Raw genomic sequence first — 576,716 nt, 5'->3', positions numbered from 1 at the left:
GCAGACTGGGCCACCGAGGACACAGAAGAATAGCACGGCTGCAGGGACTTATCCCTTGCACGCTTCCCGTGAGATTCACATTCCCAACTGTCCAGAATTCTACATACGTAATGTAGCTTATAGACATTTGCCCATCCACTCATTACTCGCGCACGCTTTGGCGATTCCCGTAACAGTTTGGGTAACCTGTGCGCATTCGCACAGACGAAGGTGAATGGCTGGGTAGCCTTTAACTATATATGTGAAGACAGTAACTGTCTCGAATGAACAGAATACTGTTGATGACCGTGCAGCTTTTCCCTGGAATAAATGATGACTAACTGAAACCCTCAGCTGCCGACAGATGTTGTTGATATACCTCGATGTGGACAGTTGAAAATGTGTGCCCCGACCGGGGTTCGAACCCGGGATCTCCTGCTTACATGGCAGACGCTCTATCCATTTTTTTAAGTCGCATGAGAGGAGCAACAAAAACGCGCATTTCCGGTACCGGGAATCGAACCCGGGCCTCCTGGGTGAGAGCCAGGTATCCTAGCCACTTTTTTTTTAGTTGTTTTGGTCTCCTTCCTCCCCTTCAACCCGTCCTTTATGCTCGCTAAGTGTTGCTTTCTCGGCCCGGCTTCTCCGCCTTCTTCTGAACGACAAACGAAGTATGCCCCTTCTGTTGCATGCGATTTTGCCGGCCGGAGTGGCCGTGCGGTTCTAGGCGCTACAGTTTGGAACCGAGCAACCGCTACGGTCGCAGGTTCGAATCCTGCCTCGGGCATGGATGTGTGTGATGTCCTTAGGTTAGTTAGGTTTAATTAGTTCTAAGTTCTAGGCGACTGATGACCTCAGAAGTTAAGTCGCATAGTGCTCAGAGCCATTTGAACCATTTGAACCCGTCTGTTACCTTTGTTTGCAACATGGCTTGAATAAAAATAAATGCAAATTCCATTGAGAAGGCAGGCACATAATTGTTATGGAAATGTAACCGGATATGTAAATTTCGTTCTCCGTGCGTGGAAAAACGGAAAGAAGCAAACTCATTATTGCTGATAAGTAAATTTCTCTTCTTCAGAAAGGTAATGAATTAAAGTAGGCTTCTGCTGCTTGATTTTACACATAAATGACATAAATATGTCTTCCTGCGAAAAGTAGGAGTGAAAGAAAGAAACTAAATAAAGGGTAGATACCAGTTTCATCACTGTGTCGTATACTTCCCTCAAAACAAAGTAATATATACATATAGGCTTAACTGGATTATATTTATGATCTTCTCTGATTACTTGCTGTTGGATATCCTCCTCGCTACGTGAAGTGCAACCTCGTACCACAAAGCATTCGTCTAATATACAAAATGCTTCGGTGGATAATGTAAATTACGCAGTTCTATTGGTTACAGTATTGTTTTAGTTGAAAAATTTGCGTAGTTTACATTGTATTTTTTAGTACACATCAACTTTTGGTTCTCAGTTGTAAGGTATACCCAGAAGTCCTCCCTATTGCTTGAGTCTTTTGGTAGCTTGTAATGCATCGTTTGGCCTTTCAACCAGTTGATTGCGTTTCCTTTTGTTTTAGGGTAAGGTATACTATCAGGGTTTAAAAATTCAGCAGGCGTAACGGCGTTGGGCGTAGTTCTGCTGACGCTCGCTATCTTTTGTCTTATGTAGAGCCATATGTCTTTCACCTTGTCACACAACAATCTATGCTCTTCGGTATCTGGTATATTACATAATGTACACAGCGGTGACTCGGCCAAACGAATAGAGTGCAGTTTAGAGTTCGTCGTAATTTTCCTGTTTACAGCATAGTACCAGGTCGATCTAACATACGTTGGCAGGTTCCGGCAGTGAATATTTTGCCAATTTCTTTCCCAGTTATAACAAGGACACTTTTGTTCTACGTCGTTTCTGGGTTTGTCTTTCATCAAGTTATTGTAAAGTTCTTTCACTTTCATGATGTCTTCTTCAGGGATCCTTGCCTGTATGTAGCTGTATTCCACTAAAAAGTATTTCAAGTGGTATAGTCCGTTGGGTATGTGTTGGACATTTATAGGTGCACTGATGTCAGCAGGAGCTATTTCATTTGACAAATGTGCATCAATGGTGCCACGTGGTTCCTTCCATTGTTTGTATGTGGTTGAAAGGTATAAGGCTTGCGCTTTTTGCTGATATCGGTGAGATTTAACCCACCGCATTTCGTAGGGAGCATCAGAATGTCATATTTGACTTTGAAAATACGACCGCGGCTGACAAAACGTCCTAGTGCAGATGCGATACTTTCCGACAAAGGCGCAGGTGGTGGCAGAACTTGTGATACGTAATTAACTTTGGATGTGATATATACATTTGCCACTATTACTTTCTAAAGTTCATCGAGGTTCCTAATACTATGTGCTTGTACAGAGGCGCGTATGCTGTTAAGTAATTTTCGATAATTCGCAGCAATAGTGTGCTTGATATTTCTTTTAAAATCTATGCCGAGACATTTCATGGTTACAAGCTCGCGTAACAGACCCTGCGTTTGCGTCCCAATTCTACGGCCGACTTTGTTCTATTTAGTTTTGCACCAGATGCCTGTTCATATTTTGTTACTATTTGTAGTGCGCTCTCTACTTCAGTGCCATTCACGACTAGCAAGCCAACATCATCAGCGTACGCCTTGCACACGATCTTTTCTCCATGTATTTGTAGCCCTTGTAGATGTTTCATAAGGGAGGCAAGCAGGGGCTCGATGGCGATGGCGAAGAGTGCCATTGACATTGGACACTCTTGCCTAATGGAGCTGGTGACGTCAATCGGGCAGCTAATGTTCCCATTGACGACAAATCTGGCTGAGTTGTTTGTTAATGTATTTCTTACTACTGCAATGAATCTAGGAGGAAAGCCCATTGCGCCCATGGTCCGAAGGAGAAAACGATGATTTACCCTGTCGAATGCTTTATCAAAGTCGAATGAGATGAGTGCACATTTTATTTTGCAGACGTCAGCCGTTGAGATTAGGTCCCTGTAATCACAAAGGGTCTGGAGAATTCTCCTATCTTTGCCCACACTTGTTTGATAAGAGCCAGTGTCGCTGGTCATTGTGGTTTTCAGCCTGCTAGAGAGGATGCGGCCAAAGATTTTGTAATCGCTGTTTAAAAGCGTAATTGGCCTCAGATCGCTTACAGTTTTCGTGTTGGTGGTTTTTGGCACTAACACTACGAGCCCCTCACGAAATTCTTTCGGGATGTCATTTTCAGGGTTTAGCAGTTCGTTGCATATGAGAGTTAATTTAGCTTTTACGAGGTCACTAAATTTGCGATAAAATTCCGCCGGAATTCCGTCTGCCCCTGGAGAGTTATTTTTCATGCTTCCATATATAGCTTCTTCGACATCTTCTTCAGTCACTTCCGAGACGTTTGTGCTTCCGCGTGGCATACTTTGCCCTGGAGGTTGATCGTTAACTCGTCTTGAAGCTGTTCGTCAACTGGTTGACTAGACATTAAGGATTCAAAATGCTGTACGATTGCCTCTTTAATCTCTCTTTGCTTCGTCTTTTGAGTAATTTATGAAAAACCTCTGTATTTTAGGTTTGGCATGTTTCAACCAACAGTCAGGGCCAGAGTTGTACGAGCTAAATTTGCTTTCACACTCTCTCCATAACGTGTAAAATGCCTCCTGACAAGCTTGGTCTTCCAGATGTGACACGTTGAGCTTCCATGTGCCTCTACCTCGGTAGGTCCATTGTTTTGTCAGATTGATTGTGCATATGTACGCAGCATGATCCGAGAAAACGGTAGGCCATATTTCGGACTGCAAAATGTGGTGTTTCAAATTATGAGTTACATATATCCTGTCTAGACGCCTCGCCGAGTGACTTGTGGTGTGGGTGAAGCCAATGGCGGCACCGTGCATATGCTCCCATGAGTCTATTAGTCTTAGGTCATTAACGATACGTTCCAGGTCAGTACACTTGTTGAAATTGGGAGTTTGGTCTTTGGCATGCAAAACACAGTTAAAATCTCCTCCCAGGATAAGGTGTTCGTATCGAGTTCCAAATAGTGGGACAACTTCTTCTTTAAAGAACTCCATTCTGCGGTGCCTGTTGCTGGATCCTGAAGGGGCATATACGTTAATGACTCGTATGTTGTTTATTATGGCCGCTATGCCTTTACTGTTTGGTAGTTTTACCACATCTTGGACTACTATGCCCTCCTTTGCGAGCAGAGCTGTGCCCATTTCCGTTCCATGCCCTGGGTTTATAATGGCGTTGAAGCCAGGTACGTTACCGAGCTCAATGTCTGTCACTTCTTGTAAAAGGATAATGTCACTTTCAGAAGCATATATAAAATCTTTTAAGTTCTGTAATTTAAAGGATCTATGAATCTTACTAAGGTTTACTGTAGCGATCTTGTACGCTTGTATGTCAGACGTTGGTCGTTCTACTTGATCAAACTTTAAACAACATTCTTCCGTTTTGTCTCGCAAGCTTCAGCTTTAAAACTCATTTTAATAATATTCACCGGTAGCAAATGTTTCAGTCGTGTGTCCTTGGTCTTTAGACAGTTCGTTCACGGAGATGTCTTCGGTGAAGAAATCAGCCACCTTTGGGGCTGGAGTACAGTCTGTTTTAGTTTCTGAAACTTCTGTCATTTCTTCACCCGCATTATTATGATCGCTTTCGTCTGCCCAGCTGGTTGACGTTGTCGTCGTAGGTTGGACGAGTGAATCTTCAGGAGAGTGACTCGCTTCTTGAGGGTGGCTGGATGCAGTCTTTGTCAGCTTTCCTTGGACGTCCCGTTTTTCCAGCGCAGGAGGGGAACGCTCCTCAGAAACTGGTGTCGCTTTCGTGTTGCCAGCCATCTGTTGGTTTAAGCTACCACCCATTTCCTTTACTTTTTGTCGGAGTGTAAGAGCTGTCTCCTCTGCACCTTTGCGCGCCAGCCGGCGTTTCTTACTTTTTTTGGGAGAATTGCCTCTCGACGGACTTTCTTCAGTATCCAAGTTAGTTTCGCTTTCCTGCAAGGTGTGTCGGTCTTTAACTTCCGGCGGATCTGCTGCCTTAACAGTTGCAGGTGCCTGTTTCGGTGGAACTTCAACTGTTTTCGTAGGTTGGTGGGACTCTTGTAGGTCCTCAGCTATGACGATACTGACATCCATAGGAATTTCAGTGTCTGGAGAATTGATATTTGCACACGATTCAGGGGCTGAGGAAGCAGTTGGCCGTTCGCGTGCCACGGCGGCGTAAGTTCCAGGCAGTGTTGTCATCGCAGGTGGCCTGTCGGCCTCGCCGGCCGGGAGCTGTGCGACGCGCCGCTGTATACATTCTGCGCGAGCGTGCCCAGGCTTTTTACAGGCGGCACAGGTTCGCGGTTGGTCGTCATAAATTACAATCCCTCTATATCCGCAGACATTGATTTACGACGGGATGTGCTTTTGTAACTCTACTCGAAGCTGCCGTACTCCATTTAGTACTGGGAATTTATGCGCGCTTGACCATTTCTCGGCAAAGTTGCTGAGCACTTTCCCGAAGGGTGAAATTACGGCATTAATTTGCTCTGTTGAAATCTCAAAAGGCAACTCGAAGATTCGAACTGTGCGAATGCCAAAACCAGCATGTGAAACGGTGACTTCACCAACGTTTCCATCTGAGTTCTTAAATTTCATGACACCTCTGGAAGACTCAACTATTTTCTCGCACAACTCGGAACTACGCATTTTAACAAACACGACACAAGCTACAATCGACAGGTGGATCCCGATTATACCATTAAAGGAGAGCTTCACATCTTCTTCTAACCAATTCTCTACTTCAAACGACTTAGGTCTGGCATATCGAGAATCAAAGGTAAGTTTCAACGTATCTTTTCGACTTGGTTGAGCCATCACTGTATACTACTCATTACTTCTCGAAGTGTTCGATAAACAGAGCTTTAAGCTGCAGCAAGCGCAAGACTTACCACGTGGAAGCACAGATGGCGCAGCGCACACAACACTACGTCCTACCTCCACGCCATCCTCCGGCGAACTTCCATCTGAGCCACTGAGGACACAGACGAAGAGCGCGGCTGCGGGGACTTATCCCTCGCACGCTTCCCGTTCGACTCACATTCCCAACTGTCCACAATTCTACATACGTAATGTACACTCGACAGCAAAAAAAGTGGGTCACCCCTGAATTCCAACGTGTAGACTGCACCTGAATGTATGCAACCAACGTAGCATATCTCTGTTGCACATAGTCGCAACCCTCCACACTACAGTCGTTGTAAGATACACAATGGGTACCACTAGAGACTACTAGAGAACACCGGTCTTTATGACAGTCCGTCCAGATGTAAAGTAGCACCACGATAGTACAGAAGAGATCAGACAGTCCGTAACGTTTGTAAACTAAACTTAATTACAATAAGCGACATTTCAAATGTTATGGGACAACTAGTTTTGTCACATAAACCGTTCAGTAATCCTTAGGCACCATTAAATATTTGAGACAGTATATGGATTTATAAAGTTGTATGGCAATTGGAAACAAGTTCTTTACTGTCTAAAAGGTTTATCCAACACATGCTGAACGTGATTCAACGTTCAATGGGGAGTGGTTTCGCATCAACTCTATGTAATACTAAGCAGTTAAAAGAAAACGTGATTAACGGTGGCAATCCCAACATTAACAGCGAATCTCAAGTAATATCATTGTTCACATTACTCATCAACAGTTACTTGTACACGAAGTTGTACTTTAAATGACATGACGAACGTCTTCGTTCTGGATCCGGATGCAAACCCAGAACGTAAAGCCATTGTTAACCAAGCAAAGCTTTGTGCCTTATCGAGACTCGATCACTAGGCAGAAAGAGACGTGAAATATTGACGTTTGCACCGGTATCAGTTATCAATTCTCAACTTGAACGTAAATTACGATAATGTTTGTATGAAAGCAGGAACCCTAACGTGACAATTACCTTCTTGGTAATTAACCTCGAAAGACGTTGTATAGTGTTGCACTGGCAAGGAATAAAGGATGCACATGTTTAAATTTGAAACGCCATCATGTAATGCTGGGGACAGGAATGCGAACCCAGCACCTAATCGGATTGTTGAATAAGTACGTAAAATCAGAATGTAGATATCACAGTTTGTCACCAGTAGTGAGGTTGGAACCTTAAATGACGACTGAACTTTTATTGCCTGACCGGTATTCGAACCCGGCGCCTACCGTCGTCGTTGTCTAACCAGGAACAGACGAGAAATGTACAATGTTGCGAGATGTGCACACGTTTAACTAGAAATAATGTGACGAAAACGTCTATGCTGACTGAGAGTCGAACGCCGCACACATGGTTATGAAGACACGTTAATAATCAACTTCATATTCAGTAGTAGCTAGGAGTAGCATGTTCAGTTGCAAACCTTAAGGCCTTACTCATCCCTAGTAACGTGTTGCCTAATATCTGCGATATCATGATGTTAATTTACAAGTGGATTGACTGCCGTAAAGAGCAATGTTCTCTAGTAGTCCTGTATCATTGAGATGTAAATGAAGTGCCTCAGCAGAAACTAATTTCCGTCGTGCAGCACGTATTGTTTCAAAGACACTGCGTACATGTTATAAGTGCACAAAGCGTGTATTATATACTAAGTATATATTTGGAGAAGCTGCCACCAAACCTGTTTACTTTTACATTCCGCTTAGTTGTCGTGGTTGAATACAGGTTTTCTTAAGGCTACATCTAATGCACAGCGCTTACAAGAAAGTATAGTTTCCTGCGTCGTGCTATTGCTAGCTAGCTGAAATATTTTGTGATAGCTATGTTTAAAATGAATGTATTTTTGAAAGTATTGTTCGTCAAATATTTGAATAAATCGTCAACTGTAGGTGTGCCTGCACATGTTATAGCATAATAGCTGTAGCTGCGTCAGTTTGTACTGCAGACTTGGGTAGGTTAGGTTTAACTTTTGATCCTTCAAGGGGTGATCGTGGCCTTGCGGCCCGGGTCTGTACTGGCCACGGGTCGCCAGCTACGGGCCAGCCAGGCTCGCCGAGGCGAGACGCAAGTGAGCCAGCTGGCGGTGGCGTTGGTGGGCCAACAGCCCGGGTCGAGCCAGCACGGCTGCGCCGCATTCCTCTGCCTCTGCCGCTCCGTTTGACGCAAATATGTTTACCTCCTCTCCTGGAATCAGTATAAGAGCGGCAAGCAGAAATACACATCAGGCTGTCTGCTGTAATGGGTCACTGGGAGAGGTCTATTCGAGGTAGAGTCCAAAAATGGTTCAAATGGCTCTGAGCACTATGGAACTTAACATCTGAGGCGGTTCCAGACTGAAGCGCCTAGAACCGCTCGGCCACTCCGGCCGGCCGAGGTAGAGTCGTCGCTCTCATTGAGGAAGGAGGATGTTCCATCAGAGAAGCTGGCAGACGGTATGGCGTACCACATACCACTTGTAACACTGCGCTTTTGGGCACACGATACTTTTTAAAGCCTGTACTGTAGTAAGTTGACGGGGTTCACCTTATAAGAAAGGATATTGGTATATATGTTGACCGCGTGTACCTCAATGGATGCAAAATCAGACTTACACCCACTCAGTAACAACAATGATACGTCAAGCGGGTCTGATGTGCTACTACACGTTAGGATGGACAAGAAACAACACAGCACATGCTACCAATTTGTTAATAATAAGGTCGCCAGCCTAATTACGCATTAACTGAGTTTCTTCCCTGTACAAGTTGAGGTACGTTCATACAAAACAACATGTAATAACACTGCATAACACGGTAAATTTTAGAACCAGAAAATCTACTGAACTAACAATTTCACTTTCTGCACTAATATGGACAAGCCATAAATACATAACAATACACTATAATGTTTGCTACAAACTTCGTACTGCTTATTGATCTGATTAAAATCGGGCATAGGCTACCCTAGAAATAGTACTTTCGAAACACACATACAATGTCAATTTTGAAAAAGGTAAAATACTGATAAATTTAGGTTTTATATTGACTTTAACTTTGCTGGTCAAATCAGTTCAGTACACTTCAGAATTCAAATGAATAGAAAAGAAAAGTTGGGGGGGAACCTGAAACTGTTATGATCACTGTATTGAAAACTATTAATCATTGAAATCTTTAAGCACTCAAGATTTCCAATATATGAGTTACTACTCTTCTTAGTTTATTTCCTGCTCATTTAATTACCATTATATCTGCCTCAAAATAATTAAACTTCATTACTAAACCAATTTCAACATTATCTTCCAACTTTGCCAGGCCTATATTATTCGTACATTATTTCATTAACAACAAAGTTCATTAAACATCATTCTAACATAGCTAGGTCTGCAGGTAATTATTATTAACATAAATTTTAATTCTTATCTCGGGACACTCGGATTGCACAACATGTGGAAAGGACCTTGTCTAGGTTAGTTGTGACGATAATTAACTGATAGGACAGTTCTGGTAAAATTTAAGTTGTTATTGAACAGTATGGAACAAAAGTAACACTGGTCCACACGAATACAGTACTAAAAGTTTCAACCTGTTTGTATCGATGTGGCGGTTGGCGGGCGGCGAGATGGCGAGGCACCGAGCACACATACATTCACAGCTATGGCTCTTGATGTATCGGCACTTTACTTCTTCTTAGCGTCTCAATACTTTTCCATTTAGTGCCTATGGAATATAGCCATGCTGTATAGTCGTCGGAAACGGCACATCCGAGGTTCAATGAAATCACGTTTTCCAGGAGAGCCTCCTCGATCCAGAACGTGTTTCTCAGACCGATGCCCAACTCCGACTACTACTGCTGAGCCCGTGTGCATTTTCCCGCGCTCGCCTGCCATCCACCTTTTACCGCTCCCCTGCAGACAGGTTATTCACCAAAGGTTTTGCTTTCTACATATCCGAATACATTGCCTACGTATGGACCAGGCGCACAATTACAACTTTAACATCTTACAACAGTTTCAACATTTCTTACATTTCCATTTTGTTATAATATTGCTTGCAATTTGACATAAACATTAATATTCACATGGAAAATTGTTTACAGTTTCTTTAACATAATGACATGAAAAGAAAAAAGAAATGAAATCAGAACATCGCTTACACAAATTTATCGAAAATCGGAAGAAAAAATTATTATATGTACAGTAGTACAGCGTTGTTGTTGTTACACACTGCAGCGAGATGGTGGAGGATCTGCCTTGAAAGAGGCACCACCGACAGGGCTCCTGGCTCAGGCAGGAAGAGAGTGATCTCACAGCAGGAAGACAGAGACCTAGTGTCTAGGAGCAGAGAAAATCCCATTCTGAACGCGAAGTAGTTGTGACTGGAGACCAACACGATTCGCCGAAGGCTGAGGGACGCTGGACTGCATGCACGACGATCCGCCGTGAAACAAGAGCTCAGCGAAGGCAACGTTTTACACCGGCTAGCATTTGCGGAGCTCCATCTGAGGGCGTCGTGGGACAACGTCATTTTCACTGATGAGAAGGTGTTTTCCACCAATAACGACGGTCCACGAATCGTTTACAGGCCGCAAGGGACTCGCCATCGACGCGAATATGTAACCACGACGAGAAGAAGTGGCCGGCTGTCTGTTACCTGCTGGGGTTGGAATTCTGCGAGAGGGACGGGAATTCTTCACGGGATAGAAGGAACTCTGGACAGCGCGCAGTAAGCCCACATATTGGAAAATGTGATGCTTCCGTCAGTGCGACTGCTGTACGCAGAAGGGGACTTCACATTAGAAGACCATTCTCCCATTTACAAGTCTGCATTTGTTCAGCAGCGGCTCTCCACGATTGGTGTCAACGTCATGGACAGGCCGCCACGGGCGGCTGATATGAACTCCATGGAAAACATGGGAGCTGAGGTCGCCAGAACATTAACAGAGAACTGGCCACGAAACCAACCAACTACTGCGTACGCTCTTTGGGACTGCGTCCTGGAAGCCTGGGAGGAAGTTGCTTCTTCAGGCTGTTACGTCCGACGGCTTATACATTCTATGCCAAGACGCATGATAGAAGTACAAAATAATGAAGGATTCTGGATAAAATATTAGAGTTCTTAAAATGTTTTGTTATGTCTTCTTTTTCGCCATTTTTCCTCATTGTGAGCTAGTGGAAGATCACGTGGAAACAGAAAAGATACAATATGGATTAGCTTTCCTTTGAGTTGCCCTTTTAATTCAAGTGGGTTTACTTTGAATATACAGTTAGTTAAGTATTCTGTTTTGATTTCATTTACACCCTGTCTACATACTTACAAACTAATCAGCGTAGATGGGTTAAATGGTTCAAATGGCTCTGAGCACTATGGGACTCAACTGCTGAGGTCATTAGTCCCCTAGAACTTAGAACTAGTTAAACCTAACTAACCTAAGGACATCACAAACATGCATGCCCGAGGCAGGATTCGAACCTGCGACCGTAGCGGTCTTGCGGTTCCAGACTGCATCGTCTTTAACCGCACGGCCACTTCGGCCGGCTCAGCGTAGATGGACTCTGTCACACTAGTTTTGTTATTTCAAATACGTCTCTCTCTTCCCCTCCATCCATGAATACACCCTCCGTCCTCCACACAATACGCCAACGATTTCATATTATGTTTACTCGCCGCGCGGGATTAGCCGGGCGGTCTCAGGCGCTGCAAAAAAATGGTTCAAATGGCTCTGAGCACTATGGGACTTAACTTCTGAGGTCATCAGTGCCCTAGAACGTAGAACTACTTAAACCCAACCAACCTAAGCACATCACACACATCAATGCTCGAGGCAGGATTCGAACCTGCGACCGTAGCGGTCGCGCGGTTCCGGACTATAGCGCCTAGAACCGCTCGACCACTCCGGCCGGCTAAGGCGCTGCAGTCATGGACTGTGAGGGTGGTTCCGGCGGAGGCTCGAGACCTCCCTCGGGCATGGGTGTGTATGTTTGTCCTTAGGATAATTTAGGTTACGTAGTGTGTAAGATTAGGGACTGATGACCTTAGCAGTTAAGTCCCATAAGATTTCACATACTTTTGAACATTTATGTTTACTCGTTGTTAATATCTCTTCTATTCTCTCTCACTCTCTCTCTCTCCCTGACACTATCGCCGCAAGTGCCCTTCTATTACACTCCCCCAAAACTTTGTAAACAAATCTAGCGGATTCCAATAGCGCTACATTTTCTCTTTTAATAGCTGCTGTCTTTACTATATGTCATTCCTCTCACCAACTAAGAAACCGTATTCTTTGATCTCCCCTTCCCCATAACCCGTTCTTCGTTCTGCGAACAGTCCTTTACTATCTTTCAGCCTTAAGATAAAACGAACTGTGGCACACATCTAAGTAAGGCAGAGATTCTGTCACCAGCAAGTCGTCGTAAACTAGAAAACGTATTTCATTTAATGAACCAATGGCCATGCAAGTTCACAAGGCTCTTACTTTATTTGAAACTGAGACGTTGAAAATTGTGGTACTGGACTGGGATTTGAATTCGATTTCACTGTGTCCCCGAAGATTGCAAACTCTTCTAGGCGTTCTCGAAAGGCACCTATCTGGTATCCAATCTTGATCAGCACAAAATATTCATTATTTCATTTCAAGCCCTACATGTGCACTCCGAACTACTGGTGAAAAATAGTTGCATTTTCAACGTCTCTTCGTGCGTTGCCAGCAGCAACGTGTTCGTTTCAAATCCCAGCCATATGATGAGCTTTTTATCACAACATTACAAGATCAAACGTTTCCTTACATCTTTTCAAGTTTAAACACTCCTCTCCATCCTACTCGTGAAAACGGATTTGGGTTTGACGTTGTGTTCGTTGTGATCACCTACGACGACATGTTGTGGGTTCAACTTCTAGCCAGCGGAGTATTTTCCATCACATCATTGAAAGTACAAACATGCCATTTCTAGCTATTATTGGAAAAGAATTTGATAGTTAAAGTTTCTTCATGACCACATGTGCGGGGTTTTAATTCCATTCAGCACAGAACTTTTCGTCGCCTGATGTCTAGCTAAACATGCGCCCATCTCGCTACTGGTGAACCAACAATAGCTATTTATCGTCTGTTCCTGGCTCGAAGACGACGGTGCTAGATGCTGGGATCGAATCTCAGTCAGGCAAAAACTATTCTATCGTCAATTAAGGTTCCAGCATTTCGCTATTGGTGAAAACATTTGATATTTAACTTCTGATTTTATGTACAGTCGTGCTCAAAAGTATCCGAACGACCTGAATTGCATTTCACCTGATTCCCATTCGACTTACATAACGCAGCTGTCTAGCGGGTCCTCTAATCGCTCCTTGGTACAGTCGTTTGACTATTGAAAATGGTTCCAACAAATCACCACTAGAAAACACTGCTCTTTATCGCAATAACTCAAGATGTAAAGTAATACCACGATACTACAAATATCATGGAACACCTCATCACAGATAAGGCTGTCCTTAAGACTTGTAAGCTCACATTTATTGCAATAATGTTAGCACTCTCATTATTACGTCAGATAGGTAATGCACGTAGTAAGTTCGTCGTATTCATGATTTCCTCTTCAAAGTAACATACCATACTTGTTATTTAACACAAAATGTCATTAGAAATAAAATGACACGACGAACCGCCTCGTTCTGTATATGTATTCAAACCCAGGTCATGCAGGCTAGGCCGCGGTGGCCGTGCGGTTCTAGGCACTTCAGTCCGGAACCACGCGACTGCTACGGTCGCAGGTTCGAATCCTGCCTCGGGCATGGATGTGTGTGATGTCCTTAGGTTAGTTAGGTTTAAGTAGTTCTTGGTTCTATGGGACTGATGACCTCAGATGTTGAGTCCCATAGTGCTCAGAGCCATTTGAACCAATCATGCAGGCTAAGATTTCGTGGCTGACGGAAATTAACAGTCATTCCTGACTAGGCATAAAGAGAGTGATATAACTCATTTTTGAACAGTATCAGCTAACAAATATCAACTTCAAATTACATTTTTAACGGACGCAAATTCCTACCCAGCATCTATTATCCATGTTAACGAACTACGAGAGATGTTAAATGTTGCTACTTCACAAGTAACTTACTTGAAATGCAGTGAGGTAAGGCTTTGTGTTGGGCAGGGATTCGAACCCAGAACCTAATCGGATTGTTATCGAAGCACAATCAACTTGGACATATCGGATTTTCTCGGCAGTAGCTAGATGTATTAAATGAAATGACGAGACGAAATATTAATTTTTCCTTCACAGGACTCCAACAGGCACGTATCGCTGTTATATTATAGAGAAAAGGAATGTTAAGCACGGGTTTGTTACACCAGCAGCGACATGTGAGAATGTTTGAACTAGAAATAATAAGACGAAGTGTTCAGTGCTGACTGACAATCGAACCCCAAACATATCGTTGTTGACTTCACACAAAGAGACGTCAGCTACCGAATTTTTCTCCACCAGCAGCTCGGAATAACACCCTTGAACTTCCAGTGATCTCGCAAATAGTTCCGTGTCTCACTGGGAGTCAAAAACGTCAGATATCGTTAGTGTTGACAACGAATGAAATTGCATTAAAAATAAAAATTATTATCCACCAGCAGATAGCTGTTCTCATGCTAGATCTTGATAATACATAGTGAAACGTTTAGCTGAGCCAGGATTCCAACCCATTCATACGCAATATGTGGAGATGTTGTGGAATCTGCAGTTTTGAACAAACAACAAGTTGTAGTCGAGCTGTATTGTCACGAATGGATCAAATTCCGCGTTAAGGGCGGTCTGAGCTGCATTCCCAATTCAAAACCAATTTTATCGACATACAGAAGCTCAAATAAAAGACGGAATAAGTGTCCTGTGACCATAAACAGGGTTTGTTTCGTCACTAGAAATAAAGAACTAGCATAAGAAAGGTTACTGGTGATAGAGTTTCTACATGTCGCCACTCGTTACTTTGTTGTGGTTCCACCTAACGTCTACTTGGTAGAGAAGGAATATCATCTTTAATGTGATTTTCAGACCACAATGCCATTATACCTTCTTCACTTGGCGTAGCCAGAAGACAATAGAATCTGCCTCTCCGTATCAAAAAACATCGGCAGAAGTTGGAATCGAACTGAGACCATCATCATATGAAACTAGCATCAGTCCTACAGAACACCAAACCCTCTGCTTTACCACTCATTTCTGTATCATAACACCGTTGCGGCACAAAAGATGAGAATTCTGACACACAGGCTCCCTGTAGTCGTTTGCAGGATGTTTAGTACATTCATTTACTTGGTTGACCGAATCGCCTTGAACTAGCTGCCTTGGATTCCCAGTGCATACATTCGACTGAATTTTGTAATCTCCGAAATATAATAGCGTAACTCTCACCTACACACAGACCGAGCGAGGTGGCGCAGTGGTTAGACACTGGACTCGTATTCGGGAGGACGACGGTTCAATCCCGCGTCCGGCCATCCTGATTTAGGTTTTCTGTGATTTCCCTAAATCACTCCAGGCAAATGCCGGGATGGTTCCTCTGAAAGGGCATGGCCGACTTCCTTCCCTAATCCGATGAGACCGATGACCACGCTGTCTTGTCTCCTTCCCCAAACAACCAACCAACCTACACAGAACTGCCAACAGTGTAGGATGCAGAAATTTAAATAGGAAGTGTTCCTTTCCATTTGAGCTACTCTATTGCGCTATCTGTTTGTTGTAACCATTGTGCAGTGCAAAAGAAATGCTGTAACTGTCTGTCACTCAGAAGTCTAGATCCGGCCATATGCATTACCTCATAGCACTGTGGGACGCCGAAGTTCTGGAGGAACTGTTGTTCACTTCCAGAGGTGCTTTAGCTACGTCACAGTTAGTAGTGTACGGTAAGCGTCGCGCCCTGTTGATAACACGTCGCGTGTTCTACTACATTCGCTATTACATTTTTTTAAACGCAATTCTGCTCCCTGCTGAAGTTTACAATTTAATGGAACTTTGAACTCTTCACTTCTCAACCCAAAATAGTCGCATGTGGAAAAAAGGCTAACTTCTGCGTCATTTTGTTCTTTTCTGGTTTAATAGACTGCCTGGCAGCAGATGCACTCGAAGCTTATGTGTTATGTATGGGGAGAGCACATCGTGCCAAAGTAGTCAGAAAAGTATTCTCTACATTAGCTGTCGTCTGGTAGCGGCATTTTATTCTTCTTCAAACCTTGTTTGACAGCTTTAACTCAGAACAAGTTTTCTACGTGCTGTAATCAATAAACTGCACATGCATTGTCAGACTGTTATAGATAGCATCAGAGAATTCGCATATATCGTTGATGATTAATTTCTCTCTCATGTTTAGTATTGTTTTAACAACACTAAAAGAAACCTAACGAAAACTGTGCACTGTATTGTAAGAAATAAAACTACCCACGATAGCCTTACGACGAAAGTCTGTTTTAACAAAACTGAGTATCTGTACACAAGCGTGCCTCTATCTGCACGAATTAGTAAAACACTACTCACGTAGATTTCGATTGGGTCTGTGTTGAAATGGTATGCTGTGTCATACTCATTTAAAGTTCAAATTTGTGTACACGTGTTACGAGAACAATGATATTACTGGTGATTTGCTGTTAATGTTGAGATTTACTTAGAGTGCTTGTTGCCGTTAATTGAGTTTTTCTACTAGTTCGTCCAATATCCAGTTTCCAGAGCCACTCGCCGTTGAGCGATCTTCAGCACGTGGATGGAAAACACTTTAGAGAGCGAAAAACTTTCTTCCAATTGCCGTACAGCTTTGTAACTCCATATATTGTCTCAAGTATTTAATTTTGACTAAGGATTACTGTACGATATATGTAAAATAACCCGTTTTCTCAGAACTTTTGGAATGTCACTTGTTGTGATTAAGGTTAGTTTTTGAGTGAAGTGGGGTGTCTCATCGCTAAGAATGTGTTTTCTAATATGTTTTATATGACGATATTAGTTGACGCTTAGACTGACTGCCATAAAGACCTTTGGTCTCTTAGTAGTCTCTAGCGGTACCCAATGTGTGTAGTCAAACGACTGTACCCCACGGGGTTTTGGTGTTTAGAGGACCTACAACACAGCTACATTATGTTGGTTGTATTCGGCAGTGACCCACTTTTTTTGCTGTCAAGTGTACCTTATAGACATTTGCCCATCCACTCATTACTCGCGCACGCTTTGGCGATTCCCGTAGGAGTTTGGGCAACCTGTGCGCATTCGCACAGACGAAGGTCAATGGCTGGGTAGCCTTTAACTATATATGTGAAGACAGTAACTGTTCTAGAAAGAACAGAATACTGTTGATGACCTGTGTGAATGCGCACAGGTTGCCCAAACTCTTACGGGAATCGCCAAAGTGTGCGCGAGTAATGAGTGGATGGGCAAATGTCTATAAGGTACATTACGTATGTAGAATTGTGGACAGTTGGGAATGTGAGTCTCACGGGAAGCGTGCAAGGGATAAGTTCCTGCAGTCGCGCTATTCATCTGTGTCCTCGGTGGCTCAGATGGATGTGTTTACTTCGTCGCTGCCGGCGGCGGTCTCTGTGCATGGTGAGTGCGCGCTTGCAGCGTTAACACTAACCTCAGTAATGAATACTCGAACGCAATCATGAATCAACCAGAACGGAAAGACACTCTTAAATTGACATTCGACCCGAAGTTTGCTAGACCAAAATCCTTTGAGGTAGAATTATTTGTTAGAGATGATATGAAATTAACGCTTGACGATTTAATTGGCATACACTTATCGTTCGTTAGTAGTACGGTCTACTTAAAATTGGTGACGCCTGAAAGATGCGAGCAAATTGTTGAATCTTGTGGTGGATCTCGTAAGCTCAAACATTCAGACAGAAACGTTGGCGACGTACAAATAACGCAGGCAGGCCTGGGGTTGCGAACCATTAGAATATTTGAATTGCCTTTCGAAGTAACTGCCGAGCAGATTAACGGCAAACTACGGGAATATGGTTCGGTAGTAAGCAACGTTGCTGAGGAATGGTCAGGTCAACATGTATTCCCAGTATTAAACGGTGTGCGGCAAGTGAAAATCGAGTTGCTGAAGCATATTCCATCTTACATCATTATAAGTGGATACCGGGCATAGTAATTTATGACGGGCAACCACGGACATGCTCGGGATGTGGATCTACAGCACACGTCCGTGCACAGTGTATTCAAAGGCGCGTAGCGCAGATCCCGACTGGCGAGCGTGAGCAGCCTGGCCCAAGTTCTACGTTGCCGTGTAAACACCGCTCCAGAGCTCAGCGTAGATTTCACCCTAGATGCGTATACTGACCACAAAGAGGAGAACATACCAATGGAGACGAGTAATATACCGGAAACCCGCGGAGCTTCCTTACAGGAAGTTAAGGAGGGAAATAAGGAGACGCAGGGTGGCAGCGAGGTTAGTGTTGTCTCCGGACAGCCACAAGCAGCGGAAGTTTTTCCTGTTGTGGGTTGGCAGGGGAGCCAACACCGGGTTACAAGAGGAAGCCGAAAGGCACGCGTTTCAGCTCACGCAGGCTGGCGTGAGGTCTGGAACAGGACAAGAAAATTAGAATTTAGAAAAAAACGGACGTAGCTGGTGGAATACTTAACTTTAATCCATAAATGATGAACGTCGCTCTTGACGGTACATTATTCATAATATCAATAGTAACTGTTAATGGCGCCTTGCTAGGTCGTAGCAAATGACGTAGCTGAAGGCTATGCTAACTATCGTCTCGGCAAATGAGAGCGTATTTTGTCAGTGAACCATCGCTAGCAAAGTCGGTTGTACAACTGGGGCGAGTGCTAGGAAGTCTCTGTAGACCTGCCGTGTGGCGGCGCTCGGTCTGCAATCACTGACAGTGGTGACACGCGGGTCCGACGTATACTAACGGACCGCGGCCGATTTAAAGGCTACCATCTAGCAAGTGTGGTGTCTGGCGGTGACACCACATTTCCCATGGACGAAGACTGTGCCACTCAAGAGAACACTGCTCAAAACTCCAAGTGCCCTTCCCCGAAAAAGCAGAAGAAAAGAAGAATCGCGCAACAGGATGCTGACACAAAAGCGGTACTGCTGCGCGAGAAGGCCAATCAGGTGCGTCAGAAGCTGATCGAGGTGACGTCTCAGGTTTCCATTGCAACTCTCCAGACGTCCAAAACGTCCCGTACTGACGACTCAGAGGCTGACTCCGACAACAGACCCACCCCATCACAGACGAAGATGATGTCAGTAGATACAGAAGGTACAGGTGACCACCTGCCAGATAGCAGTGCAGATCCGCGTGAAGCTCACCATCCGCGTAACTGGGCGGACGACGTCGAATAATGCTCTCACGACAACGATATGACCGAAGTACAGAGACAACACCGAGAAACAGTGTCAGAAGTCCGGGAAACGGAATCATAAGGGCAACGGAAGACTGAAACTGCTGTTAAGGCGGTGGATGCCGACCCCGACTTCTTTTAATTGATGCCCCTCCGTCATCACTAAGGGAGCGGCTCAACGTCACGCATACCTCTGCCATCATGCCACCTTTACAGGCATACCGTGTTGCCACGGTCAACATCAACAAGATCAGCAGCACGTCAAACCTGAAGAATCTTACGGACTTCTTATATGCAGCTGATATCGACATTGCGCTGTTGCAAGAGGTCGCCGATATTGATATGGAACGTATCACAGGTTACAATGCGGTCATCAATCCGGGACATGGCAGTGAACTCGGAACCGCACTTCTGACGAAAGAAGGCATCACCGTAGCCAATGTCGACAGACTGCCAAACAGCAGAGGTATCGCGGGGACGATCCACAACCCCAGATTCATAAATGTTTACGCCCCTTCTGGAACGGGAAATAAGCGTCAGAGATCGGAGTTTTTTAAGAAGGAGATCGTGCCACTTTTTACAACCCGCACAGGCCAAGTAATATTTGCTGCTGATATCAACTGTGTACTAAAACCAAAAGACCAAACGCCAAATTTTAACACTTTCATAGAACTTCTGGACATTGTTAGAGACTTAAACTTACTCGACACGCCTGGTTTTACTTACGTCACCAGCCATTCTGCCAGCCGCATTGACAGAATTTATGCAACTTCCAATTTACGGCACAATATTTTGCAAGTGGAGAGATGGCCACTTATATTCTCTGACCATGTAGCATGTATATGTACCATAAATATGGAAAAACAGGGTACGTATAGAGCAAGAGGCCCATGGAAACTGAATGTTACCCATTTATCAGATCCAGGGTGCCACGCCGTCGTCCAACACACATGGGTAGATTGTGAAAGGAAATTTCCACTGTAAAATTCGGCTTTCTGGTGGTGGATCAAATGTGCAAAGGCAGCTCTAATAAAAGCCATGAAATGTTACTCTCGCGAGAAATGCGCCTGGCAGAGGACCACAGTAGAATTCTATTTTCAGTGCCTACGCGGCCTTTATAAAGACGATAATACAGTAGTGGACAATCACACGCAGATTAAAAGAATCAAGGCGACACTCCTAACACTGACGCGAAAACAATCTGAAGGCTGTAAAGTGAGAACATGTCTGCAAAATGCAGTGCGGGAGGAGACCACTTACATGTACCACGCTATACAAGAGCAAAAAAGAAGAAAGAAAAATACTGACGGCGCTAAAAACTGCAGACGGTCGCCTTCTCAATACACAAACTGATATTCAAGAAGAAATTTATAAACATTTTACGGCAGCGCAGGCAGTCCTTACGGAAAGGGCGAGGGGGAGGCTTGGTCCGGAACAAGCGGAAGAACTCGCCTCAGACATAATCGAGGATGAAGTAACAGACACCATTCTCCGAAGCTCAGTAAATGAATCGCCTGGTCCTGACGGATTACCCGCCGAGTTTTATCGCACGTTTAGGCAACATTTAACTAGTAAGATGACTCTGGTTTGTAATGACATTATGAACATTCGCAATGACAGCCTGAAAGATTTTTGTAAAGGGATAGTGGTGCTAGTTCCAAAAACTCCAGGAGGCAAAACTGTTGAGAATCTCCGGCCATTAACATTACTTAACACTGACTATTTAAATTTTCGCATGTGTCATTATGCAACGATTAAATTCGGTCATTACCAGCGTTACCGGCGACTACCAAACGTGTGTCGGAACAAATAGAAATATTTTCCACACTTTAAATGCATATAGAGATCTGATAGCGATTGCCGAAGCCTGTGACATCCCAAGTGCTCTCGTGTCCCACGACTTTGAAAAGGCCTTTGACAGGGTGAACCACTCCTATCTCGTACGAACCATGGACGCCATGCATTTTCCTCAGAAAATCTCCGATACTGTTAAAACCCTCCTGATGAATGGTACGTAGCAAATCAATGTAAAAGGACGCTTAAGCAGGCCGATCAGTATCGCAAGTTCGGTACGACAACGCTGCCCAATGTCGATGGCATTGTTTGCCATAGCACTGGAGCCATTCTTGTACTCCATGACGCAAGACCTTCCAGGACTGCTCATTCATGGTCAGAAGATTATTTGCCAGGCATACGCACATGGTGTCAGTTTTGTAGTAACGAAAGACGAGGACTTAGAGAAAGCTTTCCACACTGTAACAACGTATGAAGCTGCATCGGGGGCAAAACTCAACCGTCACAAGTCAGGCTTAATGCACATTGGACGCGGATTAGAACTCGGTGCTGCTGAAAGAATCAGAAGCTTGGAAACGATCACCTGCCTCGGGATTGAATACACAAGCAATATCCGCCGCACGGCTGCCTTGAACTATAGAAAACGGCTGGCAAAAATGCGCGCTGGCATACGACAACATAGCCTGCGAACTCTAAATGCCATTCAAAGAGTGTCTTTAGTTAATACCTACATAATTTCCAAAGTAAATTACGTTGCCCAAGTACTGCCATTACCAAAGACTATGGCACAACAAATGTTAGCAGCGCTTGGCCACTTTGTTACCAGGGGTCAGATATTTAAAGTAAAGTATGAAACCCTCACCCTCCCAGTTTGGAAGGGAGTCCTCAATTTGACAGATGTCTATCTCAAAGCAAAAGCCTTGTATGTTAGTCAAACATACAAAAAGTGGCACAGATCACCTAACACACTGACGGCTCACATTTTGAATGAAATAGTGCCTCCCAATCTGGACCCACCTGTAGATGTAAAACACATTCTGAACTCTCTCTGTCACTTAAGGTATTTCATCCTAGAAATTAGCTACATACAAATAAGAATTCCAGAGGCAGACCGACACAAAGTGAAAGCAATTTACGCCACAATGACGGAAAGTAAACCACGCAATATGGTGGAGGAGAAATGTAAAGGTTATAACTGGAAACAAGTCTGGGAGAACATGCACGACCCGCATCTTTCATCTACAGTGCGCTCAGCTTGGTACATGGCAGTCAATAGGAAATTCCCGACCAATTCGAGGTTACTCAAGAGTCACCTGGCTGAAACACCGAATTGTATAAGATGTCACTTAGTCGACACAGACGAGCATAGATTTACTTGCGACGCTGTATAGGACATATGGTCCCTCTGCACACAGAAACTCGCAAGCATAATGCGAACATCACCAAGAACGATAACACCGACACGCCTACTCAACCCTGACGAAGCTCCCTATCCCAATACAAAACGACGTGCAGTCAATTGACTAAAGGGCCACACGGTATACTGCATCCTATCCGAGAAAGAGAAGAGTAAAGAAGAATATTGGATACTTTTAACAATGGAGCACCAGACACTGATACGAACGACGGAATATAGAGAAAACTATGCTTGTTTTTTATTACGAACGTTGACATAGAGTCACTATATTGCAAGAATCTTTACGTTATCACTTCTTTTAATCTCTTTACTAGTTTTTTTTTCATATCATTTGCCATACTAATGGGGAGACATTATTATTCTTTAATTTCCTTTATGTTAGAAAACCAAAAAGGTTCCCTGGTAGGATGTCATGGACACTTTGGTGGCCGGGGCTTCGGAATTCAGAGAAGCTGAAACAGAAATAACACTTGAAAGATGGACGAAAAAACGAATGTTCGACAACGGAATACATTAGCAATAGCTATTCACCGAGAAGACAAACTCTGAAGCCACCAGTCTGCTGAAATTCCATGCGTACACCTATGGAGAGTCAGGGGTACCAGTCAAGAAGTATTTTCATTTCCGTCTAATGAGAAGTCATTTAGTTAATTATAATTACAGCTACTGAAGCTAGCCGATGAAGGCAATTTCGGTGAGTGCAAGTGACGGGCTATAAGGGGAGGATGGAGGCCTGACAAAAAAAAAAAAAAAAAAAAAAAAAAGATGGATAGAGCGTCTGCCATGTAAGCAGGAGATCCCGGGTTCGAGTCTCGGTCGGGGCACACATTTTCAACTGTCCACATCGAGGTATATCAACAACATCTGTCGGCAGCTGAGGGTTTCAGTTAGTCATCATTTATTCCAGGGAAATGCTGCACGGTCATCAACAGTATTCTGTTCTTTCAAGAACAGTTACTGTCTTCACATATATGGTGATAAAAGCGGATAGCAAACACTAACATCACATTTTATTGTTTCTTGTCGTAATCGGTTTCGAACTATTGTTCATTCGCTGTATTATAGGCGAACTATTAATCAGATTTAGGCTCTTTTTTCCCTAAGATACGGCTACACACCAGCCTTTTGATGCATTTAGACTATCTGACTATAAGGTTTCTACATTATAAAAAGTTACATTATTTGTTACATTTACAACACAGAGCGTCTTCAGATGCCTGTGAGTAGGAGGTGTATAAGAAAAATAAAGAGATTGGTATTTTATCTACCAAATGTTTTATTTTATTTATTTATTTTTCAAAGAACAATGTTGTTGTGAGTTTCAAGGCTTTCCCGACGGATCTGTTGCAATTAATCTTCTCGTGTCTGCAGCTGGATGACATTGTGTGGATATAATTGTTCGACATCTTGAGGTGGTGGTAGCTGCTGTTGTCACTGCTACAAGGCGCGGATGATGATACGTACGTGGCGGCGTCGAAAATTGTCAGGCCAGCAGCAGGGAATACGCGTTCTCCGGGGAGATATACGGAGGAAAGCGGCGCTCATAGTGCACCCTGCCAGGAGCCGCATAAGCTTTTCCCGCGCGCGCTGAGGGAAATGACTGTGCAGCCCGACGCTCCTGTGGTTAAAAGCTGAATGAATTCTCAGCAGGGCGATGCGTCGCGCCACACGTCACGAAACGGACGTTCTCGTTTCATATGTTTTCATTTAATGGCAGCCAGTGCTGGATTCATAGCGGGGTTTAATTTACCGCCTGCATCCCTACTTATAAGATTGTCTCCAGTACGGATAAGTATGGCCTCCTTCAAAAAAACAGTCCCAGAACGATAACGCTGAGGATAAAACTTCAGTCTAATTGCCAAACAGGCGACGACCCATGTCCATCAAATGTTCCGCAACCGCGAGTTTATTAGGTTGGCCCAGGCGGTTATGACGACGGTGTTCAACTCAACCTTCTTGCACGGTGTGGCGTCTGTTCAACATAAGATTTCCCACATTGCATCGGGTCGTATATACGACACGTTTCCTAAGGCCCAGATCGTCCTTGGGCGAACAAAACAAAGACCTCAATTTTGCTCGTGTCTCTTGAGGTTTCGTTCTGTTCTTGAAAACAAGTTGCAAAAATACGGCAAGAATACCTTTGCGATGGATGCCTCCCCATCTTCATTTACGCCACTGCTTTGAACTTACTTCGAATGGAATGCGTGGACTATTTCTCGATCAGAATATCCGTTCCGTCTGAACACCGTTCTCTTGCGTTGTAGCTCACCAGGCAGACTGTCGGTGTCTGAGTCCATATGTGCTCCATGTCTGGTACCGAGCGCCGCGGATTTCGAATCCGCGCCAGACGGTATGGAACGCCATGACGATTAGAGGTCTCTGCAGCAGTCGCGCCGTAAGCCGTAGCTGTGCACGCTCCAGGCCCCCACTCTAACGCGAGAGCACCACGGTGGAGCACGTGATCCCAGCAGACAATAGTTACATACTCTGTCGGGTATTTAGGCGGCTGTCTCTCATTCAGCTAGGCAGTCTGGTATTCGCGTTGAGTCGGTTGATATCTTGCTTACAGACACCTTGTTTATGTTGCGTGTGCTTACTTCCCGTTTATGAGCGGACGTTACTTTGATTTCATGAGGTTATCTCTTGTGACGCCGTTGTTTAATGCTTTGTTGTTGATCTTGGTGTCTTGCTCGGTTGTCTATCGTCGTGCTTGTTCTTCCGTTCCCATTCTCCCATCTTGTTTGTTCGCGGGCCGCTCCCGTTTGGTCCCGCCGCGTTTTCGTTAGCGGTAACAATGCGACCATTCCTGTCGGAGTTTCAACACCATGTATCAAACATCTGTGTTGTGCACGACGATGAGAGCTTGTGGGCAGAAAATACAGCTCTGTGTCAGTCTGTTTGCGGAAGACACTATGTCTCAGTGTACTGTCGACTTTTCTTCAAACAATGACATCCAAGTATGGCAGGCTGCCTTATTTTTCGCTTCCATGGTCAATTGTATATTCGGGTAGGCCGAGAAAAAATGCTCGAGAAACATGGGTAATGTGTCTATGCCGTGGGACTGCACGACAAATGCAGTAGCTACCTACCCAAGTCCCGTCAAAAAAGTTTTGTATCAGTGCAGCAGAGAGAAAGTCTCTGCGGCACGAGAACACACAAATACCTCGTCATTTTACCTGCCGACAAGGGGAATGCCACCGTCCTTCTCTCACAAGCTGAATACAACAGCAAGATAGAGGCGCTGCTAGACGATCCTTCTTATAGAAAGCTAAGGAAGAAGCTACTGAGAGATTCAGAGAAAAATGTTAGATCTTCTCGAGATGAGTTCTATTCAAAGTCATTAAGTGCCTGCGTCAACAGACTGCATTTCGCCTAAGACCGTATGGCCTACCGGAGATACACAAGGATAGGATCCCTCTAAACCGAGTAGTATGCAATATAGGAGCTCTAGCATATACCCCCACTAAACATCTTACATCGCTGTTGGAACCTCTCGTAGGCAAGTGTGACCCTCATAACCGGAATTCAGAGGTTTTAATAAGAACGCCTGAAGACGCGTAAGCTACAACCGTAGGATCTTATAGTTAGCTTCAAAGTTGTATTTTTACTCACGAAAGTACCTCTACAGGCTCATTACAGCTTATTAGCAGCAAGTTAGAGAAAGAAATTGTGGCACTCTTAAAACATGTGCTTACCTCAACTTATTTCTCATTCTTTAACAAGTATGTTGAACATGTGGTCGATGTTGCCTTGGGAAGTCCTATGTCTCCTATGGTGGCCAACTATTTTATGGAAGACAGCGAGAAAAAAGCACTGCAGTCGGAGAGTCTGCAAGCTTTCTGCTTCAGGCTGTATGTATTTTATACATTTGTGGTGTGGCCCCATAGAATTGACACATTATCAATATTCTTCCAGCATTTGAAGTCGCTCTGTGTGAATATACAGTTTTCACCATGGAAGTGGAAAGGATGGTATCTTACTTCGCGGATATCATGGTTAGAAGAAAAGTCGATGCTAAACTAGGACATTGTATCAGTAGTGGGATAACGTTAGTTCTGTTCCAGTCTGAAAAGTTGCCATATTTATACGAAATTTTAGCTGTACTTGGGTGGGCCTCCACCCCCTCTCCAAGGAGGGTACATGTTGCAAGATCGCATTATTGATGTTGCCACCCCACTCCTCCTTCGCTCACTCCCCTTGCATATCCCACTTTACCCTCCTCTTCCCCACTTCCCTAGCATCACTCTCACATGTGAATTGATTGGTAAAAGGCTCAGTCTGTGCTGAGCTACTGGGGAGGAAGGACGTAAAATACTGACTTGGGAATAATATTTATTTGTGTATATGTGCATTACCCTGCTGAAATAATTTCCTAAATTTTGATGGAGAAACCAAATTGACAATTACCATACAGTCTTGGTGCTTGAAATTCAAATAAATACGACTGTTTGAAATTTTTAGGAGAAAGACTCAGTCTATGCTGAGTAGATGAAAAGTAGAGACGTAAGCTATTAATTTATTTTTGGTGGAAAATGTGTTCAACTGACAAGATGTTTGTGTTGGACAGAAAGCAGTTTACCTGTAGCATAGAGCCTCCTACATGAGGAACGGAAGGAGATGAGACGAGCGCAGGGGGAATACTTCTGAGCAAATAATAGTGATGCAGCAGTATCGGCTAAGGATAAATTTCGTAACTCATAGAGACTACTGCCTGTGCTCTATCTTTGTGTTTTTTGAAATGGCAAGTCAATCTACAGCGCAGGAGACAATTTCGCTCTATTCCACTATCACAGACTGAAGGAACCAGATGTGCTTGCCTTGGTGTATAGGATTCAACTGAGGACGCTTGAGCCGGCCGGAGTGGCCGACCGGTTCTAGGCGCTACAGTCTGGAACCGCGCGACCGCTACGGTCGCAGGTTCGAATCCTGCCTCGGGCGTGGACGTGTGTGATGACCTTAGGTTAGTTTGGTTTAAGTAGTTCTAAGTTCTAGGGGACTGATGACCTCATAAGTTGAGTTCCATAGTGCTCAGAAACTTTCTTTTTTTTTTTTTTTTTTTTTGAGGACGCTTGAGACGTGTTTTGCTTCCCTTTTGGATTGCGTGTGTGTTTATGTTCAATTTCGTGTTCCATAATCCACAATATCAATCTCCCGAATTTAGTGGGGAGCCCTCCTACAGCCACTGCCAAAAGAATTCATTCCAGTCGATCTACAAGTGTATAGCTGCTGAGGAACTTGTACACAAATACAAAGTAAGAAGGGATGGGCAGCGAAGTATCACTGAAGTGCAGGAAGGTCAATAAAGACTACCACAACCGACGGAAAATGCTTCACTGCTCTAATTGCAAATCGAAATTGTCGTGAAGAAACCACCACCCATAAACGACAAATCACAGTGCAATACACACACACTGGGAAAAGTGAATAATCGTTGTAATAACACAACTACTGTAAAAATATAACCCAACAGATCTTGCCAGGAGAGGGTGACGGCACATGTCTTCATCTTGATGTGTGGATACAATCTAAGCATCTTAGAATTAGTCTTACCTCTTATCCCCCACTCCCTTCACTCCAACACACCTACCCACAAATAACTGTAGGTACGAAGAGCAATTTTCCACCTTGCTTCTAAACCGTCGTTGATGGTACACAAAGACTGCATCCGCAGGTAGTAATATAGTGCCTCCGGTCTGCAGAAATTAGTCACAAATATACAAAAGATTGAAGAATGGGACACTTCCTGTAAGGAGTTAAATGTATTCCTTGGAAATACTGAGCCCCATAGAACAAAAGCGTAGTACCTGAGCATCTACCACAGATGAAGAACTAAACTGTCTACATCAGTGTTGTTTCAAATGTTCTGCAAGTGCCAGCACTGTCTGACAGTGTTCCTCGACTGCGGGAAATCAGTCTTATATAGGAAAAACATTGACATTATACAATTGTCTGAAGGCTGCCTGGTAGAGGTTTCAGACGCTCCACTGCTCCAAACAAAAGCTATGTGTGTGTGTACTCGTATAATGTGGAAGGATGAGATTCCTGCTGTACAGATGGTGTTGAAATAGACAGTGGAGGAATTTTACACAGGTCACTCGCTCCTCATGGAGTGACGCAGTGTGTGTCTGCCTCAAGTGTTGCCATTCTTAACAACTCAAGTGCTGTAATTTCAGATTTATTTTAAGACAGTAACTGAATAAACACAAACACCATTGAATAAACATAAACACCCATTTTCTGCATCATGTATTACCATCAAGTATTTTCCACGTGTGATTCTTATCTTTCTACAACGAATATTGCGCCAACAGAACCCACGTGATGTCGTGTAAGGAATGTAGTCTTACGCTTACGAAACTAATACTGTAATTCAAATAGAGCAAATAAAGGAAGTAGTACTAAAATCAATGAAATCTAGAGCCAGATAGATGCGAACTCATGTGCTACGAATATATGGCTGCTACCATGAATATTGAACCGAGAACATTGAATTTTGAGTTGAATATACTAAGAACTATATACTTAACACCATCCAACAGTCCTTAATCATACATTCAGCTAGCAAGTTCCACACACTATTGTGAGTAGAAGGCTTCACTCATAACAAAATGCTGGTAGGACCAGACAATAATATAACCAATATTGAGCAAACAGTCCATGATGGGTAGTCATATCTTAAGAGGAGATAGACATAGCCCTCTTATAAGTGAGCAACTATTAAGACAAAAAGAAACAAAATGGTAATGACTATACAAATTCGAATCCCGATACTGCTTAAATTTTGATTAACAATCAGCGTTAATGGCCAAAGACTTCCGGCGTAATAAGTCACCCTCATTCTGCAAACGGCCTTGCCAAAGAGGGCGGAGGAGCGGATAGAGCATCAGGGCACTCTCTTGTCCCAGGAGTGGGATACTGCCCCTAGAGGCGGAAGAAGCAGTTATGATCAACGGCATGCGGATGCAGAAGTCAATGGGAACCACTGCATTGAAGACACGTAATGTATATCCAGAGGATATGTGGCCTGTGACTGAAAAAGTGTCGAGACTATCTATCCAATGGCAAAAGATTCCGGAATAATCTTCCATTAGGATCTCCAGAAGGGGACTACTAAGGGGGAGGTGACCATGTGAAAAAGATTGAATAATCAACGAAAGGATAATGTTCCACAGGGCGGGGCGTGGAATGTCAGAAGGCTCAATGTGGTAGGGCAACTATGAATTTTGAAAAGGTAAATGAAAGGCTGAATCTATATATAGTAGGAGTCAGTCAAGTGAAATGGAAAGAACACAAAAATTTGTGGTCAGATGAGTATAGAGTAATATCGACAACAGCAGAAAATCGTATAAAAGGACTAGGGTTCGTTACGAATAGGAAGGTAGGTCAGAGAGTGCGATACTGTGAACAGTCAGTAATAGGGTTGTTGTTATCAGAAGCGACAGCAAACCAACACCGACAACGATAGTTTAGGTATACACTGAAAGCCTCTATGAGGGGGAAGATTTGTCTGATGTGACAGAATGAGAAACAGGAATCGATTTAGAAGAGCTAGGGGGTCCTGTATTAGAATCAAAATTTAAGAGAACTTACGAGACTTAAGATCAAATAAGGCATGAGGGATAGATAACATTCCATCAGAGTTTCTAAAATCGTTGCGGGGGGGGGGGGGGGGGGGGAGTTGCAACAAAACAGCTGTTCACGTTGGAGTGTAGAATGTATGAGTCTGGGAACGTACCATCTGAGTTTCGGAAAATTATCATCCAGACAAATCCGACGACTGCGAAAGCTGACAAATGCGAGAATTATCTCCAATCAGCTTAATAGCCCATGAACCCTAGTTGCTGACAACAATAATATTCAGAAAAATGGAAATGAGAGTTGTAGATGTGCTAGGAGGGATCAGTTTGGCTTTAGAAAAGGTAAAGGCACCAGAGGTGCGGTTGATAATGGAAGCGAGGCTAAAGAAATATCAAGACACATACGTAGGATTTGTCGATCTGGAAAAAGCATTCAGCAATCTAAAATGTTGCAAGGTGTTCGAAATACTGCGAAAAATAGGGGTTAGCTATAGTGAGAGATGGATAAGAGCCAAGAGAGAATGGTAAGAGTGGACGACCAAGAACGAAGTGCTCGGATTTAAAAGGTTGTAAGACAGGATGTAGCCTTTCGGCCCTGCTATTCTATCTGTACATCAAAGAAGCAATGATGGAAATAAAAGAAAGTTTCAGGAGTGGAAATAAAATTCAGGGTGAACGCATATGGATGGTACGATTCGCTGATGACATTGCTTTCCTGAGTGAAAGTGAAGGAGAATTAAATGATCTTCTGAACAGTATCAACAACCTCATGAGTATAGAATATATGTTGAGAATAAATCAAAGAAAGACACAAGCAATATGAAGTAGCAGAAATGAGAACAGTGAAACCATAACATTAGGATTGATGGTCATGAAGTTAAGGAAATCTGCTACCTAGTTCGTAAAATAACCAGTGACAGAGCAAGGAGGACATCAAAAGCAGACTAGAATTGGCAAAAACGGCATTCCTGGCCAAGAGAAGTCTACTTGTATCAAACATACGCCTTAATTTAAGGAAGAAATTTCTGAAAATGTACGTCTGGATTACAGCATTGTATGGTTGTGAAACATGGACTGTGGGAAAACCGGAACAGAAGAGAATCGAAGCATTTGAGATGTGGTGCCACAGACGAATGTTGAAAATTAGATGGACAGGTAAGGTAAATAATGATCTTCTGCGCAGAATCGCAGAGAAAATAATGTGTGGAAACCACTGATAAGGAGAAGGGATGCTATGACATCCGTTAAGATATGAGGGAATGACTTCCATGGCACTAGACCAAGCTATAGAGGGCAAAACTGTAGAGGGAGACAGTGATTGGAATACATCTATCAAATAATTGAGGACGTAGGTTGTCAGTGCTTCTCTGAGATGAAGAGGTTGGCACAGGAGAGGAATTCGTGGCGGGCCACGTCAAACCAGTGAGAAGACTGATGACCCAAAAAAAAGTTACAGTATGAGTACATCACAAACTTAGTTCTACAGGAAGACGAAAACCTGTAACAACATCGCCAGAACAGTGCATCCGTCTTGACACTGATGTGTGGATACAGACTAAGTAGCCTAGAATCTTTCTTATCTTCCATCCTCCGTTCTTCTCCTCATGCCTTTTCTAATCTGTCCCTGATGGTATACAAAGAGGTCCATAACTGCACATGCTCTACTTTGGTCGGTGTTGCTTCCTGTCTGCAGCAGAATTTTCCTGTTGGTGGTGTTTCTGCTTTCCCCAGTCTGTTCTAACCCTCACTGATGGTACACAAATACGTCCATCTGCTGTGCTTTTGTCATTGTGGGGTTGACGAAGATGTAGTGATGCAGACCTTCAGAAATATATTTCTAGAGAATGGCGACCCCTGGAACAATAGAAGTATTTCACTATGCATCACGGATGGAACAAAGACCACTCTCTCCATAAGAAGTAGAAGAAGAACAGCTACAGCACCCTATGTTTCTCGCCTATGTCTTCTTGCGGGAAGAGGCTTCTCCAGGGACTGCGGCCGCCAGAGAGTCGGGTACCATGACCAGCGCCCTTTGAGGTCGCTGCAGACGTTCACTATTCAGTACGCTGGGGTCAACCACCCAGCTGTGCGCGGCCACTTCCAGTAGCCTGTTGTAGCCCGCACGCTTTCCTAGCCTCCATGCACTCAAAATTACTGCCTGTGAAAACCTTATAAATGAATTGTCAAACCTGTGGGTATTACATACTTTACAGACGCACAAAAATCAATACAATACAGCAGCTTTCATGCTATTTACTCCATTGTTGGAAAATAATATAGTTTTTTCCACCCAGCGGTGTCAATCGCACATTTAGAGGAATGGAGTTACATGCATACACCTAGGCGACCATGTAAGTACCCTCATTCCTCAGTTTTACGTATTTTACATCAATTTACGCAATTTTAGCGGGGTTTCTCGTAGTTTCGACGCATTTTATCAAATTATTCGATAGCCAAACAACTGCTGTCGACCGCTTGTAACACCAACAAAATGTCTGATCACGTCCATCTGGTGACACTATCAACGAATTAATTTTCAACATGCTTCTCAATTTCTGTTTCTTGGCTAAACCACTCTCTACATTGAATAAAATGTTCTCGGGTTTCCAACCGCGTCATTTCGATGTTATCAATGCTATCGCCGCGAGACTCTGCATTCATATACTCTCTACATAATGTTGCAATTGTTATACACATGTGAACATTTCGAAAACCCTGTTAGGCTGCCTACATCATACACACCTATACCGTTTCTTAGTGTGGGAAATAGCCAACTGTAGAGAGGAGGTGCAAAAACTACGTCCCTTAGCCGAAACAAATTCTAAATTCGGTAAATATGTATTACTATTGGCCTTCTCTCCCATTGTGGATGGGAGTCTCAAAGTATTCTCGTATTCTTAGAATAAAATCTGATATTGAAATATCTCACCCGCACCTTTGATTATTAACACCTCAACGAGCGAATCATATCCGTAACAGTATTCTGCCCTCTATTTCGAAACGAGTCACTCATTCGTAAACCTGTCAGCTAAGGATCCAGAACCAAACTTTAAATTGTCACTCTACACACCTTTTAACTGTTCCTCATTGAACTAATAAATCCCACATAAAGTTCAGAATGGATTCAATCCAGCTTATGTTCCTAGGCAGCGTCCAAAAGGTGAATCCACCTCAAATAAGTCTGAGAAGATTGTTCAGGATGGATCGAGTATGTTGTACTTCTGGGAACATTGTTGTGCTGGATCCAACAATTGGTAATATTTATTTGGGGGCGTATTCACTCATGCAAAAGCCAGGGTAGTGGTTGAAGTGGATCCATCTGCACAACAATTCTCAAGCAACATTTCATATGAATCCAGTCAACTGTATAGTCTGTACGTTAGATCCTCCTACTTCAGTTTCAATGCTACCACCACATGCGACACATTCAGTGTCGCTGAAGTGATGGAGAGTGGGTGTGGGGCCCCACCTGGAAACCCAGTACAAGAAACAGCGTAATTTCGTTGTGTTTACACCAGAGTAACGTCAGCCCTCTAACGCCAAACAGCGATCCATGTACATGTGTATTATCAATGGATTGTAGATAGCCTGGCTGGTTTCGGCACATGTACCAGAGTTGAATGGTATAAACAGAAATAGCAGCAATAAGTATATACTTATGGAAAATCGAGGCAGCAGCATCAGCCAGAGAATTCCGCTATGTACACAGGTCAAATCCCTGTTGCAACACCCTACGTGTTGGAGTGTGAATCAGGTTAACATGCAGAACTGTTTCCATACTTTGTGTTTGCATCAACAGCACCAGTACATGAGTCTGCAGACACGCTCTCTCTTGTATCGGCGTAAGACTTCGAGTTTCAACTCTATCCTTCACATGCAGCACTCTTCGTGCCTCATATAGCTGCCAAACGAGGGTTACTACGCTTTCGACTATCTAGTTCGATTACATTAATTCTTGTCCCATCTGAAATGCATGCATGTTGATTACGAGAAAGAGGGAAAATCTCATAATTTTTCAGTAGGTAGACGAACATTGCCCATATCAAATTAAGCCACACCTGGTTATGTTACAAGTATGAGTATGCCATACCGTTAAAAATGTGGAAGAAACGACATAAACTCAGCAAAATAACGAAAATTTACGGAAAATGTGGGAAAATTCAGGGAGAATGAGTAGTTACTTACAAGTCTGCTTAGGGCAGAAAAATTCTTTTTACGTGGGTGCGTGTGTATGACAGCAAGAGACATAAGAGAGAACGTCGATATGGAGGCACTGGAAACCAGGGACACAGTAACTGATCATGGACAGCGATAAGACAGATGTAACAGTTTGACGTGGATCACCACCAAATGTAGCGTAATAAATTTATATATGTCGGATCACAAGTCCAGGTGTGACCCTAAAGTTATCAGCAACCGCCTTATAGATTTTTGTAGAATGTTCAGATATGTGACTTTACACCCTCCTTAACTAAAGAGCATTGAATTACCATCTTGGGTACTACAATATACAACTACAGAATGGGTAGGGTGTTTAACCCTGTGCAAGACTGTTTAAGAGTTTTAAACTCTAAAAAGTATATACAGTGTCCAGACATGTGGCTAGGATAAGCTTCACGTCCTATTTAGCTAACGAGCTTTGTATTACCAGCTTGGGGACTGCAGTATATTCCAAAACTACTGAATGGATCGTGTGTTTGACCCTACACAAATCTGTTTCATAGTTTCAAACTCTAACAAACAATATTTAAATTGTGTTTCTCTACACTCCCTTTCAATTATAATTATGTGCTGTCAACTCACAAATACCTTACAGAACAATTGCTGCACGGTTTTAACAACATTCTTCAGAATGTCTACTGAGATAACAGGCGTAAATGCCAGTTGACTGCTGTCGTGGATGCGTTTCTACATGTCAAAACCATCTGCCTCTAAATTGACATGGATCTGCGTTTTAGAGGATGATAGAAAGTAGAGTAATCGGTTGAGAGGCGTTGAAATGAACTAGATTGATGATGCATTCTAGAAAGAGGGAGATGTTGTGGCAGGTCATTTATCACACATTTAACCATTTTTTTCCAAATTTTCTCTCAGGCTGTATCAGTTGTATGGTATAACCCGCATTCGACTTGTATACGACTGCGTGTTTTGGGTTAACAGCAAACCTCTCCATACCACAGTAAGCAGAGAACTTCCAACGCACGGGTGATGAATCATGTCGACCTAACCAGTGTAGAACCTATTTTGCACCCTCCTCTAGATGAATAAAGATGAATGTGAATTACCCATCAAGTTCCCAGTTTCATAACTGCAGTGATTGTAAGTCAGTGGCAGGGTTTTGTGTGGTTTTGAAAACACTGTGTGTACATTTGCTTGACAAATGGCGTGTGTGGAACAGACTGTATTCTGTTCACAAGGTTAGTGCAGCATAGCATGTAATTATATATGTCAAAACCGCTCCTATACATTTGTCTGTTTCCCCACAACACGTCACACTTTCATAGGTTTTCCATTGCTGACGATCATTTTATAGGGCTAATGCGAGCACAGTATAATTTATGAACCATAACTGGACGTGAGCAGTGGGAGCTGTACACCTCCAGAAACATAAGTAGTGCGTGGATCGTGATGACACTGTGTTTCTTCTTTTCTTTGGTGTAGTAACTAGTAGTTTTATCATATTATAGTTTGTCCCATAGCCATTGGAACAGAAAACGCGCAGGAACAATGTATATCAGGTGTTAGAAATACATTTCCTGCATTGGAGTATTAACAGCAGTGCATTCCACAACTAATATAGCGGAAACCACACTGATTTAACATTTCAGCATGTGTATGTGCAGAACTGTGTAGCCTTAGGAGTGTGCATTTATGTTCTACAATCATTGCTCTCCTTACAATACCCTTAGGTATGGACGTAGTTTTTGCACCTCCTCTCCAATGCTAGCTATTTCCCACACTAAGAAACAGCTTTTGCGTGGTGTGATGTAGACAGTGTAACAGGGTTTGCTATGTGAAACCATGTATACAGCAGTCACAAAGTAATGGAGGAGATGGTTTAGCAATGATACTGCAAATGAGAACCCTGTTCCAATGCCATTGGCTGACAGTATCAAGAGATCGATGCGACGAGATTTATTTTTGACGTGACAGGTCGTCGACAGCAGTAGTTTTGGAACTCGAGAAATTGCTGTAGAAGGAGCTGAAATTGTGCAAAACCTGTGTAAATTATGAAAATTGACGATAAATAGGTAAAACTGAGGAAAATACGTGAAAAACTGGGTGGAGTGTAGGTATTTACCTGCTCGCGTCGATGTATGAAAATCATTCCATTCTTCCATCCGTATGACTGACTCTGTCGAATGTAAAAATGACTGAATAGATAGCATGAAAGCCGCTCTTTTCTATTGATATTTATGCATCTGAAATGTATGTAATACGGTACCTACAGACACTAATTTTGTGATCTCAAAGGCTAGGAGAACGCACAGGCTATAGAAAACTGCTGGAAGCCCATCCCATCCCATCTCATGTACACCAAAAACTTCACAGCAGGATAGCTAGCGGAGACAATGAGACGCGGAGCCACTGGGTAGGCTGTTGGTAAAAGCCGCCCCTTGTCCCTGCTTTTAACAACAACCGTTCTGGAAGCCTTTCTACAGGAACACATCCAGAGATGGAAGATAAATATCCAGAGAAACCCAACTCAAAACATGGGTGACTCACTGTAGCCACCTGTGTTAAAACTCCCGTGAAAGAAAAAGGTGTTTATCTCAGTATTAGTAGTAAAAGTTAAACTCGGCCGTATGAAAGAAACAACGCCTGTGATGGGCTACAAAAACTCTAGTAGCTGGAGTCACAACACGTGTGAATGCTCTGATGAGCCAGAAGGAAAAAGCGTGGCCCCAAGCTTCGATATAGGCAAATGGCAGGCACAATAATTAGGCTAGCTTCTTCTGTTGCAGTAAATCGTCGGGTGTTTGAGCAAGCCGACTCGCGCTGTGCTGAGACGATTGCAAGAGTCATTACGTGAACACTTGTTCACATGACTTTCTTAACTCCTAAGGAGTTAAACTGCAAGGTCTCCTAATATAGAGAATTACATTGAGTGCTGACAGTTAACACTTGCAAGGGATTTGAAGGCAATTCAGTATGTGCTATTCTAGCCAAATAGCATGTGCCATGCCGATTAATTTAGGTAGCGAATAAATAGAACTGTTTGCCTCACTGAAGATGTAGGAAATGTATCTGACTAGCGTCCAAGAGTCAAGAGAGATTTAGAATAGATTCTCTGGTTCACAGCTCACGCCAACAGCAGCCACTGCCGCCGCCAATGCAAGGTAATCACACGCACTCACGCTAAGCCCGCAATTGATATTCAATTGACACTCAGAACTCCGGTTGTCTCCGTCTCTCCTAATTTTTGTACTTTCAACAATGACCTGCAGTTAAACATATTCGTGATTGTCAGGCATAATTGAAGCAAAAACGCGAGATATTTGTTTTAATGAAAATAACTGATCAGCCCCTGTAGAGTGCATTATACACTTAAGACATGGAAGTGTTTTAACTATGTTCTTCTTTTTGATTTCTCTTTATCGCCCTCCCCCCCCCCCCCCCTCCCAATTCAGTTTTGGGTATTTTTATTGTGCATTTTAGTGTAATTTATATCTCTGGTCCCAACTGTATTTAATTTGTTTGTATTTTTATCGATCCCCAGAGATAGTCATCAACCATTTTACGATGAAAGAACCTTATAATAGCTACGAATTTCGCTTCACAGTTGTGAACACCCAGTGTCAATATTTTACTATCCGGCACGTAATTTTGCTAACATTGCTATGACATGAAGCAAAAATAAACCTTAATAACGAAAATCTAATATTTTCATTTTCCTGCGAACAGATCACATACATTACTTTTTGTTTGCGATAAAGTTTCCTCAGGCAGTGTAGTGGAACCGACATGGAGATCATTGCCTGATTACATCACTGTTCATACTGCTGCACTCTTTGCATGCATGATATGGTATCTTCCTACCCTTCAGGCCACAGGTTCAACACGAAATTCCTAAAACATTCGAAGAGCGTCCTTGTGCAGTTGTGGTAGGAAGATGGAGCAGAACCAGTCTCACACAGGATAGAAGTTGTATAATTTCAATGTTTTATCTAAATTAGACGTATCTGATGCAAGTGAGGACCACTTTCAGACAGTGCCAGCACATCCAGAAGATTGAGAACACACCCTGTTTTCACCATTCAGTCCCTCGTACGTGACGGATATTCCGAAATATCACTAAGGTTCCAGGGGGGTCAGTCTTTCTGAGAAATACATTTAACACCTTTCAGGAACACTTCTTTTCGTGAATCTTTTGTGCATCTGTGAGTGACTGCCGCAGGGAGGAAACAATATATCACTAACTGCAGAAGGAACTCTTTGTGTGCCATCAGCGATAGGTTAAAACAGGCCTAGAGAACTGTTAATCATACCTACAGGAGGGAGAGAGATAGACAGAGAGAGAGAGAGAGAACTGGTGAAATTTGGAGGTGATGTAAGCCTTGTTCTAAGCTGCTTGGATTGTATCCACACATCGAGGTAAACACATGAGGAGCTGCCGCCACTCTTTCCTGGAGGTGACTACTCCGGCTGGCATTTGCAGTATTTGTGTTATTAGAATGATTTTTCTCAATTCCCAGTGCATGTACTGTGATGTGTTGGTAAATGTGCCAACACCTTGTAGATAGAGGCGGCCGAAACGCACGCTATCTAACGCAGACGGGCGTGAATTCTGGAACAGGATAAGTAGTGAATTCTAATAAGAAAAGTATGCAGCTCCTCGAATACTTATCTTTTATTCTTTGATGTGAATACAGCATTATTGATGAGACATTTCATACGATAGCTGTCAAACTATGTAAGGCTAATGGCGCCTTGCTAGGTCGTAGCCATGGACTTAGCTGAAGGCTATTCTAACGGTCTCTCGGCAAATGAGAGAAAGGCTTCGTCAGTGTAGTCGCTAGCAAAGTCGTCGTACAACTGGGGCGAGAGCTATTCCGTATCTCGAGACCTGCCTTGTGGTGGCGTTCGGTCTGCGATCTCACAGTGGCGACACGCGGGTCCGACATGTACTAAATGGACCGCGGCCGATTTAAGCTACCACCTAGCAAGTGTGGTGTCTGGCGGTGACACCACATACTGTATTACGATCTGTTGATTATGAGTGTTGTTTTTTCCACGACGATTTAGATATGCAATCTGAGCAGTTATGCATTCCCCCCCTGTTTTGATAGCCTTTATTCTCCTTCCTACACTTCAGGGATCGTTTTTTGCCCAATCCCTTCTTACTTTGTATCAGTGTACAAGTTCCTCACCAGCTATTTCTCTTGTAGATCGGCAGGAGGCAACTCTTCCTACACTCTAGTGATAGTTTGCTGTTCTGACCCTTCTCACCATGTATCTGTGATAAGTTTCCAAGCAGCTATAAACTTGCAAATCGGTAGCAGGCAATTCTTCTGGCAGCAGCCTTAAGACAGTTCTGCTCCCATTGTATAAGTCTTGTGGACTAGGGCACACATTAAGGTGAACGTATGCACACACATGATCGGAAAGGGGAACGAAACCCATTTGAAGCATCGTCAGTCGAATTCCATACACCAAGACAAGTACTTCTAGTTCATTCCATTCGAGGTAGTGGAACAGGACGAAGTTGTGCCCTGCAGTGAGGAATGCTAGGCCGTCTCAAAAAACACGAACAGTTCCAGAACGAGGAGTAGTCTCTAAGAGTTTTGAAATGCACCCTCAGTCCATTCTGCTGCTTCACCACTACTTGCTGAAAAGTATTCCTCCTACGTTTCTCCATTACCACCTCCTTCCATTCCTTGTACAGGAGGGTATGGACGTAGTCCTCAGCTGTATGTTGACGATTCTACTTCTTCTTCTTCATCTTCTGCTTCTTCTTCTCTTCAGGTATCAGTCGAAATTGCCTGTTATAGTACCTAACGTTGCTGGGATCTTCCACTGTCTCTTCTTCCTTGGCACATATTTTGTAGCCTTTAAGGGGAGTCTGTCACTCTATATGCATTCTATTTGTTCGTTCCACCTCCATATGCTCTTCTGTTTTATCACTGAAAGTAAAAGTTTAGAGTTGATCTCTAATAATTTTATTCCTTAGTCTGTCTTATAGTCTGAAACCTTTAACTCGTCTCAGGAATTTCATTTCTTGTACCTGAATACGGCTTTCTGGCTAACTACTTGAGGAGCCACCATCACATAATGCAAGGTCTCTGTGGTTACTGGTGTCAGAGGGGTACCTTCTTCAGGTTAGAATCAAGTTCCATTCACCTTATTTTGAAAGACGTCACTATAACAGAAGAGCCCCACAAGAATGCACAGAAAAGTAAGTTTGTCCTAGTCCACTAAAATATTAGAGGATTGAGTAATAACGTAGACGAGCTTCTTGGCTGCTTGCAGAATTTAAAGGGAAAGATAGAGACCCTGTGCCTGTCTGAGCACCAGACAGGGTTAGATAAGTTACATATAAAAGATTACAGTCTAGCAGCCTAGCAGCCTACTCGTGCAGAAAGGAGGAGTTGTTGCCTAAATTAAGACATAACACAAGTTCGAAAGCATTAACACAAGTAGATTTTTTAGTGATGAACACATAGGAATTTGTGGTTGTGAATTAATACTGAAAACAATTCACTTTTAATTGTAACAATATGTAGATCCTCAAAGGGATATTTTTGAATTATTTATGAGGAACCTGGAGACATTACTATGCTGTCTGTCAGACATCAGCAAGCAGTTAATTGTCTGAGGTGACTTCAGTGTAGATTTTCTAAGGGATTCTGATAGGAAAAATGATCTGGAAACCTTATTTGGATCCTACAATTTGCTCTCAGTAGTAAACTTTCCAACACTGGTGGATAAAGACAGTAGGTCCCTAACTGATAATCATTTCTTTGATGAGGCACAATTCAAGAAAATAACTGTTTATGCAGTAACAGTTGCTCTCTCTCTCTCTGATCAGCAGTTAGTCATGATAAGTGACATAGTGCCTTACAGTGTGGATACACCTCAGTGAAAGTCAGTTACAATCATTAATGAATACAAGGCAAATGTATTAGAGTGGTTTGCAAGAAACAACCTTGAATGAAATTTATAAAGAACCAAATTCCAATATAAAATTTAATCTAATCCGTGATAAATTGATATCAATTCGAAAATAGCTTTCCGAATAAGGTAATCAGAAGGGACATTTAACAGCCATGTAAAAAATAAGTGGATCACTAAGTGGACCAAGTCCCTTGTGAAAGGGAAAGGGATATGTATGTTTCGGCAAGAACAAGTAGAGATATGGTAGTACTTGTGCACTAGAAAAACTACTCAAAATTGCTAAGAAACATTATTAAAAAAGCAAGAAACATGCATATAATGTCAGAAATCTGTTTGTCCGACAACAGAGTGAAGGCAGTAGGGAATATAGTGAAGCAAGAGACAGGAAAACCAACCACAGAAGAGGATGACATTACTACTGAATTGAATGGAAGGGTTATAAATGACAAGTCACAGGTATCAAATGTATTTAACAATCATTTCTTAAACACAGTAGAAAGCATAGGAACCAACAGTTCAAGAGAAAGATCACAGCAATTTGTTGAAGTAACACTCATAAAATTACATCATAAGAATTTACCACCAACTTATACTTCTGAAATTAAGAGGGTCATAAATTCTCTCAAAAGTAAAACCTCTTCTGGTTCTGAGGGTTTCCAATAGAGTACTAAACATTTGTTCCCCTATAATAAGTCTGGTATTGTTCAAAATATGTAGTACATCATTGACTCAAGGCATTTTTTTCCAGAGAGACTAAAATGTGCCATTGTTAATCCGATCTTTAAGCAAGATGATAAGAGAGATGTCAGTAATTAGATGCCTATTTCACTGCTGACATCATTTTCCAAAATATTTGAGAAGGTGATGCATTCTAGAATAATATCTCACCTTTGCTACACTAATACCCTCAACAAATCACAGTTGTGTTTCAGAAGCGTTGTTCTACAGAGAAAGCCATTTACATGTTCACACAACAGATATTAGAAGCATGAAGTAACAAAACACCACCAGTAGGTATTTTCTGTGACTTATCCAAGGTATCTGATTATGTGAAGCATATTACACTCAGATAAACAGAAGTTTTATGGGGCTGATGGTATAGCAAGCCATTATATCATGTCATATCTAACCAAAAGAGAGCAGAATGTTGTACTTAGTAGTAATTTAACCAACAGAATCCAGGGACATAATTCTGACTGGGAAGAAATCGCATATGGAATTCCCCAAGGTTTAGTCTTGGATCCACTAGTGTTTGTCATATATGTAAATGATCTACTATCTAATGTACAAGAAGCAGAATTAGTTCTTATTGCATATGACACCAGTATTGCAATCACTCCCAGTATACACACAGAAGTAAAAAAAAAGGTCAACAAGGTTCTAAAACTATCATTGACTGATTTTCTGCGAATGTCTCACCCTGAATTTCACAAAGACAGATCATATTCAGTTCAGCACCTCTAGGGGTACTGCAGCAGTGATAAGTGTAACACATGGTGATGAAATAATAAACAGGGCGAAATCTTCAAAATTATTAGATGTCCATATCGATAAGAATTTAAATTGGAAACAATAAATTGGGGAACTCCTAAAACAACTTACTTAAGCCACATTTGCATTTAGAATCATAGAAAATTTTGAGGAGAGAGAAATAAATAAGTTGACATATTTTGCTTATTTTCATTCAGTAATGTCATATGGAATAATGTTCTGGGGTAATTCATCTTTAAGAAAGAAGATCTTCATAGCCCAAAAACGTGCTGTAAGAATAATATGTGGTGCTCACCTGTGAGCATTTTGGGCATCCTGACTACTGCTTCACAGTATATTTATGTTCTCATGAAGTTTGTTGTAAATAATCCACTACGTTTCAAAAAGAACAATGAGATACATAATTACAATACTGGGAGGAAAAATGACATTCATTACTCTACATTAAGATTGTCTTTAGCACAGAGTGGGGGTGCACAACACTGCAACAAAAATTTTTGACAACTTACCCAGTGATATAAAATGTCTGACAGAGAGCAAGGTAAAATCTGAAAATAAATTGAAAAGGTTTCTCATTGACAACTCCTTCTATTCCGTAGAACAGTTTCTGTGTTTGTAATGTGTATAAGGTGGCGAGTAGGAACTGCTAGCGCAATCTGTATATCTTGTTTTCATTTTGGCTATAAAAATTAGATGGTGATGTTTAGAGTACAAATAGACGCACAAATTAATTTGAAATATGAATGCAAAATTATAAACGCTTTGATCTTGTTGGTTACTAATTTGTTTTGTTATTTTCTTCCATTTTTCACAAAGATCTATTCTGGAAATTAGTAGAAAATGATGTGATCCCATATCTTGTCCTCCAGAAACTCTTGTATCCCTTACTTGATCCACTAGCTTACCATTTACTAAAATGTAGTCCATTATTGACCTATAACCTCTACTGGGCCAAGTATACTTACACATATATGTCTTTCCTTAAAACTTTTATAATTTTTAATTATTGTAAGTGGCAAAATCTCTCATTATATTTCCATTTTCATTACATACTAGTTCTCCAAATGACCCTATTAAGTTTGATACTGGACTATTTCCTATTCTGGCATTGAAATGACCCATCTCAGTAATCTGACCAGTATCACTATATTTATCCAGAGTCTTCTGTAGTTCATCATAGAAGGTTCTAGACCCATCCTTTTGTTTTCTTCTAGGAGGATCTGGATTTTCTTTTATGGTATCTCCTTAGCCAATCTGTTCTGGTTATTTAAAAAAGCCAGAAAACGCATCTTTCATCCTGTCCCATTAACTACATAACATACAGCCACTGTACACTATGCACTGGGCACAGGTCACGTGATTCATGTCTCCTAGGATGTTGGAGGAGGTTTGCTGAATTCTTCAAGGTCTGATGCATTTGTCAAATTTCAGTGGTCGTTTCTCAGAGTTCTGATCCTCAGCAAATATTCACAGTCTTACCAGACTGTGAGATCCTTTGCCATTCTTTCATCATCACAGATAGAACAGGAAAAGGGAAATGAAAAATACACTCAGGTCTCAAATCCTAATACTGTAGGGTTAGAAAAAAGAAGAGTTGGTGCAGAGAGGCTGACAGAAAAGAAAGTGCACAAGAGGCCTGACACAATGACGTAATGCCAGCGTTAACTAAGGGCACATGTGGTTGCCACCCATATACTCCCAAGAAGGGAGCCCCCTATGGCTACTACACTTCATCTGAAATCACGCCAGTTGACCAGTCTGGCATATCGTTGCTCCCACCTGCATAGCTCATTGGATCATTGAGGCCGTTAACACATTTATTAAATTCCTCTCTCACCAATACCAACATCTCATCAGCTGAACACATTTCCCATAAAAAAAAAAAAAATCTTACATTCTTCCTCTCCAGCCCTCATCACAGATTAAGTCTTTTTCCCACCAATGTTAAACAGCTATTTATGTGAATGTCAAGCACCAAGACTGTATGGTAATTCGGGTTACCTTCAATTCAGAAGGCTGTTGCACTCTGCGACTGTTATACTGACATGTAAATAATAGATTTCAGCTATAAGTTGCCCTTTTTAAATTTTGTTGGCAGATCTAGATTTCAGCTAGAAACTAGCCATTTTAAATGCACTATTCAATGAACTGTGGATGAAACCCGACCAACAGGGGTTACATACATTGATCAAAAATGATAGTGCATTGAGAATGACTAGTTTCTAGCTGAAATCTAGATCTGCCAATAAAATTTAAAAATGATGAGTGATAGCTGAAATCTATTATTTACAATTGTATGGTAATTGTCAGTTCTGTTTTCCCCCCAAAATTTAGGAAATTATTCCATGAGGATAGTATGTATATAAATAAATAAACACTATTAACAAGACAGTGCCTTTTGTCCTTCCTCTCCAGCATCTCAGAACAGACTCAGTCTTTTTCCCACTAATTCATAAGTGAGGGAGAGGAGGGGAAGTGGGGTAGAAAAGGGAAAGTGGGCGAGGTAAGGAGAAAAGGGGGAAGGAGTAGTTAGGTTGGTAACATTAACAATTCGATCTTGCCACATCTATCACCCATGGAAAGGCGGTGGGTGGATGACTCGAATAAATTTGGCAAGAATGCAGACTACACCAGAATGAACAATATCCCACTACTGACACTATTGCAGTGTAGCATTCACATTACTTCTAATCATGATATCCACGAAGTAAGATGGCGTATTTTTCAACTTCTGTGATGAACTGTATATTCAGTGTGGAGCGACTTCAAATGCTGGAGAAACATGGATAATGTGTCTCTTCTGTGGGGCCACAACTTAAATATATAGTCCAATTACAGCCCGAAGCAGAAATTTAGAGGCTTTCGGACTGCAGTATTTTTTCCTCACAATCCTCGATATAATAGTTGGCCCCTGTGGGAGACAGAGGACTTCCAACGGCGACACCGTCCATGTGTTGCAAATACCGGTTAACGAATAAGAAATAAGTTGAGGCAAGCACGTGTTTTGACAATGCCATGTCTTTCTCAAACTTGCTGCTCATAAGCTCTAATGAGTCCTGCGGAGGTACTTTCGTGAATAAATATACAATGTCAAAGCTAACCAAAAGATCCCTTGGCTGTAGCTTAAGCGTCTTCAGGCGTCCTGTTAATTCCTCTGAATTCTGGATACGAGGGCCACATTTATCTACGAGGAGTCAGAAGAGCAATGATTTTTATCAAGGAAACAAGCAGGGGCTCCAATACTGCTCACTGTTAGGTAAAGAGGGGACCTATCATTGTGTATCTTCGGTAGGCCATATAGTCTTAGGTGAAACGTAGCCCGTTGGAGCAGGCTCTTAATGGTTTTAGCCGGATTACAGCTTCTCCAGAGAAGATCTACAGTTTATCTGAATGATGCCAGTCGGTTCCTCCTTAGCTTTCAATAAGCAGGATCGTCGATCAGCACCTCTATCTTGCTACTGTTTTCAGCTCGTGAGAGAAAGACGGTGGCATTCCCTTGTCAGCCGGTAAAATAAATAGGTCTTTGCTCCGGCGTCGCAGAGAGTTACTTTCTGCTGAATTGATATAAAACATTTTTGGCGGGGCTCGAGTATGAAACTGCTGGGTTTGGCGTGCAGTTCCACGGCATAAACACATTACCCATGTTTCTCGAACATTTGTTGTCGATCCATCCGAATATACAGTTCAGCATGGAAACGAAAAAGATAGCAGCTTACAATATCTGGATACCATAGGTAGAAGAAAAGTCGACGGTACACTGAGACGTAGTGTCATGTAAACTCATACAGAGTTACATTTGCTGCCCATAAGCTGTCAGCGTCCTGCACAACGCAGTAGTGTCTTAGGCTGTTTGATACATAGAGCATAAAAAGATACCGACAGTCTGCTTGGTGAGCTGCAACACTAGAGAACGTTATTCAGACGGAACGGATATTCTGATCGAGAAATACTCCAAGCATTCCATTTGAAGCAAGTTCAAACCAGGGACGTAAATTAACATGCGGAGTCACCCAATACAATGGCGTTCTTGCCATATTCTGGCTCCAAGTCTTCAAGAACAAAAAGAATCCTCAAGAGACACAGCATGTGTGTTTCTTGGCCACCAGCAAAATTGATGAATTTGTTGTTCTTGGTCAAAGACTATCTAGGCCTCAGGAAACGTGTATATACGACGCCATGCCACTGTGGGAAATCTTATATTGGACAGACATGCTGAACAGTGCAAGAAGGTTGAGTTGAACACCATCGTTATACACGCCTGGGTCATCCTGATAAACCAGCTGTTGCGGAGCATTGGATGGACATGGAGAATCGTATGTTTAGAGACGAACTGCAGTTTTACCCTCAGCGTCATCATTCTGGGACTCCTTTTATTTAAGGAGGCCATACGTATCCGTACGGCGGACAATCTCATCAGCGGGGATGCAGGTAGTAAGTTAAGCGCTCCCGGGAATCAGCACTGACTGCCATTAATTCAAAACAGATGAAACAATAACTTCCGCTTAATGACGCGGCGCAGTGCACTTCTGAGAATTAATTCAGCTTTTAACCATAGGAGCGTCTGCTAGCAAAGTTATCGCCCACGGTGCATTCGCGAAAAGCCTTTGTACGGCTCGCGGCAGGGGCCACTTTCAGCGTCGCTTTCCTCCACCTTCGAGGGTCTCCCAGAGCACGCGTATTGCCTGTTCCTTGCTTGATATATTTCGAAGTCGCTATGCCCCTGTCATCAGTCGCGCCTTGTAGCAGTGACAACTGCAGCTACCACCACTCGATGTCAGGCAGTTGCATCGACGAAATATTGTGGGATTTGCGCAATATGATCCAGCAGAAAACCCGAAAATTGTTTCAGCAATGATGTCCTCTTTAAAACAGTTCCCTTTGGCAGCTATAAAGGGATGCGTCTTTGTTCCCAGTCTTGGTAGCAGCGCTGAAAGGCCTCACCTCGTAGGGCCTTTAACGTGTAGGTCATATTCTTTTGAACGTTCTACAGTCCCAAAATGACACCTTTTTAAGATGAACGCTAGGAATTTCTCATGTACTATGTATGCAATTGATATGTTGACAGAAACATTTTTAAACCACGAGTCTTCAAAACTCTGAAAGATAATTACTTTATTTTGTTTCAAAGTCTACATCGTAGTACCGACTGCTATCCATGTCCGAACCATCTGACTGTCAATTTAGGGTGATTGGTTCAAGGATTTTATCTATCTTCAACTCCCTCTCAAAGTCTTATTTCTGAAACATTTCACCGTGCCGCACACAGTACGCCCATGTTGAGGAGGGATGCTATCTACTGCTTCATGCGCAAGCGTTTCAGTGTCTCTTATCTTGAATGTTTTGTTTTTTCCCTCACATAACTTGCAACCTGTGCGCAAATTAAATCTGTCGGGTTATACTGACAGTGATATGTGTGTAAACGTAAAACTGTGTGACCACATTCACGTGCAAGAAAGGCAAACTGCTACATTCTGTTGCGTGACGTTTGTAGATTAACGAGCTGCAGGTGAGCAGCACGTGTCTGGCTTTTATTGTCCGGAATATTTTTTTCAGGCAGAGCGCAACGTCCCCTTTATTGCTGCTCCTTGCTCATACTTAGTCATTTCGCTGTAACAGCTGAATAACTGGCATGGTAATTACTATGACCGACTTCGAATAAGGTATCGCAAGCATTATTCAGCGAACCACGTCTTGAAAATGATGGCGTACATTTCCGATTGATAGTCACTACTGTTTCTCTTCCACCTAAATTCAAGTTTACTATCAGGAACCAAATCAAAAGAAGAGCCAGCATGCAGAGTAAGTATCCGAGAACCTTTTTCTATGAAAACTTTAAAACCGTCGTTACCATCACTCATTTTCCAGCGTTTATTTGTGGAATGATTCCGATTCGCCTATTTTTCATCAAGGTAATACACTGAGGAACTACCTCCTTCTCTTGTACCATGCGTCTGTATAAGGGACGTGGACCGTGCAGTTTCTATGTCACTTCTTTCAATCGAAAACTCTCTTCTTAACATATCTGAAACCAATCTCTTAAAATTCTTTGCATTGACGAAGCCCTAGCCTTGAAGCCAATTTGCTCAGACATAATTGTAGCAAGTTTTTATGATGTTGAGTATTCCCTTCTTGCATACATTTCAAGGACGGAGTGCTGTAAAATATCGTTCTCAAAATCACATATTTGTATTACAGAATTCTTGGGATTTCGATGCTTTCCAGGCGACACGAGAACAAATCTTCCTGAAGTTTCTACAGCTTTGACACTGTTTTCTACTATTGTCTTAGAGTTCGGCAGTTCGTTCTTGAATCTTCAAAATGTCATAAATAGAAATATTGTGTTCATACTCAAATTTGAAAAAGTTAAAAATGCGGGACGTAAACCTCCTCGACTGCTTGTGAAGCAGCTGGATATACGTGTACGTCTACATCTACGTGATTAACCTACAATTCTCAATTAAGTGCCTGGCAGAGCGTTCACCGAACCACCTTCAAGCTACTTCCCTACCATTCCACTTTGGAGCTGCGTCCAGAAGACACTAACACATTAATCTTTCCCTGCGAGTTCTAATTTCTCTTATTTTATCATAGTGATCATTCCTCCCTTTGTAGGTGAGAGGCAACAAAGTATTTTCGGAATTTGAGGAGAAAGTTGGCGATTCAGATTTCATGAGAAGATCCTGCCACAACGAAAAACGCCTTTGTTTTGATGATTACCACACCAATTCGCATTTCATATCTGTGGCAGTCTCTCCCCTAATTGGCGATTCTACAAAACGGGCTGTCCTCCTTTGAGCTTTTTCGATCAGCCCTATCTGCTGTTGATCCCACACCGAACAGCAATACTCAAGATGAGGGCGGAAAAGCATAGTATAAGTAATACCTTTCCTACACCTATTGCATTTTTTAGGTGTTCTATCAATAAATTGTGGGCTTTGATTTGCTTTCCACACAACGTTATCCAATTGGTCGTTGCAATTTAAGTTATTCTTTATTGTAATCCCTAAGTATTTAGTTGAATTTATAGCGTTTAGGTTTGTGTGTTTTGTTCCGTAAACCGAAATTTAGCGGATTCCTCGAAGTACTCATGTGATGATTCAGACTTTTCGTTATTTAGAGTCAAATGCCACTTTTCTCACAAACAGATGTCTTGTCTAATTCGTTTTGTAATTTGTTTAAATCATCTGATGACTTTGTAAGACGGTAAATCACAGCATCATCTCCGAACAATCTAAGAGGGCTACTCAGATTGTCTCCTAAACCGTTTATTAAATGAGGAACAGAGGAATGCCCATAACACTTCTTTACAAACGCCAGATATCACTTCTCCTTTACTCGGTGATTTTCTGTTGATTATTACATACTGTGATCTTTCTGACAGGAATGCATGAATCCAGTCTCACAACTAAGACGATACTCCACAAGTTCGCAATTTAATTAAACATGAGTATCTTTACCCTCGTTGCCATTACCTGACATTCATTTGAAAATTAGACTAAAACGTTGACAAATACTCATTCACTGCTGTTCTGCTACAAGAAAGTGACATCGACGTATGAATGAATAGTTCGGTCGCTCTGTGGATGAAACTGCATTGCCGCGAAATAAGGCAACAGCGCCGCATGCGGCAGCCGCTCGGAAAGAGAATGAATCTTATTGGCTGTTAGCGGTTAGTGGTGGGGTATGCGCAGAACGCCTTCCTTTATTACGTGAACTGTATGTAGAGCTACATGTGAACATAAGGTTACTCCACGTTGACTGTCTCAGACGAACAGTTAGCTAAAAAGCTAGACAATATTCGTGATACATGCCAGCTCTGAGTTGCGGTGAGTTATTAATCCGTAAGGTCTCTTCGATAAGCACCATTACTGCAGGAAGCATCACGTCCACTGCAGTCCAATAACATGAGCGGGTTTCACAGACCGTCTGAGGGTATTATAACCTCCCCCCCCCCCCTTCTCTCTCTCTCTCTCTGTCTTTCTCTCTTTCTACCTTTCTCTCTCTCTCTGTCTCCCTCCCTCCTTCTCTCTCTCTCTCTCTGTGTGTGAGTGTGGCACAAGACCAGGTTGCCAGAGGTCCGCACTCCCGCTTGCATGTATGATCCATTACACCAGCTACAGTGCTACCGTCCTCGATGGAAACCTGGCAGCTAATTTAGCGCACAGTGGGTGTTGTTGTAGGATGACACAAAGAGTCGAAAATCTAACCTACATTAATTAAACTTTAAGAACAGTAGATATGGTCATCATTAGATGAGAATTGCAATGTGGCGCTACGTTTCTCGAAAAAATGGTAACTATTGAAAAATAAATTTAAAACAAAAAATGGGTACAGTTATGAAGGGGACATCTTTTTGTCGGAGTAGACGATTAAATTGCAACTCTGACAGGCGAATTAACTTGTGTCAGTCTGACCGACTCCACTCAGAATGCCGACAACATCTAAAATACACTCCCGGAAATGGAAAAAAGAACACATTGACACCGGTGTGTCAGACCCACCATACTTGCTCCGGACACTGCGAGAGGGCTGTACAAGCAATGATCACACGCACGGCACAGCGGACACACCAGGAACCGCGGTGTTGGCCGTCGAATGGCGTTGTGCACCGCCGCCGTCAGTGTCAGCCAGTTTGCCGTGGCATACGGAGCTCCATCGCAGTCTTTAACACTGGTAGCATGCCGCGACAGCGTGGACGTGAACCGTATGTGCAGTTGACGGACTTTGAGCGAGGGCGTATGGTGGGCATGCGGGAGGCCGGGTGGACGTACCGCCGAATTGCTCAACACGTGGGGCGTGAGGTCTCCACAGTACATCGATGTTGTCGCCAGTGGTCGGCGGAAGGTGCACGTGCCCGTCGACCTGGGACCGGACCGCAGCGACGCACGGATGCACGCCAAGACCGTAGGACCCTACGCAGTGCCGTAGGGGACCGCACCGCCACTTCCCAGCAAATTAGGGACACTGTTGCTCCTGGGGTATTGGCGAGGACCATTCGCAACCGTCTCCATGAAGCTGGGCTACGGTCCCGCACACCGTTAGGCCGTCGTCCGCTCACGCCCCAACATCGTGCAGCCCGCCTCCAGTGGTGTCGCGACAGGCGTGAATGGAGGGACGAATGGAGACGTGTCGTCTTCAGCGATGAGAGTCGCTTCTGCCTTGGTGCCAATGATGGTCGTATGCGTGTTTGGCGCCGTGCAGGTGAGCGCCACAATCAGGACTGCATACGACCGAGGCACACAGGGCCAACACCCGGCATCATGGTGTGGGGAGCGATCTCCTACACTGGCCGTACACCACTGGTGATCGTCGAGGGGACACTGAATAGTGCACGGTACATCCAAACCGTCATCGAACCCATCGTTCTACCATTCCTAGACCGGCAAGGGAACTTGCTGTTCCAACAGGACAATGCACGTCCGCATGTATCCCGTGCCACCCAATGTGGTCTAGAAGGTGTACGTCAACTACCCTGGCCAGCAAGATCTCCGGATCTGTCCCCCATTGGCCATGTTTGGGACTGGATGAAGCGTCGTCTCACGCGGTCTGCACGTCCAGCACGAACGCTGGTCCAACTGAGGCGCCAGGTGGAAATGGCATGGCAAGCCGTTCCACAGGACTACATCCAGCATCTCTACGATCGTCTCCATGGGAGAATAGCAGCCTGCATTGCTGCGAAATGTGGATATACACTGTACTAGTGCCGACATTGTGCATGCTCTGTTGCCTGTGTCTATGTGCCTGTGGTTCTGTCAGTGTGATCATGTGATGTATCTGACCCCAGGAATGTGTCAATAAAGTTTCCCCTTCCTGGGACAATGAATTCACGGTGTTCTTATTTCAATTTCCAGGAGTGTAGTTGTCAGTGGAAATAACGCCAACTACACACACAACCTCACAAACACTTGCACAAAGACGTGAACCATACTCAACAGTAACCAACCACGCACGATGTCAAATCGGGAGTCGATGCACACACACACAGCCGACTCATATACGATCGGCGATTCAAAACACGTCTTCCGGCAGGACGACTGACCGACGATCCTCCAAGACCGTGGCCCAGCTCAGGTGATGTGTGGCGGCAATGGTCGGGCGAGCCATGTCGACGCAGAGCTCACTGCCCAACCCCACTGCACTAGTGCCGCATTGCAACTCCCCGACTGGCAGTTCCGGACTGCGATCCAGACGCGTTCCAACTGACTGGCAGCGCAAACTCTCCACCCGAACTCGCTTACGACAGACAACGACGGGGAAGTAATAGCAGTCGAGCAGAGATACTACTTGAGGGGAAATATTGATATGCGCTGCTAGCGCCGCTCACGGTCAGGCAAAGCAGCAATTCAGTGACAGTGGTAATTTAAAAAACGTAGTGAGGTGGAAGTACGTTAAAAACAGGCAGTGAAATACATGATGGCGGGAACATGAGCCACGCACGGCTCAATGATCACACTGGGTTCTGCAAACTTAAAGACGATCTAGGTAAAATAATATAACATTTTAACTACTGTATAGGAAAGAATGAAAGTATGTCGTCATGTTGCCAGAGTCTCCCAAACGTGCACACAAACTTGGACGTCAGATGACGTGAGTTCATGCTGCCTATAACGCCAAATAAGGCTGTCCCCACGACACGAGGCAGTTTAAGGAAGGAGAAAAGACAGTGCCTGTCAGGCGAGAAGATTCGTAGAACTGTAGTGGTGTTCTACATTACAACATGGCACGGAAACACGGGTCAGAATCATCGGAAAACTGGGCAAAGGGCGAAGTGTGACGAGGAGTTTCGTAGTCCTCAGAGTACTGTTTGACGTGCATGGGATGGGTCCCGAACCACTTGCATCGCTGCCACAAGTATAAGAGTTTGTCGACCTCGGTCAACTGAAGCAAAAGAGGACCACTACATTATGCAACAAGCAAGAAAGGGACCGACGTCTGACAATAGACGCAATTGGAGCCACATTCAACCGTACAGCAGGACACGCTCTCTCACAGTGGCACGGCGACTGCAAGGGGGAGTTCCACAACGATACCCATGCACATGCGGCGCCGTTGACGATGGTGTCAAGAGCCAGGTCACCAACGGGGGCTGGGTCACATGCTCCTCAGTCTGAGTAGCGACTGTGGACGTACTCGTAATGTGCCCAGAAACATTGTCGAACATGATCATTTTGGCAGTCCAGGCTAACACCTAGTGTGGGGAACCTCGATACTGAACACGATAGATTCACTGGTCAACGTTATAGGGACACGTTACATCAGCCAGATTTGTGCCTTTACGGATGACAATTTGCAACGAATCGAAAAGCGCTAGTGGAAGAGCTGTCGGAACGAGAGGAAATTCGGTAAATCGATTGACTTGCCCGTCCCCCTGACTTAAATCCTATCGCACACGTGTGAGATGCGCTGGGGACCGGTGCTGCAACATATCCACATGCACGAATGACCATTCAGCATATGTTAACCGTGCTAGTGGAGGAATGTAACACTCTACTACAAGAGCTCATTACCAACCTGAGCAAGGGAGCACGTTGCAGAGCATGTACTGCTGTCTATGGTGATCAAATACCATGTTAAGATCATCATCAATCGTGGCGACGTCAGTGTAATTATTGTCGTTGGATAAGAGCATAATTTCTGTTCGTCTCATTACGTATTCTTTTTCAATTACCTTCTTTACTAGCCTGTAATAGTTCTTTCTATGCGTGGTCGACCTCGGTCAACTGAAGCAAAAGAGGACCACCACATTGTGTAACAAGCAAGAAAGGGACCGACGTCTGACAATAGACGCAATTGCAGCCACATTCAACCGTACAGCAGGACACGCTCTCTCACAGTGGCACGGCGACCGCAAGGGGGAGTTCCACTACGAGATCCATCCACATGCGGCACCGTTGACGATAGATTCACTGGTCAACGTTATAGGGACACGTTACATCAGCCAGATTTGTGCCTTTACGGATGACAATTTGCAATTACCTTCTTTACTAGCCTGTAGTAGTTCTTTCTATGCGTGGTCCACGTTTCGTCGAGCAATGTTACTTGCCAGTGACACATCCTGCGTGAGCCGTGTGGCTCGATCAGCGATATTTCCGCCACCGGTATGGGTCATCTTTCCGGGCCGATCGGGGAGCGAGGGTTAAGCTGTAGCAAGTAGCGAGGTTTTTTGCTTTTGGACGCCTAGCCGTAACATCGTTTGGGAAGTCTGGTGGACAGTACAGGCGCTGTGCGAGGCAGCAGGAAGAGCACATCTAAAAGGGGCTGTTTAGCCGGGTGACGGCGCCGTAGCAAACATCGCCGGCGTGGAAGCAGTCATGTTACTGGGAAGCCGTTGGTGTATTTCGCTTCCTGCGTGTCTCCTGGAACCGGGATCTGCGGCGGGCTTCGTCGAACAAGCAAGTGGGTAAGGACCTTGCTTGTGCTGTAAATTGTAGCCGGAATCGACTACTGGGTTCAGTGCTGTTGACTTCATTTTCTTGGCCTGCTGGTGCTACTCCTACTGAGTCTGTCCTCGAATGTGTTAATTTCAACTTGCTTAGTACGCAAGGTTCTAGTGAAAGCTGCATATGATGTGATGATTAAAATTCACTAGGGCCTGGAGTGCTGATACATTCTGTTTGTAGATTGCTACTGTCAGTGTTAACCACCAATGAAAACAGGTTGGCTGGTCCTTGTCTAAGTGCGCCTGGTTATTATATTTATGTCACACAACGGAGTTAAGCTGGCCAATTGCAATAGATATACATGGATAAAATTTCCCCGGATATATTTTGCTGTGAACTGCAATAACATGACTGTTACGTTTCTATCTGATGTGATAGTTTGTCTTAAAGACACGTGTCTAATTCTAAATGAGTAGCTTCATAAATTCTTTCAAGTTACTGAGAGGCCAGTTGTTATTGTGTGTTTAAATAGTTTGAAACTGATTCGATTAATGAAAGTACAAGAATTCCTTCAGTGACACTATGTGGATATGGTAATTAATTCTGATTTAATCACAAGTGTGGCTATAATTGTCCTTACGCATATAAGATAATAGATTTGTACTGCTTAGCTGATGTTCATTAATAGGTTGATTAATTCTACAGATGATGTGCTGTAATGAATTATTGTGTTTCAGGTAACTTAGGGCAGATGTCAGTCTGTTGTAGCTCATTTGTTGTTGCCTGTACTCTGAATTACATTGGCAATACCAATCACTGCAGAAACGAAAGACTACATTTCCTCGTTAAATTTTACTATCTTGTTCTTCAGGTTGATCATAGTTTCTGAGTAAATAATTTTTAACTCATTTCACTAAATGTGCCACAAGTGCCGTGGTTTGCCAATGTTTAAAGTTTGAAGTAACTTGTTTAGACCAAAATGGTAATTTTAAAAATGTGTTGATGGTTTTATTTGTTATTTGTCTTGTTTAAATGTGCCAAATAACTGTTCAGTGCAGCTGTCGACGGTGATTGCCTGATGTGTCACTTGATCCAGTCCTACCACTCCACAGCCATTTGCGCTGAGCTTGTGTCGCTGTGTAAATGTTGATTTCCATGCTGTGCTGACACATCAGTGCGAATGTTACTTTCGTGCTTAAGTTTTACAAACCACTCTATTTACATCTAATACGATCATTCCCGCGAAGTTCAGAACAAAATTACATCTTCTTCACGTACCTATATAGTACTAAGCAAGACGTAATTGTGCGATACTTTCATAGAGAAAGCAGTCACCAGAAATGAACGTGTATTCCTCCTCAGGTAACAAGTTTGCAGCGGAAGCGATGCGTTTCATACTGTATGTCCATCCTCAGGAGAGGCGGCGCGCGATATTGGCGGCTGCAGCACAGCAGGTGTCGGCTGTTTGATGTGGCAGGCTCTGCGATGGGCCGCCTGGGACTGCGAGGCGGGGGTCAGAAATTGCTGGCGGCTGATTGCGCCGGCAATCGAGCCAACTGCGCCCCTGACAGTCCGTCTGAAATATTGGTCACGCGGGAACACACCGCCTACGAACTCGCGCGCGAAACAACCTGCAAATTAAAAGCACTTTCGGAAAATTAGAGCCCGTAAAATAAATACTGAAAACCGCGAAACTGTAAAATTAAAACGCCTATACTCGGCAATTAGCCCTTCTTTCATTTGAAAGACTTCCAAATTTTATCCACTTCACCTGTCCGTGGTCGTAAAAAATTGTATGCCTTAATTAAAGATAGCAGTACCGCTAATGAAGTGATGGAACACTTCACAGTTTAAAAATTATTACAGTAAAATGTAATTATATTTCGCATTTCCGGAGCCTAGTTTATTTTCCCTGCAGTTTAATTTGACTTTATGTCACCAGTATTGAGTATCAAAAATCATATATTCAAGTTTCATATACTTTTACCTCAATGTCGTATCAATACTTGAAAGCAAAAGCCCTATTCCTCGTAAACCGATCGTCCTCTAGTTGTGCCAGCGAGCTGCCGTAGTCTCCGTCGCTCCAGCCTAAAAGCAGCTTCAGTACTATTTATTGTTCTCATAGTTGATTATTACTCGCTGTTTTCTCGCTCGTTAGAAAATTCGGCATGAGACATTAATAAGTAGCCGGTTACAGAGAGAGAACTCACTCCCAAACTACATGCGCCGATAAGAAAATTCCGACCGTTAGCCTACGACACATGCTGCATCTATTCTCCCACAGTTGAACGATTCTGTCGCTTTCAAAATATCCTATTGATAATGAAGAGGTTAGTAAATGAAAGCCTTTCTACGCCATAGTTATTGTTCGCCACTTTATATTCATGTAACACATCTCTACTTGTTTTAATTGCACTCATTCTACGATTGGGGGTTATTCGTTTATCGCGAGCTTGTGTGAGTTTACCATTGCCGATTCATTACTGTACGATCACCTTTTCATTACGTAACAATTCCCACGTAAGCAAGTTTCATACACACACACACACACACACACACACACACACACACTCGCACACGCACACGCACACATACACACATACGAGAGCGGGCACCCCCGCTCGTGACCTATTCGCGTTTTTCTCGACTCAAAACTGGACTGACAGAGATATTCGCGTTTTAGCTCTGGTACGACTTTAAAAATTCTTTCCAAATGTTTGACATTTGTACACTCGGGATGTGCACTGCAAACATGCTTCTATTGACAATATTCTGCAATATCACAACACTAATTCACTTTTTTAAGCACGACGCGCGGAGCAAGAGCTCCCAGGACCTGCCCTGCAGGTTTGCTCACGCCCGAGTGACTCACTTCGTTGTGACAGACGATCTCCCTTTCTAGAGCTATGGAGCACTCCCGCCAGTGATGCTGCTGCACTGTAGTGAATAAGCATGAGGGTAAATCCGATCCTTCAAGTACAGAATCCAGAACTATTAACAGTACCCTCGAAAACCGCGTCATACAGCGCGAATAAAAAAAGAAAACTCGAGAACGGTTCAGCTCCGCGGGGTAGCCGTGCGGTCTCAGGCGTCTTGCATGGTTCGCGTGGCTCACCCCGTCGGAGTTTCGAGTCCTCCCTCGGGCATGGATATGTGTGTTGTCTTTGACGTAAGTTAGTTTAAGTTAGATTAAGTAGTGCATAAGCCTAGGGACCGATGACCTCAGCAGTTTGGTCCCATAGTTCTAACAACAAATTTCCAGTTTCCGTGAACGGTTCATCATTTCCGTTTCAAGATATCGAAACGAGATTTTTGGGTAATAATAGCACGCAGAGGACACTTAATTTTGTTTAATATGTAATACTCTAAGCTCCGGAACCAGCTAAAGTACTGAAACACCTATAATTTTTTAATGAAATGGTGTATTTTTATAGGCATTAAAAAGCTCTTGACAATACGAGTTATTAGCTAGATATGCTGGTGCTGACACTTTTGTCAAAAATATTTAAGAAGCGCACTGTAATTGAAAGGCAAAACGACCCGGTCCCTTATGGATGTACTGTAAACACAGCTGAGTGGCGTTACGGGCTTGCCTTCGCAGTTGCATCAAACATACCGACTCTTCCACTGACAAAAACGTACATGTGTAGCTTTAGCGTATGTGAGTCTCCCTGAATCACATAGGGATGGAGCCTTTTCCAAGAACCTGATTTGCCATAGTGTACACCGAAGTAGTCGCTTCTGGCCACCTTTCCTGTCAACGTTAGCGAAAAGTTTCAACGACATCATCAACGAGCGTTATGTTACTGTCGTCGTCTTTTAAAAAGCTTTCAATGCCTTTAAATGTATAGCGTTCCATTAAAAAACTGTACTTGCTTCAATATATTGATAGTATGGAAGACCGGGGTTCGTTGGCAAAGATTTTGGCAGATTTTGGTTTTCGATGTTTCTATTTCTTTTTGGAATACTTGGAGTCTTGACTAAAAAATTATGTATGATCCATTAATTCAATACGTATTTGGATCACCCCAAAATCATTTCTGCAGAAAGCTTGTAAGTATGCCAACTAGCCCTAGATGCGGGGTTAGCATTCTGGCCATCTTCCCTATCAACGTTAGTGAGAAGTTTCGACGACATCATCATAACTCAGGGACACTCAGAAAGAAATAGTTAGGTAGAGCACAGAAGTTTTCGAGGAAAAATACATTATTTTATGAAAATTTGAACTAACTTCCTTTTCAAAGCATAAATTCTTCAAAAACGTAAATTTATTGCGAAAAAATAACGCTTTGCAAAGAAATTAAATCTGATTACATGTATAAACAACATTATGAACTTAATTATACGAGCCAGCAATGAATTCTCCAAGAAAAATAAATTCTGCTTATTATTATACACCTATACTTACTAAAACAGAATAATGTCTTAAATAAACCACGAATGTAGAAGTTGGGCGAATGTTTATTTGAAGAATTGGGCTCAAATTCCACGCAGTTTCATTTTGGTCGAGTCAGACTAAATCACCCTTGTCTAGACGTCCCCACTTTTCCCTCTTTTGACAATGGTGGACATGTGAATCTCGTTGTCTTCTGTTTCGGCAATCTTCCCAGGCGGGCATGGTACTTCAAAACGAAGTCTTTTACATGGCATTCAAGGTGATCAAGAGGCCCATGAGATTATGGGAGATTCGTTTTCCATCTTCTTCAATGTGACTTTTTGGCATCTGTTTGGGAACTCTCGAATGGCAATCGTCAACGTCCTCTTGGCAGGAGACTGATAGAGAAAGCTCTTCGCCATGGAGAAATTCTTCAGTCTCTCAACTATTATTGAGGATGGCTAACGGGTCGTTACTGAAGGGAAAGCTAACATCTGACGCGCCTTCATCAGAATCCGTAGAAGATAAGTCAGATCGACTAGGGAGTTTTTTCTACTTCGAATTATCAAACAGCCCTCTCGCCCTTCTTGACTGTACATGGTTTTTTCTTCTTATGTGCCCCTTCAGCCGCGATTGTGTCTTTGACGGCACTGCCTGTATGTAGAGCAATAAACCTTCTTTATCGGACACGTGGGGATTGCTGTCATGGCTTGGTACCGGGCAGGGGGCGAAGTTGTCCTGAAGTGAGGGATATGTATTCATTTTTACCGAAAGTGTTTATTTCTTAATGAACAGTAATGGAGGGTTCATATTGGGATATCAAAAACGTAATAGATACCACGCAGCCCCAAAACAAAGATTATGACGAAAGCATGCAAGCACAGTTAATCACTCTTTCCTAAACGGTGAAACAGGGTCATTCCTTCGATGACGTAACCAACCGGACTGAAGTTTCGATGCATGGTGCAACCTGGTGTACACTCCCAACAATTAACTCCAAATCACCACGGTGACAGGAAATAGAAACTGTGTGCCAACTAGCTCCTTATGCCAACTTGCCAACTAACCCTTGTCTCCACTATTACAGTTACAACAAAGTTACGTGTCCTCTGCGTACGTCGAGAACCTCGTTGTGATCTATGAATTCTTCACCAGATAAAACGGGTGCAACTTGTAGGTAATTCGCCCTACAAATTTTTTATTTGTTGTGGTTTATAATCTCAGACTATTCTGAGGACAAGCTGGTAGTGAACGTCCCCTTGAAGCCTTCAATGCTGGGCCAGGAAACAGATTGATTGGCCAGGTAATAAGTGGTCAAACCATATAGTAAAAAGAGATTATGTTGTTGAACACCTGTCTTTTCCGATTAATTTGGAGTACATCAGTATTACGTTCCAATCAAAGGTAGAGGTGCATCATCTCAGGAACTTTCACAGAATCCACTAATTTCAAATAATCGTCTTCCTAGGTGGGAGGTAGTTTAACAGGTGAGCATTTCACAGAACTCCCATCAAGCTGTACACAATGCGCTGACGTGTCTATAAGTATCATATCTTAGAGGTTACAACTGCCTCCTTAATCAGCACTTAATTTAAGGCGTTTTGCTACTTTCTGTTTCACACTGGGGCACTCGACTGCTCACTGCATATAATTCAAACAGTCAACGAAACATAATTTCCTCGTACACAAGCGCTCATAGCAGCTTAGCGTATTTTACAACATACATAACTAAGAATATAACATCTACGCGTCACTAGTGTACAAGGAAGCTTAGTCCACTTGCGATTAATTTAGTATGATTATCGTGTATATATATCACTACATTTTTCTGCATGATTTAAATAAAGACGTTCATTACTCATCAAGAGCTCTATCTTCCCCTAAACTGCACGACAACATCATGGTGTCCTATACTATAAACCATTGCTGAACTCCATGGAGAGCTTACCTGGCAACTGGCGACGTTAGTTCTTGCTATGCTTCTAGGTCACATTCTCTGATTTAGTAGCCCTTCTGCAGTCCGCATTCCCATACCATGCGAGAGCAGCATATTGTCGGTCTACGTTAAATCCGCAGAGGATCTCCACACTACTAAATCTAAATCTGTTCATAAATGAATTAATTTTCCACATGTTTAATCCTCTGTTGTCGATCTTGGACTCACAACTTTTTTCCTGTTTTGACAAAGCACCCAAAATACACACCGTTTGCATATAACTACAATGAAACACACTATTACGACTCAAGAAACATTTTCTTTATGTGCCAGGGACATATACTCGTGCTATAAATGAAAGACGAAAAAAATTATTCAGTCTTACAATATATTCCAAAATAAGCATTAAATTTGTGGGGAGACGGTTGCATTATTAATGAAGGGGCTACAATAAACTCGTTACCCAGCTACACCGGGAGCTGAGAGACAATGTTAGTTCTGTGGTTGTTTATGAGATAAGCAGTCAAAGGAGGGAAGATGACAAGAATGTGTATCTGATAATCAGACGTGGAACAGAGTCAGTGAGTGCGATGTTGGTGTTGTCCACCCACGCGTGAGGATAGCGCGAGTCTGGAATGTGATTAGAGATGTTAAGGTAGGAGAGGGTACGCTACACGAAGGACGAAGCTGGATTTATACCTGGAGAGGCATAAATCAGAAAGACCACTGTGAAATGGTACAGTGCTCAAATGAGCTTGTCGTTTATGTGTAGGAGATAGGAACTGTTTTCGGCAAAGGACTGGAGTGTATGTAGCTTCCTGTTGAAGGCATTGATCTCCAAAGAAAACCTATAATTCGTGTGGATCAGTGGCGTGGCGCAAGTCTTTCAAATGGACGGCACTTTGGCGACTTAGTGTCCCTAATCTGCCCCTGTTTTAAGACAGGAGAAAGGGGACCTAAAGTATAGCGCGGAATCCGAACCACATGCCGTTTCGCGGTTGAGAAGTGGAAAGAGAGAATCTATGAGATAGTAAGGGGGTTACTGAGACTTAAGAAAGTTTAGGAACTGAGCTAGAATATGAATCCTAGTAGTGCTGGGTATTACTCTAATAAAGTAGCTCCTGATATACGTTAAATAAAATAGGCTCAATCTCATTTAATATTGATGTGTCCTTATAACTACTTAATCTTTCCTATGTATAAAGTATTTTCGGGAATTTTGTATTGCTGGTGCATTCGAATATGTTCATTTATATTTGTGTTTGAACTGAGCGAGAGGCTCGTTGTTTTATTTCGATTTTTTGTTCCTAGTATTCCGGCGTTAATATCGCTTAAGTTTGCCAATCATTTAAACGGATGCTTAGCCGTCGAGAAATGATCAGGCAGACTTGCCTGATGCGTCACAGTTAATGAATTACGCTTGTCTCACGAGGTCAGCATTTTATAGCGAGGCTGGCGACCCAATTAATACCAGTTATCGGTTGTGGGACAGTTGGTATTATAGGCAGCTGAGAGTAACTAACGTTGTTCAGTCAGATCGGTAAAGGCGTTGCACGTCACATGTCAATCTTCTTTTCAATTGCCTTCCTATATTTCTGTCTTGCAATCGGCAGCTTACGACTTTTACAGTTAAATAATTTGAAAAAGAAGTTGTTTGTCTCTGCATTGTCTTAGGATGTGCTGCCAACGGCACCAAAGTGCTTTTCTCATATAATATAAAAAATAGTTATTGAGATATGAATCAAACAGCACAATGTGAATGTAGGTGAAGTAATGCTAATGATGTTCCTCTACTACATTTTCTAAAGTTCAATAATCAGATTACATTCTGCTTTAACACATCCTGAATACAGAGTGGGTTAATCTCGTCAGTGGAGTTAAGTCGATTTGAATAGCTCAGATCCAAAATACAGTGCCTAGTAAACTCACTATCTAATTAAAGTAATAGGTAACTAAACTAAAAACTATACTATACTCCTTCCGAACAAGTCTCGGAAGACCCTAACGATATTTCCTAACCGCCGTGTCATCATCAACCTTCAGGTGTCACTGGATGCGAATATGGAGGGGGGTGCGGTCAGCACACCACTCTCTCGACCGGTGTCAGTTTTCGTGACTGGAACCGCTACTTCTCAGTCAAGTAGCTCCACAATTGACCTCATAACGGCTGAGTGCACCCAGCTTGCTAACAGCGCTCTGCAGACCGAACGGTCACCCATCCAAGTGCTAGCCAAGCCCGACAGTATTTATTACATTTCAAAATTATTCACAGTTAGGTTGGATACTAAATAAAAAGTATTACAAGTCCAATAGCCACACGATGGAATGATTTTGGCGTTCAGCACTGAAATGTTGTAGAGTCCCCTCTAAACGGAAAGAGTTAGAGTTCGACTCGGTACACGAAAAATGCAGAGTCTACCCAACTCCTGGCGGAATGAATGAGAGTGCTGCCCACAGCAGATTTTCGAAATTTCCACTAATTTACCGTTGACAGAAGTCTCTGTTATGTATATCTGGTTTGTTTATTAGACTTATGGAAAACGCTAGAAACCAAAAAGATGTAGGCTCTACTTTTATAAGGCCCTGACAGCACTCACAGGCAGCATCGCAATATTGCAGGACGAGGACAGGAACAGCGGGGCAGCTGGAACGACAGACCGTTAGCGCGGTGCCTTGGGGCGCAGGCTGGCGGCTGCATTGCGCCGCTGGGCGGGTTGCGGACCCGCACGGGGCGTAACTCGGCGGCGGCTGCTCCGACGCGCCGCGACCGCAGCCTGAAGGCGGACAGGCGGACCGCCGCCCCAATGAGACCATTCCAGCGGCCGTCGGTTAGGCGCGCGGCGGCAGCGGCAGCGGCAGCCGAGCCAGAGGCGCAGCCGGAGCCAGATAACCGCCTCTGCGGCCGACCCAATTCCGGCGCGCAGATTGCCGTCTTCGGTCGGCAGCGTCTGCGGCGGCCGCGTCCTCCTCCGAGGTGGCCACGTAATAAGGACACCGGCAGCAGCGCCGATGCCGACGCCGCCCTGCGGACATCGATCGCGCTTCGGGCAGGCCTGCCGCAGTCTGCGCTAATTACTGGCGCGTGGCCCCAGCTGCCAGTCGCGGCGTGACACCTCTCAGTCCGACGCAGTCTCTGGTGACGGTACCAGAGGAACCGCACGGTTGCCGTGAATTTAGTGTTCGTCCACACTGCAATTTTTCCGTACTTTGTGATCGTCTCAAATGTAAACATTCAGCTTCACCAAATAAGTACGGCGTACCACTTTGCAACAGCCATTTCAGAAGACTGAAAGAATCGATTCTACAATATGGTCCAGAAGTCCTGTCACCCATCTTCTTCTTTTTTTTTTTTTTTTTTTTTTTTTTTTTTTTGTAGATATATCCTATTTGTCTTTTCTCTTTCTTCAGAGAAAGACGGAAGACATGAGAAGTAGTAGATTGAGAGCACCGAGAGACTCAACATTATAACTCCAGATCACGAAGCAGATGAAGCTATCTGTTACCTAGGCATCAAAATAATTCATGAGAAACGGAGCAAGGAGGACATTAAAAGCAAACTAGCAGTGGAGAAAAGGGCATTGCTGCCCAAGATTAATCTGCTAGTGTCACACAAAGATCTTAATTTGAGGGAGCAACTTCTGGAACGTGAATTTTGGAACAGAACATTGAATGACGGTGAGACATGGACTGTGGGAAAACCGAAACAGAAGAGAATCGAAGCGTTTGAGATGTGGCGCTACAGAAGAATGTTGAAAATTAGGTGGAGTGATATGCTAAGGAATGAGTGGTTTTTCCGTGGAATCCGCAAGGAAAGGAATACATGGAAAAAACTTACAAGAAGATCACCAGTGGTGTACGGCCAGTGTAGGAGATCGCTCCCCACACCATGATGCCGGGTGTTGGCCCTGTGTGCCTTGGTCGTATGCAGTCCTGATTGTGGCGCTCACCTGCACGGCGCCAAACACGCATACGACCATCATTGGCACCAAGGCAGAAGCGACTCTCATCGCTGAAGGCGACACGTCTCCATTCGTCCCTCCATTCACGCCTGTCGCGACACCACTGGAGGCGGGCTGCACGATGTTGGGGCGTGAGCGGAAGACGGCCTAACGGTGTGCGGGACCGTAGCCCAGCTTCATGGAGACGGTTGCGAATGGTCCTCGCCGATACCCCAGGAGCAACAGTGTCCCTAATTTGCTGGGAAGTGGCGGTGCGGTCCCCTACGGCACTGCGCAGGATCCTACGGTCTTGGCGTGCATCCGTGCGTCGCTGCGGTCCGGTCCCAGGTCGACGGGCACGTGCACCTTCCGCCGACCACTGGCGACAACATCGATGTACTGTGGAGACCTCACGCCCCACGTGTTGAGCAATTCGGCGGTACGTCCACCCGGCCTCCCGCATGCCCACTATACGCCCTCGCTCAAAGTCCGTCAACTGCACATACGGTTCACGTCCACGCTGTCGCGGCATGCTACCAGTGTTAAAGACTGCGATGGAGCTCCGTATGCCACGGCAAACTGGCTGACACTGACGGCGGCGGTGCACAAATGCTGCGCAGCTAGCGCCATTCGACGGCCAACACCGCGGTTCCTGGTGTGTCCGCTGTGCCGTGCGTGTGATCATTGCTTGTACAGCCCTCTCGCAGTGTCCGGAGCACGTATGGTGGGTCTGACACACCGGTGTCAATGTGTTCTTTTTTCCATTTCCAGGTGTGTATATGTACGTCACAAGAGAATGCTAAATAAACTGTCCCGTTGTTCACGATTTCATGCCTACCAGGGTCCACTGAAACTACAGAAAGACGAATGTGGTGCCATTTTTAAGTTATTGCCATTTACTACTACGCTACATATGCTCCTTATCACACAAAACTATTTTACAAATGAATATAATGATACTATTAGCACTCACCCGGCGTTGTAAACAGAAATGTAGTTTGCCGGCCGCTTGGTGCGCTGCTGCCGCAGTGAGCAACAAAAACGAGACGTAGTGTCAGAACTGTTATGTCAGACTGTGGAACCACTTTGTTGTATGTCTGTTTCAATCTCTCTCTCTCTCTCTCTCTCTCCTCTCTTTCTGTCTACCCAGTTGTTAAGACCCCTCTTTCTCAGGAACGGGTAGAGAAATTAAACTGAAATTTGCGATAGATACTACGATCTACAGACCATTGACGGTTTAGCGCTATAAATAATTTAAACTTGTAAGTCAGCGCACTCAAAAGATTCGATCATTTATGTCACAATAATTTTACTCGCAAACTCACTCATCCAAACCTACATTTTCAATAAACACAACACGAGGCACAGAAGCTACGCCGAGAGCTAAAGATGAAGCGATGGGCTATAAGGGGGGAGGGGGGCAAAAGGTTCGGGGGGAAGGACGCCCAAATTTAAAAAAATAAGGAAAGAAAAGAATGAATGTTAAAGTGAGTACCTAGAAACCAGGAGTTTGACGTCGAAAACTTGACCGTCGTTTTGTCAGAATCGATCGAGTATATACGGATATGGCGAAACACGTGCTCGCCTATTTTGATTCATCTTCCATTGAGCAAAGTTCATGGGGAATCGAATTATGGCACTTGCCGTGTTCTCCTCGTGGCGGTAGCAAACAGCGCTGTGGAGGGCAGGGGCTACTGCTGGAGTACCGCTAATCTTTCGTGTTTTACAGTCATTATTAATAAATATCGTTAAGATGAGTGTCGCTCTATCGATCAGAGGCCTAAAATCGCGCTTCAAAAGTGTTTTGTTTGTAACAAAAATCAGACCAACGCTTTCCGTTGATACTGGCCGTCGCAAGGGAGACAAAATCTTCCACGTCCAATCATTGTCCATTTCCATGCGAGCAAGAAATTCTAAAACGAAGGTCTCTCTTGCTGGCAGGTCAACAGGAAACAACTCGTGCACATGGGTAATTTTGAATGGATAGCAAAGGTTTCCTAGGATTTTACGCACCGTGCTCACAGGTATGTTCAGTGTTCGGTCACTTCTCCGTAATTCTCCGTGCACTATACGTTTGCACACCAACCAATCGTCTCCTCCTGCATTGCTGTGGCCATTGCTTCCAATGATGTGAAATCAATTCGTTTCCTCCCTCTAAAGGTTGCACACCGAAAGAATCCACCTTTTCCAATTTCCGATTCATTTTCTCCAGACCCAGGGGAGTCATCGGATCAACATATTTTTCCGTGTCCGGAACTTCTGCAGAGCTACGTGTGCACAGTCATCATTCTTGTGCTACAGCTTTACAAGCAGAGAGCGATCCTGCATTGTGACAGTCATGGCGAACGTCGGAGACACGAAAGGAGGAAAAGCCTGTACCCAGTGTGTTTATACCAACTTCAGTGGGTCTTGCGCATAACAAGTGTTTCTATTTACGGATTCTCACACACACAGCGCCATCTACTGATCAATTTTCACTCTATTCTTTTTTCTGTGCCATACGTTTTCCCCCTTCTCTGACAATATTCCATTGCAGTTTGACGTCTTTCTGACCAGTGATGGTATTTTCATACGTTTTCAATGTTTAACTTTAATTATAATCCATCAGTCGGTTCATTTCATCTTCCCAACTCTGTCTCCTCCACTCTCTCTTTGTCCAATTCCTCCATCTATCTTCCTGCTTCTGACCATATTCTCCTCCCTCTCTTTCTTTCCCACCTGCCAACCACCCCTCTACACCTTCTTCCTCCTGTAAGCATTTTCCCCTCCACCTCTCCCTCTGTCAACTTCTTTCTCCCCTACTAACTATTCCAATAACATGCCTGTCATGTGGGGCATGCTACAAATATCAGACGCTTGAAAATCGTTGATTTAGTCCTGACATACAGGCCCACGTGTAAGGTGGCCAACAAATCGGGCCAATACTACTCCAGCACATCACACTTGTCATGCAGGGCAACCCACATGTCAGGATGAGTAAAACTGTATCTTGCCCCTGGCATATTGGGTGCCCTGTACAGCAAGTTGATATGGCAGGCCGACACTATTCCCACTATATGCAATATACCAGTTGTGCAAGGCAGCCTGTATACCAGGGGCTGAAAAATAATATTTTTCCTGTGTCACTGTTCCTGTTGAAGCTGTTATAAACCCACAGTGCTGATACTTGTAAGCCTTCCTGTTTCAGTGCCAAATTTGGCTCAAATCGATGCTGTGGTTTGTCAGGAGATCTTGGACGTACACACATACACTATGAACCATTTACATACACACACCTATATATATATATATATATATATATATATATATATATATATATATATATATATATATATATATATATATAAGTTTGAAAAGAATTCACCAAAATAAATGTCTTACCACATCCAGATAAAGGTGTACAGCCCCTTTTTCTTCACTGAACGTATGGTGATGAGTTCTGTGTACCTAGATGTGTTGAAGCTGTGGTTGTAGCCAAAACTGCAGACTACTGGACTTCCATCACCGTGTTCCACCTTTCTGAAGTTACGTTATTGTTTGCCCATCTCCCAACACAGATCCGCCACATCGTCTAATACGATAGGTCTGCATGATGTCCCTCTTTTGCTGTGCTCAACCACTTTCGCCTCCCAGGTCACCTGCCCTCAGGCCATGTGATTTGTTCTTGAGTGGTTATGTTAAGGACAAACTATGCATCCCTAATACGAGCAACACTGCAAGATCGCATCACTGCTGCTGTGATGCGTTGATGTTAACATGTTAGTGAATATTTCGAATGAATTGGATTATGGTTGGATGTGTACCAGGTGAGCAAGATTTCACACACTGAAAATTTGTAGAACATACCACAAATATGGTGAGTGTGTCTATATTCTCATGTGTCACCTATTTTTATATGTTGTATAGTTGTAAATGAAGAGTGTGTTGAAACTAAATCAATCATTTAGACTGATGGAGAAATGTTGTTACCAAAATTCTTGTATAGTTCTGCACGATTTCCTTAAAACTGTTACATGGTACTCTAATGTACATCCACTCAGACACAGACTATATATATATTTGTAATACGTACTTTATAAATGTCATTGTAATATAAAAAGGGGAAACAACATTATCAGTAATCTCGAGAAGTTCTTGACTGATTTGCTTCGAATTTTTACCCGTTGCACTAGTAAACATTCAGACACATATATTCTATGTATTGGAGCAACAATGTATATGAGGCAAAACAGTTCACATAGGTTAATTAATATGGCGGTTTTGAAGTCGAGCGTAACAGACGTTGTGATCAACATATATTTTCAAGATGGTGCTGCTCGAATTTAGGAAGAAGTATAATGTTCAAACTTGTCGTGTCATTTATTGTCCAGGAATTTTACACCCTATATCTCTTGAATGAAAACGAGAAACTAGAATCATAAATAAGAATAACAAACATGCAAAGAATAATTGCAATTCTCAATAAATGAAAGAGCACATGACACCTACATTACAGGCAGATACACACTCCAGACGTGCAAGGGAGGGCTGAGGTCCAAGACTTTGCTTTAGTTGTCAATTACGCTATGTTGATCGGAAAAATGACTTGCTATGGTAATATAGGCGCACGAAAAGCGACAACAGCAGCGCTGATTCAACATGAGCCAAGATAGCCCTTTAATGAGTTCGAATTTAAAGTTATTTCCGACCATGGCATCATTCCTCAGGTGGTACAATCCGTGTGGATTTTTAGACAAATCAGGGATCAGTAAACTGCGTCATTTGTACTAGAATGGGAGGGGAAATTCTTTATATAGTATTAGTAGGGAAGAAAGACACAATACGGAAATATTTATTCAACAGGAGTACCTCCTAACTATCTCCAACAAAACATGGTTCATTGCACAGATGTCCCAAAAATGTCCCAAAATCGAACCATTAATTTAACAATGTACATAAGAATGACAAACAAATACTTCTGGCGCCATTTTAAAAGGAAAAAAAAAGTAGGTGCACTGACCAGTTCCGTTACACAGGGAATAGCTTACATGAAAGGAAAGCGGAAAACAGGGAACCATTTACTGAAAGAAAAATTATCATTAATTAGTACCTCTCATGAAACGACAAAATTTAATTTTTACCCGGTACATACCAGATCTTCTAGGCGTAGATTGAGACTGAAGCGCTCCTATCGTCCATATCTCGCAGAGTTCGTGGCGTCGGGCGGGGTCACTCTCGATGGGCCGCCTGAATCCATGCGTTCTCGCTAGTGCACGTCGAGCGTTGCTTATTACGCGAGTTAGTGATGTACGGATCTGATCACGGACGTTTACTGCTGGGCCTGGATTAATCTCCGCACTACTAAACCATTAAATCAGTCTCAGTACGGGCCAACAATCTCGCGTTGACCCGCGAGACAGGAACAAACTTCTCGCTAGTCCAACGTCAGTAGCAATATCACATCATTAGATTGGAACATTTACACCACTTACAGTTTCTACACTAGCCCTCCCCCCCCCCTTTCCCTCCCGAACTGTATCCTAATGACGTCTGACAGTAACCTTGCCAAAAACACAGGAAGCATTTATTAACAATCTGTCAGAATTACGGTACGTGTGTTTGGCGAGTAGTTTCGGATAGAAAGCAAAACACTCTCTAGCGTTTAGAAAGAGAAAAGAATACACTGTGGAAGAACTTCAAAACGACATACTACAAAGCACATAAAGAAGGAATCAGCAGACTGAACAATAAATCAGCAGGCTGTATCATAACGCGTAACAAAACACTTCTACAGCCTTATACAGAGAAAAGCAGCCACTATATAAGCACCACATCGGCCCGTGGCGCATCTAACCAAACGACGAACTCTGTAGTTCCGTACAAAAAGAAGATACCACAAAACTGAATTACTGAATTAGCGTTCTATTTAAAATAGCCAGATAACCATTGTATAGCATTTAGGAAGATAGGAGAAACACTGTGGAATCTCTTGTTCAATCATTGGTACATCTAACTGACTCACAAACTACGTGGTTTATCCCACAAAGGAAGTACCACAAAACCGAACAATTAAGTGACAGTCTACATCGAAAAAGGAAGCGCAGCACATTCTAGCTCATGTGACATAAAAGAACTCCATTAAGAATTTAGGCAACACCATGAGTCTTTTACCAGTGTGGAGCAATCGGAAGGGCGTTCCCGTAAACCAGCGGGTATTTCTGCTGAAGCACTTTCCGACAGTCTAGGCTAGCGTTGCCCTTCAGTGAGCAGGCACTTACTCCTTAGGAACTTTGGTGCAGCCTCCGTAGGCCGTGCTTAATAATGAACAAGCTGGTTCGAAACTACTCGCCAAACATACGTACCGTAATTGTGACAGATTGTTAATAAACGCTTCCTGTATTTTTGGCAAGGTTACTGTCAGACGTCATTAGGATACAGTTCGGGAGGGAAAGGGGGGGGGGGGGAGGGCTAGTGTAGAAACTGTACGTGGTGTAAATGTTCCAATCTAATGATGTGATATTGCTACTGACGTTGGACTAGCGAGAAGTTTGTTCCTGTCTCGCGGGTTGGCTCTGAGCACTATGGGACTCAACTGCTGAGGTCATTAGTCCCCTAGAACTTAGAACTAATTAAACCTAAGTAACCTATTGACATCACAAACATCCATGCCCGAGGCAGGTTTCGAACCTGCGACCGTTGCGGTCTTGCGGTTCCAGGCTGCAGCGCCTTTAACCGCACGGCAACTTCGGCCGGTGTCTCGCGGGTCAAAGCGAGATTGTTGGCCCGTACTGAGACTGATTTAATAGTTTAGTAGTGCTGAGATTAATCCAGGCCCAGCAGTAAACGTCCGCGATCAGATCCGTACATCACTAACTCGCGTAATAAGCAACGCTCGACGTGCACTAGCGAGAACGCATGGATTCAGGCGGCCCATCGAGAGTGACCCCGCCCGACGCCACGAACTCTGCGAGATATGGACGATAGGAGCGCTTCAGTCTCAATCTACGCCTAGAAGATCTGGTATGTACCGGGTAAAAATTAAATTTTCTCGTTTCATGAGAGGTACTAATTAATGATAATTTTTCTTTCAGTAAACGGTTCCCTGTTTTCCGCTTTCCTTTCATGTAAGCTATTCCCTGTGTAACGGAACTGGTCATTGCACCTATTTTTTTTTTTTTTTTTTGTCGGATAATGGAGGAGACTCCGATATAGATTAGTTCACAACATTATCCAAAGAAATTGTTATTAGAATTCTACAATTTTATATTATAGATGTATGTATATTATAGATCTACTTTAGTCTTATTCATATTTGAAGTCATAAATATTTTAAGTTGGAAGTATGATTAGAACTACTGATTCTATAATTTGTATGAAAGATAAATTAACATATACCTGTATTTCTTCTCAAAATATTATGAAAATGTAACTCTTTGGTTATTTCGTTTGTATAGATTGTATGTGCGTATCATTCTAGTGAAATTGTTATATCTCTGTTCTATTCAGTATGCTGCGTGCGTTACGTTCTGGTACGAGGTTGTCGGTCGTCATCTGCAGTAGCGAGTTGAAAGTACTGTGTTATAATGAAAGTACATTACGTCAGTAAACACGATTTGAAGAAAATACACTACCCCGCATCGCCTGTAGTGTCCCTACCGATGTCAGCCTCAACTAACGTTATTCGCCGTGGGAAGTCAGCGATGTTTTGGTTTTGGCGAAATGAACATTTAAAAACATAGTCTTTTAAGTATCCCAACGGGTAAGAATCACATGGTGTCAGGTCCGGATAATGGGGAGCCTTGCCAGCAACTTGAAATTGTCAGCTGATTCACAACTCACGCATCGTCATAGTAGCTCAGTATCCAAAAACTCACAAATATCGTTACTGACGTGCTGTGGAGCAACATCCTGTTAATAAATAGAATTACCATTGTTCTCCTGCATGGACTACGCAAAATATCTTCACCGTTAGTCCGACAGCTATGTTGCTGCAGATCATTGAAACAAGACAAACTGCTTGAGTTGCAGTTTCCAGTGGAAATAACAATGAAATACCTTACCTCAATAGAAACTTACTTCACAGTCAATTGAAAGTGTCTACACCATTTTGAATAACACTGTGTATAACGGAAATCTCCATAGTTTGTACTGTAACGGCGTAAATAAATAGTTACCACTGTAATGCCCAACCCTAGTGTGTGTAACGCGAGATAAATGTATAGAAATTACAAGGTCTGTATAACATGTCTATCTGTGAATGACGGCGAAATATACGAGTACGTACATCACTCTGTACCTCTGCCATCGCACAACCTAGATTGCAATCACTGATGACATAGATCGCAACCACCACATACTCTAGATACCTTGTGACCTAGAATTCTGGCAATGTATCAATTAGACCTCAGAGATCACAATGTACAGACAGTGCCACACAGTGCTACGACTTAGTTACTGAGGAACTTAATTTAATTTCTACGGCTCGTGGTAACATGCAGTTCTTCAAATTCCTGTCAACTGTCCCGAGCCGTCTCTCTGAACTGTTAGTTTTCAATTAATGTATTAAAATGTAACTTTTACATAGCGCTAACGATTTTGTATTCACCAAAAAAGACATCACCTAAGCATTCCAAAGCAATAGAATTGTTTCCTTATTGAAAAATCATATGTGTTTCTACGTCATACAAGTACTGGCGCTACTGCTTTCTCGAATACTTGGCTGATTTTTAGCCTTGCTGATTGGTGCTGTTCCCTGCAATCTAAACAAGATCTGATACATAGTACCAAAAGGAAGTTGTGAAATATATGGCAGCATGCAGTGAGATCCTGTAAATGCAGTGATACCGTTGGCGCAAGTATACTGGGAAAGTTATAGGAATTAAAAAGCATGAGCACAAAACGAGATGTGTAGGTCATAGTTGCACTTACAAAATTAATTTTTTTTCCTTGATCACCAATATTTTATTACTTTCTCTTTGCGTCTCGGATGCTGGTAATATTCAAATGGAGACTGAATAAAATGGTATGTCGTAACTTGTCAATGTTATCGGCACAACTGATTGCAGATGTAGCAGTTCAGAAAACTGATTGCAGATATAGCAGTTCAGAAAACGTACAGTTCTTGTCATGTGTGTTGTTCGGCACGTTTGGCAACCGTAAATGGCCGCCAACAAGGAAACGGAATGTCCCATGCCAGACTGGCTGCAGTGACACAAAGTGTAGGTGAGTGTGTGAAATAGTGGTTTTGTAAGGATTGCGACAATTGCCGCAATCTAGTGAGCGCGGCCAGATGCAAAACGCAGAAAAAAAGCCATGGAATTTCTGGTAATGTAATGAATTAAAGACAAGAAGAAATTACAGCTACAATAGTACAAGAGAATCACGACATTACTAGTTGCCAAGAGTAGAGATTCCTAAAGCATGTTAATTATACTTTCCTATTTCATGTGTAGAATTTAATATTTATGGGAAGCAAAACATTTTAACTGCACACATTTCAGGAGAGATAGAAGTTAAGACAAAGTTTGAGTTGCGTAAGCCAGTTTACAGTCAACAGTTTCTTTAAAAGTAACTTTTACTAATGATACAACGTCCTTTATATAATCCGTTTATTCCCACCGGAGCCGTTTACCTTAGTAGTCTACACTGCGGCCTGCCAAACTAGAAGTCACGTGATCATTTCCGGTGATCGCGTGATGACCCGGATAAAATTAATTTTCGTGCTTTTTTATTTTACCCTTCGCTTTGGTCAAATGTGTTAACAGTCTTTGCTGAGGAGAAAAACATGAACCGTAAACTGGCTACTACCACTGGTTGCAATGTTTTATATTTTACTGGAATCATTCAACAGTTGTGATAAACGATAAGTGTTTGGCTACTGTGTTGCCTCTACTTCGTTAGTGTACCGATCCGCAATTTTAATCATAGTTCTTTAACGATATAGTCATCCAGATCAAGTCTTTTTGAGAAATATCGTTCGCACCTAAGAATTTACTCGAACTGAGGTTCAATAAGAAGTTTAGTTGTGATAGTGTCCCTGCAGAAAAACACGCATGGAAACCTGTTAATCCGTTATTATTATACGCTGATAATACTGATTATAATTATAACAGAAAATGGGGCCAAGAAAAGATGTACCAGCACCAGGCTACTGACGAAACAATTTCAGCAGTACTTGTGTACATTTCCGCATAGGTATCTGTAATTTAAACATTATTCACTAATACAACTGAAACGTAAGTAACAAATATTGAATGCTATCTAACGGATATGCACATTCAGAGGTGAAGCATGTAACTGTCAATTTTGCAGGTCTATTTCAGTACTACAACGAATACTCCATTTTAACAATGGGCACCGCAAATTCATTTCGGTCATTCAAGCGGCATGGAGGCATTGTGCCGCGGGGACTTCAGTGAGTATGAACAGTACAGACATTTAGTGGCAAGCAAACAACACATCAGTTGCGTAATTTTATTTTTTCGCTGTTTTAATTCAGACTTTGTAACTACACCTCCTATAATACGCTGATAGTAGATGTATCACGTTGCTTTGAATGCTATTTAGATTTAAAAAACTAAGCCAAGGATACAATGAAATGCTACCGAAACAATGCGTTAATATCGAAAGGTTCACTACACATCCATTGAGTTGTAGTAACATGAGACGGTTCTAGATCTACACCGACATCTACATGGATGCATAGAAATTCACACTTGAGTGCCTAGCAGAGCCTTCGTCGAACCACTATCGCGCTATTTTTCTACTGTTCCACTCTCGAAAAGTGCCTGGGAAAAACAATCACTCCAATGTTTCCGTGTGCTCTCTGATTTCTCTGATTGTATTACAACCATCGGTTTTCCCTTTGTCAGCGGGTGTCAAAATGTGAAAATACGTCACTGCAACGAAAAACGCCTTTGTTTTAATGATTGCTACTCCAACTCGCGTTTTGCGACAGTAAAAACCAACTCTTCTTGTATGAACGTTTTGATATGTTCTTTGTCAGTCGTATGTGGTTACGCTCCCATAGCGCACAGCAGTACTCCAGTAGAAGAGGGACAGCGTAGTGTAGGCTGTCTCTTTTGTAGACCTGTTGCATCTTCTAAGTGTTCTGCCAAAATACGCTTTCCTTCGTTTCCCTTCCCCACATCATTACTTTTATGATCATTCCAATTAAAGCTGTTTGTAATCGAAAATCATACGTATTTAGCTGAATTGACAATCTTTAAATTTTATTAATGGATTCCTTTCAGTGCATGTGGATGACGTCGCACTTTTCATTATTTGGGGTTAACTGCCACTTCTCGCACAGTAAAAATGTCTTGTCTAAATCATTATGCAGCTGCTTTCCATCTTCCAATGACTTTACTAAATGGCAGCATCACCTATAAACAATCAAAGATGTCTGCTCTACTTGTCTGCTAAATCGTTTACATAGATTAGGTGAGGCAGGGTGCTTATAACACTTCTTTGCGGAACGTCGGATATCACTTCTGTTCTGCTCAAAGACTTTCCATCAGTTACTGCGAATTGTCACTTTTCTGACAGGAAATCACAAATCTAGTCGGACCGCTGAGACAATACGCCATAGGCAAACAACCTGATTAGAGGCCGCTTGCATGGGGAATGGTGTCAGAAGCCTTTTCGAAATCTAGAAACATGCAATAAATTTGAGTTACGGTGACTATAGTACTCACTACTTCATCATAGCAGAGAGCTAGTAGTATTTCACAAAAACGATGTTTTCTGAATCCGTGCCGACTATGTGTCAACAGTCAGCAAATGCAGATAAAAACGAAATTGATAAATCACACACATAACCCATTTAGTATGGAGTCAAAGATGTCTACCGATAGCGGAAGGACGTCTCAGTGAATTTAAAAGAAATGTGATGAAGCAGAAAGATTCCACATTGAAATTGCAGTATGTATTGCTGAAGTGTGTGTGACACACTTAAGACGAATGACATTTTAGGAAGGACTATAAACTATAGTGAAGCTGAGTATGACTAGACAAGTCTATGTTAGGGGATAAACACACGACTATTGTCCTTTTTCACACACAGGGCGTCCTCTGTAACTTGAAAAGCCATAATATTTAAACAACTTCTAGGGCAGAAATGACTTTCTCGAATTCAGATAGCACGCGTAACATCACATATTTTGATTCGTAGTTACTGCTCGTACATTATTGTACCTATATCAACGGTAGTAGGCCTTTGAAAAGTTGATTTTAATAACGAGAAACGTATTATGTTCTATAGCGAAACTTTGAACAAATGTAGAAAGAGAATGCCCGAAAATTATGGCGTAAAATACAATGCACTCACTTCTTTGCCACGTAAACATGGAGTAAATCTTCGGAACAAGCACTCCGACTGCAGACTACCCCTATATTCTCCCCTCGAATTATAACCAACGTTATGCCACCACAATTATTGCTCTATTTCTTTCATGTTTTATTAAAATATAAATACGTATGTTCCAACTAAACGCTATACATACTTAAATTTCCCCGTGGATAGAGAAAGAACGAACACTAACTACACAACAATACACCCATCCATTGGTCGATGTTCTTTTTTTCAGAATTTTGAGCTGATAATTAACCAACAGATATGCTGAAGTTACGCGCAGCACACTTTATAATTTAAAAAGATTCATTAATTTATTGGCAAAATAACAGCGCTCACTTGTTAATAAGTCTTGCGCAGTAGGCTCACATGCACCACCCGTATATGAAGAGCTTTGTTTCAATCATTGGTATTACTCCAGTACACAGAGTATCATACCCAATGTAACTGCACTTAATTTTCGACGCACATATTTCACCGGTTACTTTGGTCACAGGGATAACGTAACGTCAACATAAGATGGGAAGGAGAGATTTACACGCTGTGTGAGTGTGCAAAGAGTATAAATATAGTTCTTCTTCTTTTCGTATTTACCTGATTCTTTTCCGTAGTGGCAAAAACTTTACAGCATATGGTCAAAGGTGTTTACAATACGCCGGAAACACTTTCAGCCAATGTAACAAACCATTGTTAAACAAGGGAGAGGATTACACGTAGCTCTCGAGTACTTTTCCGATTATCAAATTTCGCAGTTTCCGCTATACATTCCTCATGCTGTTTCGCCATTAGACCTGGACAGAAAATCGCTAATATTCGTACGAAGTACCATCTGCCGTGCATTGCACAATGACATGCGGTGTATATACACCGTAACGTTGGTGTATATACACCGTAACGACGTAGCTCTCGAGTACCTGCGAAGATTCATAATAGACAATACTTACTACAAGGTCAACTACCTTAGGAAAGGCTATTAATAGCAAATATTGACATCCGTATCATTCCAACGCATTACAACTCAAATAACAAGGTCTGTATTGACGAGTCTGAATTGATAGAAAAGATAGAGACAATCCAACTGCGAGCGACGTGTTTCGTATAGTAAGTGCGAGAGCGTTAAACACTTGAGTGGCGGAGGCTACGACAAATGCATTGCGTATCACCCAGAGTTTATTGTTTACCTATAGCGTAAGCTCCAGGAAGAGATGTGCAACACAGGGTTTGGACAAAAATGTGGAAAAACCGCAAGAAATGCGTGTTTGAACGCAAATACTGACCAAGCCTGCGTGTTTGGGCTGTTGTATTTCACTACTAACGATGTATGAGCAATGTCCTAAACACGTTGCAAGCGTTAGCTGCGGTCAGAACAGCGTTCTGTGTAGTTATAAGCGCATTATGTCGGAGCTAAGTGAGTTCTAACGTGTACAAATTGTAGTTGTTCGTGTGGTGGGTACTTCTGTAACCGAGCTAGCCGAAGTCTTATGTGTTTCCACAGGCGACGTATCGAAGGCTTAAACTGCATGCAGAGAAACCGGCAAAACCACAACCGCTAAGTCACATGCCGGCCGCGGTGGCCGAGCGGTTCTAGGTGCTGTAGTTCGGAACCGCACGACTGCTACGGTCGCAGATTCGAATCCTGCCTCGGGCGTGGATGTGTGTGATATCTTTAGGTTAGTTAGGTTTAAGTAGTTCTAAGTTCTATGGGACTGATGACCTCCGATGTTAAGTCCCATAGTGCTCAGAGCCATTTGAACCATATTTTGCTAAGTCACAACGCGGAAGAACGTGTGTGTTGAGTGATCTTGCAGACGGTAATTGAAGAGACCTGTGACCTGAAAGTAGGGGACGACAGCTGCGAAAGTTACTGGAGAAAAGGTCGCGCTCGAGAGCAACGTCGGCATCAAAACAACCCGAAGTGGACTCCATAAGCACAGAATTTCAGGGCGAGCTGGTTTTCCAAACGTCCGTAATAGGAAAACGTTGTATCTAAACAATAAAACGTGGAGTGTGGAGCAATGGAAGAAATTCGTTTGGTCGGGTGACTCTTTTCGCTCAAGATTTGCAGCTTCCAGCGGAGTTTACGTCGAAACAGTGAAACATGGACATGATTCGATGATGATCTTGGCAGCCATACGTGGTGTTCCAAGAGACCCAGGGGTCATCTTACCGCCAAGGACTGTGTGACCATTCTTTATTGTCAGATACAACGCCTGTTCCCCAATTGTGATACTGTGTTCCAAGACAACAGAGCCCTGTCCTCACAGCTCGCACCGTGCTGGACTGAATCGTGAGAACGAGCGCGAATTGTCGCAACTCTCCCGACACAGTTATCATATCTCAATAGCCCTGAGGCTTCGTGGTGCGACATCGCTATCCACTTCCATCGTCATTACCTGAACTTAACACTATTTTGAAGGAAAAATGCCATAAAATTCCCTTCGAACCCATGCAGGACCTGTTTTTGTCAATTCCGAGCCGACTAGAAGCTGTTTTGAATGTCAACATTTTTGTTATACCATATGTCATGGTAATGTGTTGTGTTTTTTGTTGTTTCCATGTTTTTCTCCATCCACTGTACTTCTCGGAAAAAAATGGTTCAAATTTCACTGAGCACTATGGGACTTATCATCTGAGGTTATCAGTCCCCTAGTACTTAGAACTACTTAAACGCCGGCAAGAGTGGCCGAGCGGTTCTAGGCGCTACAGTCTCGAACCGCGCGACCGCTATGGTCACGGGTTCGAATCCTGCCTGGGGCATGGCTGTGTGTGATGTCCTTAGGTTAGTTAGGTTTAAGTAGTTTTAAGTTCTAGGGGACTGATGACCACAGCAGTTAAGTCCCATAGTGCTCAGAGCCATTTGAACTACTTAAACCTAACTAACCTAAGGACCGTAGCGGTGGCGCGGTTCGAGACTGAAGCGCCTAGAACGGCTCGGCTACACCGACCGGCTCGGAAAAAAGGCCACGACGAGAAAATCAAAGAAATTACAACCCGTATGAAAATTTACCGACACTCATTCTCTCCACGCAATTTGCGAATGGTACTGGCTAGGGGAGACGTATCCTCCGCCACATACCGTGAGGAGTCTTGTGGAATGTAGATGCATAACTCAATGAAGAATTTATGTTTTTCTCTCTATACATTCCAGAAGGGGAAGATACAATTGTGTATAAATTTAGAGTGAAATATCAATTTTTCTCGAAAAACGTGAGAGGTTGTATCGACGTTTTACAGATTCACCTTTTTTTCCTTAAAATGAGTGGCGTTCATGTGAAGTGATGATTGTTTACCATGGAGCTTTCGAGTTACGTTTTATCTCTGAAAAAAGCCACGCCAGAAAATTTCCTGCCACGGATTAGTAGCGGGATAACTGAAGCTGCTTAGCGCAAGAGAGGCCCGCTGCTGGCGAGAGAGCGAGTGGAACGTGCAGTCCGTTTGGCACGGGCGGGCAGGCCGGGCTCTCCGCCCCATTGCCTCTGTCCTGTCCGTTTGAATTCACGCTCACGCCCCGCTGCGCGCTGCTTGTGCGTCACAACGAGGCCGTACACTCGACTGAACTGGCAATACATTTCATTCGCCGACACTTTAATCGCTCACGACAATCGTGTAACAGGTCGCGGAGCTTCTACAATGGCCCTATTTCATGCTCGCCGAAGGGCCGAATAGCTATATTGAACTTGCGGTTCCAATCAGGCGGCACAGGATACGGAAAACGCCCGGCGAATCGGTCGACGGTATTTGCATGCTCCGCGGCAAGTGGCAATTTTTTTTTCCTATTCCTTTTTTCAGCTCTTCCATTCCCTGGTCGTCGTAGTGCAGAACGCCGTGCGTCCTTTTTTTAATTCTAACTGTACTGCTATACGAAAGCAAATTTTCATATACCACAGGCAACGTAATTTCATCTTTATATTTTTGGCGACCAGAATTTGTCGTTTACACAAAGAGCAATATAATTTTGTACTACACTTCTTCATTTTCAGATTGAAGCTTTGTACCAAATCTAACGGTGAGAATAACTGAGCGTAGTGCAGATCTTTGTAATCGAGGTTGCTAACGCACGCCTATGCGGTAGCCTTCGACTCAAAAGGTAGCTAGTGCGAATTTTTATCACTATTATTTGGCCGGTAATGGGAGAGCAGGTACTGTTTCTGATCACCAATCAATGAGCCAATGTGACGGAAGAAAATATTCTTTTACATTTCTGCATCCGCATCTGCACCAGTATTTATGTGTGGCCGAGGGTACTTGTTTCACAAATGGCTCTGAGCACTATGGGACTTAACTTCTGAGGTCATCAGTCTCCTAGAACTTAGAACTACTTAAACCTAACTATCCTAAGGACATCACACACATCCATGCCCGACACACGATTAGAACCGGAGACCGTAGCGGTCGCGCTGTTCCACACTTTAGCGCCTAGAACCTCTCGGCCACTCCGGCCGGCGAGTGTACTTGTGTATGTCACTCACCCTTTCCTGCTCCAGTCGCGAGTGGAGCTTGGGTAGCGTGATTAATGGTAAAAATTCTTGTGAGTTAAAATTTCTCTGATAATACCTCCGTTTCCTTTCCAGGAGATACACGTAGGAGCGAGCGATGTATCGATTGACACTACCAAGATTGAACGCTTATGGAACCAAACCATGTGATGCACAACTGATGTACTACCCCTCTCTTGTAACCTCCGTCACTATAATTGAATGAACGTCTATGTGACGCTTCTGTGATTACTAAGCGACGCTGGGACCAATATCTGTAAGCTTCTTTGGGTCTTCTCTATTTTCAGTATTTATCCCTTCAGGTACAGATCTGACAAGCACTATTCAAGTATTGGTCAAGGAGAGTTTTGGATGTTACTTCCTTTTCGGGTGGATTGCACATCCTAACGAATCTTCCAATGTATCTTAGTCTGTTATCTGCCTTTCATGCTGTTTCTTTAATGAGGTCTCTCCGCTTTAACCCGGTCTGTCCGCATCTTCAGTATATCTGTCCTCAGACGGATATCAACCGGACGTCCTGCATAACTCGCTTTCCTGAGCATTCTCCGTCATTTGCTTGTAACGTATCCTCTCTCCACATCTGCTAGCATTCCAAACTTTCTTCCTTTCTTTCTGTTTCCTTCTGCTTATCGTATCATGATTCTCCGTAGTAGGCAAGTATTATGTAACATTTGCGCAACCAAGACATTTTCCTATCCAGTATCATCCTCAGTAAATTATTCTCCTTTTCTCCAATGTTCTCATCCTGTCGATCCATTTCACTCTGTCAACTCTTCCCCATAAACAGATTTCTAAACTTTCTAAATATCTATGTCCTTTCTGTCTCGCTGATCATGTTTCAGACCCACGAGACGCCACATTCCACACAAAACATTTCATGAACCTCTTGCTAAGTGTAATAGCGATGAGTCTCACTTGCCGGCCGCTGTGGCGGTTCTAGGTGCTTCAGTCCGAAACCACGCTGCTGCTACGGTCGCAGGTTCGATACCTGCCCCGGACATGGATGTGTGTTTTGTCCTTAGGTTAGTCAGGTTTAAGTAGTTCTAAGTCTATGGGACTGATGTCCTCAGATGTTAAGTTTCATAGTACTTAGAGCCATTTGAACCATTTTGAGTCTCACTTCCCTTGTACACCTTTCGCTAGAGGTTGTCAACCTCCCCAGATAGTAGAATAATTCTTCCTAATACCGTTCCATCTAGCGATGCATTAATCGTATAGTCTTTTTTGCGACATCACTTTCATTTTGCCAGAGTTGAGTTCCATTCAAATCTCTTTACCCATACTAACAATCAATACACTCCATCATTACCTGGAGCTCTTCCTGCGGTTTTGCTAGCACAGACATATTATCAGCGGTTTTTTTTTGTTTTTTTTTTTTTTTTGGTCATGAGTCTACTGACTGGTTTGATGCGGCCCGCCACGAATTCCTTTCCTGTGCTAACCTCTTCATCTCAGAGTAGCACTTGCGACCTATGTCCTCAGTTATCTGCTTGACGTATTCCAATCTCTGTCTTCCTCTACAGTTTTTGGCCTCTACAGCTCCCTCTAGTACCATGAAAGTCATTCCCTCATGTCTTAGCAGATGTCCTACCATCCTGTCCCTTCTCCTTATCAGTGTTTTCCATATATTCCTTTCCTCTCCGATTCTGCGTAGAACCTCCTCATTCCTTACCTTATCAGTCCACCTAATTTTCAACATTCGTCTATAGCACCACATCTCAAATGCTTCGATTCTCTTCTGTTCCGGATTTCCCACAGTCCATGTTTCACTACCATACAATGCTGTACTCCAGACGTACATCCTCAGAAATTTCTTCCCCAAATTAAGGCCGGTATTTGATATTAGTAGACTTCTCTTGGCCAGAAATGCCTTTTTTGCCATAGCGAGTCTGCTTTTGATGTCCTCTTTGCTCCGTTCGTCATTGGTTATTTTACTGCCTAGGTAGCAGAATTCCTTAAGTTCATTGACTTCGTGACCATCAACCCTGATGTTAAGTTTCTCGCTGTTCTCATTTCTACTACTTCTCATTACCTTCGTCTTTCTCCGATTTACTCTCAAACCATACTGTGTACTCATTAGACTATTCGTTCCGTTCAGCAGATCATTTAATTCTTCTTCACTTTCACTCAGGATAGCAATGTCATCAGCGAATCGTATCACTGATATCCTTTCACCTTGTATTTTATTTCCATCATTGCTTCCTCGATGTACAGATTGAAGAGTAGGGGCGAAAGGCTACAGCCTTGTCTTACACCCTTCTTAATACGAGCACTTCGTTCTTGATCGTCCACTCTTATTATTCCCTCTTGGTTGTTGTACATGTTGTATATGACCCGTCTCTCCCTATAGCTTACCCCTACTTTTTTCAGAATCTCGTACAGCTTGCACCATTTTATATTGTCGAACGCTTTTTCCAGGTCGACAAATCCTATGAAAGTGTCTTGATTTTTCATTAGCCTTGCTTTCATTATTAGCCGTAACGTCAGAATTGCCTCTCTCGTCCCTTTACTTTTCCTAAAGCCAAACTGATCGTCACCTAGCGCATTCTCAATTTTCTATTCCATTCTTCTGTATATTATTCTTGTAAGCAGCTTCGATGCATGAGCTGTTAAGCTGATTGTGCGGTAATTCTCGCACTTCTCAGCTCTTGCCGTCTTCGGAATTGTGTGGATGATGCTTTTCCGAAAGTCAGATGGTATATCGCCAGACTCATATACTCTACACACCAACGTGAATAGTCGTTCTGTTGCCATTACCCCCAATGATTTTAGAAATTCTGATGGAATGTTATCTATCCCTTCTGCCTTATTTGACCGTAAGTCCTCCAAATCTCTTTTAAATTCCGATTCTAATAATGGATCCCCTATCTCTTCTAAATCCACTCCTGTTTCTTCTTCTATCACATCAGACAAATCTTCACCCTCATAGAGGCTTTCAATGTATTCTTTCCACCTATCTGCTCTCTCCTCTGAATTTAACAGTGGAATTCCCGTTGCACTCTTAATGTTACCACCGTTGCCTTTAATGTCACCAAAGGTTGTTTTGACTTCCCTGTATGCTAAGTCTGTCCTTCCTACAACCATATCTTTTTCGATGTCTTCTCATTTTTCCTGCAGCCATTTCGTCTTATCTTCCCTGCACTTCCTATTTATTTCATTCCTCGGCGACTTGTATTTCTGTATCCCTGATTTTCCCGGAATATGTTTATACTTCCTCCTTTCATCAATCAACTGAAGTATTTCTTCTGTTACCCATGGTTTCTTCTTTGTACCTATGTTTTCCTTCCCAACTTCTGTGATGGCCCTTTTTAGAGATGTCCATTCCTCTTCAACTGTACTGCCTACTGCGCTATTCCATATTGGTGTATCTATAGCGTTAGAGAATTTTAAATGTACCTCGTCATTCTTTAGTACTTCCGTATCCCACTTCTTTGCATATTGATTCTTCCTGACTAATGTCTTGAACTTCAGCCTACTCTTCATAACTACTATATTGTGATCTGATTCTATATCTGCTCCTGGGTACGTCTTACAATCCAGTATTTGCATTACTCTTCCAATATCCTCATACACTTTCTCTACCTGTTCATCTTCAGCTTGCGACGTCCGCGTGTATACCTGAACTATCGTTGTCGGTGTTGGTCTGCTGTCGATTCTGATTAGAATAACCCGGTCATTGAACTGTTCACAGTAACACACCCTTTGCCCTACCTTCCTATTACCGAGCGGGGTGGCGCAGTGGTTAGACACTGGACTCGCATTCGGGAGAACGACGGCTCAATCCCGCGTCCGGCCATCCTGATTTAGGTTTTCTGTGATTTCCCTAAGTCACTCCAGGCAAATGCCGGGATGGTTCCTCTGAAAGGGTACGGCCGACTTCCTTCCCAATCCTTCCCTAATCCGATGAGACCGATGACCACGCTGTCTGGTCTCCTTCCCCAAACCAACCAACCAACCTTCCTATTCATAACGAATCCTACACCTGTTATACCATTTTTGGCTGCGGATGATATTACCCGATACTCATCTGACCAGAAATCCTTGTCTTCCTTCCACTTCACTTCACTGACCCCTACTATATCTAGATTGAGCCTTTGCATTTCCCTTTTCAGATTTTCTAGTTTCCCTACCACGTTCAAGCTTCTGACATTCCACGCCCCGACTCGTAGAACGTTATCCTTTCATTGGTTATTCAATCTTTTTCTCATGGTAACTTCCCCCTTGGCAGTCCCCTCCCGGAGATCCGAATGGATCAATTACAGGCCACATGTCCTGTGGATACGCGTTACGTGTCTTTAATGCTGTGGTTTCCGTTGCCTTCTGCATCCTCATGTCGTTGATCATTGCTGATTCTTCCGCCTTTTAGGGGCAATTTCCCATCCCTAGGACAAGAGAGTGCCCTGAACCTCTATCCGCTCCTCCGCCCACTTTGACAAGGCCGTTGGCAGAATGAGGCTGACTTCATATGCCGGAAGTCTTCGGCCGCCAATGCTGATTATTTATCAAAATTTAGGCAGTGGCGGCGATCGAACCCGGGACCAAAGAAGTTTTGATTATGAATCAAAGACGCTACCCCTAGACCACGGGTAAGCATCAGCGTACTTGATGGTATGTCTTCTTTCTCCTCCCACTAGGAGTCCTTTTTCTGTGGCCTTTTCGGCATATATATTAAAAAGTGCAGGTGACATACAGCAACTCTGCCTCACACATCTTCCAGTACCTGTCTCTTCAGTTTCATCTTCTTCTTCTCGAAACACCGATTTCTGCCTCATATACAGTTGTTTATTAACCCTCCATCCTTCTATTCTATACAATATCTTGCACTGGTCGGTATGCATTCGATGCTTTAGGACTGCATACTAATGAACAGATATTTAATTCTAAGTCGTTCAGTGCCTCAGATAGTATTTAATCACAACGCATCGTTTTCTCTCTTCAAGACCCTAGATCCCTTTCTCCTCGTTCAATTTTCCTGTTATCCTCAAAAATTTCTGTAACGTTCTCCTTCATCCTGTAACATTTCATGGTCATAGAATCATATAGGGCTTATAGGGCTTTTGTGTATACATTCCGTATACCTTTTTTTCAGAATTCGTTGTCACCTTTCCCTGCTTTTCGAATACCACGCTTGATAATTTTTCGCGGTTCTTTCATTGTTATACACTTTTGTTTCCTCACTTTGCTTCTTCATCCATTCTTCTCTTGGTTTGTCAGCAGTTCACCTCACCTCGATGTTCAGTTTCCAATATCGTCATTTTCCATCTTGTGAAATGCCACTTTTCCATTTCCTACCGAGCGAGGTGGCGCAGTGGTAAGCGCACTGGACTCGCATTCGGGAGGACGACGGTTCAAACCCGTATACGTCCATCCTGATTTAGGTTTTCCGTGATTTCCCTAAATCGTTTTAGGCAAATGCCGGGATGGTTCCTGTGAAAGGGGAAGGCTGATTTCCTTCCCCACCCTTAAGTAATCCGAGCTTGTGCTCCGTCTCTGATGACCTCGTTGTTGACTGGACGTTAATGACTAATACCCTCATCCTCCTCCTTTCCATTTCCTCCGCGCTTCCATTTTATCAGATACATTCTGTGTCATCTACTTCTTCTTATTCCTAGTCTTTTCCATTTTTTCTCTACTTCTTTCGCTGAAGGTTTCAGCATTGCACCTTTGATGGTAACCCATTGTTCTGATATATCTATACTGGGCATCATCTTTCCGAACTTTTCTTCCACAGTTTTTGTGTAGGGCTCGACAGTTTCACTTTTGGTTTTAACATATTCGAACTCTTCACAAGTTGTTTCCTTTTAATATGTTACAGCATATTTCGTATATCTTCTACAAACAAGCTGTGATCAGTATTGACATCTGCTCCAGGCAAAGCTTTAGACGTCTCGATGTTGGTTTTAAATATTTGATCGGTTCAAACGTAATTTCTCTTAGAACTGGCTGTAACACCAAGATTTTTCCACTCATTCAGTCTTCGTCTATGAATCCTGAACCAGGTGTCGGCAATCCAAAAGTTAAGGCTCTCACAAAACCCAATCAGTTTACGTATACTTCCTAATATTTAACGAATGCCATTGTTTCCAGCTCTTATTCGGCAAACGGTAATCATTTTTGCCCATTTTTGTGCAATACATTAAATTTGATGAGTGGTGATATGATAACCTTGAAGACTGCTGCGTTCCATTGTTTAAGAATTCGTAGAAGCTAAAATATTCTTTGGTCACAAATTCCTTTATTTACTTTATTTATCGATTTTGATCCGCATCATCAGTTTTATTTAAGAAAGGATGTACATATTTATGGCCGGAAGCATTAGGATAAGTATAAATACAGGCGTTGATTCACATGACCTGAGAAACGTCTCATGAATATCACACGTGTGTCACTACACTTAATAAAAGAAGCAAATGAAAATTTTAGCTGTGATTGACATCGTCACAAAAAATGGCCACATGATAATGTTCGTGCTATACTACGATATTTTCACCCCAGTAATAAAATATATTTCCAAAAACAAGGCGTTGTAATGGACAACTGCTTAGTCGCATAATTGCTGAAATTTTTATTAATGAGTTAGAAATTTTTTTTAATAAATTCAGACCTGTGAAGATTAGGTCATTTGCTATAAACGCTACGTATGCGTCTTCTCGGTAATACAAGAAAGTAACGCAAACCGCATCGGTGTCTTTGAGCAACGACTCTTTCAAAGCACACTAATATTAACTTTACCAAAGAAGTAGAGAGAAGTAACTCCTGTTAAGTATCAGGAACTGACGATCACTAAAACTACCAATAAACATGCTTTAAGCATTTAAAGAGAACCTATGAGGACAGATTATATTATTCATGCCAAATCGTTTTGCCCGTTGTGGTAAAAAGGAGCCTTCTTTATGATATAAAGCCATGTTCACTTGAAAGTAGACAGCCAAGAAATGGGTAAGAAATTATATTAGAACAGAAAGCAATAGAAAACAGTTCACAAGGGGCTTTCTCATGTAACAATACAATAACATAAAGAAAGAAGAACATATACGTTCAGGAGTACAGGAGGCAGCAAAGAGTAAGAAAACTTATGTCTGGATGACATAGTATGAAAAAGTCTCTACAGCTGCAGAAACAGTTTAAGAATACAACCGTTAGAAGTAGTTTTTAAATAATAGTCTGACATACTGGATGAGGCACAAGATAGAGAAAAAACATAACAAATTTTCAAATTTTGGCTTAGATAAAGTACAGTGCAATGACCTGATCAATTTTACATTGCCCAGATGGGTCGACATTTTAATATTAAATCCAGCGGACACAAATATCCGCAGAAGAAAAGTGCATGTGGCCTACACGTTGCTGGACACACGCATAACGTAACCAACACGCGTATCGGACATACTGCGTCAAATTGCCGCCTATTGACCTTCTGAGGGAAATGGAGATCTGCGGGTAAAGAAAAAAAATCTCACTAAATTGAACAATTAACAAATCGGAATCGGTCTGAATGCCTGTTATTCAATGTATCAAAAATTTTTGTAAGTCTTGTGTATCTAGGTTTCCTGACCCTGTCCATTTGATTCCTGGCGCCGTCGCCACGCTGCCCACGGCTTGGGCGTGTGCGCGTCCTTTTCTCTTTTAGATTTTTCTCGTCTGCTTGGCCCTGTTTTTGTGAGCAGCTTTCAGGTAAGTTCATAAGGAACCATGTCCGTCGTATATACCTACTTGACAGCTGATATTTGTAATTGTAACTAATGTCTTACTGTGGACCCCATTTTATGCTCCATCTTTATATTAATTGCATGTTTCCCTTATACTATTCTGGATTATTTAGAATCGTATAAATTCTGTATCTAGCTCTGTAGGAGGCCTAGGGGCCAAACGCCGTCAGCTTTTTGTATGCAAACTGTAGGCCAAGTGTCCCAACGGCTGTCATACACAACGGGACATATGTTCATCTCAGTATTATCGTGGTTTTATAACCTGTCATTCCATTTGCTCCTTTAATTAAGTCTAGGGAGACAATTACGTTGTTTGTTAGATGTCTCTCAAGTCAACTGAATAATGTTACCACTTATACCACAGTAACTTACCAAAACGCTCTCATAAATAGGCGCATCCTTATTTTAGGTGTTCTAACCTCTCCTCTGACGATGAGCTCCTGTACCGCACACATCTATCCTTCCAGCTTAACGACCGTAAATGCGCTATTTTGGTCTCCCTTGACCTAGAGAAAACCTATAATCCTGTATGGCAGTACGGTATCTTTTTCAAAATTCAATCTTATGCGCTTGGAGACATGGTTCTGTTTTAAAAGAACAAACGTGGTGATATGGGTTGTAGAAATTCAAATGGGTACGTATCTGCCGATTCACTAATCTTCTGTTGTTTAGACCGTGGTTAGCATCGGATCTCATGTCTTCTAGCATGGGTTTCTGATTACAAATTTAAGGATTGTAGGAGGCAACAGGGGAATTCTATACTCAACAGTGGATGTCGGACATATCTGTCAAAATCTTTCATATATTTGCACAAATACATAAATGGATATGAATACTACATACGCAGGAACACCAGAAACCTCATGCTGCAGGAGAAGATAAAGGGAAAAATTTGGAATATAACCGAGCGTTCTATTACCTCGTCCAGTTGAACTGTTAGGAGTGTTACCCACTAGAAAGAATAAACTGAAGCCCAGGTAGGACCAATACATAGTACTACACAGTAAACTTGTTTAGCTTTTACATCGAGGCTCGGAAAATTACTCTGCCCTTAAAAGACGGCAGTCCTCTTATTGTGCAAGCCTATCGAAATTCAAGACGTTACATTTGTTGTGGTTCACGACCGACATATTTGCAGTTGAACAGCTGGAACTGGCGTTGTAATGTCCATGGAAACTGCCAGGAACAGTAGACATGCACGAAGACACACAAATGGCAGCATCTTCTGTACTACTGAACTCCACTGACGTGCTGCAACTAACAGCTGCGAGCAACTAAGGACGAGAATGCCTCTCCCGCTAGTTTTGTTACAGAATCGCAACCCGGTACGCGTCAACCGGCAGAATGAGGAGCCCGTAGCCAACCTAAGCAGAGCCTCTTTTGTTCTGGCCTGCAAGGAAGAGGAGATTAGTGTTTAACGTCCCATCTACAACGAGGTCATTAGAAACCGACTCAAGCTTGGATTAAGGATGGATGGGGAAGGAAATCGGCCGTGCGCTTTTGAAGGAACCATCCCAGCATTTGCCTGAAGCGATTTAAGGAAATCCAGCGGATTTGAGCCGTCGTCCTCTCTACTGCGAGTCCAGAGTGCTAACCACCGTCCCAGCTCCCTCAGTGACCTGGAAGGCTTCCTCTCACGATTCCAAAGTTAGATTCCTGGAATGGCGGCAACTCATCGAAAGGGGAAAGGAAGCCGGGGTCTGGAATTAAAAATAACGGTTCGAACAGCCTTTGTGGCTGTTCGCCATACTGCGAATTATTAAGAGTATTTACATCGAGGCTTGGAAAATTACTCCGCCCTTAAAAGACAGCAGTCCTCTGATTGTGCAAGCCTGCGGTGATATCTAACTACCGGGGAAAGTGAGCGTGACATTGTTTAATCGACGATTAATTCTGTCGGATTTCTGAATATTGATAGGGGCCGATCTTTGTGATGTATCAACTGAATCGTAAAACTGGGTATAGGTTGAATCTACTGTCAGAACAGTAAAATGTGTTTTGTTATGACACTATCTCAATGTGGTAAAGGAGGGGACAGGGTGGCAGTCGTTTCTAATGCACGCCTTGTGGTAGGCTGGAAAAAATTATCTGCTCTACACATTTCCAACTATGTCCGCCTTATTGCCTCCTTCGTATCGAATCGTCCATCCTGTGTCACTATGAACAGTAAAATTTCCCATACATGCCATCCCACTGCAGGTGTGCTCCAGAGCTCCGTTCCCTCACCTCTCTTTTCTTCTCCTCTACACTGTCGATATACCGAAACCGCCTGTGGTTGCCTACTCCCTTCAGTACGCCGAAGGCAACCTTCTCATTGCCCTTTGCACTACACAACCGAAGTCTCAACAATGCTACTCCGCCTGAAGCAGTTTACCTCCTGATGTAGTACTGATTACTCAATATTAATCCCTCCAAAACCCAAGCAATGGTAATGGGATAAACCACCGGCACCTTCCGACTCCATGACATCTACCTTACATAATTCGAACGTGCCGTCGGTGGGACAACGACCAGTTCAACCGCGTGCCAGGGATGGCCCGAGAATGATATTGCGTACCGAAACAGCTAGCCGTAGGATACAAATAAATTACGACTGTACACTAAAAGATGTATATTTTGATTTCTATAGGACCATTTATGACCGTCCTATCCAGATAACTAATGTACTAAAATATATTGGATTAGCCATCAACTAACATGGAAACGTCACGTAAACTACTACTGGCAAACTTGGGGACTACACTCCTCCACTGCCATCGACACTTAAAAAAACCTTGATCCGATCCATACTGTCGTAGGCAAATGTTATATGGTTATCCACCCCATCTATGTTCTGTTATTTCTTTCAGATCCTTAAACGTCATGCTCACTGTCTTGTTTTCCACATCCATTTACTTTGCCCCACATGGTTCCTTTACCGTATCAACAAATTCCCGCATCTCCCTACTCACACTTAACGGCATCGAGAACCTACAGAATCCCAATTCGAATCTAATAATCATATTTTTACCCTGTAATTTCCAATCCTAATACCCTGAGCGCCTCTACTGACACATCCTACCAAACGCACGCCTTCACGGCCTCAAAGTCCTCTTCCGACGAAATTTCAACGCTCTGCCACTCCTAAATCATGAACTGCACCCCGACTTTTACCCATCCTACCAACTTATAAATCCACCCCATCCAATGCGCCTCATTACGGCTCTTGTTTCCAAATTTCGCTACCCATTTTCTCCTACCTTCCTCTTTTACCTCCTCCCTTCGTCCCCTTCAAATTGTGGTCTTCAGACATCCCCAGCTACTCCTCCCTTCCTAACTTCGATTCCATCGATACCATCCTTTGTCCTCCATTCTTATATCCCACCTTCCTACCCTCAGCGGCCAACTTCTTTTCCCTTAAACAGCAGACGACCTTCCCCAGGACAGGTCCTTCCAGTTTTCATGACAGTGAAGTGCTTCTTTTTAAGATGTTTTTACATCATGTTTTAAGCGTTTTAAGTGTGTTCTTGTTCATAACATTTTGCCTATTTATTACTTCTGTTTCAATCAAAAACAAAGAAAGACAAGAGTTTTACAACCAACACCTTGCATTTATTTAACATTTGAAAAGCTTTAAATTCGCTTATTTCACCTATTAAATTAGCATTTTCCCGTCGTAGTGTTACCTGTCCCTTGGCTCAAGAGTGGGCTGAATGTACTGCCAGATGGAGCGGGGACGGTGAAACAAAATTTTAAAAAAATTAAAAAAGTAGTCAATCTTAATTATCTAAACCGGTAATTCAAATAAATTAATAATTTTGCGATCGAAAGTCTTAGTTCCTATGAATACGACTACGTAGCATCTCTTTGTGATGGGGTTCAATTGCCATTCCCTGCATCAAGGGTCGACCCTACATTACGCAGCAGTTTTCTAGCGTAATGACTTCTCTCCATACAACTGTGTCATCCAACATCACTGGATTGCTGGTCACTTTCTGGAGCCCTCCCAGTCAACAGTGCCGCAATTCTCTTTCCTAGTGTTACCAAAATGAAGGGCTCGTCCACTTCTGAAGGCGAGAGAAATCTGTTTACCCTGATGGTGTTCTCGAATAATATATTAATTATTCTTTTCACGGTACTGCGAAACTGGTATTTAGTGAGCTAAGAAGTGTTGGTAGATTCCATTCTGGTAACCCTTTCCTGGAATTTTTAAATAGTTTACTTATGAGGTTGCAGGGGCATTTCCTAGTATGTATTGTAAACTTTTGACAATATCTCAGCAAAACAATCCAGTCAACTTCCGTTGCTCTTCACCGTATACTTAGGATATCGCCTGTTGTAGTAGCATCCTGACATGGATGAGCCACAGATATAGAATATCCTAATATATCTTGAACTCACAAAAGACTTTAATAACAAGAAGTCTAGTCTGACGTGTGTGCGGCAGGGTTTCATGTTTAAAGTACAGTATCTCTACGACATAACAGCAAGCGTTTTTCAGGTGCTGCGGAAGATGACGTATAACGCTAAATAACTCAACCCAGCTGCGCAGTCGAAAACACGCAAACATGCTGTCAATCAGCGTGAGGGAAACATAAAACTGAAACACAATAAACGGAATGAAAACGGCCACCAATTAGGAAAGGGAGTTGTCAAAAGCTCTTGTCATAGATTCCAACCCATATAAATGGGCCTTCTTCAGAAGTCTTATTGCCTGCCTTTAGAATTTTAAAAGCTACGTTCAGGTATTTGGTAGCAGCCTTGGATACCTGGATAGCTAAAGACTTTAGAATCTTAAGAATGTCTGCAGCAGCAACTGTGCAACGCTGAAAATTCAAAATTTCCTACCTTCCCAGCTATCCAAGGCTGCTACCAAATATATGGCTAAATCTTTTAAAATTTTGGAAACAGGTAGTAAGACTTCTTAAGAAGGCCAATTTGTATGGGTTGGAACCTAGCTCAAGAGCTTTTGACTACTACGTTCCGCAACTTAAAAAAAAAAAAAAATTGTTCAAATGGCTCTCAGCACTATGGGACTTAACTTCTGAGGCCATCAGTCTCCTAGAACTTAGAACTAATTAACACTAACTAACCTAAGGACATCACACACATAAATTCCCGAGGCAGGATTCGAACCTGCGACCGTAGCGGTAGCGCGGTTCCAGACTATAGCGCCTAGAACCGCTCGGCCACTCAGGCCGGCACGTTCTGCAACTGGTAGCTGTTTGTATTCGATATATTACATTTGCACAGTTACTGCTGCAGCCGTACTTAAGATCCTCAATTATCCATCACATAAACGCGTTATCGCTGTTGCCCTGTCAAAGAGAAAAGTCATCTGTTCGTGCCCGTTATATCGTCGCCCAAGTTCATTCATGTGTAATTGTAACTTATAATTGAAGACTTACACAACCTGAACTAGGAAGCACAAAGTGAGATGCACACTGGCAGGAAAATGATCTCACATTCTAGATTCAAATGGCTCTGGGCACTATGCGACTTAACTTCTGAGGTCATCAGTCGCCTAGAACTTAGAACTAATTAAACCTAACTAACCTAAGGACATCATACACACCCATGCCCGAGGCACGATTCGAACCTGCGACCGTAGCAGCAGCGCGGCTCCGGACTGGAGTGCCTAGAACCGCACGGCCACCGCGGCCGGCCCTTTATCCCAGCCTGTGCTCCTATGACCTAGTCATCTGTACGTCTTGTCTGTTTTAAACTAGGATATCGTTGAATGTACGTACTGAATTTCAAGCCGGCCTGGCGGAGTTCACGAGTGCGTAAATGAATGCCTATCTGGATACTCAAAGGCCTGTTTGACGAGCACGAGAGTGCATCGGACACGCTTAAGTATCTTAGATGGTAGTTTGCAGAAGAAAGATGAGGAAAATCGTATGTAAACTTACTCACAAAATTTCAAGAACAGAATTTTTTGGGGCAGAAACAACTGCTCTTAATGGTCCTACACACCAGCAGCGTAGACACACGCGTTGAAATACTCCTCATTTCTGCATTTCGTGCGGTCGACCGAGGACCCGTAAACATGTACTCCTGAAGGATATCGTGCCAAATTCTGTAAAATTGGCGAGTTAGATAGTCAAAATCTCGAGTTCACTGGAGATCCCTGCCCGTATTGCTCCAAACGTTCTCAACTTAGCAGACATCCAGAGACTTTCGTGGTCAAGGTATGGTTTGGCAAGCAGGAAGACAAGCAAAAGAAATTATCGCCGTGTCCTGGTGGGAGTTATCTTGCTGAAATGTAAACACAGGGTGGCTTCCTACGAGGGCAACAAAACGGAGCGTAGAGTCTTGTCACGTGTCACTGTGCTGTAAGGATATCGTGGATGATAGAGTGATCCTGTTATGAAATTAAACGGCATCCCATACCAGCACTCTTAGCTGTCAGACAGTATGATGGTCGACGGGTTGATACCCCGCCGCTCTCTAGGGCCAACAGACACGTCTTGGTCCTGGAATGTAATTAACTGAAGTAAAATTGTCTTCAGTGATGTGTCCTTTTTCTAAGTGAGCCCAAATGACCAATGGACAGCGGTGGAATACCAACCCTACTATCGTCCATCATATGGCCCGACAACCAGGACTAATTTTTTGTACGTCCAACCTTCAGACTGAAGTTTTGAGAGACTTCGGCCGTTCACTTATGTAATAAAATGGAACACCTACAGCCCTCCTGTCGACGTTATTAATTACAAGGCTACCAGTTTCTGTGATGAAGATGATGTATTGAATCGTGGAAAGTGGCAGCCATTTTATTACACCAGGACTAAAGGTCTGTTGTGCAATTTCGTTTCATAGCAATACAATGGCCGCCCGCATACGGCGAGGGCTTCCTCTACTTGTCTTCGTGCTTGCCAAACCCTACCTAGGCCAGCAACGTCGCCGATCTCTCCCCTACTGAGAACATTTGGATCACTGTGAGCAGGGTCCTCCAGCCATCTCAGGATTTCGACTATCCTCCGCGGCAGTCGGATGGCATATGTCATGGTAATCCTCAGGAGGGTGCCCATCAACTCTACCAATCAAAGCCGAGCCGAAAAACACTTGCAAAATGACCAGAGGTGAACCATCGCTTTAAGGACCTGGGAAGGTTGTGGAGCTACTGCTCCAGAATAAATCATCCCATTTTTCTGAAATTCTAATCATTTGTTTTTCTCTAAATGTACCTTACACCTACGATTTCCGCCCCATTTGGGTAACTCTTTGTGTTGACTCGTCTTTATGCCTTAGTGTCGATATTCGTCGAATGGTTTCTACATTAAATATGAGTACATTCTCACAAGGAAGGACGATGAGATAACTTCCTGAACACAAGAGTAGCGAGAGGTAACCAGTCGTTCGATAAGTTATAGGCAGAGCAAGTGGGCTCTGAACACATCACTGATTGCTTAGAGTGAACGTCTCACTCCACGTAATAATTATCATGAGAAACTCTAGTTTAAAATGAGCTACAGGACGAAATAGAAATATCGAACCCAAAGCTTCGGTCCACTTGGTAGACGTGAAGCAGCTACCATAGCAATGATTTTCTAAGTATGAATCTGAAACCAAAACGAGTAATTCGCGATTCTATTATTCTGCTCCATATTAAAAAATATTGGAGAGTTGACGCACACAAAAGTGTTCATACTGTTTGCTACATTCAACACGCAGACGGTAGCTGGCACAACGGCAGCAGTCAGTTTCACCCCAAGCTGTGTCGCAGAAGCAAGGCTGTGTGCCCGCCAAGTTCTGCTTGCCCATTAACTTCGTCGAAAAACGCGGGAACCAATGTTGCCACAGAGGTCTATACCACACGCTTGTGTTCAGATACAGAGCACTTCGGTTGAGGTAGCAGACGATAGTTAATGTCATAGTAGCGGATAAGCGTTCACAAATACAACTGCTGCAACTTCTAATCGTTACTGTTTCCATTTTGAGGCTTCGTAAATTAAATGTAATTTCGCAGCAGCAGTTAAACCCTAGAGGCTATACTAAACAGAACTACTAGCTGATCTAGGACAGAAATTATGTACTCATGCTCGTAGCAAACATGTTCTACGACCCTGACTCAATGGCTGGATAATCATATGGCGGTAAAGCAACATAAACAGTGTTGTGGATTGGCATGAGAGCCAACCCACTATGAGAGGAAGCCGAAAGGCACGCGTTTTAGCTCACGCAGGCTGGCGTGAGGTCTGGAACAGGACAAGGAAATGAGACTAACAAAAAACGTACGTAGTTGCTGGAATACTTAACTTTAATCCATAATTGGTGAATATCGCTCTTGACGGTACATGTTTTACAGCATCAATAGTAACCGGTAATGGCGCCTTGCTAGGTCGTAGCAAGTGACGTAGCTCAAGGCTATGCTAACTATCGTCTCGGCAAATGAGAGGGTATTTTGTCAGTGAACCATCGCTAGCAAAGTCGGCTGTACAACTGGGGGCGAGTGCTAGGAAGACCCTCTAGACCTGCCGTATGGCGGCGCTCGGTCTGCAATCACTGATAGTGGCGACACGCGGGTCCGACGTATACTAACGGACCGCGGCCGATTTAAAGGCTACCACCTAGCAAGTGTGGTGTCTGGCGGTGACACCACAAACAGCTAACTGAAACCAAATAGACAATGTTAACATAACACAGTCATTAAAAGAAGTTAATTGAACTGAAGCAAATAAGCGTACTAATCCTGGACAAGCATACAGCAACAACTGTGAAAATATAACAGTTATTCTGTTCCTGTGAGAGCAGCAACGCTGCAACGTGTGTTCTCATGCATCCGAAAATTTTTGGCATCCAAATGCTTTGTATCATTATGCAGTTAAATATTCTCTTGATAGGTGTTGTTGTGCTATAACGACTTTTATTTTCCAAAAAGAGAGGATGAGACACCCTAAAAGAATTTTGGTGCCGAAATTTTATACATGTTTTCGTCTCTATTTCGGAAGGGGTGCATTTCTTCCTTGAAATTTTCAGTTGTTACAGATATATTTTTTCCATCCGACAAAGACATTTCTGTCTTCGCTAAATATGCACCAAAAACCAGTCATTACCCTTGAGGCAGTTGCAGCTGCTTCAGTTTAACCACTTCTGGCACTGGTAAATGGAGCAAATTGAGATTTCATGTCTTATAATCATGCGTCAGTCATCGTGCATTTCTAACAGCTATTTTAAACTCGTTAAATCTTTCATACAAGTGTGTGATCGATATTTCAGTGGGTAAGTGCCACATGAAAACTGTAGAGTTTTGGGATTGTAGCCTTGGTTGCTCCATGGTTCTTCTTGAGCCATATCGCTTTCTTCATTTCTCTTAATGATTTTTAAAAGTTAAATATGCCAAGTTTCACCATTGTGTTTGGAGTCCACATTAAGCTGGAGTACCCTCCTATGATTAAAGAAGCAACGCAATGTCATACAAATTGGACCAAACATAGTACAGAGCTGTTGTGGTAAAACATTTTCCAGGTTTATGACAAGTTTACTTTATTTATCTATAAAATATGTGCTGACCAAGTTCATCCTAAAGAGGTATAGCACTATAAAACGAAATCTTTGTTGATACTGCAAGAAGTAATGAATAAACTCTGATTGTGAGTCAATAACAAAACTAGATTGGAAGTTCTATTTGTACATTACTATTATAAAGTTTCAAAACTAGAAAAATGTCGCCCTTGTGTCAGTAATTTACTCCAATAATTCAGAAGAATCATTGCTATAATACTGAACTCTGCTTGGTCTAGCGGCCACTGTTTCCTTTTTTGTAAAGTACGTCTTTGATTATATTCCACATTCTTAAAATAATTCTGCTACTATGATTACTACCATTACTATCACCTTCTCTTCTGTTACCCTTTCCTTTCCATAGTTACACCACGAAGATAACGTGCTACAGACGCGAAATTTAACTCACAGGAAGACGATGCTGTGATATGCAAATGTTTAGCTTTTCAGAGCATTCCACAAGGTTGGCGCCGGAGGCGGCACCTACAACATGAGGAAAGTTTCCAACCGATTTCTCATACACAAACAGCAGTTAACCGGCATTGCCTGGTGAAACGTAGTTGTGATGCCTCGTGTAAGGAGGAGAAATGCGCACTATCACGTTTCCGACTTTGATAAAGGTCGGATAGAAGCCTTTCGCGATTGCGGTTTATCGTCTTGGGGCATTTCTGCTCGCGTTGGTCGAGATCCGATGACTGTTAGCAGAACATGGTATCGGTGGGTTCAGGAGGGTAATACGGAAAGCCGTGCTGGATCCCAACGGCCTCGTATCACTAGCAGTCGAGACGACAGGCATCTTATCCGCATGGCTGTAACGGATTGTGCAGTCACGCCTCGATCCCTGAGTCAACTGATGGGGACGTTTGCAAGACAACAACCAAGTGCACGAACAGTTCGACGACGTTTGCAGCAGCATGGACTATCAGCTCGGAGACCATGACTTCAGTTATCCTTAACACTACATCACAGACAGTATCGCCTGCGATGGTGTACTCAACGACGAACCTGGGTGCACGAATGGCAAAACGTCATTCTTTCGGATGAATCCAGATTCTGTTTACAGCATCATGATGGTCGCATCCGTGTTTGGCGACATGTTACTTTCAGCAGAATTGTGAACATTCTGAGACTAGATCTGAAATGGAGTGGTAATGTATTTCTGTAGTTAACGATTTTTCCATCAAAATAAAAAAAGTGAAATATTCCATAAAAACATCAAAATATTGAAGTTTAAAGGATTAAAATGAAACTAATAATAATGAAGATTTATAAATACAAAACCAGTTAATCACAAAAATTTATTGCTACAAAACAATTCAATTAATACGACTAACGGTTATTAATTTCTGTACCACATTATCGATAGCTAAAGGCAGAACTATCAACAGGAGCCGGCCGCGGTGGTCTAGCGGTTCAGGCGCTGAGTCCGGAACCGCGCGACTGCTACGGTCGCAGGTTCGAATCCTGTCTGGGGCATGGATGTGTGAGATGTCCTTAGGTTAGTTAGGTTTAAATAGTTCTAAGTTCTAGGGGACTGATGACCACAGATGTTAAGTCCCATAGTGCTCAGAGCCAGCCATCAACAGGAACCATCTCAAAATTAGAGTAATTTGGAAAATTACCGATAATCCAAATCAGAATGTGTGAATCAGAAGACTTTATCCACTTTACAAAGGCAATTTGTTTTGTAAATATAGTATCTAGAGTAATTAAATATAATGTTACAGACGAAAAACAAACGGAGAAATTCAATTTCTTCCTTTCCTTTTATTGTACCTTCAAAAGCTTATATGGAATTGTATACACACATTTATAGACCTTTTTTACGTTTAAATCCCCAAATATCACCTTGTTGTGTTATATCTGTATATTTACCGCTTACTGTGGCGTCTATCTCCCCACGAGAGTACAATGATGTTGGAGCATAGAGTTGAATGATATCCCTTAAATCTCCTTCGATTATTATTGAAACAATTTTTGTTGTTCGTCGAGGTGGATAATAAATGTTAAAAACACTTATAATTTTTTATGTATACAATAAAATTTATAAATTACTTATATTATTATTGTTATTGTTGTCTTATATGTGATTTACACTATCGATAAATGGTAAAGTTGAAGACATGTGATACTGGAGGGTTCGGTTATACTGATTAGGTAATATTCTAAAAATATTACGGTCTTGTCTCGATACTAATTACGTTGAATATGGAAGCGCTTTTTCAGTCCATGGCCTGGGGTGAACTTTTAGTAAAATCCTACAACCACTGTGGATCAAGACACAGAGGAATTATCCACACAACACTGATGTAGTGCTACTGGCATTTCATAAATTGCCGTAAGTATTAATTTTGGTGTGAATCTACGCTGGAGTGATGATTTGGTGATGGGATGTGTGCTAGGGTAGTCTGTGCAGTTGTGACGATCATTGTAGCTCGATAGCGTAGTGGTCACCACATCTGCTTAGTAAACAGGAGACTTGGGTTCGAGTCCTGGTCCAGCAGACATTTTTAACTTTCCTCATTCATTTAAATTAATCCCCACTGGTAGCTCGTGTCTTTAATTCCCTTGTGTCTTCATTCATAGTGGCTGCAGGATCGAAAGATTGTCTGCTTTTTTTTTGAGCATATCCGAAAGAACAGGCGCCATATAAACAATTTCTTCATTAATAGTGGCTGCAGGATCGAAATAGTGTCTGTTTTTTATTTCGGGGGGGGGGGGGGGGGGGGACATGTCCGAAAGAACAGACGCCATATAAACAATTTCTTCATTCACAGTGGCTCCAGGATCAAAATAGTGTCTGTTTTTTTTGGGCATGTCCGAAAGAACAGGCGCCGTATAAACAATTTCTTCATTTATAGTGGCTCCAGGATCAAAGTAGTGTCTGTTTTCTTTTTGGGTATGTCCGAAAGAACCGGCGCCTTATAAACAATTTAGGCGAGGACGGCTAATGAGCCCTTCAGTGCAGGTGCACTTACGGGAAACAGTGAAATGCCGCGAGTGATGTGGATAATGGGCAATGGGCACTACATCAGTAGTGTGTGGATAACCTGAAAGTTTGGATCTGATGGGAAGCGTGCTAGGGTAGTCCGTTCAGTAGGGACATCGGTTTTCACTGGAACAACCCGTTTTCTGCTGTAGCTGTTTCTTCCATCTCCGGTTTAATCCAACGGTTACAACCGCCCGTTTTCACTGAAACAACCCGTTTTCTGCTGTAGCTGTTTCTTCCATCTCCGGTTTAATCTAACGGTTACAACCGCCCAAAACAACTGGTTTCTGAAATAAGCGACTTCCGGTTTTTTATTGCAGTTATTTTAAGTAATAAACGTGGACACCTAATAAAGACTGAAATATTTTAAGACTCCCTCACATAATTGCATTATACATTTCAGGATAAGCAGAATGAAACTAACAAATAAAAAAGATAAATAAAAGGAAACTTAGTCCGTCCATCGTTCGCTGCTTTCTCGAAAAGTAATGAGGTATTAAACATCACAGAAAATCGCCAGTATTCGACTCTTATTTCAAATTCTCCTCAGAAGTTCATATTATACTCATAATCGAAGATCATACTACCATTTGGTCATTACAAACAGTCAGTGATGAAGAGTGGAAACTGAGCTTGCAGAATTGTTTATTTCCTGTTAGTTTTTCCATTTACAAGGGCTAAAAGAATCGCCTAATAAGCTACGCCCTGCTGCAACAGTTACTTTATTCTCTGAGCAATCCTTTACCGATTCTAATGTGCTTCCTGTTCGTTTCCACCAGCGTTGTTGCTCAAATACCAATTGTCATTGGTATTTGAGCAACAAATCACATTTCCTGTGATAACCCAATATTTCAAAGCAATTGAAACTTTAAGAATAAACATTACGCGTTTTAAAAACAAGTTTATTTTTTTAAAAAAATTCGCCTCACTGTTATGGCAAACTGATAAAACGGTTCTTTCGCAGTTACTAGCAAAAATTATAAAAAACTTTATAACCTACATCTTCAAATACCGATAAATATCAGTTACTTAGAGCTAAAATACCGGCATTTGTTTTCATCTGTCGGTTTTCCCATCGGTACAGCGCAGTTGCAATTACCACTGTGTCCCGATGGCGCAGTGATCGGCAAGCAGGAGACCCGAGTCCGAATACCGGTCTGGAGCAAATTTTCAATTTTTTCGATTTATTTGAAACAATACCCACTGGCAGCTAATGTTTTTAATTCCTTTGTGTCTTTTTCGTAGAATCTTACCAATCTAGTTGTCACACAGATTTCCACATTTCGGACCTTCCACCAAATGAAAAAGGCTATAGACGTTTCGTGAGGACAGTGGAGATGATCTGCCGCCCCCCGCGGCTACAGGGACTTGCCTGCCAGAGTCCAGATGCCTCGCGGTCCCCGACTCCTGTATTGACTCGCGCGGTCCCCGGGCATATCGCGAAGCGCCGGTCCGTCGCGCCTAACGAGCCGCGGCTGCAATACACTTAATTCCAAAAGCCAACACCGGCTCCTCGCAAATTAATCCGATCGTGAGCAAATCTGCCGGCAGCTTCCGCCGCTTTGGTCGGAATATAACAGAGCCGCTCCGCAGCACACCGCGCTCAGCGCTGCTCCAGCCGTATTTCTCTCCGAGCCGAAAGGCAAACTTGGTTCGCGCCGGAATTTGCTAGAACATTCGCGGTTATTCGGTCACGAAACTTGTTACGGATTATGGACAGTCCTCCTGAAATAAAACAGAGAATGCTTCGTATGTATTTGTTGGATTATGTTAATGTATGAGTGTGTTTCCTCGAAAAGTGTCCAGAACTCAAAAAAATACAGGTGTGTGAAGTTACCGTGCAATGGCTTACGTCATCTTGAACACAGTAAAACGAAATGATTATCCTACACGCCCTAACATTGAATACAAATCAGTCACTGCAATGAATTACGAGTAACAAACTGCCTATTGGCTTCTGTCTCGGGTTCTTCGGCCGACGTTCATCTAATGATTTTTCTGACGTTTCTCCAGCACGAGTGGCTGGCATTGTCAAAGCTTCACCCTCCATTGCCGGTGGTGAACTGGAGCCGAGCTCGCAGGCGCAGACTATATGTCCGAGGGCTTCTCCGCGGTCATTTCCGGTGCGCTTCTCCTCTTGCTACCTGCGACGGTCGTTCGCTGCAGTACGGGAAGCCAGGATCCGTTTACCTTAAGGCTTTCCTCTTTCTTGTTCAAACTGTTCGCGTGTTTTTGTATTTCTACAGCTTCTCTGAACAAGCGCGTGTGATAGTGGTTCTCTACAGCCAGAACTTCCGTGTCGGCGAATTTTATTACGTGGTCGGTCTCATTCAGTGCGTGCTCTGCCACGGCCGATTTCTCCACCTGCCCCAACCTGCAATGTCGCTTATGCTCTTTGATCCTGGTGTTAATGGATCTTCCAGTCATTCCGACATAAACTTTTCCGCATGTGCATGGTATGCGGTATATTCCCAACATTGCAAGTGGGTCTCTTTTCTCCTTCGCCAATCTAAGACACTCTTTGATCTTCCTTGTCGGTTTGAAAATCGTCTTTACGCCAAGTTTGCGCAATATACGGCCGATTCTGTCCGTCACTCTGGGAATGTATGGCAGAAAGGCCGTACCCGACATTTCTTTTTCTGGTTCCTTACTTCGCCGAGTGTTTGGCTCTGTTACACTTCTAATATAATTTGTGGAGTGCCCATTGCTCCTCAGGACAGTTTCCAGCTGTTGCGGCTCACATATTCGGCCTGCTCTCGTTACGAGCGTACTAATCATACCTCTTTTCTGGCTTGGATGGTGGTTTGACAGTTTGTGCAGGTATCGGTCCGTGTGAGTCGGTTTTCGATACTCGGTGTGTCCCAGGTTTTCGCTGTCCCTTGTGACCAGAACATCTAGAAATGGCAGTTTCTTGTCCTTTTCTACTTCCATGGTAAATGTTATGTTGGCATGGAGGCTGTTCAAGTGTCTTAGGAAGTCACCGAGCTGTTCTTCACCATGGCCCCACACCACGAAAGTATCATCGACGTACCTGTACCACACCTTAGGTTTGCAAGTCGCCGAGTCCAGTGCCTGTGCTTCGAATTGTTCCATGAAGAAGTTGGCCACCACTGGACTGAGAGGACTACCCATGGCGACGCCTTCCAGCTGTTCGTAGAAATCGCCATTCCACGTGAACTAGCTCGTGGTGAGACATGCATGGAAGAGCTTTCTAATGTCTAGCGGGAAAATGGAACTGATGTGCTCCAGAGCGTCACTGAGTGGCACTTTCGTAAATAACGAAACAACATCAAAGCTGACCAGGATGTCGTTTGGTGCAAGTTTCAGTTTCTTCAGCTTCTGAATGAAATGTATGTGTCGGTCTTCCCCACGTGTGGCTGGAGCAGAGAGACCCAGTGTTTTGCCAGTTTATATGTCGGTGATCCAGGAGCGCTAACGATCGGTCTCAGTGGAACGTTGTTCTTATGGATCTTGGGTAATCCATACAGCCGAGGTGGTAGGGCTTCTGCGTTGCGCAGGTTTCTCTGTATGTCCGCCGGCAGAGAAGACGCCTTGATTAATCGATTCGTATTCCGTGTGATACGTTGCGTCGGATCTGCGCTTAGTTTTCGGTACGTCGTCGGATCTAATAGGTCTCGGATTGTGAGTAACTTTCATCTCGATCCTACTTAAAGCGTTCCTTTTATACCATCTCTTTCTCCTATCAGAATATGAGGTTTTTTGCTACATGGCTTTATAGATCTGTGTCACTTGCATTTTCCGTACTCATTGCATTTGGAATTCTTCACAGTCAATCATGAACTACCCAGTCCCGTCAATATGGCCACCTGTCAGAAGCGTTAATAACCACCCTTTTTGGTAGGCTTACCGACTCCAGGGCCGTGGTCAACTGCGCTAGCTTCCTCGGTTGAAGATCCATGGCGTGAACAGCCCAATCGAGGTGATTGCGCCTTCCAGAATGACGAAATAACCCAGGAAATGCCACGATAACATTCTCCCCGTCCGATAATTGTTGCAGTACGTATGCTTCCAGACGTTTCACACCTACACACTACCGTCTGTCCTATGGAGCATAAAACATGATTCAGTGTACGTGATTCAGTGTACGTGAAATTGCGATACTGGCTTGCTAATTCCAGTCTTCGTCGTCGATGAACAACAGTCAGCACGGGTGCATGAACCAAGTGCCTCGGCTGCTGAGGTCCATACCCAGCAACGTTTGCCGGGCGGTCTTTGAGGAGACTGTTCGTAGCCCCTTGGTTCCACAGGGTGCTCAGCTGCTAAAGAGCTGGACGTCTGTTCACCTGTACACATCTCCACAGTCGTCGTCCACCCGTGCCATCAATGGCCCGTGATGCATCTCAGTTGCCTCGTCGCCGGCTTAGGATAGCACTGTTTTGCCATCCACGGTATACTTTAACCATAGCGGCACACGAACGGTTTACAAATTTAGCCTTTTCGGAAAAGCTTCCACCCTTTGCCCGAAAGCCAATGATCATGCCCTTTTGGATGTCAGATAAATTGTTGCGTTTCCTCGTTACGACAAGCACTACACAGTTTTCCGCGTCCCTCCCTCCCCCTCCCCCTCTCCACACACACACACACACACACACACACACACACACACACACACACATACACACACACACACACACACACACACACACACCACACACACACACATACGGACACACACACACACACACTCGCTTTGTAAACCCTTCATTGTCAGTGCTTCCACTTCGCATCTCCGAGTGGTTATTGCGCGTTGACATGCTAATGTGTAATTTTTTTAGAACTGCATTCCGGTACTGGTATCGTCAAATCTGCAATTAAAATTAAAGAAAGGTAACTTGCGTAACTTGAGCGTGCTGGGTGCCGTGGGACAGCAAGTCAGTTTTAAATTTTGATGAAAGAAGAGACAGCCAGACCTACAACTGTAATCGATATATATTAAGTAAGTGGCCGGTTTCGGGCTACGCCCACTCTGAAACCAACCAATGTTTGCCAAATAAAATGTCCGTCGAAATAGCAGTAAGGAAAATGCATACACATGTGTATGACCCCAACTAAAGTTTGCATTGCGAAGAAACAAGAATAACAGATGTTAGTTCTAGTCGTACGTTATCAGACGAAAGATGAAGAATAAAACGTAAAAAAAGAAGCAAAGAAATTCACTCATACTAAATAGCTTTCTTTGTCGCTTCCATGATGATGAAGAATAAAACGTAAAAATGTAAAGAAATTCATTCATACTTTGTCGCTTCCATAAAAAGCATGCCTAAGAGGGGCATCAGCTACCAAATCACCCGAAAGGTTTGCAACCACACGACATGTAGGGCTTTCGTTTTTGGGGGTCAGATGTGTAAAAAGACATGCAGCTTTTAAAAATCTAAGTGAACATATGGAACACATTACCTACGTAGCATTGCACAATCATAGAATTAACTTGGCGACAGCAGCAACATGTCCACGCAAAGTTAACAATCAGTATGCATTGTATCTACTTTACAGTCATATGTATACGTCAGTTCCGTAAGATATGATGCTGTGATTGTAAAGCCTGTTTCCATTGTTTTAACTACACACGTCTGATATACAGGGTGAGTCACCTAACGTTATCGCTGGATATATTTCGTAAACCACATCAAATACTGACGAACCGATTCCACAGACCGAACGTGAGGAGAGGGGCTAATGTAATTGTTTAATACAAACCATACAAAAATGCACGGATGTATGTTTTTTAACACAAACCTACGTTTTTTTTAAAATGGAACCACGTTAGTTTTGTTAGCACATCTGAACATATAAACAAAAACGTAATCAGTGCCGTTTGTTGCATTGTAAAATGTTAATTACATCCGGTGATATTGTAACCTAAAGTTGACGCTTGAGTACCACTTCTCCGCTGTTCGATCGTGTGTATCGGAGAGCACTGCAACATACATCGTGTTTCACAGAATGATCTGCCAACGTTGCTCGAAAATGTCCGGTTGGAAACGCGTCGACGTATGTGGTATCAGCATGATGGTGCAGCTGCACATTCCGCAATTAACACTAGGCTGACCCTCGGCAGGATGTTCGACGGGCGTTTCATAGGACGTGGAGGGCGCACAAATTGGCCAGGCCGTTCTCCTGATCTTACACCTCTGGACTTCTTTCTGTGGGGTACGTTAAAGGAGAATGTGTACCGTGATGTGCCTACAACCCCAGAGGATATGGAACAACGTATTGTGGCAGCCTGCGGCGACATTACACCAGATGTACTACGGCGTGTACGACATTCATAACGCCAGAGGTTGCAATTGTGTGCAGCAAATGATGGCCACCACATTGAACATCTATTGGCCTGACATGTCGGGACACACTCCATTCCACTCCGTAATTGAAAACGGAAACCACGTGTGTACGTGTACCTCACCCTTCATTCCGTACATGTGCGTCAGTGAAAAAGACCAATAAAAAGGTGTTAGCGTGTGGACGTAATGTGCTGTTCCAGTCTCTTCTGTACCTAAGGTCCATCACCGTTCCCTTTGGATCCCTACGTAATTCGGTGCTCTCCGATACACACGATCGAACAGCGGAGGAGTGGTACTCAAGCGTCAACTTTAGGTTACAATATCTCCGGATGTAATTAACATTTACAATGCAACAAACGGCACTGATTACGTATTTGTTTATATGTTCAGGTGTGCTAAAAAAACTAACGTGGTTCCATTTAAAAATACGTAGGTTTGTGTTAAAAAACATACTTCCGTGCATTTTTTTATGGTTTGTATTAACCAATTACACTAGCCCCTCTCCTCACGTTCGGTCTGTGGAATCGGTTCGTCAGTATTTGATGTGATTTACGAAATATATCCAGCGGTAACGTTAGGTGACTCACCCTGTATATCAAAAACTTCAAACAGCAAAAAGTAGTAAAATAATGTATTAAATTTTCTGCATTAGGAAACCGGTTTACAATAGACAAAAAGTTTAATTTTTTAATTAATGCTTTTGGGAAGCAGCTCCATCTTTGAGCAGAAACAGTAACATACTCCCAGAGGCAGGATGGATGGCGTGCAGCCATCAGCTGTTCCTATCAGACCCATGAGAGGCGGGGTGAAGTACTGTAGACCAGCGAACAGCAGGACTCGCCATAGTCAGCACGCGTCTCACAAGTAATTCTTGAAAGTTTCAAATACCAGTTACCTCTAGATTCACTCTGTTCTGCTGGAAGATCTTTCCTTTTATGGATATAGTTTTCTAGGTTTCAAGATCTTCCAGTATGTTTAGTGTTCCGGCGTTAGCGACAAGCGATGGCACGACGATGAAGACCGGGAGAGCAGAGAGGGCTGTGGGACGACGTCAGCCAGTAGTGCGCTGACCAACCTCTCTCTAGGACGACACCGAGACAGCAGCAGCCTCTGCACGAAGAGACTATAAGCGCCGCGCCACCTTGCTGCGCCCGGGGTGGAAGAAGAGCCGTCATACAAACGCTGCAGCAGTGCTCACGAACGTATTGTTCTGCTTGCATTGAAATGGTATATATCGAAGGACATTGATTATTCGCATATTGCCAATTGCTTGCGACCCATCTTTGTGAATACGCTAAATTAAGTGTTGTCAATTTAATTTACTGTAATAAACTCCATTAGTATGATTTGCTAGAATTGTTGTCAGCCGATCGGAGAAAACAGCTACCTAGGCACCCTATATTAGAAGAGTGGGGAGGATACTATATTTAGCGCTTGTCTTCTATCAAACACTTCCTTGACATCACTTATTTGACCTAACGCGTAGTTCTATGTTATTGAATGTGACGTCAATAAGGTATTGCCTCCATCGTAGGAAATCTCACTAAATTTTATCATCAACTTCTGCTTGGTTTCTTCTATATAAAATTTATCATAATCCCTACTATAAATCTTATAAACTCATGTCATTTTTCCCAGTTTCATATGGATGGCCGGAAAAATGAAGGTAACTTACAATCCACCTGTAGGGTAGCGTTTATGCATAAGTTTTATTGAAAATGACACTGAACCTTGCTTTATATTATTCTTTCTGCCTGAATATTTCAAATTGCTTAACTTTATTTACCTTTCGTCGCCTGATAATAATTTACAACCAACACCTCTCATTCTTATGTTCCTTTAATCTTTCATTGCAGATCAGATGATGGCAGGCCGAAATGTGCTTGTAATTGAAGAAAAATTATAAGCGATATAAAATACTTTACTTACAGTAAATATAGAGTATTTAAAAAAAAGTACACGTATTACAAAGTATTATGTTGTCAGAACTATTAATCTCCGGGGTACGTTCCGGTTATTGGATGATCGAATACAACGTCTAATTTATTTTCATTCCCTTCTGGTTGCTTGGTTTCAGTCACATGTTGTTAAATAGCTACTCCTCACCAGAAATCATTTTTCGTTCTCGAGTTTGCGAAGTGTTTCGACATTGTAGCGCTAAGACGTTTCATGTTGAGGTATCAAACTTATCCGCAAAATGGATGGGAGATTCGCAGGTGGTATCGTCAGTCTGTAGACATAGGATGTGTACGTAAAGGAGAGAGTTCATGCTGCCTACGTGTTTCTGACGAAAATGTCGCACGAATTCAAACCGCTTTCCAATGTTATCCTACAAAATCAACTCGTGCCAGTCAGGAGTTACAGCTGTCCACAACATTTTGTCGTGTTTTGAGGCGTTGGTTGGTTATACACCCGTACAAATTACAGTCATGATGACATATGCAGACATGTGGTGCAGACATGTGGTATTCTCTCATGAGCTTCTCACTGCTATTCACAATTATAACACTTTCGCACAACGCTTTATGTTCAGTGATGAAGCAACTTTCCGCCTTAATGGGGAAGTAAACAGACACAATGTTCGAATATGGGCGTACAGAAACCACATGTACACACTGAACATGCACGAGATACAATTTCAGTGTCTCCTTTGAGAGATTCCACTCATGTGTTTACGGCCTATTCTTCTTTGATGGGACAGTAGTATTTTGCAATGTTACAAAACTGGTAGTTTCCAAGGCTGAATGAGATGGTACACACTCTCACTCCAGGCGCCAAGTACGTGATATCCAGTGAACTCTATTGAGCCGTTGGAACGGTCATCAAACGGCTGGCGACTCAGCAATTCACAGCTGGCCTCCACAGTCACCGGATACGACTCCTTGTGACTTCTTGCTGCGGGATTTCATTGAGGACAACGTTTAGACGGCAACATTACCACAGAATCTATTAGTGTTAAAGAACCGGATCAGTACTGTCGTGACATCAGTGACGATGGACATGTTTACCCGAATATCAGAGGCATTCGAGTATCGATTTGTTACTTATCGTGTCGCTGGTAGAGGACATATAGAATATCTATAATCTAAGACATTCGTAAATATGTGTCCCAAGTTTCTTAGTTGTATTTCTTACTTTTTAATAAATATATGCGGATGAAATATGCGTTTCCTTTTGAAACACCCTGTATACAGGTGATCACTGGGCCAGTCGTTGAAATATTATGTGCAAATCTTCGACTCGTCTGGTAATCCGAAAGCACACCTGGAACTACACATGCGTCGTTATACTCAACAGTTTCCCATATTACTTTGCATCTGCGGTGACGACGTATAGCGACTGTGTTCAGCAAACACAATCCAGAGAAAGAAAGAGTGTTATTCCTTACAGCAATTTTCAGACTTTCATTCCTGTAATACACTAAGGAGCCAAGGAAACTGTTACACCTGCCTAATATCGTGTAGGCCCTCCGCAAGTAGGCATAAGTGGCGAACACGACGTGGTATGGACTCAACCAATGGTTGAAGTATTGCTGGAGGGAATTAACACCATGAATCCTACAGGGCTGTCCATAAATCTGTAAAAGTACGAGTGGGTGGAGACATCTTCTGCACAGCACGTTGCAATGCATCCCAGATATGCTCAATAATATCCGCATCTGGGGAGTTTGGTGGGCAGTGGAAGTGTTAACTCAGAAGAGTGTTCCTAGAACCACTCCGTAGCAATTCTGGACGTGTGGGGTGTCGCATTGCCCAGCTGGAACTGCCCAAGTCCGTCGGAATGCACAATGGAATGAATGGACGCAGGTGATCAGGCAAGATGCTTACGTGGGTGTCACCTGTCAGAGTCGTATCTAGTCGTATCAAGGGTCCCATATCACTCCAGCTGCACATGCACTACATCATTACAAGCTTGAACAGTCCTCTTCTGACATGCAGGCTGCATGAATTCATGAGGTTGTCTCCAAACCCGTACACGTCCATCCGCTCGATACAATTTGAAACGAGACTCGTCCGACCAGGCAGCAAGTTTCCAGTCATCAGCAGTCCAATGAAGGCGTTGACGGACCCAGGCGAGGCGTAAACTTTTGTGTCGTGCAGTCATCGAGGGTACACGAGTGGGCATTCGGCTCCGAATGCTCATACTGATGTTTCGTTGAATGGTTCGCATGCTGACAGTTCTTGATGGCCCAGCATTGAAATCTAGAGCAGTTTGCGGAAGGGTTGCTCTTTGAACGGGTCTCTTCAGTTGTCGTTGGTCCCGTTATTGCAGGATCTTTTCCGGGCAGCAGGGATGTTGGAGATTTGATGTCTTACCAAATTCCGAATATTCACGGTACACTAGTTAAATGGTCGTACGGGAAAGTCCCCACTTCATCGTTACCTCGGAGATGCTGTCCTACTGCTCGTGGGCCATTATAGCACCAAGTTCAACCTCGCTTAAATCTTGATAACCTGCACCAGACACTTGTCGTATATGGACGTTGCCGACCGCAGTGTAGTGCCGTATTTACGAGGGCCGTTCAGAAAGTAACCTCCGGTTGATTTAAAAAAATACACCAAGTTAAATAAAAATATTTTAATATATACATCTTACAACTACATCTTTGCACTATTTTTCTACATAGTCTCCATAGCGATTGAGGCACTTATCGTATCTCTTCACAAGCTTTGAAATTCCTTCTGCATAAAAATCACCCGCTTGTGCCTGGAGCCAGCCTGTGACCGCATCTTTGAGCTCTTCGTCGTCATCAAACTGCTGTGACCCGAGCCATTTCTTCAAATGCATGAAGAGGTGATAATCACTTGGCGCCAGGTCTGGGCTGTAAGGTGGATGGTTGATAACGTCCCACTTGAAGGACTCAAGAAGGGCCGTTGTTCTGCGAGCAGAGTGAGGACGGGCGTTATCGTGCAAAAAAACGATACCGGAAGTCAGCATACCACGGCGTTTGCTCTGTATAGCCCGTCGTAACTTTTTTATTGTTTCACAGTACACGTTTTGATTAATGGTCGTACCACGTTCCATGAATTCAACCAACAACACCCCTTTGGCATCCCAAAACACCGTTGCCATCAGTTTTCTGGCAGAAAAATCTTGCGAGGCTTTTCTTGGTTTGGTAGGCGAATTTGAATGTGCCCACATCTTTGATTGTTCTTTTGTCTCAGGGTTCACGTACTTAATCCAGGTTTCGTCACCGGTCACGATTCTGTTTAACAATGGTTCTCCTTCGTCCTCATAACGTGACAGAAAGTCTAATGCAGAGGCCATTCTTTGAGTTTTGTGGTGGTCGGTAAGAATTTTGGGCACCCATCGTGCACAGAACTTACGGTAACCCAATATTGCTGTCACTGTCTCGTACAAGAGAGTCTTAGAAATCTGTGGAAAACCAGTAGACAACTCCGACATTGAGAAACGTCGATTTTCACGAACTTTTGCATCAACTGTCTGAACGAGTTCGTCAGTCACCAATGATGGTCTACCACTCCTCTCTTCATCATGAACGTTTTCTCGTCCACTTTTAAATAAACGTACCCATTCACGGACAACTCCTTCACTCATAACTCTTGGTCCATACACGGCACAAAGCTCACGATGAATAGCTGCTGCAGAATATCCTTTGGCTGTAAAAAACCTTATGACAGCACGCACTTCACATTTGGCGGGGTTTTCTATTGCAGCATACATTTCAAACTGCCACAAAAACTAAACTAGCGCAGGTACGACGTTCACTCGACCACGGCTTGATGCCGACTGACCTGTTGAGTGCGTGAACGCACAGATGGCGTCGCTATTCCCCCCACAACCCGCACTGTGACCAATCGGAGGTTACTTTCTGAACCGCCCTCGTACATTACTCTGTATTTCAGTATACATGCCTAAACCAGTTTCTTTGGCGCGTCAGTGTAAAATATTACACTAAATGATGGCATTCACTTTTTATATGCTGCAGCCCTTTTCCGGGATTACAAAGTTTACCCCGGAAAATTAACACTTTTCCAATTGTGAAAACATATTACAGTGTACAACATGCTCGTGTAACTAGGAACAAAATTTCTCTACAAATTTAAAAGCTTGTCAGTAGAGAAAATCTTGTCCATATTGCATTTAGTCGACTATCAGTTATATTATTACATTACTACACACCAATAATCAGCAACTGAAATCAAATTAAGCAAAAGTATTATCAAAAACCAGTTACAAGTTAAAATCATTTTGTGACAGAAGCCAACTAATGCAAATTTCCATTTTCGAGACAGGTGAAATCGCTGAGAAATTAACGAAACCCAGTTACGTTGCAAAAATCACATGTTCTATGGCGAAAGACACTCTCTTATTTGAAAGTACAAGATAGCTTGTCAGTCCACATGTTATATAACTAGTTTCTAAAATGTACAGAATTTTACTTGTAATAAAATTCAGTGACTGAAGGATTAACAATATAATTTAAATACTTCTAATACGTTGTACAGCTCTTGAGCTCGAAATATTTAAAACTTAATACAATGGCGGAAATTGCAGATGGCGGTGTCTGGTGTGCATCCATTTATGTGATTCTAAAATCAGTCAGTAGAGTAGACCGTGTATTGCCTCCGACAATAACCTCTACGTACAACACCCTCCCCTACTTTATATTACGTAACGTCACATAGTGCTTAATTGGAGCCCTCGTACTTGACTAATGTTACTCGGAACGAAGAAAAGTTGTGTAGGCAGTTAGTATGGAGGGTCGTCATTTGGGAGTGAACAACTGAAAGCCGAGGTGCACAAACGTGCTGCAAAGAGGGGCGTTTTCTATTTATTCTATGAGAGTAGTGTAGTACGGAACAGTATATATTTAGTAAGGGTGACTGAACCGACACTTAAAGTACAGTGTCTAATTCAAGAGTAAATCCGAATACTACTCACTTATGCATTCTCCCTAAACATAACACCTTCATGAAACACAATTGACCCCTCCCCCCTCAGAAGTAAGAAACTTCACACACAAAATATCCCTGAGGCCAACTCAAAATTAGACGTTGTTGGATCAAGATGTAGTCAGGGAATTTCATCTTAGAAAAATTTGTGCGATTAACTCTCTATTAAGCCGTCATTCTACTCGTGCTAGTTCCAGGCGACCATCGGAGGACCCTTTAAGGCGTTTTCAAACGCTCTTGGCAGCGCGCTTACCCGCGAGGTTCAGGCTTTTGTGTTTGACTCTACACACCGTTTCAGTGCAGTACATTCTTAACGTGAGCTTGGCGAATTCAGGCTTTGTGTAGGTTTTTGCTACTCAGTAGAGCATATATTCAATATGAAAACTGACACTTTTCGATTTTGTAGAATAAAACCTGAAATAGTTTACTACTTAGTAAGTAATGGTAACAACTAGATCACTGAGATCTGCCAATAGCTTTTTCCAGAGGACGCTCTTACTCTTAGCTCCATTTCTTTCAACTCTACGGAATTTGGTGTTGTTATTATATTAAAAACGGATGTTAAATCCACAGTTAGAGAAATTTTATGTGCACGAAACAATTTAATACAAAATATTCACTAAAAGACTCAAAATTAGAAAGAAAAAAACACACTGTGAATAAATTATCCGAGTGGGACGGAAACTGGTGGATATGATGTACATTTGCTGACAAAATTTACAATTTCAGAAAAAAATGGTTCAAATGACTCTGAGCACTATGGGACTTAACTTGAGGTCATCAGTCCCCTAGAACTTAGAACTACTTAAACCTAACTAACCTAAGGACATCACACACATCCATGCCCGAGGCAGGATTCGAACCTGCGACCGTAGCAGTCGCGCGGTTCCGGACTGATCGCCTAGAACCGCTAGACCACCGCGGCCGGCAATTCCAGAAAAAATGGGCAATTTGTTCAAGAAAAAGAGCTTCACCAATAGAGTGTGTCAATGACACGTTGGTCCACCTCTAGCAGTTATTCGGCTTGTCATTGATTGACAGAGTTTTTTGATGTCCTCCTGAGAGATATCGTGCCCAATTGGCGCGTCAGATCGTCAAAATCATTTACGCCTTCGGCCTGGACTCTCATTCACTGGAGTAGAACTGTGATGAGCCCAGATGGCCAGTGAAGACGTGTCTGGAGACACCTGCAGACGCCCAGAGTTTCTACTGCTTGTCTTCGTGGTTGCCAAACCTTACCTCGGCCAGCAGGGTTTTCGGATCTCTCCACAACTGAGAACGTTGGAACATTATAGACAGAGCCCTCCATCGAGCTCCGGATTTTATCTAACTTGCCATTTGGACAGAAATTGGTGCGATATCCCTCAGAAATACTTTTACAGCCCTATCAATGTGCCAAGCCGAATAACTGCTTTCATAACGGCCAGAGGTAGACCAACGCGTTATTGGCTTGCTTAGTTGGTAAAGTTCTTTCTCCTGAATAAATCATACAATTTTTCTGAAATTGTACCAATTAGTTTTCTGTGCATGAACATCACAGCTACCGGTTTCCGTCACGTTCGGGTAATTCCGGCGTGGTGCACTTTTTGTTTCAGAGTGTATTTAATACTTGAATTGCGGAGGAATTATAGGCCTACCATGCTGCAATACACTTGTCATTTACTGTAGTAATTGTTGCTCTAGGTTATTATTTTCCACGATAAATACTCAAGTTGGTGACATACATAAGTGGATTGGTAGTTCTGTTTATAGATTCCGAATCTCATGCCAAGCAGCCAGACCAGCAACACACTATGGGGAAAAACTGAGTAAATTTGAAGAAACTGATAGGGAAGTGAGTAGATTTCATGAGTCAGACGCATCTTCAGTTCATAAATCAGTGCAATGCAATAATACAAAATTGGCTCTTACGTATCAGAGCGGAACCCACGGCCACCGTGGCAATGATTCCCTTGGGACGCGCAGTCCTTTGCAACAGGTGATTGGGCTGCAGCCCCCAGGGACCCGTGCTACGCGTTACTATTATCAGGACATGTACGCCAGACATCATTGTCTAGCTATCTACTGCCCATGGACGATACTAATCTTGTTGCCAGTGCTTCTGTAAGGCTTACCGCAAATAGTCTGGTGACCAACAGGACGCGCAATACAAAACGTACAAAATGCTATGCGCAACTAAATAAATTTTATATCCGTCAAAGATCACAAAATCTCTGATTCTTAGACTACCGGTTCCGTCAGCAGCGACCATTTTCAGATCTGCAGACAACAAGGGGAAATAAGATACTGTCAGTACCCAGATTGTATCTAAAACTATAAAATATGCCACAATAAAAAATTATTACTCGAATGTATATGGAAACATGCGTTTATGGATAACTGTTTTACAACAGGTTCCTATTACACTAAAGCCATAGTGCCATCGTCACAAAATATAGGCAAAATCATCTTAGCATCGATGCACATGTTTAAAATATTGTGTAAACTAAACCGCAGTTCCGGAGGAATCATATTGTCATGGCGCTACTGTTCATAACAAACTATTGTACAGTAGCTGCAATATACAATACTGGCCATTAAAATTGCTACACCAAGAAGAAATGCAGATAATAAACGGGTATCCATTGGACACATATATTACACTACAACTGACATGTGATTACATTTTCAACAAATTTGGGTTCATAGATCTTGAGAAATCAGTACCCAAAACAACCACCTCTGGCAGTAATAACGGCCTTGATACGCCTGGGCATTGAGTCAAACAGAGCTTGGATGGCGTGTACAGGTACAGCTGCCCATGCACGATACCACAGTTCATCAAGAGTAGTGACTGGCGTATTGTGACGAGCCACTTGCTCGGTCACCAATGACCAGATGTTTTCAGTTGGTGAGAGATCGGGAGAATGTGCTGGCCAGGATAGCAGTCGAACATTTTCTGTATCCAGAAAGGCCCATACAGGACCTGCAACATGCGGTCGTGTGTTATCCTGCTGAAATGTAGGGTTTCGCAGGGACGAATGAAGGGTAGTGTCACGGGCCGTAACACACCTGAAATGTAACGTTCACTATTCAAAGTGCCGTCAATGCGAACAAGGAGGTGACCGAGAAGTGTAACCAGTGGCACCACATACCAACACGCCGGATGATACGCCAGTATGGCGATGACGAATACACGCTTCAATGTGCGTTCACCACGATGTCGCCAAACACGGATGCGACCATCATGATGCTGTAAACAGAACCTTGATTCATCCGAAAAAATGACGTTTTGCCATTTGTGGACCCAGGTTCGTCGGTGAAAACACCATCGCAGGCGCTCCTGTCTGTGATGCAGCGTCAAGGGTAACCGCAGCCATGGTCTCCGAGCAGATAGTCCATGCTGCTGCAAACGTCGTCCAACTGTTCGTGCAGATGGTTGTTGTCTTACAAACATTCCCGTCTGTTGACTCAGGGACGGAGACGTGGCTGCACGATCCGTTACAGCCAGTGACACGAGGCCGTTTGGATCCAGCACGGCGTTCCGTATTACCCTCCTGATCCCACCGATTCCATATTCTGCTTAACAGTCATTGGATCTCGACCAACGCGAGCAGAAATGTCGCGATACGATAAACCGCAATCGCGATAGGCTACTATTCGACCTTTATCAAAGCCGGAAACGTGATGGTACGCATTTCTCCTCCTTACACGATGCATCACAACAACGTTTCACCAGACAACGCCGGCCAACTGCTACTTGTGTATGAGAAATCGGTTGGAAATTTTCCTCATGTCGGCACGCTTTAGGTGTCGCCACCGGCGCCAACCTTGTGTGAATGCTCTGAAAAGCTAATCACTTACACATCTCAGCATCTTCTTCCTGTCGGTTAAATTTCGCGTCTGTAGCACGTCATCTTCGTGGCGTAGCAATTTTAATGGCCAGTGGTGTATGTTTGTGCCCTAAGCTTGTTAGATATCGTTACTATAAGTCTACACATATTCGTCAATTATAATAATTTGTAGAATGCAATAAATGAATGGTAAAATAGGTTAAAATCTATAGTGGGCTTGTCAAGTGTGTACGTTATTACACTGATAAAATGTAATAATAATTAAAAACTCGAATACAGTTAAACATAAAATTGATAAAAGGGAAAAAGTTAAGTGGTAATATGTGATCATGAGACGCTCTCGTGATTATTTTAGATAAAAATAATAACATACATACGAACAAGGTTGTGGAACTGATAAATAATATACACGATAGAATAATTAGGAAAATATTAGGTAAGAATGAAGACAAAAGACTAAAGTAAGTATTCAGTGACATCCGTTGGCGTGGCCACCACAATGCAGCATAGGCGAAAAGCCGTAGGAATTTAACTAACCGTCAGAGAGCCTCACGTACACTGCTACAAGCCGTCCCAATAAAAGTGTAATAAAATATTGTATCAGTCAGTAAGATTACCTTCTTAATGAAATGCGTTACATAAACAGAGAAGGGACAGTCAGACGCAAGAGTAATACGACAAGAAAATCAAGCAAATATGTGATGCACTCTGTGCTATACAACGACAGGGCAAGATACACCCACACGAGAGGAGTTCAATACTTAATCACCAGTTGACGTCAGCTCCAACCGACTAGAAGTTTCTGCCTGTAAATTTAGTTTCTTGCTACTCTTGTTGTTCATAGACTGGTAGGGAGCATTCCCCACTGCTTTGCGTCCGTGTCTGTTTGTGTAGGTAGTGTGCTTGTGCTCTCAAAACTTTCTTCTGTGTGTGAACATCGTCTCCCTTTGTTTCATCGCTTACTTGTCGCCGTCGCCGCCGTAATCATCTGTCTTCCCATCGTCGCCGCCGCAGTACTCGTCTCTCCGCCTCTTAAGTCACCGCCGCCGCCGTCGCCAACTTCACCGGTTGTCATCACATCACACCTGACATTGATGCCAACATCCCCCACCATACCGGTGACGCTCCGCTTGTGTTACTCATCATCGACCATCTTTCCCCAGCTTCCTTTGACTCACAATGGGTCTTTCATACTTACAAATCATTCATCCATCCCATTCTTCGTTACGCAAATGTTGCGTGGATCTCTGCCCCACCCAAGTTCCCTCAGTCCCTCCAGACCCTGGATCGCCATGCATTCTACCTCCCTTTCCACATCCGTTTATTTTCCTCCAGAAGGACCATTTGCCAATTCATCCAATTCCCGCCTCTCCTCACTCACACTGAACGCCTCTGAACAATATACACCATCTGCAAATTCCCCTCTACTTTCTAATCCACATACGCTGCCGCACCTTTACCAAGACATCCCGCCACCCCTCCCACTTTCATATCATTAACTACACCCTGACATTTACCCATCCTACCAGCTGTAGGATCATCCCATCCAGTCCACCTTATCAGACCTTCCTCTCCCTCCCCTCTCCACATTTTCTTGCCCGTTCTTCCCGACGTGCCTTTATTTCCCCATGTACCAACTGTCAGTGTAAGCAATTCACCCTCTACTCTACCTATTCTTCTGTCCCAAAAGCCACTCCTACCCCATCGCTGCAATACACGAGCCCTCCTTCCTTCTACCACCACATTCCAGCCCTCCTAACCTGCTAATCATTTCTTCTTCGCCACCTGACTCCCAAACTCGTGGCAGATTCATCTAATTTCTAGTGATAGGAAAAAGCTTCTTTCAAACATCAATGTTTCGGAAACACGGTTTAAATATGTGTTTGCTGTGTTCCGTTTTAACCTTCATAATTACTGTTTTTAGCTCCCAAAGCAAGAAGTTATCTATCATATTCTAAAAACTTCTACTTTATTTCTCACCTCCAAAAAGTTTTTAAATTTATTGTAAATATTTCCACTACATGTTTCTTTTTTTTCGTCTCATTTAATTTTATATTGCCAGTTAGCTGAAAAGAGAGTTACCTGAGCCGCTGACAGCCCACCATTCCGCACATATGGGTCACGGGGGCATGAAATAACAATAAAGAAAAGAATATAATGTAGAACACTATCAAAGAAAGCCAAATAGGCATTGGGTACAAAATCGCGTTGCCCACAGAGAGCACTTCCAGTTTTTCTCAACTTCCATTCCAAGCGAAGTTGTAGGATGTTATTAACTTGAAAACGAAGACTAACTTTAAATTTTGTAAAACGTTCCTCTACATTCTGGAACATGCTGTCGTCAAATACCATTAGGATGCTTTTCATTCTTTATTTGTTAGTACTGGTTCCAGGCTGAGTGCGCGTTTACCTTCTGTTTGCTTTTTGCTTACTTAGCCTATTGTACAGGCGCATAACATCATATACAACAAAGCCATTGGCTAATGCAATCGGTTTTAAAATAACGATTTCCTTACGTATTCGTTGTCCGTTAAAGGAAAACGGAAGACGCGGTGAATCATAAGGTGAAGAAGTTGTTTTTTATATTGTGGCGGACGGCATGAAATGGCATTAATAATAATTTCTGAGCATTAGAGTTTTCTGGAGGTGGGAAATTTATGTAAGGTCTACGACATTAATCGAGTTCTCTTCTTCTACTTTCATAGCAAAAGTTAATTTTGAGTGTTTGCTGCCTATTGCTTGGGCAAATGCTTTAACCTTATCAGTATCACCCTTTAACAATATGTGATTGGAGTAACGTTCATAGCAAATAGTTTTATGTTGTAGCAGAACTTGGCGGCAATTTATATGCTAAATCATTTTCAAAAATATCTGTTAATGTGATAGCCAGACTGTTGCCCGTCCCAACAACTCTTTGATAATACAGGGTGTTACAAAAAGGCACGGCCAAACTTTCAGGAAACATTCCTCACACACAAATAAGGAAAAGATGTTATGACGACATGTGTCCGGAAACGCTTAATTTCCATATTAGAGCTCATTTTAGTTTCGTCCACCTACGCTCAATGGAGCACGTTATCATGATTTCATACGGGATACTCTACCTGTGCTGCTAGAACACGTGCCTTTACAAGTACGACACAACATGTGGTTCATGCACGATGGAGCTCCTGCACATTTCAGTCGAAGCGTTCGTACGCTTCTCAACAACAGATTCGGTGACCGATGGATTGGTAGAGGCGGACCAATTCCATGGCCTCCACGCTCTCCTGACCTCAACCCTCTTGACTTTCATTTATGGGGGCATTTGAAAGCTCTTGTCTACGCAACCCGGGTACCAAATGTAGAGACTCTTCGTGCTCATATTGTGGACGGCTGTGATACAATAAGCCATTCTCCAGGGCTGCATCAGCCCATCAGGGATTCCATGCGACGGAGGGTGGATGCATGTATCCTCGCTAACGGAGGACATTTTGAACATTTCCTGTAACAAAGTGTTTGAAGTCACGCTGGTACGTTCTGTTGCTGTGTGTTTCCATTCCATGATTAATGTGATTTGAAGAAAAGTAATGAAATGAGCTCTAACATGGAAAGTAAGCGTTTCCGGACACATGTCCACATAACATATTTTCTTTCTTTGTGTGTGAGGAATGTTTCCTGAAAGTTTGGCCGTACCTTTTTGTAACACCCTGTATAATTTGAAACTCATGGTGAAAAAATTATAAAGTAAATCTAAAATGTATAACCTTACTGATGATGGACCCATCGGGTGACTAAGCCTACAACATTTATCAAACAATAATCGAATAAGACCTCCAAAATAAAAAGTAAGACGTCTTCCCTTCGAATAAGACTTTCTTATATGTGGACCGGGCTCTTAATATTTTCACCTCCCTTCTCCTGCACAGTACCAGGCAACTGTATTTTTTTCGTTTTCTCTTTTCCAATTATTCTGAAGCTCTTTTCACTTTCAAAGACAAACCTGCTAAAGCACGGTAAGCTGTACTGTAGAAAAGTCTACTTGTTTTGTCGCTTGAGCAGCAAATTTCCGGCAAAGGTTCATTTCACTTGTCATCGGAGCTTTATTCGAAGCGGTGCTCTCCCTGAAGACAATTCTATTCTAATCATTGAGATTCCCGTCTGGAGACGCCCCGGAGAGTGGTGGTATACAACAAGGCTGTCGTCTACGATACCGCCCGACAACCAAGAGTGGCTGTCATTCGCTGCATCCTTTCCTCACACTGATACCTCGATGAAATTCTACGCCGTGTTTTGTTGCCCTTCACCCGAGGCATTCCTGGGCTTAGATATCAGCAAGATAATGCCCGCGCGCACGCACTGGAAGTTCCTTCTGTTTGTTTTGGTGCTTGTCAAACGTTACGTGGGCCAGCAAAGTCACCGGATCTTTCCCCAACTGAGAACGTTTGGAGCACTGTGGTCAGGTCCATCCATCCAGCTCCGAATTTTGACAATCTAAATCGCCAGCTAGACAGAATATTGCACGATATCTCTCAGGACTACATACAATAACTGTATCAATTAATGAAAAGCCAAATAAGGTCCAGGTTGTATAAGAGCAAGAGGTGGACCAACACGTGACTGATTTGCTCAATTTGTACACCTCTCTCTCTTGAATAAATCATCCAATTTTTCTGAAATTATAATAATTCGTATACTTGAATATATACATCACATTTACCGATGTCTCTCACATTCGGATAATTTCTTACGTGCATCGGTTTTTTTCTTTTGTTTTTTCCTTTTTTTCCTTTTTGAGTCACAAGTCTTGTCACTGGCGTGATACGGCCCGTCACAAATTCCTCTCTTGTGCCAGCCTCTTCGTCACAAAGTACACTTGCAACCTACATATTCAGTTATTTCCTGGATGTGTTCCAATCACTGTCTTCCCCTACAGATTTTGTCCTCTACAGTTCCCTCTAGCACCTTGGCTGCCATTCCCTAATGTCTCAACAAATCTCCTATCATCCTGTCCCTTCTTCCTGTCTCTGTTTTCCTCTCCGATTCTGTGTGAACCTCTTCGTTCCTGCCTTATCAGTCCCCCTAATTTTCTACATTCATCTGTAACATTAGATCTCAAATACTTCGTTTCCCATCTGTTTCCGGTTCCCCACAGTCCATCTTTCACTACCATACAATGATGTGCTAAAAATGAACATTCTGAGAAACTTCTTTCTCAAATTAAAACTTATGTTTGATAATAGTAGACTTCTCATTGCCAGGAATGCCCATTTTGCCAGTGCTAGTCTGCTTTTGATATGCTCCTTGGTCCGTCCGTCACTGGTTAGTTTGCTTCCTGGGATCAGAATCCCTAACCTTCATCTACCATGTGACCATCAATCCTCATTCTCATTGTTCTAATTTTCGCTAATTCTCATTGATTCGTCTTTCTTCGATTTACTCTCAATCCATATTCTGTACTCGTCAGACTGTTCATTACATCCAACAGATCGTGTAATTCTTCTTCACTTTCACACAGGATAGCAATATCACTGATATTATTTCGCCTTGAATTTTATTTCTACTCGCGAACCTTACTTTTATTTCCATAATTTCTTCTCCGAAGTATAGACTGAACAGTAGGGGCGAAAGACTACGTCTCTGTCTTACACCTTTTTCAATCCGAGCACTTCGTTCTTGGTCGTCCACTGTTTTACTCCATCTTGACTCTTATACATATTGTATATTACCCGTCACTCCCTATTGATTGTCCCCGTTTTTCTCGAATTTAGAACATCTTGCACCATTTTACATTGTCGACGCTTTTTTCACGTTGACAAATCGTATGACTGTGTGTTGATATTTCTATATTCTTGCTTCTGTAATCAACCGCAACGTTAGACTTGCCTTCCATAAAGTCGAACTAATCGTCGTTTAACATATCCTCAATTCTTCTTTTCATTCTTATTTATTTTATTCTTGGAAGAAACTTGGATGCCTGAGCTATTACGCTGACTGTGCGATGACCCTCGCACTTGTTAACTCTTGCAGTTTTCGGAATTGTGTGGTTGATATTTTTCCGAAAGTCGGATTGTATGTCGCCACTCATAAATTCTACACGCCAACGTGAATAGTCGTTTTGTTGCCACTTTCCCCACGATTTCCGAAATTGTGATGGAATGCTGTCCATCCTTTCTGCCTTATTTGATGGTGCGTTCTCGAAAGCTCTCTCACAATTTGCTTCTAATACTGGGTCCCGCATCCACTCTAAATCGACTCCTGTCTCTTCTTCTATCACATCAGACTTATCTTACCCCTCACAGAAGCCTTCGATGTAGTCTTTCCACCTATCCGCTCTCTGCTCTGCATTTAACAGTGGAATTCCCATTGAACTCTTCTGTTACCACGCTTAAACTTCACCGAATGGTGCTTTGACTATCCTATATGCTCAGTCAGTCATTCCGACGATCTTTTTTTTTTGTTTCTTCAGATTTTTCATTCTGCAATTTTGTCTTGACTTCCCTGCACATCCTATTTATTTCATTAGCCAGAAACTTGTATTTCTGTATTCGTGAATTTCCCTGAACAATTTTGTACTTCCTTAGTTCATCGATAAACTGAAATATTTATTTTGTTACTCATGGTTTCTTCGCAATTACCTTCTCATTATCTATGTTTCTCTGTCCAACTTCCGTGATTGCCCATTTTAGAGATGTCCATTCCTCTTAAACTTGACCTACTGAGCTAATAATTATTGCTGTATCTTTAGCCTTAGACAACTTCAAGCGCATCTCGTCATTTCTTAGTACTTCCGAATTTCACTTCATTGCATATTGATTCTTCCTGATTAACCTCTTAAATTTCAGCGTACTCTTCATCACTAGTACATTGTGATCTGAGTCTATATCTGTTACTGGGCACGCCCTACAATCCAGAATCTCATTTTGGAATCTCTGACCATGACGTAATCTAACTGTAATCTTCCCATATCACCCGGCCTTTTCCAAGTCTACCTACTCCTCTTGTGCTTCTTGAACAGGGTATTTGCTATTACTAGCCGAAATTTAATACAAGATTCAATTAGTCTTTCTCCTCTCTTATTCCTTGTGCCAAGTCCATATTATCCTGTAACCTTTTCTTCTACTCTTTCCGTACAACTGCCTTTCAGTTCCCCATGATTATTAGATTTTCATCGCCCTTTACGTACTGTACTACTCTTTCAATATCCTCATATACTTTCTCTCTCTCTTCATCTTCATCTGAACTGTCGTTGTCGGTATTGATTTGCTGTCGATTCTCATAAGATAAAAGCTACCACTCAACTGTTCACAGTAACACACTCTTTGCTCAATTTTCTTATTCATAAAGAATTCTACATCCATCATAGCATTTTCTGCTGCTTTTGATACTACCCTATACTCATCTGACCAGTTATCATGGTCTTCTTTCCATTTCACTTGATTGACCTCTATAATATTTAGGCTGAGCCTTAGCACTTCTCTTTTCAGATTTTCTAGTTTTCCTACACATTCAAGCTTCTGACACTCCACGTACCAACTCGTAGAACATTATCCATTCGTTGGTTACTCTCATGGTCATCTCAACCTTGGCAGTCTCCTCACAGGCAACCGAATGGGGATCTATTTCGGAATACTTTTCACATGGAGAGATCATCATAACACCTTCTCTGTTACAGGCCACATGTTGTGTGGATACACATTATGTGTCTTTAATACAGTGGTTTCCAACGCCTTCTGCATCCTCATGCCGTTGATCAAATCTGATCCTTTCCACTTTAGGGGCAGTTTCCCACCCCAAGGAGAAGTGAGTGTCCTGAATCTCTGTCCGTCCCTCAACCCTCTTTGACAAGGCCGTTGGCAGAATGAGCGTGACTTCTTATGCGGGAAGTCTTCAGCTGCCAGTGCAGGTTATTAATCAAAATGTAAACGGTAGCAGCTTTCGAAACCGGAACCGAGGACGTGTTGTTCGCTAAGCCAAGGTGCTACCGCCAGAACAGATTATATTTTCGTCGTAGGATATATTTTTTTTTTCTATCTGACATAAGTCTCATATCTGAGCAACATTCAGATCGAATGGGTGCCTATTTTTTTTAAATCATACGTGCTCTTCATCCAGCCCTTGAATGCTCAAGAGCTGTCGACCAGCCACCGTGTCATCGCCTGTCTTGGTGCGTCATGCAGTTGCTTTAGGGCGAAGCATGTGGTCAGCACGTCGTTCTTCTGGCCGCTTTGCCGACTTCCCATACCATGGAGTTGCTACTACTCGGTCAAGTAGCTACTCAGTTGGCGTCACGAAGCTGAGTGTATCCCACACCATTTTTCCTTCCTAGGAATAATCCTTGGCAGTACTCGGAGTAGAGCACGGGATTTCTGCATGGCAACTTACCTTCGCTGAATACTCTACTACGGATGCAGATTTTTCTAGTTACACAGAGGCCTGAACTTGAACTAGTGCTTTCAGAGCCTGTAAGTAAAATATAGCTTTGACAATAGATATTATTTTCCGATGTAAGCAAAGTTGCCTGTCAGCAACATGACGGATACTGCGCTTTTTTGTGCAACATAATAGTGAACAAGTGTTTGTGCCTCTATAATAATTGCTAAAATCTATAAACCAACAAGCACAGTAGACAGTGTGTACATCCAGTGACGTAATATATCGTAAATACATAGCTCGTGATGTAAAGAAGCTAAACAAAATTGTCGTTTTACACAGGCCAGCTGCAACTGTCGATGGTTTAACCACGTAATAACTGAAAACTGAAGTATGTAGTAAGTCCGATGAAACTGTGTGAAAGGCCGAAACGCGTGTGGACATAATTAAAAATACATAATACAGTAACTGGCTGCTGTATTTATTTGTTGACTAACTGTAGTTTCTCAGCATTTTATCACAAAACTAAGGCCCACCAAGTGCTTTACCCACGACTGAGGCTGTGTGATCATTTCATTTTATATTCTATAATATCCACTTTCACCAGTTGACTGACTCCAGTAATGGCTCTTAAAAGTGTAGACACAAGACTTTATTTCATTTTGTGACGATCCAAGTTTTACATTTATAAACACTTAAAACAAGTTTACAGGCTTTGCACCACTTTGCAGTCCGCCCCCGGTAGCTGAGTGGTCAGCGCGAGAGAATGTCAATCCTAAGGGCCGGGGTTCAATTCGCGGCTGGGTCGGAGATTTTCCCCCCTTAGGGCCTCGGTGATCAAAGCCATGACGATGCAGAAGGCAATGGAAATCATCATCATTTCATCCCCATCTACGCGCAAGTCGCCGAAGTGACGTCAAATCGAAAGACTTGAAACGGCGAACGGTCTACCCGACGGGAGACCCTAGTCACACAAGATTTAGATGTAACCCTTTGAAATCGTATTATGATCTGTATGAATAGTTGAGCATAACTTTGAAGGCTGTATTTCATTATAGATAACACCATCATCTGTAAAATGTCTGAAAAAAAGGCCTCTCAGCACTATGGGACTTAACTTCTGAGATCATCAGTCCCCTAGAACTTAGAACTACTTAAACTTAACTAACGTAAGGACAACACACACATCCATGCCCGAGGCGGGATTCGAACCTGCGACCGTAGCGGTCGCGCGGTTCCCGACTGAAGCGCCTAGAACCGCTCAGCCACGCCGGGCGACTAAAATGTTTGAAATTACTGCTGGTATCCTCTGTCATGTCATTGATATACAAAATGAACACCAATGGTGCGAACATACTTCCCTGGTAAACACTTGATTTTATTTCTCCAGCTGTCGATGAGTGCCCCCCCACAGCTGGGATATCCCAGAAATGCAGCAGATCGACTAGGGACAGTACTGCACGGTTCAAATATATTGGCATATTGCACACTAAGAAGACAACTGGCCCCCACCTGTTGGAGCCAGTTATGACTGGATTGTGTTAACGTGATTCAAAAGAAATAATAATAAAAAAGTAATAAAAAAAGACAATGGTAAACATCGAAACCGCCTCAGATAATAGTCCTTCGCGACGCAGAAGAAATACATGCCATCCACAATGGCAGATATGGTGATACTTATATGGTTGGATGCCAGATATAGGATGCGGGGATTGTGATACAGATGATAACTTCATGTAAAAAAAAGGGCGGTCATTACGTTGATTTTATATTTTCCAAATTGTTTTTGCTGTCTTGATACTTTTCTTACCCCTAGGAGATCACAATCGTACGAATAAAGATTGTTTGTTTATCCTGCCTTCCTGTTGCACGCAAAAAACACAAAAAAAGTGGTCACGTTCTTGGACCATAAAGCGGAGGAACCGCGTACCAAACTCCCTTATGCTTATTATATTTATTTTTATTTTTATCACTACGTTGTGAACTGTTCGCTCAGTCACTGAAATATTTAAAAATGTCTCCCCAGGATCAATTTGTTTTCGCGTTCAATATAGAAAAAAGAAAAAAAAGATGTTAGAGTACTTGCCCGTGAAAGGTACAAGTAATATAAAAGAAAGTGGTCAGCGCCGCTGTCTATCAAGTCAAGGGGCCCGGATTCGATTCCCGGTTGGGTCGGAGATTTTCTCCGCTCAGGGACGGGGTGTTGTATTGTCCTCATTATCATTTCATCTTCATCAGTGGAAGGCAACGGGAAAGCACCATTGGAATCACTTCTGCTGAGAAATTCTCAGTTCAGTCGGAACTTTCGGTTGATACCTCATACGATCATACCCTCATTAGTAAGTAATGGAATATTATGAGTCACATGAGTTTTTCGGTGTGTGTAACGTGACCACATAAATAATTCATGTCAATTCATTGATCCACAATCTTCAGTTTTCCTTGTCTGCAAGTTTATACATTCCGGTATATGCCAATGTCGAAGAGTCAACTTTCAATTCATGCCGAAAGAATGACAGGGTCGGATATTTTTATCATCATTGACCGCAAACTGCTTTTTCTACCCACGAGCTGTATCCACTCATTGAGGCTTTGGAAATAACAACCAGCGTCAGACTGCATCCTACGTAAATTCCGCCTCCCTCCTTTCTTACATCATTACTGAACTGAAACGGAAATATAATTCGCGTTCGTCGCAGAACAGCCTAACGATCTGTAAGTAAAGCTGAAGCTCGCGTTTGTGAATAGGGTTTGCCGTCGTTTGAAGGGACCAGTCTCGAATGAAAGCCGGCAGCGAGAGTGGCAGATCTCTCGACGAGGCAGAGGTCGTCCACCGCGGCGCCTCCAGATACAAGGCACGTCCGCCGGCGGCCGTCATTATCGGGTCCTCAGCCGGCTGACGAGACGGAATGCGATCGCGGACCGTGAAAACTGCGCTGCGGCGCGGCCGGCTACGAGTCGCCTCCTCGCCAGCCCCTTATTATATTTGCATAAATAGTGTCGCAAAATGGCGCCGCCTGAATTATGGGGGCGCCGTTACTCTTGCGAAATTAACAAGGCGGGGCGCGGAGCAGAACGGCCGTGCCCGTCCGCTGGGGCCGCATTAATCCGGGGATTCCCGGCGCCGGCCCTGCGGGCGACACTCTCCCTACGTAACTGCTAATAAGACGCCGCTGCGCCGGGCGCGGCCCAGCCGTACAACGCCGGCCTAATGCCCGCCGTAAATAATTAAATGCGATTTCCTAATGCCGTACCTCCTGCGCAACGACCCTGGCGAGGGTCCCGCTGGCGAATTTGCAGTTTCTTTTTTCGCCAATGCGGCGCGTCATAGAAAAGCGCGGCTGTAGTAACATTCGCTCATCTATTCTTTCTTCAATAACTGCGATCGTTAAATATAGTTAATATAGTGAAATTAAAGGCGACCTCGTTGCATTTGTCAGCGCGCTGACAACTACTATAAAGCAATCGAGTTTCCAGCTGGCTCAGTTCGTCGAAATGGCGCGTCACTCCCATCACTTCGCCAAACATTGATGGGAGGGACAGTCATCGAAATGTAACGCCCTTTCAACACATTTGACTGGAAACTCGATAGCCTTAAAAATGGTTCAAAGGGCTCTGAGCATTATGGGACTTAACTTCTGAGGTCATCAGTCCCCTAGAACTTAGAACTACTGAAACCTAACTAACTTAAGGACACCACACACATCCATTTCCGAGGCAGGATTCCTGCGACCGTAGGGGGTCGCGCGGTTCCAGACTGTAGCGACTAGAACCGCTCCGCCACTCTGGCCGGCTCGATAGCCTTACATTACTTACTCTAACCGTAGTTGTGCCAAGTCGCCAATGAAATAGAGGGTGTCCCAACTAACTTTGACACCTCACGTTTTTCCGAAATGAAAGGAAATGTAAAACATACTGTTGACTATGGATGCATCTATTTCAGGGCTCACAAAATGCGCAGGAATACACAGACCTTAAAAGTATAAATAAGGAAACATTTACATGCGTTGTCCAAAGATGAAATTGAAAGGGCTGGAAATTTATTCCTGAAAATAAATATGTACAGGGTGTCCCACCTAACCTGCCACCTCATGTATTTCCGAAAAAAAGGTGAAAAATTCAGTTGAGCAGGGATGCGCCCTTATTAGCGGTCACACAATGGGAAGGAATTCACTATCCATATATGTAAACAAACATCCCTGGCAAAGCATATTGTTTAGTGGCACATGTATATTTTTTCTACCAACATGAAAACTAGAAGTACAGTTAGTGATCGCAGACTTGGGTTCACTGCTCTAAATATTATACCTGCTCTATTACTTAGACTTTAAAATACGATGGGACCGATGGAGTACTGCTGTAATGCGGGTTGCCTGTACTGTTTTGAAGCATGCTGTAGGCAACCTTCGCTCTGCACATTACGGCAGAAACGGTGCTGTCGTTGCCATTCTTTAAAGTCTAGATGTTTCAGAGGGCATGACGTGTAGAACAGTGAAAGCAAGTCTGATGTCACTAACTGTGCATCTAGTTTTCGTTTCTCTAGAAAAAAAACATACATGGGCCACTGAAAACGAAAAAAAAGAACATAATTTTGTGTTGCAATGGATGTATGTTCACATTTATGGAATGTGAATTCCTGCCCGTTGCGTGTGTCCCTGACGTAGGTACATCCCTGAAGTTTTCACATTTTCTTTCATTTCGGAACCATACGAGGTGGCAGGTTAGGTGGGACACATGGTATATCTTTCTTTTGAGGAATAAGTTTTCGGCCTTTTCAGGTTCATCTTCACACAAGGCATGCGAAAATATCCTATTTTTGCTTTTACTATTACGATGGTCACTAGAGCGAGCTTTTTCACAGCGACAATAAAACAAGAAACACTTTTAAGTATAGACTTGAGCGATATATGCTTTGATTGTTTTTATCAAAACTTAAATTTAAATGCTGCGGCAGTAGGGTGACGTTACAGTTATCATCCAACTAAAACTACGAAATCATTTAACTCTGTGGATGGCAGACAGTGACCACCCTTACTTAAATAGCAATCAAATCTTAGTATTTTTCATAAAATAGGTGCAATGAATCACATACCTAATCAAATATCATGAGGAAAAATCATTTTAATTATTCTTATTTTGTGTGTTTTTACAACTAAACTCCTGGTAAACCAGGTATTGTTCACTTTTTGTGGTACTCTGCAAAATGGTTCTCATTATTACTCAGAATCAAAAGGAAATTGCGTGGTACATATGTTTGACACTATATGGGTAATCACTATTCTATGTGTGCCACACAACGCGCAGCTTCTTGATTTTTCTTTCAGAGGTATATGACCAGTTGCATTTAACATTTTACCTTAAGGAACATAAGGCTCGTAACGGCTGATTCGTAGTGCCCTATTACTTTTTACACATCGACACTTGCCATCAATGAAAACTGAAGTTCCTGAAACATATACACAAAAAAAGGAAGCAATCTGCAGACAGCGGACAGCAAAAGAAGTATGAGCTACAGCGGTAATCTCAAAGCCACGAAAGGCGACAAATGTGTGCTGTTGAAAAACCAAGAGCTGAAGATGGCTCCTAAAGTCATATAGTGGTGGTAATTTCCTGCTGCTGAGGTCGTTGGTCCCTAGGCTTACACACTACTTAATTTAACTTAAACTATTTTACGCTAAGGACAACACACACCACCATGCTCAAAGGAGGACTCGAACATACGGGGGAAGCCGCGCGAACCGTGGCAAGGTGCCTTAGAGCGTGCCGCCACCCCGCGTGGCTTAGAGGTCATTAGCTATTAGAAAACACAGTACAGTTCTGCTATTACAACTGGTAAGCTAGGTATTCGATCTAAAATAGTTTCGCACAGTTATCGTTGGTAAACAAAAGATTAATATAACACCAGTATTGCTGTAATGGGTAAGTCATTTCATTCTTCGACAAAACAAGCTAAATAACTTTCACAGAGACAAACCACTATATCTTTTCTTCTTGCCATGGAGAAACAACCTACTGTGCGCAGATGGGCTACAACTTCACTACGAAAAGTTCTTCGCCCATTAAGAGGGTGATGAAAAGGCCAAAAAAATTCATTCTTTCCTTTTGGAGAGCCTATGGAAATTTTAACTGATTTACTTCCCCATTGCACAAAGCTTAAGGATGAATGTAACTTTCGTATGATGTGTCACTGAGAAGTAGCATAGCTAGATGAAACTAAAATCATATATACACTAGCGACAATAATATTTTGACAAACACATTTTCGCCGTTAGGATGTGCGCTGTGCGCTTTCCTGCCTGGGGAGCCTATCGTGGTTCACTATGCAGCGGCATGCGTCCACAAAAACACATATATTAGGATTCAAAGCAGTGGCGGTGACTACAACACTGACAATGTTGTTGTGGTACGCGAAAAACTATTTTGACACTGTGGCTTATTGACAGAAAACAAATACCTACGCCAGTGTTACGTCGAATACCTCTGATTTACATTACCTGTTTTTTTGTTGTTGTTTCTTTTTGTTTCTACGCAGTACACAACATGCCTAAGGTCAAAGAGTATTCAGCACTAATAAAAAATGCGGCAATCGGTGCCCTACAGCGAGGCAAGTCTCAGGAAGATGTCGCTCTATTTGGAATCAAAAGAAACATTTAATAGGGACCGCAGATAATATATAAACGTGAAGCCCTAGTAATATCACAGTCCGTACGAAGAATCCCATCAGGAGGATGTCAAAGAAAGACCGAAAGAAGACTGCTGTTGGCATAAACAGACAGTACCGAAAATCGGATACTCGGAGACACTCATCTTCAATGACGGGGCCTAAGCAACAAGCCGTTAATGTCTACATCTACATGGATACACTGCAAATCACACGTAAGTGCCTGGCAGAGGGTTGATCGAACCACCTTCACAATAATTCTCTATTATTCGCTCTCGATCAGCGCGCGGAATAAACCAACACCAATATCTTTCCGTACGAGCTCTGATTTCCCTTATTTTATTATGATGATCGTTTATTCCTGTGTAACTTGGCGTCAACAAAATATTTCCGCATTTGGAGGAGAAAGTTGGTGACTGAAATTTCGTGAGAATATTCCGCCGCAATGGAAAACGCCTTCGTTTTAATGGTGTCCATCCCGAATCCTGTATCATGTCCCTAACACTCTGTCCCTTATTTCGCGATAATACAAAACGTGCTGCTCTTCGTTGAACTTTCTCGATGTACTCCGTTGATTCTATCCGGTAAGGATCCCAGACCGCGCAGGAGTAATACAAAAGAGGACAGAGGTGGTCTCTTTAGTACATCTGTCGTTAAAGGATAGCAATGCCCGACTTGAGTTTACCAGAGCGCATAAAGACTGGACACCTCGACAATAGTTGCTTGCGATCTGGAACCGTGAAACTAATTTTGTTTTCATCCTATGTATGGTCCAAGATTCATCGAGCTATGTTCCTTTCCAGTGACACATCTTGCAAAAATTACTTGCATCCTTAAGATTTATATTCTGGTGTATATAAAATCGGAACAAATACAGTGGAGACAGAGGATATAAGAGCAACTGAGATATGGTGAAAACAAATGTATTTCCAAATTCAACAGACCTTGTTAATCAGATGGTTTAGTAACAGGGTCTCGTCTGAGTCCCTTAACAGCTGAAATGTTCATCGATAATTTCTAAAACTGCTGTATTCGAACAAATATATGGACAACGTACTGTGCGTGCTAATAGGTACCACCAAATCATTAAAGAAATTTTTCTATCATTTACGTTGAAACTACAGTAAAATTAAGTTTACAGTAGAGTTAAGAGGAGACACAATCTGCTTGTTATAACTTAGCACTGAAATTTGCAAGCGAAAACATTTATATGACTTGCACACGAGAGTAAACACTACATACACAGTAATAGCTGCCAAATTTCTGAGTCCTGTAACATACAGAAAACGAAGCCTTTTAATTCACAGTGCACCACCTGATGGCTAAAACACAAAACAAATCATGTTTTAAAAATGAATTAAAAGTAATTAAAGGAATTTGAGCAGTGCTGGGTTTAATTTTGGCTGGAATGGCTCTCCGCTGGCGCCACAAACTACTTGGGCTGTCGATATCGATCCTGATTATATGTAGGGCGATAGGGTCTTTGGTCGAGGCATGGGTTGTTGGTTCTTGACGGGCCCTGGTGTTGACAGTTAGCAGCAGGGCACCTGGCTGGCACACTGTTGGTTTTGGGGGACCCCTGCTGTCTATTGCGGACCTCGAGAAAGCGGAAGTGGTCAAATCGGTCGGAGGCAAGCTTTTCCGACTGGATTAAGGATTGATTGCGGCGAGTTGGGATAAGAGCAGTGGACGCCGAGTGCAACCTGCTTAGCAAGTTCCCGGCCAACCCTGCAAGCTTAGATTTTACAGTACCTCGAAGATCGCCTCTACGAAGTAAAGGCAATAACACCCCAGCTCGAAATCCAGCTAGTCACGGCTCCTTCACATCTGAGTGGCGTTGAGTATTGTTTTATTATTGGTACTTGTTATCGCAAGAACATATCTGTGTTAATGTGCCGGCCGCGGTGGTCTCGCGGTTCTAGGCGCTCAGTCCGGAACCGCGTGACTGCTACGGTCGCAGGTTCGAATCCTGCCTCGGGCATGGATGTGTGTGATGTCCTTAGGTTAGTTAGGTTTAAGTAGTTCTACTAGGGGACTGATGACCTAAGATGTTAAGTCCCATAGTGCTCAGAGCCATTGTGTTAATGTGGAATTGGAACTGTCATATTAACGCCCCTCTGAGTGATTTTCAGTGTAACTGACCAATTTGTTGTTCCAGGCTATATTCCGTGCAAGTGAACGAGTATTCTCTCTTATTAATTGAGTTGGTGAAATTGGAAATGTAACAGTCTGTGTCAAAGGCAAGGCTCTTTTTATGGATGAGTATGTCCTAGTAATTGCATTTTCAGGCGCTGATATTTCACCTTGTTAATTTTCAAGGAATTGTAAAGAGTGTTTAACTTGTAACTTCTGTAATTAGTCACTTCCGGAACAAGTTAATATTGCCTACATCGTAGACATTCTCGTCTGTAGCCTTAACTGGGCAGATGACTGTTCCTTTCTAATGTGTGTTGGCAGGGTAGTTCTGGCAGCGGACTCCGCATCCCTGTTTTTCGGCACCAGAGCAGAGACGTATTTTCTTTCTTCTGCGGTGACACTTTCGTTATCGCACGATGTCTAGGTTGCTCCACAATCTGAGCCTGTACCAACCGCCTCGTGTTGGCTCAAGTCAAGCAAATTTGATCATTTGATATATGCCATGGCAGAGTGTCGCCATTTAATCCGAACCTTTTGAGCTATCCAGTATTGTGAATTCAGCAAGGAAATAACCTTTGAAGCGTGTTCTGCCGGTTCGAACTTCCTTGTCACTAAATCTGCTCTTTAACTATTCGTTTAAACCTTGCACCCTTAATGCTAGTTTTTGAGTGTGTTAAGTTTTAAAACCTTTTATTTAAGAGTATGAACTGTTGAGCTTTTTCTTTTCATCCACAGTCAAGAGCTAACTCCCTCCACTGTAAAATTTGCTTTTTCGTTCCCTATTGGCTGCGAAGCCGTCTACTGTTTTTGCCAGCTCATCTTGTATTTTGTGGAGATCGTATATTTATTTAAGGATCATTGTCGATGTTTTCGCTGGTGTGTATCAGTTGGGTACCACATTTAAATTGGTCCAGAGTTCGAGTCTCCATCCAGCACACAGTTTTAATCTGCCAGGAAGTTTTTAAAATTTTCTTGGTTTACAGACCATGTCTATTCAAATGAAATTCTCGAGCTATCCATCGAGATATCCATCGAAAGGACGAAAATTTTATTTGAATTGATGTGGGTTGAAAACTGAAAATATTTTATTCAAACAAGACGCCGAAAAAGAGTCCGAGGACAAACAGAGGGCATGTCGATACCACAGTATAAAGCCTTGGTGAATTTCATTTTGTGTACTACCCTGACAATGACAGTGAACGTGGGACGTGTCGATACCGGGACATAAAGTGTTGGCGAATTTCAATCGTGTAGTCCCCCATTCAGATCTACGGGAGGGGATTGGCTAGGGGGAGGTTATCATAAAAAAGATTGAGTAATCATCTTAATAATAACATTCTACGAGTCGGGGTGTGGAATGTCAGAAGCCTGAATGTGGTAGAGAAACTAGAAAATCTGAAAAGGGAAATTCAAAGGCTCAATCTAGATATAGTAGGGGGCAGTGAAGTGAAGTGGAAAGAAGACAATGATTTCTGGTCAGATGAGTATAGGGTAATATCAACAGCAGTAGAAAATTATATAAAAGGAGTAGGTTTTGTTATGAATACGAAGATAGGGCAAAGAGCGTGTTACTGTGAACAATTCAATGACAGGGTTGTTCTTATCACAATCGACACCAAACCAACATCGACAACGATCGTTCGGGTATACGTGCTGACGTCGCAAGCTGAAGCTGAAGAGGTAGAGAAAGTGTATGAGGATATTGAAAGGGGGCTGAAAATTTAATAGCCATGAGGGACTGGAAGGCAGGTGCAGGGGAAGAATTAGAAGAAAAGGTTACAGGAGAATATGGGCTTGGGACAAGGAATTAGATAGAAGAAACACAAATTGAGCTCTGTAACAAGTTTTAGTTAGCAATAGCGAATACCCTGTTCAAGAATCACAAGAGGGGGAGGTATACTTGGAAAAGGCAGAGATTCCGAAATCAGATACTGGATTGTAAGGGGTACCCAGGAGCAGATAGAGACGCAGATCACAATATACTAGTGATGAAGAGTAGGCTGAAGTTTAAGATATTAGGCAGGAAGAATCAATACGCAAAGAAGTGGTATACGGAAGTACTAAGGAATGACGAGACAACGCTTGAATTTCTTTAAGGCTATAGATACATCAATAAGGAATAGCTACGTAGGCAGTACAGTTGAACAGGAATAGACATCTTTAAAAAGGACCATTACCTGAAAAGGAGAAGGAACAGGAAGATACTACATCTGTTAAGACATGAGGGAATGACTTCCATGATACTAGAGAGAGTGTAGAGGGCAAAAACCGTGGAGGAAGACAGAGATTTGAATACATCGAGCAAATAATTAAGGACGTAGGTTGCAAGTGTACTCTGAGATGAAGAGGTTAGCAGAGGAGAGGAATTCGTAGCGGGCTGCAACAGACCAGGCGACAAAAAAAAAACAAGAAAAAAAAAACCCTCAGCTGAACAGTGACTATGTATCGCAGACAGGCGCGTCGTGTACAATATACGCCGGTGTCAGCATTTGAGAAAGGCCATGTAGTTAGGCTAAAGGAAAGCAGTTGGAATAATCGGTGAATTCTTAGACATTTGAATATGAGCGATACACTGTTCGGCGATATTGGCAGGAATGGGTGAACCAGGCCGGACACAGCACTAAGAAAGAATAAGTCGACAGGGAGACGATAGAACGCGAAGACAGAGCAATGATCAGAGAGATATTCAGGTACCTAAATTCATCACTATTAGCGCATCTTACTACGTCTATGAGGGTTGGAACTTTATTAGTGGCAACTATTTATTTACAACACGCACAACATAGATACGTGTTTCAAAGTTTTACTGACCTTCAAAGTAGTCACCAACATTGTGTATAACCCGTTGCCAGCGATGTGGAAGTCGTAGGATACTCTTACCAGTGCCAGTTGTGTTGACAGCTCGAGCGGCGCGGTCTATTGCCCGACGAATTTATAGCAGTTCTGAAGCGAATACGGTGAAGTGTTTCTTTCAGGTTAGAAATCGAGCTGAACTCACGAGAGCTTAAGTCAGGGGAGTGGAGTAGGTGGTATAGCACTTAGCAGCCCCATCAGTCAAACAAATCAGTAACAGCTTGCACTGTACGTGCCTAAGCATTGTCCTGCAAAATGATGGTCAGGTCCTGCAGAAAGTGTCATCACTTCTGTCTCTAAGCTGGTCGTAGGTTGTGTTCCAAAAATGAGCAGCATAGAGACAGAAGTGATAACACTTTCTGCAGGACCTGACCATATTTTTACCGGACAATGCTCAAGCACGTACAGTGCAAGCTGTGACTGATTTTTTTGTCCAATTATTAATAAACCTTGATCTGTTAATGTTATCCGAATTCCATGCACGTGCGTCTGCGCGACGTGCATCATAGTCTGATGACGAAGGAGGTGACGTGACTTTAGCGGCACTATGAGAGCCAGTGTTACGATCCTGCGCGCTGCTGACGTGATTGCGGCGTTCTGTTGATGCCGTTATTGCTATGGTTACTGACTTTTATGCTCTCATGAGGAAGACCAATAGAATTTAGAACAGATATAAACTGATCCAGATCCTCTTCTGGTATATGTACAAGTTACTCGCGAATATCGAAGAGCCTTCAGAATTCTTAATACGTGTTTGTGAGAAATGGAATCTTCCCAGAAACGAGTTTTGCTCAAATATTTCTCAACGTACTTGCGGAGACTACCGTGATTTGTATGGAAAGGCTCCATGTTCAAAATGTGTTACTGCAATCTATCTTGATCACATCTTGACCAATACTTAGAAAAGTTCTTTCAGTCTCTTCATAAGTTTGACATAGTTCAGCTATGTCTGTTGCCCAAGGGGCTCATCATCTTGTATGTAACCTGTCATGAAACAGATCTTTCACTGTTCAGTCGAAGACTGTAGTAACACACTTTTGAATGTTCCTACAAACGTAATACGCCGTGGAGTATTTTGGTATAAGAACTTGGAACTGTCGGTGCTTGAGCAGCCTTTCCTCAAGCAAAACAGAAGAGAGTGATATGTATTTGCTACTTCATATGGCATACGAGTTAGCCATAGGTCATCAGCATTTGTGTCGTTATCGTACGTGATTGGTCTAAATTCTGATTTTATACATTCATGTTAATTGTATCGCTCGGACGCAGTGTCAGTGACTGCTTCGTCTATGACATGCTGTAATTCTGAATTCAGATGTCATCTACCTCTATATCCTTTTGCCAAAGCCAGTGTGAGATATTAGCAGTCAGTTTTTCAATGTCACTACGTTGTTTCTTCAAATTACTAGGTTGCTGTTGTACTTAGTCGGATATACTTTGTAATTCTTTGGAGTGGTTCTCTTGTTCTTTGGATTGGTTTCCTACTTGTGTGGATTGGTTTCCAAACTGCGCAGTTATGTCGTCCCTGATTGCCTTAAAATTTTGTAACAATAGAGCAATGAGATTAGGTGGTTCACTGCCAGTTCTTATGTCCATTTCTCGTGAGAAATCATCCATTATTTGAAGTAAGTGCAACCTGCAACGTGTAATTTTAACCACTCATGCTGCTTACAACGTGTAGTATTGAAACTTCCGTCCAAGTAATTCAACAAAAATATCTATAGTGCTACATTTGGGCACTCTGACTGTAATTTCCAAGACAACAAACTTCACAACGTTTTATCAGTCATGGCTAGTGCTGTGTTACATTGTTGTAGCAGCATTACTAAGTACAATATTTTTATCAAGTAAAGGTATTTTCAGATCGTAGTTATTCAACATGTTTGAAAAAAATATAAGTTAATTTATATTAATGTCAGGGTGAAAATAGGACGAGTGTGAATGCTAACGTTTACATTAATTTGTAACATCATTTTGTTATTTTTGTGACAGCAAAGTTCGTATGGAGCTGATGAATTTATTATTATTATTATTGTTATTATTATTATTATTATTATTATTATTTTGCCAAGTGTAAAGTTGTTTTGATGTGTGTAGGATAAACCAAGAGAACGCAGATAATGACCAAACAAGCTGCTTATCAGTTTGTATCGTTGCGTTGTGTGTAATTGTTTTTGCGTTTTCTTGTTGCGTTTTGTGAAACTGCCAGTGGTCCAGCCATGTAACTGTCGATTCCAGAAGGTGATACCCTGGCGCACAAGTTGAGAATTTTCTCAGATAAAGTACTTTATTTACAGAACAGTAATGCAGAGTAACAAGATTGTGCTTGACAAAGCAAAAGGTATAGGTGAGATTTGCGCAGCTTTATAGGAGGACAGCGAATCGAAGAAGGGGTGGAGAAAGAAATGGACTGACGTTCAGAAAGAACAGAATATCTTGAAGTACTAGAGATAGGGCGTTCATATTCACAGGACATGTATATTAGTATGGTCTTCAGAAATGATTTGCATTTGAACCGCGTCGGCTCGCGGATTCAAGGCCAACATCGATATCGCGGCGCAACACCACCTACCGATAAAATGTGCCTGCGGCTGTCGTTGTCTCTTTAAAACGAAGGCAATGGATCAGCGTAACTTGAGCAGACGTGCACAATGCCTTGCAGACTTATGCGCGAACTGTACCGTCAAATCCCTGTGCTTGAAAGAACACGCCTTATTGGCGTGAGAGGAAGTGACGCTTCTATCGGGGAAATTGCTGCTTGTGTGGGGCGAAATGTTTCGTCAGTGCAGCGCGTGTGTGCGCAGTGGTTGACGGAAGGCCGTAGAACACGATGCTATCAGTCAGGTCGCACCACCCATACACCCTCCCCAGAAGAGCGACACCGCATTCCTAATGGCACTGCAGCACCGATCTCCGTCCTCCTCCGCTCTAGCGCAACAGTGGAACAGTGTAACACATCGTACACTATCAAAGGTGACAGTCCGTCGCCGTTTATTACGGCATATGATACGTACGCGTCGTCCACTTCTCAGCCTACGTTAGACGAATGTGCAGATATATGCTGGACGGCAATGTTCATGGTACGACGTCACTGGGGACAGGAATGGCATCAGATAGTGTTTTAGGACGAATCCAGGTACTGTTTGATTGAAAATGGTGGCCGCATTTAGGTTTGTCGCAGACAGGGGGAGCGGCGTCACAGTGACTGCATTGGCACACGACATACAGTGCCAACTCAAAGCCGTATGATGTGGGATGCTATCCGGTACAGCCACAAATCACAGCTGGTGCATATCCAGGGCACTGCGACCAGTGTGTCCAACGTTAACAACATCCGGTGACCCGTAGCCGTACCCTTTCTGCACAACAATCGAGACGCCAGTTTTCAGCAAGACAATGCACGATCAAATGCAGCTGCACGAACACCTGCCTTCTTGGTACCACACGAAGTCAGCCTTTTGCCCTGGCCCGCAAGATACCAGACTTGCCGCTTTGTGGGATATGGCGAAACGGATGCAACTCTGTGACCCAATGCCAACCACCACAGATGAACTTTGGAACCAGGTGAGTGCAGCATGGATAGCTATACCACAGGACGCCATTCGTGCCTTATACGCGTCGATTAAATAACGCATGGAACAAGTTATCTGTAGTCATTCAAGATCTGTTTTTTCTGAACATGAGTGTAACCTATCTCAAGACTCTGGAGTATGCAGAGGAGGCGGAGAAAAGTTGTGGAGAGTGGTTGATTGAAAACGAGGCTCGGATGTTCAAAATGTTCATATGTGTGTGAAATCTTATGGGACTTAACTGCTAAGGTCATCAGTCCCTAAGCTTACACACTACTTAACCTAAATTATCCTAAGGACAAACACACACACCCATGCCCGAGCGAGGACTCGAACCTCCGCCGGGACCAGCCGCACAGACCAAGAGGGCTCGGATGTGAGAGATAGGAAGATTGCAGTATGGATGGAAAGAGGGTGTAGAGAGCAAGCAGAGAGGAGGGAGCAGGAGGATTTACTGTTGAAAAGTACTCGTGTGGGATTCCACAACGGGAATAGTTATCAGGAATAAAAAGTTGTGGAAATTCATGTAAGTTGGCTTGCGACAAAAAGAAGTCGCGTTTTAGAAGTAGCGGAGAGTAAACTTATCAGCTCCAATATTTTGAGAAAATGAGGAGACTGAAGTATCTGAAGTGTCTAACGAAGCAAGTGTGTTTTTTACGAAAAAAAATAGGTGTACGAGTAGCATCTTCGGTGATACTGGTTTAGGTACTACGCCATTCTGTACTATTGGTTGTGGTTTTGAGGCCTTGGAGCGTTGGTCAGATATACAGGGATGTCCATGTGCCACTTATTTTTGCGTCAGAGTGGAACTGCAGATGATTTTAAGGTATATACTACGGGCAACGGAGAGGGAGCTACTGATGATGTTAGTTGTGTTGCGAATTTTGTGGATAATGAAGAAGTACAGATACCTTTATTTCTGGAGGATGCAGATTGATCGTCGTTCGGGATGAGGCCCCCTGCTTCTAAGGGGGAGGGGGACAGGAACAGGAAGAAGAAAGGACATGGTTGCAAGGCTTGTAAGGAACCGACGATACTGTAACGTTCCAGGAATGTAAGCCTGAGGACCCGACGGGAGTCCCCCGTGACACGACATTTCATTTCACGGTAAATTTGACGATACTTGCAATATTATAGGATATGGGTGCAGCAGTAAACTTCGTGGAACTGTTCTTAACACATTCAAATTAAGGGAGGTATTTTTGCAACTAAAGAAGACAGATGCGAGTGGTATCGTAATGGTCTGTTGTCATTAAAATAGAAACACGTAGACTGTATACAGCATTACTGAGTTTCAGTGCATAAGGTAAAGTGCCGAAGAGTACAAGGAAGTAGGTTTTGAAAGGAAGCAGTGTAACGACGCAGGGTATTCCAGGGAGTCAATCTGTTGTCAGCTGTAAAATAACAGAGGTAAGTGGAGATACCGACCAGTGTGTTGTATGTGATATTACTTCAAATAATTGTTTTGTAAATACAGTTTTATGGTCGTGTTCTTTTGAGGTAACATATGGAAAACTTTTGCGTCAAAAGCAAAATTCCAGATCATATACCATAAAACAGGTTTAAAAACTACCTGATAGAGTAAGAAAAACTGGAAATAGGAACAATATAGAGTAACTCTGAAAAGGTTATAGTAAACCAGAACTTACTATAAAACTATGGAACTGGGAAATAAAGAGGAAATACATGTGAGACAGCTGCCAAGAACAAAAAAAAATTGTGCAATAGGTACAATGTACAATTATGTATAGGTATATCACATTCTTGGGGAAGATTATCAGAAGTAAAATTCGGCAGCAGAGTAGTTTCGTTGTACATGCCTAAAGTTTTTAAATTGAACGCAGCAAGCGCAGAGCTGAGGAGGCTAGCCTGGGGCCGGTACACCAGTCAGAATGTCAACTAGGCGTACCACCAACATAAGGTTCAAATGGTTCAAATGGCTCTGAGCATTATGGGACTTAATATCTGAGGTCATCAGTCGCCTAGCATTCAGAACTACTTAAACCTAACTAACCTAAGGACATTACACACATCCATGGCCGATGTAGGATTCGAACCTGCGACCTTAGCGGTCGCGCAGTTCTAGACTGAAGCGCCTAGAACCGCTCGGCCACAACGGCCGGCAACATAGGGGAAAGCAGGGCACTTGGCGAGCACTGCCACACAACCTCTGAGCGAGAGGAGCACAAATGTGAACGCCCAAGTGCGACATAACACAGTGGTGTGAAGTAACACTTAGGAACTTCGGCATCAGAGCGCCAAAGTAATAGTCAGTCGTTGCAGAAAGCTCCGAGCCCGAAGATCCAAAATAGTTACTGATTGCCGTAGTGAGGCAAGGAGAGGTGACAAGACTGGGAAAATTCGATCACGCACCCAGGAACAGTGCGAAAGACTTGTAGCCTCTGCTCTTTACATAACAAGGCTTTCAGGTGTCAACGATACATCCACCTGCGCCGCCATTCTGCCCATGTCGCTAGAACCAGAGAGAATGACGGTCTACTGAGTTTCAGTGACACCACTACAGGCTTACCGTGACAGTCTGCCCGTTCCCCGTTTGATGATTTCAACACTGAGAAGCAGCCAGCCTGAAGCAAACCACAGTCGTGGTCTGCTGTTGCTGGCTACTGGGACATCACGGGTGACAAAAATACGTGTGGGGCCAGCCTTCCTCCAATGAGTGTCAGTTGTGGATGATATGCAAGCTGTCATCTCCTTACCATCCAGGCTCGTGAACATCTGCTGCATTCTTGATCTACCCATGGTGATGACTAAGGCCTAGCATTCATGAACCGATGTCCTGTACCACACTGTCGCCTGTCCTAATCTGAGCGATCGCCGGTTTGACTACGAGAGGCCTGAGATGTGAGTCGCAGTGAACCACAAGACGTCTGGACTGGCTACGTCTACCCATCTCCACGCTGCTGCCGGCACAAACTCATGGCCACGGCTTATTGACCTTTGGCTCTGACGTCCGGTTCACTGATGGAGTGTGTCAGTACTTCTCCGTGGCTTGCGCTTACACAATGCCGCCATCCGACGTAGTGAGACAATTTATAACTGTATACACTTGTCCTGGGAAATTGTTGTTACACATACCGCTGTGTCATTAACGCCTGAAACCATAAACTGGAGCATTCCCTCACAGTCTGTGCCCAGCCTCCTGCACCCAATGAGATCCCAGCTTCCCATATCGCAACAATACTGATAATTTGTTCAGACTGCATCAAGCAGTGTGGCCAACCCTTTTCCACAAACAGTCACCAGATAATAAGTCAGTACATCTACCGTGCCCCCCCCCCCCCCCCCCCCCGCCTCACCCACCCTGACCCAGTTTCATGTTGCAAGTAACACAATGCCCATTACTCGAACAATTCGTACACCCAGAAACGTTCCATCCCAGCAGCAGTCACGGAAGTCCTTAAGCCCATTCACAGCGAACAGACACATCCTAACTTGTTGAGAAAATTTCTACATGGGAATCCACAGAATCCAAATAAATTTTTCAACAGTCGCAAATACACTTACATAGCATGTTCGTGTTTGGAAGAAGACGCAAAAACGAGTGTGGAGGAAGGGAGGGGGGGGGGGGGGGGGGGGGGGGGGAGGTTCTGTGATGCTGTTACTGGTTTTAATGATGGCAACATAGGTAGGGTAAAAAAGCTTGCAGCATATGGCAGTTATTCCCGGAGTAAACTACATCAGAGAGCTTCAAGGGATTCATAAGGTTCGCACCGATAAAACACACTATACAGCAGAAATGGCCACTAGAGAGCGCAGAAGGCATTGTATCTACAAAAAGTGAGCAAGAATATTGTGCTGGGTACTTCTGAGACAGTAAAACTAAGAAACAAATATATATTAACTATGTATTAGTAACTTCAAGTGCTAGAAGCTTTTTTCTGCATTTTAACTTGTAAGAAATAAATTGTTACTCAGTCCTTGTATGCAGAGGAAACAACGAACTGATCTAGTAATATAACTTTTCACTATTTTTTTCAATGGAATTTTGTGTCAAGGAGACTACGTTTTTTAATAGTAATGCTAGATTGTTAATATTAAGGCCGTAATAAAGAAACATTGAACTATATTAATCATGAAATTTTGATGTTAAATAAGTAATAATAAGAATAAGAATAACATATATGTAAATAAAATGGCTCTGAGCACTATGGGACTTAATTTCTGAGGTCATCAATCCGCTAGAACTTAGAACTACTTAAACCTAACTAACCTAAGGACATCGCACACATCCATGGCCGAGGCAGGATTCGAACCTGCAACCAGAGCGGTCGCGCGGTTCCAGACTGTAGCTCCTAGAACCGCTCGGCCACTCCGGCCGGCATATGTAAATATAGTGTAGAAGAGTTTACCAAGCAATACGGAGCAGTGTATACTAGAAGAATTTATCAAGCAATAAGGAGCAGTGGTTAAGGCAATGTACGCCAATTCAGGAGAAATGTTGTTCAGATCCCTATATGGATTAAAGTAATATGTAAACAGTTCCTTTCTAAATCTAAACGAGTGATTTTCTTTTGTAACTTTATCTAACCCAAGATCACATTTAGTTTTTTCTGACATCGTTGTCGACAGAGAGATAAACGGTAATGTCATTTTCTGAATCCGCTTACCATATCCCAGTGTAGGGCATGGAGAGACGACTTACATTAGCTATCAGAAGGAACCAAATAGGTAGTCACCTGGATTCAACTGAGAAATCAGACTCAATCGATGACATACACAAGCATGTGTCCTGTTTTATATAACATTGTGAGATTCTCAACTCCGCAATTATCTTAAAACTATAGTAACACGGTCAAAAGCACTGACAATTGTATATCATTTTTACTACTTCTAATATTCCAGCGAATTAAACTTTATAGCACCCAAAGTTAACCTGCGGGAATTACAAAAAAATACCATTTGAGAAACCTTGACTCTTGTGGAAAAAATCGGCTTCCCATTCTAGAAGACGGTTCCCTCGTCCCGAGGGTCCTTCCCAACTATGGTTTCCCTTGAGTCCCCTAAATCATCAAAGTCTGCCTCCGGGATTGTTTCTTCGAAACTACTGCGTATCTTCCCCTTATCGAGCGCCTCGAGTGATATCACCGTCAATGAGAAGTTAACATCTAATTTTCGGACCTTACTTCTTATGAAATCGAAATGAAACTGTGCACTGCAGAATAATAGAGTGCTATTTTTGAATATCTTTCCAGACGGGTACGGCTTTGTTTCTATCTCATGTCCACCAACTTTTAAACTATTTGACTTAATGAACTCGTAGGTGGTGGTGGGCGCATTGTGACGTCAGTGAAATAACGCACCAGCATCTAAAATAGAGGACCGAAAGAGCTTCGGAATTTCACATTTAGTAGGCACGGTAGGCCTGCATATTGACGATAAACACGTCCTCCACTTGAGTTACTCCTAAATATTACTCCCAATAAGGAAGAGAGTACGTGAAGTAAACAAATTTCTCCAAACTTGACACCATTGTAAGAAATTTAGATGAATCTGCGGAGAGAACTGTGTGTAAGAAGTTGGATGGTCGTATGTCGATTTCTCATTCATGCACAAATTGTCGCTATTGGTACCTATGTAAGTGTTCCATTGTTACAAGATAGTAGCAGGATCTTGCTCGTATATCACGCTCAATAAGTAGCTGTAGCTTATTCGCTACGTAATTATTCAGTGAGTAGAAGTACTGTAAAAATTTATAACAATGCTTACATGTTTAAATAGCGCAGTTATTTTCTGTGTTACACATAAACTGCTGTGAAACGACCTTCTGATTATCAGGTGAAGCACTCTGGTAAATGCTTGAAGGATTTATATCAGGAAATTTGGGTTAACGACTTAGAGCAGCTTTTGCGAGTACAGGTACAGCGTCCTGGCAAAGGGCCAGGCAGCGCCCTGGCGATTATGGCGGACACGCGATGCGCGCTGTACTTCCTCTCTTGTCGCACTCCGTTTTGAGTGCTGTTCTGCCGGTTGTACCAGACCGCCCCTACCAGTACCGATGTGCATGACTTAGCTCGCTGTCTCTCACCCACAGGCCTATCTACAACCCCCCCCCCCCCCCCACACACACACACACAGAACGTATAAGCTGCCCCAAGATATGGAGGACTTCGTTGGGTAAACTGCGATTGCAAATCCTAACATTAGGTACTCAGTGGTTCACTGATTCTGAGAACAGAAGCATCCCAACATCATCTATTCCATGTTTGTTTGATGATCGCCAAACAAAAGTCTTTATATACAACGTTATTCAAACGTCTGTCATCATCAAAAGTCTTTGAACTTCCGAAATAAGCTGTTTAGTACTGACACTGAACCATTTTTCGCAAATTCAAAGTCTTTTGATGTCTGATAGTGGCAGATGCCGAAACTCATTATAAGTAATTGTATTCATGTCGGGCCTCCAGCCGGAACATACCGTCATCAGGACATTAGGACACAGTGTTCATCGTAAGCCCACTCATTGGGACCGATATCTTCATGCATCAAATTGTCATACATCGTACCAACGCGACGGAGTCCTACGTACTTTGGCAAAAAAAAACTTACACCATCTCACAACCAGATAGTCTGACACAAGAACGAGATCATCTAAAAGCTGTGTTCAAGCAGAATGGTTATACTGACAATCACACCCGTCGTGCTCTACCGATTGGACATTCGTGGGAACCAACAAGGATACAAGTAAATCGGTGGCATTCCTACCTTTTACAGAAAGAATTTTTTAAAAAAAATTGATATTGACAGTGTGTTCCGTCCGTCAGCTAAGACCAGACCTCTGATGGGCTCTGTGAAGGATGATTTGGGTTTGAGAAACGCCGGGGTTCTACACGATTCCCTGCCATTGCGGGAAAGCGTATATTGGACAAACGATTGGTACAGTCCTGGATCGCTGTATGGAGCATCCTCGCCGCACACGTTTATTTCAGCCAGAAAGATCTGCAGTGGCGGAACATTGTCTTACTGAAGAACATAAAATCTTGTACAATAAGACACAAGTAGTTGTCCCTGGCGTCATGATACTGGGACTGTGTAGTGAAAAAAGACACTGAAATCCAGCTATCTGACAATGTTATAAATAGAAACAGGTATCCTTTAAGTAAAAGTTGGAATCTTCAGTTTCACATTAAAGAATAACGGTCTTTCTTTCGGTGTGATAAAGTTTTTGATATCGATTTATCGTTTCCGCAAGTTTTCACCACTGCTGCGCTGTTGTGCCTGTCGCTAGAAAGCAGTTACACTATGTGATCAAAAGTATCCGGACACTCCCAAAAACATACGTTTTTCATATTAGGTGCGTTGTGCTGCCACCTACTGTCAGGTACTCCATATCAGCGACGTCTGTAGCCATTAGACATCTTGTGAGAACAGAATCGGCCGCTCCGCAGAACTCACGGACTTCGAACGTGGTCAGGTGATTGAGTGTCACTTGTGTCAGACGTCTGTAAGCGAGATTTCCACGCTTCTAAACATCCCTAGGTCCACTGTGATAGTGAAGTGGAAACGTGAAGGGACACGTACAGAACAAAAGCGTACAGGCCGACATCGTCTGTTGACTGTCAGAGACCGCCGACAGTTGAAGAGGGTCGTAATGTGTAATAGGCAGACATCTATCCAGACCACCACACAGGAATTCTAAACCGCATAAGGATCCACTGCAGGTACCATGATAGTTATGCGGAAGGTGAGAAAACTTGGAGTTCATGGTGGAGCGGCTGCTCATAACACACACACACCAAGCCAGTGAATGCCAGACAACACCTCGCTTGGTGAAAGGAGCGTGAACATTGGACGATTGTGGAAGAACGTTGTGTGAAGTGACGAATCACGGTACACAATGAGGTGATCCGATGGCAGGTAGTGGGTATGGCAAATGCCCGGTGAACGTGATCTGCCAGCATGTGGAGTGCCAACAGTAAAATTCGGAGGCGGTTGTGTTATGATGTGGTCGTGTTTTTCAAGGAGGGGGCTTACACTCTTTTTTTTTGCGTGGCACTATCGCAACACAGGCCAACATTGATGTTTTAAGCACCTTCCTTCTTCCCATTGTTGAGGAGAAATTCGGGGGTGGCGATTGCCTCTTTCAAGCCGATCGAGCAGCTGTTCATAAAGACGGCCTGTGGCGGAGTGGTTACACAACAATAACATCCCTGTAATGGACTAGTCTGCACAGAGTCCTGACCTGAATCCTATAGAACACCTTTGGAATGTTCAGTAAAATTCTTCAGGGTATCAGACCGCATCATCATAATTTAAAATGCGCCAACGTTTCGGCCAACCTTGCAGCTAGTCTTCATCAGGGCCTTACGTTAACTGCTAAATGAACACACTTGATTCCTTAAAATAGCTGCACGAGAAAACCGTGTCGTTACTTGATTGGCTGTAAAAGGAGGAGGAGGAGGGGTGAAAAGTATGCTTTATTGGTGTTTCCTTTATTATCTGTCATTGGCTGAAATAGCTGTTTTCTATTGGTCTTTTTATTAATCCACCCCATTGGAGGAAACGGACGAATAGCGAATAGGTGATGGCTGTGACGTCACACTGTTTCCATGCTGTCCAGAGGCCGGCTGCGGCGTGCCATTACTTTGTGTGCTCGCGACCACTACTGCGGCTCTCCGCGTGTCTGCATGGGGCGCCACGGCTCTGCCGCCGCTCCGTAACCCTGCTATTGCAGGCAGCCAAGACCTCGGAAGCTTGTACCCGCCCTCTCTATTCATGTTGGCGGGTCTTTTGGCTATTTCTATCTCCTCTCTAATCTATCTTTTGAAAGTGAGAGGCTGTTTCGCCAGGACGCGGGCTTCTCGAAAAAATATTGGTTTCCCGCACTCGTCTCGGTGTTCCGCCACTGCTGACTTAGTGTGTTGTTTCAGGCGGATATATCTTTCATGTTCCGAGAGCCTTGTGCTAATCGGACGTCCCGTCTCACCTATGTAGACTAATCCACACGCACAACCAATTTCATACACTCCAGCATGTCTGATATTTTGTTTCTGCTTCGGGAAATTGGTTTGATGTCGGCTTTTCGTAGAATTTTGCCAATACGTTCGGTGACCCCTTGTACATATGGTAGCACAGCAATGCTCTGTGCCTCCTTCTCCTCTTCCCTATTAGTCTTCTCCCTTGTCGACATGGTGCTGTCTATCATCTGCTTCCCATAGCCATTAGTTCCGAAATTGGACCCGAGGCGTTCAAGTTCTGTCTTCAGATGTTCTTCGTCGCTTATCCTGTACGCTCTCTTCGTTAGTGTGTGCAGGGCGGACTTCTTCTTCGTGGGGTGATAGTGGGAGGAGGCGTGAAGGTACCTGTCCGTATTGGTTGGTTTCCTGTACACTTTGTGGCCAAGTTTACCATCAGGGTTTCGATAAACTTCCACGTCGAGAAAAGGCAGCACCCCATTCTTCTCTGTTTCCATTGTAAACTGAATTTTCCTATGCTGTTGGTTAAGGTGCTTGTGGAAGTTCTGTAACTCCTCTTCTCCGTGGGGCCAGATGACTAAAGTATCATCGACATAGCGAAGCCAACAATTTGGGCGTAATGGTGCGGACTGGAGGGCTGTTTCCTCAAATGCCTCCATGAAAATTTCTGCTGCGATAGGCGATAGGGGTGAGCCCATAGCTACACCGTCAGTTAGTTCATAAAATTGACCTCTCCACTTGAAATAGGCGGTCGTCAGACAGTGGCGCACAAGCTCACATATATCAGGTGCCACGCCTTCTTCTAAGATGTTCGCAGTATCTGACACTGGGACATTCGTGAATAGGGATTTGACGTCGAAACTAACCATCAGATCTTGGTCCGTAACACGCATTTCCTTTAGGAGAGACACGAAGTGAGTGGAATCCTTAACGTAGGACTCGGTTTGGTGCACTAGGTGTCGGAGCCTAGGTGCCAGTTCTTTCGCTAGGTAGTAGGTCGTCGAATTTATACTGTTTACTATGGGCCTTAAGGGGAAGTCGGTTTTGTGTACCTTCGGTACACCATATATCCTTGGTGCCTGTGTCACTTGCGGGATGAATCTTCTGGCCTTGTCGAAGTTGATTCTAGAGTGCTTAAGCAGTGCCTGCGTCGTTTTGATTACCTTGGCTGTCGGATCTCCCTGAAGTTTCTTGTAGATAGGTTCTGCGAGAATATCTTCCATTCGTTTGTTGTAATCAGTTGTGTTCAAGACTACAGTGGCGTTGCCTTTAGCTGCCTGTACCACTAGTAAGTGGGGGTTGTCCCTGAGTTCCTTGATGGCATGGTATTCCTCAGCGTTGATGTTTTGCTTCGGTGACTTTGCTTTATTCAGAACTCTTACCGTTTTCTGCCGGATCTTCTCCGCCTCGGCCTGTGGCTGATAACGTACCGAAGCCTCTATGGATTCTATGATATCTTCTTTTGGAACTCGCTTAGATGCGACTGCGAAATTCATCCCCTTGGCCAGAATTGCTGTGGTTGCTTCGCTCAAGGTGTGGCTGGAGAGGTTGATCACTGTCCGTCGCCTGTCCAGCGTCAATGTTTCGTCCGTGGCTTTCTGTTGTAGTTTGTCGTACTTTCTCATCTGGCGGTTAGTAATACTATTGCCGGTCCTTGATGCTTGCTGAAAGGTTAACCTGTCGACTTTATCCCAGTCTTCCATCTGAAGCTTTCCGGCCAGAAATAGGTGCAGATCACACAAATTCCTGTTGTGAGCGTCAAGACTTATGCGGATGTGGCGGATCCTTTCACGTAGCAATGCTTTACTGGCTTTAACACAGATATTCCTCGCCTTGTTCGTTTTTATGTGAGACGTCAACCGCAAAGAATACGGCACAACACTCGTGTCTCTGCATCTCTCAAAAAAGCAAGGTCATTCAGCAGTTTACATCTTTTTAAACACAGTGCTTCTAACTTCTTGATGTTTCCGTGGATTTCCTGCCCATACAGGTTGGTTAAATGTAAGCGTAGGCTTCCGCGGCCGTTGTCTTCTTCAATAAAATTCTTCAGGGTATCAGACCGCATCGTCATAATTCAAAATGCGCCAACGTTTCAGCCAGCGTTGCAGCTAGCCTTCATCAGGGCCTTACGTTAACTGCTAAATGGACACACTTGATTCCTGAAATAGCTGCACGAGAAAACCGTGTCATTACTTGATTGGCTGTAAGAGGGGGAGGAGGAGGGGTGAAAGGTATGCTTTATTGGTGTTTCCTTTATTATCTGTCATTGGCTGAAATAGCTGTTTTCTATTGGTCTTTTTATTAATCCACGCCATTGGAGGAAACGGACGAATAGCGAATAGGTGATGGCTGTGACGTTACACTGTTTCCATGCTGTCCAGAAGCCGGCTGCGGCGTGCCTTTGCTTTGTGTGGTCGCGACCACTACTGAAGCTTTCCGCATGTCTGCATGGGCCGCCAAGGCTCTGCCGCCGCTCTGTAACCCTGCTATTGCAGGCAGCCAAGACCTCGGAAGCTTGTACCCGTCCTCTCTATTCATGTTGGCGGGTCTTTTGGCAATTTCTATCGCCTCTCTAATCTTTCTTTTGAAAGTGAGAGGCTATTTCGCCAGGACGCGGCCTTCTTGAAAAAATATTGGTTTCCCGCACTCGTCTCGGTGTTCCGCCACTGCTGACTTAGTGCGTTGTTTCAGGCGGATATATCTTTCATGTTCCGAGAGTCTTGTGCTAATCGGAAGTCTCGTCTCACCTATGTAGACTAATCCACACGCACAACCAATTTCATACACGCCAGCTGTGTGTAGTTTGTCAACTGCATCCTTGGTAGAACCGAGCATGTCTGATATTTTGTTTCTGCTTCGGAAAATTGGTTTGATGTAGGCTTTTCGTAGAATTTTGCCAATACGTTCGGTGACCCCTTGTACATATGGTAGCACAGCAATGCTCTGTGCCTCCCTCTCCTCTTCCCTATTAGTCTTCTCCCTTGTCGACATGGTGCTGTCTATCATGAAAGATATATCCGCCTGAAACAACACACTAAGTTAGCAGTGGCGGAACACCGAGACGAGTGCGGGAAACCAATATTTTTTCAAGAAGCCCGCGTCCTGGCAAAACAGTCTCTCAAAAGAAAGATTAGAGAGGCGATAGAAATAGCCAAAAGACCCGCCAACATGAATAGAGAGGACGGGTACAAGCTTCCGAGGTCTTGGCTGCCTGCAATAGCAGGGTTACGGAGCGGCGGCAGAGCCGTGGCGGCCCATGCAGACACGCGGAGAGCCGCAGTAGTGGTCGCGAGCACACAAAGCAATGGCACGCCGCAGCCGGCTTCTGGACAGCATGGAAACAGTGTGACGTCACAGCCATCACCTATTCGCTATTCGTCCGTTTCCTCCAATGGCGTGGATTAATATAAAGACCAATAGAAAACAGCTATTTCAGCCAATGACAGATAATAAAGGAAACACCAATAAAGCATACCTTTCACCCCTCCTCCTCCTCCTTTTACAGCCAATCAAGTAACGACACGGTTTTCTCGTGCAGCTATTTAAGGAATCAAGTGTGTTCATTTAGCAGTTAACGTAAGGCCCTGATGAAGGCTAGCTGCAACGCTGGCCGAAACGTTGGCGCATTTTAAATTATGACGATGCGGTCTGATACCGTGAAGAATTTTATTGAAGAAGACAACGGCCGCGGAAGCCTACGCTTACACCTTTGGAATGTTTTGGAACGCCGACCTCGTGCCAGGACTCAGGATCGACATCGATACCCCTCCTCAGTGCACCACTCCGTGAAGAACGGACTGCCATTCCCCAAGAAACCTTCCACCACCTGACTGAACGTATGCCTGCGTGAATGGAAGCTGTCATCAAAGCTAAGGGTGAGCCAACACCACACTGAATTCCAGCATTACCGATGGAGGGCGCCACGAACTTGTAAGTCATTTTCAGCCAGCTCTCCGGATACTTTTGATGACATAGTGTATGTTCGGACAGGCGTCGTGGAGCGACGGTTGGTGTGTAAAGGAGCTGCCGCGGTGTGGTTCATTTCGCTTCCTGCGAGAAAGTTCAACGGCCTACTCACTTGAAGATGGCGGACCCGGTGGACCGCCGAAATATTGTGTGAAGATGATACGTTCCGGCTGGAGACCCAAAATGAATACAACCAATTATCACGCCTTGAAAGTATACGGAGCCACGTCATAATAGATACTTTTATTTTGCCATCTAGACGCTTTTATTCCTAAAATGTACCTGATGATAACACAGAAAGTTTGACATCTTTATTCTTCAGCGATGTCGCTTTGTACCTATTGGAATTATTATCCTTAGGTCGCAGCTTCTAACATATTTTCAACAGTAAAAGTAAGTGTGGTGAAATCTGTTTTCGCAGGACAGAGCGGATCAGGTTGTGGAAAGGGGCCAAGAGCAGTTACTGTTTGTTACATAAAAATACACAACTTTATTCCTGTAAAACCAATTCACAGTTTTCTCTTTGAAACAACAGGGATCAAAAATGGCTCTGAGCACGATGGGACTTAACATCTGACGTCATAAGTCCTCTAGAACTTAGAATTACTGAAACCTAACTAACCTAAGGGCATCACACACATCCATGCCCGAGGCAGGATTCGAGCCTGCGACCGTAGCAGTCGCGCGGTTCCGGACTACAGCGCCTACAACCGCTCGGCCACAGCGGAAGAACAAGGATAAATTCACAGCTGAGGGCCAAATTCACTTCTCAACAGTAAAGTTTACATAATTCCTTTTAAAACACAGCGACTTAGAGAAACGGCTGAAGGCCTTATTTAAGTAAAATTAGTACATCTTCTCGGCTAAAGGCCCAAATAATACTTCAGATTGGCAGTGGAATGTCTTTAAAAGGCAAGCATTTAAAAATTTCGGCTAAAAGCCACAGTAAGGAAAATTTAAATTAATTCCTCTGCTGAAAGCCCAATAATATTTCAACATAAGAAAAGGGAACCCTTAAAGACAGCCGGCCAGGGTGTACGAGCGGTTATAGGCGCTACAGTCTTTAACCGTGCGACTGCTATGGTCACAGATTCGAATCCTGCCTCGGGCATGGATGCGTGTGATGTCCTTAGGTTAGTTTAAGTAGTTGTAAGTTCTAGGGGACTGATGACCTCAGAAGTTAAGTCCCATAGCGCTCAGAGCCATTTGAACCATTTTTTTTAAAGACAAGCATTTACACAGTACAACAGAAAATCATCTTAAGAACTTGAAATATCTTAACGGCTCAAGGCCCAAACTATTATTCAAAATAATTAAAGACAAACCTTAAGATAAGCATTTACACAGTACGGGAGAAGGCCAGTTTAAGAATTAAAGATAACTAAAGGGAAACCTTACAGACAGGAATTTACACATTACGGCTGAGAGCCACAGAATTTAAAAGAAAGTCGGCTGAATACCTAAATACAGAGCAAACAAGAATTTTAAATAAAGCACGGCTGAAGGCCTAATCTTAGAATACTTCACATTAAGTTCGGCTGAAGGCCATATACTGAACATAGAACAGACAAAATTAATACACGGCTGAAGACCTGGTACAGTACTTGCGGCAAAACATAATCACAATCACAAATAGCAAACAGTGGTGCTCAGAAGTGTTCCAAGGTTTGGCCTGCGGAGGAAAGTCTAACAACAGGGTAGCTGAGACAAGCATCCAAGCGTAACGCTAAATAATCGGGTGGCAGCACGACCTAGGGACGGCTGAAGAACCAACAACCAACCAACAAGCCCATCAGTTCCCCTGCTCCGTCGCAACCGACGACTGCCTACTCCACTACGCAGGTAGCATTCGTCTGCTCAGTTGATATCACAGACGCTACACACAGTTCCACTTAAACACTTCCACCAAGAACCCTGACAATCCTACAACCATTCACCGTGGAACATCAGGAAGAAATGAGAGGTCGACAGACACAGAGTTCCCGTACGCGGTGGGCGACCAAATATACGTCGTCCGATGAGACAACCGACCGAACGACCAAGCAAGGTCGTCCCCATTCAGGTTATGAGTGAAGGCAACGGTCGAGCGGGTCTTGGCTGTCCGGAGCTCACTGCAGCTCCAACCCGACTCAACTCGAAGTCCGTTCGGAACTCAGAGACACGGTGACCCGGACACATTGGCTCGGACGCAACCACGCAGTGGTAAGACTTGCCCATTGGCCACCCGACGTCTCTGCACAAGGAAGGAACCGACCCACGTCAGGCAAGATGACCAACTGACGAGGCCCGGGAATGGTCAGAAGACCATATACACATCGCCCGAATAGACGACCGACTGAACGACCAACCCACGGTCGTCGACGCTCAAGTCTCCTTCCGTCGGACAATGCATGTGTGTCCCCAGCGGTCGGGAGAGTACTAGCTGCGCAGACCTCACTGGAGCTCTATCCCGACTGAACTCATGACACACGACGACCCGGAAATACTAGGGGTCGCTTCAGAGATAGTACAACAGTACACTATCGATACGCGCTGCTGCTACCACTCACGGGCAAGCAAACCAGCAACTTAATGACGCCAGCAAATCGAATAAGAAGGATGCGACAGTACTGTAAAGACAAGGTGACAAGCAACAAACGGCATGAACACGAGCCGCGCATGGCTCACGTGGTTATGGAGTTCGTTGCTATTGTCGCTACAATAATGTTCAAGGGCTTTGACATATGAAATACGGATGCCTCCTTGCATGTTTGTCAATGTGTACGAAACAAGGAGATATTTATTTCTGGCGATATGGTAAAATCAGTGTCGTTTGACAGTAAAGGTCCGTAAGCCAATCGCTATGTCTATTCACTGTACCGACCTAATGACATTTTCTTTTCTTTAGAGTAGCATTAGTACACAATAAACTTTTTCTAAAATCTTTCAATAATTATACAACTTTTGACTACAAAATATAACTTGTTCTTTCAATAACGAGTTATGTGTTAATGCCACCAGATAACGAACTAGACTGTGTAATGCCAACCGCTAAGCGTTTCTCTCTTACCCGCTGAGCCGTGGGCGAATCGCAGGCGCCAATGATTCTCTTTCTAGTCGGGGCAGCAATCCAGGTTGTTCTGGCATACGTGTATTCTCTTTGATTTTCCTCTTGTGGCCGCTATTTAAGTGCGGCACTTCCGGCGATGTGAGTCTTGGTTTTCCGCTCCGGGCCGCTAGAGGTCGTACTTGCCCGTGGTATGGGAGTAGGTTGTGTTGTGGAGTTTCGCATGACCGTTACGTGGAGCGTTGGTTGCTCGCGGCGCCGAGTTAACATTTGAGAAATGTGTCGGCACCGGACTGGTGGTGATGGCCTCTAATGAACTAGCAAGAGTGTATATAGTACTACTTGAAGAGGGATGCCTATGTACTCTATGTGGAGTCTCGTCACTTGCTGCTACTAACGGTGGGCACCTGCTGTTTTCTTTGAAATGGCATTGGTGATCAATCTGATCGTAAGTTGTGTTAAGAACAGGAAACAGTGTCTTTCAGTGATTATCCCCGCTGAGGCGGAAATGAGGCATTCATTCTTGGTTCCGGTAGGTATGTACTGAATAGTGGTGTTCAGAGTACAAAACACTGCCCACCACTAAGCTTGAGTGGTGTGAAACCTGCGTGAGTCATTCTAGCACAGTGCGCAGGCCATGTTTTGTATTATGACAGTAGGTTCCTAGTGTACTTAAGTATCCTGTGATTTATACTGTCATCTCCGTTTGAAGGGGTTGTGACCTTCGTGTCTTGTATTATAGTTTGAATGTTCTTGGTTTAGCAGGCCGTTAAATTCTCCTGACTTTATGCTCGTTAATGGGACAGGCTGCCTGTAAAAATTTTGAATTATGAACTGTGAAAAGTAAATAATTTTCGATGTCATTTACTTGAGGTTTTCTTTCTGTTGAGGGTGTTAAATTTAAAGCTGGCTTAACCTTGAGTTTTGTGTTTCCCCTTTTGCTTTGTTTTGAAAATGTTCCAGCGTACTACCAGCGGCGGGAACAGCCAGTTCCTAGTTGACGGGTACAGGGGGCGGTGCCTTGCGTGAAATGTGTTCGGACGCTGTTAGTTAAGCCAGCTACGTTTGGGTGACGCTCCACGCTACTTGGCTGTATCCTGTCAATGCCGCTGCTCGCCCCAGTAGTTAACATAAGTTCAGTATTTTTCTCTCGCTATTATTTGGGGATTTCTCTCGATAGTGTGTTCGAGTTGCACGAAGGTGTGTGCCTTGTTCCTAGTAATTGGTTTCTCTAGCATTTGTGTGGGTCATCCGTCGGGTGTGCCCCCTGTTGCATGGAATTAAAAGTGACTATTAAAATAACTGTTTTGAACATATTTGGTGTTATACTTGGAAGGAATTACACGAGTGAATTCAGTGGAATAGTCATTATATTATTAGTGGAATTCCGTTGATGTGTTTAAGGGACTACGTTAACCATTGATGAAATTGCTGTTTAACAAATTGTTATTAAATTTTCTGTACTGTTGCTTAATGTACCTGTGTGGATTTTGTCCCGGTAAATTCGTATTGCCTTTGTGGGGAATTACGATTGTCTTTCATATTCATTGGTGTCCATTCCTTTTTTAATTGAAAATGAAGGATCTTTACTTAACTTGTTTTATTCTGTGTACTCATGTAAAGATTGTATAAGGGCTTAGGTTATCCTTGTTATTGATTGATAAAAATGGTTCAAATGGCTCGAAGCACTATTGGACTGAACATCTGAGGTCATCAGTCCCCTGGACTTAGAACTAATTAAACCTAACTAACGTAAGGACAGCACACACATCCATGCCCGTCGCAGGATTGGAACCTGCGATAGTAGCACCAGCGCGGTTCCGGACTCAAGCGCCTAGAACCGCTCGGCCACAACGGCGGGCTGTTATTGGTGATGGCTACTGTAAAGCCGGTTTTATAAAAGATGTTGTAAAACGGTTTTGGGGATATGTGTTATAAATCTTTGTGAACTACAAGCCTGTGTTATCGTTTTCATTGATGACTATTGAAGAATTGTAAATTTCACCTCCCACCCGCATAGGGACGCATTCAAATCAGAGATACGCCATCTCCAAAGATATCTATCACGTTATTTTGATTCATATCGTTATTTGTGGAAGTTCGTTTTGACAAATAATATTTCAAATGTGAAATGTCAGTATACAGGGTTGTCTCAGTATGCAGGGCGTCCCAGAAATGTTACATCAAACACAGAGGCGTCGTGGAGGTGGTCATGACGAACAAATTGCGGCTAGATATCCGTGACCTGAGACGTCATCTAACGAGGTTATAGAGCGCGGAAGTAAAAGGTGCCGGCGCCTGCCGTTAGGCTACCTCTTCAGCTAAATCTTAACTTTATGCGCCAACGGACGGTAGGAGGAATGTCTTGCAATGTTGTTTGCAATTCAGTGATTGCCACTATCGCCGCTGGAGAAGATGGAGCTAGCTGCTGCATAGACGGCCCTTGTCTCCTGTGAATGCGATGCTCTGTTGCTTCGCTGGATGATGGTTTGTGACACGGATTTCCATCTGCAGTTTATTTTTCTCTTATATAACGAAAACACTAAAGACTTTGCACAGTACCAGGAGTTAACATTACTGAAGCCTGGTTACCAACATTGCTTTTACCCTAATCTGATGGCACGTTGTGGTCATCGTATACGTAGTTTGAACATCTCCATTTTTGTTATCAGTCTATACAAAATTAAATCATCGTTCTCTTTGACATCGATAAAAGTTTTCACTCTACTACCGTGATTCAAAATAAGCCTAGAAGATCGAGACGCACGTTTTTTGAAGATCAGCTTTATACATGAAATTAAATCTTAATTTTGTATCTCGTATGGTACTGCAGTTCACTGAACATAAGCCAATATCTACCCCCGGAATAGCCCAGTTGTTGCTCGCAGTTTTGAAATAAGGAGTCATTATAAATCTTGAATAATTTTAATAATATTTTCGTCATAAATAGGAATCTGTAATCATATAACTACCTCAAAGAGATGTCACAGCAACATCAGTAACGAAGGAATGCCTTTATCTGTGTGGTTAGCCGTGGATCTGAAATCCGCTTCTCCTCTTGAATTAGAAGGCTAAATGTGTGTGAAATCTTATGGGACTTAACTGCTAAGGTCATCAGTCCCTAAAATTACACACTACTTAAACTAAATTATCCTAAGGACAAACACACACACCCATGCCCGAGGGAGGACTCGAACCTCCGCCGGGACCAGCCGCACAGTCCATGGCCACAGTGCCTCAGACCGCTCGGCTAATCCCGCGCGGCAATTAGAAGGCTGCCACTGCTGGACTTAGCTCCCTTTGAGTATGGTTATAGACTTTACGACAGCTCTCTGAAGAGCAAAGGATGTTCCAAAAGTAGTTTGCAACTTCGCTACTCTCTGACGATGATATTTGCGATTGTAAACGAGGCTTCAGCGGGTGTTGTCATTGTCCATCAATTTCTTCAGGGTATATAAAACTCCTCCGACGTTTCGACCATTTGCGGCAGTGTCCGAAAGGTTGGTGGTATTTTACATGTTGACAGTGCGATCACAAACACAGAGAAATTTCATGGGTGATAATTATTGAATAATATTAAAAAAGTCGTACATTAGTTACAAACTACCACGCGCGCCAGCTTTATTCAACATGTAAACGTACTACAGATATTCGGATTTAGGTTATTACATGTTCCATATGCCTGAAATCGTTTCCAATGATGTGGCGCGGACGAATAGCTAAATTCTGCATAACCCGCTGAAGGGTCGGAAAAACGATGTTTTCGATGACCACCTGAATGGCTGTTTTCAGCTTAACAGTGGGTTGGGTGTTACTGCTTTACACCTTGTCCTTAATAATGACCCACAAAAAGGAGTCTCATTTGCTCATATCCTGAGAATATGGCAGCCAATCGAGGCCCAAGTCAGTGGCCTCCGCATACCCCAGAATGCGGTCCCCATAGTGCTCCTCCAGGACATCAAACACTCTCCTGCTTCGATGGGGATGGAGCTCTGTCTTGTATGAACCACATCTTGTCGAAATCAGGCCCACTTTGCATAATGGGGATGAGATCATCTTCCAAACCCTTCACGTACCGTTCGGTGGTCACCGTGCCATCAATGAGTATCGCTCCGACTATTCCGTGACTGGACATTGCACAACACACAGTCACCCGTAGAGGTGACTTCCCGATTGCGAAATTGCAGATTCTCAATCCCTCAAAATGTGCCAATTTTGTTTATTGACGAATCCACCCAAATGAATGTGGGCTTCGTCGCTAATCCAAACTATATTCACATACTAATTCCCATCATGCCTTGCGGCCAACCGAGCAGTTAACGACCTAACGCAAACGGTTCAAAAGTTGTGATGATTTCGTTTCATATAGTTCAATAAATGTCACCCTGTATTTTCCATTGTCAACGAAAAGTTAAATGGCTTAAATCAGTAAGCGACTTCATACAAATAGTTTACATGAATTACCTCTTTGAAAAGAAATTTTGTACAATAAAATGGTATTTTTCTTCTGCAGGAAAAAGCTCACTGTTCTTGAACAATCGCAAAGGAAATAAATTTAATAATAAAACAACCCGCTGTAACAGGGAAGATATGCCGGAGGTGTTTCGATCAGCGTCCTAGCCCATGTCGTCGCAGGTGTCTGTTTAGATACTCCAGTTCCAGCCCATTCGGTTGAGTAACTGATGAGGCCCTGGCAGGTTAGAAAATTTTCCTCCTTTTCTCCGTGAATTGCGGCCTTAATCCGTGTGCAATCGTTCCTCCGTAGAAATACACAGCGAGTATTTCCTATCCAGAGGATGCACACTGCTAATAAACGGCAAAAAATGCTATTGAATTGTTCAGTGTCACAACAAGGCGAATCTCGTCATATCAGGGCTCTGTGGATGGTAGAAACTGTGATACTGGTCTGCACTGTGGAGCTGATTTCTGTGGGCTCTTAGGAAACTTTATGCAGTTCGTAGTGTAGTTGTGTTTAAAAATGGAATCCCACTTCGTCCTTTCCTACTTAACAAATGCACCTTCTATAGTGAAATCGTAAGTAATAACTTTCGAAACACAATGTAGAGGTAACGCTTGTAAGTTGACTGCTCTTTTAGTGGCTTAACTGTTAGGGTAAGTAAAAATACCAAATACAGAATTAGCGATACTATACATAGATATAAACAAATTCAAGACCAGAATAATCCGTTAATAAAAGCTATCTCATTTAGATAATCGAAGGAACGTTAGTTGAGCAGTTCTCGCTTACATGAAAGACGCTACGTAATATCCCAATACTACCTTTTAGTTCTGAACAGCTCATATACGATCACTGTGCAGTAGAATGCTGGCGCCGTAATGCAGCTTATCACAGTAGCCAGAACGAAACATGATTAGCTCTTAGCAATACCACTTAAAGTCGGTTGAATGGTGGTGCAGTTCGAAAGATTTGAATCGTTGTGGATAATCGAGTAATCATAGAAACATCGAGGTAATACGGTATATTGTTTGGTTTGTTGAACATGAACATGAAGAGTTTGCAGAATCAGCCACAGTGTCTCTTCCACCAGCGACTGTCGTCGAGCCCTGCCTTATTAGCGGAAATTAGGGTACATAAGAACTAGATATATATTTACACGGACGTTAGCAACACCACGCAGATGGGCTTACGTTCTTTTCCGGAATTCATAGAAAATGTAGCACAGGGAAGTAGTCGAAGACTGAGTCGTGGATTGTGAGCATATAACAAATTATTTAATAGGCCACCTTGAATATGAGGAACCACTGCGAATTATTGCAAAACGGGAAACATCTCACTAATACCAAAGTCACGGTCTAGCCATTCAAAGAGCCCGCTAACAGGCGTCGATTTCAGGCTTAATCTCAAGCGTTGTTCCTAACCGCCTGCACATGAATTGATCAAACACCCGGAAACCTGTGATTGTAAGTTTCCTGTAAACATCTCAGAGAGACATTGGATAGGGAAGTGTCTTTGCAAAGAGCAAATACAAGTTCACGAGTTAAGAACTAGTAGCGCAGGAAAATTGAAAATGGCCGTTTAAGAGACAGCTATCACTCTGAGTATCGGTTGTTGTGTAAATACGCGTGACACTTGTTACTCTTCATGCAAATTTTAGCACGCATCAGCTGCGACGCTGTCCATTACAGCAGTATACATGTTTCCCACTGTTTAATTGATGTAGTTATCTAACTTCCAGCTAACACGTTTGGGATCATCTGACACGTGTTCCCGAAAATACAATTGGTGAAACCGTCTATCTACAGAGGGGTCCAAAAAAAAAAAATGTATCCACTGTTTGAAAGTCCGTAACTGGCAAACTAACTGACGGAGTTGTCTCATCTTTCGTAGTGAAATAGCTTGTAGTTCCGGCAATTGCCACACAAGCGCTGTATTGCGTTGTTTTATCAGATGACAGTCGCCAGATAGTCAGTGTTTTGTTCTTACTCGAGTAAACATGGTTGGCGCAAGGCTTACATTCGACGAAAGAAAGTCAGTTTTGAAGTGGTATTTTAAGTACGATAGCATTAATGAGGCAATGGCGAAATGGGTATCAAACAGAGCCATCGACACGTTTAACGATTCGTCGCATTCGAGACAAATTTGAAGCCGAAGGCTGTATTAAAGATGTACACAAACAACGATCTGGACGACCTGTAATAGTAACGAGTCCAGCTAACTGCCGTCGTGTGTTACAACAATTCACTCGCTCACCACAGAAGTCTGTGAGACAGTGTGTTCGTGAAACTGGAGTGAGTCGCTCAAGTGTTGGGCGAATTTTGCAGACAGAAAAGTGGAACTGCAACATTCCACGATTACTACACGCAATGAACGAGGACGACCCAGATCGTAGAATGGAGTACTGAGAGTGGTTTACTAACCTGGTAAGCAAGGTTGAAGAGTTTGCAGAGATGATTGTGTGGTCTGATGAAGCACAGTTCAAACTCAATGGTACAGTAAATCGCCACAATTGCATCAACTGGGCCACCGAACATCCTCACGTAGAAAAAGCCGTGTATTTGCCAGGAGTAAATTTGTGGTGTGGGTTGTCTTACCGGGGCTTGATTGGGCCATTCTTCTTTTACGGCACAGTTACCGGTGAGGTGTACCTTCAGAAGCTTCAGACGTCCATTTTACTCGCCATCCCAGACGTGTATGGAGACGGAAGAGTTTACTTTCAACAAGATGGTACCCCAGCCCTCTACCAGAATCGTGTTAGGGCGTATCTCGACGAAAATCTACCAGGAATATGGATAGGCTGCAAAGGTGCTGTGGAGTATCCACCACGTTCCCCAAAACCTAACTCCTCTGGACTTTTACCTGTGGGGAACACTAAAGGACGTCGTTTATCGACAAAAGCCACGCACATCGGATGAACTCTGAGAATCCACCGTACATTCATGTGCAAATTTCCTACTGAACACGTTGCAGTCAGTAGTTCGTACTGCAGTTCGGCGGCATCGTTTGTGTGTGGATGTTAATGGTGACCATGTCGCACACCTACCGTGATATCTTTAAGTTGGAGATTAGGCTACATTTTCACCAAAAAATGAGACAACTCTGCCCATTAGTTTGCAAGTTATGGACTTTTAAACAGTGGATACATTTTTTTGGACCCCTCTGTATTTTCAGCCACCTCACAGTTTTCACATGATCTCTTTCGCTGTTCAGCTTCATTACTGTTTCTGGCCTGTTCATTGACGCTAATTTGTCATGCACCTCTTATCCTACGACTATCTCTAGAACAAAAACTCTCTAATACATATGGACTGAATGGTGATTGCAATTCATTTGAACGGCGTCATTCAATTCACCGTTCACGTAATTTTGTGGTTTTCTCAAGTTCTACAAACTGTCTGTTTCCTGTCTTCTCATATTTTTTCAAGCCAGGGAAAAAGAACACGCTGGGAACAGAAATTGAGTGTGTTTTATTTCCGTTTTCGTTACAATTGATATTCGTTACCTACAAACCACCTCTCTTAAGCACGGATGATAGCTGGATTAAATGAATGTCGTTGCAATTGCCAACGCCTGCAAACTAGTGAATTAAGATGGACTTCCATGTTTCAGCAGCAGAGGACTTAGGATGGCTCAACGAGCATCTCAGGCGGGTGGTTACCTGCATAGGATTTTTGTCATGGTCGATCTAAAGTCGGGTTATAAGATTCCTGTTGCTCGTTTTCCTTATTGTAGAACCTAGAGCTAGTCTAATATTTCTGGGACTTTAGATGATTTTGCACTCTGAGAAAAGTAACAGTGTTAACCAGAGATTTATTCAATTGAAAACTCACGCAAAATATTCTTGTCATAGACCGAAAGACTGCCCCACCTTTTGCTAAGTGAAAAAAAAGTGGGCGTGTTTTAAAGTGTGTTTACATCTTCTCCACTAGAATGTTAACTATCATACCTTAACACACGCCGAGGATAGACCTCTTTGGCAGTCTGGGTTAAGTTGTTAACACTTGACAACAGGGGATTTCCTCCCGAGTTAACATTCAGCTGGGACTTTTGGAAGGCGCTCACACAGACACTTGCTTCCTGGATGCTTCTTGGAATAGACTGACGCTGTCTGCGTGCTGCTTGCCCCTGCGTACCGAAAGTAGTAACGCGTTTCAAGGCATTTGCGTACGTCGTGATCTAAAATACGGGGGTTGCACAGAAAGTAATACACCAACACTTTTTTTTCTTCAACATTCCTTTATTGAATATAATGAGAATTACACACTCGAAAGAACGGTGTTTCATCTACACACCCTATTTTTGCACATAATCTCCATCCCGTTCTATGGTCTTCCTCCAGCGCAAAACGCGTGTATGTCGTGTCGGTACCAATCCTTGTCCTGGTGGCGCAGCCAGTGCTTCACTTTCTGAATTTTCCTTGCAGATTGATAGATACAGCGCCAACAGCTGAATCGTAATGCGTCTGTCCTCGGGAATGACAACATTAGCTCGCTGCAACATGTCGGTGTGACAGCCGCAGATGGTCTTCACGATCACTACAAGTCGTGGAGCTCCGCCGAACCGCCTTCTGATGACCTCACCCTGTGTGCCCAGGGACCAAATGTACTTCAGTCGACAGCAGATGCTCCATAGACTTTGCACAAGCGTTTGTGAATGTTACCCTCAGTTTCTTTCTCTGCAGTTAGAAATTAAATGAAGGCACGTTGCTTGTTACGTACGTCACCTACAGACGCCATTTTGAAAATGTCCTGGAGCTACACTATTTGTCGGAATTGAAGGAAACTTGGCGCGCTCACTCAGGAGACTTCAAATACTACACACGTGACGTTTTGGATTTTAGCATTGTTTTCGGCTGAGAAAACATAAAGGTGGTGCGTAACTTTCTGCGCATCCCTCGTATTACGTAATACGATTAGGACTGAAAAATATTGCTAGTTTTCTTGGCCCGCATCTCGTGGTCGTGCGGTAGCGTTCTCGCTTCCTACGCCCGGGTTCCCGGGTTCGATTCCCGGCGGGGTCAGGGATTTTCTCTACCTCGTGATGGCTGGGTGTTGTGTGCTGTCCTTAGGTTAGTTAGGTTTAAGTAGTTCTAAGTTCTAGGGGACTTATGACCACAGCAGTTGAGTCCCATAGTGCTCAGAGCCATTTGAACCATTTGAAGTTTTCTTGTTTTTTGTGTCAGATTCATTTATAATATCATTAGCTTGGTAGTTCTTTTATAGTAACCATGATGACATTGTCATTAATACTGATAAATCTATCTGCGTCTGTAGCTCGTGTGCATACAAAATCTTATAACGTTCATTATTAAGCATAATTATACTTTCGGTTAAAGCATGTCTAGAAATGATTTGGTGTGCTCAAGTAGTGGTCACGGGCAGAGAACTTAATGTAATCTGAGTAAATGGATGCTCATTTATTCCTCGCCAAGCATGTATTCAGGAATATGCTGTACTATCTCCTGACTTCTGAAAATTTAAACATATTTCATGAAACTATGTGTGATGTATTGCTGTACTATTTCCTGACTTCTGAAAATTTAAACATATTTCATGAAACTATGTGTGATGTATTGGCACAGTTTCCGTGTTCCACGCTTGCCATGTAGTTGTCGTGACTGACAAGTTCTTCTAAAAAAGGCATACACTTAAGACTTAAAACGTACCAGGAACACTACTGCCATGCATGTGTTTCTCTTGCTTCAATTAAATGTTGCTGTGAAATATACTTTAGATTCAAAGTATCTCACGACACCACATTTCCCGTATTGTACTAAAAGAAAATCTTGTACAAATAATGGTTCTCGCATTGCTCATCAAAGTGTTTTATTTCTGGTGTGAACGCTGACAATATAGTTTCAGAGTTGAGCAGACCCAAGACTGCACAGGTAAAATTTTCATTTTTAGGACCAGGAAGAGAAGTTTTCTTTTCTGTGTTTTAGGACAACAGACTGTGTATTTATTTCGTCACAATTTCCAATGTAGAATCATTAACGATGGTAAAAGCAGGCAGGCACACTAAGCTCCACATATTAAACTTAAAGAATAGTTTAACATTTAAGAAGCATCACAGAGTGAAGTGTAACTTTTAAAGAGAAGGAAGCGTTTTACTCTAACAAAGTTGCACACTAAATAAGCAGGCACGGGAATTTAATAAGTTTCATGATCATTGTGTGTCGTCAAAGGTGTAAATTAAAGTGATTACTACTTATCACGATTCAATCCCGCTTCTGGCCATCCTGATTTAGGTTTTCTGTGATTTCCCTAAATCGCTCCAGGCAAATGCAGGGATGGTTCCTTCGAAAGGGCACGGCCGAATTCCTTCCCCGTCCTTCCCTAATCCGATGAGACCGATGACCTCGCTTCTGGTCTCCTTCCCCAAACAACCCAACGCAACCCAACCCCAACTACTTATCATCCCACTACCTACGATATTATGAATGCTTTCCCAAATTTGAAGGCCTCTTATCTTATTCCCAGCTTTGTGCAGTATATACAGTACTGAGTACTTCGTAGAACTGAGAAGAACTTCTAGTGTAATATCACCTCTTGGGAACAAACAGGTAAATTGAAGCGATATCAGCGATGTGGAAGATACTTGGCGACGTTATCCGTATCCTTCCTTTCACTCTAACGCACATATCACTCTCAATACCTTATTATCGAAATTAAAAAATAATTATAATATTAATCTTATTTTTCCAATTATCCATTCATCACTGCCTAGTTTTTGGCAACGGGGGTAGGCCCCTGTTTTGGAAAAAATAAATTGAGAGTATAACCTCACAAAAGCAGTTTATGGGACATTGTGAGCATCATGATGCAACTGAGCGACTTTCAAGCTTCCGTAAATCCACCAATTGACACACCTTATTTCTGTATAGTACAGCTAAACTTCCACAGCACACACCACCCTATGTACTAGCCTGATGTCAAGTTCTAGCGGTCCATGTCCAGCTCTGAATATAAACTGGCTTTCTTCCTAACATCCCCACCACCACCATAACCTCCACCATCTTCAACCTTCGATACCCTGTTGCGTAATGCAAAGCTCTTACACTCCTATTTTACATGCATAATGTCTTTTAACATGGAATCTATCTCACCTCAAATGTAATGAGATATCTTGAACAGAGTGATCTCGATGTCAGACTGCATGGATTTAGCAAATATCAAGCGAATCCCAATTGACGTTTTTCTCAAATGACATCTCGAAAGCCGTGGGTGGAGGCAATCAGGTAGATGCTACATTTCTTGACTTATCACGAGACCTATGCTTAAACTACTATCACATGGGGTACGAAGAGATATTTGACAGAATTACTTGATAAGCAGTATGTTAGCTGGGATAGAGAATCATCGACAGATGTGAAAGTAACTTCAGTTGAGCCCCGGGAAAATCTGTTGCGTCCCTTGGTATTGATGTTATATATTCGTGACCTGGCAAAAACTATCAACTTCAGACTTTTTACGGAAAACCCAGTTATCTACACTGAACCCTCTGCCAGACACTTAAATGTGATTTGTAGAGTATCCTTGTAGATGTAGAACAGTGTCTGAAAAATGTTGCACTAAAATTCTCAAATCAACATAGTATTTTGAAGTGGTGCTAAAACTTGCAACTTGTTTTCAACGTTTGGAGGAGCTATGAACCACACAAAACACATCAATGTAGTAACCTACGGCTACAGCATCAATTTCACACTGTAATCAGTCAGCACGTACAATACCTGTGTGTAACATCTTAGGGGGAAATGAAATACAACGGGATATGAAATCGAATGATCCAAGAGGCTCCCTCAAACTTAAAGCAGGTGCTTAATTTGGTTCACTGGAGGAATTCTAGGAGCATTGTCGCAGTCCACAAAGAGATTTCTTTCAGAATACTTCTGTGAAACATCTTAGAGTATAGCTCAACCATTGGGACTCGCACTAAATGAGTTCAAAAAGCCGGTATTCAACGTATACATTAAAATGTACCACAGACGGTCACAGGTTTCTTAGATCGAGGGCGGAGCGTTACAGACATGCTGCAAATTGTGAATTGGCAGTCGCTTGAAGAAAAGTCAAAATATCTCGTGAAAGCCTAGTACCGAGGCCTATTAAAAATGGCTCCGAGCACTATGGGACTTAAAATCGTAGGTCATCCGTCTCCTAGAACTTAGCACACTACTTAAACCTAACTAACCTAAGGAAATCATACACATGCCCGATGCAGGATTCGAACATGCGACCGTAGCGTTCGCGCGTTTCCAGACTTAAGCGCCTAGAACCGCTCAGCCACTTCGGCCGGCCAGGCTATGATTTTTTTCACTATCCGATCGGTCGACAAATGGAACATTTTTGTGTAACACATAGTTACACCTTCTAGCTATTTCTATATATAGTCGTCGCTTTGACTTAGACATTTATTATAGCGTGGTACCCTCTTACCAAAACCCTTGTCGCTCTGCGCCTTGTTGTCTGTGCCAAAATTCTCTCCCCACAGCCAGATATCAATTTTGTTTCTTTATTTTACTTCAATTCCCTATCTGGGGCGGTCTGGCAGCAGCATATGCGCTGCTCTTCAGCCGAAAGACGTGAATTATACAACAGAAGGCATTTAAAATAACATAAAGGAGAAAATATGGCGTACATATATATAAAAAGGGGGAACATTATGGAAGAGAACAGACAAAAAGGTGGCGAGTGTAAGATGTAGATAAAAACCTGAAAAAAAGTAGCTCACACAAAAACTACACACTGGGACAGTTAGAACAACAAAAGGCGAAGTACAGCCGGAGCATAAAAGTTGCGACAGCGGCTTATCATAGGACAATCACGGACAGCAGCGCTATGTACAAGTCCAACACACAATTAAAATCACAGCTCTTCATGGCACTGGAGAATATCACCAAACACAAAACAGATGTGGCACACTGACGACGACAAACAAACGAAGAGGAATCGCCAGGGGTACAGAGACGAGTGAGAAGGAAAGAAAAGGGGGTTGCGCGGTGTTAGAGGGGGGTGAGAGAGGGGCGGGGAGAGCGCCGAAGGGGGCCGAGGAGGGAAGGGTGGGGGAGGGAAAATCGCCGAGGAGGGGCTGCAGGGACTCATTGGGAGAAGGGCGAGAATCCGCTCCAGGAGAAGGAGGGGAGAGGAAAAGGGGGCCCTGGGAGGAGGGGAGACAAGGCCAGGCTACATTTGGTAGGAAGGGTAGATGTCATGGCGAAATTCAACATCTGGGAGGGGGAGGTACTGGAAATTGCCCTGATGAAAGAGATGGAGGGTGTGGATCTGGAGAGAGGGAGGGATACAGTGATAGAAGCGTGGCAATAGGTGGTGGGCAGAGAGGAAGAAGGAAACCTGGGGGTGGGGGGATCAAGCCTGCAGACCGTAAAGGATGCAGATATGTTGGAGGGAAAGGAGGAGGTAGGGAAAGGGAATGAGGTCATAGAGGAGTCATGTGGGTGAAGGAAGGTTGATAAGGATGGAAAGGTGGAGCACATGGCCTAATACAATTGGGGTGGGGGGGGGAGCTGATATTCAGGCAATAGTGGCATAACAGAGGATAGGGCAGATGTGGGACTTGTGGATGTGGAGGATAGTGGATCTCCAGCCAGACAGGAGTTTCAGGAGGTGGAGGCAGGAATGGGCTTTCTGGTGAATGGTCAGGAGATGACAGGTACAGGTGAGGTGATGGTCGAGGATGAGGCCAAGGTATCTCAGGGTGGGGGTGAGCTGGATGGGATGATCATAAATAGTGAGACAGAAGGTGGTGCAGCCTATGGTGATTGCCCCTGGGGTTTTGAGGGGTTGATGTGAAGGAACCATGGGTTACACCAAGTGTTGAACTGGTGAAGATGGGTTTGGAGGGTGTGTTGGGACCAATGAGGGTAGGATAGAGAGCTAGAAAGGCGGTGTCATCAGCATGTTGCAGGAGGTGGACAGATAGGGGTGGCTTGGGCATATTGGCAATGTACAGGAGATAGAGGAGAGGGGAGAAGACGGAGCCCTGGGGGACGGCAGCAGTGGAATAAAAGATACAAGAGTGGACGTCGTGGAGGGTTTCATAGGAAGGACGGCGTGAGAGGAAGGAAGCGACCAGATTTGGAGTTTAAAGGGGAGACCAGGATGCCATATATTTTGGAGGTCGAGGTAAACAAAAATGGCAGAGCGATAGGAGATAAGTTGGAAGGGGAGAAGGTGGTAGAGGTTAAGGAGTTGGTCTTCAGTGGAGAAGGAGGGTCGGAAGCCACACGGGGTAAGGTGGTGATGATACAATGGGAGAGGATGGATTCAAAGCCCTTAATGAAGATGCAGGCGATGAAGATGGGACGATAGGAAGAGGTAACGGAAGGGGCTTTTTTGGGCATGAGGAATAAGAGGGTGCGGGACGTCTTCCACAGGTCAGGCTGGAAGCCAGTAGAGAGGATGATGTTGTACAATTAGGCAAAAACAGTCAGGAAGGAGAAGGGGTGTTCTCTAAGTTGACGGCAGGTGACACAGTCGTGACCAGGGGCCGTGTTGCCTTTTGACTGGAGGATAAGTTTCATGTCTTGTGCTGTAATTGGAGTGTTGATGTTGGAGGGGGGGCCACTGCCTCAAGTACTGGAGACTGGGAGCAAGTGGAGCGACCGAGGTATTGGTGGGTTTCATGGCTGTGGGAAAAAGAGAACAATAAAAGTGAGGATCATCAGGGACAGAGAAGACCTCGGGAAGGTGGGAAGCGAAGTGGTTGGCCTTTCTGCAGTTATCGGGAAGGGGGCGGTCTTTATGGAGAAGGGGGTAATGGGGTGCGGAATTGGAACCAGTAAGGCGATGGAAGGCTGACCAGTACGTGGACGCGTTGATAGGTTCAAATGGCTCTGAGCACTATGGGACTTAACATAGGTCATCAGTCCCCTAGAACTTAGAACTAGTTAAACCTAACTAACCTAAGGACATCACACACATCCATGCCCGAGGCAGGATTCGAACCTGCGACCGTAGCAGTCGCGCGGTTCCGGACTGCGCGCCTAGAACCGCGAGACCACCGCGGCCGTCGTTGATAGGGAGGATGGCGTTGAGTCGTGTGAATGTCTGGTGCCAGTACCGGCGTTTCTTTGCTGTAATAAGGTTCCGTACGTGTCGCTGTATTTGCCGGTGGCATTGAAGTGTATCCATGTCACAAGTGCCCGGGAAGGGGAAAGAGAGGCGGTGGGATTCTCGGAGGAGGACAGTCCACGGAGCGACAGCCAGAGATCAAGCCAGGAAAGAAATTAATGTCAAAAGGAGCCACACGGTCTTTATAATAGGTGATCAAACGTCTCCCATCGAAAACACTGCCGGAGTATCTTTGTTGCACGTGCAGTGTCCTTCTGAGCTTTGTCATGAAGAAGGACATGTCTGTCAATTACGTGCCATGCGGATACATCGTGGCGCGATTCAACATCGGAAGATCCATCTTGAAGGCAGCAACACTGGCGGTGGTAGTGTCCGAGAGATTTTCCGCCTCCAGAGGGAAGCGATCACGAGGAAGGGTGGTCTCTCTCAGTGATCGTGTGTCTAGCGGTTTCTGTGGCGACGGCGTGTATTTAGCGCCGTGATGTTGTAACCGATAAAATCCTGGGCTCGTTGCTGCATTCGGAATGTTAGAGTGGGTTACGTGACGTCCTGTGTCGGCCGGATCAGTGGAGATTGCCCGATGTGGAAGTTATTTCGGTGTGTTGCTTGGGCATTTACTTGTACTTAGATTTGGATTATTCCAAAGAAGCCTATGTCCACTGTGGTTTCCTGTCAGTCATTTCCAAAGGAATGAACACTGGGGCACTTGGTGAATATGATCAAACGATTGCAGCCATTGATATAGAAGTTGTTGGCTTATGTTCCTACTTCCTGAGAATTACGGTGACCATTCATTTACAGTCTTAACGGCTGTAGTTGATAAGCGAAAAGGCTGTTCACTTACTTGCCACCCCGGTTATCCATCGTGGTCTGTAAATCAGTTTTAGTGACATTTTAAGTGGTTTCATTCAGGTGATTTTACTGCGTATTTTTGAATATTAAAATGGCCATCTGGAAGCCTCTTGCCTGGGTCTGGCTGCGCTAACGCGTTATCTGAATTAAGCAGTACGATACATAACGTGATTTAAGTGCACGGTTCGCTTCTTACAAATTTTCCCCGATGTCTGTTGGTGGTGTAAATTTTTTTCTAAACTTGTTAGGTAGTAATATATATGTGCAGTATAGTTTGAGTACACGTGTGGTTCATATTGTGACCGCCTATAAAGGGTCTAGAGTAAAAGAAACGTTCAATGCTAATGTGGTTGCTGTCTCTGTTAACCATATTAAAGCGAGAACCTAAAACCTCAGCTGGCCAACCAGGCTGAGTGTCGTTTTGGCGATACTTGGTCACTTTGTCAGCACGATCAACTGACTGCATTTTATACAAAAATGTGATCTGCCTCATCACTTGAATTATTTGCTTCTCCTAATTACATGCGATCTGCAGCTTTACTTGCCAGTGAGTGCCGGATATTAACTAACTGTTAATTACTTCTGTAGGTTTCTAAAGCTTAAATTTCGAATGTTTGTTAAACGTTAGTCTTATTAAACATGCGTGGTACGGCTTAGATTTAATGTCAATATCTTAGGAAAATTTTCTAATGAATGCTTACTTAACATTTTGTCTTAAATGTTATTTTAGAAATTTATTGATAAAATTATGGCCCAGTTTACTAGAACTTCACGCCTACTCACCGTTGCATTTCAAGTTACGTTATGGGGACAGCATGGAATTATGCGCAGCCTCCTGACGTGAAGAAATGACAGCGCTTGGTTGTACTCGTATGTTCTTTTGCTCTAGGCACCTTTACGTGCTCACTGTGCGCCCAAAACAGAAATGTGCGACGTGGCTCAACCGACAGGCATACTAGAGACACTGCGCATCACGTCTGCACAAAGCTTATACGTATTTTCACATTGGTTTTAATTTCGCAACCGTTAGGAACTTGAAAAAAGAAACTCACCGTATGAAGTTTCAAGAACCAGGTTCCTGTACCAATCACTCCCGTAGTTATAGCGAAGATGAGACAGGGCCAGTTACAGCACGCACGGACGCATTTGGGCAGTCGTGTGGTCTGTGATCTACCGGTGAATGGAACGGGAAGAGGCCCTACCAAGTGGCAGAACTGAAAGTAGCTTCTGCCATGCACTTCTCGATGGTTCCCAGAGTATATACGTACGAGGGAACGCCGTAAAATGTTGCCTCAGAACATTTTAAGTAAAAAGCCTTAAAACATTTAAAATAAAACAACTATATTACATTATACATTCTTATCCTTCGTGTCTACGTGTTTATTTCTCAGCTTGGCAACAAACACATTTCTCCCAACGGGAGTTCAGTTCGTTTATACCATCTCTTAGAATGTTTGACTTTGTCGACGGAGCCACAACCTCATCTCAGATTGCAACGCTTCGTCACTAGCAAAGTGAAGTCCTCGAAGGTGTCCTTTAAGCTTTATAAACAGATGAAAATCGGATGGGATCAAGTGGTGAAAGTATGGAGGATTATTGACGACAGAGCACATAAGGCAGTAGTCGCAGCATTCGTGTGTAGTTTAGCATTATGGACGAACTCTTTGAATTCGTGCACTCAGCTTCCTGAGGGTCGCGCGGTACCCAGCAGAGTTTATGGCGGTGTCTTTAGGCTTGAATTTCAAATGTACCACCACTTGAACACCCCAGAAGACTGTGACCACGACTTCGGTAGCTGATCGCATGGTCTTGAACTTTTTTCGCATCGGTTATCCTTTGTGGCAGAACTACGCTGATGCTCTCTTATTTTCTAGGACAAAATGATGAAGCCAGGTTTCATCACCTGTCGTAATGTTTCTAAGGGACCAATCGCCCTCCCGCTCAAAACGAAAAAGAAACTGTTTACAAATCTCCAACCACCTCCGTTTCCTGTCAGGAGTGAAGCACACACCTTTCTGTACTGCAGTTCTGCAATGACGGCCGGTACACGCTCTCCTGATATGCCACACTTACCTGAGAGCTGTGTCTACGATATCTGTCGGTTTTCTCTAATCAGTGCATCAACCGGATTCCGATAAGTGTCGTCGGTCGCCGTACGCATCGTCCATTCCGAGCTGTTTCCACACGCTGAGGTTAGCAAGATCGTTTCCTTCATTATGAAAACGAAAAACCCAACTTAGCACATTACTGATGTCAATATAATCATCAGCGTATGTATGCTTCGTTCATCTATGGATTTTAATTGGTGGCACGTTTTCTGCGGCTACTAACACGATTAATAAACTCTGTTTCACACACACTGTTACACGCTGGCATTCGGAGCCCGCCAGTGGCCGAGGGTTGCAACTTAAGTCAGTGAAGCGTGATAGTCTCCCGAGTAATATACACTGATGAGCCAAAACATTAAGATCATCTCCTTGACAGCTTGTTTGTCCGTCTCTGGAACGAAATACGATTCTGCATATCACGGATCCGACAAACTGTTATAGGTAACATGTGGCATTAGATGTCTACGCATAGGTCACGTAATTCGTGTAAATAACGCGCCATTGACTTGCATACGCTGCGATGGCCTCCGACAGCGACCGAAATCAGTTGAATAGGATTAAAATCAGGCTAATTTCATAGCCGAGAAATCAACGTGAGTTCACAATAATGCTCCACAAAATACTTTAGCCTTTTTCTGGCTTCGAGACACATACTATTGTACTGCTGAAAAATGTCATCGGCGTCAGGAAAGACACCAATCATGAAGGGATGCACATGGTTCGCAGCTGTCAACGTATCTTCTATTGCTGCCACAGGTCACACGATAGCGCAGGAGAATGTCTCCCATAGTGTAATACAGTTTAATAAGTCACAGCTGCAAAATACTAACACGAATTCTTTACAGACGAATGGAAAAATTAGTAGAAGCCAACCTCGGGGAAGATCAGTTTGGATTCCGTAGAAACACTGGAACACGTGAGGCAATACTGACCTTACGACTTATCTTAGAAGAAAGATTAAGGAAAGGCAAACCTACGTTTCTAGCATTTGTAGACTTAGAGAAAGCTTTTGACAATGTTGTCTGGAATACTCTCTTTCAAATTCTAAAGGTGGCAGGGGTAAAATACAGGGAGCGAAAGGCTATTTACAATTTGTACAGAAACCAGATGGCAGTTATAAGAGTCGAGGGACATGAAAGGGAAGCAGTGGTTGGGAAGGGAGTAAGACAGGGTTGTAGCCTCTCCCCGATGTTGTTCAATCTGTATATTGAGCAAGCAGTAAAGGAAACAAAAGAAAAATTTGGAGTAGGTATTAAAATCCATGGAGAAGGAATAAAAACTTTGAGGTACGCCGATGACATTGTAATTCTGTCAGAGACAGCAAAGGACTTGGAAGAGCAGTTGAATGGAATGGACAGTGTCTTGAAAGGAGGATATAAGATGAACATCAACAAAAGCAAAACGAGGATAATGTAATGTAGTCGAATTAAGTCGGGTGATGCTGAGGGAATGAGATCAGGAAATGAGACACTTAAAGTAGTAAAGGAGTTTTGCTATTTGGGGAGCAAAATAACTGATGATGGTGGAAGTAGAGAGGATATAAAATGTAAACTGGCAATGGCAAGGAAAGCGTTTCTGAAGAAGAGAAATTTATTAACATCGAGTATAGATTTAAGTGTGAGGAAGTCATTTCTGAAAGTATTTGTATGGAGTGTAGCCATGTATGGAAGTGAAACATGGACGATAAATACACTCCTGGAAACGGAAAAAAGAACACATTGACACCGGTGTGTCAGACCCACCATACTTGCTCCGGACACTGCGAGAGGGCTGTACAAGCAATGATCACACGCACGGCACAGCGGACACACCAGGAACCGCGGTGTTGGCCGTCGAATGGCGCTAGCTGCGCAACATTTGTGCACCGCCGCCGTCAGTGTCAGCCAGTTTGCCGTGGCATACGGAGCTCATTCGCAGTCTTTAACACTGGTAGCATGCCGCGACAGCGTGGACGTGAACCGTATGTGCAGTTGACGGACTTTGAGCGAGGGCGTATAGTGGGCATGCGGGAGGCCGGGTGGACGTACCGCCGAATTGCTCAACACGTGGGGCGTGAGGTCTCCACAGTACATCGATGTTGTCGCCAGTGGTCGGCGGAAGGTGCACGTGCCCGTCGACCTGGGACCGGACCGCAGCGACGCACGGATGCACGCCAAGACCGTAGGATCCTACGCAGTGCCGTAGGGGACCGCACCGCCACTTCCCAGCAAATTAGGGACACTGTTGCTCCTGGGGTATCGGCGAGGACCATTCGCAACCGTCTCCATGAAGCTGGGCTACGGTCCCGCACACCGTTAGGCCGTCTTCCGCTCACGCCCCAACATCGTGCAGCCCGCCTCCAGTGGTGTCGCGACAGGCGTGAATGGAGGGACGAATGGAGACGTGTCTTCAGCGATGAGAGTCGTTTCTGCCTTGGAGCCAATGATGGTCGTATGCGTGTTTGGCGCCCTGCAGGTGAGCGCCACAATCAGGACTGCATACGACCGAGGCACACAGGGCCAACACCCGGCATCATGATGTGGGGAGCGATCTCCTACACTGGCCGTACACCACTGGTGATCGTCGAGGGGACACTGAATAGTGCACGGTACATCCAAACCGTCATCGAACCCATCGTTCTACCATTCCTAGACCGGCAAGGGAACTTGCTGTTCCAAGAGGACAATGCACGTCCGCATGTATCCCGTGCCACCCAACGTGCTCTAGAAGGTGTAAGTCAACTACCCTGTCCCCCATTGAGCATGTTTGGGACTGGATGAAGCGTCGTCTCACGCAGTCTGCACGTCCAGCACGAACGCTGGTCCAACTGAGGCGCCAGGTGGAAATGGCATGGCAAGCCGTTCCACAGGACTACATCCAGCATCTCTACGATCGTCTCCATGGGAGAATAGCAGCCTGCATTGCTGCGAAAGGTGGATATACACTGTACTAGTGCCGACATTGTGCATGCTCTGTTGCCTGTGTCTATGTGCCTGTGGTTCTGTCAGTGTGATCATGTGATGTATCTGACCCCAGGAATGTGTCAATAAAGTTTCCCCTTCCTGGGACAATGAATTCACGGTGTTCTTATTTCAATTTCCAGGAGTGTAGATTGGAGAAGAAGAGAATAGAAGCTTTCGAAATGTGGTGCTACAGAAGAATGCTGAAGATTAGATGGGTAGATCACATAACTAATGAGGAAGTATTGAATAGGATTGGGGAGAAGAGAAATTTGTGGCACAACTTGACCAGAAGAAGGGATCGGTTGGTAGGACATGTTCTGAGGCATCAAGGGATCACCAATTTAGTATTGGAGGGCAGCGTGGAGGGTAAAAATCGTAGAGGGAGACCAAGAGATGAATACACTAAGTAGATTCAGAAGGACATAGGTTGCAGTAGGTACTGGGAGATTAAGAAGCTTGCACAGGATAGAGTAGCATGGAGAGCTGCATCATACCAGTCTCAGGACTGAAGACCACAACAACAACAACAAACAAGTGTAATACTGCTCCCACCAGCCTGTGTCCGTGGCGCGCGCATGTTTCGAGCCATCGTTCACCATTTGTGGAGATAACCATCAACCCAATGCAGCATTAATATGATTCACCCGAGGAGGCGCTGCGCTTGCATTGATCGACGGTCGAAACCTGACTGTCCCGTGCCCACTTCAATGCTAATTGACCGTGTCTTCGGGTCAACAAGTGAACACGTAGGGGTGATCTGTACGGAGCTCCAAGTTGAGCAATTTACGATGAACGGTGTGCTCCAAAACGCATGTGCATTCACTAGCATTGTGCTCTTTCGGCGGAGATTCCACAGATCACCGTAGATACTACTTCACAGAGCAGAGAAGCCTACGAAGCCCACGTTCTGTGAAGAGTCGTGGACGTCCACCATTTAGCACCTAAAGGTAGTTTCACCGTCCTTCTTCCACGTGACATCACATGACATGATACTCAAGACAACAGCACGTCAGCAATCGTCCAGCTGCGAGTTTTCGAGATACTCATTGACAGCCTGTGCGTAACAATATTCTGCTCTTTGTCCAAGTCGCTTACCTCAATGGATTTCCCCATCTGTAGTCCATATCTACGCTAGGCTGGTCCCCATCCGTGTCTGCTCCGCTTATATTCTTCTGTTATCGTCGACATAAAGGTTTTCTGGGTATGGTACTGCGTCATAATGTATTAAACTACCGCTGCTGGAGAAAACACCAAAGTTTAGGCCATGGTTGCAGCGGCCTTCTTCTGGGCCTAATAGACACAGAAGAAGGCCGCTGCAACCGTGGCCGAAAGGTTTTTTTTTTCCAGCAGCAGTATTTTTATACATTATGACGCGGTACCCAGATATCTTTTGTGCCGGCTGACTCTGGCCGCGGAAGCCTACGCAGTTAAATTCTGTTACGTTCAAATGTTCACGTTAAAATGTGTGTGAAATAATATGGGACTTAACTGCTAAGGTCATTAATCCCTAAGCTTACACACTACTTAACCTAAATTATCCTAAGGACAAACACACACACCCATGCCCGAGGGAGCACTCGAACCTCCGTCGGGACCAGCCGCACAGTCCATGACTGCAGCGCCTTAGACCGCTCGGCTATTCTGTTATCGTGTCACTTTGCCGCCACGAGAGCAGACGGTACTCAACGTCGCGGTGGGTAGTGTTATAATGTTCAGTCTTATCAGTTTACGTGACATGTAATACCTCAACCGATGTTGAGAATGGCAAGAAAAGTTAGAATGTATTACCTTTCATCACGCTGTCGTAGATGTGAAATGGCGCCAGTAACTCAGTTCCGACAAAAATCTGACTCACCTCTTTTTTCCTCCCTAGCTTACAAATGCTTCCTAGCCATTGTCCAGCGGTATGACTTTTAGAGACTGGGAGAAGGAAGATTCGCCGCCACAGCTTGCCGCCTCCCGCCATCCAGGTACTCGCATTGACTGGGTGCGGCAAAGCGTGAGGCCGATCACAAAGACCGGCCGTCTGCGGGCATTACCGCGACAAAGCGGCCTTGCGGATACGGACACTGGGACACGACACTGCCGAGAGAACCGGCCGATACGCCGCGTAATTGGCGCGCCTTGCAGCTCCGCTACCCGCCGCTCAAAAGTTGTCCTCCTCCTCCTCGTCTCACTCCACCACTACTGGGATGCCAGCGGACGCCCCGTAAAGGCGGAAACGCGAGGGCACGTCTGTCTGTCTCTGTGCGTGGGGGTGAGCGAGAAAGTCGTCGGCGCCGCCCCCGTCGCTGTAGCAGCCGCCTCCCTCGCCCTTTTCCGGCGCCTGTCCCTCTCGCTGGGCCCTGTAATAACGCGGCGGCTTTGATTCGAATGCTCAAAGTCGCCCCGGAGACGGAACAGGGCGGGAGGAGGCGCGCCCAGAGGGCTTCTTTGGACAAGGCGTGCGTGTGACAGAGTCCGTCCCCGTCCGCCGCACGCAGGCCGCGGCTCGGTGCGCTGCGGACGGCAGCCGTTTTAATTGGGAGCTGAGCCCGCAGGCCCGCGCCGCCGGGGGACTCTAATTGTGGCGCCACTGGAAGCCGTCCGCCCCTCCCACCCCCTTCTACCACTCCCTCTTTCCCCTCCCGCCACGCGTTTTTAATTAGGTGCCAGCGGCAACAAAACGCGACCGCTGCGGATTAGCGCTATTACACATTAATCAACAGCGCATTACGGTACGGTATCGGCTGTCGCGCGTCCCCTTGTGTTCCCCTTCAGCTGAAGCCGTTATTGAGAGGACTGGCCGTTGGAGTTAACTGCAGTACTTGACGCCAGTCTTTACCTTAGACGTAAATAAAATGACACTTTTTAATGAGGGTGCCTGAGGCTGTCTTCCGACACTGCAGACCTAAAGAAAGCAATGTTGGAGAAGTTGATACGAAACAGTTCGTGTCGCGAAAGACCACTGCATCAACGAGCTTATTAATTTCAAGTTCTGTTGACAGTGAGGCAGCTGTTTAAAACCTCTTCCGTCATGAACATAGTTCAAAACATTGAAGGCATTGCTCAAAGAGAAGACGGCGAATTTTGCAAATACTACTGCACTGGCGTATACATTCGTAGCGTTTTTGTTTTCCGTGTTTGTATTCCGCTTGATATGGGTTTAGTTATCGATTGTCGTTTTCTACTTGAAGATCACTTGCCATCTCAATTGACACACTGTAATTTTGTCTTCTGGAGATAGTGAGTGGAGCTGTGGAGGCTAGAAAATGTAGTGGCAAATGGAGAAATCGAAACTTTTCCGACACATTCAGCAAAAGGGTGACAGCAACAGAGGCAGTCAGAAACATTTGTGCAGTGTATGTGGGTAATCCCACTGCACAGAGCACAGCAACAGAATGATTTTCTCGTTTTGAGCAGAATCACCTTGATATTAGACTCTTCACGTTCAGGAAGACCTTCGGGGTTTGATGAAGATCGTTTAAACGCACTAATACACAATGACCAACGTCAGTGTGCTCTAGACCAGCAAATGTCATGAACTGCGATCATTCCACCATCGTGTGACATTTCAATGCAGTGGGGAAGGTTCAAATATCTGGTGTCTGGGTACCGCATGCTCTAAGCTAAAATCAATAAATTTGCGAGTGACCATAAATGCGTCTCTGCTTGCTCGCGATCAACTGGCTCGTGAACAATACTGATCATTTCTATCTCGTATCATTACTGTTGAGGATAAGTGGTGTCTTTATGTTAACATAAGGAAAGAAAGGAATGGTTGAGCCCAAATAAAGCATCACTTCCCTGGGTGAAGACCTGCTCGCATCCACAAAAGACAATTTTATGCATCTGGTGGAATAACGACGGTGTGGTGTAATACGAATTGCTTTCTAGAGGCGTTGCCATCGCTGCGACATTTATTGTCAACAGCAGACGTTTTGCAGAGGCAATCCAAGAACAACGAGCAGGAAGTGATATAACGATAACGTCCGCCCGTATTCTTCTAGACTGACAAAGAGGACTGTACAGGAGCTATGTTGGGAAGTCATTCCATACCCTATTATTCACATGATCTTGTGCCCACAGATTTTCACCTTTCCCGTTGTGTATCGAACAACCTTAAAGAAACATGAAGGATCAGCAAGCCAGACCTCTAGACATACATGTAACATAAAAATTAAGAAACGATCATGTATGCCAGCTGCCAAGAGCAACAAAGTTTCGTAGCATGTACGATCATGTAGATCCAAGAAACTATTTGTAGAGGATAAGCAGAGGCAAAATTCGGGATACTTTTTTTTTAATGTGGGAGGAATATTGCACAGCCGAATAATTTCATTGGGCAGGCTTAACATTTTGACAGAGGCCTACCAGGCGAACAGAGTAGGCTAGCGCTAGGCTGGTTTGCCAGTCGCATGTCAACACGGCATACTGGCAATGCAACAGACCTAGGGTCAGCGCAGACAGAAACGCAAGCGCAACTGAGAGGCTTTAAAGGGCATGGTGAGGTAAGACTGTGTGCCTTCACCGACCGAGAGCCACTACAAAATCAAACGTAGACAGAAAAGCGGCGAACCAGAATCATTACTGAAATTACCGCAGCAGGGCAAAGAGTAGCGACAGGGCCGATAAAGGAGGACAAATACACTCTCATATCCAGAACCACTATGCCATAGGCACGGGCTCGACCCCTTGAATAGAGAGGCTTTCAGAGCTGAAGAACACACATTCTGTCGTGCTGACATGACAGTCTGTTGAGATCCAGTGGAACCACGACACACTGATCGATGATGGCCAGTCTGCTTCTTGCTTGCTTCGACACTGAGAGGCAGCCGACCACATCCGTGGTCTGCCGCTGCTGCTTACTGGGACATCGTGGATATGAACACTGGCGAGCAGCCACCGCTCCTTCACTTCTGGGTCGTGTACGGTGATCTGCTAGCTGTCATCTTCTCATCGACCAGGCGAGGCGAGTCTACACAGCCCCCTGGCCGACTCGCGATCCGTGGTGGGCGACCAGGGCCTTGTCTTCACGACAACGAGAATCCTGGAACACAGTGTGCAGCCTCCACCAGAACGTATGACAGGCTGACTTCGAGAATGTTGAGTTGGTAGCCATAAAGTGTCATTGCAAAACGAGTGTGTGGCTAGCATCTTCCACATGCCGGTGCCGTCGGCAGCACAGCACATGGCCACGGCGCTGACATGAGTAAGTGCTGACAACTCGCTTATGAGGTGTCAGCACCTTCCCGCCACAAGCGGACGTGCCCGGCCACCACCTGCAACTCTGAAGACAGTTATACCTTTGTGAGCTCTGCTCGGCCAATAAATGTTATTACAGACAACCTCCAGATACATACCGGACCACCCACCCTCACTCTACACTAGACACTGCACACAGCTCGACTTCATCACTCTTGCACGAAGTCGTTGGTGCCAAGAACTGCTTGGGTCGCCACATATGGTATGTAGTGAAGTTGGCAAATATAAGGGCGTTATGTAGTTCAATATGGATTACATTTGTTTTTACCAACAAAGCTTCCACCACCAACAACACGATACATATCTTTTCCTGCCTCTTCATAATAAGTACCCATTTCAAGAGGAGAACCGTAGTAGTCATATTTAACAAGGACTACAGTCATTGGAATGTTTGTGTGCCGCCAACATGGGGCAAGTTTTCGCCGTTTCTTACATTTAAGTTCCTTTCTCTGAACACAAACGATAAGGCAATTCTCAGGCGAATACATTTTTTTTTCAATACGATTTATTACTCAACACTTAGTTTCACTGTGATGAGTTCATACGCAGAGTTTCACATTGTTTTTACCCACCTATCGTAACCTTGTACAGAATCACTTAAATAATTCTTCCTGTAAGTCAGGAAGTGAATGAATCGGCATTGACTGTGTAAGGCTTTCACAGTTAAATGTTGACACAAATATTATCTAACTGCGCTAAATTCTTTTGACACTTACGTACATTACTCATTCTTGAGTTCCTGCAGTAATTAGGTGTATTCTGCTTTATTTTTTTGTTTTTTATCGTATAATATGTAATGAGGCATTTGCAGCGTTTATACGTAATGCTCCCTCTTTGGTATGTTTAATGAGGTTTTGTAGTGGATTATGCGATGTTTTATTCGAAGTGCTGCTGAAATATGCAAGTCGTAAAGTGGGCGCCGTTAAACTAGTTAGCTATCACAGAAGAGTAGCTGGATTTTCAGTGGTAATTTACACAGCGGGAAGGCTTTAAATGGGATGGTTTCGTGCTGCATAAAGTTTGTTCGCATAAAAGAACTTACCATATTGCAGTATTCCAGAGACGTTAAGACAACATGTCAACTACGTTTATGAATACTATTAAATATTCTGTTGCAAATGAGGCTACTACTCGGTAAATTCTGCAGACAGTCAAATTTTACATTTAGTGAGCGCAAGGATTTGCCTGCAATGGAACAGAGGTAGCTGGAAATTAAAATTGTACAGCCGTCACAAGTTGCATGCAACTTTTTCCTTATTTTACGTGTTTCACTCCACCAGGGAGAGGATTTTCAGGACTCTGGGAGTACAGTGTTCCGCCACTATTCAATATAAAAATTCACAAATCAACTTACAAGATGATAACTTACGTTGCGTAGTCGTGGAACATGCGTTACGACAATCGGGCTGTGTTTGGCACCTCCGTCATACAAAAAATGGGTTAAGTTGGTTGTGTACAGTTAACTTAAACTTTTCGGTTAGGTGAGTTCTACAAATAAACTACCTATGGTGCTTAATGTACATTTATATAATACAAAAAAAACTAATGTCACTAAACTATAGCAAATACCCACCAGTTTTTAAATGTTCACTAGTTCAAGTCTATAAAACATACCTGGCCATTAAAATAATTTTAAAAGACACAGTAAAATTACAAATTAAAATTACAATTGCCGCTTTTACAGGCTTTAATACACTTCTCATGTACGTAACAGGTTATTAATGGCTTTAAAAGTGACCGACACTAACGTACATTAAACACACCATTGAGACGTGGTGACACTAGTCTCCGTACATCTACCACTATTAAGAGTGCGGTGAATGAAGAGGAAGGTATTTGCGACATACAGATTTACTTAAAAAGCACATATTTGGTACATATAAATATTTAAATCTACTCAAGACGGTAACAAACTTAAATCTGCACCGAACTTCCGTATTTAAACCAGACGGTAATTAGTAATGCCATTCATGTTGGCTCTGCTGACGTCATAAAGATGGTAAAGCGTTGTCGCTTTTACAGGCATGAAGACATTTTAAGATTCATAATTTGTTGTAAATAACCTTTAACACAAAAAGGAATTAAAATTTCCCTTTTTTCAGACGTTGAGGTACGTATGTCGTACTTGCAAATGCTCATTAAAATCATTCAAAACCACCTACAACCAAATGTATATGATTGAAGAGGTCGAAGATTGCGACATCACTCGTTTAAAGATTACAGTTTGTTAAGATAGAAAAACGTAATTTTCTTTCATATTACAGTACACGAAATTTTCGCATTTAAACAAGACGCCAGAGAGACCATTGAAGTTGGCAGTGATAGCATCACAGGGGTAATAATGTATGCCGCTTTAACGGGCATGGGGACACACATCTAAAATTACCCATTATTTTAATATGTCACAGTAAAAAAAAAATAAATAAATAAATAAATTGTAACTACCGTTTTAATTGGCGTTAAGTTGGCTAGGACAAAAATAGTCATAGTGGCACTAATAAATCTTCAACCTTCAAACTCTTCAGTTATTACGATTCTACTTTGATGACGGTTGTATTTACTGGGGTAGTTTGTTCCCGTTTTGGCTCAGTGATTCAAGGATTATGATCGTCATATATTCTCAGCGTGTAAACATGAATACGTACACAATTTAAACTAAAGCTTGCTTCAACTAGTTTTATGTCATCACATGACATAATGACGCACCGAGGAGCAAGCTGTTACTGTAAAAGGCATCGTGTACAGTACGTTAGTGACGTATCACCTGAGGCAGCTTGCATACATGCTTGTGGGTATAGATCAATATCAGATAACTCCTATGAACCGTACATGTTTCAGAATAAAACGGCAGACAGTTGAAAGCTTTTTACAATTAAATCACGGGTAACATTCATTCCTGCAGGCGTTGCATAACTGCTTCATGCGCTGTCAACTACGGGTTCAGTTAATAAATAGGTCACCGGTACCTGTCTACAGTACGTCATCGAATAACGGGAAGCGCCCACTGATATGATTAAGACCTTGTTTTCGCAAATTTAAATGGTACATGCACATAAAATGAAGCTTCTTGGATCTAACAGTCTTTTAACAAAATTACAGAATTAAATACTCGGAAACTTAAAACTAATTAGAAAACCTAAATGCTTAATATTGACAATTTATGAATTACGAGTTTCGGAAAATAGGAAGATTGAGCATAGTACATATTTTAGAATGTCACCACCTATACTGTCCAGGAGACAGAACCTCAGAAAGAAACTGAAGCTCTCGCTACTTGTAAGCCATTGCCCGAAATACCACTAATGCTAGCCACCCGAGGGCGAGGACGTCAGCGGTAGTTTGAGCCTCTGGTCCTCAGGTGGCGTCATCCTACATCTATGTTACCCTTGTTCTTCCTATATTCTTTCTTGATGGCTTCAGAATTTAAGAGAACACATCCCACTGAGCATCATACAAAGATTTTTCATTATTTACCTGTAAGGTGCGTAATTAAAAAAAAAAAAGGGATAGTAAAAATTCTACACACCGTATAAGAAAAGAAAAATTCTCTAAAACTCTCTGTTGATATAAAGCCTTGTGGCCGTATGCATTCACTGCATCCCACAAAGCAAAGGACGCCGTCTCTGGAGCTCCGCATAGATGTACGCTCGGGTACACCGTACCTGCTTTGCATGAGAGACTCGCTAGGGAAGCAACCAGACGTGGTCGGTTGCGGCCTCTCACAGCATGGGCAGTGGCGCATTACTCTTTTAGAAATCTGCAAGGGTGCCACCCTCTGAGTACGCGAACACTTCCCGTGCCCCGCAGAGGGGGAACGTGTGTAGCATGCGGTGGCTAGAGGGCGAGGCACACAACAGCTTTCACTTCTGCACACATCTAATTCCATAACTCTTCCTCCCGAGAAATTTTTTCAGCATGGCACACATGACTATGAAACCGATGTAGATTAGTTTTTATTATGCGTGTAAATATTAAAAATTAGGTAATTCGACTTCAATGAAACATGATCTGCTTACTAAGTGCGCAGATTCTCTAGGCGTTAGCGAAGTTTCAGGAACTACATTGTCTCATCATGCCTTATGTGTGCTTCCTGAAACGATGAGAGCGTTCTGAGGACAGATATGAACACTAATGAGATCATTGGTTATAGTACTGAAACTACGCGAAAAACCTTCGCCTTCGCATCAGTTAGGCCCAGTGTCAACTTACTTTCTCAAAAAGTTGGATTTGTTCGGCATTTGAAAGCAGTAGTTTTCATATTCGATGACATACAGTTAATGGTTTATGAAGAAACAGGAAAGCTGAGCATCTGAAGAAGCAGTGCAACTCATTTTACATGAAGAACCACCGTTATGAAGGATTTCTGCACCATGGTTGCACACGGTTCCCCATTAAGTTTCGTCTGCCTCATGGCTTTACAAACACAGTATTATGTTTGGCACAACTGATCTCAAGGTTTACGGCTTTTACGAACTAGAATAATTACCAGCATATGTTTAACAGTGTTGATTTGAGACTAATAAGAACACCTGAGTCAATGCAAGACGGTCTGTAAAATTTTCTTAATCCATCTAAGAGAGAATGAATTGAGATATATACACTCCTGGAAATGGAAAAAAGAACACATTGACACCGGTGTGTCAGACCCACCATACTTGCTCCGGACACTGCGAGAGGGCTGTACAAGCAATGATCACACGCACGGCACAGCGGACACACCAGGAACCGCGGTGTTGGCCGTCGAATGGCGCTAGCTGCGCAGCATTTGTGCACCGCCGCCGTCAGTGTCAGCCAGTTTGCCGTGGCATACGGAGCTCCATCGCAGTCTTTAACACTGGTAGCATGCCGCGACAGCGTGGACGTGAACCGTATGTGCAGTTGACGGACTTTGAGCGAGGGCGTATAGGGGGCATGCGGGAGGCCGGGTGGACGTACCGCCGAATTGCTCAACACGTGGGGCGTGAGGTCTCCACAGTACATCGATGTTGTCGCCAGTGGTCGGCGGAAGGTGCACGTGCCCGTCGACCTGGGACCGGACCGCAGCGACGCACGGATGCACGCCAAGACCGTAGGATCCTACGCAGTGCCGTAGGGGACCGCACCGCCACTTCCCAGCAAATTATGGACACTGTTGCTCCTGGGGTATCGGCGAGGACCATTCGCAACCGTCTCCATGAAGCTGGGCTACGGTCCCGCACACCGTTAGGCCGTCTTCCGCTCACGCCCCAACATCGTGCAGCCCGCCTCCAGTGGTGTCGCGACAGGCGTGAATGGAGGGACGAATGGAGACGTGTCGTCTTCAGCGATGAGAGTCGCTTCTGCCTTGGTGCCAATGATGGTCGTATGCGTGTTTGGCGCCGTGCAGGTGAGCGCCACAATCAGGACTGCATACGACCGAGGCACACAGGGCAAATACCCGGCATCATGGTGTGGGGAGCGATCTCCTACACTGGCCGTACACCACTGGTGATAGTCGAGGGGACACTGAATAGTGCACGGCACATCCAAACCGTCATCGAACCCATCGTTCTACCATTCCTAGACCGGCAAAGGAACTTGCTGTTCCAACAGGACAATGCACGTCCGCATGTATCCCGTGCCACCCAACGTGCTCTAGAAGGTGTAAGTCAACTACCCTGGCCAGCAAGATCTCCGGATCTGTCCCCCATTGAGCATGTTTGGGACTGGATGAAGCGTCGTCTCACGCGGTCTGCACGTCCAGCACGAACGCTGGTCCAACTGAGGCGCCAGGTGGAAATGGCATGGCAAGCCGTTCCTCAGGACTACATCCAGCATCTCTACGTTCGTCTCCATGGGAGAATAGCAGCCTGCATTGCTGCGAAAGGTGGATATACACTGTACTAGTGCTGACATTGTGATTGCTCTGTTGCCTGTGTCTATGTGCCTGTGGTTCTGTCAGTGTGATCATGTGATGTATCTGACCCCAGGAATGTGTCAATAAAGTTTCCCCTTCCAGGGACAATGAATTCACGGTGTTCTTATTTCAATTTCCAGGAGTGTAGATCGTATGTGAAGCTTGGTACATTTACAGTCGAACCATGCTCCGCATCGGTAACAGCTAATAAAATTCCCCAAGACAAAAATACGACACTCAAAAAGAAACTATCCGAATGGGACAGAAATCAGTAGATACGATATACCTGTACCGACAAACAAACGATTACAGTTTCAGAAAAATAGTATGATTTATTCAAGATTTAAAATGGCTCAAATGGCTCTGAGCACTATGGGACTTAACATCTATGGTCATCAGTCCCCTAGAACTTAGAACTACTTAAACCTAACTAACCTAAGAACATCATACACATCCATTCCCAAGGCAGGATTCGAACCTGCGACCGTAGCGGTCGCGCGATTCCAGCTGTAGCGCCTAGAACCGCTCGGCTACCCCGGCCGGCCGGGATCAGTTCGTGGTGGTACTCACCATTGATGAAAATTCTACTCCAATGAGATTCCAGGCCGAAGACGTGTTTGGTGACGAAACGGACAGCAGTGAGATACCAACCTTACTCGCCGGCCATGCTACCCCATCACCTGGAGTGATGGTCTGGGCAGCCATCTGTTTTCATTGCAGGACTCGTTTGGTTCTCATCCGCGGCACCCTTACATGACAGCTGTAAGTCGACGATATTTTTACACCCCATTTTGTGCCCTTCAGAACGAGAAACTCTGGGCCTCCTTTACAGGAAGATAGTGTCCACCCACACACGGTGACAATTGTCTTCGCGCTTCCCATACCCTACCTTGACCAGCAAGGTTGCCGGATCTCTTCTCAGTGAAGAACGTTTGCAGCATTATGGGCATGGCCCTCCAACCAGGTAGTTTGACGATATGACGTACCAATTGGACATAATTTGGCACGATATCCCTCAGGAGAACATCCAACAACTCTATCAATCAGGCCGCCCGGTGTAGCCACGTGGTTTAGGACGCACTGTCACGGTTTCAGGGTTCGCGCGGCTTCCCCCATCGGAGTTTCGAGTTCTCCCTCGGGCATGGGCCTGTGTGTTGTCCTTAGCGTAAGTTAGTTTAAGTTAGATCAAGTAGTGTGTAAGCGTAGGGACCGATGACCTCAACAGTTTGGTTCAATAGAACTTACCACAAATTTCTATCAATCGATACCAATCCAAATAAGTGCTTGCATAACGGCCAGAGGTGGACCAACGGGTTACTGACTTGCTCATTTTGTGAAGCCCTTTCTTTTGAATAAATCATAAAGTTTCTCTGAAATTGTAATAATCTGTTTGTCTCTACATGTACATCACATTCCTCGATTTCCGTCCCATTCAGATAATAACTTCCAGGTGCGTAGTTTTATTTTTTTTATTTTGCTTTCTTTTTTTGGCTTAGCGTGTATAATGAATGGGAAAGGATGATTGAGGTGTAAGCGCTCATCGACGACAAGTCATTAGGTCAGAGGTCAAGCTTTGATGAAAAGAGAACTCGACGACAAGTCATTAGGTAAGAAAGCAAACTTTGATGACAAAATAACTCTATCAAGCGCTTTCCAAGAGGTCAGATAACTAAGATCGTTACATTTGCACGTAACAACACTTCTATAAGATCAGGATATATGTAATTATGTGCTGCAGGTCCTGTATTGGGGTAGTCGTAGCTATTTGCAAAACGTGTTGAAGAGAACCTCATCGTTCGCTACAGTGACTACTATATCGCTCAGAAGACAAGCAACCTCAAAGTTGTAACGAAGTACAGGGGTGGACAAAAGCACGCAAGCGCCAAGTAACAGATTACTATGAGTAGTACAGTGTAGGGGAACCGCAGGTATTCAAAACAGCTTCCAGTCGTCATGGACTGAATAAAAATGGGTCCTGTACGTTTTTGAAGACACTCCTATACCACTCTTCCCACAAAATAGTTGCAACCTCAGGTAACGATGATGAAGGTGGATAGCGATCTCGCATCCTTCTCCCTAAAGTAGATCCCAATAGGTCAATAATATTGAGAGGTGGTAGCTATAGTGGCCTGGGGAGATGCGATAATTCATCCTAGTGCTGACAAAACCAGTCCAGAACGATACCAGCTGTGTGAACAGGGGCCCTGTCTTCATGGAACGCATCACGACATACATTGTTTCATCGTATATACCTGATCAGGCAAAATAAGAGTAATGCGACCCTGAAGAGTGCCCATGGGGCTCGAGGAATAACATCATATGGCTCCCTAAATCGTCACTGGCATCTTGTTATTATTTTACTTTTGGAAAATATACTCGGCCAGAAGCTGCAAACAGTGTGCAACAAGACTCATCTGAACAAAAGACTTTCTTCCACTTCTACGTAGTCCAAGTTTTACGGCTTCAGCAACACGTTTTCCTGTTACTGGCGTTTGCGCCCCTGATGAGTGGTTTTGGTATTCCAGTTCACCCTGAAATTCCTTGGTTATGGATCTTCCTTCGTGACGTTTTGGTATTAACTGGTTTCTCGAGTGCAATGGTGAGCTCTGTAGTAGCTTTTGCAGCTATTATGCTCTTCGGTGACAATCTGTCAACGATAACGTCACCTTCATTCTGCCAACGACTTTGTCAAAGAGGGCGAACGAGCGGACTGAAGTTCAGGGCACTATGTTGTCCTTGGGCTGGAAAACTGCCCCTAAAGCCCGCGCGGAGTGGCGGAGCGTTTTGAGGCGTTATGTCACGGACTGCGCGGCCCCTCCTGTCAGAGGTTGGAGTCCTCCCTCGGGCATGGGTGTGTGTGTTGTTCTTAACATGAGTTAATTTAAGTAGTGTGTAATTCTAGGGACCGATGACCTAAGCAGTTTGGTGCCTTAAGAATTCACACAACTTTCATTCTTTTTCCCTAAACACAGAAAAACCAGCAACGATCAACAGGATGAGGATGCAAAAGGCAATGAAAACTACTGCATCTAACACATATAACACGTATTTACATTACATGTGACTCGTCATTGAAAAAGTGTCAAGATGATCTCTCCATTGGCAAAATATTCTGAAATAGCCACTCATTCTGATTTCGGGAGGGGACTGCCTCTGGGGAGATGACTATGAGAAAAAGACTGAATAATCAACGAAAGGATAACGATCTAAGAGTCTGGGCTTGGAGTATCAGAAGCTCGAATGTCGTAGGGAAATTAGTAGATCTGAAAAGGGAAATGCAAAGTCTCAGTCTAGGTATGGTAGGAGTCAGTGAAGTGAAATGGAGAGAAGACAAAGATTTCTAGCCAGATGAGTACAGAGTAATACCAACAGCAGCAGAAAATGGTATAACGGCAGTAGAATTCGTTATGAATAAAAGGGTAGGGCAAAGGGTGTCTTACATTGATCAGTTCAGTGTAATTATTAGAACTGACAGCAAACCAACCCTGACAATAATAATTCAGGTATACATGCCGATGTCACGAGCTGAAGATGAAGAGAAAGTGTATGAGGATACTGGAAGGGTAATACAATAAGTGAAGGGAGTTGAAAATGTAATAGTGATGGGGGACTGGTATGGAATAGCAGGGAAGAAAAGGTTACGGGGAAATATGGGCCTGGGACTGAGAATAAGAAAGCAGAAAGACTAATTGAGTTCTGCTATAAATTCTGTTAGTAACAGCGAAAATTCTATTCAAGAATCACAAGAGGAGAAGATATACTTGGGAAAGGCCAGGTAATGAGGGAAGATTTCAGTTATATTACATCATGGTCAGACAGAGATTCCGAAATCAGATAATGGATTGTAAGGCCTACCCAGGAGCAGATATAGGCTCAGATCTCAGCGTAGGAAGCTGAAGTTCAACAGATTAGTCAGGAAGAATCAGTGGGCAAAGAAGTGGGATACAGGGCTACTAAGGTATGAGACATGCTTGTAGTTCTCTAAGGTCATAAATACAGCAATAATGAATGTTTAAGTAAGTAGTACAGTTGAAGAGTACCGGAAATCTCTAAAAAGGCAATCACAGAAGTTCGAATGATAAACATAGATACAAAAAAGGTAACTGCGAAGAAGCCATGGATCGGAAGAATCGGTGAAAGAAGATAGTGCAAAACTGTTCGGGAAAATTCAGAAATAAAGAGAAACAAGCCGCTGAGGAAAGAAATGAATAACAAGTACAGGGAACCTCAGACGAAGTGGCTGCATGAAAGATCTGAAGAAATCGAAAAAGATATGATTGTCGGAAAGGAAAGACTCAGCATATAGGAAAATCAAAACAGCTTTCAGTGACATTAAAAGTAAGGGAGGTAACATTAAGAGTGCAAAGGGAAATACGTTGTTGAATGCTGAGGAAAGAGCGGATTGGTGAAAACAGTAAATTCATGGCCTCTACGAGGGGAAGACTTGTCCGATGAGATAGAAGTAGAGACAGATTTTAGAAGAGATAGTGGATCCTGTATTAGAATCAGAATTTGAGTTCTGGAGGCAGATAGGGTGGATAACATTCCTTCAGAATTTCTAAAAGCATTGAGGAAAGTGACAACAAAGCGACTATTCACTTTGGTGTGTGGAATGTATGTGTCTGGCAACATACCATCTGACTTTTGGAAAAGTATCATCCACGCTATTCCGAAGACTGCAAGAGCTGACAAGTGCGAGAATTAACGCACAATCAGCTTAACAGCTCATGCATACCTGTCCCTGACAAGAATGATATACAGAAGAATGGAAAGGAAAACCTAGGATGTGCTAGATGACAGTTTCGCTTAGAAAAGTTAAAAGCACAAGAGAGAGAATTCTGACATTGTGGTTGATAATGGAAGCAATACTAAAGAAAAACCAAGATATGTTCAAAGGTTTTTCGCGACCCGGAAAAAGTGTTCAACAATGTGAAATGGTGCACAATGTTCGAAATACTAAGAAAAATTGGAGTAATCTGTAGGGAGAGACGGGTAATATACAATATGTATAAGAGTCAAAAGGGAATAATAGTAGTGTACAACCAAGAACGATGTGCTCGGATTAAATAAAGTGTAAGACAGGGCTGTAGTCTTTCGCCCTTACTGTTCAATCTACAACTAAATCTACTTCTACATGGATACTCTGTAGATCACATTTAAGTGCCTGGCAGAGGGTCCATAGAACCACCTTCACAATTCTCTATTATTCCCATCTCGTATAGCGCGCAGAAAGAACGAACACCTATATATTTCCGTACCTTATCTGATTTCCCTTCTTATCATGGTCATCGTTTCTCCCTATGTAGGTCGCCGCCAACAAAACATTTTCGCATTCGGTGGAGAAAGTTGCTGATTGGAATTCAGTGAGAAGATTCCGTCGCAACGAAAAACGCCTTTCTTTTAATGATGTCCAACACATATCCTGTATCATTTCAGTGACACTTTCTCCCATATTTCGCGATAACACAAAAAGCGCTAACCTTCTTATCTGGTATGGATCCCACACTTCGCAGCAGCTTTCTAAAAGCGAACGGACAGGCATAGTGTAGGTAGTCTCCTTAGAAGATCTGTTACATTTTCTAAGTGTTCTGTCAATAAAACGTAGTCTTTGATTAGCCTTCCCCACAACATTTTCTATGTGTTCTTCCAATTTAAGTTGTTCGTAGTTGTAATGCCTAGTTATTTAGTTGAATTTAGGGCCTTTATATTTGACTTATCTATCTAGTAACCGAAGTTTAACGGATTCCTTTTAGCACTCGTGTGGATGATCTCACACTTTCCGTTATTTAGTGTCAACGCCAATTTTCGCACCATTCAGATATCATTTCTAAATCGTTTTGCAATTTGTTTTGACCTTCTGATGACTTTATTAGTCGATAAACGACAGCGTCATCTCCAAACAATCTAAGAAGGCTGCTCAAATTGTCTCCCAAATAGTTTATATAGATAAGGAACAGCAAAGAGCCTATAACACTACCTTGGGGAAAGACAGAAATCCCTTATATCTTACTAGATGACTTTCCGTAAATTACTACGAACTGTCGACTCTCTGACACGAAGTCACAAATCCAGTCACATAACTGCGACGATATTCCACAAGCACGCAATTTCCTATAAGCCGCTTGTATGTTACAGTTTCAAAAGCCTTCTGAAAATCCAGAAATATCGAATGAATCTTAAATCTCTTGTCAATAGCACTCAACACCTCATACGAATAAAGAGCTAGTTTTGTTTCACAAGAACGATGTTTTGTAAACCCATGTTGACTGTGTGTCAATAGAACGTTTCTTCCAGGTAATCCATAATGTTCGAACACATTATATGTTCCAGAAAATTGCTTCATATCGACGTTAATGATATGGGCCTGTAATTAAGTGGATTGCTCCTACTACCTTTCTTGAAAATGGATGTGACCTGTGCAACTTTCCAGTCTTTGGGTACGGATTTTTCGTCGAGAAAACTGTTGTATTTCATTGTCAAGTATGGAGCTAATGCATCAGCATTCTCTGAAAGGAACCTAATTGGTACACAGTCTGGACCAGAAGACTTCCTCTTATTAACTGATTTAAGTTGCTTCACTACTCCGAGGAAATTTACTTCTACGTTACTCATGTTGGCAGCTGTTCTTGATTAGAATTCTGGAATATTTACTTCGTCACCTTTTGTGAAGGCATTTCGGAAGGCTGTGTTTAGTAACTCTGCTTTGGCAGCTCTGTCTTCGATAGTATCTCCATTGCTATCGCGAAGAGAGGGCATTAATTGTGTCTTGCCGTTAACATACTTCACATACAACCAAAATCTCTTTGGATTTTCTGCCAGGTTTCGAGACAAAGTTTCGTTGTGGAAACTGTTATTGAAGTCAACGCTAAATTTGGAGCTTCTGTAAAGGATCGCCAATCTTGGGGATTTTGCGTCTGTTTAAATTTGGGATGTTTGTTTCGTTGCTTCTGTAACAGTGTTCTGACCCGTTTTGTGTAGCAAGGAGGATCTACGCTACAAAGCTCTGTCGTTTGTTAATTTATTTGGTATAAATCTCTTAATTGCTGCCGGTACTATTTCTCCGAATTCAAGCCACATTTGGTCTACACTTATATCGTTAACATGTAATCTGTACATCGAAGAAGCAATGATGGAAATAACAGAAAGCCACAGGACTGGAATTGAAATTCAAGATGAAAGGATATCAATGATACGATTCGCTGGTGACATAGCTATCCTGAGTGAAAGTGAAGAAGAATTACATGACATGCCGAATGGAATGAACAATCTGATGACTACAGACTATGGATCGAGAGTAAATTGAAGAAAGGAGAAAGTAATGAGAAGTGGCAATAGTTAAAACAGATAGAAACTTAAAACCGAGATTGATGGTCACGAAGCAGATGTAGTTATTGAATTCTGCTGCCTAGGCAGTAAAATAACAAATGACAGACCGAGCGAGGAGGTCACTAAAAGCAGACTAGCACTGGCAAAAAGTGCATTCCTACCCAAGAGAAGTCTACTAGTATCAAACATAGGCCTTAATTTGAAATTTCTGATAAGATACTTCTGAAGCACAGCATTGTATGGTAGTGAAACATGGACTTTGGGAAAATCAGAAGAGAGGAGAATCAAAGAATTTGAGATGTGGTGCTACGGGCGAATGTTGAAAATTAGGTGAACTTTAAGGTAACGAATGAGGAGGTCCTGCGCAGAGTCGGACAGGAATGGAATATGTGGAAATCACTGACAAGTAGAAGGGACGGATGATAGGACATTTGTTAAGACATCAGGGAATGACTTCCACTGTAATAGAGGGAGCTGTAGTTGGCAAAAACTATAGGAGAAGACAGAGATTGGAATACATTCAGCAAGTAATTGAAAACGTAGGTTGTAAGAGCTACTCCGCGACGAAGAGGTTGGCACAGGAGAGGAATTTGTGGCGGACCCCATCAATCTCTCAGAAGACTGAAAAAAAAAAAACACACACACACACAACCGTGAAGCGTCTAACACTTCATCTACTTTGGTTACGGAAGCACCCTCCATATGATTACCAACAAATTCCCCACGCTCAACTTCACTTATCTCCCACATAACGCAGTCACAGCTACACAGAACACTAGAATGAGATTTTCACTCTGCAGCGGAGCGTGCGCTGATATGAAACTTCCTGTCAGACTAAAACTGTATGCAGGACAGGGACTCGATCTTGGGATCTTTGTCTTTCGCGGGCAAGTGTTCTACCAAGTTTTAATCTGCCAGGAAGTTTTACACAGAACACTGTTCAGGCCGCGACTGACAGCTGCAGCGTATTGGAGACATTGCACTGGTGTCGTTCCGTGTTAGATACAGCAGCCTAAGTTGCAGGTTTGACTAGCATCAACATAGGTCTTCGAGAACGCATTTCTTGCCGTGCTTCTACAGTTTTGTCCTATTTCTGTTCCTAGCATGTCTCCAAACTCTGCCAATCAACTATCACACAAGGACGTTGCCTCCCCTAGTTTCTGAACAGTTCCTATGCATCCGTTATTCCAAGTCAAGTTTATTTCGCCATTGTTTAAAAGCAGTTATTTCAGCTGTTGCATACTGTCCACGTTTCTCACGCCTAAAACACTTTGCACACTCCCCACATAAAACTTTTTAAGACTTTCTTCGTTACAACATGTTTAATTATCTCGGATACATATCCTTTGGTACCCTCTGCCTTGGAAAAGTCTTTTTCGCTGCACATGCGTGCTTTCGTTGCAGAACAATAATACACTTTGCGTTCACGTCAGATAATACCCAGCGTGCACGTACAATTGCGGCTGGAGGTCTCTAACTTCGAGCTTCCGACAGGTCTTGGTGGCAGTCGTCGATCGCCTATGCCGCCGGTCAGCTGGGCGTTTTCTGGCAGGCTTGTTACAGTACTTTACAATTTGGGACTGATAAGAAGGTGTTGGGGGAATTGGCTGGCTCTGAGCACTATGGGACTCAACTGCTGAGGTCATTAGTCTGTTGGGGGAATTGTTGAAGGAGATCAAAGCTTGAATTCAATTAGCCAGTTGAAGGGGATTTTTGTTGCAATGCAGTTTTGCAAATGTGGAAAGATTTGCACATGAGAGACATGTGCTCCCGGGAACGATGACCTAGCAGTTTGGTCGCATAGTAACTTGGCACCTCCACCATGTTCTTCCCTTCCCTCCCGCCCCCTTAACAAACCAGTACTTGTCTCACAAATCGCTACGTGAACTCACGTGTCGTCGCGGGGGCCGGCGCCGCTGCGATAAGTGCTGGTTGGGGTCGATCAGCCGGCAGCTGAAGCGCCCTGGAAGAGGCAGAAGTGAGAAGCGTGGCGATGGCGTGCGAGCGCGCGCGCTGCGCCGTGGCGTCCACCGCGCCGCCTGTCGCGACTGAGATTGTATCTTTTGTTTCACAAACACCTCATGATTCTTTAGGAAGTCGAAACTGGTTACGTCATCGTTCACGTGAGGTGCAACGAACGGGGCTGTTCTTCCTTTTGGAACTTTATCTTAGTTTCTAAGAGACACGGCCTCATTTCAGGCGACATATAGCGTGGTATTCGACATGAGTATCATAAACCTGAACGATGTACCATAAATAGCTTACTGGTATACAGGGTGTTCGGAAATTACCGTTACAAACTTCTAGGAGTTGCAGAGGGCAGCGAGTGTGCAATATTCTGAATAGAAACGACGGTTTCATTTCAGACGTTTAACTCATCAACATCTGCTTGAGGTGACGCAGTGAAATTATTACAGGGTGGCGCACGAAATGTGTTACCAATTGTTTCTTTCACAGCAGCACCAGCACAGCTTGAAAAAACAAATGAGTTACGGAATGACGTGTAATTCACGATACTGCCGCTAGGAGACTAGCAAGCAGCAATGGCTGACAATGGAAGACTGACGACACAGCAACGATCGGCAATTGTGTTACTTTTTCATGAAACGAAAAGCCTTGTTGCGACTCAGAGGTGTTTTCGACGACAGTTTAACACACGATGGGTCCCTTGCAAGAAGACCATCCACAGGTTGTACGATAAATTTGTACAGGAAGGAACAGTATTGGAAGCGAAGCGACCTCGGCCTAAACCTGTTTGTTCCCCTGAGAATATTGAAGCGGTACGAGTTGCTGTACAGGGAAGTCCCGAGAAACCGTGTAGAAAGATAGCAGTGCGGCTGGAAATATACAGACGCTCCGATCAACGCCTTCTTAAAAGTGACCTCCATATGTACCCATACAAGATGACCTATGCACAGAGGCTCACTGAAGAACTCAAGCAACAGAGACTACTGTTTGCTCAGTGGGCAGAGGATAGAGAAGAAATTCTCAACAACGTTTGGTTTTCAGACGAGGCGCATTTTCATTTAGACGGTGTGGATAACAGACAAAATGTACGCTTTTGGGCCACTGGAAACCCACAAGTGCTTCATGAACGACAACTTTATGCTCCGAGGGTTACAGTGTGGGCAGCAATTTCCAGTCACGCACTTGTTGGACCCTCTTTCTATGAAGAAACTGTGAACAGTGAGCGTTATTTGAGCATACTTCGCAATAGCTTCATTCCACAGCTTCTTGCTACTGCCTTGCCCTTCAACACGCAGTGGTTCATGCAAGATGGAGCAAGGCCACATACTGCAAACACTGTGTTGGAGTTTTTACACGAGCATTTCGACATGCGGATCATTTCACTCAGGTTACCAGGTCGCTTCAATGACGGACAAAATTGGCCCCCCAATAGTCCAGACCTCAATCCATGCAACTTTTTTCTTTGGGGGTACCTAAAGGAAAAAATTTTCCCGAAACGTCCACGTGATTTAATAGAGCTCAGAAGACTTATTCTTCAAGCTTGCACTGAAATTACTTCATTGTAGCATATTTTCCTTTCAGATTGTATTGACAATAAAGTTTATATTCAAAAACAAAATGGTAACACATTTCGTGCGCCACCCTGTAGGTAACAACAAACATAAAGAAACATCCATCTTCCGCTTAAGCACATCGAGCCAGTGTTGTAACGCATCAGTACTGTTCTTGAAGTACATGATGTGTTCTTCTTAATTTTAGAACTATGTAAAAACGTACCGTTTAAGTGTTAATGCAAACAAATGAGGTTACGTGATAAATTGATGTTTTATTATTTTTATTTTCGAACTGTTATCTAACAACTGTACTACGTCACGCTTAGTTCAATTCTTCAAGCAGAAGAGGATGAGTTAAACGTCTGAATTGAAACGGTACCGAAAGACGGAGATGGGGCAACTGTTATTGAGCTGTACGTTGAAGATGGAAGAGCACTAGTACGCTGGAGTTCCCCGTTTTTATGACATTCGGTAAAGTGACAACGACAAGCAGCATCAGTTTAGACTGTATCGGTAAATGAAATATTGATTTTGTTTATTGGTGTAGAAAAGGAGTGAAATGTCCTTTAGAGACGCAGCTGGTGTTGACTTCTGGTTATGACGCAATAAGGCTATCTCTTAAAAATTTCTTTTAGAGCGTGCCGAGAATGCAAAATTTCAGGCATTACGTCTCACCACACACAACACAGTGGCCGGCGGCCTTCAGTTAACGATCGAGAGGAGCGCCGTTGACGTAGACTTGTTAAAGCTAACAGACAAGCACTACTGTGTGAAATAAGCGCAGAAATCAATGTGGGACATACCATAAGAGTATCCGTTAGGACAGTGCGGCGACAAGACACTGTGCAAGAGGGTCCGAAATGGTGTAGGCTGTGTTTACATGCCATGGAGTGGGTCCTCAGGTCCATCTCAACGGATCATTAACTGGAAACGGTTATGTTCGTTTACGTGGATACCATCTACAGCCGTTCATGGACTTCATGTTCCCAGACAACCATATAATCCTTGTGTATCGCAATGCGCCCTGTCACCAGGCCACAATTGTTCGCGATTCGTTTGAAGGACGTTCTGGACAGTTCAAGCGAATGATTTGGCTACACAGAGCACACGACATTAATCCTATCGAATATTTATAGGACTTAATCGAGAGGTTGGTTCGTGCACAGAATTCTGCACCGGCGAACCTTCGCATTTATGCGCGGCTACTGATGCATCCAGACTCAATTTTTCTGTAGGGACTTCCAACAAATTTTTGAATACATGCCACTTTCAGCTGCTGGACTACGGCAGGACAAAGGAGTTCCGACGCGATTTTAGGAGATATCCCATGACTTTTGTCACCTAATTGTATAACTAGCCTAAACGATCGATCTGATACAGTGAGGTCAGAACGTTTACTCACATACGAAAAACTTCCTGGATCAGTACTAGAGGTTATTTATGTAAACAGTGTGCAGTTGAATCAACGCAGTTGTTAAAGTGCATTTCAAGTAGTATCGTCTGGCCGTAAAAATTAAAGGTTTTTGTACTTAACTTTACTATTCTTAGTACCTCCTACGTTATCAGAATAATAATCAAATTCAATTACTATCGGAAATCCTTCATACAGTGTTTATACACAATAGGCTTTTACTGCTGATGCTTTCATACGATTTACGTTTATTGTATTTTTGTCCATTACCGTTGTACTGTGTTTGAATGGATGAATCAGTGCATGAATGTACATTATGTACATAGTTTAAAGAGATCTTACTGACGAACCAGCTTCTTCGAGTGTAACAGTTTACAAATGAGAAGGTTGCCGGGTTTAACGGAAAGTTAGAGATTCAACAGCTGTGACAGTGGTAACGTATGTATCAGGGATAAAAGAAATTTTATTAATTTTGGGTTCAATCTCGAAAAATGAACAGCAACGCTATAAGTGTCTGCAGAGTGCATAAAACATTCTGTTTTAGTCTGCAAAAAGGGTTTATTCTAACAGGTTTGTCTGAAGCTACAAAGTGACATAACTTCTTCCTGAAAAATTCTGTGCTGTATTCTCATTTTAACGATATACATGCTGCTAGCAAGTCCACACTAAAACGCAATTCTTGACCTAAAAACACATCCTTGTTTATGCTTTGTATTAATACGGTCACTCACATATCACCTTCTCCCCCTGGTACCCATCGTCAGTAATAAATTCAAGATCAGCTGTGCAAAGAATCGCAACTTTGACCATTCAGAAAACAATTATAAATCTGCCACGATTTTTGTCGGTTTTGTATGCTCGTTCAGACACTATATAGTACACCATTCTTCAGAAATATAAAATTCTGAGTTACGACTGCATCGCATGGCACATGCTTATAGAAAGTCACAAAATTCTCTAATAAACTCAAAAAAATTTCTCGAAACGTTCTTCTTTACCTCCTTCTTTTCTAAACTTCCTATCTTATCGGCCAAAACTAATTACAACATTTTTAAAAAATCGCTGGAACACCAAACATAGTTCCCCGTATTAATGGATTGAATTACAACTTCTCCACACAAGAGCGCTCAACACCCTTATGTTTTGAGAACGCGCGAACGATTTCTGTTCTGATTGAGTGGAACGTAGAGTAGCCAATCAGCTTCATGTAGCTTTCTGCCGACACCAAGGTCATTTTCCACGTTGACCAGTCCCCAACTCGGAATTTACTTTCATTCGCAAAAACGGCTAATTTCTGAAAATTAAACAAGCTGAAAAAATATAAACTTTATCAGTATTAAGGACGGAAATAAAAATGTTGTTGTTGTTGTGGTCTTCACTTCAAAAGCGTGGTCTGATGCAGCTCTCCATGCTGCGCTATCCTGTGCTGGCCTCTTCGTTTCCGAGTCACTACTGCAACCTCCATCCCCCTGAATCTGCTTACTGTATTCATCTCTTGGTCTCCCTATGGGAGAGTAAATTGGTGATCCCTTGATGCCACATAATGTGTTCTATCAACCGATTCCTTCTTTTAGTCGGGTTTTACCACAAATTTCTCTCCTCCCCAGTTCTATTCAGTACCTCCTCATTAGTTACGCGATTTACCCATCTAATCTTCAGCAATCTTCTATAGCACCACATTTCAAAAGCTTCTGTTCCCTTCTTGTTTAAACTGTTCATCGTCCATGTTTCACTTCCATACATGGCTACACTCTATACTAATACTTTCAGGAAGGATTTCCTGACAGTTAGATCTATACTCGATGTTAACAAACTTCTCTTCTTCATAAATGCTTTTCCTGCCATAGCCAGTCTACATTTTATATCCTCCCTATTTCGACCATCATTATTTATTTTGCATCCCAAATAGCAAAATTCATTTACTATTTTAAGTGTCTCATTTCCAAATGTGATCACCTGCTTTAAGTCGATTACATTCCATTATCCTTGTTTTGCTTTTGCTGATGTTTATCTTATATCCTGCCTTCAAGATATTGTCCATTCCATTCTACTGCCCTTCCAAGTCCTTTGCTGTCTGTGTCAGAATTCCGTCATCGGCAAACCTCAAAGGTTTTATTTCTTCTCCCTGGACTTATCCCTATTCTAAATTTTTCTTTTTTTTTCATTTACTGCTTGCCCAATAGAAATATCGAATAACGTTGGGAATAGGCTACGACACTCTTCCTTCACAACCGCTGCTTTCCTTTTGTGTGTCCCTCGACTATTATAACTGCCATCTTGTTTCTGTACAAATTGTAAATAGCCTTTCGCTCCCTGTACTTTACCTTTGCCACCTTTGGAATTTGAAAGAGAGTATTCCAGTCAACATTGTCAAATGCTTTCTCTATGTCTACAAATGCTGTAAACGTAGGTTTGCCTTTCCTTAACCTATCTCCTACGAGAAGTCGTAGGGTCAGTATTGCCTCACGCGTTCCTACATTTCTCCGGAATCCTAAAACTGATCTACCGCGAGGTCGGCTCCTACCAGTTTTACCATTCTTCTGTAACGTATTCGTGTTACTATTTTACGGCCGTTACTTATTAAACTGATAGTTGGGTAATTTTCACAACTGTCAGAACCAGCTTTCGTTGGAATTGGGATTATTACATTCCTCTTGAAGTCAGAGGGTATTTCGCCCGTCGCATACATCTGACAATATTTATAATAATATCTCAGAAATAAATATGTAGCTTCTATAATCCTTAAAATGGCTACTTCACGTTAAGCATATCATACCGTACCGTGTATATGACTCACTGTTCGATTACGCAATGTGATTTACACTCTCATCGTAAATAATTATTGTTTAATAAATAAAATAATTAATTATTAAAAAATTTCAGTGTTTATACATCGTATACTTGCTTCATTCACAGCCTCACAAATGGAAATATCAATGTGAAGAGACTGAAATCAGTAATCACTGTTTGGAAGTATGGTATTACGTAACTTTTACTGTTACAAAGTAATGGTTCAATAACCACATTACGACGAAGTACTTTAGGCTATCTTTTAATGTATTTCCAAGAACATAAAAATGTGGCAGTATATTTCTTTTAAGGGAAAGCATAAAATTAGGATTTTAGTTAATTTGAATAAGTAAGAAATTATTTCCCGTTTGGTACTGGGCAGCTACACTTAACTATTGTCGTTCTGAAAGGCTCTATGAACTCTGATAGTGATCGGTATATAGAACGACTCTATTAATTCACAGGTTGGTGACTGACTTACATTATCTGTAAGCATTCACACGCTTGACTTAGAGGAGGAGGAGATTAGTGTTTAACGTTCTTTCGATAACCAGGTCATTAGAGTCGGAGAACAAGCTCTGATTAGGGAAGAAATGGTTCAAATGGCTCTGAGCACTATGGGACTTAACAGCTATGGTCATCAGTCCCCTAGAACTTAGAAGTACTTAAACCTAACTAACCTAAGGTCATCACACAACACCCAGTCATCACGAGGCAGAGAAAATCCCTGATCCCGCCGGGAATCGAACCCGGGAACCCGGGCGTGGGAAGCGAGAACGCTACCGCACGACCACGAGCTGCGGCCGATTAGGGAAGAATTTAGAAGGAAAGCCACCTTGATCTTTCAGAGAAACCATCGTGGTATTAACCTTAAGCGATTTACGGAAATCCCAGATGAGCTAAATCAGGATGGGCGGACGGGGGTTTCAGTCGTCGTTCTCCCTAATGCGAGTCCAGTGTGCTAACCACTGCGCTACAGTGTCGGTCTCTTGAATTGGCCTGCAACAGTGGGCACATACACTAAAGCACCAAAGAAACTAGTATAGCCTTGCGTATTCAAATACAGAGATGTGTAAACAGGCAGAATACAGCTCTTCGGTCGGCAACGCCTACATAAGGCAATAAGTGTCTGGCGCAGTTGTTACATCGGTTAGTGCTGCTACATGGAGGTTGTGGTGGTAGTTTCCTATGGGACCAAACTAGTTAGGTCATCGGTCACTAGGCTTACACACTACGCACTCTAACTTAGACCAACTTACGCTAAGGACAACAAACATAGCCCATGCCCGAGGGAGAACTCGAACCTCCGACGGGGAGAGCCGCGCAACCCGTGGCAAGGCGCTCTAGACCGCTCGACAATCCACACATCCTGCTGCTACGATGGCAGGTTATCAAGATTTGAACGTGGTGTTATAGTCGGCGCACGTGTGATGGCTCACAGCATCTCCAAGGAAGCGATGAAGTGGGAATTTTCCCGTACGACCATTCACGAGTGTACCGTGAATATCAGGAAACCGGTAACATCAAATATCCTACATCACTGCGGCGGGAAAAAGACCCTGAAAGAACCCTGAAGAGAATCGTTCAGCGTGACAGTGGAACCCTTCCGCCAATTTCTGCAGAATTCAATGCTGGGTATCAACAAGTGTCAGGGTGCGAACCATTCAACGAAACATCATCGATATGGGCTTTCGGAGCCGAAGGCCCACTTCTATACCCTTGATGACGGCACGACGCAGAGCTTTACTCGTTGTCTGGGTACCTCAACACTGACGTTGGACTGTTGATGACTGGTAACATGTTGCCTGGTCGGACGAGTCGCGTTTCAAATTGTATCGAGCGGATGGACGTGTACGGTTATGGAGACAGTGTCTTGAATGCGTGGATACTGCGTGTCAGCAGGGGTCTATACAAGTTGGTGGGGCCTGTGTAATTGTTTGGGGCGTGTGCAGCTGGAGTGATGTGGGACTCCTGACACGTCCAGATGAGACTCTGACATGTGACGTAAGCATCGTGTCTAATCACCTACATCCATTCATGACCATCGTGCATTTCGACGCACTTGGTCAATTCCAGCAGGACAGAAGCGAAACCCCACATGTCGAGAATTGCTACAGAACGACTCCAGAAATACTCTTTTGAGTTTAAACGCTTCAACTGATCACTAAACACCCCAGACATTAACAGCATTGAACATATCTTGGATGCCTTGCAACGTGCTGTTCAGAAGAACTCTCCATCCCGTCGTACTCTTACGGATTTATGGCCAGCCCTGCAGGATTCATGATGTCAGTTCTCTCCAGCACTACTTCAGGTACTAGTCGAATCCATTCCACATCGTGTTACAGCACTTACGCGTGCTCGCAGGGACCCTGCTCGATATTAGACAGGTGTACCAGTTTCTTTCGTTCTTCAGTGTATAGGAAGTATAACAACTTCCCAGAACGGGAACGCTGGCGGTAGGACTCGAAGTCACTCAGACGAGTCTTACAGATTCCTAATCGTCAATACATGTTTCTACACCAAACGAAGCTGCAAAAATACAAGAATTTAGAGTCAAAAGTGGTTCAAATTTCCTAAAAAACAAAATAGTCTTCTAAATGAGATTGATGGTGTTGGATACCTACCGTAAGAAGCCATCATGTTGAATGAATATAGACAACTCAATTTCTATGTTGGTCGTCTGAGTAAAAAACATTAATATTCAGAGGTAAAGCATCGGGATTTCTAAATAGATGTGCGAATTGGAGGACGTGTAGACTTTCAGACCTTCTCGTAACAAATGTTAATGCTCCACCGTGTCGAATTCCCTGAAAATGAGGATACACAGCGCAGTGGCCAGCGGGAATTTCGTTCCTTGTTCACTGAAGAGTTTATCTGGAATACACATTGGAAACGAACAACTGTCGGGCAGCAGTCACCGTGGATTCTTTCATCACCGCAAAAAGCCCTTTCTACTGCCAATGCGGGATGCACCATTGACAATGCTTCCCCCTCGGGCTGACGGAGTATCACAAAAATCACTAAAGAACAGCCGCCCAAAGATCTTGATACTGGTGCAAGTAGGCAGCAGGTCAAGAAATGGTCGCGAGAGTATCAACACTTTAATACCACTATAGAAGCTACAGTGTTGAATAATATGGAAGTTAAAACACGCACATTTATTTACATGTTTTGTCCATCCCTATAAGAAAATAGTGACAGCGTCACAAGAGAAGTCTGTCCTCTTTGTTCCTGCTTACTTGACAGAACTCGATCTGCGCACATTAACTTATGCTTTTCTCTTTCAAGTTTTAACGAGCTGAACCAAACGCACTGCCATCGCCGTTTTAATAACAACGCCAGTCGCAGAGCGAAACCCGGCTACCTAATGCAGACTGCCGAAAGAAGCTCGAATCGCAGGACTGCGAGACCGTTAGTATTTTCTGAAAATTCACAAGCTAGGACGTAATTAAAGCTTTAATATACCTGAGACGCAGCGCCAGTAACAAGAGTAAATACTCAGCGGCAAGATGTTACGAAAGAAGCTGTAATGGAGAAAGACTGTGCAAATAACACTGATGAAAATTTGATGAGAAGTTGCAAACACAGGACGCGGAGACGGGGTTGGACAGGCGGGATCAGAAAACTAAGTTTCGTTCAAGTGTGATTAACTCAGAGGTACTCATAACAGACGTCGCCTGGGAGGTTATCTGAAAGCCAGTTACTCAGAACGAATTTCATGCTCGTGGAAACATGCTCATGGAAATAGTTACTCTTTATAAAATCCATCCTCGCTCATGTAATTACAGAAATATTTGTTTTAAATGTGTTTTCAAATAATAATTTGTGCATTGACATCTAGTTTATGAGCGACTTACGGAAATCCTGAGTAGCCGTTAGGTAATTATTGGTCCTTTCCTATTGTTTTAAAGCTGATTTCTAAGTGCAGAAGCGTACTACTATTAAATATTATGTTTCCGTAGATTTTTTTAAAGTCATTGTGCTTTCAACCCTTTCGTCTGCAAATATTTCCATCCCAAAACGACACGTCTGTATCTGCGCTTATTGTATTCCTTTCAGCTGCTCCTTCGGGGCCATCTGTATTATTAAATGACCATCCCGTTTCATGGTTTGCGTTCATGCTCTCTGATAACCTTGGTCGTTGAGCGCCCCGAGAACACGAATACTCGCTCACGTTTCGTGATTCACGATTCAAGTTACAGGTTGCCTATTTCAAGGCTTTCAGAGGCAACAAAACTTTGTCAGTGCACTAACGCGAAAAGAAGCTCAGCACCAAGAAGTTGTGCGTGATAAATGAATGTTCGCAGGTTTGTTACTGCGTCTGAAATATGATGCATTCAGATTTCCCTCCATTCGCATAACAGTGACACTAGTAGGGCTACTATAAGGATGCGTGTCAGGTTTACTACGCAGTGTAATGGTCGTGATCGATAGTTACCTTTCAGATTCGACATAGTGGGTTGATGTCAATCAAAAATGCCTTTAAGATGACGAAGACACCATTATCAACAGCTCACTGAGTTTGAACGTGGTCGCGTAACAAGGCTAAGAGATGTGGGAGGCTCCTTCCACGATACTGCCGAAATACTTGGCAGGAATATAGTCACAGTACATGACTGCTATCATCGGTAGCCGCGGGAAGGTACGGTCGTAACAAGCCAGGCTCCGGAAGGCAACATGGCGCTATCGAATGGGAGACTGTCGTTTTCCGTGTTTGGTTGTGACGCATCGTACTATCTGCAGCAGAATTTCGAGCAACAGTTGGCACCACAGTGACACAACAAAAAGGTCACTCCAAGGACAGCTCTAATCCAGACGCCCTGTAGCGCGCATTCCACTGTGCCCAACCACTGCTGTTCGCGACATCAGCAGCGTCAAACGAAGCGTGGTATCATTGGAGGGGGGGGGGGGGGGGGGATGGAGGGCTGTTGTGTTTTCTCATAAAAGCCGGTTCTGTCTCGGTACCAGGGATGGCCGTATGTTGGTTAGCAGGAGGCTTGGTGAGCAGCTACAACCAATCTCTTTGCGCTCTAGACACACTGAACTTTATAAGCAGCATTCCAAGGGGAGATTTCCAACATGATAACGCTCGCTCACATACCGCTGTTGCAACCCAACATTTCCTACAAAGTGACGACATGTTGCCTTGGCCTGCTCGGTCACCAAATCTGTATAATATCTATCACGTATGGCACACCTTCGGATAACTCTAGCGCCATCCGCAACCATCATTAACACCTCCTGACTGACCAATTGCAACAGACATGGCACTCAGTTCCACAAACTGACATCCGCTACAGGTACGACACAATGCATGCACGTTTGCGTGCGCTCATTCATCATTCTCGCGATTACACTTGTTATTATTGTACCAGCATTTTATATTTGCAAAGGCTTTAGTCGCACGTACATTAACCTGTGATCTTGCAGCTTTAGTTACTTGAATGCATTACCCAGACAAATGTATTCTCGAAATTTCATGAGTCTACATTAATTATTTCTAGGGACTGGGATTTTATTTTCGGTCGGTGTATGTCGCGTAATTATTGACCGATATTAAAATTTTTACTAACCTACTCATTAGAAGGTACAATCGTACGGTAAAGGTTTAACACAATGCGTCAAGTATTATAGCTAGAAACTATGTATATGCCATGAGGCAACGTAACTCGCCATGTGCATATATCCAGATTATATTCTTGGGATATTTTAGAATAAGAAGATTTGCTGAAATGCAACAAAACTGTAGACATAATTTCAAAGATTCACGAAACCTCTTCTCGCTGACAACCGTAAAAAATTATGAATGTAAATAAGGTTATCGCTTATCACATTTTTTGTTGTTCATGCGGTGACTGTTGCGTCTGGCATGACGCTTTAAATTATTACTTTTTTAATACAGTCTCTGTTTGAAACACATTTTGCAGACAGTGTCCACATATTCCACCGAATCACCTACAAAATCATACTATTGTGCGACACACAGTTCAGGGCATATGACCTCGTCAACACGAGTTTTGCCGGGCCGCTGACGGAGCGGTTCTAGGCGCTTCAGTCCGGAACCGTGCGATTGGTACGGTCGCAGGTTCGAATCCTGCCTCGGGCATGGATGTGTGTGATGTCCTTAGGTTAGTTAGGTTTAAGTAATCTAAGTTTTAAGGGACTGATGACCTCAGATGTTAAGTCCCATAGTGCTCAGAGCCATTTAAATCATCTGAAAGACGAGTTTTGCATTTGAAACGGAGCGCGAATTACCGAGAATCTACACAACTACAATCAGAACACTTATTGACTTCCAGCAAACTTTAAACATTAATTTTAAATTTTACATAAACTTCCTCTCACTTACCTGCTTACCTCAAATATGTGCCACATTAACTCCAGGTGTGGACTGTCAATAACTTCTTCCGCTTTTCCATATCAATGTCTCATGGCAGTAGAGTGGTTCTGTTGAAGAAAGCTTTATTTGCTTAAGTGAGTCAGCTTGTAATACTCACATCGAGAATATTGTGTAAACTTGGTTCCTGCGTATGACAGTTCTTTCACTATTGCTACTGTGTTGCATCAAATTATGTTGCTGAGCCGATCATTATTCTTCTTTACATCACTCTTCGCGGCCTTAAGCTTTGATTTGCACTTTTGCCATATGCTCTCAATCAGTTTCTATAAATTCTTCTTCTTCCTGTTCGTTTTCGTTGTCATTTCCAATTTCTTCACGGGGTCGGCATCGTTGTATGTGTTTTGGCATTGTTAATAGCAAGTGATTGGCGGATCACCTTCCTAACGCCACTACTTCCCAGTGCGTATTTGTTGGAAATTTGTGGTAAGGACTGTGGGACCAAACTGCTGAGGTCATCGGTCCCTAGGCTTACGCACTACTTAATCTATCTTAGACTAACTTACGCTAAGGACAACACACACACCCATGCCCGAGGGAGGACTCGAACATCCGACGGGGCGTGTCGCGCGAGCCATGACTGTGCGGAATTTGTGCACTCAACTGTCTATGTCTAGGGTAAAATTCACGTACAAGTAAAATCACGTTTTCTAAACGTTTCCGTAATGTGGATCTGAGGCTGGATGTGTGTGGCAGCCTGGTATTACCTAGTTGGATGTACGATACAGCCTAAACGCCATCAGCCCGTTTCGTTAATCGATACGAGACGCGCTTGTCTCCCCGAATTCCGGCATTCGGTAAGCGGCTCAGTGACGTGCTCGGCTATAGGGCAGGCCATCGCTTTATATACATTGCAGTCCTTGTGGTGAACAGATGATTCTTTCTTGCATACAGCTACGTAAGAGTTAACTATTCGTATTTCGTCGGTAGAGGAATGTTTACCAACGAACTATCTTTCAGAGAAGACATAATTTTCTTTCCAGAAGCACAATGAACTCTTACCAGTTCATAACAATTTAAGATAGGTAAAACACCGCTATGCCCTTGTTCTCTTTGCATAGACTCTTGTTTTCAAAATCGTGTGGGATTCCTGGTAACGTAAACTATCACCACAGAGATCACTATGGTTAAAAAATTAATATAAGGAGACGAATAAACATAAACATACGCAGTATTATGTTGTAGGATACGCACAAGAGTATGTAATATGGAAACTATATATCGCAGTGAGTGAAACGTGTCGACTATAACTGGACGTAGTTCTCCTGAGATTTCGTTTCTTCGAGCTTCAGTAATCACTTGGAAGCAACGTAAATGAAATTATGTGAGTGTCTCCGTGTCGAAAATATTATTAGTAACAACAGCGTGCTGCTGCTTGCATACGATTTGGAGCATAACTACAGCAATGGTATACCGTGTACACTCTTCGACAAAAAAAAAGAGACCCACGATGAAGGACTTATGCAAATTAGTCACAGACTGGTATTTTCACAGGTATCGATGGGATATGCAAAACTGAAAATTTTAGCGGTCTATGGATGAAGGTGTGACGCTGTAGCGAAATTTCAGCTCATATTGGCAAGGATAGTAAACATGGGACATGTCAACACCAGTTCTTGCTAAGTTATTTCCGTGTACTCACCTGGACAGTAATTACGCCTCGTAGACAGGCCCATGAGCAATACACGCAGATGTCAGCTTTTGCTTGTCACCCAGGTGTTTACTTCTCTTGAATCTCAGATGAAGTGCTCTTTGTTTACGTAGCGCTTTTCTAACACGGCTATGGTGGATCTTTACCATCCGTTAAAACCTTATTCGGACCGTATCTGCCTAGGGCATATTGAATGATGCCTTTGAATTTTTTCCATTTGTTCTCCACATCTACGTCCTCATCACCGAATATTGATGCTGACTGCTGAGATATTCTGAAATCAGTATCCCGTCACCCTTGCTGAGCAAATGTATCTTCCTGCCTTTCTTAACATTCCTTGCAGGACCCGTCGTCATAGATGCTGTCACAGCGTTATCATCAATGATATCTTCCTCTACGTTAACTAATTCGATGAGTTCAGATCAGTTTGCTCCCAGGAGGTCTAAGACGTAACCCTGACGAGTTGTTTCTCTACCTATTTGCTGAAGGTAATTTTCGGAAAAGACGTCCAAAACAATGCCACACGAATCCCTGTCTCTGGCACCAGTTTTGATGGCATAACACTCCCTATCTATGCCTGGTAAGTTGAAGTCACTTCCTATTGCAACGGCATAATCAGGAAATTGCTAATGGTATTCTGCAAGTTCTGTCTGAAGCGCTCTATAACAACAGATCTTGACCCAGGTGGTCCATAAAAGCATCCGATAGCCATTTTTGATCGTTCTTTGGTTCAAATGGTTCTGAGCACTATGGGACTTAACATCTGTGGTCATCAGTCCCCTAGAACTTAGAGCTACTTAAACCTAACTAACCTAAGGACATCACACACATCCATGCCCGAGGCAGGATTTGAGCCTGCGACCGTAGCAGTCGCGCGGTTCCGGACTGAGCGCCTAGAACCGCTAGACCACCGCGGCCGGCGATCGTTCTTTGATACACAATTTTGCGGAGATTAATTCACGTTCGGAATCCGTGAACACCTCGCTAGATTATCGAATTTTTTACTGCAATAAATATTCCGCCACATTTGGTGACTAACCTATCTTTACGGTAAAAATTCCAGTGTGAACTTTGGATTTCGTTGTCATTGACATCTGGTTTAAACCAGATTTCTGTTCCCAATATTGTCTGTGCATTATTACCTTCAGTAATCGATACTAATTCTGAGACCTTTCCTTGGATGCTCTTGCAGTTTACTAAAATCATACTAATCTTTTCTATCTGTGATCTGCGAGGACAAGATTCTCTGTGGCTGATTTAACAGGCAAATCGTCTTTGATCCAAAGGGAGGGGTTCACTAACCTAAAGGCATATGTGCATGCCACGCGTGCTCCGCTACCCTAGTAACAGCTTCCTGCGTGTAGTGCACGCCTGACCTACTATGGTAAACCCTACAATTCTGCTTCCGGTAGCGGAGGTGGAGAAATTCCCATCCAGAACCGTCTGAGCCTCTGTTTAGACCTTCCACTGTGCTCCAAAGCAGAGGACCGCGATCAACCGTGTATACGATGCTACAAACAGACAGCTTAACCTGCACCCCGCGTGCGTCGCTAGTTGCCTTCACCAAGTGAGCCAGTCGTCGCAAGGAGCCCAGGATGGCCTCAGAATCCAAGCGGCAGGCGTCATTCGTGCAGACATCTGCCGCTACATGCAGCCAGTTGCACCCAGTACGCTCGATAGCAGCCAGCAGGGCCTCCTCCACGTCACGGATGAGACCTCCCGGCAAACATACCGAATGCACATGGGAATTCTTTCTCTCCTTGCCTGCTATCTCCTTTAGGGGTTCCATCACCTGCCTATTATTGCAGCTCCCAATGACAAGCGTACCCACCCTCTATGTTCAAATGTGTGTGAAGTATTTTGGGACTTAATTGCTAAGGTCATCAGTTCCTAAGCTTGCACATTACTTAACCTAAATTATCCTAAGGATAAACACACACACCCATTCCCGAGGGAGGACTCGAACCTCCGCCGGGACCAGCCGCACAGTCCATGACTGCAGCGCCTCAGACCGCTCGGCTAATCCAGCGCGGCATACCCACCCTCTGTACTTGTCCGGACTGGGCAGGAAAATCGACTGCTTGCCCAACAGGAGAAGCATCCCGTGTTGTCTCGATCATCAACACTGGGTAGCACCTTGTACCTGTTACGAAGACGTATGGAGACAGCAGCATGGCCTGCTCCCTCTTTCGCCCAACACTGTCTGCCACCCACTTTCGAGTGAGGAGGGACCGCTCATGTTTTTCGTATCAGAAGCTGCAGTGACGTCCGGGCTACCGGGAGATTCCAGTGGCACCAAAGGTGTCGATTAGATTAGATTAGTACTTGTTCCATACATCATGAATACGACACTTCGTAATGATGTGGAACGTGTCAGGTTAATAAGAGGTGTCTATACAAGATATTACATTACACAAAATATTACATGGTACATAATATTTTTAATTTTTTTGTGAGGGTTGGGGAAATTACCCACTTACTATATCCAAAAGTTCATCTCATGAGAAGAAGGAATTGCCATTAAGAAATTCTTTTAATTTCCTTTTAAATGCTATATGGGTATCTGTCAGACTTTTGAAGCAATTAGGTAAATGACCAAAGACTTTTGTGGCAGCATAATTTACCTCCTTCTGAGTCAAAGTTAGATTTAGCCTTGAGTAGTGAAGATCATCCTTTCTCCTAGTATTATAGTGTACATGGCTACAACACTAGGAGAAAGGATGATCTTCACTACTCAAGGCTAAATCTAACTTTGACTCAGAAGGAGGTACATTATGCTATTACTTTTGAATTCTTTCGGATTGTTAATAACAAATTTCATTGGTGAATATACACTCCTGGAAATGGAAAAAAGAACACATTGACACCGGTGTGTCAGACCCACCATACTTGCTCCGGACACTGCGAGAGGGCTGTACAAGCAATGATCACACGCACGGCACAGCGGACACACCAGAAACCGCGGTGTTGGCCGTCGAATGGCGCTAGCTGCGCAGCATTTGTGCACCGCCGCCGTCAGTGTCAGCCAGTTTGCCGTGGCATACGGAGCTCCATCGCAGTCTTTAACACTGGTAGCATGCCGCGACAGCGTGGACGTGAACCGTATGTGCAGTTGACGGACTTTGAGCGAGGGCGTATAGTGGGCATGCGGGAGGCCGGGTGGACGTACCGCCGAATTGCTCAACACGTGGGGCGTGAGGTCTCCACAGTACATCGATGTTGTCGCCAGTGGTCGGCGGAAGGTGCACGTGCCCGTCGACCTGGGACCGGACCGCAGCGACGCACGGATGCACGCCAAGACCGTAGGATCCTACGCAGTGCCGTAGGGGACCGCACCGCCACTTCCCAGCAAATTAGGGACACTGTTGCTCCTGGGGTATCGGCGAGGACCATTCGCAACCGTCTCCATGAAGCTGGGCTACGGTCCCGCACACCGTTAGGCCGTCTTCCGCTCACGCCCCAACATCGTGCAGCCCGCCTCCAGTGGTGTCGCGACAGGCGTGAATGGAGGGACGAATGGAGACGTGTCGTCTTCAGCGATGAGAGTCGCTTCTGCCTTGGTGCCAATGATGGTCGTATGCGTGTTTGGCGCCGTGCAGGTGAGCGCCACAATCAGGACTGCATACGACCGAGGCACACAAGGCCAACACCCGGCATCATGCTGTGGGGAGCGATCTCCTACACTGGCCGTACACAACTGGTGATCGTCGAGGGGACACTGAATAGTGCACGGTACATACAAACCGTCATCGATCCCATCGTTCTACCATTCCTAGACCGGCAAGGGAACTTGCTGTTCCAACAGGACAATGCACGGCCGCATGTATCCCGTGCCACCCAACGTGCTCTAGAAGGTGTAAGTCAACTACCCTGGCCAGCAAGATCTCCGGATCTGTCCCCCATTGAGCATGTTTGGGACTGGATGAAGCGTCGTCTCACGCGGTCTGCACGTCCAGCACGAACGCTGGTCCAACTGAGGCGCCAGGTGGAAATGGCATGGCAAGCCGTTCCACAGGACTACATCAAGCATCTCTACGATCGTCTCCATGGGAGAATAGCAGCCTGCATTGCTGCAAAAGGTGGATATACACTGTACTAGTGCCGACATTGTGCATGCTCTGTTGCCTGTGTCTATGTGCCTGTGGTTCTGTCAGTGTGATCATGTGATGTATCTGACCCCAGGAATGTGTCAATAAAGTTTCCCCTTCCTGGGACAATGAATTCACGGTGTTCTTATTTCAATTTCCAGGAGTGTATATATTGTGAGGCTACAGTGAAAATCTCTAGCTCTTTAAATAAATGTCTGGAGGATGATCATGGATGAGCTCCAGAAATTATTCTGATTACACGCTTTTGTGCAATGAACACTCTTTTACTCAATGATGAGCTATCCCAGAATATGATGCCATACGGAAGCAGAGAATGAATATAGGCGTGGTAAGCTAATTTACTCAGATGTATATCGCCAAAATTTACAATGACCCTAGTAACATAAGTAGCTGAACTCAAACGTTTCAGCAGACCCTCAGTGTGTTTTTTCCAGTTCAACCCCTCATCAATGTATACACTTAGAAATTTTGAATATTCTACCTTAGCTACCGAATTCCGACGGAAGTGTATATTAATTAATGGTGTCATTCCATTTACTGTGTGGAACTGTACACACTGTGTTTTGTCAAAGTTTAATAAGAGCCCATTTGCAGAGAACCACTTAATGATTTTCTGAAAAACATCGTTTATAATTTCACCAGTTAATTCTTGTCTGTCGGGTCAGATAGCTATACTTGTATCATTGGCAAAAAGTACCAGCTCTGCATCTTCGTGAATATAGAATGGCAAGTCATTAATATATATTAAGAACAGCAGAGGACCCAAGACCGAACCTTGCGGCACCCCATTCTTGATTGTTTCCCAGTTCGACAAATCACCAGTCTTTTGCATGTTATGTGAACTGCTTATTTCAACTTTCTGCACTCTTCCAGTTAGGTATGATTTAAACCATTTGAGCACTGTCCCATTCATACCACAGTACTTGAGCTTTCCTAGAAGTAGTCCATGATTTACACAGTCAAAAGCCTTCGATAGGTCACAAAAAATCCCAACGGGTGACTTCCGGTTACTCAGGGAATTTAATATTTCATTAGTGAAAGTATATATAGCATTTTCCGTTGAAAAGCCCTTTGGAAAACTAACTTTACTTTTACAAAGGTGTGAAGCTACTCTACAAAACATTACTTTCTCAAGAATTTTGGATAAGGCAGTCGGAAGAGAGATTGGGTGGTAGTTGTTAACATCAGACTTTCCCCTTTTTTATACAGTGGTTTAACAATGGCATACCTCAGTCTATCTGGGAAAATACCCTGCTTCAGAGAGCTATTACATATCGAAGGCCTCGCCACTGGCGCCCCGACGTCACCGCAACTTTGTGCATTAGCTAGAAGCTTATCGACGGTAGCCAACGCAGCTTCCAGCTGTCTACGGACAGCAGCCTACTCTCCTTGTGTCCGCTCACAACAATCACAGCCTCTAGCCATATTGTACTGTGTATAAAATAGATATAAGGTCTCAAATGGCGCTATTGAGTTTGAAATGTATACGAAATATACCGAAGGAGAAAAGAGGAACACTAAAAGTTGCTTTGCAGATTTCTCACTGTACTCTGAGACCGCTAGCCACTAAACAGAAATAAATTTGTCAACTAAAAAAAAAAAAAAAAAGTCGTGTGACTAGGGCCTCCCGTCAGGTAGACCGTTCGCCGGGTGCAAGTCTTTCGATTTGACACCACTTCGGCGACTTGCGCGGGGATGGGGATGAAATGATGATGATTAGGACAACGAAACACCCAGTCCCTGGGCGGAGAAAATCTCCGAGCCAGACGGGAATCGAACCCGTGCCCTTACGATTGACTTCCTGTAGCGCTGACCACTCAGTTACCGGGGGTGGACGAATTTGTCAACCGAAATTGATGTATTTACAGATACCTGTTATTAGAAATCCTGTTTACCGAAAAGTTACTGCACGAGATAAATACTCAAACTGGAATGAACTGATCCAAACTATATGCTGTGTACTAGAACAAAATTGAAACTTTGTGGGGTGACGGAGTTTCTGGGGACGGGAAAATTTACGTTAGGAAGCCGACCTACACAACGATATTCACAAGGCTTACACAAAAACAAAAACTATGATTAATTTTCTAACCTTGTAGTCTGCACAGTAAAATCTGCACAGTAAAATACACACGTATAGTTCACTTCTTTTCTGTTTGACAGACAAGTGCTTCTGCTCCTGCGCGTCCTCTCGGCTCGGCGGCTGCCAATCCATTTAACCCTCTTTTTAATGCTACATTTATGAAGTGATTGTCTAAAGTAGTCACAGCCTGTGTATGATCACTCACAACATTGACATTTAGTTCAATTTTTATGGTATCTTGTACATTGACTGCCTGTCCCGTGCCCTATTTGACAATATCCCATATAAATTTCCTCTCAGTATTTGCATTATAAATTTGTGTCCAGACACGCATACTTTTTGATATTTTAATGATTTTCTTTAAAATATCACAGTATATTTATAGAATGTAAGAAATATCAGACCTTGACTTATTCAACCATTTATATATATTTCCCTCTTCCTCTTACATGAGATTTTAATTTCCTCAGTTATCCATTACTTACTTTTTTGACAAATTTTCTAGATAACAATTTAGGAAAGCAACTTCGCAGTGTTGACAGAAATTTATTATGGATGTAATTGTATTTGATACGCATATGATCCTATATAGACCCCATCCCATACCGCTTCTTTCAACTTGCTCTGATAAATAAGCCAGACTTCTTTGTAGGAACCTACCTCAGGGTTGTAAAGAGCAAGATCGTTTATTTCCGTTAATTTTGCGTCATGATAAGATAGTCGATTACCAAGTGGGTACACATTAATTGTTTCAGCTGAGCGCTGTCTACAGAAAAATGATTCAAATGGTTCTGACCACTATGGGACTTAACAGCTGTGGTCATCAGTCCCCTAGAACTTAGAACTACTTAAACCTAACTAACCTAAGGACATCACACCCATCCATGCCCGAGGCAGGATTCGAACCTGCGACCGTCGCAGTCGCGCGGTTCCAGACTGAAGTGCTCAGAACCGCTCGGCCACCGCGGCCGGCTCACTGTCTAAAGAAATTTTGCAGCAGACGAGTTTGAAAACTGACTACTGATATAAGACTGAACTATGCATAGAATTATTGCATTTTATTTTTCCTGTTAGTATCTTTTAGGAAGTTTACATTGAAATCTTCACAAACTATTAGCGTTTGTTCTTGTCTGACAGGAAGCTAAATATGCATACAGATTTCTCATACGTAGCTGAAAGTTTCCTTGAGGGTCCTTGCAGGCTGTTCTTCTTAACATCGAAGTGTTCTGCAGTAACAACTCAGAAACACCTAGAGTTTGATTTATACCAAACCTATTTGTTTTAACATTTTTGACCGTATATCCAATTTCTACATATGTTGCAACTCCATCTTCTTCTGTGTTAACTCTACACCAAAATTCTGCTGCTCTATATCAAGTAATTTACTTTTCCATCACTGTGGGTTACGTGGTGTTCAAAAGGTCAGAACTTGTATCACCTCAAAATCTTGCACATCTTCTAGACACACAAGATGATTATTTATCTTGTTCTTCAGTATCCTTATGTTTTGATGAAACAAATTAAATTTATTATACTGGACACTGTTACACATAATATGCTCTTCTCCTGCTCTAATTTATTTCAATACAGTCAGGCCGTCTGGCTGTAACGTGACTCTAAGCTAAAAAAAAAAGTTCCTCTCTGACTCCAGTAACCACAGGAATTTTGTCTTGCGTAATGATAGCTCTAAATAACAAGGAAGTGTCAGCAAAAGATCCGATGAAGTAACCCCTGCAGGCGATGGCATGAAAACCGTAATGATTAACCTATTAAGCATATGCGACAAAGTACTAGAGTTTGAAGAACTGCTAAAATCTATGCTCACATAATATTAGGTACTGGTAGTTTGCTAACAGCTTAAATTCACGAGAGTCAGGTTTTTAGGGAAAATTTAATCGTATCTCGAAAATGTCAGCTAGTGGTAAATGGAGGTGATGTATTTACTGCAGTATACTTCAAATCCTCTGAGATAGAAACTCAAGTTGCGTGTGATGTTCTTTATTAATCCATCGTAGATTTGGGACAGCGGCCGGTGTTTACCAAAGAAAAATCACCAAACAGCCGTATGTTTTCAGAAGTTATTTTATTCAGACGACCAGTTTTGGCATATCATTAACGCCATTTTCAGGGCACTATGCACTCCATTATACAAAGTCAGATACATCGATGCACAAATAATTAGAACCATCATTATCTGGATTTCGTGAATTCAAAGACAAAAAGCACACAAAGTCCACTCTTTGTCCTTTCGTTTTAGAATTCACGGACTCCAAATATTAATGGCTCCAGTTATGTATGCATCAGTTTATCTTACTCTCTACACGTGGAGTGCATAGGGGCCTGAGGATGGCATTGCTGAGTCGCCAAAACTGGTCGTCTGAATAAAGTAATTTCTGAAAACATACGGCTATTAGGTGATTTTTCTTTCATAAATAAGCATGTGATGTTTTTTGGGCAAGGCTGAGTGTCAACGCTGGGCGTAAATTTATAATCGATTCCTTCTATCGAGTACTAGACTCATCTCCAGATATGAATGAAAACTTGAAAAGTAAGTTAACTGTTTCCCCGTCATACTGTTAATTTTGGAAGAGACTTTAGTCACCAGACACTCATGTTGAAAATCGTGATTTTGTAGGTGGTGGACGTCACATGCCGTCCTGCTACACAGTAATAAATGAGTTATCTGAGAACTCTAGCATTAGGATGCTCACTCACAATGAAAAAGAGGTGGACGTTCTAGAAAGTAATGCCTCAGAATATTTTATGTGAATTCTTAAATATTTTTAACTAAATCAAACGTTAGTTTTATTCTACAACTTTATTCGTCATGTCTACACATTAATTTCTCAACGCAGTCACCCTGGTGAGGAACAATGTCTCCCAACGGGAGACCAGTTTGTTGATATCATCCCCGTAGAATGTATGATTTCGTTGATAGAGCCACAACCTCACGTCTGCTTGCACCGCTTCATCACCATCAAAGTGAAGTCGTCGAAGGCGTTCTTTAAGTTTCAGAACCAAATGAAAATCGGATGGGGCGAATTCGGAATTGTGTGGTGGATGATCGATGACAGTGAACCAAAGGCGTCAGATTGTTACAGACGTCACAGCACTCTTGTGTGTTCTAGCATTTTTATTCTAAACCAGATGGTGCTCCGTGTGTGGACGGGCTCTTCTACCCCGAAACTCTATTACAGCGCGCTGTTTCCCACATAGTTACATTACACATACTTACGTTACACGCTACATTTCGGAGCCAAGTAGTGGGAGAGTGCAGCTAACATATGGTCATAAGAAATAAACTTGTAGAATGTTAATAAAGTTTGTGTTATTTAAAACGTTTAAAGAGTTATCACGTAAAAATTTCGGAGGCATTACTTTCCTGCATTACCTCGTATATTGGACCTAATAGCAACAGAAACCCGATTTCTTTGAGGATGTCTACGTGAAAGTATCAGTGACCATGAGACAACTTTAACAACAATGACTTCTAAAATAGTGGGGGCAACTAGAACAAGAAGAGGAATTTATATATACATAAAATTAGTTATAGAGGCAATAGCGTCTTTTTCAATAAGTAACCTGAATCACCTAGCTCTGGAGAGCAGCATGAAGAAGAACCACGGCTCGGTATTAAAAGAATAGTTGATCATACCCTTCATAGGTGGTAGTGAGTCTGCATCACATTTACAGTCAAGGGAGAGAAACTTCTGAAGATCAGAGACTACTGCACAGTAGGTAAAACAAACCATAGAACTACAGTTAAGAAACGCTGAAAGAAACGAGTTCGGCTATCAAGAAGACAATGCGACCATCCTTCATCGACTACCGTAGCAGAATATTAACGAAGCATCTATCACAAAACACAGAGAAGTTTTTGGCTATTTATTTAGGTACAATATACAACCACTCGCTTTTTTTAAATTTTTTACTATTCATTTTATCTATTATATTTTGTGAATTATGCATGCAAATTCATAGCAATTAGCTGCACCTCGTTTCATTTACTGTGAAACAGTGTAAAACAAATTGCAATAAACAGAACAGACATCCACAGATTAAGACAGAATGTGACGCATGTACGCAGAGACAAAAGGGAAAACACTCCTCCACTGGACACTAATGAGTGACTTTATTTCCGCAGTTATCTTGCTAAGTGTTTACTTTGCCGACGAAGTTTGAATGTTCATCATTGAGTGGAAATCAATAGCACGCTATTCGGTTTATGAGATCGTTTCACACACGGCCTCAACAATTTTCTCCAGTTACGACGCCTCGTTTCTCTTCCTTATTTATTCAGGCGCCGTTATTTGTAGTAATACAACCGTATCACAGCGTTACATCAACTGCAGACGATGCTCCAAAGATGATACGATTGTGTGTGTGTGTGTGTGTGTGTGTGTGTTGCTATTATTTTCGCTGAGGAAACGAGAACTTTTCTGCGACGTAGGACGGAGAATGCACAAGTTTCGCACAGAGGAGGTCCGCTGGCGTTCCAGAATGCGTGGAACTTGGTCGCGCAGCCACACGTAAGCAGCCGGCCAGAAGTTTGCCGCTTTTAATCTATTGCCGCCACTTTTATGTGGGCTCAAAGGGCGGCCCCCGGCCCCCGGCCCCCTGAGCACGACACCGCCAACTCGGAGACGCCGGCGCACTGAACGCCACGCCACGGCTCTCTCAGTCTGCGTACTCATGTGGCTGTCTGCGGCGTCCCACCACGAGCACAGTCGCTGCCCGAGAGGGCATCTTTAAAATTATTTTGTGCAACCCGCAATCCTCCCTCAGTACTGGTTGTTTTAAAGTTGTTCCACTTAGCCTGCTGTTGGAATTATTCAGCACCGCGTGGGAGCTAAGCGTCTGTTATGGCGCATCCCCTTCACAGACTTGGTAAGTATTCTTAACTGGAGATTTTATTTTATTTGAGTTTCTTTTTTGTTACATGAAACTACAGCCTCTGACCCTTTCTTATACTAAGCCACCAGCACGAGATGAAAACGAGGTAACACGGCCACAAGTGAGAGGAATCTCCTGTTCTCGCTTTGGAATCTGGAAGGAAAGTTCGTTTATACCTAGCTAGCGGAAATTAGTCTCAACGTTAGAAACCAGCCTAACCGCCCTTTGTAAAGAAGCTTGCTTTGACTGGCTCTGTAGAATTTTGCGTAAATCATTCTAGCACGTTCTGGAACCTTCCGTTTTTGGAGAAAGCTAGAGGCGCCGTTCACGCTGAGACGGTAAAACGCGATGCACGGGTAAAACCGTCGATACACTGCCCGTGCCTTCGAACGTTGAGCGTTGAGCGTGCCGAGTTTCTGAAGTCATGGCGCGGAAATCGCACACATTCGGGAGTCTTTCCGAACAGGCAGAGCAATATGTAACGTGACATATTCTGAATGCTCTTCTGAAAGTTCACCAATGAGATGGAACAACGACACCTACGTCACTTCCACGCCATCTTATCTTCAGCATGGACTCTTGAGACGCCATATTTGCTTTCAGTTGCAGACCATATGTATATACACCGCTTCTGGGCACCGGAAAATTGAGGATCTCTCGAAAACCCGTCCTTAATTATGTGATTTCTTGTCATAAAATGAAGCGAAACGTCATACTGGCCGTTAAGAGTTATTGTAACTTGTGTATTATGAACGTAAGCCTTTTCAAGCCACCAGCACACTGAAGAAATGCAATGTTCTTGATAGAGTTTGTTGTAATTGTCATCATCATCGTTAGTGTTCTGCCAAAACGCAGGTTTTCAGATGGTAATTCTCCAAGCTGTCCGGTCTTCTGCCATCCTCTTCAGGTCTGCATGATTTTTTCTTCCCTTTATGTAGTCTATTATCTTTTATCTCCTTCTCCCTCTCAGTCTTCTCCCACAAACCAGTCCTTCCAAAGCATCTGATAGCAAACACTCCCTTCTCAATGAATGTCCCATCCAGTTCTTTTTCCTTTCTCTTATAACCTTCAACAGACATCTTCTCTCACCAACTCTTTCCAACACTCTTTCATTACTCACTCTTTCCATCTAGCTTATCATCTCCATTCTCCTCCACGTCCACATCTGAAATGCTTCTAACCTTTTTTCATCCTCTCGTCTCAGCGTTCATGTCAGTTAATAATACATCTACGTTTAAGCTTTCTTTAGACGGTAATTCGTAAAGTATTGTCCGCATTATCGTAGCTAAGACAGTCACAAAACCCCCAAAACAGTAGTTACAAGTTAATATTCCAACTAGCTCTGGTGAAAATGAGATAAAAATATTAATCTAACGCTTAAGACAGAGGAAAATTTAATTATCATGGGGACTAGATTAAGGATCAGAAGAAAAGCAAAAAGAAGGAAAGCAAAAAGTGGGTATGGAGTGGTTGAAAGGAATGAAAAAAGAAGCCGCCCTGTAGAATTTTGATCAAAACCTACTTTAAATCATCGCTAACACTGAGGTTTATGGATCATGAAAGAAGTTTCTTTACATGGAAGAACCCGGAGGCACCAGATGGTCTCAGACTGATTATTTAATGGCAAGATAGAAACTACGGAACCAGATGTTAAACTGTAAGACATGTGGAAGGACAGATGTGGACTCATCTCGCAGAACAGAATGGAAACTATTTTGCCTCTGGAATGTTTTATCCAAGTGATATGAAAATCATTTAACCATATAGTAGAACTGCACGCACTTGAGAAAAACAACGGCTTCAGTTCCCCATGCTTGCAGCCGTTCACAATAACTGCACAGCAAGACCGGTTTGGCTAATGTAGGGAGTCCAGATCGGTTAATTATCCAGACTGTTCCAACTTCAACTACTGAAAAGGCTCTGCCGCTCTCCAAAAGCCACAAGTTCGTCTGGCGTCTCAACACATACCACTCTGCTGTGGTTGTACGTATGGTTCCACTGTCTGCATCGTTGAGGCATGCAAGCTATCTCTCCTTGGAAAGGTGGAAAGGTCTAAGGTTCATGATGGGAATTTTACTACATTTGACAATTTATTACCGAGTCGTAGTGTAAAGTATTGCAAAATGTTTTTATGACTCAGATATTAGGCACAATATGTATTTGTTTTATTAGTTTAAGGTATATACTGATGTGACTAGAATTGTGCAATGAGTAATAGAAGAGTGAAGGGAAATGGTCAGTTAAGAACGTATACAAGCACAACAAGAAGGTCCGTCGACCATCAGAAACTGGGCACGATCAATGGCTCAGGTGCAGGCAATTATTAAAAAAGATCCGTTCTAAGCACAATACCGATACTAGACATGTGAAGGCCTACTGAAAGGCTTAGACACAAGTTTGAGACTATTCCTGGATAATAACAAGTATGTTATAGGAACGTCATATTACAAAGTTACAACATGTCTACAGTCTATGGCGTGATATGCTAGTCTGTGCTGGGTGGGGCACTAGTTCCATTCACTACTGTTGTTGCTAGCCATTTAAAGGATACGTAGGGATACAAGCCACCTCTGTCAGAACTGGAGCTGTGATGCGCTTCTGATGAACGGTCTGGGACAGTGTGAGTCTTTTGTAACCGTTAGTATCATATCCACTATCTTTCAGGTGGTAGATAATTGATCATTGTACAGTTCAACGTGATGCCTCCAAGATACCGATCAGTCCACTTGTGAAAGTCAGTGTAAGATTCACGCAATGCCACTCTCCACTTCCAGAGTTGGGGACGCCTCCTGTCAACGTAACACCAAAAGACCTACTGGTGTAAGTGTTAGCAAACATGACAAACAAGTGCGTGGCGTGCATTCCAAGTAACAACCTCTTTCATTCTCTCTTTAGAAGACAATTTGATATCAGAGTATTATATTTTCAAACGTTTTAATTCCTTTTCTTATATTTCTTGTATCTTTTTATGCGACCCTAAGTGTGTGCTGATATTAGTTCATTCGTGCATTGCCTGACGAAACATACGCATCTTGTTCTTCAGGAGACGAAAATAGGGCTTGTAAAAGTGCTGGAATGTCATGGTTACGAACAGTAAATAATTTGCTTTTTCTTTGCATTTTGACTGAAAACGGAACTTAAGTTGATTGTGGATGGATTTGAGTCGCACGCCCAGGTTGATTGGTAAGTTAGGTGATCCATTTACACCATTATTATATGTATCCAGCTAAGGGATCTATTTCTTTTGTACATAATTTATACTTTAATACTGATTAGTGACCTTTGACTTCCACCTGCTTACTCAATGACAGAAGTAATTTTTCAAATAGAACAAGTTGTTACCAAACCTGTCGTCAGTATGTCTGCTTTTACAAAGCGTCCCCCAGTTATGTGGGTATGTACGATCACGGGCTACTAAATGTCATATTGTAACTCCATGCCCTACGTAACTGCACTGCCGCTTGCAAGTACCTGACACATCCCCCAACGGTATGAATGTTCTTACACACTACGTGACTGTCAGTATTTTTTGTTAAGTTTGATACCGAAGGCTGCTGCTGAATACAGTGGTGCAGCTAGCACTCAATACAGATCAGCTCTCACCAAATGCTCATTTAAATGTTTATTTTGTGTTCAGAGGTTAGGGATTGTACTTAAGCAATATTCAGAGTGGTTACAGGATTTAGGGATTGTACTTAAGCAATATGGTTACAGATTATACTATTGCACAAATACGTGGATGGCATGTTGTACTAAAACCTGTGCTCTTCAAATAAACATTATTTTTAGAATTATGCAACCATTATCACTTAAATTATTTTTGTCTTGTATTCAAGAGTCACATTTCTGTTACGCATGCAAAGATTAACTGAATTCTGCACATAAATAATAATCAGATGCATCTTTAGCTGGACCTACCAGTAAAACGGCTGTTTACAATTGCAAACACTTCAGAGTTCATTCGAATTGACAAGCTGCAGATGACGACAGCTTTCAGTATGGTTGTCACTACATCGGACTGCGAATCCAGTGTGCTAACTATTGAGCCAAGGAGCTCGATCTCGTTACAGAGTTAATTTTTAATCTGTCTGGCAGATTCAGATTATTGCATTAGACGTTAATCTAATTTAAGCAGAGATAAATTAAATGCCACTATGTATGATTAAACGTAACCGAGTTGGACGAAATAATTATGAATGTAATGAACGTTTGCTCAACTTCAGAAACAAGATACCTATCAGAGTCAGTGGAAACATTCCGGTCTGCGTGTCGGACTGCAGAAATTTATTTCTCTCATATTTAGCTAAATGATAAATATTATCAAGTAAATTCTCACTCGCGGATCCGCCGCCAGCAAGTTTCGTTTAGGAGAAATTAACTATTTAACAGCTGACTGGATGAAAAATTCCTGATGTTTGTTATTGTGGTGAAATCAGTTACTCAGCTTTAGCAGATAAATTAAAATAATTATCTTTGGTATAGATGCACCTTCGTTATAACTCGAATGGCTGATTACGTTAGGTACATACGAATCTCGGGAAAATAGTTTCAAAATGAAGGCATCACATAAAACACGAATAAATCAAAAAACTGAAAAGAGTAAAATGTGAAAGCGTAACTCATTAGTTTTAATGTAAAGTGGAAAATTTTCTTAAAAATCGCTACAAAACAAAGCCATTAATGTTAGTTATTGCTACACTAACAAATCGTTTTCTGTTGAACTACTGTATCATAAAATTTAAATGCTATCCCAGAAGTTTAAATCCAAAATGCAAGTCACTGGCGTGGGCTGCGACTTAACTGGTCGGTTTAATGCCTCGACCCGTCAGTAACACTGGGAATCAAAACACCCGCTCATGTGTTCTGATAGGTAATATTAAAACCTCACACAGTGTATAACAAAGCAAATCTCTGACATGTGGATCATGAATGACGATTTTGCTTTAATTAATTAAATGATAAAGAAGCAAGAATTATCTAACAGTGGAATGGATATGACAAGTTGTAATTTACCCAGTTTAATATATTAAATGATTACATAAATAAGAAAGGAAATCTACAGATTATCGGTTTTGTGCCTCTCAGGCAAACATACATTCGCCGGTAACACGCTCATGCGCACACCCATATCACCAACGTCGATTTCCAGTAGGATTTTGGAACATCCACCATGGTCGAACATTATGAATTACCTCGAATAAATCGATATATTGACAAATAACGAACACTGATTCTGAAAATACCATTCTTTTGGAACACAAATAGTTCTTTATTATCACGAAGGAGTGAGTGCTGTCGGCAAGACTCTTCAAATTTATTCCATATCTTTGGATATCCAGCAGGTTTTTGACACCATTCCTCACAAACGGCTTTTAATCAAATTGCGTGCCTGTGGACTATCGTCTTAGTCGTGTGACTGGACTCGTGATTACCTGTGGGAATGGACGAAGTTCTTGATAGCTTACGGGAAGTCAATGAGTAAAACCGAACTGTCACCTCGAGTTCCCCAAGGAAGTGTTATAGGCGCTCTTCTGTTCCTGATGCATACAAATGACATAGGAGACATCTGAGCAGCCTCTTAGTATGTTTTGAAGATGATGCTGTAATGTACTGTCTTGTAAAGTCATCAGACGATCAAAACCAATAGCAAAATGATTTAGAAAAGGTGTCTGTATGGGTCGAAAAGTGGTAATTGACTTAAAATAATGAAAATTATGAAGACATGTACATGAGCTCTGTTACCCCTGTAAGTAGGCTGCTTAGGTTTTTTTATTGGTAACGCCACGTAGCGCTCTGTATGAAAATCACTGGCTGTGCAGTGTGCAGCCTGTGTCTGGTTTGCATTGTTATTTGCTATTGTAGTGTTGGGCAGCTGGATGTGAACAGCGCGTAGCGTTGCGCAGTTGGAGGTGAGCCGCCAGCAGTGGTGGATGTGGGGAGTGAAATTGCGGAATTTTGAGAGTGGATGATCTGAACGTGTGTCCATCAGAGACAGTAAAATTGTAAGACTGGATGTCATGAACTGATATATATATAATGACTTTTGAACACTATTAAGGTAAATACATTGTTTGTTCTTTATCAAAATCTTTCATTTGCTAACTATGCCTATCAGTAGTTAGTCCCTTCAGTAGTTAGAATCTTTTATTTAGCTGGCAGTAGTGGCGCTCGCTGTATTGCAGTAGTTCGAGTAACGAAGATTTTTGTGAGGTAAGTGATTTTTGAAAGGTATAGATTATTATTAGTCAGGGCCATTCTTTTGTAGGGATTTTTGAAAGTAAGATTGCGTTGCGCTAAAAATATTGTGTGTCAGTTTAGTGTTGATCAGAATAGGTAAAGAGTGAAATGTCTGAGTACGTTCAGTTTTGCTCAGCTGTCTGAAAATCAAGTAGCGTAAGAGTTTTGCCAGCACAGTAATTCATAAATTTTTCTAAGGGGACGTTACAGGTTCCAGACTGTAGCGCCTAGTACTAATCGGCCATTCAGGCCGGCCAGAAAAGTCACTGTGATTACGTAGTATCTCCTGCCTTGTTATGTACGCTGGTGGAGGATGGCAGACGTGTTAACTTTCTGTAAATACAACGCTACTGTGACGTCGAAGAAGATGAAAATAAAACTTCTTGGCAGATTAAAACTGTGTGCCCGACCGAGACTCGAACTCGGGACCTTTGCCTTTCATGGGCAGAAGTAAGGCTGTGAGTACCGGGCGTGAGTCGTGCTTCGGTAGCTCAGATGGTAGAGCACTTGCCCGCGAAAGGCAAAGGTCCCGAGTTCGCGTCTCGGTCGGGCACACAGTTTAATCTGCCAGGAAGTTTCATATCAGCGCACACTCCGCTGCAGAGTGAAAATTTCATTCAAGGTGAAAATAGTTCTAAATTCATGTTTTCGTAACACCACTCATACGAGAATTTTCCATACTTTCTTATCGACTGTTTCGTCAACGATGCGTGTAGGTTGCAAAAACTTAAGCCTCAGACCTTTACGTGACAGCGATTTATGAACTGCAGAAGATATTAGTTCATTACGACGGACATAATGCTTTGGAAGGACTTTCCGTCTTCTGCCGATCGGCTGCAGAGACTTGAGAAACGGAGGCGGTTATCGCGAGGAAAGGCCTGGCCGTGTGGCCGGCCGATACACCCTCGGGTGATTTAATAACGGAAGGCCGCGCTGCTGGAGTGAAATACACCCGCCGGGCGCCGCGGCGTGGGGCCGCAGCAAGTGTTTACGCAGCGCCTTTTGATAAGGCGGGGCAGGGCGGCGTGGCTGGAGTAGGGTCACGGGACGCGGAGTGGCGGAGGTGGGGTGGGGGGTGGGGAGGCTTTGTTTAGAGACACGGCGCCGCCGACACCTCGGTAGCTGCAGCAGCCCCGTGGGGATGATATTTCGGCGCAAAATTTAGTAACACCATCCGGTGGCCCCCAGCCCTCCCGGGAGCCCTGAGGCGCGTCCTGTGGTCTGCCGAGGTGGTTGACGCCTCGAACCTAAGGTCAACGCGTGGCGCTAGTAGCCAGTACAAGGCTTCAGTTTCTGAGGGATTCGTTATGCATGGACAGCACACTTAACAATTTCCTAAATTCCCAGCATAAAATAAATGTTCTGATGTTCATACCACACGTTATACTCGTGATAAAAAGGTAGGTTCTAGGGTTTTGGATATCCCTTGGGATAGGGACGATTTGGTTATGCAACACAAGGTCGTCTTATTGTCACTACCCTACAGTACAGCAATAGGAATATTACGCATTTCCTCCTATCGAGACAAATGGAGAAAATCGGTTGGTTCTTTTTGCATTTGATGCCGTCTACAATGGGCTAAATGGGACTTGCGGATGCACCATTAGTTCAGGGGCGGTTCCTCGGAAAAGCCCTCAAAATGCTTTTTTTACTTAATTTTCTCTTTCACCAGCGGACCAAAACCGAACTGAGGATTCAAAGACGGCTATGCGCAGCATATGGCTGTAATTTTACGATGTATTCCTAAGATCACTATCTCGAACAACGTTGAAAATTTTCTTCAGTCTTTCTCCGTTGCCGAGAAACAGAGGTCCAGAATTATCCTACTTGTACACCTAAAATACGCACGTAAAATTCGGTGTGAGGAGAAAACGTAGTTTATAAAGTGACGTAGCGCAGTGTAATATGCTGTAATGTGTCTCTGTTACCTTGAGGGAATTGAAGCACATGTAAAATATTTCTGCGCGTTAAATCCGATATGAGGCGCAAAATTATTTTTGAGTAAGGTAAATTTCGCATAAGCAAACTATCTAGATTTTACTGAACAATATATTTCTTTTCATATGATTTACATACCATACTGCAGCAGGGAAATGATAGCAACCATCGGAAAAATGCTCCTATCGAAGCACAAAAAAATGTGAATATCTTCCCGTTTGTTTAAAAGACTCTGACCGAAATGTGGGGTACCAGCTGCCTCATTCTACCTTCTTCAGCATCTTTAAAAATTTTCCCAAATTATTCGCGTGCTAATAAAAGAGCGAAGAAGACAATGGCAGTGTGACAGAAAGAGAGGGACAGCGTGGCAGTGGAACATGGTTCAAATGTCTCTGAGCACTATGGGACTTGACATCTGTGGTCATCACTCCCCTAGAACTTATAACTACTTAAACCTAACTAACCTAAGATCATCACACACATCCATGCCCAAGGCAGGATTCGAACCTGCGACCGTAGTGGTCGCGCGGTTCCAGACTGTAGCGCCTAGAACCGCTCGGCCACACCGGCCGGCCGCAGTGGAACATAGTTGACAGTGTCAGGACAGTGGAAGGGAAAGAGTGAAGGAGACAGTGCTAGCTGGCGGGGGTGGTAAACAAACAGCCAGTGATAGTGAGGGACAGAGTATATGACAACGACAACGATAAAGAGATATTCACAGTGAAGGAAAGAAGGGATGAGATATTAGAAGTATGAGAGAGCAAGAGGGAGACAGTGACAATGATAAGAGACTGCAGGGGTGGGACAGAACGAAGAGGACTGTGGCTGTGACGCAGGAGACGACAGCCGGAAGGTGGTAATGAAAATGAGTTGGGCTGAATGAGTGAGTGAGAAAGGGCAACTGGAAGTTAGTGGGTATGAGCGGCTGACAGCGATGAACCGCTGGGTGTGACTGAGTTACAGCTAGCGGAGCTTGTGGGAGCTTGAGGTAAGTTGCATATTAAAAAAAATTGGAGAATATATTCGCATCCCAAAATTTTGGGAAAATTTTGTAGGGTACTGAGAGAATGAGGCACATGGTACTCCACTTTTCAGTCTTTGAAATAAATTGTAACATGTTAGCGTTTTATATACTCAGATAGGAGCATTTTTCCGCTGGTAGATTACTATGAAATATTAATAACTCGACAAACCTGTCACTGATAAATCAAATTTAACATAAGACATTACATGCAATTTTCTTTGAATTTCTTGCGGCCTTGCGGCGCGCCACCAATTCCTCTTCTGTGCCTGCCTCATTATCTCAGTCTCTTTTGCCCCATGTCCTCAATCATTTCTAGGGCACATCAGAATCTTAGTCTTCCCCTACAATTTCTGTCCTCGATAACTCTCTCTAACGCCATATCCAATCATTCCGCCCCTTTATCTTGTAACATACATGTTCCTTTCTTCGCCGATTCTGAGGAGAATCTCATCTTCCCTTACCACATGAGGCCATATAATTTCCAACATTCTTCTGCAGCAACACATCTCAAACCATTATATTCTCTTCTGTTGCACCACAACCATACAATTCCGTGCTCATTCTCGGAAATATGTTCCTCATAGTAAGGCCTGCGTTTGATGTTACTAGGACTTGCGGAAAAGTAATGCCTCTGAATTTTTTTTACGTGGAACCTCATAAGGCTCTTCAAGTAAAACAATGTTATAAACTAGAGAACTCAGAAATGTAGCGCGTAACGTATCCGTGTGTAGGGCGTAACTATGTCGGTGCGTAAGAAACAGGGTACTGTAATCTAGTTTCGAATTCCAAAGTTGGTCCATCAGCCTGACAACGCCACACCACACAGCGGCGATGCGACACCTGCAATAGCCATATGCCTTGCGTTTACTACAATCGATCATACTCCATGCAGTCCCGACTTGGTCGCAGCAGATTTTCGTTCGTTTCAAAATCTTGGAGAACACCTTCGAGAATTTCACTTCGTTAGTGTGAAGCGGTGTAAGCATAGATGAGATTCTGGCTCCATCGGCAAACATTCTCGATTGAATGCATCAACAAATAACTCTCTCCTTTGGAGAAATTTGTTTGTCCCCAGGGTGACTGTGACGAGAAAGACACACACACACATCCCTCCAGTTTCCAGAACTCCTGAAGACAGACGTTGACCGTGGATATTGTATCACACACACTCCCTTTTACTGTTCAGAGATATCGCTAAACCTGCCCAAAGATGCTTGAGCAGTGCCTATTAGACGGATGGGGTCTGACAGCCGATCAGGTCCAGTCATTCCACCAGGTAGGAGTACACGGCTCGTGTTGTCTGTAGATTAACCATGCCTAGACGGTCAATACCGCGGTTCGATCGCGTCAGCATTGTTACTTTGTGCCAGGAAAGGCTCTGAACAAGGGAAGTGTCCAGGCGACTCCGAGTGGACAAAAGCGGTATTTTCGGACATAGAGAGACACGAACTGTCGATGATATGCCTCGCCCAAGGGCTACTGCTGCGGTAGATGACCGCTACCTATGGATTATGGCTCGGCGGAACCCTGACAGTAACGTTGAATAATGCTTTTATTGCAGCCACAGGATGTCGTATTACGACTGAAACGGTGCGCAATACGCTGCATGACGCGCAACTTCACTCGCGACGTCCATAGCGAGATCCATCTTTGCAACCACGACACCATGCAGCACAATACCGATGGGCCCAGCAACATCCGAATGGACTGCTCAGGATTGGTATCAAGTTATCTTCACCGATGAGTGTCGCATATGCTACACAATCTGCACCTATATCTACATCTACATCCAAACTCCGCAAGCCACCTGACGGTGTTTGGCGGAGGGTACATTGAGTATCTCTATCGGTTCTCCCTTCTATTCCAGTCTCGTATTGTTCGTGGACAGAAGGATTGTCGGTATGCCTCTGTGTGGGCTCTAATCTCTCTGATTTTATCCTCATGGTCTCTTCGCGAGATATACGTAGGAGGGAGCAATATACTGCTTAACTCTTCGGTGAAGGTATGTTCTCGAAACTTCAACAAAAGCCCGTACCGCGCTACTGAGCGTCTCTCCTGCAGAGTCTTCCACTGGAGTTTATCTATCATCTCCGTAACGCTTTCGCGATTACTAAATGATCCTGTGACGAAGCGCGCTGCTCTCCGTTGCACCTTCTCAATCTCTTCTATCAGCCCTATCCGGTACGGATCCCACACTGCCGAGCAGTATTCAAGCAGTGGGCGAACAAGCGTACTGTAACCTACTTCCTTTGTTTTCGGATTGCATTTCCTTAGGATTCTTCCAATGAATCTCAGTCTGGCATCTGCCAACGATCAACTTTATATGATCATTCCACTTTAAATCACTCGTAATGCCTACTCCCAGATAATTTATGGAATTAACTGCTTCCAGTTGCTGACCTGCTATTTTGTAGCTAAATGATAAGGTATCTATCTTTCTATGTATTCGCAGCACATTACACTTGTCTACAATAATATTCAATTGCCATTCCCAGCACCATGCGTCAATTCGCTGCAGATCCTCCTGCATTTAAGTACAATTTTCCATTGTTACAACCTCTCGATATACCACAGCATCATCCGCAAAAAGCCTCAGTGAACTTACGATGTCATTCACAAAGTCAATTATGTATACTGTGAATAGCAACGGTCCTGCGACACTCCCCTGCGGCACACCTGAAATCACTCTTACTTCGGAAGACTTCTCTCCATTGGGAATGACATGCTGCGTTCTGTTATCTAGGAACTCTTCAATCCAATCGCACAATCGGTCTGATAGTCCATATGCTCTTACTTTGGTCATTAAACGACTGTGGGGAACTGTATCGAACGCCTTGCGGAAGTCAAGAAACACGGAATCTACCTGTGAACCCGTGTCTATGGCCCTCTGAGTCTCGAGGACGAATAGCGCGAGCTGGGTTTCACACGACCGTATTTTTCGAAACCCATGCTGATTCCTACAGAGTAGATTTCTAGCCTCCAGAAAAGTCATTATACTCCAAAATTCTACAACTGATCGACGTTAGAGATATAGGTCTATAGTTCTGCACATCTGTTCGACGTCCCTTCTTGAAAACGGGGATGACCTGTGCCATTTTCCAATCCTTTGGAACGCTACGCTCTCCTAGAAACCTACGGTACACCGCTGCAAGAAGGGGGGCAAGTTCCTTCACGTACTCTGTGTAAAATCGAACTGGTATCCCATCAGGTCCAGCGGCCTTTCCTCTTTTGAGCGATTTTAATTGTTTCTCTATCCCTCTGTCGTCTATTTCGATATCTACCATTTTTTTCATCTGTGCGACAATCGAGAGAAGGAACTACAGTGCAGTCTTCCTCTGTGAAACAACTTTGGGAAAAGACATTTCGTATTTCGGTCTTTAGTCTATCATCCTCTGTTTCAGTACCATTTTGGACACAGAGTGTCTGGACATTTTGTTTTGATCCACCTACCGCTTTGACATAAGACCAAAATTTCTTAGGATTTTCTGTCAAGTCAGTACATAAAACTTTACTTTCTAATTCATTGAACGTCTCTCGCATAGTCCTCCTCACACTACATTTCGCTTCGCGTAGTTTTTGTTTGTCTGCAAGGGTTTGGCTATGTTTATGTTTGCTGTGAAGTTCCCTTTGCTTCCGCACCACTTTTCTAACTCGGTTGTTGTACCACGGTCGCTCTTTTGCATCTCTTACGATCTTGCTTGGCACGTACTCATCTAACGCATATTGTACGATGGTTTTGAACTTTGTCCACTGATCCTCAACACTATCTCTACGTGAGACAAAACTTTCGTGTTGAACCGTCAGGTACTTTTTAATCTGCTTTTTGTCACTTTTGCATGTCGGAGACATGTTTGGAGGCAACCCATTCAGGATGAACGCCTTAGACACACTGTCCAGCGAGTATACTAAGGTGGAGTTTCCATGCTGTTTTGGGGTGGGGCCGACGTACGCCGCTGGTGGTCACGGAAGGCAGCGTAACAATACATGAATGCCATACTCCGACCGATAGTTCATCAATATTGTCAGCATATGGCGAGGCATTCGTCTTCATGGACAACAATTACCGCCCCTTCGTGCACACCTTATGAATGACTTCCTTTGGGATAACGACATCGCTCTACTAGAGTGGCCAGCATGTTCTCGAGACATGAACCCTATCGAAGATGCCTGAGATAGAGTGAAAGGGGTTGTTTATGGACGACGTGACCCACCAACCTCTTTGAGGGATTTACGCCAAATAGCCGTTGAGGAGTGCGACAGTCTGGACCAACAGTGCCTTTATGAGCTTGTGGATAGAATACCTTGACGAATACAGGTATGAATCGATGCAAGAGGACTTGCTACTGGCTATTAGAGGTACCGGTGTGTACAGCAATTTAGACCACCAACTCTGAAGGTTTCACAATATGAAATGTGTGGTTTTTATGAGCAATAACAAGGTCGGAAATGATGTTCATGTTGTTCTCTATTCCAATTTTCTGTACAGGTTGCAGAACTCTCGGATCCGAGGTGATGCAGACTTTTTTTGATGTGTGTACGTAATTTTAAAGAATAAAGATGTAGAACTTTAATTTTGTTTTAAAATGGTATGAGTTTTCACATGAAATATTCAGAAACATTGTTTTTCTGCACGCCTTCGTAATAGAGTTCTTTTGGTTAGGAAAGCTCTCTTTGTCAATGCTAGACTGCTTTTTATGTCCTCCTTGCGTTATCACTCATGAGTTATTTTTTTGCCTAGGTAGCAGAATTCGTTAACATCGTCTACTTCGTGATCCCCAGTTCAGATGTTAAGTTTCTCGCTATTCTCATTTCTGCTAATCCTCTTTGTTTTCGTCTTTCTTTGACTTCCTATCAAACCACATTCTGCACTCATTAAACTGCTCATTACACTCAACGGATAAGGTAATTCTTCTTTACTTTCACTGAGTATAACAATGTTATTAGCAAACCTTAATAATAATGTCGTTACATCTCGAATTTTAATCCCAGTCTTCAACCTTTCATTTCCATCATTGCTTCTTCTATTAAGAGACTGAACAGTAGGAACGAAGGATACATCCATAACATTACTCCCTTTTTAATTCGAGGTTTTCCATGATCTTCCAATGATTTCCCCCTCTTAGTTCTTGAACGGATTGTAAGTAACCCATCTCTCCCAACAGGGATTTTACACTCCCGAAAAAAGTCCTATGAACGTTTCTTTTTCTTTTCTTGTCAAGCGCAACGTCAGCACTGTGTTTGTGGTGCCTTTGACTTTCCTAAAGCCAAACTGATCGCCATGTAACAAATCCGCTGTTTTCTTTCCCATTCATCAGTATATCATTCTCGTCAGCAATTTGGATGTCTGTGCTGTTAAGGTGATTCTGCGATAGTTCTCGCACTTACCTCCTCTTGCTATCTTCGGAACTGTGTGGATGCTATTTTTCCGGAAGTCTGATGGTACGTTGCCAGTCTCATAGATTCTGCATACCAACTTGAATAGTCGCAGTTACTGCCTGAAAAACAACATATTGTTAGACGAAATAACTTCAAAAGACGTTTCGCGTTTCAGCCCGCATCGAACGTACTCATATCTACAAGACAAATACGTTTTGTACTTAAAAGAGAATTAATGCTGTCACGTATTTAAACGAAAAACTCTTCAATATAAATATAGAAGGGCAGATATACGGTTGTCCTTTCCTCACATGATATCCTGCGAAGCATGTGTGTAGGACAACAGGTAGATTCCATATTCCTAGATTTGACACGGTGCCTCAGTGCATATCGTTATGGAAGGTCCGAATATACGGGATAGGTTCTCAGACAGGTGAGTAGGTCGAAGACTTCTAAAGTACTGGGACCCAGTACATCGTCCTTGACGGCGAGTGTCCGACAGAGACAAAGGTGTAGGGCCTTACGGCAGTTTGATAGGCCCGTTCTTGCTCCCCGTATACATACGGATATGAAAAAAAAACCGGAAAAAAAGCGTAGCGCGCGATCAGGCCCTCAAGACCACACGGTTATCAACCGACCGCCAATCCCGAGTCATCGGGTACGGTACGGGGGTCATGAGGTCAGCACACCGCCCTCCCAGCCATTGACGACGTTTAGACCCTGCAGCCGCTACCTCTAAATCAAGTAGCTCCTCAATCGGCGTGATAAGTGCACTCCTGTCCTGGCCCTTTAGCAAGGAAAAATCCCTAGCAGTACTGGGAATCCAACCTGTGTCCGCCGTCTGAGGGTCTGTCACGTTGTCCACTCGGCTACAGACTCAAATCTACGGTTGTTTGCTGACGATGCTGTACTGAACGGGAAAGTGTTGTCGTTGACTGACTGCAGAAGGATGTAGTTTTGACTTACACAGAGTACCTGTTTACTGTGATGACGGCAGCTTCCTAAAAATTTGAGTTATTGCAGATGAGTAGAGAAAATAATTTGTAATCTCTCACTACAATGTTAGTGCTGTGGGGCTTGACACAGGCATTTCGTTTACATGTCTAGGCGTACAAATGCAAAGCGATATTAAATATAACGAACACATACGGTTGGTTATAGGGAAAGCGATTCGTCGACTTCGGTTTATTGGGAGAATTTTTAGGAAAGAGTAGCTCATCTACAAAAGTGCGATTCATTTTTGAATACCACTCGAATGTTTGCAGTCCCTGAGGGCTCAGATTAAAGGATAACATCGATGCAGTTCAGAGGCACAGTGCTAAGCTTTTAAGGTTCGATTAGCACGTGAGAACTAAGGAGATGTTTCTCGAACTCAAATGGGAATTCCTGAAGAGATGTTCGTTTCGTGAAACACTATCGAGAATATGTAGAGAAACCCACTTTTGTAGCTGATTCGTTGGTTCGTTGGTTGAGTGTGTGTGTGTGTGGGGGGGGGGGGGGGGGGCAGGAAAGAGGTGGAGCCCCTCCACGCCCACGCCGGCATGATGGCCAACACAAAAGGTCTACTGCCATCTCTGCATAAGGGTTAGTATTCACTAAAGTGAAGTGTCGCAGGATGTGGGTACTGCGATGTTTGCGTACGTCTGGTTAGGATTAACCATTAATACGCGCTCATCTGGAGATAGATTGGTCGAAATGTGACGAAGGGTAGCGGTTTGAAGGGCAGAGGAAAAAAAGTGCCAAGGCAAGAGCCAAGGAAAAAAAAAAACCTCTGCGAAAGTTAGGTCGGGCGGCAAGAGCAGTAGCGGTTGTCTTGCTGCCTGCGATAGGTTGTGCAAGGATAGGCTTTGTTAGTAGTGGGTATCATGCATGTCGATACCTTGACGTTGTGCGTTTGTGCTGCTCGGCGGCTGGCGCTGGGTGCTGGTACAGAGTCCTCGTTCAGCGTCCTGCAACCTGCAACAGTTATGTTTGTTATCGGTCTTGTGTCCGATAGGTCATATACCGGAGGCACAGTGTGAGGGAGTGTTGGGAGATTGTTCGTGCGTCTGTGGGCGAGCTCGTCGGTGTCCCTGCTGTGGCCTGTTGGTCGGCTCTAATAGCAGCTGGTAGTTGCCAGTCAGTATTGCTGATATGCAGGGGCTTACCGACGTTTGTCGCTGTTTGCGTATGTTAGTTTACCATAGGTGGTTATGCCCTAGCTAGCAGTGTCTTTGGTCGCTTGGGTTTCCACCTGTGGTTGTGATCGTAGTTTCCCAGAGTGAGGATGAAAGGATTGTTCGAGTGTCTCGAGTTCCTGTATAGTCGTGTAGCGTGTTTCTTGAATACTTCCTTGAGGGTATCAAGGCGGTATTCATGGTGAAGATCCACGGTGCGTGTGTAGCGTGGAGCATTGCTAATGATTCGTAGCACTTTGTTCTGTATGATCTGCAGGCGGCGCAGTCGTGTGGGAGCTGCATATCCCCAGACGGGAGCTGCGTACGTCATCAGAGGTCTAATCAGTGTAGTGTATAAGGACCTCGACACCCTCCTATTCAGTGTGCTTTCCCTGTTGAGCATTGGGTAGAGCTGTTTGAGCCTCGCGTGCGCTCGGTTGGCAACGTATTCGATGTGGTCCCCCCATGTAAGTTTCCGGTCCAGCCAGACACCAAGGTATCTGACTTTCTCTCGGAAACGTATTGGGCGTGTATGTAGTGTTATCGGTCTACAGTCTTGGTGTTTGCGCAGTAGTTTCGGTCTGCGTGTGAACAGAACTGCTTCGCACTTGTCGACGTTTACTTTAATACGCCATCGCTCCAGCCAAGGCTCAGCTGTTCTGAGTGCTGTCTGTATTCGTGAGTTGATGTTCTACGGTTTCCAGTCTTGCGCGAGGATGGCTGTGTCATCCGCGTAGACGGCTAACGTCGTGTTTCGTGTCGCTGGGTAGTCATTAATGTACAGGTTAAACAAGATGGGCCCCAGAATGCTTCCTTGGGGTACTCCAGCTTGGATACCGTGTTGTGTTGATTGTTTATCCTGCACGTTAGTTTGGAAACATCTGTTCGTGAGATATGAGTGTATGAGACGTACGAGTCCGTCTGGGAAACCAGCTTCGCTTAGTTTGCGTATGAGTCCGTTGTGCCAGAGACGATCGAAAGCCTTTTCGATGTCTAGGAACACGGCCCCTGTGGCTTTGTTCATGTTGTAGCCGTGTGTTATATGTTCGACTACGCGGAGGAGTTGTTGTGTTGTCGAGTGGTGATTCCTAAAGCCGAATTGCTCCGGTCTTAGGGTGTCGTTGGCGATGCAATGCCTAGTGATACGTTTTAGTATTACCTTCTCAACAATCTTGCTGAGCGAGCACAGCAGACTGATGGGTCGGTAATTTTGTGGGAGGGAGTGGTCTTTCCCTGGCTTCCTGAACATCAGGACCTTGGCCGCCTTCCAAAAGTCAGGGAAGTGTTGGTGTGTCAGGATGGCATTCGTTAGGTGTGTGACGTATTCTACGGCTTTATCCGTGAACTCCTGGAGGACACGGTTTTGAATGCCATCAGGCCCAGGGGCTTTTCTAGCGTTGGTGTGCTTGATAGCCCATGTGACTTCATTTGTGCTAGCACGTCTGATTACGTCGCGCGAGGGCTGGGCTACAAGTCGTGTAACCTCCTGGTCCGTTTCAAGTGTGAATGCTGGGTCTGAAGGAACCAGATTCGGCATGAAGGACGCTGCAAGTGTTGTGGCCATAAGCTCTGCCTTCTCCGTCGCGGAGTAGGCTGGGCCGTCTGGTCCTTGTAACGTGGGAATGTAATGTTTCTCCCTGGTGAAGTGTCTGGCCAGCTGCCACACGCCAGGACGTGTGGTATCCAGCCGAGCGAGTCTCTGTCCCCATTGTTCGTTTCTGAATGTTTGGATTTTATTCCGTATTATGCCCTGGAGTCTGTTGACGTGCAGTTTATAGAACGGGCGCCTGGTACGCTGCCAGTATCTCCTGAGGCGGTTCCTCATTGAGATAAGGCCCAGGATTTCCTGGGGCAGGGCCGTCGAGTGTTGCCTTGGTGTTGTAAATGGAATGGCGTCAGTCATTGCGTCTTGGACGGCAGTTGTGAGAGCCTCCACAGCCTCATCGATTTGCTGTGTGTTGTTAATTTCGTGGGTGTCAGGAATGCGACTATCAAGCGTTTCCTTGAACAGTGTCCAGTTCGCACGTTTGTAGTTAAGCATCCTGCGTGGTTCAATGTCCTGCAGTGTCTCTTCCATGTGCAGTATTACAGGCATGTGGTCTGAGTCCAGATCGTTTTCAACCGTTAGGTTGAGTGTGCATGTGATGCCCTTTATGAGGGCTATGTCTAACACGTCTGGTCTATGTCGGGCCTGTGTAGGCACGAACGTGGGAACGTCCGGCCCAAGTATAATGTAGTTTCGGCCTAGTGCGTGTTCGTACAGTTTCTTGCCGTTGGAGGTTCGTATTCGTGAGTTCCAATCGGGGTGTTTTGCGTTGAGGTCTCCAGCGGCTATTACCCGCGGTGCCATGTTGAGTACTGTGCTGATATCGCGTGTTACTATGTTTTTAGGAGGATTGTATAGCGATACCAGTGTGGTGTTGGCTCCGTTGAACTTGACCCTAACGGCCGTAGCCTCCAGTCTTTCAAGTGCTGGGAGCTCGATGTTCGTGTGGTCTATGTCTCTGTGTATAATGATTGCCGTGCCGCCTCCCCTCCTGCCATCCGCTCGGTCGGTACGATAGACGCAATAACCTGGGAGGTTTAGTTGTTTGCGAGGCGTAAGCAGTGTTTCGTTCACAAGAGCGATTCGGATACCCTTTCGCTCCATGAACGCGGCCATCTCGGCTTTTTTGTTTGCGATCCCGTTGGCATTCCAAAACAGGATCTGTGTGACTGTGTTTAAGTCTGCGTTTCGGGGCTGGTGTGGTGTATTATCCATGTAGTAGTGTAAAGAGCGGTGTGATAGTGGCTTGGGAGCTAGTCCAGTTGAGCGTACCCGACATGAACTGCATAAAGAGTTGTGAGACACACCCCATAATCTTCGTGACTATTTCGGTGGTCGTGCGTCCGGGGAATAATGTTTCCATTATTCTCTGGAATGTTGTTGTGATGTTGGTCATGTCGGCCTGGGAGTTGTTGGTCGTGTTAGCGGCCGCTTGTTCCAGTGTTGGCGTTTGGTGAGGGCTGGCCTGCGAGTCGGTTGTTCGTGTGGCAGTTGTGGGCGCCTGTGTATTTTCTGAGGTGAGTGGGTGTGTTATGTGGGTTGTTGAGTTGGTGTCCGGGATGTGTTCGTGGGTGTTGGTGTTCTGTTGACTGTGTACTTGTTGTGGTGCGGTCGTGTTCCTCGTGCTGCGGCTGTTTCTCCTTCTCCTCCTCCTCTGGCGCTGTGGTTGTCCCTGTGTGTGTGCGTTTTCTGTAGCCTGTGGTGGGCTGCAGTTCGCGATCTCAGGGGGTAGGGTGGTGTTGTTGCTTGTTTCGTGTGGTGTGCCCGGTGCGGGTGTGGTGTCATTTGTTGTGCATGTCTGTTGTGTGCCTGTTGCTGGGGGTGTTTGCTGAGCGTGTTCTGAGCTCTGGGGCTCCTCTGACCGTCCCGCGCTGCTGGGGCTGCCAGCGACCGCTCCAGCGAAGGATAATCCACTTCTTACTGGGCGCGGGGGCGGTTTTGGAACTGTGATGGCGGTTGGTTTCGCATGTTTGGCGATTTTGCGCCTCAGAGCTGCTTTGTATGCAATGCACCCTCTGTAGTTTGCCGGATGGGCAGCACCACAGTTGGCGCACTTGTGAGGTGCTGTATTGGGGAGTTTGCAGCGTTGGGTTGTGTGACCGCCAGCGCAAATGCGGCAGCGGGGTGCGAGACCGCATCTGATACCCGCGTGCGCATAGCGCTGGCAGTTGTGGCATTGTTGGGGGGTGCGCGGCGTGTTGTACACCTCTACATTAACGACCATGTGAAGAAATAATTTTAACTTCAGCAGGTCGCGGGATTTGGCCGTGTCGGCCAGCTCCGCCATGTAGTTATGTGACGGTCTCGCTGTGCCGAACTCTGACATCCGGTTTACCCGAATGCACTCCCACCCGAGAGCAGAGAGTTCGTTGTGTACCGTGTCGGTCGGGGTTCGTGAGTCTATCCCCTTAATCACGTACTGTTGTGTTTTTTCCAAGACTGTCCTGTACGTGAAGTGTTCTACCTTCCTTTCTTTGAGAAAGTCCAGTAGATTCGTGTAGTCTGCCTTGTTCGCCACGTACAGTGCGGCGTGTTCCCCGGTGAGCTTGGAGTAGTATGTTGTGGGGCTGTGCTTATTGTTAAATTCTTTGTTTAGGAGACTTAGGTCTCCATAGTTGTGAATGATGACTGGTGGGAAGCCAGTCGCGGTGTTGTTAGTGTTCTGCGTAGCTGCGTGTATGTTTGTGGTTGCTGCAGTCGCAGGGTTGTTTGTGTTGGTCCCTGTGTTGTTATTGTTTGTTCGCGGCGTGGATGGTGTTGGCAGCAGCGCTTGGCCGTTGCCTCGTGAGTTTGTGGGCTCACTTGTTTGTGCCCGCAGCTCGTGGTCGTGCGGTAGCGTTCTCGCTACCCCCGCCCGAGTTCCCGGGTTCGATTCCCGGCGGGGTCAGGGATTTTCTCTGCCTCGTGATGGCTGGGTGTTGTGTGATGTCCTTAGGTTAGTTAGGTTTAAGTAGTTCTAAGTTCTAGGGGACTGATGACCTTAGAAGTTAAGTCCCATAGTGCTCAGAGCCATTATTTTTATCACTTGTTTGTGTAGTTGGCTGCTGTTTGCGCCTTGGGCCGACCTGCTGCCACGGCCCGTCTTCATCAGTGTTTGTTGTGTCCTCTGTCGGCTCTGGATCCGATTCCGTCGGTGCCTGGGCCGCCAGAGGTGAAATAGGGGGCATGTCCTTCTGTTGTTCAGCAGGTGCCTGTGTGTGTGGTGTGGGTGTTCCTGTTCGTGTGTTTTCGCTGCCCATCAGCTCTGCGATCAGCTCCAGCTGTTCCGCGATCTGCTGGTCCTTCAGGGCAACCTGCTCCTGGAAGGTGGACAGCGGGACGGAAATGATGGCGGGAGTAGCCGGCATTACCGCCTCTTGTGCTGCAGCTTTGCTGCGGGTGAGTGGTGGGGAAGCACAGGAAAGATCGGACATCTTCGCTGTTTCAGGAGTAATTATTTATTTGGATAGGGAAGGATGGAACACGACAATTTTGCTCTTTTTAAGGAGCGACAATAATGCTTTTTAGCGAAAGCGCTGTGTACCTTGTTCCTACAGAAGAGGGGTGTCCCTACGACCTATCTGCGCGGAGTGCAATGCGCGGCGCAAGAGAGCGCGGGTTGAAGAGAGCGGCCTACAGTGCGCGGGGTTATCCGACGTGAACGGGCCCCTGACACTGAGATTACCCTACCAAAGAATGGGAGAGTCCCGCTGGTGAGGTTTGCAACCGAAGTTGCAGGAAGTGGAGCCGAAGCTCTTGCCACTTAGCGCCCGAAAGCGTTAAGCAGCTTGCGCGGGTTCGTGCCGCTCAGAAGAGCGTCACTGGCAGCTACGCCAGTTGTAGCTTATTAGAGACCACTCCGAGGAGCTATCCGTGGGCAGCTACGCCAGGTGCAGAGAGCAGCGTTCCGCTCGGGTCGGCTGCTCGACTGCGAGTCGGGGGGGGGGGGGGCAGGTTTAGGGGACCATTTTATAGCTGACTACGTGACGTTCCTACTGCCGCTGTCGTACATTTTACGTACGGACCGCGAAAAGAAGTAAAGAGAAATTAAGGCTCTTACAGAAGCATACAGACAGCCGTTTTTCCTGCGCTCCATTTGCTAGTGGAACGGGAAAGGAAATAAGTAGCAATGGTACGAGGTACATTCTGCCGTGCATCGTACGGTGGTTTGCGCTGTACGTATGTAGATATAGGTGTGTATAAGTACTTTCGTATGTATAGTGTATAAAATTGCTTCTCGTGGTGAGAGTAATAATCAAATTTTATAGCACAGATGTGATGCAATCCTTACTTGTTACACATACGTCACATCTATTTCATGAAATCTGGTAATATCAGACTCTGTAATGTTGTTGTTGTGGTCTTCAGTCCTGAGACTGGTTTGATGCAGCTCTCCATGCTACTCTATACTGTGCAAGCCTCTTCATCTCCCAGTACCTACCGCAACCGACATCCTTCTGAATCTGCTTAGTGTATTCATTTCTTGGTCTCCCTCTACGATTTTTACCCTCCACGCTGCCCTCCAATTCTAAATTGGTAATCCCTTGATGCCTCAGAACATGTCCTACCAACCGATCCCTTCTTCTAGTCAAGTTGTGCCACAAACTTCTCTTCTCCCCAATCCTATTCACTACTTCCTCATTAGTTATGTGATCTACCCATCTAATCTTCAGCATTCTTCTGTAGCACCACATTTCAAAAGCTTCTATTCTCTTCTGGTCCAAACTATTTATCGTCCATGTTTCATTCCATACATGGCTACACTCCATACAACTACTTTCAGAAATGACTTCCTGACACTTAAATCTATACTCGATGTTAACAAATTTCTCTTCTTCAGAAACGCTTTCGTTGCCATTGCCAGTCTACATTTTATATCCACTCTACTTCGACCATCATCAGTTATTTTGCTCCCCAAATAGCTGTAATACAATTTGAAAATTATACTGAATATTTTTATTGAAATATGTCAATATCAAATGAACGGTTGTCCAGTTGCGCGTCAGGAATTAGGTCGTGTAGACAGGCCCCTCCATAAGTGTATTTATTAGCAATGTTCTTTCCGCAATGGTGGGTTTGAACAGCAACTCGTATCTTATTGTTAAACGTCACATTAATTTACTGTATGGTAAGTTTGACGTAATCTGCATAAGTCTTCTTTTAATTTTCAACGAAGTGGTCTCGTAGACATATGGGAGGTCGATTCCACCCGAAACCAGTAATTTCGTTTGTTATTATCAGATATAGACCAATAAATTCTGTTTACAGCAATGAACGCTGTAGTCTCCAGCTCGACAAAGGGAGCGACAGACGGTGCAGGTTACCTCTGAACCATCCAAAGCGTTCTTTGGCTGTTACTATAAATTACCTGCTGTTGGAGTGGAATAACGGACGCGCAACACAAAGCGCTCTCCACAATATTTACGTCTCCCGGCCGCATAATCCGTGCTATATAAGCCATAATACCCCTTGAGAAATTAGGATCGCAGCTGGATAAGGCGTGTTTCGCTAACTCTCATGATACGTATGGCCTTGCTAAGAACATCGATACGAAGAGTGAATTTGTTGATCTTGCGGGGATCAGGTGTTGGTTGTTTGGTTGATTTGGGGGAGGGGACGAAGCGGCGAGGTCATCGATCCCATCGGATTAGGGAAGGATGGGGACGGAAGCTCGCCGTGCCCCTTCAAAGGAGCCATCCCGGCATTTGCCTGAAGTGATTTAGGGAAATCACGGAAAACCTATATCAGGAGGGCAGGATGCGGGTTTGAGCAGTCGTCCTTCCGAATGCAAGTCCAGTGTGTTAACCACTGCGCCACCTCGCTCGTTACCGGAAGTAGTAGCGAGTGATTACACACTTAACAATCCGCGCGGAGTGTCCGCGCTGTTTCAGGCGCCATGTCACGGATTGCGCGGCCCCTCCCGCCGGAGGTTCGAGTCCTTCCTCGGGCTTGGGTGTTTGTGTTGTTCTTAGCATAAGTTAGTTTAAATTAGTTTAAGTAGTATGTAAGTCTAGGAACCGATGACCTCAGCATTTTGGTCCCTTAGAAATTCACACAACCACTTGAACATTTGAACACACTTAACAGAAAAAAATTTCACATCGTTATTTAACACAGACAATTTACATAGGGGACACACTGGTAAATTGAGCACACTTAATCATTCAGTTAAGGAAATGTGAATTATTGCTGAACTGTCTACAACACATACACTACTGCTAATATGAAAAACATGCCGATAAAAATATCTGACAGTGTAACACCCAAATAAATATTCAAAGCTCCACTAATTAAAGCATCAACTTAACCCCAGAATCTATTTGTGGACCAAAGGATTTAAGCTTATAATGTAAAATCAAAATTACTTGCTGGGGCGCCACCAACTGTATCAGAGATCACTATTATGAAAGTACGATACAGTAGCCAATAAAAGGATAATTCGGCATCAAAAACATTTAAAAAGACCAAACGCCAAAGTAAACAATGTAATATCAAAATTTTCTTTACAGGCACCAACTATCAGAATAAACACCGTACCCTTCCGTGGTTTCTAATCTTATAAGGGTATCTCACCGACTCGTCACCACCGATTTCTTTCAAATTTATGGAATGTGCAGGGCTTGGCCAGAAATGATAGTGACAGTAGTTAGAGCGGACGGGGAGAGGAATGCAACATTTATGTTAACGTAGTTTCCAGGCAGCTGATGACGCAGCGGAAAGACTACAGAACGGTAATCTGAATGTCATGGGATCGAATCCCTAGGAAGAAATTATTTCTTTTGTTCTCCGTTTTAATGTACCTTAAACTACAAGTAAACCGAAATAATGCACAATACATAGCATTTACTAGTATTTTCATAAGAGGACTGGAAAGGAAGGCAAAGGAAAATTTGGAATAGTAAAGAAAATATTTAGAAGACAGGACTGCAATTACATCATCCACAAGTACTCCAGGAAAAAACTATAAGACACACACAAGTTCGTACATAAAATTATGTCCTTTCGTTATTCCACAGTTGATGATTTACACTTCCTCGAGTTATACTCGTCATCCTTTTTATGAAAATATTGAGACATAAAATAAATTGAGCGTCTCAGTTTATTTGCTGTGTAAGTAGCGTAGAAATTGAAAATAAATGCGGTTCCCACACAGAGGTTCGACCCAACGACGAACGGTTTATCGTTCTGTACTCTATCCACGGCGCCAACCGCTGCCTGGAAACTGTGCTAACATAAAAGGCTCATTCCTCACACGATCCGAGCCAAAAATTCTATTTTTATGGTTTCGTAGCCGAATCGGTGAAAACCCTATAGGATCACTTTGATGTTCATCTGTCCGTCTGTCTATTTGTCTGTCCATCCAGCTGTTCAAAACCCTTCTTCGTACGACGTACGTACTTAAAATTTATGTAACATGTGAAGGTCTGTGGTCCCTTGGCGGTATGATAAATGTTAGGTTCTAAATCACTGCACTCAAATGATACGGCCATTTATATAACATATTTTGGCACTTGCAGACTCACTTACTATAGCTTACTTCCACTTGACGTCGAATTATGAAATTTGGCAAGAAAGGAATTTGGCAAGTAAGGGAAACAAAATCAGAAACTTGTTAATTTTTAATTATATCACACGAAAAAATTCTTTTTTCACTTGTCATCCGACCTCGAACTTGAAAGTAAAACATTCTCGAAAGGCTTGGAATCCCTGGGACTATCTTACCAGTATCAACGTCGATAATAGGCAAAAATCATAGCACTCATCGATTCCCACAATGGATGAACTCTCAGTACACAACTATGTTCGTGTGGAACCCACAGCTCGCGAGTCCTGCTCACACCTGGCCAGATTTTCTAAACGCTTGGACATCTGGAGCTCCTCTTCCGTCACTTTTATTTATGGCCAAGTCCTACAAATTCTATAAATTTAGACGAAGTGCCTGATGACGACGAGGCGCAATCCCTGTCTTATTACAAACAAATTTCCTATGACGCGGGGTTAAATCACAATCCAGATTTTATACCGAAGGACAGCGAGATCTCCCTCTGAAACTGTGTCTAGAACTAGACAGTTACACTCGACTCCAATCGCAACAGATCGTTCCACTAGTTTTACATTAGGTAGAGTAAAAAGGGCTAAATTTTACAGCTCTATAAAAGAAAAAAAATACAATGCTGCCACAGATACTGCAGCACCTTAACAGCAATAACATATCGTTTATGATAAAGAAACAGTTTAGCATCTGTAGCATCACTTTGCCACGTAAATAACATAGTGATAAAAGCCGTTTATGGCAAAATACCGCCCAGGTGGTCAATGAGTGTGGTCACATTTAAAAACCACTGAAGCAAGTAATGGGTGAGGCCAGCATCAGCATGGTTCATTAGCACGGGTTGCTTACTCAGGGGTAAGCATACATTCAGGGGATACCTATTGTTGTCTTTTGATTGACAGTTCCTTAAACTACTGTTGTGCTAAATGGATTATGGCCTCCTGGGGATAACCTGTCCTTCTGGAAAACCTCACCTCCCCTACTCATCTTCCTCCCTGTCTTCCACTACAACCCTTCTCAAAACTTCCTTCACCAATACAAGCAAACTTTTTTATCAAACTATAGACAAATAATTAAGTTAATCAATTAATTAACCCCACCATGTCTGGGAAACCCCAGCCCTTCTCCTCCCCTCCCACCTGGTAACTGGCGAGAACAGGACTCAGTTGGTCATCTGTTTGGTGGGAAAGAAATTGCAGTCTATTGCAGTCTATGGAACATTTTTAAGTAATTTTTTGTAGATGAGGCAATGTGTGGAATATCATTTAAACGTATTATAGGATTCAATGTAGCATTTAGAATATAGTGGGATACTGTTTATTTAAAGAAGTTAGGGGTGACAATGCACTACGGAATATTTAAACAATTGCATTATTTTTTTATCCCTAATATGCAATGAATATCATCAACATAGCTAAGTGCACGTAAATACAATGTTAGAAATCTTTTCCACTGGCTGCAGGGCTTTTTGCGCCATGCTGACCGCTTCATGTACTCTCACACATGCAGGACCCACTACACCCACTCGCTAATCCGCAAGCAAGACCGTCAGGTGGCAGCAAATCTTTCCTATTGATGTCTGAGAAAGTCCTGTAGAAACACATACTCTGTCTCTCTCCCTCCCTCCCACCCTTCCTCCTCTCTCTTTCTCTCTCTCTCTCTCTCTCTCTCTCTCTCTCTCTCTCTCTCTCTCTCTCTCTTTTTCTCAAGGGGCCATGTCCTGTCATGTGCCACTGCTGGGCCTGAATGCTCCGTTGGTCGTCCTCAGACCAAACTTCAAGCAAAGCAGTGTTTTCCCCAGCTTTGCAAGTCTTGGAAATATTCCCTCACTCTAGCAGATTGATTGACTAATTAAATCAATAATCTTTCTGTTTGACAGTTGTTCATTGCTTCCTAATGATGGTCAATAGGACTAGAACACTTGACGAGATTCAGTCTTACAACCACCTGGTTTCCAAACCCTACTAGAGTTTTTTCCCCTTCACTCCTATCAGAAGATACTGACACAGTTAATTTATTCAGTAGGAAGTCCACTATGTTGGAGGCAGCTGAAAATTTCAAATTTGAGGTCACTGGCATGCTACATCCTTAAACAACCTATGGAGGGGTTGGACTGGTGTGTGCTCACAGTATCACTATCAGAAACAATAAAATGATCAATTGGTAATTTGATGTTGTGATTGGGTTTTTAAAGCACTATATAGCCTCTAAATTGGTTCTATCTGGTACATTCAAAAGGAGGAGGAAAGGTCCGCTGCTTGAATGCATAGAAGCAACAACAACAAATACCCCTGCAAAACAGTCCACTGTGATTTATTGAGGACCACTAACCATGACACACTTAAACCACGATCCAGCCCACAGTAATAGTGGCTGTCATGGCTAAATGTCGGAGATGGCTATAAATTGGGAATTTGACATCGCAATTGGGTTTTTAAAGCACTTTATGACTCCTAGGTTGGTTCTCTCCATTACATTCAAAGTAGGAGGAAGGGTCTGCAGTGTGATAGGCTAGAGACAACATGAACAAATATCTCTAGATGACAGAGTCCTCTGAGATGTATTGAAACACTAAATGTTACAAACTTAAACGGCAATCTAATCCATTATAGCAGTAATTGTCATGGCTACATGGCGGAGACCGCAATCAGGTGTGAATATAACGTCATGACTGAATGCTTAAAGTGCTGTAGAACACCTAAATTGGTTCTCTCGACTACATTCAGAAGGAGGAGGAGGAAGAGGAAGGGTCTACTGCATGATAGGATAGAGACAACAGAAAATACTGCTGCAAGACTTGTGTCCAGTGTGATCTAATGAGAACCACTAAACATGACACATTACGTCTGTAACAGTAGTTGTCTCGGCTAGAAGTCAGAGATCATTGTAACATTCATGCATCCTATGGGTTCATGTCCTGATGCCTACTTGCAGTGCCTCACCCACTTCTACACCACCAGCACCAGTGTTCACAGGCTGGAGAAGACTTCTGCAATTGTGGGCGCCCGCGTATGCCAGAGTGCACCACCACAGCCATAGAGGGCATCCAGGGATGACTGGAGTGGTAGGCCTTCGGATGTTAAGACACATGATTATGGAGACAGCACAATGCATACTACGCATCAGTTCACTATTCGGCTATGCAGAGGGTGCCACCGCTGATACTTCCTCCTACAGCTACAAGCAAGAACCGACTAGAAGGCCAGCCCAAACTTTTTTTTGGTACCCACCACTCACAAGAGACTTATGGTGAAAATACCCATTTATTCCAGGCACAGGCTGCCTCCACCATGTAACTCGCATGCCAGACGGTGTGATCCACCGAAACCAGCCACATATTTATCACTATGATTACAATTAAGTACTACGTTTCCACCCTCAATCTGCTGGCATTCGACAATGAGTGAAGTATCGGAAATACCTCCTCTTGACAGCTGCAGCTCTGGAAATATCAATATCTATCTTCCTCTTATGACTGGACATAATTTTCAACTTAAAATCCTTCATCTCCCTATGGCTATCGGTTCGCTGAAATAGCAATCTACGACATCAAATCCATACCTCCCATATGACAAGACGTAGCCATTTCCTTTGCACATGTCGGAACAACGACCACAGTAACTGTACACTCCAACACAAATTTTATAAGCCTGCCAATCACAGCGAATTTATCACACATTCCTTACTAAGCATAATAATTCGACAATAACTAAATTCAGGTAGCACCAAACAACACTGAGCGAAAATACACGATAGATGAACATGCCTCGTTTCTTTTTCTTGCAAATCGTACCAATGTGTCTTAGGGAGAGAGGCGTAATCGTCTGATAAGCGACCAGATGTTAAAATCACGAGTGGGACGATTGTGTTACTGTCACCCTACGTGAAAAGTTGACTTGGTTCTACAGGCACACAGAGAATTTCGAATGATATCCATGTTCAAAGCTGTACATTTTTTATAAATTGAGGTATTGTAAAACACAGAATGAGGTGGTGCAGGCATTGGCACACTGGACTCGCATTTGGGAGGATGACGGTTCAAACCCGCTTCGAGACAGCCTCATTTAGAATCTTATTTAGATTCTGGAGCCTCATTAGGTTTTCCATGATTTACCACTTGAGGCAAATCCCGGGATGGTTCCTTTGAAAGGTCATGGCCGATTTCTTTCTCCATCCTTTCCTAATCCGGTGGGACCGATGATTTCGCTGTTATGTCCCCTACCCCAAATCAGCCAACCAACCAAACTAATATAGCCTGGTGGAGAACTTGGTAATATATTATGTCCCTCTCTTCTCATACATCGAAAACAAATACCGTCAGCATTCTAACATGGAGCATATATGGCGATCCTATTGAATGTACAAGTGCTGCACCCACTGGAGCAGGTGGCCAATGATCAGAGTCGCTTGCACAGACCAGTGTAAGGTTTAGCCATCTGTACTGTTGGAGAACCATATCCTACAGACTATCTGTTGCAAGGGAGAGTCCCTGTGTTGTTCTCTCATAAGCAGTTTGATACATTGTATTTTCTGCTGTAACATATCCAAGCAATGTATGCCTACAGCACTGTACACCAATATAAATTTCGCTTGCCCAGGACAGCTTCGAGGTCTGTGTCAGGTGCTAATCTGACATTAACACATTACGATCTATTGGTTCTTGCAGAAAGCTGGACATGGCATAGTGTAAACTGTGCTGCTCTCACAACACATGGGATGGTGGAAATAAAAGACAGAGATGGTGTTTCTTATTGACAAAAACGTGGAACACATCACAGCATATTGAAACTGGAGGAGTTTGCGGCATTTTGGAGTGTTTCCTAAGAGCTGCCTGAAGGTGGTGACCAATACATTTAATTTCATCTTTCACAGTGGCAGGGCAGCAGAGGTCTAAGAGCTCCATACCGAAGAGACCAAGAGCACTGATTTCTTACACTGCAGTCATGTACACAATCACCGTTTCTGTGCTAGGCATCGCCCGGAAGTTGTTGCTCCCACTAAGACTCTCTCCATTTCAAAAAAGTGGTGTCAGTCATTATGTGGTAATCAACAGTGTACAAGTGGATGGGTGGGATGGATAGACACCACTGGTGTACTGTAATAAGCACCACAGTTGACAGTGCGATCAGTTTTAGTGATTTTACCAGTTTTTCCTAATTGCAACGCCGACCAACGACATGACAGCATGCTTCCCAGTTTCTGTATCATCACTGAAACACGCCTCCACTATTTTGCTTGTGCCGTATACTAGATTGTGTAGAGAAAAATAATATGTCTGGTTGTAAGGGAGGTATGGATATGACGTGGGAGACTGTGATTTCAGTGAATCGATAGCTGTAAAAGGGATGAAGGATTTTATGTTGAAAATTAAGTCTAGTAATAAGAGGGTTATACAAATTGATATTTACAAAGCTAGAGCCCTCAGGAGCAGGTGTGTCCAATACTTCGCTCATTGTTGAATGTCATCGGATTGAGTCTGCAATCGTAATAATTATTTGTAATGACAGTGATAAATACCTTGCTGGTTTCCTAGAATTATGCCATTTGGTGTGTGGGGGTGTGTGGTGGAGGTAGCCTGTGGCTGGAAAAAATGGGCATTTATGACTGAAGGCTCTCGCAAATGGTGGGTACAGATAAAGTTATACGAGCATGGCTGGTCGGTTCTAGCCCACAGCTGCAGGGGAAAGACTTCGTGGTGACATCCTCCAGATAACTGAGTAGTGAACTATTACTCAATATGTATTGACCTGTCTCTGCATTTAGTTGTATTGCATGTATTCTCCATGGAAAATTGAGCGATTCAGTACTGACCACTGCCAAGTGTTGACACTGGATATATTCATAACATCAAAACTCCTACATTTTTAATCATCCCTGGATGATCTCCATGGATAGGGTAATGCACTCTCGTGTACACACATGTCCTTGGCTGGGGCAGTTTTCTCCAGCCACTGAATATTGGCACTGGCAGTGGACGATGGGGTGGCAGCACTGTGTGTGGACATTGGGACATAAGTGCATGGTCTCTATGAATGTCTCAGTGGTCTCCAACATCCAGCCATGACAAGTACTACTATGCACAGGATCATGTTTTAAGTGTATTGTGTTTAGTGCTTCTGAAATGTTCACAGTGGACACTCTCCTGCAGAAGAATTTTCTATTGTCTCTTTCCTATCACACAATAAACGTTCCTCCGCTTCATCCTTTTGAATGGTGTGGAGAGACCCAATTTAGGAATTCTATAGTGATTTAACACCCAGTCATAACATCACATTGACGATTGATAGCCATCTCAGCCATTTAGCTATGACAAGTACTTGTACTGTGGACTGCATCAGGGTTTAAGTGTCTCATGTCTAGAGTTTTTCAATACATCATGGATGACTCAGTCTTGCAGAGGTGTTTTTTGATGTTGTCTCTAGCCTATCACATAGCAGACCCTTCCTCCTCCTTCTGAATGTAGTGGAGAGAACTAACTTATGGGTAATATAGTGTTTTAAAAACCCAGTTACATCATCAAATTTCCAGTTGATCTAGTTATTGTTTATGATAGTGGTATTGTGAGCACACACTGCAGTCCAACCCCTCTGCAGATTGTTTAAGCGTGTAACATGGAACTAATTTGAAATTTTCAGCTACTTGCAACGTAATGGACTTTTTACCAAATAAACTAACTGTGCCAGTATGGGAGGCAAGGGGCTAAAATGCAGTAGGGTTGGGAAACACGGCAGTTGCACGATCAATTAGTCAATCAATATGGTAGAGTGAAGGAATATTTCTCAGTCATACACAGGTTTTACCAGGTAAATGCTGCTATAATTGCAGTTTAGTCCAAGGACAACCCATGACATGCGCAAGCCTGGCAGTGGCAAGCAGTAGGATGTCACCACTTCAGAAAGAGAGGGACCATGTGTTTCGATTGGAATTTCTCAGGTATCAATATGAAAGGATTGCCGCCACATGATGCTTTTGTTTGGGGATCAGTGTGACAGCCGGTCTGTCAGTCATGGGGCACAAGCAAGAATAGTGCAGCCTAAATATGCAGGAATGTGCAAGGCCCTTTGGTTGGTGTGAATGATTTTTAACAGTGTAATTATGTGAGTTATTATGACAGTATTACTTGCAGAATCGCTGTATGAAAAGTGTCACAGTTGTTTAAGTATTCCATACTGCCTTGTCACCCGCAAAATGTTTAAATAATTGGTATTCCATATGTTGCTGTCAATTTCCAAACGAATTCTTTAAATAAAAAAAAACTGTATTCCAAATACTTTCTTGTGTCTCATAAACTGCTCAAATAAACAATTTTCAGCACATTTCCTTGTCTACCAGAAATTGTTTAAACAATATTGCATGTGTGGATCTAAGTATTAAACAGCAGACCTAGAAATGACGGAGAGTCTTCATCCCGCTGTAGCCCTCAGTGGTTCACATCTCCTACAACAGGCCACAGCAGTCCATCCACCATACCACCACTCCACACTGAACCCAGGGTTATTTTGCAGTTCGGTCCACAGTGAACCCCACCGGGAACATCTCTTGCCAGACGAGTGTAGCCCCAAATGTTTACATGGTAGAATAATTATGGTATACACATACATGGAAATGATGTTCATGCGCCAGTCGCCGACGCAGTGTAACTGAGGCGGAATTAGGGGAACCAACCTGTATTTACCCAGGTAGATGGAAAACCGCTGTAGAACCCATCCACAGGCTGGCTGGCACACTGGATCTCGACACTAATCCACCTGGTGCATTCGTGCCAGGAACCACCATGCCTTCCCACTCGGGAAGCAGCGCATTAGACCATGTGGCTAGCTGCGTGGGCAACAACACTGCATACATTGCGATTGACTCCCCCCCGAACAGCCAATCAATTGAGCCTTTTTCCCACCCATTTCAAGGTGGAGGATTGGATGAGGAGGGCAGGTGGTTTCCGGGAGAGGGAGTGGTTGGTTAATTGTTTGATTTAATTAATTATTCACTTTATTTGGTGTCAAAAGTCTGCTTGTATTGGCGAGGGGAGTTCCCAGAAAGGTGGGGTAGGGGGAGGGGTTGAGCAGGAGGAGAGGGGGTTGTCATGAAGTTTCTCACACTATCCCCAAGGGGCCATAATCCACTAAGCAGAGCAATAGGTTAAGAACCTGTCAATCAAAAGAGAAGAATAGGTTTCCCTGAATGTATGTATGCCCCTAATGTAGGAATCGACACTAACAAACTATCCTGATGCCAGCCTTACACCACTACTGTCACACACAAATACTGGAACAACTGGACCCACATGATTCACTTGCTTTTGGCACAACTCAGTTATTCTGCAGTACAGGAGGAGTTTACCATGAACTTCCGTTAAATGATGGAGACAGCTGGCCATTGTGGCCGAGCGGTCTAGGCGCCTCAGTCTGGAACCGCGCGACGCTATGGTCGCAGGTTCGAATCCTGCCTCAGGCAAGTATGTGTGTGATGTCCTTAGGTTACTTAGGTTTAAGTAGTTCTGAGTTGTAGGGGACTTATGACCACAGATGTTAAGTCCCATAGTGCTCAGAGCCATTTGAACCATTTTGAAACATGAGCTCCTAATCCTATGTCTCAGCAATCGTAACAATGAATTCCATCGCTTTTATTAAAACTGAACATTTAATAGCTTCATTACGTTCATCAGGTATGAAAGTATCTGACACAAGGCATGCAGATAAAAAAGTATTTGCTAGAATTTTCCATGTGTACAAGGATTCTACAGTCTCGTGATAGATCAATGCAACCTAAAAAGTAAAAAAAAGTTAAAAGGAACAATAAAAAAGTCCTGTGTATCAAATGTCATTAAGTTGATCTTTGAGTGTAATCTTCACACATCGCTGGCCTGTGATAAGGGTTTGTAGTGGCCTATATGCCCATATTTGTAGTATTCCAAACGTTTATTCGATGTATGTCTAGGAATTATCTTAAGCTGTATTTTCCAGACATTGCTACATGGATCCATACGTTTTTCATTACATGATGTGTTTTGTGCTATGTTTTTTATTTAATGTAAGACACATATGTTTTGCCATTCTTGTGTATGCAATATTTTTGCAATGAATTTTAAGTGTACTCATGGACCGATATCTTTATAGGGTCCTATTATCACCTTTTTGTAACAAATGGCAGACCTGTAGCCTCAGATTTGCTTGTCATAAACTGTCATTTGTCCCCACTGACCTATAACAAATAATACAAACTTAAAATATTATTGAGATTTGTATTTTTACGAGTTATTCATCAGTACAATATTTCAATATGGTGGCTTCCGTGTATCTGTATGTAACCTTAAGTCACTCATGATATACGTTATGATGTTTGTGTTAAGTCTGACATGACAGTAATAAATAGATTCTTCCTCTGCCAGTATTTCATGATTATTAAACTATCATATATGATTTTAACGTACTTTAAAGAATACTTAAGCCCTTAAGTGACCTTTGGTCCCCGATTACGGAGTACACGTTACTTGAACTATGTCTTCCACGCCAGCAGTAAACGTATTCAGGCGTGTAATTGTAATTCCATATGAAGGATTTGACGTAAGATTCACTGATGACATTGTTATCCTCAGCGAAAGTGACGATGAATTGCATGATGTGTTGAATTGATTTAAATTTCTAATGAGCAGACAATATGGGTTGAGAGTTAGTGAGAGGAAGACGAAAGTGATGAGGCACAGGATAAATGAGATTAACTATAAACTGAGGGATAACTTAGTAGAAGAATTCTGCTATAAGTGATGCAAAGTAACCCATTACAGCCAAAACTAGGAGAGTTTAAAGGTGCTGGATCGTGAACACTAAGGGAAATCTTGAAAAATTTGTCGGTTTTGTAAATAATGTAGCTCAAAGAATAGGAGTTATGAGTAAATGGAATGCTTTCCATCTTTTAACAGATCTTTTGGTAACAGTTTGATGTGTTAAACACAGCTTTTGGTCTCAAAATTTTGGCTGAAATGAATTTTTATTGTAAGTGGACTAGAGCATGTTAACTGTTAATGTTCAGCATAGGTACACACATCTCGAAATGAAAACAAAGTGGAAGCTTGATTCTGGAAGTTCTTTAATAGTGACTATCAAAAAGGTCATTAATTTACTCATAATTTTTCTTTAGAAAGTCTTTAATTATCAAATTTAAGTCATAGGAGTAGTCTGTTATGTAATTAATTATGTTTTAAGACAGTATACAAAATTTCGGCTATCTTTAACAGATTTTTATAGAAAGTGTACGGAACATCAACACGTGAGTTTTCGTAAAATTCAAGTTAAAATTAAATCTTGTTTCTCTACCTGCCTGCATCCCAGGTCCATATTCATCTTGTTTCTGGTGTTTTTCTAGATCGCTTTCCTTCTTCAGTCTTCTTCTTCTTCTTATTCTCGCCTTTGATCTCTTCCAACAATGATTTCTTTGCTTGAAAGAGTCTCCTGTTTATTTATTTATTTATCGTATCCAAGACATCACCATTTTACAAAAAAAATTATATTACAATGCAAGAGAAGCAGTTATAATACAATAATACATGGTTATAAGGTAAATTAACTACAATAATATAGAAAAGTATGTAACATATAATGATAAGTGCTAAGGATGCGAAACAGAGCGATTTTCATATCCCACTTGAAGCCCAATACACTGCAGCTTGAATAGCCCTGTCATTTGCTTCAAATAGGTCTTGAGTCGAACACGAGTTGTTTAGTTTCCTGCAGACCAGTAGGTGTTGTGGGTCTTGCTGTTCTCCACACTCGCAGGGCTCGTCTGCACTGATGTAGCCCCATTTTTCCAAGTTTGCTCTGCATCTTGATACGCCTGTTCGTAGTCTATTCAGGGCTTTCCAGGTCGTATATGGGAGTTCAGAGCCAGCTGTGGGTTCTTCCATGGGGCTATTCCCTGGTCTTCCTGGGTCCACATTGTACCACAGCTCTTCTCGTCGTGCTCTAGGCGATAAAAGAGTTGCTTCAGTTGTTCGTAGGAAACTCTTCCTTGATTTAAGTCGGCGAGGTTGAAGATTGTATCCGAACATTGGATGCCTGGGATTTGTCTCCTGTTTATGTTTCTCGATTTCTGCGGCAGTCCTTCTTCTGATGTCTGGCGGGGCTATGCCCATGAGGTGGTACAGCTGCTTTGTGGGAGTTGGGCGGAGGCATCCTGTCACAATGCGTCCACTCTCATTCAATGCTGTATTTACTTGTTCAGCGTGGGTGGAATTTTGCCAAACGGGTGCCGAGTACTCCGCAGTGGAGAAACATAAAGCTAAAGCTGACGTGCGGAGAACTGTAGGTTGCGCTCCCCATCTGCTATTTGTTAGTTTGCGGATGATGTTGTTCTTGGCACTCACTTTCATCTTTGTGGCCAAACAGTGTTCCTTGTAGGTGAGAGCACGGTCAAGTTTAATCCCAAGATATTTTGGTGTGTCGCAGTGAGATAGATGTTGTCCCTTCCAGCTTATGTTGAGTTTCCTCCTTGCTTCCTTATTAGTCTCCTGTGATCAGTGGCAACTGAAGTTCTTTGCATATTTAGCCCAACAAGGAATTCTCTGCTTGGAAGAGTCTCCTGCGATCAGTGGCAATTAAAGTTCTTTGCATATTTAGTCAATCAGACACTTCCATCAATTCCGTAACCTTAAGTTTTGACATTGCACCATCGCTGAGAGATAGCAAGCATCCAGAACGCCTTTTATCAAAGCATTTAATCCTACAAGAGCAGTTTTTGATGTCCGTTCCCACATTCAGTTGTTAAAACTCTCATTTTGGTTTTGAGTCCTGCCATGGAATCGGTTCCTTAAAATCTTGTGTGACAAAGACATTAGAGACTAAGAGTCATAAAAAAAACAAGTGACAAAAAAATTGTGTTTTTAACAGAGCTGCCTGCGTCACATGGGGGCCTCGTCATGTGTGCAACACTTTTGGGGCTTTATTCCATACAGTTACATCGAAGTAAACTTTTCTTGTTCAGAAAACTACAGAGAACCTTTTAAGACAACAAAATCGATTTTTTACACTTATTTACGTACTAGTTCCCCTTAAGAAGGAGAGTGCAAGCAAAGAAACAACTCCTCGAAAACATAAGTGTAACACTATCAAACATAGAAATTAAACTGATAATGAAATATTTGAGAATGTACTTCTGGAGCACAGAATTCAATGGAGGTGAACCGTTTTCTGTGGAAAAACTGGAAAGAAGATAAAAGAAGCAATTGCTTTGTAGTGTTACAGAAGTATGCTGAAAATTCAGTGGCCTGATAATCACATATGGCGTCCACTGCAGCGTCAGCGAGGAAAGGACTAAGAGGCTGCGTAAAATAATGATTAGAAAGACAGGTCTAAAGGATTTGTGTTAAGATGCCACGGAAAAGCGGTGCACTTTCGAATGTTCAGCCGAGTAGTTGTTTTACAGTTTTCTGCCAGACATTTCGACTACAGAACCGTCGTCATGTTTCGCGATCAGTGTTGTTATGTGGACATTCTGCCCCGACTCCAACCAGCAAAAAATTCTTCGAATGTGTGTGAATTCCTGAGGGATCAAACTGCTGAGGTCATCGGTCCCTAGACTTACACACTACTTGAACTAACTCACACTAACGTATGCTAAGGACAACACACACACACACACACACACACACACGCACGCACGCACGCACGCACGCACACACACACACACACACACACACACACACACACACACACACACATGCCAGAGGGAGGACTCGAATCTCCGGCGGGAGGGGCCACGGAATCCGTGACATAGGGCCTGTAACCGCACGGCCACTCCGCGCGACTTCAACCAGCCTGTTTGGACTTATTGTCTTACCGCTTTTAAACCCCACTATCATTCCTCTTCTTTTCTGTTTTCACACAGTCCATGAACAATTTCCTTACAATTCTCTGCTCCAAGCATATTCTTAGAAACGTTTTCCTCGGGTAATGACTTACGTTTCATACCAGCAGGCTGCTTTGAGTCCAGGCGGCATGTACGCGTAAAAACACAGTTCGGCAACGTCAATACGACGACAGTGGTCGATGCGATGGTTCAAATGTCGGGCAGGAAGACAGAAACAATGACTATGATGAACCGCCGAAAGTACGCTCTGAATCACGCCTAGAAAACTTGACAGAATACGTTCCAGTGTATTAGAGAGAGTCGTTGTTGTTGTGCTTTTCAGTCCTAAACCTGGTTTGATACAGCTATCCTCTGCAAGCCTATTCATCTCTGCATGATTATAGCAACACAAATTTGAACCTGCTTATTGTATTCGAGTCTTGGTCACCATCATGAGTTTTTCGCACCACACTTCCTTGTTATTTATTGAGAAGTCTTGGTATAACTGTATCAGGATGTCAGTAAGGAAACTGTGATGAATTTTCTGTAGATCTGCTTGATTTATTTAATATAAAATCACATTTCAGGAATCGCCCTTTATCAAATTCTTCAAAGTAATTTTGAATGTTGATAACGGCAGAATACTTTTAAGAAACTGGTCATGGAAATTTTTTAAATCCATCTGTTAAATTAAATAAATCACACATTTAGACAGCTGGTGCGATAGAATTTCCTTTGTGACACTTCAATTATCAAATCAGCGATGCCTCGAGATACAGGACGTGTACTGATTCTTTCTTTTAGTCAAATTGTGCCATTAATTTCTTTTCTCCCCATTTCTAATCGTTGCCTCTTCATTAACGATTCTATCTAACTATCTGACCTTCAGCATTATTTGTCGTACGACCTTTCCGAAGTCTCCATGTCTGAATCGTTCGACATCCCCGTTCGACTTCCGTGCAAGGCTACATTACAAATATCATCAAATAAAACTCCTTAATACTTAAATTTATGAACCTTCAACACTGCAGTGCGTCAGCAATCGTTGGTTAATATATTAAAAAACTAGAAACCCGCCTCGACTGCAAAAAAAGCACCTAGTGTTTAATAAAGGTTTCGGCGTAGATAACTGCACCTTCTTCAGAACAATAAAACCCACAAGTGCCTAACAAGACCTTTGTCAATGATTAAAAGAACACCATGGCTATACATTTATAAACGAAAAAAGAGAAACACAAACAGTACATATGTACAAAGTCTAAACCGTTACTTAACTTAACGGTTAACCTCCACCACACACCGCCTTATGTTTGATGGGCCACAACCGGCCATATGGTTGTTTAGACTTTGTACATATGTACTGTTTGTGTTTCCCTTTTATCGTTTATAAATGTATAGCTATGGTGTTCTTTTAATCATTGACAAAGGTCTTCATAGGCACTTGAGGGTTTTATTGTTCTGAAGAAGGTGTAGTTATCTACACCGAAACCTAGGTAAACACTAGGCTCTTCTTTCGCAGTCGAGGCGGGTTTCTAGTTTTTTAATAACTTAAATTTATGTTCGAATTTATCAGATTTCTCTTTTTCCGGAAACTTTATCTTGCTACACCCAGACCATGTTATATTTTCTCTGTCAAAATAGCAAGAGCCATCTAACACACATTTCTTAATCCGATTCGCTTAGTGCAGCCTGAACTAATACGAGTACATTCCATTATCCTTTATAAACTTTTGTTGACCTTATTATTATAACCTCTTTCGAAGACACGAACTGCTCTTAAAATTCCTATGCCATCGCTGACAGCATTGCAGTGTCATTGGCTAAACCCTTTCATTTCTTCTCCCTAAACTTTCATTTCCATTCAAAATTTCAGCCTGGTATGCTTACAGCTTCCTTAACGTATGGCAAAGGCTGCGATCGTGTCGCATTACCTTCTCAACAACTTCTCCTCTTTCATATCTTTCGGCTCTTGTAAATGCAGTCTGGCTGTACAAACTTTCCACGTCATGTATTTACCTTTCCTACCTTCAGAATCTCTCTAAATCTGGAATTGCTATAAACGTACATATTCCTTCAGTTTTTCTAGGATGAGTCTCTGTATCAGTATTGCGACTCATCTCCCACATCTCTCTCTAACCAAGTCCTATCCCTTCCGAAGTCATTCTCTATCAGTGTCTACAATATTCTGTAAATTTCACGTCAGTATTTCGTAACTATGATTTATTAACACGATCCTTCGCTAATATTCTCAGCTGTCAGATATAAGGGGCAATAAGTGAATGTGAACATATCCTACAAATATTCAATGACGTTTCGCGCTTGAAGCTGGATGACATTGACATTGTGCAACAATATTTTGTCCGACAATCGTTGAGCCATTCTTAGATGAGTTATTGAAAGAATGGAAAACGCCTGGGTAGGTCGCGGAATGATACTCACTTGGTGTTACTCGAAACATTTTATTTTTCTATTACGTATTTCGGGCACTGTTCATCTTCAGATGATCATTCACAACGAGAAATATAGAACTTTAAAACTATGGTCAGTAATGAATAAACATAACATGAAGACACATGACGGAAATCTTACGCAATGGTGCATGCACACAGCGTTTTTTCTTGCATGAGCATCCTCTGTCGAGTTTACCATCCCCTGTCGCATATTGCTGCATTTTTAGTACAAAGACAGAGACGTGCACTAGCGGTATCTAGTGTGAAAATCACCTGCATATGGCTGAATGGTTGTCAGCCGAATTATCGAGGCACGACGTGCGGGTTTTCGGCTGAACGTCCGAGACTCATGGATATTCACAAGGGGAAGGCCTCAAACACGGCTAACCGATTGGGCTCAAATTTCGCAGGTGGCTTGTGTACAACCTAAAAGGAAGGAACCTAAGATATTTTGGGTCAACACCCCCGAAATTTTGAGAAAATAATCCCTAAAAGTTATGACGAACAATCGACTCAAAATTGGCGGGTCGATAGGTAATTGTAAATAGAGCATTTTTCATCACCAGATATGGGGTCCGAAAACGCATACTTTTCGAGAAATCGAGGTAAAAAACTTTTATAACTGCCCTTCTGTAACCACATGGTAAACGCTTCTCGCCGACAGCACCGATATCGCCGGCATGGTAGCTGAGCGTGTTCGGTCAGAGGGTTAGCTGCCCTCTGTAATTAAAAAAAATAAAAATAGAAAAAACTGAGTTAATCGATCAACAACGAACTTAAACGAATTTCTTATGACGTCCGCCCCGAGCAGATGCAACGAACGAAAGCGAACAAAATGAGATCAAAGAAAAAAAAATAGCGCAACGGCCAAGGTAAGTGGCTGAGAATCGAAGAACGCGCGCTCGAATCTCGAAGAAACCTAGCGGATGTTCTTCTTTTCGTTTGTATTTTTCATATATCAATTGTTAGGGACAGGAGGGTTAATAAGGTAAGTAAATCAATAAGGAATGATAACAAAAGGTATGCAAATAAATTTCTCAATCCTCTTGGGGTAGTCAACTAAAATGTTACTCCAGGTCACTTTACAATGGCTCTTCCAGTGACTGTTACGTGTCCTCACTTTTCTTCGAACAACTAGATTGATGGTACTTGTCATATAAATATTCGAAACAAATATACTCACGGCACCAAGAACATCTAGTGAATGCAATCTTTCGACAGCTACACTGTTACTTCCATAGAGTCGGCGAAAAGCGTTTACCATGTGGGTACAGAAGCGGCAGTTGTAAAAGTTTCTTTCCTCGATTTCTGGAAAAGCTTGCGTTTGCGAACCCCATACCTGATGATGAAAAATACTCTATTTACAATTATCTATCGATCCCTCCAATTTTGAGTCGATTGCTCATCATAACCTTTAGGCGTGATTTTCTCAAAAAGTCAGGGGTGTTGACCCAAAATATCTTAGAGTCCTTCGTTTTAGGTTGTACACAAGCCACCTGGCAAATTTGAGCCGAATCGGTTCGCCGTGTCTGAGGCCTTCCCCTTGTCAGTACCACGGGAAAACTTCAAGGATCATGTTCTACAAATAGTCGGAGGCACTGGTTGAAAGCCACACTGTGAGATGAGGACTTTCGGCACGAAAGAGGAAGTTGTGGTGGGCCACATCAAACAAGACAGGAAACTGATAATCGTCACCTGCCTTTCCTCCTCGTATCCCTCCCTTCCCCCCTCTTCCCCCACCCGAAAAAAAAAAATAGGTCCCTAAGTTGGGAACGGTTGTGCACAATAAGAGCGATGACTTCGTTCTGTACGCGACCAAGGAAAGAGTCGCGAAAGAGTTTGCGGGTATGAGAGAATGGGAGGGGATAGCCTGCGACAGGAGGTGAAGCGGAGGTCTGGCGCTGCGCTCGCCGGCAGTTTGTGTAAATCCCGCCATTGTCCCCGGGGGCTCGGGCTGCCGGAAAAAATAAACACCGCACCGAGTCGTGGCAACTCTCCTCCGGCCCCCGGCGCTCCTTGGCGACTACAGTGGCCAGCTCCTCCCCTCCCCCCCACCCCTCACACAACTCGTGCCTTCAACCCTCTTCCGCCTGCTTTCCTTCGCGTCCGTGCTCACCATCCTTTTTTGTGCGTTTTTGTATGCCTTGACCACTGATAATGAAACCTTAATCCCGCCTTTGTTTTGTCTAACCCCTTCCCCATCCGGTGTTGACCCTCGACGGCAATCTACATAATCTTCTGCATTCGTCAAATATTAAGCACGGGCTAGCAACGATGTGGATGGGCGTTGCTGTAGCTCGGCGCATTGTACATGCTTTACACCGAACTACACATTTGTCACTGCTTTGATGTTGCTACTGCTTTAGTGTAAAATATTACGCCTGCTATGATTAGCTGTTTCAGTCCAAAGAATTGTAAACAAGATTTTGTGGAGATACTTTGGGCGCTCACGAATGATTGGCACTACAATTTTATGTAGTTTACAGGAACCATTTACTAAACAAACGAATACAGGTTATATTACAGGTATTCCTCGACAGTATCAATGAACTTTTACTACCATTACGGCAACTTCCGTATTTGCATAGCAAACCAATGGTGGACAACTGCATGATGTTCGTTATTGAAGGTGAACTTCTTACCCCGCATAGCTCCTTCATTGCGTCGAATAGCTCATAGTGGCTATGAACCAGATCTGACGAATACTGATGATGTGACAGATCAGTAAGTCCCAGTTCACGCAATGGCAGTCGCAATGATCTGGTGACTGGCATATGGTAGCGCGTTATCGTGTTGGGGCAGAATGCCACAGCCTCATTTTCCATGGTAGCGTTGTTGAATGCATCGGTGGAATTAGGGCAGTGATCTGAAGTACCGATCTCTATCGAATGTCTTACTGGGAGAGAGACAGTCCACCAGAAGTATCCTTTCCTGATCCCAGAATGAAGTCACCATTTCTTCCTCCACGAATAGTCCCAGCCATAACTTCTTCGGACGAGTTCTCCTAGTCTGCTTCTATTCCATCGACTTTTCTGGAGTGTTCTGGGAGAACCATGACTCCTGAAAGGTGATCAGACGCTCGGAATTCCGCTCTATCTGCACTGTATTGTTGCACCGACTGTTGATATGTATCCACCCAATGCTAAAGGAGTCAGGTACCCCTTGTGCACCCAACCAACTTCATCAAAAAATCCTCATAGATGAACCTTTAGTGGGTTCCCCACGACAGATTTGTTCCCTTCTGTAGTTCATCAAACGTCGTTCGTTGAGACTTCATTATTAAGTCACTGACACACAAGGCATTGCTTGGCTTGCGTGGAGTTACTAGATGCTCGGCGCTTTTGCATTTTTGAGCAGAATTACCGACGGGTCTGATACTCAAAGAAACACGGGTCTATGACTTGGTGCTGTTCCCACACATATATCTACTAACCTGTAAAGAATGTCTGAAGCGTTCACACCTTCCTTCCAGAGAAACCACTGAGAATGTCAGAAGTGCCTGCTCAGATCACGTTTCGTCACATTTCGTGTAAGTGCATATGAGGTGAACTAGTGAGCAAAATTTGTGTAAAAAGCTGTGTAGAAACAGTGCGTAGAATAGCCGTTGATAGAGACAGTAACTTGACACGCAGCAGGACGAAAAAAAATTGTGGAATACATGCTGTCAAAAAAACAACGAAAAAGGGCACAAAAACCGGCGTATAATAATGCAGTTAATTTAGCGATATAATTTTAAGAATTAAAAATTTTACCAACAGAAGATGACACATAGGTGCCGAAACATGTCTGGGTAAATACAAAATAAATTTATTGTGTTTGCAAGAGGCTGATTTTCAAAAACACCTAAATTTATTATAACGTTGACCATAACCGTATATGTGGTGTTCTCTGTCTTCAGGTAGCTCTTTTTTTTTCCAGCCTGAATCTTCTGACGCGCATTTTTGCCAGAATTATTCACTGACATTTCAGAAGTTGGAATGAAGTAACTGGCCACAAAAATAGGTCCGAAAGGCTTCTCATTCTTCTAGATTTAACGCCAATGAACATCAGAACTGTGGATATTAGTAAATTACAACAATAGTCTACGAGGAAAACGTTGTCTTGGAGATCTCTTTCAAATGAGATTATTAAAGTTTCCTTTCGGTTTTGTGTTTCACCATAAACGCATTTCTTCAATAGATCTGGATGAGTTAAAAGTAAAAATGTTGATTTGTGATATTCGAGACTCCTTCAGGAAGACTGCTTTTATGTGAATAGGTTTTAATTTCTGCCTTTGCTTGATTATATTTTCAGCAAGGTACACACACATTTGATGTTCAGGTTTGTTGTCAATTGAAAACTTCTCAAAAAAATGTTATCCACACAGCCTTCTGCATTGCTTTCAGATTTCCTGTTTTTTTTTTTTTCCTTATCGGTTTACCATAATGTATTTGCAGATTTTGAATCTCTGTGTCATTCAGACGTTGTTGCCCACCCAGTGACCGTCCATCTTTGAGTTTTTCATCTCTAGTCCACGTTTCAGTTTCACAAGTCGCTCGCCATTCTGTTTTGAATGTATCCCACGGATTCAAACTTGTCAATGTTTCACCTATTTCCGTACGGTTTACATTCTGCAACTGACTTGATCAGTAGAATTTCCATCATCAAAATATTCTATGTATTAAACACCATGCCTCATTTGGCTTTAATGTAATATTAATTTCATTCCTGCGAACTCATGCCACCACTGGAGTCTTCCTAATTCTTGCTGCAAAACATTTTGGGTTTCATTTGCCACTTTCCCCTATGATGATGGCGTCCTCTTGGGTAAAATATTCCGGAGGTAAAAGAGTCCCCCATTCGGAACTCCGGGCGGGGACTACTCAAGAGGACGTCATTATCAGGAGAAAGAAAACTGGCGTTCTACGGATCGGAGCGTGGAATGTCACATCCCTTAATCGGGCAGGTAGGTTAGAACATTTAAAAAGGGAAATGGACAGATTAAAGTTAGATATAGTGGGAATTAGTGAAGTTCGGTGGCAGCAGGAACAAGACTTTTGGTCAGGTGAATACAGGGTTATAAATACAAAATCAAATAGGGTTACTGCAGGAGTAGGTTTAATAATTAATAAAAAAAATAGGAGTGCGGGTAAGCTACTACCAACAGCGTAGTGAACGCATTATTGTGGCCAAGATAGACACGAAGCCCATGCCTACGACAGTAGTACAAGTTTATATGCCAACTAGCTCTGCAGATGACGAAGAAATTGAAGAAATGTATGATGAAATAAAAGATATTATTTAGATAGTGAAGGGAGACGAAAATTTAATAGTCATGGGTGACTGGAATTCGGTAGTAGGAAAAGGGAGAGAAGGTGTAGTAACCACAACCAACAGCGGGAACGCCTTGGGCTGCGGGTCGGAGTCGCCAAGCGGGGAAGCCACCGGCGGTGGAGCACGCACCACCGGGTAAACACAGGACGAGCCGGACGACAGACCAACGACAACTGACAACAATCGACCACGACCGACTATGAGCGACTATGAGCGGCACAACGAGGAAGAGATAAACAACGGAGGCTTGTGGAAACCACAACATCAAACACCAAACGTAAATCCACTCGGAACCAGAGCCAGGTAAATGTCAACAACGAGCAACGACCAGAACGCAGTACCGCCGAGATAGAAACGAAATCCAGAGCGAGTACCAGACTGGCTGGACTAGGGTTTTTTTTTCTTTGTTGTTATTTTTAAACCTGTTTACAGGCAGGCCAGCAGCAGCATACTACGCCGCTCTTAGGCCACAGAGAAACACAAAAGATACAAATGAAGACATTTAGAGAAAAAGCATGGTGGACATAGAAACGGAGACAAACACTTTTTAAAATACACGGAGCCGTTCACGGGCGTAGAGTCCAAGATAAAATTTGGTCAGACACCTGGACACATACATAGACGAATAGTGTCACACGTGAACGTAGGTGCTCAAAACGAATAACACTGAACCACTGCACAAAACGACGGCACACACAGAAACACGAGGCGTTGATCTCCGGCGCGCGAAAGTTCACTAACCGTGTACGAGTCCGGGGACCTGCCAAGAAAGGAGGAGGGGAGTGGGAGAGGGAGAGGGGAGAGCAGATGCCATGGGCAGGGGAGATAGGGGGAGGGGTGGAATGGGGAGGGGATGCCCCGGGGAAGAGGGGTGGAGGAAGGGGATGGGGGAAAAGGAAAGAGAATGGAGGGAGGGTGCCTAAGGGAAAGGATGCAGGAAGTGGAGGCGGGAGGATCAAAGTTGACAGGAGGGGTGCATGGAGAGGAGGAGGACATCATCAGGGAGGGGGAGCTGGCGGAAGCCACCTTGGGAGAGGGTAAGGAGGGTGGACAGATGGAGACCGGGTGGGACATGGGAATACAGGTGCGGCAGCAGGCGGGGGTGGGAGAGGATGAGTGAGACAAGCGAGTGAGGATGATCGAGTTTGCGGGAGGTGTACAGGATCCATATCCTTTCAAGGAAAAGGAGGAGGTGGGGGATGAGATCGTACAGGATCCACGTGGGGGAGGGAAGACGGATGCGATAGGCGAGGCAGAGAGCATGGCGTTCAAGGATTTGGAGGGATTTATAAAAGGTAGGGGGGGGGCGGAGATTCAGGCTGGATGGGCGTAACAAAGGATGGGCGGATGAGGGATTTACAAGTGTGGAGGATGGTGGAGGGGACCAGACCCCACGTACAGCCGGAAAGGAGCTTGAGGAGACGGAGTCGGGAGCATGCCTTGGCTTGGATTGTCTGGACATGGGGAGTCCAGGAGAGGCGACGGTCGAGGGTGACACCAAAGTACTTGAGAGTGAGGGGAATAGGACGGCCATAGATGGTGACATAGAAATCAAGGAGGCAGAAGGAAGGGGTGGTTTTGCCTACAATGATCGCCTGGGTTTTGGAGGGATTGAACTTGAGCAACCACTGGTTGCACCAAACGGTGAACCGGTCAAGATGGGATTGGAGAAGGTGTTGGGAGCGCTGCAGGGTGGGGGCAAGGGCAAGGAAGGCGGTGTCATTGGCAAACTGGAGAAGGTGGATGGGGGGTGACGGCGGTGGCGTGTCCAACGTGTACAAAAGGTACAGAAGGGGGGAGAGGACGGAGCCTTGGGGCACACCAGCGGAGGGGAAAAAGGTGTAGGAATCCGTGTTATGGATGGTGATGTAGGAAGGACGGTGGGAGAGAAAGGAGCTGATCAGACGGACGTAGTTAATGGGAAGGGCGAAGGTTTGGAGCTTGAAGAGGAACTGGACTAGGGCAGAGCGGGTCCCTATATACGAAACCGGAGGGAGCGGCTATTGGCCGCTGTCTGCACGTGACTTAGCGGTGGCGCCCTCGCTGCGTGAGAGCTGCTGCGTGGAATAGCTGCTGCGGAGGCGGATCCCTCTATGGGCTGACCACGTCCATTTGTTGTGCCGCGTGTTCGACTTACGCGGCGGAAGGTACTAGATGCCTCCCCCCCCGAAATTGGTGCGTAGGGGCGGAAATGCCCCAGACTATGCCGAGGCGGGCAGAACGAGGGCACGGCTTGTCAGACGTCCGGAGGGACCAATGGGGGAGGGGAGGGCAGACTGTCTGCAGCATCCATCAAGGTGTCACCAGAGGGCAGGGTGTCAGTGGACGTCTCTATACCATGGTGAGGCGGGTGTCTGCAGAGCAAGCGAGGAGATGGAGGGTGAAAGGACGGGCTCCGGCTCGAGGGACGTGTTCGCACCAGGAAGCAGGGAAGGCGGTGGTGGAGGAATCAAGGTAGGGGCCCAAGGGCGGAGTTGGTTGTGGTGGCAACGCTCAAGCCCTCTGTGTGTCTGTACAGTCGGCACTCGCCGCCCATGAGCCACTGTCACTGTAGCGGGCGTCCATGTAGGTGTGCCGCCATAGGAGCGGGCCACACGGCCATGCCCCGGGCCGTAGCACCAGGATGGCCGAGAGCGGGGCCCAGAAAGGGATGGTGTCAGCAGGTGGAGGAGAGTCTGAGGTTGTCCCCCGTGAACGAGTTCAGCAGGACTATGACTGGCCACAGGTGTAGTGCAGTAGGAGCTTAGAAACAAGATGAGGGCTGAGGTGGTGGCCGACGGCTCCACTGATTTCATCAGCTCCTGTTTGAAAGTGCGGACCAGGCGTTCCGCCGCGCCATTGGATGAAGGATGGAAGGGGGGAGAGCTAATGTGTTTGATACCATTAGCAGAGCAGAAGGTCTGGAACGAGGACGCCGTGAATTGCGGCCTGTTATCTGTGACCAACATCTGAGGAAGACCTTCAATGGCCAACACCTGGGCCAAGGTGGTGAGGGTGGCATCAGTGGTGGTGGATGCCTTGCGAACCACATACGGGTATATGGAATAGGCATCAATGATGAGGAGCCACATGGAGCCTACGAAGGGGCCTGCAAAATCGAGATGAATCCTGTCCCAGGGTTGGCTGGGTGTTGGCCAGGGCACGAAAGATTGTGGAGGACTAGCCTGATGACGCGCACACACTGTGCCACCACGGACCAGGTGCTCAATGTCTCCATCGATCCCTGGCCAATAGACATGTCGTCGAGCCAATGCCTTCATGCGAGACATCCCCCAGTGTCCACGGTGTAATAATTGCAGGATGCAGTGGTGTAAGTCTGGAGGGATGATCACCCGATGGGCATCCGAGTCCGTGGACAACAGGAGGACGTCCTCCATCACCGAAAGTCTAAGTGAGACGTGACGCCACGGGCTGAAGTTAGTTTTCAAACGTCGGGTAAGATAGGGAGGCCAACCATTGGTCACATAGCGGAGGACTTTCCGCAGAATGGGGTCCCTGCGCGTGGAAGCGGCGATTTGTGTGGCCGTCAGAGAAAATCCATCGAGAGTCTCCCAGCGGGCAGAGTCTATGTGGAAGCACAGGACTTCCTGCTGGTCGAACGCCATATCGGGTCCTGCTGGGAGACGTGACAAGGGATCTGCATTAGTGTGTTGACTGGTGGGCTTATAGTGGATGGTGTAAGTGTAATAACGCAAGAACAGCGCCCAGCGCTGAAGACGCTGAGCCGTCCGTTCTGGGAGGTGCGAACGGGGCCCGACAAGCGACACTAAGGGCTTGTGAACCGTGAGGAGGGTAAACTGCGCCCCAAACAGGTAAATGTGAAATTTCTGAACTGCAAAAATAATGGCAAGAGCCTCCTTTTCGATCTGAGAGTAATTCCTTTGTGCAGGGGTTAACGTCTTGGATGCATGTGCCACAGGTTGTTCCGACCCATCCTCGTTCCTGTGTGCCAGGACTGCCCCAATCCCGTATGCTGAGGCATCGGCCGCCACCACCAAGGGACGATCCGGAGAGAAAGGCGTCAGGCAAGGGGCAGATTTCAGCATCGTCTTCAAGCGGGTGAAAGCCTGATCCCAGGCAGAAGTCCACGTGTAAGGTACCCCTTTGCGACACAGGCGTTTTAGGGGATGCGCGACGTGGACGGCTTGGGGTAAGAACTTAAAGTAATAATTGACTTCCCCCAAAAATGCCTGGAGTTTGGATAAGTTTTGTGGACGGGGAAGGGCATCGACGGCTGCGACATTGCGGTCCGAAGGGCGAATGCCATCTTTACTGAGCCATTGTCCTAAGTACTCCACTTCCGGTTGAAAAAACTGCACTTCTCCAGTCGACAACGTAAACCCGCAGCCTGCAGGGCGTGAAATAAGGTACTGAGGTTGCCCAGATGTTCCTGGCGCGTGCGCCCTGTGACTAAGATATCATCGAGGTAATTGACACAAGCTGGTACTGGTTGCATAAGTTGCTCGAAATACCGCTGGAAAATCGTAGGGGCAGAGGCAATGCCAAACAGAAGACGCTTGTATTTATAGAGACCGAAAGGCGTGTTGATGACGACGATGGCCTGCGATTCCTCATCCAACGGCAGTTGGTGATAGGCTTCTGCCAGATCAATCTTAGAAAAGTACTCGCCACCTGCCAGTTTAGCGAGAAGGTCTTCCTGACGAAGAATGGGATAAGTTTCGACCAAAGACTGAGCATTGACCGTAGCCCCAAAATCCCCACAAAGACGGAGCGATCCATTGGGTTTCTTGATGACCACTAAGGGCGTTGCCCAGGCACTCGATTGTACTGGCTTGATAACCCCCGCAGCCTGGAGCCGATCGAGTTCCTGCTTGACGGCCGCACCCAAAGCTACCGGAATAGGCCGAGCCCGACAAAAGTGAGGCCGTGCGTTCGGCAGTAAAGTGATGTGTGCCTGTAAATCGGAAGCGCAGCCCAGGTCTGCCGAAAACAGGGAGGAAAAGGACGCGCACAGATCGTCTAGGTCCTGAAATGGAGCCGTAGTTGAAACGAACTGCACTTCGTCTTGAATGGAAAAGCCAAACCGTGTAAACACATCTAGTCCAAAAACGTCCGAAGCCGACGGGTGGTCCACCACAAATAGGGTAAGGGGCCAGGGAACGTTTTTGTAGATGGCCATAACAGAAAACTGCCCACAGAGAGGGATGGAACCGTCGCCGTAGACGACCAACCTACGAGAGGGTGGGGACAATTCTGGAGACCCTAGACGTGCATGCATCGTCAGATTGATCAAAGAAACTGTGGCCCCTGTATCGACTTGGAAACGAACGTTCTCGTTAAAGATGCGAAGGGTCAGGAATAACTTTTGAGCTAGTGTGTCGGTCCAAGGGGCGACTGCGTGTAAAGCATGGACGGCCTCCTGGTGGCCCGGAGGGGCGGGACAGGGACGGATCGAGCGGCTACGACAGACAGATCGAAGGTGGCCCTCTTTCTCACAGAGCGAACATGTCTTCCAGCGATGGTTACAGTCAGCTCGAGTGTGGGCCGAGAAGCACTGGGGGCACGACGGGAGGGGGCCACGCGGCCGACGTCGAGGGGCGACCGGCGGTTCGGACGCCATAGAGACGTCAGACAGCGAGGAATTTCAACGGCGATGCCCTCTGGAGACTGCTTCCCGTCGACGGCGATAAGGAGTGGAGCGGGAAGTGGACTCGACTGCCGTTACCTGGGGCCGCGCCATGACACCTTCGTTCACCGCTTGAGCAATTTCGAAGGAATGGGCAATACGCAGAATGTCTTCCAACGAGGGGTTATCCAACTTTAACGCCGCAGTGCGGACCTCCGGATCGGGCGCCAGTTGAACGACCACATCCCGAATTAACGAATCTGCATATGACGCCTTGCACTGCTGACTGGTGCACGTGAAGTTGGATTTGCGGTTGAGGCCTTGCAAAGCCGTCACCCAGGAACGGTAGGACTGACCCGGCTGCTTGTGGTATAGATGGAATGCCAAGCGAGACGCAACCACGTGGTATCGCTGGATATAATAGTTAGTTAGCAACACACAGATCTCGTGAAAGGAGAGAGCCACGGGGTCGGCCAACGGAGCAAGAAAAACGTGTCCGGTGAGGCCCAAGACAAGAACAACGATCACTGCAGAGAGTCATCCGACACCTGAAATGTTGCTTCAGACGATGCAGGTACGTTTCCCAATCCACGTTCGCGGCGTTGAACGGTGGGAACGACGGCGGACGTGGGAACGTATCTGAAAGCGGGGCACCTGGGAAAGAGGTGGGCGGGAATACCGCTTATTGACCCTGTCCGAGAGCAACTGCAATGAGGTCTGTAAGACCTCCAACTGCTGCTGCTGCTGCCGCATGAGCTGCTGCTGTTGCTCTAAGAGAGTGAGTAATTTCTCTTCCATACTCCTATGTTCCGTTTACCTCGTCGCCAAATGTAGTAACCACAACCAACAGCGGGAACGCCTTGGGCTGCGGATCGGAGCCGCCAGGCAGGGAAGCCGCCGGCGGTGGAGCACGCACCATTGGGTAAACACAGGACGAGTCGGACGACAGACCAACGACAACTCACAACAACCGACCACGACCGACTATGAGCGACACAACGAGGAAGAGATAAGCAACGGAGGCTTGTGGAAACCACAACACCAAACACCAAACGTATATCCACCCGGAACCAGAGTCAGGCAAATGTCAACAACGAGCAATGACCAAAATGCAGTACCGCCGAGATAGAAACGAAATCCAGAGCGAGTATCAGACTGGCTGGACTAGGTTTCTTTTTTTTTTTTTTTGTTTATTGTATTTCAATTCCCCATCGAGGCGGGCTGGCAGCAGCATATGCGCTGCTCTTCAGCCGAAAGACATAGAACAAACAATAGAAGACATGTAAAAATAACAAAGGAGAGAATATGGTGAACATAGATATAAAAAAGGGGGAACATCATGGAAGGCAATAGACAAAAAATGGGGTGACCATAAAATGGAGTTAAAAAAACTGTTAAAACTGTTGAAAAGTAGCACACACAAAAAGCCACACGCTGCGACAGTTAAAAGAACACAAGGCACAGTATGACTGGAGCATAAAAGATATCGACAGATGGCGTAGCACATAACAATCACTGACGGCGAACCTCAAGGCAGGACACAATTAAAAGCACACCTCTTGACGCACAGGAGAAACAGCACTAAACACAACACTGATGTGGCACACTGATGATGTTCAAAACAGAGGATCTGCCAGGCGCAAGGAGATGAGAGAGATCAGAAGATGGGAGGGAGGGGAAGAGATGGGGGAGATGAGCGGGGGGCGTGCTGAAAATCCGCTCTGGGAGAAGGAGGGAAGAGGAAAAATGGGGCTCTGGGGAGGGTGGGGGAGAACAAGGCCAGGTTATAGTTGGAAGGAAGGGTAGATGTCACGGCGAAGTTCATCATCCAGGAGGGGGAGGCGTTGTAAATTTCCCTGATGAAGGAGATGGAGGGTGTGGAGGTGGAGAGAGGGAGGGATACAGCGATAGAGGCGTGGCAATGGGCGAGGGGTGGAGAGGAAGGAGGAAACCAGAGGGTGGGGGGGATCAAGCCTGCGTACAATGTAAAGGATGCGGAGATGTTGGAGGAACAGGAGGAGGTGGGGGAAGGGGATCAGTTCATACAGGAGCCGTGTAGGGGAAGGAAGGTGGATACGGAAGGCAAGGCGGTGCGCATGGCGTTCAAGGATTTGGAGGGCCTTGTAAAAGCGGGTGGTGGCGGAGATCCAGGCAATGTTGGCGTAACAGAGGATAGGACGGATGACGGATTTGTAGGTGTGGAGGATGGTAGAAGGATGCAATCCCCATGTCCAGCTAGACAGGAGTTTCAGAAGGCGGAGGCGAGAATGGGCTTTCTGCTGGACGGTCTGGAGATGAGGGGTCCAGGTGAGGTGTCGGTCGAATGTGAGGCCAAGGTATTTCAGGGTGGGGGTGAGCTGGATGGGAAGACCATAAAGGGTGAGGTAGAAATCATGGAGGCGAAAGGAGCGAGTGGTGCGGCCTATGATGATTGCCTGGGTTTTGGAGGGGTTGAGGCGGAGGAACCACTTGTTACACCAAGTGGTGAACTGGTTAAGGTGGGTTTGGAGGGAACATTGAGACCGTTGAAGGGTAGGATAGAGAGCCAGGAAGGCAGCGTTATCAGCATACTGGAGAAGGTGGACTGGTGAGGGTGGCTTGGGCATATCAGCTGTATACAAGAGATAAAGGAGAGGAGAGAGGACAGAACCATGGAGGACGCCAGCCGTGGGATAAAAGATATGGGAGTTGGTGTTGTGGAGGGTGACATAGGAAGGATGGTGCGAGAGGAAGGAAGCGACCAGGCGGACAAAATTGATAGGCAGTTTGTCGGTTTGGAGTTTAAAGAGGAGACCAGGATGCCATACACAGTCATAGGCATTTTGGAGGTCAAGGGAAACAAAAATGGCGGGGCGACGGGAGTTGAGCTGGAGGGGCAGAAGGTTGAGGAGTTGGTCTTCAGCAGAGAAGGAGGGTCGGAAGCCACACTGGGTAAGGGGGGGGGGGGGGGAGGTGGTGTTGAGCAAGGTCCTGATGGATACGGTGGGAGAGGATGGATTCAAGGACCTTACTAAAGACGCAGGTGAGGCAGATGGGACGATAGGAAGAGGTGGCAGAATGGGGTTTGTTGGGTTCGAGGAATAAGACAATGCAGGAGGTCTTCCACAGGTCAGGGTAGAAGCCAGTAGAGAGGATGACATTATAGAGATGGGCGAGGACAGTCAGGAAGAAGTAGGGGCCTTCTCAAAGGTGACGGTAGGTGACACAGTTGTAACCAGGGGCCGTGTTGCATTTGGATTGGAGGATAAGTTTAATGTCTTGTGCTGTGATGGGAGTGTTTATTTTGGAGGGGGGCAACTGCCCCAAGTACTGGAGACTAGGAGCAAGTGGAGCGACCGAGGTATCGGCACGTTCCATGACGGTGGGGAAAAGAGAATTATCAAAGTGGGGATCATCGGGGATGGAGAAGACCTAGGAAAGGTGGGAAGCGAAGTGGCTGGCCTTACTGAGGTTGTCAGGAAGGGGGCGATCGTTATGGAGAAGCGGGTATTGGGGAGCGGAAAGGGAACCAGTAAGGCGATGGAAGGCGGACCAGTGCTTGGAGGAGTTGATAGGGAGGGTGGCGTTGAGTCGTGTGCAGGTCTGGCGCCAGTCTCGGAGTTTGGATGCTATAATAAGGTTCCGTACGTGTCGCTGTATTTGTCGGTGGCGTTGGAGTGTATCCCTGTCACGAGTGCGCAGGAAGGAGCGATAGAGGCGGTGGGATCCACGGAGGAGGAGGACAGCCCGCGAAGGGAGATGGTTCAAATGGCTCTGAGCACTATGGGACTTAACTTCTCAGGTCATCAGTCCCCTAGAACTTAGAACTACTTAAACCTAACTAACCTAAGGACATCACACACATCCATGTCCGAGGCAGGATTCGAACATACGATCATTGCGGTCACGCGGTTCCAGACTGTAGCGCCTAGAACCGTTCGGTCACTCCGGCTGGCCACGGAGGGAGAGTGGGACGGTGTGGGTGGATGGTTTTAGTAGGAACATGTGCGTCTACGGCGTCAGTAACTACCTTCTGCAGGAAGAATGAGGCATGGATGATGTCGTCAGGATGGTGACAGGTAAGAGGGTGGCTTTCGACCTGGGTGGAGATGGAGTCCCGGTAGGCATCCCAGTTGGCACGGTGATAGTCATGGACGACCTTGGGAGGGGGTGCAGGGTGCGGAGCCGGAGGGGGGCGGGGAGCAGACGTTATGGTGAGAAGGACAGGGAGGTGATTGCTACCTGTGGGGTCAAGGATGGCGACAGCGATACACCCAAGGAGGTTGGCGGAGGCAATGAAAACATTGGGGCCGGTGTCACTTTTGGGTCGTGTGTGCTGGGGAAGGGGAACAAGGTCACCTTGGATTGTCGAGAGGATCTGATGCCATCGCCGAAGGACAGCAGGAGCGGGGCCGTGGATGTTGAGGTCGGTGGCAATCACATAGGTGGACAAGGTGTGGTCATTGTGCGAGATGAAGTCATAAGGAAGAGGAGCAGGGGAGCGGACATAGATGGTCGCACAGGTAAGGGTGAGGGAGGGGAAGAAGACGCTAAGGATAAGGTGTTCAGTGGGGTCATTGAAGAGAGGTTGTGGCCGGATGGGGATATGCTTAAGGTGGCCAATCGTGACTCCACCCTGCACACGAGGACCAGGAGCGTCAGTGCGGTGGAGGATATAGGGAGAGGTGCGGATAGAATGGTGGGGCTCGAGAAAGGTTTCGTTCAAGAGGAAAGTGTCAACCTGGTGGTGGGAGAGAGTGTGCAAGAGGAGGTATCAGTTGAAGCGGAAGGCGAAAATGTTCTGGAAGAGGATGCGATACTCGTGCCGCGCTATGGCGGGAAGGAGGGGGGGAGGAGAGGAAAGGGAAGAGACTTAAACTAGGGTGTCGAGGCAGGTGAAGGTGAAGTGGGCTTGGTTCTGGGAGTAAGTGGCGAAGGTGTTCAGGTGGAAAACGGAGCGAGCGGCAAGGGAGATTTGTTGGAAGGTTTGGGGGCGCTGAAATGGGTGAATGTTTTGGAGTACAACGGTAAGGAACCAGATGATGGCCTCGGCCGTGGGGGGTGGACGGAGGGAATTGTTGGGATGGACAGGGGGATCGACGGGACGAAGTGGGACAGTAAGCTCAAGGGTGGCTGGAGGGGGTTTAGCTTTACACTTGTGGGAGTAGGTGGGATGGGGGCCATTGCAGGTATCACAGGATGAAGGAGCAGCGAGGTTGGGGCAGTTCTTAAAAAAGTGGGAGGCCTTGCAATGGGGACAGGTGGGGGTTTTTTGCAGCTGGGAGTCAGGTGGCCATTTAACATCAGGCATCGCTAGCAACGGTAGGATTGGGGAGGAGATTTGGAGGATTCGACAGGGTGGCGACGGTGGTATATCAGGGCACCCTGGGGGAGGTGGACTCAGAGAACACCCGCATGAGGTAGGTGGGACCAGAGGCATTGTGGATATGAAGGGCAGAGAGGATTTCCAAGTCCGGGTGGGAGTTGCTGGACGAGGGCAGAGCGGGTCCCTATATGCTTAACCGGAGGTAGCGGCTATTGGCTGCTGTCTGCACGTGGCTTAGCGGTGGCGCCCTCGCTGCACGAGAGCCGCTGCGCGGAATAGCTCCGCGAAGCAGCCCTCTATGGGCTGACCACGTCCATTTGTTCTGCTGCGTGTTCGACTTCTGCGGCGGAAGGTACTAGAGAAGGAAACGTAGTAGGTGAATATGGATTGGGGCTAAGAAATGAAAGAGGAAGCCGCCTGATAGAATTTTGCACAGAGCACAACTTAATCATAGCTAACACTTGGTTCAACATTCATAAAAGAAGGTTGTATACATGGAAGAAACCTGGAGATACTGACAGTTTTCGGATACATTACATAATGGTAAGACAGAGATTTAGGAACCAGGTTTTAAATTGTAAGACATTTCCAGGGGCAGATATGGACTGTGATCACAATCTATTGGTTAAGAACTCTAGATTAAAACTGAAGAAACTGGGAATTTAAGGAGATGGGACCTGGTTAAACTGAAAGAACCAGAGGTTGTACAGAGTTTCAGGCAGAGCATAAGGGAACAATTGACAGGAATGGGGGAAAGAAATACACTAGAAGAAGAATGGGTCGCTTTGAGAGATGAAGTAGTGAAGGCAGCAGAGGACCTAGTAGGTAAAAAGACGAGGGCTAGTAGAAATCCTTGGGTAATACAAGATATATTGAATTTAATTGATGAAAAGAGAAAATATAAAAATAGAGTAAATGAAGCAGGCAAAAAGGAATACAAACTTCTCAAAAACGAGAATGACAGGAAGAGCAAAATGGCTAAGCAGGGATGGCTAGAGGACAAATGTAAGGATGTAGAAGCTTATCTCACTAGGGGTAAGACAGATACTGCCTACAGGAAAATTAAAGAGACCTTTGGAGATAAGAGAACCACTTGCATGAACATAAAGAGCATAGATGGAAACCCAGTTCTAAGCAAAGAAGGGAAAGCAGAAAGGTGGAGGGAGTATATAGAGGTTCTCTACAAGGGCAATGTACTTGAGGACAATGTTATGGAAATGGAAGAGGATGTAGATCAAGATGAAATGGGAGATACGATACTGCGTGAAGAGTCTGACAGAGCACTATAAGACCTGAGTCGAAACAAGGCCTCCGGAGTAGACAACATTCCATTGGAACTACTGACGACCTTGGGAGAGCCAGTCCTGACAAAACTCTACCATCTGGTGAGCAAGATGTATGAGACAGGCGAAATACCCTCAGACTTCAAGAAGAATATAATAATTCCAATCCCAAAGAAAGCAGGTGTTGACAGATGTGAAAATTACCGAACTATCAGTTTAATAAGTCACAGCTGCAAAATACTAACGCGAATTCTCTACAGACGAATGGAAAAACTGGTAGACGCTGACCTCGGGGAAGATCAGTTTGGATTACGTAGAAATATTGGAACACGTGAGGCAATAATGACCTTACGACTTACCATAGAAGCTAGATTAAGAAAAGGCAAACCTACTTTTCTAGCAACTGTAGACTTACAGAAAGCTTTTGACAATGTTGGCTGGAATAATCTCTTTCAAATTCTGAAGGTGGCAGGGTTAAAATACAGGGAGCGAAAGCCAATTTACAATTTGTGTGGAGCGTAGCCATGTATGAGAAGTGAATCATGGACGATAACTAGTTTGGACAAGAAGAAAATAGATGCTTTCGAAAATTGGTGCTACAGAAGAATGCTGAAGGTTAGATGGGTAGATCATATAACTAATGAGGAGGTATTGAATAGAATTGGACAGAAGAGAAGTTTGTGACACAACTTGACTAGAAGAACGGGTCGGTTAGTAGGACATGTTCTGAGGCATTAAATGATCACCAATTTAGTATTGGAGGGCAGTGTGGAGGGTAAAATTTGCAGAGGGAGACCAAGATATGAATACACTAAACAGTTTCAGAAGGATGTAGGTTGCAGTAGGTACTGGGAGATGAAGAAGCTTGCGCAGGATAGAGTAGCACGGAGAGCTGCATCAAATCAGTCTCAGGACTGAAGACCACAACAACAACAGCCCCTTATTCCATGTCACCTGATGTCTTCCTCTGAGCACAAGTAGTACAATATTTGCTCGTCACGTACAAATCCAAAATTTTTGTCAACATACGTATGACTCCTCAAACTCGACGAAGGGGCAGGGGGGGGGGGGGATCCTTCTTCAACCACGTACTATCACATGAAACACACAGATCAGTAGAAGGCAAAGGGTCATTCACTTGTGTCTCAAAACATCAACACATCTCATGCAGCCGCGCGGGATTAGCCGAGCGGTCCAAGGCGCTGCAGTCATGGACTGTGCGGCTGGTCCCGGCGGAGGTTCGGGTCCTCCCTCGGGCATGGGTGTGTGTGTGTTGTTCTTAGGATAATTTAGGTTAAGTAGTGTGTAAGCTTAGGGACTGATGACCTTAGGAGTTAAGTCCCATAAGATTTCACACACATTTGAACATCTCATGCCATAGCAGAATCTAATGTTGGCTTCATACATCCAGTATTTAGCAGTCGATGTTTTGAACTGTACGACATCTTCGTAGGTCTTACAAAGGGGTGCATATGACCCATAACACGCCCTTGTCAATGTCGTCGTATAACATTGAAAATTTATTGCTGCACTTATCATACGCAGAAGAATTGTTAATAATGACATACATAATTTCTGAATCATTTCTCTGAAAACAGCAGTTTAGTTCGTTTCTATGAGACCGAAACTTTACACTGCTTCCAAGCTTCTTCTGTTAACTGCTCGTCTTGTTAGGTTCACAATTATTTATGGCGTTGCACTGCCAATTGGTTGACACAAGTTACCTTTACGTCCTTTCTAGCACAAATTAAACATTGAAATCAGGGGACAGCAGGATACAGAACTATACTGCTACAAAAATATTTAATACATAAAAAAAGTGTATAAATAAAAATAAAAGGCTCAACATTTTTTGCCACTATTACGAACATTCTTCTTTAATGCGTGAACTGATTCGTCGTCGATCTCATTAATGGGTCCATATACACTCCTGGAAATTGAAATAAGAACACCGTGAATTCATTGTCCCAGGAAGGGGAAACTTTATTGACACATTCCTGGGGTCAGATACATCACATGATCACACTGACAGAACCACAGGCACATAGACACAGGCAACAGAGCATGCACAATGTCGGCACTAGTACAGTGTATATCCACCTTTCGCAGCAATGCAGGCTGCTATTCTCCCATGGAGACGATCGTAGAGATGCTGGATGTAGTCCTGTGGAACGGCTTGCCATGCCATTTCCACCTGGCGCCTCAGTTGGACCAGCGTTCGTGCTGGACGTGCAGACCGCGTGAGACGACGCTTCATCCAGTCCCAAACATGCTCAATGGGGGACAGATCCGGAGATCTTGCTGGCCAGGGTAGTTGACTTACACCTTCTAGAGCACGTTGGGTGGCACGGGATACATGCGGACGTGCATTGTCCTGTTGGAACAGCAAGTTCCCTTGCCGATCTAGGAATGGTAGAACGATGGGTTCGATGACGGTTTGGATGTACCGTGCACTATTCAGTGTCCCCTCGACGATCACCAGTGGTGTACGGCCAGTGCAGGAGATCGCTCCCCACAGCATGATGCCGGGTGTTGGTCCTGTGTGCCTCGGTCGTACGCAGTCCTGATTGTGGCGCTCACCTGCACGGCGCCAAACACGCATACGACCATCATTGGCACCAAGGCAGAAGCGACTCTCATCGCTGAAGACGACACGTCTCCATTCGTCCCTCCATTCACGCCTGTCGCGATACCACTGGAGGCGGGCTGCACGATGTTGGGGCGTGAGCGGAAGACGGCCTAACGGTGTGCGGGACCGTAGCCCAGCTTCATGGAGACGGTTGCGAATGGTCCTCGCCGATACCCCAGGAGCAACAGTGTCCCTAATTTGCTGGGAAGTGGCGGTGCGGTCCCCTACAGCACTGCGTAGGATCCTACGGTCTTGGCGTGCATCCGTGCGTCGCTGCGGTCCGGTCCCAGGTCGACGGGCACGTGCACCTTCCGCCGACCACTGGCGACAACATCGATGTACTGTGGAGACCTCACGCCCCACGTGTTGAGCAATTCGGCGGTACGTCCACCCGGCCTCCCGCATGCCCACTATACGCCCTCGCTCAAAGTCCGTCAACTGCACATACGGTTCACGTCCACGCTGTCGCGGCATGCTACCAGTGTTAAAGACTGCGATGGAGCTCCGTATTCCACGGCAAACTGGCTGACACTGACGGCGGCGGTGCACAAATGCTGCGCAGCTAGCGCCATTCGACGGCCAACACCGCGGTTCCTGGTGTGTCCGCTGTGCCGTGCGTGTGATCATTGCTTGTACAGCCCTCTCGCAGTGTCCGGAGCAAGTATGATGGGTCTGACACACCGGTGTCAATGTGTTCTTTTTTCCATTTCCAGGAGTGTACAATCTAATGTGAAGATAGAATGTGGGAGATTAAGGAGAATTGCTGTGTGTCAGCTGCCGTGCCATACCTGAAGTCTTGCACCGATGGTTCCGCTGCGTCGCGACCTCTCTTTGCCCTCCATATCGAAGAGAGTGGCCCCGTTTCGAACAGCGAATACAATAAACCGGTTCGCTCCAGTCACGCACAAAGCTGACTAATGAAAATTATCTGCAAGTTAATTGAATCTGCAGACAAAGGAATCAAACAATGGAGCTGGGCCAATTAAATGGCAGCGAGAGTACATACAAAGGCCTTCGGATCTTTCCGCTGATGCGCTTCTTCGGCGAAAGGGAAACTGAACAAGTCCTTGCTGTCACTTTCGCATTATTTTTAGTAAAATCTGCTGCTTAATTCTTCGGTGAAAGCCTATTTGGGACTTCGAGGAGCAAGCTTTCCTTTGAAATTTTTCAATAAAAGAAGATGCATATAACCATTTCACTATAAATTTCCGCTGCCCCGTTAAATTATGCTTTTTAAAGTGTATTGCAGCCTTCCTAAATACAAAATTTGCTGCGTTGTGTTACTGAGTAGTTGTAGTTGGCATTAACGTGGTATTTACGAGGAGAACATAGCAGGGACCAGAATCCGATTTCCTGAAACTTCATTCAGTGGAACAGTAATCAAAATAACCGAACACGGATCTCCGCTAATCTGTAGATGGTCTATCGTTTTTGAGTAAAGAACGGTCACACTTTCTGCAGTCCTGTATGTGATTTTTAGGGAGTGACTGATTCAAAAGAAGCGTTAGCGTAGTGCCTAGCGTCGCGGTTTCACGCTTTTGCGCCCCGTGTTCGACACCCGGATACTATTTTTATATTGTCTCTTGTTTATCTGTCCATGTCCGTAAAAGATTACTAGACGAGTGTTCCCCGGTGCATATTGAAACAGCATTGTCGTTATTCTTCTGCTAATCGCGTATGTGTTGAATCAGTGAAGAAAATGAAAGAAAGTAATAAATGAATGGAAACATTATTTTCAATTGTTTGCGGTGACATTCCAGTAGTGTATGTCTATACGTTATCAGTTGCAAGCGCCAATGTTGTAAAAGTGATCCTTACACGTAGTTTGCCGCGAAATTATGCCAGTGTGTGAAATCTTCAGCAATGTTAACGACATATCTTGCCCGAATGAGATTTGTTCGAATAAATGTCGCTGTGGCAAACTTGCCCTCGCGCGGTGCTCATGGGGTTCCAAACTTCTATGTCGAATATTTCTACGATCGGTGTAATCCAAGAGAACGCATAAAAACTTCCTGAAGAATAAGCGTGAGAATATCTTATAAGAATTCAGAATTGGTATAAGAACGAAATGCAATAATATGAGAATTTAAAGACATTTGTACCCCGAAAATATCATACATAGATGCATCACATAATAAATTACACTTATTGTGAAACCCAGGTTTAATCTAACAATATACATGACGTATTTGTATCCCTTAATTTGATGAGAAACATTCATCTAGTATTCTTCTATGGTACACTGTGCCAACAGATGGCTAAACTTATCGACCGCTAAAAGACATCTAAATTACATCGAAAACTTTGACGACCGTTTTCTCAGAAATCTACGGATAGGCCGAAACTCGTGTTCGTTTATTTTGACTACTCTTCCACTGAGAGAAGGTTCTGCTAAATCGGGTTACGGCTTTTTTTTTTTTTTCACTGCTGCTACTGTTTGTAATAACCCACCATCTTTATACATAAGACGGGTCCTTTCTAGCCTATGGGCTGGTCTCTTAGCAGACACACAGAACGCTACGACCTTACTCTGTGTGTCGTTGCCCGTGCCCCACCAACGTGGAGGTGGACCACTATGCCCTATTTCTGAGTATTGATTTGCAGCCATAAATACTTATTGAAAAATGAATATACATATATTTGACAACATTATAATTCTAGAGTTTAAGGTTATTTTAAGTTAAGATATTGTATAAAATTAATTAATGATTAATGATTGCCGGCCGCGGTGGTCTAGCGGTTCTAGGCGCGCAGTCCGGAACCGCGCGACTGCTACGGTCGCAGGTTCGAATCCTACCTCGGGCATGGATATGTGTGATGTCCTTAGGTTAGTTAGGTTTAAGTAGTTCTAAGTCCTTGGGGACTGATGACCACAGTAGTTAAGTCCCATAGTGCTCAGAGCCATTTGAACCATTTTTTTTTTTATTAATGATTTATGTCTTAAACATGCAAGTTCATTGATAAAATTTCGTTACAGTTCTTTTAGCAAGAGTGCAGACTTTAAATTCAGACAGGCTTATTTGGTGCTCATATTAATTTGCTACTTCTATATGACCATTGAAACTTTACTAATATTTGATTACGTGAATATAAAACTTAACATTAATAGATATCATATGTATATGGTTGTTCAGTTGTTACTTGCATTAAATGCATAAAAACCTTACCTATCTAGGACGTGATATAAAACTTTCCATTGACATTAATATTAACATTGAGAATGTTGTTCAGTCACCAGCTTAAATTTTTCAAACACAAGTTAACTTAACATATTACTACTGCGTCAATTCATATAACTTACAATTGGTCAGTCATAAAACTCACAATTTGTACATCATAGCTGTAATATCTGTTTATACCGTCAGAGCATTACAACTTTACAGTTCTTGGTATAATCGTGTTAGCTCTCGTCGGCGCTATCTCCCTCTGTTTCCACGCTATCACTGTCGTCCTGGAGTGTCTGTCGTTGCTGTGGCCGAAACTGCGCAGCTTGGCGTTGCCTCTCTCCCCTGTACTCTTCCTTCAGGGCCTTCGAGACTTTGTCTGCTGTATCACTGATTAACTTCCGTTTATCAGGCTCCAGCAGCGCTTGCTTCACATGTCTTGTAGCAGTTGTACTGCCTCACTTGGTTCATGTCTATTGCAAAATGGTTCAAATGGCTTTGAGCACTATGGGACTCAACTGCTGAGGTCATTAGTCCCCTAGAACTTAGAACTAGTTAAACCTAACTAACCTAAGGACATCACAAATATCCATGCCCGAGGCAGGATTCGAACCTGCGACCGTAGCGGTCTTGCGGTTCCAGACTGCAGCGCCTTTAACCGCAAGGCCACTTCGGCCGGCCATGTCTATTGCACTGGAGAACAACATGCTCTGGTGTGCCCACGTTTCCACATGTGCAGTTGGCAGCTCTGTCCTGGCGTATAAGGATAAAGTATGTTGGGTAAGGTCCGTGACCCGTAAGGAAGTGCATCATGCCTACGCCTGGGTCAGCATGTCTCATTTTTAGGCGCTCTTCAATACCAGGAAAAAACTCATACAGGCGCCTGCTCTTTTCACTGATGTCCCACTGCCTTTGCCACACCATCAGTCTCCATCGCTTTAAGTCGTGTCTGGTTGGGACATCCTCGTCAGTTATCTCCTGAACTTTGTGATTCTGTCCCCGTCTCAGCCAACACGCTGCCACTCTGTACCTTATTGTTGTATCTATAGGATACGTGCCAAGCACTACACATAGGGCTTCAGTAGATGTTGTTCCGAAGGCGCCAGATAGCCGCAGGAGTACATTCCTCTGACCACTTCTGGCGGCTGTCACATACACTCCTGGAAATTGAAATAAGAACACCGTGAATTCATTGTCCCAGGAAGGGATCACACTGACAGAACCACAGGCACGTAGACACAGGCAACAGAGCATGCACAATGTCGGCACTAGTACAGTGTATATCCACCTTTCGCAGCAATGCAGGCTGCTATTCTCCCATGGAGACGATCGTAGAGATGCTGGATGTAGTCCTGTGGAACGGCTTGCCATGCCATTTCCACCTGGCGCCTCAGTTTGACCAGCGTTCGTGCTGGACGTGCAGACCGCGTGAGACGACGCTTCATCCAGTCCCAAACATGCTCAATGGGGGACAGATCCGGAGATCTTGCTGGCCAGGGTAGTTGACTTACACCTTCTAGAGCACGTTGGGTGGCACGGGATACATGCGGACGTGCATTGTCCTGTTGGAACAGCAAGTTCCGTTGCCGGTCTAGGAATGGTAGAACGATGGGTTCGATGACGGATTGGATGTACCGTGCACTATTCAGTGTCCCCTCGACGATCACCAGTGGTGTACGGCCAGTGTAGGAGATCGCTCCCCACACCATGATGCCGGGTGTTGGCCCTGTGTGCCTCGGTCGTATGCAGTCCTGATTGTGGCGCTCACCTGCACGGCGCCAAACACGCATACGACCATCATTGGCACCAAGGCAGAAGCGACTCTCATCGCTGAAGACGACACGTCTCAATTCGTCCCTCCATTCACGCCTGTTGCGACACCACTGGAGGCGGGCTGCACGATGTTGGGGCGTGAGCGGAAGACGGCCTAACGGTGTGCGGGACCGTAGCCCAGCTTCATGGAGACGGTTGCGAATGGTCCTCGCCGCTACCCCAGGAGCAACAGTGTCCCTAATTTGCTGGGAAGTGGCGGTGCGGTCCCCTACGGCACTGCGTAGGATCCTACGGTCTTGGCGTGCATCCGTGCGTCGCTGCGGTCCAGTCCCAGGTCGACGGGCACGTGCACCTTCCGCCGACCACTGGCGACAACATCGATGTACTGTGGAGACCTCACGCCCCACGTGTTGAGCAGTTCGGCGGTACGTCCACCCGGCCTCCCGCATGCCCACTATACGCCCTCGCTCGAAGTCCGTCAACTGCACATACGGTTCACGTCCACGCTGTCGCGGCATGCTACCAGTGTTAAAGACTGCGATGGAGCTCCGTATGCCACGGCAAACTGGCTGACACTGACGGCGGCGGTGCACAAATGCTGCGCAGCTAGCGCCAACACCGCGGTTCCTGGTGTGTCCGCTGTGCCGTGCGTGTGATCATTGCTTGTACAGCCCTCTCGCAGTGTCCGGAGCAGGTATGGTGGGTCTGACACACCGGTGTCAATGTGTTCTTTTTTCCATTTCCAGGAGTGTATGTCGATAGACGTAATCTGTGTGCCCATGTGCTAGAGGCAAAATTCACTATCGACTCGTATATTGCATAGTAATACGTCTTGATCATTCTTAGTGGCATCCTATACTCTACAGTATTTATTCTGATGAGTTTATGTAGAATAGTTACTGCCTTGTCTGTTGTCAGCTGCGCCGGCCGAAGTGGCCGTGCGGTTAAAGGCGCTGCAGTCTGGAACCGCAAGACCGCTACGGTCGCAGGTTCGAATCCTGCCTCGGGCATGGATGTTTGTGATGTCCTTAGGTTAGTTAGGTTTAACTAATTCTAAGTTCTAGGGGACTGATGACCTCAGCCGTTGAGTCCCATAGTGCTCAGAGCCATTTGAACCATTTTTGTTGTCAGCTTTATATGCTGCATAAATTTTCGTCTAGCTGGACTCCATGGTATCTAGCTACCTTCTTCCTGGCAATGTTATTAGTACCTAATCTTATCATTGGGTTCCGCTGTATGTTTCCTTTCATCAACATATATGACGTCTTTGCTACAGCTATTGTTAACTTATATTTCTGGTACCAGTTGTTCATTTGAAGCAGGGTGTCATTTGGCTTTGTTTCCAATTCAGCTCTTGAGTTCGCCGTCGCTAAAACTGTTAGATCGTCAGCATAGCCCACGATCTCTTCCGTGTTGACGCTTTCTTCCATGAAACTGAGAAGTAGCTCAATTGTAATATCCCAGAATATGGGCCCTAGGATAGATTCTCGTAGGCATCCTTTTTTTTATTTTCTTGGCTACCTTTCTGTTGCCTTCTTTTAATTGGACGACCCTATCTCGGATGTAATCTTTCAAGCTGTAGTACAGGGTTCCCGGGACCTGCAGCTCTCTTAGCCGTAGGAATAATCCAGGCCACCAAATGTTGTCAAATGCTCCTTGTATATCTATCAGTATTGCTACTGCATATTTCCTGTCAGTGCCATTAATAATTCGAAGCACTTTGTTGATGGCGTCATCTATTGACTTATTCTTGCGAAAACCATACTGATGCTCGCTAAGTCCCTGAAACTCTCTGTGGGCTTGGAGACGATGGCATAGTAGTCTTTCTTGAACTTTTGCCAGCGTGTTTAATAGACATTTGGGCCTGTATGACCTCGGATTCGTAGGGTCTTTATTGGCTGCCTTTTTTATTATCACTGTGTTTGCTGTTTTCCACGAAGCCGGTATTTTCCCTTCCGATAGTGCCTCGTTTAGAATCTTTGTCAAGAAAGGCGTTATCTGTACACCTACTTGGTGTAATATCTCCGGATGTATACTGTCCGGGCCCGGTGCTTTCCGGCTTTTCATACTGAAAATTGCCCTTTGTACTTCCTCATTCGCGAAAGGGGGAGTTACTGCTTCTGTCAGATAGACATCATTAAAACTTCGTCGCATATTCGCGTGTTCTGGGATATCTGAGGTCGGGTCATCATCTGGTAAAAGTTTAAAAAGCAGATATTCCTCAGTGCTCCTCCATCCTCTCGTCATGTTCCCATTTGGTGGTTTCAGTGTAGACAGTATGGTGGGCGATTTAATCGTCTCTGTCAAAAGCTTATATGGAGTGCCCCAGATATTTTCAGCTAATTGCGTTTTGACATAATTGTGCCAATGCTGTTCCCTTGTGACAGTTAATTTTTCTTTATATTTTGCTTTCGCATTACCATAGTCAGCCAATCTGATTTCTTTATCTTGTATGGTTAGAGCCTTTTGATAAAATATGCGTTTCTTCCTACTATCTTTTCGGAGTAGGGATAATTCAATGGTCCATGGCGTTCGTGTTTTGGGCCTGCAGTTGTGCCATGGAATGCTTTCTTCCTGTGCCCTTACTAATAGTTGCGTGAGGACATGGATTCTGTAGTCCATACTACCACGTTTTGAAGCAAGATCAGCTGATTCTACTATCTGTCTCAGTTTAGGCCAGTTTGCTCTCTTCAGGCTGAACTGCTTTTCTTCTCGATTACTGGTCTCTAGAGTCCCATGTAACTCTATCACTATCCCATTATGGTCACTATGTACCAGCCCTGGCCGCACTTCCCACCTGTGACAGTGTGGTAAAGCTTTGTCGTTAACTATAGTTATATCTATCTCGCTCTGTGACCTGCCATTGTCGAACGTTGGTGGTTCTCCTTCTTTGTTTAGAATCTATAGATTGTGCTCAGCGAGGATTTCATTGATAATTCTTCCTCTATAATCTGTGGTTTTTGGATGCCAAAGGGTTGACTTTGCGTTAATATCAGCTGCGACGAGCAATTTTCCCCCTCTTGCATATTCCGCCACCATCTTAATCCAATCCGCATATCGTTCTATGTCATGGGATTATTGGGCGTACAGGGATGCTATTATCCACGTATCACTTCCTCTTTTCAGTTCTACTGTTGTTGCATGAGTATTACTTAACTGAGTAATTTTAGTAATAGTTATACCTGCTGGTTTTGCTACCAATGCTGCCATCGATTGTGTATCTCCTGTTATCACTCTACTATTACTTGGGATGCATATCAGTTTGCCGTTTCTTGAATATGGTTCCTGCAAACATGCTATATCAATTCGTGTCTCCTCCATTGCCTTAGGAAGCTCGTTGCTCACCATGATGCTATTCTTCATACGTAACTGTAGTATCCTCAATTTATTTACGTTTTCTTCTCTATTCGTATTGAATTTTAGCGGTCAGTCTGTCGTGTAGCATCTTGTATGTTGGGCAGTCTGAGCTTCCTCCTTTGTTACAAACTTTGTTTCTTCTTTTACATGGAATGCATCCTATTGGGGGTTCCCTTGACAAGCAGTCAACTTTTATGTCACTTCTCCCCACACTTGGCCCGGTTATTTGTTCATCATCACAGTACTTAGTTGTGTGGCCTAACCCACAGCATTTAAAACATTTACTTATTGCATCTTAGTCCTCAATATATAGTGCCAGGAAATTTATAAAAACTCGTTCTTGATTCAAAATAATTGTTCTTATCTTTGGTGTAACTTCCAACACTATGCTAGTTTCGCTCCTCCCCTTCTGCTCTGCTTTGAATTTGATCTTCACCCCTTCAGAAAATTCTTCTTCGCTAATATTTCCTTCCATATTTAGTCTATAAAGCTGTAAGAGAAATTCACTCTCCGTATCTGTAGTTGGGACCCCATGAGTTATAAGTAATGGTCGTCGTTTTTTAGTTTCTTCGCACCTAATGTGTCGTATCGTTTCTGCCCTTGTCTGTAACTTTTTACAGTCTCCTTCGGATGCTGTTTCCACTATCACGACCGTTCGTGTGGTTCTTATGGCCATGATCTTCAATTTTTCTTGTTGATGATCTATTTCTATCGTCAATGCGTCCCGAACATCTTTAGTGTTTTGATTGTTTGTAGGTCTAAAAAATAGTGTTGTAGCCAGTTTTTCCTTGGCTTTTTCCATCTTTGCAACCGTTTTACGTGGTTTTGGGTTACCTACTGCAACTACAGATGCGAAAGTCTGTGTCGTTTTTATTAGAGCGCCTTGAAGGTGGCTGTTTTCCTCTCGTGCTTTTCGCAGTTCATCTTCTCAATTTTGTATATTCTGTTTTGCGTCTGGTACAGTTTCGCGCAGCAGCTCATCCACTTGTTGTCTCAGCCTGTCATTCTCCTCTTTTAACGTGTCTATTTGGCCTTCGAGCCTCGCCTGTTGGAGGGTCTCGGTGGACTACAAGTCCTGTAGTGCTCTAGGTGTAGTGTGCACTTCTATCTGTTGTCGAAGTCTGGTGTTTTCTGCATTCAATACGTCTATCTCTCCTTCTAGTCTCGATTGTGTCAATACTAATGCCCAGATTCTATTTCTCACGAGCTGGGAAACATTGGTGGAAACCTTCTTGCTTTTCAATTCGGCCATAAAATTGCTAAGTATTTCTTCTAGTGCGGTAATTTTCTTCGCGTTTGATGCACGTTCCGGTGTATCAAAAGTTGCCATTTTGTTTCCATGTGCTTCTTCACTCTTTCTCGATGTATATGGTGGTGTGCCTTGCTTTTTTACCTCTTGTCCGTGCAGATTCAGTAGAGAGCCGCTTCGTTGGTGCCTCTTTACATCAATTGTCCCATAGATCTGCGCACGTTCAATACGCGCGCCTAGCGCGGTTTCTCCCGCGTAAATTTCCTTGTGTCCAGTAACGACACGTGTTGCGAGTTGTTATCAGCACATCTTCAGATAAAATACTCTCCCACCTTGTCGGTTTGGTCAACTAATAAAATAATTAAGCCAAGATGACGTTGTTATGATTTCAGCAAATCGACTTGCACGCTAGAAACCAACCAGTACAAAATTTCCCGCCGAAATCGAAATGAAGTTAGTCCTCTTTCAGCGAATACGATAGTAGAAGGGGAACCGCCAATCATGGATCTTCCCTCCGTAATGACGTAGAAGACAGCAAATCACCAACAAGTGGTGAGATAACCTGTCAGAACTGTTACCGTGAAAATGACGTCACTACGTAAGCAACCAATGGCAGACCAGCTTATCCCGCCAAAACTAAAATACGTTGGCATATACAGTTTTTAACATCCATTTCTGCTCAATTCAGTCTCATTATCTACACGTAAAACACTTTTCCAACCACTACAGGAAATAGTAAAACGTGTTTTCCCAATTTAAGTTCAGAAAGACACTAATTGAGAGACGTATTCATTAACATATTAGCAGTCAAGACAGATTAGCAGCCTACAATGAGGAAAAGTCTTCCTACGCCTTATTTTGCACAGTTATAGTCACAATTTTTATGCACAGTACACTACTTTAGGACAGCAATCACTGATATCACTTTCATTACAAAATTCGAAGAAAATACCACCAAAACACGATCAAAAGCGAGGAGCACTTCAGCAGCACGTCTTTATGGCAGCCATGACAGATAGGGACAGCGGGAATTTGGCATTTGCCGTGTTCTCCTCGTTGGCAGAACAAACAACCTGAGTCAACTTCGCACGGGCATCTACGTCTACATTTACGACATACTCCGCAAGCCACCTAATGGTGTGTGGCGGAAGGCACTTTGGTACGGCTAACAGTTCCCCACCTTCCATGGTCCACATGCGGATGACACGTGGGAAGAATCATTGTCTGTAAGCCTCTGTATTGGGTCTAATTTCTCGAACTTTCTCATCGCCTTCATTACGCGAGATCTATGTAGGAGGAAGTAATATGTTGTCAAACTCTTTATGGAAAGAATTCTACCGAAATTCCAGTAGTAAACCTTTCCGTGATGGACAACACCTCCCTTGTAACGTCTACCACGGGATTTTGTTGAGCATCTCTATAGCGCTGTCGTAGGGACTAAACGATCCCGTGACAAAACACGCTACAATTTGTTCGGTCTTCTATATCTCTTCTAACAGTCCTGCCGGGGAAGGGTTCCATATTGCGGAGCAGTACTCAAGAATCGGTCGAACAGACGGTTTATAAGCCATTTCCTTCGTGAATGAGTTGTTGTTGTTGTTGTGGTCTTCAGTCCTGAGACTGGTTTGATGCAGCTCTCCATGCTACTCTATCCTGTAGAAGCCTCTTCATCTCCCAGTACCTACCGCAACCCACATCCTTCTGAATCTGCTTAGTGTTTCATCTCTTGGTCTTCCTCTACGATTTTTACCCTCCACGCTGCCCTCCAATAGTAAATTGGTGATCCCTTGATGCCTCAGAACATGTCCTACCAACCGATCCCTTCTTCTAGTCAAGTTGTGCCACAAACTTCTCTTCTCCCCAATCCCATTCAACACTTCCTCATTAGTTATGTGACCTACCCATCTAATCTTCAGCATTCTTCTGTAGCACCACATTTCGAAAGCTTCTATTCTCTTCTTGTCCAAACTATTAATCGTCCATGTTTCACTTCCATACATGGCTACACTCCATAAAAATACTTTCAGAAATGACTTCCTCACACTTAAATCTATACTCGATGTTAACAAATTTCTCTTCTTCAGAAACGCTTTCCCTGCCATTGCAAGTCTACATTTTATATCCTCTCCACTTCGACCATCATCAGTTATTTTGCTCCCCAAATAGCAAAACTCCTTTACTACTTTAAGTGTCTCATTTCCTAATCTAATTCCCTCAGCATCACCCGACTTAATTCGACTACATTCCATTATCCTCGTTTTGCTTTTGTTGATGTTCATCTTATATCCTCCTTTCAAAGACACTGTCCATTCCGTTCAACTGCTCTTCCAAGTCCTTTGCTGTCTCTGATACAATTACAATGTCATCGGCAAACCTCAAAGTTTTTATTTCTTCTCCATGGATTTTAATACCTCTCCGAATTTTTCTTTTGTTTCCTTCACTGCTTGCTCAATATAGAGATTGAATAACATTGGGGATAGGCAGGAGCCCTGTCTCACTCCCTTCCCAACCACTGCTTCACTTTCATGCCCTTCGACACTTATAACTGCCGTCTGGTTTCTGTACAAATTGCAAATAGCCTTTCTTTCCCTGTATTTTACCCTCTTTTGAAAGAGAGTATTCCAGTCAACATTGTCAAAAGCTTTCTCTAAGTCTACAAATGCTAGAAACGTAGGTTTGCCCTTCCTTAATCTAGCTTCTAAGATGAGTCGTAGGGTCAGTATTGCCTCACGTGTTCCAACATTTCTACGGAATCCAAACTGATCTTCCCCGAGGTCGGCCTCTACTAGTTTTTCCATTCTTCTGTAAAGAATTTGCGTTAGTATTTTGCAGCTGTGACTTATTAAACTGATAGTTCGGTAATTTTCACATCTGTCAACAACTGCTTTCTTTGGGATTGGAATTATTATATTCTTCTTGAAGTCTGAGGGTATTTCGTATGTCTCATACATCTTGCTCACCAGATGGTAGAGTTTTGTCAGGACTGGCTCTCCCAAGGCCGTCAGTAGTTCCAATGGAATTTTGTCTGCTCCGGGGGCCTTGTTTCGACTCAGGTCTTTCAGTGCTCTGTCAAACTCTTCACGCAGTATCGTATCTCCCATATCATCTTCATCTACATCCTCTTCCATTTCCATAATATTTTCCTCAAGTACATCGCCCTTGTATAGACCTTCTATATACTCCTTCCACCTTTCTGCTTTCCCTTCTTTCCTTAGAACTGGGTTTCCATCTGAGCTCTTTATGTTCATGCAAGTGGTTCTCTTGTCTCCAAAGGTCTCTTTAATTTTCCTGTAGGCAGTATCTATCTTACCCCTAGTGAGATAAGCCTCTACATCCTTACATTTGTCCTCTAGCCATCCCTGCTTAGCCATTTTGCATTTCCTGTCGATCTCATTTTTGAGACGTTTGTATTCCTTTTTGCCTGCTTCATTTACTGCATTTTTGTATTTTCTCCTTTCATCAATTAAATTCAATATATATTCTGTTACCCAAGGATTTCTACTGGCCCTCGTCTTTTTACCTACTTGATCCTCTGCTGCCTTCACTACTTCATCCCTCAAAGTTACCCATTCTTCTTCTACTGTATTTCTTTCCCCCATTCCTGTCAATTGTTCCCTTATGCTCTCCCTGAAACTCTGTACAACCACTGGTTCCTTCAGTTTATCCAGGTCCCATCTCTTTAAATTCCCACCTTTTGCACCTTCTTCACTTTTAATCTACAGGTCATAACCAATAGATTGTGGTCAGAGTCCACGTCTGCCCCTGGAAATGTCTTACAATTTAAAACCTAGTTCCTAAATCTCTGTCTTACCATTAGATAATCTATCTGAAACCTGTCAGTATCTCCAGGCTTCTTCCATGTATACAGCCTTCTTTTATGATTCTTGAACCAAGTGTTAGCTATGATTAAGTTGTGCTCTGAGCAAAATTCTGCCAGGCGGCTTCCTCTTTCATTTCTTAGCCCCAATCCATATTCACCTACTACGTTTCCTTCTCTCCCTTTTCCTACTACCGAATTCCAGTCACCCATGACTATTAAATTTTCGTCACCCTTCACTATCTGAATAATTTCCCTTATTTCATCATACATTTCTTCAATTTCATCGTCATCTGCAGAGCTAGTTGGCATATAAATTGTACTACTGTAGTAGGCGTGGGCTTCGTATCTATCTTGGCCACAATAATGCGTTCACTATGCTGTTTGTAGTAGCTTACCCGCATTCCTATTTTCATATTCATTATTAAACATACTCCTGCATTACCCCTATTTGATTTTGCGTTTATAACTCTGTAGTCACCTGACCAGAAGTCTTCTTCCTCCTGCCACCGAACTTCACTAATTCGCACTATATCTAACTTTAACCTATCCATTTCCCATTTTAAATTTTCTAACCTACCTGCCCAACTTAGGGACCTGACATTCCACGCTCCGATCCGTGGAACGCCAGTTTTCTTTGTTCTGATAACGACATCCTCCTGAGTAGTCCCCGCCCGGAGATCCGAATGGGGGACTATTTTACCTCCGGAATATTTTACCCAAGAGGACGCCATCGTCATTTAACCATACAGTAAAGCTGCATGCCCTCGGGAAACATTACGGCTGTAGTTTCCCCTTGCTTTCAGCCCGTGAATGAGCTACTTTTCCATAATCTTCTTGCTATGCATCTGTCTGGCATCTGTTTTTCCTACATTTGTTTTACGTGGTCATTCCATTTACGGTCACACTGAATAGTTACTCACAGGTATTTTACGGTAGATACGATTCCCAGCAGTTTATCATCAATAGTTCAGTTGTACACTAGTTGAGTTATTTTCGTATGTGTACTAAATATGTTACATTTATTCATGTTCAGGGTCAACAGCCAGAAACTGGACCATTCATCAATTTACTACCAGTCACTAACTGTCGCCAGTCGGACGACTTGTATGTCTTCCTCGTGAATCAGTCTGTTAGTGTAAACCATATCAAAATTCCTACAGTTGTTTCTGAGATTAGCCTTCTCAAATGGTTCAAATGGCTCTGAGCACTATGCGACTTAACTTCTGAGGTCATCAGTCACCTAGAACTTCGAACTAATTAAACCTAACTAACCTAAGGACGTCACACACATCCATGCCCGAGGCAGGATTCGAACCTGCGACCGTAGCGGTCGCTCGGTTCCAGACTGTAGCGCCTAGAACCGCACAGCCACTGCGGCCGGCTAGCCTTCTCCTACAGACTAGAAAACGAGATAGGAGCCTTCCATCATCACAGTTCAGCCAATTTGCTCAACCATTTATAAACAGAATAAAGAAACTTTCCTTGTGAATTACTCTCTCTGTTAGTGAAAACCATATCAGAATCCCCACAGTACTTGCTCAGAAGAACTTTCACATACATGAACAAAAATACGACGGAGGGCTTCAACACCACAGTTCAACCAATTCGCGAGAAATCTTTATAAACTGTGTACACAAACCTTCCTCGTGAATTAGTCTGTCTATAAGAAAAAAAAAACGTGACACAGGGCTTAGTTCAAAATACGTATAGAAATGCTACAATGATGACTGAAAACTGGTTGGTAGGTACTCAGAGAGCGCACAGGATAAGGTTACGGCTGTGGATGGAACCGTAAACGGTTACTGTGAGTCACACAATTAAACACATAACTTTATTTTCTAAGAACCACTTATTTAGCATTGCTTTAAAGGATCACAATTAGACAATACGACTGAAGGCCTAGCCCAAGAAAACTTGAGAGACTTTCTCGGTTGAAGGCCCAAAACCACACCAAAGACAAGAACGGCTGAAGGTGTGGCTTAGAAATGAAAACCAATTAAAAATAGAAGGTAGAAATTAAAAAAAAAACATGCAATTGAAAACAATTAGCGGCTGAAGGCCTACACTACTCGTCTGAAAGACAACTATAATTAAAGCAAATTAATAAACAATTTTTTTTGTAACCGATAAATTTGCTTTTAAGCTTACAACAGAACTGGCGAAAGCCTAATTAAAGAAATATTAAGTTATTGCACGGTTGAGGGCCACAAACAAATTTGAAACAGCAGCTGAAGGCCTGAACAACAAGTCAGACAAACAATTTAAAATAAAACCTTTCCTCCTTATAAAAAATCTTCCTTTAAGGAATACACACAGCTGAAGGCCTTATTAAAAGGGGTTCACGTAAATCATCAGTTAAAGGCCACACCGAGCGAGGTGGCGCAGTGGTTAGCACACTGGACTCGCATTCGGGAGGACGACGGTTCACTCCCGTCTCCGGCCATCCTGATTTAGGTTTTCCGTGATTTCCCTAAATCGCTTCAGGCAAATGCCGGGATGGTTCCTTTGAAAGGGCACGGCCGATTTCCTTCCTCATCCTTCCCTCACCCGAGCTTGCGCTCCGTCTCTAATGACCTCGTTGTCGACGGGACGTGAAACACTAATATCCTCCTCCTCCTAAAGGCCACACATAACACATCGAACAATTAACGGCTTAGGGCCTCGATTACAAACGGTTTCAGATAGAACAAATTCAAGGAAAAAATATTTTTTTTAAATTAGAAAATCAATCTTCAAAATTTTAATTTAAATCAGCTGAAAGCCCTTATGGAAAACTAAAAAAGTACTGAATTAATACACGGAGGAAGGCCTCGCACAATACTTCAAACTAATCACAATCTAAAACAAAGAGAACAATTGGTGGTCAGAAGTGTGAAAGGTAGCTACACTGAGTCACAGCGCCAGAGATTGCGCCAAAGACTATTATTCCGCCGTCTCCATTGGCAGTAGTAGTTCTGAGGTTGCCGTGGGCAGTTCTTGTTGAGAGGATGTCGATAGCAGTTGAGGGTATGTTGTGTGCAGTTGTTCTGCTGGGCGAGACAGCAGGTGGTGTTCGATTGGAGATGTTGCAATGATCACAGGATTTTTCGTCAATATATACACTCCTGGAAATTGAAATAAGAACACCGTGAATTCATTGTCCCAGGAAGGGGAAACTTTATTGACACATTCCTGGGGTCAGATACATCACATGATCACACTGACAGAACCACAGGCACATAGACACAGGCAACAGAGCATGCACAATGTCGGCACTAGTACAGTGTATATCCACCTTTCGCAGCAATGCAGGCTGCTATTCCCCCATGGAGACGGTCGTAGAGATGCTGGATGTAGTCATGTGGAACGGCTTGCCATGCCATTTCCACCTGGCGCCTCAGTTGGACCAGCGTTCGTGCTGGACGTGCAGACCGCGTGAGACGACGCTTCATCCAGTCCCAAACATGCTCAATGGGGGACAGATCCGGAGATCTTGCTGGCCAGGGTAGTTGACTTACACCTTCTAGAGCACGTTGGGTGGCACGGGATACATGCGGACGTGCATTGTCCTGTTGGAACAGCAAGTTCCCTTGCCGGTCTAGGAATGGTAGAACGATGGGTTCGATGACGGTTTGGATGTACCGTGCACTATTCAGTGTCCCCTCGACGATCACCAGTGGTGTACGGCCAGTGTAGGAGATCGCTCCCCACACCATGATGCCGGGTGTTGGCCCTGTGTGCCTCGGTCGTATGCAGTCCTGATTGTGGCGCTCACCTGCACGGCGCCAAACACGCATACGACCATCATTGGCACCAAGGCAGAAGCGACTCTCATCGCTGAAGACGACACGTCTCCATTCGTCCCTCCATTCACGCCTGTCGCGACACCACTGGAGGCGGGCTGCACGATGTTGGGGCGTGACCAGAAGACGGCCTAACGGTGTGCGGGACCGTAGCCCAGCTTCATGGAGACGGTTGCGAATGGTCCTCGCCGATACCCCAGGAGCAACAGTGTCCCTAATTTGCTGGGAAGTGGCGGTGCGGTCCCCTACGGCACTGCGTAGGATCCTACGGTCTTGGCGTGCATCCGTGCGTCGCTGCGGTCCGGTCCCAGGTCGACGGGCACGTGCACCTTCCGCCGACCACTGGCGACAACATCGATGTACTGTGGAGACCTCACGCCCCACGTGTTGAGCAATTCGGCGGTACGTCCACCCGGCCTCCCGCATGCCCACTATACGCCCTCGCTCAAAGTCCGTCAACTGCACATACGGTTCACGTCCACGCTGTCGCGGCATGCTACCAGTGTTAAAGACTGCGATGGAGCTCCGTATGCCACGGCAAACTGGCTGACACTGACGGCGGCGGTGCACAAATGCTGCGCAGCTAGCGCCATTCGACGGCCAACACCGCGGTTCCTGGTGTGTCCGCTGTGCCGTGCGTGTGATCATTGCTTGTACAGCCCTCTCGCAGTGTCCGGAGCAAGTATGGTGGGTCTGACACACCGGTGTCAATGTGTTCTTTTTTCCATTTCCAGGAGTGTATGAAGGTAACAAAAAAAAATTTTATTTCAAATTTCCTAAATAACAATGCCTCTTAGTCACAGGTTCAGTCAACAAAGCATCTGGCTTGTGTTCATGTATTAGACTGTAATTCTGGTTTCTATGTGCAATTATGGTATTTCTGGTTTTTTTAATTACTTTATTGTAAATGGTGTTTAAAATATCTTGTCGTATTGAGGAACAACCGAGCCAGATACGTGTACGTTGAATCACACTTCCACACACAGAACAGTAACACTTGTGCTTTGTTGTTTTATAGTTGCTGGCGACTTAATTAATCAACTGTGTTAATGGAAATTTCCTTTCATTCTTTATTGTTATTCCATGCAGTCAGATTGCATACTAATACTACTCAGGGCCAACCGGTTGCGAGATTTCGTAACCGGACATACAGCTACTAAAATTATTATATTTGCATTTTTATTTAATTAAGCCCGCATGCACGTGGATACCCTGCCAGGATCGTCCCTTGGAATTCTTTTGACAGTAAAAATTGCAGACAGTAGTATTGTTGTAGTGATTTGTAGTTTAGTAATTGTAGTCTATATTGCATGTGTAGATTTGGTAATTGAACATTTATAGTTGTTTTGTTATTCTCCTAATGGTACTTTTGCAGAATTTAATTTTTGATGTCTCGTATACGGGTTTGACAATTTTGTGCAATTATGAAGGTTCTAATTGTTCGTTAATCACAATTGTCAGGAAGCATTTCGTGTGGATGGTATTGTTGGTGGTAAAGTGCTATATTGTGTGTAATTTTCGTATAGTGACGAGTTTTGTATGTTTTGTAAATGATTACGTGATCGATGAAAAAGGCAAAAATGATGGATAGTCAGAATGACGAAATTGTTAACATGGCGAACTCGCCAACGCAGGAGAACAGTAGGATGAATAATGAAGTAGAAAACAATTTAATAAGCCGGGAAAATAGTCCGGAACCAGCTCAAAAATTTTCACAACCAAAAAATTCACAGAATACGAGATTAACGATAGAAGATTCTGAAATAGTATCGAACACAGAAAGCTTTACAGCTATGCCGAAGGAGGCTAGTTTTACGGGAAATGTTAGGGGCGAAAAGAATTTCGAACCAGTTAATATGGAGCAGTTGATGAGTGCAATATTAAATTTGGGATCACAAATAGGAACAATTAAAACTGGTATGGGAACAATGGAAACCCAGTTAAGATCTGAATTAAAAACACAGGTGGGAACAATTAAAACTGATATGGGAACAATGGAAACACGGTTAGACTCACGAATAGGGACATGTTTCAAAAGCATGAAAGATGAATTAATGAAAGAAATTAGAGAAGAAGTACAACCGATTTTGAATGCTCACAATAATAGATTAATTTCAATAGAAATCATACAAAAGGAACAGGATAGAGAACAGGAAGAAAGAGGTCGCGTGATAGTACAAAAATTTTCATAGTTAAATTTACAACGTGCTCAAGATAAGGAAGAAATATTTGAAAGAATCGAGGAGTCCGCACCAAATGACAGAATAAATAACCTAACACAACTATATGAACAGCTAACAACTAAATGTGTCAATACTGAAACCCGAGTCACGGCACTTACGGAAGACGTAAATAAACAGAAAGAACAAATAGGTGACTTATCGGAAAGAGTTGAGGAGATTTCAGATAAACTGACAAATCTTAGTTTAAATGGGGACAGAGATTCAGATGATACAACACCATTGCCATTTGCAGAAACCGAAGAGTACCAGAACATAAATAAACATGTAGACAATCAGGGAAAATTTAATGAACGAGTTCAAAAGGAATTTAAGGCGTCACGAAAGCAAGTCAAACAAATTGAAAGCGAAATCGTAGGAAAAGTCAGTAGAAGAAATTTAGAATCACAGATAGCAGCGGGTTTTGAAGAAAATAATTTATTTCATTTACGAGATGCAACAAGATAGCGCCAGGCGCGCGAACTTGACAATAATCGACATTCGGACTGGGATAGACGCGGTAGGTCTTTGTCGCCACGAGGCGAAAACTTTGACTATAAACACTTTTTAACTGTACGGAAATTTAAGATCTTTCGCAATTCTAAGAATGACATACATCCATGTTCATGGTTAGATCAATTTATTTACGCACTTCCGCCAAATTGGCCACTAAGTCACAAACTGGAATTTATGTGCGGCTATTTAAGTCCCCAGGGGATTCGCTACACTAAGTGAATATGTGCCGTAACGTGCACAGGGCCCCAAGCTATAGTGGTGCTATTTCCCTTTTAGTTTTCTGCAATGCTGCCTGCTCTTTTACTATTCTTTGTATCTATCAAAACAACTCTTCAACTATCAATCTATCTAGAGATTCGGTAAAAAATAACCGAATATGACTATTTTACCCAAAAGTGATTTCGGAAATTACCGTTTGGACTTACTAGACGATCTGCAGCATTCATTCTTAGTTTAAACGAAATTTTACCTGTTTCTCTTCGTGAAAATATTACTTCATATGTTGACGATATTCTTATTGCTATACGCTCTTGGAGTGAGCATAACAAAATTTTGGATTCCTTATTACGTATTTTTGCAAGAGTTGGCATTACAGTGAACTTGGAAAAATCTGAATTTGGTCGTTCTCAGGTGAAATTTCTTGGTCATATTATTTCTACAGAAGGTATTTTTCCTGATCCAGAGAAACTAGACGCTATTCGTAAATATGTTGTTCCTACCACAAAAAGTGATGTTCGTAGTTTCCTTGGTGTCTGTAATTTTCTTAGACGCTTTGTTAGATTGGAAAATTTGGCCACACCTCGTTTATGTGAACTATCTGGAAGAAATTATAATTGGTGTTGGGATGAGGAAGCTCAATCAGAATTTGAACAACTTCGTAGTGCTTTAGTTGCTGCTCCACTTGTTTCACATCCGGATTTATCTAAAGATTTTTGTTTGGCGACGGACTCATCATACAAAGGCCTAGGTGCACATTTATTTCAAGAGATAGAAGAAAACGGCGTTGTAGTATAGAAAACTATTGCATTTGGAAGTCGTGTTCTCTCTAAATCAGAAAAGAATTATTCGATTACGGAACTTGAAGCCTTGGCTGTTGTTTGGGCTTCCACAAAATTTCGCATATTTTTGTATGGCAGATATACTAAGGTTTATACCGATCATCGAGCTCTGGAATTTCTTACGTCTACAACATTAACACATGGAAGATTGTCACAATGGGCGCTGTATCTACAGGAATTTGATTTCAGTATTGTTTACATACAGGGTTCTTCAAATACTGTTGCCGATGCTTTATCACGTGCACCTATGGTTTTGAAACAAAGTGCTGAGGAGCACTGCAAAGAAAACAATTATTGTTTGATGTATATTCAAGGTGTTGCGTTTGAGAACTTTATTTCGTCTTCGCCCCAGGACATCGCTAAGGAGCAAAACAAGGATCCAATCTCGAAGGACATTAAGGAGAAGTGGAGGAGAAAGGAAAACGTAGCGATTAGACAGTATTATTTAGTTCGCAATGATATTCTTTTTAAACGAAAATTGGTCGACAACTCTGATTAGTTTACATTCCTGATGAGTGGGTTGATAAATTGATTTGGTATACACATTTCAGTTATGCACACTTTGGTTCCAGAAAATGCTTTCATAAATTGCATTCCTGATGAGTGGGTTGATAAATTGATTTGGTATACACATTTCAGTTATGCACACTTTGGTCCCAGAAAATGCTTTCATAAATTACGAGAAAATTGCTACTTCAGTAATATGGAAAAACGTATTCGATCTGTTCTTGCCAAATGCAAATTATGTCAAAAGGATAAGCCGCCAACTATTTCTCACAGAGCACCGTTGTTTCCTATCATTCCAGTGAAATTAAAGGAGATGGCTGCAGTCGATTTGTTCGGTCCAGTCGTTCGTTCTACTAATGGTTTTGCGTACATTTTGGTAGCAGTGGAATTGACATCAAAATATGTGTGTTTTACACCTTTACGCAAAGCAACAGCTCGTTCAGTATCTAATGCTTTCATCAAACATTTTCTCAAAGAAGTGGGTCATGTTGATAAGGTTATATCAGATAATGGATTACAGTTTCGCTCTAAAATTTGGCTTCGTACTCTACGGTGTCGTAAGATTAAATCAATTTTCATTTCACTTTTTCACCCTCAATCTAACGCTTCAGAGAAATGGATGAAGGAAATCAATAAATTGTGTCGACTTTATTGTCATCAGAATCACAGAACGTGGGATCAGTATCTTCATATTTTTCAAACCATTCTGAATGAACTCCCTAATGATTCAACTTCTTTACCGTCTATATTGATATTAAAAAATAAAGCACCGACAAATCGCATTTCTGAAATCGTTCCTTTTCCGCCTTCACGGAAACTGCAGCATTCTGAAGTTGTCAACCTGACTCTATAAAATATTGCATCTGCGGCTGCTAGAAGAGAGAAATGAGCTAAACGTCCTGGTCATTTAAAAACCTTGTCAGTTGGTCAAAAGGTGTTAATTAAGTCTCATCGTTTGTCTCACAAAGGAAAAGGCTTGCGTCGCAAATTTTTTCTGCTTTATAACGGTCCATGTAGAGTTCGCAAAATTATTCATGATAACACTGTCGAAGTAGAAACTCTTAAATCTTGGCGCTCTAAGGGAATACATCATACATCGAACGTTAAAATTTTTGTGGAATGACATACTATTGAGAAACTAACAGTTATACGTAAACACGCAGAGAATACGAGGATACCGCGCCGTGTTCTGGCGGCTGCACATACTCAAAGCAACAGTCAAGTCTGCGCGCCGCACAAGGCAGTCGTTGACCGCAAACAATTACTTCCTACGTCACGCGTACCTACAGCTGATCGAGCGCTCAGTGCGAATGCACTGACAGCCGTAATCAAATACATAGTCTAATTTCTCTGTCTAAATTCAGTATAAAGCTATAGTGACTTGATAAATTATGTTATTAGCGTTCAGTTTTTTTTTAGGATACAGTTGTATAAAATATTTAAGAACTTCAGGTAAATTCTGTGTGTGTACGACGTTAAGAGGACTTGCTATCGAGAAAATTTCAGGAAGAATGTAATTTCGAAGAAGAAAGTAATAAACTAAAAAGGTAACTATTAATTGAGTTTACTTTTCAGGTAGCATATTTCCACTTAGGTACGTACTTTAGACGTAATTTGCAGCTCGCTATTACGTGATTTATACCTTGTGTTAACTGATTTTGACGATGATTGATTAATGAACGGGGTTGTTACTTATGTATATTATGCATCGCCTGGCTGCACTGCTTTTTCACTGATGTCACATTTTTTTTTATTATGTGCCTGCTGTGCTTATTTATTTAAATTGTAATTGTCATCTGATTAGTTGTGCTGATGTGGTTATGTATGTAAGTTACGCTTTGTGATTTATCTGCTTGCGCTTTCATGTTTACTTATTAAGATTACATATGAACATTTATTTGCTTATGCTGGTATGATGCTAATGACCTGTTTATTATGTAAGATATATTTTGCTGCTTTGCGTATTGATTGCATATTTACCCATTTCTGTTTTGTTGTCATAACTACTCTTTAATTTGGTATATAGAAATGCTGATATATGGTGTACGAACATGGAGTTTGGGTCACAAGGTGGTATTAATTATAGATTGTTCGCTTGGCAGAGCCTCGTTATAGGGATTGTGCTACATCCACTTGCTACCATTCTGTTCTCTACTGGTATATCTACTCGCTATTGCATGTTTTGTTTACGCTCAGTGCCTTATATTTTAAGATAAGAAGATGAACTGCTATAATTCTACGAACGACATTGATACAAGAAACTTCATTGAAGTCACATGAGCTGGAAGTTTTATGGAAGCTGTATAAATTTGAGCTGATAGGAAGGAAGCTAACGACATGACATACCAACACTAGGTTTAGACCATTGACAGTTATTACACTGCATTCTTCATGAGCAATTGAAATAGCAAGTGACACTTGACACAAGAAATACTCCACATGTTTGCTTCTGTTTTGCCATGATTCTTGAAGTGGTGTACACACTGTGAAATATTATGATCATTCACACTCCGTACTCGTACTTACTTACTGAAAGTTATTCAAACTAAAGACTGTTAGAGGTCATGTATGCATTTCTTTTATTTAATGATGGACAAGGTAACCAAAACGTATTTTATAATTCATAATGAGTAGAAGATTTGGGTCAGATGGATTACACAGAGGTTGTGTGTGGACATTATGTCTTCGGATTGTATGGGATGATGAACTGAAGTTTGCACTAGGATTTTATCTGTACTTGTTCGAGGAGACTGACTAGAGGAAAGAGTTGTTATGGAAGTGAAATGATATTGGCGATAAGGATTATATGTATCGACGTATTGAAGAGGTATTATTGAGGTATTGAGATTGTGTGAAGTTGATGACTATTGCAGTTTTGGTGGACAGGTAAATGATATTGATGAGAAGGTTTATATATATCGACGTAAGAGGTATTATTGAAGTATTAAGATTATGTGATGCTGATGATTGTTGGAGTTTCGGTGGATAAGAGGTAAAGTAAGTGAGGAGCATATTCTTTTTGCTGGTTTATATGGAACAAGGAGGATGAAGATGGCAGACTAGAACACTCTAGAGGAAGGAAGATTGTCTACACACATACACTTAGTTAAATCAATAAGCAGTATATACTTTTTTTTTTTTTTTTTTTGGAGAGAGGAAGTATTTGCATATCTTGGCACACTCACAGTTGTTCAGCAACCGTACATTTGATTTGGCTTGGCAAACATTGGTCTTGACATGATGACTATGAGATTGACTAACGATTATTGACTGTTATACACTGCTGCCACTACTACTTAATACACATGTTGAACATCAAATTTTTGACAGAATTGCATTTACACAGTTAACACTATCCAATTAGAAAGATGAGTGAATGTGTTTTGTGTGTTTTCCTTTCCTAATCCCAAATATTTGGTACCGACCTGCCTCCTAAATATTATTTTCCTTGTTTGTTGTGGCTTTGCACTTACATCCATAAATATTATAGGTTTACTGATATTTGTGTATTTGTAATAGTTAATATGACAATTATCTGATATCATTTGTGTTTTTATTATAATTTGTATGTTTAGTGTAAGATCACAGATAATAATTTTGTAAAAGCAATTGTGTGTGCATTCAAACTGTTGTTCGTGCATGCACCTATCATCATTGATGGGTGCCACTTGGAAATGTTTAATTTCTGCTGATAAACTCTGATGAACTGTCTGATTAATGATAGTGAATACTGTGGACTGTTACCTGCACTTATTCAACATTATGAGTGCCACTTGGAAATGTTTAATTTCTGCTGATGATCTCTGATGAACTGTCTGATTAGTGATAGTGAATATTATGGACTGTTACCTGCAATTGTTCAACACGATGGGTGCCACTTGGAAATGTTTGATTTCTGCTGATAAACTCTGATGAACTGTCTGATTAGTGATAGTGAATATTATGGACTGTTACCTGCACTTGTTCAACATGATGGGTGCCACTTGGAAATGTTTAATTTCTGCTGATAAACTCTGATGAACTGTCTGATTAATGATAGTGAATATTATGGACTGTTACCTGCACTTGTTCGCCATTGTTGGGCGCCACTGTTGGAACTGCTTCTCCTGAAATGATGTTACTTGTTGGTGTCTGCACCTGCGCAACATTACTGGGTGCCACTGATGAAACTCCTTCTACTGAGATAATGTCACTTGTTGCTGTCTGCACCTGTACAACATTGCTCGGTGCCACTGATGGAACTGCTTCTACTGAAATGATGTCACTTGTTGGTGTCTGTACCTGTTCAAAATTGCTGCGTGCCACTGATGGAACTGTTTCTACTGAAATGATGTCACTTGTTGATGTCTGCACCTGTTCAACATTTTTGGGTGCCACTGATGTAACTGCTGCTACTGAAATAATGTCACTTGTTGGTGTCTGCACTTGTTCAACATTGCTGGGTGCCACTGTTGGAGCTGTTTAAATACTGCTGATGAAATGTTATGAGACTGCTATTTGCACCTGTTGACCATTGCTGGGTGCTACTGTTGGACCTGTCAACTACTCTAAGGAGTGCTACTTGTTTATTGAACTACTGAAAAGATTTTATGTGAATATTTGTATAAATAGATTTTTTGTGTATTTACTGCTTATGAAATGTTATGGGACTCTTACCTACACTTATTCGTCATTGCTAGTGCCATTCATTGAATGATACTTGTGTAAACTATTATGTAAAAGCACATGTATTCAAGCACTTGTATTCGTTATCGTATTTCATATATTAGGTTATTGAAGGGTCAGTGCAAAGCCAAAATTTATTTAGTTATGTGATATTTGCTTATTAAGAGTATCTTTTATTTTTGTCTGTATTTCTTTTTGGACGAATTTGGTGGTATTTTCATCACCAATGCTGGCAAAAATATCATCAAATTCTAGCCCGTGGAGGAGGGGCATATGAGAGGTGGCTACACTGAGTCACAGCGCCAGAGATTGCGCCAAAGACTATTATTCCGCCCCTTGATTGGCAATGGTAGTTCTCAGGTTGCCGTGGGCAGTGCTTGTTGAGAGGATGTCGATAGCAGTACTAGTTGAGGATATGTCGCGTGCAGTTGTTCTGTTAGGCGAGACATTTACACTTGTGCTTTGTTGTTTCATAGCCTTTATAGTTGCTTGGGACTTAATTAATCAACTGTGTTAACGGAAATTTCCTTTCATTCTTTATTGTTATTCTATGCAGTCAGATTGCGTACTAATACTACTCAGGGCCAACCGGTTGCTAGACTTCGTAACCGGACATACAGCTACTAAAATTATTATATATGCATTATTATTTAATTAAGTCCCCATGCAAGTGTTCCAAGGGTCGGCCTGAGAAGGTAGCTTAAACGTAAAGTGAGGTGATGTAGGAAACCAAGAGTTGAAGTTAATCGGCTGGCAACCCAAACTAGGGATAACCCAAGGACCGACGAACAATTTAACCAGTTCCCTTCTGTCCGACCAACGACGCAACAATGGAAAATATCTGCCGAGGACGAGGATACGAACAGCACTACGTCTTCAAAAATTGGCGTCTATAAACAGCCAAGGGATTAATAACTACTCTAAGAAAAATATGAACCAAACAACATAAAGGCTGTCGAACTAAATGCCGTGCCGGACAGTATCAACACGACGAGGAATGTCACAAAACCAGAAAACTGCGCGAACGACCAGGGCAGGCAACTGGGGCGTTAACGGCCACAGGGCAGAAAATACCGCTGGTGCACGTGACTGGCAAGTAACAGTCAATTTCGTAATTAATCACAATATATGAAGACGGCTGCAAGATTTCGCTGACTCCAAAACATCATACGTAGCTACTATCCCCGAACGGCCCAGGGAGCAACAACCCACAAATGAACGAAGAGATGCCACAGTAGTTGAGGTTTCATAACAGGTTAACTGATCACTCAACTTCGGCGTCCAGGTTCGGTGTGCAACGAACTTTGTCGGTTCCGCACCAAGCGCCTCACGATCCGACAGCGCGTGCACGCCGCCGGTGGTCCCTGCCTGGCTCGCGCCGCGGAGACTTCCTCGCTGCTCCGTCCCAACCGACTGACCACCACGCACACCATCACCAGCACCCGGAAATACTAGCGGTCACACCAAAGATAGTACGACAGTACTAGTATCGATAAGCGCTGCTGTTGCCACTCGAGGGGGCAAGCCAGCAACTTCGTTACGCCAGTGAGTAAGGAAGAAACAAGACGCCACTCGATGTGACAAAATGTCAAAGATCAAACGGCATGAACGCGAGCCGCACACGGCTCAATGACTAACAGGTGATCTACGAGTTTTTGGCATCTTGCTTCTGATTTTCATGAAACTGCCGAGGAACATTGATAAACAGGCAACGTGTAGCCAAACTTCTTACTGTTAATGTAGACTTGGACTGAATTTTCCTTTGTATTGACTCATGATATTCTTGTCAGGTCTGTAGCAGTATGATACAGTAGGCACAGTATTTCAGCTGCCCGCCTGGGCACTATAAAGCGCTGTAATGATGTTTGATAATCTCGCAGACTGATTCACACCGATAACGGCGGCTATTTTATACGCCACGAAAGCACAACAGGGCGTGGGACAGAAATGCCATCCTACCGTATGCTGGGGATGTATCTTTAAAGGCAGCACGGATTTTAGACAGATTTAATATCAAAAGTGGTTTTCGATCGCCGTCCTACAGTATAACGCTGTTTAGCTCGGTAAAACAAATTCTTTTGCATTGGTCCTTTTCTGTTCGGAAGGCTCTCTTCAACGAAATTGCCAGTACACTAACAGAATGAGTTGCGGAATGTAGTATTAGCAACTTATTATCACTTGTATATTATGATTTATTTGCGCTTAGATGATTGATAAACCAATATAGTTCAACTGTCCGGAAGTGTACAACACTTTTTCTTCTTTTTTAGTAAAAGAGCTGTTGCATCCGTGACTGTACAGACGAAAGGAAGATATTTACGCGCTTGTGTATGGCCCAGACTGAAAGCCACTGAAATACTCTAATATATTTTCGCTCCACCCGCGCCCCAGTCTTTTGATAAAAGAACCGCTAAAGTTTATGACGCACAATCACCACAGACTTGACGGCTTCGATAAATAATGGAAAATGAATATTTTTCAACAATAATTATGAGGTCCGGCAAAAATACCACCCTTTTTTCAAACAGCAGCCACAAATAAACAAAGAACCGCTAGTACTACGCCACTAAACAATAGCTCATTTTAAAAATGGTGTCCTCCATTGTTAGCAAATTTTCGAAGCCTTTCCCGGTAGCTGTTGATACATGGTTCAAATGGCTCTGAGCACTATGGGACTTAACTTTTGAGGCCATCAGTCCCCTAGAACTTAGAACTGCTTAAACCTAACTAACCTAAGGACGTCACACACATCCATGTCCGAGGCAGGATTCGAACGTGCGACCGTAGTGGTCACGAGGTTCCAGACTGTAGCGCCTAGAACCGTGCGGCCACTCCGGCCGGCCAGCTGTTGATAGTTCTGTCATTTACGGTAGACTGGCAGCCACTTCCTGGGCGATTGCCTCCTTACGTGCTTGCAGGGCTGTCAAGGGAGACGACGTACCGGAAAAAATCCTCTCAAAATTTCTAGAGAAAGCCGAAAGGTGTCATCTGTGGCTATATATTATTGGGCCAGACGTCTCGCTCTTCTTGGTTCCCCCAAATAAATGGTTTAACTTTGATCTCTTATACATGAGAGTAGCTATTTTAATTAACCTTTACCGTTACTTTTGGAAAAAACGACACTTTGTCAATGGAGTGAGTGATTGATAAATTTGCAAATATTGTTTGTTTATTTATAGATGCAATCACATTCTTATGACACAGTCATAAACGGTTTCGGTCATGTAATGACCATCTTCAGATTCTATAACAATACAAAAGAAAATTTATATTAGAACCTAAAAATAAGTGCAATATTTAACCAGGTTTATTAGTAATCTAACTGAATTTGAGCAAAATACATATAGTTCATACCTAAAAGCAGCATACGCTGAACACAGATTCATGCGTTATCAAAGTGGCTATAAAATGGAAAACATCGGTCTTATATAGATATAAAAATTTGTTAGATTTTGTTCCTCCTCTTTGTGCTAGAAGCGTGCCTCCTTTATAAGACAGTCTTGATTTTTCAGAAGCCCAAAATATAACAATTTGCTGTTAATATTTAGGTCAAATGTGTATAAAATTTAAAATTACAGAATATATCGTTAATCAGAACGAGGCGAAAACACTGCTATGGATGAAAATAGTAGTAGCACTTGTAGAGTATATTTTTGAGGCCCAATGGCGCTGTATTTCCGCCTATTGCCTGTTCATGCTGTTGTCCATTAGTACGTCAGGGACGACACGGGCAGGGTGACGAGTGTAGTGGTCTGCAGCAGGTGGCTGGCACGCTCCTCCGCCTTAGAGGTTGTTGACATCTGCTGCGGCCCGCACTACGCAGTGCAATACTCGACCGCCGGCAGGCTCGAACCTCAGCTGAAGCACGTATGTAGTAAAAACGATTCTCTCAGGTGAACTAATCGTCGTAAATGTTGAAGTATGCGTCTGTTGTATATTCATTCTGTTCGTCAGATTCTCTGCGTCTCGTAACATAAATCTCCAGTTGTTCTAAAATGCCTAACCGTTTACTTTTTGTAAGTTCATGTAGAATTTGAAGCTTTTCGTCGATATTACCAATATTAAGACACTCCTCTTGCATATGTAAGCCTAGCGCTGTCTTATTACTGGGATACGGGTGTTCTTTGAACCTTACATCAAAGGACTTGCCTGTCTGTTCAAATGGTTCAAATGGCTCTGAGCACTATGCGACTTAACTTCTGAGGTCATCAGTCGCCTAGAACTTAGAACCAATTAAACCTAACTAACCTAAGGACACCACACACGTCCATGCCCGAGGCAGGATTCGAACCTGCGACCGTAGCGGTCGCTCGGTTCCAGACTGTAGCGCCTAGAATCACACGGCCACCCCGGCCGGCTTGTCTGTAACAGTGATTGTTAAATAGAAAGTAGTTATACGACAGAACAAAATTCAATAATTCAATCAAGCAAAACATCAGATAAAATCGAACATATATTCCGAAGAAATGGGGTTAAAATTGCATTTAGGCCTTCCTATGATTTAAAAAGACTTGTGCGTCATCACTTGCCACGGGAAAGTAATAAATATAGTAAATCGGGGGTCTACAAAACGTCATGTCATGAATGTTAAAAAAGCTATATCAGATGGACAGGCAAGTCTTTTGATGTGAGGTTTAAAGAACACAAGTATCCCAGTAATAAGACAGCGCTATGCTTACATATGCAAGAGGAGTGTCATAATATTGGTAACATCGACGAACAGCTTCAATTTCTACATGAAGTTACAAAAAGTAAACGATTAGACATTTTAGAACAACTGGAGATTTATGTTACGACACGCAGAGAACCTGAGAAATTCCTGAGTGAACAGAATGAATGTGCAACAGACGCATACTTCAACATTTACGAAAATTAGTTCACCTCAGCGAATCGTTTTTACCAAATACGTGCTTCAGCTGAGGATCGAGCCTTCCGGTGGTCGAGTATTGCACTGTCTAATGCGGGCCGCAGCAGATGTCAACAACCTCTAAGGCGGAGGAGCGTGCCAGCCACCTGCTGCAGACCACTACACTGTCGTCCTGTCCGTGTTGTCCCTGTCGTACCAATGGACAACGGCATAAACAGGCAATAGCCGGAAATACAGGGCCATCGGGCCTCAGAAGTACACTCTACAAGTGCTACTACTATTTTCATCTATAGCAATGTTTTCTCCTCGCTCAAAACGTTATTTCACCGATTTAACGATCTGTTATGTAATTTTAAATGTTATACACATTTGACCTAAATATTAATAGTAAATCGTCATATTTTGAGCTTCTGAAAAATCAAGACTATCTTATAGAGGACGCACGCTTCTAGCGCAAAGAGAGGTATCAAAATCTAAAAAATTTTTATAAGACCGGTGTTTTCTATTTCATAGCCACTTTGATAACGCATGAACCTGTGTACAGCGTATGCCGCTTTTAGGTACGAACTATATGTATTTCGCACAAATTCAGTTAGATTACTAATAAGCCAGGTTAAATATTGCACTTACTTTTACTTTTTAATATAAATTTTCTTTTGTATTGTTATAGAATCTGAAGATTGTTATTGCAAGTCCGAAACCGGTTATGACTGTGTCATAAGAATGTGATTGCGTCTGTAAATATAGAAACATTCTTTCCTGTTAGTCCATCGCCGGCCGAAGTGGCCGTGCGGTTAATGGCGCTGCAGTCTGGAACCGCAAGACCGCTACGGTCGCAGGTTCGAATCCTAGGGGACTAATGACCTCAGCAGTTGAGTCCCATAGTGCTCAGAGCCATTTTTTTGTTAGTCCATCTTATAGGAAAAATACGGAATGCACATATCTAATTCAGCAACGGCGTACCAAACTGTCGCCGGCCGCGGTGGTCTAGCGGTTCAGGCGCTCAGTCCGGAACCGCGCGACTGCTACGGTCGCAGGTTCGAATCCTGCCTCGGGCATGGATGTGTGTGATGTCCTTAGGTTAGTTAGGTTTAAGTTCTTCTGAGTTCTAGGGGACTGATGACCACAGATGTTAAGTCCCAAAGTGCTCAGAACCATTTGAACAATTTGAACCAAACTGTCACGTGATGGCTGTGAGGCGATTGTTGTGAATTTCCTGTGGGTTTTCTACTGTCTAGTAACGGCGATTTTATTTATTTACTGTACCCAGTGGGCCTCATTAAAGCAAATCAAAACATTGCCGGGGGCGGGGAGGTTGGGGTCGGGAGTAAACGTCCTCAATCACAGATGTGCGAGTTTCAACATCTCTCTTATTTCATAGTTGGCTAACCAACATTTTGTAAGGGTGTAGGTGCAGATAGTTGTTGAGATTGATCCAAAGATACGAAATTTTAAAAAAATATGTTTTTTTCTTGCTTTTATTGTGTGGTATATGCGTGTAAATGTAACGTAAAAAACATTTATATTGTGGCAAATAAGTTAAAGAAATGGTAACCAATATCATCAAAACAATTTTTGATATCTCTTTGGATACGTAAGGAAAGGCTGCTGCCAGTTGTAAAAAGAGTAGTTAGATTTCGTTTGTTCCTTCGGCTGACACAGTTGTATATGTTTACGGAAATCTTGGAATTTGATTTATTCTAAATACTAATCACTTATTTGAAAACGTGTATACAATCAATGTAATCTGCTATAGATTTCTCAAAATTTGTTTTCAAATGGCTCGGGACATAACATCTGAGGTCATCACTCCCCTAGAACGTAGAACTACTAACTAACCTAAGAACATCACACACATCCATGCCCGCGGCAGGATTCGAACCTGCGACCGTAGCAGCAGCGCGGTTCCAGACTGAAGCGCCTAGAGCTGCTCGTCCGCAGCGGCCGGGTTGTGTTTTCATGTCATGTATTTTTTCTATGATAAAACACCTAAAATAGTTTCAGGAAAGGTAATAAACTTGGTTCTAAAGCCATCACCCCTATCACGCAACGCGTCTTGCTGTTTAAGAATTTCATTCCAAAGAGAGCCAGCATTTTTTAATACGAAGACCGAATGATTATTACTATCACTAATTGTAGTGGAAATTAAATTAACACTTTTCACGGTCAGTTCGTGTATCAAACAGTGGTACGTGCAGAAACATTTTCGGACTGATACACTCATCAATCAGTCAGGTGGTGGCTATTTTATTTTTAAGGCAAGCTGTCAGTTATTACTAGAGTAATTAAATATTTTCTGTGTCGAATTACATTAAATACGTGATATCATCGTTTTTGTGATGTACTCTTTAGACGGCAAAACTTTACTCATGCACTGCATACTGTTGAGCACACTCAGTTATCTTTAAATTGTTCATGTGCTCTTTGGAGCCAGGTAAAGGGTACATTACACAGAGTATGAGGCCTTGCCCTTGAAAGTGGAATCTGCTAGTCTGCTACATCTTCATTTATATCCATACTCTGCAAACCACTTAAGTACAAGGAGTGGGGACCATAGTTCTTTCCGTTCCATTGACACGGGGCGCCCGAGAAGACTCACTGCTTCAGCACTTCTAAGTGCCCTGTAATTCATCTAATGCTGTCTTCGTAACCCGTGCTGGAGCGATTTGTAGGGGATTGTTGTATATTCTTAGAATCATCCCATAAAATTGGTTCTTGAATTTCAATGAGTATGCTTTCTCGGGATATTTTTCGTCTGTCGTCAAGCGTTGGCTTGCTAACACTGACAGGATTAAGCTGATAATTCTTAAAGAACAATGTATACGTGTCTTAAGAGTAAAGGTCTTCTTGCAATCCAAATCGTTGTTAACTGTTGTGATGTTAAGAATTATTTTTAATCCTTGAACACACAGAAACAGGTGACTGCTGCAAGACATCAGTAATATCTCGTTTCACATTTATGTTGTATTTTCTTTGAATGTTGGTCTCTCGCTCACGTATCCAGGAGACTTGTTAAGAGAACTGAAATTTAGACCAAATTTACAGTTATCTGTTTTATACAGTATTGCTCAGATTTTCAGAAACAAACCATCTTCACTGAGTTACCGCAGGAGATATCCCAGAAGGACCATAAACAGAGGAGCGCACAAAATAAATAGTAGTTTAGCTCATAAGTCAAACAATAAGTACACTGCGAAGAATAAGTAGTGGGATACCTCCTAATCTGGCATCAGTCCTCCATTTCGCGGCTTAGCGCAGCAACTCGACGTGACGTGAACTCAACAAGTCGTTGGAAATCCCCTGAGAAATGTTGTGTCATGCTGCCTCTATACCCGTCCACAATTACATAAGTGTTAACGGTGCAGGATTTTCTGCGCTAAGTAACCTCTCGATTTTGTCCCTTAAATGTCTGATACGATTCATGTCGGGTGAGCCGGGTGGCCTAATAATGCCCTCGAACTGTTCAGAATGTTCTACAAACCAAGTGCATGGCGCAGCTGTCATCCATAATAATTACATCGCTGTTTAGGAACATGTAGTCCATGATCGGTCCACTTGGACCAGAGAAGCCAGTCCATTCCATATAAACACGGCCCACATCACTGCGGAGCCACAGCACAGTGCTTACTGACAACTTGCTTCCGTTCCTTCGTAGGGTCTGCACCACACTCGAATGCTACCTTTAGCTCTTACAAACTGGGATAGGGACTCAGTAAACCAAGGCACGGTTTTTAAGTCGTCTATGGGTCCAAACGATGTGGTCACGAGCCCAGGAGAGGCGCTGCAGGCGATAGTGTGCTGTAGGATATGGCAATAGCGACGGTCGTCTGGTGCCACAGCCCTTTAATGCCACATTTCGCCGCACTGTCCTAAAGTATACCTTCGTCGTACATCCCTCATTGATTCGTGCTGTTATTTCACGCAGTGTTGCTTCTCTGTTAGCACTCATAACTATATAGAAAAGCCGCTGGTCTCGTTCGTGAAGTGTAGTGTAACGTAGAAAATTATTACGAGATAACATTGATTGCAGTAAAGCATGCAGCCGTGTATCTCGGTGGCTGCAAGATGGTAGATTCGCTAAGACTCACAGCGCAGCTGACGCTACTACCCATGAGAAGCGTGTCAAGTAACTTCTAGTAGGAACGTAAGTTCATACGCCCTACGAATCTAAATAAACCGTAGTACTTATCATCCGATTTTCCTCAAACTTGGTACACCATCTTTCCTTATTAAGTAAAGGATCCTGTAAAATATTAAGAGTTTTATTTCTAATAGCTTCGGAGATTGAGAAAATTACTTAAATGTCCAAAAACCGACACCTTTGTTTCAAAAGTCAGTTAGTAACATCAGCAATTTGTGTTTTATTATCATCGACAGTCGTCAACACAGTTCTCAGTGTATAAAATCACTTAACTGGAATTTTTCTTTCAAAACTTTAATTAGTCTGCATTTCTTAGTGTAAAAATTATTGAAAATTATTATCTGCTTATTATTTTGTTGTGTGTATACACGGTAGTGAATGAGAGACTGTCTGTGGGACATACGAAAAAAACTTAATACTATTTGATGTAAAAAATTAGGAAATTGAATCGTGCGAAAATTGTGGTGTAACCACGAAGCTGATGACATATGGTGATGTGTGCTTGCCTTTATAAGAAAACAGCCAGAATAGAAGTCAGAAGTGGAATAAGCTCCTAAATTAATTTAAGGATTATTTTGTATTTCGGTCTATTTTTATTAAATATTATATTAGAAATTGGCATTGGATGACGAAAATGATTTTCTGATTAGTGATGGGCTCAGGCAAGTTTTGCCGCGTGAATGATCGGATTGGTCATTCAAACCATTAGCCAATCAGAACTAAGCTGTTCCCGGGCTAAGGAAGTTAGATAGGCATAGAGTGGGGTGGCATCGATAGAGTCGCTAGCCAACCTTCGTACGTGTAACATCATGCTAAATGTCGCCGAGAAAATAACTTGTGAAATGAACTGTTGAGTTCATTGATGATAGGAAGTGTCGTCACTTAGGCAGTTAAGTCACGGACATTGTGAGGACAATTTGATTAATTAATTGATGTGTTATAAGCGTGTGATATTCTGTCTTAGTGAAATTCCGCGTGGCATGTTCCATGTACTTTATGGAATACTTGGGCGGGCACTTTAACTTTGAAGACCGCTTATACGACCGAAGTTTCAACTCGCTGTAGTAGTGGGTCAGTAACTGTCAGATCGAACATTAATCAGGTCGGACTGGTAGATATTCTGGCTGTTTTTCTCGTGTGAGAACATTTTATACAGACTGTGAGATGGGAATAGTAGAGGAGTTAAAAATAGTATATTCGGACTTGTTAGCAAATTTATGTGCCTCCTTAAGAATAAAAACCAGTTTACCAAAATTTCCGTAGGTTTACTGCAGGTAAATTGCATTTGCCCACCACCCGAAATTTGTTAATATGAGCTTGCAGGAACTGATTCGCAACTTGAGTTACGTGGCCTCTGTGTGGCAGATATCAGGTCGTGGTTTCATCAACGCCGCTTTGCACGGCCTAGTGAGTATCTACTACTGCAGAGTGAAGGACGTCGTAAGGAAGCCGTACTGTGCTAGGTGGATAACTGATGAGTGTACGATCGAGTAAAGACGACAAAACCCGCCCCGCCGCAGTATGCAGTCGACCACCGAGTAACCCGTGATGGGAGGCAATGCTTCTCGGCACGCTCTTCACACCTTGGGTCTCAAAATATTGAATTCCCTAAGGATTTACGAAATTGAATATCACACGCATCTATCTCCAACTACCATTCTGGTTACAAAGTTTGTTAATTCCCGTCGAGAAATCATAATCACGTCGGAAATCCTTCCACATTAAATACCGAAGTGGCCGTGCGGTTAAAGGCGCTGCAGTCTGGAACCGCAAGACCGCTACGGTCGCAGGTTCGAATCCTGCCTCGGGCATGGATGTTTGTGATGTCCTTAGGTTAGTTAGGTTTAACTAGTTCTAAGTTCTAGGGGACCTCAGCAGTTGAGTCCCATAGTGCTCAGAGCCATTTGAACCATACCGGAGTACAAATGACACATCCGCCAATGCACCGCCCTTTTATACCTAGTGTACGCAATACTACAGCGATCCGTGTAAGTGCATATGGCTATCCGATTACTTTTGTCACCTCTGCGGTTGTCCATGAGCAAAACATGCAGAATTGATCTTGATAGTGATCTTAGCAATACATTTGCCTATCATTCATATGCATGGAATAGAAATGAAGGAAAGGGCCTTGCCGGCCGCTGTGGCCGAGTGTTTCCAGGGGCTTCAGTCCGGAACCGTGCTGCTGCTACGGTGTCAGGTTCGAATCCTGTCTCGGGCATTGATGCGTGCAATGTCCTTAGGTTAGTTAGGCTTAAGTAGTTTTAAGTCTAGGGGTCTGATGACCTCAGATGTTAAACCCCATAATGCTTAGAGCCATTTGATTTTGAAAGGGCTTTTCGTCTTGTAATGAAATCCGGCCGGAAAACTAATTTGTGCCTGCATGACCTCTGGGACTTTGCTACAGGTATTAAAATAACAAAATAACAGGTAACATGATTTACGCAAAGAATACTTGGTTAATATAGCCAGATAGTGAGCCCTCCTAGGGTGGAGTTGTCTTCCGATAAGAAGGTAATACGCTAGCAGAGGTCTGCACGATGGACTTTTTTTTTTTAAGAAAAGGGTCTGAGTTGTGAGTCGTGTGCTAGACGGGGCAGCTGCCTCGCTGTTGAGCCGTTAACAGCGTCTCTGCAGATGCGATGCGTATCGGTTTCCACGGAGACGCAGCGCCAAAGGTTTCTCCCTGCATTAACAACGAGACATGGCAAACACCGCTGAACGCGACCGCAAATACCTGCTCTCAGCTCTGGAGAGTGTGCGAGAACAGGAGAGTGGTGCTGAGGGAATGGAGAAGGGGCCAGGTAAATACCTCCCTGCAGCAGGGTCCTGGTGTTGAGACAGAGATGTCGAGTTTAATATGTATGTAGATACAGTGGGAAGAAAGTGGTAAATCTCGGGATACAATATCTTCATAGAAAACTAAAAAAGTGAGCTTTATGAGATTTGCGTCAAATATGTACAACGCAAAATGGAACAACAATTTTACTTTGAAAGACACAAATGATTACCAAGAAACTTGTAATAACTGGTTGTTGACATTTTTCTGAAAACTATATCATATTACAGAATTCATTTGCTACGCACGAAGACCAGTTTTTGCATATGCCATAGGTTTATCAGAGGAACTCAATTTCTAGAGTTAACTAGATTCTGTTTCTGTGACATGACACACGGTTATGGAAAATGGGAGGGAATAACGTGGTTACAATGCTCTCACACGAAATAATTTTTTCTCGCCTCTTACGCGGTCTGCATTGAACCTTAATCAAAAAACCGTACACTTACTAACACTGTCGGAATATAATTTTATTACCTTGCTTAGGGGGACGTAGGTGAAAATGGCTTGGGGAAAAGAAATGAAAGAGGAAGCCACCTGGTAGAATTTTCCACAGATTATAATTTAGTCACCGCTGACACTTCGTTTAGGAATCATGAAAGAAGGGCTATGCGTGGAATAGACCTGGTGACACTGGAAGGCTTCAGACTGATTATGTTATGGTAAGACAGACATTTCGGAAGAAGATTTTAAACTGTTATACATTACCAGGGGTAGACGTGAACTCGCAATTGCAAAACATGTAGGAAGTTAAGGAGATGACACATGGATAGGTTGAAAGAACCAGAGGTTGTTGAGAGTTTCAGAGGGAGTATTAGGCAACGACTGACTGAAAGAGGAGAAGGGAATACAGAAGAAGACGAGATGAAAAAACGAACGTGGAAAGACAGGGTCTGGTACAAATCCTTGGATATCAACGAAGATATTGAACTTAATTCACGGAAGAGGAAAATATAAAAATGCAGCAAATGAAGCAGGAGAAAAGGAATACAGAAGTGTAAAAAATTACAATTACTGCAAGTGCAAAATGGCTACGCAGAAGTGACTAGTGGACAAATGTAACGATTTACGAACATATACAACTAGTGAAAGATAAATACTGCCTACAGAAAAATTTGGAGAAAAGAAAGGGAGCTGTATGGAGATCAAGAGTTCAGGTAGAAGTTCAGTACCGAGGAAAGAAGGGAAAGCCGAAACTTTGAAGCAGTATATAGGGAGCTATGCAAGGGAAATGAATGTTATAGAAAGGGAAGATGATGTAGATAAAAATCAGATGCATATGCTCCGAGGAGAATTTGACAGGGCATTGAAAGGCCTAAGTTGAAACAAGGCATCTGGGGTAGACGACCTTCCATCAGAACCACTTAGAGCCAGCCATGACAAAACTATTCTATCTATCAGTTTAGTGAGTCATGGCTGCAGAATACTGAATCAAATCTTCCAGAGGAGAATGGAACAACTGAAATAAGCCGCGGATGATTAGTTAACATTTTAGGAACACGTGAGGCAATACTGACCCTACGATTTCTCTTAGAAGATAAGTAAAGGAAACGGAAACCCAATTTTATAGCTTCTGGAGAGCTAGAGAAAGCTTCTGACAAGGTTGACTCGAATGAGCTCCTTGAAATTTAGAAGGTAGCCGGTGTTAAATACTGGTAACGAGAGACTATCTACAACTTGTACCGAAACCAGACGGCAGTTATATGGGCCGAGTGGTTAGGAAGGAAGTGGAGCAGGAAGTGAGACATGATTGTAGCCCATCCCCGATCTTATTCTGTCCGTACATTAAGAAAGAAGTAAGGAGTCCAAAGACAAATGATGTTATTGTTGTTGTGGTCTTCAGTCCTGAGACTGGTTTGATGCAGCTCTCCATGCTACTCTATCCTGTGCAAGCTTCATCTCCCAGTACCTACTGCAACCTACATCCTTCTGAATCTCCTTAGTGTATTGATCTCTTGGTCTCCCTCTACGATTTTTACCCTCCACGCTGCCCTCCAATGCTAAATTTGTGATCCCTTGATGCCTCAAAACATGTCCTACCAACCGATCCCTTCTTCTAGTCAAGTTGTGCCACAAACTTCTCTTCTCCCCAATCCTATTCAATACCTCCGGTTATCGTCCATGTTTCACTTCCATACATGGCTACACTCCATACAAATACTTTCAGAAACGACTTCCTGACACTTAAATCTAGACTCGATGTAAACAAATTTCTCTTCTTCAGAAACGATTTCCTCCCCATTGCCAGTCTACATTTTATATCCTCTCTACTTCGACCATCATCAGTTATTTTACTCCCTAAATAGCAAAACTCCTTTACTACTTTAAGTGTCTCATTTCCTAATCTAATCCCCTCAGCATCACCCGATTTAATTTGACTACATTCCATTATCCTCGTTTTGCTTTTGTTGATGTTCATCTTGTATCCTCCTTTCAAGACACTGTCCATTCCGTTCAACTGCTCTTCCAAGTCCTTTGCTGTCTCTGACAGAATTACAATGTCATCGTCGAACCTCAAAGTTTTTATTTCTTCTCCATGGATTTTAATACCTACTCCGAATTTTTCTTTTGTTTCCTTTACTGCTTGCTCAATATACAGATCGAATAACATCGGGGAGAGCCTACAACCCTGTCTCACTCCTTTCCCAACCACTGCTTCCCTTTCATGCCCCTCGACTCTTATAACTGCCATCTGGTTTCTGTACAGATTGTAAATAGCCTTTCGCTCGCTGTATTTTACACCTGCCACCTTCAGAATTTGAAAGAGAGTATTCCAGTTAATATTTTCTCCAGTTAACATTGTCAAAAGCTTTCTCTAAGTCTACAAATGCTAGAAACGTAGGTTTGCTTTTTCTTAATCTTTCTTCTAAGATAAGTGGCTCTGAGCACTATGGGACTTAACAGCTGTGGTCATCAGTCCCCTAGAACTTAGAACTACTTAAACCTAACTAACCTAAGGACATCACACACATCCATGCCCGAGGCAGGATTCGAACCTGCGACCGTAGCAGTCGCACGGTTCCGGACTGCGCGCCTAGAATCGCGAGACCACCGCGGCCGGCCTCTAAGATAAGTCGTAAGGTTTGTATTGCGTCACGTGTTCCAACATTTCTACGGAATCCAAATTGATCTTCCCCGAGGTCCGCTTCTACCAGTTTTTCCATTCGTCTGTAAAGAATTCGCATTAGTATTTTGCAGCTGACTTATTAAACTGATAGTTCGGTAATTTTCACATCTGTCAACACCTGCTTTCTTTGGGATTGGAATTATTATATTGTTCTTGAAGTCTGAGGGTATTTCGCCTGTCTCATACATCGTGCTCACCAGATGGTAGAGTTTTGTCATGACTGGCGCTCCCAAGGCCATCAGTAGTTCTAATGGAATTTTGTCTACTCCCGGGGCCTTGTTTCGACTCAGGTCTTTCAGTGCTCTCTCAAACTCTTCACGCAGTATCTTATCTCTCATTTCGTCTGCATCTACATCCTCTTCCATTTCCATAATATTGTCCTCAAGTACATCGCCCATGTATAAACCCTCTATATACTCCTTCCACCTTTCTGCCTTCCCTTCTTTGCTTAGAACTGGGTTGCCATCTGAGCTCTTGATATTCGTAAAAGTGGTTCTCTTCTCTCCAAAGGGTTCCGGACCACGATTTTCCCAGTTGTGACAGTCAGGTCGAATACCTCACGGCTGTTATCATCAATGCTGCCGAACGTTCCATTCCTCGTACTACTTCTTCTTCACGTCGCGTTTCCGTCCCCTGGTGGAACGAGGCTCGTAGGGACGCTATCCGTGCTCGACGACGTGCTTTACGCACCTTTCGCCGCCATCCTACGTTGGCGAATTGTATTGAATACAAACGACTCCGAGCGCAATGCCGTAGAGTCATCAAAGACAGCAAAAAAGCTTGTTGGGCCTCTTTCACCAGCTCCTTTAACAGTTTTACTCCCTCTTCCGTCGTTTGGGGTAGCCTGCGCCGGCTGTCGGGCATTAAGGCCCACTCCTCGGTACCTGTCTTGACCTCAGGTAATGAGGTCCTTGTTGATCCTGTGGCTGTCTCCAACGCCTTTGGCCGCTTTTTCGCGGAGGTTTCAAGCTCCGCCCATTACCATCCTGCCTTCCTTCCCAGGAAAGAGGCAGAAGAGGCTCGGCGACCTTCCTTCCACTCGCTGAATCTGGAAACTTATAATGCCCCCATTACTATGCGGGAACTCGAACGTGCGCTTGCACTGTCCTGGTCCTCTGCTCCGGGGCCAGATGCCATTCACGTTCAGATGCTGGCACACCTTTCTCCGGCGGGCAAAAGCTTCCTTCTTCGTACCTACAATCGCGTCTGGACCGAAGGTCAAGTCCCCATGCTTTGGCGTGACGCCGTTGTTGTTCCTATACCCAAACCCGGGAAGGATAGACACCTTCCTTCTAGTTACCGCCCCATTTCTCTTACAAGCTGTGTCTGTAAGGTGATGGAGCGCATGGTCAATGCTCGGTTAGTCTGGATTCTTGAATCTCGACGACTACTTACTAATGTCGAATGCGGCGTTCGTCGCCACCGCTCCGCTGTTGACCACCTTTTGACCTTGTCGACATTCATCATGAACAACATTTTTGCGAAGGCGCCAAACGGTAGCTGTGTTCTTCGACTTGGAGAAGGCTTATGATACCTGTTGGAGAGGAGGTATCCTCCGCACTATGCACAGGTGGGGCCTACGCGGTCGCCTGCCCCTTTTTATTGATTCCTTTTTAACGGATCGAAAGTTTAGGGTACATGTGGGTTCCGTATTGTCCGACGTCTTCCTCCAGGAGAACGGAGTGCCTCAGGGCTCCGTCTTGAGCGTAGCCCTTTTTGCCATCGCGATCAATCCAATTATGGATTGCATTCCACCTAATGTCTCAGGCTCTCTCTTTGTCGATGACTTCGCGATCTACTGCAGTGCCCAGAGAACATGCCTCCTGGAGCGCTGCCTTCAGCGTTGTCTAGACAGCCTCTACTCATGGAGCGTGGCAAATGGCTTCCGGTTCTCTGAAGAGAAGACGGTTTGTATCAACTTTTCGCGATATAAAGCGTTCCTTCCACCATCCTTACATCTCGGTCCCGTTGTTCTCCCATTCGTGGACACAACTAAGTTTCTAGGGCTCACGTTGGACAGGAAACTGTGTTGGTCTCCACATGTCTCTTATTTGGCGGCCCGTTGCACACGCTCGCTTAATGTCTTCAGAGTTCTTAGCGGTTCATCTTGGGGAGCGGATCGCACTGTCCTGCTGTGCTTGTATCGGTCCATAGTCCGATCGAAGCTGGATTATGGGAGCTTCGTCTACTCGTCCGCTCGGCCATCCCTCTTACGCCAGCTCAACTCCATCCACCATCGGGGGATACGTCTTGCGACCGGAGCCTTCTACACTAGTCCTGTCGAGAGTCTTTATGCTGAAGCTGCCGAGTTACCATTGACCTACCGGCGCGACGTACTGCTGTGTCGGTATGCCTGCCGGCTGTTGTCTATGCCCGACCACCCCTCTTACCAGTCTTTCTTCTCTCGACCGTCAGCACGGGTTGTATGTGTCTGCCCTGCTGCCCCCCGGAGTCCGCTTCCGTCGCCTGCTTCGACAATTGGATTTTGCCCTCCCTACCACCTTCAGAGAGGGTGAGAGCCCGACACCACCTTGGCTCCAGGCTCCGGTTCATATTTATCTCGACCTCAGCTCACTCCCGAAGGAGGGTACTCCGGCTGCAGTGTATTGCTCCCGGTTTGTCGAACTTCGTGCTCGACTTGCCGGTCACACCTTTATTTACACCGATGGCTCCAAAACTGACGATGGTGTCGGTTGTGCCTTTGTCGTCGGGGCCGCCACCTTTAAATACCGGCTCCTCGACCAATGTTCCAGCTTTACGGCCGAGCTGTTTGCTCTCCATCAGGCCGTTCAATATGCCCGCCGCCACCGCCATTCAGCGTATGTACTCTGCTCTGACTCACTCAGTGCTCTTCAGAGCCTTGGAGCTCCCTATCCGGTCCATCCCTTGATTCAACGGATACAGCAGTCCCTCCATTCTTTCGCTGATAATGGTGGTTCTGTCAGCTTTCTGTGGGTTCCCGGACATGTAGGAGTGCCTGGGAATGAGGCTGCGGATGCTGCAGCCAAGGCTGCAGTCCTCCTGCCTCGACCAGCCTCCCATTGTGTCCCATCATCTGACGTTCGTGGGGATGTATGTAAGAGGCTTGTGTCGTTGTGGTGGGATGCTTGGTCATCCCTCCAAGGAAACAAGCTCCGGGCAGTAAAACCGCTCCCAACTGCTTGGACAACATCCTCCCGACCATCTCGGCGCGAGGAGGTCCTTCTGACCAGGTTGCGGATTGGGCATTGCCGGTTTAGCCACCCCTACCTGCTCTCCGGTGACCCAGCCCCGAAGTGCCCTTGTGGTCAGGCATTAACAGTGCGCCATGTTTTATTGTCGTGTCCCCGTTTTAGTAAATTTCGTGTTGTCCTGTCCCTGCAATCTACTTTTCCGGATGTTTTAGCTGATGACGCTCGAGCAGCTGCTCGTATTCTGCGTTTTATAACTTTAACTGGCTTGTCCAAAGACATTTAACCTTTTTACTTATTTTATCTGCATCTTTGTCAGGTCCTTCTGGTGTCCCCCCATCCCCTTGAGTTTTAGCAGATTCCATGTGCTCTAACACCAGTGACTGGGCGCTAATGACCTCAGCAGTTGAGCACCCTTAAACCCTAAAAAAAAATCTCCAAAGGTCTCTTTAATTTTCCTGTAGGCAGTATCTATCTTACCCCTAGTGAGACAAGCCTCTACATCCTTACATTTGTCCTCTAGCCATCCCTGCTTAGCCATTTTGCACTTCCTGTCGATGCAATTTTTGAGACGTTTGTATTCCTTTTTGCCTACTTCTTTTACTGCATTTTTATATTTTCTCCTTTCATCAATTAAATTCAATATTTCTTCTGTTACCCAAGGATTTCTATTAGCCCTCGTCTTTTTACCTACTTGATCGTCTGCTGCCTTCACTACTTCATCCCTCAGAGCTATCCATTCTTCTTCTACTGTATTTCTTTCCCCCATTCCTGTCAATTGTTCCCTTATGCTCTCCCTGAAACTCTGTACAACCTCTGGTTCTTTCAGTTTATCCAGGTCCCATCTCCTTAAATTCCCACCTTTTTGCAGTTTCTTCAGTTTCAATCTGCAGTTCGTAACCAATAGATTGTGGTCAGAATCCACATCTGCCCCAGGAAATGTCTTACAATTTAAAACCTGGTTCCTAAATCTCTGTCTTACCATTATATAATCTACCTGATACCTTTTAGTATCTCCAGGATTCTTCCAGGTATGCAACCCTCTTTTATGATTCTTGAACCAAGTGCTAGCTATGATTAAGTTATGCTCTGAGCAAAATTCTACATGGCGGCTTCCTCTTTCATTCCTTCCCCCCAATCCATATTCACCTACTATGTTTCCTTCCTTTTCCTACTGACGAATTCCAGTCACCCATGACTATTAAATTTTCGTCTCACTTCACTACCTGAATAATTTCTTTTGTCTCGTCATACATTTCATCTATTTCTTCATCATCTGCAGAGCTAGTTGGCATATAAACTTGTACTACTGTAGTAGGCATGGGGTTTGTGTCTATCTTGGCCACAATCATGCGTTCTCTATGCTATTTGTGGTAGCTAACCCGCACTCCTATTTTTGATTCATTATTAAACCTACTCCTGCATTACCCCTATTTGATTTTGTATTTATAACCCTGTAATCACCTGACCAAAAGTCTTGTTCCTCCTCCCACCGAACTTCACTAATTCCCACTATATCTAACTTTAACCTATCCATTTCCCTTTTTAAATTTTCTAACCCACCTGCCCGATTAAGGGATCTGACATTCCATGCTCCTATCCGTAGAATGAAGAAATAAAGTTCAGGGAGAAGAAATAAAACTTTGATGTTTTCCGATAACATTGTAATTCTATGATGACTAGAAAGAACTCGGAAGAACTGTTGAACAGAGTGGACTGTGTCTTGATAGGAGGGTATAAGATGAACATCAACGAAAGCAAAATAAATGGAATGTAGTCGACACTGAGGACATCAGATCGTGAAAAGATTCACTAAAATGGTAGAAGAGTTTGCTATATATACATCGAAGTAACTAATGGATGCCAAGGTAGAAAGGGTAGAAAGTGTAGACTGGCAGTAGAAAGATAAGCGTTTCTGAAGAAGAGTAGTTTATTTACAAATAATATAGATTAAAATGTTTGGATGTATTTTCTGAAGATATTTATCTGGAGTGTAACATTGTATGGAAGTGAAATGTGGACAATATACAACACAGACAAAAAGAGAATAGAAGCTTTTCAAATCTGATGCTACAGAAGAATGCCAAAGATTAGATGAATAGATCATGTAACTAATGAAGAGGTACTGAATATATCTGGGGAGAAAATAAAACTGCAACACAACTTGACTAAAATAAGGGATGGGTTGATACGACACATTCTGAGAGACACCAGTTTGGAAATGGAGAAAAATGTGGGGATACAAAATGCAGACCGAGACCAAGATATGAACGGAGTTAGCGGGTTAAAAATGTTGAAGGTTGCAGCAGCTCTTCGGAGATGAAAAGGCCTGCGCAAGATAGAGTAGCCCGATGAGGTGTAAGAAAGCAGTCTTCCCACTGAAGACCATAACAACAAGAGGTAGAGATTGATACAGAACTTAAATGTACACTGTTGTTTATCTCTGGAAATATTTTAGCCAGTGCATATAACGCTAGTATGGCATCGTGGGATTTAGAGCCGTGGACTAAGTATTATGCTCACCGGTGTCGATCTAGAGCATGTGCAAGAGACTTGAGATTGGATCAGCATTTAAATATGCAAACACGGATGGTTGGGAACTAAGTAAGGCACATCAATTGTCTGCAAATTAGACCAGCCAATAGTCTATAGCCAAGTTTATTGTAGGTATACGTCACGTGGGACTTGATTGCAGTATTAGATAATTCTAATGATAGCTCCGAAAAGAACGTATTGTCTAGCCTTAGAACTCGGAGTTAGGTCACGTCTTCTTTCTGCCGGAAGAATTAAGAACCAACAAATGAATGCAAAAGTGGGATGAAACATCTGCGAACTATGCACATGAATTCTGTGGTCTCTGTTGTTGTGTGTAGCCCCGATCATTCCCCTGTTAAGATATTGTAGATGGTTGACCGAAAAATAAGTGATAAAAAAATTACTGTGAGATTAATTTAAGTATCTGTCCCTGATCGCCAGTTAGCTGGGACACTGCGTCTCACCTGAGAACCTGCTGATGTATCGACTTTTGTGGCACAGGACTCCGTTCCGTATAACCGGGGTCTCAAGTAACTAAACAAAACTTTTTACAAAAGGCAACGGTGTGGTACTGTAGACTAGAAGGCAGATTTGGAATGTATTGATCATAAACATAGGAAATGCTAAGTCGTTTCTTATATTATAATGGCGGTTCCACCACACATAGTATAAATCAACAACCTGACACGAACAACGTGTTAGTGCAGGTCAAGACAACACAAGTAGCTGAATACGTACACATGCTGGTGGGAGTTACCAACCCATTAGATCCCAGTTTATATTAGAGAGAGTGTGAGTGCAAACTGACAGTTGAGTTGGAAACAATTAATAGACAGGAGATCACAGTTAGCTGAAACGAAGGCAGGGGCAGCAGAAGTTTACGTATCGCGAAAGCATGGATAACTTCATCATGCCTGTCGTCCGCAGCTCGTGGTCTAGTGGCTAACGTTCGTGCCTCTCGATCACGAGGTCCTGGGTTCGATTCCCGGCCGGGTTGCGGACTTTCTCCTCCCTGGGACTTAGTGTTTGTGTTGTCCTCATCATTTCATCATTATCATCAGCATTTGTGACACTGGCTAGATTGGTCTGTGTAAAAGTGGACAGTGTAAAAATTGGGAATTTGTTCGGGCGCTGATGACTGCTCCGTTGAACGCCCCACAAACCAAACATCGTAATCATCTTGACTATCGATCGACATGCTAGCGAAAGAAATCACGACCGACATAATCACGACCCATGTTCCTGAGCAAAGTTAGTACGCGAGCTACTCGGTCTACGACGGCTATCAAATGCAGAAATTATGCACAAAGAGATGAAAATGGCGCCAACAAACACCCGTGCTGATGACAAACTGGTTCAATTTATGAACTGCGACAGACTGACTTTCGACAGTGTCTCTCGTTAGTTTTGTCAGTGCGAACGCCGCACCAGAGTTGGCCACCACAGACAGAGAGGGGACCTCGTTCCCAACTTAACAAGTGTGGCCGTCATGGTTTGTTCCGGCTAGCAACAGTTTGCCCTTTCAGTTCAAAAGCTGGTGGGCTTGAAATGGCGGCAATTCCAAGAACGGCATTACGGTCTGGAATCTCTACGCTTCGTAGAAGCTGGGGCTTGGAATTTGAAGTAACCGCTCGGACCCTTTCACTATATTACAGATCATTAGGAGTTAGCTTAGCGAAGTTGTGTAGTAATTACCACAAAAATAATTTTATTAGCACAAAGGGTGTCACTTGTAAGTGCCGTCAGACGTATTTCCTCTGGTGTTTCAGCAGATATTTGCAATTTATTTATTCCAACGTGTAGCTGGCGTTAGCCCATAAAAACACTGATCACCATATTTTTTCGTGGGACGCCGAGTGTCGACGGAATGCTTCGGTTTGTTTCCCGTTTCAAACAAAATGATTTTCAAATTGTAATTTTATATGCCCATTCGATATAGCGCTACCAGATCAATCTAGCACGATATTTTCGTTATCGATGCGTGTTAACAGGAGCAGTAAAACACGTTGAACAGTGCGTACTCCAGCAGCGAGTGAGCAGTGCGCTTCTGCATGGCCGTAGTAGTCAGCGCGGGCCTGGGGATGCTGTTGTTGCTGGATTATTCGTTATTCCTTGTGTTTTAATGCCCCTGTCAATACATATCGATAAAAAAGATGTCGCGCTAATTTGGTAGCTCTATCGAATAGGCACATAAAATTACAATTTGAAAATAATTTTGTATGAAATGGGAAACAAAACGAGGTTTTCCATCGACCTTGGGCGTCGTATGAAAGACGTGTAGAGCAGCGTCGGTCTGGGCTGATTCTAGCTGCGCTACTGAAAAACAAAATTGCTAATATCTGCAGAAACATCGTCAAAACGTGCCCAGTATATTAAGCTTACTTGCTGTCCTATGCAATTCTGACAGAGCCGGTTTGTCGTGGTGACTGTTAAATTGCTTTGTTTGATTTACTTCATAAACTGTATCACCTAAACTTCCAAGATGCTACTCCAGGCGCGTGTTAAATGAATGTGTGCAACGGTGAATAATAAACGCTAAAATGAGGATTTGGCCCTATCTGACTACCCCCTGTAGCAGATCTTAGGATCTCTTAATTCGATAAATTACAGTCTAAACATAAAAGAATGATGAAGGCAACTAATCCTACTAAATGATAAACGTTGTTCCTGATTATATATTTATTGAAGATTAAAAAAACCTTTTGTATTACAAAGTTTACATTTCCTAAGTAAAATTAATAATCAATTGCCCAACTCTGCCCCTTATTATGACTGCGCGGTCTAATATCAATAACGCGAAATGAGTGACATCATCTACCTACCAAACACTAGAAGATACTACTTTCAAAGATGATCTACGGTGGTGTGGAACCTCAATGGAAATAAACAAACGTGATCACAGCTGTTTAGCTTTTATAGCCCTAATACGCCAAAGCAATTTGCGATATCACGGTATGTACTGCGTCCAGTGCGTCGAAGTGATGGTTCTCGTACTCGTCTGCGACGATGGAAGAACTCCAGCCACAATAAACACTTTCAAACACTAGGAGGGCAGAAGGCGATCCTCTGACTCCTATACTCCTACCCTAATACTTTCTTCTCCTTTCTGTTTTCTAAATACGAGAAACGCGAACTCCTAGCCACAAGGAGGGAGTTCAGATAACGTCTTAACGTAAGTATGGGCAGAGGAAGTGTTCTCAATTACTGAACGCTGCGTACTCAACGACGACTTCCAACTCGGAGGTGAAGTCCAGAATCGTATAGGTTGGCAACAGTACAGTGCCTAACTGTTCTAACTATAAACTCTCCTGAGAGCAAAGACAGCAAATCCGTCCATACCAACAAAGCTGATATCGAGCGACCGTCACACACGGGCGCTCACAACGGAAGACCTCGTCTCTCCACCGCTGGCCTCCCAGCAAGGCTAGGCTCCCCACCATCGTAATTCCGAAAACAAATCATATTCCCGAAATGTCAGATACTTCCGAACGCCAACCAACCATATTTTAGTCTTTTGTCGTCCAGCGCGGAAAGTTTGCGAGGAAATACCTATACTCATACAATGGTACGCTTCTGAGTAAAAAGCCTTGGAAATAACCCAGCCTGCATGGTTTCCGAGGTAGCGCTTCTTCTTTCCTCTCACCTGCGTTCAAGATTTGTAAAGTTCGGAAAAATTATCTGGTTATCCTTTCGGCCCTGCTACAATAGCGGCCGATAGCGGACGTTTGCCCCTGTATTGTGTCTTCGCACTCAGGTGTCCAGACTGTCCGTCTCGGCACTTCTGTGTGGAACTGAACTATCACACCTGTGTGGGCCTTCCATCCAGGGCCTGAGTGCCGCCTGCTGCTTCATTTCCACTGTCGTTCCAACATCTGCTAGTATAGGCAATCATTCATTGCACCGTTATGATAATACACTCCGTGACGTTTCACGCAAAAAGCGTTAACAATTATTTACAAGGCGTACGTGCCAATGTCAGTCTGCTTTACATATTCATATATACGATGTACAACCCATCACATGATACCTAATTGTGTTTGTAGATCACGGCAAAGTATGTGGATGGGTGCTTGTAAGGTGCGAAATTATAGCCACCTTACAATCTTTACACGCTAATTAACGCCAGAGCGGCATCAACAGTTCCGAATGTACATCTGACGAAAAAACGACTCTGGCACTTGGCAACTGTTTTCTTTAATCCTGCCCTTTGAGTTTTTATGATGATTGAAATTTTCATCCTCTAATACAAGCTTATTTCTAACCAAGAATTATAATACAAATTTTCATAGATTTAGCTTTAGAAATGTGTTATTATAGCGAAACATTTCCATATGAGTTTTGATCCCTAGTTCACCCTCTTAAGGTTGAATTTTCAAAAACACTGAAACACGTATTTTTTAATTTCTACCCGAGAAATAAAGTACCAAATTTCATGGATGTAGATTTAAAAATGCTTTAGTGGGTTTTTAATGTATTTTCAAATCAAAGTCATGCTCTATTAAGCACCTTAGGGAGACGGACAAACTTTTGTAGTTCTAGTTTCAAAATTATATTAATAGCGACGTTTTCTCAAAAAGCTTTTAACCCCCTATCGCACGCTGTAGAAGTGGAATTTTTGGAGAACCCCTTCTTAAGCGATGTCCTCTCCAAATGTAGACTGAACACTGTTTTAAATGGTTCAAATGGCTCTGAGCACTATGGGACTTAACATCTTAGGCCATCAGTCCCCTAGAACTTAGAATTACTTAAACCTAACTAACCTAAGGACATCATACACATCCATGCCCGAGGCAGGATTCGAACCTGCGACCGTAGCAATCCCGCGGTTCCTGACTGCAGAGCCTAGAACCGCACGGCCACCGCGGCCGGCAAACACTGTTTTAGTCTAAGGAAATGTTTTCATAATAATTTTCGTCCCCCTTTTCACCCGCTTAGGGGTTGAATTCCAAAAAACAAAGAATAACTGATTTTTTTATTTCTAACCAAGAAGCCAAATAAAATTTTTATAGATTTACCTATAAAAATGGTTTCATAATAGAATATATTTATAAAAACTTTCATCCCCAGCAGCACGTTGAATTTCCGAAAGCACTGAAGCACGTAATTTTTTCATTTCCAACTCAGGAGCCAAATAGATATTTTTCGTAGATTTAGCTTCAAAAACGCTTTTGCAATGAAAAATTTCCATAAAACCTTAGATAACCTGTTTGATATCTTTAAGGGTGAATTTCCCAAAAACATAGAAATCCGTGTTTTTCTTTTTTTTAATTCCAATCGAGAAGCCATTTACAAATTTTCACAGATTTAGTTTTAGAACTGCTTTCATAATGAAGTTTTTTCATAAGACTACCCCCCCCCCCCCCCTCCTTTATCAACTCCAAGGGGTTGAATTCCAAAATGCTGGAAGACATAGTCTTTTTTATTTCTGATCGAAAAACCAAATACTAACTTCCCTAGTTTAAGCTTCAAAATTATCTTAATACTGATAGATTTTTTAAAACACGGTACACGCCCTATTTCACCCCTTTATGGGTGGAGTTCCAAAAATACCTTTCTGTGTATGGCCTGTAATATAAGATCAACACCATCTAAAAGAAATATCTATGGTTTCTTCTGGGCGATGATGAGTCATTCAGGGCGTTTGCGTGTATCTACAGGGTGAGTCACTAACTATTGCCACCAAGAATAACTCCGAAAGTATGATAGGTGTTGAAAGATTGTGGGACAAAAGTTGCATGGGAAAATGGGGGCCATAACATGAAGTAGATTTTTTGTTGCTATGTGGGGTCGAGTGAGAGATATGACGGTCAAATTTGTTTTCTCCAGTGGGATCCTATAGTTCAGTCCAATGATGTGTAACAGTGAGGTCGTTGAAGGTCAACGAAGGCTAAGAACGTGGCATGGACGTCCATTTACAGAAAGTGTTCGAAGTGATGACCATTGCTATCAGTGCAGTGCTGCAATCTTCTTATCATGGATTGAGTGGTATTCCTTATCACATCGGCACTTATCGATGCACATGCTCTAACGATTCTCTCTCGTATCTCGTGCAGATAGTAAATATTCACGGAATACGGGGTATCCATCTAAAGTGCCATTGACATGCCGACACCATTCGACGGTTTCGCAATACAACACTAATAGGAACGGTGAGACCAGTATCATCGAATCAGGTGAATGTGAATGATGTATTCCTTGGAGGAAGGAGAATGCCAACGAAATTCATTCGATTTTTCTCGATAGCCGCTATCAGAAAATAAGTACCAAACTATAGCATCCCATTTAAGAAAACAAAGTTGACCTTCATATCTCTGACGCGATCCCGCCCAGCAACAAATAACCGTCATATTATGGCCCCTGTTGTCCCATTCAACATTTGTCCCACAAACTTTTCAGCTACTATCATACTTTCGAAATTATTGGCAACGGTTAGTGACTCACCCGTGATAATGGAGTTAATCGTGGGTCCATAAAATTCTTCCATTCACATGAGGAGTTAGCACTGGACAATAGTTCCACGGAGGTCTCTGACTGCAGGAGAAAATCGATTTAGTGTCTTTTAAGAGCCATTTAATTTGATCGCCTTTTGGATTAATAATCTGAGCAACCTGTGGCTTAGAACACCTGATTCGTGACTTTACGGAGAGGCCGAATCTGTGATGGGAATTGTAAATTGAATTTTATTTAATTACTCTATCTTTTTCAGGAGTCTCGACAGGCCTCCATTCGTTGCTTCTGCAAATCTTGGAGGGCGTCAGAGACAAGTCTCCGTTTTACAGTACGAAGAATGAAATTGGAAAAGGATCTAAATGCCAAATTTCACACTTGTCGGGAGAATCAGAAAACAATGTACCTCTTTTTGAACATTACTTATTTGCATCCAAAATTTCAGTAGGTATTCTGATGGCAGAAAAAAATGTAATGAGACAAATTAGTAAATAAATAATTTATTAAGGATTTTCAAGAAGCCATACCAGGAAACTGACTAGTTCTAAGTGCCAACAACAAAGATTTAGATTCAACTGCCACTAAAACAGACGCGTTATGTTTTATTTGGTATGACGCAAATATAGAAATAAAGAGTGTAACTGTAGAACTACTAGAACTGTAATGAAAAAGTGTATTATTTCTCTTATACACAGATGTTTGAGAGTATCAGACACATCGATCATATTACACGTCTACATTGACAACAGCGTCTCTGCAACATCTCCAACGCCAAGGAAGTCAGTTGTATACGTTGGAACTGCGTGGAATGGGTACGTAGCTTTATCTGATTCACCAATCTGGTGCAAAACCTGCGTAACAAAGGCCCAGCTTATCTTTCTTCATTTCTCTATAACTACAAAATGTCTGTCGGAGCTCAAAACTCTGTGCCCAGCCCATTCACCAGAACCTTGTGTGTTGTATCTTCCAATTACTCAGGCTAAATGGAGGAGACTAGAAACTCCATTTTCGAAGTAGTGCATGGCACAAAGACCGCGCGCCATCTGGTAATAAAAGTTTGAAACACTTTCTCGACCATTTGACACTACACCGAGAACGTAACAACGCTCGGAACGCGGAAAGAAACGGCACTTAAACTTTGACATTTCCACTTTTCAAACATGCAGAGTTTCACTGTATGATTTAAAAAAATAAATATAAGAAAGCGGACCGACAATATTATGAACAAAACTAACAAATTAAATCAGCTTTGCTCACGATACCTGTATCTCGAACACGTGTTTCTTGAGCAGATTGAATAATCGCTTACATCAAATTGGCGTGCCGCACGGGGCCCTACACGAGTATCGATGTGGTGCAAAAAGTGAGCATCTACCATACGATCGGAAAAAACACTCAAAATAACGTTTATCTAAAGTTACGATAAATTGAATATTTTCAATGTGAAACTCCCGACACACGGTGTTGTTCTCTCATGGGTCCATTCAGTTTCTTTTTTTCTTCAGCGGTTGTCGTTAGTTTTGAGTAGATTAAGTGCAGCTGAAGTATACTCACCTGCTTTGAATGTGCCACCTGGTAAGCTAAAAGGTTGGACACCCTGCTTATCTACAGTAGGCCTTATGAAGGCCGATTATACGAATTTTAAATCTTTCGTACAATGGCTATACTGTCACGAAGCTTCCAACTAACGATATGTAGCAAGCTGAGACTGGTAACGTTCGGTATAATAATTTTCAACCCATTTAACAGATGCTTTCCTTGCGAAATTAAAAATCTGCCAAGTAATTTCAACAAAGATAAAAGCGACGAGAAATCTCTTAGAAGTATCATGTGCAATTAATCCTTTTCACGTCAGAGAGAGTGTACTTGGCATCAAAGTCACAGGGAGTAAATACGTACAATTTAGCTAACATTTCAAGCAACACAGTTACACGGAAAATGACACACAATTAAATGAGAGAAGAGAGTTGTTAAGTACGAGAATAATGTTAGAGGAGTTACTGGCGTAGCCGTTGTTACAGAGCTCGTTTGAAATGAGAAACATGAAAAGCTTTATATAGAGCTGCAGGATAATAAGCAGAGAACGATAACAGAACCTTCGTGCAACGAAATTTTGCGGTGTTATGAGCGTTCTGTGTTCTTCTTGCATAGTAGAAACCACGTGGCTTAGAGGCATATGGTAGTTGTATCGTCATAGCGAAAACTGCGAGAAAAGGTGAAACCGACGCGGGGAGACAATGACCTGCGAAAAAGGAAGAGACAGGACGAACTGCCACGAAGGAGATTAATTCCGCAGTTCTGATAACGCTTTCTCTCATTGAGCTACAGTTTCAACTGCATTGTATTGCTTTACGGTGCTAGCCCGAAATGAACCAGAACAAAGGAACGCGAAAACACTGAACACGAAGAGAATTATAGCAGAGGATTCGTAGTACCAAAAAGATTCCTTTACCTGTCGGCATTCTTACATCTGAAAGATTCTCCCTTTAAGTGGAGCACGTTATTTATATTAAGCCCTAAAAATACCGATTCTGCAAATTTTAAATATATCATACATTGCCTACTGAAGCGCCAAAGAATCTGGTATAGACATGCGTATTCAAATACACAGGTATGGATACAAGCAGAATATGGCGCTGCGGTCGGCAACGATTGTATAAGACAAGTGTCTGGTGCTGTTGTTAGATCGGTTGCTGCTGAGACAATGGCAGGTTATCTAGATTTAAGTGGGTCTGAACGTGGTGTTACAGTCGGCGTACGAGCGATGGGACACGGCATCTACGAGGTAGCGGTAAAGTGAGCACTCTCCCGTACGACCGTTTCACGAGAGTACCGTGAATATCACGAATCCGCTAAAACTTCAAATCTCCCACATCGCTGCGGCCAGAAAGCCCGCAAGAACGGGACCAACGACGACTGACGAGAACCGCTCAACGTGACAGAAGTACAGCCCTCGCAAATTGCTGCAGATTTCAATGCTGGGCGGTCAACAACTGGCAGTGTGCGAACCATTCAACGAAACATCATCGATATGATGACCCAGAAAATATTAGATACAGGCTACCAGACAGATGCCATTTTCCTTGACTTCCGGAAGGCGTTCGATACAGTTCCGCACCGTCGCCTGATAAACAAAGTTAGAGACTACGGAATAACAGACCAGCTGTGTGGCTGGATTGAAGAGTTTTTAGCAAACAGAACACAGCATGCTGTTATCAATGGAGAGACGTCTACAGACGTTAAGGTAACCTCTGGCGTGCCTCAGGGGAGTGTTATGGGACCATTGCTTTTCACTATATTTATAAATGACCTAGTAGTGTCGGAAGTTCCATACGGCTTTTCGCGAATGATGCTGTAGTATACAGAGAAGTTGCAGCATTAGCAAATTGCAGCGAAATGCAGGAAGATCTGCAGCGGATAGGCACTTGGTGGAGGGAGTGGCAACTGACCCTTAACATAAACAAATGTAATGTACTGTGAATATATAGAAAGAAGGGTCCTTTATTGTATGATTATGATAGCGGAACAAACACTGGTAGCAGTTACTTCTGTAAAATATCTGGGAGTATGCGTACGGAACGATTTTTAAGTGGAATGATCATATAAAACTAATTGTTGGTAAGGGGGTGCCAAGTTGAGATTCATTGGGAGCGTCCTTAGAAAATGTAGTCCATCAACAAAGAAGGTGGCTTACAAAACACTCGTTTTACCTGTACTTGAGTATTGCTCATCAGTGTGGGACCCGTAACAAGTCGGGTTGACAGAGGATGTAGAGAAGATCCAAAGAAGAGCGGCACGTTTCGTCACAGGGTTATTTGGTAAGCGTGATAGCGTTACGGAGATGTTTAGCAAACTCAAGTGGCAGACTCTGCAAGAGAGGCGCTCTGCATCGCGGTGTAGCTTGCTGTCCAGGTTTAGAGAGGGTGCGTTTCTGGATGAGGTATTGATTATATTGCTTACTCCTACTTATACCTCCCGAGGAGATCACGAATGTAAAATCAGAGAGATTCGAGCGCACACGGAGGCTTTCCGGCAGTCGTTCTTCCCGCGAACCATACGCGACCGACTGGAACAGGAAACGGAGGTAATGACAGTGGCACGTAAAGCTCCCTCCACCACACACCGTTGGGTTGCTTGTGGAGTATAAATGTATATGTAGATGTATTGGCTTTCGGAGCCGAAGGCCCACTCATGCACCCCTGATGACTGCACGACACAAAGTTTTACACATCGCCTGGGCCCGTCCACACCGACATTGTGCCGTTGAAACGTGTTGCTTGATCAAACGAGCCTTGTTTCAAATTGTATCGAGATGATGGATATGTACGTGTATGCAGATAACCTCATAAATCCATGGAACCTGCATATCAGCAGTGGACTGATCAAGCTAATGGAGGCTCTGTAATAGTGTGCGGCGTGTGCATTTGGAGTGATATGGTATCCCTGATGCGTCTAGATACGACACTGACTGGTAACACGTACGTAAACATTCTGTCTGATCATCTGCAGCCATTCATGTCCATTGTGCACTCCGACGGACTTGCGCAATTCCAGCAGGATAATGCGATACTCCACACGTTCATGATTGCTACTGACTGGCATCAGGAACACTCTTCTGAGTTTAAGCACTTCCGCTGGACACCGAAGTCCCCAGACATGAACATTATTGAGCATATCTGGACGCATTGCAACGTGCTGTTCACAAGACATCTCCACCCCGTCGTACTCTTACGGATGTATGGTCGGCTCTGCAGGATTCATGGTGTCAGTTCTATCTAGCACTACCTCAGACATTAGTCGAGTCCATGCCAAGTCGTGTTGCGGCACATCTGCGTTCTGGTGGAGACCCTACACGATATTAGGCAGGTGTATCAGTTTCTTTGGGTCTTCAGTATTTCACGAGACTTAGTGACGTATAGCAATCAGACATTGGTTCCCCGTTTTCACTAGCTACTGTTATAAGCTTCCGTATCTGTGTTTTTTGGTGCCCATGTTGAACTCAATGTCGGGGAAAATCAGTGTCAGTGACAGTAACGACGCGCATGTTGTTGCACAGGTAGTGTATGTACTGGAGTTCTACATGGCCGTGTAAGGGCACGAAAAGCAATATGCAGCAAGCGCATCCTAGCTGAATGAGGTGTCCGTAACAGCTACTTTCTCCGAGAATGGCAGCCATGACAGAATCCTGTACAGAGAATGTATCCCAGGAGGAATGGGCACTATTCGTGAATATGACAGGAACCATCAATAGAAACAAAAAAGTCTGGAAAACATGGGCTCTAAAATCCATATGGGCTATGAGCACTTCTTCATCTTCGATACTGTGAATCAAATCTCTTCTACTACAAGCTATTCCATTTCCATATTTTTAGAGTTGGAGGTATGGACTAAAAGAGAGGAAAAAATGTCCTATGAGAAGCTGTTGAGCTACACATTTCAGAGTCGTTTTGTCTTTTTGGTCCACACTACCTCCTCCCAAACTATGTTAAGCAGTGTTTGCAGTGGTAGATACTTGCTTCACAGTATCAAACGACTCATAATTGTTAAGGTGTGCATTTAGAGCCCAGGTTTATCGGACTTTATTGCTTCGAATGGTAGTTAGTGTCATATTTATCAATACTGATCATTCGTTCTGAGACATCGTGTACAAAGTTTAGCTTCAGTGCTACTAAATGCGTCTATATCTAAGCAAGAGTACAGTTAACACAGGTTTTCCATTTTTAGTGTGTCTGTCTGTAATCATAGAGCGTGATGAAGTGAGAGTGAAACTTCAGTTTATCCTGGGGTGTAAAATGTTCAGACAACTTACGGGAATGAAACGGATGACGTCTCCTACAGCCGTCGATATTTCAACAGTTGAGAACAACTTCATTTTCGAGGTATAAATGCAACGAGAAAGTTCTGTTCCAGGAAACAGTCCCCTGTAGGTGGGGTTATGCCGAGGGCGAACCACAACATAGCATAATCAGAAAGCCAACGCACGCATCTACACACACACACACACACACACACACACACACACACACACACACCGTAGAGATCTAGCAGCGCCAAACAACCAAAGACGAGCAACGGCAGAAGGTATCGATAGCGAAAATTAATTACCAACGGATGAGCAGGTGACAGTTACTGTTTCCCTCTGTTGTCTGACCAAGGAGAGAACAGAATTCCAACTCGGTTTTGACAAACATCTGTCTCTACTAATAAGTTTTCTCAATTATTTAATCTCAACAGTTTTCTTAATAACACTATCTAAAAAGCTGTAAGTGCGCACCAGAAATTCTGTGTTATTCTATTCCATAGGGTGTTCGGTACCAAGGCAATGAACTGCAATAGCAAATTTGCTCAAATGTTGTAACCGTGTTTGTCGCTTATGCCTAAACACCCTCCCCCTCCCCCCACCCCCCCACCCCCCACCCCCCGCCGATGCTCTGATCTATATATGGTATGCCACAACAGGAAGAGACGCTGTAGATACCCTTCATTCGGAAATCGAGAGCATAATTTGCGGACCTTGAAAGGGACCTAAACTTCGATGATGGCTGAAAAACACAGCTCACATCTCGTTGCCTAAGAGTACGACAAAACATTTTGTAACAGCGACCTGCTTAAGATAAAAGACCATTGACGTAGGTGCGACCTCATTATTTTCATCATTCATCGATTCAATGTCGATCGACAGTGCAGCTCATTTTTGATACGTTGTCGAGACCATAATGTTGTCAATCATACTCCTTCACCCCGAATTTTACTCCAACTCTTGAACTTTTATTTCGATTATTGCAGAGGATTGTTTGCTTTTTGCAGGAATTGGCTATTGATCTTCAACGTAAATAAGTGTTACGTATAGAAATAAGTGCGAAGAATGAACTGTTGTCAAGCAAACACTGAAAACAGTCACGTCCGTTAATTTAGAGGACCGTCCAATAAATAATGCAATAAAATATTTCCTGAAAGTAAATTAATTTTAGTCAGTAAAATTCTTCTGGGTTTGAGGCTGCATTGTGATTTATAAAATTCCGACGTTTCGGCGACTGTTACAAGGCCCCTTCTCAGGCTGTATTGCCAACTTTTAGCAGTACACCCCGAGGAAGGCGCCTGGCAACAATCCGAAGCGAGTATGCAGCCTCAAACCCAGAAGAATTTTACTGACTGTGACAATGGCCACGGAAGCCTACGTTTACGTTTGAATTAGTTTTATTCTAGACCCCTGCACACCGTGTTATCCTTCTCTCCTTTAGCTACAAAACAACATTTTTCAACATAGTCTGCATTCAATGTGACGGTCTTACAGCAACTTACTGGCAGGACCTGTATGCCCACATAGTATCACTCTACAGGTCGACCTCGGAACCGACATATTGTTGCATAAATAACCTCTCGATTATCCATGTACTAATCCTCTTGGGGTTGAAGCTCTGTTCTTCCATGTTTGCTTTAACAATACGTATGTTTTTGGATAGGGTCTGCTTTTAGCAAAAAACTATTTTGTTTTAACCCAAACATGTTTCTCTGCAGTTGCAGCATCTTCAGTGGACTTTTATTTTTCATCTGTCAAAGATAAAGAGTGTTCTTTGCTGTTTGTATACATGTAGCTATTAGTTTTTAAATCATAATTACAAATATTTAAAAAAACACATGAATTACGAATTCATACCTTTTTACCACATGGTGTGGTTTGTCTGATGTGTTGTGTTTCTACAGTGACCGTTTTGTTCCACAGTTTGGCATCTTCAACCACTTAACCTTAAAGTAGATAAATTGCTTAAGCCAAAATTACGATTTGAAAATTTGTTATTTCTATGCCTGAAATTATTCAATTCTGTGTGTGTGTGTGTGTGTGTGTGTGTGTGTGTGTGTCTATTTACATAGTGTTTCACTAGGTATAGAAATCAGAAAAACCACACCGAGTGGTAAAAAGGTATGAATTCGTTAATTTATGTGTTTTTTCAAATATTTGTAATTAGGATTTAGAAACTAATAGCTACCTGTATACAAACAGCAAAGGACACACATTATCTTTAACAGATAAAAAGTAAAAGCCCTCTGAAGATGCTGCAACTGCAATGAAACATGTATGGGTTAAAAAACAAAATTGTGTTTTGCTAAAGGCGGACCCTATCCAAAAACATACGCACCCGTGTACTGCTTAGCGGAGAGTGCGTGAAACAGAAGGAAGACGGAAGGTGCGAGATCCGGGCTGGAGAGTGGATGAGTATACTCCAGTGAAGTTTTGTGAACTCTTCTCGGGTGCGCAGACTTGCATAAAGCCTTGCGTTGTCGCAGAGAAGGAGAAGTTCGTTTGCATTTCTGTGAAGTCGTTTCTTTAGTTACTTGAGTGTTCCACAACACACTTCAGACTAGATCATTGCAGGAGGACATCAGGATAAACCCTTCAGAGTCCCAGAAGACGGTCGCTATGAATTTACCGGCTGAAAATGCGGCTCTGAACTTTTTCTTCGGAAGAGAGAAAGTGAGATGCTACTCTACGGACTGCCGTTTTGTTTCCGGCACGAAGTCGCGAACCCGTGTTTCATTGCCTGTGGCGATGTTTGACCAAATCTTTCACGATCAATCCCTTAAGGCGTAAGGAATTCTTTAGTTGCCCTTTATGGTCTTCTGTTATTTTGACGACGAACACAGCGGGCATACACTTGTGAGCATCGCACCTGATGGCCGAGTGTGTCAACACTACCAACAGGAATGTTTCGTTGTGATCCGTCGATCACCTCAAATGAGACTGTCCGCACGTTCCTACATTGCAGGAGTCACAGCTGTGTGCGGCCGGCCGAACCGCGGGAGATCAGACAGATTTGCGCGATCTTGTTGCGACGGTGATAGACGCCTCTCCCAGTTCTGTCAGGTATTCGTAGATATTCTGTAAGCTCCTATGAATATGTGCTTTGCACTGGTTTTCTGTCAAAAGAAACTCATTGACAGCTCTCTGCGTAGAACTCACCTCTGTGACAGACGCCATTTGTAGGCTACGTGCAGCGCTGCCACCTGTCGGAACCATAGAACTATGTGGGATGAAGCAGGAATATTCCACGATGTACCGCAACAAATTATGAGTTTTTTTTTCAACCTAAACTGGCCGAGAAAGAAGGTGTTGTATTCCATTCTGAACGCCCTTCCTACGTGGGAACATGCCTACGGAGCGGCCTAAGTTGTAACTTTTCGCAGTAAAGGCGGTAGATGAAAGACAGGTGCAAGACTGATATTCGGTGGAGAATCCTCAGATTGTTTAATCCATCCATGAAGGAGGTAACTTATAGAATATTAGTTTGATCGATATTCGTGTGATCGATACTTGTGTACTGCTACTCAATCTGGACACCATAACAGCGTGGACATGGAGAAAATACTGAGATGAGTAGCGCGTTTTGTCAAGGGTTTGTTCTATTAGCGCAAACGTACGACCAGACTAGTCATTCACGTTTAATGCCGACGCTCTCGGCTTTACTGCCGAGACTTCACGCTGCTCGCTTTGAGATACTTTAGAAATTCCACGTGTATCAATCTGTATACTGTATCCTCCGATGTGCATCTCGCAAAAAGACTAAAACATTCAACATCACACAGAGGTTCACAGATAGGGACACTTACGAATGGAAACAAGGAACAATAAGTAAACTGGTCATGATTTCAAGAGCAGTCGCAATATTAGGAAATATATTTATGCCACAGTGAGCCACAACGGTCAGTGCTTTCAAGGAAAATCTTTGCGTTTGCCTATGGAATTGTGATTGTACCCAGGAGTGCACCTCTTCATCCGAAGAAAATCGCCGGCCACGAACGTCTTTCTTCAGTGGTCCAGAAATATAGAAAGCGCATGGGGAGAGATCGGGACAGTATGGAGGATATGTAAGGCCTTCGCAGTGAAACTTCTGCAGCATAGTTGGAACAGATATTACTGCTCAATACAGGTTTATTCGCACAAATAAACTTAAACATATTAACACAAGTGACATAGTTGTTTTCATAAACCAATCACTGAACCACGTGGACTCTTTAATGATAGTAAAATTTCATACTGAGTAACTGGATTTTGCCATCACCGCCTACAACAAAGTTCTATGAGGTGTATCTCCTGCCCACTTCGACTGAAGGATAAAATATAGCGATATTCTCCATGTTAGCAACTATTTTTCGAGTTCAAAGAACATACGAGTTGTGTTCAAAAAGTTTCGGGAATTTTAATTCTTTGGAAATTATTTTATCTATTCGTCTACATTAATGTTATCTTTTTCATAGCTGTCCTCACTGGATATTATACACGCTTTTTCCAATCCCTGAAACACTTCTAGAATTCGATCTTTGGGATAGCACTTAACTCTTTCACTTATGAACTTTTAATCTCATCTAACCAACCAAAAAGACGTCCTCTTAATGTTAACTTTTTATTGTTTTTGGAAACAAAAAAAGTCGAAGGGGACCGTATTTGACGATTATCGAGGCTATACAGTGTTGTTTTGACAAAAATCACAAACAATGAAGTGTGAGCAGGCTCATTACCGTGGTGTTAAAGCCATGAACTGTTTTGCTACATATCTGGCATGTTCTCTTTTTTCCAAGTTGTAGGTGGTGTTCTTTATGATAATCCTTTGGCCTTTTGGAGAGAACTCATGCCGCACTATGCCGTTAAAATCGAAGAAAAAAGTGGGCCGAAAATTTACATCATACGGCACTTGCTATCATTTTTTGGCCTTGCGGATGTCTTCGCAGCGACGTTGGAGCCTTAGTTTCGGCGTCATACCCTTACTTTCATGTTTCGTCAGCTGTTATGACACGTTTCAGTAATTTTGAATTGTTGTTGACACCATTTAGCGACTCCTGAGAAGCTTCCATTCGCTATCGTATTTTCTCGCAATTCAACACCTTTGGCGCAAATTTTGCTGTCAAATGTTTCGTACCCAAAATATCCGGAAAGATTTCATGGCATTAGTCATTTGATATGCCAGCATCATCAGAAACTTTGACTGTTATTCTGTAATCGTTCATAATTAACTGTTTAAATTTTTGCATGTTTTCATAGGTTTGTTGTGCGCTGAGGCGACCAGATCGTTCCTCATCTTCAGTTTCTTCACGGACGTCTTGGAAATGATCGTATCTCTCGTGAACCCTTGTATTAATTATAGCAGATTCACCAAAACCAATACTCGACATTTCCCAGGCTCTGTGCCATTTTATTCCATTTTTATATCAAAATTTAATGCAAATTCTTTGATCCATTCTTAAAACGAATCAGTAATAATCACTCAAAAGCAAACACATGCAGCCTTCTTGATAAGTGATGACAGAATAAACATCCAATATTGTTACTAGTGTATAAATACGTTCCAGACATGTTTACCAAGACATCATCGCGCTAATAGGACTAATACAGAACTTGTAATTATAAAAATTCCAGATATTTTTTTGAACATACCTTGTACGTGTAGTCAGTCCTCCATGTGTACTTTGGCTTTAAAAATGTATGTGTCAGATGACACTCGAAGAAACTTAAACATTTTAGGAATAGGATCTCTGTCGATTTTATTACAGAGCATAGAAATTAATAACAACAGGAAGAAACCATCTTCAGATGTACTGAACGAGCAGAGCGAACCGAATCACCTATTTCGATGTTTATACAGAGCTGTTTGCGTGAAACGAAGCTTGAGGTGTTATCTATGTAGTGTATGGCGCTGACCAAGGCTGATAGGCCATGATCCCCACTGACGACGTTCAACGTATAGTGTCAACGACGTTAGTAATCACCAGAGAGGTTCAGTAGAATCACCGCCAACTTTTGCTGCACACAAAAATTTTATTTAACATTTATACCTCTTTTAGGATGCCCCTTTAATAGATTAGACTGTAACAAAAACCTATTCAGCTTTCGCTTTTCAGCTTTTAAACGACACTGTGGTGACGTTCTTCTGTTATATTGAGTTTCAAGCGTTCATCGCTGAATATTTTCTGACCATAAATGTCAAATTAACCCTTGATGGCCAAAATAATTTTATCTACTATTAGGCTGTGTCCCATTTAACACAGCTTTGATTTTTTAAGAAATCTAATTAGTCGAAAATCGTTTCAGTACCATGTGACATCGTTATGTATATCGTTATTACGTCACGTGTTTGTTAATACATAATATTAGCCGACAGGTAAGTCCGATAAGTCTCCCCTGACCTGGGGTTCTTGGTGACTCTTCTAAACTGTACCCCCTTTCCCTAAAGCTCTGCAGTCTTTTTACTTCACCCCCACTTCCTTCCCTTCAACTCTTCTACCAGAAGAAGGAGCCACTGGCTCTGAAGTCTTGTAAAAATTAAATCTTTTTTGTTTGTGTTTCCCTGCCACTACTAAGTAGATTTTTTGTCTATCCATTTACATTATTTTGAAATAAATGATTATTTTCGTTGTTGTACTATTGACGTTATCATATCTAATGCTCGTATCCTCAAAGAAGGTACTTCTGTTTGACACCCATTATGTTTGCAATCAGAATTTGCTGCAGAATTAGATAACAGAGCATTTATGTGCTATCAGACACTGTATTGTCTACTAATGATGTCAGTGATGTTTTAAACAATACCTAGAACTTTTTCAGGATATCTTAGAGAATTTCTGGGTTACTGTTATTATGTTATTTTTGTAATTGATTCTAAGCGTCTGAAATGAGTTAATATTTTCGCGTGATTTGTCCGTAATAGATGTTGCGAATAAGAGATGCCTGTATTGCATAATTAAGGATATTTTATTGAACCAGCTTTACTGACCCTTCTATGGAAGCAGAAGAAGCTGTTTTTTTTTTTCATCCATGTACAACGGGTGGGAAATTACTAGTATCTGAAACGTATCATTACAATAATAGGTAGCAGCCTTGGGAAATCACCTTCATTATTTCACTGGGTCGTCCAACAGTCGCGGATATTTGTGATGATAGCAGATGTGTAGAACATCTGTATCGGATTACCGTTGTATTACTATAAACATCAAACGGACAGAGTAGTGGTGTGGATTATACTGTGTGAGGAACTGCTCGTGGTTTTAAACTGTTATGTATGGAACACACATGGCGCTAATTAGGTCGGCAGATTTTTCGCTGTTCTATGAGGTTCATTACTCTGCGAGTTCTGTTTTACACACATTCTAGTTCAACAGCACGGTACAAACGGCTTACGAATACAGTTAGCTAGTCTACAGAGCTGTAAGTAAATAGCACACAGTTTTCAGTGAACTGCAGGCATCATTAAAGTCTTGCAGACTTCACCTACACCTACAAATATATTATGCAAGCCAGTACTTCGTACGGCACTAATCTTAACACCGTTCTACGTCGTTATATTCTAGTAAGGTGCGAACGAATGTGAGAATATGGCTCGATACATTTCCTATCCTCCATTATTACCACGAGAGAAAATGTGAGATGATACTACGGAGAAAATATAATGTTTACACCATTTTCTTTCATCCATCCGAAGTTACTAGAGTTATGGTGTTATATGCCTCATCGTTATTTCAAGGATTCCCATTTTAATTTCCTGGGCATCAGCGTTACATTTCCGAATGATGTTGCAGAGTATGTATGACTTCGTGTGACCTATTCTGTCATGCATACATCATAGCGACGCCTAAAAATGGAGCAGTAATCAAGCTTTTGTCGCATTGTATCTTGTATGTAGTTTCACTTACAAATGACCCACATTTCTCCAGAGTCACGCAACTCGCTACTAATTTCACAGCTTCCTCCTAGTTCATCGCAGTGCAGCGTTCCACCTGCATATCCAAAAGATTTCAAAGACTAAAAGTGTTGTTTTCAGATAATATTGTTTCTTTGCTCTTTTTTGTGGCTGTTACTTCAGTTACCCTCATATAACAGATGCAAGTGCAGTCTCTATTCGCTTATGATTATGCTGCAACACATCGCCATGGATAACAGCTTCTTCGGCCAAGAATATGAGAATAATGTAGCCCTTATCTGACGAGTCTCTTATAATAATAATTTGTTCCATACCCGAAAGTAATCTCGAATCTATTGACAGTTTAACTAGATTCTATTAATCTAAAACCCTCTGACCTTGTTCATTTCCGCCTGTCAGGCAAATAAACTGAAATGTTTCTTCTGAACTGGCTGTTAATTTGTTAATTTCGAAATAAAGAATCCAATTCAAAATAAAACTTCATTAAATTAAATGTAATGAAAGTGAATTGAGGTAGAATATGTATGAGCTTGCCGAAAAAAAATATCCAAAGTATATTGGAGATCGTTGTGAAAGGGAACAGAAGCATAAGCAAGTGTGTCTAGACCAGCTTATAACGATCAGCTATGTTTCCTCTCAATACTTCTTTAAAATAATCTTTTTCCATTCCATTGTAGAAAATATTGAAGTGTGTAAACTATTCTTACAATATCAGCAGTCTTAGTGTTTTTATCATCCTAGAGTGCAGAAAAGACGAGAACAAAAGACAGGTATATCGTGGAGTTTACTTATTCTGCAAACAGCAGTCCGTAAAAAGTGAAAAACTCTCCAACGTTTATTTCCTGTAAGGACTAATAACTAACCCAGGGAATAAGATGTATCCTGCATACCTTCTTCCTCCTCTTCTTCTTCTTCTTCACATAAATCGATGATGAAGCAATGGTTTTAGAAGTTCAATTTATCTAATTTCTGAAATTTGATGATAAATTACGATTTACGAAAATATTACCGCTACTTTGAATGCAAGTGTAGTAATACGCATAAGATAGTTCTGATGCATAAGCCACAAAGTAACTAAATGCTCCCTAAAAAGCAATTAACTAGAATTTGACATATTTATGGGAAGTCTTCTAAGTATTCTCATCTCAGGTGGGAAAGGGTAGCACATCATCCTTCCGAATTTGTATAAAGGAAGAAAGATTAGGGCTTAAAGTTCCATCGTTACCGCACAGGGCTCCTAGGGGATGCTATGAATGAACGGATGGATGGACAATATCACGCAGTACATCACATACCGATGGTCAGTGACGACAGCAGATCTATCAAATGCTCATACATACCTCCACCATGTAAGTGATCATGTCATGCTATGGCCTCAAACGGTGCCGATAGATTAACATTAAAAAATGACATTCGTCTAAAAGTTAATCGAAAAACTTTATTATTTTGTAAGAAAATGTATTAATTCTCTATGTTGCGTTGATTGACTGTTCCGTCGATTTTTGGTAAAATATTTTATACATTATGAATGAAACACAAAACTAGAGCAATATTCTAGGATATTTATTCTTTGTTGCACGAATCGGTTTTCGGCTGTTAACGCCATTCTCAAGTCCAAGGATAAGTATGCGGTGCAGTGAAATTTTGTTGGATCAAAGATTTTAAAAAAGTGCATCTACAAAGTACCTCCATTTCCTGAGATGACGAATTTTAATGTTGGAATTAGTAATTAAACAACAGGGATTAATTCAGTGTAAATACGATTTAACGTTATTTAACTAAGATAAAATATGTGGCACAATAACTAATGAACTATAGATAAATCGCAACAGTTCTATATGGAAGACAATAATTGAACAAAAAATTTTGTTAGCATTTCGCAAACATGTGGCTGCACGAAATAATTTCGTCTGTCATAGGTCCTAAATTACAAAGAGATAAGATATATTAGTGATAGTAAGCAGCGATGATTATACAAAGTAAATCACTCACCTACAATATTACAATATTTATTATTTGTTATTGTTGTTGTTGTGGTCTTCAGTCCTGAGACTGGTTTGATGCAGCTCTCTATGCTACTCTATCCTGTGCACGCCTCTTCATCTCCCAGTACCTACTGCAGCCTACATCCTCCTGAATCTGCTTAGTGTATTAACAAGGGGAGGCCGCCAATTGTGAAATTTAGATTGGATTCATACTGCGCATAATAAAAGCTCATGGCCAGAGGTGTAATGTGGAAAAGCACCAAGATGCACTTCTCAGCCGTTGTCGAGAAAATCGACAGTTAAAAGAAACCGTTGCGGTGAAACACTCTCCACCATTAATAGATTTCTAGAGCGTCGTGGCGCAGCGGTAAGCGCTCGGGTTCGTAATCCGAAGATCGCCGGATCGAATCTCGCGCCATGCAATTTTTTTTATTATTAGTTTTTTGTAATATATATATATATATACATTTGAATTACAAAAAAATATACTAAAAAAATTGCGTGGTGCGAGATTCGATCCGGCGACCTTCGGATTACAAACCCGAGCGTTTACCGCTGTTCCACGACGCTGTGGACAAATATCAATCATAGAAAGTATTTCACCACAACGGTTTCTTTTAACTGTCGATTTTCCCGACAACGGCTGAGAAGTGCATCTTGGTGCTTTGCCACATTACACCTCTGGCCATGAGCTTTTATTATGCACAATATGAATCCAATCTGAATTTCACAATTGGCGGCCTCCCCTTGTAAGACAAATAATAAATATTGTAGAATATTACACTAGAGTTGTATGTGTTTCATTCATAATAATTTTCTATGTGTTTCGGAGGCGGCAGACATATAACGTACTGACATTTCTGAGATACAATGGTACTTTTCCACAAGCCCTGTGATCATTATAACTTATTGATAGAAGTATTCAACCAATAAGGCATGACTCCATTACTCCTATACGAAACCACATTCCAATGAAGATAAAAATAAATATCGTCACGTCACCGCCAGCAGGAAAGACCCACCAAATCACACAAAGAAAAACTGATATAGAAAAATTAACAAAGCAGCAAGAACAATTAACACAAATAGAAACTTTCATAGAGGAAGGAGACCTTGAAAAAGCAACAGACCAGATAGAAGACCTCCTAAAAAATTCAGTGATACATACAATCCCCAAAACAAGGACGGCCAAAAGATGGTTCGATGCTGAATGCTACAGCCAAAGGAACACTGTTCTAAGAACCCTCCACTGACTAAGAAACCAGCATGACGAGGAAACATACAAACTGTACGCAGAAAAGAGGAGAATCTACAAAAAACCAATAGAAGGGAAGAAAAAAGAATATATAGAAAGAGAGGAAAAAAGAGAAGCGGATGAAGCAGAGAAAGACCCATACATAGCAGCAAGACCAAGAAAAATGCCTCATACACCAAATATAGACCCGAAGGAATGGGAAGACCACTTCAGTAAGATACTGAACAAACGAGGACTCAAAACACCCCCAAAGAAAGAGAAACGACATCTAACTAAGGAAAAAGACAATACATGGGAACCCCTAAATGAAGAAGACGTGAAGGAAGTAATAAAAGCACTGAAGAACAATAAAGCAGCAGGACCTGATTATACATATAATGAACATATAAAAGATGCAAAAGAGTCCCTCCAACACATATGGACCAAACTGTTTAACAAATGCCTGGAACTAGGAAGAATTCCGACGCAATGGAGACACTCGACAATAAAAGTTCTCTACAAAGGTAGAGGAGACCCAATGGACCCAAACAAGTAGAGAGGCATAGCCCCGGAAAATACACAATTCAAGATGTTTTCAAAGATAATAACACAAAAAATCCAAGCCTCTGTGGGCAGTCATCTCCCAGAACGACAAATGGGTTTTAGATCTGGAAGATCAACACTTACGGCAGTCAGGCTTCTTCTAAACAACATCGATGAAGCGCTACAAAAGAAACAAATGTTCTACACAGTGTTCATAGACTTTACCAAAGCCTTTGACCTATTGGAAAGAGAGCTCATAGTCCGAAAACTGGAAAACACAATGGGAGAAGATAGCGTATGGGCAAGAATAATCAAGTCAATCCTCGAATACAACTTAATTACAATATCAGACAAACTCTCTTTTTCGAACCTCGTTCTGCAATCGAACGGAGTCTTACAGGGTGACCCAATGAGCCCTTTGCTGTACATTCTTCGCACTGCAGAAGTACTCCGAATTGGAGAAAATGAAGAAGATGGGTATGTATACGCATACGCTGACGACATAGCCGTAGGTTCAACAGATATACAGAAGCTGAAGAGAATCATTGAGAAAATACATAGATGGTGCAGTGAACGCAAACTACACATAAACATAACAAAGACAGAAATGGTAATTTTCAGAAAAGGAGGCAAAACACCCAAGAATGCGGAAATCAGTATCTGAGGACAAAAAATAAAAATCTCATCAGACTTTAAATACCTAGGAGTGACATTGCAACCAACAGCCAAATACTTCTCAAGACATACAACAGAACGTGCAGCCCAAGCAGTAATAGCAATACAGGACATCAAAAACATCCGCCTACTCAATCTAGAAACAGCCATGAAATTATTCAACACAAAAGTCTTGCCAATCCTGGCCTATGGGATGGACGTTATATGGGACCACTTGACAGAAAAATATCTAGAAACACTAGAAAAGGTGAAATCGACCTATCTAAAAAGAGCACTAGGTCTCTCAAAGACAACAAGATCTAGACTAGTGTACCCGCTAGTGAGAGAGACATTCCTAATTGAAGACATCAGACTTCGATATATGATGCCACACACCAGGGCTTCCAGAAAGCAACTGAAGATAATGGAGGATAAACGAGAAAAAATATGGCCGGAGTTTTATGGCACCGAAGCAATGACGAACTGCTCATGGACATAACGAAGCCTGTGAACGATATCACATAGAACTGTGCAGTAAAAGAGTGAAATCGATAAATGAATATGCAAAATTGTAAAATGTAAATGTAAAATGTTAAGCAAAGTAACTGTATGTGGCTATTTGGCTGCAATTTTATTAAATAAAAGTACCATTTCCGTTTAACAGGAGACTGTCTGAACAGGAACACGTCTTCAAAAGCAAATGTTTTCCTTTTAGGTGATGATCCGGTCTTTAGTCTGAAGATGCAGCTCTCCAAGCTTTTTATCCTGTGCAAGCGTCTTCATTTCATCATAACTATAGTAACATTCATCAACTTGAAATGGGTTACTGTATAGCGGCTCTAGCCTCTCCCTCCCCCTCCCCCCCTCCCCCTCCCCATCTGGCTCCCCCTCCCCCTCTGGCTCCCCCTCCCCCTCCGGCTCCCCCTCCCCCTCCCCCTCTGGCTCCCCCTCCCCCTCCCCCTCCGGCTCCCCCTCCCCCTCCCCCTCCGGCTCCCCCTCCCCCTCCCCCTCCGGCTCCCCCTCCCCCTCCCCCTCCGGCTCCCCCTCCCCCTCCGGCTCCCCCTCCCCCTCCCCCTCCGGCTCCCCCTCCCCCTCCCCCTCCGGCTCCCCCTCCCCCTCCCCCTCCGGCTCCCCCTCCCGCTCCGGCTCCCCCTCCGGCTCCCCCTCCCCCTCCGGCTCCCCCTCCCCCTCCGGCTCCCCCTCCCCCTCCGGCTCCCCCTCCCCCTCTGGCTCCCCCTCCCCCTCCCCCTCCGGCTCCCCCTCCCCCTCCGGCTCCCCCTCCCCCTCCGGCTCCCCCTCCCCCTCCCCCTCCGGCTCCCCCTCCCCCTCCCCCTCCCCCTCCCCCTCCCCCTCCCCCTCCCCCTCCCCCTCGCCCATCAAATTGGCGATTCGCTTGCGTATCGCATACGTCCTATTGACTATCTACTACTCCTGTCTTTTATTCAAATTATGTCATAAATTTATTTTTTCCCCAATTCAGTTCCATAGATTCTTGTGTGTAATGTGATCCTCCCATCTCCTTTTGAACATAAACTGTGGAACCAAATTTAAAAACCCTCTATCCTCTTCCTGTCTGAAATGTTTATAGTCCACATTACACTTTCGTACTAGGCGATATTCCAGACAAATTCATTAATAAATGGTTTCCTAACAATTATATTTGTAATCAATATTAAGAAATTTCTTTTCGAGAAATGGTATCCCTACTATTGTCAGTCTGTATTGTATAATCTTCTTAGTTCTGCCATGACAATTTTTACTGCCCAAACAGCAAAACTCATCTACTATTTTCAGTGTGTCTTTAGTAATTTAATTCCATCAGATTCACGTGATTTGATACAATTGTTTCTTAAAACTTACGACAAAAAGACTAAGATAGTGATACGTTGTTGTAAGCATGCTTTTTTGGAAAAGCTGGAGGCGGAGGTTTGACTTGCAGCTCTTTGCCACTCTGCGAAAGGGCGCTGTTTCTGACTGTCGGAAATAAAAGAAGGCAGCACAGAGAGAGAGAAGATTCTGCTAGCAGCCAGTAATACGTAAAGGCGAAACATGTAAGTGGAGAGTGTGGATTTTGGAAGGCAGCACTTTTTCGTGTTTGGAGGTGGCACTGTGATGGGTATCCACGTGTGAAGCCGTCGGTTCTTTCGATCAATCGGTTATGGAATGTCCGATGTGGTGGAGCCAGATTTTAACTACGCCACGCAAGTAGTTCATCACGGTTCACCTGCTGCGAGGCTGAGTGGCTGTCATCACAATTCACATAAAGGAATTTAATTGCGAGCCCATGTCTGCTGTATAGCAGAATAACCGACGAGTGTCAAAGGCGCATGAACTTTTTGGCTCTCGTGCGAGTACTGGTGCTCCAATTGTGTGATTAATTTATTTACTCAAACTTATAAGGGAGTGACATCTTCAATATTTGTGTTGGGGATTTTGAATGTAAGCGTAACTGTTGCACCTCCGGGCGGTGTTTTGCCATGATCCATTATTAACCACTATCCCTTCACTGGGACGCAAATCTTTTATTTATTTCTACATTACCAATAAAACTTTTAACTTTCATTGTTGTATCTAAAGTCTGAACTGACCGCTATAATCTCTGAAAACCGATAGCAAATTTTTTTTCTCTAATTAGTTTATTTATGAAAAGAATTAATTTTCCTGTCTTCTATTTTCATACTTGGCTGCTGTGTATGTCTGCAGATACTTTCAGTACAATAATTGATTGTGATTTAGTTGTCTGGGTGAGTTTGTTATGAACACAGGGAAGTTAATGTAACATTCAGTATATTTCATATTTCCTGAAATAAATGCAATATGAATTTATTTTATGCATCGCAATAAGGGGACGATGGCATCTTACACTATCACTTCTTTGTGGAGGTGCGTATTACTGTATACACGTCTTATATACAAAAATTCTTTTTACGTTCTTGAGACCTGCTTTCCTTACGTTTAATGAGATTTTCTCCAAGGTTAGGTTGTAGAACGAAACGTTCCTTTCCACATACAAGTAACACTGCGTAAAATAACTGCGGAAATCAAACCATCCTTTAGGACAGTGTGGCGAAATGCGACGTTAATAGGCTGTGGTAGCAGAGGACTGAGGTCTATGCTAGCTGTACGACATTGCCTCCAGCACCTCTCCGTGTCTCGTGACGGTATCGTTTGGACCTTAGACGACTTGAAAACCGGGGCCTGGTTAGGTGAGTCCCGATCTGAGTTGGTAAGAGCTGATGGTAGGGTTCGGGTGGGGAACAGACGCCACCAAGCCATGGACCCCAAGTTCTCAAGAAGGCACTGTGAAAGCTGATGGTGGGTCCGTAGTGGTATGGCCTGTGTTTACGTGGAATGGACTGTCCTCTGGTTAGACTTAACCAATCATTGACTAGAAACGGTTACGTCTGGCTAATTGGAGATAAATTTTAACCATTCATGGACTTAATATACCCAAACAAAGATGTCATATCACTGGGCCACAACTGTTTACGATTGGTTCAAAGAACATTCTGGACAACTGAAGCGGATGATTTGGTCACTCCTATTGTACGACAGGAATCTCATCGAACATTTATTAGACATACTCGAGAGGTCAGTTCGAATACAAATTCCTGCATCGGCAACGCTTTCGCAATTATGGATGATATAGAGAGCATGGCTGAATATTTCTGCAGAGAACTTCCAACGACTTATTGGGTCGATGCCACTTCGCATTGCCGCACTATACCGGAAAAAAGGTCTAACACGATATTAGAAGGTATCTAATGACTCTTGTCATCTCAGTGTAGTCTGCAGGAAGGCAGGACGGAGCTGAGAGCTATGAGAGGTGCTGTGAGAGGATTTTACAGAGTGCTAGTGTCCCCAATGAATAGGGAATAAGACTACTATGACAAGTTATTTCGATCGTTTTGTTACCCAATGTTCGCGATGAATGATTGCAGCACAAATATACGACTGCAATGAAGCTTACATATCAATCTCGTTCCCGATTAGATGATGCCAAAATGTTCTGCCATTGCACTACTACTAGAATATCTCTCTCTTGCTCTTTCCATTATCAGACTCTTTTTATAACTTGCGAAAAATCCATTTTAATACAGTTAACCCTGAAACATTTTCCTTGTTCGTTTTAATGTTTTTGCTTACCCTATTTTCCATATTTTCAGTTCTACAGAAATTATTAAGTTAGCATCCTCCTTGTGTATTTGTGCATCTAAATTTGTAAGCCCTAGTATATCTGTTTTATTCTATAGAAAATCTTCTCTCGTGTTACTATTGTTCGTGAAGCTGACCTCCGATATTTATATGTAGCTTTAACCGTATCAGATATCACTGAGGACAAAGACTGTACCTCATTTTAACGTGTCAATAGAAACTAACGTACGCGGAGTGTCAGTGGCAGGGCAAACTGTAGATGCAACCCACCGGTATTAGAGAGAACATGTTTATAATATGTACGCTGTGGGCAGGCGGTGTGAGTAGCCTAAAGGCGTTTGCATCAAATGGCTATTACAGGTCTCATCAGTAGACGATGGTCACTGCAATCAACTCGATGCTGTATTCGGTGGTAGGACCTCACAGATGGTGTCCCATTTGTTACGACTCTTTCATTGTTGATTGTACAAGGTGTGACGACATCCCACTCTCGCAACTCACCAAACTATTTCCATCGGTGTGGTGACATTTTTATGCGGACCCGCTCCTTAAGGTTTCCAGGAAACAGACAATGTTATATAAGCAAATGGAAGACGGTAGCTGAAGACGACAATCGTTCCAAGCTGGTGTTCCACTGGTTAGCTCATACGAAGTCTTATGAAGGACAGGATTTCAGTCCATCGTTAGACTTCCGCGGTTACAGTAAATCGTTCAAGGTGAATATTCCGTTTCTGAGCCATCCCTCGTGCCCAGTACATTGCGACCTAAACTTTAGTCCATTGAAGAATTGAAGGTCGTTGGAAAGGGTAGTTGAGTTATCACATAAAAAAATGACTGGCAAGTGAGGAACACATTTATATATAACCAAAGATTACTATCAAATATTTGGTTTACTTCTTGTCGCGATTTTACATCAGAACCAAATTTGAGAGAATAATGGGAAGATGCAGCGATGTTCATGCTGCTGCTAAAAGATGAAAGGAAGTAGGATCACTTACATACGTTCTAGAAACCAGAATTACAGACTCAAAGGAGAATAAAAATCACACAGAGGCGGAATGTAGAACTTTGACGCTGAAACGCGACCCGTTGGAATGAAAGTGGTTTTCTTTACTTTCATCCCTACAAACTTGTGAAGAACTGAACAACTATATACACCATGTGATCAAAAGTATCCGGACACCTGGCTGAAAATGAGTTACTAGTTCGTGGCGCCCTCCATCGGTAATGCTGGAATTCAGTATGGTGCTCGCCCCTTGATGACAGCTTCCACTCTCACAGGTGTACGTTCAATCAGGTGCTGGAAGATTTCTTGCGGAATGACAGCCCATTCTGCACGGAGTGCTGCACAGAGGAGAGGTATCGATGTCGGACGGTGAGGCCTGGCACGAAGTCGGCGTTTCAAAACATCCTAAAAGGGTTCTATAGGATTCAGGTCAGGACTATGTGCATACAAGGCCATTATAGCGGTGGTACTGTCGTGTAACCATTCCGCCACAGGCCGTGCATTATGAACAGTTGCTCGATCGTGTTGAAAGATGCAATAGTCATCCCAGAATTGCTCTTCGACAGTGGGAAGCAAGAAGGTGCTTAAAACATCAGTGTAGGCCTGTGCTAGTGCCACGCAAAAGAAGAAAGGGTGCAAGCCCCATCCATGAAAAACACGACACACCACTTCACCACAGCCTCCAAATTTTACTGTTGGCACTAGACACTCTGGCAGATGACGTTCACCGGGAATTCGCCATACCCTCACCCTGCCGTCGGATTGCCACATTCCTAACTCAACACAACATCTTTCCACTGTTCAATCGTCCACTGCTTACGCTTCTTACACCAAGGGCGGCGTCGTTTGGCATTTACCGGCGTGAAATGTGGCTTATGAACAGCCGCTCGACCACGAAACCAAAGTGTTCTCACGTCCCTCCTGTCATAGCACTTGCCGTGGATCCTGATGCAGTTTGGAATTCCTGTGTGGTTGTCTGGAAATTTGTCTGCCTGTTTCACATTCCGACAGTCTTCAACTGTCGGCGGTCTCTATCAGTCAACAGACGAGGTCGGCCCGTACGCTTTTGTACTGTACGTATCCTTTGACGTTTCAACTTCACTATCACATCGGAAACAGTGGACCTAGGGATGTTTAGGAGTGCGGAAATCTCGCGTTGAGACGTATGACACAAGTGACACCCAGTCACGTGACCACGTTTGAAGCCCGTGCGTTCCGCGGAGCGCCTTATTCTGCTCGTTGACGATGTGTAATGACTATTGAGGTCGCTCATACGGAGTAGCTGGCAGTAGGTGACAGCAAAATGCACCCAATATGAAAGTCGTACGTTTTGGTAGGTGTCCGGATACTTTTGATCACTTGGTGTATGAGGGACGTTCAATAAGTAAACAACACTTTTTTTCTGTAAGTGGGTTGGTTTTATTCATGATTCCAACACCACACTATTTTTCAACGTAATCTGCGTTCAACGCGACAGTGTCACGCAACCTTTCTGGGAGAATCTGTACGCCGCATGGTACCACTCTACTGGTCGACGTTAGTCAACGCCTTCCTGCATAAATAACCATTATCCACGTACTGCTTCACGTGGAGTGCGTGCTCCATCGGGCCAAACAGACGGAAGTCAGAAGGTGCGAGATCCGTGCTCCAGAGAGGATGAGGAGAGCATTCCAGTGAAGTTTTGAGAGGTCTTTTCGGGTGCGCACACGTGTATTGTCTTGGGGAAAGAGCACTTCGTTTGCATTTTGTGGCGACGAACACTCTGCAGTGTTCCTGACTGTAGTACAACACGCTTCAGAGTTGATTGGTGCACTGTGAGGGAGGACATCAAACATAATAACCCCTTCACAATTCCAGAAGTCGTGCGCCTTGACTTTACCGGCAAGGGGTGATGCTTGGAAGTTTTTTTTTTCGGAGGAGAAGTGGTGTTGCGCCACTCAATGGATTGCCGTTTCCTTTCCGGTTCGAAGTGATGAATCCATGTTTCATCACTTCTGACGATATTCAACAGTAAATGATCTCCATCAGCATCGTAACGCGCAACAAATTCTGTTCAGATGATCTTCCTTTGATCGTTGTGGTCTTCAGTTAGGCGGCGAGCAACAACGCGGGCACATAACTTTGAGTACCCCAACTGGTTGAGTACTGAAGGGGAATATTTCAGTGTGCGACAAGCCCAATTGCGAATATTTTTAATTAGCTGTGAAGAAAAAAAGTGTTGCATTGCTTCCCGAACAATCCTCGTACAACTGTGCAGCATCTTCGGTTAAGGGGAGCATCGAGAATAGTCGCATGTTGATTGGCAGTAGTTTTCTCGACATGGACCTTAAATGTAAAGGTCCACATGCAACACCCGCGGTCTGGCTGTTACAACCAGTCCACATCGCCATGTTTTCGCAGTAATTACTACAAAACAATTTGAAAATGTTAAGTAAGAACATAATCGCAACACAAGGGACATTCCGCTAAATTTTCAGTGTGTCAAGTGACCTATCAAACGGTTTCGATTGCAGTCTGCTGTTACGCTGTTACCAAGGGACAAACCTTGCAGCTGTGCCGTCAGGGACGGAGCCTGCTGATAACCATTAGAGGCGGCGTGACGTCAGACGGTGCCATTGTGACGCCCGCCTCGGGGTCTCATCTCGCAACCTCGTTACCCCGGCCGCGCCAGTCCCGGCCGGCCTATGACGTCGTGGCAGCTCCGAGGCGTCTCTCCCAAATTACAGCTGATAACCGCGGGCCGCCTGGCTATTAGGTTAAGACCGACGGCCAATATCGTGCAGCCGCTGGGCTCCTTCCGCTGAAGATAGAGGTCGGGGCCGAGCCTGTAAATGTTCTCATTGATGGCACTTCTGAAATATGGTCCAATAAAAGGAGGAAGCCGCGCGGATAGGCAAGAGCCGCTCTCGTGTTATTAACAGCAAACAGCAACAATATTGAGAATTATCGCCCTGTACAACCACAACTAAGTATCATATCATTGTTTGTTATCATTATGGTTTGAGTTTCTGTTGTTTTCTTATGGTGCTATTTCGATACCTCCATTTAATGGCTGCGCAGAAGTTCGAGGGAGCTTCAGGTATCTTAACATTGCTAATAGCGGAGTAGCAGTATGAAACTACTCGGCAGCATCAAGCGATCAAAAGGCACCTGTAAAATCTATCTCATAGGTATTTTAAACTGATAGAGTAGGACGCACGGATAAATGGCGACCCCTTTCAGATAGCGCTCTTGTCAGTTACATGTCTTCCACAGGAGCAGCTGGAACCGCAGATATTTGGAGTCGAGTTAGCGGCAGATTCGAGGGGTGTCCAGAAGTGAGGTACGATCGGTCGCGAAATGGAAACGACTATGAAAATCCGATAAAGCTTTGCACAGATGTCTTGGGCAGTGCCTCTAGTATGACACTAGACAGCATCACGTCGCTCTTCTCATTTCTGAGTTCACAGTGAGCGCGTTAAGATGTCTAGAAAATACTGTCTCGCGCCAAGTACGAGGACCTGGTAAGTAATTTCGCCTGAAGCTTTGCAGCCAACACTACATAACTGTCCTGCGGTTTCTTCTTCAAGACAATTCTCAGCAGCATTCTGCAGGGGCAATGAAGATACTTCTGATGATTCTGAATCGTTTTCAATTGGAAATGTCTGATTACCCACAATATAGCCCGTAATTGTCTCCCCCTGAGTTTCATCTCTGCTCACATGAACCACTCGCTATGAAGACAACATTTTTGCACAGACTACGTGCTGTAGGCCAGCGTAGAGAATTGGCGGAAAGCAGTGGCGGCTCCTTTCTATGACGAGGGTATTGGAAAGTTGGTACAGCGCTACGGAAAATGTCTAAGTCAGAACGGCGACTACGTAGAGAAGTAGCTGGAAGGTGTAGCTAACTGTTACAAACAAAACATTCCTGATTTCACCGTGGTTTCGATTTCGCGATCAATCGGAACTTATTTTCTGGACAGCCCTCGTATTTGGAGTCAAATTCGCGGCCGGAGGCTATACAGGGTGAAAAATTGTTTGTACAAGATTTTAGGGCGTGTAGAATAGATAAAGAAGAAATATTTACCTGACAAAAATGTCGCATGTGCACAATTTCTCCATTAGGTTTTCAAGTAAATTCTGACGCTGCTATTATCCAGAGACGGAGTTAAAACCTCCATGTGATAAGTGCCGTATGCTAAGGCAACTCGTGTGTAGCAACATCAACAGATATTTGCTATAAATCTGAGGTACTGTTAATGACATACTAATTTTAGGTAAGCTTCAGGGCTTGTTTATCAGTATGGGAACTAGTGCGGTTTATTGTTTTATGTTTCCTTGTTCTATAGCACTTGCTAATGGGATAACGTAGAACACAAACGTATTGTGGTAAATGTGTCATACAATCGGCCCCTGGTGCGTAACATCCTCAGGACTGATTAACGGGACAGTGTTACTATGGCTTCACAACAGATAATCCTTGAACAGAGATTAGAGGCTTTGCTTTATTTGCTGCCGATTACAGCGCCTCAGTGCTTGATCTTTAGGCCTCTCTATTATAAACTAGGCACCTAACCTGCTGTAACTTATACCTCGAATAGTGTCTGTGAAGTTCCTGTGATACCCGACATTAAGACCGACGCTCGCGTTATCATCTGCCGCATTTGTCTGTTTTTGTCCATCATTATGCTTCTTGGCTGTCGCTTCAGATACAGTGTATCATCATCAGCACCATTATTATCTCAGTTGTGTAAGAAACTTCAGTTAACGTATATTATATTCGAAGTTTCTGTCTTATAGACGTACAAAAAAGATTTGAGCATCTCTGTTGGCGATTTTGCAGTTTTGAACAGCCCTATGTATTATAAGATCACGTACTACATTCCTGCAGCAGTATATGAATCTGTTTCAGCTTAGCGTCCTTCACGTTAGGTGATGACTCTCAGCAATTCTCGCTACACACGCATTGTACCACTTTTAACAGAAATCGATATTTATGTGTCGACTGAGTATGCATTTTGGATACACATCATGTACACTAAAAAAATACAGTACCCCAAACAGTTCGGGGTGATTTTAACAGATAAAGGGAGGAAATCCAAAACAAAATTATCCTCAATTTCTCCTTTTCCACTTAGCGGAATTACTTCGTATCACATGTGCGCACTATTAGGGCTGTGGACATTTAATCACTATTACCATATCAGTACGATGCTTCAGTTTATATCTACATCAACATGATTAATCTGAAAATCACAATTAAGCGCGTGGCAGAGGGTTCATCGAACTACCTTCAAGCTATTTCTGTATGGTTTCACTGTCTAACAGTGCGCGGGAAAAAGAGCACTTAAATCTTAAAAACAGTAAATGACAGAATCATCTGCAAACGATTTAGGAGGGCTGCTCAGATGGCCTCATGTGTCGTTTATGTAAGTCAGGAACAGCAGGGGGCCTATAAGACCTCCTTGGGAAACGCCAGATATTACTTGTGTATTACTCGATGACTTTCCGTCAATTACTACGCACTGTGACCTACCTGACAGGAACTCACGAATCCAGCCGCACAACTGAGACGATACTCCATTGGCGCGCAATTTGATTAGAAGATGCTAGGGAGGAACGGTGTCAAAAGCCTTCTAGAAATCTAAAAATACGGATTCAATTTGACAACCCCTGTCAACAGCACACATTACTTCATGAGAATAGAGAGCTAATGGTGTATCCAAGAACGATTTTTCCTGTATCCATGTTATTAGTCAATAAATCGTTTTCTTTGAGGTAATTCATTATGTTTGAACACCGAATATGTTTCAAAATCTTACTGCAAATCGACATTAGTGATATGGGTCTGTAATTCAGCGAATTACTCTTCTCTGGATTTCCTGTGTCTTGTGGAACTTTCCGGTCTTGAGGTGCAAATCTTTCGATGAGCGAGCTGCTGTATATCATTGTTAGGTGTATCAATATTAGTCAATTATAAGAGTATGGTGAACATGCTAACTTCTTTCACTGTGCTTTAAGCCTTTGTGGAACGACTCACTATAAGATGTCGAATCCTTGGCAACATCGGGTGCACTTAACGAGCAGTAGCATGCGCCCATTCTCAATATCCACAGTGCAAATCGAGCTGGTCAATCGAAGGAGGCAACCCACTGATAGCGATCTTCCTGTAACCTCATGTCCAAAATTTGCCGGAGGTTTGATAGTCCCACCCCACCTTTTTCTAGCACAATGTACATCCAGATTAAATAATTATTTACCGAAACTGTCTGTACTACTTATTAAAGTACACACCCATTAAATTCAGCTAAAGCACTATTGAAAATCAGCGAAGCAAATACTGACGATATCATAAAAAGCAATTCGGCTTACATGTTTGAATGCATAACAATATGATCGGAATGCCTACCACCAAGTGTACAGAATGTTTGCCTCTTAGGCAACAGCAAACGTTATTCTCACTGCAATATATACTATAACTCCCTTTCCGCATTCAAGGAAGAAACTACAGCCTTTAATCCCATTTTCAACATATATTATAATATTGTTGCCTCATTAAAACAGCCTTGAGACAGTTTACTGGTGTGTAGAAATCAGAGAGAGTATGAGACAGTTGTAGAAATATTGTACGAAATTTTTTGATGTTTTTTGCACACGTGTCAGATGAAATATGATGAGGAGGAACTACAGTAGACGAGGAAAATGTGGAAACACCTGACGACCATTACCCTGAAGATTATTGGGTAGAAAACGATAAATATCACGTGCTTGAGAGATGCATTAACATGCAGCAGCAGACTCTTATTTCTGTATCTATATTGTCCACGTAACTTATTAAAATACATAATGATTGGTTGCAAGGCACAGATGACACGACAGAATATCTAACTTGCAGCCTAATATGTACGTATCGATGATAATTAGCGATTGAAATGATGTTACTCGCACACCATACTAACCCCGTGGTTGTGTATTAACGTCATCTTGCAGTACATCTTCTGTTACACAAGGGAAAACTGTATTCCCTTTACAACATACATAGTACTTTTGACACTTTAAAGTATGCTTTACAGCCACTCATACTCTCTAACATATATTATTGCATCTTTGTAGTAAGCGTTACAGAGAGAGAGAGAGAGAGAGAGAGAGAGAGAGAGAGAGAGAGAGAGAGAGAGAAGGAAAATTAAACGACGTCATCTTCTGCTGCTACGTGGGGGAACCTAGAAAGCTACATAAGAGATTCTTATAGCTACTCTGGGTAGAACTGAAGGTAGTGTTTTAGTACATTATGTAATGTGTGATTAGGCTATTTTACGTACGTATCACAGAAATAATGCAAGCTTGTATCATTTTTACACATTTCAATACTACTCTTTGACTGTCTGGAGATGGGAGGAGGGCGTGTGGGGGCATAAAGTGCAACTGGATTTTTGATTTCACTTTTAATACTTCGCTATGAATGGTTGAAGAAAAGAGGAGTGCAGGGTAAAGGCACTGGGCTTGTCATGTCATAAAAGAAAGGGGCGTGGCTTGTCATTACCCTGCCTGTGCTTGTAGGCAAACCCAAAGCAGGGGTCAGAGTTCGCTACAGTACATATAGATACAACATTACATTCAAAAGAATAGATTTTGTTCTTATACCCCCACTCATTTCCCAGCTCCTGGGTCAAGTCGATCCTAAGTTACAATATTTATTATCCTATCCTGCAGACAGGGTCGATGTGATGCCCTCTGGTTCGCAGTATTTCCATTTCCACGAATGTGTGCTGTTAGTACTTCATAGAAACTGTAGAGTTGCATTAATGTGGGGATGGTATTTTATACGTTCATAACGGCTTGCCATACAGGTGCAGTCGGTGCGAGAAGTTATCAACTGATCTCCTGAAGACACCGACAGAGGGGACTATGACTAAAGGAGTCCATCTTCAGGCAGATTACAAGGATGCACTACATACTATGAGCTTACAGTCTGTTTTAATGTGTTTCCCACGATTTTTGGGTTCCTAGAGATGTGGCCAAGGCACCAAATTCAATAATATGTAAATCTGACAAATAGATGCAAATGAGTGGGAAAGTACGAAGTCTAAGGGAGCATCAAAACATTTTCTTTTTTGTGACGGAAGTTTTTATCATTTGACATCCCCGACAGCTTTCATCGCCAAGGAGGCTACAGCCTGAAATCTCCTCTCAGAGTTAAGGGGCAGGCTGTTCGTGCACATAGACTTCTGACCTGCCGCAGAGCTAGAACCTCCTCTCGCAGTTGTGGAGCCGACTCCAACTCACGCGACCACGGCCGTCGGTATTCGAGTTCCTGCAGCGGGAGCGGAGGGGTTGAAATTGCGCACCTGCTCCGCCGTCGCCAAACAAGTGCCGCCTAATGACAAAAACACGGCCGCTGCGGCCCCCCGGTCCCGCCTCCCACCACGCCCACGTGATTAATGTGCCTCCGCCTCCGCCGCCTCCACAGCCACCGCCAAGTTGGTGTGCGGCGCAGGCAAATCTTGTGATCGCGAACAAAGGGACACTTCACCAACTGCGTGAGCCTCCCCATCTTATTCACCACAGAATGGGGAAGGGCGGCCGGTAGGGCGGTTCTGAAAAGCGGCGACCAAAACACCGCCAGGGCTTACCAGCAAGAGGGGACTGGAATGAAGGGTCCGTCATTACGGCAGCCACGATGTGCCTCTGACCGTCGCCATATTACATGGAAAGTTGAGCTGATCCTGTAATACGGACGTCCGTTTCCTTTCCTTTATTGGCGTAGTTTAGGAAACTACTTTATTATCAGGCTTCGTTTCTTGCTTACAGACTTAATTATCCCCAGCCAGCTACTGGACTGACCTTGAGTCGGCGGCATATGTTCCAGTCTTTTCCACACAGGATAAACGAAGTTTTAATTTTCACAGAGAAAAAACCAAACAGCGTCCTTGAGATGTGGTAACTGTGTTGTTCCTTCTCGAGACATTCACCCATCAATATGACACATTTTTCCCAAAGATCGACGATGGACATTTTGAGTGTATAAGTCTGTTATTTGGTTGTTCAAGAAACGTCCAACATAGAAAATCTCCTCCTCAGTCAATAAATGCCTCCCAAGCAATGGTTTCCTCGTCCAACGAATGAAGAAAATGTCACTGAATAGCCTGTTTTTAGAATAAGGTGACTGATGCAAAATTTTATTCGCAAAAGAGCAGGGTGAATGAAGGATGATCAGGAGCACTGTTAAAGAACCAAAACAATCCTTTGGACAGCCGTCGTGATGCTTCGTCTTGACTGCTTTCCGCAATCTCATCGGTAGTGTAGTGACGATTTGGCCCTTATGTCATAAACTTGTGGCACTGCACGATGGAATCCTCGAAAAACACATAGCATCATCTTTCCTGATGATGGTTGAGCCTTCAATTCTATGGCGATTGTGAATCCATATGTTTCTACTGGTTGGTGTGCTCATTTGTATAGGGGTCAAAGTAATACATCTAACACTCACCCTTGGTGACCAAGTGGCTTAAGAAGTTATCTACATTCCCCTTAAGGCTGCAACATTTTCTCTGCTGCCTCTGTTAGGCAAGCTTTTTGAATGCATATGAGCAGCAGTGGAATGCAGGAACCAAGCGGACGCTGACCTCTGCCATGTTCATATAGTCTTGCAAGAAGTTGAGAACATTACAAGACTTCGGTGAAAAGCTCTAGGGTTACCAAGGGCCCTATCCTGCAACTTTCATACCGGCCGCTGCGGTAGATCAGCCTCGGTACTGATATTTTCGGTTCCTTATCCGAAGTTGCTATTCTGAAAGTTTATGAGACCTGTTACCTATCGGTCCTGCCACCGATTTTCCGACAACTGTACAGTGAGGTGATTAGGCTTCGATATGACCACTCGCTCGATTCGGCGTAATTTGTTTAGAGGTCGAATTTGTTATTCTGGAATTATTGAGTGGTTTTAGTTTCTTATTTAGTGATTATGTTTCACTGAAGAATCACAAGGACGCATCTGAGAGCTTATAATCTACTGTTTTCCTTATTTAGAAATATGGTTTGCATAATTGTTACTGTGAATGGTTATAACATCATAAAAACATTTTCTGTCAATATTCTCACAAAATACCTGTTATTTTTATGCAATTAAGACTTTTAAAAAATCATTGAATTTCAAAAGGTAGGCTCAGCTTACGAATATTACATATATGGAAGCTGAAATTACTACTGACTTCGCGTGCTTTTTCCCGCAAATTATTTACTTATTAGCTATCTAAACGCTCTTAAAACATTTAAGCTACAATAGAAAGGAATTTTGTGAAGCCTGATAGTGAAATCATTCCAAAATTTCATGCATTTATGGCTTACACAAGCACCATTCCGCAAGGAAGTCAGCCTGCGCCTCTCCCACTTAGAATTAGCAGGAACAAAGCACTGGCTGCATGTAGAGTCGTAGTAGCCAAGTGCAGTTCGGTCAGAGGGTTAGCGGGCCTTTGTAATAATAAAAAAAATCGAATGAATGGATCAACGATGAAATGAAACGGGTGTCATGGGAACAAATGCAACGAAGAATAAAATTAGATTAAAAAAAGAAGTTAAGGCAATGAGTTGCAATGCAAAAGGTAGTATGTTCACGCAGCTGGGTTATAAGACTTTTTTTCCTCTTCGTGTTTGGATTTCGTTACTTGCTAAAGTTAAGTATTTTTCTGAAATATTCGTTGCTATTTACATGTAAGAGAGCGCTTTCTCAGTAATGGTCATCTTAGATTTCATGACTTCCCTATGTTTAAGAAATGAAAGATGAAACTGCTGTGCATAAAACAACTGACAATGACATTTACAGTTTTTATTGTCACAAACAATTCACCATTATTTTCCGATTACGTAAAAATTTCGAGTGTGTGGAAAGACGGATTAAGAGCACAACTTGAATTACTGCGAATGAAACTAGCTGTGATCATCTTTACATTCTTGCTTGTCACAAGTATTTATCTGCGATCGAATCCTTAACAACAGCAGTCAGAGATGAAAGACCCCAGCCACTATATTTTTAGACTTTACCACCATATATGAAATACTTTCACTTATCAGATGTATGTTATCAACTTCAATAGCTGCACTCGCCGTAGACCCTCGCAAAGGCGTTTTTTTAAATTTTGTTTTTAAGAGCCAAATCATTGATGTATCATATACTAGAGAAGGTCACTTCATTATTTGGGTGTCTAGGAGCGAGTTACAACCACATCTTACGCCTCTTCTTATTCTTTGATACTCTCTTAAAAAACTTTCCGCGTTCATGGAGGTATGTTCCGTTTGTGCAACAAATTTAAGAGTTTGTTTATTACAAAATTGTTAAGGCTTTCGTGGCCACTTGTTGACAAACTTCATATTGGCTTCTGTCTCAGGTTCTTCGGCCGACGTTCATCTAATGATTTTTCTGACTTTTCGCCAGCACGAGTCACTGGCATTGTCAAAGCTTCACCCTCCATTGCCGGTGGTGAACTGGAGCCGAGCTCGCGGCCGCACACTATATGTACATGGCGCGCCAACGTCAGGGGGCTTCTCCGTGGTCATTTCCGGTGCGGTTCTCCTCTTGCTACCTGCGACGGTCGCTCGCTGCAGTACGGGAAGCCAGGATCCGTTTACCTTAAGGTAAGCCCGTGTCTGTGACCGTATCTTTGCTAGACTCACGATGTTTACCTTCCTTGCTCAAAGGAGGCAACTATCGTGTACCGACTGTTTGCTGTAATTGGCTTTCGGTACGTGCCCATGCTGTCCACCTCAATAGTGGAATGAATGTTATGACGATGTGAACGTAAGGACAACACAACATCGTTCCCGGGGAGGAGAAAATCTCTAATGTGTCCCGCACTCGAACCCTGAGCGCCTTCGGACAGCAGTCCGCCACATTAACCAGGTGGCTACCGAGGTGGACATAGGGCTACCCACTGAAACTGTACCTTGTAAAACCGTTATCTAAGAGAGAGATTTTAGATGAGGAGAAATTGTACAGTTATCGTCTTCCAATAGCCAGGAGGTCTGTTGAAGATGTGTTTGGTATCATGAGATATAAATGGGCAATATTGACCAAAGCCATGAAAAGCTGAAACCACGCAACATGTACATTGACCGAGAAGGATGTTCGTCAACGTCAGTAACGCAGATAGCTTTCAACGTAAGCCTTAAGGAAAACTATCTCTCGAAAGGTTATACAATGTTCAGTCGATCAACATGTACCTCGCAAGATGTGACACAAGCTTTCAAGAGTTATTTCAACGGCCCACAAGGATCAGTTCCGTCGCAAAACCAATTTTTAAATATTAACACCTAATTTTTGTTATTAATTCTCAAGATATTCCATTACGTTAGATCTTCAAACTGTTACATAGCTATTTTGAAATGCTTTATTGTATATTTAAGGAAATATACATACACTTTACGATCAGTTGCTTTCCTATATTTTCTTAGGTAGTTGGTTTGAGATCACAGTAGTGATACTGCTGGTCACTTTGGCCCCAAATTGCTCGCTCACTTCGTAGTAGTTCTATCAAATCACGTCTTTCCATTTTGAGATATAAATTCCCCTTTAATGCCTCCACTGCACTTTCCGAAGTTTAACCGACTACTTATGCCAATAGAAACGCATCTGGTAGGGACAGATGTAGGTAGTCGCCCCGACCGCGCCGGTGCCGTTAATCCGCATCGGTTGTACTGTAAGAGCCCCGGCTGCGACCTGTGAGGTTGTTTGTCTCCCATCTGTCGGCCTTGGTCTGAACGACGGAGACACGTCAGGTGGGTTCAGATCCAGCATCCATCGTAAGTGCAGCCTTAAGCGGAGAGGTCGCAGTCGCCTGGACAATTGGGTGCTGGTGGAAGTGCGGACAGTCTACGCATCTTGGATAAGATGTGCTACTTGGTCACATCAATCCTAGGTGAGGCCGACTGAGAGGCTTTTCTTTAGCGCCTATGTTTCTGCAGTCCACGACAGGCTGTTAATTTCGAGAATCGCCTTAAAAAGGAAGTGAGCCTGAGTGGATTAGCACAGGCACAAGACACCGACGGTTGTGAAATAGTTATTCCAGGGCGGTCACAGAGGAAAATTAATTCAGTGTGAACCTTATGTTAAACTTTGTCCTTCTGGGTCTCACAGAAGACTGACACAGAATCTTAACGTGTTGATTTTAGCAATGACGGACTTTTTCTATTTGTGTTCACCAGTATCGTTTATTCTGTGTGATAACACATACTGATACTCTTCGGACTCGCATGATAACGGTAGAATATGGTGCTTCCTTCTTCTTATTACTTCAGCTATAGAGTCATGTTTTAATATAACAATCGTTTTTTGATAAGCTTTTTGTTTTTGGTCATCAGTCTACTGACTGGTTTGATGCGGCCCGCCACGAATTCCTTTCCTGTGCTAACCTCTTCATCTCAGAGTAGCACTTGCAACCTACGTCCTCAATTATTTGCTTGACGTATTCCAATCTCTGTTTTCCTCTACAGTTTTTGCCCTCTACAGCTCCCTCTAGTACCATGGAAGTCATTCCCTCATGTCTTAGCAGATGTCCTATCATCCTGTCCCTTCTCCTTATCAGTGTTTTCCACATATTCCTTTCCTCTCCGATTCTGCGTAGAACCTCCTCATTCTTGCCTTATCAGTCCACCTAATTTTCAACATTCGTCTATAGCACCACATCTCAAATGCTTCGATTTTCTTCTGTTCCGGTTTTTCCACAGTCCATGTTTCACTACCATACAATGCTGTACTCCAGACGTACATCCTCAGAAACTTCTTCCCCAAATTAAGGCCGGTATTTGATATTAGTAGACTTCTCTTGGCCAGAAATGCCTTTTTTGCCATAGCGAGTCTGCTTTTGATGTCCTCTTTGCTCCGTCCGTCATTGGTTATTTTACTGCCTAGGTAGCAGAATTCCTTAACTTCATTGACTTCGTGACCATCAATCCTGATGATAAGTTTCTCGCTGTTCTCATTTCTACTATTACCTTCGTCTTTCTCCGATTTACTCTCAAACCATACTGTGTACTCATTAGACTGTTCATTCCGTTCAGCATATCATTTAAGTCTTCTTCACTTTCACTCAAGATAGCAATGTCATCAGCGAATCGTATCATTGATATCCTTTCACCTTGTATTTTAATTCCACTCCTGAACCTTTCTTTTATTTCCATCATTGCTTCCTCTATGTACAAATTGAAGAGTAGGGGCGAAAGGCTACAGCCTTGTCTTACACCCTTCTTAATACGAGCACTTCGTTCTTGATCGTCCACTCTTGTTATTCCCTCTTGGTTGTTGTACATATTGTATATGACCCGTCTCTCCCTATAGCTTACCCCTACTTTTTTCAGAATCTCGAACAGCTTGCACCATTTTATATTGTCGAACGCTTTTTCCAGGTCGACAAATCCTATGAAAGTGTCTTGATTTTTCTTTAGCCTTGCTTCCATTATTAGCCGTAACGTCAGAATTGCCTCTCTCGTCCCTTTACTTTTCCTAAAGCCAAACTGATCGTCACCTAGCGCATTCTCAATTTTCTGTTCCATTCTTCTGTATATTATTCTTGTAAGCAGCTTCGATGCATGAGCTGTTAAGCTGATTGTGCGATAATTCTCGCACTTGTCAGCTCTTACTGTCTTCGGAATTGTGTGGATGATGCTTTTCCGAAAGTCGGATGGTATATCGCCAGACTCATATATTCTACACACCAACGTGAATAGTCGTTTTGTTGCAACTTCCCCCAATGATTTTAGAAATTCTGATGGAATATTATCCATCCCTTCTGCCTTATTTGACTGTAAGTCCTCCAAAGCTCTTTTTAAATTCCGATTCTAATACTGGGTCCCCTATCTCTTCTAAATCGACTCCTGTTTCTTCTTCTATCACATCAGACAAATCTTCACCCTCATAGAGGCTTTCAATGTATTCTTTCCACCTATCTGCTCTCTCCTCTGCATTTAACAGTGGAATTCGCGTTGCACTCTTATAGTTACCACCGTTGCTTTTAATGTCACCAAAGTGTGTTTTGACTTTCCTGTATGTTGAGTCTGTCCTTCCGACAATCATATCTTTTTCGATGTCTTCACATTTTTCCTGCAGCCATTTCGTCTTAGCTTCCCTGCACTTCCTATTTATTTCATTCCTCAGCGACTTGTATTTCTATATTCCTGATTTTCCCGGAACATGTTTGTACTTCCTCCTTTCATCAATAAACTGAAGTATTTCTTCCGTTACCCATGGTTTCTTTGCAGCTACCTTCTTTGTACCTGTGTTTTCCTTCCCAACTTCTGTGATGGCCCTTTTTAGAGATGCCCATCCCTCTTCAACTGTACTGTCTACTGCGCTATTCCTTATTGCTGTATCTATAGCGTTAGAGAACGTAAAACGTTTCTCGTCATTCCTTAGTACTTCCGCATCCCACTTCTTTGCGTATTGATTCTTCCTGACTAATGTCTTGAACTTCAGCCTACTCTTCATCACTACTATATTGTGATCTGAGTCTATATCTGCTCCTGGGTACGCTTTACAATCCAGTATCTGATTTCGGAATCTCTGACCATGATGTAATCTAATTGAAATCTTCCCGTATCTCCAGGCCTTTTCCAAGTATGCTTCCTCCTCTTGTGATTCTTGAACAGGGTATTCGCTATTACTAGCTGAAACTTGTTACAGAACTCAATTAGTCTTTCTCCTCTTTCATTCCTAGTCCCAATCCCATATTCTCCTGTAACCTTTTCTTCTACTCCTTCCCTTACAACTGCATTCCAGTCGCCCATGACTATTAGATTTTCGTCCCACTTCACATGCAGCATTACCCTTTCAATATCCTCATACACTTAGTCTATCAGTTCATCTTCAGCTTGCGACGTCGGCATGTATACCTGAACTATCGTTGTCGGTGTTGGTCTGCTGTCGATTCTGATTAGAATAACCCGGTCACTGAACTGTTCACAACAACACACTCTCTGTCCTACCTTGCTATTCATAACGAATCCTACACCTGTTATACCATTTTCTGCTGCTGTTGATATTACCCGATACTCATCTGACCAGAAATCCTTGTCTTCCTTCCACTTCACTTCACTGACCCCTACTATATCTAGACTGAGCCTTTGCATTTCCCTTTTCAGATTTGCTAGTTTTCCTACCACGTTCAAGCTTCTGACATTCCACGCCCCGACTCACAGAACGTTATTCTTTCGTTGATTATTCAATCTTTTTCTCATGGTAACCTCCCCCTCGGCAGTCGCCTCCCGAAGATCGGAATGGGGGACTATTCCGGAATCTATTGCGAATGGAGAGATCATCATGACACCTCTTCAATTACAGGCCACATGTCCTGTGGATACACGCTACGTGTCTTTAATGCAGTGGTTTCCATTGCCTTGTGCATCCTCATGTCGTTGATCATTGCTGATTCTTCCGCCTTTAAGGGCAATTTCCCACCCCTAGGACAAGAGAGTGCCCTGAACCTCTATCCGCTCCTCCCCCTCTTTGACAAGGCCGTTGGCAGAATGAGGCTGACTTCTTATGCCGGAAGTCTTCGGCCACCAATGCCGATTATTTATCAAAATTTAGGCAGTGGCGGGGACCGAAGATGTTTTGATTATGAATCAAAGACGCTACCCCTAGACCACGGGATCACACCCTTGATAACCTACATACATCAAAAAAAGTTTTGCATCACCTCTGTTCCGAGAGTTCTGGAACTTGCACAGAAAATAGGAATAGAGGTCAACATAGACATCATTTTCGACCTTTTTGTTTTTCCTAAAAGCCACACATTGCATGTACAGCGAGACCTTAAGAGATTTTGGTCCAGATTCCTAAACACTCCGGTACCTCTAATACCCAATAGCACGTCCTCTTGCATTGATGCATGCCTGTACTCGTCGTGGCCTACCGTCCACAAGTTCATCAAGGCACTGTTGGTACAGATTGTCCCACACCACAACGGCGATTCGGCGTAGATCTCTCAGAATGGGTGGTGGGTCACGTCGTCCATAAACAACCCTTTTCAATCTATCCAGCCATGTTCGATAGTGTTCATGTCTGGAGAAAATGCTGGCCACTCTAGTCGAGCGATGTCCTCATCCTCAAGGAAGTCATTCACAAGATGTGCAAGACAGGGACGCGAATTGTCGTCCATGAAGACCAATGGCTCGTCAATATGCTGAAGATATGGTTGCACTATCGGTCGGAGGATAGCATTCACGTATCGTACAGCCGTTACGGTGCTTTCCATGACCACCAGCGTCGTACGTCGGCCCCAGATAATGCCACCGCAAAACAGCAGGGTACCTGTACCTTGCTGCACTCGCTGGACAGTGTGTCTAAGTCGTTTAGTCTGACCGGGTTGCCTCCAAACACGTCTATGACGATTGTCTGGTTGAAGGCATATGCGACACTTATCGATGATGAGAATCTGATGCCAATCCTGAGCGGTCCGTTCGGCATGTTGTTGGGCCCATCTATACTGCGATGCATGGTATCGTGGTTGCAAAGATTGACCTCGCCATCAACGTCGCCAGCGAATATGCGCATCACGCAGCTTATTGCGCACCGTTTGAGTCGTAACAGGACGTCCTGTGGCTGCACGAAAAGCAATATTCAATGTGGTGGGATTGCTGTCAGGGTTCCTCGGAGCCATAATCCGTAGGTAGCTGTCATCCACTGCTGTCTCTCTCTATCTCCTCCATGTCCGAACAACATAGCTTTGGTTCACTCCGAGATGCCTGGACACTTCCCTTGTTGAGAGCCCTTCCTGGCACAAGGTAAAAATGTGGACGCGATCAAACCGCGGTATTGACCGTCTAGGCATGGTTGAACTACAGATAACCCGAGCCGTGTACCTCCTTCCTGGTGGAATGACTCGAACTGTTAGGCTGTAGCTCCCTCCGTCTAATAGCAGCTGTTCATGCGTGGTTGCTCACATGTTTGGCCGTGTTTAGTGACATCTCCGAACAGTCAAAGTGATTGTGTCTGTGATAGAACATGCACAAGCAACGTCTGTCTTCAGATATTGGGGGAACCGGAGTGATAGAAAACTTTTCTTGATGTGTGTACTCGTATATTGATTTCGGGAGAGCCAAATCGGAATATAAGTTCCAGCTGTTAACCATAATTGTTCTTACGAACTTACAGCATGCTTGTGTAACTTGGGTCAGTAACTTCTGTTATTCAACAGAACGAAACAACAGTTCAAATTGCAAATATTTTATTTTTCATTCTATGACTCGTTTTGGGCGAGATCCATTTTCAAATCGACATAAAAAATTTCAGTCGATTAGAGTGGCCAGCATTTTCTACAGACATGAACACTATCGAACATGCCTATATAGATTGAAAAGGGTTGTTCATGGACGACGTGACCCACCACCCATTCTGAGGTTGCAGGTTGCAGTTAAGGTTGCAAATATTTTATTTTTCATTCTATGACTCTTTTCGGGCAAGACCCATTTTCAAATCGACATAACAAAGTCGAAAATGGGATTTCCGAAGATGTCACAAAATGTGGTACACATTTACAGTACTTACAGATAACTGTATGCTCTGTATGCAGTGTATGTTACCTGTATGCATTGTAAATGTACATTAGACATTTCTATAACAACTTCGGAAATGTCATTTTCGACTTCGTTACGCTAATTTGAAAATGGGTCTCGGCCCGAATTTAGTCATCGAATGAAAAATAAAATATTTGCAACTTGGGCTGTTTTTTCGTTGTATTGAGTAACTATCTTTATATTTCGCTGTAATTTTAAATGTCTCAAAGTTTTAGCCAGGTACCTTTGTGTACTTCCCATGTTTCGGTGGCTACTTCCGATCTGCGTTTAAACTATTGTCTTAGCGGTCTCAATGCTGTTCTTAATTCCAACACCAGTTAACCGGAAGTACACTTTTATTATTATGTAGAAAGGAATGAAGGGAAGAAGATTGGCTTTAACGTCCCGTCAACATCAAGGTCATTGGAGTTCAAGCTCCAATTATGTTAAGGATGGGGAAGAAAATCGACCGTGTCCTTTGAAAGGTACCATCCAGGCATTTGCATGGAGCGATTTAGGAAAATTATGGAAAACCAGAATCTGAATGGCCTTACGTGGGTCTGAACCGTAGCCCTCACCAATGGGAGCCAGTGAGCTAACCACTGTGGCACTTCATTCGTTATTATTTTGAAAAAAGAGTTATTAATTAATCAATAAAGTGGAAGGTTTTTCTATCGTTTTTATTGTTTAATAATCTAAGTGATATTTGAAGCAAAGGTTGTTAATCAGTTTCGCTAGCACAACCTTGCACTTGTTATTAAATTCATGGATATTTCTTTTGCACATTGAACTGAGTAATGCTCTTTAATATGAAATGTGAAAATGTGTAAGCAATAATTTTGTATTTCTCGTTTAGTAGAAGAATAAGTTAACTTAGTCTTTGTGCTATTACCCTGGTTAAAACCTACTCTGGCACCTCCGCACTTCACAACCGTTCTCATATAAAAATGATACGATGTCAATGCCAGATTAGGTCAGCAGCAATACGTCTGTTACCAATTGTAACGATAATACTAACACGGCGCCCTGGCACACAGAAATGATGATTCTGGCGAAACCTTGAGACCGTGCACATTTTGCAAATGTTCCAGAAAATGACAGCTAGCCGAGTGTACTGTCAGGTAATCCACCCTAGTGTGCTGAGAAGGTGGTCTGCCGCAATGTAAATGCAATTGCAGTCGAAAGGAATTGACGTGTGGGTACGTTTGTGAACCAAGTGATATGATGGACGAAGTAATTCTAGTGGCTGAAAAAGATGTTAGTGACGCATTTGTTCGTTCTCTTAAGTCTCTTATCTTGGTAACCCCTGAAATGAAATTTGTAGTCGGGATGAGTGTCTCCGTGGAAGACACGTATAAAATTATGTAGAGGTCTCTCAACCATATGATTCTATCTGAGGGGACTACCAGAACATCCTTGTCAGTTCTTTATACACTATGTGGTTTCCGGTGAAGAGATGATCTTGCGGACAGGTTTCTGCCCCGATAACAGTCACAAATGAAAATTTTGGTGTCACGTATGACGAGTCTTGGTGTACGTGAACATGGATAGCTGGTCATTCAAATACGAACCGAATGCAACTGTAAACGCGTTAAACTAAGGCAGAACTAATGCTCAGCTCTCAGAAATTGTCGGCAAATTGATCTGTGTTTAAAGTAACATAAAATACTCCTTGCATTTGCGATGTAAAATCGCGAATGAGGTGTACGCCCGTGTTGTACTGGACGCTGTGATAGCAGTAAAATTTACGCATTACCTTGTATGGTATCTGTCCTCTAAATTGAATCTGATGATGATATTTTCGAAGCGCTTCATTAAAAACAGTGGTCACAAAAACACCTGTGGCTATTTTGCTACTATCATAGCGTCCATAAGAACTATTCCCATACTCCTATCTAAAATGTGCTTTACTACTGGTGTCAAGATGGCGTAGTGAATTTATTTTGTGTAACCATGTAGGAATATCGTGTGTGATTCTGTTGAGTAAAATTATACAAGGAAAGGGTAGCTAATGGTGAGCACAGACGTGAGTAAATATTAGGAATTAGTCGTTAGTTGTTGGTCTTGTAGTAGTTATATAGCATGCGAGTGCTATTTTTAGGGTTACAAACTTTAGCCGGTAAAAACGGAACCCTTATTGGATCACTTTTTTGTCTGACTGACTGTCCGTCTGTTGAGAATCCATTTTCTCAGAAACCGTTAAGGGTATCAAGTTGAAATTTATGTTAAATACTAAGGTCCACGGTCTGCTGGCGAAGTGAGAAAGTTAAGATTCTAAGTCAATGCAATCAGAAGATTCGATCGTCGGTTAAGACCGCGTTTTCTTAGGATCGTGTAGTGGTAACAGATTGAAAATTATGTCAACCGTGGCGGTTTATAAAATTTGAGCTTCTAAGTCAATTCATCCAAAAGATACGAACATTTGTGTCAAATCTTTTGATACTCGCAAACTTCGTGGACTCTGTTTCGCTCGCAAGTGTAGATCAATAAACCGTGATAGAGAAGGCATCTGGTGATAGAACTCTGTCCACAGGCGTCGGTATTACGATTACAGGTTGTCTTTAGATTTGTCGAAAGTTTCGATGAAGAATATTTGACGACGGCTTTGTACCAAATGTGTGTTTTGGAAAATTCTTTTTGTGTGTTCTGAATAATATCGTGGGTCAATTACTGCAGTGTACTGCGGTGTTTTCTTTTCACATTTTGTTTGATAGTGGTAATTTGTGTAAGAACATGTTCGTGTTACGGTTTGTTTCCTTCGGCTAAGAATAAGGTTAATGAAGTTATTATGTCTTGGTAAATTAAGGCCATTGAAGGAACGGATAATTAGCAAGCGTAGTAGGGCTACGGTTCTCGGCAGACACGAGAATGAGACGATTTTGAAGAGTTCGTTTAGTCTGTTTCTTTCATTGTCGTTTGCTGGTTTCACGAAGAATGGTGTACACGAGGATAATGAGAGGGAGTGTGCAAAAGTGTGCGGAATAGACCAACTGTTTGAGTTAATCATAGTTTAAGTTTTGTTGCTATTTCGATGGAAAATGAATGTTAAGGGAATTTTTGAGTGTCTTTCTTTTGTAAGAAGGTGTCAAGAGATGGTCAGAGTGAAGTATTTCTGCGTTTTATGGCTCATAGTAGCAGCGTCGGAGCTACGCTAGGAGTCGTCACTGTTGTGAACGATTAGATTTACTACAAAGGATAAAATTGAGGAGATGCATGCTTGTCTACATAGAAAGGGCATTTGGATATTGTATTACGTTTGAGGAAATAGGATTTATTTGATGCGAAAGGTAAGTTCTTGCCTGAATAAGTAACAGGATGGAGTTAAATGGTTCAAATGGCTCTGAGCACTATGTGACTTAACATCTGAGGTCATCAGTCCCATAGACTTAGAACTACTTAAACCTAACTAACCTAAGGACATCACACACACCCATGCCCGAAGCAGGATTCGAACCTGCGACCGTGGCAGCAGTGCGGTTCCGGACTGAAGCGCCTAGAACCGCACGGCCACAACGGCCGGCGATGGAGTTACATGAGTAGATTATACAGTTCAGAATTGCATATTTTGTTTGGCAGTACGCTCAGTAATAAAAAAGGAATATGTTTTGTCCCTTGTGTGGTTAATTCAAATGCTACGCCTACCTGCTTAACTCAGTTTTATGCCAACCTAAGACAAGGGAGAGGAATCTTTATTTTTAAAAGAAAGGAAATGGAATCGATGAGGTGAGTGGATTGTGAGCAGAAAAGAGAGAGGAATACAGCGAGTAAAATGAGTATAGTAATTTTAAGGGACCACGGGATTACGCCAGATATTTTATAGACAGGATGAGGTTTATGATGTGAGCTTCCTGGAGCTGTTGTTACCAGTGAGATTCGCAGATGAATTCATAAACGATAATCGCAATTCAACGAAAGTAATAATTACAAATTTCGATTTCGAACAAGACTCTGACAAAATTGTACGGTGAGGGAAGGACGAAAGGCAAAATAGATGACTGAGGATCAGAGGATAGTAGATCGCCAAAGCATCAAGCCATACGGTGGAAGCAGAGAATTTCAAGAAAGAGTTGTGCATAACGTTAAGCGGTATGACGACTTAACATTTTAGAATACTCTTTGGATCGTGTAGCATGCGGAGAAGCATAAGGGGCAGTCAAATGAAAACCGAACACCCGCCACAACGGACTCATGGAATTGTTCCATTCAAAAATAACCAACGCACACGGTAAGCGGTAAAACATTTCTGCCACTGGGAGACGAAACTATCAATCCCTGTTTCGAAGAAAGTGGTCAGTGGCTGACGGATTCACAGCAGCCAACGCTCTTGTGCATCCTCGCCCGACTGAAACCGACGTCCATGCATATCTCTCTACACCAAAGCTGCGCAAATCACACGGTAAAAGATCCGGGCTCCGCGGAGGATGTTGCAGTGTTTCCCAACCAAATCGCCGAAGCGTAGCCTTTGTCCTATTATCAGTGTGAGTGTGGGGATTATCGTGCAACAGGTAGATCCCGTCCGACAGAATACCAGGGTATTTTGACCTTTTGGAGCGTGGCATTTTCTGAAAAGTGTCTTCATAGCGCTGTGGATTTATTGTGGTTCTAATTCGATGAGCACAGGTCCCCAGCGTTGAAAGAAGGTCATCATGACTTTACCGGAACGTGTGTGAACAGCTTTGGACTTATTTCGTTAAGGGAAATGTGGTATGTTTCCATTGTTGGCATTTTAGTTTGATCTTGCGCTATAGGAGTGCCGCCGGACGAAATCGTCCCATGCACGATGCGGCCCACCCCGACACTGCCAATGGCACGAAGGCTACGCTTCAGCGATGGTTGGAAAGCACTGCAGCATTTTCCGTACAGATCGGACCTCTCGACGTGCGGTTTTAACGTATTTTGGCGACCTGAAGAAAGACGTGGGTGGACGTCGATTTCAGTCGGACTAGGAAGTGCAAGAGTGGCTGCGGTCATGGATTCGTCAGGGGCGAACCACATTCTACTAAACAGGATTTGATCGTCTCCTCCCGCAGTGGGATAAATGTCTTAATGCCTATGTTGGGTAATTTTTGAACAGAATCATTCCCTGATTTTCATTCGGTTTTCATTTGATTGCCTCACATGGAATAGCTATGAAGTTGGTGTCAAATGTAATTGACTCAAATTATTTTCACCAGGCTTAGATATCGAATTCCTTTCTGTAAGTTTTAATGTGACAGATACAAGTATATATAGTATCTCCCAAACGTATTATGGCCATATGCCATATAAAGTTTTTTGGGATGCTGATATGAATATGGTGTTAGAACACCATTAGCCTGGATTATTATTTTCATATGTTTAGTTTCTGTAATGTATGTTTGCTTTCCATTTCAATCTTTGTATCACGGTTTGTGCTAAGTTGTATATCTGTGATGTAAATCCATGTAATTTGTGCGCAGGAGTAAACCATAGAGGGACAATCAAACCAAGGGGAAATCTCATGGAGACAACCAGGCACACTTCAACGGATTGCTACGAAATGCATCAGCAGAAAATAGCGCTTGGTCTCACAGCAAGGGCCCTTGTTTCGTGAGACGTGAATGGAGGTGGCCGGAGCAGAAGGCTGCTGCTGCCTGCGTGGCTGTAAGGATGCAACGGAAGACCCCGGCGAACCATGCTTCCCATTGCCACCGTCGCCAGCGGCAGAAATGACGCAGTGGGTTAGCGAGTTGTAGCCTGCGGACAGTGTCAGCCTCCACGAGGGCAGACAACTATTGCGTCATGCCGCTTCGGTGTGGGGTGGAGAGCAGGCAAGCCGTCTCCCATTGTCAGGTCCCAGCCGGGTCCAGGTGCTAACGAGCCTATGCATCTGTTTGCACAATCCTGGCAGTCAAAACGATCAGACAAAACGATCAACAAAGGAGGTGGCTTACAAAACACTCGTTCGACCTATACTTGAGTATTGCTCATCAGTGTGGGATCCGTACCAGATCGGGTTGACGGAGGAGATTGAAAAGGTCCAAAGAAGAGCGGCGCGTTTCGTCACAGGGTTATTTGGTAACCGTGATAGCGTTACGGAGATGTTTAGCAAACTCAAGTGGCAGACTCTGCAAGAGAGGCACTCTGCATCGCGGTGTAGCTTGCTTGCCAGGTTTCGAGAGGGTGCGTTTCTGGATGAGGTATCGAATATATTGCTTCCCCCTACTTATACGTCCCAAGGAGATCACGAATGTAAAATTAGAGGGATTCGAGCGCGCACGGAGGGTTTCAGACAGTCGTTCTTCCCGCGAACCATACGCGACTGGAACAGAAAAGGGAGGTAATGACAGTGGCACGTAAGTGCCCTCCGCCACACACCGTTGGGTGGCTTGCGGAGTATAAATGTAGATGTAGATCTCCACAGCTAAGTAGACTTTCCAGGGAACCATGAATATGTTAGCACCAGCACTACTTTGAAGTGCTTTCGGTGGCACAGACACGTCAGAGATATTGAATTTGGAACCCCTTTTTGTAGCAACAGGGACTACATTGGTACGGCAAGTTGGGTGTGAATCTCTTCCCGTTGCCTCATTCTGCCACACACAAGACGAAAGAATCCAGCTTCTGTGTCCCTCAATCCACTTTCACTGACGCAAACGCTTCTGTGCAACTTTTGGGCCATCACAGCTGCTACATCATCATTATTATTCTGTTTTATTTTTATGACCATTCCTGGTCATTTACAGTAGCCTTAAGGCCCCTGTGTCTCATACAGACCAACCTGTCTGGTCATTGTAAGTACAGTGACAAAGTCTGAGTTCATTTATTACTTGATGAATAATCAGTACAACCTGAACTGTTGCTGCGGATCCAACGACACCGAGGAAGAAAAATCGACAATTGTAGCCCCAGTGAACAGAATTCCAGAAATCCAGTAAGCGCGTGACTGTACCTGTGAAACGTCAACTGTGTACAGTTCGCTCGCACATGATCTTGAGCTATACGTATTTCCCGTGTGGACAATAAAATAGCTGTTGTAGAGTTTTAATTGGCTTCTCTCAAAAGGACATTAGAGAACATGCAATGAAATCAGTATTTACAATTTGTAGACAGATAAAAGCTTTCTGTTTCTTATGTATATATTGTAAGTAGGCTGTTTATGTTTTCTCTATGTAAGTAGGCTGTTTAGGTTTTTTATTGGTAACGCCACCTCTGTATGACAATCACTGGCTGTGCTGTGGGCAGTCTGTGTCTGCTTTGCATTGTTGTAATACTCGCCATTGTAGTGTTAGGCAGCTGGCTGTGAACAGCGCGTAGCGTTGCGCAGTTGGAGGTGAGCCGCCAGCAGTGGTGGATGTGGGGAGAGAGATGGCGGAGTTTTGTAATTTTTCATGAACTGATATATTTATATATGATGATATCAAGGTAAATACATTATTTGTTCTCTACTAATATCTTTCATTTGCTAACTATCCCTATCAGTAGTTAGTACCTTCAGTAGTTTGAATCTTTTATTTAGCTGGCAGTAGTGGCGCTCGCTGTATTGCAGTAGCTTGAGCAGCGAAGATTTTTGTGAGGTAAGTGATTTGTGAAAGGTATAGTTTAATGTTAGTCAGGGCCATTCTTTTGTAGGGAATTTTGAAAGTCAGATTGCGTTGCGCTAACAAAATATTGTGTGTCAGTTTAAGCATAGTCTTGTAGAATTGTTCAAAGGGGAAGTTTCATATGTCGACCCTTAGCCGAGGATACCTCACTGGAATCTTCTGATTTTTTGTTGTAGTTTGTGTAATTAGTGTAGATTTTGTTTATTGCTAGCGCGTAATTGTAGAGAAAATCTCCTTTGTAGTTGCAGTCTTTCATTGTTGTATAGTAAAACAGTTGTGGCATGCATGTAGATTTGCACTAAGTATTTCGCAGCTGCGCTTGCAATTAACTAGATATTATTTTCAGTGCTATGTTAATGTGTTCTCTTATTTTTGATCTTCAAATTGTGTTTTTCTGTGTTGTCGTGTGAAATACTGTGACAATAATGGCGTGTGAAAAACGTAATACTAGGCTCCAAAGTAAACTGAGAAATGACAGTGAAAATGAAAGCAGTGTGTTAGCGCCACCGAGTAATGAATTAACTGATGTTCAAAGTAGTAATTTGGTAATTGCGCATAGGGAAATGGAGCGGGCGGCAAACAATGGTGTAGACAGTGAAACAGGTAGTGAACAGGGAAGCGTTATCGATCAATTGGTCGGCAACAGCTCGCCTCAGGAATCGGGAATGACAGAACACAATATTGCAAATACTGTAGATTCAGGTTTTGCGTCCTCACCGTTTTCTCAAATAAGTCAAGACACATTTTCAGCTTGTCAAAATGTGAATGTTGCCGGTGCAAATGCACTGCCGAAAAGAGTAGAGGAACAGATTCCAGACACTAATGCATTGTTATTACAACTAATGCAACAAATGGAACGAAATCAGAGACAAACACAGCAAAAGCTGCAAAAGTTAGACACATTGGAACAAAATCAGAGACAAACACAGCAACAGTTAGACACAGTGGAACAAAATCTCAAAAAGTTAGACACAGTGGAACAAAATCTTAAAAAGTTAGACTCATTGGAACAAACACTTGAACAAACACGTGAAGATTTAACTACTGAGTTACATAACATTGAATCGAAATGTCAAAAAGTCTGTAATGACGTAAAAACACAAATTTGTGAGCATTTTCAACCTATTTTTTCGCGTCATGAAAATGCATTACAGAATCACGAAGCAGCCATAAAAGAACTGCAAACTATTGTTCATGAAAATCACAACACCTTGCAAGCTAAAATTGATGCAGTTGCATCTACCGATTCGGTTACGCAACTTGCAAAAAGTCAAGAAAACTTAAAAGACACAGTAGATACGATTTCAACACAAATGGATACTCTGAAACTTGGTTCAGAAAAACACACTGAGGAAATAAGTACACTATCGGAGAAAGTAGTTGAACTTTCGGATCAGCTAAATAATTTATCTACGAAGGTAGACGATAATCTGAATGACGCAAAACCGGTAGTCTTTAATGACACAGAACAGAGCGAACAAATTAGGAAACTGAAACAAAATCTGAATCAAATTGATACGCAACACCAAAGAGAAATCCGGGAAGTACAAGATCAGCTGACACAGGTAATACAAAAATTACGTATTTCAGAAGACACTCGCGCTCCAACACGGGAAGAGGGACTTAGAAACACGGAAAAGCCGCAAAATAATAACACAGGGCATTTCGGAAGTTATGAAAGAAATTGGCAAGGTGCACCGAATTTTGAGATGGAACCGCCGAAACGACATAACAATGACCGATATGCGACTCGCCGACATGATGATTTTGACTATAAGCTGTTCATTACTACACGTAAATTCAAAACGTTTAAGAATTCTGGCAACGACATTCATCCACAAGCATGGCTCCATCAATTCTCTCATTGTTTTCCTCCCAACTGGTCGTTGGAACACAGATTAGAATTTATGTGTGGCTACTTAGAGAATGAACCAGCTGTAAGAATGCGATCGGTAATTCACGATTGCCACAGTGAAGGAGAGTTTTACCATGCCTTCCTCTCAGCATATTGGTCTCAAGCCACACAAGACCGTGTAAAACATAGCATCATAATGATGAAACGTTTCGAACAATCTGAATTTTCCAGTCTTATGAAATATTTTGAAGACATGTTGCATAAGAATCAGTATCTTTCAAACCCATACAGCCCCTCAGAACTCATCCGCATTTGCTTAATCAAACTGCCTAAACATTTACGACATATTATTTTAGCAGGACGTTGCAAAGACGACATTGAAGCTTTTCAGGGACTGTTACAAGAATTAGAAATTGACACAGACAGTCGCGGGATGCGAAAACAGGAAAACAATCACTACAGGTCACATACGTCACAATTCCGTGACGACAGAAACAATAACTGGCCACGACAAGCCTATTCTTACCACACAAATAGTGACCAAAATAGACACCACCCGTATGACAACCGTTGGCAGAGTAGTAATAATTACAGGGAAAGATCACCTCTCCGCAGTAATGACTATCACAGAGACAATCAGAGAAACAGACAATATGGGAACCAAAACAAGTATTATCAAGCGAGGCAGAATAACTTCAGACGCAACAGTTCGGCGCAGAGTTACGATTCAGGGAGAAATTCTCCACCACATGACCGACAAACAAGAAACTATGTAAACTACCGACAAAACGACAGACGTGAATTTCATCAGAACTGGCGGGATTCTAACAGAGCTGGGCCCTCTCGGAGAGGCGAATTTGTGGAAGTTAGGCCTCCTAATCCCAGTAACGACGCGCGCCAACAAAGAAACAGACAATGACTCGCACCGCAGGCAGCCGCGTGCGCCGGCTGGTTCAGGGAAAAATAACATTGACGCTAACCTTGAGCAAAATTCCCGTATTCTTTACGGACGAATACCGCATGATAATTGCATTCAAGTTGAAACTCTGCGTATTGAGAAGAGGAAAAGGTTTACACCACATTTCACATGTAAAACCGTTTATTGAAAGATAATCTGATTTTAACTTTGTCTTTGCCATAAAACGTTTCACTTCACGTTACTAGTATGCTTTAGAAACTGTTACCATGCAACAATGTTTGAAGTTAAATATCCAGTCAAGAACCAAGAGAACTTATTTAAACAGAAATGACGAATGCATTGTTATAGTAAACAGACGTCACAGTGTTATTGTGTGCACATTCTTGCTTGTTTGTTGCACGATTACGTAACGACTATAAGGCTCACATACTTAGAACATTTACCAGTACTGCTAAGGAGATTTTAATGCAACATTTTGGTTTATTTGAAAATACATTCTGAATTTAAAGTACTTTCTGTGAGATACCAGACGGCACAGTGGTTAGTTTATGTGACAGCTACACGATTTTTATCACGACGCTACTAATGAGTGACAATTTACAATGTTGATTTTGCGGTGTATCTGTTTTATATCTGCACAGTTTTTCTGAATTCTTCTGGAAAGTAAAACAGGTTTTAGTAGTAACTTTTATGGTATAGCTACAAGGAGACAGCCTTTTCTGTAACACAACAATACGTTACAGCACAGTACTTTCTTCATCATGGCAATAAGCGTAATAACTAAGATATCTATACACAAAGCATTTCACTTTCGTTTCTGATGGGGTAAGTACATTGACTTCTGCAGAACTTAGCTTTCGGAGGACGATAATTACGACACTTCCACAGAATTATCTTACAGCAAGACGCACATTTAGCGCTACAGGACACGCATTTGAGTGATTAATCTTATACTTAAAACACTTATTTTCAAAGATTTTTGAATTACAAAGAAAGTTTTGCGTGATACATTTCATTCCATTGCTGTAATCTGTAACACCTGAGGGTATAATTACATTAATCCTCAGGGGGGTACACGCTTACTTTGTGTACCATGTGTTTGGCAACCACAAGGAACCCTAGCTAATATGGTATTTGCTTATACAACTTTACACATCGGTACCATATTTCTCTAACACACAAATTACACAGCTATCTGATTATTTAACTGAGAGATAAACATTTTTTTTTACTGCATCAGTGACACATGTTTACGCAATTACACAGTTGGATAACTTCACACTTATGAAACTGTATTTTGTCTGTACTTTGTGAAACTGTTCATAATTTTTCGGAACCATTGTGATACTATGAGAGCTTTGAATGATATATTTGGTAAGGGAGCATGATTTTAAAGTACGTTTGAGGCAGATGACACTTTTGACATGAGCAGAGAATTTTTTTTAATTATTGGAGGAAGCTACGACGATTTTGAGATTTGACTGAGGTGTTATGATGTTATTTTTACGACGACGATGTGTATTATGCTGCTGAGGTATGTTTACGATTAATAGGCTGAGGCTACTATATGAGTTATTTGATTATGCTTCATATTTATAATGACGAAATATTGACGAGTGTCGATGGATACGTATATGTGTAATAAGGTAAGGAGTAATGAATAGTGATTAGGGACTCTGATTTATGGAAAAGGTTGTTGGAAACCAAGAATCGTACTTTAAGAGTTATGAAATGTGTGACTGTATCACAATGCTGACGAATATTTTTTTTTTTTGGACACTTATATTTATAGGATTTTGTTTCTACAGATTTTCAACGCTAATTCTTGACCTGTGAAATATTTTTAATTGAGACTGCAACGGTAGCAGAATCTCCTGTCGTAAATATTTCCGTACGAAAGTTAAGTGACCACCTGCACGTAATGCGTCGCGGGCACCCAGCTGTGTCAGACGCCTGGAGAAAAAGCCATTATTGCGAGCCCTTTTCAGCGGCACAGGTAGAAAAAAAAAGGGGACGTGGGACGTGTCAAACACCTGGAGAACAAGCCATTAGGGTGTGCCTTTCATCGCTAATGCGACACCCTCGTTACTTGAAAACATATGATTACTCGCACTTTGTGCTAATTACTGAAATGCTTATGAATTGATGGGAAATATTCGTACATCTGCACACCTGATTATGACAAGCGTCTTTCTATGAGAGTTGAGAGAATTTCTACTAACTTATGAAATGTCACATGACTACTGAATGATATTTTTATGCTTTGCTTTTCATAGTTGCTTATTTCATTTGATATCTGGTTTCCAGCTGTGTTGCAGCATTGCTTTTATAAAATGAAATGCATTTGCTAATGTGAACACTTTCTGTCAACAGATCTATTAAATAATTATTTTTTGATCCACATTCTTTAAAAAAAGGAGCACTTGGAAACGAAAGAACAATAAGAAGGAACTAATAACAGTAACACATAATTTTCTTTTCAAGTACTTGGTAATTTCTTTTGTAGAATAAATTGTGATGCATCACTCTAATGTTAAGATGTGACATAGGTATTAGACATGGCCATTTTAGTGTAATATTTTTTCTGCTTGCGCTATGTCATGTTTAGGTATAAGTTGCTGCTGTTTGCCAGGCATAGTGTTATTGAATTTGACTTTTGCTCATTTATGCTGCTAGCTTTGCCAATTTGCATTTTTTGCATTGCTGTTGGTGTTGATTTGTTATGTGATGCTGCATTGCCTCGTCCCTTAGTTTAGCATCTGAGCTCAGTAGATTTAAGTTAGCTTAAGAGGGGGTAGCCTCTAAGAGAATGAGTTGCGATGAATTGGAAGAAATGCATTGAGAAAACAGGTTTAGGTAGGATTTTCTTGGAAATAAATAATGAGGTAAGAAATATGTGAAATAAATACAGAAAGCATGCTTAGATAGAATTTTTTTGGTGGAAACAAAGGATGAAATAAGAGGAAAGATATATGAAGTTTTGGGTTGGACTGCAGTACCACATGTTACACTGACAACAAACCCTGTCCTTTCCTATTGGTGTTATCCCACTATGTGTTTGTGTACCCTTGTGTATTTGTTTTCTTCCTGTCTCTGTGTACTGTTTCATAGAATTTTTTTCTCTTCTAATACTAAGCTATATTCACTAGGAGGAGGAATACTGTTATCCTCAAATATAAGTTGCATTAATAACATGTTATTTTCTTTGTAAAGTTGTTTACAATTCTGTTCTGTTTCAATGTTCATGTGTGAAATTAATGTTTCGAAAACTATTCTCATTATTTTATGTATGTACTTATGTCACTATTTTTGTAACACTGATGTATATGTTTATTTCTATTCTTTTGTAAAGCCTGTACTACAAATGTTATCTGTATTATTATGTTTTTAATGATGTATTTTGTACCTTTGTTATTGTATTTTTATGTTATCAAATTGTAATTGTTACCAGTTCTTCCAATTAAGTTACATTTCACTGCACACGTTTCTGTTGGTCATAGTATATGGACAATATGTGAGAAGTAGGGACTGTTAGTGTTTGCACGTGTGTTAATAATTCAGCAAGGGACTGGATAACAGCATTGCTTGTTCTATGGACAGTTCCGAAAACTTTGTGAGTGCACAAGTGGTGGTTTATGGACTTGCTATATTCTCCGCAAGACTCTTCAATGGTGAATGTGCACCTGCACAATCGCAACAGATGGCTGCTGGCCATCTCTACAAGGACTACAGTGGGTCTGCACCTCTGGTGGCCCACCAATACCATTATCTCTACAAGGACTACAGTGGGTCTACATCTTTGATGATCCATCAATACCATTATTTCTACAGGGACTGCAGTGGGTCTGCACCTCTGGTGGCCCACCAATACCGTAATCTCTACCAGGACTACAGTGGGTCTGCTCTGTGATGACCTACCAATGTTCTTCAAAACGTCGAATGACTCTGCTGTGGGTTTGCTATGTTGTGGCCCATTATCTGTCAGCATATCAAGAGTCAGCACTGTCTTTCCATTGGAAGGACAACACTACTTCTTCAAGACTGTATGGAAATCCACTACTTCTATGTGCATTTTCTTTTACTGCTTGGACTTTGAGAAAAACTCTGCATTTTTACTGTGATGAACAATGTGTACTGTCTTTATGGACTGTGAGAAATTTTGATCTTTTGACCAACATAATATTAATAAGTGTGTGCATTTTATATCTTTGTTACTGTAATTGTGAAAAATTTTTGTCAAATCTGTATTGGCCAGTGCCCAACACCATTTGTAAAAATTTTTTGTGGGGAGCATGGGGGCTATGTAAGTAGGCTGTTTATGTTTTCTCTATGTAAGTAGGCTGTTTAGGTTTTTTATTGGTAACGCCACCTCTGTATGACAATCACTGGCTGTGCTGTGGGCAGTCTGTGTCTGCTTTGCATTGTTGTAATACTCGCCATTGTAGTGTTAGGCAGCTGGCTGTGAACAGCGCGTAGCGTTGCGCAGTTGGAGGTGAGCCGCCAGCAGTGGTGGATGTGGGGAGAGAGATGGCGGAGTTTTGTAATTTTTCATGAACTGATATATTTATATATGATGATATCAAGGTAAATACATTATTTGTTCTCTACTAATATCTTTCATTTGCTAACTATCCCTATCAGTAGTTAGTACCTTCAGTAGTTTGAATCTTTTATTTAGCTGGCAGTAGTGGCGCTCGCTGTATTGCAGTAGCTTGAGCAGCGAAGATTTTTGTGAGGTAAGTGATTTGTGAAAGGTATAGTTTAATGTTAGTCAGGGCCATTCTTTTGTAGGGAATTTTGAAAGTCAGATTGCGTTGCGCTAACAAAATATTGTGTGTCAGTTTAAGCATAGTCTTGTAGAATTGTTCAAAGGGGAAGTTTCATAATATTTGGCACTTATATTTTCTAACAATAAAAAGAATTGTGTTGTTAGTGCAACACGAATGATTTACTTGTTATTATTTTAATCTTCTTTAAATGCCGATATTAAATATACACTATGTGATCAAAAGTACCCGGACACCTGGCTGAAAATTACTTACAAGTTCCTGACGCACTCCATCGGTAATTCTGGAATTGAATACCGTGTTGGCACACGCTTGATGACAGCTTCCACTCTCGCAGGCATCCGTTCCATCACGTGCTGGTACGTTTTTTGGGGAATGGCATCCCATTCTGCACGGAGTGCTGCACTGAGGAGAGGTATCGATGTCGTACAATGAGGGCTGGCACGAAACCGGAGCTCCAAAACATCCCAAAGGTGTTCTATAGGATTCAGTTCATGACTGTTCAGGCCAGTCCACTACAGGGGTGTTGTTGTCTGGTAACCAGTCCGCCACAGGCCGTGCATTATGAAAAGGTGCTTGATCGTATTGAAAGATGCAATCGCCATCCCCGAACTGCTCTTCAAACATGGGAAACGAGAAGGTGCTTAAAACATCAATGTATCCCTGTTCCGCGAGAGTGCCACGCAAAAAAAAGGAGTGAAAACATTCTCCATGGAAGACACAACCACATCATAACACCACTGCCTCCGAACTGTACTGTTGGCACTACACACGCTGGCAGATGACGTTCACCGAGCATTTGCCATACACACAACCTGCCATCGGATCGCGACACTGTGTATCGTGATTCCTAACTCCATACAGCGTTTTTGCGCTGTTCGATCGTACAATCTTTACGCTACTTACACCAAGCGAGGCGTCGTTTGGTATTTACTGGAGTGATGTGTAGTTTATGAGCAGCTGCTCGTCCATGAAATCCAAGTTTTCTCCCCTCTCGCCTAACTGTCATGGTACTTGCAGTGTATCCTGACGCAGTTTGTAATTGCTGTGTGATGGCGTGGATACATGTCAGCCTATTACACATTCAAATGTCGGCAGTCTGTGTCAGTCAACAGACGAGGTAGGTCTGTACGCTTTTGTGTTGTACGTGCCCCTTCACGTTTCAGCTTCACCGAGCCATCATGGTACCTTGTACGAGTTCTACCGGACTCATCGAAGCCGAAGTGAACGCTCCCCAGAGCATCAGGGATCCGCCGCCGGCTTGTCTCCGTCCCATATTACAGGTGTAAAGGGGCTGTTTCCGGGAAGACGACGGATTCGCGGCTTCTCATCGGCATGATGAAGAAGGCATTGGGATTCATCAAGCCGTGCAACGATCTGCCACTGCCTCAACGTCAAGTCCCTATGTTCACGTGCCCAGTCCAGTCGTAGTTGCCGATGGCGTGGTGTTAACATTAGCACATGGACGGGTCGTCGGCTGTGGATCTCTTCGTTAGGAGTGTTGGGTGCACTGTGTTTTCAGACGCACTTATACTGTTCCCAGTATTAAAGTCTGTTGATAGTACCACCAGAGTTCGCCTCCTGTCCTCTTTTACTAGTCTGCCCAACCTACATTGTCTGACATCGTAACCGGCCGATGTGGCCGAGCGGTTCTAGGCGCTTCAGTCTGGAACCGCACGACCGTTGCGGTCGCAGGCTCGAATCCTGCCTCGGGCATGGATATGCGTGATGTCCTTAGGTTAGTTAGCTTTAAGTAGTTCTAAGTTCTAGGGGACTGATGACCTCAGATGTTAAGTCCCATAGTGCTCAGAGCCATTTGAACCACTTTTGATATCCTAATGAGGGGTGGCTGGCCCAACCCGACGACGTCTGGATATGGCTTCACCTTGGTTTCATCACGTGCCGAAGACGCTCACTGCAGCACTTCTCGAACACCCGACTGGTCTTGCAGTTTCCGAAGGGCTCGTGCCGATCCTCTGGGGCATCACAAGCCTTCCTCTCTCAAACTCAGATAGACCACGTGCCATCCCCATTCTACACACGGACAGCACGCTCACTGTGTGTGTCTGGCTAGCAGTCAAATTCAAATGGCTCTGAGCACTATGGGACTTAACATCTGAGATCATCAGTCCCCTAGAACTTAGAACTACTTAAACCTAACTAACCTAAGGACATCACACACATCCATGCCCGAAGCAGGATTCGAACCTGCGACGGTAGCGGTCACGCGGTTCCAGACTGAAGTGCCTAGAACCGCACGGCCACACCGGCCGGCTTCAGTTTCTGACTCCTCCAGAAACTAAAGTGTGTGACTCATAGTTTGTGAGGTATCAGAAGAATGAATGGACGAGTGTGAGCGAAATCCAATAAATCAAAACTGTAAAGCTTACAGAATGAATGAGCATTGTGCATTTGGGTGTTTTTATTTTCTTTGGGGTAGTAGCCACTTCATACACACGTAAGACCCATGACTGAATGAAGACTGCTTGCGATAGGGACAAACGAATGTAATTCCAGAGAATCAGTGTGAAGTAAAAAGAAAATGTAATGAAATGGGTCCACACTCTCATTCCCACCGATCCCTTTTCCTTTCTGGGAAAATTCTGCATTGTTGGCAGCACATGAAATGTACCTGGGCGGTCCTGCAACATAGCCCGGGGAGAAATTTTTCTCCCTGGTCTCCGCAGTAATGAAACATGTCTGCCCGTGACCTGGCTGGTTTCTTCTATTTCTGCCTCTTTGAAAAAAATAATGGATTTGGAATTCACGAAGGAAAGTAGTAACTTAGGATCAATAGCTAGTATCTTCCTCACACCATCTTTCAGTTGCAATTCAGATACACCTCCCAGTAGAGACCAAGAATAAGCATTGTTTTTATCATTGCAATAGTAAATGAGCTTTCAATTTGTAGCTAAACCTCTATGGCCGTAATCATCCTGTGGTGTTCCGAGTCTCCTTATTTCCGTGCTTTCGGTTATTTTATTTTCTGACTTGTCAACGACCGTAAGTTAGAGAAATCAGCGTCTTCACCTCGTGAAATCATATGAGAAAACATCACAACATCAAAGCCATGACAAGTTGTTGATTGTGTAGCAGAGTAGCTACCAACATAAATACCCAGTAGCTCACTGTAAGTAAGAAGATAAAATAACCCACTGAAACTAGCACAAAAAGTGCTGAAACATATCTGGGTGAAACGAAACTGAAAAGGTGTCTAGCATAAAGCGGAATTCCTCGTCCTATACAGCCAGTGTGCCTCAGGACTGGGGCAGGCTCGATATTGAATAAGAAAATGTGAGTCTGGACAATCAACAACCTGGTCGTTGAGTGGGTAGTGCATTTGTGTCCCTTCACAGATGGCAGATTATTAAGTTGCCCTAACAGTCTGTGGGAGGGGAAGTTTAGAAGGACAGACACCACTTGCATGCTGTGAGGAAACACATTGTTGCATACCAACTCAACATATGGCATCCTCTTGTGTGCTGGAAATCTGATTGGCTACGAACTTCAGAATTCTTTGTGCATAGATTTGCCACGACAGAGCGGCTCCGACTCGTAAGTTCTCTCCATTTACTTTCAGAGACGCTGGCTTTGGCAATGCTTTAGTTAGTCTTTAGTGAGTAATGCAGACCTTGTCGCCCTGATGTCACTTCTCAAGACCTCAAGACTGGGAGGGTGCGTCCATTTGGCACCGTGAAGTCAGCTGGCAAGCCCAGGGACGCAACTCTCCTGTTTGTCAAAGTGACTAGACACTGCAATGGGAAAGTTTCTGAATACAGTTATGTCGCGACGTACTGGAGCCATACAGGCCGTTAATTAGCTCTCTCTCTCCTCTCTCTCTCTCTCTCTCTCTCTCTCTCTCTCGCTCTCTCTCTTCATTCTCCCTCCCTTTTCCTGCATGGGAACTACCAGTTTAATATTTTCAGAATTTACTTAGGACGGGTTTCGAACAGTCGATCTCAATGTTTCGCTGGCTTACCAATAGTTACACGTTTCGATTGGCTGGGAGACGCTCAACAGAGGACGTAACCAAAGTGTTTGACCCTTCGCATACGCCCTCAGATCTCGGTAGACGCAGAGATTCTGATCCTGAGTTCAGATTTCAACTGGGGCAGACACTGCCTTCCCTTCAAACTGTTATGGCGGCTTTTGTTTTGGTAAGCGCAGCTTTTCTGGGTAGCATGTGGGTTCCAATAGATCTTCTTAAACCAGAAAGAATTTTATGGAGACAGGCGATTTACTCAGTTTCATGCGAATGATTCCATTGGTTCATTTTCCAGATTCACGAGTGGACATCGTTTTAATGAATTGTTTCCAGACTTTCCTGCAAGATTACTAATATGGCTCCGTTAGTTTTATTACATGTCTGCCTAACATTCCCTTCATATAGCATGATCCACGTAATTGTTCCTGTCCCCATCTACATCTACATATACATGATCAGTTTGCAGTTTACAGTTAAGTGCCTTGAAGAGGGTTCATTGAACTACCTTCAAGCTACTTCTCTACCGCTCCACTCTCCAATAGGTGGAAGGGGAGGGGGGGGGGGACGAACATTGAAATCTTTCTGTGCGGGTTCTGATTTCTCTTATTATATTACTATGATAATGTCTCGCGATGTAGGTGGGTGTTAACATAATAGGAGAAAGTTGGTGTTGGAATTTCACGAGAAAGTCCTGCCGCAACGAAAATGGTGTCCCACTTACGTGTCATATCCGTAGCACTCTCTCCCCTATCTCGCGGTAACGCAAAACAAACTGTCGTTAGAAGTTTTTCGGTGTCCTTCGTCAGTCCTATCTGATGCTGATCCCACAGAGTGCAGCAATACTCCAGAAGAAGGCGGACACCCGTTATGTAAGTAGTCTCTTTAGCAGACCTGTACATTTTCTAAGTTCTCTGCCAATAGATCTCAATGTTTCTTTTGATTTACCCACAACATCACCTATGTGATCATTCCAATTTCAGTTATTCGTAACTGGTATCCTTAAGTGTACAGCCATTAGATGTGTGCGATTTATAGGGTGTAACGTCACCTTAGAAAAATTTATGAGTTACTGTGCTGATAAAACTCTTATGCTATTTGATTTTCAAACAGCTGAACAAAACTGAACATACTTAGACATTTCACTCTTTACCTATTCTGATCAACACTAAACTGACACACAATATTTTTAGCGCAACGCAATCTGACTTTCAAAAATCCCTACAAAAGAATGGTCCTGGCTAACAATAACCTATACCTTTCAAGCATCACTTACCTCACAAAAATCTTCGTTACTCGAACTACTGCAATACAGTGAGAGCCACTACAGCCAGCTAAATAAAAGATTCTAACTACTGAAGGCACTAACTGCTGATAGGCATAGTTAGCAAATGAAAGATTTTGATAAAGAACAAACAATGTATTTATCTTAATAGTGTTCAAAAGTCATTATATATATATATATATATATATATATATATATATATATATATATATAAAGTTCATGACATCCAGTCTTACAAATTTACTGTCTCTGATGGACACACGTCCAGATCATCCACTCTCAAAACTCCGCCATCTCACTCCCCACATCCACCACTGCTGGCGGCTCACCTCCAACTGCGCAACGCTACGCGCTGTTCACATCCAGCTGCCCAACACTACAACAGCAAACAACAATTCAAACCAGCCACAGACTGCACACAGCACAGCCAGTGATTTTCCTACAGAGCGCTACGTGGCGTTACCAATAAAAAAACCTAAGCAGCCTACTTACAAACAGCGCGACCGCTACGGTCGCAGGTTCGAATCCTGCCTCGGACATGGATGTGTGTGATGTCCTTAGGTTTGTTAGTTTTGAGTAGTTCTAAGTTCTAGGGAACTGATCACTACAGCAGTTAAGTCCCATGGTGCTCAGAGCCGTTTGAACCATTTTTTGACTTCTGTACAGAGCGGCGATTGCTGAAACTGTCAAACATCTGACGAATGGGTGGTTTAACTCTGATATCTGCCAGGTGCTAAGGCGCTTTACCTCACAATCAGAAATGACACTTTATATGCAATCGATAGCGGAGTAATTCAATGTATCTCACGAAAAATGATGTGTTCTCCATTGATTAAAATTCCACGACGTTTTGGAGAACTGTTTCCCCGTTATCCGTAAGTCGTATCTGGCTACCAAGCTGTCGTTGACCTCGTTCTTACCTAGCCGTTGTAGTGTAACTTTAAAAACGAGATGAAAATTTTTATTAGAAAAAGTTTTTGACGGAGAAAATTTCGAATTTGGTTCAAATATGTGGACTGTACTACCGCTGGTCCTCTCCTGGAATTACATTTAAATGGACGGCTCTGGCTGCGCCAATGGTAAAGAATGGAAGTACAATTTCATTAAAATTATTAAATGAAGTAACAAATACCTACAATTTCTTTGCATAGCGTGTCATTTATGAAATAGATTTATAAAAATATCTGAAAGGGCTTTTTCAGATTTTTGTCAGATAGAGCGTCATTAGCATTTGGACGCGCACATTCACGTACACCGTTATCTAAGCTGCCGTATTTGCATTGAAGCTACCTCCTTGTGACGAAGGAAAAATAAATGATAAAAAAAATTCAGATGAATGTATAAGAAAAATCTTTTCTTTTCTTGCGTCCTATTTATTTGTTACACTACAACATATTGCTGGCTGTGACGTCACTAGTGCTCATCTACCACCAAATACCGCAATATTTGCGACCTGCGTCCGGCACATCAGCTTCGTATGTTGGACGGATGACACACTGTTCTGTTTTCCAAACAACTGTTTGTTCAGAAGATATTTTCCAAAGATTGTATCTCAATCGTTTCTTTTACGTACTAAGCTGTTCCTGCAACTGATCGTCCGATAACAACAGGGGCTTAGTAGAACTGTAAGAGCTATTTCCCTTCGCCAAGGACACCTCTCCAAGCATCGATAATACTTCCTCTCGCAATGATAGACAACATGCCGTCTCATGTGTTACTACTCATTTTCCGCACTTAAAGTCAGCTTCGGTGTTCTACAGATTTCGTCGAAGATTGGAGGTCACATATAATTGTTTCACTTGTGAAGAGAGATAAACATAAGTGCTAGTCAAACTCGTACCGGTCCATTCTGCTTTCCTCTTTTATTGGGAAAATACTTGGACAATATTTTAAACACAGTTTTGTGATTGAAATCACGACGTCTCTTGGGTTTATTCCAGTTTAGCTTTCCAACGGGAAGAATCAAGATTAACATTATCAATCTTTTTTCAGTAGATAAATTGGTAGCCGTCTGTAATAATGAAAAGGCCACAACAGTGTTCCTAGATATAAAAGGAGCATGTGAAATTGTAAACACAGGTATTTGCCTTTAGAAATAAGACCTTTTGCTGTCCAGCAAAAAAAAGCCTTTTATAAACTAGGATGTATCAATCGGAAAGATAAGATTTCGTCAAATTGCGGGGTAGAAGGACAGCCCTCACATTGCCTGTAACCGTCTCCAAGAAGGATCAATTCTCAGTCCTTTGGCGTAAGGTGTGTACACCATGCATCGCGACCTCCTCTCCTGTGACGACCTACTCATCTCAGAGTAGAATTTACACCCTATATCCTCAGTTATTTGTTAGATGTATTCCAAATTCTGTCGTTTCCTAAAATTTGAACGCTCTACGTCTCTATATCAGTGTGTAGATTGTCACACACAAGGTGCCCAATGTGTGTGTTAAATAAAAATACATGTTTTGGGACACGATTACATTATCAGATTCTTCAATTTAGTATGCCATTTATTACAGTAAAAAATAAAAAGCATGCAGCTTGATGTACCTGATGGTATATTCAGTTTAAGAAGTAGATAACGGAATCCTGCGTCCCGAAACATATGTGTTTACAAAATCACGCACTGCACAACCGGTGTACGATGATCTCCGTACTGATAGCGTAGTACGGTTGTACTATGCCTTCACAAAGTATCACTCCCCACCTCCTTCTAGTACCATAAAATTTATTACCATTTATTGCCTATTTTGAGCAGATAATATTTCCAGTAAAGAAAAATAAAAGTAGTAATAATGAGTTAATTAAACGAACTGTATTGTCCAGCCACATAAATGTGACCACCTGTCAAAAGCCTGAATTACCACCATTAACAGAGAGGACCGCTTGAGTAAAGGGGCAGTGAGGTTCTGGAAGGTATCGTCAGAGACATCGAGACATGCCGACTTCAGTGCCATGGTTTCTCATTCGAGGATCAATGGCGCGATCAGGTCGAACGACGTCGTCCAACAGGTTGTCGATTAGGTCTAAAACCGGGGAATTTTATGGCCAGGGGAGACTGCTGTACACATCGCGCCAACCACGCACGTACACTGCGAGTTGTGTGACACGTTGCATTGTCCTGCTGGTAGATGCTATAAAGAGTGAATTGTGCCTTCCATAATGACGAGATCACCCAGGGAACGCCACGGAAACATTACCCAGACCGTAATGTCCCTTCCGCCAGCCTGAACGTTTTAGATTGTTTCAGGACGCTGGCAAAGCATAAAACGTGATTATTCTAAACATGCTACCTGCCGCCACTACGCCTCTTAGTAGATGTCCTATAGCAATACCGGAGTGCATATTCCAGTCTTCGTCTCCGATGAACAGCTGTCAGTAATGGTGAGCGAACCAGGCGCCTGCTGTGGAGGCTCAAAAGCAGTCACGTTCGCTGAGCGGTCCTTGAGAAGACACTGGGCTTAGCAGGTGCAAGTCTATTCACCCGCACACATCTCTGCAGCCGTTGTTCGCCCTTGTCATATATGGCCCGTGATACACCGCAGTTGTCTCGGCATAGCTTTTGGATACGCCATTTTGCCAGGCGTGGTATACTTCAACCACAGCGACACGTAAGTAGTATTCAAACTTAGACGTTTCGGAAATGCTTCCCCTTCTGAGCCCGAAAACCTATGATCATGACCCTTTGGGCGTCAGATGAATCGTTCTGTTTCCGATAACGACTGCACTGTTCTCCGACGCCTCCCCACCGCCCGCACCCCCCCCCCCCCCCTATCACCTATATGCCGTTCAAATGGTTCAAATGGCTCTGAGCATTATGCTACTTAACTTCTGAGGTCATCAGTCGCCTAGAACTTAGAACTACTTAAACCTAACTAACCTAAGGACATCACACACATCCATGCCCTAGGCAGGATTCGAACCTGCGACCGTAGCGGTCTCTCGGCTCCAGACTGTAGCGCCTAGAACCGCACGGCCACTCCGGCCGGCCCATATGACGTACACTGCCAGTGTCGCCACATGACGCCTGTGAGTGGTTGTTGCACGTTGACGTCAAACAGAGGCGGTGCTCACATTTATGTGACTTGACCGTGTAAAAACTGCAAATTGATTAAGGAACGGAGGGTTTTTAGTAAAGATATTGGCTTTTAAGTATAGAAATAATCAGTCGTGAGCAGCACATTTGTTTAAAGTAATTTAACTCCTTGACTAGTTCCGACTCATTAATTTGTAATCTTCAGAAGATCATACAATTAATCATACATTGGAGAGCAATCTTTCAGCAAACTCTGGACGACAGAGTCCTTCGTTAAAATTTTACTTGACGATTTTCTGAAGATGACAAATTAATTTGGCGAAACTAGCCAAGTAATTATTTGTACAAATGATTTGTGTAGCTGGTGACTACTGATTATTTATGTTCTCGAAACGGGCTTCACAGCTTCTGATTGACAGCCATGAATAAAATTTTAAAAAAATGTTAGTAATTAAGAATAAAATAAAAGAAGCATAAGAAAGCCTTGACAAGACGGTTGTCCGACGCCGTCAGTGATCGGAAAGGAAAGCCTTGTAATAGCGTAAAGGCCGACTCTACACTTAGGTTAGTTTGCTAAACTAATTACACCATTAGCAACAATAACCGGGAACTGTTTACGGACTGTTGTGAAATATGCTTCAGGGCTATTTACAATAGAAATTTTTTGTTTCATTTACGAGGTTTGTCAAGGAGGTAGATCCCGGTATGGTATCATCAGGGTAGGCATTGCTATATATCTGCGTTTGTATGTAGTTTTGTCTCTCAGAATATTATTTACGTAGTTTTGCAGCTACGTCTCGGTTTTGTGTGCGTCTGCTTCACTATCTGTCTATGTATCACTCCATGATGTTTAATTTTCTCTGTCGTCACTGCTAGCATTTGGTGATATTTTTGGTCTGTGTGCGGGTCTATACGGCCTCTCTCTTGCGTACTCTTCTTGTAATGTCCTTGAAAGACTGTCCGCTATTTTACCTTGGTCCACTACTTTGTACACGCCTTTATGACGATGATATTTCTCGTCGGCAGTGGCATTTCCTAAGACAATTTGGTAGAATGTAAAATCAGTCAGTGGGTCAAAATCATCTCTTCATTCACTCAGTGACCATACTGGCACCGAAAGGGAAGATGACAGAGACTAGGACGAAATACTGAATTAGGTCTTCCAAAATTGTTTCACCACGGAAGATTGTAACACGGGCTCTCTTTCAATCGCCGTACCAAGGTAAAAATGGGAGATGTTGAGATAACCGAGCGTGGTATTATGGAATAGTGATGGAAAGATATCAGAACCAGATGAGCTACCTATAAGATTCTACAAAGATTATGCGAAAGAACTTGCTTTCTTTCTAGCAATAAATTGTCGTATATCGGAGCAACGAAGGGTACCTAGCGACTGGAAGAAAGCGCAGGTCGTTCCCGTTTTTAAGAAGGGCCGTAGGACAAATGCACACAGTTTTAGATCTATATCGTTAACGTCAATCTGTTGTTGGATTATGGAACATGTTTTATGCTCAAGAATTATGACCTTCTTGGAGAAGGAAAATCTCCTCTATAAAAATAAATGCGCGGCTCCCCTCGTCGGCGGTTCGAGTCCTCCCTCGGTCGTGTGTGTGTGTGTGTGTGTGTGTGTGTGTGTGTGTGTGTGTGTGTGTGTGTGTGTGTGTGTTTTGTCCTTAGCGTAAGTTAGTTTAAGCTAGGTTAAATAGCGTGTAAGCTTAGGGACTGATGACCTATGCAGTTTGGTCCCATAGAACTTTTAAAAAAAATCAACGTCGATTCTGCAAACAGAGATCCTGCGAAACTCAGCACGCTCTGTTCCTCCATTAGATCCACAGTGTAGTACGCAATGGCGCTCAGGTTGTTATCGTGGTATCGGAATGCATTTGTCACCATCCACCCTGGCGTTCAATGAAAAACATTCGAGCTCGCAGACTTCCTTGCAGACATAACACGTCGCTCTTAACGGAACAAAATCGACAGTTGTTCTCCGATGTACTCCAAGAAAGAGGACCGTTACTGTTTAAAATGGTTCAAATGGCTCTGAGCACAATGGGACTTAACTTCTGAGGTCATCAGTCTCCTAGAACTTAGAAATACTTAAACCTAACTAACCTAAGGACATCACACACATCCATGCCCTAGGCTGGATTCGAACCTGCGACCGTAGCGGCAGCGCAGTTCTAGACCGTAGCCCCTAGAACCGCTCGGGTACCCCGGCCGGCGATACTGTTTTCAGTGAATATAAATATGAACCGGTAGAAATCGTCGGATGCTCTCTAAGGCTGTTAGAAAATGATGCGGTCTATAACAAAATAGCAACGCCAGAAGGTAGTACCGATTTACGGAAGGACCTCCAGAGGATTGACGAATGGTGCAGCTCTGGAAGTTGACCTTGATCGTAGATAAATGTAACATATTGCGCATACGTAGGAAAAGAAATCCGCTACAGTATAGCAACGCTGTTGATGACAAACCGCTGGAAACTGTACCAGAGCGACCTTAAGTGGAATGACCATATGAAACAAATAGTGGGAAAAGCAGATGCCAGACTCTGATTCGTACGAAGAAAAGGAAAAGTAGCTAAGTGGTTTATAAGGCGCTTGTTCAACCCATTCTTGGGTATTGATCATCTGTCTGAGATCCTTACCAGATAGGGCTGATAGAAGAGATAGAGGAGAGCCGACGAAGAGCGCCACGTTTCTTCATAGGGTCATTTAGTTGGCACGAAAGCGTTATGGAGATTCTCAACAAACTCCATCGGCAGACGTCACAAGAGAGGCGTTCTGCATCACGGAGAGATTTACTATTAAAATTTCGAGAGAGCACTTTTCGTGAAAAGTCAGACAGCGTGTTACATTCTCCCACATAGGTCTTGCATAATGACCATAACGAGAAAATTCGCGAAATTACAGCCAGTACAGAGACTTACCGACAATCATTCTTCCCACGCGCTATTCGCGAGTGCAACGGGGCTGGAGGGCGCAGTTAGTGATACAAAAGGTACTCTCCGCCAACGCCATTAGGTGCTTGCGGAGTATAATGTAGATGTGGATGTACTTTGGGGCCAGTCGTGCTTAAAGTGATGTCAGGAAGATCTGCTCCCACTGCGAGAGGATGCACGCGATCACTATCATTTTCAAAACTGTGAGCTATTGCTGTCTGCTCTTCGCCCTGGCCGCGCATGATACGCCCATGCTACTTGGGTAAAGGTTGCTGCACATGCCAACCTTTGCATTCAAATCTTCTTACTGCCATAGTCAACAACTTCTCCCTACTTCCTATCAAGGTGGCTTCCCACGTTTAATTACAAATATCTGTGGGCTAGACGAGTATTTTAATTCCTCGTTGATAAATTCTCTCCTATATCCTAATTCTTGTGGGGATTAGTGACACACCAGAGAAACGAGATCTGTGGATAGGTATTGCCCAATTTTGTAAGGCTACCTGGCATTTCATGGTGTTAAATTCTATATATCATCTCCCTTGTCCCCTATTCTAAAATATTTTCTGGCTGAAACATCTGCTGTAGCTGCAATCTGCGAAGCTTTCTTAGACAAGGCGATAGAAGATCTTCAGATAAGTCCTTATTTATCTGTAGATAAGGGAAGAATTAGCAGTTAGAACAGTGGGTGTTATAATCGCCATAAATATTCGTATTAATTCACTATTTCATCTGATTGTCTCTTTGAAATCATTCTGTTGTGTCGCATATATTCAGTTACATATCTACCGTATCAAATGTAACAACCCGTGCTACAGACATGGCGTTGTGTTCCATAAAAGCTACAGTATCACCACCAACACTGTCATGCGTATTGAAGCAAGGAGGTGGTTAAATTAGCCTCGATGTGAGGACAGCTTTACTTACTTTAGTTTTGCTACAACAAACTAAAAAAGTTGTTTTAGGAAAATATTCAACGGATCATTAAATTACCTTCCGATGCTGTTGCAGCTAACAAAATAACTGCAGTCTACATTCATTGCAGTGTGGGCAGTGTTTCTTCTTATTCGTACTAAATTCTTAGGCTTCTAGTATCGAAAAGACAGCTGGAAAGGTGATTTTGCTGAGTTCTTTTTTCTGTACTAATTTAAACACGCTCCATGAGTTCATAATTGGAGCTGGAAACGTGGAACACATGTTACTTCATTCCTTTGCCTATCGTTTTCGAGTGTGAAAAAATGTAACCCAGTGTGGCTAACACGAAGGACCTGAACAACAGACGATTGTGGTACTGTAAATTAGAATTACTTATATCGTAGTAGTAGTCTTTAACTAATGTACGAGTTTCCTTTACGAATTCCAAATTACCTATTTACTGTTGTCTCATGGACCTCACACAGAGCTATGAAACGAAATGAATAGTCGCAGGCTACGGGTCCAGTTCTGACTTAGCCTTCTCTGACATTCAAAGTTTTCGTATTATATGATAGCTGAGTCTGTTCAAAGCACTTAGCTGTGGCGCAATGAACCCCTTTTTGAAACAGGCAGAATAACTAAAAATATTTATTTTATTCAACAGAGGCTACAAAATATCCACCTGCATTCCAATAAATTGGCTTCAAACAATGACGAACACGAAAACTGTATGAAACGTATGTAGTCCACGATAATACAGTTTTATAGAAATGCAAAATGGTTCAAATGGCTCTGATCACTATGGGACTTAACGTCTGAGGTCAGCAGTCCCCTAGAACTTGGAACTACTTAAAGCTAACTAACCTAAGGACATCACACACATCCATGCCCGAGGCTGGATTCGAACCTGCGACCGTAGCAGTCGCGCGGTTCCCGACTGAAGCGCCTAGAACCGCTCGGTCTCAACGGCCGGCTATAGAAATGCACATGACTACAATGTACGCCTGAAAGAAAGCAGAAGTTGTTGTTAATTCGGAAAAGCATTTTCCTCTGTTAATCACCAAATCTTCCTCAGCAGTATGAAAGCAAAGAGCATGTCGCAGTGATTCCTCAACTTCCTTTACTAGATATTGAAGACAATGATTAAGAAAGCTTGAGAGAAACTACTGTGCTAGGGAAGTCTAGTTGACGTGGATAGTTCTGTTTGCCATCACCATCAGTCCACGCTATGCCGCCAAGACGGTATATGGGAATACAATGTAAATTACAAACAATAATAAAATATAGTTATAACTACAAATTATTGACGGATACAATGCGTTGATGTCCTTAGGTTAGTTAGGTTTAAGTAGTCCTACGTCTAGGGGACTGATGACCTCAGATGTTAAGTCCCATAATGCTTACAGCCATTTGAACCATTTTTTGAAACTGTCGTAAGGCTGATAAAGAGAAACTCAAGAATAATGTCAATATGTTGATAAACATGGCTTCAGAAATAAGGGCACTTTGAATAACACCTTAAACATGAAATGAATAACCATTCACTAAAGGACCACTACAAAGCTTACTGTGTTGGTGATCACACCTACCCTTGGGCAGCAACCCAGGATTCGGCAAATAACTCTCAAGAATGTTTAGGCTATATTATTCCAAAAGTCAACCGACATTCGTTCATTGCAGCCATTGACATTAGAGAATATGTCGTTTGTCACCATATGGCCAAAAGTGTTGCGTTTTGCTAGATGTACTACGACTAATAACTGAAATCGATGATATTCATTTAGACATGTCACCAACCGCCGAGTGCAAAGGGAAACTCCGTGATCTTAGCGAGCACTACGGAACTTTCGTTTGATTGTCAGACAGTTGGCGGAAAATTGTACCGTTTCCCTGTTCCGCTGGCGGTTACTCAATTATTGCACATGCGTAACGTTGCAGAACAGTAAAATATGGAGCCCATAGTTCCTCTATAGCTTCCTCGTACAGCCCTTATCGAGCTCCAGAAAGGGACAGTTTCGCCACCCAGCGCAAAGTGAATATGCCTGCAATATAACGGCCAGACATCCAATTCCCACAATAGTGCATTACTGTATACTTTTAAGTCAAGAAACCTGTCAGGAAATGCAGAGAACTGATTCTTTTACATAGCAGGACGAGCTTAACGGATTCAGAAGAACATGGCCATTCACCTCGTTAAGTGTGTTCATCAAAATTTTATGTAAGGACGCAGAAGCATTAAGCTCAAGGGGAAACAACACTTTCTGTGTTAAAAGGGAGATAAACAAACTGAGCGCTAAAATGTGTTGAGAGGATAACAGTCAAACGTTTAAAATACAAGAACTTCCGTGATGTTACTGTCAAGTTCCTACGGCATAAATCAGTTCATAAAACATGCCAATTTTAGAATTTTTCATTTTCCTAGATAAATTTATGTGGATGTCGCTGCGTGTTGTCATGAGTATATTATCATATCACTTCATGTTCTTCATTAGACTCCGCCACGTGTAACAGTTTTCCTTCGGAGCAATCAAAGTACAGTTTTAAGATGGGCCGAGGTCGCTGGATTTGTATTCGGGGCTTCTCCATCGGTTATGCGAAGTGATCGTCCGATGCAAACTGTAACGACCCTCCCGGTGCAGGTGGCGGATAACCAAACACGCCGGGGTCCGTGCCAATAGCCGGCGGTAGAAGCTTAGCTTAAAATAAACATTTGAACTGTGTGCTGCGTGTTCTGAGTACTAAGCTTGCCGAATGGTATCGTGGGCTGCATGTCGAATATATTGACCCAGAGCACTGGCGATATTGCGGGTCGCTAACGCTGCGATGATCACTGAAATGCTATCAGATGGGAAGTATAGACTGATGCTTCAGTCACCGCTTGCTGAGTCACTGTAATATGCTACGTTTCTCATAACAGCGTTGCACTTGTAATACTGCTGCAAAATTTTCCAAGTCTCTATAAAAATTAAATACGTCAAGATCGCCTAACAATTACAATTTCACGTTTCTGGTTTTGGTAATTTGTTGACGTCTTCAGAAGTGATTAATCTACTAACAACCGATCTACACAATTTCAACTTATTCACTCTGAACTTTGTAACCCTTTCACGGGCCGTGGGCGATCTACTTCCCACTAAATGTATTCCTTTACAGCGTATTCCTGGCATCTAGTGGCAGTGCGCTGTACCATCTGTTCATTGTGAAATATAGCCTGAGGGAAGTATATATATCACAAAACAACTGTGATTTAATGGTTATTGGGAAGTGTGGTTATCACCAAAGTAGTTTCTGGAAGGGGCTTGGGAAGTATACTTATCACAAAATTAATCTGTCATTTGTGGTCCTTGGGAAGCATATTTCCCACCAACTTAGGGGTATTTCAAAGCTTTTGTAAATACGTCTTACCACCGCCGGCTATTCTTGACATCTTGTGGTGGTATACTGCACCAGGTATACGAAAATTGTCACAACAATCAGTTTCTGTTTGTTTTGAGATCACTATTGTTGTTGGAACACATTGCCTTGCTTCTCCAATATATATTATTGTGACCTGCATCAAATCATACCTTTATTGAGTGATAAAGTTTCAAGGATTGATCTCACTTTGTGGTAAGTAAACTTTAATATCAGTAACAATTATTTTAAATAAAGTAAAATAAACCTAAAATAAAAACAGAAAACAGTGTTCATTATTTTTTTACCTACACATAATGGCTCACAAAAGGGAAATGATAATGCCATTTACCACCATAGTTTTACTACCTTTCAAAGGAGCCATGTAGTAAATGTACCACCATGGATTTTGGTAGTATATCACAAAAATAAATTGATCAAAAATCAAATATAGTCAGTAGGTCACAATTTTAATAGGACGGCAAAATAATTATCTTCGCTGAGTTGCTACAAAAAATGCGCTTGTGAAAGGGTTCTGAAAACATTATATTTCTTTTCATTCGTTTGTGTTCTTTCATTTCATTCCGCTTTCCCCCCTATGGATGGGTGGTGGGCTTTCAAGGTTAAAAGATGCCGCTGGTTTGCCAAGAAATTTATAATGTACGTTAAGACGTTAAAAACATGATACAAAGATAGAAATTTACAAACCATTTTAAAATCTATAACAAGACTTAAGTTTGATGACACTACATAAAATTTATGCTGTTGATATTTTTTATTACAATCTGAATAACGGGAAAGGTAAAAATAAATGGGGAAAAAAGATATATTTAAAACATGTTGATAACGATGGGGACGTCCAGTAGAAAGGATCACTGCACTTCCACTAAAAAGAATAAGGACTTTCTCTAGGGAAAAATTGTTCTGGGGAGCGGAAATGTTGGATAGTTTCTAGGGTTAAAATGTATGGATGTAAATACAGGGGCCTTTGGATGTTACCTGCAGAGATACAGTACATGCTGGAGTGGATAGTGGGAAGAGGCACACTGAAAGTATCTAACCAAATTTTTTTCCTTTTTCATTATTGAAAGTATCAAAGATAAAATTGTTCCAAATTAATTATTTAACAAACCTGCATCTGACAGCACCTGCGAATTTGTTTCTCGCTCATATATTTGACTCAGCAATAAAGTTTAAGAGATGGTTCAAATGGCTCTGAGCACTATGGGACTCAACTGCTGAGGTCATTAGTCCCCTAGAACTTAGAACTAGTTAAACCTAACTAACCTAAGGACATCACAAACATCCATGCCCGAGGCAGGATTCGAACCTGCGACCGTAGCGGTCTTGCGGTTCCAGACTGCAGCGCCTTTAACCGCACGGCCACTTCGGCCGGCAAAGTTTAAGAGACTAATTCCGATTGTGCAATGGGTTAAGATGGTACTGAAAATTTAACAGTGGCCCTGATGTTTAATTAATGAAATTATATATTGACCTGAATAATGCCAGTTGTGCAAATGGCATAAATTAGTTATTTGAAATAACTTTTCTCTGATAACTTTAGTTTTACCAAAATCGATTTCAAACCATGAACTGCACACATATATTGCATAGAGGCCTCATTTTCTTTATGTTCTTTCATTGGTTGGTAACTTTACTTTACTACTGATTTTCATATTCAATACAAGCAAAGGGTGTGGACTATGATTGAGGCTGTTAGATTTAAACACGATGTTGATCTCAATATATATATACAGGGTGAGTCACCTAACAATACCGCTGGATGTATTTCGTAAACCACATCAAATACTGACGAATCGATTCCACAGACCGAACGTGAGGAGAGGGGCTAGTGTAATTGGTTAATACAAACCATAAAAAAATGCACGAAAGTATCATTTTAAGAAAAACCTACGTTTTTTTAAATGGAACCCCGCAAGTTTTGTTAGCATATCTTAACATATAAACAAATACGTAACCAGTGCCGTTTGTTGCATTGTAAAATGTTAATTACATCCGGAGATATTGTAACCTAAAGTTGACGCTTGAGTACCACTCCTCCGCTGTTCGATCGTGTGTATCGGAGAGCACCGAATTACGTAGGGATCCAAAGGGAACGGTGATGGACCTTAGGTACAGAAGAGACTGGAACAGCACATTACGTCCACATGCTAACACCTATTTATCGGTCTTCTTCACTGACGCACATGTACATTACCATGAGGGGTGAGGTACACGTACACACGTGGTTTCCGTTTTCAATTACGGAGTGGAATATAGTGTGTCCCGACATGTCAGGCCAATAGATGTTCAATGTGGTGGCCATCATTTGCTGCACACAATTGCAATCTCCGGCGTAATGAATGTCGTACACGCCGCAGTACATCTGGTGTAACGTTGCCGCAGGCTTCCACAATACGTTGTTTCATATCCTCTGGGGTTGTAGGCACATCACGGTACACATTCTCCTTTAACGTACACCACAGAAAGAAGTCCAGAGGTGTAAGATCAGGAGAAAGTGCTGGCCAATTTATGCGTCCTCCACGTCCTATGAAACGCCCGTCGAACATCCTGTCAAGGGTCAGCCAAGTGTTAATTGCGGAATGTGCAGGTGCACCATCATGTTGATACCACATACGTCGACGCGTTTCCAGTGGGACATTTTCGAGTAACGTTGGCAGATCATTCTGTAGGAACGCGATGTATGTTGCAGCTGTTTGGGCCCCTGCAATGAAGTGAGGACCAATGCGGTGGTCGCCATTGATTCCGCACCATACATTTACAGTCCACGGTCGCTGTCGCTCTACCTGTCTGAGCCAGCGAGGATTGTCCACGGACCAGTAATGTATGTTCCGTAGATTCACTGCCCCGTGGTTTGTGAAACCCGCTTCATCGGTAAACAGGTAGAACTGCAACGCATCTCTGTTAATGCCCATTGACAGAATTGCACTCGATGATTAAAGTCATCATCATGTAATTGCTGATGTAGCGACACATGAAACGAGTGAAAGCGGTGACGATGCAGTATGCGCATGACACTACTTTGACTCAGTCCACCGGCGCTCGCAATGTCCCGTGTACTCACGTGTTGGTTCATGGCAACAGCAGCTAACACACCAACTGCACCCGCTTCTCCTGTGGTGGGCCTGTTACGGACCCGTTTGCGTGCTACGACCATACCTGTTGCATACAGTTGGCGGTAGATGTTTTGCAATGTGCGGCACGTTGGATGCTCTCTGTCCGGGTACCGTTCTGCATACACCCTGCAGGCTTCAGCTGCATTTCGTCGACACTCGCCATAGATGGGTATCATCTCCGCCTTTTGAGTTCGAATACACCATAGTCACAGTTCCTACAACACTGCACTATCACAGACGTCTGGTAACACGGCGTACTACAGTTGGTCTGCTGCCGGCCGGTGTGGCCGTGCCGTTCTAGGCGCTTCAGTCTGGAACCGCGTGACCGCCACGGTCGCAGGTTCGAATCCTGCCTCGGGCATGGATGTGTGTGATGTCCTTAGGTTAGTTAGGTTTAATTAGTTCTAAGTTCTAGGGGACTGATGACCACAGATGTTAAGTCCCATAGTGCTCAGCCATTTGGTCTGCGTGCGGAGACGAATGCAGAATAACAATAGCAGCAAGCGCTACATGCGGACACTGCGACAGCTAGACCAAACCACAACAGTGCACTACAGCCACACTCGTAAGCACGGTGGTCATCGTAAACATGTCCCTGCAGATGCTGCTCGCCGACCGTGGCCCGTGTTTGTTACAACACGCAACTGAACATCGGAGGTTTCAAGCGTCAATATTAGGTTACAATATCTCCGGATATAATCAACATTTTACAATGCAACAAACGGCACTGATTACGTATTTGTTTATATGTTCAGGTGTGCTAACAAAACTAACGTGGTTCCATTTAAAATAACGTAGGTTGGTGTTAAAAAACATACTTCCGTGCATTTTTATATGGTTCGTATTAAACAATTACACTAGCCCCTCTCCTCACGTTCGGTCTGTGGAATCGGTTCGTCAGTATTTGATGTGGTTTACGAAATATATCCAGCGGTAACGTTAGGTGACTCACCCTGTATATATATATTGTCAAAATTTTAAATCATACGCAAAACTACCATTTCCAACATTTTTGTAGCACAAATCACTCTTACAAAAAATGTTACTTAACGCTTACTGCATCAAACCTTGGACATACAAACCCGAGTTCTCGTTTTTGTTGTTCATTAATACTGATTTGTTTACTCTTAAATTTAGCCAGAGCTTGGTATTCAGTTGTCTCTGAAAAGGGAACTGCAGTTGTCTGATCTATTTCATTTTTTGCATGAGTCTCTAAAGCGGCTACTCTTTCCGCTATGTTTTCTACTTGTGAGTGGAATTGCTCACTCTGTTCACTGACCTTTGTTTTAAGTTGAGTGACGTCAGATGTCAGGGATTCGGTACATGATTCTAAGGCCTGTATGTGCTCTGAATGGGCAGCGGAAGTTTGTTGCAACTTTCCAATAGATTCAGGTGGAAGTTCTGCATTGATTCCGTCCCCAAGGTCAGAAACGTTGCGCTTATGCGTTTCAATATCCTGTACTTTATTGTGAGTTACTTCCTTAAATGTGTCGGTAGATTGGGTTAATTTCTCAATGTTACCGCTAAGGTACTCATCACGATTTGCGTTCTGTTCGTACCGCTTAATGTTGTCAGCACACAAAGCGTCTAATCTTTCTGTTAATCTTTTGTCACGATCTGCATTGTGTTCATCGCGCTTTGCGTCACGTTTGCTCAGTAGTCGAAGGAAACAATCTAATTTATCTTCAACTAGAGGTGGGGATGTCACATCGGAATTTGGGTGTTGCAACTCATACTGCTGGGGAGGGCTGCTAAAATCTGTTTGAGATTTCTGAGATAAAACAATTTCTCTATCTGTGGAAGAATATAGCAAGAGAAATTGGTTACCGGAATCAAACATATGGCTTTGTGAAGGTTGAATTAATATGAACGAGTCATGGGAAACTGTTTCTAATTGACTTACTACGTTCTGACAATCCGAAGGCAGAAGCGGAACCGATGCAGAATTTTGCGACTGTATTTCGTCGTTACTTGCCGCAGCATTGTTGTCAAATTCCTGATCAGTTTGTGAAGTAGGAGGAGTGGATGACAAAACTAGGTCATTGTCCGGTTATTGTTGCTTACGTGATTTTGAGGAACTGCGTAATTGTACTTTATCACCCTGTCGATTTGTTTTGGACATCTTGAGGGAGACAATATGGCGGACAATAAATTCAAAATAGTCGTAATTCACAAGACGATATTTTGTACACAAAAACTAAAATATTTATAACAGACACACAAAATCAGTATAAGCAGAAGCAGATCTAAATATAAATATTCACAAGCGTAGCAGCAAACGCAACATTACGCAATTAGCAATGCAGCACACAGCTGAAACAGTGGTTGCGAAAGGAATGCTCGAAAACAAAGTCCACACTTATGGAAAATATATCCAAGCACGTTAACACAGAGGAAGTCTCCTAGGAAAAGTATCTAACCAAAATTGTTTCCTTTTTAATTAGTGAAAGTATCAAAGATAAAATTGTTCCAAATTAACTATTCAAAAAACCTACATCTGACTGCATCTGCGAACTTGTTTCTTGCACTCCTTCATTTTGCCAGTAATGAAACGATAGTCGAAGTAGAGAGGATATAAAATGTAGACTGGCAATGGCAAGGAAAGCGTTTCTGAAGAAGAGAAATTTGTTAACATCGAGTATAGATTTAAGTGTCAGGAAGTCATTTCTGAAAGTATTTGTATGGAGTGTAGCCATGTATGGAAGTGAAACATGGACGATAAATAGTTTGGACAAGAAGAGAATAGAAGCTTTCGAAATGTGGTGCTACAGAAGAATGCTGAAGATTAGATGGGTAGGTCACATAACTAATGAGGAAGTATTGAATAGGATTGGGGAGAAGAGAAGTTTGTGGCACAACTTGACCAGAATAAGGGATTGGTTGGTAGGACATGTTCTGAGGCATCAAGGGATCACCAATTCAGTATTAGAGGTCAGCGTGGAGGGTAAAAATCGTAGAGGGAGACCAAGAGATGAATACACTAAGCAGATTCAGAAGGATGTAGGTTGTGGTAAGTACTGGGAGATGAAAAAGCTTGCACAGGATAGAGTAGCATGGAGAGCTGTATCAAACCAGTCTCAGGACTGAAGACCACAACAACAACAACATCAAGTTTAAGTAACTTATGCCGTTTGTGCAATGGCATTAAGATGGTACTGAAAATTTAACTTGTGGCCCTGATGTTTAATTAATGAAATTATATCTTGCCTTGAATAATGCCAGTTATGCCAATGGCATAGATTAGTTTTCTGAAATAACTTTGCTCTGATAACTTTAGTTATACCAAAATCGATTTCAAACCATGGACCGCACATATATATTGCTTAGAGGCCTCATTTTCTTTACGTTCTTTCATTGGTGGGTAACTTTACTTTACTACTCATGTTCATAATCAATACAAGCAAAGGATGTGGATTATGATTCAGGCTGTGAGATTTAAACACAGTGTTGATCTCAATATATATATTGTTAAAATTTTAAATCATACACAGAATTACCTTTTCCAAAATTTTTGTAGCACGAATCACTCTCACAAAAAATTTTACAAGACGCTTACTGCGTCAAACCTTGGACAAACAAATCGTAACTCTGAACATTATCTAACAAAAAAAAAAAAAATGGTTCAAATGGCTCTGAGCACTATGGGACTCAACTGCTGAGGTCATTAGTCCCCTAGAACTTAGAACTAGTTAAACTTAACTAACCTCAGGACATCACACACATCCATGCCCGAGGCAGGATTCGAACCTGCGACCGTAGCGGTCTCGCGGTTCCAGACTGCAGCGCCAGAACCGCGCGGCCACTTCGGCCGGCCTAACCATTTTGAAATCATTATATATCTTCTCGCATTTACGTGCTATACTTCGCTCAGTGTAAATTGCGCAGCGCTAGTCCTACCTTAAAGCTGTCAGCACACGTCTACTTCCTCCGGGCACCTCACTGCGAATCCCGAGTTTTTTACTGCGCACGCCCAGCTCTCTTAACCATCAAAGATCCTCCTAGTTAAAGATATTATACTCATCCCACCTTGCGATTGGCAACTACCGACTTTATTTTCTGGATCTGCTCTGATCAGGCCTTAGCACATACCTTTCAACATGGAGAGCAGTTTGGTATATGAGAAAGGCCTAATAGAAGGAGGGGAAGGGATGGGGAAAGATGGAGAATAAAGAAGGTAGGAGGAACCCTGATGTGGAGTTAATTAAGCAGGGAGGAAATTGCAGCTGATAGAATGGAAGATACCCAGGCGTCTTTCATTGCCTGCGATGGGAAGGCATTTGTAGTTGCATTGGAGTAGAGTGTGGAGTGTGTATAGGCTTAGGGACAGTGGGATGTGTTGTTATAGATGCGGCAGTGTGCTAGGATTTGTCTTCAGAGGGAAAACATTGGAACTGTTTGAATCTGGTTTATGGATAGTGTAGGATATGTGGAGATATGCAGTGTGGGTGAGAAGGCGAAGTAAAACGGATGCAGAAAGCAAGATGGGCTGCCTAATGCTCAAGGACTTGTGAAGAGTATATATATATATATATATATATATATATATATATATATATATATATATATATAAACATTAGCGTAAGAGATGGACACTGTTCAAGGAAACGCTTGATAGTGGTATTCCTGAAACTCACGAGATTACACAAATAGAACAAATCGATGCGGCTGTTGTAGCTCTTACCACTGCTGTCCAAGACGCAATGGCTGACGCCATACCAATTCGACAACCACAACATAATTCAGCGGCGCTGCCTCAGGAGTTTCTGAACACTATCATTGAGAAACCGTCTCAGGAGATATTGGCAGAGGACCTGGCACCCGTTGTACAAACGGCACGTTAACAGGCTCCAGGGAATCATACGGGGAAAAAATACGTACGTATAAGAACACACAGTGGGATCAAAAACTCGCGGAGGAGAAGGCAGAACTTATGGCCACCACACTAGCAGCGTCTTTCACACCGAACCTGGCTCCTTCTGACCCAGCGTTCACACTTGAAACTGACCAGATGGTTACACAGCTTGTAGCCCAGCTAGCGCGCACAGAAATCAGACGCACAACAACAAACGAAATCACATGGGCTATTATGCACTGCACACCTAGGAAAGCCCCTGGTCTCGATGGCATTCAGAACCCCGTTCTCCAGGAGCTCACGGTGAAAGCCATAGAATATCTCACCTACCTTACGAATGCCATCCTCAAACACCAACACTTCGCTGCCTGTTGGAAGGCGGCCAAAGTCCTGATGTTCAGGAAGCCAGGGAAAGACCACTCCCCCCACAAAATTACCGACCCATCAGCCTGCTGAGCGCGCTCAGTAAGGTCGTTGAGAAGATGTATCTAAAACGATTCACTCGGTTTTGCATTGACAATGACACTCTGCGCCCGGAGCAATTCGGTTTCAGGAACCACCATTCGACAACACAACAACTACTGAGAGTCGTAGAATACATAACACACGGCTACAACACGAACAATGCAACTCGGTCAGTGTTCCTTGAGATCGAGAAAGCTTTCGATCGTCTATGGCATAATGGCCTCATCCGCAAACTCACGGACGCTGGGTTCCCCGACGGACTCGTAAGTCTCACACATTCATACCTCACCAATAGAAGTTTCAACACTGACATTCAGGGTAAACAATCGACACAACATATTATCCAAGCAGGGGTACCCCAAGGAAGCATCCTAGGGCCCCTCTTGTTTAATCTCTACATTAATGATATTCCAACGACACAAAACACGAGGGTTGCCATCTACGGGGATGACACGGCCATCCTTGCGCAAGATTGAAAACCGTCAAACATTAATAACAGTCTACAGACAGCACTCAGAACTGTCGAGCCTTGGTTGGAGAAGTGGCGTATTAAAGTAAACGTCGATAAGTGCGAGGCAGTTCTGTTCACTCTCTGGCCGAAATTACTACGCAAACATCAAAATTGCAAACCAATAACACTACACGCAAGCCCAATACGCTTCGCTGCGAAAGTGAGATACCTCGGTGTTTGGCTAGACCAGAAGCTCACATGGGGGGACCACATACAATACATGACCAAGAGGGCAAACGCGAGGCTCAAACAACTTTATCCTTTGCTCATCAGGAACAGTACACTGAATAGGAGTGTGTCTAGGACATTATACATGACACTGATTAGACCGCTGGTGACATACGCAGCTCCTGTCTGGGGATATGCAGCGTCCACACATCTGGACCGCCTCCAGAAAATACAGAACAAGGTATTACGTATCGTAAGCAATGCTCCCCGATACGCACGGACAGCGGACCTTCACCGAGAATATCGACTGGAGACTCTCCAGGAGGTCTTCAAAAAACTCGCCACACGACTGTACAAGAAATCAAGTCACTCGAACAATCCTCAAATCCTACACCTGGGCAACTACGATCACAACCATAGATGAAAACACAAGCGCCCAAAGACACTCCTTAGGGACTAGCCATCTACGGTAACTTCGTAACTACGCAAACGACACAATGAGGCGAGCCCCTGCACTGCAACCACTGATTAGCTGAGCCTCTGCCATGAGAACTGGCAATCGCAGGGAAGCCACACACGACACACAAACAAACTCCCAACACATATCACACAGCCAGTTCCTTCGAGGACCATCGAACTGACAAAACTAAAACGACATATCTATGTTACAGGAGCAGCAGCAGCAGCAGCAGCTGGCCCAGGAGACATCGTCGGCCCAGCAGCAGCAGCACTCACCTCCTCGACAGGACTGATCATTCCATGACAGTCTGGCATTGCCTCTATGGTACTGATGCATGATACCCCACCGCTAACATAGCCATACCTTGCACGATCTGTCGCAAATAGTAAGAAACTGCTACTGCCCTTACTACCCAACCTGACCCTGTCGCAGAGGTCTTTTTCCCTTGGCACTTGCCTTGGCACTTTTTCCCGTCTGCCCTTAAATCCGATCTACTTTCAAGCTTGACTCTGTCGAGCTTTTTTGACCCCTTCTATCACCCAGATGCGCCCTTATTAATGGGTAACCCTACCCAGACGTACGGATAACATCGCAGTTCCTCGCTCCTGCGATCTCCTCGATTCTAAACACTAACAATGCAGAGGTGACAGTAGACCTTTTGAGTTGGTCACCATGCTTGTGCTAGCGTGGAGGGGCTCACACCTTTAGGGTAGTGTGGATGAACTATTGGCTGACGAGTGTAGTGGAGGTTTTTCAGATGATTAGCGCTTCAGTCTGGAACCGCGCTGCTACTAAGGTCGCAGGTTCGAATCTTGCCTTGGTCATGGATGTGTTTGATGTTCTTAGGTTGCTTACGTTTAAGTAGTTCTAAGTCTAGGGGACTGATGGCCTCAGATGTTAAATCCCATAGTGCTTAGAGCCATTTGAACCATTTTTTTAATTGGGTTGTACGTAAATGAGATCTTCATGCCAGCTGCTGGTGGAGAATAACTCCAATATATTTTACTGTATTAGTTAAGTGGATAGATGGTAGTTCAGGGTAAAGTTAAAGGCACAAATACGGAAGGTACTAAAGATTCGTCGTACCTATGTTTTGAAGGGTTTTATCTTCAGGGAACTCTGTTAACCTACGAATACAACTGGTTAAGAAGGAGGTATGGTGCGGTTTCTGGTGTGGTAGGTGGAGGGTTAGAAATGCAGAATCATCAGCATACTGAAGGAGGAGGACTTGAGGAGTGATTTTGGGATGTTGGCAGTGCAGAGGATAAAAGGCGAAGAGAGAGGACAGAGCTTTGAGGCATACTGAGGAAGGATGGAAGAGACGGGAAATGTTATTGTATTGACAAAGGGTAGAAGGTTAAACAGAAAGGAACCAGTTACTCAGATTTAGTTAATTGAAAGCGCTTACCTTTGAAGTGTGGATTCAAGGACAGAATGCCATAAATGGGAGAAGGCTCTCTGCAGCTGGAGGGATATAAAAATTGTCTACTCCTGTTGTTAAGTTGATAGGATAGAGATGTGTAAGGGACAAGAGTTGGTCATAAAAGAAGAAGTAGGAATGGAAGCCACTGTGGTTCAGCAACGACTTGAGGTACTTATTGATCGCACTGAGAGAGGTTGGATTTGAAGACTTTGCTATACCCTGAAGTGAGATTGATGGGTCGATAGGAAGAAGTTTGATGAGAAGGAGATTTTCTACAGCTCAGGCTAAAAGCCTGTGGAGTTATTGGTTGTAAAAGAATGCAAGGATTGCTAGGAAGTAATAGGCACCCTCCGTTAGGTGTTTGTAATGCTACAGTCATCATCAGGTATTGTATTACGTATCCTGTACAATACTCTTTAATCAGGTTACCTTCCATTAGGAAAGTGGGTGAACTCAGCGACTATGACATGATTTATAAATCACAGAGCGCAGCAATCAGTCATTCATGGATAGACTGATGCACTCAATGGAGTTTCTGAGTCATACCAGAAACTTAGCGCCAGAATAGTTCAGGACTGGCACTAAACGAAAGCTAGACATAACATCACACTCCACATTAACACCTGCAAGTACTGGAACACTTTTCACCGATTCACAGGCAGCTCCTATACTCTTCATTACTCATTCCCACCCAATGACCAACCTCTGCTTGACGACCTGATGAAAGCTGACCATGTTTCATGTCAACCACTCCACATTCCTTACCATCTATGAATTTACTACCACCAATGTCTTACCATTTTCTACCAACTTCCATTTCATGTTCCCACACTCTTGAGATAAACACATCCAACACAGCATATGACACTAGGAAGTATTATATTTATAAATTATAGAGCACAACAATCAGTCGTCCTACTTTTGCAGGTTTTATTTGGCAAATCGAGATTTCAGCTAGTGTCTAGCCATCAATGAGCTAGTTTCTAGTCTTGATGTATGTCCGTTCCCTGGTGTTCCGGCGCCAGTCACAGTTCTTCGAATATTCAAAGCACTGCGACTGACGTCCGAACAACAGACTAGAAAATGGTGCATTGATAATAGCTAGGCACTAGCCGAAATCTGGATTTGCCAAATAAAACCTGCAAAAAAGGACGACTGATTGTTGTGCTCTATAATTTATAAAGTGTATAATACTTCCTAGTGTCATATGCTGTGTTGGATGTGTTTATCTCAAGAGTGTAGGAACATGAAATGGAAGCTGGTAGAAAATGGTAAGACATTGGTGGTAGTAAATTCATAGATGGTAAGGAATATGGAGTGGTTGACATGAAACATGGTCAGCTTTCATCAGGTCGTCAAGCAGAGGTTGGTCATTGGGTGGGAATGAGTAATGAAGAGTATAGGAGCTGCCTGTGAATCGGTGAAAAGTGTTCCAGTACTTGCAGGTGTTAATGTGGAGTGTGATGTTATGTCTAGCTTTCGTTTAGTGCCAGTTCTGAACTTTTCTGGCGCTAAGTTTCTGGTATGACTCAGAAACTCCATTGAGTGCATGAGTCTATCCTAGTCCCATGATTGAAGGAACAAGCAGTAAAGCGACGGAATTCGCAATGGAGAAGTAGAACCTATGAAAGGAGGGCAGAGCGGTTAGAATAGGTTTGACAGAGATATGATTCTGTATTATGTCTAACTTTTTGGTTGGCTTCTGGTTAAGTCTCTACAGATTCGTGGCAGACATCCCACTTGGTGCAAGACACTGAGGTGAATTGAGGGGTAGGATATGGTGAAGAGGATGGGATTGGATCCAGGGTTTCCGCTGAGTCCAAGAAGGTTTATACTAGGATGATAGCTGGAGTTTTATTTGGGATGGGTGTGTTGTGAATGTTGAGAGGGAGGAAGCAAACTGATGCAACTGCTGGAGATTTACTATGCACATTGAGGCAGATGGATATAATGCTAGAAACACTGTGTTGAAAGATGTAGTGCGGAATTTTGGTGGAGTGTGCCTTATGCTGGAATGGGCATATTTTATGAAGGAATTTATTAACAGGATAAGTGTTTTCAAGCAAGCAGAATTACATTGATAGAATGTTATGCAATTCATAATAGATAAATAATACTCCACACATCTGCATCAGCACTCTGGTGGAGAATACTTCTGGTTCGACTAACTGATGCCGCTTTCCTTGTTCCACACGTGGAATGGCGCATTGGAAGAATTAATATCAGCAAACTCCTGTATCACTTCTAATTTTTCGTCGTGGTCACTTCGTGAGACGTCTGTGGGAGGAAATAATACGTTGACCAATTCTTTCCCAATAGGTCTCTAGAAATTTCAATAGTAAACCTCGATATGATGAAAACTGTCTCTTTTGCAATGTCTGCCACTGGGGTTTGTCGGGAATCTCTCTAAAGCTCTCGCGTCGAATAAACGATACCGTGACGCAACGCACCGCTTCTCGTGACTCTACTTTTAATGAATTACCATCAAACATTGCATACAGATTTAGAAAACGTAAGTGAATGCATTTAATATTAAGAAAACAGTCTTAACGCGATTAAGACTGTTTTCTTAATACTAAGTTAATTTTATATCAATCGCTGTTACTCCACAACCATGTTGTCCAAATATCTAAGTGAATGCATTCTAAGGTGTTATCTGTCCCGCTTCACCAATGACCTTAGTTTTCATCTCTACCCCAAATTCCTCATGTCTGTCTTCCGCAAGTCTTATGGAAACCACACACAGAAATATTGTGAATCTCTGTTACTATGTGACGGCACGAAGTATAATTCATTAACATATTTTATCCACTTCATGGCGTTCAAAGTGCGAAACTTGAATCTTTATACATGTGCTGTTAGTGGATAAATGAATTCTGATGACGGTAATAAACTTCCCAAATTGGTAATGTGAAAGAGTAGTTATTAGGTGTCCCCGATGCCATAAATTACTGTATCCCGTTGGAGAATATGTCACTTCTTAAATTTCTATGGAATTTTCGAGAAACTGTCAAACATTCTTCTAAAAATGCTGATAACTTGAGAGTGTGACTGGTTATAACGGTTCTTAAGTTATTTACTTATCAAAAAACAGTCAAGATTGCAAAATAAAATTTATTTAAATGACCGCTGCTTTCAGCACATACATTAGGTCATTTTCAGACTGATTGCACCAATTCCTGCACCTGGCGACGTGCTGAACAGCTGCGTGCTGTAAAGACGATAACTGCTCAGATATCAAAAGGCAACGGTCCCTTGTTCGAGTGTCGGTCCGGTACACAGTTCTAATCTGACAGGAAGTTTCATATCAGTGCACACTCCGCTGCACAGCAAAAATTTCATTCTAGAAACGTTTGTCTTATTTGGAGAGCCTTAAGAGTTTTCACATAAAAAAGTTGGAGGCATTACTTTTCAGCCCGAATCCCTAATATGGTGTGTAGTTCCTGTGGCATCAAATTATTTTTAGCCAGTATTAGGAGGCCATATAACATGTTGTCACGTTACCAATCAACGTTATATATCTCGCCGGCTGCAAGCGCATGATTGCGATTTCTTTTTTTTCTTTTTTCTCAAGCCACTAACCAGAAATTGGCATCTTAAAGAAAAATACTCTTGAAAAGGCTGAGTATTCTAGGTAACATTTATGGTTACACAAACACTGCAACTTCCTAACACAGTTGCGGAAAATTTATGGGGGTTCGATGGAATCCGAGTTTGTGTTTCGGTTTGGGTTTTCTAGTTGTGTGCGAGATCATTTACGCAGTAAGGCTACACCCATTTCCAAACACCCTGCTCTGCTAAGCAGGAGTATCTTGACTTCGATTATGTGTAGCGAGTTGAGAATTTGGCGCTGTCGAATTGGTGCGATTTCTAAATCATAACAGCACAGGTAAAACAAAACGCCCGTCGATAGGTGGTGTTTAACTCGCTGTTATTAAGCCTAATAGACGGTCATAAAGGTGCAACGAGCGCGCTTAGCAGTCGCTGGAACGCATCCTTGGTCGAAACAGTTGTTAGCTATCACATTGGCTGCGAAACAGCACAGCACTGCTTCGTGAGGAGGAAGGAAGGCTAAGAAAACGATAAAATAAATGCAAGAAGAGAAAGAAATTTTCGCTGACGACGCTTCTCTATACAGGCAAGTATTATCGTTAGACAATCTTAAGGAATTACTGAACAATTAGGCGACTCTAAACTCTGGTAAATGTGAGGTAAAGCTTATAACAAATGGTGAACGAAGGGAAATAGAAAGGGCACATAAAAGCAGCAATAAGAAAGGCGAACAGAAGGCAGATTTGTTTGAAGGTTTTTTTGGAAAATTTGCCAGTGAAACCAACTGTTGAAAATTGTTTCAGTGGCTGTCAGGTAAGCATGAGATCGAATTCAGAATACTGAAATTTGTAATAAGTTCCTATGGGACCAAATTGCTAAGGTCATTTATTCCTAGGCTTAGAGACTACTTTATCTAACTGAAACTAACTTATGAATTCAGAGACGGGCTACTAGAACAGTAATATTTTGGTGTAGCTCACATGAAAGTATTGCAGAAATACTCCGGAAACCTAAGTAGAAATTGTTGGAAGGAGAACGACGTAGGTCTCGACAAATCTTGACGGGTAAATTTAAAGAACCACTAGTCGAAAAAGACTAGTTGTCGGTTTCGCTGTCACCAATGTATCTCGTGTACAAATCAGAAGAAAAGCATAATAACACGCGTTCTGAAGCATGTTGATAGTATTTTTCGCTTGCTCAATATACGAATGGAATAGGAAATAAAATTTTTAGGATTCCGTGCCAGAGTTTGTAAAAATGAAACCCTTATGCGACCGATTTTTTATCCGTCTGTTTTTCTGTCTGTCTGACTTTTAAAAACTCTTTTTCTAACTTCCGGGTCGACATCAAGTCGAAATTTGTGTCACATATTGAAGTCTATGGTCTCTTCTCTTAAATTCACACATTAAAACCTGTAAGGTACTTCTCGTTGGCCTGGAATCATGATATTTGGCAAAAAGGAACGTTCCACAATATAACCAATGGAAAATATTCGAAAATTGCTAATTTATAATTACGTCATACGAAGAAAATATTTCTTTTGTCGTTTGTTATCCGTCGTCGGAATTGAGAGGTTAAAACTATCGGTAGATTTCGTTTCACACTGACTGGGTCGCAACGGTAAAATTCAATAAAGCAAGGAATGACTTTATCGTTCATACGACGCGTTTTGGAGTTTATACATTATCAGATATCCAAGAGCGAATAGTTTACTCAGATATGGCGTTTCAAGTTGTATGTGAAACAAACATTCGCAGACTGGTCTACAAATGTTTGTTTCACATAGAACTTGGAACGCCATATCTACGTGCAGTAATCGCTCCTGGATATATGAAGATGGATAAATACCTAAAAGCGTCATATGAACAATAAATTCATACTCTGCCTGATGTTTTCCTTTTACCGTTGCGACCCAGTCAGCCCGAATGGAGATCTACTGATTATTATAATGACGGCCGTCTGCCTCGCGCATAACTTTGTCACATTTATATTATTGAAATTAAAACATTCTTGATAAATTTAGAATCCCTGGGACGGATACTTTGCCAGAACCAATGTCGGTAACATGTAAAAACGATCGACATTCTCTAATCATACGTAATTTCGTACTGAACCCTCAATTTACGAGCCCTACTCGCCCCTCCCCAATTTTTAGTGTTGGTAACGGGTACCTTCCGCCATATACAGTACAGTACATTGGCTCAAGGTGTATTAATCTAGAGTTGGATGTAGTTCACTGCACACACTTTACACTAATTTTCTTAGATACTATGATTGTCTGAAATAGGAAATCTATATTACTAAACAACAATACTTCGACCTGAGGCAAAGTAGCCGATCCCATTTTTAGACTTCCTGTTCAACGTCTTCCATGAGTAATAAAGACATAATTTTCAATATTTCACATAATTATTGACCGAATTTTATAATTCTAATGTTGTTATAATCTACTCATGAAGAGGTATAATATTGTGTTAAAAGTTGAACGCAAATGACAATTATTGCAGTTAGAAACTGTGTGCTTGTCTTGAGGCAGCTTAAGTGAAAGCGCGCAGATGCGTGGAATTTATTAATCCATTATTTTAGAATGAACGAACATAGTGATTTCCAGCAAACACGTGACTTCAGACTTTCTCTAGTTCACACCGCCGCCCCCCTCACAAAATAATGAAAGGAAAAAAAAATATCATCACTTACTACATTTCCGCTTTTCACTCAGCAAAACGCCAGCTTCAGGTAGACATGAAGCTTTAATTCATTACTTGTTTAGAACTATCCGTATTCACAACATAGTTTATACACAGTATCCAAATACATCACTGAATTTACCTGCAAAATTATATCATTGTACGCCATAGATCAGATGATAGGAATACTCGGCCATAAACACAGAAATGCGTGACAAACTAGCTTTTGTTTAAACTGCAGCTCAGATTACCCATTTCTTTTTCATCTTGTACTTCAAAATGAGAGCACTTGGTGACTTCTAAGAAACTTTAAGCGTAATTTCAAACCTTTCGTAAACTTTTCGTCCCTTACGTGCTTAAAGCAGACTGCTAACACATTGACCCATTCTGCTACTCCTCGTTACTTTCGTCTTCCTTCGATTTACTCTCAACACATACTGTGTACATGTTAGACTGTTCACTCCACTCAAACAAGCAAGTGTTCAAATTCATTGACGATAGCAATGTCGTCAGCGAATCTGATCATTGACATTCTTTCACTCCGAATTTTATCCCACTCCTAAGCATTTCCTTTACTTCGTCATTGCTTCTTAGATGTATAGATTGAACGAAGAGGCGAAAGACTATCTCTGACAGGCACCCCTTATAATCCGAGCACTTCTTTCCTGGTCTTCTGTTCTATTTGTTCCCTCTAAATTCTTGAATATTACATATATCGTCCGTCTTTCCCTGTAGCTTACTCCTATTGTTCCCAGCGTTTCGAATATCTTCGACCATTTTGCGTTTTCTAACCCTTTTTGTAGTTCGACAAATCCACTGAAAGTGCTATTATATTTCTTGCTTCTACTATTAAGTGCAAGGCCAGAACAGCCTCCCTCGCGCATTTACCTTTCCGAAACAGCTTCTTGATTTTCTCTTCCATTCTTCTGTATATTATTCTTGCTAGCCACTTAAATGCGTCAGATGTTAAGTTGATTTCGTTATAATTCGTGCACTTATCTGCTCTTGCTATCCTTGCTATTGTGTGGTGGGCATTATTTCCAATGTCTCCAGTCTCATAGATTCTACACACCAACCTGCAACTTCCCAATTTCGAGGAACTATCTCTCCTGCCTAATGTGATTCGATGTTTCTCAAAGCTCCATTAAACTCTGATGCTAATATTGGATCCCCTATGGCTCTTAAACTAGATCACCTATGTCTTCTAACTGGACTCTCATTTCTTTGAATGTCACGTCATCAGAGGAGTCGTCCTCGTAGTGGGATTCACTACACCGTTTCCATTTATCTGCTCCCCATCACTCTCTCTGTAACCCAGTCGCTCCTCTGCGTTGCCCCATTTATGTTGATACCCTTGCTTTTAATTTCGCCGAATGCTGTTTTCACTTTTCTGTATGCTGATTCTGTCCCAGTGGCCATTTTGTTTTCGATATTTTCGTATTTTTGCTGCAACCATTTCACCTCAACTTCCCTGAACTTTCAGGTTATTTCTCTGCTCTATCATGCTTTGCTATATTCCTATATGTATGTAAAATTTTTTCGTCTACCTATCGAAGTATTCATTTTGTTACCGAATATCTCTTTCTACCTCTACACCTGCACCTACATCTACATGACTACTGTGCAGTTCTCGCTTAAGTGCCAGGCAGAGAGTTCATCCAGTCAGTTTCAGACTATTCTCTACCGTTCCACTCTCGAACAGTGTGTGGGAGAAATGAATACTTATATCGTTCAGGACAAGCTGTGATTTCTCTTATTTGATGATCATTTCTTCCAGTGTATGTTGGCTTCAGTAAAATATTTTGGTGTTCAGAAGAGAACGTGGGAGATTGAAATATTGCGAAAAAATCTTGCCGCAACGAAAAGCGCTTCTGTTTTAATGATTGTCGCCCCAAATAGCTTATGCATAACACTCTCGTAATAGAAAACGAGCTGCCTCTCTTTTGACATTCACTTTGTTCTCCGTCAGTTCTGTGTAATAATCGTCCCATACAGCACAGCGATACTTTAGCGGAGGACGGACAAGCGCAGTGTAGGCGTCTTTTGAGTGTTCTACCAATAAACCGCGGTCTTTGGTTTGACTTCGCCACAACAGTACATATGTTCTAGTTCGTTCTAGTGTTGTTCGTAACTGTAATTCCAATGTCTTTAGTTGAACTGACAATCTTTATACTTGGGTGATTAATTATGTTACCGAAAATTGAGGAATTCCTTTTTCTACTCATGTAGATGACCTCACACCTTTCCGTATTTAGAGTCAATTCCCATTTCCACACCATACAGATATCATGTCTAAATCATTTTGCATTTTCTTCTGATTTGATAAGTTTACTAGATGGTAAAAAACTGGAGCATCAGTAAGCAATAACAGATGGGCTTGTCCGTTAGTCTCTTTATCATTTTATATAGATTAAGATCAGTATCGGGCCTATAATACTTCCTTGAGGTCATGTAGACAAAACACTCCACATTTGCAGAACATCTAAGAGAACATGACCACAAACCATTCTCTAGAGAAGATGACATGAAAATAATTAGGATCAACAATAAAAAACACTTCGTAACACTGCAAGAAAATTACCACATACTGAAAACCAAAGTAGAAAGAAAAAGCCTGTTGAATTACCAAGTACACATGCCAAGTAATTCATTATTTACACTTATACTTAAAATAATAGAATAACGCTCCCAAAGAGGATTAATATGGTAATACTGTCCAATGTAATAATAATACCAACCAACATCTTTTACTCACTTATCCAGGAACCCCTCCACAGCGTACTGAAAGGAAAAGTCAAATCAGCTGTTACCAAATTTTCAACCACTCGCTAACAGCTAGTACAAAACCATAAAATTGAAACCACCAAACTCCCCCTCCCCCCCCCCCCCCCCCCACAAAAGAAATAAACACTCGTCGGCTCTCTCTCTCTCTCTTTCTCTCTCTCTCTCTCTCTTTCTCTCTCTCTCGCTCTCTCTCTCTCTCTCTCTCTCTCTCCCTCTATCTATCTGTCTGTCTCTCAGACACACACATGGTATAAATATCATGAATAGAAGTTAGTTTTGAACATATACTTCGTGCTTTGTTAGGTTAGCAACAAGTAGGTAAACATGCTAAAGAGGAGGAAACACGTTACTGAGTCGCAATAATTACGTTTTGAAAAGCAATGTCCGGCGAAATAGTTATATGGAGTGGCAAAATAAATAAATAAATAAATAAATAAAAGTACACCACAGGAAAGAATGAGAAACATTCTGAACGGTGTGAAGGAGGTCAGAACGCAAAGTTGTGCCTATATGTCAGTACTAAAAGTGCTAGTGCGATTTTCAGACCAGATGTGAGAAAACGCAGATCAGAAAAACGTAAGTAATTACATTTTTACAAAAAAATCGCGACGTGAACTGTTTAATAATCTGAAACTAACAAAACTGTATCCTTATAGATCCCACTGATGATGCCATACAACAAGATAAGGCGGTTTCATTTACAAAACAAGTGTTTCTGGCTACCCTATATGTAAATAAGGAGCAGTTCTTGACACTGTACTTTGCAGCTGAACACGTAAACAACAGTTTGATTGCTATAATACAGTATAATTCTTACATTCATAGCATTTAAAATAATTTAGTAATTACTCAAAAGAAGTAAGTGTTTAAGTAATGTCGATTCTATTAACACAGAAGCCGAAGATTCACGTAACAGAAATCAGACACACTATAATGCTCGTAGCTGTATGGGTCGGTACGTTACAGCAAAGCGAAAGAGGACTGCGCTCGAATATTTCAGCGCCCGACACAGGTGGGAAACTGATACACGCCCAGATTTTGCCTATAGCTGTTCGCTGCAAATGACGTGCCTGGCGCTCGATACTTTATTTCCATTTTTGCGTTGACCACAGAAGCGAGCAGCAAAAATGGCGACAATAATTTATTTCCCGGCATTTACTTGCACATTGCATGAGATCGTGGACATAGTGTTCCTTCTTTTTGTTTAACGTTGATATTACGTTCGTGGAAGTAACTACCCCGCCGCCAAAATATCTGCCACTGCATGAAATTAGCAAGGTATCGAAACTTGGCTTTTTTTCTGCTGTCAGAGAATTTGTAAGAAGTCGCCGTGTTCCGTTAGAGATATTCCTGAATGCGAAACCGTTCTCCCTAAATATTTGTATAATCACGTTGTGGCGTGCCTGTTTATTTACTCTAAAACACGTCAGTAGTGATATGTACAACACCGAAGACATATGAATATTTGTCGAGTAAAGACGAAAGTGCTACTTAATAAGTATGCAATCACAAGTTAATATACTAAGAACGATTGGTAAGTCTCTGAAACACATATCACGTGCCATATGGGACACTGTGGGTAGAGCATTTCAACCAACGGTGATACTTCTTTCGTTGAAGGAATAATTGACTCGTTCACTTGGAATGGCGTGCACAGTGATGGGGTAGTCATCTGAATTATGGAGTGCTGCTTTTACTTTTCCAGAAAACAAGGGGTTAGCAACCGTACCAGGGTTTTTCATATTTCCTAGAGCTCTACAGCAACATAGAACTGTTTTGCGACTGCAATCAAAAAGTTTCGTCTGCGATGGTGCCTATTGTATCGACCCGACTTTGAGAGATGTTACTTGATGTACTGGAGATGAAAAATTATGTACACTTACACATAGAGCTTTCGTAACATCTAACATAACTTTCTCCCTATGTCAATAAGATACGCTAGGGTGCCAAAATACAGCATTTTCGGAATAATCGGGATGGAGAAAGAAATAGAAATCCATCAGTATAAACAACAGCCAAAATCTAAGGACAAATCCGACTTGTGTTTTGTCTTAGAAATGGTCTCGGCAGCCGCTCCACAAATCAGCGAGCGCTGCTGTCGCCGCCACGGTGCTATGCGTGAACCACATGCTTACTATCTGGGATTGAACAAAGACATGGAAGCCATGAAGTACAACCTTATTTGCTTGTGCCAAATTCAGGCTGCCCACTCCCCATCGCCCCAGGGACCACATTCATCTAGACTTTGCTGACCCTTTCTGGCCTCTGCGTGCCGCATTCTCATATAGGCTTATTCCATGTGGTTAGCACGGCGTTCGCTAGGGCAGCTGCCACACCGAATTCGCTTATCCAGATTTTCGCTATCGAAGGGCTTCTCCACACCCTCATGTCAGGCAATAGTCCCGACTCCACGGTGACGGCCTTTAAACGGCTCTGCAGGGCCAATGCCATTAACATATGTTTAGTCCACTCTTCCCCCACCCTGTAACGTCGAAGCAGAGTGGCTGATTCGACAGTTTAAACAATGAATGTTGGAAGCTGTGGTCGTGTCCACCACCACAGTGGCATTTACAATGTTCCTCAGCAACTACAGGACCACCCCTATCGATCACTGCAGCCCAACAGAGCACCTTCATTGGCGACAGCCACTTACTCTCCTCAATCTCCTGGCACCACAGCTCTCAGAACCCTGGATCAGACATTCTGCATCCCCCCCGCAGGACCAGCGGTCTAGGCACGTTGATATGGAGCTAAACTTTCGTGAAGGCTGGCTTCAGTGGTGGACACTTGTGGGTGGTGCCTTATGAGCGTTGATAATCTCAAGGATTCGGAATGTCAGCACAACTAGTTCCATCCCCACCTACTACTTGGACAACCATTCGTGCGTCTTTCGCATTTGGAGTTCCCATCCTCGTAAACCCTTCAACCACATTGGCAGAATATCCACTCCAGGACACCATCAGCAGTTCCTGTGGATGCAGGTATGGAGACCTCACCACAGGATCCCACTCCTCGACAGTCGTCTCCCATATTGCCATTTCCCTATGCCTTGCCCACTGCCCCATGTTCTCTTCCTCAGAAGGTGGTCTCCTCTGCTGGGACACAAAGTGTGCTACCAGTCCACCTTACGAAACGTCGTCCAGGGCACTTCAGGCCCAAGCGACCATTGCCTGGGAGGAGGGATCTGGTGTCCCAGACTGACGAACCTGAAAGCCCACCAGAATTTATGGACCTAAGCGATAGCCACTATGTGTCGCTGTTCATATTTGCTATCGCCGCCTCAGCACTATGTGCGGACCAAGCCCCCCTGGTTGTACTTATCGTTGTTTGGATCCTGCTATTGCTACATCTAGGCTTTCGATCTGATACACTCTCTCTGGGCTTGTCATTGTGCTATGTTATCTGTATTATCACCCGTAGTTCTTCCAGACCACGGTAAAATTCTTTCTTCAGACTCAGAGTAAAAAGGGTTTAACACATAGATGTAATACTTCATTCCTGCTGTTCAGTACATGTATCAGAGAATCTATGAAGGAAATAAAAGCAAGATTCAAGAGTGGGTTAAAAATTCACAGTGAAAGGCTGTGAGTGATAAGATTCGCTGATGACATTGCTATTCTCAGTGAAAATTTACAGGATCTGTTGCATGCAATGAACAGTCTAATAGGTACAGAATATAGATTGTGAGTAAACGAATAAACACTTAAGTAATGACAATGAGTGGCAATAAGAACAGCGAGGAACTTAACATCAGGATTTCTAATCACTAATTAGACGAAGTTAAGGAGTTTTGCTAGCTAGGGAACAAAATGCCCCGTGATGGATGGAGCAAGGAAAACATAAATAGCTGGTCAAGAAAAGTCTACTGCTGCCAAACATAGGCCTTAATTTGAGAAACAGATTTTTGAGAATATACGTTTGGAGCACAGTACTGTATGGTAGTGAAACATGGACCCTGGTAAAACTGGAAGAGAAGAGAACCAATGCATTCGAGGTGAGGTGCTGCAGAAGAATGTTGAAAATTAGGAGAACTGGTGAGCTAATGAATGAGGAGGTTCCCTGTGTAGTCGGCGAGGAAAAGAATGTATGGAAGACACTGACAAGAAAAGGGATAGGATGACAGAACATCTGTTAAGATATCGGACGATAACTTGCATGATACTAGAGGGAGCTGTGGAGGATAAAAACTGTAGAGGAAGATAGATATTGGAATACATTGAGCAAATAACTGAGTATTTGAGCTGCAAGTGCTGCTTCGTGGTGGAAAGGTTGGCACGGGAGAGGAATTCCTGGTGGGCCGCATTAAACCAGTCAAAAGACTGATGACAAAAAGAAATAAGAACAAATTGTTCGGCCTTCAAATATGGTACGTCTCCTTCTAGACACGACGGCTAGAAGACTGTATTGAAATGTGGCACTATTATTGGTTCAAAATCCATCATTTGCTTTTGTTAAAAGAAAGATGGCTCAGAAATAGTGTAACTAGTTTGTTTACGGTATGTGTGTGAAGGAACAGTGGTATGAAGCAATGGAAGATCCACATGAAAGTTTCCACAATTGTTTATTATGATTTTCAAAAAGCGATTTTTCGGGATCAGCATCGAAAAGACGGCTTACAATTCGTCTGCAAAGTTTCGCCTGGATCGTATTTCCGCCAGCGATTAATTTCGATAAATTCTATCAGCATCAGGTATTGTTGTTAAAAACGTCGATGCTAAACGCAACATAACAATAGCATCGGCATGAGACTCACGCTGAGAAAGTTAACTACTGGCGCACCGAAGACTGCATTTCGACTGATGATAACTGTTGAACTGGGAACACATATTGACAGAAAAGCACCAACACGCCCTTTCGGTTAGATAAGCGCATGCTAAACAAACTAAGGAAATGCAAAATACTTGTCCAGCGTCGTAACAGGAGACAAAACAAGGTTACATTCGCACGGGGCGGAAACTAAGCAGAAATCAACACTCTGGGATTAACCAAAACCGGCTATAGTGATTTGCTAACGAAGCACATCGTCTTCAGGCCACAAACGGCTTACCGGGACCATCCGACCGCCGTGTCGTCCTCAGTGCAGGATGCGGATAGGAGGGGCGTGGGGTCAGCACACCGCTCTCCCGGTCGTTCTGATGGTATTCTTGACCGAAGCCGCTACTGTTCGGTCGAGTAGCTCTTCAATTGGCATCACGAGGCTGAGTGCACCCCGAAAAATAGCAACAGTGCATGGCGGCCTGGATGGTCACCCATTCCAGTTGCTTACCACGCCCGACAGCGCTTAACTTCGTGACCTCACGGGAAGCGGTGTATCCACTGCGGCAAAGCCGTTGCCTTTGTTTACGAAGCACTACCAAGAAAATGGTCTCTTGTTTCTTTGGCTACAATGGATATGTCTAGACTTAAGTCATGTACAGTATGCATAGAAATAAATAATTGATGAATCACAAGTAGTGCATAAGTACTCTATATTACCACAACACATAAAACCGAAGTTCAAAATAATGTTGACTCCGATAGACAACAGAGACCATGCTTTTCTGATACAAGACGGTCAAGAGTCTTTTGTGATGCTGATCGCGCCAGTCACTACTAAATACAAGTTCGGCGTGTAAATTTCGCAGAAACAGTACCAATCTAGTGGCATCGAGGTCCGTGTTGGAGAAAACGAAGGCGCTGAGGGAGCTATACCGTGACTTGGTGTGACTGCTGAATATCGTCTTCGGGAGCAGTGCCGCGGTGGTGTATGTAGGGTCCATAGGCTGGCTTGAACTGGTCGGAGCCGGTGAGCACGGAAGGAGTTAGCCGCTGGCTTGGATCGACGAGAGATGGATGCGGACGGTGTAAAGCCCAGAGAGTGAGCATAATCTGCGTCGTAGCTGTCGCGAGAACTTGCAAGGAAACTGTTGGCCATAGTGTAGTGGAGTCACTTCAGTCGCTCGTTGGAACAACCAGTGCTGTTCTCCTCGAGTAACAGCGAAGCCTGCCCCCTAGTGGACGACCAATATCTTAAACAGGGAGCAGGTAGAATGAGATCGCGGAGCACATGGCGAGCGATTGACTTGCAGATGCATCATAATCCCTGCTATTTCAGCGGTACAGTAGACAATGCGAGTGCTACTTGTGAACGAGGCTGACGCCTCTGGTAGCGTGTCAACGGGCATATTGTTCTACGTCGGCAATAAAGTTTCTAAGACATGCGGTGTACTTGCCAATCTCGACGCTTGAAATGTCTCCGAAGGAAATGTCCCTGCAATGCGCAAGCAGACTACCCGCTGGCCGTTGTTGTTGTTCTGGAAGTAAATGTGGTCGGCGAACGAAAGGATAGAGAAAAGGCAGTTGCCTTGGAATACAGAAGAACAAATCATGCTGAAACCAACACAATAAAAGGCCTTGTGATACACGTTTCTGTGTTGAACCACTGAAGAACTGAAACTTCCTGGCAGATTAAAACTATGTGCCGGACTGAGACTCGAACTCGGGACCTTCGCCTTTCATAGGCAGTTGCTCTACCAACTTTACTACCCAAGCACGACTCACGCCCCGTCCTCACTGCTTTACTTCTGCCAGTACCTCGTCTCCTACCTTCCAAACTTCACAGAAGCCCTCCTGCGAACCTTGCAGAGCTAGCACTCCTGAAAGAAAGGATATTGCGGAGACATGACTTCTTTGGAGGTGTACATTGCAACATAAAATTTATTGTGAAGATGAAAGTCAGCCATTGTATTATTAAGATTTTATAAAGTCTCTGCAAAAGAATTTTACCTCTTAACATTTCTACATGCATGTCCCGAAGTCCAGTGGAAGAAGTATTTATATTCTGAGCACTGAAAACGTGAGAAGTGAGGTGAGAAATGATATCTCTGGTTTTAAAATAGTTCATCAAGATGCCAGGAGGCTATAAAGTGCGACTACTGACGGAGGTCCCTTATGGGCTGTAATTATCGTATGGTGGCGGAACTTGTTAGATATGGTAATGCATTAATGTGAAATCGATTTACGCTGGAAAAAAATAATTCCAGTTTTGGCCACCACCTGCAGATCTGGCGCTGTACAGTATCTCATCGTCTATAGTATTCATGTTGAACAAACTGTGTAAGTGGTAGATAATACACTACTGGCCATTAAAATTGCTACACCACGACGATGATGTGCTACAGACGTGAAATTTAACCGACAGGAAGAAGACGGTGTGATATGCAAATGATTACCCTTTCAGAGCATTCACACAAGGTTGGCGCCGATGGCGATACCTACAACGTGATGACATGAGGAATGTTTCCAACCGATCACATACACGAACAGCAGTTGACCAGCGTTGCCTGGTGAAACGTTGTTGTGATGCCTCGTGTAAGCAGGAGAAATGCGTACCATCACGTTTCCGACTTTGGTAAAGGTCGGATCGTAGCCTGTCGCAATTGCGGTTTATGGCATCGTGACTTTGCTGTTCGGGTTGGTCGTGATCCAATGACTTAGCAGAATACGGAATCGGTGGGTTCACGAGGGTAATACGGAACGCTGTGCTGGATCCAAGCGGCATCGTATCACTAGCAGTCGAGATGACAGACATCTTATCCACATGGCTGTAACGGATCGTACAGCCTCGATCCCTGAGTCAATAGATGAGGACGTTTGCAAGACAACAACCATCTGCACGAACAGTTCGACGACGTTCGCAGCAACATCGACTATCAGCTCGGAGACCATGGCTGCGGTTACCCTTGACGCTGCACCACGGACAGGAGCGCCTGTGATGGTGTACTCAACGACGATCCTGGGTGCACGAATGGCAAAACGTAATTTTTTCGGATGAATCTAGGTTGTGTTTACAGCATCATAATGGTCGCATCCACGTTTGGCGATATCGTGGTGAAGCGTGTATTCGTCATCGCCATACTGGCGTATCACCCAGCATGATGGTATGGGGTGCCATTGGTTACACGTCTCGGTCACCTCTTGTTCGCACTGACGGCACTTTGAACAGTGGACTTTACATTTCAGATGTGTTACGACCCGTGACTCTACCCTTCATTCGATCCCTGCGAAACCCTACATTTCAGCAGGATAATGCACGATCGCATGTTGCAGGTCCTGTACGGGCCTTTCTGGTTACAGAAAATGTTCGACTGCTGCCCCGGCCAGAACATTCTCCAGATCTCTCACCAACTGAAAACGTCTGGTCAATGGTGGTCGAGCAGCTGGCTCGTCACAATACGCCAGTCACTACTTTTGATGAACTGTGGTATCTTGTTGAAGCTGCATTGGCAGCTGTACCTGTACACGCCATCCATGCTCTGTTTGACTCAATGCCGAGGCGTATCAGGGCCAGTCACTACTCTTGATGAACTGTGGTATCTTGTTGAAGCTGCATTGTCAGCTGTACCTGTACACGCCATCCATGCTCTGTTTGACTCAATCCCCAGGCGTATCAAGGCCGTTATTACGGCCAGAGGTGGTTGTTCTGGGTACTGATTTCTCAGGATCTATGCATCCAAACTGCGTGAAAATTTAATCACATGTCAGTTCTAGTATAATATATTTGTCCAATGAATACCCGTTTATCATCTGCATTTCTTCTTGGTGTAGCAATTTTTGTGGCCATTAGTGTAGTAAAATCACCATTAGGCCCATCTCACTTGTTCGACGTTTTCTGTCGACATTCCGTACCTAACCCATTACATGTGGAAACGTTTTTATCGCGTTTCTTACGTTCACAGCTCCAGATTTGCAGGTGATGAACAAAACTAGAACTATTTGTCTCGAGTGTAAAGCGGTAGTGCATTAGTGCATTAGAATATCTACTACGTATCGCTGCCATGAGATAAGTGCAGACAACGCTGGACCTATGTGAGTAGCTGCACTTTAACTATAACCACCCAGAATATTTTCGTGAATAACTTCGATGTTCCTTTTAATGAAAAGCTGTTAATATGGTGTGAATAAAATTATTTCGTATTTCAGTTCTTGCACGCAATCCAGAGATCTGGTGAATTCAGCTAAGTTCTATATTACGTATTATCGTTGGCTGTGTAGGCAACTCAAACAGTTATCCACTAAATTACGGAGACTTCAGACAGAAATTCTAATCTGAAGTACTTATGTTCCTGTCCTATTCCATTTCAAAGGAGAGGAATCTACAAACTATTTCTTTGTGTAAGGAAGTTGTAATGTACTCATAAAAGTTCACAGTGAACATATATCTCAGATAAATTTGTTCATTAAGACGACGTACGTGCAATCTACGCTAAGTTTAAAATAACTCTACTGTCGTTAACCACTAGTCTCGATGAAATATGGAAAAACCATCGGAAGCATAAAATCATTATTCATCATTGCTATGACAGGTAATATATGGTCCGTATTCATTTGTTTTACTGCCTAACGATGTCTTTTGTTCCCTCATGTCAAAGAGAAAAGACACGTGCAACGACATTCATCGCCTCAATACCTGTGGAACCCTCCAAACACCATGTTTTTGAGGTATGAACTTAAACGTGAAGTAAATGTTTCCACGATCGATTCAGTCCCATGAAAAAGACATAAATATTAAAGGATAATATTCTGAGAAAAAATGAAACCATTAGCATCAAAAATGTGATTCTCTTTTATTGTTTCTATGAAAACTTAGGTCGTTCTCCTAAACACTTGACGATAGTGTTTCATGTTTCCCGAGATTGTTGTTTCGTGTAAACTGTCACTTTACTGCACGTACTAAAGCGGCTGCGGAATAAACCAAAGAAGACCCGGGGACAATCACATAGACTGAGTGACAAAACAATGCACACGCACTACGACGTGTATGTGAATTATTACAGGTGTCTCAGCGTTTCACATGAAGTTTCATATCAGCGCACATTCCCTGCACAGTGAAAATCTCATTCTAGAAATATCCCACAGGCTGTCGCTAAGACACGTCTCCACAATATCCATTCTTCGAGAAGTGCAGGTCCTGCAAGTTGCTCAATAGAGCTTTTGTGAAGTTTAAATGGTAGGAGCTGTAGTAATGGCAGAAGTAAAGCTGTGAGGACGCGTCGTCCGTCGTGCTTTGATAGCTTAGTCGGTAGGATACTTCTCCACGAAAGGCAAAGGTCCCCATGTCGAGTCCCGATCCGGCACACAGTTTTAATTTTCCAGGAAGTAGCATGGCCGTTGTTCGCGTTCATTACTGTTGCCACGCCTGGAAAGCTATATAAAGGAGGGAGGGGGGGTGAACATCGTCAGGTGTTGAATGACCACTGTGAAGCACATTGAGATACCGCGTACTCACGTGAGACAGCGTCATCAGCACCTGGCAGAGACTGTAAGGGGATTCATTGTGAGTCTCCATTTGGACATTTGGTCGAATAGTGCAATATGCAGATTTTTGGGGTATTCGGCTGTGACAGCGCCCCGATGTCGGAATGTATGAGAACTTGAGCGCTGCTAAGCTCGTTGTCAAGGTTGTGTTCGACCACATCTGGCCGCGATAAGGGAGGATCGCCGTATTGTGTACCAAGTACGTCGTAGCCCCGTCATATTTCCACTCTCCATCTCAGAACAAGTAACGATATCCCTGCAAAATTCTATGTTATTCTGAACTATTTACACACATCAGCACCAGATGGACTAAGGAATTACCATCCTACGATCAAGGTGCCATGAACTTCACAACAGACAGTCGCGTTTGGAACGGTGCCGTGACCAGGAAGCATGGACTGCTGATTAATGACGTCGCATTGTGTTCAGCTATGAAGCACGGATCTACAGTACCGCGGATGACAATCGTCGGTGAGAATGGCGGCGATCTGGGAATAGGTTCCATTCTTCCAGTACTTTGGAGAGGCACAGCAGTATTACTTCTGGCGTTGTGGTGTTGAAGCAATCGGGTATGACTTGATGTAACGGCTGGTAGTCACTGAGGAAAGGCCGAAAACACAACGGTACGTCACTGACACTCTGCGTCCTCAAGTGTTGCCTCTATTGCGACAGCAACGTAGTAACATTTTCCAAAAAGACAATGCTCGTTCACACATGGCACTAGTGTATACGCACTGACTTCGAGATCCCTGTGGTCATCAGTTCCCTCTGATACGTCCCGGATACAATATGTGTGGTAACAGCCAGAAAGTAAAATCAATCTCAGTACCAGTATCTGTGATAACAATGGCCGTTTACAACCGTTATCGGCCGTATTCTCTTTGGGAAGCATACAACAGCTTTAAGACACCGACCCTAATCGAATATACCTGCGTCATATGCACTACGCATAACCATCTCGGCCTTTCACAAGATCGGTGTGTTGTATCCCAGGAGGTGCCACTGGAACCTTAAATAAGCTGGGCATAGATTTAATATGAGTATTTCATCTCATAATATGTGTGTATTTCACCACAAATGGATCGAGAATTTCATCTCAAAGTATACAATTTAGAGTGGCATAGCCGGAGTCCTGGTGTATATTGGCGTTATAGAATGTTCCTTACGTTAAACCAGAAGTGTATTATAATTATTAGAGTGTTGGATGTGGAAACCAAGTATAACATGAACATGTATGACACCAAATTAATTGATGTGTTGAATGGACAAAGTGTACTTCGTCGTGGTCGATTTGATTTTGCGTTAACAGAAGTCAAGTGAAACCTGGTCCAGCATGCTTTACCATTGCTTTGGTTCGTGTTGATTGAATAATAAGGTCATTGGCTAATAGTTTGGGAAGTTTCCAACCTCGTGATCTACTCACTTAAAGAATTTTCATGGTGACTCAGGCAAAAGTAATGACGCATACTGATACTTCGGGTACTTGTTTTCCTTTTTTTACTGAAAAATCGAGTTGTATTCGTACTCGTAGAATATGTAATTTGTCTAATCATGACACTGTTTCAGTTTTGGTAAGAGATTCCGCTATTCATAAAAAAAGAAACTGCTCCGCTTGCCAACACTGGTCCCATATTCCACCAAAACACAGGCATTCAAGCCGGAGCGGGTGCAGCGTCATATTGAGTGGCTCACAGTGCCAAATTCTTCATTAATTTGACTCGATTTTTTCGACATTGAAATAAGGTCAGTTACCTTCTGATCCAATAAAGTTTCATTTCTTTTCCTACTGCCCTTCTGGGTATGGCATATTCTTTTTTTTTACGAGGCAGTGTATATAAGGAATATATACAAGTTGGCTGCTGTAACTTGGCATTTGCATTATCAGCATCACAAAGTTAGGAATCGTTCGTTAGAGGGCTCCGTACTCTGCAGGGTTCTGGTCTCTTCAGTAAACATGATAATGGCAACTTAGTCGATAATCTAAATAGCATGCGCGTTTCACACTGACATCCGATTGTATACCCGCAAACTATAATGTCATTAATTACGCAGGGAGAGTCTAAAACATGCCGTCATAAATTGTTCATTCCGCAGCGTAAAAGAGTACGCAATGTGCTGAAGTAGTTGAGAGTCCACAGGACGCCGCAATGTTATTCAGCGAAGTCAGTTTTTCAAGCTTTATTGCCTAAGTTCCATAGTTCACGTAAATTACTATCTTTTCAAGGAGAACCAAGACGTTAGCTACATAACGGTGCGGAATAGCTTTGGCTCACCCTTCTGTCTGCTAATTCAATATTTATGACTTACATATGTTCATTTTTATTGAGCACGATGCGGTTTCTCCCTGAGTTACCAGCAAGTAGCATGGTTGTTGCAACACTTATCCATAGTATCTTCACATAGAGTGTTTGTTAAAACACGTCCTTGTTTACCTCCAAGTGACACTTCTTAAAGGTACAACTTGTGGGCTTATTGTGGGCACAGTCTGACTAGCATATTCAACGTGTTTCTTTTTCTTACGATAGTTTAGCTATTATTTTTTGGTTTTCAAACTCCAATATCATGTCGACGGACGTTATTTTAAAGTAATAAATATATCTTTCAAATTACGGCATCAGTTTTCAGCCACTGTTGTTAATGTACCAAAGTTAAAGCATTCGGGGCTCATTATCATGCTTTGAATGTATGTCACTTAAAATAACTTCAGTGATTTAAACATTGAAGATATCTTTACAGGCATCCATTTGAGCTGCAAATTCTATTTTTTCTCCACAATATTTCGATGACTGATCCAGTTATACTACGGCTATCAGATCAGTTCTGAAGAAACAGTGAAGTGGAACAGTACAGTCAGTGCGACCAACCGCCTCAAAACAAGCTCCATGGGTTATTTGAAGGAACCGCCGAACCAGTGACTGGTAACCCTCACCCCTCCCCCCGATCCGGTATGTTGATCTATAGGCTACACGATAACCACTGTTGTGATGGATAAAATAATGTTCCATCAGACGCGCTGAAAAATCTTCGTATAATAGCTGACTTGGATCGTCGTTCTCATGCTGACAGTATTCGATACGTTTTAACTATCCAGCACATGTGACGTCAGTTTTTCTCAATGCTCTCCTGTTTTTGCCTCCATAGGGTGCATGTAATATATGGCAACTTTATATCCGTTGTAACAAAGCAGGTGGATTCCTTCCTCTTGCTATGTTTTAGTTCCCCCAAATTTTTTATTTATTTTTTGCAAATATCTTCATTAGTACCATTTCTATGACAAGAGAACAGTACCTAAAACTCCAATATTAATTCATGCTTAGGCAACTAATCTCTGTTTTGCTTAATTAGAAATCATAAATGTAGTTAATGTACCCAAAAAACATACTAATTACAAATACCAGTAATTTCAAACTTCGTTATAATTATTCACATGCAAACATATACCCAATTACTAACTTTTGTATATAGTAGAGAAGAAAGACAGATAAAAAATTGTAGCATTTACACAGCTAACTTTGGAAACGTGGTAGTAATATTCACACCCATTTAGGTTCGGAGTAATTAGTATTCTCAACTAAAACTTTGTAACTGAAGGAGAATCAATATTTTCGCAAATTAGACAGCACAGTTTAACAACAATTATTGTTGTATCTAAAAGTTCACATTAAGAAGAATTTCTCTCCACTCTTCAGTTAACCAGGAGTGTACATTTTTAATAGTAAATGGAGTTTTAAATATTGCAAACTTAAAAGGAACATTTTGGAACTACAATAACGCTTGCTGTCACAATAGGATCAGACAATGAACTGTATTATTTCCGAATGGTGCACTGACTTTCTTCAAGGACAGTACTTAGAGACCTTTATTCAGTGACTGTTAACTATTTATTTGCCACACGTTAACAATTCAGTTTAATTACTTTAGTGTTAGGTTACTGCACTCGAACAATCATATTACACGACGTCAACTGAGTGTAGTATGTAGCTAACATTTTATCTGCGTATAAAGCGTGATAGATGAGACATGATTTGGCCATAAACAGTAGGTTATTCAAATTAAAGTGCTGTTGAAGTGTTTGAACTGCAACCCTGGTGCAAACAACATCATTTAAAATAGCCTACCTACAACAGCTAGCTTTCAGCCTCACACCGTGTTACAGCATATTTCATTTTATATTTACATTTCTATTAAAATCATCCATTTCACGTGATGCCATGTAAAACATGTGATTCTACATGTTTTCATGGTCTGTGTGCAGCAGGTGTGAAGTGTACAGTGTCACTTCTCAGAATGTGCCGCATGAGTGAGTTTCCAGTGGCGAGGCTGGAAATTAATATGAAATATCTGAAGCAGCAGTAATTTTGAAAAAATAAAATTGACTGTACAGATCAGGTAATTGCCTGCGTCGTATTGTAATTCAGAGATGTTTAAACCAGAACGCTATGAAAACAGATACGCCCAACATGCATACGGTACATGATATATGGAGCGATATCCATGCCGACTCTGGCGACAGCGTGAAACGAAAGTGTGATCCATAGTTGTGTTTAAAGACTGACTGGAATAAATCAGTGCTGATATGTAAAAGTTAGATGACACTACGAGAGTTTGCAGTACAGATGAAATTTGGTGACAGACTTCACGCCTCACGGCCTTTTAGAGTTTGTGAATCGTAATAAACCAGAACATTAATCTGTATTTTCATGTAACAAAAGAGCGAGAAATATGCAAATAAATGCATACTCCTCGTTTTATGGACACGCAAATGTAGTCCACATATGCAATAGTAAGATACATATTGACACTATATAGCGAGAAAAATTCACGCAGAGACATCGATAATGACAAGCAGATAATCCAGTTCATATATGCGAATTAAAACTGTCGTTCTTCTTAACTTCATACACGAAAAGCCTGACAAAACACGCATATGATTTAAAATAAAATGCTTTTATGTTAATTACTGTTGTGGAAAGCAAACACAGCAGGATGGCTTTCCTTTATTAACAAACTTGCAATACTATTGATTTAGATTCCATCAAAATGATGAAATACTCTTTTATATTTGCTTTTTTCGCATTGATATATACTTTACGCAAAATCCTTATTTATTTCTAAATACACTACTGGCCATTAAAATTGCTACACCACGAAGATGATGTGCTACAGACGTGAAATTTCACCGGCAGGAAGGAGATGCTGTGATATGCAAATGATTAGCTTTTCAGAGCATTCACACAAGGTTGACACTGGAGGCGACACCTACAACGTGCTGACATGAGGAAAGTTTCCAACAGATTTCTCATACACAAACAGCAGTTGACCAGCATTGCCTGGTGAAACGTTGCTGTGAAAACCTCGTGTAAGGAGGAGAAATGCGTACCATCGCGTTTCCGACTTTGATAAGGTCGGATTGTAGCCTATCGCGATTGCGGTTTATCGTATCGCAACATTGCTGCTTGCGTTGGTCGAGATTCAATGACTATTTGCAGAATATGGAATCGGTGGGTTCAGGAGGGTAATACGGAACGCCGAGCTGGATCCCAACGGCCTCGTATCACTAGCAGTCGAGATGACACGCATCTTATCCGCATGGCTGTAACGGATCGTGCAGCCACGTCTCGATACCTGAGTCAGCAGATTAGGACGTTTGCATGACAACAACCATTTGCACGAACAGTTCGACGACGTTTGCATCAGCCTGGACTATCAGCTCGGAGAACATGGCTGTGGTTATCCTTGACGCTGCATCACAGACAGGAGCGCCTGCGGTGGTGTACTGAACGACGAAACTGGGTGCACGAGTGGCAAAACGTCACCTTTTCTCATGAATCCAGGTTCTGTTTACATCATAATGATGGTCGCATCCATGTTTGGCGACATCGCGGTGAACGCACATTGGAAGCGTGTATTCGTCATCGCCATTCTGGCGTATCAAACTGCGTGATGGTATGGGGTGCCATTGGTTACACGTCTCGGTCACCTCTTGTTCGCATTGACGGCAATTTGAGCAGCAGACGTCACATTTCAGATACGTTACGACCCGTGGCTCCACCCTTCATTCGATCCCTGCGAAACCCTACATTTCAGCAGGATAATGCACGACCGCATGTTGCAGGTTCTGTACGGGCCACCACATTCTCTAGATCTCTTACCAATTGAAAACGTATGGTCAATGGTGGCCGAGCAACGGCTCGTCACAATACGCCAGTCACATTCTTGATGAACTGTGGTATCGTGTTAAAGCTGCATGGGCAGCTGTACCTGTACACTCCATCCGAGCTGTGTTTGACGCCATGCCCTGGCGTGTGACGGCCGTTATTATGGCCAAAGGTGCTTGTTCTGGGTACTGATTTCTCTGCATCCAAATTGCGTGAAAATTTAATCACATGTCAGTGCTAGTATAATATATTTCTCCAATCAATACCGTTTTTATCATCTGCATTTCTTCTTGGTGTAGCAATTTTAATGGCCAGTAGTGTATATAGTTCAAGCATTTTTCGCTGTCGTGCTTTGTCATTACTTCTCGTAAGATTGTTATTTTCGGAATTTGTATGCATTTTAGGTAACATATTGCTCTATTGGCGCATCTGGATTCTATTTGCAAGTTCTCCTCGATCCTTCAGAACTCATTGTGATTTCCCAGCGAATCCACTACGATGCTACCGTATAAATGTTCTGTGCTTGTGAACGCATGTAATCGTGTATACGAGCTGCAATAACGGGGAAGGAGGCTTAAAGGACTTTTAAGTGTCCCTCCTATTTCACATTTTGCTATTACATGGAGGAACTGCAGCAATTGGCGGAGATTAGTGTTCAGTGCGGTGTAATAAATAATTTGAAGCACAGGTATAACTTGAGAAATAGCGAAACTCGTATGAAGCCAACTGTGTTGATCCCAATTACTAATGCTCTCTATGTACCGATAAGTATATTTCGATTAGGGAAGCTAGGGGGGAAGTTAAATTGTCCCTACCTAATGAAATCTTATTGTAATATTCCGGCTGCTAGTGCCAGCGATGATTCACTACCGTGATTGTGACGACAACGCTCTTTGCTGTAACGACAACGCTCCTTGCTGTGAATGAAAAGGAGCATATATGCTTTGTGTAATTGTTGGAGATAAGGAATGCTGATTGGACATTGTGTTTTTTTTTCTTTTTTTGAGGTCAGGTAAGTTTGCATATAGAAGTAATTTTGAAGCGCAAAGGAGATACAATTTGTAATCATAAATATCAAGAATAAAAAATTTAATTTGTGGGAAAGAAGGTAAGTATCGTTTACGAACTTTTATTCGATGTTGGATCCCCGGATCTTCATGAAACGATTAATGTGTTTAGCAATACAGTGCATAGTGATTTCTTCGCAAATTAACAATACTGGGCGAGTCTGCTACTATCACGATCCGAACGACGCGCAATATTTCGCCGTCAGTTTGTGTGTTAAAGATGTTCCCTAAACGACCAGTCTGATAGTCAGAAAATATCATACTGCCACTGTTGTTCAACCGTATCATTGTGAAAGTGTTTGCAGAAAATCTTACGACGACTGCGAGTATTTTAGCTGCCACGAGAGACGGAGTCTTCATCGCGAGTTGTAGCAGTTTTCTCCGACTTTACCTGACGTTCTCTGAGAATCGGAGAAACGGAAACATCCGACCGACAACTCATCCTGTACCTGACCTGTTCTCTCCTTACAGCAGCCACGAATAAAACATGTTCATCTCTCATCAAATTTTTCACAGATTGTTTGTATTAGATAGGTAAAAATTTTAAAATGCATGCATCTAGACAAAAAATCAGTTGTTGTTGTTGTGGTCCTCTGTCCTGAGACTGGTTTGATGCAGCTCTCCATGCTACTCTATCCTGTGCAAGCTTCTTCATCTCCCAGTGCCTACTGCAACCTACATCCTTCTGAATCTGCTTAGTGTATTCATCTCCTGGTCTCCCCCTATGATTTTTACCCTCCACGCTGCCCTCAAATACTAAATTGGTGATCCCTTGATGCCTCAGAACATGTCCTACCAACCGATCCCTTCTTCTGGTCAAGTTGTGACACAAACTTCTCTTCTCCCCAATCCTATTCAATACTTCCTCATTAGTTATGTGATCTACCCATCTAATCTTCAGCATTCTTCTGTAGCATCACATTTCAAAAGCTACTATTCTCTTCTTGTCCAAACTATTTACCGTCCATGTTTCACTTCCATACATGGCTACACTCCATACAAATACTTTCAGAAATAACTTCCTGACACTTAAATCTATACTCGATGTTACCAAATTTCTCTTCTTCAGAAACGCTTTCCTTGCCATTGCCAGTCTACATTTTATATCCTCTCTACTTCGTCCATCATCAGTTATTTTGCTCCCCAAATAGCAAAACTCCTTTACTACTTTAAGTGCCTCATTTCCTAATCTAATACCCTCAGCATCACCCGAATTAACTCGACTACATTCCATTATCCTCGTTTTGCTTTTGTTGATGTTCATCTTATATCCTCCCTTCAAGACACCATACATTCCGTTCAACTGCTCTTCTAAGTCCTTTGCTGCCTCTGACAGAATTACAATGTCATCGGCGAACCTCAAAGTTTTTATTTCTTCTCCATGGATTTTAATACCTACTCCAGATTTTTCTTTTGTTTCCTTTACTGCTTGCTCAATATAGAGATTGAATAACATCGGGGACAGGCTACAACCCTGTCTTACTCCCTTCCCAACCACTGCTTCCCTTTCATGTCCCTCAACTCTTATAACTGCCATCTGGTTTCTGTACAAGTTGTAAATAGCCTTTCGGTCCCTGTATTTTACCCCTGCCACCTTTAGAATTTGATAGAGAGTATTCCAGTCAACATTGTCAAAAGATTTCTCTAAGTCTACAAATGCTAGAAACGTAGGTTTGCCTTTCCTTAATCTTTCTTCTAAGATAAGTCGTAAGGTCAGTATTGCCTCACGTGTTCCAGTATTTCTACGGAATCCAAACTGATCTTCCCCGAGGTCGGCTTCTACCAGTTTTTCCATTCGTCTGTAAAGAATTCGTGTTAGTACTTTGCAGCTGTGGCTTGTTAAACTGATTGTTCGGTAATTTTCACATCTGTCAACACCTGCTTTCTTTGGGATTGGAATTATTATATTCTTCTTGAAGTCTGAGGGTATTTCGCCTGTTTCATACATCTTGCTCACCAGATGGTAGAGTTTTGTCAGGACTGGCTCTCCCAAGGCCGTCAGTAGTTCCAATGGACTGTTGTCTACTCCGGGGGCCTTGTTTCGACTCAGGTCCTTCAGTGCTCTGTCAAACTCTTCACGCAGTATCGTATCTCCCATTTCATCTTCATCTACATCCTCTTCCATTTCCATAATATTGTCCTCAAGTGCATCGCCCTTGTATAGACCCTCTATATACTCCTTCCACCTTTCTGCTTTCCCTTCTTTGCTTAGAACTGGGTTTCCATCTGAGCTCTTGATGTTCATACATGTGGTTCTCTTATCTCCAAAGGTCTCTTTAATTTTCCTGTAGGCAGTATCTATCTTACCCCTAGTGAGAGAAGCCTCTACATCCTTACATTTGTCCTCTAGCCATCCCTGCTTAGCCATTTTGCACTTCCTGTCGATCTCATTTTTGAGACGTTTGTATTCCTTTTTGCCTGCTTCATTTACTGCATTTTTATATTTTCTCCTTTCACCAATTAAATTCATTATTTCTTCTGTTACCCAAGGATTTCTACTAACCCTCTTCTTTTTACCTACTTGATCGTCTGCTACCTTCACTACTTCATCCCTCAGAGCTACCCATTCTTCTTCTACTGTATTTCTTTCCCCCATTCCTTTCGATTGTTCCCTTATGCTCTCCCTGAAACTCTGTACAACCTCTGGTTCTTTCAGTTCATCCAGGTCCCATCTCCTTAAATTCCCACCTTTTTGCAGTTTCTCCAGTTTTAATCTGCAGGTCATAACCAATAGATTTTGGTCAGAGTCCACATCTGCCCCTGGAAATGTGTTACAATTTAAAACCTGGTTCCTAAATCTCTGTCTTACCATTATATAATCTATCTGATACCTTTTAGTATCTCCAGGGTTCTTCCATGTATACAACCTTCTATCATGATTCTTAAACCAAGTGTTAGCTATGATTAAGTTGTGCTCTGTGCAAAATTCTATCAGGCGGCTTCCTCTTTCATTTCTTATCCCCAATCCATATTTACCTACTACGTTTCCTTCTCTCCCTTTTCCTACACTCGAATTCCAGTCACCCATGACTATTAAATTTTCGTCTCCCTTCACTATCTGAATAATTTCTTTTATTTCATCATACATTTCTTCAATTTCTTCGTCATCTGCAGAGCTAGTTGGCATATAAACTTGTACTACTGTAGTAGGTGTTGGCTTCGTATCTATCTTGGCCACAATAATGCGTTCACTATGCTGTTTGTAGTAGCTTACCCGAATTCCTATTTTCCTATTCATTATTAAACCTACTCCTGCATTACCCCTATTTGACTTTGTGTTTATAACCCTGTAGTCACCTGACCAGAAGTCTTGTTCCTCCTGCCACAGAACTTCACTAATTCCCATAATATCTAACTTTAACCTATCCATTTCCCTTTTTAAATTTTCTAACCTACCTGCCCGATTAAGGGATCTGACATTCCACGCTCCAATCCGTAGAACGCCAGTTTTCTTTCTCCTGGTAACGACATCCTCTTGAGTAGTCCCCGCCCGGAGATCCGAATGGGGGACTATTTTACCTCCGGAATATTTTACCCAAGAGGACGCCATCATCATTTAATCATACAGTAAAGCTGCATGCCCTCGGGAAAAATTACGGCCGTAGTTTCCCCTTGCTTTCAGCCGTTCGCAGTACCAGCACAGCAAGGCCGTTTTGGTTATTGTTACAGGGCCAGATCAGTCAATCATCCAGACTGTTGCCCTTGCAACTACTGAAAAGGCTGCTGCCCCTCTTCAGGAACCACACGTTTGTCTGGCCTCTCAACAGATACCCCTCCGTTGTGGTTGTACCTACGGAACGGCTATCTGTATCGCTGAGGCACGCAAGCCTCCCCACCAACGGCAAGGTCCATGATTCATGGGGGGGAGGGGGGGGGGAATAGAGAGTTTTAAATGCAGTACCTGTCTCATCTGTGTCAAAGCCAATGGGCAAGCAAGTTAATTAATTTCTCTTTATAAGTAAGATTTCATAAAAAACCTGATGTACACTTGAGAATATCATAGCCGCCTCTGCACCTCTGTTTATAAACGACTCAGTCAGCACAACAGCACTGCCAATGACGTGCTGTCCTGCCCAGTCCTAACACTAACACTGCCTTCTAGTACTGAGCAGGAACCTTGGTTCAGTCTACAAAACCACGCGAATTGTTTCAGCTCGAAGGCCGAGGTTAGCCCGCTCGAGGTTATTGTTGGAAAAATTTAGAAGCGCATGTGTTTCGAAAAACATGATTACGTAATATTTTTTATGGTATGAAAAGTTTTTCCTGGGTCTCTGATGTATAGGGCTCACAATTCCTACAGCGAAAATGTATTCATTTACTGATAAAAAGAAGGTGTGTTAAGATAAGTAGAAAACTTGCCCTGATGCACACTTACGTTGGAGTTAATGACGCCTTGCATTTTTTAATTTGTTTGTACATGTTGCGCAAAACTTTTAATAACGTGTGAGATGTCTTTATTCTACGGTTTAAAAGACTTCTATGTTTCGTTTAAGTAGAGGTTCCTAACACAAACTATTTTAATATGTAGGTCAATTACGTTATCGAAAAATACAATGGCTGAAAGGATCCACATAGTCAAAAGTGTCTTATATCTCTCACAATGACCTCGTATAAATACGAGTAAAAAACATTAGAATGGATTACAAAGTAAGTCCGGACTGAAGTAAGACACATTAAATATACGAAGCCATAGCCAATGTAATTACAATGAAGGAGGACTGTCCGGGTGACTTGGTATATTTTACTTGGTTAAACTGCAGATCCACACAACTATATCTGCGAAGCGCACCTTGACAGTAGCGGGAGGAATGAGTCGTCATTGACTGCAGACAACTTGCGCTTCTCCATGATAGTAGTGTGGATCTGAAGGTTACTGCTATTATGTGCGAAAACCAGTTAGCTGAATGAAACATGCCATGTGACTCAAACACAGTTTACTTTATCATAATATAAAATTACGAAACTGAAGAGATACAGAACAAGCTAAAATTTATGGAGATAATACCAAAAACATAGGAATTAAAAGACAGTGGAAGTACTTAAAAATAACAAATTATGTTGAGATACACATCTTCAGATATTTTTCTAGAAGGGAAAGCAGTCAACCACAGAACCCTCGCAGTCACAATTAGCCTAAAGAAAACGAGTTCAACGGTGACTTTCTCTCCTCTCTAATACGTGTTCACTGCGTTACCCATGACGCCAGTCATTCTCTTTGTTTTCGGGTACTAAATTGAAGAATGGAAAGAAAGGCTCACAGAGCCCTGAAAACTTTTCAAAATGTGCGACATAATACAGGCCACTTGTCTAATCTTTAGTTATATCCGCAACACTGTGGTTCATTTTAACTTATTTCAGTATGCCAAAATAAGCGTCCTTTCTCGTTACTCTTCATTGTTAAGTACTTACTTATATTATGCGAATGACACTGCTGAACACCCGCAAGCTCACATATTGCTGGTCACATGAAGTCAGAGAATGTCCTTCTGAAATGTGGCATCCCCAAGAGATTCGAGGAGGGGTAGAATTATATGTTCATCCTCCGTGATGTAGCTGCTTCTATTCAGACTGCGTTCAATACTCATAAACCCAGAACCCAATTCGTGTTCAATATCGCCTGGAATTTGTGCACGTGACATTTGTCGAGTATACTGTCCAGCAATGCTGGCATTTAGGTTATGTCCTTCACTCTACAATACGTTTACACCCCTAACCGTATGAAGCCAGACTCGTAACTCAAATCATAAATGACGAGAGCCATAATCTACTTCTGCTTGAGTCAGTAGTGGTATGTGGGCAGTAAAAGGATATTCAGAAATGATTTTTGGGTAGGTCTGGAGTCGAAAGATAATTTATTTTCTTGTTGATATGACCTCCTTGGATTTACTAATAATCCATCTCAATATCAGCCCTTGTTACTTCATAGATGGAGATTTTCTTGCGTTTTTCGCTATGGCCACGTTAACGAGAAGGTTCTCATTCAGTGTTTCAACAACATTCGATGGTCCATTCTGTACCCTTCCCTGCGCACAATTATATTCTGCGCACTGGTTCCGTACACACATCATTAGCGCACCAGCTTGCACTCAGTAAGCTTATATTTCACCATGTGAATATGAAGAATTGCTTACATAAAACATTACCGTCTTGTTCGACGTCGAAGAAGCGTACTGACGATTATTTTTACATTTCTGCAAAGTTTGATGGTTTCCTAGCAACTGAGCATGTCACAACAGTGCCCATGTCAGTAACACGAGAGAAGTGAAGGAATTCAGAAATTTAAATGCTGTCAGAATCTAATATTCTTAAGAGTACACGCTTATGTTAAAAGTTTAACACAATGTACAACAGTTAGAAATTCAGTATTTGTACTGAGGCGGCGTAACTGACTACGCGCCAATACCTGGAAATTTTTCATCCAGTATTTCAGAATGAAATACTTAGCGACTTCCAAGAAACTTTATACATAATGTGAATACTTTCAGAAACTTTTTTCTCGCTAACTCACGCCCACTCCTGCCCCCCTCCCGTCAGTAGACGAAAGGAAAAATGTTCATCGCTTACTACATTATCGCTGTTCATGCAGTAAAATTGTAGTACCACGCATAACGTTTTAATTTATTACTTTTTTACTACCGACTCTGACTGCAACACTTTGCGCACAGTATACATACATATCAACGAAAATACCTACACCACATACTTCAGGAGATACTAGTCATAAACAATTACAAGAAACGAGCTACCGTTTAAAATTGTGCTTAACAAAACTTCAAAATCTACTACTAGTACTATTTGAAACACATTTTTATCTATCTATATATAGATCAAGGAATGTATCTGCAAAATTATATCATTGTCCGACCCATAGTTCGGATGATATGGCATCAGAAACATTTAGATGCGTAAAAAACTATATTGTGCTTAAAATGAAGCGCAACGTACCAAGAATATATTCTTTTAATGTTCAGTAATGAGAGCACTTAGAGACTTACAATAAACTTTAAGGATAATTTGAAACCTTTCTTAAATATTTTATAGCTTACATTCTTGAAGTCAAATGTTGTACATTAAGTTATTTGTAAATTAATTTGACGTTTAAAGCTGTTTCGTTCATGGGAGTTCATTTCCTTAAAGAACAGAGGCTTTAGTGGTTGTAAATATCCTCCTACCCTTGACATAATCCTCCTTGGTGTCGTAACTGTAGCATTTTTAATATTTCCAAACAACTTTGCAGCACTGTGTTGTACAAGAGCCAATGGAAAGTTCGAGACCTGTATTCGCATCCAGTCCGGTTTCTGCGAAGCGATGTGCGTCGGAAAATACGTCTACCAATACCAGTTAAACTCATCTAGGCCAGCAACTGAGTAAAGCAGGGAAGCTGTCAATACGCGCATACGGAAACTGCAAACCAACTATACTGAGAGGCCGATATTACATTAGCTCTCTGATTGGGGGCTTTGGCATATTACAGGATCGATACCGCGCAATTGTGCCCACTATCAACGGAGACTACTAAAGTACTAACAAATGGCTTCACTCTTGTAACGAAAAAGCATAATCTAGCAGCAACTATGCTATCCAGCCACTGTTAGACAGTGAAATTCCCAGTTAATACTATATTAATCAGTGAATGCCCCCAGACGTACGGATATCATCCCACACTCACATCTCGTAGATCCCCAAGGTACTAACCCTTCGCAGAGATCAGATCGGAAAATAAATGTCTGTGTGCAGGTGCTGCCGTGGAAGGACTGGGCATTTCATGTTCCCCGAATTCTGTGATTTACGCAGAGCTAGGTGCGACTGCCGTTTTCTACGTCAATCTTGTTCCAGATTAAGGATGAGGCTGTCAGTGTGCTGCCCGTCAAGGTGACAGTGTCGCTCAGCACGTCAGTGGCCCATCACTCGTACCCGCTTATCGATGAACGTCACCGACCACACACGCCGTTCGTGAGCTGTGCCTACGCGGTCAGTCCAAAAAGTTCCGAGGTTAGTTTTATATCTGCCATACCAGTGACGTCGTCACAGTAATTAGGATGCATACGACTAGCCATTTGTGAGAAGGCAGTGTTAAGTTCTGGATGTGCGTGACACGACAATCAAAGAAGTTCTGCTATGAGAGGAGTTAGAACACCAAAACATCACTCCTATTTGTCGAGCCGTACACCAGGCGAAAATCAGATTGGCATCCAATAGATAACTGGGCCGTGTCCAGGCCGGCCTGGAAGCTAATTGATTGCAGTAGAATTTCTTCTGTGATGAGTCCTGCTTCGAACGGAGCCCAGCTGCCAAGCGAAAATGTGTCTGGAGTCGTACCATACGGCCCGACAACCAGGAGTGGTGGTTTAGGGTGTCATGTCTTTTCTTGGGTCGTCAATCACGGCACCCTTACCAGCACAGCGGCACGTTGACGATATTGTACATCCAGTTTCGTTGACTTTTATGGAAAGCTGTCCTGAGTTTACACTTCAGCAAGATAATGCCCACCTTCATAGGGCGAGTTTCTACAACTTCTCTTTGTGCTTCGCCAAAAAGGCCACCGGATGTTTCAATAAATGAAAACGTTTTATTATGGTAGGGAGCTCCAACCAGATAATGACTTTGACGATCCACCGCTCTAATTGGACAGCATTTGGCCCGATACCCCTCAAGACGACATCCAACAACTCTATCAATCAATGCCAAGCATTTAACTCATTTCATAAGGACCAGAGGTCGACCGAATTGCTCAATTTCTGAAGCTAATCCTTTTTTCTTTTTGTGTGTATGTTTTTGTCTCATTGTGAATGGCAGTAGGAAGTACGAGGACGTTCGGTGAAATTCAGGAATACATGAATACTAGTCAGTTAGGAATGAAGTAAATAGGAAGTGCAGGAAAGCTAAGGCGAAATGGCTGTGGGGAAGACGTGAAGGACTGACAGCATGTAGAAAAGTCAAGAAAAGCTTAGGTGAAATTAAAAGCAATGTTGGTAACGTTAAGAGGGCAATTTGATTTTCACTTTTAAATTCATAGGAGAGAGCGGATTGGTGGAGAGAGTATATTGAAGGCCTCTGTGATGGAGAAGACTTGTCTGATGACTTGAAAAAAGAAGAACGAGGAGTTGATATAGAACAGGTAGGGAGTCCAGTAATAGAAACACATTTTAAAAGAGCTTTGGAAGACTTAAGGTCGAATAACACGAGAGGGATCGATAACACTCATCAGAATTTCTATAGTCATTGGAGAAAGTGGCTACAAATCGACTATTCACGTTGTCTATTAAATGTATTTGCAATGCGTATACGGGCACCTATCAGCTGTAGAACTAAATGACGACAATAAAAATTTGTCCCACATCGGGACTTGAACTCGAATTTCCTGCTTATCGCGAGCGGCCGTCTTACCATTAGGCTTTCCGTGCACGGCTCACGACCAGACCCAAACTTCCATATGTCGTGAGCTATGCGTTATCAACCTGTGCTCGTACTTTCACTATTTACATTCCCGTACAGGATAGACGTTTTACTTGAAAGTCGCATGCCAGGTGTTTGTAGAGACTTCATTTAACAGCAATGTTATCAGCTAATCGTGTCATCGACATCGTTTCACCTTGAATTTTGAATTATTATTGCGGTCATTGATAGAGTGAACAAAAGGAGCGGAATATTGCAGTTCTCCTTATACCTGTTATAATCCGAGTACTTCGCTCTTTGTGTTTCGTTCTTACTTTTTCCCTCATTTTGTACATTACCCATCGTTCACTATTGCTAACCCCTTTTTCCTAAGAAATTTGAACTCTTTGCGTAATTCTACAATGTCGAACGCTTTTTGCAGGTTAATAAATCCTGTGAACATGTCTGGATTTCTTTAATGTCAAGCGCCAGGTCATAACAGCCCCTCTGGTGCCTTTACCTTACTGAAGCCAGACTGATAATTGGGCAGTTAAGTTGTTCGTGTGATTGTTCTCACAATTATCTTCTTTTGCATTGTATAAGATACTTTCCAAAAGGTTAGCGGTATGTCGCCAGTTTCATACATGTTAAGAATAGTGCTTCAGTAAGTAATTGTGCGCTGATAATGTATGAAAAAGTCTATGTTGACAAAACCATGCAATTATTCAATAGTAAAAACATAATTAGATTTAAATCCGACCTCTAAATTTCGGGCTAAAAGTAAGAAAACACTCAAGAGTTGTTACTTCCTCCTAACTAATTGGGAAGTATGTCACTGAATTTACATTAACCCCACTGCACCTCGGCTCCGGTCACAGCCTAAGACTCATAAGAAAAACTGTCCCATCAGGCCAACTGTGAACTCTAGGAAAAGCCCTTCGTATAAGTTAAATAACAAACTGCTTGTTCTGCTTAATACCTACTACACCTTTCAAAACGAATTCTCCATTAAGAACACATGTGAACTCATTGAAGAAATTAAACATGTTTATATTCCACCGACAGCCAGATTTGCACTACTTGACATAGTAAACCTTCATACTAACATCCCTGTAGATGACACCATAAACATAATCAGAAAAAAATCTACTCAAACATAAGAACTAAGCATGGCAGTGATCTGTGAGCTCATTGAGGTACTTGCCTTGGTGCTGTCATTCAATTACTTCAGTTTTATTAACAAAATATACAGACAGAAAGACGGGTTGGGAATGGGTAGCAGCCTAGGTGGAATGTTAGCAGATATTTACATAAATCACTTACAACAGACATTTTTTGAAGCTAATAGTCATATCAACAGCAAAATCATCTACTACAAAGATATGTTGATGATACAATTATACTTTTTGACTGAACCAATGAGGAAATAGCCACATTAGCACTAAACTGATTAGCATTCACAGAAACATTAAATACACCATTGAACATGAGACCAACAACAGATCAATTTCGTAGATGTAAAAATCACCAACAAAAACCATAAACATCATTTTGAGGTTTATAGTAAACCAACTTTCACTGAAGTATGTATCAACAGCTCAGCTTGTCATCCAAACCAGCATAAGATGGCATATTTTAGATCCACACTGAACCACCTACACAAAATTCCTCTTGAACCAGTTAAAAAGGAAAAAGAAGTCAGTATCATTAAAACCATAGCCTCAAACAATGGATGCAGCCCTCTCATGATAGACAAACTATCACCAAAAAAATCCAAAAACCATCAGCCAAAAAAACTGTGCATCAGAATTCCATGCAACCTACACAAGACACAGTAGAAAAGAGCAGGAAATGTGTTGCACCACATTTCTTAGGGAGTACATCCTACAAAACGAGCAACCTATTTAAAATCACAATCATTGAAACAAGCTTCCACACAAACAACAAACTCAAGCAGTTAGCAGTTCACAACTTAAAAATTAACAACCCCACATACAAAAAAAAAAAAAAAAAAACTGGCGTATACAAACTCATATGCCCCTCTTACTATATAGGACAATCTGGAAGAAGCATCGAGACATGGTTCAAAGAGCATATAGATGCCATACGTTTGAACAACATTTCAAAATCCACATTTGCCATGGATACAACTACCAACAGCCATGGAATAAAGAGCACTGAAGAGCATGTACAAGTATTGCACCATGCTGAGAAAGGTAGCCTTATGAATTTGCTTGAGGAGATTTAAATATATGTACACAAAAACAAATCACCACAAAATCTCCTCAATGAACAAACCAAGTTAGCCAATGCAGCCTTTCTTCAAAATTTCATTCACCTGCTTTCAAATGTAAAGTAAAAAATAAAAAATGAAAAAGTTCACTTTTGCAATATTTGTAATATTTATATATGCACAACCATCCCAACCCATTTGCTGTGATTTCAATGTGTGCGATAATATGCCCATAGTTGTAAATTTGTTTGTGTATATCTCGCCCTTATGGTTTACTTTAGTTCCATTGTATACTATAATATCTGTATAATATCACTGCAGTAACACTTTGTAGCTGACTGCTTTATTACTTTATCTTAATTTTAATCAGTTCTCTTTCAATGTAAATAGTATGTAACATAACATTAGCAATTTGTAAATATCTACTGTCACATTCATGTACATAAGGAAATATCTCTGGGAGTTGAAGGCTTTGGCATTGTTATGGTTGTAATATCGCCGTCTTTGAATGCTTACCTCCATGTGATGGAACTTCAAGTGTATGAGTGTTGCATTACATTATGTGCACATACACACAAAAAAGTGCATTATATAGTTTTCGATGTTGCAAGATGATAAACAACCTGCACAGGAACGTAATGGTGCGAATTCTTCATTGTAAGTAACCGAAACATTTTGCATTTAATAATAAAAATTTGTTTATATCACTTAAAATCGTCGTGCGGCGCAATTACGATTAAAAGGACGCTGTCTCACATCTTGTTTTGGTAGTAGGGCATCACCACCTCAAGGAAATTTCGTCAGTTGGGGAAACAAAACTCAACATGTTATGTAAAACGTGAACTATCCATCTGAAGACGACACCATCGGTTCGAAACCGGTGACGACGCTATTTAAATAAATAAGTAGCATTATAAAAAGTGGATGATTGCTGTAATCTTCTGTGTGAGAGTCAACCAATATTTCGTACACAGCCACGAGCTTAATATGTCGGTTTTTAACAAAATAGTATCAATCATATATGATGGAGATGTATTCCAAAGGTGCTTTTGTCAGAAATAAGCTAGAAATATCTCTGTATCGAAGTTCAGTCAGCATTTTTTTCACCCGAGCAATTCTACGCCTTTCGTGTTATTGTACAGATTTACAGTTTCAAATGTAACATAATTAAACGTGAAAACGCTGCAACTTGAAAATAAACACCAACTATAAAATGAAGACACAAATACAACACAAGATATTTCATATCTTAGAAATTTAAAAAAATATGTATGTGTAGAACAATATGTGTAGACTACACACATATGGAAAAGACTTTTTGTGCACCCCAATATGATACCTGGCACTAAAGTGGACACATATCGGGCACGGGAACAGCGATATAGAGATATTTGTAGCTATATTTGAGAAATTGGTCTTTGGAATACCAATTCATCATATGAAACTGAATTTGTAACTGCCGATGTTATGTTTTGCGTTAAAATGGTTCAAATGGCTCTGAGCACTATGGAACTTAACTTCTGTGGTCATCAGTCCCCTAGAACTTAGAACTACTTAAACCTAACTAACCTAAGGACATCACACACATCCATGCCCGAGGCAGGATTCGAACCTGCGACTGTGGCAGTCCCGCGGTTCCAGACTGCGCGCCTAGAACCACTAGACCACCGCGGCCGGCTGTTTTGAGTTAGTCAAATGTCGAAATGAAGAACAAAATATCCGGTGGAAGGCTGGGGGAGGGAATTTGAAAAAAATTACCATCTCGCCAAATCTGGGAGCAGTGCAGTAGAATATTTATGTGAAAATTTTTTTAGTACCTGTTAACGTTTCGAGCGCATTCGCTCAGAAATATTAAATTAATTATTTTTTCCACGTCGGTGTGTCACCCCTTAAAGGCCGTGTGGACGTGTACAAAAAACAAGTGTGTCTCATTTTGTTCTACTCTACAAAATATTCAAAGCCGATCCCTTGCGTATGTTTACCCGTGAGTGTGTTAACATGACCAAAATTTGTTGAGGATTCTTACGTTCTCTGATAGCCAACTGCACTTCAGTTAGTGAGACTTCTGGTATTGTCTGAACATCAAGTGAAATCATTGCCTTATTTATTTCTTGAAATGTACACTATTCTACAGCTTGCTGTATTACTTTTTTGAACTTGAGGCACAGTTCTTCTTCATACTACCTCAATCGTTACTCAGCTGAGGAATAAGAAAACCTCCCATCCATTTTTCTGATTTTGCATTTTTCTCTGTTCACTTTTCTATCGCTTTGTACCTTGATTCCCTTGTTGCTACCATTCTTGTGTATTGTGCCTACCATTCGGTATACTAACGTGTTCCTTCTCACAGTAACAAATTTGTATAGCGTCTTTTCCTCACCTACTATTTTCAGTACATGTTGTGTATTTAATTTATATCAATACCAGTCGCAGAACTGATGATGCTTCAGTTTCAACTTATGTGGATCTCTCCATCGCTGACATTTCTGTTCTGCATAAAGCTGTGTTCCTTGAGTACTAATTCCGGAAACAACTTCTTCAACTTAGTATTAGCATCATATAAAACTTAGCATTGTTTTTTGTACACGTCCACACGGCCTTTAAGGGGTGACACACCGACGTGGAAAAAATAATGTTAACGAATAATTTCATTACCAGCTCTAAAATTAACTTCAGTGAGACAAGACAGTAGTTTGGTACATATTTCCTGCGATTGTTCTTAAAGATTGGAGAGGCAAGCATCTTTCTACAATCAAATGGGAAGCTTTGTTGTTCCAGGGACATATAATGGCCTTTGTAGAAAGAGTCGAAGGTCTTCCACAAGATCGATATGGAGTTTAACAGATAACCAGTCTGATGTGATAATGTTTTCCCTGTCGGCTTCTTTAGTTGTGGGTCTACAATACCACTGAATGTGTGTCACAGATTTTCCGCTACCTGCTTCCTACAGCTGAAAGATTTCTGTTGGCTACTGAAGTAGTTTGTGTTTGCTATGGTTGCTCTTGGATACCAGAAATTACTAGTTAAGATTCAGTTTTTCAATAGTTGCCAATCTGAGTGTGTCGTCTAACAAATTGCTTAAAATAATTTTCTTGAAATATGTTTAGTACACTACATCAGTGGCCAATACTAGCGCCGGATTACTACGTATTTTAGTTCACCTTCGACCCTCATATTTATTTACATTACATCGCAAACAGACAGTATCTAAGACTACAATTTGGACGTTACCATTTTATTCCGGTCTATAAAAAACCACTGATATTTATTTCTTGTGATAGGTATAATCCAGCTTCGACATAGTGAGTGAACATGTTCCGAAATTCATCGCTGCCACGGTAGATGGCGCTGGCGAATGACAGGTCCTGTAATAACGTGCCGTGTTTATTGCAGACTGTGGGATTCCCGCAGCGTATTATAATCAGCAAAACGTTCCGGTATTCATGTGGGGAACAAGCGGAGATGGTGTTTGTGTACGGCCAGGCAGACGGAAACGGTCGAGGGGCAGCACGGCTATACCAAAACAACACGGATACCACCCATGACACACAACTTTTCAAACATTTTTTGGGTGTTTTTCTGATCACACAAACGCACATAAAAGACCTGCTCATATGATCCCTAACGACACCAAGTACAACAGAGTTCTCACAACCGTTTCAAGAAGTTTGCATCGCCGTAGAAGTCTGGAGCTCGTTGGCCGTGGGCATCGTAACATCTGCTTGTTGGCAAGGTGCATATGGTCTGTTCTCAATATCGGTTGAAATATTACATATCGTTCATATTACTCGGTCGACTTCCCGCATCGTTGACGCAAGCCGCAACGCTCTGCCGCTAGAGGGCTCCGAATTGTAGCGTATGACATGGCGGTGTTCAAATGGTTCAAATGGCTCTGAGCAGTATGGGGCTTAACTTCTGAGGTCATCAGTCCCCTAGAACTTATAACAACTTAAACTTAACTAACCTAAGGACATAACACACATCCATGCCCGAGGCAGGATTCGAACCTGCGTCCGTAGCGGTCGCGCGATTCCAGACTGTAGCGCCTAGAACCGCTCGGCCACTCCGGCCGGTCATGGCGGTGTGTAACGTAACTACGTCCGTGCTTGAGAAAAAGCGTGCTGTAGTCGTCTTTGCAACCGCAGAAAAACGTGTCTCCAATTGAAATCCATAGATGGAATTAACGCTGTGCACGGTGATGATTGTGTCGACATCAGCAATGTGGCAGATGACGAATGCAGGGTTCACCATTTCGACCTCAAAAACAAGAGAATATCAACAACTTCTACTTAAAAGTATCTCCGATGCCAGAACACATCAAGACCAAGTCATCGGCATGAAAACTCGTGCTCACACTATTCTGGGTTATGAAGGTGTGGTACGTTCGGAATTCATGCCTAATGGAAAGGCACCAGCATAAACTCTTACAAGGTACTGCGAGACCCTCAGAAAACCGAAGGCACGGATTCGAAGCGTTTCTTCACGGAGCACGTTCTCCTTCAGCGTGACAATGTGAGACCACGGATGAGAGCTGCAACAGCTGCAAAAATCAGATGCCTTGGGTTCATTGTCATCGTGTCATCGACAACCTTCCATACAGTCCCGACTTCGTGCATGAAATTTTCATGTTTCAAAAACTGATAGAGCACCTTCGAAGATTCACTTAGATATTGATGGAGCGCTGGAAGGTAAGATGCGGTTGTAACTACGTCAACAAATGTTCTACAGCGACGCTATAAACAAACTGATCTCTCGCTGGAAGAAATGTGTTAGCCACTATGTTGAGAAATAAACATGTAGACATAAAGAACAAAGATGTGAAATGTTAATAAAGTTTGTTTTATTAAGAAGACGGCTAAGAATTTTCATACAAATTCGAAGTCATTACTTTTCAGCATGTCTTCCTATTATCCGTTAGTATGCTGTTATAGAAATTTACTTTGTCAATAATAATTCGTATAGCGAGGCATTTTGTATATCTGAAAAGTCTTGTACGTTAGGAAGGTTTCTCGCCACCAAACTGAAGGTGTTGCACTGTCGTATGCCATAGTTTAGCATGTCCGCTGCTCCTCCGTGACACATACACGTCTAAGGTACATCCGTTCTAGATGAAGGGCATAAGGGGCGTACCCTGTGAGGAAATCGAACATGTTCCTATTAGAAATATCGGAAATCTAGTTAGCTGGAGACACAACGTCGAACCGTGTCCAAATCATCAGACTGTCGTTCGTTGCCATGTATTTTATGGTCTGTAAGCAACAGTGCTTTATAGTTTGCTGCAGTAGATGACCAAGGACTCTCATTTTCTGACCTACTTCGAATTATGCCCGTTAATGGAAATCATGTCTCCCTTCACGAAGGTGTATTTTAGGACATGCGTACAGCATTTACATTTTTGTGATATGGCTAGTTATCAGTATTTCGGCGGTGTTCCACATGTTATCCGTGAGTAGTTGACGCTTCCACATGGGAAGAACGATCATTTTCCGTTTTATAGGGCAATATTGAGCGTTTTTTAACAGTTTTTCCAAAACACACTTCTCAGTGTGTGTCACGGTCTCCTGGGCTTGCCGGCCGCTGTGGCAGAGCGGTTCTAGGCGCTTCAGTCCGGAACCGCGCTGCTGCTAAGGTCGCAGGTTCGAATCCTGCTTCGGGCATGGATGTGTGTGATGTCCTTAAGTTATTTATGTTAAGTAGTTCTAAATCTTGGGGACTGATGACCTCAGATGTTAAGTCCCATAGTGCTTAGAGCCATTTGGACCATCTCCTGAGCTTCGTCGTTGTTGTTTTATCGAGCTAAGTGACACAGTGACCAAAAACTAGATTTATATTCTGGGGTATTTGAGTTCAATTAACTTTCTACTAACCATATGTAAGTTTTCCAATCTTCAGTAAATCAGTCATGGTTAATTCTAAGACGGCGCCTTTCTCTGAAAAGGCCACGGCTGATTTGTTACATAACAGTAACCTAATCAGAGCCTGATCTTTTTCTTTAAAATCTTCGACGTGGAAGGAGCATTGAAACACTAATCTTCCTATACTTCATTACTTTTTTTCAGGCCACATGGAATATTCAGGGTGTTTCACAATTCATGTAACATTCACCGCCGCCTGCAAATTTATGCATATACAGGGTGATCCCATGATGATGGTCCACACTTTCAAGGTTGATGGAGACGGAGAAATGTATCAGTTTGATGCAAACTATGTAGCTTTCGTAGGTGGTAGTAGGGGGCCAAAACAAGGAAAAGATGTCCAGTAAACATGAGCTCCAAAATGCATACTGTGAAGAGCTACGAGTACCTGTTCGTCTTCCCTACTCTGAGACACATCTTCTCTATTGAATAAGTCCTCACAGTTAAGGTATGCATTTTTGAGCCCTTGTTCATTACGCTTTTTTCTTGTTTTGGACCATACTACCACCGCTGAAAGTTGCCTACCATACAGTCGTAGCAACAACTGTACCGGTACATGTATTCCACTGTCAGAGGTATCAGAACGGTTTTCAGTTATAACTTTACACTCATTCGTTTTCGGTAGAGGGACCCTTCCCTCAACTTGATGCATTTGTACTTCTCCGTCATCCTAGAAAGTTTGTAACATCGTCACGGAATCAACGTGCATATACACTCATTTATAGGCGCCGGCGCCTGTAACACTCACGCTCTATAACGTCGTTGGATGAAGTTTGTAGACATGGGTTACTAGGTAAAACTTGATCTATTAAATCCTCTCTACTACGTCTAGAAGAGTGTAACATTAATTGCGAAACACTGTGAATATAACAGCTGAGTGAATGGAAACATATTCATGCAGGAATGATAACAGATTCGTGCAGGATAGTAATAACTGGTTTAGAAATCATCTGAGACATTTCAAGAAACTTTCAAACGCCAAGATCGCTAGTAAAGCATTTATTACATTTAGGTAACCGTTTGCGGCAAGGCTATGTTGCCATCTTCGGATCGTATGCTTTATAACATTACATCGTCTTTTTTATCAACATTGTAAGTTGTGTTACACCATGTATATGCAGGGTGTTCATTTTAACTGAAGACAACGAAATATCTCTAAAAATACACATCGGATCAAAAAATGTTATAATTCAAATTCGTATGTCTTTGAAGAGGGACATCCAATGATACCAAACTCGACCCCCCAACCCAGTCCGTGCGTGGGTGCCGGGGGACAAGTTTGAAATCTTCAGTGGGAAGCCCCGTTTTTTACTGCAGATTACCATTCTACGGCAAAATCTACATACTTTCTGTCTGAAGCGTTTTCTCTGTTTCGCCACAGATGGCGCCGTAATCAGAGAAATATAATTAAATACACCATCGTAAATTAGGACAATCTGATCAATGGTCCTTGAATAGCCAATTGCACGTGGGACCCCACCTCCATGCTGCGAGGGTAGGACACGGTAGTATTTCATATATTCTAATTGTAAACCCCATTCAAGAAGTTGTATTCCTTCGACATATCGAACAGTGGACTACTCGACGCGCCACTGGTCCTGGCTCGAGGAGAAAACTACTCCAGTTTTACAATTAAAGTAGTAGTTCAATTGTAGTACCGCTTTTCAAATCACCGTACGCGGGACAGAAGCATACCTGCGGGAATATCAGCATAGGCGTTTCTGATGCTGCCCACCATGTCTTCATGGTCTGGCGGCACTCGCTGGCACATCTCATCTTTTAAATACCCCCACAGAAGAAATCCGGCGACGTCAAATCCTGCGACCTATCAGGCAAATTAATAGGGCCACCTCCGTCGATCCACCGACCAGTGTCAACACGGTATAGCGCCTCCCGGGCTACAATTGCGCAATGCACTAGGCAACCGTCCTGGCCAATATCCTGCTGTCAAACCGGTAATTCCTGTTCCAAAAACGTTCGATATGTGCGTCCGTTCAACGTGCCGTCGATAAAATACGGGCCAATTTGTTTGTTCCCCATAATGCTCCACCATACGTTAACTGACAAACGACAATGATGGTCAGCCTTCCATAACCAGTGGGGATTGCCTAAACTACGGTAATGCATGCTATGCTGGTTAACACTATCATGGTTTGTGAATGTGGACTCATCGGAAAGTAGTGCCTCGTCAAAGAACGTCGTGGATCGTTTGCATTTGTTGACGTGCCAATTCAGAAAACACTACACGGTTATGGAAATCGGTGCCATAAAGTTCTTAATGCAGTGACACATGCTACGGATGATACGATGCAGCAGTGTGCGGACATACTTGTGGTCTCTTCTTCAGGAACTTGTGGATCCACAGTTAATTGAACAATTGAATAATTGAGAAGATTTCAGCAGAAGAGTCGAAATGTCGATCATATACAAAGCTGAAAAAAATAATTAGCACCCCTTTTAGAAGTTTTCAATTCACTCCAGATTTATTGCTCGAACAGCCCATATGGAGTACATGAAAGGATTACATTTACAGGTCGATAGCACAAGTGGTTCTCCGGTACTGGTGAAACACCCATATTAGTACGTGCTGTAGCCTCCATGGGCACCAATGCAGGCGCTGACTCTGGCATTCAGTCGATCTTACAGGCGGCGAATACTGTATTGGGAAATGTTATGCCGTGCCTGCTCGGCCTGTTCACGGAGTTCAATAAAAGTTGTTAGCTGACAAATCGCCATGAGTCACTTCTTGTTCAATCACATTTCACGAACTCCTGACAGGAGACAAGACCGAGATAATGCCAAGCAGGGAAGTAGCTGCACGTCTTACAGAGCACGTTGAGTTTTACGGGCAGTGTGAGGCGAGTATTGTCCTGCTGGAATAACATATCACCCTCATGTTGCAAGAACAGCAAAAAGGTGGGCCTATCAACATTATGCATATACGGAGCACTGGTGAGCACTTCCTCCAGAAACAGAAAAGCTTAGCACAACGCATAACATGAGGCTTTTGATACGGCCAGGGTGTCTTGGACGAATGCGCTCTACGAGGCAGCACTCACCAGGTCTATATCGCTGGTGCAAACAGCGATCACTTGGTTGCAGGCAGAATCTGCTTTCTTAGGTGAAGACGACGGCACGCTATTCCATGTTCCATGTGTTTTCCTGATGGCACCAGTGGTGTCGTTAACGTCAATGCTGGGCGGAGTGGGAGACGGGCTAGAGGAATGCGTGCCCGTGGTCTTGATTCTAATGACCGGCTCGCAACAATTCGTGTTGATACGTCTGGGCTCACAAGCCCTCTTACCTGTGCTGTGGTAGCTGTGCTATCTGCCACTGCTGCCCTTACAACACTAGAATCTGGGAGGGCATCTTCGCTACTTGGTCGCCCAGAAAATCGTCTATTGGTGTGACAGTAGCCACATGACCACTGATACTGGCGTCGTTGCACATATGACGCAGAACGTCCAACTTGTGTGGCAGTTCCTCGAAAGGATGATCCCGCCTCTAGCAGTACTACAGTTTCATCCCTTTCAAATTAGATCAGTTGACTCTAGGAAGCACGATTGCGTCTCCGTGGCATAGTTGCCAGCTTGCTTCACACGTCTACACTACTCTGAGCCTTCAGGCTTTGAGCATTCCCGATTAAAGGGCTGTTAAATGGTAGGTACATATGGCACTCTGTTAGCTATGCAACTACGCTATTTGTTGTTGGTCGGCTTTGAAACTATTATCAGCACATTTACTATCCCCCAACATGGCATACGCCGTCATCACATCAAAAGCGATTTTGTCTTTCCACGTGTACTAATTTTTCTTCTGGCAGACTAGAAGAAATATGATGTAGCCTAAAAACCCAGAAGATTTTACCCTCATCATCATTCGATAGGTTTCCGGTAAACATACAAAACATAACTACGTGACTTCATTACGTCATCTAAAGGTATCTAATTTTCTTCCCTATTCTATTAACATCCGAGCGTGGGTTCCTTCTCTGTTGTTGCTGGCGACGAGGCCTAGTCTAAATTCCATGCATAATTATCTGAAACACGGTGACTGAAACACGGTTTTGATTCACTATCATAATTGGTTGTTCCAATCAAATATTTTTGGATGTGACTGATTAATCATACGCTTTAGGTCCTACAGCAAAGTTGTAGATTCCGCGTGATGAGTAATATTAAGAGAACAACTCAGGTGTATGCTTACAAGCCCACCATCAAATACTTATCACATGTATCCAGATTATCATTCCAGATTAGTTGACTACATTGTGTTTAGTGTGATAAAAACTCACTCTACTCTGCAACCATTAAAATGCACGTTGATCTGTCTCAATGAAAAAAAAGGTGTGCGACAAAATTCATATTGTTCCGTGCTTTGCGCCCATTGTTAACCAGTAGTATATTGACGTTCCAAGCATGCAGAGCATACTTAATACGCTTAATATGAACATTAACTCCGGAATGTACCCTGTTATTATTTCAAGATCAGCGTTAAATTGCAGGAAAGACCATTGCTTCTTAGGACGTTCTTAAATAACACATCAATAATATCACAGCAATCACCCAGTAATATTTTACAGTACGCAGGACTTATCACAAGTCTAGTCAAGAAATTTTTGGCTAAAATTTTTATTGTGCTGAAACATAATGAACTGCAATGTTGTACTAGTACCGAGGCAAATTTTAAGCTCTACCAATACATCTTTGAAAATATTGCGTTAAGCACAGCATTAATTTATAAAAAAAGTACATAATCAAAAAAGGAGAAAGAGGAAGAAATGCCAGTGTGAATTGCATCCACAAGAACGTGTTTTTTGTTGTTGATTTTAATCTCTTGTTGCCGAATATTTTGCCTGAGCATCCGTAACAACACGAATACAACATTACATTTTACAATCCTCACCGTCATCGGCACGGTCCATTTACGTGTAGACACTTCAGAACAGGTCGGATGACGGCGACGGCCTGTCACCTCCACTACGTCCTTCCCAAAGACTCCAACGTCTGATTTGTGCATCTGTCCTCAACGCCCATCTCATAAGTATGGAACAGATGGATTTATAATCAACTTCGGATAGTATTATAATTACTGTAATAATCACGAAACATATCTGTCTAGTGGTAACATCCAGAGAGCGTATTTAACAGAATTATATTAAATGCAATTGTTAGCTGTCACGAAGAGCTTCGAAGCAAACAAAGAATTGAGCGATAATATTACTCACAGCTGTGTACCTAATATTATATGATAAATCCCGAAAGAGGCCGTAAGATGCATTCGCAAGCATGTTATGTTTGATTAAATCCCACCGTACCGCCAATCAGATTCTATGTTGCAGTCTTCTATAACTAATTTTGTGTTTAAATAATTATTTGTTTACTGTGGCGGTATATCTCTCAGTACTTGTGTAGTGTGTTGTTATCAGTGCCAGTTAACGGCATTAGTTGCAAAAGGTTACAAAGGCGGTGAGTTGGAAGGTTCAGAATCGCATGGTTACTGCTGCTTTTTACGCAGTTACTATTTACTATCACATTTCCGAGTGCGCACTTCAAAATGCCGTTAAACAATATATTTATGGTGAAGACTACCGACAATATGATGCTTGTGCTTGAGTTTCAATAAGGTTTTAAGATTTGATTGTTTCAGTTTCTGCTCTCTGAAATTTCGACCCCTTTATTGGTCATAAAACAATAGCGCGCTAACTGAGATCAGGGGCCCTCAGATGTGCTATGCCTCACTGGACAGAAGATTTATTCACTTTAGACGACATTGATGAATGAGTCAACTGACAATGTTTGTAATAATGTGGTCAGAAGTAGGGACAGTGACCTACACTTACAGAGAAAATGTATCTTTCTGGGTCAAGTCTGGACAGCTCTTGAACGAACAACCAGTGAAGTGGCGTACTACTTTATGAAAGGTTATTCCTGTCTAGCTGTCTTTCGCGTCAACAGGGATCAGAGATATATCACTTTAGTTTTTTTTCTTTTCTGCGACAAGACTGTTTCTCTACGAAAACAATGTGACTAAAACTCAATTCCGAAGTAAATTATGAACGTTGTGTGATATGAAGTGCAATGTTTGACTTGGAATATCCACATAAACAAATAATCTATTAGACTGCTTGGAAGAAAATAACTGTTTGAAACTACCAACATTGTTCACTGAAAATTTATCTGGTTGCTAGCACGACACATGACAATCCCGACTACACACTGTTTGCTGAGGAACGTAAGGTGAGATCTGCCATGAAATTAAAGTGACTTACCTCTTCCTTAGCACACTGTTTGTAACTGGGGCACTGACGTTTTCGAAAGCAAATATCAGTCATCAGATGCAGCAGCTAAAGGAAAATAAATTATCCACTATTAATTTAATTCCCTTTGTTTGTCACAAAAACTCTGTGACCTCGTATGGCGTAAAATGCAATGCACATACGACAAAATCCAGAATGAGATTCTCACTCTGCAGCGGAGTGTGCGCTGATATGAAACTTCCTAGCAGATTAAAACTGTGTGCCGGATCGAGACTCGAACTCGGGACCTTTGCATTCGCGGGCAAGTGCTCTACCAACTTTTTTTTTTCAATAAAGAACACTCTGTTAAAAGGAACATATAGACCATTTCATCGTATAGTATGTGCATTACATATTGAGTGGTGAGAGAAGCGTGAGGTTCATCATCAGCTGTCAAATGTGCACACCGACTGCACCCGGCACATCCCAACTGCGTGGGGGGTCAAGGAAGACTGCCTGAAGATAATTGGCAAAGGTTTTCCGATAGTGTGACCATCTATGAACCTCATTGTGTGCTTGCTGCAAGAAACACCATAGAGGTACGCGATCGTCCAACCTTTGATCCAGATGATCGACTGTGATTTAGTCGCCGGAAAGTAGTCACTCTCCGGATGTAAGAAGGAAGCTACCATCTGAGCTACCTAAGCACGACTCACGGCCCGTCCTCGCAGCCTTATTTCTGCCAGTACCTCGTCTCCTACCTTCCAAACTTTACAGAAGCTCCCCTGCGGACCTTGCAGAACTAGCACTCCTGCAGAAGAGCTTCTGTAAAGATTGGAAGGTAGGAGACGAGATACTGGCAGAAATAAGGCTGCGAGGACGGGCCGTGAGTCGTGCTTAGGTAGCTCAGTTGATATGGACCGAATCCGCAAAATACCCCATCCGACAATTACGAAAACGTTATTCAACAGGCTAGCCCCAACGAGCAAAAAGGCACCAGTCGATGTTGGTCGCATCAGCGCTCAACTTGATCACGTGCGGACTTACTATCTGGAAATGAGCTATAGTCAAGATACTTCACAGCTGCTTAACACCAGAAGGACCTATTACCACCTCACGAGACACCATAGGCAAAACCCAATGGAAGCGAAATATCCAGCGGTGAACTGGAGTAACGTCTGGAAAAATATTAACAATCCCATCCTCTACTCCAAAGTAGTGTCCACATGGTATGACATTGTAAACGAGAAGGTCCCCACAGGTGAAAAGCTGCACAGTCTCAAAATGAAGCAGAGTCCGTAATGCGATCATTGCCATACTGTAGATACCTTGGCACACATTCTCATCTGCCGAGACCAATACCACGTATGGAACTCGACTAGGAAAGAACTCGCAACAATTACTAGAACTACAGACTCTGCTATAACACTTAAAGATGTACTTCAACCAGACTGGCATTTCTTTCCTGCAACAAAGCACAATAGCTACACTTGGATTATCGGCCAGTTCGCATATTTTGCAGTTACGAATACGCATGCGAGTATAGACGAGTGCTTGCAGTATATAATGGAAGAGCACCACAACCTCAAAACGAGTAGGAAATACAAAGCTTTGTTTCAAAATTTCTTACTTCACACTTTGCCATAATGAAAAGGTAATTACTACTTTTGCTTCATTATAATTAAGTTGGCATTTATTTATTTATTTATTTATTTATATAGTACAGTAAGTCAAAGTGCCTCAGGAAAAATAATTTTGCCAGAAGCCGTAACATAAAACAAATCAAAAGTGCTTGATTGATTTCGTGATCTTCTACTTTACGGGTATTGGACACTTTGTTACGGAAAGAAGATTTATTCAGTTTCTTTATATATTATTAAAAAAGAGAAAAAAAAGAACAAAAAAAGAAGTAGGTTATGGTGAAGGTGGCGGTGGCACTAGATATTTTTATTATTATTATTATTATTATTGCTTTTTTGGTTAGATAGGATTTTGGGGGTGGTATAGGTGATAGGGGCCAACGCCTGAAGTGGAAGAGGTTTAGCAGAAAAAGGAAAAAAAAATAAAAAAAATAAAGACACGCTTGTGTAAAAAAAGAAAAAAAAGTTGTTAGAGCGGTGGACTGTAGAGGTCATTCTGGCAGATATATATAAAAAAAAAACTTCGCTTGCTTGTGGTAACATGCTGATCCGTAAATAAGGGTCTGTTCTGATCGCGGTTCCAGTCTCGCTGACTGCGACGTTTTTAACCCTTCTGAGAAAAAAAAAATGTTGCTAGAGCACTTGCCCGCGAAAGGCAAAGGTACCGAGTTCGAGTCTCGGTCCGGCACAAAATTTTAATCCGCCAGGAAGTTTCATACGACAAAATATTCAAAGCTTTATTATAAATCATGGAAGTGGGCTTTGCTTTAAAGAAAATCGTTCTTGAGATATCAAATTCTGATTATTGACAAAAAGACTACAAAACGTAAGAAGAATCTGAGAATTATAAGATTCTCGCATTACATAACTTACAAACATTTCAACCAATTGCGTTATTTGTTACATAAATAAAAACAAAGAGATGAAATTAACACTAATCACATAAGTTATTAGTTATCTGTGGGACAAATATTTCTTGAGGTTATTTTTGTTTTGTCGTTGCAACTACAAAAATGAGTGATTTTTTTCACCAGACCCGTTTCGCTTTATTAAGGTAAACCAGCATCAGTGGTGATGATGTTCGATTGATTTCTCGCTTACATCGGGAAATGCCGTCTGCTAGCACATCGTTGACAAACAAACATCTCATTCCTTACCTGCCTTTGATACCTTAGAAAATTCCTCCAAAATCTTCTCCGTCCAAATAAAGAACGAGAAAGTATTATAATGAGTTTTCATCTCCATAATAAAGTGTTCCAGATAGTTTCTTACAGATTCATAAACAACAGATCTAATTCCTTGAAAGATCCTACTGCTCGCTACTATGCCTCAAATAAGAATACCCCATCGCTGCACAACTAGCTGACGCAGTAAGTCAACCGGCGGTAAAACTTATTGCAGAGTGAAGAATCTTATTCACGACTCCTGCAGTGAGCTCATTCAACTTTGTTCCAGTACAGTAAAGGTGAATAATTTAGAATAGCTAAAAACATATTAGAACCTTGTAGTTTAATAAAATAAATTTTTATTGCTGTAGCTACTTTTGCGGCACTGAGTTGTACGGAATGAGAGAAATGTTCTTGGTAGAACCAAACAGTGCTGCTTGCAGATACACTCTGATAGTATCTGAATGTCAGTAATATTTAGTAGCGTCTTCCTACATCGATATATAACACTCACTGCAGTTTTCTGTACTAATGGTAATAAGGCAGTAGATGCACTGAGTCTGGATTGGTAAGTTCTTAGTGCTACTGCACAATTTCAGTGTAGAAAATATGTTAATTGTCACGGCGTAGGTTACGATCAGCCAATTTGGTTATCAGTTACAGTGCAGGTGTGATTGCTCAAGCGATGATGTCTTTAGTTTGCTCAATTAATTAATCGATTGTGTAATAACGGAAAAGTTTTAATGTATCGCGTTGTCGCTGCAGGCCTTAAGCACGTAGTGCGTAATGCCCTCCCATACCGGTGGTTAGTCTACTCTATTCTCGCAGCAGGTACACACACGACAGGCCGCTAATTTCACATGTCTGAATGTGGATATCGTGGGAGTGCCATCGCAACCGTTCTCATTACGTAAGGAGCTGTAGTCCGTTCTCCCCACAGCACCGGCCATCAGTACGTTTAGCTATGTATGCCTATGCTGGTTGCTATATTAATTATGTTCCAAACCTCCAATAGCACGTTATCCGTTATAGTTACCACCTTACAACAGAAGGTGTGTTATAGGGCCACTTACATTATCCAGATGAATCATTTGCAAGTTACAACGGCAACAGCAGGGGATCTACCCATTTGATAGTCAACGGTATTGGTTTTAAATTTAGTTTAACTATTCTTGTGGTTACTTTTGTTTTGTCGTTGCAACTACAAAAATGGGTTATTTTTTGTCACCAGACCCGTTTCGCTTTATTCAGGTAAAGCAGCATCAGTGGTGTTGATGTTCGATTGATTTCTCGCTTACTTCGGGAAATGCTGTCTGCTAGCACATCGTCGTTTTTCTGCGTTAGACACCAATAATGTTGGTCTGATTATTATGCTTTCTGCAGCACTATGCATTTTTTATATTTTCTACATCAAACTTTTATGCACACCTCCGTATTCTGTTTGTTTTTGTACTTCAAGTAGTGTGGTGTGCACAAAAGTGTGTTGTGAATAACATAAAAAATGTGTAGTGCGGCAGAACATTTAAAAATTAGAGCAATATTATCAGTATCTAACGCAGAAAAACAACGATGTGCTAGCAGACGGCATTTCCCGATGTAAGCGAGAAATCAACCAAAAATCACCACCACTGATGGTGCTTTACCTCAATAGAGCGAAACGCGGCTGATGAAAAAAATCGCGGGTCTTTGTAGTTGCAACGACAGAACAAAAATACACTCAAGAATTATAAAGTGACTACAGACCCCATGGCCACGGAAATGAAGAATCTTGTCTAAATAATTTTTTGGGTGAATAAGTCGTATAATTTTTACTTCAACGTAAGTCAAGTTTTTCACTTTTCTGGGATTCCTACTGGTAGCACTCACAATCAGTGGTCACGAGGGCAGTTTGGAGCTTCAGGTCCGATCGTACGGGAAATGGAAACGGCAGTGAATACCCAATGAAGATTTGCGAAGATGTGTTGGAGAGTAGTATGGTTGTCAGTCGCGTCACGTCTGTCTTTTCAGTTCTAAGCGGACAGTGAGCACATATAGATGCCTGGAACAGTAGTGCCTCCCGCCAAGTATGAATGTCTGTGAAAGATTTCGCCTAACGTCACGCAGCCCGCACAGTGTTAACTGTCAGCACTGTTCTCGGCGGCACACTGCAGGGGCAATGAGGGAGTTCCTGCAGCGTTTTGGATGGGAAGTATTTGGTTGTCCACTATACGACCCAGAACTGGCACACTCTGATTTTCATATCTGCTCACATGAATCGCTGGCTATGAAGACAATATTTTGGCACAAGACATCAAACTGCAGATGAGGCCAGAGAACTGACAGAAAGGCAGGCGGCTGCCTTCTATGACGACGGTAATGGAAAGCTGGCGCAATCCTACGGCAGATGTCTCAGTCGGAGTGTACATAAGTAGCTGGAAGGTGTAGCTAACTGATACAAATAAAAATTTTCGTTTTACACTGTGGTTTCCATTTCGCGATCGATCGGAACTTACTTTCCGAACAGACCTCGTAATTTTTTCAAGACTGCTGAGGATAGTGCGGGTCGACGTCGACCATTACACCATAAACTACAATAGCTTCATGTAACATAAATGGAAGTAAGTTTACAACGTCCCAATACATGTTTAAGAACCATAGGCAAAACTAATCCCTTATAGAGCCTCACAATGCATTTTTGTTTAACATTAAGCAGATTGGTTCTCCGGTAACCCAAGTCCAATTTCTAATGCTTTTTATAAAAAATTAATCAGACCACAAATAATTCCAACAATGTAATTGCTTATCCGCTGTTGTAAAAACATTTGTCATTCTTATGCACTCTGAGTCTACAAGAACTTCAATAATTACAGCTACAGTGGATTAAAGAGCTTTCGCTCACCTGTATGTTTGTCAGTTTTACCCATATTAATATCTCGATTTTAGTGCTTGAAAGTTCTGTAAACTAGGCATAAAAAGACGCACCGACCAAGCAGAGACGCAAGCAGTGAGGTCGCCAGGATTTGAATCCTCTAGCGGCGTGTACGCGCGCCACCACCCATCGGGGACCGCGAGCGATGGGATAGCGAACTTGCCCGGCGGCGCGCTCTCAGGAGACTAAAAGAGCCGACTCTCGCGAAGCTGTGAGCGCCGTGCGTTGCGCCGGGAGCGGTCGACGAAGATCCATTCGATACCGCATATTTAACAGACATTGAAAACGTAGACATGTTGTTTGTACCACTCTCAGCTGATGACGAAAAATGTCTTTCACTCAACTTTTGGAGCACAATGGAGTTTCCTGACGAGGGTGGATGTGCAATACTGTTTCACAAATGGCTTCAATTTAAATTCACAAAATACTAAGACAATACACAATTTTATTATTTTGTATCTCAATTGGTAAGAAGGGAACCCTCATGGGATCACATTGTCCTCTGTCCGTGTATTTGTCTGTCCGACTGTTGAAACTCCATTTCCTCAGGAAGGACTAGGCGTATCGGGTTTTTGTTTATGTTACGTACTTAATAAACCCTATCGTCCACTGGCGGTCTAAAAAACTGAAGCATCTAAGTCAGTACAATCAAAACGTACAGCCATTTATGTCACACATTTTGATACTCGTTAACTCACTCGTAAAAACCTATAAGGCACTTCCCTGTGGACTGGAATCATGAAATCTGGCAAGAAGCAGGGCTGTAACACTAAAGGGGTAAATCAGAATACAGTTCATTTTCAGTTATATGTTTTCTTTGCATTTTTAACCCAGTGTTTGTCTGTCTTTCTTTATGTTTCTCTCAGGAAAGGGTGGACACATTAAGCTAAAATTTATGTATTTATGTTACACATGTAGATTTATAGTTCCTAGGAGGTGTAATACATGTGAGCTCCTAAGCCAATTCAATCAAAAGATACGGCCATTTATATCACATATTTTGATACTCGCACTCAATTAGTATGTTTACTTAGAAATGACATTATTTCAGACAGTCACCAGTTACTTGAAAAATGCTTGCTTTAAGGTAACTAAAGCTGACAGAATGCTTAAACGCATAATGAGCAGAGAATATTGAGAAGGACGCTGTTTGCATTCTTAAATTACAGAGTAGGTGAAACGCAGGAACTTTTTTTTTACGTTTAATGGCTCCACTGCATGAGAGCTTTGTGAATATCGAACCTAGGTGAAGTTAATTTCTTCCACATCTTTCCCGTGTGCTTCAGTCTGCCCGGATGAATATTTCATCGCTGTATTAAGGTTAAACACGCTCTAATCGCACTGCGAAACTTTAAACGAGGGTTGCTAAATAAACTTACAGCCAGTGGCAAAGACGCTGGCCACAAGTTTCCCCCGTCAGGCTACGTGGCGGTGGCGTTCGGCCTAATGGCTGGCGACCCACCGAGTCGTTACGGGAATTTGCGGCACGTGGCGCCGTACGGCATGGCTTGCCGGCACCATTGCCGCCACATTTTTCCAGTCCTATCGACTGTATTCGTAAGGATGACACCGACACTAGCAAAGGCGGTCCCAAAGAGGGTAAAACTTTAAGTTGTATTGGTATTGGTTTCCTTGCGCAGCCGATGCAGCTAATGCACCCCTGTGTGGTGGTGCTCGACGGAGAGATAGGCTGCTTCGAGTCCTGGCGGTGGAACATTTCCACCGTCGTAATTTGGCCGGCAAGTGGAGGAGGGGTAACGGCGTAAATATCCGTGTCACCAGTCTTTGCACCAGTGTAATGGAATACATTGAAAACCCCTCCACAGCGTCTCAAGAAGTGAGGGCACGTGAAACATCTTCCGGCGATCCGTCAGTCGGCAGCTCTTCGAGAAGTATAGGCTATGTGCCAGCGTCTGGTTTCAGCCTCTCCCTTCCCATAACCCATAACAACACAAGAGCAGCGCTATACTATGCATGCACTCATCACACTCGGCCTTTGATACAGATGCACACTTGACACTTCGCAACCTAAGGGAAGAAGGCATTGTGAAACTACTTTCACTAAGAACTTACCTAGAACAGCGATCTGATATTCTTCTCTCTGCCCACCTACATTCGTTCTCGGAGTATGGAATTACGTAGAGCTAGATCACTGTTTTTACATTCTATGAAACAGCAAACACCAACTGCCGTAGAGTTTTAGAATTTATTTTTAAATAGTAAAATCTGTAGGTAATACAAACAAGCACGAAAGACAATTTATTGTGAATTTCCAGATATACTTTCAAAAATTAAAACGTTGTATGTCTTTGTTGGGTGGAAGTCTCACCTAACTGGTTTTCTTCCAGCTATTAAAGTGCCATCACTTGTAGATGCCAATTTCGGGGATGTCAAAAGATGGATGGATGCTCGTTGGAGCCAGAGATACGGTTTGCAAATACTCACGGCTCTTTACTGTTAAATTTTGCCGGAGCCCAGTACAGGATGACCACGACTTGGCCAGGAAATTCCGCTGTGTCAGCCCAGGATTGTTGACAGGTTGCAGCGTTCCCCGGGCTTGGCCGCTGTTAGCTAACTTCTCAGCCAATGACGTTTCTTCACGATCTGCGGCCTACGCAAGGCGCGGCGATGGGGTCCTTACCCCTTCTCCCCCCCCCCCCCCCCCCCCCCGCCCACCGCAGAGATGTTGGAACGCAGCTGATCGATAATGCAGCATACACTGACCCACTGACCCCATGCTGATGGTCGCGAGTGCTACCATTGTTGCTCCAGAGGCGGCTCCACGACCGAACAGAATCAGGGTAGGCCCGCCTGTCAGAGAAGCGATCTGCGATCGGTAGCCATGTGACACGGTGGCAGATCTGTGCTATTGAGAGAAAGGATTTCAATACAAATTGCTTGAGTGTATAAACAGTCTTCCGAGCTGCGCGCATTTAGCCTGTTCTATGCCTTTTGGCACGTACGTTAAACACTTCGCCTGGCAGTGTGAAAAGGATTGCGTGACCCATTTCTACGCAGTACCAGCCATACATTGCCACCAGCCACAGCATTGCAACTGCTATATTATATTGCGTAAAGCATAATAGCAGCACTTGTCTGTGGCTGGCACTGCTGCGATGCTCTTCGTGCATTTATGTCCAAGTATGGCTGTTGCACTGTGTAGCTGACAAAATGGTTCAAATGGCTCTGAGCACTATGGGACTTAACTTCTGAGGTCATCAGTCCCCTAGAACTTAGAACTACTTAAACCTAACTAACCTAAGGACATCACACACATCCATGCCCGAGGCAGTATTCGAACCCGCGAACGTAGTGGTCGCTCGGTTCCAGACTGTAGCGCCCAGAACCACTCGGCCACTTCGGCCGGCTGTAGCTGAAGAATGATCCTTTTCCTGTTGTGTATATAGTGTGTTGTCCTGTCACAGCTGTACGACGATGAGAGAAGTAAAAGTGTGGAACCTGATACGACAAGACTGCCTCCTCCTCTTGAATGGTATTAAGAAGGCCGCCGAGCTTAACATCTCCGTAATAATGCCACAGCTATACGAGACGCTGAAGAGAGGCTTAGAATTCCATCCTTAACGTTGGCGAAAAGTATGGTGAACGGGAAATGTATGCCACCACCTCTCCACAGGTAAACTGGTAAACTAGACAATCTAGAATAAGATGCTAGCAGGCAACTCGGAATTTCGACGGTGTATGAATAAAGAGAATCATTGCGATAGAAGCTCTTACCTTCAACCTCACCTCCTGTTACAGATCGCATACTGGCTGTGAAAATTCCTTTGAGCTCCGGTATCAGAAGCGGCGACATTCGAGTTGAGCATCACTGTACATTGGGGCAGAGATATTGCCGATGTGCTTTTTCCTGCTTAAAATTTGATTTCCAGTTGGTGATGTTTACTTGTAAGACTGCATCTCACCTATGATGAGTGCGTCGTTGATGGGACGATGAATTCTGATAGTCCTCCCCCCTTCCTTCATGGATGAAGTATACTTCTTTAGTATCCTTACAGTTTCTGTGTGAGCAATCTACCTTCTACATCTACATCTACATTGATACTCCGCAAGCCACCCAACGGTGTGTGGCGGAGGGCACTTTACGTGCCACTGCCATTACCTCCCTTTCCTGTTCCAGTCGCGTTTGGTTCGCGGGAAGAACGACTGTCTGAAAGCCTCCGTGCGCGCTCTAATCTCTCTAATTTTACATTCGTGATCTCCTCGGGAGGTATAAGTAGGGGGAAGCAATATATTCGATACCTCATCCAGAAACGCACCCTCTCGAAACCTGGCGAGCAAGCTACACCACGATGCAGAGCGCCTCTCTTGCAGAGTCTGCCACTTGAGTTTATTAAACATCTCCGTAACGCTATCACGGTTACCAAATAACCCTGTGACGAAACGCGCCGCTCTTCTTTGGATCTTCTCTATCTCCTCCGTCAGACCGATCTGGTACGGATCCCACACTGATGAGCAATACTCAAGTATAGGTCGAACGAGTGTTTTGTAAGCCACCTCCTTTGTTGATGGACTACATTTTCTAAGCACTCTCCCAATGAATCTCAACCTGGTACCCGCCTTACCAACAATTAATTTTATATGATCATTCCACTTCAAATCGTTCCGCACGCATACTCCCAGATATTTTACAGAAGTAACTGCTACCAGTGTTTGTTCCGCTATCATATAATCATACAATAAAGGATCCTTCTTTCTATGTATTCGCAATACATTACATTTGTCTATGTTAAGGGTCAGTTGCCACTCCCTGCACCAAGTGCCTATCCGCTGCAGATCTTCCTGCATTTCGCTACAATTTTCTAATGCTGCAACTTCTCTGTATACTACAGCATCATCCGCGAAAAGCCGCATGGAACTTCCGACACTATTTACTAGGTCATTTATATTTATTGTGAAAAGCAATGGTCCCATAACACTCCCCTGTGGCACGCCAGAGGTTACTTTAACGTCTGTAGACGTCTCTCCATTGATAACAACATGCTGTGTTCTGTTTGCTAAAAACTCTTCAATCCAGCCACACAGCTGGTCTGATATTCCGTAAGCTCTTACTTCGATTATCAGGCGACATTGCGGAACTGTATCGAACGCCTTCCGGAAGTCAAGAAAAATAGCATCTACCTGGGAGCCTGTATCTAATATTTTCTGGGTCTCATGAGCAAATAAAGCGAGTTGAATCTCACACGATCGCTGTTTCTGGAATCCATGTTGATATCTACATAGTAGATTCTGGGTTTCCAGAAATGACATGATACGCGAGCAAAAAACATGTTCTAAAATTCTACAAGAGATCGACGTCAGAGATATAGGTCTATAGTTTTGTGCATCTGCTCGACGACCCTTCTTGAAGACTGGGACGATCTGTGCTCTTTTCCAATCATTTGGAACCCTCCGTTCCTCTAGAGACTTGCGGTGCACGGCTGTTAGAAGGGGGGCAAGTTCTTTCGCCTTCCCCAAGACTAAGATCCTGCTCCATTATAAAGCAAATGGGATGGATGCTAGATGTATTCAGACCAGCCAGCATCTTGATGCAATATTTCGAAAGCACTCACGATGTTCAGCAGACAAACATCACAGCGCCTTCGAACGTGTTGAATTTCGTACAGCGCCTTCGTACGAGTTTGTGTGAGGATAACATTTGCGAATTCCGTACCATGTTTACGATCCAGGTTACAAACGTTGCTCAATATGATGTCCAACCGCATTCATGACAGCCTGGAACAATACGAGATGTACCATTTCACAGTTGGTTGCAGCACCTTTTGAATGGTGGACCATGGAATGTTCAGCTGTCGTGACACAGCTTGTGTGCTGCTTGAAGACCTCACATCGCGTCCAGCATTCGTAGCCATGGCAACAGTAACTTTTTCAACTAATTTTGTTTCTATTGGCCTTCGGCATTTTCCGGAATATTTCTCAAATCGCTGAAGAATTCGTTCTTTCGAATCATATTCTTCAATCAGGAACCGGAAAGAAGACCTGTCCGTATTCCTTTCACGCGTCGATATTGGAGTAGGGTTGCAACACTATTGATGATGTTTTGATAAAACAGCTTTACGAGTAGAGACCTACTCACATTGCCCAGACCCATGTTGACTCTCTACAGCTGTAATGCGCACTGATGCCTCTGTTCCAATGCTACGTCATTGTACCAGTTCCAGCGTCTAACGGCAAGTCATGGGACTAATTAACAACCTAAATTCTGCTGCGCCCAGTCTGAACATTGATGTTGTAGAGTTGGATACCCATACGGCAAATAGTTATCCGTCTACACTGGCTCAAGTAGCGGAACTTTAATTATACCCACCCCGTTGCTTTATTCTCGACCCTTCAATGATTTTTATAAAGAGCAAAAGAATGACGTAGCTGGGGCGACACCTTTACCAGTGAAACATGAAACTTTGACGCTCCAGTTACCTACGGTAGACCACTATTTGAAGCTGGAGAAGTCATTTTGTACAATTAGTACTAAATATAGACAGGGAGGCTGTCACATCCTGTCGCATCCCTTCTGTCCAGCGATGGTTGTCGACGTTTGTCGATTTTGGATTCGCAGCACTATCTGTCATTTTCGCATCACAGACCAGGAACTGATGATCGCTTTTCTTCAGGTAAACTGCTTCGAAAGACAGATTTTTTAAAATTTCAAACATCTCGATAAATATTTGATTTGTTTCTCACTGTAAGTAGTGGAAAGATGATTTTGATCCACTAACAGATTTTTTTAAAAATCCACTACCTCTTGGTGTATCACGACAGTTTCACAACGCGCAATGCACTCTCAAAATGAGAAATTACACATTCTGCAAAACGCGTATCCTATGCAGGGCTTATGGAGCTACAGTACATTAACCCCATTTGGTTACACATTTTAAATCATCATACTGCTTCACGAGGCACAAGAGTGGTTAGGAAAAATGCCCTGTACTGATGTTTAACTGCTAGGAACAGTCCAACGTCTTCGCAGTAGAACGTTAGTGTATAGTTTGTGTACGAACAGGTTCTACATCCATTGTTATTGGCTTTGTGGATACTAAGGCACAAGACAGTTGCCTCTGGGTTTTCTGACCTCCCTCTGGCTACGTACCTACTTCCGGAATTCCGTCCTGGAATTCTCGTCACGTCGAGCCACCATCGAAGGTGGTGGCGCATCCATTGAAGCTGATGGCGGCGGTCACAAGTTGGAGAGACTTCTACGTGGCCAATAACAGTAGAGGGCTGCAGTGGCCCGCATCAGAGGGGCCGAGGAACTGTGCCAACTCTGCTGTCGCCACAGAAATTTCTGCGGAATACGTTTGCCGAGAGCGAGCGGGAAACCAGCTGAAGTTAGCTAAATCGCTTCCTGCTATATGGGAGCACGTGGGATTAGCTGAGGGTGGACGCCTTCTTGTTACTTTTCCCCTATTGGGTCACTACCGATTCGTCACTGACAGGTGACGCCCTTGTAGTGCAGCCGGAGAAACTTCTGCTACTTAATTATTTAATAGAGTAAATCCAAAGACATGCTATAACCGAATAAACACAAACAGAAACTATGTGGCAGTTGTCATTTTTAATGCGCGGATGACGCAGAAGCCACGAAATTGGCATTGTCAGTAAAAACAGGTGCAGCCCCTAAAAGGAGCAGTGAAGCAGCAGATGTCGTCGTCCCGTAGGATCTACAATTTAAAAAAGAAAAAAATACTGCTACTAGCAGCTAGAAATGGCATATGTGTCACATATATTATAGTTATTGGATCATGAGTAAATGAAATTCAGATTTTTCTCGGTTAACAGAATTATCTAAAATTAATAGCCCTGTATTTATAGTTTAAGAACATAAAGTCACAGAGGCTTCTCACGTTTATTATACTTGATAGGGCACTTAGCCCACTTAAATGACTTTTGTACGGCATTAAGCCTACAATGTGGAACATGGTTACCGACACCAGTCGCTTCCATAGGTGTTATCACACTGTAGTTTGTCTCCATGCTGCAGCTACCTAATACGTAGTAGTGTCGAGATTTTACTAAACGTGCCACTTAGTAACAGATAAAAAGTTCTCGTATTAAGTTCCTACCTATGACCACTTGGCCTACCTATCTAAATGTTTGTTACACAAATTATTTTAATGGACAACTTTTGCGAAAAAACTAAAAAGTCAATAAATTAAAATTCGCCTAGGTGTTTCTGTTTTTACACTATATCGTTTGTCTTCTAGTAATATGAATCGTTATTTTTTGCAACAGCTTCCGCTTCCGTAATAATTTATGAAGTCTAAGATCGCAAAAAAATAAAATCTTCACATTTTCGGTTTCACCAGTTGATTTTCATCTTCAGATATGATTAATTTGGCAACAACTTCGTCATAATACATAATATCTTCTAATATGTGACTGTACGATTTATTCATTGACACGATTTTTAAGAATTCACGATGTTCACAATGTTTAACTGAAGTTATAAGAAGCTGACTGCTAATTAATTGCTTCTGATAATTACGATCAAGTGCTGAAACGAACGATGTGAAGATTATTATTTTGATATGATCTTTAACGTAATAAATTACTAGATAAACTTTAAGTATGCTACCATTCGCCAAAATGTCAAATTTTAAAAACGATTTTCCCTGCTTCGTCTTCTGATGTATCATACCATCAGGTTCATACCGCAGGCAGCAGAATTTTACCCCAAAGCAGCAGTGGCGACATTCTTCTACTCAGTTCGATAGATATCCTCCAGGTCGTTACGGGTGGTTCATCTCTTTTATGACTTACCCTAACCGTAACTCGCCATTTCAGCAGCTGTGATCAAAACTGTGTAAGTACTGTAGGATTTAGAACCTATGGTGATTTCTCAACGGCGCCATTCACAGAATCAGAGTACAACCTTTACAAGGCGTCACATGAAAAACGCAGTTCCAGTTCGATCTCGGAGGTGGATAGTCCCATTCTTCTGGCACCCGCAATATGGTCATAATCAAATGCACTGGTGTCCCGTATATGTTAGTGCTATTGTCGACTCATATGCCGACGGACTACTCCGTATCAAACGAAACCATTCCATTTGGAGTGAAGGACGGGACTGCTCTACATTCCACATTGCATCCAACTCAAACTCAGCTGTTCGCGACTATACAGTCTGAACCGGGGCTCCACATACAAACTTTCAGAGATTTTTCAGACATACTATCTAAATATTTTGCTACAAGGAAACGTAAATACCCGTCCGCTCGTCACAGAGTTATTTCATTTAGTTTGGTTTCTTTCTCCATTTAGATTTGTTTTTGTGATGCACTGAAAATAAGGCGCTGCGTGTCTTGTTACCATTCTCTCACGGTACTTGCTGTTCATAACCGTAGTGCGCTCCTTACCCCGTGCCCTCAAGTTTGCATTCAGTGCTACTCAGTTGCGTCCAGGATTTTGCTTTCTGGCAGTATCTGTTGCGAGTTAAGAGTGATGCGCAGTACTATGGATGGTTTTTTCTAATGAAAAGTTGGCAGGTATGCACCTCGCCTATAGGTTCACTGAATGCAGTGGAAGAACGGTAGAACGACTCTGTGCCGAGCTGCTGCCACACCGACGGCAACCACATCACAGTATTTTTGAATCTGAAGGTTCTTTCAGAGCTCTGTTTTGAGTGTTGTACGGTTCGGTTATTATGTATTAACGGTTCCTCGCTGTTGTGAAAGTATGTTCGTGCAGACAAGGGTGACTGCGGTAACAAACCGATAAATTATAAGTACATTATTACTCTGAACTAACCACTAGAAATCGTTAGTCTCTTTCACCAAGATACTCAGAAAGTATTCCTCGACAACCTCTGTAAGTTAGTCAGTGGAGTTATGATTGATCCTGTAGAGCGCGGCAATTATCAGGGTCACTGTGTCTGACAAAATTACAATTACTCCAAAAGATAATGCTACCCGGCTATTGATACAAGAGATGAATGCGAATCAGCGAATTTTGGTTACTCCTCTCATCCTGTCAGATAAAATTGCACAACGAATGGACTGATGACACATATTGCGAATAAACAACGTGTGATCTGCAAAGCCCCAGGTGCGGCTTTGTGGTTGTAGTGTCATAATTTTTATGTTCATGTGGGAAGAATGGTCATTTGGATATCTGTGGGAATGGATGGAAAATGGATGCCAATTGTCACCTTATGGTGTAACAATGCATGCAAAACGCGATGAATTGATGTTGTGGTGGACGGCATGTACAGATTGCGAGAATCGGACGTTCCGTGCTACGAACGCATCTCTGTGTCTTACCGAACCAAAGGTTTGTTTTATGGACTCTTGGTGAAGGAAATGGAGAGATCGGACATGTGAGAGGAGGAGAGAGGGATGTATTGTTTTGAGACGCCATTACGCTATATAATAAATGTTCAAATAGTTTTTTGCACAAAATAAAATCCTGTAACTAATATCAAGTATTCAAGATGTGTATACCTCCATACCGAAATTACTTAATTATCACGGAACAGATGTTACGAGACGTAGATGGCTCGGATGTGAAGTTTGTAACAATACTGCGCACCTGCATTTTCCACGGTCATAATTCGTCGAGAGATTTTCTCCGAATCAATAAACTTGTTAAATTGTTGGACCTATCATCCACACTCGTCAAACAACATATCACACAGTTGTACCGAACGATTTGCGTAGCGAAGAAAGATTTTAGAGATTTCTGGTTGTTGCAGATAACGAAGATGAATTTCCGCGAGATCGCCCCTGCGGACTACTCCTCTTGCTCTCATGTGGTATTTGAAACGAAATATTTATATTTTTCAGGTTTTCAGCAGACTAAATATAAAAGGAAGTAAGGAACTAAGCTAAACCAACTAAAACCAATATCTAAACCAATAATTAAAATAAAAGCATACATAAAGAATATTTATTTATAATATATTTATAAAATAAATAAATAAAGAAATAATATTTTTAATTAACTAACCAATAATAACATATTAAAATCTCCAATACGTCGCTTAGGCATGTTTTATTGATACAGACACTGAATCTTGTTTTAAAATTCTAAGTTTCGATCTGAGGATTGCAGTAGCCGAAAGGACGCAATAAATACATACACAGGTTTTACTTATAAAGTATCCGCAACCATCGTGGATTCGATTACGAAATTTATTTCATTTATTAATGTGCGGCCTATGTCAGACAGGCGGTAAGCTTGGCAACTGAGTCAACGCTATTAAGCGGGTCTGTTTCTGTAATGCAGGAATAGTGAATTGCCATACGCGAGTAATGATAACTGAAATCAACAGCTATATTGTAAAATCAACGTAGTTTATTCAAAACATGCTACCAGTTTCGAGGCCAAAAAGCATCATCTTCAGGACCCAAGCATAATCTGCCATTAACACACGAACCACAGTGAGAAAGGCAAACGTAGTTTTCAAACAGAAACAGTACAACTTATTAAGCATGTTACGTCAGCATGTGCAGTCGACTGTAGCAAGGCCAAAATGAACTGTATTCCGTGTCTTTTTAGCAGTAAAAAACCCACCAATGATCGAACAACAGAACTGTTGATGGCAGATTAAGTTTGGGCCTGTAGATGACGCTTTTGGCAACGAAACTGTTAGTATGTTTCGAACAAACGACGTATTATACAGATAAAATTCTCTCGTGCTACCAGCCACATCATGTGGTTCGAAATGCGCGAGTTTTCGTCCGAGTACTCCTCGACCATTATGATGTGGTGAATTGGTGTACTCGATCGAAAGCTCGTGCACTTTAAACTGCATGACTGTGTAACGTCTTCGCTCGGGCGTACGTTAACTCTTTAAAGCCTGTACTGTGGTAAGTTGACGGGCTTCACCTTATAAGAAAGGATTTTAGCGAATATGTTGACCGCGTGTACCTGAATGGAGGCAAAATCAGACTTACACCCACTCAGTAACAACAATGATACGTCAAGCAAGTCTAAAGTGCAACTACACGTTAGGACGGGCAATAAACATACACAGCAGATGCTACCAATTGTGAATAATATGGTCGCCAGCCTAATTAGGCATTAAGTGAGTTTTTTCCTTGTACAAGTGGATGTACGTACAAGCATAACAACACATAGTAATACTGCATTATATGGTAAATTTTAGAACCAGAAAAATCTACTGAACTAATATTTTCCCTTTCTGTACTAATTTCGACAAGCTATAAATACACAACATTACACTATAATGATTACTACAAACTGCGTTTTGTCTATTGATCCGACTGAAATCGGGCATAGGTTACCCTAGAAATAGCACTTTTGAAACACACATACAATGTCAATTTTAAGAAGGGTAAAACACTGATAAATTTAGGTTTTATATTGACTTTAACTTTGCTGGTCAAATCAGTTCAGTACACTTCAAAATTTAAATGAATGAAAAGAAAAAAAAGGGGGGGGGGACCCTAAAACTGTAATTGTCACTGTATTGAAATTCTTTGACTATTGAACTCATTAAGCAATCAAGGTTTCCAATATATGAATTACTACTCTTTTTGTCTTATTTCTTGCTTATTTAACTACCATTATTTTTGTCTCAAATTAATTATACTTCATTACTAAACCAATTTCAACATTATATTCCAACTTTGTCAGACCTATGTTCTTTACTTGTATATTCATTAACAATAAAGTTCCTTCAACATCATTCTAGCATAGATAGGTCTGCAGGTAATTCTTATTAACATAAACTTTAAATCTTCATTTAGGAACACTCGGATTGCACAACATGTGGAAAGGACCCTGTCTAGGTTAGTGATGAGGATAATTAAATGATAGGACAATTCTGGTAAAAGTTAAGTTGTTATTGAACAGTCAGGAACAAAAGTAACACCGGTCCACACGAATACAGTACTAAATGTTTCAACCTGTTCGTGTCGATGCGGTGGTTGGCGGGCGGCGAGATGGCGGGGCGCACAGCACACGTACAATCACAGCTATGGCTCTTGATGTATCGGCACTTTGCTTCTTCTTAGCGTCGCAATCCTTTTCCATTTAGTGCCTATGGAATATAGCCATGCTGTGTAGTCGTCGGAAACAGCACATCCGAGGCTCAATGAAATCACGTTTTCCAGGAGAGCCTCCTCGATCCAGAACGTGTTTCTCAGACCAATGCCCAACTCCGACTACTACTACTGCTGAGCCCGTTATGCCGTGCCGCGCCCGTGTGCATTTTCCCGCGCTCGCCTGCCTCCACCTTTTACCGATCCCCTACAGACAGGGTATTCACCAAAGGTTTTGCATTCCACATATCCTAATACATTGCCTACGTATGGACCAGGCGCACAATTACAATTTTAAACATGTTACAATAGATTCAACATGGGTTACACTTCAATTCTGTTATAGCATTGCTTGAAATTTGACATAAATATTAATATTCACATCGAAAGTTGCTTACAGTTTCTTTAACATAATGACACGAAAAGAAAAAGAAATGAAATCAAAACATTGCTTACACTAATTTATCGAAAATCAGAAGAAAAAATTATTATATGTACAGTTGTTGTTACACATGCCCCTATTTCCAGTAAATTTTACTGAGTACAAATTTGATGGGAACACTGGAATTTACATTTATACAGTGGTTCTGAATCTTTATGTGAATTTCCCATCAAAAAAAAAAATTATACCACAAGCTTCCTTTCACTCACATTATATAGGTATACACTTTTTAACATATCAAGAACATTTACTTATCATTTACTTAAGTGCCTTTGGCACAGTCCACTCTCCTATCACAACATTATTTAAATAGCAAATTACTCATTTTTACTAAATTTCTCAAAGAAATAATTTCAAAATCTGGAACACAACCACTTAACTACAAAAGCAAACACAAATGTCTATATACACTATAAGACAATTTGTTGCTGCTTGCATTGAATGGCAGTCCATTTCCTTATTTACTAAAAAAAAAGAAACACACAATAATATTTAGAAAATTACTACACACATTTGCTGCCTATTATTCAGATTTGGGCAGTCCTTTTCACCTCATATTGGCACATCTCCTGTATCACACTTACAATTCTCCTTTGACTATTTATCTGCCCTCTTTGGTGTTTGGCAGTCCTTTATATTATGTCTCATACACTGCCCATTTTCATTTTTGACAGTCCCATCTTTTATCTGGCTGATAGCATGTATCCTTTCTTTTCAGCCCATTTTCTCCATACCTCATTACATTTATAGTACAATTGGTAATCTGAAACTCACACAATTGCATTAGTACACTGATATTGGTCTACCTAAGTTACAAAGGTTTGTTACATTTGGCATAAATTAGCTTCAGCATAATATACAGCATATTTACTGTAAATCGTTTTCTGATTGTACTTAGTTCACTCACTTCTAGGAACATACAGTTTCAGGTCCACAATATTTCTTACACCTAAAGGTCTTTTGGATTTTGGGTAGATCAGGTAGTAAGCATTATCGTGTGGAATGTTCTGTATTATATACAGTCCATTATAAATATATTTATATTTGGAAATTTCATGGTTCAGTTCACTAGATTTTTCGTGGGTTTTTAAAATAACATAATCTCCAATTTTAAATTTTGAAACTTTCAGATTTTTATCATGTCTTTTAGATCTCGATTCTGCTTTGTGATTTGCCATTTTTCTAACTAATTCTTTCTTTTGACTCAGCCCCAAACTTATACAAGGTGGAAACTCTAGTTTTTTCTCAATTAAACTTTTACTTCTGCTGCCTAACAAAATTTCTTCCGGTGGGAATCCAGTAGATTCATGATGTAAGGTGTTCATGACATTCTCAAAATCCGATATAAATCTGCCCCAGACTCTAAATCATGCCCCTTCCTGTCTTTTCCACAAGATACGTTCCTGACTTGTGAACCATTTATATCTGGCGGCTTTTTCGGTTTCTGGAGTTCAAAGTCTTTGCTTACTTGAACTCGCTGCAAAATGAACACTGAGTCGTCCGGTGGCTCTTTCTTTCTGTGTTCAGTCTCAACATCTGGGTTTTGTTTTGAAACTTCGTCATCAATAGGTACAATATCGCAATTAGCTGCATCCCCATTATTTTCACCAGTACTGAAATATTCGTCATCTGAACTATCATCCGAATCCGACCATTCTGGATCGCTTTTAGGTTCTAACATAAAAGCTTTTCTGAGACAGGCACTAAGTTCTTCCTCTGCGTTTTCGTCAGGTTTAGATTTTAACTCAGTATCCTCTTTCGGCAAAACGTCCTCATTATCAGCTTTACTCACATCTACTGTTAATTCTTATTTCGTGTAATCCTCGTGGAGTTCAATTACTTTCAGGTAATTACCTGCTCCTTCCTCACGGTGGTTTTCGGTAGCAGCTCGTACTGTTGGCGGATCGTTAACAGAAGTTACTTCCTCGTCAATGCTTAGTATTTCATCCTCCAATTCCTTCCTATCTTTAATCATCGTCCTATCGGCAGCACGCGTACTCAGTGCGGCGCTGTTTACTCTCTCCTCTTCAACTTTGGGCCACGTCACCTTATCGACGTCCCTATTATCTCCTTTTTCACTAATCAACTTCCTTGCCTCATACTCCTTCTTAACATCCTCCCACTCACATTGCTTTAGGCCCTTGTACAGATCGTCGATCTGCACACACCAATCAGTTACTTCTGCTAGATCATTCTCGCCATTTACTTTTTTGCTAACACTGCTAACCGCGCCTCTCTGTGTCTCCACCGTTTCATCTACTATTTCCTTCGCCACGGAATTACCACTCGTAATGTATGCACCAGTACTTACGGCAGTGCTCGTATCTAATGCTGCCGCATTGCTATCGGTTTCTCTCTGAACAGCTGTTTTGCTAGGCTGGGCCGTTGCCCTCTGATGCTCCACTCGCCTGTTAACATGTAGCGCTCTGCGCGGCAAAGATGACTCATTTATGCCAGCACCTGACGCTTGTTTCGCAACAACACGTTGCGTCGTTCCACGCCTGTCTCTAACCTGTCTCATAACTTTACTGTCGGTCCGGTAACATTTCTTAAATCGGGGCCGGTATGTACTGTCCGCTTCCCTTTGCCCCGCAACGTTCGCGGAAATCAGTTTCCCGCGTCATTATTATCTTGCGCGGTATACCCTCTACCGCGACCTAGATAACTTCCCCTTCCTCTTCCTCTGCCTCTTCCTCTCTGTATCACGTTGACGCGAAACCCTTCGCCGTCATTTACCTCGTCATTCTTACGATTATTCCTGTTACCAATATTTTGATAATTGGCACGACTTTCGCGCCAGTGGTCTTCGTCTTCGACCCTTTCGAGAAACGCTTGGAAGCTACGATGATTGCTTCCCACGTATCTCTTCGAATCTTCTGGAAGCTTTTTATAAAACTCCCATATTATTTCAGAATCGGATCCTCTTCCTCTTAAATGCGTCAACTTCCGGTACCAATATTCGCAGAAATCTTTTAAAGAATTCCTGCCCCTGTTATCACGAAGTATGGCCATGATAAACTCGCGCCACAAATGATCCTGTTTTTGTTCGGACCAATATTCTTCCGTAAACTTTTGCTTAAATTCTTCGAACGTCATTCGTTCGGTATTCAAATTAATTCCCCAGCGCTTAGCGTCACCTGCTAAGGCGCTAATTACTACGTTTATCTTTTCCTGATCCGACAAGTGTTCAAGAAAAATTCTCTCGCAATTTTTGATAAAAAATCTAACGGATGCCATCCGTTATGTTTCTTGGCGGGATCGAAGCGTTACTCACCTTCCAATAGCTTCGTAAGTGATGTGCCATTACAGACAACACCAGGCCTATGTTTAATTTTACCCTCAAGATCGAAAATTTTGCCTTGAATTTTCGATGTATTTTGATCACACTTTAGTACACATCCAGTCACCTTTTCGCCTAATTCTCTTTCAGTGTCTGAAACTGCCTTTTTCAACTGTGATATTCCGTGTTGACATTCGTTTACGATCTCAGTTTTAAGACCGAAAACTTTTTCGTCTACTTTCGTTTCAACTAGAGGCTCTACTTTCTCTTGGATGTTGAGAATTTCAACATCAAACCTACTATTAATGTTGTCAATTTCCCCCTGCATAGTATCCATATTTTTGTTAATTGTGTCAATTTCAAATTTCATAGTATTTACCACAGAACTTAAATTACCCACTTTTTGTTCTACCTGTTCTATTTGTTTACTAATTTTAATTCCTTGTTCTTCGACCTGTGCTTTAATCTGTTTACTTTGTGTCTTAAGCTGCTCGTCAATGTGTGTTTTAAGCTGACTAACTTGTGTTTCAAGCTGATCATTCTGTGTTTTGAGCTGCTCTGCAACGTGTGTTTTAGGTTGATCATTCTGTGTTTTGAGCTGAGTAACCTGATTACTGACTTGTTTTTGAAGCTGATCACTCGGTCCTACAATTTGTTTGGTTAATTGTTCAAATAAATCGTTCATGCTTAAAATTTCCATACTGTTTTGTTCTACGGAATCAGTGTGTTCCGATCCTAGCTCAAAAGTTTCTTTCGGTTCTTTCTTTATCTGTGGAGAATCAAACATGTCAGTGGATTCGTTCACGTACCCACTATCGTCTACAAAGTCATCCCCTACTTCTTGTTTTATCTCTTGCTGTGTTCGAGGCAATCTCGACATTTCAATCTGTTCATTAACATGTTCGTGATATTGTATATACGCCAATTGCCTTTCGCTAACGCCATCTGTTATCTGGCCGCGTAAACTCCTGCTATTGCCATGCGCCTCTTCCATTACGCTCGGCACATCTACTCTGTCTACTCTCCCGTCCATACTGAATGCAAATTGCACTACACTATCGTATTTGACGTTCACTGTTATTTATTTTACTAAATAATATTGCAATTCGTGCCACTGAACATCCACTGCTCGGTAATCACATTAATTTGTGACCGATAACAATTGGATGTCCTGTCATGGTCGCCACTTGTAACGTCTTCGCTCGGGCGTACGTTAACTCTTTAAAGCCTGTACTATGGTAAGTTGACGGGCTTCACCTTATAAGAAAGAATTTTAGTAAATATGTTGACCGCGTGTACCTGAATGGAGGCAAAATCAGACTTACACCCACTCAGTAACAACAATGATACGTCAAGCAAGTCTAAAGTGCAACTACACGTTAGGACGGGCAAGAAACATACACAGCAGATGCTACCAATTGTTAATAATATGGTCGTCAGCCTAATTAGGTATTAAGTGAGTTTTTTCCTTGTACAAGTGGATGTACGTACAAGCATAACTACACGTAGTAATACTGCATTATATGGTAAATTTTAGAACCAGAAAAATCTACTGAACTAATATTTTCCCTTTCTGTACTAATTTCGACAAGCTATAAATACACAACATTACACTATAATGATTACTACAAACTGCGTTTTGTCTATTGATCCGACTGAAATTGGGCATAGGTTACCCTAGAAATAGCACTTTTGAAACACACATACAATGTCAATTTTAAGAAGGGTAAAACACTGATAGATTTAGGTTTTATATTGACTTTAACTTTGCTGGTCAAATCAGTTCAGTACACTTCAAAATTTAAATGAATGAAAAGAAAAAAGGGGGGGGGGGGGACCCTGAAACTGTAATTGTCACTGTATTGAAATTCTTTGACTATTGAACTCATTAAGCACTCAAGGTTTCCAATATATGAATTATTACTCTTTTTGTCTTATTTCTTGCTTATTTAACTACCATTATTTTGTCTCAAATTAATTATACTTCAATACTAAACCAGTTTCAACATTATCTTCCAACTTTGTCAGACCTATGTTCTTTACTTGTATATTCATTAACAATGAAGTTCCTTCAACATCATTCTAGCATAGATAGGTCTGCAGGTAATTCTTATTAACATAAACATTAAATCTACATTTCGGGACACTCGGATTGCACAACATGTGGAAAGGACCCTGTCTAGGTTAGTGATGAGGATAATTAAATGATAGGACAATTCTGGTAAAAGTTAAGTTGTTATTGAACAGTCAGGAACAAAAGTAACACCGGTCCACACGAATACAGTACTAAATGTTTCAACCTGTTCGTGTCGATGCGGCGGTTGGCGGGCGGCGAGATGGCGAGGCGCACAGCACACGTACAATCACAGCTATGGCTCTTGATGTATCGGCACTTTGCTTCTTCTTAGCGTCGCAATCCTTTTCCATTTAGTGCCTATGGAATATAGCCATCTGTATAGTCGTCGGAAACAGCACATCCGAGGCTCAATGAAATCACGTTTTCCAGGAGAGCCTCCTCGATCCAGAGCGTGTTTCTCAGACCGATGCCCAACTCCGACTACTACTACTGCTGAGCCCGTTATGCCGTGCCGCGCCCGTGTGCATTTTCCCGCGCTCGCCTGCCTCCACCTTTTACCGATCCCCTACAGACAGGGTATTCACCAAAGGTTTTGCATTCCACATATCCTAATACATTGCCTACGTATGGACCAGGCGCACAATTACAATTTTAAACATGTTACAATAGATTCAACATGGGTTACACTTCAATTCTGTTATAGCATTGCTTGAAATTTGACATAAATATTAATATTCACATCGAAAGTTGCTTACAGTTTCTTTAACATAATGACACGAAAAGAAAAAGAAATGAAATCAAAACATTGCTTACACTAATTTATCGAAAATCAGAAGAAAAAATTATTATATGTACAGTTGCTGCTGCAACTGGGCTGAAAGCCCGAAATAATTTTATCAGTACATATTGCCGCCAAAGAGTCCATTCATATACCATGATACAGTTTCAGCTATGTAGTATCTTACTTGTAGTTTAAATAGTGTTACATAATATTAAAATTATGTAAAAGGTACTGCAATATACTAGTTGTGTAAATACTGTTAAGTAATATTGAAATTACAATATACTGTTACATAATATTAAAATTAGGTAAAGAGTAATGCAATATTCTGACGGAAAACTCGTTACCATTTCCACATTACTTTTCAAATGCGCCTGTTCACTTAGAACCTTGGCCATTTTCAGTGTCCACCACATGGCGCTATTGTTATATTCATTTGGGTTATACAATATGAGTAAAGTGATACAAAGTGGCAGATATTATGTCTTAAGGGCCGATGGCACCATGAAAATCATGAAAATATCAAAACATTTTATTGTAATGGTTTTATGTACGCTTTGTGAGAATATTCTAGACCAGACCCTTATTTAGAGGTCTTAAATGTCAGTTTAAATGGCAGGTTGTGGAGTGAGACACGCCTCCGTGTTTCCCCGTGATTTCTCTTCTTTGAATTCGTGAGCGTAGGGACATTTTTATCCTTTCCATCGAGCTTTCAGTTATTGGCTACATTGTTTCTTTTCTGGTATTCAGTTGTTTGCTATAGTAAAAACGTAACACGTGTGCGTCTTTGCTTCTGAGCAAAGAAATGCCGAGATCGGCTTCCAAAGGTTCAAGAAAAGTTCTGGGGGAACCAAGAAGAGAGAAAATATTCAATATAGTGATAACGGTATTCGGTTTGTGTATGACGTGGGTGCTATTGGAAAGGGTTAAAAACCTGGAAAACGTATTCGTCATTATGAACGTAACAAGCCCTCTTACAAAATTTGAGAAATATAACTTTTTACTGCACGCTTCTTGCAAATCAGTGGCAGAGAAGGCTGTGACAGATGTGGTGAAGGAAGCTGTGAATTTAATTGGTCAGTTCATAGCAAGAACGCATTACAGATACTGTAAGCGCAATAAAATTTTAAACTCAGTTTCCCGTAACTTTTACTTTATTTTGACTACTTTTTGTCTGAAACCATTTATCCTTGAACAATAAAATTCGAATAGTCAATTGTGCTAGTACACGTGTATGATGACTTTTCTCAGCTTTCTGGTTATATTATAAAGGACCTCACGACCTTGCTCATTTTAAAAATGTACCTGAAAAACTGATCACAACTGGAAAGTTTATCAAAACTGCAACACTAATACACTATTTATAACTGTCAGATAGTTAGAAAGTATTTTAAATGTACGTGGAAAAAATTGCAGCGTTCCCATGTTAATACTTCTTGGGAAAATTTGCTTGGAGGCTATCAATTTAGAGTAGAGCGTACCTTCTCTTCTTATAGTTACAAATTCAGGATCTCCTATCGAGTGCCTAAACCTCTCCACGGAAGCGATGGAAAATGTAAGATTTTGTTGTGCTCTTTCTTTTTCCCTTGTGTACTCGTTTCTTGACTAGATACGAACGAGCCCCTCCCGTGCCCAGGCCTATCTGCCGAGCCTTATGCCTCCAGCAGCCGCCAAGAACACCCTCGAGATGCGAGTTTACTGGTGAGAGTTAGTGCAAACACTGGCGCCCACCGTCTCATTACGTCACGGACTCATTTACACTAAAGTTTGCGCAACGCGGCCACGCAGCGGCCGTCGCACCCCCGTAAATTTGCTTAAGCACCGCGATGATAAACGAAATAGCTATCGATTCTCCTGCTGCACAACAACAACTTTCACGCTCCACGCTCCACTAGTGGCGCATTCTTGCACAACAAAATTACATACGCCAGTTTCAGAACTAAAATTACGTGTCGTTACGTCGTTGTTAATTATTTGGATCCTGTTAAACTACATGAAATGTACACACCACTGTGTTTAAACTAATTTTTGAACCAGTGTACGAGGTCTTAATATGTGAAAATTGTTAAAGTGCGTCTCATGCCTACCTGGATCTAAGTTTCAGTTCTGGATGCAAGACGCGTCATTTACTACTTAGCACTCGTAAGATGACAGGACGAGAACATCTCTTTCCAAAAATATTTAATTCCTCAATCATCCTAACAGTGTGTGGTGCAATGTATCACACAACTGCTTGCATTCCCAGACCGATAGCAGCAAAAACGATCCACTGTATATTATCTTTACCTGCTGTTGTTGTTGTTTCTTGTTTCATTAAGTCTTATAATGGGTTAAATGCCGACATGCGGCTTCTCCTACATCTACACTAAATTGTTTTCCTTTTAGCGCTCCAACAGTGTCAGCTCATACATTAGCTGACACCGCAAAACGTATCACACTCACCTGTTCCCTTCTTCCGGTCAAGTTTCCGATGTAATTACATTATATTCTAGACATAATTACGCCGCTTCCATTCTTTCATTCTCTGACCACTTAAATTTTAACATTGTTCTGTAACATGCAATCGAAAATTCTTTCTGTTCTTTCGTCAGCTTAAATTTCTAATGGTCTAGGATTCATTTTCATATAATGCAGTCTACCAGCTCATGACAATACTATTGAGATACCAATACGGCATTAGCAGATCCAAGGAGGGTATCTCATCATGCTGACAGAAACTTTTTGGCAGGGAACTTGATACGACGTTCCAAGCCAGGATTCACGACTAGATCGTAGAACAGTACGAATGACGCTACTCACGGCAAACTTGTCATTCAAGTAAGAAAAGTACACTCATCTACTTCTTTCCGGAAGAGATAAAATAGTTTTCCATTTTCTAAATTGCAATTAATTCTATATTAGTAAATGCATTTATTTAAAATAGGAATTCGAAGGAAAACATTGACAACAACTGGCTCTAACGAAATATCAGTAGATTACTTTGCATGGCTCCTCATATGAATGAATGTTGGTGCCTGTCCCATAGACAGGCGAGAGAGGCATCTGTGTTCACCTGTTCGGCTGTGGTACCACTGCATTCGTTGCTCCATTTTGTTCGGAAGCTTATTATGGAGACTGGAAGCGAGATCAGTTGCTTGCAGTTTCCTGTTTGACAGAATTTTGTGGAATGGAGGAACGCATGATACTTTTATACTATAAAACATTCCTAACGTCTTAGTTTCGATCTGGAGTAGTTCATCAGTGCTACTGTAAGCATTTCCTAGGGAAACGAGATCAGATTGTCCGTACTTTTGAAAAGCTCACTGACAGCTCAGAACCAACACCACAGTCACACGTGTCAGAAGATACAGTTACGTGTATGCCGTGTATGAAGTTTGTCTGGCATGGAGAAGATTTGAGACATTTCTTTAGCTCAAGGAAAGCTTGCTGATGGGCACAAGCCCACCGAAATCAATGTATCCTTCCCTGGTTAATGGATATACAATTGTAACTGAATTAGGTATAAGTTTATTACAGTGTAATCTATGCCAAAACAAGATTGGGTACATTTTAGATTTTGTGGCATTGCAGTCACATATCGATGGGCGATGTTTGATTATTTTTCTGTTTATACCTTGGCGATTTTTGAGGACAGTGAGGGGCTTGCTAACCCAACAAGAAGGCTTCAGATTGTGTCGTTAATAAACTAGCGAGCCCAGAGGTTCACCCCGGAGGCAGGAGGTCAGACTCAGAAGGTCAGACACAGTGGCTCTTGAGAAGGGAAGTTGGTCCCCAGTGCACTGCAATTTGCGGATGCGGTTGCAGTAAGCCGCTGCTCCAAGGTCTGGCGGGGAATTTGGTTTCCTCCTTTGAAGGCAGTCTGCCGCCAGGCCATTGGATGTCCCTAGAGCAGTGGTAGTCAAACTTTTTGTACGTTGTGGGGCGATACCTCTGGCAGCATTGGAAAAGTGTGTGTGTGTGTGTGTGTGTGTGTGTTTGTGTGTGTGTGTGTGTGTGTGTGTGTGTAAAGCGCTCACTCACTGATAAATTCAGAATTGGCCTAACCATGGTTATTGATGGAAGCTTACCACATACATATAACGAATCGCACCAAATATTTTTAAGTGACAAAGAAAATAATATATTGGAACAACATGCATTTCTCTGAAGGCTTATGTAGTAACTCATTTTTCGTCCCTAAGCTGGTACTCTGGCCAATGCCACATTTTTGATTTTCCGATTTCCGGGAATATTTTCCATGCGATTTCGCCCACTAGTAAATGAAACAACACCAAGCAGTTGCTGCAGCAGACCGCTTTCAATCGACCTTTTGTATTAGGCCAAATACAACAGAACAGAGACGGTTTAAATAATATAAATTAATTAATTAAAAACTGTCGCAAGGAGATAGAAAGGCGGATGACAAACTTGTATATAAAGAGTTTGAAAGTCAGTTTTATCTGTTGTATTACTCGTATTCTTTGGAAGTAACTAACAGTTATTGGAGTGAACACATTGGCCACTTTTTCTGACGAGTAGGGTGGCCACTTTCCAAGCTATGTCGGTATTAGTGGTCCACAGAAGAAACTACCAGACGGACGTAAATAACAAGGAATTACATTTGTAGGTCATAAAAGACTACACTGATACTGAAAAAATTGTTACTCTCCATACAAGTGAGGTAACACGAGCACCATAAATAACTTGACAAGAGGCGATTCAAAACCAAAAACGTTTTTACTAAGAAATAACGGAACAAGCTTCCTCTCTCAAGCTCACTGGCGACAAATGGTGACGTATATTCCAATTTATGGATGTCCAGCTTATTGCATGGATGAACGACTTCAGCTGATGATGTACATGACAAAAAGTATCACCACAGCTGTATCTTGAGAATGTCTTTATTGCCTCACACGACTAGTTTCGGCGGCACATACCACCATCCTCAGGCGGCACCACTGTCAAAAGAGTATTAGAAGTCCTTGGCGCATTTGTTGTGGAATTTATGTTACTAGTACACGTGGGCTACCTTTCCTCAGGATTCTCTCCTCGACACCGTGTTGTCTCCAATTGGAGACGATTTAACTGTAGCTTGCAATTGACCATACATAGACCTAAGACCACTCTTGCCCAGTATGTGACCCAAGGACTTGAATTCCTTTCTTGAAAAACTGTACTTGTCAAACTAGCAATACAAGTCATCTCCCTGTAAAATGTTAAAAAACTTTTAAAAGCTTTGGGTATTTCACTCCTCTGCGCCTCACATTACTATAACGTCATCTAGATAGGTGGCGCAGTTAGGAATATCTTGTACGGCTGACGCATTAACCAACCCAGAAGGTAAGCGACTATATCAAAACGTGTATTGAGCACCTAGATCTGTTGCGTTTGTTAGACTAACAGCAACTGTAAATATGTATCTGTGAAATCAGTCTTAGAAAATACAATCCGCCAACGAGTTCTGCCAGGAATCCTTGAGAAATCTGTGTTTGTATGCTAACAATTGCCTTGAAGTCACCATAGCCTCTTATACTACCAATGGATTGTTTTAGCTGTAGGTATTGCGATTTATTCTGCCTTATGTGATGCTTTACTTATGAAGTCGAGTTCGGCTTTAACTGTGCCTTATAAACTGGAGGAAACTTATCAAACTCCGTAGATGCAAGGATTGAGCAATACTGTACGTCTTGAACGATGATATACGTCCAATTTGTGAGGGACACAGCAGCTCCATCCTCAACTTGAAACTTCAGTTGCTGATTGTTGGCGATTGATGTCATCATACCATTTTTGGAATTTTAATGGTTGTGGAGATACTGTACATTATGTTTTTGACACTGAGAAGACAAACGGAAGATGCTTGTTGCTGTCCGCAGTTCTTGCAGGAAAAACAAGTGTCGTTACAGTGTGGGTACCGAAGTCACGCGTGTTTTTTCAGAGTAACTGGATCGTGACTTGCGTAAATGCGATTTGTTGAGGCATGTTTATAGCGTTGTTGTGAAGTTTGACTATAACTGGTTGCTGCTTTCATTTTGAAAGTCAGCTTCGGAATCATAGTCCGATGAAGTGGAGAGAGTAACCGGAAGTAAACTACACGTTAACATAACACGCATCGCCAGAATTTCGCACTTATCGGGGAAAGGAACGAGTACGTTGTTCGCGTTATGATTATTTAATAAAATGCTGACTACATCATGTGATACGAACCACAATGACGTTTTAAAGCACATGCTACGTAGAGGAAGCATTTCAAAACGTCTGGCTGAGGGCAATACTTTATTGAGAGTAGTCTCAGATGATGAAATTTCGTGCTTCTACATTCGGAACTTAGCAGACATTCACATTTCTAATAAATGTTCAGTACAGGATGCGTTCCACTGATTAAACGTGAAAATTTCAAGGAGAAGATAAATCTTATAAACCTATGACCTTACCGTTTACTTGTGGCTGTAAGTGTGCGTGTCACCGTATGGGTTCGTAAACAAATCACAGGTTACAGAAAAGAGCAATCTACTTGCTTCTACTAATGGCCATGAGTTCAGCGCTAGTTCAACGTCGACGGGTTTCATTCACGATAGCACTTTGCATACAGTGTAGCAGAAAAGTATGGAGATAATTTGCCCATAACGCGGCAGATGCGTCGAAATCAGAAAATGGGGGCGGCTCCGACGTTGAGACCACCGGCAGGTACCGTCCGTGTCTCAGTAATTGGTCAGCTGATTCTGTTGCATTTGTAGTTGTTGCTAACACAGCTGATGTTTCCTGAATTCATGACTAATGAAAACTCTTAGCACTGATGAGCAAAATACGCATCGCCAACTACGGTATTGTTTTCTGCTATAAAAATCCTAAAGTCCGTTAACCTAATGAATGCGGCGAGGCGGCACTGAGAAGTAACACTTGTTTTGCGAATAATACGAATCCTGAAGCAAAATACATTGCGAGGCGAGGGAAAACGGTCGTGAGCCATAACCTGATCAGCTCAAAATTGTTTCCGAGAGAGTTACGCAGTTGACCGCGGTAGTTACACATTATTTGATCAAAAGTATTCGATTTGAAATTAGTGGATGGGGTGTGTCCACCCTTTGGCTTTATGACAGCCTGAACTCTGTTAGGGAGATGTCTGAACGTCTGTAGACGAATGGTAATCCATTCCAGCTCAAGAGCCGAAACCAGAGGAGATACTGATATCGGACCCTGGAGTCTGGAGCAACGTCAAAGTTGTAGCTAATCGCAAACAAGCTCCAGTGGGTTCAGCTCGGGACTGTGGGCAGGGCAGTCCATTTCTAGAATGTTACTGTCAAAATACCTCGCAATACAGAGTGACAAGGTGAATTGTCATGCTGATACGAACAGTCATCTTCTGAGGTTCCTCTTCTGTACACAGTACACAATATTGTGAAATGTGTTCATAGCCTTCCACATGTTGCGTTTTCTTAAGCACAATAAGGGAGCTGCACCTTTACCACGAAAAACAATCCCCATACTATAGCACCACCTGAAACTTCTTGGCCATTTGAAACTGTGTGGCGGACCGAGACTCGAACTCGGGACCTTTGCCATTTGCCGGCAAGTGGAGCACCGTCTGTGCTACCCAAGCACGGCTCACGTCCTGTCCTCATAGCTTTATTTCTGGCAGTACCCCGTCTCTTACCTTCCAAACCTTACAGAAGAAAGGATATCCTTTATTTCAGGAGTGCTAGTTCTGCAGGGTTCGCAGGAGAGCTTCTCTGTAAAGTTTGGAAGGTAGGAGACGAGGTACTGTTAGCAGTAAAGCTGTGAGGACGGGGCGTGAGTCGTACTTGAGTAGCTCAGATGGTAGAGCACTTGCCCGCGAAAGGCAAAGGTCCCGAGTTCGAGTCGCGGTCTGGCACACAGTTTTAATCTATCAGGAAGTTTCATATCAGTGCACACTCCGCTGCAGAGTGAAAATCTCATTCTGGTATAACACCACCTACTTTCAACTTCACTATTGTCACTATACAAGATGACATAAAGTTCTCCACGAATCCGCCATATCCAAACTGAAGTATTCCTCAATCGGAATACTTCTTCAAGATCACATGTAGATGTAATTAAACTCTGTTTATTTGAACAAGTATACTTCGAACACAAACAATCTGCTGTTTCTGACGCAGTAAAACAAGAGGAAATTAACGTTCTCCAGCAAGTGCTCTCAGTAATGTGAAAGTTGGTTGATTGGTTGAATCGGGGGAGACGACTAAACAGCATGTTCATAGGGGCCATCGGATCAGGGAAGGACTGGGAAGGACGTTGGCCGCACCCTTTCACAGGAACCACACCGGTATTTACCTGAAGCGATTTAGGAAAATCACGGGAAACCTCAATCTAGATGGCCAAGAACGCGGGTTTGACCGTCGTCTTCCCAAATCCGAGTCCATTGTGCTAACCACTGCGCCATCTCTCTCGATTTAGTAATGTGAAGCAAAAGTTCGTCGCAAGCAATTGTTCTTCAACGAAACGAAAATAGCTTCTTAACTAATGAGATGTCTAGTACGTATTTGAAGTTCTGTCTCACGAACAGCACGACTTGTCCACGGCTCAGAATACCAGGCCTCGGAGCACTGGCAGGGGGCAGGGTGACCGCCGTCGGGTTGGTAAAGGCGACGTTTGGCCAGAGAAGGTATCCAAACGGTGATAGTACTTCAGTCGCTAGCTGGCGAAGAAGGAATTGTTTCCAGTCGTCTACGCGCGGGCAGAGATACTCGCGCGGCGGAAAGTGGCAATTTTCCTACTGGCTATTGAAGTTGCAGCGGATGCAGCAAACGGTACATTGGAGCAACTCCTGTTCCTATCTTCCGCGTCCTCTGGCTGGTTTCCGGAAGGCCTCTGGGGGCTGAGCCGGATACCGCGGAGACCAACCTGAACTCAGGGATCGCGCTGACTAACCCGCTCAGTATAGATGCGTTGCGGGTTGGTGGCATCGGAGGCGAGGCTGAGAGACACGCCACAAGCCATTCCCTCGAACTACTAAAGCTTATAGTGTGATTTGTCACTGCAGATCACTCGTTTCTGTCCTCCATTGCTTAGCATTGATTACAGAAATTTGTGACATATGATGAGCCACTAGAACATTGGACCCCATTCTTTTACAGTCCCCACGTAGAGCAACTGTGCTAAACGTAATGTTGGTAGCACTCACGAGTGATTGCTTCCACTGATTTCATGTGTCCGCCATTCTCTGCAATGCTAGACGGTCCCTGTAAGTCAACATATGATTTCTGCGCGCTCTTGATCTACCTTTGATTGGTACTTCGCGTCAGTCAGTGTTCGAGAAACTGATGCACAAGAGAGTGGATCGGAGGGGTCGGCTGATCACCGTCTGGCGGTACTTGAGCCACCAGTGGCCCCATCGGCCGCCTCGTCTACGACGACCACGGGCACGGAGGAAGGAAATTCGGCGATGGCGTCCAAGGCTGCGGAGCCGGCAACTTCTGGAATAGCGCGAGTGACAACAACGGTGAGGCTGAGCCCCGGCCGCCGCCTGTAATCCCGCGTCCTCCACGCAATGACTGAGGTCTGGAAACCTTCAACAAGTCTACGGGAAGGACAGACAGTCCGGGAACACACACCCCACCTCCTGTCAACATTTCACTGACAGAAGACAACGAATAACAGACGACGAGGGATGAAGAAGAGACCAACTGACGCATGATATGGCCGCTAGAAGGGGCGAAATCACACCGAGGCACTATGACGATGACTCTTCTGATTTTGAGCACGCACCGATACCAGCCATCGACGCTGATTCCAAATTTCCCCATCCGGCAACGATGAACACGAAGGTTTTTAATTTGCCCTAAACAGACGAACGGGACGTAATAAAAAGAACTCAAAAGACATGGCTGATGCCACTAAGCGATAAAAACCACTGCCAGTCTCTCACCAATTCGCCCCCTTGCAAGTGGAGGGTGAATTAATGGAAGTAACGCATCAACTAGGAACGGAGTACGCACGACAACCTTCTGCCTCTGGGGCAAGACAGCCACCTAAACTTCCATCGGCGAAAATTCTTCCAATAACCAAAAAGTACACGGACAAATATCTTAGCCTGAACAGCGAAGTGAAGACATGCGGCTGAACCAATCAAGGCCGTCTACAAAGGGCAGAACGCAGAAGTTCCGTTCTATGCACACCAGCCTCCAAATGAGAATTTGTTCGTCATCAAATATCTCCCTGCCAACATTGCAGCGAAGCATGTTGAGACAGGATTGAGTCACACGCTATTGGTTTTATGCAAGCTGTGCTGCACCAGTGCAAGACGCAGGATACCAAGGCTAATACATTAATAGCGCAATTAGTCTACTGTGTGTCACTCACAGCTGGCCCAATGAGTGATTTGATTTACGACATCCGTCATATCATGGATACAAAAGTGAAGGTGGAAGCTTACAAACCTACGGAGAGTGCTCCAAAATTTAAACGCTGCCAGCGTTACTTCCGTACTGCAAATACTGCTCACACCCCGCCAGGTGTGTCAAATGTGGAGACCCCACCCCCTATCCCCGCCAGGCACAGAACTGTACGAAATCACCATCTCAATTTGCGCAGTTTGCTGCGAAGAACACCGAGCCACTTTAAGCGGCTGCAGCACGTTTCAACAAGAGCCGCATGTTTACGAGAACTGTAAGCGGCGATAACAACTCTACCATAGGCTTCCAACACTACCAAGACCATCTCAGGACTTCCCAACCGACTGGGTCCGTCAGTCTCCTCGACGACGTAGTCGGCATGGCATCGTGGACGACGACCACTGAAGGCAACTCGACAAGAACAATCCTCCGTCGACTAGACAGAAATTATGAAGACTTTCTCAAGCATTTCTGACTTTCTAAGTCAAAACAACGGCACATCGTTGCCATAATTAAGACTACGTCGAAGAATTTTAATGAAGCACCAATGGTCATCTCCAAATTGATGGCGCTCTTATAAAGTGCCATTGCACCGTTTGCAAGTAGCTATGGTCCATAGACCCCAAATGCAAAGTGTCCTTTCACTCTGTATATTTAATACCACTGTAGTTTTAAATAAGAAGAGTGAGAATTTACTGTTCGTCAACGAATGGATATTCTATTTGTTACTGAAAAACACTTCCGTCCCACATAAACTTTTAAGTTGCCCAACATAGCTTACTATAGGTCATTTTTATCAAGAATTCCATCACGCATGCACCGATGACTCTCCCAGCTCTGGGAACGCTTGAAGCCATGGCCATCACCATTTCTACTGCCTACGGCTACATCATGCCTATCTCTGCGTACCCCCATCCACAAAAGGCAATTCATTGAAGACGATTTCCTGGTGATATTTGAACGATTTGAGAAAATCTCGCTTTGTGGTGATCTCAAAGCAAAGCACTTTCCATGACACACTCAACGCAACGACCCGCTTGAAGAGAGATTTTATGCTTTGGAAGGCATACTCGATACCACCACCGTCACATTTCGCCGAACGCCCATCACAGACCGGTTGTTCTGGATGTCGCCATGCTCAGGAATGTGAGGCTGGATGTGTAATTGCCGACGATCAGGGACCAGTTTGAGCGGTGGCTGCAAAACAATGTCGCGCGACTGCTACGGTCGCAGGTTCGAATCCTGCCTCGGGCATGGATGTGTGTGATGTCCTTAGGTTAGTTAGGTTTAAGTAGTTCTAAGTTCTAGGGGACTGATGACCACAGATGTTAAGTCCCGTAGTGCTCAGAGCCATTTGAACCATTTTGAACCAAAACAATGTCCGACCCGCTGTAGACGTTTCATTCAAAGCCTATAGGCATGAAGCCATCGACAAACTAACTAGGCAAATTCGAAGGCCATACAAACAGGCATCACTCACTATTTTAATGCCTTACCAAAGTGTCTCTCTCTAGTCATCCAGGATCTAAAAGCTCTCAATAATACGGCCAGGTATCGCTGGCAACGCTATCGCAACTAATAAGGTCGGAGGGAAATGAAATGCCTCTTTACGAACTTTACCAGCATGCCTTAGAATTCAGAACTCAGGTTTCGGATGATAAAATGTCCACCTTCCTGCTCCAACCCCTGAATTAGTAGAGTCTTGTTTCCACCCTTCGGAATCCACGACCACTGAACCAAGCACTTCAGGGTCCCAGGGTCCTCAGAACTATGTAGATACCGCAAAGGTTGACAGCGACACAGATAAGTCCAGCCAGAGAGCATAAATAATCAGAGAGACTGTCCAGCAAGCGGAACCACTTCTCACGACCGTAGCCAAAATCCGAATAATTCCCAACCTTGGGGTTCACTCTGCTCCAGGACCAACTGAAGCACATCCCCCGGAAGCACTTGTTTTACTCACATGCATCTACAACAGCTGCATGTCGTTGGGTACTTCCGACAACCTTGGAAGATTGCTCAGGCTCTTCCGAATTCTGGAAAAAATATAAGCCACCCCTTCAGTTATCGACCAGTCTCTTTCCGACAGTGAGCAAAGTTCTGTAACAGTTACTACTCCGCAGGCTACAACCTGTAATCTTCGACCTGGAAGTGATAAGGCTGGAATAGTTCCCCTTTCATCTCGACTTTCGGCGGAATTACAATTTTTACGGATCTCAGACTACATCGCCTGTAGTATGAATGTGCGTAATTACACCTCCGCAATTCTTTTGGATATGGGGAAGGTTCACGCCCTGATCTAGCATGATAAACTGATAACCAAATTCTTTGACCTTCATGTCCGTCCTGACTACTGTATAGAGTCCAACATCACTTTCTTCAGGACAGGAAGATAGCAGGCAAGATATAAAGACAACTGTCCAGTCTCAAACACCTTTTGGAAGGCATTCCAAAGGGATCAGTTTTGTCACAAATTATCTTTGTGATCTATGTAAATGACCCTCCAGTTCTGCCGTGAGTGGTCCTTTGTTGACCAGCAACAGATCAGTCACTGCCGTCACTGCTGTCATCAACCGCCTCCAGCTAACGATAACTGAACAACCTTACATACGCATATTTGGACTTGGCCTGACGTCCCGGACGGCGCGAGCACCTAGTGAGGCTAGTGCTCGCGTCCGGGATAACACTAAAATCTCAAAATCCAATAATTCCATAAATAACCATCACAATCCGTTCATATACTATTAAACATCATACATTCCAAATTGTTTACAATTTGATGCATTAATACTAAAGTTATTAACCAAAAACCATTTCAGAGACTAAGTCCCATACGGATCTCCATGTATACGGACTTTAACTTTCGTCAGTCAGTCAGGGCTGGCGCGCTGCCAAGATGGCCTTGAGCCGCCTTATCGGCAGGGTCAAAGGTCAAGCGCTCAGAGAGCTGACGTAACATGCTGTTGCATACTCTATGTCGACAGATCCTAGATGTACCCTTGTCCGTTTTTAAGCTACGCTACAGATCAATTTATTTGTGAAAATACAATGTACAATCTCCTACAAATTTAACATATTCACAAGTACCTTTACCTTTAATCCATATAAAAACAGTTTCATTAACTGATATCTTACGTCTACTACGTGTATACAAGGAAAAGGGTGAGGGTGAGATATATGTTGATTTGCCAAAGTCTTTATTTGCATTTTCGGTGACATGATATGTTCGATAGGCTATGATGTCACGATCAACGAAGCTTTCCAGTCCGGATACATTGGGTACGCCTGTACCACCACGTACAACAGCGACTGTTAACCATCCGTTACCATGGGTAAACGAATCATTGATGTCGATGCTGAAGTTCAGTCTGCAACCACAAAAGACTGCAGGTCCATCCAATATAGAGTGTGCAGCGACGGATTTGATGGTATTCTTCTTCTTGTCGGCGGCAGATGTGGTCATTTCCACGTCTTCAATTGTTTTGTATATTGTCTGCGTGCGTGAAATTGTATTAAACTCAATGCATAAAAGACGAAGGCCGACAAGACGACGCCCTGATCTTCCTTATAGCCTGTTTATGCACACGTGACCACTCAACTGGACGGACAGAATTACATATCTTGGTATTATCCTTCTTTTTAACATACATATACGAGAAAAAAGAATCGAGTTGCTACACCATCAGACCTATCTCATATTGGACAGCGCGGAACTACGGACCAAGACCAACCTCCGCCTTCATTCTGCAACAGTCCTCCCGGCGCTACTTTACGGCTGCTCCATATGGGGCACAGTTTGCCCCTCATCCTTACGGCTCCTCCAGGCAGTCCAGAATCGATGATTTCGTGCCATACTCCATGCACCTCGTTGGGCCCGGATCGAGCACCTCCACCGTGACCTTGACATGTCGCTCCCGAGGGAACAGAGTCGCATACCCAAAATGAAATTCTTCAATAAAGTTGAAGCATTACGTCCAACATCCACGAACCTTGAGTATGTCGACTCTGTAGCACCTGCATGCTGGCACAGGGTCAAGTTACCACCAGGCAACGTGAAAGATCTTCCGTAATGACGCAGATTTGAAGCCGAGTGAAGACAAAAAGGAAGAAAGTAAAAAGAAAATAGAGAGAGAAAATAAATACACTCCTGGAAATTGAAATAAGAACACCGTGAATTCATTGTCCCAGGAAGGGGAAACTTTATTGACACATTCCTGGGGTCAGATACATCACATGATCACACTGACAGAACCACAGGCACATAGACACAGGCAACAGAGCATGCACAATGTCGGCACTAGTACAGTGTCTATCCACCTTCCGCAGCTGCTATTCTCCCATGGAGACGATCGTAGAGATGCTGGATGTAGCCCTGTGGAATGGCTTGCCATGCCATTTCCACCTGGCGCCTCAGTTGGACCAGCGTTCGTGCTGGACGTGCAGACCGCGTGAGACGACGCTTCATCCAGTCCCAATCATGCTCAATGGGGGACATATCCGGAGATCTTGCTGGCCAGGGTAGTTGACTTACACCTTCTAGACCACGTTGGGTGGCACGGGATACATGCGGACGTGCATTGTCCTGTTGGAACAGCAAGTTCCCTTGCCGGTCTAGGAATGGTAGAACGATGGGTTCGATGACGGTTTGGATGTACCGTGCACTATTCAGTGTCCCCTCGACGATCACCAGTGGTGTACGGCCAGTGTAGGAGATCGCTCCCCACACCATGATGCCGGGTGTTGGTCCTGTGTGCCTCTGTCGTATGCAGTCCTGATTGTGGCGCTCACCTGCACGACGGCAAACACGCATACGACCATCATCGGCACCAAGGCAGAAGCGACTCTCATCGCTGAAGACGACACGTCTCCATTCGTCCCTCCATTCACGCCTGTCGCGACACCACTGGAGGCGGGCTGCACGATGTTGGGGCGTGAGCGGAAGACGGCCTTACGGTGTGCGGGACCGTAGCCCAGCTTCATGGAGACGGTTGCGAATGGTCCTCGCCGATACCCCAGGAGCAACAGTGTCCCTAATTTGCTGGGAAGTGGCGGTGCGGTCCCCTACGGCACTGCGTAGGATCCTACGGTCTTGGCGTGCATCCGTGCGTCGCTGCGGTCCGGTCCCAGGTCGACGGGCACGTGCACCTTCCGCCGACCACTGGCGACAACATCGATGTACTGTGGAGACCTCACGCCCCACGTGTTGAGCAATTCGGCGGTACGTCCACCCGGCCTCCCGCATGCCCACTATACGCCCTCGCTCAAAGTCCGTCAACTGCACATACGGTTCACGTCCACGCTGTCGCGGCATGCTACCAGTGTTAAAAACTGCGATGGAGTTCCGTATGCCACGGCAAACTGGCTGACACTGACGGCGGCGGTGCACAAATGCTGCGCAGCTAGCGCCATTCGACGGCCAACACCGCGGTTCCTGGTGTGTCCGCTGTGCCGTGGGTGTGATCATTGCTTGTACAGCCCTCTCGCAGTGTCCGGAGCAAGTATGGTGGGTCTGACACACCGGTGTCAATGTGTTCTTTTTTCCATTTCCAGGAGTGTAAATCAGGGCCCAACACGTCAGCAGAGTCTACAGACTCAAAGACTAAGACATTACTTAAGACAAAGACGGACTTATTTATCTTCACCTGATACAGATGGTAGTAGTTTGGAAACGGCACACACACAAACACACACACACACACACACACACACACACACACACAAAGTATTTCGTGTTTCTACTTCACAGTAATGTCAGCAACTATCGACATAGCTAGCTTTAGAAGAGTGATGGATTTTTTGCTTACATGACATCCAGTGACTAGCCTACTTTCGAAATCAATGGCCAACCCATTCTGCTGTCATTGCTCCTCAACTGTCAACACAATACTCCACACCTTGCTTTATACTGGCACGTTCGAATTTTGTAGCATCTAACGCCCTGTTTCGGATTGCGTACTAGTGTACCTGTATGTTTGTCCAGATAACTATAGTCGTGCGGCGCGATACAGATTTCATATGATAGCGGCACCTGGGTTGATTTCAGTGTTTATAGCGCGCTGTCTTAAACGGTTGTGACGCATATTCTGCCACGACAAAGTCCTGTATCGCTTCGACAGCAGGTTGGTTTCTCACCCACTATAGAGATGGATGTACTGAAATTTTAAAACAGCAACTGTCTTTTATGAAGCAGCATGAAAGGATGCACCAGCATCAATCGTTGAAACTTAGTTCGACTCAATTCCCGGACGAGTTAGGATCGTTGTCTTCTAAACTTGGAACCCTGTATAACCCTAAATCATTTACAAATTTAATCGTGTATGCTTTCTACTGCACTTAGTAAGCGCAGTGTGTAAAATTTTGTTATCTCTTATCGTTCCTGGTGTTGAAATTTTAATGGCCCTTAATGTGACATACAAAATATCGGTCTTTTTAAGGGGACAACTAGATCAGGAAGTCTTTTAGATCGGAATTTTTTATTGGCTTAAAATATGTGTTAGTGGGTCTTTTTAAGATTCCTTCCTGTAAAGTGTGCCATAAATCTGAAAATACGTTAAAACCGCAATTTACTGCATGGGAGTCTGGGGCATTCGAGTGCTCGAATGCCACTCAAGTAGTGATATGATAGCGACGGAATAAGGGTTCTTTTACTTTCTTCCCGATAATATCACAGAGGGCATTAGTATCAACTAAAATATTATTCCCAACTAGATTTTTCTTTGTAACATGATTATTTTATGGTAACCAGGCCGAAAGCATGAGCTTGTCCCGCGTCTGCTGAACTTGTCAGTTAGCTTCTCTTATATAAATTCGAGAAGTAGTTCCAGCCGTGCAAGGAAACACTTCGATTTGTAAGCGGGAGCCAGTTAATAGATATAATTTCGCCAAAATTGGATTCTTTCGACATTAGCGAAAGTACTGGCATTGCCGATTAATTTCGGTATTAAAAATCACAAGTTGAGACTTCAAAATCTTGTTATTTCAAAACAACATTTTTCAAATTGATGGAACCTGAAGCTCATGAAATGTACGTGCGTTTACATTACACCTTTTTGCAACCTTAGTACTTTATCCGTCTCAAGCAACTGTAGTTGTACACATTCTTTTTTGCCATTTTTGTATAGGCACTGCGCACCACATGACCGAAGGAGCCAAACAACAAGTGGTTGACTTACTTATACCATGTTTGTATACGCACTGCGAACCCACGTCGACAGCAATACACTGCATGCTTCTTCTTGTTAACACTCTCAAGTAATGCGATAGTTATAACCTTCTGAGGAAGGACACCAAGTATCTGAATCCAGTTAAGAAATTAAATCAGGTTTACGCAACTGGGTGCAGATTTTTTTGCTACTTGTATGTTGGCGTTTTTTCTGACAAAGTACGTAAAATTATAGCGATATATCTGTATTTCGATTTTTAGTGTACGCTTTTATATCGACTTTTGTGTCGAAAACACTATTTTTATTTCAGAGCTCCGCCATTTTGTTAAAAATCCATTTTTTATATATTTCTAGGTACTATCTTACATAACGTCATCAGTTCAAAGCACCGCTTGACATTTGGTTCTACGTTGAAAATTGTGGCATTCAGAGCTACCAGCAACTGCGCTCGTATTCCGTCAGGGCCTCTCGTCGACTTCTTGTAGTGTTCTGTGGGTACGTATTAATATCTTAAGGCTATACAATAAAGGTATGTTCTGAAATTTGTTTGTTATTTTATTGGAAGAATCTATAGATATGTGTTCCAAAATCGAGTGTTACCCTGGTTTACCCCTTTAACGATGTTCGCGACACGGTGTCAGGTGTCGACTTACAAAGAGACCAGGAGGGCGATATAGTAGAGGAGCGGACGTCTGCCTCGCCCTACGTTGTTCGTGACACGACGCCGGCGTTCGCGCGCCACACACCACGCACCGCTCGAAGTTCCGCCCCCCGGGTACGACGCAGCTCGCGCGGCAATCTCCGGTTCGCGGTGAGCGGCAACGTTTGTTCTAGCCGCAGCCTGTTTCGAATTTTAAATTATCTTCCTTGCCACCACGATTTACATTAACTACGAAAGCTCGCGCGCCAAACGGATAGAAAATCTGATTTCACGCCTCCTGGGAAGAGCTCTGTTTACGACCCTCTGTGTTCCACACCGGCGCGGCGTGGCACGGCGCGGTGCCCGTGAGAATTTACACAGCGCGTGGGTGTGTGTGCGTGCGTGCGCGCGTGTGTGTGCGTGTTTGTGCTGACGCGACCGCAGCCGCCGCCGCCCGGCTTTGTTTGCTGTGCCTCTGCCGGCTGTTATTGAAGCGACGCTCGTTTTGCATAACGCGACGCAGCTGGCGGGCACTGCCTTTGTCCACGTCATTCGCCGGCGTAACGTCGTCCCGGCGGGCCGCGGGCTGCCTTTGGCGGTAAACTGGGCTACCTTCCCGTCTCTCCTGAAATATGGAGCGAAACGTGACAAGTGCGAACCTCCAAGTAACAGATTCCTGGGCTAAGTATACAACGTGAAATCCTAATTGATTTACACTCACGGAAATGGGAAGTGCTACATCGTGTGGCACATGTCCAATATTTGGCAATATTATGCAGATGTCCATCACATAATTGGTGTAACATTTCATTCAATTCGGAAATGATGGCCGTCATTAACATTAGTCGGACGTTTACCAGCCACAGGCATGAATACACTGCAGTATTTACTGTTCCATGGAAATAATATCTTGCCACGACTGAAACCTTAGAGGTACGGGGCATAGCTTACACTGAAGAGCAGCAAGCTCCCTACGACTCAGACACAAAAATGAACTGCTGGCCAGAAATAAATGAAAGTGCAGCAGCATGTTGCCAGAGGTCTCCCAGTCGGGCGAAGGAAGTTGGACGTCACATGGCAGGGTCCACGAGAAATACAGGCACACAACGAGCTTGTGACGTCACACTAGCTGCCTTGCCCGAAGTACATCGTGAACGCACGGCGTCACTGAGAAGGTAATCTCTAAAGGGCTTAAATGTGTCATCTGTTATCAAGGGCTACAATGCTCTACGACAAAAAAAAGACGCACGAAAGAACCTTATCACAAAGAGACAGAAATCGGTACACGTGACATACTTGTACAGCAAAACAATTCATTCCAACTCAGCCCTGCGCAGCTCGTGTTCATGCCGTTTATTGTTTGTCATCTTCTCTTACGGTACTTATCGATAACTCTACTGTCGTACTATCTCTGGAGCGACAGATAGTATTTCCAGGTAGTCGTGTGTCTGGAGTTCAGTGAAGACGCAGCAGCAGTGAAGTCGGGGACGGAGCGCTGGTGAAATGCAGACAGCCAGTGCTCGCCGACCGCTGGCGACACACGTGAACTGTCCGAGGGAAGGAGATTAAAGCGGAATAACCGTTGGTTGGTCGTTCGGTTGGTCGTCTCATCGGACGTCGCGTATTTGGTCCTTTTACCGTTTCCGGGCCTAGGCAGGCGGTCGGTTGGGGCATAGCAGCGAGGAAGTCTCCGTGGCGCGTTGTCAGGCCAGAGCCGCTGGTGGCGTGCATACACGGTTGGAGTTGTGAGGCATTTCTTGTGAGGGTTACGGAGTTCGTCGCCCACCGATCCTGGACACTAAAGTTGACTGCTCAATTAACCTTCTATTAAGCCTAAACTGCTATCATATCTCATCGTTTGATCCTGGTTGTCGCCTTCTGGGAGATTCCCATGAGCAACAATGTGTGTGCATTGATGTTGGCTAGAATGGCAGCCGTCTTCCTCAGTGGTGTTTAACTTAATTTAAATCATTCCTCCATTAATGAAGTGTACCAGCAGTATCTTCTGCCTTGTGGCCGTTGGCTTTCCGGTCACCTGCACTGGACGTTGACGTAGTTTTTGGCAGTGTCTTTTCCACATCGTGTTGATGCTGTCCAGCGTGGCGTGTAGTTCGACAGCTGAGAGGTTGTTGGTAGTTTTGGGCGTTTATTCTGAATTGCCTGGATTGGGCACTACTATCCAGAACGTTGTGCTATTGACATCTTGTTGTCGTTCTACTGGTCGGATGGAGCAGAACTGATCTTGTTGGTTGGTTCTTCGGTTCGCTTTTGGTTGGGTTGCCTTCCGATTAAGAGGTTATCGGTCTGGCTGCCCGTCTCACCTAAACGTGCGTTAGTGTTACCTTCCCAGCTCAATCCTTGGAACCTTCTGTGCGCCGCTCCTTGTGTTTCACATAGTGATTTTCTTTATAGTCTTAAGTACTCTGCGTGACATTCAGCCGAGTTTCAGCCTTTCAAAATTAAAATTGAAAATTCCTTTTGCCTAGGCCTTAAGCCGTAAATAGGTTTCAAGTTGGTGTGTGACTTTCAGCCGAGTTTTCAGCCTTTTCAAATCAAATGTTGGAAAATGTTGTGTAGGCTTTAAGTCGTAAGAAATATTTTCTAGTTTGTATGTGGCCTTCAGCCGAGTTTTCCGTGAAGCATTTTAGGATAAAGCCTTTATCCTATTTCAGTTGAAATTTAGCTCTTCTCTCTAGGCCACAATCCGTTAAATTGTTTTGTTGATATGCAGCCTTCAGCCGAGTTTTCAGCCTATTTAGATTAAACATTGAAAATCTTTGTCTTGGCATTAAGCAGTAACACTGTTCTTGATTAATGTGTGGCCGTCAGTAGAGTACTATGGGAGAAATTTAAGTTACGGCTTGCAGCCTATTTATATTGAAGAAAAAAAATTTTCCTAAAGAAGTGAAACATCCAGAATAACTCCTGTACCTCAATTTCTTGCTTAGGTCTTGTGCCTTGGGCTTTTGATGTGGCCTTTAGCCAATATAAATTAAATAAAAGGAGGTCTTTCGTTAAAACCTTGAGAGTTTTTTATTCTTGCTTATGTGATTGTCTGTTTTATAAAATAAAGTTTGTATGGTGAGTGCAACTGATAGTAACTTCCTTTGGCCCCTTTCCACAAATATAACCGCATCCGCTCTGTCCTGCTAGCTCAGGGATTTCACCAACTTCAGAAAACTCTGACGATTTGTTCAAGAGAAAGAGCTTCAGAAGCTGAAGAAGCCAGTAATGCACTTGGCCACGTCTGACCCTTAAGAAAGCAGTTATTAGTCTTGGCATTGCTTGGTAGATTTCTTGGACGTCCCATTGAGGGATATCATGCCAAATTATATCCAATTGGCCCGTTAGATCGTCAAAATTCCCAGTTGATTGGAAGGCCCTGCCCTTCATTTTCCAAACATTCCCAATTATTGGGGATATATCCGGGGATCTTTCTGCCCATGATAGGATTTTACAACCACAAAGACAAGCAGTAGAAACGTCGCGTGCAGGCAAGAGTTGCCTTGCTGAAATGTAAGCCCAGAATAACTTGATATAAAAGGCATGAAATTGGGGCGTATGATACCGTCGGCAAACCGCTGTGCTGTAAGCGTGATGCGAATGACAACCATAGGGATCCTGCTATGAAATGGAATGCCACCCTAGACCATCACTCCCGTTTGTCGAACCGTATGGAGGGCGACATCGCTGTCTGGAACGTCTCCAGTGACGTCTTCAGCCTGGAATTATATTGAATGGAGTAGAAGTGTCTTCAGTGATGATTCCTGTTTCGAACTCAGTTACGATGACCAGCGAAGACGTGTCTGGAGACGCCCTGGTCAGCGGTGTGATACCAGCCTTACTTTTGCCCGTACCTAAAGAATCGCCTTCCAACAATGAGGCGAGCATCGGAGCACGATGCAGAGGATGCACTGCCGTCTTTCGTGGCCAAACACCTTATTAAGAACCATGCGCAGGAGACCATCATAAATCGTGGTGACTTCAGTGTTATTTCTGTTTGCTTCATTCCGTATTTCTTTCATTTTCCTCTTGTACTATATGGTACCAGTTCGTTCTATCTGTGGTCCACGACTGAGGATGCACACAACGAAGATTATGCTATGCATCTTCTCTATGTTACACAAATAGCATGGCTATAAATAGACAGCACCTCAAGTTTAATGTCGCCTGTTCGTCGGACCATATCAGGGAAAAATGTCAGAAACCAATTATGCGTCAAACAGTGCATTACGCAACTGGTGTTAGTCACCATTCATTGGATATAGAACTATACCAGTGTTTGAAGTCAGTTCAGTGCATGCCATGCCATCACGAGACATGACAACTCCGCGGCAGCTTAAATTCAGTGCCAATGCGGAATGCGCGGCAGTATTCCCCTAAGCTCTAAAAATATAAACACACACACCACTCACACACACACACACACACACACACACACATACACACAGGGCGATCGTTCGGATGACACAAATTGATAGTGGTGAATACATTTAGGCAACGTACTGTAGGAGTCCATTCTCCTGTGTCTTTGGACAACTGTACTGACTGGACGCCTTGTATGGTCGGTATTTCTCATAAACGGCCGAATAACTGCAGGTTAATCAAAAGTTTTCGTATATGATTACCAGAAGGATTACCACTTCAGTCATTGTGATTGGTAATTGTGGAAGGTCTTGACGACATTAATGATTAAACTGTGGTACAAGTTTAATTAATTTTCAACTGCTGTTAAGTCCAAGGTATGTCCAAAGTGATTTGTCAAACTGACAAGGAGTTGTTCTGTTTAATTTATTAGGGTAAGGTGTGTTTTACTTAGTCTTATTTTTACTTAGTCTTATCGAAGTGCACTTTCAATTTATTTCTGTTCAAATATTTTTTTGGCATAGGAACCTTGAAAATTCACCCCGAAAGTTTTCAGCTTTTGGTTTTACTTCTGATACTTTCGTGTGGAAACACGTTTATGAGCAATGGTCAATCACAGCTCATCCCAGCCTTACCACCTCCCTGTTTTATTACACATGTTAACCGCCAATTATTAATTCACACCCAGACTGTACATTTTCCGCTTGTAAGTAAGCCATGAAATGAGAGAAACTAGATTGGTGAGTTGTCACATTTATGTGTAAGGAAGGCAGAAAATCACTCCCATTCCATGCTACAATTTTGAAATAGATCTGTGAGATGACCAAGAAACAGCATGCTGTACGGAAAATACACTCCTGGAAATGGAAAAAAGAACACATTGACACCGGTGTGTCAGATCCACCATACTTGCTCCGGACACTGCGAGAGGGCTGTACAAGCAATGATCACACGCACGGCACAGCGGACACACCAGGAACCGCGGTGTTGGCCGTCGAATGGCGCTAGCTGCGCAGCATTTGTGCACCGCCGCCGTCAGTGTCAGCCAGTTTGCCGTGGCATACGGAGCTCCATCGCAGTCTTTAACACTGGTAGCATGCCGCGACAGCGTGGACGTGAACCGTATGTGCAGTTGACGGACTTTGAGCGAGGGCGTATAGTGGGCATGCGGGAGGCCGGGTGGACGTACCGCCGGATTGCTCAACACGTGGGGCGTGAGGTCTCCACAGTACATCGATGTTGTCGCCAGTGGTCGGCGGAAGGTGCACGTGCCCGTCGACCTGGGACCGGACCGCAGTGACGCACGGATGCACGCCAAGACCGTAGGATCCTACGCAGTGCCGTAGGGGACCGCACCGCCACTTCCCAGCAAATTAGGGACACTGTTGCTCCTGGGGTATCGGCGAGGACCATTCGCAACCGTCTCCATGAAGCTGGGCTACGGTCCCGCACACCGTTAGGCCGTCTTCCGCTCACGCCCCAACATCGTGCAGCCCGCCTCCAGTGGTGTCGCGACAGGCGTGAATGGAGGGACGAATGGAGACGTGTCGTCTTCAGCGATGAGAGTCGCTTCTGCCTTGGTGCCAATGATGGTCGTATGCGTGTTTGGCGCCGTGCAGGTGAGCGCCACAATCAGGACTGCATACGACCGAGGCACACAGGGCCAACACCCGGCATCATGGTGTGGGGAGCGATCTCCTACACTGGCCGTACACCACTGGTGATCGTCGAGGGGACACTGAATAGTGCACGGTACATCCAAACCGTCATCGAACCCATCGTTCTACCATTCCTAGGCCGGCAAGGGAACTTGCTGTTCCAACAGGACAATGCACGTCCGCATGTATCCCGTGCCACCCAACGTGCTCTAGAAGGTGTAAGTCAACTACCCTGGCCAGCAAGATCTCCGGATCTGTCCCCCATTGAGCATGTTTGGGACTGGATGAAGCGTCGTCTCACGCGGTCTGCACGTCCAGCACGAACGCTGGTCCAACTGAGGCGCCAGGTGGAAATGGCATGGCAAGCCGTTCCACAGGACTACATCCAGCATCTCTACGATCGTCTCCATGGGAGAATAGCAGCCTGCATTGCTGCGAAAGGTGGATATACACTGTACTAGTGCCGACATTGTGCATGTTCTGTTGCCTGTGTCTATGTGCCTGTGGTTCTGTCAGTGTGATCATGTGATGTATCTGACCCCAGGAATGTGTCAATAAAGTTTCCCCTTCCTGGGACAATGAATTCACGGTGTTCTTATTTCAATTTCCAGGAGTGTAATAGTAAGAACCAACCAGAACGTTGGATTCTGAAAATTTAAACTTAACGTTATTTCGTGGTGTCGCTCCTGAGGTAATGAAGATTCTCACCATAGCTTTTACAAAGTGACACCTGGCTGGAGATCCCTTATCATCCTAAAACGATTCCACTTAAATTGGTGTGTTCTTTTGACAGAAAAAAGTCGTCCCATGGCCTGCCTGGGCAGCATGGGATAAGGGAACTTAGTGCCGATCTGTCCATCCAAGGCTGTGGCTTCACCCAAGGTTCCGAAAATTGCATGGTAGCCAACCCCTCTTAAAATAATTTATCTTTCGCTAGTCAGCTCGTAGGCTCCGCACTAAAAAGCAGTAAGAAGGACGATCGCTGGAGGCAATGAACCGTGATTGTAATTACTGTGCGATGTCAGTAACCAACTACTTGATCGAGGGAAATGAGCATTAAAATACTCTGAAACATTTTTGGTGAGAGTTTCAGAGAAAGCTGGTAACCCTTACACCAGATACAGTTACATTTTACGTCTTAGTCTTGCAATGGAAATAATGTATGAGGTAATTGAAATTACTGGTGTATTTAGCATATTGCTATGCTTCCTCTGCGTAATCCATTATTTTATCAATTCGATACTTTCGCAGCATTTTCCACTGGCGACGTTCGTCCCACTTCAAGCCTGGGACAAAGTGCACAGCAAAATGCTTGCACATGCTGCGAGTGTTGATACCAACGCTCAGAAGCAAAGAAGGACAATAATATGGCAATCTAAGGGTACAGAAAAGAAGCTATTGTTAAACCCAAAATGAGTATTGTTTAATGTCTTGTGGGAGGAACTGAATCAAGAAATTCTTCTTTTATTTTTTACTGCTAACCGGGTGTAAAACCGATATATCAGTATTCAGTAGCAGTGGTGCTAAAATGAATGGTTTTTAAACAAAAAGTTATTAAAACCTGTGTTTGGTAGGAACTTCTGTTGCTTCTGAAAGTCTGATATCGTCTTTGAATGAGATTGATAAGGGAGCCAACTTACATATCAACACGTTATGGAACGGGTACTTGTGAACAGATTGGACCATAAATATTGGCCAATGGACTTATTCACTACTTAAATTTTAACTCCTGTCGCGTAATTTGTATTAGTTAATGCTATATTTTTTTTTTACTACGTAAGCAGCTCATTTGAATTTTTGAAAGATTATTTTTCGTTTCGTTAATAAGAACTCAATTACATTCGAATTCTAATTTAAAAATAAATATGTATTCCTTTACAAATGGGTTTTTCATTCCAAATAATTAAAGAAAAGAAACACTACAAGTTTTAGATTAAAGCGTATTGTTTATCACTTCTATGTACTAATAAAAGAGGAAAGAAGTAATGGCAACAACAATAGATTAAAAACCCCCAATTCATTCATAGTTTACAATAAAAATGCAAAGTAGATGATATGTTGTCCGTGTCGACATAATATATGCTTTTATACGCTTGTAACCCTTGAACCCTTGGAAATGGCAAACGCAACACGAAAAATAGAGTTATCCAATCTCAGTTTTCACTCTTTAGCTCTGACTATTCGTAAAGTCTAAACAGTGATATGACCCTCGATTACAACACGCTTTTCGAACAGAGGTTTAAGGAAATAATTAGAATCATTAGGAGAATACTGGAGAGTCTCCTTTTTTTTACTATTCAGTCCCTGTTTTTCGAGAAAAGGAGTGAACGGTTGACGGACAATTTTTTTTGTATTTACATATTTATTTTGTATTTTTATGCCATGTATCTCGGATGGTATAATGCAAAAGTCTCAGCGATTCTTAGAAATTTTTTAGTCTTTTTCGAAGCCTTATTTTTGGAAATAATGGCAACAAGAAAGCCCAAATGAGTTACTTCATATCCGCGCGGGATTAGCCGAGCGGTGTAAGGCGCTGCAGTCATGGACTGTGTGGCTGATACCGGCGGAGGTTCGAATCCTCCCTCGGGCATGGGTGTGTGTGTCTGTCCCTAGGATAATTTAGTTTAAGTAGTGTATAAGGTTAGGGACTGATGACCTTAGCAGTTAAGTCCCATCAGATTTCACACACATTCTTTTAGAGAGAGAGAGTTACTTCATAGACCGGTTGTGTAATATCGCGAAACAGGGGAGAGAGTGTCACTTAATGATAAAGGATTTTGGGTGGATATCTCTAAAACAAAGGCTTTCTTCACTGCAGCAGAACCTTCTCACGCAATTTCAATCACCTATTTTCTCCTCCGAATGCGAAAATATTTTGTTGGCACCGACCTTTATAGGGAGAAACGATCATCATAATAAAATAAGCGAAATCAGAGCTCGTACGGAAAGATGCAGGTGTTCGTTTCTTCCGCACGCTGTACGGGATTAGATTAATAGAGAATTATCGTTAAGGTGGTTCGATGAACCCTCTACCGTGCCCTTAAATGTTATTTGCAGAGTATCCACACAGATGTAAGATCGTCTCTTAGTTGTTGAATAGCAAACAGACAAAATTCTCTACGACATCCGAAATCACGGTTTTCGGGTGCCTGATGTACCGACAGATAATACGGATGGTAGTTCTGTCGATGCATTCTGACACTGCGTAGCACGAGGGCGCTGCTTGGCGGTGTTAGAACTGCTAATGCCAATTCTGGCCACCGTGCTCTCAAATTCTAGGAAGTTCCTCGAATTTTTGTACGACAGATTTCAACGTCTAAAAACGCTAAATCACTGTAATTGTCTTCTCAAGAGTTATCAAATGGTTCAAATGGCTCTGAGCACTATGGGACTCAACTGCTGAGGTCATTTGTCCCCTAGAACTTAGAACTAGTTAAACCTAACTAACCTAAGGACATCACAAACATCCATGCCCGAGGCAGGATTCGAACCTGCGACCGTAGCGGTCTTGCGGTTCCAGACTGCAGCGCCTTTAACCGCACGGCCACTTCGGCCGGCAAAGAGTTATCGAATGTAGTTATAAAAAGTATACGGTTCCATTTAAAAACACATATTTCAGTATCACCGTTGATACCAGCGCTAAGAGCATTAACCAAACAAAAAAATACGTGCCCTCCACGCTCGAATATTTGCCGAAACGCGCGTTTCGATGTATGTAACAGTTCACGAAATGAAAGTGGTGTTGCGTCTTACGTGGCTCACCCTGTATAAGGGTCGTGAACGGCGCCAGATGTTGAGTGATCGCTGTGAAGAACGCGGAGACGCCGCTCACTCGTATGAGGTATCGTTATCAGCGTATGCAAGGATCCTCATCGTGGGTCTCCTTCTGGCCGGTTAATCCAATCGTACAGTATCCAAATGTGTGAGGCATTCGGATGTGTCAGTGCTCCGATTTTGGAATGCATGGGAGCGTGAGAGGGGACACACTCATCGATCATGCCTGACCACCACAAGGGACGATCTAAGTATTGTGGTGCACCAAGCACATCGTAACGCCTTCACACCTGCAAGTGTCATCCGAGAACAGGTAATGGATCTCAGATACATTGTTTCATCCCGGGCCATTGGTTGAGGACTAACAGCAGCCAGACTTGAGAATTACCGTTCCATTTGTAGCCTTCCATTAACAATACAACACAAACGGCTGCATTAGAAATGGTCCTTTGACCGTGAAACATGGTCTGCAGGTATGCTTTCTTTTTGTTAGGAATTGCGATTTTCACTATCCCCATGACCATTATCAGCAATAAAGCGGCGACTTGTCCCATTCTTCCAGCGTCAGGTGAGGCACGGCGGTGTTGCCCTTGGCGTCGTGGTGTGGAGTGCCACAGTGTACGTTTTCAGGCCGCGGCTGGCAGTGATAGAAAAAAAAATCTGACTGCCTTATGATACATCATGGACACTCTGTGTTCTGACGTGTTACTTCTCATCCGATAGTATCTTGTTTCTATTGTTCAAAAGGACTCTCTTCGTTCACACATGATATGTATCTCTACAAACTTTCTGCATGGTTTCGGGATACTCCTCGCGTAACCACCAAAATCCCAAGTTCTGTGGCTAATAGAGCATCTCTCCACTCCATCTCTACGCCAGTATCCAGAATATCAATCTATAGTTATAACAGTTATGCCGCAGCTTGCCTTAAGACTGGATGCAACTGCTGTGTAACATCCTTCCCAACGGAATCGATTTGTTTGTGATTATAAAAGTGACTCAGATTTCGAAAGAACCTTACAGTATGAGCCCACTTGCTCAAACTGCCAAGTTCTTTGTAAATATGAGTTTCATAATCACTGAGTATTAAGTTGGTGTATAAATTCGTAGCGTTTTTGTTTTGCATGTTGGTATTTCGGCTGTCATGAGTTTAATATCGGTCGTAATTTTTTATTTATTGTTCATTGCTTCTATTTCAGATTACATGTTGTCATTTTGTCATTTAGAGGTCGCTTATGAGCTGTGGACGCTAGAAAGATGGAATACCAATCGGGAGAATTGGAAAATATTTTCGACATATTCCTCTGTTTCAGTTCGGTACAGAGGTGACAACAGCCAGAAACAGTAGCGCTCTGTATGGGGATATGACACTGGGCAGAGCACGGCAAAAAATAAATAAATAAAATAAAAAATAAATAAAAAAAGATTTCTCGTTTTAAGAAGGATCGTTTTGACTTTAGTGACTCTCCATATCCAGGAACACCTTCAGAGTTTGACGAAGGTCGTTTGAACGCATTAATCCAGAATGATCCACATTAGTGTACCCGAGGACTGGCAAATGTGATGATTCCATTATCGTGCGAGATTTGCATGAATGGAAAAGGTTCAAAAATCGGGTGTATGGGTACCGCATGCTCTAAGCCACAATCACAAGAATAAGCGGGTGGCCATATGTCCACCTTCGTTTATTTATTTTATTTATTTACTTATTGTTCCGTGGGACCAAATTAAGGAGACGTCTCCATGGTCATGGAACGAGTCAATACATGAAATTATAAGACGATATTAGAAATAGATAAAATGAAATATAAAAAAACATATTCAGGTGACAAGTAAGTTCAAATAAAGAAAATAAACAATGTAACACTGGAATTTGCTTAATTTTTTAGCTCTTCCAGGAGCTCCTCGACAGAATAGACGGCATGAGCCGTGAGGAAACTCTTCAGTTTAGATTTAAAAGAGTTTGGGCTACTGCTAAGATTTTTGAGTTCTTTTGGTAGCTTATTGAAAATGGATGCACCAGAATACTGCACTCCTTTCCGCACAAGAGTCAAGGAAGTGCATTCCACATGCCGATTGGATTTCTGATTCGTATCCACTGAGTGAAAGCTGCTAACTCTTGGGAATCAGCTAATATTGCTAACAACAAACGACATTAAAGAAAATATATACTGTGAGGGCAATGTCAGAATTCCCAGACTATTGAACAGGGGACGACAAGAGGTTCTCGAACTTACACCACATATTGCTCGAACAGTCAGTTTTTGAGCCAAAAATACCCTTTTCCAACCAGAAGAATTACCCCAAAAAATAGTACCATACGTCATAAGCGTATGAAAATATGCGAAGTAGACTACCTTTCGCGTTGAAGTGTCACCTATTTCAGATACTGTTCTAATGGTAAATAAAGCAGCATTTAGTTTCTGAACAAGTCCTGGACATTGGCTTTCCACAACAGATTACTATCTATCCGAACGCCAAGGAACTTTAACTGTTCCGGCTCGATTATAATATGCCTATTCTGACTGATCAAAATATCGGTTCTTGTTGAATTGTGAGTTAGAAACTGTAAAAACTAAGTCTTACTGTGATTTAGCGTCAAATTCATTTTCCACAAGCCACGAACTTATTTCATGAACTACATTATCTGATACTGTTTCAATATCACACACAAGATCCTTCACTACCAAGCTGGTGTTATCAGCAAACAGAAATATTTTTGAATCACCTGTAATACTAGAAGGCATATCATCTACACAAATAAGAAACAGCAGTGGCCCCAGCACCGACCCTTGGGGAACGCCCCACTTAACAGTGCCCCATTGGGACTGAACATCACTGACGCTCTCAATATTGCGGAGAATTACCTTCTGCTTTCTGTTCTTAAAGTAAGAGGTGAACCAATTGTGTGCTACTCCCCTTACTCCATAATGGTCCAACTTCTGCAGTAATATTTTGTGGTCAACACAGTCAAAAGCCTTCGTTAAATCAAAGAAAACACCTAGCGTTCGCAACCTTTTATTTAATCCGTCCAAAACCTCACAGAGAAAAGAGAATATAGCATTTTCAGTTGTTGAACCATATCTGAATCCGAACTGTACATTTGACAGCAAATTATGTGAGTTTAAATGCTCCAGTAACCTTGTATATAGAACCCTCTCGATAACTATAGCAAACACCGATGGCATAGAAATAGGTCTATAATTGTCAATAATATCCCTGTCTCCCTTTTTGTAAAGTGGCTTCACTACCGAGTACTTTAATCGGTCAGGAAACCGACCACTCCTAAAGGAAAAGTTACAGATATGGCTAAGTACTGGGCTAACATACATAGAACAATACTTCCGCATTCTGCTAGATATCCCGTCATATCCATGAGAGTTCTTGGTCTTTAGTGATTTAATTATTAACTCAATCTCCCTCTTGTCAGTAACATGGAGGAGCATTTCTGGTAACAGTCTCGGAACACGTTTTTCTAAGAGCGCTATATGATTCCCTGTTGGGACTAGGTTTCTATTTAGTTCACCTGCTATATTCAGAAACTGATTATCAAATACTGTACATATATGCGACTTATCAGTAACACGGACATTCCCACTACGCACTGATTCTACACTCCTGGAAATGGAAAAAAGAACACATTGACACCGGTGTGTCAGACCCCCCATACTTGCTCCGGAGACTGCGAGAGGGCTGTACAAGCAATGATCACACGCACGGCACAGCGGACGCACCAGGAACCGCGGTGTTGGCCGTCGAATGGCGCTAGCTGCGCAGCATTTGTGCACCGCCGCCGTCAGTGTCAGCCAGTTTGCCGTGGCATACGGAGCTCCATCGCAGTCTTTAACACTGGTAGCATGCCGCGACAGCGTGGACGTGTACCGTATGTGCAGTTGACGGACTTGACGGGCATGCGGGAGGCCGGGTGGACGTACCGCCGAATTGCTCAACACGTGGGGCGTGAGGTCTCCACAGTACATCGATGTTGTCGCCAGTGGTCGGCGGAAGGTGCACGTGCCCGTCGACCTGGGACCGGACCGCAGCGACGCACGGATGCACGCCAAGACCGTAGGATCCTACGCAGTGCCGTAGGGGACCGCACCGCCACTTTCCAGCAAATTAGGGACACTGTTGCTCCTGGGGTATCGGCGAGGACCATTCGCAACCGTCTCCATGAAGCTGGGCTACGGTCCCGCACACCGTTAGGCCGTCTTCCGCTCACGCCCCAACATCGTGCAGCCCGCCTCCAGTGGTGTCGCGACAGGCGTGAATGGAGGGACGAATGGAGACGTGTCGTCTTCAGCGATGAGAGTCGCTTCTGCCTTGGTGCCAATGATGGTCGTATGCGTGTTTGGCGCCGTGCAGGTGAGCGCCACAATCAGGACTGCAGACGACCGAGGCACACAGGGCCAACACCCGGCATCATGGTTTGGGGAGCGATCTCCTACACTGGCCGTACACCACTGGTGATCGTCGAGGGGACACTGAATAGTGCACGGTACATCCAAACCGTCATCGAACCCATCGTTCTACCATTCCTAGACCGGCAAGGGAACTTGCTGTTCCAACAGGACAATGCACGTCCGCATGTATCCCGTGCCACCCAACGTGCTCTAGAAGGTGTAAGTCAACTACCCTGGCCAGCAAGATCTCCGGATCTTTCCCCCATTGAGCATGTTTGGGACTGGATGAAGCGTCGTCTCACGCGGTCTGCACGTCCAGCACGAACGCTGGTCCAACTGAGGCGCCAGGTGGAAATGGCATGGCAAGCCGTTCCACAGGACTACATCCAGCATCTCTACGATCGTCTCCATGGGAGAATAGCAGCCTGCATTGCTGCGAAAGGTGGATATACACTGTACTAGTGCCGACATTGTGCATGCTCTGTTGCCTGTGTCTATGTACCTGTGGTTCTGTCAGTGTGATCATGTGATGTATCTGACCCCAGGAATGTGTCAATAAAGTTTCCCCTTCCTGGGACAATGAATTCACGGTGTTCTTATTTCAGTTTCCAGGATTGTATATCCTCGACCTGTATCTGCAGACCAGCCACTTCCTTTACGACTGACCATATGGTTTTAATTTTATCCTGAGACTTAGCTATTCTATCTGCATACCACATACTTTTTGCCTTCCCAATAACATTTTAAGCACCTCCCAATACTGTTTGTAATGGGCTGCTGCATTTAGATTCTGACTGTTTCTAACGTTTTGATATAATTGCCACTTTGTTCTACAAGATATTCTTATCCCTCTAGGCAGCCACCCAGGCTGCCTGTTTGTGCTAGTACCCTGTTTTGAACGTTCTAACGGAAAGCAACTTTCAAAGAGCACGAGAAAAGTCTTGAGAAACGCATTATATTTATCGTCTACTGTATCATCACTTTAAACATCTTGCCACTCTTGTTCCTTGATTAGGTTTACAAAGGTCTCTACAGCAAATGGATCAGCTTTCCTAAACAGCTGATGACTATATTTAACACGTGTTGCAGCACAAAAATCTTTTAGATTTAAAATTTGTGCATCATGATCTGAAAGGTCATTCACCTTTTTGCTCCTGAACAACACCGACCATTTCTATCCTGTAACGTTACTGGTGACGAGAAATGGTGTCTTTAAGTTTACAGTCCGGACCAAGTGGCCGAGTGGTTCTATGCGCTACAGTCTGGAACCGCGCGACCGCAGCAGTCGCAGGTTCGAATCCTGCCTCGGGCATGGATGTGTGTGATGTCCTTCGCTTAGTTAGGTTTAAGTAGTTCTAAGTTGTAGGGGACTGATGACCTCAGAAGTTAAGTCCCATAGCGCTCAGAGCCATTTGAATCATTTTTGAACCCACATTTATTGTCAACAATTGAGACGTCTTGCAGACGCAATCCAAGAACAATGACAAGGAAGACTGCGTTAAGTGATGCTACTCCACTGCAACGTCCGCCTGCATTCTGCTAGAGTGACAAAAAGCTCTATACACTGGTTTTAAACGTGGCTGCTTGGTTCAATTACCGTTAAACAAAATATTGCCTTTTACATTATGTACTGAATAAGATTCATTATAATTTTCCTCTGTTTACACTTGAATGTTAAGTAGCCAAGTTGTACTTGCGGCTACTAGATGGCACTCTCGATGCAATGTCATGTTCATCTGCCCGCACTTGTTAACGCGGGCGCCTCAGTGCGTTGCAACCTGTGGCTGTACAGGTATGAGCAGTCCATAATGGTTCGCCTTCATGCATTCTTTTTAAAAATGGTTGTGACTAAAGCACTGCTGGCCTGTTATTTATTTTATACGTGACATCTAAGTACTTTATCTGTTTTGTATTGTTATTCAGTACTTCCTTTTCCAATACATTTGTAATTATATTATAGGCCACGTTAAACGTTTAAATTCTGATGTATACACCCTTAGAAGTGTTTAAACCTGGTTAATAAGACTAAAAATTGTGACCGGGGGCTCATTTATTTTAATTTTAATCTATACACGGGGTTGGGAAGTCACTCCCCGCCCATCTGATCTTGCACCCTCAGATTTTCACGTTTTTCGCTGTTTATCGGACAGACTTCATGGAACTTCCTGCCGCGTGAAAATGCTCTGCGAACGTGGCTCCACGCGTTCACTTCAAAACTATGTGTTTTCTAGAGTTACAGAATCGAAAAGTTACCGCAGCGTTGACAGACTGCTGTAAATGGTGAAAGGGAATACATCATTGATGTTTAAAGTCTCTGTCATGTGTATGAGTTGCGTTTATTAAAGTTAAGCAAAAAAGATACGAACTTATGTACACCAGCCCAATGAAATCACTGGAAACCCGGAAAGTTTCAGTTTGTTTCCTCTCCCCATTCTGGGCGCTTCAATTTTTTCTCACGCATTGTAGGCTATACATGCTTGACAGTGGAGAGGTAATTATAAGATCGAATTACAGAACACGAACAGCACACGTTTAAAATTAAGTGTGATTTATAGGAAGAAGTATGAGATCAGGATATAAATACACCGTGTGAAATCTCAATTAAAAACATGCTGCGACGGGCAAAAACTAAAGGCGAACATGACGCAGAAATCAGAGTCCAGAACAGCAACGAGTCCGCATACTGGAGTTATCCAGGTGCGTGTCAGCGACCCTCGAGCTAATGGAATTTAATAGCTTGTACCGTCTGCGAGACGAAACGAAGCCAGGAGCCAGGAACGTCTGCATTCGACTCGGTGCTAATTACGAAAGCCTGTCAAGCCTTCACTCCAGATAATTCAGCGTGACACAGAAACGTCACGTCTTCCACAGCCGTCAGCGCAAGGCAGTGGTATTTAACCATGACCGTACCAGCTTGTCATTTATCGCCCAGCAGAGCAGTAAGTGACGCCCACTCTATGCCCGTCTACGGCAAAGCAGTAACTGCTCGGCCACCGGGCCGCGAAGGGGCGGACTTCTACCTGTCTGCCCAACCTGGAAAGTACCACTCCAGCCGCCAACTCGGGATCGCTCCCCATCGCCATAGTCCGGCAAGCAGTTACGAGTCAGGCTGGCCAGCACCTTGACACTCCGCTACGCCGGCCTACGTAACCTGCTGTCTGCTCAGCGCCCCAGCCGAGCCATATGCGGTCTCTGCACAAGAGTACTGCAATTGCATGGCGAACTCGTGTGACAGCGGCAGTTTACATCACTCACTATGCACGCGCACGCCGAACCATGCGACTGGCACTTCGCTCACTCGGTATGATGAGGCTCTCTCTCACAGAGTGATGGGCAAGGTCGTAAAGGTCAGTCGTAAAGGAAGTGGCTGATCTGCGGAGACAGGTCGCGGATATAGAATCAGTGAGTGGTTGGAATGTCCGTGTTACTGATAAGTCGCATATATATGTACAGTATTTAATATTCACTTTCTGAATATAGCAGGTGAACTAAATAGAAACCTAGTCCCAACAGGGAATCATATAGCGCTCTTAGAAAAACGTGTTCCGAGACTGTTACCTGAAATGCTCCTTCATGATACTGACAAGAGGGAGATTGAGTTAACAATTAAATCACTAAAGACCAAGAACTCTCATGGATATGACGGGGTATCTAGCAGAATACGGAAGAATTGTTCTATGTATATTAGACCAGTACTTAGCCATATCTGTAACTTTTCCTTTAGGAGTGGTCGGTTTCCTGACCGATTAAAGTACTCGGTAGTGAAGCCACTTTACAAAAAGGGAGACAGGGATATTATTGACAATTATAGACCTATTTCTATGCCATCGGTGTTTGCTATAGTTATCGAGAGGGTTCTATATACAAGGTTACTGGAGCATTTAAACTCACATAATTTGCTGTCAAATGTACAGTTCGGATTCAGATATGGTTCAACAACTGAAAATGCTGTATTCTCTTTTCTCTGTGAGGTTTTGGACGGATTAAATAAAAGGTTGCGATCGCTAGGTGTTTTCTTTGATTTAACGAAGGCTTTTGACTGTGTTGACCACAAAATATTACTGCAGAAGTTGGACCATTATGGCGTAAGGGGAGTAGCATACAATTGGTTCGCCTCTTACTTTAAGAACAGAAAGCAGAAGGTAATTCTCCGCAATATTGAGAGCGTTAGTGATGTTCAGTCCCAATGGGTCTCTGTTGAGTGGGGCGTTCCCCAAGGGTCGGTGCTGGGGCCACTGCTGTTTCTTATTTATGTAGATGATATGCCTTCTAGTATTACAGGTGATTCAAAAATATTTTTCATTGCTGATGACACCAGCTTGGTAGTGAAGGATCCTGTGTGTAATATTGAAACATCATCAAATAATGTAGTTCATGAAATAAGTTCATGGCTTGTGGAAAATGAATTTGATGCTAAATCACAGTAAGACTCAGTTTTCACAGTTTCTAACTCACGATTCAACAAGAACTGATACTTTGATCAGACAGAATGGGCATGTTATAATCGAGATGGAACAGTTCAAGTTCCTTGGCGTTCGGATAGATAGTAAGCTGTCATGGAAAGCCATGTTCAGGATCTTGTTCAGAAACAAAATGCTGCTTTATTTACCATTAGAACAGTATATGAAATAGGTGAGACTTCAACACGAAAAGTAGTCTACTTCGCATATTTTCATACGCTTATGTCATATGGTATTATTTTTTGGGGTAATTCTTCTGATTCAAAAAGGGTATTTTTGGCTGAAAAACGGGCTGTTCGAGCTATATGTGGTGTAAGTTCGAGAACCTCTTGTCGTCCCCTGTTCAATAGTCTGGGAATTCTGACATTGCCCTCACAGTATATATTTTCTTTAATGTCGTTTGTTGTTAGCAATATTAGCTGATTCCCAAGAGTTAGCAGCTTTCACACAGTTAATACTAGGCAGAAATCAAATCTACATGTGGAATGCACTTCCTAGACTCTTGTGCAGAAAGGAGTGCACTATTCTGGTGCATCCATTTTCAATCAGCTACCACAAGAACTCAAAAATCTTAGCAGTAACCAAAACGCTTTTAAGTCTAAACTGAAGAGTTTCCTCATGGCTCACTCCTTCTATTGGTTGGTTGTGTTGGGGAAGGAGACCAGACAGCGAGGTCATCGGTCTCATCGGATTAGGGAAGGACAGGGAAGGAAGTCGGCCGTGCCCTTTGAAAGGAACCATCCCGGCATTTGCCTGGAGCGATTTAGGGAAATCACGGAAAACCTAAATCAGGACATCCGGACGCGGGATTGCACCGTCGTCCTCCCGAATGCGAGTCCAGTGTCTAACCACTGCGCCACCTCGCTCGGTCACTCCTTCTATTCTGTCGAGGAGCTCCTGGAAGAGCTGAAAAATTAAGCAAATTCCAGTGTTACATTGTTAATTTTCTTTGTTTAAACTTACGAAATGTCGCCTGAATACGTTTCTTGTATTTCATTTTATCTGTTTCTACTATCGTGTTGTAATTTCATGTACTGACTCGATTCATGACCATGGAGACTTCTCCTTAATTTGGTCCGAAAAACAATAAATAAATTTTAAAAAAACCGGGTAAGGAAGCATAGACCCTAAAGTCTACACAGCTTGGACACAACGTACCGGCACTAATGGGCTACCAAGCGTTCGAATGCATTTAGAAATACAATTTTCCATGTTTTCTAAGGAGAATGTTTGTGCGGTGTACTTTGATTCACCGAGTGTCACAGAAGTAAAACTAAAATTAAAGACTATTCTTAAAGGAATAAAGCTGGAATTGTATATTGCAGCGAAGTAATTGCCGAAGAAACAATGCTCGCTTTCAGTAAGCTGCTGAAATCTCCAGTGACATTTAGACATGTTTTGAAGAGAACCAGTTAACAAGAATATGATGAGGACTACAACAACAGACTATAATTGTCAGGTTTATAATCAACAAAAAACTGAAACCCAACTACATTGTAGGCTTTCGTGACTAAATGGATCAAATCAACAAGTAGGTCCCATTACAGTTGATCATATTACAGAAAGAGAAAGGAAAGGCGAAGTGTAGTGGTTAAAATAGATGGGTATTATTCGAGTAGATTTCTATGTTTTTTACTCATGTTGGATGATAGACTTCGGTCTCGATAGTTAATCGACTAAGTAAATCATTCAAACAGAATTATTACCCAATAAATTATCTGTAAATTAGATAACAAATGCACCTATTACCACCATACATTTTTGTTTACTTCTTGTATAGGATTAATATTTGTTCCATTGGCCCAGTGCAGTTCCTTTTAAATAAATAACTTATTAATGCTTTATCCAGTGCCTTTGGGACTCAGTGGTTCAAGTTCCAAACCAGGCTTAGAGTTCGATTCGAGATTGGACGTGTGATTTTCTGTATTATTTATTCATTTCACCTAGATCAATGACAATAATGCCAAGTCAAGCTGTACCTTATTCCAGAGTACGTGCTGAAATATAGATCCCTCTCTGACTGGCTGTATAAGTTTGTGGACGGGGGGGGGGGGGGGGGGTAGGGGGAAGTCAAGTGCACACCAACATTCCTAGTAAAGTAGTGCAGTGCTGAAGCCTACTTTCGAATTCAGCACATCTCTACTTGATTGCCAGTGTAACAAATGAAACATAAATACTTAACACATGGACAGCCTCAGCTGTTTGGGCTACCACACTAGCCAGCCACAGTCGGCTGACGATCAATTGTGACTGATGAGCAGAGCGAAATGGGTGTGGAATACGTTATGCCTTTTGTCTCATAACAAGTGTACTTTGCTAAAATTATAGAAATTATCTTCCACCATTTTACTTTCTTTATGCACTGCAGATTGTAAGTTCACTTACATAGATATCGCACCATACCGAAAATATAGTGACTCTTCTATTTTTAAGCAATTAATTTTGCATGAAAAGCTCGATAGTAAAAATTTACGGAAATCGGAGAAATGCCCCATATCAAACAATCGAGTACCAGGGCCGTACACCATAGTCGGAGAAAAGGCATTTGGCATATCTGAAAATTCAATGCGTCCTTGCGGAGGAACGAGTTTAACAAACAATTCGACAACGTGTAACTACTGACTGTCTCGAACTAGGTGATATATAGAATGCACTTTTGGCACTCTTGCAACTAAATGGAGAATGGAGAGTTTTTCATCGGTCAGTGAATATTCTAGAAGAATTTTCCATAATAAATGCATACTATGTTTTACAAAGCAATAAGCTAGACAGAGGTGGCTATAAATTTGAAGACATACCGTAAATCCCTTGAAAACTGGAAATTCCCCCGGTCCTACAAGCATTCGAAAGTAACTGTGAAATTTATTTCAGGATGCAAGCAAGATCTGCTTGCTTCAACAAGTGCATGGAGACTGAACGCAGCCACATTCATTCTCCAAAAGACAGTTTGCTCACAACTGGCAGCACGGAGCCACGAAATCAGTGGCCCAGTGGGAGGGTTACACAGAACTTCTTTGTTTTATTGGCTGCTGCAGTCTGGCTGCCGAGTGCGCTACAGCCATTACACTGCTGACTCGGCCCCATTCAACTGTCTCTTCACATGCCAGCCATCTCTTTCACCCATTGCTAACATGCACAATAACTCTACGTAAGAAGCCAATGATGAGAATGCAGCCAACAACAATTCTCAATCGTCATTTATTAGATTGTTAATACTATGCATACGTGTGTCTCCTCGATATAGCTATACAGCTCATTTGTGTTTGTGAATGCTACAAAATGAATGAACTCAGTGGTTCCTAACGATTAACATTACAAGACTTTTAGTCTAAGTCTCCTACAACGTTTATCGAAGGCTGCTTAATGTCCAAAGTAATCCAAAGTGTTTTATAATTAACTTGCCTTTACAATATGGAATAGTTTTCCGATAATATATGCTTATGTATGGCTTCGAGATCAAGTTTCGGGAGAGACACTGGGTTCGAGTATACAAGGTGGTCCACTGATCATGACCGGGCCAAATATCTCACGAAATAAGCGTCAAACGAAAAAACTAAACAGAACGAAACTTGTCTAGCTTGAAGGGGGAAACCAGATGGCGCTATGGTTGGCCCGCCAGATAGCGATTCCATAGGTCAAACGGATATATTGGCTATATCATCAGTTCCATAAAACATCAATTTATCTAGGATTGTAATGTGAATCATACAATCAAACGGGTTACACATGACGCAGAAAATACCATCTGCCGCTGTTTTATTATTTAATGCCTGCAAAATTTGGTGAGAGAACGTGTAAATGGTATTTCTCGGTAGAACAGCTCCTAAGATCCAAATTGTGATTTCCGGGGGGTATTATTGTTGCTCAGTTGAGTTGCTATACTAGAATACATCACCTTCTCAAAAAGTTTCGTAAATGATGTCAGCAGTGAAACAGGTAGTTAGTTATTGATATCTCTCTTATCACCTTCCTTATGTTGGGATTTGAACAGAAGGATATTTCAGTCTCTCTGTAAAAAAGCCTTGAGTTAGATATGCATTTCATATTTCAGATAAGATAGGGCCTTTTAAATGGGTGGAAAGTCTTAGTAAATACATGATTTTCTTAATTTCAGAACGAGAAATATGTTTTTCAAAATAAATGCTGCGATTTTTCTGTTGAACTGTTTGACCATCTGTGCCTGATCACTTACATTTCATCTATTCAGATAAATAGTGATGTTATTCTGTTCTGTAGTTGGTATACTTGTCCCTCGTTTCAGTAGATTCCATGTAGCCTTATGTATGTTGTCACTTACTGGTTTCTAACATAATGTGCATGTTACTACATTATTTGATTACTTGTATATGTAAGTGAGTAGTTTCTGTAGAGTGCAACTACTGTACGATCTCTACTTTTTTATCGACATTAAGTTTCCCTTTGCCTTTCACAAGATACTTAAATACCTCCAGTGATCCATGGTTTCTCACATGGTTGTTTAATTTCCTTCCTGATGGACAGCTATTTTCAAATAATTATACGAATTTATTATGGAACAAATTACATATTATATTAACATTTGTTTCATTATAAATTTCATCTCAGGTTATCTTTTGTAAATTATTCTTATAAACATTGATCCTGGAATCATAGAGTATTCCAACTGATTTCCTCTGAGGAATATCCATACTGTAAGGCAGTATGGTATCTACCTTAACTGTGCATCATGATCATACGGGGCATTTGTTTTTGGTGAAAAGTTGTTTACTTGCTTTGAGGCTCAACAAAGAGCACTATCAATTAGATTGCAGCTGTATTTTTCCATCCATGATAGAAAGTTATTTACTGAAATCAAGCGGTACAGTCCCAGTAAAGTTTCGAGGTCATTTTCCCTTTCAGGGTCCCTTATAGCATACTGAGGAATCCAGGTTTGTCATAAACAGTGAAAAAATTTCTTTGTGGGGAACAATACACAGGCAAAATTAAAAATGAACTTTTTTATGTGTATTAATTCACAGTGCACTCTTCTGTCTACTGATAACCACAAAATGTAGAAGTTTCAGTGTTTTTGAATGTGTGTTCTGTCTTAATATGTGGAACAACTCCTTCTTTCCTATATTAGTTCCGCATAATTAAACTGCTAGAATGTAATCTTTTATACGTAACTTATCTAACTCTGCAGTTATGTGGTGCTCAGGCGGGCACACGATGTCGATCTTTTCAGAGCTCTCTACATTTTCCAAACAGACAAGAAGCTCATCTACCACATTGTTCAGTCCTCTAACATGTTGATGAAATTAGCTAACCTCACATTTTTGTGTATTTTTAAATATTTTGTGGGGCTCTTCTATCATTCTGACTTCTTTCAAAACAGGCTGTCTGAATCCTGATTCTAACCTACAGTAAGGTACCACTGTAACATCGGTAATCACATGGACCTTGCCCTATGTGATGGTGGTGTATATTTTTCGAGGATGAGACCTGTTTCACACAAGTCGGATGATTTTTTACCTATAGCATTATAATGAAGCATGTGAATCATAAAGTAATTTTTACTTTGTGTATTTTCGACACTTTTTGTCACTTGTGCTAATTATTCCTTATTGTTCCAGTGTAACACCTGAAAATATCCGAAGGCTGAAATCTAGATTGTGACGCCAGTGGTCGGCGGAAGGTGCACGTGCCCGTCGACCTGGGACCGGACCGCAGCGACGCACGGATGCACGCCAAGACCGTAGGATCCTACGCAGTGTCGTAGGGGACCGCACCGCCACTTTCCAGCAAATTAGGGACACTGTTGCTCCTGGGGTATCGGCGAGGACCATTCGCAACCGTCTCCATGAAGCTGGGCTACGGTCCCGCACACCGTTAGGCCGTCTTCCGCTCACGCCCCAACATCGTGCACCCCGCCTCCAGTGGTGTCGCGACAGGCGTGAATGGAGGGACGAATGGAGACGTGTCGTCTTCAGCGATGAGAGTCGCTTCTGCCTTGGTGCCAATGATGGTCGTATGCGTGTTTGGCGCCGTGCAGGTGAGCGCCACAATCAGGACTGCAGACGACCGAGGTACACAGGCGAACACCCGGCATCATGGTGTGGGGAGCGATCTCCTACACTGGCCGTACACCACTGGTGATCGTCGAGGGGACACTGAATAGAGCACGGTACATCCAAACCGTCATCGAACCCATCGTTCTACCATTCCTAGACCGGCAAGGGAACTTGCTGTTCCAACAGGACAATGCACGTCCGCATGTATCCCGTGCCACCCAACGTGCTCTAGAAGGTGTAAGTCAACTACCCTGGCCAGCAAGATCTCCGTATCTTTCCCCCATTGAGCATGTTTGGGACTGGATGAAGCGTCGTCTCACGCGGTCTGCACGTCCAGCACGAACGCTGGTCCAACTGAGGCGCCAGGTGGAAATGGCATGGCAAGCCGTTCCACAGGACTACATCCAGCATCTCTACGATCGTCTCCATGGGAAAATAGCAGCCTGCATTGCTGCGAAAGGTGGATATACACTGTACTAGTGCCGACATTGTGCATGCTCTGTTGCCTGTGTCTATGTGCCTGTGGTTCTGTCAGTGTGATCATGTGATGTATCTGACCCCAGGAATGTGTCAATAAAGTTTCCCCTTCCTGGGACAGTGAATTCACGGTGTTCTTATTTCAATTTCCAGGAGTGTAAATATAGCCTGTACAGTTAAATGTTGGTAATATCTTTTCGAAACTTATGCATAAATGTGGCCCCACAAAAAATAAAATGAAATCATCAAGTTAAATATCATAGGTTCAAGAACGCATTCCTTACGGAAGAGACTTCTTTTTTATCACCTACTTTTGGTGTTTTGAAGGCTAATGTGAAATCTTCTGCTGTTGAGGAGCACTGCAGTGATCTCCATTAATCCGTATTGTTTTGTAGTGGTGTCTAAATCTGGGAGGTCCCCTGATTTAGAGGATAAGTCCTATTCAAGACCATCCTTTTTAATGTTATAATTATAATTCTGTTGACTGTATATACAAGCCAGTAAAACATATAGCATTTCTCAGTATACATTACATATATAGGAACTGTTATTCAGTATGAAAAGACTGACCATAAATAGTAACAAAATAGACTCGAAATACAAGTAAAAGTTCATTTCTAAGCAACTGAAAATTGTGAATGACTTGAACATTATTGATGCAATTTTTGAAAGTACTGTCCGTGTTCTCCTTGGACCTAGTCGAACAATATCGTACATTTTTCGTAACAGTGGACCTAGCGGACATTCACAATTGCTAGTATCTTTTTGAGCATTAATATTAGTGAGGTCACGGTGCAGGTACAGTCTAACGTAACAGTCGCGACACTGCGCCTCGATTTTGTTGCCTACCGCGCCAGCAGCGCCCCAAGCGGCCACTAACTTAAACTGTGAGTTCGACGCGATGGTGAAAGCAAATAGCGGTTGTTTATTTTGATTTCTACAATGATTTTTACAAGCTGGAGCGTTTGTATCGCAATAAATTGCAGCAACAATAGGAAGAAGACATCACAGCTGTCTTTTTTTAGGTTTCCTAAGGATCCTGGGAGGTATAAACCATCATGTTACTAAACTGTATCGTCAGGATTCACTTGCAAACTACATGTGTATTAATGATTAAAGTGTCGTTTTAGGAGCAGTAAATGGCTAGTTAATAGCAGCCGGGAATACCTTAAAAAAGAAGACCCAGTTTAACTGTATAGTAATATTAGGTTTTGTTCGCTACATTTCGAACAAAACCAGTTCATGAACGCAGACAATAATAAACTGGTGTGGAATGCAGTGCCCACACTGTTTAACATCCCAAATAAGCCACCTCAACTGACGATGAAGAGGAAACTGCCACAAAGATTCGACAATCCATCTAAAGCTGTAAAACAGTCCTCTGACACAGAAGCAGCCAGTTCAGCTCTCCGTGTATCAGTGCCAGATTCGTGTGAATCGTCAACACAGACCTGCTTTGACGATGAAGTGGTTATTAAGTGCAGTTATTCGTGTCTTATAAAAGCCTAATTTTTGGTATGTATTTAATTCACTTCTGTTGTTAGTCACTTAATACTCCTTGCTTTCTTCGTGTGATGACATTATTTTGTTAGCACCGTGTTCACTGACAGATTGTTTGAAAATTATTCAAATATTTGGTTTTGTTTGAAATGTAATGTAATCAGCTCATTATAATGTCTGCAACATATTTCCCCCACTATTTGGCAGTTGCTTGTCCCATTTAGAATGCCGGCCGGGGTGGCCGTGCGGTTCTAGGCGCTACAGTCTGGAACCGAGCGACCGCTACGATCGCAGGTTCGAATCCTGCCTCGGGCATGGATGTTTGTGATGTTCTTAGGTTAGTTAGATTTAGTTAGTTCTAGGTTCTAGGCGACTGATGACCTCAGAAGTTAAGTCGCATAGTGCTCAGAGCCATTTGAACCAAGCCCACTTAGAATACTATAAAGAATAAGGTCGTACTTGTGGCAACAGGTGACCATGACAAGCACAGTAGGTCTACAGAACGATAAATGAGCTGTCGATCGCTTTTGCATGTAGAGATACATGTCTATGGTTCAAATGGCTCCAAGCACTATGGGACGTAACATCGGCGGTCATCAGTCCCCTACACTTAAAACTACTTAAACCTAACTAACCTAAGGACATCACACACATCCATGCCCGAGGCAGGATTCGAACCTGCGACCGTTGCACCAGCGCGGTTCTGGACTGAAGCGCCAAGAACCGCTCGGCTACAACGGCCGGCTACGTGCTTATGCTTCTTAAGTGTGGATCTGTGTGTTTATATTCCTTTGCTATCAAGCTGGAGTTCTATCCAACGTCACGAGGGTTTCTTCACGAATGGGTTGTAGCTTGCCACTCGATTCATAGTTTTTGTCCATACTTGCGCTTATTTTAGAATCATATTTAGAAACATATATGCCTTCTGATACTACACAAACCCTTGGAGGCAAGAAAACAACTCAAATATTTCGTAAATTACGTAGGAAATGGATGCAAAACCAACATTATGCCTACGACGCGTCAGATACTCACCTTATCGCCGCTTGGAGCGCTAGTGTCGGTCCATCTCTCGAACGGTAGCAACTTTTACAGCACTGAGTGTCGCGACTGTTATGTTAGACTGTGGTGCAGGGGAGACCGCCTCTAGCGGGCGAGCTTAGTCCCCGCAGAGGAGGCCGGCACGTGCCGATGCTGCACGGCGTGGGGCGGCGCCTAACTTGGGCGGAGTGCAGCGGACTGCGCGGGCCCGGAAGCCCGGCCGGTCCCACAGGAAGCGGCGCAGTGTCCGGCTGTCAAAGCGCGACTGAGTTATGGCGGCCCTGGCCGGCAGCGCGCCGCCTCTTTGTGGCGCCGCGCTCCACTGCTCCTCTGGCGATTATTCCGCTACCGACTACCGGCCAGCCAGCTATCCAGAACACCAAGTTGGGCCCCGCGACGTACATTCTCACTGTGACAAGACAAGCTGTGGAAGTAGCAACGACATTAACTGCTTATCTCATAAATTCCTGTTTATGGCCACAACTGTCGAACTAGAATAGGAGTTGACCCCTCTCACACGCGTCTTTAATACAAAGTGTCGAAGAGCAGCCTAACTGGAAACGTTTTCCGTCCTTCGTGCTCAGTTCCACTTTCCCTTCATGAAGCGTAACGTTAACTGTGTTAACGTGAATTCGAGGCCCACGACAGAGACATACCGCGGCGTGTACGTCACAGCACGTGACACGCATGTCCTACGAGCGCCAGCAGCCGTCTCTGGCGGAGAGTGAGTAAGTATTTCAGACGAGTTTAATAATTCTCATTTGCACGTTTTGATAATGCGTCTTGCTACGCCGGGAGCCTTTTTGTTGACACCACATTGATGACTTGTTGTCGATGAGGATGAGATGATCATGCAGACAACAAGCAGTCCTCGAGCTCTGAAAATTTCAGATCTGGCCAGTTCTCGAAGTCTGACTACTTGCAAGACATTCTGTCATGATGAACGCTCAGGTATGGAGGCATGCAATGTTTTTAAATGCTTGCAACTCTCGGCAGCACACGACAAAATTAAGACCATTAGTGGGTACCGTTTCCGTCACATACTGATTTGCCGTGGGCTCTGCAAGCAGCCGAGCATCCGCTAAAGGTGGCGAACAAAGCGGCTAATGTGACCTCTCAAGCTCGATGTGCGGCCCGTAATTAGCGTGGGCCCCTGTGGAATCGCACGTTACTACACTGCGTAGAGTGGAAAGAACAGTCTGCCACGTCATATTGTTACCTAATGCATAGAAATATGGCCAGTGAGAAGCAGCATCAGTTTTATGTGACAAGCAGAAATTAAGAGACAATATATTGTATTAAGTTATGCAGAGCTGATCTACGTGTTTAGTGGTTTTTATACTATAGCGTATGTTTTAAAGCACCAGCACACTGAGGATCTCTCGAGAAAGCGTCGTTGTAGGTATGATTTGACATAACACACTACTGGCCATTAAAAATGCTACACCAAGAAGAAATGCACATGATAAACGGGTATTCATTGGACAAATATACTATACTAGAGCTGACATGTGATTACATTTTCACGCAGTTTGGGTGCATAGATCCTGAGAAATCAGTGCCCAGAACGGCCACGTCTGGCCGTAATAACGGCCTTGATACGCCTCGGCATTGAGTCAAACAGAGCTTGGATGGCGTGTACAGGTACAGCTGCCCATGCAGCTTCAACACGATACCACAGTTCATCAAGAGTAGTGACTGGCGTATTGTGACGAGCCAGTTGCTCGGCCACCATTGACCACACGCTTTCAGTTGGTGAGAGATCTGAAGAATGTACTGGCCTGGGCAGCAGTCAGACATTTTCTGTATCCAGAAAGGCCCGTACAGGTCCTGCAACATGCGGTCGTGCATTATCCTGCTGAAATGTAGGGTTTCGCAGGGATCGAATGAAGGGTAGAGCCACGGGTCGCAACACATCTGAAATGTAACGTCCACTGTTCAAAGTGCCGTCAGTTCGAACAAGAGGTGACCGAGACGTGTAGCCAATGGCACCCCATACCATCACGCCAGGTGATACGCCAATAAATGACGAGATGACGCTTCCAATCTGCGTTCACCGCGATGTCGCCAAACACGGATGTGACCACCATGATGCTGTAAACAGAACCTGGATTCATCCGAAAAAATGACGTTTTGCCATTAGTGCACCCAGGTTCGTCGTTGAGTACACCATCGCTGGCGCTCCTGTCTGTGCTGCAGCGTCAGGGGTAACCGCAGCCATGGTCTCCGAGCTGATAGTCCATGCCGCTGCAAACGTCATCGAACTGTTCGGGCAGATGGTTGTTGTCTTGCATACGTCCCCATCTGTTGACTCAGGGATCGAGATGTGGCTGCACGATCCGTTACAGCCATGCGGTTAAGATGCCTGTTATCTCGATGGATAGTTATAAGAGGCCGTTGGGATCCAGAACGGCGTTCCGTATTACACTCCTGCACCCACCGTGGCTTCGCCTGGGCCCGTCAACATCGAAGGGAGGTAATGACAGTGGCACGTAAAGTGCCCTCCGCCACACACCGTTGGGTGGCTTGCGGAGTATCATTGTAGATGTAGATGTAGATGTAGACACTGGACTGTTGATGACAGGAAACATGTTGCCTGGTCGGACGAGCCTCGTTTCAAATTGTATCGAGCGGATGCACGTGTACGCTTATGGAGACAACCTCATCAATCCATGGACCCTGCGTGTCAGCAGGGACTGTTCAGGCTAGTGGAGGCTCTGCAATGGTGTGGGACGTGTGCAGCTGAAGTGATATGGTACCCCTCATACGTCTACATACGACTCTGACATGTGACACGTACATATGCATCCTTCATATCATCTGCAAATCATTCATGTGTACTGTGCATTCCGACAGACATGTACATATGCATTCTTCTTATCATCTGCAGTCATTCGTGTTTACTGTGCATTCCGACAGACATGTACATATGCATCCTTCTTATCATCTGCAATCATTCATGTGTACTGTGCATTCCGACAGACACGGCCAGTTCCAGCAGGACAATGCGACACCCCACACGTCCATAATTGCTACAAAGTGGCTCCAGGAACACTGTTCTGAGTTTAAACACTTCCGCTGGCCACCAAACTCCCCAGACATGAACATTACTGAGCATATCTGGGATGCCTTGCAACGTGCTGTCCAGAAGAGATCTCTATCCCCCGGGACTCTTACGGATTTATGGACAGCCCTGCGCGATTAACGGTGTCAATTCCCTCCAGAACTACTGCAGACATTAGTCGAGTCCATGCCACGTCGTCTTGCACCACTTCTGCGGGCTCGCGTTGGCCCTGCACGATATTAGGCAGGTGTACCAGTTTCTTTGGCTCTTCAGTGTTATATTGGTTCTTGTGACATTGTACATGAGCTTTATTTGAATAATTGGCGTCTATGGTTCAAACGGCTCTGTGCACTATGGGGCTTAACATCTGTGGTCATCAGTCCCCTAGAACTTAGAACTACTTAAACCTAACTAACCTAAGGACATCACACACAACCATGCCCGAGGCATGATTCGAACCTGCGACCGTAGCGGTCGCGCGGTTCCAGACTGAAGCGCCTAGAACCGCACGGCCACACCGGACGGCCGGAAATTGGCGTCTATCCTCAAGCGTCTGCCAATTCAGGTTTTTCATCATATCCATGACTCTTTCTCTTCTTTGAATATGTTGAATATGCGCTACTTAACTCATATGGAAATTGTTACATACGTTTGAGCAGTATTCTAAGATGGTGGGCACAAGTGTTTTGTAAGCAGTTTCCTTCGCAGACTGACTACATTTTAACTGTATCTTACCAACAGAATCTATGTAAACGTTCCATTTCATATGCATACAAACCGTTACATCCAAGTATTTGTATGGATTGAATGATGCCAATCGTGTTGTGATTTTTGGGAGAAAGTGCATGTTTTTAGGTGCAGTTCATTTAAAGCAAATTATCAAGTTCTACGCCACATTGAAATCCTATCAAAGCATGATTGAATATTAGTCCAGAGTTTTTCCGATAGTAGTTCGTCATAGCTAACTGCCTGCAAAAAATCTGAGAGGGCTATTGAAATTGCCTGTCTGGTTACTAATAGAAAACACGAACAGAAAGTGCCTTGTGTCACGCCTGAAATTATACACTGACAGATAAAAATTGCAACAACAAAAAATAATTAATGCAGAGTGATAACATTTCATGAGTACATTTGTCAAGGTAACATACTTGAGTGTTTAATATGGCAATATTACAAGCTAATGTAAGCGCGATTGCCAATGTGAAGTGCTCGTATAGCAATAATCGGTGTAACCATGCAAAAGCTCATGCACTGTTTTGTACAGGCGGCGAATGTCTCTTTGGGCGATTAAGTTCCGTGCCTATTGCACGTGGTCGGCCAGTACAGGGACGGTTAATGCTCACTGTGGCAGAGAGCGGAGTTGTTGTCGGATGATATCCCGTATGTGCTTGAATGGACATAAATCTGGTGATCGAGCAGGCAACAGGTCGATACTCGTACAGTATGTTGAGTTACAATAGCGGTATGTTTGCGAGCGTTATTCCGTTGGCCCCTGGAATGCTGTTCATGAATGGCAGCACCATAGGTACAAATCTGCAGTCAGGGTGCGTGCGTCAATCACGAGAGTGCTACTGCAGTCGCACGAAATCGTAGCCCAGACCATAACTGCTGGCCGGTGTGGCCGTGCGGTTCTAGGCGCTTCAGTCAGGAACCACGTGACCGCTACGCTCGCAGGTTCGAATCCTGCCTCGGGCATGGATGTGTGTGATGTCCTTAGGTTAGTTAGGTTTAAGTAGTTCTAAGTTCTGGGGGACTGATGACCACATATCTTAAGTCCCATAGTGCTCAGAGCCATTTGAACCATTTTCAATCAGACAATAACTCCAGGTGTTCGTCAGGTGTGTTTAGCCCTCAACTGGCCCCCTTCTGACCAACATACGGCCATCACTGTCACCCAGGCAGAACCAAACCAGGTTTCACCAGAAAACACAACAGATCTCTACGCTGCCCTCCAGTGAGCTCTCGCTTGACATCGCTGAAGTCGCAAATGGCAGTGGTTTGGGCTGAGTGGAATGCACGCTACAGGGCGCCTGACTCCACGTTGTGCTTGATGTAACCAGTTTCTAACTGTTCGTTGAGTCACTGCGGTGCCAACTGCTTCCCAGATTGTTGCTGCAGATGCAGCACGATGCGCCTGAGCAAAACGCCGGATGCATTGGTCTTCTCTTTCTACACTACATGCCATTAAAATTGCATAACCAAGAAGAAATGCAGATGATAAACGGGTATTCACTGGACAAATATATTATACTAGAGCTGACATGTGATTACATTTTCACGCAATTTGGGTGCATAGATCCTGAGAAATCAGTACCCAGAACTACCCCGTCTGGCCGTAATAAAGGCCTTGATACGCTTGGGCATTGAGTCAAACAGAGCCTGGATGGCGTGTACAGGTACAGCTGCCCATGCAGCTTCAACACGATACCACAGCTCATCAAGAGTAGTGACTGGCGTATTGTGACGAACCAGTTGCTCGGCCACCATTCACCAAACGTTTTCAATTGGTGAGAGTTCTGGAGAATGTGCTGGCCAGGGCAGCAGTCGAACATTTTCTGTATCCAGAAAGGCCCGTACAGGACCTGCAACATGTGGTCGTGCATTATCCTGCTAAAATGTAGGGTTTTGCAGGGATCGAATGAAGGGTAGAGCCACGGTTCCTTAAAAATATGAAATGTAACATTCACTGTTCAAAGTGCCGTCAATCCGAAGAAGAGGTGACCGGGACGTGTAACGAATGGCACTCCATACCATCACGCCGGGTGATACGCCAGTATGGCGATGGCGAATACACGCCTGCAATGTGCGTTCACCGCTATGTCGCCAAACACGGATGCCACCATCATGATGCTGTAAACAGAACCTGGATTCATCCGAAAAAACGACGTTTTGCCATTCGTGCACGCAGGTTCGTCGTTGAGTACACCATTGCAGGCGCTCCTGTCTGTGATGCAGCGTCAAGGGTAACCACAGCCATGGTCTCCGAGTTGCTAGTCTATGCCCCTGCAAACGTCATCGAACAGTTCGTGCAGATGGTTGTTGTCTTGCATACGTCTCCATCTGTTGACTCAGGGATCGAGACGTGGCTGCAGGATCCGTTACAGCCATGCGGATAAGATGCCTGTCATCTCGACTGCTAGTGATACGAGGCCGTTGGGATCCAGCACGGCGTTCCATATTACCCTCCTGAACCCACCGATTCCATATTCTGCTAACAGTCATTGGATCTCGACCAACGAGAGCAGCAATGTCGCGATACGATAAACCGAAATCGCGATAGGCTACAATCCGACCTTTATCAAGGGTCGGAAACGTGATGATACACATTTCTCCTCCTTACACGAGGCATCACATCAACGTTTCACCAGGCAACGCCGGTCAACTGCTGTTAGTGTATGAGAAATCGGTTGGAAACTTTCCTCATGTCAGCACGTTGTAGGTGTCGCCACCGTCGCCAACTTTGTGTGAATGCTCTGAATAGCTTATCATTTGTATATCACAGCATCTTCTTCCTGTCGGTTAAATTTCGCGTCTGTAGCACGTCATCTTCGTGGTGTAGCAATTTTAATGGCCAGTGGTGTTTAACGCCACTTTGGCCGTTCACAGAACGGTCTTCTTGCGACCGTACATTCTCGTGATAACCGTTGCCAGCAATCGCTTACACTGGCTACGTTCCTGCCAAGCCTTCCAGCAGAATCGTAGAAGGAACATCGTAGTCCCATTACACGCTACTAGCGCCACTCGTATGTGACTGGCTTGAAATCGGAATAGACATCTTTCAGATGTAGAAACAGTCCTACCCGTTGTAGTTTATATTGTACAACTCGTTCCTGATGTTGCGATTTTTTCCATCAGTGTATTTCTGCTGTTGTCCTCAATTCAATTGCATTTTTTTTTTTTTTTAGTGTCCCATGTGACCGGATTTTGATGTCCTATCGAGTCAAATGCTGTTCGGAAGTCAAGAAATACTGTACCCATTAGTTACATTGATCCATTGCTTTCAGATTCTCATTTCTCATGTGAGGAAACGTCAGACCGGTTTTGGCTTGCTCGATGTTTTCGGAACCCTTGCTGGTTTGTACGGCGGAGGTCATTCCGTTCGCTGATTCCGTGTCGAATAATACTGCGTCACTGAAATTCTGCGACCAGTGTGACAGGGCTTAACGGCATCAACGGTTTAACCACGCCTCGCGGTCGACGAGGTGCCATCCGTGCAATACATAGCCTCGTATCGGGTTTGTGGCGATACACAATGTTGTCAGCCGTGACCAGTGCGAGACGCGTGCTGCGGTTCATTAGGCATTCCGAAAGGCAGGCGTGCGGATCTCATTAGGCGGCTCAGCAGGGCAGCCGCGGATTGTGGGCCTCGCATTGTCCGCCGCGGGCAGGCGGTCGCGTAGCAACAGGTGAGGCTGCGCGTAGGCGGCGGCGCGTCCCATCCGCTGCACGGTCCGTCCGCCTGAATTATGCAGCGTCGATGCGGTCGCCATTAAGCCGCGCAGCCCTGCCCTCTAAGTAGATTTTGCGGCCTCCACAAGTTCTCCATAAATTCGTTACCGCGTGGCGATTCGCTTAAACGCCGTCTGGCGGCACTGAACAAGTCCAGTAACGAGAAACCAATATTTCTCACTTTCGCTTCCCTCCCACAGCGAAGATAGTCCTACTACTTTGTATGCAAAAAAGTGGACCAACGCACACTCACACAGAGAATTTATATAAAACTACCGTGTGCTTTTTTCAGAGTTGTAGAACATTAGCGGGGCTTAGTGCTTTAAATTTTATGGCTTAAAATAGAATATTAGAAAGAAGGAGTAAACCTTCCAAAAAATAGTGGTGTTATTGTGAACGTACATTCAGATGGGTCCATTAATTTTCAGCTCTGCAGCCGCGTAAATTCCGCTCTTTTTAATATCCTTTATGGACTTCCAAAGACACACAAGGCTAATGTTCCTTTGTGTGCAACAGTGAATAACATTGGCTCTCCAACCTATGACTGTGCCAAACACTCAGTGTCATTATTAAGAGTTGTTGTGGGAAAATGTGCTCACCCCATATCCAACTCTGCTGTCGTCATTGGAAAAATACAATCACTGAAACAACAGTTCTCATTTATTCGGCAGCTTCAGTGTGGCGTCTTTATTCACATCAATTCGCTATCAGTTATTGGCAGAAGTTTTTATAAAGTGATTTCAGTTTGTCCAAACATGTTACGACCTCGATAAACTCTTTATTTAATAACGAATTTTTGAACAGACTGACGTTATCACCACGGTTAGTCACTAGTAACCCTTGTTAGCGTTTTCAAATAAAGAGGACGTTAAGAAAAAGGCGCTAGAAGGTGCTGGTTTAAAGCCAAAGTATTTTGAAAATATGTTACGACGCATTTGCATTGTAGCCCCATGGTGAAGATAAATTACAAGAATGTTTAAACCATCGATCCATCCGTATCGGATCCACTTTATAAGAAATGGAAAGGGAGGGATACCTTCCATTTTTAGTTGTTTTGGTTTGGCACAAAAATGATGGGGCTCTGGGGCACGTAGTGTATCAGAAATCTAAGAATACAGATTTATATTTGTGCGCAAATGACTGTCACCATTCGTCTGAGATGATTGTCCTCAGAACTTTGGTTCACAGAACACACATCATTGCTGACGGGAGCAGTTGTAAGTAGCCACTTTATGTGTCTGTGTGTTGGCAGCGCGATAGACTGCATTAGTAACTCTCACGGCGCCGTGCGCACTCTGTAGGAGACTGTGGCTGGTCGGACTTGGAGTTGGAGGTGAACAGTCCGCGGTAATGGAATTTGGGGGTGAACAGCCAGTAGCGATGGACCTTGGGAGTGAGTAGCTGGCGGTGATGGAGGTTAGAGGTTTGAAGTGTTAGCGCGAGCAGACGATCATGGCACTGTAATTTCTCGATGATTATATAAATTTTGAAACTGGATGTCATGGACGATTATAAAATTTTTGAACTGATTGACACATTATTAAGGTAAATACATTAAAAGCGGTGGCTCGCTTTATTTTTACAAGTCACTATCCCTTGTTGTAGGGGCTGTAATTTAGACATTTTTTTCTAAACCTGCAAGGTAAAACAGAGGCCACTACTTCCACCACATCTAGTCGATCTAGTGCTCACATACTCACACTGAGCCGTGAACTCTTCCCAGTTTATCAATGTAGGATAACTAAAAATTATTATTACTATTATCGGTACCATACGTGCAATGGTTGTGCCATTAAAGGCGCGAGACCAGCACGACCTTATAGCAACCGTTATAATTCTGCGTTATTCTACTGTGACACTAAGGGTGATTTGATGTAATGAAAGGGAGAATGTAAAGATTAAGGGACTCATTTATTTAACAGTTGAATATTGAACAATTATACAATCAAATGGGGGTGGGGGAAGAAAGAATTGAGTTCAGCAGCCTGCTCCAACGTACGTTCATAATAAGCCACGACAGCAGGAGAAAAGAAATTTTAGGAACGATCGCCGTATACCAAATGGAGTTCAATTTACTAAAGGAAGGGGTTGCAGCGTGCAACGACCACCACCATGAATCAGCCAAAGACTGGGGAAGATGCTACGGAGGGTGAATCGCTAGGTAGCCTCCTGTACTAAAGGAATAAGGAAAGATAGACGAGAAACTATTCATACAGTAGATACTAGATAACTTTGGCTCGCGGTCCGACTGTGTTAACGTAACATGAAGAGGCGACAGACACTCACCACGTGGCGGAGGACAAAGGGCACAAGTTTCTCAAGCTAGGAAGACCTAAATTCTGAGTCAAATTTTGCACGGGAGAGCTGAAAGAGCTACTGCCAGACGAAGCGGAAAAGTGAGCATGAAAGTATACACTTTAGTGCCGAACTGCAGGCTACTGTGACTAACCAACACATCGCGCACATTATGCCCAACTGTACATGAAAAAACTACAGTCTTATAACCCGGAAAAGTTGCGTAAACCTTAATATAAGGAACACACATGAGTAAAATGACCTATAATGCTCTCTCTCTGGGCCGCAGGGCGCGAAGCTAGAGTGCACGTCGGTGCTCATTCTTACGGAAACCTCATCTTCTAGAAGCAGCACCTCCAGTCTCCGGCACGGTCACACTAGAACTGACCTACTGCCCCTTTGTCCAGTATCCACCCGCGGAGGGCGGTTGGTGCCCACCCGCGATAACGGGCGCGTACCTGAGCTGGCCAATCAGAGGGCCTGAATCTCACAGGGAGGCGACCTCACGACGTTAAAATCGAGCAGAAATAACAGTTACAAGGTTGGTAAGGCAGGTTGGAGAACTGAGAACAGGAGGAACTTTGGCCACTATTGAACGTTCAAACGACACCACGTGCTACCCTAGCGATCGGAAAAAGGATGGGAAACGAGAAGCCATCATTGCTGCTAGGAAGACCGCTGCCCATGCCCATCAATGAAGAAAATTCCTAGCGCCAAGCCGGCTGTGGTGGCCGTGTGGTTCTAGGCACTTCAGTCCTGAACTGCATGACTGCTATGGTCGCAGGTTCGAATCCTGCCTCGGGCATGGATGTGTGTGATGTCCTTAGGTTAGTCAGGTTTAAGTAGTTCTAAGTTCTAGGGGACTGATGACCTCAGATGTTGAGTCCCATAGTGCTCAGAGCCATTTGAACCATTTTGAACCTAGCGCCAAGCTCCTCTCACAGATCAGTGTGAGACATACTGTAAACATCGTCAAATAAATTAGGCAACCCATAGAAATTGTTAACAGGGCCTGAATTATTGTATTACCGAATACCAGAATGCTGGGATTAGAAACATGAAATACGAGCACCTAATGGTAAATGAAGTGCACGTCTCTCAACATTGTTTGCTCTACAACAAAATCTTTAATTTGCTGACCTCATGCCTATTAGTAGTTAGAGCCTTCAGTAGTTAGAATCTCTTATTTAACTGGCAGTATTGGTGCTTACGGATTTGCTGCAGTTAGTGTAATGAAGATTGTTGTTAGGTAAGTGGTTTATGAAATGTGTAGGTTATTGTAGGATTTCTACTAATTCAGGAATATTCTTTTGTATTAATTATTTGAAGTCAGATTATCATTTTTTGAACAGTAAGCTTGCGTTGCGCTAGAATAGCAAAGAGAGAGTAGGTTCAGTATAGTCAATTTCACTCAGCTATGTAAGAAGAAAATTTAAATAAAGAAGCTTCAGTTTGTAGGACGAGTTTCTACACTTAAAGAAGGTTTTTGAAGCCAGCAGGTATTCTGCACGACAGATACTTAAGGTGGTACAAATAAAACCACAGGTGCCCATAAGCGATGCGGAAGAAGACGTGGGAAAATTTAAATTCTTAACTTTCCTACCATAAGTGGGAAGCCTACCGACAAAAATAGAACGGATCCTCAGCAATCGCAACGTAAAAAGGGGTATTTCGCCCTCCAAAGAAGAACCAGCACTCTTGAGCTCTGTTAAAGATGATTTGGTGCTCCGGGACACTGCGGTTTACAAGATGTGACCTCACATACATCGGTCAGACTAATTGTACCGTCCATGAAAGCTGTACAGAACACCGCAGGTACACCCGAAATCCCAGAGTGGATCGAACGCACAGCACTTCATGTGTACTGTAATTCTTGGCCGCCGATCAACGTCTCTGGCGTGCTTGAATCCGGCCGCATGCACAGTGGCGCGGTCAGCGAGAAAGAGTGCTGGACATCCGTCTTACTGCTCACCCTGAAGGTGGCTGGACGATATACAGCCGAAATATTAAAAGAAGGTTCCGAATTTATGCATCTGCACGCCCGAAATTTAACGGAGCAGTCAGTGCGCCGCTAAAACGTGAAAATGTACATCCAAATGTCCGTAAGATACATAATGTTCCTAACAGCTTCCAACTGATATTTGAAACTTCATTATAAATTTGATGTGGTTCATGGATAGGGCCTTTGACTGGATAACCAGTTCAGCTGTTTGACTGACGATATTTAATTTACAAGATAGAATCCGACATGATAGTATTCGACTTTCACGCGTGCTTGTGGCCGATCAATTCAACCGAAACACTGACATACTTGAAGTGATCTCAAATATAACAGCATCGAAAATAAGTAATCGTAAAATATGCCGGTTCATGAATGCCTGCAATATGAAGGTCAAACGTGCAATAACGAAATTCTCATGGCATAGATTTCCTTGGGTAGGCATCGAACTCTGGCTACGGTTTATTTGGCCTTCACATTGGATGCACACGAGTACAGGCGAATTTTATGCTCACCGCAACTAGTGAGCATCGATATGATTACGTTTTAGATCACTTTACGTGCTGCTATGTTTCGGCTCAATTGATTGCCACAAGCACGTGTGAACATAAGACTATATGATGTCGAAATCGAAAATGTGAATCCAATACCATCAATAAAACATCTGAATCGGTTATCCAATACCAGTATGTCAGGCTTAACATAAGAGGGCGTTCTGGAAAATATTCCCTCCGACTTTTTACGTAAAAACTGTTAAAGCTTTTTACATAAAACAAACGTTATTAACAAACTACGCCTTTGTTCTTCATGTCTGCAAATTTATTTGTCATTATAGTCACCCTGGCGACGATAACATTTGCTCCAACGACAGACCAGTTTCTTGATATCGTCACTGTAGAATGTTTGGCTCTGTTGACGGGGACACAATCTCAGCTCCACTTGCACTTTTTCACCAGTGTCGGTGTGAAGTTTAGAAAACAGATGAAAATCGAATGAGGCCAAGTCGGGACGATATGGGGGATGAATGATGGCAGTGAACCCAAGGTGTCGAATTGTAGTAGATATCGCAGTGCTCTTGTGTGGTATGGCATTGTCATGATGAAGGAGGCGCTGCCCCACGTGTGGAAGAATTCTTCGAATTTTAAACTCGATCAGAGCACGCTGTTTCTCACGCAGCGACATAGTTTCGTTACACACATCCATGTTACACGCTACAACTCGGAGCGCTCTAGCGGTAGACCTCTGCCACATGTAGATATTGAGAGTAAAGATGTAGAATCTTGATAACCTTCATCTTCATTAGAATGCTTAAAGAGTTTTAACATAAAAAATTTGGAGGCATTACTTTTCAGCTCACCCTCGTACACCGCATAAATTACTCGTATCAGTAATTCATCTAGTAGCTTCGATATGTTACTAGTGGCTCATTTTGACCATTTTTGGAGATCTGTTTTATTAATAACTGTCAAGCAGGTTTTATTCTATACCCACTAAGAACTCACACACTTTTTATTATTACTCTTGGAAAACCTTGAATACCTCGGTGTCGTGTTAACGCGAAGGAACTAATAGTTCATATGCATTTTCTCACAAAACTACTTTACTTTGTTAAAACAAGTTATGTTAATAATGCAAAAGTCACTGCTGTTGTTGCTGTTAGAGCTGAAGACTGGATTAAAGTCTGATGAACTTTTTGAGAAATTAATATAAACTGTGTAAATTACTCTTGATATTAGTCCATTTAGTGGCTTTGGTATATAACTGTTCATAGTAATAAAACGATATGTAAGTTACCACGAGTAAATGTAGCTCATCCTCCTCCAAATGTCTTCTCCCTGCTTCCATTGAGCACTAACAAGCCACCGTATGCGGACAGACGCATCAGAACACCAGACGTATCACCTGCATCATAACCGAACGGTAATCGTGAGCAGGGACAGGTCCGGGGTTTTCTAGCACAGAAACGACGCAACTACCGAGGTTTCCCACAGACACTGATTATGCATGTGCTACCAACACCATCCTATTACTTACCAATAGATAGCCTAGCTGAAAGCGATAGTGGTACATAGTAATTTCCCAACAAGTAGTAAACATAACAGAAACCCGAAATGCTTGGGAGCTACACTTACTGCTCTGGGCACGTTACTATCCATCTCTTCCTCCTTCGCAGTTCTCAGTTTTCATTTGTGTCACAGACACTGAAAATTGTCGGAGAACATGCTACTGTTCCTCCTGAAACTATTAAAGAAACGGTTTAAGGTATTGGCGTGACACTCGTCCTGTGGGTATGCAGAGTAGCCAATATTTATCTGTGTGATAAACAGCGATTACTATTTTAATGAATGATCTGCTACATACTTAATCTTTCTTGGAACGCTAAACTTTATTTCATCGATTAGTGAGCTCCTGGAAAGAGAACAAAACTGTTAGAACATTTTTAATGTGTCGGCTAAATATGAACTGGTTACGTATTTCAGCCAACACTACATCACAGCCCATTTCCCTCCAGGACATGGAATATTTACAGAAGTATGGGCATGACATTTCACGGTCCAGTGAGTCTAGGTCTCCTCTTTGCACATTTTCCGCTTCGTTTTGTCGAAACTTTTACAGGACATATCAACAAACATTATTCATCCATATAGACGTAGGCTTCCGCGGCCATTGTCACATTCAATAAATTTTTTCTGAGTTTGTGACCGCACGTTTTGATGGGTGTTTACATTACTGCTTGTGACTGGTGGAAATCGGCGAATGGAAAACCAGGCGGCCGCTGTGAGGTTGAAACATCCCCTTAGAAAAATTTTGAATTACTGTGCTGATAAACCTCTTACGTTATTTGATTTTCAAACAGCTGAGCAGAACTGAACGTACTCAGACATTTGTCTCTCTACTTATTCTGATCAACACTAAACTGACACAATATTTTCAGCGCAACGGAATCTGATTTTCAATAATCCCTACAAAAGAATGGCCCTGACTAACAATAACCTATACTTTTCATGAATCACTTACCTCACAAAAATCTTCGTTACTCAAACTACTGCAATACAGCGTGCGCCAATACTGCTATCTGAATAAAACTTTCTAACTACTGAACGCACTAACTACTGACAGGCATAGTTAGCAAATGAAAGACTTTGATAGAGAACAAACAATGAATTTACCTCAATAATGTTCAAAAGTCGTCATATATATATATATATATATATATATATATATATATATATATATATATATATATCAGTTCATGATATCCAGTATTACAAATTTGCTCTTTCTAATGGACACACGTCCAGGTCGTCCGCTCTCAAAATTCTGTCATCTCTCTCCCCACATCCACCACTGCTGGCGGCTCACCTCCAACTGCACAACGCTATGCGCTGTTCACATCCAACTTCCCAACACTACAATAGCGAATATTCCAACAATGCCAAGCAGCCACACACTACACACAGCACAGTGTGTTGGCGTTACCAACATATAAACCTAAACAGCCGACTTACAACGTGGCGTTGTTTTCCTACTTTCTAGCGCCGGTTGAGGCGCGCCAGTACTGTACGTACCTGAAGCCGCTGCTAATGCAAATACCAATCAATAGGTCGGGTTCCCACCAATGAAAAGAAATAATAAAAACACCAATAAAGACTTCTAACATCCCTCCCCTTAACCTTAACAGCCTATCACAATTAGATGACAGCCATGTCTGCAGGTATATAAGGAACAAAGTTTTCTCATTCATCAGTAAACAAAAACACCCAGAAGAAGGGCGCTTGCAACAGGGAACGAAACGTCGGCACTTTTATATATAATGACAATGCGGCCACAAACCCAGAAAAAATTGTTTTGAATTATTCATCCATATCCCATGGGTGCCCCGAGATGCCATGCGAAATAGATCATCCCATTTAAATAGTATTATACTTACTGCAGAATAATGTTCACCATCTACAGATAACGTCTCATGAAAATATTGCGCTAAGTGTTGTATTGCTACAGCAACCCGTTATCTGCAGTCGCTAAGATGAGCCGCCGGAAGGAAACCAGCAGAAAGACGCATTTTCCTTGTCTGAATGTGCTTCGTTTAAGACCTACGTGAATGCCTCTGCTGTTCTCTCTCTGTAACCGTGAGAAATTCTAACCGCATGACTAAAACGATTTATCCTTCATTAAAAAACAGAAAGCAATCCTAAAGTTAGAATTTCTACCATTTTCATATATATGACACCAGTAACGTCGTCATGTTTCTCGATCTAGACGCTATGAGTGATGAGCTCTGTAACCTCATCACGAAGATTTGCGTACTCTAAGTATGTAACAACGAAACAATCATTGTTACACTGGCCCAGTTTACACTGAGGTGACAAAAGCCATGGGCTAACTCCTAATATCGTATCGGACCTCCATTTGCCCGGCATACCGTAGCAACTCGAAGTGGCTTGGACTGACTGAGTCGTTGGAAGTTCCTTGCAGAAATATTGAGCCACGCTGTCACAATAGCAGTGCATAATTGCAAAAGTGTTGCCGGCGCTGGATTTTCTACGCGAAATGATCTCTCCATAACGTCTTGTAAGTGTTCGATGGGATTCATGTTGGCCAACCTGGATGGCCAATTATTAGCTCGAATAATTCAGAATGTTCTTCAAACCGCTTGCGAACAACTGTGAATGGTCTCCAAGTAGCCAAACATAGCCATTTCCAACCTATGATCGGTTCACTTGGACCAGAGGACAAGTCCATACCATGTAAACACAGTTCACTCCATTATGCAACCGCCAAGAGTTTGCACAACGCCTTGTTGACAACTAGGTCCATGGCTCTGTGGCGTCTGTGCCACACTCGAATCCTACCATCAGGTCTTACCCAATGAAATCGGGCTCATCTGACCAGAGCACGGTTTTCGAGTCGACTGGCATCCAAACGCTACGGTCGCGAGTCCAGGAGAGGTGCTGCGGTCGATGCCGTGCTGCTAGCAAAGGGAATAACGTCATTCGACTGCTTCCATCGGATTAACGCAAATCTTTGCCGTACTGTCGTAATGGGTACGTTCTTCGTACATTCCTTACTGATATCTTAGTTCATTTTACCCCGTGTTGCTTGTCTGTTAGCAGTGACAACTCTACACAAACGCTGCTGCTCTCGGCCTTTAAGTGAAGGCTTGGGCCACTGCGTTGTCAGAGGTGAGGGGTAATGCCTGAAATTTCGGATTCTCAGCACACTCCTGACTCTGTGGACCTCAGAGTATTAAATTTCCTAACGATTTACGAAATAAAACGTCCCATGCGTCTAGCTCCAACTACCATTCCGCTATCAAAGATTGTTAATTCCCATCGTGAGACCATAATCACCCGGAAACCTTTTCATCTAAGTACAAATGACAACTCCGTCAATACACTGTTCTTTTATAGCTTGTGTATGCCATACTACCGCCATCTGTAGATGTGCACATCACTATCCCATGACTTTTGTCACCACTTTGCTGAGTGGTCAGCGCGTCTAACTGCCATGCAACAGTCCCGCGCCCGATTTCCGGCCGCGTCGGGGAATTTCTCCCCGCGGGGTGTGGGTGTTCCGTTGCCCTCAGCATCAGCGATACGTAAGTCGCCCAGTGTGTTGTCAATTGAAAAGACCAGCAACTCAGCTGTTGAACTTCCCCAGGTGGGGATTCCAGCCTATAAATAGCATCCGGTCATTCCATTTCATTTCATTACCTAACTGTAATATACGCCTGATACCAACATCGATGCTTGATTGTGTCAGAGATTGGTTTGATTTGCCCTTATTTGTTATTTCCTAAGAGAAAAGAAACGTTGACGAAAAAAGCAGTGAACGATATATCGAAACAGAGTAATCAGTATGATTTATCCGTTTGTCACAATGAAGAATTGAAAGAACAGACAAATAGATTAATTATACCCAAAGTTGTTACAAGCAATCATAGACGGGATACTTTAGTAAGACGAATCAATGGCAGAAACTGAAACACTATCACTTTGCTGATAAAATTGTAGTGTTTGCCTTTAGTGCAAACAAGTGCAACAAAATATAACTAACTAAAAGAAGCAAATTTGATAATATGTCTAAAATTTAAATAGGCAAATATTAAAATGATACTGGATGTACAAATCTAACAGAAGGTAATACAAATTAGTGGTAGTCATAGGAAGAATTGAGATGTTTTTATAATTTTTTATTTTTGGAGCCGTTGAAAACAGGTAGCTGATGGACAGCAAAATAAATAAACAGAACTAAATGGAAACTTTACGTTTAATTATATTACTGTTCACCAACTAGTTGACTTAAACATTCCCGAAATACAAAACAAGCTTATCAACTTGTTTTGCGATATTATAAATGACCAGTTTAATCTTGTGACAGTGAGATATAGTCTGCCAGTTCTAAAACTATTTATAAGTTTAGAGTTTCTCTCTAGAAAGTGATCGATACATGTTAGTACTTGCTAGAAGAGACTCGAAAACATACAGTTGGATTAAGACAAAATTGGAATGGAAGACACGTTATAGGTGCAACGAAAGGGGCGTAAAGTCACAGGAAACACCTTACTGGGTGCCAAGACATAAGAAAAAGAGGGGACGAAGCTTTACCAGATCACAGACATGTAGAAATGTACTCTAGAAATTTGGTCGCCTATGGTAGAAGATCGTAATGCATTGGAGGTACTAGTTATTTCCTTCAGCATTTGGCACAACCGTAGTAGCTGTCAATGTCAATGAAATTCACGAACAGCCATGTATCTTAATGTCAATAAAATTCACCAGCAGCCATGTACCTTAATGTCAATATAATTCACCAACAGCAGTGTATCTTAAGACATTACTTTATTTTATTTTAAAGGTTACCAGTTTCAGTACTTCACTACGTCATCTTCAGGCCCCAATATGCATCTCTCCAGATAAACGAAAATTTCATATAAACCCATACATCTCTGGATGTCGTGAATTCAATCGTTACCTTAGTGCTTCATTCGAAGACTTGATGGCAACTGTAGTTTTGAGTTGCTATCAAGTCTTCGAATGAAGCACTAGGGTAACGATTGAATTTACGACATCCATAGGTTTATGGGCCGGTATGACATTTTCGTTTATTTGAAGAGATGCAGATTGGGGCCTGAAGATGACATAGTGAAGTAGTGAAACTGGTAGCCTTCAAAATAAAATAAAATAACATCTCAAGGTAGACGGCTGTTGGTGAATTTCATTAACATTGACAGTTACTTAACCAGTCGATGTCTCCTGTCCATGATGGACCAACAGAGACAACCGTAGTAATTTGTACCAGCGATGGGTAATCTCCAGAACCTCACCCACAATTTGCGATTATTTTACTTTTATACTCTAACCGGATCCCTTTCTCTTCACCACAGTGTCAATTACATAAATCGAGAAAATTCATACTGTATAGCATCAATAAATCATGTGAATTGTGTGTATATATTTGTTTAACTGTTCGAATGTTGTATGACATTAAATCAACAGTATACAGTCAGGAAGTGTGCTGACTATTCGGAACCGTCCAACCTTTGCAACCGATTGCAAACATGACTCAGTATTCAGAGCAACTTGCGTCCTGCCTATTCCTTCCTCTGTATTACTACAGAAACAATATCAGTCCTTTTTTATAAAATAATTTACATAAATCACACAACAAAATGAACTTTCCACTTACACGCTCTACACTCTATTGATAGCAGATACACGATACATGAAAGTAATAACAGACACGGCGCATAACTAAAATGACAAATGCGTGATCTGCCACCATCACCACAACGAGCAGCCGTTCGAGCTGGGCGCACTCACTTGACGCTGGCTAGAACTTTGCTATAGTCAGTCCGAAACCACTCGTTGCACGTTTCTGGCGTGCCGAAGGTGCACGAAGTGCTTCGTCTGCATTCCACAATACTGAACTTGTTATAGAAGAATATAGGTACTGAAATGATTCTGAATAAAATGTGTGACATCTTACTATTGGTGATCGCTGTGATAATTGCCAATGAAATCTAAACACATGCATGTGAAAGAAACGTTAATAAACGAAAGTATGTCTGCATCTCACTCCACCTCTTATGACATGCCTGAAGTAACACCTATTTGTCAACTACTAATTCAGGCTTGAAACAGCCACGTATGTGGTTGGGAATTGACGGGCTGGGCTGTTTGCGACTGAAGTTGGTTGGTCTGACCTACACTAATTTTTCCATCGTTCAATTTTTCCAACTCAGATTTCATTAAAAACTAAATCCTCAGATCCGATGCCAAGTTGGATCACCGGACGCCCTTGGAGTGAGGTGGATGCCAGGTGTGAGAATTTGCCAATTTCGACCAGCGCAGTGCCGGTTGCAACGGCCGGCACGCACCACCCAACTGCGGAGAGTATAGCACGAATGGGAAACGGAAGTACTTTCACTCTAAAACAAATATGTGGGTAAGCAACTTGATGGGACATCAAAAAGCAACACCACAGGCTGACGACATTCAAAATAACACAAAAACAGTCAGTAGAGCATTATTTTTCCTGTAAAGTTACTAGATACTAGAAGAGTATAGCGGTCTCTCTCTGAACTATCCTCAGAGCTATTTGAGCTAGAACCCTCACTTATTAACTTTACTGTGCCTAACCGCACTTAAAATTGTGCCAGTAGGCACTTAAGATAAAATATGACTGAAATAATAGGCAAAAGTCGTAGCTTAAACTAGGTTTTCAGTTTAGAGCGGGGACTTTACCTCTCTATAAATAAACAGGCACTAGCCTCATCAAGTAACTAAACGTTCATTAGCCTTATCGACCGTAACATTAAATTCCAGGATGCGGCGTTAGCTTTAGTGGTAATCGGGGCTCTAGACTAAATTATCTCTAAAGAATTAAAACAGTTCTCGCTTGAGGAATTTGCAGTTGATAGCTCAAGAGAGCCACTGAGGAAACAGAACAAACATACGTCCATTGCCGCGCGGAGTGGAGGCGCGGTTAGAAGCGCCATGTCACAGATTACGCGGCCCCGCTGCCCGGAGGTTCGAGTCCTCCCTCGGGCGTGGGTGTGTAAGTTGTTCTTAGCATAATTTAGTTTAAGTAGCGTGTAAGTCTAGGAACCGATGACCTCAGCAGTTCGGTTGGTTAGGAATTCACACATTTGAACATTTTACGTCCATTGTTCATAACGCAACACAAGGGGCACACGTTTGTAGAATAACCAGCACGGACAGGTATACCAACCAACAAAGATCTCGTTGCTCAGAAACAGCTAAATGGCACACAGTGGAGAATCCTCAAGCCAGACGCTGATATCGACATGTCGTCGACTTAACATAAATGCGGGGATGTGGTTTCTACAAAAAAAGCAATTTCAAAATCACGACGAGAATACTCAAAGCAAGTACTGAGTAACACAAGACTATGACGTAGCTACGCACGCCCATTCTTGTTGTTCCTCTCGAATGATGTGCAAAACTTATTTCCTCGCTCATCGATGAGCTCACGACCCGTATCATACCACTGAGATACAGAATCAGATTTCAGATGCCACAGGGATCTCAAAACACATCAGTTGATACAAGACACCAAGCAGACCAACTAGAAGCCACTAACCTTCACGTAGTTGGACTACCAAAACATACAAGACACAGATGTACCCCACCCGATGAAACGTCACAGTAGAACCACTCATTGTGCAGCTATAACCGATATCCAGTGGAACCATTTACAAAGAAGCTATAGCCTATTCCCTTGCTCTGTTCCCTTCCCAGATCGTGTTCTCTAGCTTCACTGTACTCGAAGCCGAATTATCCGCGAACTTGAGGGCTCTGGAGCAGTTAAAATGTGCCACGCCTGATGAATTCCTCCTATTCTCCGACTGCCTGAGTGCTCTTCAGTCTCTGTAATACTAGTATCCAGCCAATAAGGTAGTCCACCTCCGACTACAGAGACTGGACAGGAGGTGTCTTTTTGCTTACTCTCAAGAAAGGATCCTCCATGTGTGAAGGCGTGTGAGATAGCGTGATTGTATGGATCAGCGAGAGTTGGAAGTGAGGGAATGAACGTTATTTTATCCGTTTTCTCATCTCTGTGTGAAACGATTTTAGTCATTTCGCCCACATTTGCTTCTTTGAAGATGTGGTAGGACGCTGATTACCTCGCCGTTTTGTGACGGTAACCTCCAGACACACACACACACACACACACACACACACACACACACACACGCTGTAACCGATTCCCGAATGTGTGATACATGGCAGACTGGAACGAATATGCCAAGGAAACTAACTACAACCCTACGCAGACAACTTCTTGTCGCCGCCTGCCAAAGGAAACTAACCTGGCGCTGATAGAACACGGCGGAGGCTAGTCAGCGCTTTCACATTTCAAAATAAGTTACCAAACAATATGAACGGAGAGAGAAAGAATTCAAAAACACTAGCACTCTGCCAATTTACACTGAAGAGCCAAATAAATAGGTCCATTTGTTTAATACCGTATAGGGCTCCCGTGAGCCCGCAGAAGTGCCGCAACACGACGTAGCATAGGCTTGCTAAGTCCTGGAGGGAAGTGACGCCATTAATTTTGCAGGGCTGTCCATAAATTCCTAAGAGTACGAGCGGATGGAGATCTCTTTCGAATAGCAGGTTGCAGGGCATCCCAGATATGCTCAATAATGTCCATATCTGTGGAGGTTCGTGACCAGTGTAAGTGTTTGGACTCAAGAGTATTCCTGGACCACTCGGTAGCAATTTCGTACGTGTGGGATGTCGCATTGTCCTGCTGGAATTACCCAAGTCCGTCGGTATGCGCGAGGGACATGAATGGATGCAGGTGATCAGACAGGGTGCTTACGTACGTGGCACCTGTCAGAGTCGTACGTAGACGTATCAGAGTTTCCATACCACTCCAACTGCACACGCCCCACACCATTACAGTGCCTCTACCAGCTTGAACATCCCCCTGCTGACATGCAGAGTCCATGGATTCATGAGATTGTCTCCATACCCGTTGACGTCCATCCGCTCGATAGAACCTGAAACGAGACTCGTCCGACCAGGCAACACGTTTCCAGTCATCAACAATCCAATGTCGGGGTGTAGGGGCGCAGGAGAAGCGTAAAGCTTTGTCTCGGCAGTCATCAAGGGTACAAGAGTGGACCTTAGGCTCCGAAAGCACACATCGATGAAGTTTCGTTGAATAGTTCGCACGCTGATACCTGTTGATGGTCCTGCATTGAAATCTTAATTTGCAGAAGCGTTGCACTTCTATCACGTGAAAGATTCTCTTCAGTCGTCGTTGGTCACGTTCTTGCAGGATCTTTTTCCGTCCGCAGCGATGTCGGATATTTCATGTTTTACCTGATTCCTGATACTCACGGTATACTCGTGAAATGGTCATACGGGAAAACCCCGCTTCATCACTACCTCGGAGATACTGTGTCCCATCGCTAGTGCGCCGACTTAAACACCATGTTCAAACCCACTTAAATCTTGACAACTTGCTTTTGTAGCAGCAGTAACCGATCTAATTACTACGACAGACACTTGTCTTACAAAGGCGCTGCCGACCATTGAGCCTTATTCTGCCTGTTTACATATCTCTGTATTTGAATACGCATGCGTATACCAGTTTCTTTGGCGCTTCAGTGTAGTTGCACGTGATCGAACCCACTACGCAATCACAAGTGCAGAAATGGAATTCAGGATTTCAGGCCGATCGTGTAACTCAGGCCTCAATGTATAGGCAGAGCCGATAGCAGTAAGCATCGGAAATGAAATCCCAGGTGCTAAACCGGCTAACGTATGGCAAATACAAACACCAGTTTACGTGTGGCACGTCACCCTGGAAACTCGTGAAGTGATCAAAACAATTTCGCTAGCCGTGGAGCGAGACCATTTCGGCAGCACACACCCTCACCGATGCTAAATACCAAACGGATACAAAATTAAAATGTATTTCTGCGCGCGGTTGACACACCAACCGAACACAACTCATATTCATAATCACTACCCATGAGTAGTTTGCTAAACGACTCCCAGCGGAGCCAACGCATTTCTGAGCTCTTGCTTCATGACACACTGGGAACACAAACACACACTATATTCACCGCAAACTAGAGAGACATCCGCTTGCCGGTATCTAACACTACAGATAGCAGAAAGTACGAGTTCAGTCCGATGCTTCCAACATTCGACGAATAAATAACCACGATCAAACAACAGGACAAAATGCTTGAAGCACTTTTGCTACACGAAGTGGCCGCGCGGTTCTGGCGCTGCAGTCTGGAACCGCGAGACCCCTACGGTCGCAGGTTCGAATCCTGCCTCGTGCATGGATGTGTGTGATGTCCTTAGGTTAGTTAGGTTTAACTAGTTCTAAGTTCTAGGGGACTAATGACCTCAGCAGTTGAGTCCCATAGTGCTCAGAGCCATTTGAACCATTTGAACTTTTACTGCACGGAATAATACCGAACAGTACGCAACTCCACCGTAAAGACCATGAAGGCACAATGAAAAGCTTGTGACAATAGGCTATAAATAGACTTCGCGCGTCGGCGATGCAACAAAGAAAGCTATCATCGCAACCGCCAAGAGGCACCCCAGACTGCTAACTAGCTCCGCTCTATTCCATGTCACCCGAGATAAGACCGTCTCTGGCCGTTGGACGCCTCAGGTTGCAAAAACAGCGGCCAGAAAGCGTCGCTTTGACGGCAGTGCAGTTATCGATAGGTAACGGTATTTCAAAAACAGTAGAGGACATGGTCAGACGCTACAAGTACAGAGCCAGAAATGCCACCTATTGCCTCCCTTCGAAGATCTCCATAGTTGTAATGTTAGTGTAGACAACAAACAATTTTCGAAATAGGTATACAAAAGTGAAAAGATAAAGGCCTGTCAATAGCAATAGCATCATGGAGATGGAAACTGCCCCGAGCTGATCTCCTAACATTAATCTGCAAAATTCTTAAATCAAGTGGGCAATGCTTTAGAAAATATTAATGGAATAGTTATCCAAAATCCTATTACAAATCATCAGTTACTGAAAACATTAATCGAATAGTAAAGCAATACACAAAGACAAATCAAAAGTTGTATGGCACTGTATGGAACTGGGGACCTAGAAAAGACGGAGAGGCTTCGTCCCCGCCGTAGCCCTCTGTGGTTCACAACCCCACAACAGGCTACAACAGTCTGCTCACCCCACCGCCACCCCACACCGAGCCCAAGGTTATTGTGCGGTACGGTCCCCAGTGGACTCCAAAGGGAAGGTCTCACACCAGACGAGTGTAACCCCAATGTTTGCGTGGTAGAGTAATTATGTTGTACGCGTACGTGGAGAAGTGTTGCGCAGCAATCGCCGACATAGTATAACGAAGGTGGAATAAGCGGAACCAGCCCGCATTCGCCGAGGCAGATAGAAAACTGCCTTAAAAACTATCTATAGGCTGTCCGGCACACCGGACCGCAACACTAATCCGCCTTGTGGATTAGTTCTTTTTTGGTCACAATCAAAGTGAATGAAAAGCTTTCTGTACACATTATATCAAATCTAAATATAAAATTCAAGTTTTCCACTTCACACACAGCTTATCATCATGAAGTTTTAGACAGCGTAATCCTAATGGTTTATCAAACAAATCTGTGAAGGTTGTAGCGCTTCATCAGGCAGTTAATATGTACTGGTACACTTTTATTAAGCAAAAACTTTCAAGGCTGGAATTCAGTTCATTCAGTTTATTTTTACTACGAACTCTTCATTACTATCGTCTTAAATAATCTTTCACAAAAATACTTTTTACTGGAATCGTACAACAGCAGACCCGCAATTGTATTGAAAAATGTTAATACTTACGCAGGCATTTTATTACTAAAATCTTTTTTCCTTCGCACGCTGTCATCCTATCATACAATCACTTACTAATTTCCTCACTTTGACATTCACTTTCGCAGAACTGCGCTTCAACAATTTATTTCTATAAACTTTTACTGTCTTTAAATTAACGTTCTCTTTTCATTAAACACTACATCGTAAAAAAACATTTCAGTTTTGTAGACATGGAGACGAGGGATGTAGTTGCCAGGCGATGGTGGCTTGGCGTAGGTGTTTGCTAGTGACGTCTGGATGTGAATCGCCCATCAGCAATGTTACTTGATGACGTGGCACCATACTTCTCGAAGTTGTGATAGGAGTGAATACTGTTTGACCCTGTTTACATGAAAATATAAAAAATTTGCATTAACTGCTAACGTAATTTACACAGTCAAAACCTCAAATTAATCAAAATGAATCCTAGCAACACTCATTACGTGTTAACATTTCGATAGTATGTATTCTGTTAATAATGAGTTATTAACTGTGACAATATGTAATGAATGCCGCCCACATAGATGAATTGTCAGCATCTCTACAGAGAAATGTGTTATTTTCGTGATATGTCATATTACTGAGATAGAACACCATTGACTTTCACATAGATTCAAATACATAGTCCGCGTATGTTTTGTATCAACAACAGTAACTTGTGTTATGAAACACAAGCAGTAGAAATGTGAATTATTGCTTTTGAGAGAACTCTTAATCCTGCAGATGAAATCGTTTCTTACTCTATGCTTGAATTTCAGAAAAAAGAAATACGCTAACAAAAATTTGCCATTGTCTTCACTGAACAAGTAGTGATAAGTTCTCTTTAGCTGTGGTGTTATATATTACCTACAATTAAACTACGCTGATTTGAAAACTGTTGCAACTATGTTTTATGACTGTAAGGTGATATTTAAAGTATTTCTCATACTGATCTGCAAACTCATTTGCGTTTATCTGTATCATGACAGATTTTTGTACAACTCACGCCTGAAATTTTAGCTGAAATTACTGATTGTCTAGCAAGGAATTTTCTTAACTACATTAAAAATAAATTATTTATAATGTGTCGATGTACGGAATCATTACACACAACGTTAGAGTAGACAGTGGTATATGTTCACTTAAAAGTGATAATAATAATTATAAAAATACAAGGAATGTATTATAATTTAATTTGTTTTCGTTGAATTCACTGCACGAAGTTCTTTCTGACGTTGGGCGGAATTTTCTTCCTTGAATGTCTCCGGTGACCAGTGTCATCTTTCTTTAGCATAAAACAGTAGTCACCAATCACGTACGCATTTCACTTTGCCTTTCATCTTTGATGGAAGCGTTCTCATTATTATCCACCGACATCGCAAAGGTTCATAGGGAAGAAATCTATATGTGAATGTAGAAAGTGAGGTTTTACACACACCCTAATCTAAAAAAAAATGTGCAACATCGTTTTAACCATGATTTTATTATTTGGGTATTACCTGTTAACCAAAATGTTGGCAACTACTTCTTTAAACTAACGTCAAGACTTTTTATTCACTGGATCATTTTAAACAAACTGTCCTTCAATAAGTTCATGACCTGCTGCTTTCATGATAACTTCTTTATGTCTCTCATTAAATACTTTAGGAAATCTTGTTACCAAGCACAGGAAGCAGTTAATAGCTTTTGAAATTGCTTTAGCAAACTTTTTCATTAATCCACACTTTATGCGAAGAGGAGGTAATAGTACCTTGTTTTGTTGAACAGTTGGTTCATTTCTTATTTTCTGTTCAATGGGTTGGAAGGTTTTTCTTTTAGGCCAGTTAGCTATTATTGCGCTTTATTTGATTCGACTGTCTCACTTACAAGTAAAATGCGACCTTTTTTGTAATCATATTGTTGACCAAATAACGAGGCAACTACTTTCAAATTCCGAGATGTTGTCCAGAAATATATTATAACTGTCATATTATAAAAGGTCTTTGAGTTTTTCATACTATAGTGACGGTGAACTCAACTGATGACAGGTATAAAGCCAAACAAATTTCCTTTACGTAAAAGTAAACCTTTCACATTACTTTTTGATGATCCTATAAGCAACCTCCACTGACTTTTATCATATCTCACGTTAAATAAATGCAACAAATCCTCAGTATCACAATAAAAAATCATACGATCTTCTTCCTTAAAGAATACTGTTAATTCATTTTCTCTGTTCTTGTGCCAAGTGAATGATACTCCGGGTGGTAGAAGATGTTTTGCTTTCAGTCTTGATCCAAGCAATTCAGCAGCATCTTTCGTGAGATTCAAGGTTGGTTGGTTGGTTGTTTTGGGGAAGGAGACCAGACAGCGTGGTCATCGGTCTCATCGGATTAGGGAAGGATGGGGAAGGAAGTCGGCCGTGCCCTTTCAGAGGAACCATCCCGGCATTTGCCTGGAAAGATTTAGGGAAATCACGGAAAACCTAAATCAGGATAGCCGGACGCGGGATTGAACCGTCGTCCTCCCGAATGCGAGTCCAGTGTCTAACCACTGCGTGAGATTCAAGTGACGAGTTGAATCATGTACTTAGTTCTGACTAAATAATTCTGGTGCCCAACCTTCTTCCAGCTTGTAATCATCACCAATATCACGATCATTTTCTGAGCTCCCCAGCTGTTGTAAATTTTCAAGATGTTAGGTGAAATCCAACTACGGCGAGAAGTTAACTCTGTGTAACTGGCCATCAGTCTGAAGAAAGCCTTTTTACTTTTTGTGTTACGAGCTCCAACGTCAAAATCGCGAATATAACAATCATATACATGACACTGTGGATCCCTGCAAACGATCGGAAATGCAAAATATATTTATTTTCTCTTCCAGTTTTCCTATAACCTCAATCCCTCAACATATATGTTACATACATTGTGCAGTTCCCAATTACTGCCCGCATCTCGTGGGCGTGCGGTAGCGTTCTCGCTTCCCACGCCGGGGTTCCCGGGTTCGATTCCCGGCGGGGTCAGGGATTTTCTCTGCCTCGTGATGGCTGGGTGTTGTGTGATGTCCTTAGATTAGTTAGGTTTAAGTAGTTCTAAGTTCTAGGGGACTGATGACCATAGATGTTAAGTCCCATAGTGCTCAGAGCCATTTGAACCACTTTTGAACCCAATTTCTGTCTTTATCACCAAGCTTTATAAAAAAAAGAATGCGTAGACATTTTTCACATTACTTTTAACGTCCTGTCTTTGGTTAGCAATTGCATAGCTACCACAAATAATAACAGAATATGCTTGGGTTAAGCAAACACTTGTGTAAACCCTTTTCCAAAAAACCGCAAAACTACGTACTAACAGCAAAAATTAATCTCACAACACTAAAGCATATCAACAATGAAATAAAGTTTCTCATGGTACTTAGGTTTAAATTAAAAATTGCTGAAAGAAACTATGTGACAGAAAAATTAATAACAGAGCAGAGAAGAAATGCTGCAGTAACAGCGAAAACTACGGAAACGTTGAAAGTCATATTGCATAGTGTTATTAACCGAAAAGTGTAACGTATTTGATTTCATTTGTTTGTTTCAAGAAATGTGGAACAATGTTTGCAAATCAAATGTGTGTTTACGCATTCGCATATATCAGTATTTCAAAATATCCATCACTGCTATGCCATTGTGTTCCGGTTGCAATAAAAAATCCTCGCATGTCAGATGTATTATGCTTGTTTACGCGAGTGAGGCGAGAGTTACAAGTAAACGTCAAAAACGTAGCATACATGCAACAGAAATGAGGCTTCTAAGAGCAGTAAAGAGATGCACAAGAGCCGACATCTTTTGAAATTCAGAAATTAGAGAAAAACTATGTATCAGGGGCAACAGGCAGCTTCCATATCTTTAGATTTCCGGAGAGCATTTAACATGGTGCCCCAATGCAGGCTGTTAACGGAGGTACGAGCATATGGAATAAGTTCACAGATATATGAGGGGCTCGAATACTTCTAAAATAATAGAACTCACTATATTGTCCTCGACGGCGAGAGTGCATAAGAGACAAGGGTATGGTCAGGAGTGCCCAGGGAAGTGTGATTAGGACCGCTGTTGTTTCTCCATATACATAAATGATTTGGCGGACTGGGTGAGCAGCAATTTGCGGTTGTTTGCGGCTGATGCCGTCATGTACGACAAGACGTCGAAGTTCAGCGAATGTAGGAAGACTAAATTTTCAGTTCGCGTGATGAATAGCAGCTAGCTATAAATGTGGAAAAATGTAAGTTATTGTGGATGAGTAGAAACCAAACGTGTAATGTTCGGATACAGTAGCCGGCGCTGTGGCCGAGCGGTTCTAGGCGCTTCAGTCCGGAACCTCGCTGCTGCTACGGTTGCAGGTTCGAATCCCGCCTCGGGCATGGATGTGTGTGATGTCCTTAGTGTAGTTAGGTTTAAGTAGTTCTAATTCTAGAGGACTGATGACCTCAGATGTTAAGACCCATAGTTCTTAGAGCCATGTGAACCATTTGAATTTCGGATACAGTATCACTAGTGTCGGGTTCATACCGTCATTTCGCTCACTTATCTGGGCGCAACGTTGGAAAGCGATGTGAAATGGAAGGAGCATGTGAGAATTGTGGTAGGGATGGCACGCGGTAGACTTCAGATTATTGGGAGAATTTTAGGAAAGAGTGGTTCCACCTGTAAAGGAGACCGCAATTAGAACCTTAGTGCGACTTATTCTTGAGTGATGCTCGAGTGTTTGGGATACGTGCCATGCTGGATTGAAGGAGGACGTCGACGCATTTAAGAGGCTGCCTGCTAGATTTATTATCTGTAGGTTCGAACAACACGTAAGTGTTACGGAGATGCTTTGGGAACTCAAATGGGAATCCCTCGAGTAGGGCGACGTTCTTTTCGAGAAACGGTATTGAGAAAATTTAGTTAACCGGCATTTGACGCTGACTGCCGAACGATTCTACTGCCGCAAACATACATTGCGCGTAAGGACCATGAAGGTAAGATACTGGAAATTAAGCCTCATACGGAGACATACAGATAGTGGTTTTTTCTCGGTCTGTTGGCGAG

This window comes from Schistocerca americana, chromosome 2 (assembly GCF_021461395.2).
Source record: "Schistocerca americana isolate TAMUIC-IGC-003095 chromosome 2, iqSchAmer2.1, whole genome shotgun sequence".
Classification (NCBI taxonomy): domain Eukaryota; kingdom Metazoa; phylum Arthropoda; class Insecta; order Orthoptera; family Acrididae; genus Schistocerca; species Schistocerca americana.
The sequence above is the reverse complement of the archived record's forward strand: the minus strand, read 5'-3'. Positions refer to the sequence as shown.